The following is a 574910-nucleotide window of genomic DNA, read 5'->3' as shown; positions in this document are numbered from 1 at the left end:
TTTTATATATTTGTTACACTTAGCTTGAATGCTCTCAATGAGATTTTTGAAAGTCGAATTTTCATCTAGGATGATCCCTACCCAAGTAATCAAATAGCACTTTAATTCGCCCTCCATGCCAATATAGAGCTATTGTACGGTTTACATGCCCTATATTAGCTGTATAACAGCCCTATAAGCCCGAAAAGGCGAATTAGCGGGCTAGTGGTTACTTGGGTAGATACTTAACTTAATCTGACCAATTTATTGAAACCCCTCTCATCGTGACAACATGTCTAATTGAAGGCTTCAAATAAAGAGCTTTTGGTTTATGTGGGAATCGTATAAGTTGAATTTTGGAAGCATAAGGATAAATCTTCTCCTTTTTGCAAGCACGAAGAAAAAAATCAAAACTTTTTTGCAATGTACTAGGTACAGCTGACACACAGGCTTCGTTAATTGGCGAGTGGCCTGCGTGATCCGCAAACAAAGATTTTTCTAACATCCTTGAGGTAACTCAGGTAAGTCAGAAGTGAAAATGTTGTATAATATTGATCTCAAAATGCTGCGTTGAGAAACACCAGCTCTTACAGGAAGTCTTCCAGACTTGGAGTTCTGATAATTAAGCTGAAGTGTACGATTTGACAGATAACTTATGTAATTTGAACCACCCTACTGCATACACGTTACGTTCTGTGGAATCCGGAACCCGGAATGGTCGCAAGTGCAATGTGGCATCCAACATCGGTTTGGTTACAATGAGAATGGTATTCCAGCCTTGTGCATCCGATGGGAAAGAGAACCATTTAACGCAGCTTCCTAGCTGAGAGCTGCCTAATAATCCGGTGTGGTCATGCGAACGATAGTGCGGTGGTGGATGGCACGCGATTAAATCTTTGGGATTTTGTGGCTTGTGATGACTTGACTGTGTAAATGCCGGACCAAGGCTTTACGGGAATAATGCTTCTTTATGGTGTAGCATGTAATCGTGGGATGCTGGCAATTGACGATGAATTGTGATAAGTGCAAATGATTTTATTCAAAATGTTCTTGGTTTCGGATATAGGGCAAGTCGTTGATGTAGACCATCATTCTGTTCAAAATGACATTTTCAAAAAGTTTACTGATGGAGGAAAGCAAGCTGATTGGACGAAGCAGCTTCTTCAGGTTTTTTGTCCGGTTTTAAAATTGGTAAAACTTTGGCATTTTTCCATTTGTCAGGATAATATGTCAACCGAAAACATATGTTAAATATGTCAACCAAGCTTGAATTATCTATGTATTCCAGTCGGCTCGTAAATAATTGAAAGTGGAGCTGATATGATTGAGAATCGCTTCGTGGGATAATTGAAAATGTAACTGGGACATGATCACAATCAAAATCACCAGTTGGCTACAAAGCTGACTAGAGTCGGCTAAAACTTAATCAATCGTAGAAAGGTATCTAGAAAAGGAAAAACAAGTAAGACTATCAGCATATTGAATTGAGAAATATCCTGAAGAGCATAGAATCCTGCCGTTGGTATTGCTTTGCAAATTATTCCACCAACATCCCATTAAATTTACAAAAAACAATTTTTTTTTGACTTATTGCGAGTCAGTTTTTACAAGTCAGTTTGAAGCAAATTAACTTGCTGCCCAGTGCACAGCAAAGGAAAATAGGCAGCTATGACAGTATATTTACCAAGCAGTGTTTCAGCAGAAACACCCCAGGTTTCAAAATCTTCGGTTTGAAATGACGAAAAAAAATATTTTTTTTATACGCCTATGAATGATGATAGCAACTCCATCACATGCTCCATCCAGTCGATGATTACGATATATGAATTTCTTAGTTTAACAAAGTTATGTCGGTCGCAACAACCACGATTTTCACAAATTTCTTAGTTGGCATAGATTTGTATTGATTTTATTTGGCTGTGATTTTGTCTAATAACGCTACACATCGGTGATACTTGTAAATTTCAATTTTGCAACTAAGGAAAATATCCATTCTTTGTATAATCCAGTAAAAAAAATCCAAGAATTCTTCCAAAGAACTCACGAGAAATATCCCTTTGTAATTCTTCCACGAATTATTTTCGTGCTTTTCCAATGCATGTTCCAGGATCTCCTTTACGAGTTTTCACTGAGCTTCTTATGGGAATTCAACAAAAATCATTCCCGGGATTAGTAGTTATTATTCAACAGATTTTTTCCTAATGTTTCTTTAGGCGTTTTGATCTTATTAAAAAAAAATCTTGAAGACTGTATATAAATTTGCTTAGGAGAATCTTGAAAAATTTCGAACTTTAAACAATTTCCATTAAGGTTCTCTATGCACTTATTTCACATAAATTATTATTGTCAATTTAATATATTTTCCAGTAGTTCCTTAATAATTTAGTAATCACCAAAATCGTCTTCAAGATCACCAAGCATGGATTTTTTCACAAATTCTGTAGAGAGTGAACCAACAGTTTTTCCAACTTTGCCTTTGAGATTATTCCTCAAGTTTCTCTTCAGGTTCCTCCAACAAAACTTTCAGCAAATCTCTTCAGCAAAATATTTAAAAACATCCTGAAAATTTGTCCAGGGATTCCTTTTGAGGTATATATTATTGTTTCCTAGGGATTTCGTGCTAGGACTCTTCTGCAATTTTGCAGAAATCCAATCAAATAATCTTTCGAATGTTAATTCCTATTCTTCTATAAATAATATCTAGATATCTTTCCACTCTCCATGTTTGGCTCAAAAACTACTCCAGTAAACATCAATATTTATTTTGGTATTTCTTCACAAATTACTCTAAGGTTTAGTCCATATCAATATCCGTTTTATATCGAATTTTAGAGTTTTGGAAAAAAAATCTAGATAATTTCAGCTTAAATTGAATTTGAAAAAAAAAAAACTCTTTTCGAAAAAAAAAAAAAAAATTCAAAAATCACCGTAGAACTTCTGAATCTTTTTGACGGAATTCATGACAATGTACCTCACATAGAAGCTCAGGTGTTTTTGTAGGGCTCACCACCAAAATTCTTGTTTTCTATTCTTCTTTTATAATGGACAGTAATTTACGTCAAAATTGATAGAATATTTACTGAAGGTATTTGAATATAACATATGACGAGTACCATTCAAAATGGGCCGAAAAAATAAAATTCGTGCTCGATAGTCTTCGATTTGGATTAAATTTTGCACTAGGTTTTGGTATGGTAGAAAAAGTGTTTTCCGTAGAAAAATATATCGGTTTGACTCAAGAGTAACTTTTGAATATGGCCTATAAATTTTTGCATGCAACTTGTTTGAAAAATTATAACTTCGAAACTGTTGATTTTAGAAAAAAATGTTCTACGAAGAAGTTGTAGTTTTTTTTTTTAATTTTCATCACAGTGAACGAATGTTTGGGACAAAGTTTCGTGATGGAGAAATTTTCAATAAAAAACTTTTTCTAAAAACAAAATTTTGCTGATTTTCAAATTTTTGATTTTTGTCAAAATAAATACGTTCTGATGATAATAAGAATCTTATTCTGAACCATAACGATTATCTTGATCACCTCTCTAGAAGTAGCCATTTCCAAATTATCTACAGTTTAATGCAAAAAAATATAAATTAAATACAAAATATGTCATTTTCATTAGTTATTCGCGATTCTTCATCGAGGAAAATAAGTCAGTGGAAAGAAATATGGTCTTTGCTCTCGAAAACGTATTATTATTGATGGAGAATCGCGAATAACTAATGAAAATGGCCTATTTTTGTAATGAAATAATATTTTTATGCATTAAACTTGATATAAATTTTCGAAACTTCTAGAGAAGATATCCAAGGAATCGTTATGGTATAGAACCATTTTAGGATTCTTATTGTATCATCAGAACGTATTTATTTTGACAAAAATCAAAATTTTGAAAATCGACCAAAAGTTGTTCTTAGAAAAACTTTTTCAATAAAAATTTCTCCATCACAAGAAATTGTACTAAACATCTGTTTACTATCATGATTCTATTTTAAAATTTAAAATATATATAAAAAATGATGTTTTTGTGCAATTTAAAATTTAAATTTTTTTTATTGAATTTTTCTTGTACAGTTAACTTTCCCTCACTCGATATTCCGTATCTCGAAATCGAGTTAGAGAACCATAGTAAAAGTTGGTTTTCATGGCTATCTCGATGGTCCCTAGGATCGCAGTTACACTGGTTTTGTGTTCTGTTTCTCGATACCTCCCTAACTCGATGGTCCCTTCAATATCGAGTTAGGGAGAGTTGAATGTGAAAACATAAAATATTTTTTCAGCGTATATTTTTTTCTTGTTGCCCAAACGGTTAACTACAACTTCTTCATAGAACATTTTTTTCTAAAATCAATAGTTTCGGAGTTATAATTTTTCAAATATGTCGCATGCAAAATTTTATAGGCCATTTTCAAAAGTTATTCTCGAGTCAAAAGGATCGATTTTTCTATGGAAAACGCTTATTGTACCATATCAAAAACATGTGCAAAATTTACGGCAATTCGAAGATGGTCGAGTTCTGTGACTGACCGATTTGGCATGGAATTCGTAAATCGTCATATTCGAAAACGTTTTACATGAGCTTGAAAGTTTCATGATACTATGGTGAACAGATTAATGTTTCTTGTTTTCATTATTAGTTAACCAAACCAATTTCTTCCTACTTGCAGAAAATGCAAACAAACTGTTTTGGGTGGCTTTTTTTACTACAGAATTGCAGAAGTTTCACGTGAAGACGGTATTTTTAAGAACATTGCCAAAGATGTCTTATGGTAAAATTTTTGAATTTTTGAATTACTTTTAAAATTTGTTCAGGATTTCCTGATGGACTTTCAGAAATCAGGAACTATACCTATAAGAATCCTGCAATTTTTCAAAACTCCTAGAATTTATTTTTCGTTTAAATTTTTTAAAATGTTGCTTTTTTGAGTATGGAAAGATTTTTCGTACAAAGTTGCTCAAGAAAGCATGAAGTGAAGGAAGGAGAAACAACAAAATGTTGCAGTAGGTAGAAACAATAGATTGGTAACGGTACAACTAAAGATAAGTGATTATTTACAAACTTTGCTCTAGAGGTGAACGACTACAGGATAATTGAAACCTCTCCTAATAAACAAAAAATCTCAAGAAGCTCCCTCAGAATAATTTTTTATGAATTATCGTTAATGGATTCCCTAGAAATCTGCCAGAAAGCCTCAAAGAATTCCGTCTTGGAATTGCACAAGAATTCAATTCAAGAATATGAATTATTGGCAGAATTGATAAAACTATGTCTAAAGTACTGTTTTAAGGAAGATGCCAACAGATTTCTTTATGAATTTCATAATAAATCCCATCCCAGTTATTTTGATGAATGTTGTTTCACAGATTCCTTTACTGCTATGCTAAGATAATTCAGGACGCAATTTTTGTTGTATTATGGACATATTTCTGAAGGACTTTCGACGAGCTTCGCGAGAGAATTTGTATTTTTTTAGATGCTATATGAAAAAAAAATGACAGAATCAGTGAATTTTTGGAGGAATTGTGATGGGAAAATTTGAACTTTTGAAAGATTTAGTAATTTTTTTAGTTGAAGCCGAGAACATATTCTGGAATCAATTTGTGGATGAATACTAGACATTGTAGGAATGGTTGTCCTCCAGAAGCAATTCACGTTGGAAGTATGAGCAAGTCTTACAATATTATTCGACTAATTTCCAAGAGATTTGAAACAAAAAGTGACTTCATCTCTTCGATATTCCTTGAGAAAATATTATACTAAGATATTTGAGAATATGTAACTTTTTCTTGGAAACAAAAAAGTTAAGAGTTAAGTAAGAAATTGAAGCGAAACCAAAGAAAAAGTTTAGTGCTGAAATAAAAAAATATGGCCGATTTTATTGGACTATTCTTAGAATCTTAGCCAGGTTGAAATTCCTTGAGAAAATCTTTTATGTGAAAAGCCTTATTTCGCCAAACATTCCAGCTATCTTTTGCTCAAGAAGCTCCCTTAATAATTTTGCCTATATTTTCAATATTCGAGTTGTAGTTAATGTATGAATTAATTTATAGAATTCTCATAAAGACAATCATCATCACCGGACGCGTTTTAGTATCACGGTATTTTATTGCAACAAAGATATCGAAAATTTTCGCTCATCACACACAAAAACAAGCTGGTTTATGCGGTAACCAATTGGCGCGGCAACAGGCGGATGGGTAATTTTTCGGTTGTCGCGCGATTCACCAAAGTCAGAACTGCACTGCACCGCAGAACTACACCTTCCTTAGCCGAGTGGTTAGAGTCCGCGGTTACAAAGCAAAGCCATGCTGAAGGTGTCTGGGTTCGATTCCCGGTTGGTCCAGGATCTTTTCGTAATTTTCTTGACTTCCCTGGGCATAGAGTATAATCGTACCTGTCACACGATATACGAATGCGAAAATGGTAATTTGGCAAAGAAAGCTCTCAGTCAATAACTTGGAAGTGCTCTTAGAGCACTAAGCTGAGTAGCCGGCTCTGTCCCAGTGGGGACGTTAATGCCATGAAGAAGTAGAAGAACTGCTACACTGATACTGTATACGACAAGCGAGATTTTCCCACTATTTCTAGATGATTCAGGAAGGGCCCTATTCCTACGCCAATGCCATTTGATTTGAAACAGTTCCAACGGTTATCCGTAGGAAGGAAAGGGGAGGAACTGAAATTACCTGAGTTATCTCGGATATTTCCCTTCAAATTGAAAAGATTATAACTGATAACCGGAGGGAAGAAAATTAGCTTGTGATTATCTGCGTCGTACGAACCTCAACGACTCCTTTGCGCGAAGGGCAATCCCAAAATTTAGACTTATGGTTGCCCCCGCAATTAGCGCATACAATCTTTTCGGTATCTTCCTTCACAGGACAGACGTTCTTAGCGTGAGAAGAACCTCCGCATGCATTTAGCACACATGCGACAATGTTTTATTTCATGACCCCATTTTTGGCACCGACGGCACTGAGTGGGGTTCTAAAAATTTTCCTTCAGGTTTCTGGAAATGTTCCCATGTCACACATAAGTTTAGATTATTTTAGAGCTTTAATATAATTTAGTTCTTTTTTGTTAACGTGAACTAAATAATATTCTTGAGAAAACCTTTCCGGGGTTCTCTTTTTCATAATGATTACTTTGACTGGGGAAAATCCAAGTAGATCATTTATTCCATTTTTGATCTCTCCAGGTGACTTATAGTGTCTTGAGAGATCTTTCAAAACGACTTTGAACAAACGTTAATTTTTGTCGTCATAAGTAAACAATTTGTGCTTCTTCTTTTCGAGATGTTTGAGAAGAAGTTCGCGATCTTTAAGAGTTTTTGGCAAAACGCGGCAGTCTCCTTTCTTTGCGATTTGGAAGGAAACCTTGATTCCCCTAATGGAGTTCAAAATCTCCTGCTAAAATCTCCCGTAATCGGAACAACTGACCACGATTGGCGCCACTTTTTGCTTCCTCACTTGAATCAAAGAGCCTGGACTAAAGGCTGCTTCGATTTGATGTTCGTCAAAATACTGGTATTTTAGCAATGAGAAGTACTGTTTTAATGCTTTAGGTGGTTTTGAAAACATCAGAGATCTGAAATAATTGTGTACGCACAGCACTAGGGCACGATAGTACAAAAGCACTGTTTGAAAATTGATTATTTGTTCTTAATAATTTCTAAGCTTTCGATTCTCCTCACTAACATAGTTATTACATATTAATAGATCTCCTTGCATAGGCATAATCTTCTCACGGTTTTCCAACTCGTATATAATCTTCAAGGCTATCACGCACAACCTCTTGAATCAATCAATGTCAAAAAGCTGGAAAAAAACGCCTACCAGAAATCCTGTATCTTTATTATCAAACAATGCATTCCTGTGAATAGCAATCCCACACTTTCCCTCCTTACAACTACGTAACTATTTCTTCGTGATTCATAACCCTTCGGGCGGTATTACTTCATCAAACCAATTGTTGCACCTTTATCGCGACTAATTCGTCGCTCCTGTCGAATACCTGCCTGCCTGCGCGCACGCCATATAGTCACTTCACGCCGCTAACAACTGACACGTGCCGCTGCTGGCTGCAAGTCTCGGTGCCGCCCCTAAAACTATCCGTGGACAAACTTCTTGTGTTCTACAGTATTGGACAGAACATTTGCACTTTTTTCAATTTTAATAATTGGCATACCTAGCTTAAAAAACTGCAGGGATTTTTGAAATCACCAGATGTCTTCAGCATGATACTTTCAGCAAAGCCGCAGATTGGGACGATAAGAAAAAGTTTTTGTTATATTTTTTCGTTAAAATTTCAGATGTTCAATACTTTTGAACTCTTTATTGGAAAAATTACTCAAAAATAGTTGAATCGTTTTATCTGATGTGATGTGAAAATGTTATACAAATTGGTCCATGAAAACGGAGATCTAACCCATCAAACTTAAAAATTTCGTATGAAAAAAAAAAATTGCAGAACTATTGTCCAATACCGTACCTCTGTATTGTTCAAGCTCAGCGCACCCCCGTAGGCTTTTTATCATTCCAATTAATCCGAACCCCTTCGTCACAGACAGTTAATGGCAGCCGTCATCGACTCGGCAAAAAACCATCCAATAAAAATATTAACTCTTAGAGCTTAGACTAACAAAACCCTTAACCACATCCCGTAAAACCACACGAATCCATCATCGCCGGTGCGGTACGCGGACGGACAGGTCCCGGAGACCACAAATTAATGGCTGTGGCCAATCTGTCAGCGGAGCCCTTTGGACGGCTTTTGTTGACGGCCAGCAGTGGCAATACCTACTCACTGCGCCGGTAAACCTTAACCATGTAGTTAACCTCTGAGCTGGTCGGTGCTACCGCAGCATAGTGGTTCGAATCGACAATTTAGCAGGAAAATTTACTAATAAAATTGTTATTGGATTACATTTCTCCAATTGATCCAAATATTTTTTTTAATATTTTGGATTGGAATGGTTATTTTTGAATAGTAAAGCGGACAAGCTGTTCAATTACAATTACATATACATATATCAGTTAATACTGAAACTTATTTGAAACCTGGATCCAAAGTCAAAACAGATCATTTTTTTTTTGTTTCTCGCAATGATTGATTTTATGGGGCATGTGATGGAATTGCTATCATCATTCATAGGCATAAAACACCAACTTTTTTCGTCATTTGAAACCAAAGTTTTTGAAACATTGGGTGTTTCTGTTGAAACACAATTTGGTATATATAATTTCATAGCTGCCTATTTACCTTTTCAGTGCACTGGGCAGCAGTTATTTTTGCTCCTAACTGACTTGCAATCATTTTTTTGCAATAAGTCAATTTTTTGTCATTGATGACTTTAATGCTTTAATGAAGATCATGTTTTTTCCTCCAGTGGTGATTAGTTGAATGTGTATTGATTGATTTATTCAGAAAAAAACGAGTTACACACTTGAACCTTGCTCAACATTGTAGTGTAAATCCAAAAAGTTCCAGAGATTAATACGCAACTCCTTCACTGATTCTTCTAGAAACCGTTGACTGACTCCTCCACGCTTCAGGAATTCATTCAAAGATTTTTGCAGAGATTCCCTCAGAAATGCATTCAAGAACTCACCTCGTTATTCCTTCGGTTTCTCCATTTCTCACAAAGATTCCTACAAGAATTCCTCTTGGGTTGGGACTCATACGCCGATTTCTCAAATAAATCGTGAAGGATATTACTTGGAGTGTCGTTTGCGTTGGCGTAGCTAGAATTTCTGGGGGACTTACCATTTTTTTTGTTTTACAGAAGTTATATCGGTTGCAATTATCACTTTTTTTTACAAATTCCGTAGTTGGCATAGGTCTGTGTTGATATTATTTGTTTGTTTTTTTTCTCATACCGCTGCACTTCAATGATTGTAAATTTCAATTTTCACTACGAAATATATTTATTTTTTGTTTAATGCAGTAAAAAAAATCCTTGAATAATTTTTCCAAAGAACTCACGTCATTCTTCTCAGGCGTTCAACCATGTGCTAAGAGATTCCTTTGAGAATTGATTCTTCTGTACTTTTTCAGCGCTTTGTAAAATAATTCCTTTACAAATTTTCACTGAGTTCCTCCCGGGATTTCCACTGAAAACCATTCCAGAGATTAGTAGTTATTACTCAACAATTTTTTTATGTAGTTTCTTAAGATTACCTGATCTTACCAGAAAAAAATTCGAAGAAACTCTTTCAAATTGCTTTAAAAATCGCTCGAAGAATTCCACCAGAGAATCTTTTAGAAATTCGTTTACACTTTTCTTCACGAAGGCCCTCTACGTAATTGTTACACATAACTTCCAATTGTTAGTTTGAAATATGATCCAACTGTTTCTTAATAATTTGTTTAGGAATGATTTCTGAAATAACTGAGAAATAGTACAACAAATTCTTGGTGAGACTCCCCAATATTATCTTCAAGATCACCAAGCAATGGTTCCTTCTACAAATTCTTCACGAAAATACTCGAAAAATTCTCAAGCAGAAAATGGTCACCCAAATCAAAAAATCCAAAAACACGTGTATCCTTAAGGAACAAAAAGCACATTTTCACGGAATTCGGTGACCCACTAGATCTTTTTTTTATAGAATGGCTGAGGTAAGTTCGAATATCCGCCGTGGTAGAAAATTTTGAGAAAATTTTGACGCGCTTGCTAAAGAATACAACCAAAAATGTCCTCAAAAAACAATGTTTGATTAAAAATTAGAACATAAATAAGAGCATATTCCACATTATTTTTTTCAAATAAGTTACAAAACTAATTTACGAAAAACTTCTCTAAAGACATAACATGTCTAAAATTGACTAAAACAGAGAACCTTTCTCCTACTAAACTGCCAATTCGGACCACTGCGCGCTGTAGGGATGTCAAACGCGGATACGATCAATTTAGCAGCACAGCACCTGTCAAAGTGTGATGCCTTTTTTCAAGCTCGTTTGATCTCTTCTCGCCGTCCACGTCCAATTTCTATGGGAGGTACTTTATCTGAAGCTGTGCGCTCCAGTCTCATTAGGAAAATTTGCGACTCATTGGCCAGCGTCGCCGTAGAAAAGAAGCGTGTGCTAAAATAAATCTGAGCGAAGCGAAATGTAGGAAGTAGTAACAGAATCAAGTCAATATTGGAACATTTATAAGGTTCATATAGAATATTTATAAGGTTCGTAGAGAATCAATATGTCTTCGACAGTTCAGGATTTAGTAGTGTGTAGTATAAAGTGACCAGACGTCCCGGATTGTGCGGGACAGTCCCGGATTTGAGCAACCTGTCCCGCATCACCAAGCGTCCCAGAAAACGTCCCAGATTGAACAGATAACCAAAATTAATGGAATTTGTAGTTGAAATATGAACAACAAAATGTTATTTATTGTTTTGTATAAATTCAAAATTAGCATACCGGACGGCTTTCTCCATTCACCAACAACACTCTTATCAAGATCCTAATAGCATTTACAGATATTTATTCTTATTCTTACATAATTTTTGTTGGAATCTTCACAAAATATTATTTGAAACCTAACATGATTCTGATCGCTGTATTGCTTTATTGATTTTCTGTAACTGTTTGATTTATAATCGAAATTAATGGAATCCACAGATTTACCTACAGCCGGGATCTTAACATAATTCTTTTAAAATCAGAATTTGCAGAGTACACACGAGTAAAAATTTCCACAAAATGTTTGGCACAGTCTTTTAAAAATACTCACAGGATACGAAACAGCATTCATTTATTTGAGGTGCATGATTTGGTACAGAATCTTCTCATGGCACTGTTCAGAATCTGTCAATAATTCTCTTCTGTTTTACAACATATATTTCCAATTCCTGCATTTTGCCAAGAATCATGTCTGAACTCAGAGATTTTATTAAGAATACTAATTCACAGAATAATGCTCAGTATCATTCTTAATTTGAAATATGTTTTAGAATGTTTTCATCCAGAATATTGAAAGGATTCAGTTCGAAATACTATTATTTTTTGCTTGAATATCTTTGAAATTTATTCGAAAAGCTTAAAAAAAATTCCTTGAAAAACTTAGTTCGAAAATACCGTGTGATTCAGATCTAAATTTATACTTGTTTTGATATTTTTATCTGTTGAATGTTGAAAATTATTCCACGACAGTTTAAGAAAATTTCACTAGAATATGTATAGTTTTGAGCAACAGAGCAATAAGTTAAAAATTTCTTAGAAATAACGAACTTAAAACTATCATAAACAAATCTAATCTTTTCATAGAAAATTGTATTTTATATTGATTTTTAAAATCAATAATAAAAAATGAGTACTATTTATAATTCGCACACTTATTTTCATAAGTTTACCAATTGTGTCCCGCATTGAGGCCTAACATATCTGGCCACTTTAGTGTAGTAGTAGATTTCTTTGTCATTTTTGTTAAATTCGTCACGCGATCCTTGCTTCAAAATCTTGATCAATATATTTAGATATACTTAGCTAATCCTTAGTTGAGATCTTTATTTAAGATTTTTGGCGTAAATCTAGCAATACAAGAATAGTTAATTCTGAACCGCCATGTAGACCATAACTTCTACCAAAGATTCTTATCGTTTTCTAAGAGATATCCTTGACACAATTCTCCTTGTCCTAGAGTTTCTTGTGGATGTGCAGAGGACTCCTCGGCTTCCATAAAGCAAGTAACACGTCAATAATTCCCTGCCATACCCAAATTGACCTTCATTCGGACGCAGCCGGCCTCGTTATTGTTTGTTATAATATTGAGAGCACCAGTACTTACACATTGATGATTCTACTGATCCTGAATTGCGTCTGATGATTCCGTGTGTAAGAACGGCTGTTCTTGCAATAACGGAGTAGCAACTGCGGACGGTCAATCATGCTCATGCTTGGTAAGTTGTGTGTGTTCGGATTCTTGGGATGGTAATCTCTATGGGTTCCGTGTGATATTTTTCTTGTTTGTTTTTAAAACATTTCAAAATCTTCACCGAACGTGCGAAAAAAAACGGTAGGTTTGTAGCAAATAACCGGCAAAGCTTTTCCTTGTTGGGCATAATTTTTGAACTCTCAACCATAAGTATGGCGAGATCTTGGTATTCGTCACATCACACACACAAATAGGGTGTTCGCCCTGTTCTCAGTTGATTACACCTGCGATCTTTACCTGATTGCCCATGAAATTCTTGGCGATCATCCAAGTCTGTAGCTGGTTTTCGGTAAAATCCATAGGAAATCATTGTCAGATTACTGTAGAAATCTTTTGCGGATTTGGAATGCATCAATACGTTGCTTGATGGCTTCTTGATGAGCTCCTAGGCTGACTCATAGCGAGATGACTCCACTGAATGACTTTCACAGACTTCAAAAAAATTGAAAAATTAACATTTTTTTAAAGTTTTTGCGCCAAAAAAAAAAAAAAAAGAAAAAATGAGTATACCGTCACAACATGTTCATGAGAGATGTGCTTTTTGGTATGAAGAACATTTCGTCCAAAGATTGTATTGAGGGATTCCCAAAAGTTTATGAGATATAGTCGTACTAAGGAAAAAATGGAAAGGGCGTAACTCCAAATTTCGAACTAGTCCTTCAAAAACCAAATAGAGTACTGCTAGTATAAGTATACTTTCAAGAACTGCAGCTAGAATCCTGTGTGTTGGACTGTTACGTAAACTGCTACAGTGGCCGAAATTCCTATAAGCGCACACGCATTTTTCAACATTTGCGACTAGTTATTACATAAAACATTGACGATCTGTTACTAAAATGATATTTACTATATTTCCACTTGGTTGTATGAAAGACAGTCAAAATTAATAATTTTTCGATTTTGTGAAATAAAAATATCATTTTTTGGCCAGGAAATTCCTATAAGCGCACAGTGTCCAAGCTAACGCCATTTGTGTTTGCTTCACTCACACTACAAAAACTTGTCATTTTCTTTTGCTGCCGATGTAAACGGATGCGTGCGGAAAGTTTTGCGATTCGTGCACAGTGTTGTTTGTTGACAGTTTTCAAGATGCCGAAAGGAAAGTTCTTGGACGAAACGGAGCGAAGATTAATCCTTGAATTGAAGGATGTTGGCCAAAGTAACCGTGCAATCGCCAAGAAGATCGGTAGAGGAGAGACGGTCGTGCGAAATTTCCTGAAGAAAGGTGAGAATTACGGCATCCGGAAGAAAAACAAGGGCAACTCCAAGATCACCAACCGTGAGAGGAACCGAATTATCCAGCTTGGTGAAGCCGGGGAGCTGGATTCATCCGGTATTAAGAAGGAATTGGGTCTTTCCATCACAACAAGGCGAGTATCTCAAATACTACGTGGATCTGGACACATGGTGTACACGAAAAAGGCCAAAAAACCCAACCTTACTCCGAGGCATGTTCAGGCAAGACTGGATTTTGCCAGAAACCATATGTCTTGGAAGCGGGAATGGAACAACGTGATTTTTTCCGACGAGAAGAAGTTTAATCTTGATGGTCCTGACTGCTGCGCGTATTATAGGCACGATCTTCGGAAGGATCCGCAAGTGAAGCTGAGCAGAAATTTCGGTGGAGGAAGTTTGATGGTCTGGGCTGCATTTTCACGTAGAGGTAAAACCCCGATTGCAACAATTACTACCAGAATAAAGTCCGAAAACTATGTTGAGCTTCTGGACAGTGTTTTGATCCCATTTACGGAGGATGTGATGGAAAACAAATTTGTTTTTCAACAAGATAACGCTGCGATCCATGTCAGCAAGGCCTCCAAACAATGGTTTTTGGAGCGGGACATCCCAGTTATGGATTGGCCAGCGCGGAGTCCGGACCTAAACCCAATCGAAAATCTTTGGGGAATCCTCGCAAGACGGGTTTACAGTGGAGGACGGCAGTTCGGATCAGTTCGAGAGCTGGAAGCAGCTGTTAGAGAGGAGTGGCGTAAAATTCCTTTGACAATGCTGCAGAACCTCGTCGATTCAATGCCGAAACGAATTTATGAAACAATTCTGAAAAATGGTAAACAAACCAAGTACTAAAGTTGTTGTGTTCTTGTGATATGATTTTTTTATGATCTGAAAATAAAGGTGCGCTTATAAGAATTTCCATACTCAAATCCCGTTTTTTCCTCTTCATTCCAAACTGTTTGAAAGAAAAGTCTTAGTAGTTGGTAGAAATATCATATTATCCGAATACCTAAAAGCAGAGATGATTTATTGAAGTATTGGACTTTCATACTACATGTGCCGGTGAAAAATGGTCATGCGCTTATAGGAATTTCGGGCACTGTATTGAAGATCAGGCTGACTGTATCATACAGTGTATTCTGTGCTTCTTCGCCTTTGACGCATTTCAATTGACTCCGATTGAAATGCTGCTATAACTTCAATGTGGATCATTCTTCATTCTAAAGCTTGATGCAAGATTCGAAAATGTAATAAAATCTATCATTATTCTATTTAATCCTAGTCTCGAACAAATTTTCTTCTGACCAGGCTCGACCAGTAGAAACAGAATAAAGTGATGGCATAATAAGCAAACCAATATATGACTGTAAGGTGAGAGTTGCAATCTCATATCTTTCCACTATGATGGCGACCATGGGCAATCCATACATACCATCAGGCGGCGTGCAGTGCGCGCAGTCAATGTCTGCCGGTAACATTTCTATGTGCATCAAGGAGAGAGTTATTGCTGCACTGCTGCTACTGCAACGTAAGGCCTAATAAAAGAGAATGCACTTTCGTTTTCCTTCATTTTTGCTGCTGCCACTCGGCGTGCTGCAGCTCCTGCTTACCTAATGATCGAATTTTAACTGTCCGGGTCCGGGCTTTCATGCATAATATGTGTGGCGGCAGTGAATATACGTCCACTAGGGTGCGGCTCATTTTTCGAAAGTTTTCAGAATTGAAAAATTATGTGCTCTTCATCATCACATGAATCATCACATTAAATCACATGAAAAGGGAATCCTTAGAGTTTGAGTCAAAAATATTAGAATTAAGTGGTGGCGCAAGCGAGTTGAAGGTGAATTTCCAAGTTATAAAATATGACCTTCAGTGAAGTTTTGATAACTTCATTATTTTTCAACCAATTTGTATTCTTTTAGCACCATTCTTTTTGAAATTAGATTAACGAAATGCTTGTTGAGCATCAAGCTTATCTAGAATTGTAATTATTATTAGCCAAAAGCAGTTTTCTCCTAAATGTTCCTCATTCTACTAATTATGAAGTTTGTTAAACCGTAACTTCAAAAATAATCAACCGATTCCAAATATATTTACATGTTTTTGAAGATAATTTGATTGTTTTCAAAGAACAGAGTAAAAAATTGTTATGACTTAGTTGTTCCACAAAAACTAGCTGAATTATGGATCTCTAATAAAAAATGAATGTTTATTTTTAAGTTGATTCGATAGAAAAAATAACGAATTCATAAAAAATTTCACAAAGGTCATACGAAATTTTGACCTGCATGTATTAAGCGCCATCTCAATAACCTAATATTTTTGGTTCAAACTTTCAGGTTTCTTTTCTTATATGATTAAAATTCGGAAAAAACACACGAGCTTTTGTTTCTCAGAATATAAGTCGCACCCTACCGTCCATTGACTGACTGACTGAGTGCCTTTTCATTACCGATTCATATAGGAGAGAAATGGTGTAGAAGAGTGAGAAAAACCCTCCTGGCCTGGGTCGATCGATGTCCATCGACGATAAATCCGCATAAAAGGCGCATAATAGGTTTGTCGTTGAAGCATACACACACATCGCCAGCATGTATGGTCGATATCTTATGATCACTTTTTTGTCCGGATGATGGATGTGAAGAAACTGTGTTATCTGAAAAGAAACTTTGTTACTTCCGGATATGGTGGTGAGTTGAACTACCATGGAAAAGCTATGGCATTTTCAAATCAATGTAACACTACGTACACTAAATTGCAAAAATCTACTTCTTAAATCAACTACAGAAATCAGCCGATTAGAATTATTACAAAAAGGTATATTCACTTCACACACGAAGAAATTTGAAGCAAATGAATATAAATTAATATTACTTACATGTTTGTAAAAAAATTGTTATTTATTAGCTATGATATTTATTTATTATTATTTATATCTATTTATTAGTATGATAACACTTTTCTTCAAATTTCGTACAAATGGAAATTGAATTGAAAAAAACTCATCTAATAAATATAAGAAAACAAAAAAGTTTCTTTCAATTGCCCTTATTTGATGCAGGTAAATTGTTATGGCACTCTTTCATTTTTGTCTTTTTGCTCGATACCTATTCTAATATTTTTTTTTTTCGTTTTTTTCAGGTATGTCAAAATCAACATAACTTATGGCCATTGAATATTGGATTTTGAATTTTGAAGGTAAGACGTTCTAAGGTTGAGTTCTGAAAAAATCGTATCTCTCACTTACCGCTCTCTGTAACAATCGTAATTCGCAGTACATCATGAGAGTCTGTTTATCGTCTACTGCTACAGCTCTGATTGTATCGGGGGGATAACAGTGCATGATAAAACCCATCTAAACAAGCTCCAAACCTGAGGGGCACAATTGCTGTAAGATGTTGGGTATTGTTTATCATGCCAGTAAAGTAAAACACCTACCCTCAAGGGAAAATAAGCTAATAAAATAGATTTAACCATCGATCTCTCTCTTTGGGTCTCTCCTTCGTAGCTGCTATTTATCAAGCTTGTTACAACTTGCAAAACATTGCCAATAATGGACCGATACAGAAGCGATGTTTTCCTTCGCTTGCTTTGATCGTGCTTCGAAATCAAATGAGAACAAATTCAGATTTTTTTTGAAAAATTACGTTAAAATTGTTCCAGTGGTTCCCCCAGAGATTCCTCCAATATACATTCAAGAACTTCTTCAGTAGACTCTTCAGAATTTCCCCTAGAGATTTCTGCAGAATTTCTCCGAATTTCTTCCAATTCTGACAGCGATTTTCAAAGGATGCATAAAGAAATTCTTCCAACACTTTCAAATTTGCTCCTAAAGGCAACTGCTGCTCCAGCAGAAGTTTAAACAAAATAAGTCACGAAAAAGGATGATTGCAGAGTTTAAAAAAAATTGTAACGGATTTGTTTTTCCAGGAAATTCTACTCGAATTTCTTCAGGAAATTCTACGCCGAATTTTTCAGTAATTTTTTAAGCCATTTTCACAAATATGGGTCCGAAAATTTTCTGACGGATTCTCCCAGGAAATTCTTTCGGGAAATCTTCCAAGAAATTATCCGTAATTTCTTAAGGGAGATCACCCCTGACGAAATTCCTAAAGGAATTCCTCCGGGATTTCAGGGATTCCCGATGAAATTTATCCAGGAAGTTCTTCCAGTGATTTAGCTTAGCTTAGCTTAGCTTAGACTGACTACACATATCAATGGTTGCTATTCCGTGATTGACCGAGGTCAGTGAAAATGCACAAAGAATCAACTAGAAGATCGGCTGGGATTGGCCATAATCTTCTTCAGTGTGCATAATTCAGTGCCTCTATTTATACATGGTCAATAACGGCGCCGGCCACGTCCTTGCAGTCAGGTGGGATTGGGGGAAGGAATGTTAGTGTGTAACCTTTGCTATTTGGAGACGTGTTTGCCTCTGCATCTCCACAAAGGTTACTGGGAAGGATGTTTGTTAATGGGGAGGATCGTTGGGTCACAGGATTCACTTTGATAAGCGATTAGACCATGATAAATAATTATTTGTGAGCTATAAATATGCTTATATGTAAAAATAATATTTTCATTTGGTATGAACAACATCTATGTAGAGAAAAATTATGCCGACACTTGAGGTGACGAACCGTTCAAAGTTTGTTGAATAAAGTGAACCTTTCGCAAGTCTTCACTCGTAGTGTCGAACCATTCAAAAATTTTTTTTAATTACAAAAATAAAAGTAAAAGGAAAAAGGTGTTTTGAGAAAAAAAAATTAGACGTATATAATTTATGAATCAGAGTTTATGTCGACACTCACAGTGACGAACCTTTCATAGTTTGTTGAAAAATCATATTTACGTCTCACCGTTGTAACGATTAAAGGTGCAATCATACATATTTTATAGATTAGAAATAGTAGCATGAAACGAGCTCACCAATTGATCCGTCATCCTTGAGCAGCAACAATCCACTTTCAGCTTCACTCGTTTGCTCGGCTATATAAAAATACATAGAGAAAATAGGCGCGCGACCCGAGAAGCAGTGATGCCACATACACAGATTTATCTGTAATTACACAGATTTTTTTCTGTTTTTGCCTACAGATATCTGTGATCACAGATCACAGATTTTTGGGATAAAAAAGATTTTTAAGATTTTAGGATATTTCACGAGTTAAGCACCCAGTTTTGGAAGATATAAAGCAGAAAAGCCATTACCGTAGTCCGGGGTATCATTGATCAGCGGGGTAACATTGATCGGAATGATTCATCTCGTAAAAAGTTCGTATCATCATTTATTGGAGGAACATTTCCAAATCATGAATGGTGCTTCGCTTTCTCATATTCCTGAACTAATAAAAGTGAAGATTTTTGCAAAAATTGGGTTGACCTTATACGTTAATTTGTAAACTTTTGGAAACAATCATTTCAATGGTTAAGTATGACACTATCGAAGATCCATATCTCACATAAGTTCTACACACGATATGAACAAGAAAAATGCGGTTCTCACTAGAAATGGCATCGCCGAAAACGATTCCGTTGTCAAAACTTTCAATTGATGATTGAATGCTCAATTAGGCAACATTAACGAATTACTGTTAAGAATGTAGAATTCCTTTAGGCAATTGCCTACATTTAGGCGTATTCCGTGGTTCGAAGTGTTTTGAATTTTAAAACAACTCAAAAAGTAAATGACTTGTAAGCGTTTGGCCTTCATATTCGGCTTCAGGGGCCATGATTTAAGTAAGTAACGACATTTTCAATATTACCGAACGTTGTTTACATGGGTGAATCCCCATATCAGCTAAATGAAAAAGTCGACCAAAACATTTTTTTAAACATGCTTAAATCTTTCAAAGAACAAAATACAGTATACAGTCACGAGCTATGGGTGGCAGTACTTGTTTAAAAATATATTATTGGCAACATTTGCATTTTCAACCGAAATGTTTAAGATACATTCAAAAAAAAAAAAAACAATGTTACCCCGGATTACGGTACTATGTTTATTTTTTCTTAAAAAATAACTTTTTGAACTTTTAGAAGCAATTAGGCATCTTTAAATTACTAATAATACGTTTGCAAAGGTTCTTCTCGATCTAAAAACATGAATTTCAGATTTTTGCACGACACAGATTTTTACCAAGATTTTTGGAAGTTGACCTAAGATAAAAAAAAAATTTTCGGCCGAAATCACAGATGAGATTCGAAAAAAATGTGGCAACACTGCCGAGAAGGAAAACAACTGAAGACTGCTCGGGCTTTCTTGACGCACTGCCCAGGAGCAAGCGTCAACGTCGAAAGATCAAAAAGAACTTATCGAACGCGGCACTTTTTCACTTTACTCGACCGACGCGCGACATGTTTGATCCTGCCCTCATCGCCGGCCCCCGCAGGAGCAAGCGTCAAGGTCGAAGGATCAAACACAACTAAATGATCACGCGACTTTTTCACTTTCACTCGACCGATGCGTGACATGTTTGATCCTGCCCTCATCGCCGGCCCCCGCAGGAGCAAGCGTCAAGGTCAAAGGATCAAACACAACTAAGCGATCACGCCACTTTTTCACTTTCACTCGACCGATGCGCGACATGTTTGATCCTGCCCTCATCGCCTGCCCCCGCAGGAGCAAGCGTCAAGGTCGAAGGATCAAACACAACTTCCAGGAAGTTTTTCCAGTTATTTTCCTTAAAAAAGCTTTAGAATTTCTTTCATAGACAATTCCAGCAGGTTCTACTGGAGATATTTGGAGTAATTTCTCATGTATATTTTCTATGAATTCAAAAATATTTTATGGGGTTTTCATAGGAAAGCTACAGCAATTATTTTAGTAATGTCTATGATTCAATGTTGGTAGCAGGTCTCTTTTTAGAAACTTGGTCCCTATTTTGATCCAAAACTCTAGAAAGTTGCTTTCAGTGAGGATCCAGACATTTATCCACTACGCCTTCAACCGATTTCTTCAGTTGTTACTATAGGAGATCTTACAAAGATTCTTAAAAATATCTTCAAAAAAAAAGGTTCGCAAAGGTTAATTTCTGAAGTTTTTCGAAGAATCTCTACAAGAATTTTGCGGTTACTCCAACAAATTGCTCCATAATATCCTCAAGGTGTTATTCGAGAAAATCCATTAAGAACTTTTCGAAGAATTTTTCGAATTCGACCTGTGTTTCATCATTGAGTTCCTCTACAATTTGTTCAAGGAATTTCTCCAGCATTTCATCCGTGAATTACAACTACAGTTTTTCCATATATATCTCAGAGCATTTCTGGAAAAACAATCCCCCTGAAACTTTCAAAAGTTTATTTAGGGTCCAACACTACAACAATTTTTACATGTTATCCTTCGATTATTCCTACGCAGATTAGGATTCCGTCCTAAGAAGTTCCTACATTTAATTTTGCAGAGATTATTTTCTATTATCTTACAAATTTATCTTAACAATATTCTAAAATTTCCTCAAGAGTCCTTCTAGAAATACTTATTCATCAAGGGTTACTTAGAAACTTACACAAGATTCATCAGAGGTTACTTTAAGATTTGCTTTAGAAATAACTCACATTTTTAAAATTGTCAATTCTCTGAAAAAATAAATTTTCATTTTGAAGAAATGATTGGAAAAAATCCTGGAAGAATGCTAAGATAAATCTTTGAAACTTCCTTGAGAAATCTTAAAGAATTACTGTAGGAATTCTTAAACAAATCTCGGGAGCAATCTCTGGAGTAATTCTTGAAGCTATTCTTAGCAAATTTGGTTGTGGGAATCTTTACAAAAATCAGAAGGATTTTTAGGAAACCCTAACAAATCCCTGAAGGCAGCTCTGGAGGAGTTTCTGGTCGATTTTCAGAAGATGTTCATAACGGAAGTATTAGAGGATGTTCTACCTAGGGAATTCGATAGAACAATCACCGGATAAAATCCTAAAGAACTTTCTTGAAAAATGTTTGAAAGTTTTTTGAATCTCTCTTGATGGTATTTCTTAGGTAACATCTGTGGTTATCCTTGGAAAACTCCAGGTTGTATTCTTCAGTTTTGTTGTATTCTTCGGGCAAATCTCCCAAATAGATATCTTTATCTATATAGCTTACCTTAATAAACCGTCGGAGTAATATCTGAATTTTTGGGGAAATATCTAAAATAATTTCTGATTAAATTCCTTGAGGAATAAAAAAAAAGTACAAGAAATATGCTCAGAGAAACGTCTGGTTTGATTCTATGAGAAATCAATCTTTTATCTACAGGAACCGTTGATTTCATTTTTGTTCTTGTTTGGTCTCTTTTTGGTTCCTGTTTGGTATCAGGCAAGGTCTCATGTTCCTATTTTGAAGACAGTCAGTCACTGCCAGTCCTGAGACTATTTCTATACAAATTGTTCAGGGATTTCGACAGTTGTTTTCAAGAGATTCCTCTATAGTTTCCTGGATAAACAACATAATAAGTCCTGGATAAATAACAACATCTGGACAACATTTATAGAGGTATCTCTGAAATAATCCCGCGAGGAATCTCTAGAGTAATTACTTTCATTTTTATCGTTATTACAAAACATTCGGTTGGGTCGTCTCGCGATCTCTGAATCACTGGTTGAGTTTTAGGAAGACTCTGAACTCTGAAGAAATTATGATACAGGTCGGACTCGATTATCCGGAGACTCGATTATCCGGGATCCGATTATCCGGGATCCGATTATCCGGAATTTTAGACTCGATTATCCGGGATTTGTTTTTTGATGTTCTTGTGTTTCAATTTTTATGCATAAATCTGAGATAATTTGGTATTACAATATTCAATATGAATGGGTTTGCAGTTTAGAACGTATTTAAGAAAAAAGGGGGGGTTGAAAATGTGATTTTTTGTGTATGCTGCTCAAAATTTGTTTTTTCTTGTAAAGACCCCTACTGTTCCTAGAAAAAAAATCTGGCTACGTCACCGCATCATATAAATAAAATAACCGAAAAAAGATAATATTTAAGTTCTTTTATCAAAGCTTTCATTTTTTTCTTAGTGATTCGATTATCCGGAGTGAAAAAAAATCGATACTCCGGATAATCGAGTCCGACCTGTATTATATTTTTATATTATATTATATACTTTCTGTATGTTATTTCTAGATTGCAGACATAATTCTTGAACAAAAACGTAAAGAAATTTGTTATTATTTTTGAAAGGATATCGAATTTCTGAAATTTCCAGATGAATTTATAATAATATAGTTTGACAAGTATGTACTTGGCGCAACTCCTAGAAATAAATTGTTTGAGTTATGTTGAACAGTTCAATTCACGGTTGACATCAAATACCACGCATAGGTTGTAATAGAATGCATTAATTTTTAACATTTTTTCTTTCACTTTAAATATGAGTTAGTTGTTTTAATTAATTGGTAAATTGATTGTTAATCAATAGTTTTACTATTAAAACAATTATTTGACTTTTGAATTAATTTGATGAGTATGTTATCATATGCCAGTAACTATTGCACAGTATTCATCTGATTCAGTTTGTCTTAAGTTCGCCGCAAATCATTGGATATCTGGAGCTACCAATTATGTAACATGGGAAAGAGCAGGTTAACATTAATTAATCTTGTCGAACGAGCATTAGGACGTTCCCTCATACAAGCGAGAAATGAACAAACTGCCGAATTGACAATACTAATTAATACCATTGCGGGAGCTCGCCTCTTTCAAATTGATATCTTCTTCCTCTGTCTCTTTCGTATGGTTCATTCGATTCGTCCATTTCTCGCTTCGCTCCGAAATAGGCAGCAACGAATCCCTCTCAAATCAAAGCACGTGGAGTGCTTCGCTGCGAACGCAGACAGCAATACTCGGCTGATTGATTGTCTGCGCGCGAAGAGTAGGAAGCGAAGGAAGCAGCAGCAACACCGAAAACATAAAAATCCGCGCCTCGCGCTGCCGCGCCGATCGAACGACCTTGCTGATGCGGCCGGCGATTTACAAGGGGCTCGTTGGTCTAGGGGTATGATTTTCGCTTAGGGTGCGAGAGGTCCCGGGTTCAAATCCCGGACGAGCCCGCCACGATACTTTTTTGGGCAGTTTGGCAGTGATGGGATTATTTGTGATTGATGCAATACGATGATCGAGATTAAGGTGAAACTGCTGGTGAAATATGAAAGCAACACAGCATTTCAAAGTATGCTATGTTATTGAACTGTTTCAAGTTTCTATCCCGACTAGTGGATTATAACATAATTATATCACAGTTTTGTAAAAAAAAATGTTACGGGTCGGACTCGATTATCCGGGATTTGATTATCCGGAATTTTAGACTCGATTATCCGGGATTTGTTTTTTGATGTTCTTGTTTTTCAATTTTTATGCATAATTCTGAGATAATTTGGTATTACAAACTCAATATGAATGGGTTGACAGTTTAGAACGTATTTATGAAAGGGGGGGGGTTGAAAATGTGATTTTTTGTGTATGCTGGTCAAAATTTGTTTTTCTTGTAAAGACCCCTACTGTTCCTAGAAAAAAATTCTGGCTACGTCATCGTATCATATAAATAAAATAACGAAAAAAGATAATATTTAAGGTCTTTTATCAAAGCTCTCATTTTTTTCTTAGTGATTCGATTATCCGGAGTATTGATTTTTTTTTCACTCCGGATAATCGAGTCCAACCTGTACCAATATCCAATTCTGTTTCATTTTTGTATTGTGGGTATTTTCAGTGGAAAAATTAAAAATTAGTGTTAGTAGTGTGAAATAGCACAATTAGTTTTTTTGTTTAAATACATTTTGTTTCAATTTTGTTTAATGTAGAGGAAATTTTGTTATATTTTATGTTATTTTAACTACTAATCAGCCAATAATATAACACTGAGTAACAAAAACTGTTGCTGTTTTAATCCTGTGACCCCCTATAAATATACAAAATAATGGCATTATATGAGTCCATTTGTTTCTTTAGTCGTGTTTGATATTTGAAAAATGTAAACATGTTATTCGATCTTCACCTCTCATAGTGAATGAATGTCCAATTTCAGAATCAAGTCATACATTCACGTTGAGAAAATTCCTAGATGTGAAAACAGTTTATCTTCCAAACACCATAAGCAGTAAGTTGTCGAGCTTCTTCCGAGAAGGTTTCACTGGCAATCAAGAATCAAGATGAGCACCTTCAGCTAAAATCTCCAACTCCTAAGACATGCTTGCTCCGCATCTGTCCATTAGAAACCATTTGGCATTGCATTGCATTGAACGTCTGCGATAAAAGCCAGCGAAGAAAAACATCGCATCTGATCGGCAACGTTTCGTAAGTTGTACCAAGCTTGATAAAAAGCAGCAGTAAAGGAGAGCCCCAAAGAGAGAGAGCGGGGATAAAACCCATTTTCTCGCTTATTTACCATTGGTGATAGGTGTTTTATTTTACTGGCACGATAAACAAGTCCTGAAAATCCGATACCAATAGCCTTCAACGGTTTGAAGATTGTTTAGATGGGTTTTATCATGCACTGTTATCCTCCGATCTAACCAGAGTTGTATCAGCAGATAATAAACAGGTTCTCATAATGTGTTGCGAATCATGATTGTTACAAAGTGAGAGATTTTCTCAGATTTCCTTCCCTGGTATAGGTATTACTTTTCGTTGTTCTTAAGTCTGTATACGTTTCCAAAGGTATATTATTATACATTTAGAATATGCATTTTTGCTACATGCTAAAAAAACGTTTTCGGAAGAAAATAATATTATAAAAAGTCGAATGGTGTTGGCACGTGCTGCAACGTAATAGAGTTTGCACGGTATCGAAAAAAAAAAAATAATATAGGGATCATAAAATTCTTCTCATCAGCAATCAAAGTTTGCTACAATAGGCATGAATATTACTAAAAGGACGAATAAAATTGAGGTTGAATTTCGTGAAATCTTTTGAGAAAAGTTTAAATGAACTATAATGAACTTTTGTATAACTTGGAATAACGGGAACGTTATTTTTTTATTTTTAAGTTCAGGCTCAATGTACTGTGTTGTACTCTTTTACAGAGTTTAAAATATGTGCTCTCTTCCCGGTCAGAACAAATATGGCAACCCTAGGTGCTCTCAGGGTAATTTAGCGTGTGCAGAGATCGTTTTCAGATTGAGATTTAGTGTCGGGACGTGCAGGATTATGGCTCCGGTACGAGGTAAAGCTGTTATCAGTTCATTATAATCGCTTTCACACTGATTTCAATTCTCCTTACTAGATGGGATGGGGGGCACCGACTTGCTGGTTTGCCGGGAAATTATGGTACCTTATGTGTGATTTGTAATTGATTTTAATGAGGAAAATTCTTTATAAGTTACGAGTGTGTGGATTTTCAATGCTTAAGTGGGAGCATTTCTAGCTCAAACGCAGTAGCTGGACGTTACATTTTCCTGATTGAATAAAACTTCGCATATGTGACTAATCAATATGACCTTTTCCACTGAAACTTTGCTAACTTTCCTAAACTAGGTTTTGAAAGGGGCCTATCAAAGAGAAGGTTTTCTATAATTTGCCAATATGTAACTCAAAAAGGTACATTTGATCAAAAATATGTCTTCGAAGAAGTATCAGGAAACCACAAAGACTATGAGAAAACAATACACTGAGAGAAAGAATCATAATGAATCCATGTCAGATTATACATAAAACCGGTTTTCTTAAAACCAATCCCTTCGATACTTTCTATATTATTCTGAAGAAAGTTGAAGTCTAGCCCTAATTTTGATGTAGGATGGTCAAATTCTTGAATAGTAGTTTACGCAACAATGTGCAGAATGGTGATTTTTACAGCACGAGCCGACAGTCGCCCTAATTTTGCCCGAATCCATGACATTTAGTCGAATGTCGTTTGGTCGAATGAAGTTTAGTTGTACGTACATTTATTCGAATGAATATTTGGTTGAACATAATTTGATTGCTTTAAGAAACATGATATTTGGTTGAAATAACTTTGAGTAGAAAATTCGAATAGAGATTTTCAAGATTGTCGTTCCGAGCGACGTTAATACACGGTGATTGGGGCATTGGAAACTGGGAAAGTATATGTTTGCAAGAAATCTGCGTAGGCGTAATGATACAATTTTTTGAAGAACTTCAAGCTTTCAATATGTGACGAGCGATATTTTGGGAATCCAGCTAGACTCCCCCATAAAATCAACTATGCTTTGCATAGTTGACGTTACTTGATGTCATTTTTCGCATTCAGGCTAATTTTGCGAATCGGAAGAATCGCGACGAGCTGATCTCAAATGGATGCTAGTTAACTTTTGCAACTTAGGTCGACTCGTCATACCTCACGCAGTACACATAAAAGAGTCTATGACATTTGGTCGAATGACATTAAGTCGAATGACGTTTATTCTAAAGTATCTTTGGTCGAAGGGCCGTTTCGTCGAATGGACATTTGGTCAAAAAGATTAATTGCATTTAATATGACATTTGGCCGAACCGACATTTGGTCGAATCTTAATAGTATAAAAACTAAGTTTTACGTTTAATCCGATTAGGGTAACGTTGAGAGTAAATTTTTCTTCGCTAATGCATAGAGTGCATTTTTTCTGCCGTTTCAAAACTGATGTTCGCCTTCCGAAATCTTACTCACGTCCATAAGATTCAAGACCAAGAATTAGAAAAAACATGTTCCGACACTCTCTCCGAAGGCTTCCATTTAATGAGGATCGGTATATTATAACGAAGAATGATGTCATTTTGAAAAAAATAATAAATTCAATAAATCATTATGTTCACATTGTTGAGTAATACAATAGCTTGTAGAGCAGTTTTTTAAAGAATGATGATATTTTAAAATGAATCTTCCAGCCGATGCTCCAGGTTTTTATAATTTATTAATCAAGTTAGTAATCACTGAATTTCTTGATATGTGCATAACTTTCGATCACAAACAAATAGATGTAAGAAATTTAATAATAGGATTACATAATCGCCATTTCAACCAAAAATAATTGATAATTCAAGTCAATAAGTAAGTAAGTTATCCGACCAATGTCATAAAACGCAGAAAACAATAATCGAAGTACGTTTGGTCTAACGGACATTTCGTCGAATGGACATTTGGTCGAAAACGTTGGTTTGCAATAGTAAGCACATAACATTTAGTCGAACCGACATTTCGTTGAAAGGACATTTGGTCGAATTTAAATAGTATGGAAAAAAAGTTTTGAGTTTATTTCGATTATTTTATAGCTGAAGCTCAGATCGATTGAATTATGTTTTCCATTTCGATTATTCACCAGCCATTTCGACAACAATCCATTTGCGATTTGCATGCCTCTCACGTCGAGGGCCTGAGATCGAATCCCCTCCCCAAGAAAGTCACATACGATCTTATGGTTATTTTGACAATTTCCTTCGAAAGGAAAGTTAAGCCGTTGGTGTAGAAATGAGGTAGTCCAGGGTTAATTTCTCGTTAATAACGTTAAAATGAACCATGCTCTCCTAACATATTGAACTAACCCTTGCGTTTTTGACGTTTCATGCTGATTTTTCATTCATGCTTGTTCTGCGAGTCGAGACGAGCTGATTTCAAATAGAAGCAAGCCGACTCTTGCCACTGACTCATTTTATAATACTCTATATAGAGAATGAGCACAATTCTCTTGTTTAGTTATTTTCCATCAAACTATTTCTCGGTGCTCTCATTGTAACCAAACTTTGTTATTCGATGGCATAAGCATCACTATCAATTTGTGTGATTTGTGCTAACGTAAGAACAACACGACATTCACGAAACGCGACGCGAGACAAGACATAACACTTATAGTTCTTACTATCGTCAAAAAGTTTTAAAAATTACCTTTCTGTCGACCGGTTTCGGGCGCGATGTAGCCCATCTACGGGACAATGTCCGACCACGGGACATTGTCCCGTAGATGGGCTACATCGCGCCCGAAACCGGTCGACAGAAAGGTAATTTTTAAAACTTTTTGACGATAGTAAGAACTAAAAGTGTTATGTCTTGTCTCGCGTCGCGTTTCGTGAATGGCATCAGCATCGTCAGCAAAAACAAACAAAGGATTGTTATTAAGCTGGAAATTGCACTTCTACAGTTGAACACTACGTTATAAAAGTTTGTCTTAGAGCATATTTTTCCTACGAATCTGATTTCTGTATTAAAAATAACTTGCCCACGTTGGTAAGCGTGGTTTTACTGAATCATTCACTGTCGTTGAACAAAAAGCGGGACATTTTATGTAGCCTTTTTTTAAATTCCATACATCTTTTTATTTGCAATTTGAAGTTATGTCAAAATCGAGGATTTTGATGATTATTCAAAATGAAATTTTTAGAAGTAGTATATTAACTGAAATATTTAACTCTAGTGAATTTATTATTCTTTGAAAATATCATCATTCTTTGAAAAACTGCTCAACAAATTATTCTATTGCTCAACGATGTGAACATAAAGTTTTAATTATATATTATTCTTTTTAAATGTCATCGTTCTTTGTAATGAACTGTTGATCTTCATCTGATGGAAGCATTCGGAGATAATGCTCGGGATCTTTCTTTGAATTTCGGGTCTAGTAGTTTATAGACGTGGGTAAGATTTTTAATTGCGGAAATCAGAATTAAAACGGCAGGAAAAAATGCTTTAAGGAAAACCTTTATGGCGAAGTGAATGTTGGGTGTCTCTACTTAGAAGTAGACCTTTATGACGAAGTGAATGTTGAGTAACTCTATTTATGGTCAATTGGCTTATTGTGACTTCCAGCTTAATAACATTCCTCAAGCTAATATATGGCTTTGCTGGCAGTCTTGATGACCTCGGGCGAAAAACATAGTGTGCAGTAAAAGCTTTGAATTATCAAAAATTAAAGTTGTGCTAATTCTATGTATCGAGAAAGGGAAGACTGAGGCTACAAGAGTTGTCTTGCTTCCATTTAAGATCAGCTTATCTCGAAGAACAGAACATGCCTGAACAAAAAAGCAACATGAAAGGTAAAAAAAAACGAAAGAGATCAATGTGTTGGGAGAGCGTCCATCAAATTGAATAACAAAATTTTGCTTATCGCATATAGATTGTTGGTAAAATGTCTAATACTTTTTCAATTATTCAATCACTCTTCTAATGGCGACAAAATGCTACGCTCGAGGATAGTCAGACTAAACGTAAACTTTTGTTTTCATACTATTTAGATTCGACCACTATCCTTTCCAGGAAATGTCGGTTCGACCAAATATTATATGCTTTCTGTTGCAATTAAACCTTTTCGACCAAATGTCCACACGACGAAATGTCCGTTCGACCAAATGTCATAGATTACCAAAGCCATCAATGCATAGGACGAATCATTATTGAACTATAATGAAATGTAAGTTTACCTAAAATTAAAAAAAATGCGTTTCGACCACATAAATAGGTATCAAATAATCTTTCAATAAACCATATCAAAATAAGCTTTCGACCAAATTTCCGTTCGACGAAACGTCATTCGACCAAATGTCATTAGACGGAATGTTTTAAAGGTTTTCGACCAAATGTACATTCGACTAAATGTACTTTCGATCAAATGCCATTCGACCAAATATCCCAAAACTTTTTATCCAACGAGGCTTGCCGGGCGAATTGGGAAATCTTTGAACAGAATGCTGCAGAAATTTATGGAAGACAGAAATGTTTCCTGTATATATTATTAAAGGATTTCATTTCATTCAAAAATTGGAAAAGTATTTTAAGGAACATAGATTTCGTTAAGAAACATTTGATAGGATGAGTAGATGATTCCCATGAGTTTTAACGGCATTACAAATTGTGAAAATAAAAAAAAAGTTGAGGAGATTATTGAGGGACTTGCAGCAGAAATATCTAGAGAACATAAAAGTTTGGAGTAATCCGTGGATGATTTCATATAGAACACAGATAAAGGCCCATCAGAATCAGACCCATTCAGAATCATATAGAACACAGATAAGGACCCATCAGAGCAACCATAATTCATTTTAGAGGAAAAACTCCTAGAATAGATGGAGAAATATCTCTTAATTTCATTACTGTTTTGAAGAAAACCTCAAAAGAATCTCTGCAGGTGTTTTTTGAATAATCAATGGAACAATTTCTACGAGAATCTTAAAATAAATTCTTAAAAAAAGGCTTAAGAAATTTCTTGAAGGATTTCTTTAAAAACATATATATATATTTATCAGGCAATATCTTGAGAGGAGTGGCTGAAAACACAATATACAATATCCAGACAACCAGAATGTACGTATAATCAAATCAGCTTATGCATTATACGACACTTATATGTGCAAAGTTTCACGGATAAGATGTTGCAAAACGCTCTTATACGTACAAAAGTGGAGACGATATACATTCAGTGACATAAGTTAGTAACCAAATGCTGTTTTTCCATACAAAGTGCCCAAGTTTGGGGTGCTTTATCTCAGCTTCTGGTAGTCCGAATTGGCTAAAATTTAGATGATGAACTACAAATAACTTGAAATTTTGCCTGGAAGGGAATTGTTACATTGCAGTCATTTTACATAGAGTTTCAGTTTGTTCAAAAGCAAAAGTAAGTAACCGAGAGACTTTGTAATTTAATTCTAAAACGGTAAGTTGTGGGTTGTTGGTCTGTTCCACAAAGTTGTTCAATTTCAGAAGTCACACAAATTTGCAGAACACACCAACTTATTAGTTATTTCTAATTCAATATGATGTCTTATTTGTGAAAATTTGAGTTTTGTGATTACTCATCAGTTTGTTCATAAAAAGCTGTGAATTTTGAGCTGAGCAAATTTCAAGTTATCTTCTTGCTGCGGTGAAAACTTCAGGTCATACGGCGCACTAGAAGCCTAGAATCAAGTCGCCCAAATGGACCATTAAAACAAAAAAACAGCACTGACCACTTCATTCTATAGGGTTTTGATCTACTTCGTCGTAAGCTCTATTATTCGTCATACAAAACTTGAAATGTTCTAGTACGGCGGATATTCGAACTTATCTACAATATAGATTCATTTTCCAAGTTTAATTTTGTAAAAGCTGTTATGGTTCGTCCACTTATACACAAAAAAAAAAAATGCAATAAGACTATTGTATTTCGATACATAACTTCAATTCAATTATCCACTTGGCACTTTTTCAGCGAAATCTTAGGACGAAGACGTACCGAGCGAAATCTGGTTAGCGATCGACTAAGCCACGCCACATTACGATTCATATTTCTTCCCGACCTTTTGTGTAACTTACTTCATCGGACACTTATTAACACTATGGAAAGCCTTCAGACATGTTCACCGAAGGACAGTGTTGCAATTGAACGCGTTCAGTTTGCGTTTCAGTTTAAATTTTTTGAACGAGAGATAAAGTAGGCTTGAACATTGATCAGTTCAAAAATTTGAATTCGAAGGAGCTGAAAAATTAACGCGAATGGAAAATTGTGTTCATTGCAGATTTTAAACGTATTTAAAACCAGGAATATTTACAAAAGATGTCAAGGAACATTTAAGGTTCCATACATTGTGTGTTATATTAAGAGGAAAATGACCATCATCGTTTTACAAATTATCAAAACCAGTTTTTTTTGTTCAAAATTGAAGCAATGCTCAAGAAAATCTATCATTACATTGCCTTTGCTATCTGAAATACGATGATAGATTTTCAAAAGGATTGATTACAATTTGAACCAAAAAAACTGGTTTTCAAGTTTTGATGATTGCTGATGACCAAATGATGGATTCTTGAGCCTTGATTCAATGTAGTTCGGGCCGTTCGTGAGCAGCGTCAGAATCTTGCACGAGGGTTCAATGTTTACTGCGTTCACGTGTAAAATTAGAACGCGTTCAGTTCACTTTTGGCTCGCGTTCAGTTTAAAATGCATCACTGCTGAAGGATTCCACTTCGATCACATGCCGTAAAACTTTTATAATTCACGAAATTTTAAGAAATTCTTTCATCGACCGCATATAATTGAGAAAGTAAACATAGTTTTTAATCCGTCCGGACGAAGAACAAAAAACTTGTACATTGATGCGTGTGCGTTCGATGTAAAAAACGATTCCTTTGATTGTTATTGCACGGTGTAATTAGCACAATGACTTTTGACCAAACAAATGCATTGTTAGCTGCAGCGAAAACAATTACACGGTGCTCCCATGGCCGTTATTATCAGAAAAAAATCTCCATCAAATCTGTGATCACCAGTCGTTTTCTACAGTTAAGCTGCATGTCTGGGCAGAATTTAAAAAAGAATCCTAGGGCCCGTTTTGAAGTTACACCTTTTTGATTGTATAAGTCGACAAATTCAAAGGAAATCTGAGATATTTCAACGGATTTTTATTGTCCGTGATTATCAGAAGAAATAAATCATAAAAAATAGGTTCAAAGTAGGTGTTTTTAGTTATTTGTAACGTCTGGGCAGAGTTTTCAATGAGATATAGTCGAAATTTTGAGTTACGCCCTTTTTTGAAGTGTGGCTATTAAAATCACTAATTCTATATAAATTAATTGGGCATACCGGTAAGCATGTTCAAATGTTTTCAATGACATGTTGTTCTTACATGCCGTCAAAATGTTCAACAATTGTCTGATTTTCCATAGGCTCAAGCGATATAAGGCATTACGGAGCCAATTTGTGGACTTATACAATCAAAAGGGCGTAGCTTCAAAACGGGCCCTACGGTTTTTTTTTTTAATTTTGCCCAGACATGCAGCTTAACTATAGAAAACGGCTGGTGAGCACAGATTTGATGGAGATTTTTTGTGATAATAACGGTCGTGGGAGCACCGTGTAATTGTTTTCGCTGCAGCTAAAAGTGCATTTGTTTGTTCAAAAGTCATTGTGCTTATATGTTTCAAAGGAAATGCTGAAGGAATAGAGATGCCCGTAGATCTAGATATTCTAGTAAAACATTTTATTGTCACGTTGAAGTGTTGTATTTTGCCCACTCACTATATCACAGTGAGCCGTCAGTTGTGAGACGAATCATAAATGATTGCGACAGAAATGAAAATGGATACGTCGAATATAGGCAACGGTAAGTAATGATTTTATTGCATTATTTCCAATGAACGATCAAGACTTATCAAAATCTTATTGGACAATGTGAAAGTCGTCTTGGAAAAGAAGTGGAAGTGGTATTTGAATAGTTGCAGTTTCTTCCGAATTAAAGTATGACAATGTTATCTCCTTCCATTATATACGATAACAAAGATTAAGTGTAGAACTAGCCCTCGTGCGTTAAAATACACTCAAATAAAGATTTAAAAAAAAAAAAAAAAAAAAAAAAGATAACAAAGATCGAATACAATACAATCTGAAATACCATCTTCATATCATCAAATTGAAACGCATTCCAAAACCTAGACAAACAGAGCCTCCAGCGAATGTCAACATTTGACGACCAAGCGCGTCTCCTTCAAACTTTAATGACCTTTAACTATACATATTTGAAGGCGACGGAAGCAACGATCCTGGTGCTAGAGTGTATGTCCTCAGCATTATAAACGGTTTCGTTATTGCTTTGAATTGTCTAAAACACCACAGTGCTCCCATCATTCGGATTCACAAACAGAATCGTACAATATGTTTGCAACTTTTTAGATTTTCCATATAAAATTGTCAATTTTGGAGAGTTAGAGTCATTCGCGGACCGATTTAAATGATATTATCGTATCTCTTCAGACATAACTTGAATATCAATATTTTTTAACTATTTTGTTTATTCCTTCTCAAGTTCAAAAGCAATAAAAATTGAATCAAGTGCTATTTTTGAGAAACTTTAATTATTGACAAGATTTAAAAAAAAATGAAGGAATAGCTTGAAGATTTCTTGAGCAAAGTTGTAGATTCAGACGAGATAAACATTTTTACGACAGTTTTGTATACGACTTTCTTATTTTCAGATAAATCTTTTGTTGATAGTTTTCCGTCAAAAATTTCACTTTTATGAAATTTTATTACCAGGTATTGCAGAATTCGTTCTCAATTGATTTTGAAGCAGGATCAAAGCAAGTGAGAAAAAACATCGCACCTGTCGCACCTCCATGATCAGCAATGTTTCGTAAGTTGTAACACGCTTGATAAATAGCAGCTGCGAACGAGAGTCCCAATGGGAGAGTTACGATAAAACCTATTTTTCTCGCTTATTTACCATTGGGGTAGGTGTTTTACTTTACTGACATGGGATGGTACACAAATTATGACTCGCTAAATTTCGACTTTGTTCCCTTGTGACATACTTTGTGTACGACCCCCAAACAATCCCCGCATATTTTATAAAAATAGTGCCCTCTTGTTTGGAACCTGCTTGGATGGGTTTCATCGTGCAATGTTATCTCCCCTATACAATCAGAGCTGTAGCAGTAGACGATAAATAGTATCTCATGGTGTGTTGCGGATCATGATTTTTACAGAGAACGATAAATGAGAGATATTCTCAATTTTCTCAAAATTCAGCTGTTGGTTATTGTCTGATGAGCAGCAAAAAATCATCCAGTTCAGTCAATTGATAAATTAGATCTAGCCTACCAAATTTGATAATTTTATATGGGAAATCGTAAAAATTGCAAATATTTTGTCGAATACTGTATGGACAGCGAACAGATTGTGCTGCATCACCGACACACCGTTTCCGCCAACAATCCAAATGTCGATATTTTAGTAGTTAGAAACCAGATTAGGATACACATTAGGTGCACGTTTGAATACACGGAGAGAAGCTCCCTCAGACGGACGACGGACAGGAGGACTAATTATATTGTTAAAGTTTGAGGAAGTGAAATTGCTGCGAGCTGCTGCTAATGTACTTACCTCTTTCATCTTTGGTGTTGGCGGAGCCCGAAAGCTGCACCAGCCAGCAGTTGAATCTAACAACGTTGAACGCGCCGTCAGAACGGGCGAAATATAATCACAATAATTACAAACAACAATAATCTTCTAATCATTAGATTTCCCATTAAAATTAATCGTGAAATGGCACGGTGCCTTCTGGCTGATGCAAGTGCATTTACGCCCACCAGTCATCGGGTTTGGGGCGGGATGATCTATCCGGGTGGATGTGTAAAATAGTGGTTTCCAATTCATAAGATCTGGGCAAGAAGATGTGGAAGATTTTCAAACTTTTTCGAATTTTGAACTGCCCTAATGGAACGTTTATTGAACCTTATTATGAAATTGATGAGCAGGACTATTCCTGTAAAGTTTTTTTTTTGTAAAAAAATGAAGCAATGTATCCATGACAAAAGGTCAAAAGAAAAAAGGTCAAAAGGGCAGAAGGTCGCAAGACAGGTCGAAACTACTAAAGGTCAAAGAAGATAGGAAGGAACAAAAAGTCAAAAATCTTTTTCCAAAGAAAGGAAATTTTCTCGCTCTGCAAATCGTTTTTGACCTTTTGTCCTTTTTTACCTTTTGTTGTTTTGACCTTACGCCCTTTCGATCTTTCATCATTCGACCTTTTGTGCCTAAGTCCCTCACTAGATATTCTTCACGTAGTCCAGGCGAATACTTTGCAAGATTCTTGGTAGATTTTTGGCATAATTTGTAATGATATGGGCTCATGTGCCATCAGGCACAACGGAGCCGAAACTGTTTATTATGAAAATTAGTCCTTGTCTAGCCCTCTGTGCTGACGTATCACCGAAACTCTCATCATTGGCCACCTCTGCGCTTCAAACAACACCACTGGGAGCAAGCAGTGTGATGGTCAATGATCGGGAAAATTGAATAGTTGTTATTTTTCCAATTCGAACTTAATTAATTGCTAATTAAACGATATTAGCTGCACTTTAGCGAGAGCGAGCAGGTGGAATAATATAAGCGAGAGAGAGAGGGCGGTAATCCGAGCCTGATTATTGATGAACCGGTATGGCGGGAAAATAATAAGATGCCATACGTGTGTGTGTGTGCGTGGGTGTTCGTGTGTCTTTGGAAGATTTCCGATCGGCGGTGTGAGCCGGGTTTGCTTATTCTTCCGAGCATAACAATCATCGTCTTTGACGCCTCCTCCTTGGAAGGTGTGAACTTAAGAAGCGGACGGTGTTGCGATGTTCGGTTCAATTGAGTGGATAATTATATTGGATATCGCCCCGTTTATGTATTATTCGTGACGAGATGTGCGATTAGGTAATGATCCATTGCTGGATGGTTGGGGCGTTGTTTCGAAGAGGCTGTGTTTTGCTTATTGGATTGAGATGGCCTATTCTCTCTGTTGCTCTAATAACACTGCGGAACACGTTTTTGTCTCCAGCACCAAAATACCGCTATTCACTTAATTAAGGGTTGCTGAATCCATTGCCGTTTTCAGAAATATCATAGCACGTCCAGTTTTAGTGAAATTGACTGTTGAAAATGCAAAAAATGACTATTTCAGCCAACTTGCATGCAAGTTTCCCAGCTTGTAAGGTAATATATTGGCTTAATTTGCCAGTGAATTCAAACTTTATGTGTATAACAATACTTATCATCAAAGTTTGTATTATTTTCGATACGGAAAAGTTATTTTTTGATGGTTTAGAGAATTGTTGTATTTTGCCATATAGAAGAAACGAAGAATTTTGTATGGAGACTGCAAGCATGTTGAAAAAATCGGTTTAATCGAAATTTAATCGCGCAATTTCAATCAAATTATGTCTGAAATGAAAGTTCAAGTTCTATTTTGCGTGTTTGGTGGATTAGATTACAAAATAGTATGATAAATTGTACTTTAAATTTCATGTAAAAATTAATAAAAGCAGTGTTTTGTACAACTTTGGCGACCTGTAGCTAAAAATTGTGACGTGCTGGAACATTTCTGAGAACGGCATCAGATTCAGCAGCCCCAAATCTACTAGAGACACATAATTTGGTTCTTGAGACACGCAAACATGTCATTTTTGTAACGCTGTGTAATCAGTGACAATTTTCAATTCTTATTAATTGGTTTTGAACGTTCAAGAATATTGTTATTATGAACGATAGTACATTAACATTTTAGGTCAAAATTGGAGACATCCACAGAAAACTGCCAAAATATCTGTCAATTTGGGACTAATTTGATGGAAACTTCAAAATTTTGGGTTGCTTTCTTCGTCTATAAAAGTGAATACTGTGGCCCAATAATCCATTAACAAACATCCCTCCCAGTAATCTTTGTGAAGATGCAGAGATAAACATGGAGATCGTGGTTACATTCTTATCCCCAATCCCACCTGACTGCAAGGACGTGGCCAGCGCCGTTATTGACCCTGTATAAATAAAGGCATTGAATTATGCATATTGAAGAAGATTATGGCCATTTTCAGCCGAACTTCTAGTTTATTCTTTGTGCATCTTCACTGACTTCGGTCAATTACGGAAAAGCAACCATTGATATGTGTAGTCAGTCTAAGCTAAGCTAAGCTAAAATTCAAATGGAAGATAATCAATGCCGACACTTGGAGTGACGAACCATTCAACCATTTGTTGAACAACTACAAATACCCAACATTCTCACCGTTGTCAAAACGAAAGCATATTTTATCATAATTCAATCATTTGAAACATGAAACGAGCTCACCAATTGCTAATCCATCCTTGACTGAGCAGCTACAAACCAATTTCAACTCCGTCAACACAAAACGCACAATCAAATAAAGAGATTCTTCTTCTCTCATGAAGTTTTTAGATTTGTTTTCAGATTTTGCTTGCAGAAATTGATTTAGGACTGGTAGCAGATCTAGAAATTTGGTTTTCAGTTTTAATGCAAGTCTCTATTTTTAATGGAATGTCTCTAAGGTAGCTAGTTTAATCAAAATGGTATCTGAAGTCTCTTTTATTCCTTATTCTGGTTACAGTAAATCCTGATGCAAAATCCTACAGGCCCCAGAAAAAAAGTAGAATTTGGTGTGGCTAATCAGCAGGTTCTTCAAGAATTTCGTCTCACATGTCTCGAGGAAAAACTTCAATATACTTTCAGGGACTCTGACAGGGATCTCTCTAGAAATTATTTTAGAGAATCCTTTACCAATTCTTCCAGTAAATTTTCCGAGGATTCTTAGAGGATTTTCTCCATAATTTTCTCCAGTATTTTTTTTTCTTCCAGGGAAGACTACTAAGAGTTCCTTCATATATTTTTTTCACTTACTAGGAGATCTAGGAGATCTAACAGATTTTTCAAAGATGTTCCAAAGGTCCAAATATTGGAGTGATATACTAAGGAAATCGATCACCGGAAAATTCTTTGGGATTCAGGACTTCCTTGAACACTATCTGAGAATCTTTGGAGGAATTTCTGATGGAACCTCTAAGGTTATTTTTTATGGTTATCTTTGGGAAAAATCAGGATATCTTCTTGAGATATCCAGAACAAAATGCTTGGAAGAATTTCTTTGCAAAATTATTGGAGGAATCGGGAAATATTTACTTAATGCTTTTCTGGAGACATCTCAAGAAATTTCTAGAGAAAATCATGAAAAAATAAACATCTTCTAAAAATCAACCAGAAACTCCTCCAAAGTTGCCTTCAGGGATTTCTTAGGGTTTCCTAAAAATCCTTCAGATTTTTCGTAAAGATTTCAACAACAAAATTCGCTAAGAATAGCTTCAAGAATTACTCCAGAGATTGCTCCCGAGATTTGTTAAAGAATTCCTACAGTAATTCTTTAAGATTTAATTTGGTAATACGAGCAGTAATACTGTCGTCGTGACATTACGACAATTACAAAAAAAGAGAAATGTCTTACGATGGTATGATGATGAACCAAACTCTTCTGGTTCCTATTTGATTACGTTCATATGATGGTTTTGTGTCTGTTTGGTCCATTTTCAGTCTCTTTTTTTATTCCTGTCTCGTCTCTTCTTGGTTCTTTTTCTCCAAGCTAGATGTATTTAAAGTTCCTATATTCAAGGCACTTAAATACTTCCAGCTATACAGTTTGTTCGATAGAGTCATTTTTCCTAGCTTTCGTTACAGTTGGAAAAGATACTTAAGAAAATCGTTAGGGAATTTAAGCAAAAGGTTTGCACTTGTACATCCAAATCGTATTCGAATCTTCTTGTTTCTCCTGAAGTTAACCAAATTCCATTCTGAATTTTCTGATATTTTGTTTAGTTATTTTAAAATTTTCTTAAAATAAAATTGAATCTTTCAAATCATATGATGAGATTCAAAAAAAGTATGTATTATTGCATTGGTTCTAATTATTCGTAAAAGTTTAACTACAAACATGTATGTCAAGATTCGTGGGGTCCCCCATAAATGCGGCCCTGTCGAGATGATGCATCAGAAATTGTTCAAGTGACTTCTGCAGAAATTTCCTAAAGAATACATTTCGGTACTTTCCCAGGGATCCTTTCACAGGAGATTTCTCCTGTGTTTCTCTCAGAGATTAGTTAATAAATTCTTTCAGTGGTTTATTAAGCTATGCTTAAAGGTATTCCTCTAGAAAATGCTTCATCAATACAAAACTGATACATCAAAAGGGATCGTTCCGGGATTTCCCTCAGGGGTTTTAAAATTATTCCTTGAAGAAATTCTTTCAGGGATTTCCTCCAAAAATGATTCCGGTAGTTTTTCCTTCGATTTCTCTAGATGTAACTCCAAAACTCGGAATTTTCGAAATACGCGTGTAGAGATTTTTCTAAGATACACTAGAAGAATTTCTTGAGGAGTCCCTACGTGAATATTTTTAGTTATCTTTCATGATATGTTTTACAAGGATTCCCTGAAAATTTCTCCCAAGATATTTACACCAATTCCGTAAGTAATTATTACAGAAACTCCTCAAGAAAACCGTTCAGGAATTCTTTTTATATGGCTTCGCAATAAATTTGTTTACGGTTTTCTCATAAAGTTCCTCTAGAAATTTCCTCAAAAGGTTTTGTTTTCTTTCTTTTTGGGTTCTTCCAAATTTTTTTATTGGTTTCCGATGGTAATTTCATAAATATCTCAGTATTCCAGCATTTATTTACACAATATTTCAAGACTTCATCATGGCCAACTAATGTATCAGGTATTTCTCAAAAAGTTGTATGAGATTACGCTTGTAATTACTCCAGGAATTCCTCCAGAAAATTTTTGAAAGATTCTTACAGAAATTCTTCGATGACATCTCAATACATTTCTTAAGGATTTTCTCATGAAGCTCCTCTAGAAATTCAGAGATTCTGCTTTATTTATTCTAGGGTTAGGACTTCCTCCAGGGACTCCAGCAATTATATCAGCCAACTATGTACATGTTCAGAGAGTCTTCCAGAAAATCTTGCAGGTTTTGTATGGTCATTTCTTGAATACCTTAGTATTCCAACAATTTGTTTACACAATTCTTCAAGACTTTCTCAAGGTCAACAAGTTTATCATCGAGTGTTTCCCAAGAAGTTTTATGAGATTAAGTTCTTTATTTTCTCAAGATTTCCTCCAGAAAACCTTTCAGGAATTCTTACATATATTCTTCTATGACATCTCAATAAATTTATTAGGGATTTTCTTAAACACTTTCTTTATTCTTAGGTAGGGGTTTCCTCCAGGGAATGATACAGCAATTATTCTAGTCTAAATTCATGCTTAGACATTCGTCCTTGCAACTGGTAATTTCTTTAATTCCCTCGTATTCCAGCAATTTATTTACGAGAGTTTCTGAAGGTCAATAAGGTTAAGAAATGTTATGAAACTAAGTTAAGTTTTTCCTCAGAAATAACTTCCGCTTTGTCAAGAACTTTTCGAATTTTCTCAATCTCTGGAAATTTGAAGGAAACTCTGGAGGACTCTCCTGCGGGTATTCTGAGAGAAATAAAAGGAATCGAAATTAAAAAAAATCCTGACCGTATATTTTGGATATTCTAAAGTTTATGGAAGATACACTCTTTGACCCAGGAAGAAATCCTGGATCAAATCAGTGGAGCTGGAAAATGGAATAGATGATATAATAAAAGTAGGAATGGAATACTGTAATGGAATACTAAATTATCAAATGGAATGGTTAAATGGACTTTGGAATAAAAGATGTAATGGAAGATGGAATGGAAGATAAAATGGAAGATGGAATAGAAGATAAAATGGAAGATTAAAGGGAAGATGGAATAAAGAATGAAAGTAATATGGAATGGAAGATGAAATTAAAAGTTGGAATGGAAGATAGAATAAAAGATTGTACAGAGGATGGAATGGAAAATTAAATGGAAGATGGAATAGAAGGTGAAATGGAAGATGCAACGGCAGATGAAATGAAAAAAATGGAAATGAATATAGAATACAAGATGGAACGGAAGACTAAATGTAAGATGAAATGGAAGATAGAATGGAAGATGGAATGGAAGATGGAATGGCAGATGAAATGAAATTTTGGAATGGAAGATAAAATAAAAGATTGAAGATGGTATGAAAGATGGAATAGAAGGTGAAATGGAACATGAAACGGCAGATGTAATAAAAAAATGGAATGGAAGATAGAATACAAGATGGAACGGAAGACGAAATGTAAGATGAAATGGAAAAATGGAGCGGAAGATGGAACAGAATATGGAAAGGAAAATGGAATGGAAGATGGAATAGGAGATGAAATGGAAAATGAAGATGGAATGGAAGATGAAATGGAAGATGGAATGGCAGATGAAATGGAAAGTTGAAATGGAAGATAGAATAAAAGGTTGTACGAAGGATGGAATGGAAAATGAAATGCAAGAGGGAATGGAGGATTGAATGGAAGGTGAAATGGAAGATGGGAAAGAAGATGGAATGGAAAATGGAATGGAAGATGGAATGGAAGATGAAATGGAAGATGGAATGAAAGATTGAATGTAGGATGGGATAGAATAGAAGATGGAATGGAAGGTGGAATGGAAAATGGAACGGGCGATGAAACGAACGATGGGATGGAAGATGGAATTAGTCTCTTGGCTCATCAATATAAAGATTAAACCTTGGAACCTAATCTTTCCCATTCTTAAAGCTCATTTTTATCCCTCAACAATTTTTAATCGATCCAAACAACAAACACTTACCTTTATTCAATTTTATTTCCCCACCACCCGTCTCATGCCGGCAAATTCCATCAAACCAAAAGATCAAACAAGTTTTAACAAGCTACTGTTCTAACCCCCACTCGCAGTGGCGTTCTCTCTTCGGTATCGAACTGCGTTCGAACTCCGGGGCTGGTGGTATTTGCACCGGTCCACTTTTTAGACGACGTGGACATGCATCCGTCATCATCAATCCAAGAAATAGGAAACGTTTTTTTTCTGATTCGGATTGGTCGGTGCATTCTCCAAAGTTCGCCGACAGAGAGAGAGAGGGGGCCCGGGGTCAGAAACGTCAAGTTCCTGATTGAATTTCTTAAGCTTTCTTTGATGGCGTTTCGCGTGAATCTGTTGAAGCGTATTAAATAGTTTTTTTTGTTGCTCTTTCTTCCATCGCTCTTTGAGAGGCGTTCTCCAGAAGCGAAAGCATGTTTCTTTATTCTTGGTACAGTGATACAGAATTAATATTCGTACAGGACATCGTTCTTTGGTAAAGACAAACTATCAAATAATAAGTCGAATTCAAAAAAGTTAATCGTTAATGAATGTCAGAGATGTCATCTATTTATTTTGTAATTCATTTATTAGTATCATTTCAAACATTACATTCATTTCTTATAATTAGGTGTTCTGTGTAAGGCAACATTAACATCCTAAATTGGTAATACAATTAAGCTTTTATTAACATTTGATTTCATTTGAGGTAGCAGTTCAGATTTTTTACAGGTGAGTTGATTTCACCTTTGCGAATTATTCCATGAGCGATGTTCGAAGTCATTAAAGTCATCAATAACAAAAAAAATGACTTATTGCGAGTCAATTTCGCAAGTCAGTTTGGAGCAAATTAACTTGCTGCTCAGTGCATTGAAAAAGGCAAATAGGCAGCTATGAAAGTATATTTACCAAGCTGTATTTGAACAGAACCACCCAAAGTTTCAAAAAATTTGGTTTCAAATGACGAAAACAAGTTGTTGCTTGATACGCCTATGAATGATAATAGCAACTCTACCACATGTTCCATCCAGGCAATCATTTCTATTAACCTAAAAATTTGGATCTTTTTTAAGGTTTCAAATAATTTTCAGTAATAACTCATGTGTTATATTAGCTGTTAGTAAATTAAACAACTTGTCCTCTTTATCATTCAACGAGCATACCAATTCAAAATAAAAAAAAATGTTTTCATTACAACAAAAAAACATAATCCAACATCTATTTTATTAGTATATTTTACCCCAACTTGGACTGCTTCAGCCATAGTGGTGGAACACGTACGAATACGATTTTGAGTCACTGTAGTGCGGTGCTTCTTGGGTGTTACACTTTGCACTCAGCTAGTGGCGGCGATGGCCAAAGAGCACGTTCTCGTAACACCACCCGGCATGGTCCACCGGTCAGCCAGCAGAAGCAGCCATCAAAGCCATCGTGGCAGAAAATCTGTTTTGATTGCCAATCAAATAAGAGGAAAGTTAGCTTATTTTTTCCTGGTTTCCGGGAGGGAAATGTTTTCTTTTTTGTTGAAAAATATCACGTTCTATTGATGAAGAGTGTGGCGTGTTCGCTTATTGATTTACTATTTTTGTGTTGTTTTTCATCTTCTTCCAGGTAAGAGCTGTTTTTCACCCAGGAAAGTCAATCCTGACGAAGGTCAACCACTAATGATGATAAAACCGAAACGTTGGAAGATTTGGTCGTAGTAGGCTTAAACATTACTACTCATAAGAGGGTAAGTCTAACGTTCAATGGTTTGATTGCGTTCAACCGGAAAAAGAGGGACAAGTCAGGATGGCCGAGTGGTCTAAGGCGCTACGTTCAGGTCGTAGTCTTCTCTGAAGGCGTGGGTTCGAATCCCACTTCTGACAGAACAGTATTTTTATCAAATCAGTTTTTACTGATGATGTTAAATTAGGTATTTACAAAATGGCTGTAAATTTATGAAGTAGATGGTTATAAAATCATTATAATATGTTTCTATAAAATTTGTAAATATTAGGTAATATACAAAACATGCTTCACTGTAGTAAAATTTTAACTCTTTTTCACCATTTTTTAAGTAAACTAATTATTACACAACATTTGCCAACTACTTAACCATTTGGGGGTCGCTCATTAATAACGTAGAGTATATTTTGGACATTTCGTTACATAGTGGATGAACGAAACCCCCCTCACAAGGTTATCTTTTTTTAAGCTGGTATGATCGCACCTCTCCCCTCATTTTTTTCTATATTTAATGGACGACCCCTATCTGAATTAATGTCTATTAACGGCTTCGTATAGGGACAGAACGAGTGCTGTAGGCACCCTAACCAATAAAAGTGGTGTCCCCGTCATTTGCTTGCTCGGCTCTGCCTAATTCCTTTTACAGAATAACTGCAACATGTTCGCCTGGTACTTATCGGGTGATATGCAGCAAAAAGGAAATCGGTTGGGATTGAGGGTTGAACCCGTGATCCTTCTTGGTATGTTAATGTTTGGTGTTCTGTAGAATGGTGACTCTAGCCTCTCGGCCACATCAGTTTGATGTTGAAGGTGGTGCTAAAATCCAAACACTCTCTTTGGGAGGATTTATTTGAGTGTTAGTGATGTATAAGGACCAAATGTTTATAATTTCATTCCTATTGTTATACTGATTGTTGGGTTGTTAAACTTTATATATGTTCATAGATTTAACATATATTTTTAAAACATAGCTGAATATTTTGTTTTAATAAAAAATCAATTAACAGATATATTAAAAATATGTTTTGAATAACGATAGATTAAAGTGGGGCAAAAGTTCGAGTTCACATAGAATCTTCAAATTTACTGATTTTCACCTGTTTGTGCGAAAAAAAATACCAAAATTTCACATTTTCACTCAGCGAAAAACCGGTATTTTGGGTAGATTACAATTAACCCTATTTTGGGCCATTTTTTAGATGGAAATTTAAAGTGTATTTTCTGTAAATAGTTTATAACTGGTATAAAGTATATCCGTCATAAAACTTTCGATATTTTGTGTTTCGACTTTCGAACTTTTGCACCACACTATATTCGAAATCTTGCCCCACCGGTGGGGTAAAAGTTCGTTTTATACAATCAATTTTGAAACTGTTATAACAAAAAATGGATAAATATTTTGACTCAAGTTTTCTCTGCAAAATTTTAGCCAATGTGTTGAAGGTTCACTGTGTTGTATTTATTTCTATTGAACAGCTATTGTTTTTCTGGAAATCTTGATTGTATCACTAAGGTCGAACTTTTGCCCCACCTCACTCTAGATAGCTCAATATCGTATGAATACTTGATAACTGTATTGATGCAAGTTTAAAAAAAAATCTTTTTTTCTTAGAAAGTCAAGTTTTTATCACACAAAAAACAAGTAGCAATAATTTTTTTTTATTAATTGTTTAAGCTATTTTTTCACAAGTTCAAAAAAACACTTCTATTTTTTAAACTTGCGTCGATAATGATCATTGCTCACTTAGATTTGAACATACATATTCCGATGTTTCCTGGGCGACCGATATTGTCCATATAAAATTTCTTCGTCCGGCATAGTGTATTTCTCGCTGAACTTTACTAAAGGGCCTATGTTACTATGATAAACTTCAATATTAAAATTTTGGGAAAGTTTTGAACTAGCGTTTCATACAAAAAAAACACAACAGAAGAGGTTAATAAGCATCAGTTATTGATATTAAAGAGAAAGTAAACCAAGAGTGCCTCTCAATGTTAGATAGGTCGTTTTAAAAAGTTACGCGAGATTTAATCAATAAACAAAATAAGGGGCTATATAATGTCAGGTATGAAAGATCTATTTGAAAAAAAAAAAAAAAACGGTCGAGTTGTCAACAATCGTTTTTTGAAGCTTTCAGAGTGGTACTGGAAATATAAATGCGTATTACTCAAACACGGTGGCACCAATTCGCTTATTTTTTTACAACAGACTCTTGTCAATCTATTGGTCATTGCTACGCGCCTGTCCCCCAAGAAAATAGGGAATATCTTCGGAATCAGATGACCAATTCAAAATCAAAATCGATTCAAGAAAAGAGTTTTTTTCTAAGAACTTATAAAAAATCCAAAAAAAATGAAAAGGTTCAAGCGGTTTAATTGATTGTTTGCTGTAAAAAATGTTGTTGTCAGTAGAATGGTTAGATTCACAGAGAAAAAATAATCCCGAAGACATTTGTACGCGCAAAACGACCATTTGACTTCTTCGAAAACAAACAAAAGGTTTTTTAGAGATTTATTTTACATGAGGAACAAGTTAAAGTCAAAAACGATTCAATTAGTCGGCTGGATAAAGAGACAAATCAGTAATCAAAAACAAGACAAGGGGTGAACTCTGTAAAAATTGAGAATATCTCTTATTTATCGTTCTCTGCAAAACAAATCATGATCCGTAACACATCATGAGAGTCTGTTTATCATCTTCTGCTACAGCTCTGATTTGATCGGGGGATAACAGTGCATGATAAAACGCATCTAACCAAGCTCCAAATAAGCGCTATCTATTTTGGGCTCTCGCTCGCCGCTGCTATTTATCAAGCTTGTTACAACTTGCGAAACATTACCGATTATGAACCAAAACACATAGGATGTTTTTCGTCGCTTGGTTTGGTTTGATATAACGATTCCAGTGTGTTTTCATCTTATGAAAATACATCATGATTTAGACTCATGATATCATGAGCCAGACTGCTGTAGCGCAACACATGCGTTAAGTATTTGATGCCCATAGCTCAGAATCATGAATCCAATGCAAAATCATGATTCGTGCTTCCGTTTATAATCGACAAAATCGAAAAAAAAAATATGGTAGAGCGAGATTCGAACCAAGGAACTTCTGTCTGAGAGCCGCGGTCTCTACCATACGACTAAATTGTCTTGTGGAATTGCGGGTCAACGATACGATTAATAGGAGCAAAGCGCACCGCTTAGTGTTGTCACTTTGGATGTTACGTTTCTGAAGAATCATGATTGTGACTCCAGGAATCATGATTTGTGGTCCTGATATCATGACCTAACCAACTCATGAATTTTATGACTTGCACATTTGGGGGAATCAGATTTTTTTTCGTGTAGAATTATTGCCAAAATCCAGTCATACCTAATTCAGTTTTTTTTATCTGTACTCTCATAAGAAATTTGTACATGATTTTTTTGCTTACATTAGGGTGCGGCTTATTTTTCGAAAGTTTTCAAAACCAAAACGAGCACATCTTCTGAATTCAAATAACATAAAATGCGAAACCTCAAATTTTGAGCCAAAAATATTGATATTTAGGGGTGGCGCTAGCGATTGAAGGTGAATTTTCAAGTTAAAAAATATGATCTTGAGTGAAGTTTTCATAACTTTGTTATTTTACAATCAATTTTGAAGCTCTTAGCATCAATCTCTTCAAAATTAAATTTATGAAAAGTTTGTAGAACATCAAATTTGTCAAAAATGGAAACTAGTCTTGATTAAAAGTAGTTTTCTCCAATTTTTTCCTCTTTTTACTTAGAAAATCACTCTTGTTTGACCATAACTTCGTGAATAGTCTACCGATTCTAACATTTTTTACATGGTTTTGAAGAAATTTTAGTCGTTTTTCCAACTGTGGGTACAACAAATTAATTTAAAAATAGTTTTGACTTAGTTATTTAACAAAAAATGCCTAAAAACATGAATTTTCAACGAAAGTTTACTATTTTTTTCATTTTTTGTCAGTTGAACGTCATTACTTAAGCTGAAACTGGTGATTCTCATCTATCAAACCTTCAAAATGGTCTTAAAAGCAATTTTTCATAAATTTTTTAACAAAAATATTTTTTGATTTATTTTTTAAATATAGGCACTTTTTAACTTGTAGTTGGAACAAGATGCTTTAAAAACTTCAGTTAAACAATAAAAAATGTAATATCTAGCAAAAAATAATCGGAACACGTTAAACTAATATCGATAAATTGAATCAGAAGAAAAGGTTTTAAGAACTTTCGAAAAATAAGCCGCACCCTAATAGGTACATAAAGATTTTGAGTGTCTCCAAGTGATCGAAAGCAAAGATTAAAATAATTTTGAATTTTCCCTGCATTTGTCCTTCAATTATTCTTTTCAAAGAAATTCACGCAAATACCTCCAGGAATTCTTCCTGCAATTCATCCACGTATTAATCCAAAACATATGGAGAAGTAAGAATTAATCTAGGTTTTTTTCACCAATTTTTCAAGGAATATTTCCATTAATTCTTCAGTTCTTCAAACATTTCTGCAGATACAGAGATTCTTCATGATTTTTACTAGGAATTTATCCTATATTCTATCAAGAAATCCTCCTCCGAATTTCTCCAACAATATTTCTACAAGGTTTCCTCCAGAGATTTCACCAGAGATACTTCCTAAAGCTTTCCAGGAATCCTTACAAGAATTTATGCAGGGAATTCTACATGAATTTCCTATCGATAGTGTTCTTTTAGATTCATCAAAAAAAAATCTTCAAGGTTACCAAATTCCTGAAACTACTTCAGAGATTAAACCAAATTTTTCTACAGATTCACTAATTAACTCAAGTATTCTTTCAGATATTTCTTTTCTCACCCACATTTTCCAGGAATTCTCTCAAGTGTTTATCCCGTTATTTATTAAAGAATTTCTCCGGATATTTCATCGCGAATTCCTCTATTCCACTACTTCCATTAAAGTTTCTCCGGGGTTTTAAAGGATTCCTTCAAAAGTTTATTCAGGAATCCTTGCAGAAATGCTTCCAATGATTCACCCAGGAATTTCTGCAGGTCTATGTGTAAGAAATCATTCAAGGGTTTTATGTGGGGTTCATCCAGATATTCCATAAGCAATTTCACCAGGAGTTTCTCCAGCGATTTCTTCAAGATTCCTCCAGGATTATTTTCCAGAGATTAAACCAGATATTTTTTTCTGGAGTTCCTTCAGAGTTTTTACCTGAAATCCATCGCTGGTTACTCCACCATTTTGTATGAAGCTTTACCAGAGATTTCTATAGAGATTTCTTCAACAGTCCCCTTAGGGATTCTTGCAGGAATTTCTCCAGAGATTCTTCAGGAGTTTATCCTGACATACCACCAGGAGTTCTGCAATCAATTTTCCAGTGATTACTTAAAAAATTCATTAAAATTTCCCCTAGTTATATAACCGGCAAATGGTGAACATTTCTTATAAAGCTTTTCCAAAAGAATTCTTTCAGGTATACTTCTAGCGATTCTACAAGAGTTTCTTAAGGAACTTTCCCAAAGGTATTTGTTTTTTTTCAGAGATTTCCTCCAAGAATTTCTTCATGATTTCCAAAATAAATTGCGCTGGAGATTTCACCAGGAATTTTCTAGAAACTCCTCTTTGGGTTCTAGCAGCAATTCTTCAGGGATTTCGCCAGGAAGGCTAAAGAGATTCAACTAGGAATTCCACTAGAATCGTCCCTAGAGATTCCACTAGGAATTTGTCTAGCGATAATCAAAACAAAAATTAATCAAACCAAAACTGGTAAATAAAACCAAAACCTTGAGGAAATCATTGGAAGAATTCCTGAAGAAATTTCTACCAGAGATTGAACCAAGAATTATTCCACCAGTTTTTCCTCATGGGATTCTACCTGTATTTGTCGAGGGATTCGAAGAGCGATTCCACCAAAATATTATCGAAAAAGCCTACAGAGATTCCACCAGTATTTTCTCTATGGATTCTATCTAGAATTACAGCAGAGTTTAAACATAAAACCCTTCTAGTAATTTTTCTCATGATTCTACTTGTATTTCCTCAAAAGGTGACAAGTGGAATTCCAACAGAGATGCAATTTAATTCAACAGGAATTTCGACAATCATTCCATCAAAAAAATTTCCAAGCATTACAACAGGAAAGCCATTCAAACAAATATTCTTCCAGATTTTTTTTCCATTCTATTAGCATTTCCACCATAAGTTTATCGAATATATATATATCTCTTTACAAATATCTCTTCAAGGGATATCCCTAGTATTTTCTTTGGAATTCCTCAAGGAATTGATTAATAGGTTCCAGTAGGAATATTCTCAGAGTTTACAATAGGTAATCTTTCAGTGATTCCACCAAACCTCCTCCAAAGTATTTTCTTCAGGGGTTTCTTCCGGAATTCTTAAGTAGATTCCATTAAGATTTCCGACCGGAATTCGACCATGATTGTTTCCAGAAATTCCACAAGGAATTCCTTCAGAGATTACACCTAGCATTTTAATAACAGATTTGTGGATAAAAATATTATCGGAACTTCTAAAGGAAATCCTTGCTAATTATTTGTAGAGTTTCCTTGTGGAATCCCGAGTTGTTCCTTAAGAGATTCCGCTAGAAATAATTCCAGGGTTTCTACCATGGAAGTCTTTAAATATCCCCAGAGGAAATGTTGGTGAAATCCGTGAAATTTTTTTTTGTTTGAGGAAATTCTGTTGGAATCTTTGCAATCAAATTTATGTTAGAATTTTAATAAAATGTCCTGATAAAATGTCTGGAAAATTTCGTGGTAAAATTTATGAAAAATACAAGTAGAATGTCTGAAATGTCCTAGTGGAATCCCTAGTAAAATTTGTAGCGGAATCGTTGAAGGATTTTCTTTGAAAAAATTATCTAGTGAAATACTTTTCAGAACTCCTGAGTAAAATTATTGGATGAATTCCAAGGTTGTTTCCCTGAAGGAATTCTTAGAGGAACTTCTGGTCACATTCCTGGAAAAATTCCTGGTCGAATCCCAGAGAGAATTCCTGGAAATACTTCTGATGAAATCCCTGGTGAAATCTCTAGAAGAATCTTGATGCAATTCCTAAAGAAAATCTGGTGAAATTCCAGGTTGCCCTGTAGAAAATACTAGTAAAATCCCCTTGGAAATTTCTGGTCGATTTCTCGAGGATTCCCAGAAAGAATTCTTGCTTGAATCTCTGGAGGAATCCCTAGAGAAAATATTGTAGAGGGAATTCCAGTAAAATCGCAATTGAAGAAATTCTGGTGGAATCCCCAGTCAAAATTCTGAAAAACATCCTGAAATTGATTTTGTGTAATCCCTGTTATTTTTTGTGAAATATTTTCAAAATTCCAAGCGGAAATGTCTGGTGGGATATGTAATCCCTGAAGAACAATTTTCCTATCAAATGTCTCGATGACCTCCTAGTGGGAACGTTGAAAAATTTCCTGGGGGAAATCATCGGAGTTTTCCTGGTGTAATATCTAGCGAAATTCCTGCTTGAATCCCTTGAATAATTCCTTATAAAATCTTTGGAAGAATTCACGCTGTTGACCACCACCAGGAATACCTCGCTGATGCTGTGTACGATCAGCGAGGGTTTTTCAACATGTGTACAAAATATAACAGCACGACTACTGAAGCGTTAAGGAAAGCAGGTTGAAACATGAAACTTCGAAAGGAAAGGGTGTCGAAAATTGATTGCTTCATGATAAATACTTCCTTCTATGTAAAAAAAAACTAATCTTTTGACCTTTCGTGTCTCTTTTATCTATCTATTATATTTTGACCATTACTCTTTTCGACGTTTTGTCTTTCGTCCTATAGTCTTCGAAAGTTGTAAGGCATTCAGTTAAAAAAAAGATTCATTTATTTTCGGACATTTGAAAGGCTTACTGGTGGTAGAGTTCTAAATTCAAGTTATTTTAATCAATATGGGATATGTTCTGTACCACAAACTTGATAACAAAAGTTATCTGGTTTAACAAATATTCCAACCATAATTCCAGAGTTGTCTACCAATTGTAACGTTAAATGTTGGAAGATAATTTTGATCATTTCTTCAGTAATTAGAGCATATATTTTCTTACATAGTCTTGGTCGATGATATTTTTCGAAAATGTTGCTTTCCTTTTATTCGTTTGAGTATGTTATCCATACTAGTATATCGTTTTGTAAAAAATAATTCATTTTTCCGCAATATCTTGATATTTTGTTACGCATCTATCGCAGAATCCTCCAATGAAAAATCCCAATCTGCACCTTTTATCGGACTTTTATCTTCACAATCCCCTTGATGATAGCGCTGATGATGGATAATGCCGAGCATCGAGAGAAAAAAAAAGGAACCCACTGGCCGCAAGCGAAACGCTCCCCCCCCCCTTCCATCATGGCGCGCGATAACGACGACGGAAACTAACAACGTCGACGTAGCGGCGGCGGCGATGAGTCGTGACCGGACCCACCAACGCACAAGTTGAAAATTAATCTATTTCCATAAATGTGCAATCAAATGCAGAGATTTTCCACTTCCTATTCATGTGCGGTTCCCCGTGTGAGCTGTGGCAAAAGTTTTTATCCTCCCTGCCGGGTCTCCTCGGCTCCGATGCCGCTTTTGATGGCGCAGGTGAGTGGGGGACAAAAAATCGGGATTGATGAATTCACCTTCCACTAGGACGAAGCTTGTTTTATTGAAAAATTTGTCCCATAGAACTACCTGTCTCAGAGGACCGTCTGTCCCAGAGGACTGTCTGTCCCAGAGGAACATTTAAACTGGACTGTCCCAAAGGATTCTCTGCCCCAAAGGATTGTCTGTTCCGAAGAACTATCTGTCCCAGAGAACTGTCTGTTTCAGAGGACGATCTGTCCCAAGGGACTGTCTGTCCCAGAGGACTGTCTGTTCCAGAGGACTGTCTGTCCCAGAGGACCGCTTCTGTCTCAGAGGACCGCTTCTGTCTCAAAGCACTTTCTGTCTCTAAGAACTATCTATCCCGAAGGACGGTCTGTCTCAAAGGACTGTCTGTCTTAGAGGACCGTTTGTCCCAAAGGACTGTCTGTCCCAAAGGACTGTCTTTCCAAGAGAACTGTCTGTCCCAGAGGACTTTCTGTCCCAGTGGTCTGTCTGTCCCATAGGACTGGCAGTCTCAAATTCCTGTCTATCTCAAAGGACTGTCTGTCCCAGAGGACTATCTGTCTCAAAAGACTGTCTGCCCCAGTTGATTGTCTGTCCCAAAGGACTGTCTGTCCCAGAGGATTATCTGTCTCAAAGGGCTGTATGCCCCAGAGGACTATCTGTCCCAGAGAACTGTCTGTCCCAGAAGACTGTCTGTCCTAGAGGACTGTCAGTCTCAAATTCCTGTCTGTCTCAAAGGACTGTCTGTCTCAGAGGACTGTCTGTCCCAGAGGACTGTCTGTCTCAGAGGACTATCTGCCCCAGAGGACTGTCTATCTCAGAGAACTGTCTGTCTCAGAGAACTTTCTGTCTCAGAGAACTTTCTGTCTCAGAGAACTGTGTGGGATTCGCAATGGGGCGCCTACCCACTAAAAAACAGTCTCCTAGGTACACCGTCACCGTAAAGAATTCTTCTCCGGCACCACCTTGCGGTATTACTTCGAAGAAGAGGCGACACATGCTACGCGCACCCTTCATTAAGCCCTTCGGCTCCATCATTAATTTGTTAGTTCCATTGTTAATTTGTTTCGCTTTCAGCGAATGCCATGCCATGCTGAGCCCTTCGGCTCCCATTAATAATTTGTTAGTATTCCTAGTTTGTGATCTAAACATGCCATATTCAGCCATTCGGCTCACGATACCATGGGTGCCAGAAACTCCCTGACGAAGGAAGTTCTCTCGGTGCTGGACGCGTGCCATTTAGCACTCCAGGTTCTCGCGCACTACTCGGATAGTCCCCGGCGGTGAATCTACACTACCCCGACGAAGAGTTCCCCGGAGGTGGAAGTTCTTCCGGTACCGATGCTGCCCGGATAGGTGCCAAGGTCGATCCTGCGATTCCGGTTGGTGGATGACTTCCGGTTCACATGACGACCAATTTGGCAAGACAATTCACACCGTCTTCAACTCAAGGCTGCACAGACTGAACAATCACAAACATTAGGCAACGGACAACACGAAACACCCAGTAGCCCAATGATGAATTTTTCGTTTGACGAAAAGTTTCTACCGACTGGAGTGGGAATCGAACCCACACTTCATGGCACAATATGCCTACACGACTGACGCCGCTAACCGCACGGCCACGAAGCCTACAACTCCCGGTGCTTTTCCACGATCTACTCGGTCCGGTCCCCGATCATGCATACCTACCGGTTGGGTGCTGAGGTCGGTTCGGCGATTCCGGTTGGAGACTGACTTCCGGTTTACCGGCACGTCAACGACCCAGAACCAGTACTGCGTCGCGTTATGCTCGGTCTAGTCCCTGGCGGTGGATCTAGCCATTTAGCTCTCCAGCATTTGTGCGCGGCTCGGGCAGTATACGACCGGGCTACGAAACCCGACCCGAGTTGTCGCCGCGCGCACTTGCTTGTTCCTCCCTCCACTTCCGCTGAAGCAATGACATTATTTTCGTCACCGCCATGTTCACCGCGTTCCACATCACCTCATCGCTACACATTCTATCCACTACGTTGTCTACGGTTACGTCAACACCGCAGACCGCTGTCATCTCGCTACGTTCCGCAGCAAAACGTGGACACTCGAAAATGACGTGTTCCGGCGACTCCTCTACGACTGGGCACTCAGCGCAGAGCGGCGACTCTGCGTGGCCGAACCTGTGCAGATATTTCTTGAAGCAGCCGTGACCTGACAAGAACTGCGTCAAGTGGAAGTTGACTTCTCCATGGGATCTGCTCACCCATTTCGCCAGATTTGGAATAAGGCGATAAGTCCACCTTCCCTTCTCAGCGGTATCCCACTCGCGTTGCCATTTCACCATCGTGTCGGCTCGGGCAATCTTCCGGGCTCCTCTAGTACTACTAGCTTCGTAGCACTCCTTATCCTCTTCCAAAACGTAGCCGATAGGGACCATTCCGGCAATCACGCATACTGCCTCCGAAGACATGGTTCGGTAGGCACTCGCTACCCGCATGGCCATCAGCCTATACGTGCTATTAAGCTTAACTCGGTTCCTCTTCGTCTTCATTGCGGTTCCCCACGCCGGGCTAGCGTACCTCAGGATCGACGTAGCCACGCTAGACAATAGCCTCCGCTTACTGCTGCAAATCGCCGAGTTATTCGGCATGATCCTGGACAGCGCCGTGGCTGCCCTCGCTGCTTTCTCGCACGCGTAATCGACATGGCAATTAAAGTTCAGCCGATCGTCGATCATTACGCCGAGGTGTTTTAGCTCCCGCTTTGAGGCTATGGTGTGTTCTCCCACTGTAATCTCAGCCTTTTGCACCACTTTTCGGTTGCTGATAAGCAACAGCTCCGTTTTTTGGTGGGCTATCACCAGTTTCTTCTCGTACATCCAGTTTTCGACTGCGTCCACTGCTTCTGTAGCGAGAACCTCCACCCTTTCCAGTGAGTCACCAATGACCACTAGCGTGATGTCGTCTGCAAATCCAACGATTTTGACGCCTGTTGGCAGCCTAAGCGTCAGCACTCCGTCGTACATAGCATTCCACAACGTTGGACCCAGGATAGAGCCCTGTGGAACTCCCGCATTTACCGACCTCGACTTCTGTCCTTCGCTAGTGCTGTAGCTCAAGACCCGGTTTTCGAAGTAGCTTCCTAGTATCTTGCACAGATAATCCGGAACCTTCATTTTATGTAACGCCACAGCAATGGCTTCCCAGCTTGCACTGTTAAGGTGCAAGAGAAAATGGCACAAAAATCAAAACTGAAAAAGCAGTTTTCTCCTTTTAAAACAACAAATTGATGAAAATAAGAACACACAGCCTTTTTATTTGCCAAATAAAAAGGCTATGTGTTCTTATTTTCATCGATTTGTTGTTTTAAAAGGAGAAAACTGCTTTTTCAGTTTTGACTTTTGCACCATTTTTACTTGGGCCTTAAAGGCGTTTCTCACATCTATCGTCACGACAGCACAGTAACGGTTGCCTCTTCGTTTTTTTGTCCTTGCTTTGTCGGCTGTGTCAATCACTGATTTGATGGCATCTACCGTTGACCTTCCTTTCCGGAATCCAAACTGCCACTCCGACAGTCCACGCTCTCCCTCAGTGAACGCCATCAGTCTATTGAGGATGATCCTCTCCAACAGCTTTCCGAGTGTGTCGAGCAAACATATCGGCCGAAACGAGCCTGGATCACCGGGGGGCTTACCCGGTTTCGGTAGCAGAACCAGTTTTTGCCTTTTCCACTGTGCTGGGAAATGTCCCTCATCTAAGCAGATCTGGAGTGATGTCCGGAACATATCTGGGTTGGCCGTGATAGCTGCTTTCAACGCTACGTTGGGAATACCATCTGGGCCAGGCGCTTTCTTCGGCTTAATTTTCTTGGCCGCCTCTATGAGCTCCTCATTGGTAATGATTGCTCTTTCTTCACCTTCCTGGCCATACGGTGTCGGTGGCCAGACCGTTGGCGCGTGTTGTGGGAACAACCCGTCGACGATAATCTGCAACTTCTCTGGGCATGTTTCAGCGGGTACGGCTGGACCACTGATCTTGGCCATCGCCACCCTGTATGCATCTCCCCACGGATTTGCATTGGCATCGCGACACAACTCCTTGAAGCACGTTCTCTTGCTCAGCGAAATTTCTCTTTTCAGATCGGCTTTCGCCGCCCTCAATGTTACTCTTCGCTCTTCCCTCTCACCATCGGTTTTGGCTCTTTGCATCCGTCTCCTGGCTTGGAGACATCTTTTGCGGAGGTTGCCATGTGTCTCATTCCACCAGTATTTTTTTTTTGTTTTTTACAAGGGGGAAATCTGCAAACAGATCCCCTGAGAAGATAACTCAGGGAATGCGGGGATGACGCACCAACGACGACCCGCTAAAACCAGCCTATGCACTGTGCATGAGCAATTAATTTAGAATTGCTCAAGTGGTGAACAGTGCATCGACATGACCCTTGGACTCAGACCCTCATCTCCCCGGAACCACCTTACGGTATTTCTTCGGGAAGGGACCAGTGCATATAGCACAACACGTGTAGCAGAAGTAGCCTAGGCAAACTGCTTCTCCTAGCCGACTTAAACAATGTTACAAGGGACCAGCCTCGGCAGGGCTAATCCTCTGCAGCCAACTCTTGGTCGGCGCGCCATAGACGCTGCAATTCTAACATAATGTGAGTGACAGCCGTAGTTACTGCATTCCAGCAGTCGGCATCCGCACACATTCTCTCTATAATATTGTCGGGGGACGTGTCCCCTCCGCATGTAGTGAGCATGCGACCTCTCACAACAATGAAACGGGGGCAATCGAACACGACATGCTCCGCTGTTTCCTCAACACCAGCACAATTGGGGCACGCAGGTGATTCTGAGTGCCCGAACCTATGCAGGTACTGTCTATAGCAACCATGTCCTGACAGAAACTGCGTCAGGTGGAAGTTCACTTCCCCATGGCTTCTACCATACCAATCTGACACATTTGGTATTAGTCGATGGGTCCATCTACCCTTAGTGGAGTTATCCCATTCCTGCTGCCAGCTTCTGAGCGTTTCCTCTTTACACGTGTCGCGGACTCCTCTGGTACCCCTTTGGTTGAAGCATTGAACATCTTCCTTGATGATGAGCCCGATGGGCGTCATCCCGGCTATGATGCACACGGCCTCTTTAGATACCGTCCGGTATGCACTTGCTACTCTTAAGCACATTATCCTGTACGCGCTTTCCAACCGCTTTAGGTTTCTGTTCGTTCTAAGCGCTTTTGACCAGATTGGTCCTCCATACCTTAGTATGGATAGCGCCACGCTTGCCAGCAGCTTGCGTTTGCTGGCAATTACAGCAGAGCTGTTAGACATCATCCTCGAAAGCGCCGCTATAGCCGTAGATGCCCTTTTACAGGCATATTCAACGTGGCTAGCGAAGCTCAGCTTGTCATCGATCATTACCCCAAGATGCCTAAGGGATCGCTTGGACTCTATGGTGCAATCACCTACCGAGATAAGCGCCCGTTGCTCGGACTTGCGGTTGTTGACCACCACCACCTCAGTCTTGTGACGGGCCAGTCCTAGTTTCCTAGACTTCATCCATTCCTCAACCAGGGAAATAGAGTGCGCTGCTGTCAACTCTACTTCCTCCATCGATTCACCATAGACCACTAGGGTGATATCGTCGGCGAAGCCAACAATCTTAACACCCGTCGGAAGGGGCATCCTCAGTACGTCATCGTACATCGCATTCCATAACAGCGGGCCCAGAAGTGAACCTTGAGGTACTCCCGCGGTAATTCGAACGCTTTTCTGCCCCTCCTCTGTGTCATACAGTAGAATCCTACCATCAAAATAGCTTTCTAGAAGCTTACACAACTGCACCGGTACCTTGAGGCGGTGAAGCGCGTGTGCTATTGCTTCCCAGCTTGCGCTGTTGAACGCATTCTTCACATCCAGAGTGACAACCGCGCAGTAACGGATGCCGCTCCTTTTATGCTCGATTGCCACCTCAGCTGTTTGAACGACCGACTGGATGGCGTCCAGAGTAGATTCCACCAGTATACCGGACGACGTCTGTATTTCGGCTCAACCTTCCGTGGCATGGCAATGTCGCATGCTCGTACCATCGCAGCCGTTAACTCCTCCGATCTCAAGTTCAGAACCTGCTCTTCTCTTCTGAGGGCTTCCACGAAAAGCTCTTCGTTAAAACGTTTCGTTTTCCACATCTGCTCATGAGGTGTACTCGCTCTCTGTGAGCATTGTGTTCTTCCACCAATTCTATACCGGACTTCCTGATGATCGCTATGAGTGTACCCATCGCAGACTCTCCAGTTCAGGCTTCCCGTCAACACAGGACTACAGAAAGTGATGTCGATTATTGATTCCCGGCCATCTCTACGGTAGGTGCTGGTTGTTCCTTCGTTACCCAAGTCTACGTCCAGCCTTGCCAGCGCTTCTAGTAGACTACGCCCTCTTGGGTTGGTGAGACGGCTGCCCCACTCAACTGCCCAAGCATTGAAGTCGCCAGCGATGACGACTGGTCTCCGGTCGGCTAGCTTATCGGTTAGCTCGTCCAGCATCTCGTTGAACTGGTCCAATGTCCAGCGGGGGGGTGCGTAGCAGCTGCACACGTACACCTCGTTAACCTTTGCAATAACGAAGCCTTCGTCCGCCTGGAACACTATTTCCTGGATAGGATACCTCCCCATCGTCCAGATTGCCGCTGTCTTCGCCTTATCAGCGATCCAGTTACCGTTTCCAGCTGGTACTCGATACGGCTCGGCAAGGATAGCTACGTCGCACTTCGATTCCGATACGGACTTCCACAGCAGCTGTTGCGCTGTGTCACAGTGGTTGAGGTTTAGCTGAGTTACCTCCACTGCGGTTTAGAATTTCTCGCTCGCTTGAAGGCCGGGCACTTAGGGCCTCCCGTCGCGTGTCTGTTGCGACTTTTGTCCTTGCAGATCAGGCACCTTTGCTTATTGTTGCAATCCTGCGCCTTGTGACCTTCGTCGCCACACCATCTACAGAGCTTACTTCTGTCTGGTCCTTCGCAGTTTCGTGCCAGGTGGCCGTATTCCAGGCACTTGTAGCATCCCTCCGGTCTCTGGGAGATCTTCAGTGGACATACTGAACAACCGACCCGAATTTTCCCGACTTCCAGCGCTTTGTTGGCTGCGTCTACTGGGAGCTTTATCGACGCCGCCTGTGTTCCAAGCGGTGCTCTTCTTAGCCGTACTGTCATCTGCACCGTTTCCAGATCGCACTGTTCCTTTATGGCGGTCCTCACTTCCTCTTCGGTGGTGATCCAATCCAGATCCCGCAATTGGAGTGTCACTTCAGGGCACATGGCTTTCACCTGCACCTTTTCGCCCATGACTCTCTCGGTTAGCTCTTTGTATGTTGAGCTTTTGTTCACCGAGTCTTTTTTTAGCTCGATGAGCATGTCTCCCGTCTGGGTGCGTCTGATCTTCTGAACGTCGGCACCAAACTCCTTTAGTTGAGGGTCCGTCCTCATGGCCCGCAAGACTTCAGCATAAGTGTCCTCGCTAGTTTTGACGACAACAGCTTCGCATTTTGCCTTCTTCCTGATTGGCCTTTGCTTTCTGGCACTCTCCTGTTTGCCTCTCTTCTTCTTGTTCCGGACCTCTTGCCATGGGATATCGCCGGGTCCCCCACTGAGCACTTCATCCGCCGGTTTTGGATTTGCATTTTTCGGCTTCTTGGGTACAGCCTGTCTTTCGTCTCCTGGTGACGACCTATGTCTTTTAGGGGTGAAACTTGGCGTAGTTCCTATTCCCGCTGACCTTTCTTTCCTCTTGCTATCTTTCCGAGGGGCTATGCCGGTTTTTGCCGGCTGCACTACCGCAGCTGCCAGGGCCTTTTTGGTCGCCGCTAACTCGGTTTCAACAGCATCAATCCTCTGCATCACTTTCCTCCAGTCCTTGACGGCGGATCCGAGGGTTCCTTGAATCCTTGCCACGAGGTCCTTAATGTCTTTGTGCACGTTGTGCCTCTTATCGACGAATTCCCGAAGCTCATCTACGACGGTTTTCGCCGCTTCCACCTTCGATTGGCTCGGGGGTAACTTCCACGCACTTTGCAGCTGATGTTGCTGCTGTCTCTCACGCTGCTCCTGCTCACTTTGCGACTTATCCCGCCGCTCCTGTTCACGTGTTCGCTGCTCGTGCAGCTCATCTTCGCCATGCTGGTGTTCCAGCTGCTGCTGTTCCAGCTCCTGCTGTTGGCCTTGCTTCGGTGGCGACCTCGGCAAGCCACTTTTTGCGAACGGATTCGCTGCTTCACCTACGTTGATGTTATTCACTTCCATGCTTAAGGGTCCCCCCTCCAAGCCGCTATCTCCACCCGTCGTAAGTAGTCGTCCTTGTGATCCCGTGGGTATCTTTGCTTGCAGTGAGGTCCACGCGAGGGCTGACACGGTCCTTCATGCGGTACCGGGTTCAGAGCCAGATCGACGCTAGTCAGGAATATCCATCTGAGCCTACTTCCACCAGCTAAGGTGGCGAGCTTTGAACGTACTAGGAGGCCTGCCACGGTTTTAACGGGACGGGGGCAACCGTTCCATTAGCCCACCTGCCGTTTCAGAATAGTGTCACCCATTCTTACTAAGGAAGTGGAATAGAGCGATTGTCAGCTCTATAGCGTCGTGTTGATACAGTCCTTGACCTTGTCCTTGTCCTTGCAGCCAGTATGCCGTAATTAGGATCTTACTGGCATCGATCCTAATGTGCCGGTTGGCACTCCAATGGTTGGGCTAAGGCACTTTGAAAGCGGTACCAGGTCGCTTGTTCAGGGTTACTTGCAGATCTGTGGTTTTTTGTAGAGATTCACCAGAGCCCACTGATGAACCCCCGCCACATCCTAGGTAGACCGTGCTTGAGCCCCTGGTCAGATGGACCAGACGCTCGGCTACCTCCCGAAGGAAGTACTAAAGGTGGTATTCCATACGGTTGTATGTACAAGTTTCGCTTGGGAAGGGTAAAAATCCCAAGCTCCCACCTCAGAGGACTGTCTGTCCCAGAGGACTGTCTGTCTCAGAGGACTATCTGCCTCAGAGGACTGTCTATTTCAGAGAACTGTCTGTCTCAGAGAACCTTCTGTCTCAGAGAACTTTCTGTCTCAGAGAACTGTCTGTCTCAGAGAACTTTCTGTCCCAGAGGACTGTCTGTTCTAGAGGACTCTCTGTCCCAAAGGACTGTCTGTCCCAAAGGAGTGACTGTCCCAAAGGACTGGCTGTCTCAAAAGACTGTTGACTGTATTCTTCAGAAAACCATATCCCAATACCTTTCATGAAGAATAAATATGAAATGTGATGGTTCCGCTATTCAGACAGTTCTCCGGAGCAACCACACAGGTTGGTGCTTTGATTGAGCCATGCAACGGACAGAATCGCGATAAAAAAAACGAAGTCCACTTGCGTATGGATGAGAAATAATTTCAACCATCCTCCCCCCTGGCACATGGACGAGAATTATGGCGACTGCTGGCTGCCGTCCTCGGCAGGATTGTACTGCAAAAATCAAAGAAAAACTGTTGCTACAAAGCACAAACATAAATTGTTAGTGTGTGGTTGGAGATGGAAAAGGCCATCCTCTTGGTGTGAGGTGCTTGCAAAAAAAAATTGCATCCTCTCTATATATGCAGCGATAAGTCGGCTTCGGTTTGCTATTCATAATGAGTCCAATTAATGGCTGCGGATTCTATAAGAAAGATTTTGTTTTAATTTATGTTGCGGTTTGCTCCAGAGCGGAAACTGGAGCGTTCCGAGACATGATTACCCACTTGTTCTGAAAGCACAACTTTTTTTGTATTGATCGTTTAGTCTTAGCTCACGAAAATCAAGGTGTTCATTATGGAGCAACTATATCGTTCTCAAAAAAAAAAAAACAGATAATTTGTACAAAAAACTCAACACATCTGGCAGAGGCTTCGTGCCAAGGGCCAAACATTGATAGAAATGAGGTGATTGAAAGGTGGAAGCAGTGCTACGATGAACACCTGAATGGCGATAGTCACGATCTAGAATTTAATGAAGCCAAACATGCAAAACATTTTTCTAGCGAAAATTTAAGGCAATTCTAATTGGAATCCTTCAAGATTCAATGGAAGGTATCCAAAAAAGGGAAGTATTATAAAGAAAGAATCCTTAACAAAATTTTGTCAAATTACTCACAATTCAGAATTAAGCCTATAGCTACTCACAACCAGCAGCAACTTTAAAACAATTTTCTCACAAGTCACCTACAGACTGACGAACGAGAAATCATCCTCAATGCGTTCTGCGGTAAGAACCCAACTCAAAGTTCAATCAAAATCTCTCCAACAATGAAAAACTTATCCTGACTAGCTACTGCTACCGTAAGCCGGAAGCCCACAAACATTCGTCTTTTATTCAGGGGTCCCCCTTCTGGTGCTGGTGCTGTTCCAAAGTGCCACCACCAATTAGAAATCAATGATTTGAAAATAATACCAACTTGGACCGGAATCTGACCCGAACTCACCACTTCGCCATTCCGCGCTCCATCGACGAATTCCCAAACACGATGGATACTTTCTTCTCACTCGTCGGTTCCCATCGAATCCTTTCGAATGGTGAGGACTGAAATTTGCTGCATTCTAGTTGAATCCATTCCCATAAACCTCTTCAAAGGCACTCAACCCGGATGAAAATATCGTACAAAAAAAGTATGTCGTATTGTAACTACAGTTATCTCTCCCTAACTCGATATTGAAGGGACCATCGAGTTAGGGAGGTATCGAGATACAGTACATATTTTTTTCAATTTTTGAAATTTTGATTGTTTTGACAAAGTACATTCAAAATAGTAAATTAAATGTGAAAAATAGTAAATTTTTTGTACATTTAGCAACGTGACACTTTTTGCATAGTCTTTTAAAATTTAATTTTTTATTCCCCGTAAATGACTTGTGAACCTTCATTTTACTATCACTATAATCATAATTATCAAATTTATGAAATTTATTAACATATGGAGAATATTTGGAAATTTTCATGAAAATATCGAGTTACAGAGGTAAACTTTCATAGGAAACTGAAACAGATCGCATCGAGTTTGGGAACATCGAGTTAGAGAGGTATCGACTTACAGAGGGATCAAAGTATGCTAGATTGAAGGGACCGCGCATTCCATCGAGTTAGGGGAAATATCGAGATACAGAATGTCGAGTAAGGGAGAGTTAACTGTATATAAAACATTAAAACTACAATACAGTGTAACGTAAGAGTAACAATACGATAACATTATAATAAAATGTTTTGAACAACTCATATGATTTTTTTCTTCATACATAGTTTTGAAAAAAAAAACTTGTAAACAGAATACTATAAAACAATTATTTGAATGGTTTTGCAATGGTAACGAACGGTAAACAAATAGTTTACGTATTGTTTTAAATGGTAATTTGCTTTTTAATTAACAATGATGCAGTTGCAATACGTTATATTATTTCTACTATTTACTAAATGGTATATTTTTATCCGGGCACTACATCGAACTTCCATCCGGCAGTCAGTGGCCAGATTGCAGCGCCAAAACCAAAACGTTAAACTTTCACCTCTGGCTTCTGCCCCTTGGATCTTTGCTACTGCATCGTATCCACACGATGGAGAACCATCGGGAAATTCGCCGGTACGATTTCGATATCCGCAGCACATCATAAACAATCGCCATCACTTTGAGTTGAACCGAGAAAACCCGAGCCTCGCAAAGAGTTCAGCAGAAAAGGATACTTCCGAAAAGTTTGGTTCACCACCCACCACTACTAGAATAACCCCATCGCAGATTATTGGGCACTGGCGGGGGGTAGGCCAGCTTCCAAGCCACAAATATGTGCGCGAACTCTCGAGCGAGTCCGGTCAAAACATCATCCTCACAGGGAGTGGATTTTCCAAATCATGAGGATAGGGAAATTCCTTTTTCGGGATAAAGGATGCATCTAGTATGATAGAAAAGGGGTCAAGCGAGAGAAAGTTTACAGAAATGTTTGATGTGCGGCACTGTGGGAAAACATATTTCTACTGTTTGGATTACATTGGATTTGGATTGGATTTGGATTGGATTTGGATTGGATTTGGATTGGATTTGGATTGGATTGGATTGGATTTGGATTGGATTTGGATTGGATTTGGATTGGATTTGGATTGGATTTGGATTGGATTTGGATTGGATTTGGATTGGATTTGGATTGGATTTGATTGGATTTGGATTGGATTTGGATTGGATTTGGATTGGATTTGGATTGGATTTGGATTGGATTTGGATTGGATTTGGATTGGATTTGGATTGGATTTGGATTGGATTTGGATTGGATTTGGATTGGATTTGGATTGGATTATTGGATTTGGATTGGATTTGGATTGGATTTGGATTGGATTTGGATTGGATTTGGATTGGATTTGGATTGGATTTGGATTGGATTTGGATTGGATTTGGATTGGATTTGGATTGGATTTGGATTGGATTGGATTGGATTTGGATTGGATTTGGATTGGATTTGGATTGGATTTGGATTGGATTTGGATTGGATTTGGATTGGATTTGGATTGGATTTGGATTGGATTTGGATTGGATTTGGATTGGATTTGGATTGGATTTGGATTGGATTTGGATTGGATTTGGATTGGATTTGGATTGGATTTGGATTGGATTTGGATTGGATTTGGATTGGATTTGGATTGGATTTGGATTGGATTTGGATTGGATTTGGATTGGATTTGGATTGGATTTGGATTGGATTTGGATTGGATTTGGATTGGATTTGGATTGGATTTGGATTGGATTTGGATTGGATTTGGATTGGATTTGGATTGGATTTGGATTGGATTTGGATTGGATTTGGATTGGATTTGGATTGGATTTGGATTGGATTTGGATTGGATTTGGATTGGATTTGGATTGGATTTGGATTGGATTGGATTGGATTTGGATTGGATTTGATTGGATTTGGATTGGATTTGGATTGGATTTGGATGGATTTGGATTGATTTGGATTGGATTTGGATGGTCTCTGGATTGGTCTCTGGATTGGTCTCTGGATTAGCCTCAGGATTGGCCTCTGCATTGGCCTCTGCATTGGCCTCTGCATTGGCCTCTGCATTGGCCTCTGCATTGGCATATGGATTGGCCTATGGATTGGCCTCTGGATTGTCCTCTGGATTGTCCTCTGGATTGGTCTCTGGATTGGCCTCTGGATTGGTGTCTGGATTGGTGTCTGGATTGGTCTCTGGATTGGTCTCTGGATTAGCCTCAGGATTGGCCTCTGGACTGGTCTCTGAAATGGCCTCTGGACTGGTCTCTGAATTCGACTCTGGATTGGATTCTGGATTTACCTCTGGATTGATCTTTGGATTGGACTCTGGACTGGCCTCTGGACTGGCCTCTGGATTGGCCTCTGGACTAGCTTCTGAATTGGACTCTGGACTGGCCTCTGGACTGGCATCAGGATTGACCTCTGGGTTGGCCTCTGGATTGGTGTCTGGATTGGCCTCTGGATTAGCCTATGGACTGGCTTTAGGATTGGCCTCAGGATTTGCCTCTGGACTGGTCTCTGGATTGGCCTCTGGACTGGTCTCTGAATTGGCCTCTGGATTGGCTTCTTGATTTACCTCTGGATTGATCTTTGGATTGGACTCTGGACTGGCCTCTGGATTGACTTCTGGTCTGGCCTCTGGATTGGCTTCTGAATTGGCCTCTGGATTGTTTCTTAGATTGGTCTCTGGATTGGCTATTAGGTTGGGCTTTGAATGAGCCTCTGGATTGGGCTCTGAATTGGTCTCTGGATTGGCCTCTATATTTACCTTTGGATTGGCTTCTGGACTGGTCTTTGAATTGGACTCTGGATTGGCTTCTGGATAGGTCTCTGCATTGGCCCTGAATTAGTCTCTGGATTGACCACTGGATTGGTCTTTGTATTGGACTCTGGATTGGCATCTAGATTGGCATCTGGATTGGCCTCTGGATTGAACTCTGGATTGACTTTTGGATTGGCCTCTGGATTGGCCTCTGGATTGGCCTCTGGGTTGGCCTCTGGATTGGCCTCTGGGTTGGCCTCTGGATTGGCCTCTGGGTTGGCCTCTGGATTGGATGTTCCTTTTGATTGGCTCCTGAATTGACTTCTGAATTGCATCTCTCGATCCCACTGTTCCTTCAAGCAGCTTTAGTAGCTGTATCAGCATCAGCTACTGGCAAACCACGAAAACCATGGCTAACAGAGAGGTCCACTCTAAGGCCACTTCGAAGGTGAACCGACCGATATCCTCCATGCGATGCCAGGGAGTTCAAGAACATTCATCTAAAGGGGGTTCTCCACTGGAGGTTGTTGGTTTAACCCACTCCTCTGCCTCGGTTAGCTGTTCTCAAAAACGTTTCAATAAGCGTCATCATAACGCTTCTCAGACGTTGATGCGCTGGCAGCTTTTCACCACTTGGTTGTTTTCATTTCATCGCATTTTCCTCCTCAATCCGGACCGAGTGAGTTCCCTTTCGCAAGGATAGGGGATAGTTGTCTAAAGTTGAGGGAAAATCAGAATGGAAGAAGTCTGAGTCCTGATATGGACCCTCATCCCTTAAATCCTCGGACGGAAAACATTGCACATGTGTGGCTGCCACTGGACTGGAACCGAACCGAACGCCAAAGTTCTTATTCGAAGGGTGCGAGAGCTTATCGTTCCTGTGTTATCGTGATCCCGTTTCCAGGGTTGGTAGCAACTTTAGAGACCACTTGCTTGGAAAAGATATCAAAAAGGGACCAAACAAGAACCAAAAAGATTGGCCTCTGATTTGGCCTGTAAATTAGCCTCCGGATTATCCTCTGGATTGGCCCCTGGACTAGCCCTCGGATTGGCCTCTGGATTGCCCTCTGAATTGTCCTCTTGATTGGATTTGGATTGGCCTCTTGATTAACTTCTGGTTTGGACTCTGGATTTCCCTTGGATTGGTCCCTGAATGGCCTCTGGTTTGGCCTCTGGATTGAACTCTGGATTGACTGGCCCCCGAGTTGGCCACCCTAAATTAGCTTCTGGTTTGGCCTCTGGATTTTCCTCTGGTTTGGCCTCTGGGCAATTCGCTGAAAGAATTTCTGAAAGGAATCAGCAGACGAATCTCTAGAAGAACTTCTGGAGAGAGAGTCTCTAAAAGTCTTTCAAATGAAAACTCAAAAGAAATAGCTGAAATATTTCATGAAACTTTTCCAGGAATCTTAGAAAAAAATATGACTTTGAAACCATTTCGATTAAAGTAGAGTACCGTTTTGTCTCAAATTCCGAACAGACTCATATTCCGAACACTCTGTTTTTGTATGACGATTTGGTTGAAATGTTTCGCTGAAATATGTCATCAAATAATCAGAAAATGGCAGTCAATTGCAATTAAAATTTAGCATCTACCAATCTATTTTATACCTCTGGAATAGTGATGATTTTCTAGTTCGAGACCAGTAGAACTAGCTGCGATGAATTTATTTGCGAAATTATTCATTTGAATATGATTTATTTGTGCTGTTCGGAATTTGAATCAAGGTGTTTGGAATATGAGACAGAATGAACACAGTGTTCGACATTTGAGTCAAAATGTTGTTCCATACTTTTACGTAGAAACAATACTAAACAAGTTAGAATAAACAATTTTATCGGCAAACCCAACAACTAACAGTTAGACCTTATGAAGAAATTAAAATATTCACAAATTTTAGCTAATTTATGCCTATCAGAGGCATTTGAAGTGATGATTGGCCTTAAGTGTTCGGAATATGAGTCAAAACGGTATAAATTATGAGTCAAAACGGTATAAATTAACGAATAAAGACTTCTTAGGGACTTGCATTGAAACATAGAACAAATATCTTAAAGAGACCTGCTACCAACCCTGAATTTTCTACAATCCCCCTCTGGATGTTGCCCGTCGTGACTTCTGTGCACTTTGTTGGGTTAGCTTGAATGAGTGATGTTGTTATGAGAGCTGACGACTACGACGACGATGACGGGTTCTTGTCAGATAGTTGCTCCGTTCAGCAAGGGAAATTCACGCAAAGGATGATGGCTACCGTCGTTGCAGCATCAGCTAGCGAAAGAACCCTCAGGAAGGAACCAGGAAAACCAACATTCATACCACAGAGTGGCTTCATCACCGCAGCATGAAAGGGCATCCCCCCTGGCCTGGGTGGGAAAATCTCGATTGCAAGCTGTTAAAAACAACGCCCTCTGGCATCGGTGGGGAAAAACATCAGACGGATCAAAAGGTGGACTACAAGGAAGAATGAGCGTTTTTCTACGTAGATAATCTACTCTAGTTTAATTCCGATCGGTAATGATAGAAAATTATTTTATAAAAACATGAATACGCATCTTGAGGGTTTTCAGGATAGGAAATTAGAAAATGATTTTTCGTAGAAATCGTTGCTATTTTTCTTTCTGGCGTTACATCCTAGTTGAGCTGCTTCTCAGCTTAGTGTTCTTATGAGCACTTCCAAAATTATTAACTGAGAACTCTCTATCCCAATTGACCAATTTTGTATGTTATTATTCACCATGAAATCTTCTTTCATCTTTTTTGCACAACAACAAGGCAGCCTAAAACTTTGACTCTGTGCTTCAAAAAAGTAGTTCATTCGTCTTCCTTTAGACTTGATTTGCAAATTGATTCGCTTCAAAGATTTCTTTTTATTATCGGAAGATTCTCAAATCAGACTCATCACCGCTATATAGCCCTTGATCTGCTGAACATCTTTGCTGAAGACACCAACCTTCTAACTAATGAGGATCTTGAGATACAGACGAATGAAGAAAATCTGTTACTAGCGCCATCTAGCGAATAAATTCTCAATTAAATTTTTCTCTAACCCCAAATCTGCGGATTATCTTTGCCTAATACACCGAGCTTCTAGATGATAAGGATCTTGAGGTAGTGAAGATTGAAGATATAATTTTACTAGCGCCACCTTGCAAATGAATTTTCAATTAGACTCTTCACCGCCAGATTTCTTTTGATCTGCTGAACAGCTTTGCCGAGGACATTAACCTTCTAGCTGATAAGGATCTTAAGATACAGATGATTGAATAAAATTTGTCACTAGTGCCACCTAGCGGACAAATTCTCAATCAGGGACTTTATCTCCAGATAGCCCTGAATTTGCCGAATAACTTTACCGAAGACATCAAACTTCTAGCTCATTTGGATGTTGAGATATCCGTTTGAGGACGCTTTTTGCGTTACCGTAAAACGAGGTATCTTTGATAATGTGGATAACTTTGATAGTAAGGGATTCACAACATACTAAACTAAAAGACATAATTTTTGTCAATTGGCCAAAACGAATACAAAAGTAAAAAGGATCAGCAAGACACATCGTGTCAGAGCTATTTTCGTTGGAATCGATAACATTGGAAGCTTCATATTCAAATATTCTGTCCTACGTTCATTTTTTGGTGGAATTTTAAAGAGTTCGTCTCTCATTCCTGACATCCCAGTTATAGTAGCACATTGACCCTCTAATAGCCAACCCCGCCTTTACACGGGGTACACTTTGGGATTTTGTATATTTTTTCGTAGCTCGGAAATCAGAATGATTATTTTTGGCTTAAACCGTGGCTCATAACACGCTTATAAGGAAAGTTTTTTATGACTTTAGAAACTTTTTTGTATTTTTTAAAAATTGTATTTTCTGTAACCTACAAATTCCTGGGGCTCATTAAACGAGCCATACAAAAAATCATACCTTTCATATTTTTCTACCATCAACCTATCACAGAAGAAGAGCCTGATGGTATTAAAATAATTTCAAACCTTTTTTTCCGTTAGTTAGGAGAGTTTGCGCCGAGAAAAAAAAATTAATATTTTTAAAAGTACCGCAAAAATTGAATCTTTTATTATTGTCAAAAATCGAACGATTTCAGATAACGAAAAATAATATATAGATCGAAAAAAAATTGGGTATTAGAGAGTTAATTCAATCTCAAATCTCTTAGCGAAAATCATTTTAACAAATTGGGGTTATTTTTGTAATCGAAGTCAGAAATTTCCATATAATTTTTAACGCCTAGAGTTATGCAACGTCGAAATATACTTTTTGCTATTCCGTTGCATATCACCCTACTTTTCATCAAGAGGGTGAACAGCATAACGGCCTTCTTTTCCTAACAAAAGAAACAGTATCGAAAAGTGCTACTTTTCAGCACTGTTATCGATGCTGAAAAGTAGCACTTTTCAGTTCTGTTTTTGGTGTCGTCAATTAGATATCGGAATCTCTTCATATGCGATTACTTCAATGTCTACAGGTTTAGATTACACTTTTGCTGGGCGATCCGGATCTTACTCAGGTTTTTCTGCTATGGAATCAGAACGTTCAGCGGACGTCAAGTCAGCTATTTTACTTCCAAACAAGTCTGATGCTTCACGAGACGGTTCGTTTGGCCTTTTGGCACGTGAAAAGCAGCAGTATTTATAATATGATTGAATATTACTTTTGGCTTCCTACCTGGTCAGTCCTCGAATAGCCATAGCGTTTCAATCAATATGGTATCGAAGCAAATGTGAAAATTTGTGACAGTCACACCACTGCTGTGTATCACAGCCTACGTGATGAAAAAATACTGAGACGACACTACGCAAGGATACCCACGTGGGTAGTCTTGATATATGTTCGTGCTAATAGAAATAATCCAACTGAAACGGCATTTTCGTAATAGCAAAAAATGTTGTGTGCAACTCGTTGCAAAACTCGATTTTTTCAGCACTCGTCGTATTTAGACCTGTGCGCCGAAATATGTTTGATCAGCGGCGGCGTCAGGGCATTATTTCACCGGCGGTGGCGGCGTCATCGGCGTCACGCCGTTGACCATTTTCGGCGGCGGTGGCGGTGGCGTACATCGGCGTGGGTAAAATCGAACAAAAAAATTTGCACATGGGTCAAACAACAAAAAACTTTGAAAACACCATTCCCATATCTATATGAAATAGGTTTTTTTTGTCGAATTTTCGGAAATTTTGGTAAGAAATCAAAGGTAGCATTCAAGGTTATTTTAGGGGAACATGGTCCAATTCGGACCTAGTAACAGTTTTTTGGCCATATCTTTTTAGTACGATAAATGGCATGAAAAGTTTTATGTTTGCGTTAAAGCCTGATTCAGTGCGCACACTTTTCTCTCAGAGAGTTTTGTGATATCTTCTAATAGGACATGACTAGACATGTTTGAACAAAATTCTTCAGAAGGTCCGAATTGGACCAACACTGTTCCAATTCGGACCCCCCATGTTCTAAATAGGATCACGTTATATTTTATGGGGTTTTGCTTAGGTAGTAATAAAATATAACTCTGATTTGTGTGGTATCATGCTTTATGAACTTCTCCTGTAAACGGAAGCTCAAAAAAATAAACTGAATGCACGTCAAATTTCAATTGAATTAGAGTCAAAACTAGCTCAAGTAAAATGTGGATTTTATTAAAAAAAAAGAGGTGATATCCGAAACTGGTAAAAACATTGGTATTGTGTATGGGATACTGAAGCAGACAGCATCGAATCTGGGAACATAAAGTTGGAGAAGTTTAGACTTAAATTTAGGAGTCAAAGTATGCTATATTGAAGGAACTGCGCATTCCATCGAGCAAGGGAACAAAAACACAGAGAATCACGTAAGGAAGAGTTGACTGTATTGTTCTCAGCACTCGTAAACGTGTTTTGTAACGTATTGTCCTACTATTTTGGATACAGCTTGGCTGTGGTATTCATAAAGATACTCTCTAAGTAGATGATTTATTATTTTCTCTATTTTTCAGTGGTCTACCGTATTTCTTATTTTTCCGAATACTTTTTTTGACCACAAAAGAAACAAAGACACACAGAAAAAAATTCGTTCTCGTATCCGTGAACAGCAGGCGTGAACTCGTCAACAACAAAAATACACCGTGAACTAGATCATGTATACGAGACCAATCATGGTAGTTCACGGTGTATTTTTGATAGTTCACGTTTTCCAGAACGCTTTTTTGAGCGTGCACCATCGATCAATATTGCAACTTCTATGATTTTCTACCAAGTCGAAGAAACTCTCACGTGATGGAGCTCTTGGAATAGGCTGTATTCTCGTTGGAATTCGAGAGGTCCGTATTGAACCATATCAAAAGGTCCGGTTTGGACCAACACACATTTTGTGATTTACAAACTAGTTGAGCACAAACAGTGCATAGATATTTCAAAACCATATGGTCAGGTGAAAGTTTAGGCTGAGGGGGTTCGATTATAAGATAACACAGAAAAATTGAAGTATTATTGTCGCTTACAGAAGCTTGGAAAAAGTGCTAACCGACAGTACACTAGACCACTTCAAAACAACAAACTAATATAAAAAGCAAACGAAATAACTAAAATGGGTCAAATTTATTGTGTTATATCCCAGCCAGACGGTGAGTAGAAAAACAGTATACACGATCTTTACAGTAGCGGCTGTATGAAGAAATGATTGATGGTCCGAATTAGAACAGGGTCCGAATTGGACCAGGTTCCCCTATAATGAAACTTCGGCTAGGTATTTTATATTTAAATAAAAAAAATATATGAAAAGGATACATAACCAAATCTTAACACTCAAGCTCGAGCAGAGCCGCTGAATGAATATTTTTATTACGAACTACATGGTAAAAGCAATACATATACAATAACAATTTCGAAATTTTATTTTCTTCGACGGGAAAAATGAAACAAATTCTATTAAAATTGATAGCGAATCTATATGGGTTTTAAGCTAACATATGTTAATTGTATTTAACGTTATTTAAGAAAAAAAAAATGAGTAAGTAATCATGTATCTTGCCCAGTCCTTAAAATAATATCTGAATATTTATGTATTTCATCAAATATTGATCCATATTTGAGGGCTATTTATAAATTTTGGGCGTGTCTTCTTCAAATAATAGAGCAATTGAAAGTGTTGCCCTATAATTGTTTATCTGTAACAATCTCTGATAAAATTCATAGGGATTTCCTCATAAAATTTCAAAACAATTCCTGTAAGAATACTCTGAGCAGTTGCTGATATAATACCTGTCAGATTTGTTTAATTCTGGGAGGATGTCTGAAGATTAATCTGGAGGATTATCTGTCGGAAAATAAATAGAAGTTTGAGAAATTCTTACAAGAATCTTTGGAGAAAATCTGGGATAAAGTCAAGAAATATTTTGTAAAAAGATACATGGAAGAACCTGAAGAAATTATCACTGGCATATATTAAGGAATCTTCTAAGGAACCCATGAATTATTAACTACAGAGATTTCATAGGGAATAATTGATAATTTGGATTTTTTTGCAGGAATCCCTAAAGATACAAGAACACGAATGTTCAGAAATAAAATTTACATGGAACCCCCGAATTAATTCAAGAAAATCCGAAAAACTCTAGCCGGTATATATGGAAAAACAACCCAAAGACTTCCAAGAAAGAACTTGCGCAGAAGTCATCTGAGCAATCCCTGAAGAAATTCCTGAGAAATTAAAGAAATGTTTTGGAATATTCTTAGAAAAACACATAGGGAAATTAGATGATAAATTCTTGAAGTGACACTTGAACTAATCTATTAACAAAATCCAGAAAAAAATCTTAAGCAGGATTTCTCAAGAAATATTAGAGACCTTCTTAGAGAATTAACAAAAAACATTTCAATAGGATGTTTTTCAGAATTTTTAGAAAAAAAAAACAATATGTAGGGGGAAATTACCTAGTACCGGACAACCTATGCCGCTAATTTCGTAGTTCAGAAACTATTTATTTCATGGATCTTGGTGCCTATTTATGATAAATGTTATCGTTACTGTAGCGTATAGAAATGAAACAAATTTGAAAATATAAATATGAATTTTGACATTGCATTTGGATGATGTATTAAACTACCTTAATCCGGGGTAATATTGATCAGTTTTTCGAATATTTATTGAAAATTTCATTTTAAAATGCAAATGTTGCAATATTTGTTTTTAAAACGAGTACTGTCACCTTTAGCTCGTGACTTTATACTGTATTTTGTTTTTTGAAAGATTTAAGCATGTTTAAAAAAAAAGTCTAGCGATATTTTTATTTAGCTGATATGGGGTAGAATTGATCACCTATGTAAACAACTTTTCATTATATTGAAAATGTCGTTACTTACTTAATTCCTGGCTCTTGAAGCCAAATATGAAGGTCAAACGCTAACAAGTCACTTACCTTTTGAGTTATTTTAATATTCAAAATACCACGAACCGTGGAATACGCCTAAAGGTAGGCAATTTCCCAAGAAAGTTTTACATTCTCCAGGAACACCCCATTCTCAACAGTAATAGATGCCTAATTGCACATTGTTATGAAAGTTTTGAGAACGGAATCGTTTTCTGCAGTATCATTTTTAGTGAGAACCGCTTTTCCTTGTTCATATCGCTTGCAAAACTTATGTAAGACATCTTCGGCAGTGTCATCCTTAACCATTGAATTGGTGTTTCGAAAAGTTGATGAATTCAGCGTAATTTTCTCAAAAATCTTAATTGTTATTAGCTTATGAATAGAAGAATAAGAAGCGCAATTCATGGTTTAGAAAAATTCCATCAAATGATGATACGAACTTTTTATGAAATGAGTCATTTCGATCAATGTTACCCCGTTGATCAATGATACTCCGGATTACGGTATTTAATGACTGATATTAAAAGGCGACACCCAATACCGGAAACGATCTGAAAATTCCTCGAATTCTGTAAAGTGGTTTTATTTTATGTTCATACTCCAGGATTAGTATTTTACTGCCTATTCAATGAATTTGCAACATTCACTAGAGTAATGAGTTTTACTTAGTGTGCACGTGATTCATCAAAAAAAACCTCTTTCATTTATGATGAAAAATAACACATTTCACGTGTTGTTCGTAATCATTCCTCTCTATAATTAATAGCTTCCTATTCTTCTAATACCATCTTGATTCAACCATGATTTCTCATTTTTTCGACGGTGTCCTGTATTGGGTGCTATCCGGTACTAATTACCCCTAGTAATTTAAGGTTCATTGGTCATCATTGGGAAATTTTACAGGATCTTGTCACTTGTGACTTACTTCGGCAAGAGTATTTTCAAACCTATGGACACATTTCGCTAAAATATGCGTTGCATTGAAGTGCTTATTATTGCATTCATACAATTTGTGCGAGAAAACCCTTCCAAATGCAAAGCGAATCATGCAGGTGCCAACCTATGGACACATTTCGCTAAAATATGCGTTGCATTGAAGTGCTTATTATTGCATTCATACAATTTGTGCGAGAAAACCCTTCCAAATGCAAAGCGAATCATGCAGGTGCCCACAAACGATATTTTCTCACGCATTTGGTAGGTAAAATGGATCATAGAAGTAATTTCTGCAGGAATCTTAAAAACAGTTCTTAAGGAATTTTAAAAAGAACTCTTACAATAATTTAAAGTAATATTCTTAAAAAAATTGAATAGTTTCTTGAAAGAATCTCTGAAGAAATTAGCAGCGGAATTCTTAGACTATTAACGAAGAAATCACTTGAGCAGTCCGATAATTAATTCTGGAACAACCTTTGAACGGCTTAACATAAACAAAGGTTAATACATGGTGAGGGCCGAGGAGGAATCCTAGATAGAATTCGAGGAGATATATGTAAGAAAATGCTTGAACATTTTATTTGTAGAAATATTTGTTAGAATCCTTGAAAATACTCGATGAATATTTTTTTAATTTTCTGATGATTCCAAGAGGTGTCCTATTTCCACATAAATTCTTCGAAGAAATTAAAGCATCCTTTATTCAAGCCATACTTGGAAGAATCTCTTGAGGAAAAAATGGAAAATTTTTGGCAGAATCACTGAAGAGATCTCTTTGTGTATTCCTTTTACTAATTTCTAGATGTCACTAGAGGCACGTATGGAGTAATTGTTGGAAAAGATCTAAGAGTTAAATGCATGAATTTTTGATTAATTGCGTGCAGAAATTTACAAAGATGTATCTAAACATATCTTTGGAAAGTTTTCGGAAGAATTCTAAGATATTTTTTGTGAAATGCATGGACAAATTCCACGAATAATTTTTGGAACGTTTTCAAAAGCATTCATGAAGAAATATCAAAAAATAATCCTTGAAGAAGATCCGAATAAAAAATGCAAGTGTTCCAGAAAAATATATCACTAGAGGAATCAATGAAAAACATATAGAAAAAATCCTTGAAGAGATTTCATGAAATAAACTCCTGAATATAAACTCGGATGTGTTCTTGGAGGATTTCCTATTGTTACTTATACAGAAACTTATGGACAAATACTTAAACTTTATATTTGAAAACAAAAAATCTGTAGGAAAAAATCCTGGGAACAATTCTGAACAAATTCACATTTATTGAAGAATTTCTGAAGATATTCCAAAAGGAAGCATCAGATTTCTGATTCTCGATGCAATCTGTATTACAACTCCTGGAGAATTAAATGAGTTCTCTGAAGACATTCTTGAAGAAATCCATATGTACGATGTCCTGTAAAATTTGCCCTGTAAGGCCTAAATATTTCCTGGGCCATTTTTCAAATACTATTATATTTTTCGAGCTGGAATATTACTCGGCGTGAAAATACAAAATCGACGGCGGAACGCCGACCGGCGTATGGCGCGCCGCCGATACATCAATCGGCGTCGACGTGACGTGAAATGAATCGGCGGCGGCGGCGTGGCGCGGCGGCGCACAGGTCTAGTCGTATTTATCCAACTCGACAAGCCTCGTTGGATAAATGTACGACTCGTGCTGAAAAAATCTTCATTTTGCATCTTGTTGCATAAATAACTATTTCTATATTCTAAAACCCTTTTATAAATCAGTTCAGTAATGAGTTCAATGCCGAAAAGTGATTATGTATCGATATCTATTCTGAAATTTTATTTTATAGAAATTCATACAAACTTATAATGGTGATTGTCATGCATGTTTGATCTTAATACATATTTATATGTGATTTTTTAAATCTGTTATTTCATGAACAACATCTAATCCACGCTCTCTATTGACATTCTCCAATCAAGTTTCAACTGCAATGATTTAAAACAGTAGCTTAGTTATTGATTTTCATGTGCTTACATACCAATTATCAAAGTAACCCTAAAACCGAAAATTGACTTTCAATTTTATGGAAAATTATCAATATATTCTAAATTAATCTCTATGAAATCTTTCAACTGCAATCGATAACTGAGATACCAGTACTTGTTTTAAAAATATAAAATAAAATCTTTCGAATAGGATGCGAAAATGTTTTTCATCCACTAAAGTATCAAAGGTACCCCGTTTTACGGTACCTATAAAAGGGGGAGGGATCAGAGGGAATGTCTCACCCAAGGATTGAAAGACCAACTAATCTCATTTACTTTAAACTTTATTTCAAATTGATTGATGAACTGGTCTCTGAATTGTCGCCATTTGAAAATTCATGATTCATCTCGGGCCTTCAAGGGTTAATAATGATTAAATTACCTGCGTAAAATTGCGAATAAAAGGAGTTCTTTTGCTTGCACCATTTTTTGTGCTCCAATATTAAGGTTTTTCCTAACAATGTTGGATGTTATAGATGAGCTAAAATGATTTATCATTGAAAAATCCACTACTAATGGCTTTACACGATTGATACGATTGAAACAGGATATGCATTAATTCCTTAGAGATTTAATATTTTTTAAATGGTTTCTAGTAGGAAGCTTTAATGAAAAATTTGCAACAATCCCTTTCCGTGGTATTTATAGGAGATATTATTAGAAGAATTCATTGAAGATATTCCAAGAATTATGATTGGCGAATTTGCTGAAGTATTTATAAGTATTTTTCAACTTGACAAATTTTATGGAAAAGCTGTTTAACAATTATTGGACAAACTTTTTGTAAGAAAGATTAGATAAGAGACTCTCGAATCATTAAAATTTACGGTAGAACCCTACAGATGCCAGTAATCACTTGAAAGATTACTAAAAGATAGTTCAACTTAGGGAAAAAGTTTCAATAAATTATTCAAATGATTCATTAAAAACCTGTTCGCAAACAAACCATTCAGCGTTTTCCAACTTACGCTATTGTTGCTCTCTTCCCGAACAGAATCTGATTTCACAACCTTATCAAAATGATACTAAATTTTATGAAATTAAAGGTACCGTGAAATTTCCAGGTTCATGAGCTAGAATATGATCAAATTACATGCACACTAGCGCCATGTAGCGGCAAAATTGCTAACCAATCAGTGCTGTCTCACATTGCTTTTAAGCTTCTGAACAACTTTGCTAAAGTGGTCAGGTTCACGAGCTAGAGCCGTCTAAAATATGACCAATTTACATGCACACTAGCGCCACGTAGCGGCAAAATTGCTAACCAATCAGTGCTGTCTCACATTACTTTTAAGCTTCTGACCAATTTTGCTGAAGACACGAACATTCTAAGTGGTCAGGTTCATGAGCTACAGCGTGCTAGAATATGACCAAATTACATGCACACTAGCGCCACGTAGCGGCAAAATGGCGCTGAAGACCGCAGCTTTCTAGAAAGCAAGGTTTCCAAGATGATGCGTTATTAGTGTTATAGTTTCCGGGTGATGCTAAACTTTTCGGGGTGCTGCAATATTCAACTGAGGTGTTGCAATACCAAATGATGCGATTCCATACTTATGGTGGGTAGTGTATAGTATCCTTGAACTTGTTGCGATTTAAATATTTGAAAAAAGTAAATTGGCAAAAAAGTTCACAGTTATTATTAAAGGGAGCGCTCATAGAATATTTCGCTGCAGATCAAGCTCTGTCCCAGTTTGGACGTAACACTTGTTGAAAAATACTTGATAAGGGAAAGCTTATTAGCCAAATATTAAAAGCTCTATTATTGTAGCATAATACAAAAATAGCCTTTATACGAGAGCAGACTAGTTTAAAATGTTTGAGGCTCTAACGCAAAAAAAAAAAATCTTTCACAGCATAACTCAAATGAACAACACATTTTTAAAAGAAAATATTTGTGGCAAAACTTTTGAACGATTTAACATAAATTTCAATTTTGAAAGTGTACATCAAAACTACCGTCTATTATTGAAAAAAGGGAAAATATGTGATTGAAATAATATTTGTTCCAGCATTTCTCAAAAAAAATATTTGTTGAATATTGGCAGGTTCTAAAGTAATTATTATTTTCAGAGCATGTCTTGCAAGAACTGATTAAACAGCAAAATATAAAATGGTTAACATTAAGCTTAATTAAATAATAAATTTTATAACATTATAAATATAAAGAACAGCCTATTTTGAAAAGAAGGCAAAATTTTTTATTGATCCAATAGAAAATTGGACGCCAAAAATTATTGCGGCATAATAAAACGAAATGACATAAAAAAATGCGTTCAGAATAATCGAACTAATTGTGCTACTTTTCCCCAAATTTCGTTTCTCCGAATGTCGGTTCCCCGAATGTCAGTTCCCTGAATGACCTTTTTCTCCGAAAGCCATTTCCCCGAATGACTGGTTTCCCGGATATTCTGTCATTCTCGGCTATACACATGTTGACAAAAATTTTGAGGACGGAAACTCGAAAGAACCGCCAATTAAATAAAGAAGGGTGCATATTAGATGGCCAGTTCGTTAACCTACCTGAAATGTATAAGGTTAGGACAATTATGAGTACCAAAAACTTTTCGGGAAAGTGGGCTAATCGGCAAACGGGATATTCGGGGAACTGACATTTGGGGAACCAGCATTCGGGGAAAAGTAACACAACCCATACTTATTACTAATCGATTTCTTTTTTCGCTGATAACTTGAGCAGATCAATGTTATCGATTGCCGCTCTTTTATCAATTGGAAAAAATATCTAAAAAATATAGCTCCAAATAACAGCCTATGTATGAAAGAAGGTAAAATTTATTTAAATTTTAAATCAACAGTTTTTATACCTACAATAAAGATGACATCATATTTAGAAAAAAAAAGAATGTTTGAAAGAAGGGTAAATTTTTGCTAAGTATATCAACATTTTCAGTGCAAAAAATTATCACAATAGCGAAACTCAAAAGAAGAACAAATATTTGAAAAGAGGATTTCTAGATAAATAATTAAATGCAAATGGCAAAAAAAATATAATATGGTTTAGTTTATTCAAGAGCATATGATTGTTGAATAAAGTGTCATTTTTTATCAATTGACCTCAAAACAGCCTAATGTCATCAGAAAGATTCAACAGAAACCTAAAAACGATGTCATCTTAAGAAATTCTTGGTTTCAGACTCATGCCAAACGGCTATTATGCCAAACGGCTTTATGCCAAACGGCTTTATGCCAAACGGCTTTATGCCAAACGGCTTTATGCCAAACGAATTTATGCCAAATGACCTACCACCAAGCTGAGAATTAGGTTCTGTACCCCTTTGGACGTAACACCTGAAAAGGGAAGAAGAATGTCTTCTTGAATCCTATTCAGAAATGCCTGGATGTTTTCCTGAAAAATGCGCTGGACAAGTTTACGGATGTAGTTTTCTCGTAGAATTTTATGATACCCTTATATTAGTCAGAAGTCGTTAATCTGAAGAACTCAGTTTGATAACGTGTATTTTATCGACCAGAGTAATCGAACAAGCAACTCTTTCAGTGTAGAATCCGTTTCCCATCTATGATAGCACTGGTTTTACGCCAACTATGCAACTATCGAGCAGTTCACCTGGTATTCTCAAAACCCATATGTAATACAACTTTAATCTTTCATCTCAATCCAACATCCTTACTGTTATGGGTGTACCGTGAAGCATTGGCAAATTTACTCTCTTTATCTGCGACAAAACCATAACATTCTTCAACGTCTAAATCGCGGTCGTGGTTGTTCGCTGTTGTCAACTCAAGCTCATTACAGCCGCAGAAATTGCATATGGGCAAAAGATGATTTTCGCAACAGTCCCAAAGGCCCAAAACCGCGACTCTATCTCTGTTATAGCTTTGACTCAGAATAGTATGGATATCATTTAAAATCGTTCACGGGAATTGAGATTTGAACTTGCGTCAGATACTAAGGCAGTTGAACTGGCAGCAAAAGTGTTTTAATACAGGAAAAATATCATCATGCTCTAAGAAAATGAAGACCATCACCAGTTTATCAATCAAACAAAAAAATCACAAAAAATAACAACTACAGAATTTAAGTATTAAATATTTTCCAAGAAAAAACTGAAACAAGTACTAAAATTACCGAAATGTTGCAAAGAAAAATGAGATATGAGCTTTTTAGTACAAGCTTATAAATAGAAATCATACATAGTACCTTATATACATTTTTTTATTTGCATCTTCTTAATTTCAATGTGCTTATTTTTCATTGGCATTTTTCGAGTGCTATATTTATTTAAGAATAGTTGTGTTTACAAATTTCTTAGTATTAGTTTTCAATGTTCTATTGGTTATTTACATTTTTTATGAGAACAACTATTAGTTTTTTTTATTGTTAGCTTTCAATTTATGTTTATATAGAATTTAACCTATTGCTTGTAATTGTTTAATATTTTTAATAATAAGCAGAGTGTTCAACTTCTTTAAATGCTCGTTAATTTAGCTGTCGTTTCAATACTGGTTTTTTGTTCGCCATCCCCGCCATCATTTACCCGTACGACGTTGAACACATCTCCGCGAACAGTTCGCAAAAACGTAATTATGCCCCAACCTTGTTCTTCAGGTTCGCAGGATGATCTCCGTGTCATCGCGCCGTGTCGTCCTTGTATATCTATCCCCAGGTCTCATGTATGCAAAGTAGAAAGTTTCTCATGAAAATGTCCCTCATCGCCTGCTCCTGCTTCCACGGCACGATACGACAATCCGCGAACAACTTTTGCCGGATTGAATGAATAAAAATTTGCCATCTGCGACGACGACGATGACGACGACGACGAGTTCGGTTCCCGTTCCGTACGGAAATGGTACACAGTGGTCGCACTTCATACGAATGTTGGATAAAAGTACGAATCTCAAACAAATCAATCAAAAATTGAATTGTTTAGTGATGAAAAAGTTTTTTGTAGCTTACCCGAAGGAGCTCATTTTGCTAAGTAAGACACAATTTTATTGCGTTTCAATATTTTAATTTTGATACCTTTATGGTATAAAAAGGATTTTACTTCATATGTACAATGCCATTTCTGTCTACATAATGTCAGATTACCCAAAGTGAAATTTGTTGAAATTTGATTCAACAGTGAGTTACATATTAAATTGTTCTAGGACACCAAGAAATTTGAAAAGTTGGATATGGAAATCATTTGTTATCACTCCTCGGTAAATTTTACTTCAGGATGAGCTGTCATCATGTGAATCACAATGTCATTGTGCAATGGATTGAAATCCCCTTCAATCATTTATGGTATCGAGCAAAAAGATAAAATTGTACCATGCTTGAGAAAAATGTGTTCTTTCAAGTATGTTAAAAGAAAAAAAAAACTATACATTTTCCATTACTAAACAGCCTAATTTACAAGCTTCATTTTTTCGACTTTTCTCCACCTTTGGGCCACTGTGCGACTACGACCAAAGCGATAATAGCAAAAGCGGGACAGCCGATGATGAGTGGAGGAACTTTTCTAATTAACTTCTCGAGGAACACATAACAATAATAATCAAAACCACGCTGGTGCCGCCGCGGATGTGACACCTGCTGAACCTGCAGGGTAGCGGTGGAGAGCGATATGGTCCCCCAGGACGATTCCCCGATCTCCGGGAGAGATAGCAGTTTTGAACAGAAAGTCTCACAATCTGTGCGACATTCGCGTGTCGAAGCCGTCATTATCGCATTCAAATGAGGTTTTAATCAAGTTGGATCCCATGATGGCCCGATAGAGTCGATTCGATGATTATCATCCGATGGAGCAACTCCCTTCGGTGGAACGAAGCAGGTCATCAGATAATGAGAGTTTAAAAGTTTGCGAATTGAGATGTGTTTATCCTTATGAGGTAAACTCTACAAAAAAAAACCTGTGCTGTTCATGTTAGAAAGTTAATCATACGTTTTTAGATAAGACAAAGAACTACTTGGATGGATACCTCCATGATTCACTACATGTGCTACTTTTCTTCGAATATCGCTTCTCCGAACGTCACATCCCCGAATAGCTCATTACTCCGAATTGTCCATTTCTCCAAATAGTCCATTTCCCCGAAAAGTGTCTGGTACTAATAATTGTTATAACTTTAGGCATTACAAGACGGTGAACAATTGATAGTCTATGTCATAGTGCCAAATCGAGACCGTGGGATGACGCTTTTTTTGTCATTTTCATTTATTTAGTTAACATATAAACAGATAACACTGACTCAACAATAGCGCGCCACAATACTCGGTTCGTGGCCGCATCTCTCCATCCTCAGTTCTGCCCCACGCTCGCCAAATCGATACGCACTTGATCCGCCCACCTAACTCGCTACGCTCCACGCCTTTTTGTACCAACCGAATCCGAAGCGGATACCATCTTTGTAAGGTTGCATTCCGGCATTCTTGCAACGTGCTCTGTCCACAGCTTTGGCCACCTTCTGGATACTGGGTTCGCCGAAGAGTTGGGGCGAGCTCGTGGTTCATCATTCGCCGCCACACACCGTTTTCCTGCAAACCACCGAAGATCGTCCTACGCTCCCGACGTTCGAAGACTCCAAGTGCTTGTAGGTCCTCCTCGAGCATCGTCCACGTTCCATGCCCGTATAGGACTACCGGCTTTATGAGCGTTTTGTACATGGTACATTTGGTGCGGGCGTGAATCTTTTTTGACCTCAGCTTGTAACCAACGGGTCACAATCTGTACATGCAAAGTCCAAAATAAAAATAAGACAACTGAAATTTCTATATCCAATACATTTCCAATTCTACCTATGTACGGTAACCTAACACAGGTGAGCGTTGTTGCCGCCTCGGGGTGAGATACGTTCCTGATCTCTTTGCGATTTCGTGTACACGGTTGTGGATCTTTTGGATCTCATTCTCGAGCGTTGGTTAAGTTACCGTACATGGTGGTAAGAGTGGTTCAGTTCTATTAAGAATCCTGCAATACTGGGCAAATCGTATCTTTTATAAATTAAGTTGTAAGGCGTAGCATGCCGCTGGATAAATATTACTAACTATTTAACAGAAATTAATAGTTTTCCTCAACCCAAAAGATGACCATGTAAGTCACACTTAATTCTCTATTAATTTCTGTTCTAGTCAGGTCTACTTATCAAAGCGCCAAAGCCACTCTCAGAGAACAACATTAACACACCCAGATAGCTTTTACTAAAACCAACCGTCAAAACAAATCCATCCGCATCGAGAGTTACGAAACTTGGCGGCTGAGTACAACAAAAAATCCGGAAATGGGCTATTGGCAATATATGGGAGAGAGAGTGAGTTCTGCTGGAATGGAAGGGAGATTGATATAAAAGGCCTAGGAACAGGTGGAGGGGGGCTTATTCGTTGTAATACGGAATATATATAACACCAGTATACGGGATCGCGGTTTAAAACTCGAAGTGAAGTCTACTTAAGTACTAACGGGCGTGAAATAGTGCGCAGTGCACTGCAGTGATTAGTGTCACCTTGTATTCACAACGTGTGAAAATGAGGGATATTTCTTTTCTGAGTGGTGTCCTTAAGGATTAAAAGCGTTCCGTATTGACCGGATATCTCGTCTGGTTTCGCTAGAGGTCAATTAGGAGTCGCATGCCCGTTATAAAACTAAGTTACAGAATATCCCTCGGTAAAACCCACTCAGTGCGCGTAGTGACACGTAAAAATCTGGTGTTCCACTCGAGTACGTCCAGACCGTCCGTTACCATACGGTCCCGCCTTCCCGTGCTTCAAACCCGCTCCCCAGTGGAAGCGTTTGCCTCGTCACAAGCTACCCGACGAGAGGTAAAATCCAGGCGGCGAGAATATTTCCACGACCACGTGATTTTGAGGTAGTGGTGACTATCAGCTTGCTCACTACTATCTAAGCGATCGGCGCATCGCATTCCTTTCCACCCTCACCCCGAAGGCGATCAGCAACTTTGGGGTTTCAACCACTACAGCAGCATCCCAGGGGTAGCGTGCTCTGCGAGAGAGTCGCCATTTCGCTCCCCGTTTTTCGTCGAAACCGAGCCGCTCTTTATCTCATCGGTTGCGATCGTCGTATCGCACACAGGTATGTTCTCTTGCCAAATGCCCAAATCCCTGCTTGTTTGATGACGGGCCGACAGTCGTCCCGGAACCTGCAAAGGCGCCCAACCGACCGGCCGCAACAAAGCTAGCCAACGTTTTCCTAATGCGCATGAGTTTTCGTAGAATATTTAATTTTGAAGCGTAATAAGTGACATGAATTCGATTTAACGAATAAATGAACATAAACTTTAATGAGTGAAGTAGAAGTGTAATAATAATAAATTAGCATGAACTTTATTTTGAGTAGTGTGTGGTCTTCCGATTCCATGGCATGCTCTTGCAGGGCGAGCGACGGAATCAAGACCAATTGTTTTCGGTCCGCGTGGCGCGAGTGCGAAAAGAGATTCGCGTTAGTAGTGTGTGGTCTTCCGATTCCTTGGCATGCTCTTGCAGGGCGAGCGACGGAATCAAGACCAATTGTTTTCGGTCCGCGTGGCGCGAGTGCGAAAAGAGATTCGCGTTAGTAGTGTGTGGTCTTCCGATTCCATAGGCCAGGGGAAGTGGTTCACCTAGAGTGAATTTCTGTCAAAGAAAAAGTAGATTTTGTATGAGATTTGACAGAAAAATGAATGACAAGTTCATCCACTTCTCCTGGCCTATGGCATGCTCTTGCAGGGTGAGCGATGGAATCAAGACCAATCGTTTTCGGTCCATGTGGCGCGAGTGCGAAAAGAGGTTCGCGTTAGTAGTGTGTGGTCTTCCGATTCCATGGCATGCTCCTGCAAGGCGAACGACGGAATCAAGACCAATTGTTTTCGGTCCGCGTGGCGCGAGTGCGAAAAGAGATTCGCGTTAGTAGTGTGTGGTCTTCCGATTCCATGGCATGCTCTTGCAGGGCGAGCGACGGAATCAAGACCAATTGTTTTCGGTCCGCGTGGCGCGAGTGCGAAAAGAGGTTCGCGTTAGTAGTGTGTGGTCTTCCGATTCCGTGGCATGCTCCTGCAGGGCGAACGACGGAATCAAGACCAATTGTTTTCGGTCCGCGTGGCGCGAGTGCGAAAAAAGATTCGCGTTTCTCAGTTAGTATGTATGCTTCAAATAAAGCTGAAAATTGTGGCTGCTCAATCAAGGATGAAGGATCAATTGGTGAGCTCGTTTCATGTTTTTTTAAATCTATAAAATATGTATGACCGCACATTTAATCGTTATGCCATTTACCTTTATTTTTATAAAAAAAAGCTTTGAATGGTTCGGTCTGTTTGTCTGTGCTAGAAGTATAGACTTGCAAAACGTTCATTTTATTCAAAACACTTTGAATGGTTCGCCACTGTAAGTGTCGGCATAAGAATATTATGTGATGGTCCAGCCAATCGATTTATTTTTTGAATTTGAGTAAAATATTGTTACACATGCTTTCGTCCTAACAGCTGTAGGTATGTTGCTTTTAGCTATTTGTTCAACAAACTTTGAATGGTTCGTCACTTCAAGTAACGACATTATTTACTCCTATTTGGAAATTTTCCATGTCAATTGAATATATTATATTCCTAAGCATGTTAACAAATAATCATTTATAATGGTCTAATCGCTTATCAAAGTGAATCCTGTGACCCAACGATCCTCCTCATTAACAACCATCCCTCCCAGTAACCTTTGTGGAGATGCAGAGGCAAACACGGTCTCCAAATAGCAACGGTTACACACTAACATTCCTTCCCTCAATCCCACCTGACTGCAAGGACGTGGCCGGCGCCGTTATTGACCATGTATAAATAGAGGCACTGAATAATGCACATTGAAGAAGATTATTGCCAATCCCAGCCGAACTTCTAGTTGATTCTTTGTGCATCTTCACTGACTTTGGTCAATCGCGGAATAGCAACCATTGATATGTGTAGTCAGTCTAAGCTAAGCTAAGCTAAGCTAATAAATTAGCATGAACTTTATTTTGATTATCCTGATTTTGAAGAAGAAAACCTTCAAGAATTGTGAGACTTTGTATGTGCGGGTAAGTGTCAATTTATGATCTGTTTCCCCTGATTTGCCCTGAGGTTTAGTGTTGTAAGTATAAGACGGTCTTTCGTCATTGCCGTAAAAGAGTCTCGTTACAAGCTACTTGTGGAGGCCATAGTAGGCCCGACTTCCACTGATGATACGCCTCCGTATTTCACGGCTAACGTTATTGTCAGCCGTCAGCAAGGATCCAAGGTAGATGAACTCGTCGACCAACTCGAAGGTATCCCCGTCTATCGTAACACTGCTACCAGTCGCGCTACCAGTCCAGCTAGTATGTACTTTGTATTGGACGCATTCATCACCAGTCCAACTTTTGCTGCTTCGTCTTTCAGGCGAGTGTACAGGTCTGCCACCTTTTCAAATGTTCGGCCGACGATGTCCATATCATCCACGAAGCAAACAAATTAACTGGATCTTGTAAAAAATCGTACCCCGGCTGTTAAACCCGGCCCTCCGCATAAAACCTTCTGGCGCAATATTGAACAACAGGCACGAAAGTCCATCACCTTGTCGTAGTCCCCGGTGAGATCCGAACGAACTGGAGTGTTCGCCTGAAACCTCCACACAATTTTGCACACCTTCCATTGTCGCTCTTGCCAGTCTCGTGAGCTTCCCGGGAAAGCTGTTCTCGTCCATGATTTTCCATAGCTCTACGCGGCCGACACTGTCGTATGCCGCCTTGAAATCGATGAAAAGGTGATGCGTTGGGACCTGGTATTCACGACATTTTTGGAGGATTTGCCGTATAGTAAAGATCTGGTCCGTTGTCGATAGGCCGCAAAGAAGCCGGCTTGATAACTTCCCACGAACTCGTTTACTACAGGTGACAGACAGAAAGCATTTCCTCCGTTGTCCTGACCTTCATTGCCTGTGTTCTCAGCGCCATTCAGGTGTTCGTCGAAGTGCTGCTTCCACCTTTCGATCACCTCACGCTCGTCCGTCAAAATGCTCCCATCCTTATCCCTGCACATCTCGGCTCGCGGCACGAAGCCGTTGCGGGATGCGTTGAGCTTCTGATAGAACTTACGCGTTTCTTGAGACCGGCACACGACACAGCTGTTCCATCTTTTCGCACTCCGTCTCCTCCTGGCGGAGTTTTTTCTCCCGAAATAGGCGGGTCTGCTGTTGCCGTTTACGTCTATAACGTTCCACGTTCTGTCGGGTCCCTTGCTGCAGCATGACCGCCCGCGCTGCATTCTTCTCCTCCAAAACCTCCTGGCATTCCTCGTCGAACCAGTCGTTTCGTCAACTCCGTCCCACGTACCCGACGTTGCTCTCAGCTGCATCGTTGATGGCTGCTTTTACTGTTCTCCAGCAGTCCTCAAGAGGGGCTTCATCCAGCTTACCCTCTTCCGGTAATGCAGCCTCGAGGTGCTGCGTGTATGCAGCTGCGACATCCGGTTGCTTAAACCGCTCTAGGTCATACCGGGGCGGCCGTCGGTACCGTACGTTGTTAACGACGGAGAGTTTTGGTCGCAGTTTGACATATTCTTGGAGGCGGCAAAATCTATCAGTCGTAGGCCGTTCTCGTTCGTCAGCCGGTTGGCGCTGAACTTTCCAATCGTCGGGCTAAACTTCTGGCCAATCGTGGCTTGGGCAGCGGTCGTACTCGCGTTCGAGCTGCGCGTAAAATGTTCGAGCTGCGCGTAAAATGTTCGAGCTGCGCGTAAATCCTTGTCATCATCAGTGCTTCCGGTCTGAGGGCTGTGCACGTTTATTATGCTGAAGTTGAAGAACCGGCCTTTGATCCTCAACTTGCACATTCTCTCATTGATCGGCCACCACCCGATCACGCGCCTCTGCATATCACCCATCACTATAAAAGCTGTTCCCAGCTCATGTGTGTTGCAGGGTGGCCACCGAACCGGGAAAAACTGGAAAAGCGGGAAAAAGACGGGAATTTGAATCTATCGGGAAAAAGACGGGAAAACCGGGAATTTGAGATGATCACCGGGAAAAACATTTTGAACGAACATCTTCAAGCTCTGAATTTACAAACCACCAAATATAAGTTGTACAGGGTGTCTACTACCTGGAAAAACCTGGAAAACCTGGAATTATCAGGGAATTTTATTCAACCTGGAAAAACCTGGAATTCTCACGGAATTTCGGCTCCACTCAGGGAAATTATTTTGAAACAGTAATAGATGGTATAAAATGTCGTTTTTGTGACAAAAAATGTCCTCAATTTAAAAAATTTTCGGCTGCGCCGCTATAAAAACGCTAGTTGACATGTTCAGTCTTTTCAACGATTTTTAATTAATCAGCGTAAAACATATTTAGACAAGGACACTTAAGATTAGCAAATTGGTAAAAGCATGTACAGCTCCAATTAGGTGTTGATAAGTTGAAAAAATCAAAAAATTTTACAAAAATGTTTTTTTGTCTATTATACGAAAATAATAAACTTTGTAAGGAAAGATCAAAAATTACAATAGACACGAAAAATATTACATTTCTCAAGTAAGCAAATTTTCTTTTAGAGTCTAGATTACTGTGCAAGTCTCTATTTTTGGTTATGGTCTCTAAAGTCTATTTTAATATAAATTATCTCTAAATCCCTTTTTAATCTGCTTGCAGTGAATTCTGATGCAAAATTATATTATAACTATTAGGCTTTTAGGCGACTAATCCACAAGTTCTTGGATCTCGCGAGGAATGCTTCAGTCATTCTAGTAATTTTTCCAGTGATTTCTTCTTGAATACTTTCAGAACTGTCTCCCCAGATACTACCAGCGATTTCAATGGATGCTTAGAGGCACATCTTCAGAATTTGGTCCAAAAATTCTAGAGCACTCTAACGCTTCCTCAGAAGTTTATTCCAGAGTTTTGAAAAAAAAAAATTGTTCCGACATTTTCCTACAAAATCCTAAAATAATTCCTAAGCCGTTTTTTTCATTTATTCCAGGCATTTTCATAAGGATTTTTTCAAATATTCATCCACTATTACTCTCAGGAATTGCTCCAAAAATCCTTCAGGCATTATTCGATGATATCTATTATAAACTTCTCGAAGAATTCCTCGATAAATTTGACATAGGATTAAGTTGCTCCAGAAACTTATCTTGGAATGTCTCCAGCATATCATCAAAATATTGTTGCTGCGGTTCAAACACTTCTCTAATATTTTTTTCAAATAAAATATCCATGGATTATTCAAAACTTTAGTCAAAATTCAGGGATTCGGTCCGAATTGCTTCAAAACGTCTTGTAGGACATTATTTGAAGATTCTAATTTATGTTTTAAATGTTTTAGGATGAATTTTATCAATAAATTAGGAGGTCTTCCAGACACACTCGTAGGAATTCTTCAAGGAGTACTTAGAACTCACATAAGCTTCATCTGAGGTTACTCTAGGATTTTCTTTCGAAATTCATCGCAGATTTTTTTAATTTTTTCTCCAAAACATCTAAAAAAATTTCTTTATGTTTCACTGGATGAAAAAATATTTAAAGACTTCTTTAAGGAAGGTTTCACAAAAAAAGGAATTTTGCATTCTTAAAGATGCTCTAAACGGGAATGCTGGAGGAAGTCCTATGGAAATCAATGGAATATTCTTTTGGATGGATGATTCCTGATGTGATTATCCTTGGAATAAATCCAGATTGAATTATTGAAGTTACATAAAACAAGATTCATGGAACAATTACTAAGAAAGTTCGTGACAAATCTCAAAACAAACTCATGAAGAGATCTGCGGAGTAATATGTGAAAGAAATCTATACTAAATCGAGCTGTTATACTTGTCGTAATGTCATAAGAAATTCCAAACAGGGCCTTAGGTCTATAAAGCTTTTATTTGTAACACGGTCATACTACTAACCCTGATTTCCCCAAAGAAAAAAAATACCGAAACGCTCTCCAGAAATCCTGAATCCCATTTTAAGGGAAATAATATTTTTTTCCTTTAAATCGAATAGACTTTTTTTATGACTGATGATTTAAGGCACTTTCAGATCATTTGTAAACATTCTTGATTTTTGTGGCAGTTAAATAAAAATCGCCTTTTTCCTGTATATACTAAAAACAAAACCGATAATTATTTTTTTTAAGCGAAAAATACTTTGAAATTTATTGTTCAATAAATTTATTTTCAAGGATACTTTTCATTTAAAAAAGTTTTTTGCCATCTAAAATTGACTATTTGGGTATTTTGAGGGATTTGCTCATCCTGGAATTATTTTTTAAAACCTGGAAATCTCAAGGAAATTCATTTCTGTAAATGAGTAGACACGCTGGTTGTAGAAAGTTGATATGCTTTATGATATTTTCATCAAGCATCTGTATTGTTCGAAAAATAACATTTAAACATTAATGATACAATTTCTTGTAGGAATAGTCTACTTTGCTACACTAAAGTTCTTAGAAATGTTTCAGATTGGTTGGTAATGTTTCGAAATCGTTTGTTTTTTTTTCTCTCACTACCATGGATGGTTTCACTAACTTATGACTCAAAGTTTTGAATCAATGTTTCAAAACTTGAGGAAAAAAAAAACGAAAGATTATAGATTGAAACATTTGAAATAGTGGAATAGGATGCACAAGAGGGGCATATCTATATAAATGAGAATGGAATGGTGTTCGTATGTCACGAGTTGGCTTGAGAACGGGACGACCGATTTGAATATTTTTTACACTTTTGTTGTCCTCAAGAGTTCTGATGTGTTTGAGTGGAATATTTTTGAAAATTGTCCAAGAAAGTAGAGAAAACGGGAAATGTAAATTTGACATAATCTTCGGTATTATTTTCAACGCCTCTACGGCCTACTGGGCAATATAACGTTTGCCGAGACTGCTAGTTGTTGAAGTGAATCAAAAGTGCCAAGAGTAGAAACCATCTTATTAGCACAATTGAGCGGATTAGAAGCAAATAGCTGAAAGTGACAGAAACCTAGTTTTGAGTTTCAAGTTTTTTCAGCAATTTTTCATACTAATTGTACGGACACCAACAAAATTAACCCAAATATGTATTATTATTATTCTTATTGGACGGTAAAATCACCTAAAAATGCAGTTGAAAAGCTTGAAGTAGAATTTTTTAGTATAATCAGTTAAAAACCGACCAAAGTTTCATCCTTTTGCGTATGAACCTCTCAATTAAATACCGGGGAAATTTTGAAAATCATACCGGGAAAACCGGGAAAAAAGCGGGAATTTCAAAATTGATATTTGGTGGCCACCCTGGTGTTGCCGCAGCTCTGGTAGATAGTATGGTTACCTCTAAACGTTCGCACCATTGATCCCTTCCAACACACTTCCTGCAACGCTACGATGCCGAATCCACGGTCCTTCAGCACGTCGGCGAGTATGCGTGTGCTCCCGATGAAGTTGAGAGATTTACAGTTGCACGTACCGAGCTTCCAATCGCTAGTCCCTTTACGTCGCTGTGGTCTTCGTCGATTGTCCCGGTTCGTAATCTCTCGTTGATTATTCAATGCTTGATTGCAACTTGATGTCATCATCGAGTTTGTTAAGAGCAAAAGCAATATCAGCAAAGACTTGAAAACAAGTCTGCTGAAATTGCGACAATCAGTCCTAGCTGCAAAGCAGGACTACGAGAATGCCAAGGAACAACTTGGCAAGATAGAAGGCAAAAAAGACACTAAGTTGTGTCAGACCGAAGTGTTTTCCTTCACAGGCAACGCGAATATATCTGATGATATTATTCGATACGCGATACGAAAGAGGGGACCTTCCGAGGATGAATACGTAGCAAAATGGTTGCTAAGGGAAAAGTGACCTACGCGGCCGTCCTCCAGAGTGGGAAATCTGACACGAGCCAAGCCCCGCGATCAAGTGGTCATGGCAACAAAGGAGAGGCCACCACCAAGCCTAAGGCCAAGAAAGTCAAGAAAAAGGAGCCACGTGATAACCCGAACAAAGCAGTGCATCCACAGGAACCACGGGCACAAAGCAACAGCAACCCGTGGATACGAGTTGGAAATAAGAAAAAAACAGAGGAAACCGAAAACGGAGCCCAAGGAGAGCGCTAAACCGAAAACAGCGAAACGTAGGAATTTAGGCGAAGCCCTCGTTATCAAAACTGAGGAAGCGAAATACGCCGAGGTTCTGAATGCGATGCGAAGCACGGAGAAGTTATCGCCGTTTGAGGCAGACGTGCGGAGCATAAGGCGAACTAGGATTGGTGACATGATTCTAGTCTTAAAGAAGGACGCCAATGAAAAGGGTGCAGTCTATAAGCAACTGTAACAAGAAGTACTTGGCGGCGAGGTTGATGTAAGATCCCTTACTGCTGAAGCGACTCTCCAGTGTAAAAATCTGGATGAGGTCACCGACGCAGCGGAGGTCTCGGCTGCTCTCAAAGAGCAGTGTGACATCAACGTAGCCAGAAAGGACCCGCAGGGCACCCAGGTGGCGGCGATCAGACTGCCGGTCGCAGAGGCCAACAAAGCGAAGAACTTGGGCATACTCAAGGTAGGCTGGTCGGTTTGCCAGCTGAGCATACAGCAGTCTCCTGAAGTTTGCTTTAAGTGTTTCGGGAAAGACCATAAGGCGTGGAAATAGCCCTTAAGAAGTAAGCTGCACAGCAGATGTGGCAGTTAAGGCCATACAGTAAACTGTTGTAAGTAAATCAGCGAGATTAATTTTCGTGGATAATTCTACTTTCTACTGTTTCGATGTTATTTCCTAAACAACGATCAACTGGTTAAACAATGATTCAAATTTCATGGAGTAATTTTCCTTAAAAATATAAATCTCTGTTTACAATGTATTGCAAAGCCAATTCGACAAAATATTCAGCACAAATAAAATGCATTGCATCGTGCAACAGCCTTTTTATTATGGGATAAATTCAATTAACCAAGATGAGGGGTTCAATTTCTAGCAATTATTTTAACTCATTTTTCATGTTATAACAGAAGTTTTCTACTCTATAGGAAAGCACCCCCCCAAGAAAATTAAAATCTCACACGAGTGAGCACGTGCTTGACCAAGTCCATAACAGAATGCAATTTCTTTAATGCAACCGAGGGACCACTCAGCCGTTGTTGGTCCCTTAATGACCGAAAGAATAAGAAAGCCAAGCCCCCTTCTTGTGCCCGAACCATTCAATATCGGAAATTTTATTCCGAACACATCATGTCTCAGAGATTGTCCCTTCTTCTTCTTATCGAAACAACGTTCCGATCCAAATCGGTAGATTGTGTTATTGTTCAATCACCCCTTTTTCTTTTCCACAAGAAAGACCTTTTCTCTGAAAATGGTACAAGATTTTCACACCGACTGGCTTTGGGCTGCTGCATCCCCTCGGGGAAGCAGTTGATCCGAAAGAAAAGAGCAGGAAATGTTTAAATAATATTTTTCCAATCACAGCCGGGCGATTGGAAGGTTTCCCTCCACTGGACTGTCCCCCTCATTCGGAACAAGAATCTACCGTTTTCTTTAATTGAGCTTCTTGTCGCCTAAGTCGGATCCCCTTTGTGCCGCTCAATCAAATCAAATTATAATCTCAATATTAGTCGGGTGTTCGATTGGAGATGGTGTTTGGGGACTTAATTTGAGAGACTATTGCGAGGTTGGGAATTGATTCAAGAGGAAATAAAATAACCGAAAATGTGAATTATTCGCTGACATTGTGAGGAGTAAAAAGTCAATTGGAATTAGAGAAAACGGATGAAAATTGAAATGCACGATAAAAAAAATGGAAATCGAAAACTGATCCACCTAAGTTCGAGAAGTATTTGCGTTTAACAAGCAATGACTTAAGCCAAAAAGTAAGACGAATAAAACCAGGATAATGTATGACTAAAGGTCGAAACACGTTATAGTTTTCAAAATTTCAGAAGAAAATAGTTTTTCATTGTGTTTTGACCCTAAGTAGGTGTACGCGTCCAAAAACCTTAATTTTTGCTTTAAAACTTTTAAAGGTTTTCATCTTTATCAAAACATGCACAATTTTAGTTTTCATCATATTTTGTTCTGGTCGGTAACTCATTTTTACCTAGATTGTACTTTCCGAGATGCAAATTTATTGTTTTATATTTATTATTGTAGGTAAGTAAAACAATGAAAATACAGCTTCTTCATATCATAGATATCGCTCCCCGTCAGATCCCAGCCAAACATTTGACATTTTGTTTTGTGTAAGCTTAATTTTTATTCAACTTTAAGCACAAACTTTCTTGTTATATAACTTTAAGGTGATTGGCTTGTTTAGGGATATCCAGTTTTTTACATTTACTGATTCTACGTTAAAAAATGAGCCAGAACCCAAAGTTTCATCCCTCGGAAAATTTTACTACGGGACGAGTTATCATTATGTAAATTGAAATGTCATTGAAACCTTCATTTGTCATTTATAATTTCGAAATTATGATATCGAAGCGCAATAAAATTGTGTTATACTTAAAAAATGTGCCTTTTCGATAAAACAACAAAAAACTGTAACTTTCTCATCACTAAACAGCCTAATTGTGAATCAGATCTTTAAACAATGTTCTATAAATAAAGTCAAGGCATTAATTGCCTCTTTTTCAACTTGCTAATTCTATTTCTCTTGATTCGGCCCTCAGCTATATCTGTTGTTGTTGTTTTTGTTTGTTTCAAGGGAATTTGACCCGAAGGTCATTCGTTCCTTTTTATTTGATATTATCTGTTTCACTCAAAATGTTCAGTTAACTCACAATGTGACAAACCACGTGAGCAAAACAACAAATTTGAAATAGGAACATGGATACCTACAACATAAGAAAAACGGGAATGAAAACGGATTCGGAATTTTATTTTTAGCTCTTCATGATTGACTTTAGTTTCACGTGGTCGCTTATGCGTTGGTATTCGTGTACGAGAAATATCTGATTTTGGGGCTATAAGCAGCTCGTCATTGATTTCGGTTGCGATGGTGGTGACTCTGTGATTATACAGTGACTCAACCTCATTTTCGTACGGGGCACTGTTTCCACATCAAGTAGGTTTAAAATTATTAAATGATTTACGGACTTCGATATACTTTATCAATTACGAAGGTCGTGGGTGTCATCTATTGTTCGGCAATCACAAACTTTATTTATTCGCTAAAGTCTTTGGAATAATGGAAAAGTATTGAATTTGTGTCTAAAATTGAGCCAATCCCATATTCGTACACCTAACAAAATTCAAACATACAACATTCAAAACTGATTTTTTAAGCGCTAGATGATTGCTCAATATATTCATTACGGTGTTCAGATGTAGTAGAGTGCATTTGGAAAAAATATAAGCGGACATATTTGAAACTTAAATAAATTTAAGAAAAATACCACTTTTCCAATGTGTTTTGCTAAAAACAATCTATTAAGTCGAACAATAACGTAATTTTTTTCAAGTTCACTTCATTAACAATGATAACTACGAATACTGAACGAGTTTCAAAAACTTATAATCAGTTTTAGAGTGCTTACGAGTGGATACCGGTATCTCATACTTCACAATCTTGGTTAATGTAACATTAATAAACAATATAAAACCAAAACATTTAGTCAATTCACTTCAGTTTGGCTTTTAAGTGGATGTACATAATCCATAGTTAATGTTCCTATATAAGAATTGCGCAATTAGTATTTTTATTTCATGTTTTACTACCAAACATTATCATGGAGATTAAGAGAATAAATATTATTGCCGTAACCGCAACACATGTGTTATTTGAAATTATGAAAACAACAGGTTATATTCTAGTAAAAAGTATATCAATGCTCTCCGCTCACTCGGAATATTTAGTATTTTAAATATAAAAAAACAAACCACAGAGTAGGGTCCTATTTTGAGTATAATTTGAATGTGAATTCAAAAATAATTGAATATTGAGATAACATCAACTATGTGAAGGTATGTACAGCATAGTGTAGGGTACTTTGTTGTAAAACGAAGTTCTTAGTTAAATTTCTTTCTACGGACAAGTTTAAAATAAACCTTTTACTGTTGCTTAGAACGAAAATTTGATTTACGTTGTTTGAAAATAACATTTCAGAAGAGTTTTGAAGTAATGACATAACAGTTTTCTAAACTCAAGGGGGATAAAAACTTTTACTGATTTCTGTAAACTGAATATATTTTAACCAAAACTCTTTCAATGCTCACGAATATATTTTGTAGATTGAATCCTACAACAAAAATGAACGCTATTGTTAGAATTATTTAATTTTATAGCAAAAATCATTGAAAAACTGGTATTTCTTATAATTTTACCTAAGTTTCATATTTGTTCGCTTATAAGTTGTCCAAATGTACTCCACTACGTCTGAACAACGTAATATAGTACTTGAGAAATCAAATAAAGCATTGAAATTCGATTCTGAATGTTTTATGTTCAAATTTTGATAGCTGTACGAATATGGGATTGGGTGAATTTTAGACACAAATTCAATACTCTTCCATTATTCCAAAGATGAATGTAAATGGAAACATTTTATGACTGTTAAATAATAGATGACACCTATGGCCATCAATATAGATAAAGCATTTCAAACTCAGTATATCATTTAATAGTTTTTTACTTACATGATGTAGCGTCAGTGTCCTGTACGAATATGAAATTGGGCCACTGTACTTGCTCAACATGTACCTAATGATAAAATTATGTTCCTCGCGATATGGATAACCAAGAAAATAAAGCATAATTCTCAGCGACACAAACATAAATTCCAATGGCATATAATTTTTTAGCTTCTTTGAGATGAATAGTTCAAACACTTGACTCGTTTTCGCTTTATTGGATTAAGAATCATATTTATTGGATTGAGAATTATATTTCATTGTGTGTAGATCGTATAGCCAAATTACTTATGATAATCAGTAAGGGATGATTCAAATATGACGTCCATCATTTTTGGATTACCCCTAATCCAATGATTATCTAACGTCTTCAGAGGTAATGAATTTCCAAAAATCTCTTAGCATTCTATCATCCGATGCTCATGAGAATTCCGTTCAGTGATGCGAATTGTTCATCAAGTTTGATGAGCTTCAACGATTACTCACAGTCAAGTTCAACATGAACGTAATCATTTTGAAACATAGCAAGTCAAATCAACTGCTTAAGTAGTGGTTCTGGCACCATGGATCTCCGTAGTCAGGATGGCCGAGTGGTCTAAGGCGCTACGTTCAGGTCGTAGTCTTCTCTGAAGGCGTGGGTTCGAATCCCACTTCTGACAAGCTTTTTTGTATTGCTTCGTTTCGTGGTAGAGGTTTTCCTATTTTATGAGAAAGATGGTATTGGGTTTTGTATAGATATTGGCTTAAAAACGCGAAAATACTTAAGTATTTTGATAAAGTGAACGATGACTGTTGTGCTATACATATACAGTCAAACCTCTATGAGTCGATATCTGAAGGGACCATCGACTCATGGAAATATCGTTATGAAACAGAAATACCCCAAGGGACCATCATAGTAACACCATGACATTTTGTTTTGCTATGGTTCCATGAGTCGATATCGAGTCATGAAACATCGACTCATGGGGGTTTCACTGTACATAGTTAATCTGATCATGAAAAGTGATCGTTAATTGAATACAAAACGTAACATCATGATGATCAATAATTGTCTACAGGTCAACAATCATCTTCATAAATTTAGACAAAATTATTTAGTCCGTTATCAAGAGATACCAATGCGCCAAAATGTATACTATTAGTTTGCAGTCTGCAACGTGATCGCTTCATACAGCTATGAGTAAAAAGCTAATCATTTTACCTAGGGTGCCGGTACCAATGGTTGTAATGTACCAGTAGATTGGACTATGGAATTGAAACGAACATTTTTCGATAAAAAAACAACTTGCGCTATTTTTGGTGGATAGATCGTCTCTAGTTTAAGTCGATTTGCCAAATTTCAGCTTTTTATTTTATCAAAAAGTCATATAAATAATTAAGTTTATGCAAAAAGTTTGCTCCCTTGCACCAGTAGTTGCCGTCGTGTTCCAATAGTGGATCAACGGATGGAAGCAGTTTTTAAAATGGATGTATAGAAATGAAAAAAAAGCCCTAGAGATGATCTTTATGCTTCATTCGAAAGATATTAATTGCTGTTCCGAGGGAAAAATGTTAAACCTTTGTAAAAATTTACCATTTTGTTTGATATTCCTTGTATCATTCCCGAACGTCTACTACTGGAGCACTAGCGCAACTACTGGAACACGTGTGGCTCAAGCGATTTTATGTTAAAAAAATTAGATTTATCACTCTTTTTATATTTTTCCCATTTAGTAGAGGTTGAAATCTTTCTGTTGACGTCAAAAGATCTTTGTTAAGGTGTTTCGTTATTTTGTTATGATTTTTTATAGGTCTAGGTAGTCCACTAATGGCACCGGCACCCTACCTACCTTTAATTTGGTGCATCCAAATCATAACGTTTCGATGTCGACCATTTGTTAGCTAACGCACGGCAGCAAGAACCGGCTTCGAGTCTTTTTGCGTCGTTTGCTTCCTACGGTCTCTCTCAATACTGACAAGGAATACCACCACTATTTGAAATCTACTGCGCTTGCGCTTACGAACACATGCATGGCGTAATGGTACGCGAAGTAGACGCTCTTTGAATTGAATGTTGGTTTGTATGTTACCAGCGTTGTTTAAGTAGCGGTATTTTCAACTCATTATTCAACGGGCTCGTTGGTCTAGGGGTATGATTTTCGCTTAGGGTGCGAGAGGTCCCGGGTTCAAATCCCGGACGAGCCCACCTAGATCTTTTTTGGTTTATTTTAACGATCTTTTCAACTGTCTTAGATTAGATTGTTGATGTTTATTTTATGTACGCAAAGGGCATAGCTACATTGAGTTGGTTTAATTAGTTTATTTAATTGTTGGTTTGTTTTTTTCACTTTTGCTTGAATTTCAATGAATTGTATTTTAATTTGATTGAGTTTTGGGTTTAAAATCTAAACTCTATAGATTGAATGATTTGGATTGGGATTGGGATTGGGATTGGGATTGGGATTGGGATTGGGATTGGGATTGGGATTGGGATTGGGATTGGGATTGGGATTGGGATTGGGATTGGGATTGGGATTGGGATTGGGATTGGGATTGGGATTGGGATTGGGATTGGGATTGGGATTGGGATTGGGATTGGTGGGATTGGATGGGATTGATTGGGATTGGGATTGGGATTGGTTGGGATTGGGATTGGGATTGGGATTGGGATTGGGATTGGGATTGGGATTGGGATTGGGATTGGATTGGGATTGGGATTGGGATTGGGATTGGGATTGGGATTGGGATTGGGATTGGGATTGGGATTGGGATTGGGATTGGGATTGGGATTGGGATTGGGATTGGGATTGGGATTGGGATTGGGATTGGGATTGGATTGGGATTGGGATTGGGATTGGATTGGGATTGGGATTGGGATTGGGATGGGATTGGGGGATTGGGATGGGATTGGGATTGGATTGGGATTGGGATTGGGATTGGGATGGGATTGGTTGGGGATTGGGATTGGGATTGGGATTGGGATTGGGATTGGGATTGGGATGGGATTGGGGATGGGATTGGGGATTGGGATTGGGATTGGGTGGATTGGGATTGGGATTGGGATGGGATTGGGATTGGGATTGGGATTGGGAATTGGGATGGGATTGGGATTGGGGATTGGGATTGGGATGGGATTGGGATTGGGATTGGGATTGGGATTGGGATTGGGTGGGATTGGATATGGGATTGGGATTGGGATTGGGATTGGGATTGGGATTGGAATTGGGGATTGGATTGGGATTGGGATTGGGATTGGGATGGGATTGGGATTGGGATTGGATGGGATTGGGATTGGGATTGGGATTGGGATTGGGATTTGGGATTGGGATTGGGGATGGGATTGGATTGGGATTGGGATTGGGATTGGGCATTGGGATTGGGATTGGGCGGGATTGGGGATTGGGGATTGGGATTGGGATTGGGGATTGGGGAATTGGATTGGGATTGGGATTGGGATTGGGTATCTGGGATTGGGATTGGGATTGGGATTTGGGATTGGGGGATTTGGGATTGGGATTGGGATTGGGATTTGGGATTGGGATTGGGGTTGGGATTGGGATGGGGATTGGGATTGGGGATTGGGGATTGGGATTGGGATTGGGATTGGGATTGGATTGCGGTATTGGGATTGGGATTGGGATTGGGGATTGGGATTGGGGATTGGGGATTGGGGATTGGGTTGATTGGGGTTGGGATTTGGGATTGGGATTGGGATTGGGTTGGGATTGGGGATTGGGGATTTGGGATTGGATTGGGATTGGAATTGGGATTGGGATTGGGGATTGGGATTGGGATTGGGATTGGGATTGGGATTGGGATTGGGATTGGGATTGGGATTGGGATTGGGATTGGGATTGGGATTGGGATTGGGATTGGGATTGGGATTGGATTGGGATTGGGATTGGATTGGGATTGGGATTGGGGATTGGGATTGGGATTGGGATTGGGATTGGGATTGGGATTGGGATTGGGATTGGGATTGGGATTGGGATTGGGATTGGGATTGGGATTGGGATTGGGATTGGGATTGGGATTGGGATTGGGATTGGGATTGGGATTGGGATTGGGATTGGGATTGGGATTGGGATTGGGATTGGGATTGGGATTGGGATTGGGATTGGGATTGGGATTGGGATTGGGATTGGGATTGGGATTGGGATTGGGATTGGGATTGGGATTGGGATTGGGATTTGGGATTGGGATTGGGATTGGGATTGGGTTGGATTGGGATTGGGATTGGATTGGGATTGGGATTGGGATTGGGATTGGGATTGGGATTGGGATTGGGATTGGGATTGGGATTGGGATTGGGATTGGATTGGGATTGGGATTGGGATTGGGATTGGATTGGGGATTGGGATTGGGATTGGATTGGGATTGGGGATTGGGATTGGGATTGGGATTGGGATTGGGATTGGATTGGGATTGGATTGGGATTGGGATTGGGATTGGGATTGGGATTGGGATTGGGATTGGGGGATTGGGGATTGGGATTGGGATTGGGATTGGGATTGGGATTGGGATTGGGATTGGATTGGGATTGGGATTGGATTGGGATTGGGATTGGGATTGGGATTGGGATTGGGATTGGGATTGGGATTGGATTGGGATGGGATTGGATTGGGATTGGGATTGGGATTGGGGATTGGGATTGGGATTGGGTTGGATTGGGTTGGATTGGATTGGGATTGGGATTGGGATTGGGATTTGGGATGGGTGGGGATTGGGATTGGGATTGGGATTGGGATTGGGATTGGGATTTGGGGATTGGGATTGGGGATTGGGATTGGGATTGGGATTGGGATTGGGATTGGGATTGGGATTGGGATTGGGATTGGGATTTGGGATTGGGATTGGGATTGGGATTGGGATTGGGGATTGGATTGGGATGGGATTGGGATTGGGATTGGGATTGGGATTGGGATTGGGATTGGGATTGGGATTGGGATTGGGATTGGGATTGGGATTGGGATTGGGATTGGGATTGGGATTGGGATTGGGATTGGGATTGGGATTGGGATTGGATTGGGATTGGGATTGGGATTGGGATTGGGATTGGGATTGGGATTGGGATTGGGATTGGGATTGGGATTGGGATTGGGATTGGGATTGGGATTGGATTGGGATTGGGATTGGGATTGGGATTGGGATTGGGATTGGGATGGGATTGGGATTGGGATTGGGATTGGGATTGGGATTGGGATTGGGATTGGGGATGGGATTGGGATTGGGATTGGGATTGGGATTGGGATTGGGATTGGGATTGGGATTGGGATTGGGATTGGGATTGGGATTGGGATTGGGATTGGATTGGGATTGGGATTGGGATTGGGATTGGGATTGGGATTGGGATTGGGATTGGGATTGGGATTGGGATTGGGATTGGGATTGGGATTGGGATTGGGATTGGGATTGGGATGGGATTGGTGGTGGGATTGGGATTGGGATTGGGATTGGGATTGGGATTGGGATTGGGATTGGGATTGGGATTGGGATTGGGATTGGGATTGGGATTGGGATTGGGTGGGATTGGGGATTGGGATTGGGATTGGGATTGGGATTGGGATTGGGATTGGGATTGGGATTGGGATTGGATTGGATTGGGATTGGGATTGGGATTGGGATTGGGATTGGGATTGGGATTGGGATTGGGATTGGGATTGGGATTGGGATTGGGAATTGGGATTGGATTGGGATTGGGATTGGGATTGGGGATTGGGATTGGGATTGGGATTGGGATTGGGATTGGGAATTGGGATTGGGATTGGATTGGATTGGGATTGGGATTGGGATTGGGATTGGGATTGGGATTGGGATTGGGATTGGATTTGGGATGGGATTGGGATTGGGATTGGGATTGGGATTGGGATTGGGATTGGGATTGGGATTGGGATTGGGGATTGGGATTGGGATTGGGATTGGGATTGGGATTGGGATTGGGATTGGGATTGGGATTGGGATTGGGATTGGGATTGGGATTGGGATTGGGATTGGGATTGGGATTGGGATTGGGATTGGGATTGGGATTGGGATTGGGATTGGGATTGGGATTGGGATTGGGATTGGGATTGGGATTGGGATTGGGATTGGGATTGGGATTGGGATTGGGATTGGGATTGGATTGGGATTGGGATTGGGATTGGGATTGGGATTGGGATTGGGATTGGGATTGGGATTGGGATTGGGATTGGGATTGGGATTGGGATTGGGATTGGGATTGGGATTGGGATTGGGATTGGGATTGGGATTGGGATTGGGATTGGGATTGGGATTGGGATTGGGATTGGGATTGGGATTGGGATTGGGATTGGGATTGGGATTGGGATTGGGATTGGGATTGGGATTGGGATTGGGATTGGGATTGGGATTGGGATTGGGATTGGGATTGGGATTGGGATTGGGATTGGGATTGGGATTGGGATTGGGATTGGGATTGGGATTGGGATTGGGATTGGGATTGGGATTGGGATTGGGATTGGGATTGGGATTGGGATTGGGATTGGGATTGGGATTGGGATTGGGATTGGGATTGGGATTGGGGATTGGGATTGGGATTGGGGGATTGGGATTGGGGATTGGGATTGGGATTGGGATTGGGATTGGGGGATTGGGATTGGGGATTGGGATTGGGATTGGGATTGGGATTGGGATTGGGATTGGATTGGGATTGGGGATTGGGATTGGGATTGGGATTGGGATTGGGGATTGGGATTGGGGATTGGGATTGGGGATTGGGATTGGGATTGGGATTGGGTGGGATTGGGATTGGGATTGGGATTGGGATTGGGGGATTGGGATTGGGGATTGGGATTGGGATTGGGGATTGGGATTGGGATTGGGATTGGGATTGGGATTGGGATTGGGATTGGGATTGGGATTGGGATGGGATTGGGGGATTGGGATTGGGATTGGGATTGGGGATTGGGATTGGGATTGGATTGGGATTGGATTGGGATTGGGATTGGGATTGGGATTGGGATTGGGGATTGGGATTGGGATTGGGATTGGGATTGGATTGGGATTGGGATTGGGATTGGGATTGGGATTGGATTGGGATTGGGGATTGGGATTGGATTGGGATTGGGATTGGGATTGGATTGGGATTGGGATTGGGATTGGGAATTGGGATTGGGATTGGATTGGGATTGGGGATTGGGAATTGGGATTGGGATTGGGATTGGGATGGACGTAATTGAAAACTATGATGTTGCAATATAATCATATATTTATATAAAAAATAATAGTCTGCTTCCATTATTTTGATACATCTTCTTATCTTTATCTTTTCAGGTATGTAATGTGGCCCCACGATGTTTGGATGTGATTTTTCTTCAATAAGTAAGCTCAATTGCAATTCCATTGTAAATTGGTATCAATTATTGTCCAACAATAAACGTTCGAGTGAAAATGTCGACTCAGCAGATTAATGGCGGAAATATTGAACGGAGACATCGACCAGGATAGTAAAAAGCCAAGAATCAACTCTAGAATGCTGGGTTTCGTGATAATTAGAACTGATTGTTGAATCCTTGAGCATTTTCGGAATGATTCTTGTAGAAGTCTTCGAGGATTTCTATGAAGAATTTCAGATGGAGTTTTCGAAGAATTTCCCTGAATTTTGGTAGGAATTTCTTGAATAGTACTTCGACAGATTTGAAAATTGTCCATAGAGCAACTTCTAAAGGATTTTTGTTAGTTAATTAGGTTCTTTATAGTGTTTTTGCAAAGTTTAATCTTATTTTCTTACCTAAAATGTAAAAAAATCTTTAAAAAATCTTCGATAAAAAACTCATTTCCATCAGTTGAAACAATTCTTTTAGTAAATGCTCAAAATAAATCATGATACTTTATGTTGTTAGTGTACGCCCTGAAAGGATTTCAGAAGAAATGTATGAGATTTTCTCAAGAATCTTCAAAATATATTGCTCAATGATATTGCTGGACGGAATTTTAAAGGAATTCCTAGATTCATTCCATAAAATGCTGATGAAATTCATAAAATTTCTTTCTCAAAGATATCTTGAAGAATTAATCATTTCCACATAAGAAGTAAGAGGTATGAATTCTGGGAATAATTTTTGAACAGTTCATCAAAATTATTCACGAAAAATCCCAGCGAGTCTTGAACTCATCGCTAACAAAATTCTGGTTGAAATTTCTGAACGATACTTTGAAATATTCGCATTTAACATGATTTAAATTTTTTTTTTTTTTTTTATTTTACAATCAAACAGTCTGGTGTGAAAAACTGTTACAAGTCTTTAACTCATCTATAAAAGAATTCCGGGAGAAATTCCTACTACTTGTGTTTCGAATATAAAAATGTTTGTAGAAGAGAAAATAGACAAAAATTTCAAACCGACTGCGGATTTTTCGGATCAGTAAGCTCTATAAATGTTGTCCTTAAATAGTACGATTTTATTAGATGGTTTATAATACACGGATGTTTACATTTATTAAGATTGACAAACCTAACTATGTATTTAAACATTAAGCAAGAATCTCACTCTCACAAAATCTGTCTTTCTCACCAGAAATTGAAGTCGATGTTTTATTTCCTTTATCTATTGCTTAAAACTTCCACACACCTATCGCCTACAGTATTAGTTAGTAATCCATGTTTGTACAGATTGAAAGTTCTACAATTCGTCCTAAAACTGAGTATTCTGTTAGTTGAAAGAACTTTACGCAAACATCCAGACATACAAAACATAAGTTACACACTGATGTTGCTGAAAGCAGAGCTCAAAACTTGCTTTTTTGGAAAAGCCACGAGCGAGCTTGCGAACATTCCAACTAGGTATTTACACTAAGTAAAACAAAAAACTAAAATTGAAAAACTAGTTGTTCCCTTTCTCGAGAAATCACGATATTTGCCTTTGAAGCGAGTTGTTAAATTGCTGTACAAGTTTGGAACCAATCCTCTTTCTTAGTTCCGGGGAAATTACTTTTATACACTCTCGGGAAACAGAGACAGATAGCTACCGGTTGGTGTCGCGGATGGTAAAAATTTTCTATTTGCTTTGATTTAATTTAAATTTAGATTTTCGCCTGCCGTTTCTTCTCTTATGGTTCTCACATGTGGAATTTCGGCAGGACCAGTGTTTTGCAATTTCACCGAGAAAGGGATTTAAAATGTATAATTTGAAAAGTTTTTTTTTGTAAAATACTGCCTCCGATATTCTTTTCAGTTCATTAGAGTGTGATGAATTTTCAGCTTGAACGAAGCTCATTGATATATAGTTTATGTCATAAATTATATCATAAATTTTACATAAAATTGTTTAAACCAGAAATGATTAGTTTTGAATTGTTGGATATTTTTTTGTGAACAACATTTTTTCTTCTGTAACGTCGAAGAAATATGTTGTTTACAAAAATAGTTGAGCCCTTTTGAAATGTTGGCACCGAAGTTTGGTTTTATCACGGCAATAGACTTAGCCAAAATGGGAAATAAAGGCAGATGGTGTACATTTCTTCGTGGTATCTGCCTTGAATTACTTCATGAGTTCCTTCTAGGATCTCTAACGATATCCATCCTGAAAATTTCTCAAAAAAAAAATGGTTAAATGACTCACGAAAAAACTCATCTAAAGAAAACTTTCAGATATTCTTTAAGAAGTCTTCCAAACCTTAAACCTCTAGAAATTCCGCTTATTTTGTTCCTGGATCTCTTACAGGTTTTTGAGCAGTTTTTAGTAGAATTTCTAATAATCAAACAAACAAACAAACCAATCCCTATGAGTTCTTTCAGAAATTTCATATTTTCCGGTGTAGGTGATAGAAGCTTTTAAATGGATGTCTCTTAAATGTTATTCCAGGCGTACCTTTACAGATTCTTCCAGGCAGTGATGCATTTTGAACAGAACGCGAGCCAAATTTGCACGAGAACGCAGTAGACAATGAACTTCCGAGCAAGAGCAAGCCGCTGCTCAAGAACGGCCCGTTCAGTTCACAATTTAGATTGGAGCTCTTACGTGAGAAATGAATGAATTGATTGTCTCAAATTTCCATGAACAGAAAAATCATACTGCTCTTGCTGTTTTAAATTTCTAAACATAGCTTTGACATAGATTTTTGTCGTGTATCAGTCAAAGTCAATTGGGTTCAGTTTTTGGCTCGCACAGGTTCATTTTTTTGAACTGCTCAATGTTCAAGCCTACTTGATCGCTGCGTTCAAAAAATTGAACGGGAACGCGAACTGAACGCGTTCAAATGCATCACTGCTTCCAGGAATTACTCGAGGCATTACACAATCGAAATCCAAGATTTTGTACCGAAGTTCCTTTCGAAAGATTCTCTGAGTTTTATTTAAATAATCCTAATATTTGATTTCATCAGCAAACGATCCAACGATTTTTTATACATTTTTCTGAATTTCAGAGATCAACCAGGAATTCCGTCAAGGATACAACAAGATAGACCCAGAAAAGGGAATTCCTTGAAATAAGTCTTCTCTGATTTTATAAAGAGAAACCTCAAATATTTGTCCTAGTTATATTCTGAAGGAATTAGAAACTGAATTCCTGGAGAAACTACAGGAATACTTCGATATAACGTAACACGATTTTTATTTTCGTAAAGTTATATCGAAGTTACGTTATATTGAAGCAAAATACTTTGTTTTCTTAATTTTCCTTAATGAGTATTTCTGACGAGTTGATTTCACAGTGAGCTAGATATTACTGGAGTTATCCTTAAAGAAATGTATTGAAAAACTCCGGAAAAAAATCCTTGGAGAAATCCTCACTAGGAGAAACTTCATAAGAAATATCTTTCTGCATTGCTCAAATAGTTACCTTTATAGAACGTTTTTCTCTTAAATTAATCGTTTCGAAGCTAGAGTTTTTCAAACAGACCGCTTACAAAATCTCATAGGCCCTTTTAGGAAGTTACTCTTGGTTCAAAATGGCCGTTTTACGTATGGAAGACTCCTATTCTATCAATCAGAAAACATGAGTTGAATCTAATCTTAATCAAAGTTAAATCTAATCTTATCGGGCACGATTTCTTTGAATTTCTAAATTCTGAATGGAATACTCGCGTACCTTTTCGACATGAGCTATCTAACATTTCTCTTCAATCAATAACTGAGTCACATTAACCTCGTCTGTTGCTTTTTTTTTTTTTTGTATGAAACGTTAGCAGAGAACATAGTCGATCTATAGTGAAAAAACTTCCCAAAAGCTTCAGTATTGCACTGTTATAATCGAAAGAGAGCGAGAGAGGAGATAATTTTTCACTGTTACTTAGGTTCTTTTGAAATGTTACGCAAGGTACTCGTCAATATTTTGAAAATTCATCACACTCTTCACTAGTACAAGAGTACAAAAGTTAGAATCATCTCTCAAGCACTCTCCCATTCACTCCGGGAAGAATCCCAACTCTCATTATCATCCAACTCATTTCTCGCTCAAATCCACTCAAAACTCCGCTCCCCATTGCTGTTCAGCCAAGATTAGAGGAACTTGGATGGATCTCGCGGTGAGATCCAACCGACCACGCCTTCCGCCCGCCACCATCCATTCATCCACTGGAACTCCATTATTTGTTGAAGATATCCTCGACCAGCTGCTTGGTGATGACCCGGTGCTTCCTGGTGGGGTTCACCTTCGGGCGCTGGTACAGCCGGGCGTTGATGGCGTATAACCGAGGCGACAGGTCACACCGCACGTTGAACCACCAGTCGCACACGAAGACGGCCTGCGAAAATTGCGTTCCGTTCGGACAGAGGAACGTGGCTTGCCGGCCGTCGATGTCGCAGTAGTGCCAACCTAAAAGAAGAAAAATCAGACGGTTGGTAAATGAGTTCGATACAAGTTCGCGTTCATCACATACCTTGACACCTGGTTTCCATGTCTGCGAAAAACCCGGGGTACTCTTGCTCATCACAGTAGAAATTCGTGTACGGAACGGCAGCTAGGATTGGGTAGTCCGTTCCGGGGCGACCTACGAGGATGGGAAATCCAGAATCAGTTGATTGTTATAATGATAATCATTTTTTACTAAACTGTATACGATTAATTTACTTTTTTGCAACAAATGTCATCAAAATACCTCAGATTTAAGAAGAATTGCAGTTTTGTTTTTTGAAAGGCACAAACTTTGCCGATCTTAATACTTTCAGCTTATATTTCAATGCTACCTTTACTGACAAATACCGTTTTGATTCATATTACGGACAGCTTCAAATTCCGGACACTCTCGTTTGTATGGGAAACATTTCACACGAAATGTTTCAATTTTCGCCGTCCAAAAGTTCTCATTTTTGAGGCTCGTTTTATTAGGTTTTTTCCATAAATATCATTGCAAATTTATAATGCCCAACTACCTTAGACGTCTCTTAAGTGGTTGAACGATTTCAATTGATGATTTGACTATTCCATTAATGATTATCATGAGCTGTCCGTAATTCGAATCAAAGCGTCCGGAATATGAGGCAAAAGTGAGGGAGCGTCCGGAATAAGAATCATGAAAAGGTCACACGTTTTGATTTATTTAAAATTATTCAAGTTGCGGACGCGTATTCTTTATCCACCATCCGAAAGTTAAGGGCTTCCGACGCTCGATAACGCTAAAAAATCATACAGAATGATTTATTTTGTATGATCCAAGCTGGGTTATACTTCACTGAGGCCTTAAGTGTCCGTAATATGAATCAAAACGGTACATTTAGCTTTAAGTCAACAACAATTTTAGAGTGGTTGTCCAACAAAACATCAGACATAGCTGGCTTAAGTTAAATCCCAGTTCTAAAGCCCGATAACAAAGTTCAGCACAATCTGAGGAAGGTAGTTGAAATGTTTATACACTTTTTCATTTTGTGAACAAAAATATTCTAGTAGTCTGCAAATTCAAACTATCAAATATGCTTATGCTTTTATAGAGCTAATACTTCAAAAGCTTGCAAGTATTTTAAAATGCAAAATTAACCGTCCCGCAACGTTTAATTTTTATCCTAAAAATTAAAAAAAAAGCATCAACGGGATACCTCAAGGTTTTGACGTAAAACAAATCATCAATTGAAGAGTTTTGAAAGAATTACTGGTGAAAATCCTAAATACAACCATGGAATAATTGTTGTAGGATAACTCCATGCAAATACAACTTGGAATAATTATTATTAGAATGTCAGGAGCAATTGCTAGAGATAAGAAACACCTTAATAAATCACTTATGAATCTCCTGGCGAAGTTCTGTACAAAACATCAGGATCAATGTCTAAAGTAATTCATTGAAATAGTATTTTTAATTCTTGAAATAATTCCCGAAAATATTTCTTAAAAATTATAAAACTAATTTATGGATAAACCTCTGGTTAAATCGCCAGAGTCAGTGTTAGTAAAAATTCAGGATTCTTCCTGAGATTCTTCCAAGGAAATTATGCAGAAATTGATGGAGAAATGGGATGATGGGAGATGGGAAAAATCAGGAGAATTTTCCAGAGAAGAAAAAGAAAACCTGGAGGAAGTTTTAACGATTGTTAGATTGCGTATGACCATGACAAAATGAAATTCCAGTAATAAAATCAGATTTTCTTTCAACGCATTTCCAAAGTTATCGCTGGAAGAATTATTGAGCTAGTTCCATGCGGTATCTCTGAATAATCCTGGAATGAAGAATCCCTGAAGGTACATCTGAATGAATTCCGCCTTCTGAAGAAGTACTTGGCGCACTTCAGTAAAGATTTTTTTTGTGAAATTTCAGAAAATTACATCTAGGTAGAAAACATTCAATTTCTGGACTGTTTTAAAATAAATTTGATACATAATTGAAGAATGAATTCGAAAGGCATCTCACCAGAAATTTTGGGAGTCTTAGTGGTGAGATTTGTAGGGTGTCCCAGAAAATATGGGCACGACTTTACCATACTGCCATTCGGAGACTAGTGCAGATACAAATCTGATTTTCACACATTTCATTCACATTTCACATTTGCATTTAGGGGAATGTGGGGCAAGATGAGCACCCGGGGCAAGATGGGCACCCCTAGTTTGTGTCGTTCCTACCGATTTTTTTTCAATACATTATTTGGGGTTCTGATGAATATCATTAAATTGATATGATGACCATACATTTCAGCTATAAAATCAACAGCACAACGTAAATATTGTCTAAAATACATAGAAGTCCAAAAATTTACCCTTTCATATAAGATTTGTTCATTTAAAAGTGATATTTTTGTTGCGTAAGCAAATTAATTCATACGTTTTTGGCCGTATAGTTATAGAATAATTTTCTGTAGATAATCAGGAGCAAAACTTTTTATCAAATTTAAAAAATATTTCAATTGTTTTGATTATATTAATAAATTTACACCCTTGGGGAAAGATGAGCACCATGTTCAAAATTAAGTAAAAGTGTAAAATTATAGAACCACATTTAGCTGTGAGCTTGACTTACGGTATCTTCTTTGCACAAAACAATTTTTCTAAAAAATATACAAACAAACAACAAATTTAATTGTTCTTTTAAGTAAAATCTTAGCAATTTATGAAAAGTTATTTATTCTCTGATAAAAGTTTTAAAAACTAAGCTAGTTGAAGATAAATATTATCAGATATTAAAGATAATATCTTGAGATATTGCAAGCATTAAAAAATAATAGTTTTCTTTAGTAAATTGTATCTTTTTATGGGGGTGCCCATCTTGCCCCGCAGTTTTTTTGACCGATGATAAAAAAGCTATTTTTTAAAGTGTTATTTGGAATACTATTTATCACTTTTTAAAACTTTTAATGGTTGGAGGTCAAAGTAATAATGTAAACGATAAGGATGGTAACCAATTTTACCAAAGTAATAACGTTTAAGTAGGCTTAAATCGCGCTTATCCTTAGGGTGCTCATCTTGCCCCGCCTGACCCTATCAAGGGCAGATTGTGAATTTTGAGCGATTTTTTCGCTATCTGTTTGTTGATGGTGTAACATTTCTGGAAGCTCCTCTTATCAGTTTTACACTAATCGCGTTATATCTGAGCGACTTGGTTGTACGAAATTTGTGCTATTGATGACTTGATGCACGTACAACAAAAATCTAAAAATATATTTATCATTACCGATCAAATAAATGATCAGATTATTACTTACTTTATTGGAAATTATAAAGTTAAGTATATGAAATTTGAAGAGAAACGAAAAATCCGGTTTCAGCTCCGAGACCACTTGGAGGGTACGAGGGGGGGGGGGGGATAAAAATTAATAAGGAAAAAGTTTTTTTTTTTTTGAATTTAAATTTTAACGATAGTTGTTAAACTTTTTTAATCGTCCTCTGGATCATTATTTTACCTGTTTTGCACTTTAAAAATTAAAAAAACCTAACTGATGTTCAAAAAAAAAATGATGATTTTTTGAGTGACATAAAAGAAAATTAATATTTGTATCAGCCTAAATTGGAAATTAATTAGGTAAAGTGTACCAGTTATGGCCATAGTGGTTCCCTATTTGGTCATATGTGAAATTTTCATAACTTTCACATTTTAAATCTTTTTGAATGTTTTAACATAAAGATATATCTTAAATATAACTACTACAACACATAAAAAATTTGAAATTTGAAGATATTAAAAAAGTAATCACGTATGGCGAAAAAGGAAAACACTATGTCCGTAACTGATACACCTACCCTATTATTATTTATATTGAAAATACCTGGAAACTTTGATATCGTGAAGTTATCTTATGTGGAGAGAAAAAGTAGCGATTTTTTAGAATTTTACCATTTTGTCAAATGTTTCATAGCAACGAAACATAAAATTTTAAACAAAAATTCTTGTGCACTCACCACATCGAGTGATATTGATAAAAACATTCATTACTAGTTAAGTTCCAACAAAACACAAAAGTAGGGTCTGTGCTGAAACACAAATGTAGGGTCTAAATAATAATTGATTTTCTGAAGCCAAAAGTTCCAATGTAAAAGGTTTTTATCAAACATAATTTTTTTCACAGGCAGCTTTCTGAGAAACCTATAGGTGGAAATTTTGAATGGAGCTTTGAATAAGTCTTTGTAGAAATTTCTGTAAACATCCATTCGAAATTTGAAGCTTGCAGATTTATATAATGGCAGACTGTATGGCATTCAATACCTCGATACATTCGATATCGTTAGTTTCAAAGGTTAATGATATCTTAATTTAACAACTCCGACATTCTGCCATTCTGTTAATCTATTCTGAAGGGCTCTTAAATCGTGTCATTTGTTAAGTTGAATTTATGTCAAAAAGAAAACCACATCAAGTCCAACTTAGTGATAATCCATTGGTAAATTTTAGGAAGTTTTTTTTTCATTTTTATATTCTTTGGAAGTCTGTATTCCCTTAAAATAAAGTACTTCACAAAGAAAACCAAGTAATCAATGTTTCTAAGCTGCTTCAACAACTATATTTTCAATAGTTCTCTATAGTTCTCTATAGCTTCTCTATACTAACTGGAATTCGAGATTTAAAGTTGTGGCTTATGTATATTTTTTATAGGCACACTCCGTCCTTTGATGATGTTTCATAATTATTCTGTTTCGGTGAAATTATTTGTATACGTTTAAAGCAATTAATTGTTAAGGCATACTTTGAATTACCAAAGGTAATCATTTTTAATTTTACATGATGTGTAGGATTGTTTATATTCTTGATTATAAACACCAAGCATTCTTTTCTGCACTTTTATTTTGGACTAATTTTTGTCACTTTTTAGTAACTATTTGATCATTTTCTCGATAATTTTAGTCACTTTAGTCACTATTATTTTGCTGTCCAACCGCTACCAGCCCTGCTTATATGTATTAAAAACATTTTTTGATTTTTACACACAAAATCATTCAGAAAGGCAGGCAGTTAGGTTGAAAATCCTGATTATTTTGTATGAGTCGTAATCCTTGAGCCTAACACCTCAACGGTGTGCCAGAAACCGTTACTAACGCAAAAAAATGTCCAAGAATATGGCACCTACCATTCGAAAGATATAGTATTCAAGCATCTTCTCCGTGAATTTGAAAATTTTATAACGAGGGAAACAAAAGTTATCGTGATTTGAAAGTTTTGAGTTGCACATGCTTCAAATTATTCCCCAGCGGTGCATCATTTCTAATTTGTAAACCAGCCAAGTGAACATCAGCTTTGCATTAAGCATTCAAACATGTGATATCCAAGTATCTTCTCTGTAAATTTGAAATCATTTCTTCGAAGAAATCATAAGTTACAATGATTTGTATATTTGCCATTATTTATATGAAGTTCAAATAAGACCTTATTTATATGGCTTCATTATATTAATGTATAAACTTAAAAAATAAAAATGTCCATAGGACTGACACTCGGCATTCAAATGATGTAGTTGTCAAGCAACTTCGTAGTCAGTTTGAGGAAACTTTATTGAAAGATAACATAACTGGAGTACTTAATTTTGGACCTGTCTTTAAGATTTATTTTTAAACGAATAATATCATGTTCGCAACACGCATTCTATCATTGCGACACAAATTAACATAACAGATTTGTTTTAAACTTGTATCTTTCATAGAAGAAAGGCAGTTTTTCATTACAGCACAAACAAATGGGTTCATTTTTGAAAATTTTGTTTTATTTTCGGCGTTTTGTTGGGCAGTGCTTTGACCAAATTGAATGTGGTTCCTTGTTGCTCAGTCGAGGATGAATTATCAACTAGTGAGATCGTTTTATGCTACTGTTCTAAATAGGCTTTGTATGATGGTTCTCAATTTATTCGTGACAGCGAAGGGAATGCGTTTATATATTTGTTCAAATAATTGTTAGTAGTCGATTATTGTCGAAATAAACCTTGTTTCATGTTTTCCAAAATATTAAAATATAGCAAGCCTTATGTTTGGTTTACTTTTACATACTTACACGAGATCCTTGAATTATTCGATACTACAAGAGTCGACTTTTCATTTAGATACTGATAGATTACTTTTTGGATTGATGTTGCATGATTCGCATCATGCAACATATTTGAATGATTCGTCATCTAAGATGTCGTCATATTGAGTCTTCATTCAAGTTGTGTACTTATGAAAAGATTTATTTTTATATAATTCTTTATGTTGTTGAATTTATTATGTTTAAAGGGAAGGGTAACCAGTGAAATTGATAGGACTCTTGTAATTAAGCATTTGTTTACAAAAACGAATCCTGTAATATAACTCATTTCCATTTTCAAAACTTCCAATGATTTCTCGTGGAAGTGAAGAGGACCGGCTTCCTCAAAGATAGTGGCACGTAAACATTTATGTACAATTTAGATAATTTTATTTGTAAATTATGTACATCAATATAACTGAGCCATATAAATAAGGACTAATATGAACTTCATAGAAAAAATGACGAATACACAAATCACTTCTGATTTTATCGAAGAAATGGTTTCAAATTTACAGAGAAGATGCTTATGTTTTGAATGCTTACAAATTAGTAATGATGCATTGCAGGGGCATGAATTGAAGCATGTGAATATCCCTTCCAAAGCAGCTCAAAACCTTCAAATAACGATAACTTTTGATTCCCTCGTTAGAATATTTTCAGTTATTCAATGCATTTCAACAAAAAAGAAGTACTTATCATATTTCGCAATACTTTTGCATCAAATAATTAGTGTTGTTCTCATATAACTAACAAAATATATAATGTCAAGACTCATTCATTTGTGAAAAGTGAACAATCACTGTGTAAACTGTTTTCACAGTGTGCTTCGCTACTCGATCGAGTACTGCACTGAAACGCTACGAACGAGCACCATAAGCAGCAAAAATATTCACCACTCGCCACTCGTTGTTCCATCTCCGTCTTTCGCAAGCGCTGAAATGTTCCACCGTTCCTTTCCTAAGTTCTGCTCGAAAGCGCCTATTTTTAGACATCGCTTCGGAAATCTTCACACTCACACCAAAAACGGAGCCGTAATAACGGTTGGTCGTAGCTGATGCAAACTAAATCCCTCAGATGGCATCAGTTTTCGTAGTGTAGTGGTTATCACGTCTGCTTCACACGCAGAAGGTCCCCGGTTCGAACCCGGGCGGAAACATGCTACTTTTTTGTTATACGTTTCTGGAATTGCATAGTTCATTAGCACGAAAAAGTGCAGTTTTTTGTATGCACCGGATTCAAAGTGTGATACCACACCTTTTTATTAACATGTTTGACGATGGGTCATCAGCTCGGCATATGTTGGGGACTATTTACTTACTTGGAAAAAGAGAGCATGCAATTCGTCCAACCCCTTCGCAGTTGCTTTATTAGGATTTATTTCCATTCAATGCCGTGGAAACATGCCTCCTCCATTCGCGCCCAGCCGGGTGAGATATACCGTTTTGACACTTCCTACCGTTTCGATTTTATCCACTGTACAATGGTTCAAATCGACAATTTAGCAGAAATAAATTATTGTTCGTTATTGAGCTTTTAATCTTCTTAGAAAAAAGTTGAATTTTGAGTCCAACATTTTTGTTTGAGGTAATTTATAATTGTATTTTTCAATAAACTTTTGGAAAAAAAAAATCCTGTCCAGTACCATCTTTGCTCTAATTCTCGATTCGAGCTTAGTAAATCGATTCGAAAACTTGAACTTAGAGTAGACCCAAATAAATTGTCGATTCGGACCATTGTACCGGAATTAAGGATAAAAAGAAAAGCAAATTGCAGTATTTTTTCCTCCTGTACAGTTGCGTCCAAATGCGTATTTTGTGTTTATTCCGACGACGTGACACCGCGCGCTAGTTGGTGCAAGTGCAATTTTGTTTCGTTGCATTCCTTTGAGATAAATAAATAATGGTACTCGCGCCAGTTTTCGCGAATATTATATCTATAGAAACAAGGCAGTTTGGGTGGAGGGAGGACATGGAATCGTCGCTAATGGGCGCGCAAATCTGTGCTGCACTCCAAACCGAGTGTAGGATTTTGCTTTTTTATGCCCCGGAATGCGGATATGCGGGCGAGGGATATCCTTTTGTTTTATTCGGGACGTAAATGGAAAAGATTTCCTTTTTAGTTTTATATCTGAGCCTACTGGTTACCGCGATAGCTATTAGCAGAAAGCTTTCTTTCGAAAAAAGAATGATGAATGGGAAGACTGAATTCAAATAAATTAATTAATCCACATGCAAATAATGGAGGATGTTTCAGTGGACATGAATGTCCACAAATTACCGATTTCCCAAAACGATTATCCTTATTCTTAGGCAGAAATTGATACTCAAGCTAAAATATATTAACAAAAAATTCAAATCATAAATGGTACTCCGTCTAGAAGCGGGGTTCGGATATCAGAAAATGCATAGGAACTATTAAAAACTAGTGGTCCCGGCAAACTTCGTCTTGCCATCAAGTAGGCTGTTGAAAAACGCAATGGATCGTCCCTGGGAGGGAGGCACCGATACTACACACGAAATATGACACAAAGTTATTTCGAACTGCAAGAAAACTTCAGCTTTCCAACGACAATCAAGGCAGACTTGATGGAAATCGTTAGTTTTCATTTGTTGTGTTCCTTCGATCGTTCTGGACAAACATGGAAAAAGGACCAAAGTTTTCTATGCATTTCATTTTCGTTTTTATTGGAAAAAGTAAAATTAGGCGTTTCAAATACCGTCAAGCTACCATTCACCGTGCATTTAAGAAAAAATGGCACTTCAACAAATCATATAACTTTTCCTAACAATTTGAAGCGTACTAGAATACCACTACGTAGCGTGCAATTACATAACAATTCAGGGAAAAATCTAAAACTAGTGATCCAAAACAAAAAAATACTCAAAAATCATGTTTGAAAATGTCATGTTAAGGTCGCCTCGTGCCGTTCTATGTCACCATTTACCGTGCACACTAGTGCACCATTCACCGTGCGTATAGTTTTCGTCGTGATTTAATTTTGTATCTTGAAGAAACGTTGTTGATGGAGCAACTATGTTGCTAGTAGTGTGCGCACTCATTTTTAAGAGTATTCAAATCTTTATTTACAATAACAACCATTAAAAGTTTAAAAATTGGCTAAATAATACTTTTTTTTTTATCAAAATCGTTATAGGAGGTTTGACTGTATTGTCCAAACCATTCCATATTAACTCAAAAATTAAATATGAAGTAGTTTAATGACGACATAACAATAAATATAATATTACCGAATAATTTCATGCCTTTTACATGAATGCACGGTAATAGGAACCATATATATTGAAAAGGATCCATTCACCGTGCATTTGGGTTTCGACTGAAACACAATAAAAAAATTAAATTTGCATAATATCTCATTGCTCATACGATGAAATACATCTCACTAATAGTATCCACAGTGAAAATTTGTTGAAATTTTGAAAAATTTCATACTCTATCGTTAAAATGAAAAATGTGATTTTTTGGCGTTTTTACTAAGAGTATTGAAAACTCTCATTATCGAACAGAATTCACATGATTTTGACTACATAAACAAGGTTTTTCAAAATGCTTCGTGACAAAAACTACTTCATTTTATCAGTTTTATCTTATTTTGCTGACAAAAGAATAATTTGTGAAAATTGTATGAATATTCTGTAGGAATTTGTATATGTGCACGGTGAATGGAGGCCGCACGGTGACTGGTGACTTAACGGTACCTTATGTTCAATCAGAATAAAAGTTGCTATTGTGACATTACTTTTGAATAAACATGAATAGCTTTTCAATCGATTTCTGGTCACATTTGATAAAATGCAGAAATATGTTTTAATCAATTACGCGCTTTTATCATGTTTGTCCAGTGTTTTAGATCTGGGCTCACAGTGACAGTTCGTGACAGCAGAATCTCGGCTCACCTTGACGTACATAAATTTCGTATCGGTTTCTCCCTCCCAGGATCGTCCCTGGGAGGGAGGCACCAATACTACACACGAAATATAGAACAAAGTTTGTTTGAACTGCAAGATAACTCCAGCTTGCCAAGAACAATCAAGGCAGGCTTGAGAAAACCGCTAGTTTTCTTTTGTTGTGTACTTTCGATATTAATTTTCATTGGAAAAAGTAAAACGATGCGTTTTTCAATGCTTTATATTCAATTAGTTGAAAGGTGCTCACGTCACATTAGTTGCATTATGTGCATGAATTGATTTTCATTCAATTTTTGTCACTTTTGATGAAATGCGAAAATGTGTTTTAATCAGTTATGCGCTTTTTCCATGTTAGTCCAATGTTTGAGATCTGGGCTCACAGTGACAGTTCATGACAGCCAGGCCCGGATTTGGGGGGGCTGCCAAGGGGGCAAATGCCCCGGGCCCCCCGATGAAGGGGGCCCCCGAGCAATCAAAATTAAGAACAAAAACCATTTTGAAATACCTTACAATACTTTCTCTTTAGACATTTGGACATATAATTCTGAAGTCAAAGTCAACTTTCCAAAATTTTAATTAATTTTTTTTTCATTGCCTAATCTCACAGTATGGTTTGGTAAATTGTTATCCTCCAATATATTACGAAAAAATCATGTCCAAAATCTTCGAAATTTTTCTCTAGTTAGTTCTCAAAAAATATTTGAATTGAAAAAGCGCTTAACGTTTTTGCAGGGTCTTAAAAAATAGGCTAAACCTCTAAGGCACTGCTCAATTTAAAGAGTTTTTCTGCTTTCTATCAGCACTATAATATTTAAACTTATTTGCAATTATGTCAGATACATAAATATTAAGCGAAATTTTTTTGTGATTATTTTTAAATGCATTTCTATTTTGTATTCCGTAGTTGAAGCTTTCTTTGAATTCAGTAAAGGCTTAGGGTAAACTTTGAATATAATTAAAAGAATATACAGTATTGCCATGAATAAAGTACATGGAGGCCGATTTTTATACAAAATCTGTCAAGTTTAGGGAACTGTATAACAGCTTCTAGCAAACCAATTGACCTGAAATTTGAACTACATATCATATATAACCCTCTTTTGTGGCTTTTTTCGGTCAAACGTAGTGAAAGCGGGATAGTTATTTAACTTCCAATGTTTCGGCTCGTGATTGGAGCCTTCCTCAGGGAGGTTATATGTAAACATTCCTGAGGAAGGCTCCAATCACGAGCCAAACGTTGGAAGTTAAATAACTATCCCGCTTTCACTATGTTTGACAAAAAAAAGCCACAAAATAAGGTTTTATAAGCAATCCAAACCGGTCGTATCAAACAACTCATATATAACTTGAAATTTGATTTATTAGAAACTAATCAAATTCTATTCAAGAGTTTGGAAGCTAATAAAAAAACTGTTCTAAGAAAAAAGCCAACATTTTCATATTAGAATATTTTCGAAATGTGACTATTTATAAAAAGACATGCTTCTGCAAATTTGTTCCCTTAGATGAAATGCAAAACTTTGTAGAAAGTAAACTAAGTATCAAAATTTGGACATTTCTTTCAAAATGAGTGGATTTTAGGAACTTAGAAACTTTCGCTAGAATTTGGTGATTTTTGCTGTTCAATTTTCAGGTCAATCGGCCTTGTGCCCTGCACTATTGCCAGTACTGCAAATACTTTGTGTTTTTTTAGATAATGGAAGCTTGTACTAAATAGAATTAAAAAAAAGCTTTAGAAAAAAAAGGTTTTGAAGATTTTTAGCTATTTTTCACTTTAATTAAGCCAAAAAACTAGCCCATCTCTTAAGAATTATTATATTTTTCCCTTTGGACGGAAAAATCACCTCAAAGCACTATTAGAAAGCTTAGAATATTCATTTTTTTCTCAATGTATATAGCTCACAAACGAAAATGTTAGTTACACTACTTTGAATATAGGACCCTCATATGTTTGGATCGACCATCTCGTTAAAAACTCGAATTCAATACGTTAGTTCGTGAAATCCCAAAACGTGCTGATTTTTTTTTACAAAGGGCCCCCTTCATGAGATCTAACACGGGCCCCCGAAGCCCAAATATGGCACTGACCCAACCCAATCTGAACCAAGGGTATACCATATGAGTATTTTCCATGTCGATACGAAACGAAACGATATGCGGAATTTTTAAAACTGTTCGTAGCGAAACGAAACGAAAAACTGAAATATTCCGTTACAACCGATACGAAATTCAGTTTCTCACGTAATGTTTCGAAACGGAACAAAACTTTTCTGAATATTCCGCGATTTTTTTTTGTGTTATGATGATTTTTGTATACATACACGTAGGGTGACTTCTTACATTTTTGACAGCTGAATGAAGGATGTCAGGATAAGGAGGACTTTTTATCGAGCTCAAAATATATATTTTTTATATTTTGTACTTATTACTACTAAACTTCTGTCGATTTGTGAATGTGAAAACGATAAGTGCCCATAAAAAACACTGAGAAGCAGGCTCTGTCTTAGTTGGAACATAACGCCAAAAACAAGACGAAAAAGAAGAAAAGAAAAGCAGCAATTACCGGAATAATAGCTGAAGTATTAAATTAAACATAATTTAAAGATTGTACTTATACTTATTACAGTCGACTCTCCACATCTCGATGTTCTACATCTCGATATCTCTCCCTATGTCGATGATTTCATAAGTCCCTTCAGTCTGCATACATTTTCACTCTCCATATCTCGATATCCTCCTTATCTCGATATCTCCATGTCTCGATGTGTTTCTGTTGATTTTTCGTTCTCAATTTTCTCTCCGTATGTCGATATGACCAATATCGAAGGTTACTAGACCAAAGTTTTGGGATTGAAAACAAATTAGCAGCGCAAAATGACGTTTGTTTGTGTATTACTTTCTTGGCAACGGAGTGTTTTTCAATCTAGTATTCATCAAAAAATTGTTCTATGTGTCGATCTCTCCCTATCTCGATGGTCCCTTCGATATCGAGATGTGGAGAGGCGACTGTATAATCAATCGAGATCAAATTGGAACAACTGCAGGAGTAATACATTGCCAGAGATATTACTGGAAGATATAAACACGGATTCCCTGAACCAGTTTAATTAGGAGTTCCTAACTAATTTACTGGAAAAATCCCTGGAGAAAATTAGTATTAATTCTCTCTAAATTGCTGGGATAATTGATGAAAAAATCTGGAGGATTTTTTTTTTGAGTAATCCATGTAGAAATTACTGGAATTAATACCGGTGGTTTTCTTGAGCAAATACTGAAGAAATGATCGTTTTTAACAATCTGTGAAGGAATTTCTGGACGATTTATATGAGAATTGGATTTTCGAGGAGACTTGAGATTGTTTAATTCTTGATTTAAAGATTCTTGGTTCAAAACTGAACACAATAAATTTTGAAAAGTGGAATTATTTGAAAATTATGAACAAGTGCTAACAAGTTTGCTATGTGTTCCAAGGGTAATATGAGACATATCACGTGAAGAAATACCCAAGACTTATCAAAAAATGAGGTTTTTTCGCAAACTGTGTAGCTAGCTAGCGCACGAGGGGTCCACCAGTTTGAGAAAACCGAAAGGACCACCCTTAGTTTTATCGAAAACTAGCGATCAGTGACATAAAATTGGAATTCTAACGATCGGTGCCGATGTCGGCCTTGTTTTCAGCGAGAATTACTCTGTTGTGCTTTTCCATTTTGAAATACCTAAAAACCCCAAAACAATTGAACATAAATCGGGAACCATCATCAAATTTCAAATAATAAATGCATTAACTAAAACTTAACTCATTTGTGATTTTCCTTAAAAAATCATCAAAATCGATCGAAACTATAAAGTTTGATAACTTTGATGTCCGTACCCAGTGTTGTGAAGGTTAAAATCAATGCTTTGCGGTATTTTGCATCAGATACTTGTAATCATAAGTGATCAATATTGAACTACCCGAAAAATGCCGTTAATGCTTTGAATTGGGGACCGTGCAGAAATTATGTCACGCTATAAGAGGGAGAAGCGTAAATAAACCTAGCTTATTTCTATATATAAAATAATGTACGCATCTTCCTCGATCAACATGAAAATGAATCAAAGGCATACCTTATAGTTTCAAGAGCGAAAATCTAAAAAACCAGTGGTTTGTCGCACAATACTGTTGTTGATTTGTATCGCGAATTGGGTTAGACGTGAGTTTATCATGGATCACATAACCAACCATAAGTGACTCCCAGATCCTTACCTTTTTCCTCTAAACCGATATCCTTCCCTTGATAACTGTGGAGATGTAGAAGATTCTTCGGTCTCTATTAACACGAAGTAGCAACTACGAATTGTACTGTCATCTGCGCTCATGCTCATTTTTTTTATTAGTATCATTCCAAATATTACATTCATTATTTCTTATATCTAGGTGTTCTGTGTTATTAGAGAACACTATTATCCTAATTTGGTAACACAAATCTAAGATTTTATTAACATTTTGTTAGCAACATATTACATTTTATTTGCCGTAGCAGTTCAGTTTTTTTTTACAGGTGAGTTGATTTCACCTGCTTATAAGAGAAAAAAAACGCTTTAAATATACTTAACATAACTTACCCTAAACATATAACGCATTAATCGTGGCAATAGAAGATTGTAACGATTTTTGCCTGAAATTATTAATTATTTTTTTTGACATTTGTTCCAATGTTTCAACATTGGATATTCTATGTAACTCATTGGTACTATACCAGGGAGGAAGCCTCAGAATCATTTTCAAAATTTTATTTTGAATTCTTTGCAGAGCTTTCTTCCTGGTATTACAACAGCTAGTCCATATTGGTACAGCATACAACATGGCTGGCCTGAAAATTTGTTTGAATATCAAAAGTTTGTTCTTAAGACAAAGTTTTGATTTTCTATTAATAAGGGGATAGAGACATTTTATATATTTGTTACATTTGGCTTGAATGCCCTCAATGTGATTTTTGAAAGTAAAATTCTTATCTAGCATGAGCCCTAGATACTTAACTTCATCTGACCAATTTATTGGAACCCCTCTCATCGTGACAACATGTCTGCGCTCATGCTCATGCTCATGCTCAACATAAACGTGTGCTATGCCGTTTTTCTTCAAAATTAAACGCGGAATTTCGCGAAATTCCGTTTGTTTTCAATTTTCCGCGGAGATGTTTTTACAATTTAGCGAGACGAAATGAAACCGTAAAATAAAAATTCCGCTTTAATGAGTTCCGTGGAATTCCGCGGAATTACGTTTCGAAGCGTGTTTGACGGAATCATTCGTATTTCGCATACCCTTAATCTGAACACGAGTGGGACGGATTTGGTATAAGGTGAAGGTTCGTTGAGCACGTAAACATAATGTTGCCACCCACTCGAGCCACCCGCTAAAGCACCCTCTCGAGCCACCCTACAAGGCGGAGCACACCCAAGTTGTTGAGCTCAACTAGCGGTATTAAATCTTTTGCGCTATCTTAAAACACCGAATAAAACCGATGTTAAGAGCTGACGATCGAACAAACATCGGCCAACTAGTTGTTTATCAATCAAAACTTTTTTTTATAATATTGAAACCATCATGATGTCTGCCGACTCATAATATCAAATTAAAATAATCATTTTTACGTGGCAGTAAATTTTCTTGCAATCGCGTGAAACTCATGCCAAAGAAAATTTACTGGTGGAATGACAAAAAAATTGATTTACGGCAACGCGCCATAATTACAACATCATAATTGCCTGTCTAATATTATATTCCATTACATTTTAAGAATCATTTCATGCTCTTCTCAATCTTGAATTGAAATTTCCCACGCATATTGTAATTATGAACCCGAAACGGCGTCAATAAAAATGGTTTCCATTCAGTTAAATCTTGTTGGTCTTGTCTGAGATGGTTTAAGATCAATTGGTGATTATTCCGTACAATATAATCATTCATGAGAGGTTTTGATCTTAAGAATCCTTGTACAAAATCCTCCTCTAGCTATTATATTCTTAAACCAGATTATTTTTTCTGCAGTAAAACAAATAGGTTTTTTGGGAGCCTTGGCTTAAACTTAATGCACTCAGGAAAGCTAGTGCTGTCAAAAAGGTAAACATTGCGGAAGATTTGATTTTGGGATGTAGTTTAATTTAGTACATTCTGTTGTGCATCTAATTACGTTTTTATTGGCATGAATTGTTGCGATAAAGCCCGTGGTTGATCTTTTCTGACGCAGAAAACGGTAAGTGATAAGTGGTTGAAAATGAAAGTTTTTTTTCGAGTAGCTCAGCTGTTGTGTGCAGCATAAATTTCCCACGAGAACGGGGAGTTCAGGCAAGCATGAGAAAAATATACTACACACGGTAGTCAGATAATTCTACGAGCAGAATGTTTATTATTATGCCGTTTTATTTTAGTGTTTTATGTGTTTCATAATTCTTTACATGATTATTATTATCGATATAATGGTAATGATGACCACACGCAGACCATAACATGTATCAGACATTTTAGTTTTAAGAAGACTTTAACATGACTTAGTTTAGAAGTTTTATCGATGTCTTTCTAGGACAAACAAGCTGAGGTTTTAAGTATAGGTTTTAATGGGCACTATACAGCTCCTTCAACATACAATTTATTATCATCAAATTTAACTAGCAAAAAAGTTTTAACAGAAGCACTTATAGGTACCTACAAAGCAATTTAAAGTGGTTTTTACTGTAAAGATCGTTTAGCACTTTCACATCCATTATTAAATCTGTTGGGATTCAATGCATCACTAATAAAACCTCAATAAATAACATCTAAGATCAAAGAGCATTGAAATTGTTACTTGGGCAATGTTATGTGCGTCGGCCAAAAATAAATCATCATGTTTCAAACAATATCTCGGTGTGTGAAGAAGAAGTGATTCGGAAGTGCGTGGTATTTAACAACACAAATCACAGCAATAACTACGTATTTGCATTCAAATACTGGTGATATGTGAAAAACATATTATAGAATGCTTTCAGTTAAGAAACCACCGCTCTACAATATGGTTAGTAACTTCAAATAATCATTTTTTGTAATCGCTCTCCAAAACACTCTGAGAAGTGTGGGAGGAGGGAGCGGAAAGCGAAGGGGGAAGTAAGATGCCATATTTGAGGCCATTTTGGTACTCATGGGGATATGTCCATAAGTGTATCGGATCATTTGACAAAACGACACTTATGGGCTAACGAGCTTTTGAATCTCATAATTTTAATTGTATTTATTATTTTTACTCATTCGGTCTAATAACCCTTTCGGTCTTACTACCCCTTAACAATTCAGCAGTCGAGTTATTGTATAAAACAGGTGTAAAAAACTCGCTAAAAAATATCTTTAGAATCTTCAGTGGGGTTAACCTCTCTACCACAAAAAAATAGTCGAACAGCGATACCTGTTTTGTTTTTCGATATTTATGCACCTCCGGGGATCACTGTCTGGATACCGCTGCCCCAAGACTCTACGATGCTTTCCATAAAATACCACTCAAAAAAATCGTTTTATTTTTGTGTTTGTAGACATGGATGTACTTTATAAATCTACCCCAAAGATTCCTCAATAAACTAATCAATCTTGGATTTAGCTTGAAACCATAAACAGAATCAAATTTTAAAGATATTCCTTTGATGTAACTACTAGATTTCCCCAAAAATAAATCCAAATATGTATACACAACTTGTCTCAGGAATTCCTCGCGATTTTAAAGAAACTAATAAATATTCAGAACATTTTCTAGAAATGCTTCCAAGAAATTCTTCAAGGATTTATCAATGAATTCTTCCATAAAATATTTCCTAGAAATACAAAGAAATCGAAGTAATTCTTGCAATGTTTCCAAATTCCTTCAATTTTTTATTTCCTAAAGGTATTTCTGAAGATACTCTTCGAAGAATTATTACAAAACTTCCTAGCAATAAATGGAGGAATCCGGCAAGTAAGTAATTTATTACAAAAAGTCTGGGCATGGGCATAGTCAGAAGGGAATAAGAGCAAGGCCCCCCTTGGGATTCTAACAAAAATCAGACCGCAACCAGAGATAATTCAAATATTTCATCTAAAAACGCTCTGCTAGGGTCTTACAAGGTCTCAGGCTTTGGAAAATGTAACGATCATTGAGTCATAATTTAATTCAATTTATCCGCCTACAACACGCATGACATTTATCGTTCATGAAAGATAACGAGCCATGAACGAAAACAAGCCAGACACACACCTTCCACTTTTGCTGCCGATTACTATGCGCCATCACTTGTAACATTCGCTGACACACTCTATTCGAATCAAGAAACAGAGGCGAAAATTGTCCATTTTCTCTTCTATGTTTACATCCAAAGGGGTGTTTGATAATCCATTAGAATATAATTAGGTTGTTAAAGGCTGCATTACCAGAAAATATGAAAGTTATTACCAATTTTATACGAAACATAAATCACCCGAATGGCTCGATAGTGTTGTAATCTGCGAGAGTTGCTGCTACTGAACCCTCTCGCGCCACGTACCAAACGAGAGAGTGGATGTTTGCATCCATAGGGCTCTCCGATTACTATGTGCCACCAACTGTTATGGTTCACGAACTGTTACACTCTCTGAATATATATTTATTAGATCGGCTTATTCGGATCAAAATTTATACACTGCACTGTGTTTTATTTTCTCGTTTTCATACGCTTTTTGAATAGCGCCCTAACCGTTGATTTTAGCGATATAGTTTGTTCGGAGAAGTTTCTTGGTATATTAAAGCGCAACTTTTGACGAAAAAAGTTTTGTGATCAATCCACCTAGCAGTGAGATAGAAAAACTATTTTTTCAAAACATTTAGATAGACATATGGTGTCTTCGGCAAAGTTGTAGAATTGGCAATTTGAAACAACTTTGTCGAAGACCAGGGATTGAATCCTGAGAAAATTGAGAGAATCTCTCACAAATCGCTCTCTGTAACTATCATAACATGCTGCACATTATGAGAGACTGTTTATCGTATCCTGCTACAACTTTGATCAGATTGGGGGGATAGTAGTGCATGATAAAACCCCCCTAAACATGCTCCAAGCCTGGGGGACACTATTGCTATTGGAAGTTCGTGGATTGTTTATCGTACCAGTAAAGAAAAACACCTATCCCCAAGAATAAACAAGCGAGAAAAATGGATTTTATCATCGCTCTCTCTTTGGGGCTCTCGCTCGCTGCTTCCATTTATCAGACTTGTTACACCTTGCGATACAATGACGATCGTGGACCGCAACAAATGGAATGTTTTCATCGCTTGCTTTCATCGTGCTTCAAAATCAAATCAGAATGAATTCTGAAATGCCTGTCGAAGACACAATTTTTCTATCTCTTATACTTTTTGAGATATATGCCGTTGTATGTGAATGACAGAGTTGTGTTTGATCCTTCGACCTTGACGCTTTTTCCTGCGGGGGTCGGCGATGAGGGCAGGATCAAACATGTCGCGCATCGGTCGAGTAAAGTGAAAAAGTGCCGCGTTCGATTAGTTCTTTTTGATCTTTCGGCGTTGACGCTTGCTCCTGGGCAGTGCGTCAAGAAAGCCCGAGAAGTCGTCAGTTGTTTTCCCTCTCGGGTCGCGCGCCTATTTTCTCTGAGTGCTTTTATATAGCCGAGTAAACGAGTGAAGCTGAAAGTGGATTGTTGCTGCTCAAGGATGACGGATCAATTGGTGAGCTCGTATCATGCTACTATTTCTAATCTATAAAATATGTATAACTGCACCTTCAATCGTTACAATGGTGAGACGTAAATATGATTTTTTTCAAAAAACTATGAAAGGTTCGTCACTGTGAGTGTCGACATAAACTCTGATTCATGGATTATTCATGTCTAAATTTTTTTTTTTCAAAACACCTTTTTCTCTTTACCTTTATTTTTGTAATTAAAAAAAAACTTTGAATGGTTCGACACTACGAGTGTAGACTTGCGAAAGGTTCACTTTATTCAACAAACTTTGAAAGGTTCGTCACGTCAAGTGTCGGCATAATTTTTCTCTACATAGGTATTGTTCATATCAAATGAAAATATTATATTTACATATAAGCATGTTTATATCTCGCCAATAATTATTTATCATGGTCTAATCGCTTATCAAAGTGAATCCTGTGACCCAACGATCCTCCCCATTAACAAACATCCCTCCCAGTAACCTTTGTGGAGATGCAGAGGCAAACACGGTCTCCAAATAGCAAAGGTTACACACTAACATTCCTTTCCCCAATCCCATCTGACTGCAAGGACCTGGCCGGCGCCGTTATTGACCATGTATAAATTGAGGCACTAAATTATGCACACTGAAGAAGATTATGGCCAATCCCAGCCGATCTTCTAGTTGATTCTTTGTGCATTTTCACTGACTTCGGTCAATCACGGAATAGCAACCATTGATATGTGTAGTCAGTCTAAGCTAAGCTATATGCCGTTGTATGTGAATGACCCCTAAAAATCATTGTTCAGGACGGCGCCCTATCGTCCGAATAATTTCTCACCGTGTACCTGCTGCCAACTGTGAGAAACTAAGAAAAAACTCCATCGATGACTTCGCAGCCGATCGTTTGAAAAACACAAAACAGTAAGAAACAGATAGCCTACTAGACACACACGAGAAACACAGTTTGAGACGGTCAGTGAATAACAGTGAAATAATTTACAGATTGTTGGACAGGATTCACACAAAAAAGGGACTAAAAATGTAAGCTAAACATTAAATTTGTTATTCTACTTATATCTAAATCATGCAAACTATGAACTAAATTGTAAAATTTCCTATTCATGCAAAATTGAACTTATGAACTATTTTTATGCTTAAAACTAATGAAATTAATAAATTTTGCAGCTAAAAGCAACTCCACAACCCAAAATACGAGTTCGCTCTTTGGATTGTCCGAAAATTCAAATCAAAATCAAAAATCTTTTAGATTTTTAACCGCGACCGTTTTCAACGACGCCATGAGGAGCCACAAAGTGCGATGGCGGCGGCCAGATACAATTGTACGTGCGGCGAACCGATCGTCGGTGAAGAGAAGATGGCTCAGTGTAGTGAGTGCGTACGTCCCATTCATCCCGCGTGTGCAATGATCGGTCGATCTATCGGTGGCGATCGCGTCGTGTGTGCGCGTTGTTATCGGCGAGACCCTCCACCTCCCCCTTCGACTACAAGGCGGTCGACAAGTTCTTCTACTCGAGCCAAGCTGTTGCTCGATTTACAACGGCTCGAAGAAGAAAAGTGCTTGCAGGAAAAGGCTGCCGAAGAAAAAGTAAGACGTGAAAGGGAATATCTCGCGAAGAAATATGAGCTCATGCAGGCTGAGCTGCTAGAGCAAAGTACAGCAAGCAGTCGTCGATCGGTGTCCAGCATCGAGAAGGTTCAGCATTGGCTTCTGGACAAGCCCACCGACAACGTAGAGTCCGGCATCGGGCAAAGTGAAATCCCCGCCGGTGTATCGTCTCGGACAGGCACGGTCTACAAGCCGATCCCGACAGTACCAACGACAGTCGCTGCAGTTTCAACTCCTAAGTCAGGGCAGCATGCGCAGCTCTCTTTTGGGCTCAATCCGAGCCAGCCACTCAGCCAAGATGCGTCTCAGTGTCAGTTCTCGGGCACGATGGGTGAGCAACAAGTCGCCCACGCTCCACCAGAAAATCAAACGCAAAACCCGTTGGATTGGAGTTTGACTTGGGAATTCCCTGAGGAACCGATGCCCATTCCAAAGCGACGAATCGCCGTGGACTTGGAGGAGATCCAGCGAAAGTTCTGTGGAGTACAGTTACGTCCACCTAATTCAAGCCAGCATCCTGTAAGTCGTCCGCCACTGGTCAGTGATCCGGTACAACGTGAAGCCCAGCATAATGTCATCCACGGGATTCCCACACAGCAGCATGAAACGCCGGCCACAAGCCCAGTGTCGGCCAGTGGCGCCGGACAAGTCCAAGCGGTGTTGCAGCCCATCACAACCCAGTACCAGCAGACATCCGGCCTCGAATCAGCACCAACTGGACAGGAGTCGTCGGCGAAAATTACTTTGGTGAGTCAAACGTGCTCTAATATTAATCCGATACAAATTAGACCATTACAAAGCAATGTGACATTTGACGTACCAAAATTGTCGTCATTTATTTCTCACACTCCCTTCCCCTTGACCGAACCATGTAAACCCCCCCAAATCAGCCAAAACAATGCGTTTACCTTCAATCCAGCACATAGAAGCACTCCTCATGTCCGCCCCGCGACTGCCCCCTCCGTGCGATTTGCTGACTTTCCGCCCGTTTCGTCGTCTAGTTTGCCATTGTCTACTGGAGTGCAAACAGTTCAAAGCAATACGGTGCCTATAGCCTCGTCGGTTGCTGCCAACAGTGATCCAGTGGTGCCCAACGTGTTTCCACAAGCGTTTCTTCCTTTCGACTCTACCTCTGCACCTGCGCCAGTCCATCAACCATGGATAAGTTCTCCGACATCTCAACAGCTCGCTGCTAGGCACATCGTTCCCAAGGAGCTTCCTTTCTTTTCGGGCGATCCCGTTGAATGGCCGCTGTTCCTGAGTTGTTTCCAGAACACCACCCAATTATGTGGGTTTTCCCATGGAGAGAACTTGATGCGTCTGCAACGGAGCCTTAAAGGAAACGCCCTGGAAGCAGTGAGAAGTTTACTTCTGGAGCCATCATCGGTTCCTATGATCCTCTCAACACTTCAGACGCTGTACGGGCGTCCCGATCTGGTCATCAACTCTCTACTGCAGAAGGTACGTTCTACTCTAGCCCCAAAACCGGACAAGTTGGAGTCTCTGATATCGTTCGGGCTAGCCTGCCAAAACCTCTGCGGTCATCTGCGCGCAGCTGGACAACAGGCTCACTTCTCCAATCCGGCATTGCTGCAGGAGCTAGTCAGCAAATTACCAGCGAACATCAAACTGGATTGGGCGCTTTTCAAACAAAAGTGTCCAGCGTTTGACCTCGGCACATTTGGTGATTACATGGCGCAACTGGTGGTAGCTGCAAGTGACGTCGCTCCCTATCAACCGACTGAAGAAGCTCGTTCTAGTTCGGGAAAAGTAAAGGGAAAGGAGAAGCTGTATTTGAACACCCACGCATCTGGCAATACGGTGGACAACGTTGGTAGACGGAATCCTCCAAGCAATCCTGGAGGTAAGCAGAACCAACCAAAACCGTGCCCAATTTGTGGAAAACAAGGACACAAGGTGCGAGACTGCGACGATTTCAAAAAGTGCAATCTGGAGGAACGTTGGAAGCGTATTCAAGAGCATTACCTGTGTAGACGGTGCCTGATAGCACACGTAAAGTTCCCGTGCAAAGCAACATCGTGCGGAATGGAAGGATGTGAAGAGCGACACCACAAGCTATTGCATCCTGGCAAGCCACAGTCGGTAGTTCCAGCAAAACAGCCCACAGCGACCGAAACCGTTAACGTTCACACCGCTCTGAAGGTATCCACGCTCTTTCGTATAGTACCCGTGACGCTGTACGGTACCGATAGATCCGTCCACACGTTTGCGTTTTTGGATGAGGGGTCCTCGTCTACATTGCTCGACGTCCGTATCGCCAGGGAGTTGGGGTTGAAAGGTGAAGTCCACCCGCTTTACTTGCAATGGACCAGTGATGTTGAACGTTGTGAGGACAATTCTCAGCTAATTCGACTCGAAATCTCGGGTAGTGGAGCCAAGAAACGGTACGTCGTTGCAGCAGCTCACACCGTGGAAAAACTGTCTCTTCCTCAACAAAGTTTGCCGTTCGATCAACTCGCTCAACAGTTTCCGCACCTCCGTGGTCTACCCATTCGAGGATACTGCAACGCCACTCCAACAATCCTGATAGGTTTGGACAACACGCGCCTGAAGATTCCCCTCAAGGTCCAGGAAGGCAAAGTCGGTCAACCAGCAGCGGCGAAAACAAGGCTGGGTTGGACGGTATACGGCCCCATTCCTGGTGAATGTTCCTCTACTCAGAAGTGTCAGTTTCATCTGTACAAAGAAGCTCGAAACCCTGATGATGTGTTGCACGACCTAGTGAAGGAGTTTTTCTCGATGGAGCATGTTGGCGTCGCTGTAGCACCTTTGCTGGAAGGTTCCGACGAAATGCGATCCAGAAAGATTCTCGAAGAAACGACTTCACGGCTGCCATCCGGACGATTCCAGACAGGGCTGCTTTGGAGATATGATCGCATCAACTTTCCAGACAGTAAGCCGATGGCAGAGAGTCGGCTCAAATCGCTGGAGGGTCGTTTGTGGCGCAAACCTGAACTGTTCGAGAACCTGAAGCAGCAGATAATCGAGTACGTGGAAAAAGGGTACGCGCACAAAATTACACAGGAGGAGATTGTCAGCTCGGATCCCCAGAAAGTGTGGTATCTTCCATTGGGAGTAGTTGTTCATCCCAAAAAGCCTGGGAAAGTTCGCATAGTTTGGGATGCAGCAGCGACCGTCCAAGGCCAATCCCTTAATTCCGCCTTGCTTCCGGGACCAGATCTGTTGTCCTCCCTCCCGTCGGTGCTCTCCAAATACCGTCAACGCCAGGTGGCGATCTGTGGCGATATAAGGGAGATGTTTCACCAGTTCCAGATCAGACCCGAGGATCGACAGTCACAACGGTTCCTGTTTAGAAGTGACCCTTCAAAAGCACCTGACATCTACGTGATGGACGTGGCCACTTTTGGTGTAACTTGTTCTCCCTCTGCTGCGCAGTTCATCAAAAATAAAAATGCCAAGGAGTTTGAGTCCGAATTTCCCGAGGCCGCCGCAGCAATCGTCCACAATCACTATGTGGACGACTATTTGGATAGTCGGGATACCGTTGATGAAGCAGCAGACATGGCGCTGCAAGTGAGAACGGTCCATGCTAAGGCCGGATTTCACATTCGGAACTGGATGTCCAACTCCAGAGAGGTGCTTTTACGGGTCGGGGATTCAGCTGAAGGATCTGCGAAGAACTTCAAAACGCATGCAGCTACAGTTTCGGAACGTGTACTCGGGATGAGCTGGTTTCCAGAATCAGACGAGTTTAGATTCCGTGGGTTTTTCCGCGAACAAATAATACCCCTGCTTCACGGAGATGTTGTCCCAACAAAACGTCAGCTTCTCCAAGTGGTCATGAGTATTTTTGATCCACTAGGTCTGGTGTCGCTTATCGTGGTTCACGGAAAAATCCTCGTTCAAAAATCGTGGCGAGCAAACATCGGGTGGGACGATAAAATCGACGAAGATCTACTCAAACTGTGGCGTCGGTGGACAGAACTACTGGGGCAGCTCGACACAGTTCGCATACCACGGTGCTACTTCCCAGGGTACCTTCCGGAAAGCTACGAATCTTTGCAGCTACATATTTTTGTAGATGCGAGCGAAGAGGCGTACGTGGCAACCGCCTTCTTCAGGATCGTTGACCAGTCCCAAGTTCGCTGCGCTCTGGTAGCTTCAAAGACCAAAGTTGCCCCACTGAAATTACTATCGATTCCCCGTCTTGAGCTCCAGGCTGCGTTACTAGGAGCCAGATTGGCGAAGTCCGTGGCGGAAAACCACACACTGCGAATCAAACAACGCTTCTTCTGGGGTGATTCCTCCACTGTCCTTTCTTGGCTACGCTCGGACCATCGAAGATATCGACAGTTTGTAGCGTACCGCGTATCGGAGATCTTGGACACTTCGAAGGTCGACGAATGGCACTACGATCCCTCGCACCTAAACGTGGCAGATGACGCCACTAAGTGGAAAGAACGACTCCAGATCAGCAACAGTCATCGCTGGTTCTGTGGACCAGACTTCCTATACGAGCCTCAGAACCTTTGGCCAAAACAGGAGGCGCAATCTACCTCAACTACGGAGGAACTGAGACCAATCCACGTACATTGTGAAGTCCGGAAAGAACAAGTGGTACAGTTCTGTCGCTTTTCTAAGTGGGAGCGTTGTCTACGATCAGTCGCCTATGTTCACCGATTCATTGACCAGCTGAAGCGGAAGCGGAATAAAGAAGAATCCGATGTAACTGCCATCCTTACTCGAGAAGAACTTCAGCGAGCGGAGCAGACGATCATCAAGCTGGCACAGTTTGAAGTTTTTGGAGATGAGGTGGTGACGATGCAGAACAACCAGTCTCTACCAGTGGATCAACAGCAGCGCCTCGAAAGTTCAAGCAAACTGTATAAACTGTCTCCTTTTTTGGACAACCAAGGCGTAGTTCGAATGGAAGGACGAATCGATGGGTTCTCTGATGCTACCTTCGACTTCAAATACCCCACTGTGCTACCGAAGGACCACTACGTTACCCAGCTCATCATTGACTCGTACCATCGACGGTACAAACATTCCAACGGAGAAACAGCAGTGAATGAAATGCGGCAGAAATACCACTTGTCGGAGATGAGAGCAGCATTTCGGAAGATCGGCAAATCTTGCATGTGGTGCAAGATCTACAAGGCGACACCCGCAGTTCCTAGAATGGCACCACTACCGGAGGCAAGAGTCACTCCCCGCATCAGGCCGTTCAGCTTCGTTGGAGTGGATTACTTCGGCCCGCTGTTGGTCGTCCAAGGTCGTCGTGAAGTGAAGCGATGGATCGCACTCTTTACCTGTCTGACAATCAGGGCGATCCATCTCGAAGTCGTCACCAGTTTGTCGACGGAGTGCTGCAAGATGGCATTACGACGATTCATAGCACGGAGGGGGGCACCTTCGGAGATCTACAGTGATCGGGGGACAAACTTTGTTGGAGTCAGCGGCGAATTAAGTAAGCAAGTAAGAGCAATCAACCAAGAGCTGGCATCGACATTCACTAATACGGTCACTCAATGGCGCTTCAATCCTCCAGCTGCACCACATATGGGGGGGTCTTGGGAGCGCATGGTTCGGTCGGTGAAGTGTGCATTGGCTTCGCTATCGGTCGAGCGCAAACCTAGCGAGGAAGTCTTGGTCACGTTGCTGGTGGAAGCTGAGTCGATGGTGAATTCGAGGCCGTTGACCTACATGCCGCTCCAGACTTCGGAGCACCCGGCACTTACTCCGAACTGCTTCCTCATGCTGAGTACTAGCGGGGTGAACCAGCTTTCAACCCAACTTGTGGACGATAGACAGGCTCTACACACCAGCTGGTTCCTGTGCCAGCGCTTGCTGGACCAATTCTGGACGCGCTGGGTGAAGGAGTATCTGCCCACTATCACCAGACGAACCAAATGGTTCGTAGACACCAGACCGGTCTCTGCCGGTGATCTGGTGGTCATCGTGGATGATAGAGTCCGCAACGGATGGATAAGGGGACAAGTTCTACGCGTGTTCCCTGGACGAGATGGCAGATGTCGCAGTGCAAACGTACAGACAGCAACTGGTGTACTACGGCGACCGGTGGCAAAACTAGCCGTCCTAGATGTTGGTGGTAATGCTCGAGAGGACACGGAGCAATACGGGTCGGGGAATGTTCAGGACGGCGCCCTATCGTCCGAATAATTTCTCACCGTGTACCTGCTGCCAACTGTGAGAAACTAAGAAAAAACTCCATCGATGACTTCGCAGCCGATCGTTTGAAAAACACAAAACAGTAAGAAACAGATAGCCTACTAGACACACACGAGAAACACAGTTTGAGACGGTTAGTGAATAACAGTGAAATAATTTACAGATTGTTGGACAGGATTCACACAAAAAAGGGACTAAAAATGTAAGCTAAACATTAAATTTGTTATTCTACTTATATCTAAATCATGCAAACTATGAACTAAATTGTAAAATTTCCTATTCATGCAAAATTGAACTTATGAACTATTTTTATGCTTAAAACTAATGAAATTAATAAATTTTGCAGCTAAAAGCAACTCCACAACCCAAAATACGAGTTCGCTCTTTGGATTGTCCGAAAATTCATCACCTGTCGCAACAATCATATTTTTTATCATAACTTTTTTTCCAAGATTTTTAACATTTTTTTTGTGTTTTCTACAATGTTGTTTGTCATAGAAAAACCCGTGTTTTTGCTGAACACATCATCACCCTATCTTTTGAAGTAACAAAGTTATTCATGAATTACTCTTTTTTCAAGGGGTAGTTTAGGCCTCTATAACTGGCTTCGGCGCAAAATGGCGCAGACAACTCTTACACATCATGAAAGTACCATATCTCCCCTTTCGGCAGTTGATAACAACTTTTGTCTATAAGCGTCTTTGCATGGGTTTTTACTATCAAACAAATAAGCCTTATTAAAACGAATTTGACTGATAATTCTTTTACTTTAAGAGATAGAAAGGTGCAATGTTCAGCAAAAACACGAGTTTTAAGATGTTTAACAACTTTGTAGAAGACATGAAAAATGTTAAAAATCTTGTAAAAGAGTTATGAATTTTTTAACTTACACAAATTTGTATGAAGAAAATCGTTTAAAATCATTTTCGTTTATAACTTTTTACTTAAATTTTTAACATTTTTCATGTCTTCTACTGTCTTTGCTAAAATCAACGATTTGGGCGCTATTCAAAAAGCGCATGAAAACGAGAAAATAAAACATAGTGCACTGATGTCAATGTTCAGAATTGGAATAAATACGGTTTTGCAAAGTTGCAAGTAAACTATTTCGTGCAAAATAAGTGAAAATCGAATTGTTGTTGTAGTAGAATAAGGGATGGTGTTTGCTGTGTTCTGTTACTCAAAATGTTACAAAAAAATTTGTTTTGGTATAGGAGTCGCTGTTTTTGTAGAATTTTACTCAATTCTGTATCACTTCATTTCAGTGTACAGAGAAGAGAACTGTATATGGGTTGAACATTCTAGTTCAATTTCTAGTGCAATTCAAACTCAGTTTATTACTCACCGGGAATGGACTTTCCCAGCTCCAGGTACTCCTGTACCGAGGGGCTCAAAAATCCTGGCGGCACCACCGGTGAAACGTCCCCGGAGCTGCTGCTGTCGCTGTTCTCCAGGTTTTGGCTCGGTTCCTCGTCCACCCTCTGCGAAACGACGGAGACCCGTGGTTTCCGACCGCGCCGTTTTGACCGCACGACGCTCTCTTCGTGACCATCTGCGGGAGAGAGGGAAAGAAAATAAGGGTCAGGAATTAGATAAGTTATGAATCAGATTGGAATTGGATACCGGTGAGGCGGCGATCTGATGATCGAGTGTCGTTTTCAACACCACCGTTTAAACGTTGCTTGCCAATTCCCACAACCCTTGCCTAAGTTTTTTTTCTTGTGGGGAAAATAAGAAGGTGGTTATGCGTCTTGGGTTTTATTACCGTTGCCAACGTGAAGCTTGAAGGAGGAAAGTTTTTTTCTGCTATCAAAACATTAGTTGAGAGTTGAATGCAAATGCAAAAACTAGTCGAGGAGTCGTCACGCTCATTACTGTTAGACGCAATCCTTGCGCATCGTACTTTGGGTACCGTAATCCGGGGTATCATTGATCAGCAGGGTAACATTGATCGGAATGACTCATCTCGTAAAAAGTTTGTATCATCATTTTTTGAAAGAACATTTCCCAATTACGAATGGTGCTTCTCTTTCTTATATTCATAAGCTAATAAAAGTGAAGATTTTTGCGAAAATTGCGTTTACCTTATGCGTAAATTTTTCAACTTTTCAAAACAATGATTTCAATGGTTAAGGATGACACTACCGAAGATTCATGTCTCACATAAATTCTGCAAACGATATGAGCAAGGAAAATGCTGTTCTTACTAAAAATGGCATCGCCGAAAACGATTCCGTTGTCAAAACTTTCATAAGTATGCTCAATTAGGCAACTTAAACAAATTACTGTTAAGAATGTTGAATTTTCTTAGGAAATTGCCTACCTTTAGGCGTGTTCCGTGGTTCGAGGTGTTTTTAATTTTAAAATTACTCAAAAAATAAATGACTTGTGAGCATTTGGCCTTCAGAGGCCAGGATTTAAGTAAGTAACGACATTTTCAATATTACCGAACGTTGTTTACATAGGTGATCAATGTTACTCCATATCAGCTAAACCAAAAAAACGCATAAAACATTTTTTAAACATGCTTAAATCTTTCAAAAAACAAATACAGTTGATAGTTGCGAGCTATGAGTGGCAGTACTTGTTTTAAAAATATAAAATTTGCAGCATTTGCAGTTTTAAACGAAATATTTAAGAAATATTAAAAAAAAGATCAATGTTACCCCGGATTACGGTACACAAATTCCATCTGCTGACAGAAGTTTTGAAGCTTTAAACTTAAAAAGCAATTCAACAGTACTTCTTGGAGTGAGCAATCAGTTCGATGCTTTGGCCAATTTTCCGAACATCAAATCGAAGCAGCCTCTAGCTCAGGATCTTCGATTCAAGCGAGGAAGCAACGAGTGCCGCCAATCGTGGTCAGTTGTTCCGAAATTGGAGGATTTAGGCAGGGAATTTGAACTCGTTTAGGGGAATAAAGGGTTTCTTCCAAATCGAAAATAAAGGAGACTGTCGCGTTTTGCTGGAAACACTTAAAGATCTCAAACATCTTGAAGAGAAGAAGCACATAGTTTTACTTATGACGATAAAACTGAACGTTTGTTCAATGAAAGGACTCTAGAAAGTAGATTATTGTTCTTGGTTGATAACAAAAAATATTAAATGTTTAATTGAGATTAACTGAATTAGGATAATATATTCTGCCTAACGCAGAGCACCTAAACATAAGAAATGAATTTAATGCTTAAACGGTACTAATAAAGAAACTAAAAAAATAATAAAAGCTTCAATGGTTGGTACATCTTTCTAGGAAATTTGTCAGGTATTTGAGGTGTGGCTTCCTGTGGAGTATTCCATCCACAAATTCGCTTCGTTTGACCCAGGTTGAACCTCACGAGAGCCTTTAATGGCGATACCAGTAGCGGTCATGGAAGACAACATTCCACCTTGCCGCGCGCATCTTCTCTACAAAGCTCGCAACCGTCTTGAGGATGCGCTTCTCGTAGCCAGCAACCGTTTTCGGAACGTACAGTGTAGGACGATACATTTGTAATAATTTCGATTTTCCATAGAAAATGGTTAACTTTGGAGGTTTAGATCTGAGTTACTATATACCAATTTGAATGAAATATTTACAGTGCTTTAGACATAACATCAATTTCAACTTATATTTTTGAGTGATTTTTCCAAGAAAGTTTGAAAACAATACTAGTTTTTTGAAAAATTTTAATAGTTGACATAATTTAAAGAAATTTAGAAACAGCTTCATGGTATCTTCAGCAGAGTTGAAGAGTTATACGATATAAACAAGTTTGCTAAAGACAATTTTTGTGTAGGGCTTTTATCTTTTCAGATAAATCGTATATAATTTTTCGCCAAAAATTTCTTTTGAACTCATGATGAGGAAATTTATTCAAAAATGTAAGTCATGTTTGATGCACTGCAAAAATTTTGGAATTGCAGGATTCTACCCCATTACTCCGAATGCCATTTCCCCGAATGCCATCACCCCGAATTCCATTACCCCGAATGTACCATTACCCCGAATTCCATCACTCTGAGTTCTATTTTACCGAATTTACAATTATCTTGACATGATGACATTTATGGAATTTCCCCATGATATTGTTATTCGGGGTAATGTCATTCTGGGTGATGGGTCGTTCGGGGTTTTGGAATCCATTTTGCTCGCTTGTTTACCGTTGGGGGTAGGTGTTTTACTCTACTGGCATGATAAACAATCCTCGAACATCTGATAGCAATAGTGCTCCCCAGATTTGGAGTCTATTCAGATGGGTTTTATTATGCACTGTTATCCCGCCGATCTAATCAGAGTTGTAGCAGAAGATGATAAACAGATTTTCATTATTTGTAGCGAATCATGATTGTTACAGAGATCTATAAGTGAGAGATACTCTCAATTTTCTCAGAATTCAACCCCTGGTATCTAGCTAACCAAAGTTGTTCATTTTCTATGGAAAATCGAAGTAGCTGCTTATGTATTGTCCAATACTGTAGATATGAGGTTTGTGTAATCCATGTCGGTAGTCACGCAAACGGCGGCGGCTGCGGTGTCGAGGTTACTTTTCGTCGGGTGATGACACTCTTCTGCAGGGAGTGGACCCCAGAAGACTCTGTGACTGCGCGCCAATGCTGTGACAGCTGTCCAAACAGCTGAAGAAAATTAATGAGACCTTTGACGGTTTGACGGTTTGTCCATTTCTTCAGAAAAAAATGGTTATCGGCGCGCCATTGTTAGATGATAAAATAATCCGTTGATTGGCGTGATTGTTGTCATTGATGACCATGACAAATCGCGTGCGCAAATTTTGTCACGCTGCTGCATAGTGCGACAGTATCTTGTCGATCCGCAGTCGGTGACTGATCATCGAAAGTATTGAGGTACACAAGATAGGATTGATATGGATTAATCAACTTATGGATAAGTTTAGCTTTTCTTAGATGTCTCTGAGGAAACAAGCGACATTTATGAAGGTATGCGCTTCTGAACACTTCTCTTTTTTTCTTGAGTGATGTCTCATTATCAATTTGCCAAAACTACCTTTACTAAAGAAAAGAAGTTAAAAATGTCAATGAGGTGCGACACATCTTTAACGATCGATTAATCATCTGCCTCTCTGTTTTTGGATGCTGGCAGAAGTGGCTATACCATCGATGACAGTGGAGTTGTTGCACGATCTCTTATCTTTTGGTGATTTTCTGTGCGTTTTCTTCTTGTTGTTGAGCCCAGAGGCTTTGCTAACGAGAATTGTGCGCGTATCTTTTATCGACGACGACCACTTAGCCCTGGTCAAAGCAGCGTGCCGCCCATATCTGGGTGTTGTCATCGGCGAATTAGCGTGACGATTCAACGATATGCGGAGATGGGACCATGACTGGGCGTTACGATAGCTGTGGACATTTGTGTCGTTTAATGATGAAAATTACTATTTATGGAAATCTATTATCGATGACGGTGTGGTGGAATCAAGCGTGTAAGGACGAAATGATTTAAATTCAGAGAAAATGCTACTAGTTTTTAAAAGGTCGAATGGTCTAATGTCATCAGCCTAATTTGATAAATTGGTGTCTATAAAGTAGTTCAAGCAGGGGTTGAATTTTGAGATAATTGAGAGTATCTGTAACAATCATGATCCGCAACACATCATGAGAGTCTGTTTATCGTCTACTGTTACCACTCTGATTGTATCTAAGATTTTTTTATTTAAAACACCTATCCCCAGGTAAATAAGGCATAAAAACGGGCTCTATCATAGGCTTCTCTCTTTGAGGCTCTCTTTCGCAGCTGTTATTTATCAAATTTGTTACAACTTGCGATACCTTGCCGATCATGGACCGATACAGTTGCAATGTTTTTGCTTGCATTGATCGTGCTTCGAAATCAAATGAGAACGAATTCTGGAAATCCTTAGTTCAAGTAGCATCCACCATCTTATTTCTTTACGATGTCGCGTTGCCACAATTTTGAAAAGTCTTTTCATGAAAACTATGGTGGGATAACAGGTATATTTAATAAATTTTCTGTTGGATTCCGTTTCTTTTTCTTACAGACTTTATCTCTAAATTAATACAAAACCCAATAAAGAGTAGTTTGTGGTCTTTTGATTCCATTGCATGCTCCTGTGGGGTGAGCGAAGGAATCAAGATAAATCGTGTTCGGTTCGAGTTGTGCGAGTGAGAAAAAAGAATCGCGTCAGTAGTGAGTGGTTTTTGATTCCGTTATGTTTGGTTCGCTTTGTGTTCAGTCGAGGACGGATTGCCAACTGGTGAGCTCGTTTTATACTTGTGATAACATTTTTATCGTTGCAACGTTACGTTTATGTAATTTTCAAACAGACTTTGAATGGTTCGTCACTATAAATGTCGACATAAACCATTATTATTGTTTCATATAATTTTAATATACACATACTTTTCTGTTTTCGTTGTTACTAAAAATAACCTTTGAATTATTATTTTTTATTCCTGTTCGTGGAACAAGCCTTGTAGAGAGTCCTATCAAACACAAAATAAAGACCCCCATATCCCTTACAGTTGCCCAAAATTTGTTGACACATAAAGTAATAGAGCAAAATCTAGAATGCCGTGAAAAGTGTACGATCTATCAAATTTGGGTACCTTTTGCAGTACCAAGGGACCAAATGCAGTACTAGAAGTAGTACCCAATTTGAACCCAAGTGAGACGGACCTGGTCCTATTATACATCCTAGAGACTAAAAGGATTCTTTTATATGCTTCAAAAAGAGAATCGTGACTCCTCTTCAGTTTTGCAAGTATTCCTTCACATATTCCTCGAGGAAGAGCTTTTGGAGTTCTTCCAGAGATCCTTCCAACTCCAAAGATTCTTTCAAGAAAACATTCAGGGACTTCACCAGGGATTCTTCTAGAAATTATGCTATAGATTCCTGACAGCAATTCTATCCGGCATACGTCCAGAAAATCTACCGACGAATTCTCCTAGGGTGCTTGAAGAAATATCTCTGGAATTTCTTCCAAGAATTCTACCGCAGTGCAACGCTGATACATCCAATAATTTTTCCATAGATTCCTAGAAAAATTTAAAAAAATAATTGAACTGATCGAAAATTTTGGAGGTAATTGAAAAAACATGAAAGAATGATCGGATAAATCCCTGACGCATTGACAATATTCTTGAAGATTCTTCAATAGAATCTCTGAAGCCATATCTAGAGGTATGCTCAGAAAAACTTCTGAGTGAATTCCTAAAAAAAATCCTAGAGTCATTCATGAAAAAAAACCCTTGAATAGTTTCCAGGAAAAATATTTGATGCAATAGATAGCTCCTATTCTTACTTTCATTTTGGTATCAATTTTCAAGCTTTCTGTTGGAATCTTTGTAATCTTCTTGGAAATCTTGGGGTTTTGGTACAAATCTTTGGCATTCCGGTAAAAATATGCGGGGTTTCTCCAGAATCCAAACAAATCCAACTGGAATCCTTTGTGAATCTTTGTAAATCAAAATGGAATCTTTAAGAATCCAACTGGAATCCTCGCGAATGCGATTGAAATCCTTGCAAAGTCGACTGAAATCCTGTCTAATTCGACTAGAATCCTTGGGAATCGAACTGGAAAGGGGTGGGACATTTCGCATAAAGACGTTTCGCATAAGAACGTTTCGCATACGGACGTTTGGCATAATGGGAATTATATGCCTTCTTTAAAATGCTACCTGTTCTTCTTTGAAACTGGTTTATGCGAAACGTCCATTATGCGAAACGTCCGTATGCGAAACGTCTTTATGCGAAATGGGTCACCCCCGGACTGGAATCCGGGAAGAACGTTTGGTCGAAGAGACAGAAGAGACAAAGAGAAGAGACAGAAGAGACAGAAGAGACAGAAGAGACAGAAGAGACAGAAGACAGAAGAGACAGAAGAGACAGAAGAGACAGAAGAGACAGAAGAGACAGAAGAGACAGAAGAGACAGAAGAGACAGAAGAGACAGAAGAGACAGAAGAGACAGAAGAGACAGAAGAGACAGAAGAGACAGAAGAGACAGAAGAGACAGAAGAGACAGAAGAGACAGAAGAGACAGAAGAGACAGAAGAGACAGAAGAGACAGAAGAGACAGAAGAGACAGAAGAGACAGAAGAGACAGAAGAGACAGAAGAGACAGAAGAGACAGAAGAGACAGAAGAGACAGAAGAGACAGAAGAGACAGAAGAGACAGAAGAGACGGAAGAGACAGAAGAGACAGAAGAGACAGAAGAGACAGAAGAGACAGAAGATACAGAAGAGACAGAAGAGACAGAAGAGACAGAAGAGACAGAAGAGACGGAAGAGACAGAAGAGACAGAAGAGACAGAAGAGACAGACGAGACAGAAGAGACAGAAGAGACAGAAGAGACAAAATAATAGAACGGGCAAAAAATTCTATAATAAAAGCAATACAATTTTTAAAGCATTTTAAATGTAGAAAATTTCCACTTCATAACGTGCTCAAGCTTCCTAAGGAAGAGTTCTAGAAGATATGTATAAAGGCAATAAAACATTAAGTATCAAAGTTCGTGATTCCACTAGTGGAGTTGCGGTGTAGGTATGTAGCAGCTTACAGAATCTGTGCTATAGATGCTAAGACCGGTTCGTTGCAGTTGTGCGAGCTCCAGACGACGCTGACGTGCCCTTCCGTTCGGTTTCACAGTTTCTCATGTTGCTTAAGGTGAAACCATGATCATGAACCCAATAATGGCTGCCATAATTGTCAACTCGAGTCCCTAATACTCACCAACATCTTGGAAGACACTGTTGCTTCTTCCTTAAGATTTGGTACAATGTTAAGGTTGGACTTCGAGCCGAATCACCTTAACTTCTGAACATGCATCGCGAGTTGACGTCATTTCTGTTTCGATAGGAGCCTGCCTTTGACCCCATAGTTGCAGCCAGCGAGCAAACTATGAATGACTCCCGCCGTAGATCCGCGAGGAAACCTGCAAACCAGTATCAAGTACAACACTACAACATAACCTTGCGGCCTTTGAGTGCCCACTCACATGCATTGCCCGTCCCCGTTCGTTTCGTATGCAGTTTTGAACCCCTCTTGATAGCGTGAGAGATTAGTCCGATTTGTTTTGTTCCGTTTCGTTCGAGCATGAAAGGTTGAACGGTTTTTGTCCGCTAATTAATTGTGGCTTTTTCCCGCGAAGAATTTTATAGGCTGCTGCTGCCGGCCGGTAGCCGTGCTTTGCATGACCTCTCAGAAGTTGCAGAAAACCATCATCGGCAAGTGATCAACGAGCGACGTTCGCCAGCAGAAGTGGTCCGAGTCGTGTCATCTGTGTGTCTTCTAATCTAACCCGACCAGTGGATTGCTACAGAATTGTAACAGAGTGTTTTAAGCCTACAAGAATGACAAGAGCGATTGAAGGTGTGGAAATTTGCATGAATATTTAAGATGAACATTCCTATTTTCTTGAATCACGCTTGGGGCTACGCTAAGGTGATGGACTTTCGTGCCTGTTGTTAAAAATAGAAGGTGTTATGCGGAGGGCCGGGTTCAACAGCTGAGGTATGATTTTCAAAAGATCTAGTCAATTTGCTTGCTTCGCGGATGATATCGACTATGTCAGCCGAACGAAGACAAAGTACTTGCTAGTAGGCGGAATCTATTTTTATTTATTTTGTTATAATCTTCTCAATCAGCTCAGAGTACTTCAATCAACAAAATTAATTATTTGAAATTATTTTTGATATACATAATTGTGATACATTTTTGTTGTAATCCACTGATCGGGCCACGCTCATGATTGACATGGTCATAATCTATATAGATTTTGCTTTTTTTATTTGTGAGCTGTTGTCGTCTCCATCCTTGAAGGTTCTGCGATCATCGGTCAACAGCCAGAACGCACGATGTTCCTCGGGCATTCTAAGCATTCTTTGCACAAAAGCAACCTTCACTTCGGAAGGTGCCAGACGGATTAGATAGTGGCAGTGCTGCTGCTGATGCCCTCATGTGTGGGACTGTAATTTTTCATGCCTGTCCCTAACTTGACACGGTGCGGTTGAAAGGAGGAGACCTTCGTGGCAGCCATTCTCTGTCATACGCTCATCGGGACGAGCAGAAATCAAATGGACATTAGAACTCCTCACTCACTCGTCACCGTCAGCTCCGATTGAGATATGCATATATCAATTAGGCTGTAGAGGTTTTTTGCCCTGGTTAATTGTTTAGAGGACGAATTCTGGTAAGATCCTACATTCGTCGTTGCTTCGATGGTACTGATTTGAGCAACGTATGGAGTGAAAGGTTTGACAAATTAATTTCTGCCTTTCACCATTAAAACCTGATTGCCACCTCATTTGATTTTAAATAGTGGAATGCTGATGATTGCTTATGTACTTGAAAAGAAATAGAACTAGGAAAATGATTTGGAATAAGAGTAGCAAAAGTACTAGCAATAGGACTAGGAATTGGACTACGAATAGAACTAGAAATAAGACTAGGAATAGGACTAGGAATAGGACTAGGGATAGGTCTACGACTAGAAATAGAACAAGAAATAGGAAAAATAATCGGGTAATGAAAAGGGATACGACTGGGAATAGGACTAGAAATAGGACGAGAAATAGGACTAGGAATAGAACTGGGAATATGACTGGGAATAGGACTGGGAAGAGGGCTAGGTATAGGACTAGGAATAGTTCTACGACTAGGAATAGGAATAAATAGGACAAGGAATAGGACTGGGAATAAGACTAGGAATAGGAAAAAAATGAACAATGAATAAGACTAGGAATTGGATTAGGAACAGGACTAGGAAAAGGACTAGAAATAAGACTAGGAACAGAACTAGGAATAATACTAAGAATAGAACTAGGAATAGGTCTACGACAAGGAATAGGAATAGTTTTTTTTTGGTATCGACTTGATCAATTTGCTCCCAGATTACGGACAGAAGAGACAGAAGAGACAGAAGAGATAGAAGAGACAGAAGAGACAGAAGAGACAGAAGAGACAGAAGAGACAGAAGAGACAGAAGAGACAGAAGAGACAGAAGAGACAGAAGAGACAGAAGAGACAGAAGAGTCAGAGAGACAGAAGAGACAGAAGAGACAGAAGAGACAGAAGAGACAGAAGAGACAGAAGAGACAGAAGAGACAGAAGAGACAGAAGAGACAGAAGAGACAGAAGAGACAGAAGAGACAGAAGAGACAGAAGAGACAGAAGAGACAGAAGAGACAGAAGAGACAGAAGAGACAGAAGAGACAGAAGAGACAGAAGAGACAGAAGAGACAGAAGAGACAGAAGAGACAGAAGATACAGAAGAGACAGAAGAGACAGAAGAGTCAGAGAGACAGACGAGACAGCAGAGACAGAAGTGACAGAAGGGACAGAAGAAACAGAAGAGACAGAAGAGACAGAAGAGACAGAAGAGACAGAAAGACACGAATATAGCAGAAAAATAGCAGAAAGATAACGATTCAAATATGCCAGTTTTCAAACTAAAATAATATATCGTGGTAACCTCTACTTTTAATCTCTGCCCAGTGCTTATATTTTGAAATACATTCGAATGCACTTCGGCCGAATCCATAATCAAATAATTTATCCATTAGCAGAGGACCAAAAAGTACAGCGCGCACCACCGAACCAGGAATTAGCACGTTTTCCAAAAGCACATCCCGCACATGACCGGTCGTCAAAGATTGATTTAGGGTCGCCCCCAAGTGCATTTGTTGTGAGGTGCTTGCACTGCCGCTACCGCGACGAGTTAGAATGCATTTTAGCAGCAGTCAGCAACCGGAGTGGTATCGATGTGAAACCATTTGAATATATTTTAATTATCAGGATGTAGCACCGCAGCACCGCACACGGACCGCGCACTCTAGGATTCACACGTGCCGGCTCCGGTTGATGGGAGTGATGTGACGGCTGCACTATGGGAAGATTCTATCAAGTATAGTGGCCAAAAATATTATATTTATGAGTTTTTTGCTTCTTTGGAGGCATCCCTTCTCTGATCATTCTAGGAATAATTCCCGCTATTACATTCTTGGATTTCATGAATTCCTGCAAGAAATATACCTAGAAAATATCTTTGTAGTACTTTCAGAAAAAAAATCCGAAGTATTTGTTAGTAGAAATACCTGGATTTTCAGAAATTCTTAAGAAAATTTATTTGGGATTCTTTGGATTAGATTCTGGAGGAATCTTTAAAATTATGTTCAAATGCTAAGAAAATATTCTAAAAAATAACTGTAAGTTTACGTGCCCTAAATGAAAAATGCAAATTTGTGCTTTGTTCACAAATGTTCTAGTTTATAAGTGAATTATTTCGATTTTAGCGACCTAATCGCCCATAGTGGGCCGTCGGTCGGTGATGGTGTTGATGATGATGACCCCGCGGTCCGGTTTGGTCAAATCGGAATCTCGTTGCTGCTGCTGTTATTGTTGTTTGGAAGTTGGCGCAATGCGCTGGCTGGCTGGCTGCACTACAAAAGTCGGAAATAGTCAGCGGAAAAACGCCAACAGTGAGCGAGGAGGAAGGGGTGGTGACGACAATGGTGACAATGAGGGGTGCAAAAAATTGACTGTCCTAACTCAAAAATACATGGCAGTAATTATTTTATGTTTCCGGCCGACGAATGGCTGTCCACACAATTGGACACACGAGTCAGGTTTAGAAGTGGGAAAAAGTGGCGGGAATCAATTCCATTGGCAGGGGCGAAAGATCGTGCTTAGTGGAATGGTATCAATGTTAAAAAGCGGTACTGAGAGATGGACACGATAGGAGGAAAGAGCTATACACAAATCTAGAAGAAAAAAAAAAACAAAAAAAAAATACAAACATGAAATTAAGAAAAGAAATAAAAAACTAACATGTAGAACAGTAAAAGATGAAAACTCAAGGAAGATAGTAAGAAAAACAATCAGGAAATCGTAAAACCAGAAATAAAAAAAACATGAATCTGTAAGATGGAAACACAAAGAGTAAAGATGACATGACAACACGAAAATAAGAAAAATAGAAAGATAAGTTAGAAAGTTAAAAAGGAGATGAACATAGGAATACAAATGGTAAGTAAGATAAAATGACCAAACAACCAACGAAAAGTAGGACAAGATATTATGAAAAAATATCCAAAAAGATCTTCCTCAGTGAATAATATTCAAAAATAGTAAACATGATAAAAAGGAAAATAGGAAGACTGAAAGGTAAAAAAAATATAGGAAGATAGCAAGACAAAATCAGTAAAATAAAAAATACAAATAGTCTGGAATACAAGAGGACAAGATATTAAACTAACTTATAAGATAAATCTGTAAGAAGGGAATACAAAAAAAAAAGATAATGTAGAACAAGAAGATATGGAAAGAAAGTTATTTTGCTAAGAGAAAAAATACATGTTAAGATAAGAACAATAGGCAGTAAAATAAAAAGGTTAAAAATCACAAGAAGGACAAGAATTAAGGCCTAGGAAGAAAATAAATCACTAGAAGTAATTATGATGTAAAGATAAGAAATCAGACAAGTAGACATATAAAAGAAATGATCATGGGAAAGTCGATCAGTAAGATACAAAGACAAACAGTCCAGAAAAAAGAGGGACATGAAATAAAGACAAAATATTTCGATACCAGTAGATAGGCAGTAAACAGGTAGATAGGAAGACAGGAAGGACAGAAGGACAGAAGGACAGAAGGACAGAAGGACAGAAGGACAGAAGGACAGAAGGACAGAAGGACAGAAGGACAGAAGGACAGAAGGACAGAAGGACAGAAGGACAGAAGGACAGAAGGACAGAAGGACAGAAGGACAGAAGGACAGAAGGACAGAAGGACAGAAGGACAGAAGGACAGAAGGACAGAAGGACAGAAGGACAGAAGGACAGAAGGACAGAAGGACAGAAGGACAGAAGGACAGAAGGACAGAAGGACAGAAGGACAGAAGGACAGAAGGACAGAAGGACAGAAGGACAGAAGGACAGAAGGACAGAAGGACAGAAGGACAGAAGGACAGAAGGACAGAAGGACAGAAGGACAGAAGGACAGAAGGACAGAAGGACAGAAGGACAGAAGGACAGAAGGACAGAAGGACAGAAGGACAGAAGGACAGAAGGACAGAAGGACAGAAGGACAGAAGGACAGAAGGACAGAAGGACAGAAGGACAGAAGGACAGAAGGACAGAAGGACAGAAGGACAGAAGGACAGAAGGACAGAAGGACAGAAGGACAGAAGGACAGAAGGACAGAAGGACAGAAGGACAGAAGGACAGAAGGACAGAAGGACAGAAGGACAGAAGGACAGAAGGACAGAAGGACAGAAGGACAGAAGGACAGAAGGACAGAAGGACAGAAGGACAGAAGGACAGAAGGACAGAAGGACAGAAGGACAGAAGGACAGAAGGACAGAAGGACAGAAGGACAGAAGGACAGAAGGACAGAAGGACAGAAGGACAGAAGGACAGAAGGACAGAAGGACAGAAGGACAGAAGGACAGAAGGACAGAAGGACAGAAGGACAGAAGGACAGAAGGACAGAAGGACAGAAGGACAGAAGGACAGAAGGACAGAAGGACAGAGGACAGAAGGACAGAAGGACAGAAGGACAGAAGGACAAAAGGACTGAAGGACAGAAGGACAGAAAGACGACAGAAGGACGACAGAAAGGCGACAGATATACGAAAGAAAGACGACAAAACGACGGCAGAAAGACGACAGAAAGACGGCAGAGAGACGACAGAAAGAAGACAGGAAGAAGATAGAAGACAGTATAACGACAGAAATACAGGAAATTAAGAACGTACAAGGAAATGAACATAGGACAGTAAGATGAAAAACAAAAAAAAAAATGAAAACGACATGGAATGAAGACAAAATATTTACAAAGAAATATGGAACACATTGTAATTTTCAATGTATTTTCCAACAAATCTTGACACCTTTCACCAAATCCGCATCGGTAACCGACCGACCTCAGCCGGATACGAATCGGAATAGTTTCGCGGTGCTTGACAAATGTGTAATGTATGCACATTTCGAATTGATTTACGAACTTCAGCAAAGTTCGTCAGGTGAGGCACACGCACCAGGGACAACGCGCTTAGAGCAGCGAAAAACTAGGACATGTGTTTGAATTAGTGTGCGGGATCTGCTGATACACAGGATTCGCGCTGATGTAGTTTGACTAATGGGAATTTGTTGGAGAATAGAATATTGAGCGAGAAAAATGCGAACATACTTCCGACAGCGGCCAGTGCATAAACCAGAAATGATCCCGTAATTAGATTTGCGCTTGTAAGCGCTTCCGGTGCGGTTACTGTTGCTGTTGATGCCTGATGGCATGATGGATTTGATTTTGTTTCCGATAGTAGGAAATTTAGGATGTTCTAAACTGATATCAATGTTTTTCTAACAAACATTTTTTCGAAACTTGTAAAATCTGCATACTATACTCGATATCTCATCAAAATTAAGTCGACTATTTACATCTTACAATTATGAATAGTGATGTTTCTGTATCCTTATATCTTTGCTTTTCTGTATCTCTGTCTCTCTTTCTTTGTGTATTTATGGATCTACGTCTTCCTATCTATCTCTGTCTTTTACTGTCTTCCTGGTTCCTTGGTGTTCTGTTTCTCTGCCTTGTCCTCCTATCTTCCTGTAATCATGTATTTTCTGAAACCATATTCTACTTCTCCCACTATCTTACTTAGTTTTCACGTAGCGCTGTCTACTTTTCACATGTGTTAACCCTCTAATACCCAAATTTTTGTTTTCGATTTAAATATTATTTTTCGTTATCTAAAATCGTTCTAAACACGTTCTGGGCAATTATTTTTTTCGTGAATTTTTGAATTTTGGTTTTTGATTTTTATATTTTTTATTTTTGAACATCCCTAGCTTTTTTCATATTTTCTTGAAGCCTTTTCTGGTTGTTGATTTTTGGCAATAATAAAAATTTAAATGTTTGCGGTACTTTTAAAAATATTAAATTTTCAATTTTTTTTTCGGAGCGTATTTTATTTTCCGTGTAATTAACGGAAAAACAGGTTTGAAATTATTTTGATACCACCAGGCTCTTCTTTTGTGATAGGTCGATCGTAGAAAAATATAAAAGGTATGATTTTTTATATTACACGTTAAATTAACCCCGGGAATTTATAGGTTATATAAGAATACAATTTTTCAAACAATTTCCAAAAATACAAAAAAGTTTCAAAAGTCATAAAAAACTTTTCTTACATGCGTGTTATGAGTCAAGGTTTAAGCCAAAAATAAAATAATTTTGATTTCCGAGCTACGAAAAAATACACAAAATTCCTAAGTGTACCCCGTCTAAAGGCGGGGTTGGGTATTAGAGGGTTAAGTGGTGAATTAGAGGGTGGTGAAATTGTCTCTCAATCGATTTTGCCTCTCAATCGATTTAAACCTGTCTCGTTCCCTAAGGTATAGTGGACTAGTGAGTACCGAATTTTAGCTATCATAAAATAATTTAAGTGGGATATATGGTCGGTGTTCAGAAAATCTGGACCAAGTGCTTTTTGAAGGTTCCAGGAGAACCTACCCCAAGCATTCAAAATGGAAAAATATTTGCATTACTTGTTGTGATCATGGAACTTAACTATTTGATGATAAATTTGCATCGAAACAGCATCGGAAAAATCAGAACTGATGGATTTCTGAGAGTATCTTTAAACATCTAGTCCAATCTGTCTGAACACCGACCATATCTAAGCTGAAATTGTTCAAATTTTAATGAAATGAATTAATTGCATATAGCTCTATATTTCCATTTATTGTTGTATTCCCATCTCAAGCAATTTTGACAATGTTTAATATATTTTCCTTTTCTTGCAGGTATGTTGTCAATACTACTTTCGATTTTACTTGAATGATGCGTAGGTGAGTAAAACAGAATCTGTTCTTCCTAAAAAAAACTGCTTATTTTTAGGATGTTAGAATTTACGAACCGGATGATAAATATGGTGGAAATTAATTTGGTTAACTCCTTCATTCAGTAACAATTACTTCCACCGAAGAGTCACAAATTGAGGTCACCAATAGAAACATCCATTGTGGCAGCACAACATCTCAAGTAGTGGATTCAGAAATGAGTGTTACAACGATTACGTTATCAAAAGGTTCGCATACAGGAGGCATGACGCGCGAGTTTGCCATTTAAGTATTGCTGAAATTAGCAAAAACTGGGTCCACTAGGTTACCTAGATATAAGGTTTTGAATAAACGCCATTTTGCATGAGTCTGAAGTAAAGATTGTTATTTGCTGTTCTCTCATGTTGAAGATTGATTTCACATTTTTTAACCATAGCTGGCACCCAATATTTAAAAAAAAATAGGGATCTATTCAAAGATGCTATCGGCGAAAAAGCACAGAGTACACTGTATAAAAACATAATTCCATTTCGTATCACGTAATAGGTGATAGTAAAAATTTGTTTGTTCTGGTCAATTACAGAGTAATAACTACAACACGTGTTGCCATGAATGCAAAAACGGCTCTCTGATCGTAAAACAATAAATTAGATGCAAAAAAGAGAAGAATTCTTCATACATTGTAGCGATTCCTTGGCGCGATTCCATACATCAAAGACAATTAGTTGTCAACGGTGGTTGTAATTGGAACAATCAATCCTCAGCTCATCAGATCGCCTTCATCTACCCGCTGTACTCATTTCTCAGTCTCAGAAGGTACCCCACATACCGCACGATATCCATCTCGCAGGTTTTTTTTCAATGTCAACGCTGCCATTCAATGAAGGAAGCACGCTAACAACGCATGAAATGTACACCGCCACTCATTGCCATGCACTGACTTGCTGGTGCCGGGGCAAAACAGATGATCATCCTGTTGACGATCATCTGTCAATAGTCGTTTTGGTTTTACTTTCGGTGTGGGACACGATTCGTCTGAAGTCGTTATTAATGAAAAAAAAAAAAAAAAAAACAAATGACTAACGATTCTATATCAGTTTTCAGATTTCAGATTTCAGATTTCAGTTTTCAGATTTCAGTTTTCAGTTTTCAGTTTTAAGTTTTAAGTTTTAAGTTTTCAGTTTTCAGTTTTCAGTTTTCAGTTTTCAGTTTTCAGTTTTCAGTTTTTAGTTTTCAGTTTTCAGTTTTCAGTTTTCAGTTTTCAGTTTTCAGTTTTCAGTTTTCAGTTTTCAGTTTTCAGTTTTCAGTTTTCAGTTTTCAGTTTTCAGTTTTCAGTTTTCAGTTTTCAGTTTTCAGTTTTCAGTTTTCAGTTTTCAGTTTTCAGTTTTCAGTTTTCAGTTTTCAGTTTTCAGTTTTCAGTTTTCAGTTTTCAGTTTTCAGTTTTCAGTGCATCGGAGAACTATGAGACAATTTTCAAAATCTGTTAGCCCATTCTCAAGCCTAGTCGTAGCATACAACACATACAGCGTAACATATTAATTTCTCGCGATCAAACATTTTAGAACACACGGAGAGAGTATCGTCTTTCGAATGGTGAGTGCGGTGCAGAATTGATGATCATTTATTTTTAGTTAATGCCGATTTCAGACACACCGTGCGAGATTGATCGAGTTGGAGCACGACAATCACCGAGTTGATTTACGACCCACATTGGGCCCCCCCCCCAATTAGTGCGATCAATTAGTCTCCTGTGCAAAGAGCATCACCTCCGTGGTTTTTCGCGTGACTTCGAACGCAATCGCAGGGCTGGTAGCAGATTATTTTTCTGAGACTTGGTCATTATTTTAATGCAAGTTTCTAAATGTATCCTATTTTTGATGGAAGGTATCTAAAGTCTCATTTTTAATTAAAAATAGTCTCTAAAATCGCTTCCTTGCTTTTTTTTGGCTAGGAGGGAATCCTGTCAAAACATCCTAGTCTCTAGACACTTCTGGATAAGTTTCACAGAATTTTACACAATTTTTTCCAACAATTTCTTCTTAAATTCCTCGAGGAAAAACTTCAGGAGTTCTTGTGATGATTTCTGCAGAGAACTCTTCTAGAATACTCTCCAGACATTTCTCCGGGTTTTTTCGTAGATTCTTTGCAGGATAATTTTCAGGAAGTCGTCCTTGGAATTCCTCCATAGATTTTCAAAGGGATGTTACAATTTCTCCAGAATTTGCTCCAGGAAATCCAACACAACTATCTTTCTCTAGTAACTCCCACAGAGATTACATTAAAAATTTCCCCCGATACTATTCCAGGATTTCCTCCAGAGATCTATCCATCAATTCTTCCACCGGTTTCTTCAGCTCTCACTCTAGTACGTCATCCAAAGTTTTCTACAGGTTCTAGTGCTTCGAGTTCTAGTGCTTCCATTGAAGTCCTCAAGGAATTTGAAGAAAACCCTTTGAGAATTTCTTCCTTGATTCCTTCTGATATTTTTTAGTTATTTCTCCAATATTTCGTCTAATTACTTGAGCAGCTTTTTTAAACGACTCTCGAGTAATTTCTTTAGGTATTCCTTTTGATGTTTGAGAGATCCTTGCAAGAGTTTATCAGGAATTTCTAGAGAAGTTTCTTTAAGTTTAGCTACTGATATTCAAGGAGCTGTAGTAGGCCTTGACAAGGCAAGAAGCTGTGTTTTCTGCGTCTGACAGTTTTTCCTCGTTTCAGGAGAGAAAATATTCAAGAATTTCAAGAATCGTCGAATTTGGATCGTTTAATTTCCGATGGAAAGTGGCTGTGCAAGTTTGATGCGCTTGAAGTTTTCGTGACGTCTGTGGTGTTTATTCAAGATTTATTCAAGATTTTTGAAAGCTACTTTTCCGAGACGATTTACTGCGGGATTCAATTGGAGGATTTGCTGTCAACGGCGATTACATGTAATCAACCTTCAAGCTGGATTGAAGTGGTGAGTTCATTTAATGCTTGTGAAAACACATTTATATCGTGGCAATTTCATTTATTTGTTAAAAAACTATGGATGGTTCGTCACTTTAAGTGTCGGCATAAGCCCTTATGCCATTGATCCACACAATTGATCTACGTGTACATATTTTTTTTATTAATTTGTCGCAATTACTAAACAATAACCTTTGAATAGTTCGACATTAAAAATGTCGACGCACTGATAGATATTTTATTTTAATTTGAGGCTGCATGAATTGCATCACTTACCAAGGTGAATCCTGAGCATGTAGCTTTTGATCCCGCCCACTAACAAAACTCCTTCCTGTGAAAACCATGGAGATGCAGAGGTGATCTCGGTCTCTAGTAGCAATGGATGTCATACTAACATTCCTTCCCTTTCCCCCGATGACCGTAAGGACGTGGCCGGCACCCTTATTGACATTACTGAGTTTGGAGTCCTCGAAAATGTACATTGAAGATGGTAAGCTACTCCCAAGCTACATCTGTTGGTTCCCTGTACAACTTTGATTATTCCGGTCAATCACGGAGTAGCAACTACGAATTGTACGGTCATCAATGCTTATGCTTATGCTAATTTCTAGAGAAGTTTCTTTAAAGATGGAACACTATAGGATTAGTTTTAGAAATGCCTGGCGGATTTTTTCAAAAATTTCTTCAATAATTTTTGGAAAATGTTCTCTGTAAAAAATCAAGAATGACTTCTTTGAAAACTTCCTTGGGAAATTTCTGGAGGACTTTCTGAAAGAATTTTTGGGTGAATATCTGGAGAAATTTTTGAAAGTAGCTTAAGAGAAGCTCCTGTTTAAAATCTTCAAGACATCCTGAACGACAATTTTGAGAAGAAATCCTAAGAAATTAGTAAACATTTCTGGAGAAATTACTGCCTGAATTCTATGGAACACTATAGGATTAGTATTAGAAATACTTCCTGGATTTTTTTCAAAAATTTCTTCAATAATTTTTGGAAAATGCCCTTGACAATTCTCTATAAACATTCTAGAGTAACTTGTTTGAGAACTTCCTTGAGAAATTTATCCAACAATTTCTGGAGGACTTTCTAAAAGATACTTAGGATGAATATCGAAGAAATTTTCAAAAGAAGCTTCAAAGAAGCTCCTGTTTAAAATCTTCAAGAAATCCTGAAAGACAATTTTGAGAAGAAATCCCAAGAAATTAGAAGGCATTTCTGGAGAAATTGAGTTCTTGAACATATCCATTCAACGGAAATCTTCTAAGAAATACGAGCAAACTTAATTGAATTTCTTGAGAAATTTGTGAAAGAATCTTTGGAGTAATTCCTAATTTGTGGAAGAATCTTTGAAGTAATTTCTTGAATATCTGGAGAGAATGTTGGGGTTATCCTTAAAAGTGCAGGTTGAATTCCTTTGGGATATTGGCCGGAGGAATTCCCCAAGAAGGCTGGTATATAATGAATCAACATATGAACCCCTTCATAAATCTTTGGAGTAATACTTGTAGGAAGTCTTGTCGTAGTTGCACGAGTACTATCTACGTGTCGTCTTGACTCCTATCTTCTGATTCCTGTTCGAATTATATTTGTTTTTTTCGGCCTCTTATTGGTCTCTTTTCTCAAGTATGAAAACTCTAAAGTTCGCATTTTTGAGACACTCAGCCGCTCCCATCCCTGGCCATTGGTTGCGTTGGAATCTTCCGTTTATTTCTGGCGTAGTTGAGTTGATGCCTATGAAGAAAAAACAACCGGGGTCGTCAAGAGCACGATCAGATCGGAATTGCTCCAATTTAATTTCCGTTCTCGCGTTGTACCTTGGCGGTGTGTGAAGTCGACCACACGCGTGGATTCGACTGACTGACTGGAGCAATATGCGACGACTGTATGACGACCTATGGTGGTGAGATCTCTTCTTCTACGCATCGAAGGTTTCGGCAGAGGAACCTTGGACCGTGTCATGTTTCTACCTTTTATGGGTTCTAATTGATTAGGCAAATTGGCGTCGTCAATTTGTCTGACTGTAAATCACTGTTATTGAAGAGGCGTCCCTGCAATAGCTTACGTGATTTTGCGTCTGATTCTCATTAGACCCTTTTGTTATGGGAAAATGGTCGAAGTTTTCAACGGACAGCTACTTAGACTCCTTCATGATTGGGCATTACCGTGCTGTATCAATACCCGGACACTTAAGCTGTCACAAATGTTCAAACCGCATTTTCAAAATATTTCTCAGTGAATTTATGAAATATTTTTATGTAACAAACAGTTTAATGATAGATTTAAGTGAGAATGATGAACTTTACGATAAAACATATTATTATGTCATGAAAATGGTTAAAATACAGAAGCTTGTCTTGTCCTTAAATCCGGACACTTCAGCAAGTCTTGTTTACAAATCCGGACACTTCTGAATCAAAATCCGGACAGCTCTATTTTAACGTTAAATTATCAAATCAAATCATGTTTAGGTTTTGAAACCAACAGAGTTTGATACACCTTAAATAACTTATGCAATGCGAACGCTATAAAATCATTTTAACATTTAAATGTAAGTGAAGTTTGTAATTTGATTACCTGATCTGAAATGCCTGTGGTTCGAACTGCAACAATCACTGATTCATTCAATTTTTCTGCAACAAAACGATGCACCGCATTATTCTTGTTATTTATTTTTTTCAAATTCTCATCGCAATAGGCTGTTTTTCATCACGCCAATCTGTCATGAAACAGCCTACTTTCCTGCACTGAATTAAGAAGTGCGGGAATAGTCATTACCTAACTGAAACCAGTGCTGTAATGATTCATTACGCAACTGTTTTGAGTTGCGTAATTAATCATAACACAACAATTTCTCAAAAATTGTAAAATAATGGTGAATGCATTTTGATATAGTTTCTAATACCCTCAAGTGGTCTTCTACGGAATGGCAAAAAATGTTGTACGTAACTCGTTGCAGAACTCGATTTTTACAGCACTCGTCGTAATTATCCTACTCGGCAAGCCTCGTAGGATAAATTTACGACTCGTGCTGTAAAAATCATCATTCTGCAACTTGTTCCATAAACTACTATTACATGATTAAAACATGTCAAAAGCTTTCTTTTTAATATCGATTGGTAAATATATTCCTACACTTTCAAACTACACGATATAAAACCAATGTCCGGATTTCAATACACTTGGTTCCAATGCCGGACAGCCCGTTTTTAAGGATTTAAATAAACGTTTAAACCATTTTTGTGGCATGTGGTATCACTGAACTCTTCAAATATCACTTTGTAAGCATTTTTTTCAGAAAACACTACACGAATAGATTCATTTGAATGCATTAAAGTTTGCTAAATGTTGTGGGTGCGTTCGTTGACGTAATCACAAGAATCACTTGTACCGCGAAGAAAGGGCATTCAACTGAAGCAACTTTTCCGTTTTTGTTGTTATTTATAAATAGGCAATGGTAACTAGATTATAAATGAATGTTGAATGATCAGCTATGTTTATAGAAGAAGCCAAGAACTAAAACTAACATATTAAAGTTCAATTTAGCTCTTAATTAATAAATATTACAAGAGTGTCCGGATATTGGTACCGTCTGGATTTTGATTCACCACGGTATAAGGTCGAGAGGAGTCACAGACCTTTAATAAAACTAGAGATGTGTCCATACTGAACCCGTTTAACAGCAGCCTCAAATTCAAAATTGTAATCGTAGTGATCGTGGACACCAGGACAAAATAAGGCCGTTGGATAACATCTAATTACATACATATAGCAGTTTTTACTGAAACTTTTTTGAAACCTGAATCTAAACTCAAAAGATATCCAAACTTTTATGTTTCTTGAACTCAACTTTTTTCGTCATTTGAAATCAAAGTTTTTAGAACTTTGGGTGTTTCTGTTGCAGCACAGCTTGGTAAATACCCTAGTAGCACACATGTTATAATTGAGGCAAAATAACTCTTATATGACCAGATCTGGTCATATAAGAGTTATTCTGCCTGAATTATAACTTGCGTGCTACTCGGGTATACTTTCATAGCTGCCTATTTGCCTTTTTAATGCTCTAGACAGCAAGTTAATTTGCTCCAAACTGACTTGCGTAAATCAACTCGCAATAAGTCAGAATTATTTGTCATTGGTTACTTTTATGCAAAACATCGCTCATGGAATAATTCGCAAAGCAATTCTCGGCATCGGCAGAATTTTATTTGGTGAGTGCTTTTCAAGGTATTCCTCAATTCAATACCCTAATAGTCCTACTTGTTTTTCCTCTTCTAGAAACCCTGTTACGATTGATTTGGTATTAACCGACGCTAATCACCTTTGTGGCCAACTGGATACTCAGACTGATTTTGATTCTGATCATACATTTTTAACAAATACTTCATTCAATATGTCTATAGCATGCATAGATTTACTTCAGATTTAGTTCTCATGCAACTGAATAACCTTCAACATTTATTTCAAAAGACAAAGACCAGGAAGAGGAAGATCACACTTTTTATAGTCCATTATGCCCGTATGTTGATCTTTGAATGGCATACTGCTCACACGGCATCACGACATCTGCTTTGATCCATCTCAACTTTGATGACTTTTCACACCTTGAACCAGAAGACAAAAACCCCATCAATTTGGATCCACCAAAGACCATGATGACTCTTAAGACGTAACATCCCCTTCAAATTAGACGACCCTTGGCCTCCAACCATCGACGACAATGGGAAGCGCGCTGTTTGCGGAAGTTGCCACTTATGCTACCTAAATGGAAGTCATCCATCAGGCTTCCTCCCATACGCAAAAAATAGACCAACGCAGCCGCATTCTGATGCGAAGGAGGAAGTTGATCTCCGAACGGCACCAGAAACAAACCGATACAGGATACACGTTATATAACAGTAGTTTCAAGTTGACCCAGAGAACCAGACCCGACCAGACAGCGACAGGCTACGCAAAAAAGTGACGGGTTGCGACGAGCAAGTGAGCGAGTAAACGACCTTCATGCGATAAATAAATAAAAAACGATTCATACGTTCTAGTCCAGAGAGTCGAACAGGTATGTCCTACCTCAATACTGGGTGTACTCGACATTAGGAGGTTCTATATTTCTGCTGACGACTCTAGTACTTAGCGCCGGAGGGAGCCAGAGAGCGTGACGATGTCGTAATAAGATGACGCGAATTTAAAAGTGCCACATTCATTCCTTCTTGAATGGACGGAGATCGGGTTTCTCATAGTGGATGTGTGCCGGGCATTTAAGTCATTCATCGTTCCACTTGTACTTTTATCGTGTGAATTCATGATTGTACGCTATTTCATACGCGGAAGCAATGTTAAAAACTTTGCAGTAACACAAACTTTTGCAACAAAATCGAAATCCAAGTTTCACACAAGTGACATTTCCATGGCGTTCAATAGAACATGGACGCCTTTGGTACTAAAACAACTGACGGAATGGGGTTTCTCCGGGAACTTGATCGGCTTACTTAAAAACTTTCTTCTGCATCGATCTTTTCGGGTTGCAGTAGGGAACCACAGCTCAAGCGCCTTCGCCGAGGAAACTGGGGCCCACAAGGTTCGGTCATCGGGGTTACGCTGTTCCTGGTAGCGATTAACGGAGTGTTTGAAAACTTGCCGCCAGACATTTACATTTTTGTATATGCTGACGACATCTTGCTGGTAGCCATTGGTCCTACTCCTAGGCGCACTAGAGTCAAAGCGCAAGCAGCAGTAACGGCAGTACACAAATGGGCTTTTTCCGATGGCTTTTCTCTCTCCACAGCTAAAAGCGTCTGCAGCCACATTTGTGACTCGCGACACAAACTAGTGAGCCTAGGAATCAAACTAGACGGGCAACCCATTCCAAACAGGAAAACTGTCAGGACGTTAGGAATTTTGATTGACCGTAACCTGCAATTTAAGGAGTTTTTCAATGCTATCAAAACGAACTGTCGTTCCCGTCTGAACATCATTAAAACGATATCCAAGCCGCGTAGATCCAACAATCGATCCACGCGCTTCAGGGTAGCACTAGCTATCGTAGATAGCAGGCTACTTTACGGTCTCGAGATCACCTGTTTGAGTCAACAAAATCTGTTTGAAATCCTCTCACCGAATTTCAACGGGTACTTCCGCACTATCTCCGGTTTACTTCCATCAACCCCCGCCGACGCAGCGTGTGCAGAAGCTGGTATCCTCCCATTCCGCCCTCGAGTGCACGCAGCCATCTGCCGCAAGGCAGCTACTTACGCTTCAAAAACAGCTGAAAACGATAGAGTCGCTCTCTTTGATCAAGCAGATTGTATCCTCCGTGAGGTTGCCAATTCCAGTCTTCCCCCTGAGGCTAGAGTACACTGGCATGGAGCGAGCAGTTGGCAGCTTCCCCCTCCAATCATAGACGAAAAGACGATGCTTAGAACGTCCGTACTGGAACTTCTGCGCACTGAATACCCGGAACACATACACCGTTACACAGATGGCTCTCTTTCGCAGCGTGGAGTAGGTATCGGCATCTCTAGCGCTGATCTGACACTCTGTCAAAGCCTTCCAACTGAGTGTTCGGTTTTCTCTGCCGAAGCAGCGGCCATTTTTTATGCAGCCATCTCACCTGCCCAGCAACTCCTATCCCTACCTCCTCGCGGTACTGGCCGGGATACGAGTAACCTTAGAGAAGATCGGGTAACTAACCCCCGGTGGGAACTTCGGTCGTATGCTGACAGGGAAGGGGGGGTTTGCTTTTGCTTTTGCTTCTGCAAACCTTGAGCGTCTGTACTCCATGTTAGGAGCGGCTCACAACAGCGTCTGTTCCCCATGTCAGGGGCGGCTTATCATCGTCCGAGTGCCAGAGAAGGACTCTAAGCTAAACTGCGCACTATGGTCCTCCGAACATTTAGGGGGAATGGTCCTCCGGAAATCTAGGGGGTTGGTGTCAGGCCCTGCAAGCCAGCCGTAAAAAAATCAAGCAACGAATAATCAACGAGAGATTACGAACCGGGACAATCGGCGAAGACCACAGCGACGTAAAGGGACTAGCGATTGGAAGCTCGGTACGTGGAACTGTAAGTCTCTCAACTTCATCGGGAGCACACGCATACTCGCCGACGTGCTGAAGGACCGTGGATTCGGCATCGTAGCGTTGCAGGAAGTATGTTGGAAGGGATCAATGGTGCGAACGTTTAGAGGTAACCATACCATCTACCAGAGCTGCGGCAATACACATGAGCTGGGAACAGCTTTTATAGTGATGGGTGATATGCAGAGGCGCGTGATCGGGTGGTGGCCGATCAATGAGAGAATGTGCAAGTTGAGGATCAAAGGCCGGTTCTTCAACTTCAGCATAATAAACGTGCACAGCCCACACTCCGGAAGCACTGATGATGATAAAGACGCTTTTTACGCGCAGCTTGAACGCGAGTACGACAGCTGCCCAAGCCACGACGTCAAAATCATCATAGGAGATCTAAACGCTCAGGTTGGCCAGGAGGAGGAATTCAGACCGACGATTGGAAAGTTCAGCGCCCACCGGCTGATGAACGAAAACGGCCTACGACTAATTGATTTTGCCGCCTCCAAAAATATGGCCATTCGTAGCACCTACTTCCAGCACAGCCTTCCGTACCGATACACCTGGAGATCACCACAGCAGACAGAATCGCAAATCGACCACGTTCTGATTGATGGTCGGCACTTCTCCGACATTATCGACGTCAGGACCTATCGTGGCGCTAACATCGACTCTGACCACTATCTGGTGATGGTCAAACTGCGCCCAAAACTCTCCGTCGTTAACAACGTACGGTACCGACGGCCGCCCTGGTATGACCTAGAGCGGCTCAAGCAACCGGATGTCGCAGCGGCATACGCGCAGCAACTCGAGGCTGCATTACCGGAAGAGGGTGAGCTGGACGAAGCCCCTCTTGAGGACTGCTGGAGAACAGTAAAAGCAGCCATCAACGATGCAGCTGAGAGCAACTTCGGGTACGTAGGACGGAGTCGACGGAACGATTGGTTCGACGAGGAGTGCCAGGAGGTTTTGAAGGAGAAGAATGCAGCGCGGGCGGTCATGCTGCAGCAAGGGACCCAGCAGAACGTGGAACGCTATAAACGGAAACGGCAACAGCAGACCCGCCTCTTTCGGGAGAAAAAACGCCGCCTGGAGGAGGCGGAGTGCGAGGAGATGGAACAGCTGTGCCGGTCTCAGGAAACGCGTAGGTTCTATCAGAAGCTCAACGCATCCCGCAACGGCTTCGTGCCGCGAGCCGAGATGTGCAGGGATAAGGATGGGAGCATTCTGACGGACGAGCGTGAGATGATCGAAAGGTGGAAGCAGCACTTCGACGAGCACCTGAATGGTGCTGAGAGCACAGGCAATGAAGGACGGGACAACGGAGGAAATGCCTTCGTCAGTACTGCGGAAGATGGAAACCAACCAGCCCCCACTTTGAGGGAGGTTAAGGATGCCATTCACCAGCTCAAGAACAATAAAGCTGCTGGTAAGGATGGTATCGGAGCTGAACTCATAAAGATGGGTCCGGAAAGGCTGGCCATTTGTCTGCACCGGCTGATAGGCACAATCTGGGAAACAGAACAGCTACCGGAGGAGTGGAAGGAAGGCGTAATCTGCCCTATCTACAAGAAAGGCGACAAGTTAGATTGTGAGAACTTTCGAGCGATCACCATTCTAAATGCGGCCTACAAAGTACTATCCCAGATCATCTTCCGTCGTCTGTCACCTGTAGTAAACGAGTTCGTGGGAAGTTATCAAGCCGGCTTCGTTGACGGCCGATCGACAACGGACCAGATCTTTACTGTACGGCAAATCCTCCAAAAATGTCGTGAATACCAGGTCCCAACGCATCACCTTTTCATCGATTTCAAGGCGGCATACGACAGTATCGACCGCGTAGAGTTATGGAAAATCATGGACGAGAACAGCTTTCCCGGGAAGCTCACGAGACTGATAAGAGCGACGATGGAAGGTGTGCAAAATTGTGTGAAGGTTTCAGGCGAACACTCCAGTTCGTTTGGATCCCACCGGGGACTACGACAAGGTGATGGACTTTCGTGCCTGTTGTTCAATATTGCGCTAGAAGGTGTTATGCGGAGAGCCGGGCTTAACAGCCGGGGTACGATTTTTACGAGATCCAGTCAATTTGTTTGCTTCGCGGATGATATGGACATCGTCGGCTGAACATTTGAAAAGGTGGCAGACCTGTACACCCGCCTGAAACGCTAGGCAGCAAAAGTTGGACTGGTGGTGAATGCGGCCAAGACAAAGTACATGCTAGCTGGTGGGGCCGAGCGCGACATGGCTCGCCTAGGTAGCAGTGTTACGATAGACGGGGATACGTTCGAGGTGGTCGACGAGTTCGTCTACCTTGGATCCTTGCTGACGGCTGACAATAACGTTAGCCGTGAAATACGGAGGCGCATCATCAGTGGAAGTCGGGCCTACTATGGCCTCCAGAAGAAGCTGCGGTCAAAAAAGATTCACGCCCGCACCAAATGTACCATGTACAAAACGCTCATAAGACCGGTAGTCCTCTACGGGCATGAAACGTGGACGATGCTCGAGGGGGACTTGCAAGCGCTTGGAGTTTTCGAACGTCGGGTGCTTAGGACGATCTTCGGCGGTGTGCAGGAGAACGGTGTGTGGCGGTGAAGGATGAACCACGAGCTCGCTCAACTCTACGGCGAACCCAGTATCGTGAAGGTAGCTAAAGCTGGGAGGATACGCTGGGCAGGGCATGTTGCAAGAATGCCGGACAACAACCCTGTAAAAATGGTGTTTGCTACGAATCCGGTCGGAACAAGAAGGCGTGGGGCGCAGCGAGCTAGGTGGGCGGATCAAGTGCGTATCGATTTGGCGAGCGTGGGGCAGAACCGAGGATGGAGAGATGCGGCCACGAACCGAGTATTGTGGCGTGAAATTGTTGATTCAGTGTTATCTGTGTAGATGTTAACTAAATAAATGAAATGAATCTCACCAGCGAGTGCTCCAATCCTCATCATCACCGATTCCGCAAGCGTCCTATCAGCCTTGCAGTCAGAACGGCCGTCCCACCCGTGGATACAGGGTATACGAGCCCATACTCCAGAGACAGTCACCTTTACCTGGGTACCTGGGCATTGCGGTTTTCAAGGAAATGTGGCTGCGGACTTGTTAGCTGGTACGGGACACTAAATGTCTCGTTTTACCCTTTCCGTTCCACCCCCAGACGTAAAACGCTGGATCGCTAAATCCGTCAGAGACTATTGGGCCCACGAGTGGCACCAAAATACTTTGACTCAGCTTCGGAAGGCAAAAGGAGATACCTCTAGTTGGAAAGAGCCCTCCTCGCTCCGCGATCAGAAATAATTTCGTGCCTTAGGACCGGACATACCCGTTTTGCCTATAACTTTGATGGCAGATCCTTCCGTCAAGAGAGTGAACAATGCGGTGTACACAACTCAGCGCAACATGTAATCTGCCACTGCCCTCTGTACGGACACCACCGAAGCACTAATAACATTCTCGATTCCCTCGCAAATCACCCCGCATCATTGGCGGCCTTAATTTGCTTCCTTAAGGAAGCCAGACTCTCGCACATGACGACTCTACAACCTGATCTTAACTCAATCCACGTCAGAGAATACCTAAGATTGGACGATCGGTGGGCTCCCTGAAGACCTCTTCTTCGGGGGTAAGTCCCATCCAACCAACGTAACTCCTAACGCAACCGCACCATCATCTCAATGAACCTGCAAGAATCTTCACACCACCGCGACCGGTGGGCTCCCCGAAAGATTCCGTTTTCGGGGATACGACCCATCCAACAACAAAGTCATCAATCTCAACCACGCCAACGATCCTCTCTGTTTTTCTCGGCTGCAGAAAACGTCGGCCCAGCAAAGGCGCAGGTACCCCTTTTTTAAGTTGTGTTTATCGTCCTACGTTGAAAACCCACAATGGCGAAACCCCATGGGGGCTCAAACCCGAGCAGAAGAAAATAACTTCTGAATACCAAATTAAGGTATTCCATACCAGATGATTTCCAATACTTACAACCTGATTGAGGTATGAATGAGCCCTGCATAAGAGGTAAAATACCTCTAATAATATCTCAAGCATATTCTACGAACACCAAACTGATAACTAAAGCAGGTATTGTAATACCTCAATAATACTTGATGGATTTTCATATAAAAGTGAAATGTTTCAATAGTAGTTCAATACTTCCAGCAGGCCTCAATAGCTGTCTAATACCGCAATGAAGTATTTTTAATTGTTTCAAAGATTTTTTTCAATACCATTATAATATGAAATTGAGGTATTGACAACTGAACAATACCTAATTTTGGTGTGATACCAAAATATGGTATGCATAAGCTATTGGGGAGTTATTTATTTCTCCTCGGGAAGGCTGGCTGGAGGCTGGAGTTATTGAGGAAATGGTTTCAAACTGGGCCGAGTGCCAATCGGTCAGATCGGAACCAGCGTAGTCTAGATTCCACTGCTGGGAGACGCCGACACAGTCATTCCAAAGAGTCCACGTCGACTTTGCGAGCCCATTCCAAGACACGTATTTCTTGGTCGTCGCTTACAGCAAATGGCCGAATATGAAGGTGTGCAAGTCGACCACAGCGGAGAGTACCGTGAACATGTGTCGGGAGATATTTACTACATTCGGAATACCATCCGTGTTGGTTAGTGACCATGGTGTTCAAGTCACGTCGGAGACCTTTCAACAGTTCTCCTGCGCATGAACGACATTGTCCATAAAATGGGTGCGCCATATCATCCATCCACGAACGGGATAGCAGAACGCTACGTGCAAACTTTCAAGCATAAGCTTAAGCCCAATACCAGAATTTAACCTGGGACAGATGTCAACCAAGAGCTACGGAAAGTCACAGGGGTGCGTAGTGACTGTGGATCTTGATGTACGATGAAGTCTCAACACTGAAACTGACGAATGCAGTCGGTATAGTTGACTCTGCAAATATAGTCCTTGCGATAACTGTGGAAGAGGTGGAGATCAATCGATAAAATCTAAACTTGGATGACTGGAATCAAGCTGCAGTTGGCTCACCATAAAACAGAGGTAGATCTGGCCAGCAATCGTAAGGCTATTCGGCGGTTCGAGGCCATCGTCGGAGGAATCTTATCGAAACGTTGCCTGAATCAACTTGACGGGACCGGTTGCATCACAAGCAGTCTTCTAGCTATCGTACCATCTCCCTAGATACGAAGCTCGGAGCTGATCTGGACGGCAGCGTTTAGAATCGAGTAAAGATGGCTAGTACGTTACGGCTCATGGATCTACAGCTAGTGAGCGCCTATCATAGCGTCGCAGTTATGCCGAATTGATCTCCATGTCCATCTTTCTGGCTGAGGACATAGAGTACTTATATTAGACTGCCCTCGCTTCAGGGATATACAAAGCGAAATGCTGTCAGAATGAGCAGGCATTCTAAATCCACAGAACATAGTGCAGGATAATGCAGATTATGTTGTCGCTGCAAAGGAGATGATGTGAAGACCAAAGAACGTGCCGTGGCCGTGTTCCTTGTAGATCGTACGATGTAGATCGTTCCTTATAGATCCACCGCCGGGAACTAGACCGAGTAGAATGGGCAAAGGCACCTGGGAAATGGAAGTCATCCGCCATGCTGAATCAACGGATTGACATAGGCAGCTGTACGACTAGCGTTGAATTAACAGTGTCAGGAGTTTTAAGTAGATTGCATAGATCCAACGCCCTGGACTAGTTGAGTAAATTTTTTCACCAGAATCGCATCAAGATTCACCTCAGCATCTGCCATCGATAGGAGATCTTCAACCACCGTAGTAAACCTCGTCGGGGTAGGATAAATTCACCGCTGGAATTCTTTCGAGTATTACCGGCTTGAGTCGTCGGGCTACCTGTAAACCAGATCCCGAATCCCGGGTTGACATTTTTCTTATTTATTATTTATTTATTTATTATTCAGGTCTCATGGTGTTTGAGAATCGAACGAGTGCAGAAACGTTTTGTCCGCATGGCGTTACGGAATTTACCGTGGCGAGATCCAGTTAACCTGCCACCATATCCGGAGAGGTGTCAATTGTTAGGATTGGACACGTTGCAACGTCGACGGAAAATTCAACAAGCGTTGATAATTGCAAAACTCATCAATGGAGAAATTGATTCCCCAGAGCTGCGTGGAATGCTCAACTTCCGTGTCCCGAGCAGATCGCTGCGGAATACAACCCTGCTCGAACAAAGATTTCACAGAACCCTGTTTGGTTACAATGAACCGATGGCAGCATGTATTCGAACGTTTAGCATAGTGGAAGATCTATTCGATTTCGATGAGCATATTGATAAATTTGCTGGAAAAATCAACCGCTCAAGACTCTTTGTAATAGTTTTTTATTATTTGAAATGTTTTGTAATGTTTAGTGATGAGATGTATTGTGATATGATGTCCAATTGTGTTTGTATTTAATTTTGTAAGTTTAACCAGTTAAGTTTATGTAGACTATAAAGTCCGATAAACAGAATACCTAATTAATAAATAAATAAATAAATAAATTTATTAAAGACACTTTACACCGAAGTGCATTCGTGTCGAACATTTTTCTTGACTTCTCAATTGAAAAAAAGAAAGCTTTTAGTTTATTGTTGTTAAGCGTTTAATAATACTAAGCTGAGAAGCAGGATGTTGGAATGCTTAGAAGAGAAGCAGGTTCTGTCTCGGCTGGGAATGTAATGTCAATGAGAATTAGAAGAATCATAAAATATTTAGTATCTTACTAATACTGTTATAGATAGTTATTGAGACTATTTTGAGGTCCAACTCAACTTTGTCTTTCAAAGCTAACTGTACTTTGGCTTGACCTTTTACCTTGAATTCAAAACAACTACTGTCATTCTGTGAGCTCCGTGCGTGAGTAGAGGCATACCAACTCAAGTCTATATGTTTCTATTAAGTTCTAGTTTTTATTTATTCACCATACCAAACCCAACAACCGCACACACGCAGCTCCGTGGTTATCTAACAATCGGAACAACTTCAATCACACCTTTGGCCTCTCGCAGTACATATATCGAGAAATGGTTTGTTTTCATCTGCGGTCGGTGGCCTCCCTGTGCCTCTGTCTACCAGCGAGCGAGCTTGATCTGGATTTTGCTCCTTCGCATTCGGAGCTTGTTTACTATCGATAGGCTCACTTACCTACGAGCTGTAATTCTATTCTTACGTACGCCCCTGCCCTGCCAGTGATGAATGCAATGTCACTTATGAGTGAGCATTTCCAACTCAAAACGCAAATCATTCGTTCAAATTTTGCACGTGTATTAGTGGCTATCCAAAATTTGTAAAAAAAGCCTAGCCTTCGAGTTTATTATTGTTTTTAGTAAAAGCTCAAATCGTAGCTCATAATACGCAATACAACCTGGAATGGTTGAGTACTGCCTAGAACGAAAATTAGCACAATCTAAACTTGTACACCTTGAATGTCATTTGAAACATGTATAATTATTTTAACGCTCGCAATAACTTGAAAACGGTTAGAGAGGAAAAAAATAAATATCTTCTTCTTCTTCTTCTTCTTCTTCTTCTTCTTCTTCTTCTTCTTCTTCTTCTTCTTCTTCTTCTTCTTCTTCTTGGCATAACGTCCCCACTGGGACAGAGACTGCAACTGAGAGCTTTCTTCACTAAAGTTGCCATTTTTACATTCGTATATCGTGTGGCAAGTACGATGATGCTCTATGCCCAGGGAAGTCAAGGAAGTTTCCTTCAGGAAAAGATCCTAGACCAACCGGGAATCGAACCCAGACACCTTCAGCATGGCTTTGCTTTGTAGCCGCGGACTCTAACAATTTTTATTTATTTTGACCTATTTTTCAATTCAGAAAAATTTTAAAATTTTGAAAAGAAAAACACTTTATGAAAATAAAAATATTGGCTAGGAAATTTAACAAAATATTGATAGAAAATTTCATATCTGATAGCTATTCTAAGTGTCTCATCGGCATTGAAAATAGTTAGTCTAAAAATGCCATTTTTATTTTCATTTTGAGCTGGAAATACTCGTATATATCGCTATGAACATTAATTATGGAAATTTAACACACGCGACAATCGTCGCAGACGTTTGCGTGAAGGTAAACAACTCCCATGCTGGAATCGGAGCCGATTCCACACTTTATCCCAACATTTTGAGTTATCCTCTAAGCGAGAATGAAATTATCATTAATCACAAAAAAGAAATTGGCTTTCTGCAAATCAATATTCGTAACCCCAAACACAACTCAACTAACCGCCCAACCAACGTACACAGGGCTGAGAGCATATGGGTATCGAAATGAACGAATTTCCGTGGTTTTTGAATCTCATACCACCGACGGAAAACTCAGACTGCAGCAGCGGTCAGTCACCGAACCCAAACCCTATTTTCCCCTTCGCACATATGTTGTTCATTATTCAAAATTTTGGAAACAAACACATAACGACAGCCAGCAACAACATTTGCCATCCTTCGACGCTCTCGATTTGGTCTCACATAGTTCAGCAATGATTAACGTAGATCGAAAGTGAAACGACATTTTCTGCATTTACAGTATTGGACAATATAAATTTGCAACTTTTTTGATTTTACGTACAAAATTATGAACTTCAGAAGGTTTTTCTTGGTGTGGAAATTTTCCTTCTTTGAAAAAATGTTTTCGAGCTTTTGTCTTTCGACCTTCTTTGACACCTCCACTTTCGTAGACTAGATCTCAATTATTTATGAACCGATTTGAATGAAATTTTCACTGCACATAAGTTATAATTAGAATTACAACATATTTTAAGTGATTTTTCATATCACAAGTTCAAAAGTAATAACAATAATAACAGAACAATGATTAAAGTGGAATTTTCTAAAAAAAAAAAAATGGAACACTATATATCTGCAAGTATAAATGTCCTATACAAAAACAGTCTTCAGCAATCTCGTTAAAATCTATAACTTTACATGAAGCTATTTCTTATTTTTTTAGTTATGACAATTATTGAAACATGTCAAACTTTAGTCAAACCGTTATCGCTTTTGAACTCGTGAATGGAAAAAAATATTTAAAAATATATGTTAAAAGTTATGATATAAAAATTTCATTCAAATCGGTCCATACAAAACTCAGATCTAACCCTCTTTTTATAAAAATAAAAAAAAGTTGTAATTGTATTGTCCAATACTGTAGGCTCCGTACGTGGGGAATATTTTGGTGTTCGACCGAATGCAAAGCAACAAGGGCGCGCACTGGGATTGTTTGAAGTTTTGTCAAAACGGCTTCTAAAAAGACCAGGCAAAACAGGATGGCAAATGTCTGTATGAAATGCCATTGCCAACCAACAAACTGATCCGATGGATATGGTTCAGGACACTGACTCCGGTTTAGGGTGTTAACAACAACTGGAGCGTTGCTGAACTAGAGAGATAGCTACGATTTGGAATGAATAATTTAGTCGTGATATTTAAAATAGATTTGTATCATGGAGTTTTGCGTGGATGATTTTGGTATCTGATGGTTTCGTGACAGCGAGGACTGTTGTAAAAAGAAATGTATGCACAGATGCTTGAAGTTTGTAAGAAATTAATATCCCTGTTTGTAAAGAGGATGAGCTGTTAAATTTTCTAACAGCTAATAACATACATATACCGTCGTTGGGGGTGACAATGGGTCATAAAGGGATATGTGCGATTTATTTTTTGAATAACTATCACAATTTAACTCCAATAAACTTCAAATTTGGTGTGTATGTACTTTGATGGTATATTAACAACTGTTCAAAAAATTAAAGACAAATATTTATTCACAGCGGTACCCCAAGTGAATGAAAAATGACCCAATCTCACCCCAAACCATTCACAACTGAAAAATATTGACAAAAAACGATGCAAACAAGACAAAAAGATATCTAAGATGTTTCACAAGTATGATAACCCCACCCAAAAGAATGATTATACTGAAAATTGAAGAGCTATGAGAAAAATATATGCAAACCCAACATTTATCGTCAAGTTTACATAAATTTTCTTGGTTTTTCCCTCAAATTGTCTTCAAAATCTCATCCTCATTGCTATAAAGCCCATTCAGTTTCCCCAAAGGTGTACTGAAACAGTGATTATTTTAAACCTTCGCAAATAGTTAAATTACGGTGCGACATTCCACGATCAATAAATTTCAGGCAGAAGTTGACGTCATAATCCCAGTATTTCAGCGATCCAACTCATTTGTACTTCCGTGAGATGTTTCTATAATATGAAAACACTGATAAATAATCAAATTTAGAAAAAAACACCCTTTTGATAAAAAATTACGATGCTGCTGCGCACGAAACACAGTTGCTGGTTTGAGAAGTTGTCAAAATGCGTTGTATTGTTATTCAATGCACGGAATACTTAAGTAGAATTGTTTGATGTTTCAGAGATGCCGTATTTAGAAAGTATAAACACATCCTAATGAAAGAAGAGAACACCCGGCACCGTAAAATGTCAAAAAAGTGGACTTGGAATTTCATTTACTATCGTTCTTGCTTGACCCAATCTCACCCCCATTTTCAATGTTTTAGACATCGTACTGAAAAAAACGATTTTTTTGTGGGAAAATCAAACAGATTCCGAAAAATACGTGTGATGTGTAATGAAAAGACTTTCAACATTCTACTAATACAACGATAGAGGCTAGAGTACATGCGTGATACTTTGTACAGGAGAAATTTAATGTTGTAAATTTTATCTAGTTTCAACATGCAAGTTTATTGATGTAGTAAACAAAAACTACTATTTCTAAAAATGTATATTGTTATGAATTATGTGCAATAATATGTTCCCTAACATATGAATTATTAATTTTAGTAATATCAGCGTTATTAGCTGAAATATTTCACAAAACATATTTTCCCGTTTTGACCCAATCTCACCCCCTAGACCCATTGTCACCCCCATCGACGGTAGCATTTTTTACTGATACTTATTTGAAACCTGGATCCAATCTCAAATGAGATCTAAACTTTTTTGTTTATCGTAACGATCGACTTGATAAGTCATATGGGGGAGTTGTAATCATCATTCATAGGCGTATAACACATCATCTTTTTTCGACATATGAAACAATTTTTTTTTGAAACTTTGAGTGTTTCTGTTTGAAAACGGCTTGGTAAGTATACTGTTATAGCTGCCAATTTGCCTTTTCAATGCACTGCGCAGCAAGTTAATTTGCTTCAAACTGACTTGCGGAAAATGACTCGCAATAAGTCAATTTGTTTGTCATTGGAGACTTTAACCTTTCAGTCGTCGCGCGGTTTGCCGCCGTCAGAACCACTACGCTGATGCTGTGTGTGCTAAGCGAGGTTTTTTCACCACTGTTGTACAAAATACAACAGCGCGACGACTGAAGTGTTAATGCCAAACATCGCAACATGAAATAATTCGCAAAGCAATTCCAACGGCAGAATTTTATTTGATGATGCTCTTCAGAATATTTCTCAATTCAATTCGCTGATAGCCCCACTTGTTTTTCCTCTCCTAGAAACCCTTCTACGATTGATTTGAGAAATAATTCAAACACACTTTTAGGGATGAAAAACCTGCTAAAATTTTTAACATCATGTGGTAGTATTCCATTGTCTGTCATCTTGTCTTGCTAGTAAAAAAGGAATCCGCCGATAACAATTGATTTCTACTTACTATTAGTTTAGTTGTCCCATAAGTTTACCATAATTGTTGTAGTTTGAATCACATAGTGACGTCTTCAAATAGTGAATTACCTGTAAAAACAAAAATGGAAAATTTTCATTAATACAACGAATCAATGGGATATCTGGATTTTTATCAAAAGTAGTAGTAAAATATTACTATAGATATAGGGTTTTTCAAGATTCTAATAGATGGAGGGTTTTTCTCAACTGATTTATCTAAAACTTTGCAATAAAAAGCATTGAAATACTATGTACATATATTATGGGCGAATATAGGAGATCACAGTAGGCAGCGCGCGCGAACGGATGTGTTAAAAATTTATCTGTCACGTTTTTATCGTCTCCGCAAATTACTAGATTCGGCTGGTGAAAACAGTGAAACGGCTAGTGCAGTTTGTAAATAAAAAATGTCTAGCGAAAATGAAACGGTTATTCTGCACGTGTTCTGTTGGGCAGCGGTTCGTTAAATCCCAAGCAGATGGTGAAAATACATCTTGGCCGGACCTCAAATTTTCGGGTGCACGGGTCTGGAGAGCCGGACAGCGGACCTGTCTGAGGGCTTGATCGAATCGCTCGCTCGCTGGTAGTGACCAATCGATAAGGTTTTCTGCTTGAGAGGCTGTCTGGATCTCTAGATTCGTGTCTTGGGGTTTTGGGTTTTGGCTTCGTTTCATTTTCGCTAGAAAAATCGTGTTGTTTGCGTCGTCGCATCGTCGGAGTTTTTTTCTCGTTTTAGTTTGCACGCGTTCTGAGTACAATCGAATTTCGGTTCTCGCGTCGCCGGAGTGATATTTTCGTTTTGTGAAACGAGCATGCTGATTAAATCAGCTATAGCTCCTCAATCAAGGGTGGATGAGGATCAATTTGGTGAGCTCGTTTCATGCTTTTTTTAATGTAAAACATTATGGAACATCTATATATTATGACAACGGTAGGAATGTTACTTAAATTAATTGACTTAACAAAATATGAACAGTTCGTCACTGTAAGTGTCGACATAGACTCTTGTACATTAACATTAAAAGGCCCATACCTTTCCTTTTACCTGATTTTAATCATTTTAAAAAATAACGTTTAAATGGTTCGACGCTAAAAGAGTCGACTTTTCGTATGTTCACGTTGTCTTTAGAATATTGATAGGTGATTTATTGAACCGAAGTTGCATGAATCGCATCACTTACCAAGGTGAATCCTGATCATGCAGCTATGATCCCTTCCCACTAACACAACTCCTTCCCATGACAACCATGGAGATGCAGAGGTGATCTCGGTCTCTAGTAACAATGGATGTCACACTAACATTCCTTCCCTTCCCCCGATGGCCGTAAGGACGTGGCCGGCGACGTTATTGACTTTTTAATGTCTGGAGTTCTCGAAAGTGTACATTGAAGATGAAAAGCTACTCCCAAGCTACATCTCTTGATTCCTTGTGCAACTTCGATTATTCTGGTCAATCACGGAGTAGCAACTACGAATTGTACGGTCATCAATGCTTATGCTTATGCTTATGTATATTATGGGCGAATATAAGGCTTTAACAACCCTACCAAAGTGAATTGAAAGTGCCAGGAATAAAATACGGCTCCCTACTGTGAACACACTGTAAACAGATTCTTCTGTATTTTTGTCCCAATATCCAATTCGTAAAAAAAGATTTCGTGTATATAATACAATTTTGATTCACCATACCTAATATTTGTACTTGACACAATCTACCGATTCAGCAACATTATGAAATATTCGTGATATACAGGTTTAACAATCCATAGATGGGCGATTTCTATATCTTTACGTTAGTCTTTCACAAACCCTCAAAGCCCACGAACTACTTCTCAAGCATCTCGAAGAGAAGAGAGATATTTTTCTCTTACGCATTGAAGAGACTTTTGATGATAAATCACTTGGGAAGATAACAACTAAACTAAATGATTTGCTTAGATTTCCCTTAGTTCCTTAGTGCGTTAACAAAAGTGTTTTAAATATGTACTACGGAATCTTTAAAAATAGGCAAAATATGTTTAGTGTATAAGTAACATCATTGGCGTAGCTAGGTTTTTTTCTGGAGGGGGTCTAGGGGGGCCGAATTTTCACAAATTGTTGATTTTACCTTCTTGTGATTTTTTTTTTGTTTCAATTTCCATTACGGAAAATATTATTTTTTTTATGTAATCCAGTAAAATAGTCCTTCAAGAATTCTTGCAATGAACTCACGAGAAATATCCCTAGTGAATTCTCCAAGAACTCCTTTACCGGTTTTCTCAGAGTTCCTGCTGGGACTCCCACAGAAAATCATTCCCGGGATTGGTAGTTATTATTTAACAGATTTTTTTTTCCAGGAGTTTCTTTAGGCTTTCTAATCTTACCCGAAAATTTCCGCAGAATTGATACAGATTGTTCAAAAGAATCTATTGAAGAATTCCGAATTTTCAACAATTTTCCATGGAGGTAAACTACGTACTTACTGCACATAAATTTTTATTGTTAGTTGAACATAGATATCATCCAAACGTTCATTAATAATTATTTGAGGATTTTCTGGAGTTACTGAGGATTTCCCCAAGAAATAATCCGAGAAATACTACCAAAATTGCCTTCAAGATTTTGATTTGGATTCTTTCAAGATTCCTCCTAATATTCCACTAGATTTTTAGAAATAATCAAACAAGATTCAATTGGGAAAATATTTTTAGTGATTTCTCACAGAAGTTTGCCACAAACGTATCTGCTTTTTTTTTTTACAGAAAATTCTCTTAAGAGTTTCTTTGGATTTTTCTAGAAATCAATTTGGTATTGATCCCCGAATTCCTTCAAAATTATCTCTCGCATATAATGTTTTAATATTTCGTCAAATACGCCTACCTATTTTTTGTATAATTCAATCATTCCAAAGCTCTTAGCGAAATACGTTCAGCTATTTTTCATAAACTCTTACATAAAATACTCAATTCCCGAGGAGTTTGTTCAGAAATTTCTTTGGTATATTATATTATTGTTTCCCCTGGGATGTCGTCCAAGGATCATTCCGAAAAATTCACCAGTGATCCACCCAAGCATTTTCCAAAGAGTTTCTTCTTTAAACAGCGTTTGCGTTTCGGATTTTCCAATTTATTCTTGAATTTCTCAAAAATATTCTTCAGGTTCTAAAATTTACTCAATTTCTTTCGAATTCAAGGATTTTTCTATAAAGAATATCTATCCGCTCTTCATAATTGGCTCAAAAACTATTTCCGAAATACCTCAATATTTAAAGGAATATCTTTACAAATTACTCTACGAATAACTTCATTGACTTGTATTTTTTTATTATTTTAGTTTAAATTGTATTTGGGAAAATCTGAATTCTTGTCGAGAAATTCAAGAATTCACCGTAGAAATTATGAAACTTTAAAACGAAATTCCTGACGATGTACCTCACAGAAAAAGTGTTGGTATTTTTTTTTCTGTAGGATTAACTACAAACAATCTTGTTCATTTTTATCCTCATTTATAATGGACAATGAATAATGTTGAAATGGATGGAATTTTTGCATGAACTCCGTAGCTCCATCATAGTATGACGAACAGATTAATTTGAAAACTATTTTTTTCCTACTTGCAGAAATTCCAAAAAACTTATTTGGAGGAAATATTTTTAACTATTGTGGTAGAATATAGAAGTTTAACGTGAAAATATTGGCGGTATTTTTCAAGAGCATTCATAATTTAAAACTCGGAGGAATTTTTTTGCTTTACTTTGAAATGTTGCTGAGGAATCCCTGAAGGGCGCATAAATATTCTGATATTTTTCAAAACTCCTAGAATTTTTTTTTCTTAAAGATTTATTACAATGTTACTTTTTGGCGTATGTTTTTTGTACGAAGTTGCTCAAAAATGCGTCATGCAAAGGAAGGAAAAACAACAAACTGTTAAAGCAGATAGAAACAACCGATGGATAACGAAACAGCAAAATATATGTGATTATAGAAAATTGTTTCTCTTGAGATAAATAATTACAGGATAATTGAAATCTCCCTAATGAAATCGAAAGAAAAACAACAAATTTCTCATGGAACTCCACCACCATTTCCCATAATTCCACCGAAAAGCCTCAAGGAATTCCGCCTTGAAATTGCACTAGAAATCAATTCCAGTTTCATTTCAGAAAATATACCAGTAATGTTTTAACAAAGATCTTCACATTTTTTTTTAATTTCTCAATAAATCCCGCCCAGTTATTTTGCTAAATATTTCTCTACAGATTCCTTTATCGCTATGTTAATTTTGGAAGAATGCCTGGTAAATTTCATCCGAAGATTCGAAGCCAAGAGACATTCCAAAAATACTTATCGTAGATTATTCCTATATAATCCTGGGATTTGAATTTACAGAAAAAAAAACAAAGGTGAATTCGTGACCCATTATACGATGTATTTTGAAAATTGACTTTTTAAGAACTTCGCGAAAAACTGTCTTTGGAAAATTATATGAATCAATTTGACAAAATCAATGATTTTTTGGAAAAAATGCTAAGGCAAAATTTGAACTTTTGAAAAGTTAAGTATTTTTTTATAATCTGGGAACACATATCAAGATCAACTTGAACATGAACAAATCTCGCAATATTATTTGATTATATTCTAAGAAATTTGTAGAAATAAATCCACCCTTCGATATATCTTAATAAATTAGGTAAAACTAAAATTCTTGAGAATTCAAGTAAATATTTTTCTTAGTAGAACGTATTATAAAGTGTAAGCAATAAATTCACTCATTCAAAATTATTTTAATGAAATTGAAGCGAAAACAAAGAAAGAACATATTGCTGGAATAAAAAAACTATGGCCGATTTTTTAAACTTTTCTTAGAAGCCTTAGCCAGGTTGAATTCCAGCTTTTTATCAAATAATTTTGTCGGTTATTATACGAGTTGTAATTAATGTATGGATTTCTTTAAAGAAATCTTATGAGGGCAATCATCGTCACCGGACACCTCGATCAGGGCACCCTCCAAGAACATAGAAAATCATAATGCAGTGAAAATACTGCTCTATGCTAAACATTTGAAATAGTATTGTTTGCACTACTCAGAAAATACAAATTTAAGGAACCGAATTACCAAGATACTGACGTTTTTTGGTATCTCAGTATTTTTTTGCAACAGAGATATCGAGCGACAGCCGGACAATTAATCTTCGGATGATCGAACGATTCACCGAAGTCAGAACCGCCACACTGATGCTGTGTACGACAAGCGAGGTTTTCCCTCTAGTTTTGAACAAAATAAAAGAACGTAATTTCTGAATATATATTGTCAGTTGATTCAGCAGATTGTTCTGCACTCTAGAATTATGTAAAATATATATTTTTTTAAATTTTATATATACATCATCCAAAATTCTGGAGGGGGCCTAGCCCCCCCTCCAACGCCCCTCACCCCATCCTATTCCTACGCCAATGTGTGATATAAGCTTGGAGGTAATTTATATTCAATGCCGAAGATGGAAGTAAGGCCATGGTACCAAAACATTGCTTCATGGATGCTAAATATATGATTTGTGAGAATTGATACGAGAAGCTATTTGAAATATGGATAGATCGCTGAAGAGGTTTATCCAATTTTTCATCGTTTATTAAACATGTACAGGACCATAAGCCATTTTTAATTCCAAATTTTAATACTACGTATGGGCTAAAAACCACTAAGAGAAGAGTGCACTAAGACTGATAACAAGCCATGAGGAGCATAGACAACCCTTAACCTCTTACAAACTGCAAGCTCGTTGAACATTCCTTGACAAACAGGCTTGATTGACTTCATTTCAACTTTCACGAAATTTCGAGATTTCAAAACAGAAGTTTTGGACTAATAGCTGAAAATAAGCAGAGAAAGTTGCCAGCTCAGATGGAGTTGTCAAAATAAAAACCAATCATGATTAATTTAAATATACCGTTAATTCAGGTCAATTACGATTAGATTTAATATAAAATTCGTTTATGACTTTGGACCTTCAAGTTGGAGTTCAAGTTGTTGAACAGTCACACAAAACCCCTTTTACCATTGATACTACCATAGCCCATCTGCGTTCAGACAATCTACTCTAACGAAGCGGAAGATATTAGAAATGAGTAATGCACATGCAGAAAAGTTGATAGCATCCGTGAATGCCCTCATGTCGACGATGGAAACGATGCAACCGGCAATCTTCCATTGGTATACATTAGGTCCAAACCAATCCTTGCAGAGATAGCTAACCTCCAGCAGAAAAACCAAATAGAAAGAGAGAGATAGTCACTTGAATCCAAACCATCACCACCGTTGTCGTTGTCCATCAGCCTGCAATTATGCAACGGCAGCTACAATAACAAACAACTCCATCCATAAGTCCCCAAAACCGTCGTGACACAACAACTCTTTTCGGTTGACACGACAACGTTCTCCAGCGGAGCCTTCGTTTGCGCGGAAACGTCTGCTGTGAAACCAGGAAGTCGGACGAAGCAGCATATTTAGAGAGCTGAGTGGAAAGATTTATTAAACATTACACAAAACGATTTTTCTCGGCTTGTTGAATCTCGGGAACCATACGGCGTTAGACTGGCTCAGAATCGTTTTTTTATATTTTTCGAAAAATTGTGTTAAGCTTAACGTTTTGTAAGCAAAACAGAATCATTTCAGAATGTTTGCACCTCTAAATCTAGAGGAATAAAATAAAGTGCAAAAGTCGATGTTCAATGATTCGATATCGACTCATGGAACCATACTTAAAACAAATTTTCATGCTTATTACGATGGTCTCATCAATCAGTTTTCCAAAGCATTTCTGTTCCATCATTCGATATTTTCATGAGTCGACGGTCCCTTCAGATATCGACTCATGGAGGTTTGACTATATTTCAATAATTTTCAGTTCACCAAATGATATTTCGTTTTCATTTCATGTTTTTAACAGATTTTATTTTTTTTTCAAAACATTGATTTTTTTCGATCTATTCATTTTTTTTTCAAAAATTTAAACATTTTTCAAAATTTATTTTTTAATCCATTTATTTTATTTTATCAAAGTTTATTCTATTAGGTTATTTTTTTAATTCTATCAGGTTATTTATATTTTTTTATTTTTTTTCTTTTCCTTCAAATTTTTTATTTTGTTTAAAATTTTAATGTTTTTCAAAGTTTTTCGATTCTTTTTTTATATTTTTTTTCACTCAAACTTCATTAAAATATTGATTTTAAGGTCTATTTCAAACAACGAAACTTTTTTCAACGTTTATCGACCGGAGCCAGTCTACTAACCAATGCATATGCTTCGTCCCTCAGTTCTTCATTTGAAACATATTGATGCACTCTGCCCAGCTACATCCAACAACGACGACGACGACTGTGGCGGAAGAAGCAGATTCCCTTGTTCCGTTGTCGCCATTATCATCGTCGTGAGTACACTCTTTGCAACCAAAACCTGCATCAGCCCCAAGCGGAAAGAAGTGGCCGGCGTTTTGTTTGTTGTAAATACCGGGTGCCATATGGACCCGGACGCTGAATATTTCTTTCGGACAGAAATCGTGTGTCGTTCCCACATCGTCAATAGTAGTTGGATTTTCGGGTGGTATACAACTCTTCTACGACGACCATAACGACAAGATGCATCATTCATCATTTTGCACAACAGAAGCATCAGCGTCGAACTCGTCTGCCTATAGGCTTTTGGTGGAGGGATCTTCTTCCTCGGTCGGTTGGAGAGTTTGAAGGCGGAAGAAGAGTTTTCCGAGTGGAAAAAGTGTTTCGCTACGATTAGTCTGCTGAAAGAAAGGGATATGAACCACTTTTGGGGCATCACATGCTCGGATTTGGTTGCAAAAACGAGGCGAGAAAATTGAGTGATGCGTGGTTTGGAAAATTAGCGGAAACACTGACAGACTGGGTTGTGGTGCCTTGGAAAATTACTCTGTTGTGAAAAGGCCATCATCTCTATCGTTTAGGATTTCATATGCATCAAGGCGTGGATGGCTAACGATTTACAATGCGTTGATGAGCATTTGAACATTGATGTAGTGATGCAGTAAGAAGATTTAAAGCATAGGTTTGGATCGGATATCGATTGAATTTCAATTGAATTCCAATTGGAATTGATTGGATTTCGATTGATTAGAACTAGATTTGAATTTAATTCGGATTGGATTGGATTGGATTTGGATTGGGATTTGAATTGGATTTGGATTTGGATTGGATTTGGATTGGATTTGGATTGGATTTGGATTGATTTGGATTGGATTTGGATTGGATTTGGATTGGATTTGGATTGGATTTGGATTGGATTTGGATTGGATTTGGATTGGATTTGGATTGGATTTGGATTGGATTGGATTGGATTTTGGATTGGATTTGGATTTGGATTTGATTGGATTTGGATTGGATTTGGATTGGATTTTGGGATTGGATTTGGATTGGATTTGGATTGGATTTGGATTGGATTTGGATTGGATTTGGATTGGATTTGGATTGGATTTGGATTGGATTTGATTGGATTTGGATTGGATTTGGATTGGATTTGATTGGATTTGGATTGGATTTGGATTGGATTTGGGATTGGATTTGGATTGGATTTGGATTGGATTTGGATTGGATTTGGATTGGATTTGGATTGGGATTTGGATTGGGATTTGGATTGGGATTTGGATTGGATTTGGGATTGGATTTGGATTGGATTTGGATTGGATTTGGATTGGATTTGATTGGATTTGGATTGGATTTGGATTGGATTTGGATTGGATTTGGATTGGATTTGGATTGGATTTGGATTGGATTTGGATTGGATTTGGATTGGATTTGGATTGGATTTGGGATTGGATTTGGATTGGATTTGGATTGGATTTGGATTGGATTTGGATTGGATTTGGATTGGATTTGGATTGGATTTGGATTGGATTTGGATTGGATTTGGATTGGATTTGGATTGGATTTGGATTGGATTTGGATTGGATTTGGATTGGATTTGGATTGGATTTGGATTGGATTTGGATTGGATTTGGATTGGATTTGGATTGGATTTGGATTGGATTTGGATTGGATTTGGATTGGATTTGGATTGGATTGGATTGGTTTGGATTGGATTTGGATTGGATTTGGATTGGATTTGGATTGGATTTGGATTGGATTTGGATTGGATTTGGATTGGATTTGGATTGGATTTGGATTGGATTTGGATTGGATTTGGATTGGATTTGGATTGGATTTGGATTGGATTTGGATTGGATTTGGATTGGATTTGGATTGGATTTGGATTGGATTTGGATTGGATTTGGATTGGATTTGGATTGGGATTTGGATTGGATTTGGATTGGATTTGGATTGGATTTGGATTGGATTTGGATTGGATTTGGATTGGATTTGGATTGGATTTGGATTGGATTGGATTTGGATTGGATTTGGATTGGATTTGGATTGGATTTGGATTGGATTTGGATTGGATTTGGATTGGATTTGGATTGGATTTGGATTGGATTTGGATTGGATTTGGATTGGATTTGGATTGGATTTGGATTGGATTTGGATTGGATTTGGATTGGATTTGGATTGGATTTGGATTGGATTTGGATTGGATTTGGATTGGATTTGGATTGGATTTGGATTGGATTTGGATTGGATTTGGATTGGATTTGGATTGGATTTGGATTGGATTTGGATTGGATTTGGATTGGATTTGGATTGGATTTGGATTGGATTTGGATTGGATTTGGATTGGATTTGGATTGGATTTGGATTGGATTTGGATTGGATTTGGATTGGATTTGGATTGGATTTGGATTGGATTTGGATTGGATTTGGATTGGATTTGGATTGGATTTGGATTGGATTTGGATTGGATTTGGATTGGATTGGATTTGGATTGGATTTGGATTGGATTTGGATTGGATTTGGATTGGATTTGGATTGGATTTGGATTGGATTGGATTGGATTTGGATTGGATTTGGATTGGATTTGGATTGGATTTGGATTGGATTTGGATTGGATTTGGATTGGATTTGGATTGGATTTGGATTGGATTTGGATTGGATTTGGATTGGATTTGGATTGGATTTGGATTGGATTTGGATTGGATTTGGATTGGATTTGGATTGGATTTGGATTGGATTTGGATTGGATTTGGATTGGATTTGGATTGGATTTGGATTGGATTTGGGATTGGATTTGGATTGGATTTGGATTGGATTTGGATTGGATTTGGATTGGATTTGGATTGGATTTGGATTGGATTTGGATTGGATTTGGATTGGATTTGGATTGGATTTGGATTGGATTTGGATTGGATTTGGATTGGATTTGGATTGGATTTGGATTGGATTTGGATTGGATTTGGATTGGATTTGGATGGATTTGGATTGGATTTGGATTGGATTTGGATTGGATTTGGATTGGATTTGGATTGGATTTGGATTGGATTTGGATTGGATTTGGATTGGAATTTGGATTGGATTTGGATTGGATTTGGATTGGATTTGGATTGGATTTGGATTGGATTTGGATTGGATTTGGATTGGATTGGATGGATTGGATGGATTTGGATTGGATTTGGATTGGATTTGGATTGGATTTGGATTGGATTTGGATTGGATTTGGATTGGATTTGGATTGGATTTGGATTGGATTTGGATTGGATTTGGATTGGATTTGGATTGGATTTGGATTGGATTTGGATTGGATTTGGATTGGATTTGGATGGATTTGGATTGGATTTGGATGATTGGATTGGATTTGGATTGGATTTGGATTGGATTTGGATTGGATTTGGATTGGATTTGGATTGATTGGATTGGATTTGGATTGGATTTGGATTGGATTTGGATTGGATTTGGATTGGATTTGGATTGGATTTGGATTGGATTTGGATTGGATTTGGATTGGATTTGGATTGGATTTGGATTGGATTTGGATTGGATTTGGATTGGATTTGGATTGGATTTGGATTGGATTTGGATTGGATTTGGATTGGATTTGGATTGGATTTGGATTGGATTTGGATTGGATTTGGATTGGATTTGGATTGGATTTGGATTGGATTTGGATTGGATTTGGATTGGATTTGGATTGGATTTGGGATTGGATTGGATTGGATTTGGATTGGATTTGGATTGGATTTGGATTGGATTTGGATTGGATTGGATTTGGATTGGATTTGGATTGGATTTGGATTGGATTTGGATTGGATTTGGATTGGATTTGGATTGGATTTGGATTGGATTTGGATTGGATTTGGATTGGATTTGGATTGGATTTGGATTGGATTTGGATTGGATTGGATTTGGATTGGATTTGGATTGGATTTGGATTGGATTTGGATTGGATTTGGATTGGATTTGGATTGGATTTGGATTGGATTTGGATTGGATTTGGATTGGATTTGGATTGGATTTGGATTGGATTTGGATTGGATTTGGATTGGATTTGGATTGGATTTGGATTTGGATTGGATTTGGATTAGATTTGGATTGGATTTGGATTGGATTTGGATTGGATTTCGATTCGATTTCGATTCGATTTCGATTCGATTTCGATTCGATTTCGATTCGATTTCGATTCGATTTCGATTCGATTTCGATTCGATTTCGATTTGATTTCGATTTCGATTGGATTTTGATTTGGATTGGATTATAACATTCGAATCTTTTACACGTGGCTGTTTTGCAAACTGCTAAAAAAACATTCAACTATAAAACACTCAATAGACTTGTTAATGAATTTCAATGATTTTGGCCACATGTTAGACATTTCCGCAACGAACTTAAATGCCAATTCAGCAGCATAAAAATCTAAACACAAGCCCCAATCAACGAAAGGTTATGCTGATCAAACTATAAAACAGTTCGAATCAATCCGAGGGCGGCCTGCCTGCTGTTCGATGCAAAGTATCTCAATTTGCAGCCATTTACCGCACCACGTCCTTTTTGTGGCCGTAAAAAATCGTCGTCCTCACGGTCCCTGCCCGCCAAACTAGAGCAGCTGAGGCGAGGTGAGTGGCTGACGAGCAGCACACCGGAGCAAAGCATAATTTAGTAATAACTGCCTTTTTGTTTGAAACCATGTAATAAAATAATTAATCCGTAATTATGGTTGTACCTGTTGGCTGCGTTTTTTTGCTACCCCCACAATTCGATCCAATCCCGGCCATGTAGTAGAAACGAATCATGACGAGGAATCGCGACTTGAGAGGATAGATTTTTTTTATACAGTATTGGACAATAAATTTGCAAGTTTTTCGTTTGTGCATACAACATGGTCAAACTTGGTGAGCTACATCTTAGTTATTTATTGACCGATTTAACTCAAATTTTCACAGAAATTCGAACTATAACTTCAACATATATTTGGTAGTACAGTAATGTCCTGATTTTGTCTGCCCCATGCTGCATTTAGTTGGGTTTTTCTTGAAAATTTTTAACAATTGACAACTGAATTATTTGAAGGAACAGCTTCATGGTTCCTTCAGCAAAGTTGTATATACGGACGATGTACAAAAGTTTGCTTAAGACAGTTTTTGTGTAAATCTTCTAGATTTTAAGAAAAACCTTTTTTTTTTTTAAAAAAAACATAAATTAAATCGGTAATAATTTTGAACATGTGGAAAAAAGTACTTAAAAATATATGTTAAAATTCTGAAAAGCAGAAAATATTTCATTCAGCTTAGCAATATTGGTCATCGAAAAAGTTGCAAATATATTGTCCAATACTGTACGTATAGCGTATTGTTGTTTAGATCGCATCCATTGGAACGTGTGTTGGTCGTGAGTCTGGATCCCTCAAAGAGACCCTATGTATTTGCCGAGGAGTAGTGATTCGTGGGACAATCTCCGGCGTGAAGTGGAGAATCGAGTCGCGTGTGCAGCATTCGAGAACGGTAACGTTCAGCTCTCTTGACCCTGATCTTTAGGAAGAAATACGAAGGCGCGCAAAGGAGGAGGAACTCTGTGTAGGTATCTATAGGGCAAAAAACACCATCCACACGTTACTGTTCTATTTGTTTTGAACTTTTTTTGTACGTCACGCTACTCTAGACGACGGTGATGGTGCTGATGACGATGACGAACGGATGGTTGCCCCAGTCGAAGAATGAGAATGATTCATCACCCTCAGTGGTGGATCACGATCGACAGTATGGAGTCTACTGGTCTATTATAGGATCAGGATTGTTAGAAGAGGTGGCTGTCGTCGTAGAATCAAACCACTCGACAAGAACTAATTCGTTTATCCGATTGGTCGCTTCTCTACACGGTGAGTAGGTTTGCGTAGCCTTCAAACCTAATTCGATTGGAGAAGTGACATTTACGAGGATCCTGGAATTGGTAATCCCAAAACCAATGCTTTGCCTCTATTGAAAACAGCTCCACAAACTACTCTAGTATTGTTTCTATAAAGTTGCTGTCCAGGAATATATCCAAATTTCTTTTCAGAACTCTGATAATGGAGTTGCTAGATAATGTTTAATGAAGTCCACACAGCTAAAAATATGTTGTAAGTTTCAGTTTGTTTTCATTGACATATTTGGAGCATCAAAATAAACTAAAATGTCAACGACAAATCGCTTATTTGTCAATCGAATACACTATAAATTTACACGATCATGTAACATTCAAGCATTTTTAGTTGAAAATTAAACGTGATGCTGTAACAATAGATGAATAAGGTTTACTTTTACTATCTTCTTAAACAAAACACGATAAACCTGTCGGCCAATTCATTTCCAGCAATGTAAGAATGATCAAGTACCAAGGAAAGTTTCAAGTAGTAATGGAAGAATACCTCCCAAGTCTTAACTGAATCCAGTGCTTTACCTTGAGTTCGAATACTGATTTCTAACCTCGAACTTGAGTTGGACGCGACAAGGGCTTTAATAACAGTGCAGTGTATACCGAGTGAGTAAAGCTGATGTCGCCTTAGTTCACGAGAGTAGACACTAGCATTAGTTCAATCTTCAAGAAGAGAGTTGATCGCGCACTACGCGAACAGTGCGTAACGTAAGATTTAGAGGTGGCGCAAGCGTCTTGAAGGCGAATTTTCAAGTTATAAAAAATTTCAGTGAAATCACCATAACTTTGATATTTTCTAACCAATTTTGAAACTTTTAGCACTATTATCTTTAAAATCAAATTTATAAAAACATTGTAGAACACTAAATTTGTCTAAAATCTAAACTAGTCTTAGATAAAATTTCGGTGGCCGCGCGATTTTTTGTAACGCGAGTAGTCGCGCGTTGTACTTTGTACAACACCCTTGGTTTTGCGAATATCCCAGGAGTATGACCACTTAGAAAAATGACATCTTCGGCAAAATTGTTCAGTAGCTCAAGGGCTATCATTATTTTAGCCAATAAATTCGTGATTTTACCACTAGGCGGCGTTACTAAGCAAGAAACTTTCGCAGATCTCAGGATCCTGACCACTTAGAAAGATGGCGTCTTTTTAAAAGTTGTTCAGTAGCTCAAATTCTTTCTTTGTTTAATCATTAAAGTTCGAGATTTTGTTAAATAATGATAGTCCCTGAGCTTCTGAACAACTTTGTCGAATGTGCCTGTCTGAAAAGTCAAGATCCTGCAGTATCCGCAAAACAAAAAATTTGTGCTCACTAGCGCCGCCTGCTGGCAAATATCCCATTTCTTGGCTCAAATATTGATAGCCATTGAGCTACTGACCTACTTTGCCGAAGACACTATCTTTCTAAGTGGTCAGGCTCCTGAGATATCAGCGAACAAAAGTTTCATGCTCACTAGCGCTACCTAGTGGCAAAATTTAGAATCAACTAGCTCGAACAATGATAGTTCATAACATACTAAACAACTTTTCCGAAGACGCCATCCTTCTAAATGGTCAGAATCGTAACATATCTGCAAAACAAAAGTAGCCCACTAGTGCCACCTAGCGGTCAAATTCCGAATTAAATGAGGTACCATCAGATAGCGCTTCACCTCCAGAACAACTTTACTAAAGACCCCAAGTTTCTATATTATCTGAATTTTGAGACATACCGATTTCAAACTGTGGTTTACTCAAACCGTATATAGTGCGTTCATTATTATGCGACTTCCATGCACATTTGTTGATTTTACCGTATTATGCAGGGCCATGCTGTAAATAAAAACTGTCGAGTATTGTTCTTAAGAAGATTCTTGACGAATACATTTTGGTTTGGTGTCGATAGATATCTTTTATTTGCAAAATGATAGCATATAATCACAACTTTTGTACAAAGTACAACAGCGCGACAGCCCGAAGGTTAAAAATAGTTTTCTCTATTTTTTTCTCATTTTACTAAAAAAATCATCTTTGTTTGACCATAACTTCATAAATACTCAAACGATTCCAAATGTTTTTACAGCTTTAGAGATAATGTTCAACCAGCAAAAACTTAAAAAAATGGCATTTTCGTGGAAAAATCATGTTTTTTTGCATTTTTTGTTGAAATTTTTGTTTTATTGAAATGTGTTGTATGAACAATTTGCAAACAACTAAATTCGCTTCAAAAACATGCAAGAAGATTTGGAATCGATTAAATATTTATAATGTTATGGTCAAACAAAGATGAAATTTTTAGTAAAATGAGGAAAACTTTGGAGTAAACTTCTTCCAACTAAAACTAGTTTTGATTTAAGGTGAAGATGAATCGAAGCCAAAGTTCAAATTTTCAAGAGCACGAATCTGGAGAACCAAACATCCGTTTGAGCTGAAAATCTAAACGATTGGTCACCACCAGCTAGTGACCAATCGATTAAGTTTTCAGCTTGAACGGATGTTCGGTTGTCCAGATCCGTGCTTTTGAAAATTTGAACTTTGGCTTCGATTCATCTTCACCTTAAGACAAATTTAGTGTTCTAATTTAATTTTGAAGGTAATGATGCTAAAAGTTTTAAAATTGGTTGAAAAATAAAAAAAAGTTATGTTTACTTCACTTTTATTATAACTTGAAAATTCACCTTCAAATCGCTTGCGCCATATATGGACCATGGAGATATTAACAATATTAAGGATCACCGTCGCCCAAATGCAAAAATGATCAGTTGACACAAGAAGCATTCAATTGAAATTTGTGGAAGAGTGCAAGGAAAACTATATGGAGAAGTAGACGATATTTGTGTAGTTTGTGCAATCCTCAACATTATACTCGCAGAGTCAAAGAGCAAGGATTTTAAAAGAATCCTGGGCAAGATACCGGGACAAGAATAATAGAAGATCCCAAGTAGTTCTTTACCCTTCTTCTTCTTTTTGGCATTACGTCCTCACTGGGACAGAGCCTGCTTCTCAGCAGTTATTAGCTAAGAGCTTTCTTTGCCGAAGTTGCCATTTTCGCATTCGTATATCGTGTGGCAGGTACGATTATACTTTATGCCCAGGGAAGTCAAGGAAATTCCCATTACGAAAAGATCCTGGACCGACCGGGAATTGAACCCAGACACCTTTAGCATTGCTTTGCTTTGTAGCCGCGGACTCTAACCACTCGGCTAAAGAAGGCCCCACAGTTCTTGACCCTATGTATACCATTTATCTTTGTAATTTGTCGGTGTTTATACAGGCCGGACTAGATTATATTTTGACCATGCGAAGATAGGTAATTCAAGAACTCCATCAATTTTGATCTTCTCGATGCTTGTAAGATACAGAAGTCTTATCAAAAAGAAAAGATCGAACATTACTGCAAATAAGGCAAATGTTTTATTATTTTGAATGATAAGAGCACATTTTTCTGAAATAATTAAAAACAATTCTTGGATCTGTCTCTCTGAACACCGGCTAATTATAATCTAGAAATCTTTTGACTCGTCATTCTCATTTTTTTCAGGTAATACACTGCTTGAAGGCATCATTATGTGCTTCAAATTACAATATTTTCTGGTAAACTTATGGGACAACTAATCGAGTAGTAAGTAGGAATCAAATTTCATTGGCGTTCTTTAGACAAAATGACCTCCCATTGAGTATTGCAAAATTGAGTTTGGTGAATGAACATAATACGCCTAAAAATAGGCAATTTGGGAATGTTTTTCGACAATAAACGGTTTTTGAGCGAAACACTATAGTTGCAATGCTTCATGATTTAAAAAATGACTTCAGTTATTCACACTTAAGTTTTTACAACATTTCAAACACTAAAAGTTTGTATGGCAGCATCCATTTATTACGTAACGCTGAAATTGGAAATTTTCGACCCCGACCCCCCTTCTTAACGCTTTTTGTATGGAAAATTTAAAATTTTTGTATGAACCGTAACGCTTGAGCCTACTCCCCCCTCCCCCTAGAGCGTTACGTAATTTGTGGACGGCGCCTATGCAGGCTTTGCAATAGAGGACTGTTTAGTACTAACTTTTTGAACAGTATTGCTTCCACCTTCAAAAAGTGTAAATGCAAAGAATCATTCAACTAACTAAACTAATCATAATAAAAATGAAATAGTTTAAATCATCATTATACATCTATTTACGAGAAAACATAAATTTTCTTAAAAAAATCGTGCGAATCGGTTGATTTGTCTTCAAGAAATCAGAACAGTAAAATAATATATTTGTTTTTTTTTAGGTTTTCATGGCATTTATTCGACCAGAGTGGTACTTAAAACATATATTTTCATTGTTCAAAAACGCCACACCAAAACTTAATTTTTCACTAGAGGTTCTCATCAAAATATTGTTTCGAGAAGTAAATAAATAAATAAAGTAACATAAGAAATATTGTGTAGCCTGAGACATTTATATTGGCTATGGCTACGTGTCAGTCTCACTGAATTTTGGAATATCTCCGGAATCAGATTACCGTCAAGCTACCATTCACCGTGCATTTAAGAAAAATTTGCACTTCAATAAATTGTATAACTTTGCCAAATAATTTAATGCGTACTAGAATACCACTACGTAGCGTGCAATTATATAATAATTCAGGAAAAAATATAAAACTAGTGATGGATAACAAAAAACACTCTAAAAATATGTTTGAAAATGTAATGTTAAGGTCGCCTCGTACCGTGCTATGTCACCATTTACCGTGCACACTAGTGCACCATTCACCGTGCATATAGTTTTCGTCATGATTTAATTTTGTATCTTGAAGAAACGTTGGTAATGGAGCAACTATGTTTCTAGTAGTGTGCGCGCTCATTTTTATGAATATTAAAATCTTCATTTATAATAAAAACCATAAAATGTTTAAAAATTTACTAAATAAATAATTTTTCATTAAAATCGTTATAGGAGGTTTGACTGTATTGTCCAAACCATTTCATATTCACTCAAACACTCAATATGAAGTTTTTTAATCACGACATAACAATAAATCTAATCTTACCGAATAATTTCAAGCTTTTTACAGTAATGCACGGTAATGGGAACCATACATATTGAAAAGGGTCCATTTACCGTGCATTTGGGTTTTGACTGAAACACAATGAAAAATTATAAATTGCATAAAATTTCTTTGCTTACACGATGAAATACATCTAACTAGTAGTATCCACAGTGTAAACTTGTTGAAATTTTGAAAAAATTTCGTACTCTAACGTTAAAATGAAAAATGGTAATTTTTGGCGTTTCTACTAAGAGTGTTGAAAAATCTCATTATTAAACAGAATTCACATGATTTTGACTACATAAACTAGGTTTTTCAAAATGCTTTGCGACAAAAACTACTTCATTTTATCAGTTTTATCTTATTTTGCTGACAAAAGAATAATTTGTGAAAATTGTATGAATATTTTGTAGGAATTTGTATATGTGCACGGTGAATGGAGCCCGCACGGTGACTGGTGACTTAACGGTACTAATGATCAAAATCGACACAGATTCTGGAATTACAAAAGATTTTTTGACAATTTATGAAAGAATGGTGAAAATGTATACTTGTTTTACTAAAAAAAAGTTAATACATTAATTTTATTTTAAACATTTGCCTATAATATGTATGTTCATTGATATAATTTTAGAAATCCGATGAATATTTTAATTTATTTTTTTAAAGAATATTTTACTTACAAAAATCTACGAAAAACTTTAGGTTTACGCATGCAAGACTATGGTAAAAAGATGCTAACTTTATAAAATCTTAAACAGTAATCTGGTTACACTTCTTATAGAATTCTGAGAAGAAATCTTGCGTAATTTTTCATAAGGACCTATGTAACAATGTGAGAATATCGCCTCTTTCGCTCTTTTTCGATTATAACAGTGCAATACTGAAGCTTTTGGGAAATTTTTCACTATAGATCGAAATACAATGTCCTTAGTTACCGTTTCATACAAAAAGCGCATCGGAAAAAGCAATGTTAGTTATGTTGAAAGGGTCCTTTTCAAAAATTACGCGAGATTTTTTATACAATTTTGATCAGGATTCGTACAGAATCCTGATTTTTTTTTACAAATAATGCGAATGGTAGCTTTCTGTGTAGGATTCCCTTAAAATCCTGGATATCATTTTCACGGTACATGGCAAGATTCCATAAAAAGATCTGGATTTGAATCTGAGGTAAAGTTGAGCATGATTCTCACAGAAAACTGATCATGATCATTATCGCAAGCAAGCATTTTTTTATTCAATTTCTATTAATAAACCTTCTATCGCTGATTGACTTTAGATCGATCGATATTGACTAGTTATATTTTCCTTGTGCTCATCTGATGAACTTTTTGCAGTTCTAAATTTGCTTCAAATGCATGATTAGTATCATAATTTTGAAGGGAATAAGCTACTTTCCTGCGCACGTCTTTCCCACGAACGCCATTTCCCTGAACGCTGTTTCTACGAATGCCTCTTCACTCCGAGTGTCAAAGTTTTCTTGAAAAGAGGTGTCGAGATGGACTTTAAACAAATTTGTTTTCAGAACAAGATGTCCTATTCGATAACGGCCATACAAGCTTATAAAGGCCCTTATAATATGGTCCTTTGGGCACTGTTTTAAGTAAGAATCGCATTTTCTAACACCTAATAACATACATATAGCAGTTATTACTGAAACTGATTTGAAATCTGAATCCAACCTCAAAATAGATCCAAACTTTTTTGTTTATCGTAATGATCGACTGAATGGAGCATGTGATTGAGTTGCTGTCATCATTCATAGGCGTATGAAACATCAACTTTTTTCGTAATTTAAAGCCGAAGCTTTTGAATCTTTTGTGTTTCTGTTGAAACACAGCTTGGTATATATAGCTGCCTATTTGTCTTTTTAATGCCATTGGCAGCAAGTTAATTTGCTTAAAACTGACTCGCAATAAGTCATTTTTTTGTCACTGTTGACTTTAATGCAAAACATGAAATAATTCGGAAAGCAATTCCAACGGCAGAATTTTATTTGATGAGTGGTCTTCAAGATATTTCCTTATTCAATACCCTGAAAGCCCTACTTGTTTTTTACTCTTCTAGACACCTCTTTACCTCTTGTTTTTTACTCTTCTAGACACCTCTTTACAATTGATTTGGTCTTAACCGACTCTAGTCACCTTTGTAGCTAACTGATTGCTCACGCTGATTTTGACGCTGATTTTAGACACTGATCAAGTTCCTGTTACATTTCAAATATCCCATGAAGCGATTCTCAATCCTATAAGCTCCACTTTCAATTATTTACGAGCCGACTGGAATAAATAAGAATCTTTGATAGTAAACTTGATGTTAACATTTCTATCCAAACAAAACTTGCTATTGACAATGCTTTCGAAACTTTAACAAATTTCATTGTTGAAGCAAGGGCATTGCAATACCAAATGTGCAGTAAAATTTGAATCCGAAATAATATCGTCTGCGTGAGGTGTAAATACAAGACTGGAAAATACCTCTAAATTACGAATCTACTAATTCCAAGCATGATTCACTCTATCACCTTTCTATGTAACCAGTCAGCCAGATAACTTTAATGCAACTTACCTCATAACCGTGCACTGTAAGAATTCGTTTATGGCTCCTGACCACCGCTGGTCTCTCCGTCTGGTCCCTCTACTTAAGCGCATTACCTCTAGGTGTTGATATGGGGTTACCCACAATCTAATCTAAATATTTTCATTTATGGGCACTGACTGCCTTAGCCATGACTGAGCAAAAAGAACATGCTTTTCATTAACACATTAACCGGAGACTCGTGCAACTGACTGACTGACTGTCTGTCTTTGAGCGGTCGTTGTTAAGTCGCGATATAGGGTAGATGTACCGGTATTCGCCACTCTAAGGATATATCATATTTTTTAAGCGCCAGTCAAAAGACCTCTGAATACTTTCAATACGTTAAACGAATGCGTTACAAACTTTATTTTTGTGTTGAAAATTATGGTGGCGATCACTGGATTACCTATACCAGTATTCGCCATGTTTTTAATTTCGGTTCCAGAATTCACCATCTACAGAGTGAATTTTCACTATGTGATTATAATTTTGTACTTACATTACAGTACTAACGTGTTTGGATCATTTTTCAAAATTTCTCCATAGTAATTTCCATAAAAACCTACATTGTTTTTGGGCCACCTTTAAATCACCAGCTAGAATGCTGAAAATGTCACAGAACACTATTTTTATGGTGATGAAGTATGGATTTTCATTTTTTTTTACTTATGAGCCTCCCTAACGTCGGTGCATCTGCCCTATCTTCGGCGGAATATTTATTTCATTTGCATTGAATTAAGTTTTAGTTTTGTCCCATCGGGTCTGTGAGATACCTACTTCAGGGCTTACTTTGATCGTCGAGCAGCAGTTGCGAAGATCTTGGCGCAGAATTGTGTCTCGTGTGTGTGTGCGCGAAGGTGCACATTACCAGGAAAAGGTGATTGTACTCTGCGTGCGCCGCGAGTAAGGGTGATTGCGTGAATGCTGGCTGCCCCCAATTCGCTAATCGCAAACCAATAAAATTTTATTCACCCATCTAACACGGGACTCGTGACTGGGACTGTGACGTGTTGAAGTCGGTTTTATGTTGGGGCGTTGGCACTTACCTATCCCAATGCGGAGTCGATTGAGAATCAGAGTTTGGTGGACTTGTAACTAGCTTTTAATGATATTCTATAATTCAAGCAATATTGTTTGTGTGCCGACAATAGAAAATATGTGGCAAATTTTATCGGGGCTTGCCTAGCTAGAAATCTGCAACACACTAACATCCTTTAGCAATTCTTCTAAAATCGTATCAGCAATTGAGTTAGAAATAATTATCTTTTTCTTCTTCTTGGCATAGACGTCCTCATTGGGACAGAACCCGCTTCTCAGCTTGGTGTTCTTATGAGCACTTCCACAGTTATTAAGTGAGATCTTTCTTTGCCTAAGTTGCCATTTTCGCATTCGTATATCGTGTGGCAGGTACGATTATACTCTATGCCCAGGGAAGTCAAGGAAATTTCCATTACGAAAAGATCTTGGACCGACCGGGAATCGAACCCAGATACCTTCATCATGGCTTTGCTTTGTAGCCGCGGATTCTAACCACTCGGCTAAGGAAGGTCCCTTGGAAATAATTATTTGAACATTTTTTTATCTCCTACGTTTCTGACGTTAATTTTGATCAAAATATTTAATTTCAAATATATCAGTTGTCTCTTTAAAAAATCCGAGAGGGGTAAGAGTTAGAAATAAGTGAGGTGCAAAAGTTCGCTGACTTAAACACAAAGTATCGATACTTTTTTGACAGGCTTACTTTATACCAGGCATAAACCTATGTTTGCAAAAAATACACATTAAATTTTCGTCCAAAATCAACAAATAGCCATAACTTTTCCAAATCTTAATCGATTTTTGCAATAAATGCAGTGGAAGTCTCTCTCTTGAATAGCATTGGAACCAGCATGACATTTATAACATTTGTTTTGAAATGAGCTGGAAATTTCAAAAAGAAGCTTTTGCCCCACTCGAACTTTTACTCCACTTTACTCTATGCTTCATAACTATTAGTTAGCTTTCTCCACATAGAGGTAATCATCTCTGAATTGCCGTATTACGTAGTTTGCATAAATTTTCAGTTAAGTATTCTATTTCTTTGAGATTTTTGAGCAACTACAGTGCAAAGCAGTAATCAAAGATTCAATTGAAATGGTAGTGGAAATAAATCCTTCAAGAATCTCTTCACTTCACTAAGAATAATTCATTTATTAAGTATTCTTTTGGGATTTGAAGGGTGTACGAAATCAAATTGCACCACTTTTAAATGGCTGCAACTTTTTACCCGTTGCGTGTTTTCTATTGAAATGTTGGGTGTAATTAGTTCAATGTGTATTTGTGACGGCTGTGTAAGTTTCACTAGCAGATGTGCAATCGTTGTGAAGATGGAGTCGGAAGACCAGCATTTTGCGCACGTTACTCGAAAATCCGGATCTATCTCATCGTGCCATCAGCAGAAAGCTGGGAATGGTACATTCTAAGGTGTTTCGTGTTTGAAATCGGTACCACGAACATTTGATCATCGATCGGAAAGAAAAAAGTGGCAAAATGCAGTATATTGTTAAGGATTACAAGCGGGTAGTTCAAGCTTTCAAGAGGAATCCCAACAGTTTGGTTCCAGATGTGGCGAAGAAATAGAATCCATCCAAAACTTTCGTGGAAGATGTGAAAAAAACCGTGTAGTCCTTCACGTACAAAGTCAAAAAGGCGCCTAATCGCAATTCACGACAGAATACGGTAGGTAAAACACGTGCACGGAAGCTCTACTCCCAGATGTTAACGAAACCACATTGCCTGATTATGGATGATGAGACATATGTAAAAGCAGACTTGCGGCAACTTCCGGGGCTCCAGTTTTTCACTGCTCATCATAAATTCGAGGACGTTAAAGAGCAGAAGATGTCAAAGTTTGCCAAAAAATATATGATTTGGCAAGCAATTTGCTCGTTTGGAAAGCGGAGCACCCCATCCGTGACAACTGTAACGATCAATGAGCAGGAATGCCTCCAAAAGCGTCTACTTCCTGTTCTGAGGTCACACGATGGTCTTACGATTTTCTGGCCGGATTTGGCCTCGTGCCATTACTCGAAAGAGGTTTCGGAGTGGTACAAGGCTAAGGAGACCAATTTCGTGCCGAAGCATCTCAACTCCCCGAACGCACCAGAACTCCGGCCAACTGAAAAGTGCTGGGCCATCATGAAGCAGGCACTTTGGAAGCATCCTAAGGAAGTGAAATCGGAGGAAAATGTGAAGAAAAAATAGACTGACACACAACAAAAAAGTTGGTCCATGTGTTGTGCTGGACCTTAGGGGTAGTGTGAGGAGAAAAGTTCGTGCATTTGGATATGGAATTGAAATTGACTAAAACAAACATGGGAAAGTAGTTATTCCAAATATTTGTTTGTGTCGCAATTTTATTCCGTACACCCTTTTTATCAGCCTTTTTCGAATAATGTATATGTTGAAATTGAAGTAGAATCATGACACTATGCTCTAGCTTGATGATGCTAAAGTAAGTTGGGGCAAAAGTTCGATCTTTTGGAATAATCAATAATTAAAAATCTAGACATATCATATACTTTCACAATTAGATTAAATTGACAAGTTGAAGTGAAATTTGAGAAAAAATACAGTTCTTTTCGGTTAGAATCGAAATTACAACTATAGATACGATAGACAAGCTGTACGTAAATCCAGACTCAATCGAATCAATGAATCAAAATCAATGAATCAATCGGGAATTTGATTTGAGATTAGAGTATTGGATTTGTCAAGAATTTGCTCAGTAATTATTAAAAGATTCTGTTTACGATCTGCTCTATAATTTCTTTTATGAAATCCTTTCAATATTCCTCAAATTTCGCCAGCACTCCTTTTGATGGCTTCTAAGATCTTTCTATGAATTTGGAACTATTCAATAATTTTCTTTGCAAAATTATTCAAATTTTGTTTAGGTATTTATTTTTCTTTTGAGGATTTGGCGATTCAATTGGATTTTTATGATCAAAAACTATAATATTGTTTCTTCTCCTACGTTTCGATTCGTAATGAGTCTTCTTAAGGGATTTGAAACGATGGAGAAGAAACACTACAGTTTTTGATCCCAAAAATCCGACTGAAACGCCGAAAACTTCTTGCAGACATATCCAACAGTTGTATGCGAAAATTTTGGGATTCCGGAGAGAATTCTTCAATGAATTCACGGGAGATCACACTTTTAGGTAATTCTTCTCGATATTTCTCAAGAGTATATTTCAAAGAAATAATAGACGATTTAATTCAGGAACTTTTCCATCAGATTTTGAGGTTCATCTAAAAATCCCAACATTTTAATTTTTTTCTGGCATTTCAAAAAGTCCTCTACTTGAATTTCTCCTAAAGAAATTTCTCGTAAAATACTCTAAGCTGTTCTTCGAACATTTTCGATTTATTCGTTCAAGAATGTGTTCTGTAGCAACGTTCTTGCGAAAAAAGAAATGTTCATAGGTTTCTACCATGATTTTGTCCTAGAATACTTCCAAAATTAACGTGTTGCCATTTGAAGAGACTTGGGAATGTTTAGTCTTAATTAGAAAAAGAATGATTGGTAATCCTAATTTGTAGAAGATAACTGATGTGAAATCCTGGGAAAGAACATTTAGGAGTGACATCTACAAAACAATTTTGATGAATTCCCAGCGCAACTTCTTATCGGACTTCCTAATTTTATCCGGAATTTTTGACCAACTTAGTGGTCGGTCAAATTTGAGGAGGATTTTTTGTGTGTATTACTTGTACTAAATTGCTTTAATTAAAATTGATGTGGCAATTTGAAAGGTATCCGTGTTACTTGTTCTGGTTAAATATCTCAATTTTAATTTTAATATTAATTATTAAGATTTATATAGGCCACCTTACCGTTTCGCAATAATTTACTCAAGAATGTTTTTGTCCAAACATGTTTAAGATTTCCTGATCGTTAACTCTGGGTTTGTGATTATGTTTTCCCAGGAGCGATAATTTTAAACATCTGATCGTCAAATTTTATATTTTTGATAAGAAATTGAATAAACTTCTTGATATGATTTTATAATAAATGCAGGGCTAGTAGCGTCAGACAGGAATATAATATTACTTCAGTGAATAAAATTTTCAAACCAAGTGACTGAAAAGTGATTACAAAATTCAAACTTTTATTTTTTAATACATTTATACAGTACTGGGCAGAATAAAGTACGCATTGGCCGTTTTCCCATACAAAATGGTCAAGTTTGGAGATCTGAATCTCAGCTTTTAGTGTTCCGATTGATCTGAAATTTTCACCACAGCCTAGATATAACATAGATTTTACTCAATTAAAATATCACTGCATTTGAAACACAATCTTTTAAATTATTGAAAATCTATCAATATGCAAAAAAATGCAAAATCTAATTTTGAAAATAATCAGTTTTACCGAAAAATGATGTTCTGCAAATTTGTGTGTCTTATCAAATTGTACATTTTTGCAGAAGGTCATATTGCTCTAAATATTTTCATTAAAAAATTATTTTTACATGTCATATGAAATTTAAAATGTATTAGACTTCAGTAATTTCAAATATTTTTTCAGCATTCAGTTATTCTTACAAAAGAATTCAACTGTATTGAATGGCTTTAAAATATATTGCATTGAATTTTACCATCCTCATTTTTTACGGGTCGAAAATAAAGTAGGCATTCAGTCTATATATTCAGCCATTCCATAAAAAAACCGGTGGATCACCGAATTCCGCGTAAATTTGAATTTTGTTCCTTATACGAAATAAAGATACACGTGTTTTTGGATTTTTTGATTAGGGTGACCATTTTTGAAATAGGGTAACCAGTAATATGACGACTTGCAATATTTTTATGTTTAAAAAAATCATAACTCATAACCTCATCATAAAAAAAAAATTACATTAAAAAAAAATAAAAATTTCCGTTTTTTCGTGTTTTGAAGGCCTTGGGAACAAAGGGACTATTGCTGTTCTCATTATTTCTTGAAAGTTCAGAAAATTTTACGTTTACTAAAATTATAATTTTTTATATATTTTCATGTATAAAAAATACATTTTTTCTGAAAAGTTAAAATCTTAAGCTTTTATTCCATAAAAAAGATTGGAAATCGGTTGAGCTGTTCAAAAGTTATGATTTTTTTTTTAATAAAATATTTAATGCGCTGAGACCTACAGTGTGTGCCGATAAAAAATTACTGAATTTTTTGTTTTCAATAAAATATATCTCAAAAACATACATCGCTGAAAATTTGACAGTAGACGTAAAATTCTCTGAACTTTGAAGAAAAAATGAGAACAGAGGCTAGGTCCCGAACACGAAAAAACGTATTTTTCTTTTTTTTTTTCATGTAAAAATAAATTTTGTAAAATTTTCTATTTTTATTTAAAATCCAAAATCTTTAGCTTTCATTTTGTCCAAGAAAATTGAAAATCGGTCAAGCGGTTCAGAAGTTATAATTTCTTAAAAAATGAAAATGTTGCAAAGTCGCAATTTTTCTGGTCACACTATTTCGGCAATGGTCACCCTAATCAAAAAGTTCAAAAACAGATGGGTTTTTCTTGGAATGACTGTCTAATGGCTCAGCCCAACGTTCTTTCAGTTCAGTCAATTCAGTTGTTGAAAAGAACGTTACACATTTTTACTCTTTAAAATAATTTGAACCACGTTATTTTTTGTTTTAAAATAGTTTAACACCTTTTGCCACAGGCTGCCGAAAAACTCTTCAATCTTCAGTATTTAACGTACTGGAGATATTTTAGAAATGATTTACGGTGGAAACCGAAAAACTCACAGGATTTTTTTAACATATTCAGTCACTTGACAGAAAGGTTCACTTGCTATAGGATACAAATCGGTTATGAAGATTTATGTTTTTAGAATCACTCGAATCATTCAAGATGATAAGTTAGATAAACTCATATTTAACATTCCATGATCAACTCACTTTAAATATCTTCAATTGAATTCAATATATAGACATAATAAAAAAAAATTGGAATGACACAATATTGTTTATAAAACTTCCATTGCTTCTGTTAGCTGCAGGCAGCAAAATACCTTTTTAGTAAAATTATGAAGAACAGTAAAGGGTACAGAACAGAAGGGTAAATCTCCTATGATGCATACAAGTTATGGTTAGTCTTGAAGAACAGTTTAATATTCAAAGAAGGGAAAATCATCGAAAGAATGTTGAAAATACAATTGCCAATGCTAGCTTGTATAAAATAGTTTCGAAGATAATCATCATCACATTACGAGAACAGTTATCCATCTATATAAATAAAAATGGAATGGTGTTTGTACGTCACGAAATGGCTCACGAACGGGTCAACGGATTAGGATGATCCTTTTTTTATTTTGTTCGTTAAGGGATCCGACGTGCTTGTGTCTATAAAATTCCAAAGATATTCTCCGGGAAAGTCGGAAAAACGTGATTGAATGAAACTGTCATTTTTTATGGGACAATCCATAACGTTTTTCAACAGCCTACTTGATGGCAAGACGAAGTTTGCCGGGTCCACTAGTTTCTTATAAAATGAAAAAAAGCCTCGTCTATAATACCTTCTTCGTTTTATCTGGCGTTACGTCCCATCTTAACTGAGAGCTTTCATTGCCAATTGACCATTTTTGCATTTGTATATCGTACTGCAGGTACAAAAATACTCTATGCTCTGGGAAATCGAGAAAAATTCCAATCCGAAAAATCCTCGGCCGGTGGTATTTGAACCCACGTCCGTCAACTTGGTTTTGCTGAATAGCTGCACGTTTACCCCTACAGCTATCTGCCCCCTAAGCCTATAATACCATAATAAATTTAAAACATTTTATCAAACAAAAAGTTAAAATTTACCAAACAATTATTATCCATCTAAATATATATTGTACGCTGAAATTCGAAGGATTATATACATTTAGGGTGCCAATGAAAATCGATTTTTCGAATTTCAAAAAAAGGTAGTGCTCAAAAGTTTTGTCTCCTCGAAAAAAGTCCCCATGCAAAATTTGAGCTCAATCGGACTTCATTAAGTGGACCCCCAAAGCGGTCAAAGTTTGGCTTTTTTGACCCATGAAAAATCTCCAAAGGGGGGGGTACATGAAATTTCCGAAATCGAAATTTTTTTTTTGATGCCAGATGTCTTAGAAATGCATGAAACGTCGAGATCTGGTGTTATTTGGAAAATTTTTTTTTTGAAAAAATCGACCTTTTCGGACTTAGTATTTTTTTGAGTTGGGGGAGTGAATTGAATTTGAAATGAACGATTTGAATTCAATTGCTTAGAAATTCAAGGCAATAGTATTGAAACATATCCTATATCATTGTTGGCCACTGAAAGCATATTATATGTGATATTTCATTAGGGTGGTTCATTTACTTTCCATTAGGGTGGTCCTTTTTGTTAAAAGATAATAAAAAAAATAAAAAATAGAATTTTAATTGAATATTGAAGACAATAGTATTGGAACATCTCTCACATTATCGTAAGCCATTTTCTACATTTAATTTGTGGTATTTTATTAGGGTGGTTCACTTATTTTTCATTAGGGTGGGCCTTTCTGTCGAAAAATCATAATTTGAATGGGATATTAAAAACAATAGTATTTTATCACCTCTTTCATCATCGTAGGCCATTTCCTTCATTACTTTCGTGATATTTTATTAGGGTGGCTCACTTTTTTCCATTGGTGTTTGCCGAAAATTAAAAAAAAATCAAGAAATTTTGAATTTGATCCTTTTTTTAGCACAATAGTATTTGAACACCTCTTTTATAATCGTAGGCCATTGTCTTCTTTTTTTTTGAGAGGCTTTAAATTCTTCTGAATTCATGCGCCTCTAGTTCCATTTGGACACTGTTAACATATTTCATTAGGGAGTTTCTCTCATTTTCCATTAGGGTGCCTCATTTTTCGAATAGTTTGAAACTATGATTTCTCGCAAAAGTCTCGTTCACTTTCCTTAATTATGGTGTCATTGTAAAAATTTCAACCTTAATATCTACAGACCGAAAGATTATGGTGTGGACTATTACATAATATTTGCGTAATGTTCGACGAAAAATGTAAAGGTAACTTAGTTAACAACAAAAGAGTTTTCTAGAAAGCCTCTCATTGTTAGAAAGGTCCTTTTGAAAAGTTTTGCGTGATTTTCATTCGGAATGCAACACAGAGGAAATTTCGCAGGAAATTCTAAAGGAAATTCCGAAGGAAATTCCAGAGGAAATTCTAGAGAAAATTCTGAAGGAAATTCCAGAGAAAATTCGGAAGGAAATTCCAGAGAAAATCCCGAAAGAAATTCCAGAGGAAATTCCGAAGGAAATTTCAGATATAATTTCGATGAAAATTCTAGGGGAAATATGGAAGGAAATTCCAAAGGAAATTCCGAATGAATTCCAGAGAAAGTTCCGAAGGAAATTCCAGAGGAAATTCAGAAGGAAATTCCAGAGAATATTCCGAAGGAAATTCCAGAGAAAATTCCGAAGGAAATTCCAGAGAAAATTCCGAAAGAAATACCGAAGGGAATTCCAGAGGAAACGAAAATTGTAGAGGTACTTCCGAAGAAAATTCCGAAATAATTTCAAAGCTTCAAAAGAAATTCCAAATGAAATTCCGAATCAAATTTAGCATGAAGCTCCAAAAGGAATTCCGAAGGAAACTCCAGAAGAAATTCCGAAGCAAATGGCAAAGTAAATTTCGATGAAAATAACTAAGGAATTTTCTATGGAATATCCAAAGCAAATTTGTAAGGAAATTCTCAAGAAAACTCTGTAGAAATTCCAAAGAAAATTGTAAAGGAAATTTCTAAGAATATTCCGCACTTAATTTCGAAGGTCCAAAAGAAATCCCAAATGAAATTCCGAAGAAAGCTCCAAAGAAAATTTCAAAGTAAATTCCAATGCTTCGAAAGAAATTCCAAATAATATTTCGAATACAATTCTGAAGGAAGCTCCAAAGATAATTACACAGGAAATTCCGAAACAAACTCTAGTAGAAATTCGGAAGGAAACTCCAAATAAAATTCCAAAGCAAATTTCAAAGAAAACTCAAAAAGAAACTCTGAAGAAAATTCCAATGAAAAGTTCAGAATGAAATTCCGAAGGACACTTCATAGGAAATTTCGAAGGAAATACCACAGAAAATTGAACAGGGCACTTCTAATGATACCGACGAAAATTCCACAGGATATTCCGAAGCAAATTCAGGATAAATTTCCAATTTTGATGAAAATTCCGTAGAAAATTTCAAAGGAAATTTCGTAGAAAAGTCCAATAAAAAACTTTAAAAGGAATTTCGAAGGAAATTCCGATTAAAATTCCAAAGGAAACTCCAAAGAAAATTCCATTGAAAACTCCAACGAAAAAATCCATATGAAATTCCGACGAAATTTCTATAAGGAACTTTGTTACATCTTTGAAGAATAAACGAGAACTGATTGTTAAAACTGGAATTGCCTACGTTGTCACAACCGAATCGCGTGTACTATAGCAAGCAGAAGGCAACGTACTTTTGGTTCGGGAATGAAGGAGCCCAAGGCTGAGAATCTCTTTTGAAAATATAAACTAAACACTTTTGTTGCCCTTCATCGTCGCCCATCAAGCTATTGTCATAATTTGAATACGTCAAAAATTATTTCATTCCTTTTTTATCTGTATTTTGAACATGGCAGTTAGAGTTGTGCTTCACTGAATTCACTGATTATTGTTATTGGAACGTTTTATTTTAACTATTCAAAAGAGAACCTTAATGAAAATATCTTAACGAAGAGTTGCATGCCAATGAAGAATCATGATTCAAAACTATGCAAACAAAGTTGATTTATTAGATCTGTTGAGAATATTTTTTTTTTAATTTACAAATTAAATGATCACCCTTATGCAAAACTGAGGACAATAGCCCCAATGAAACATCACATATTATATGTTTACAGTGGCCTACGATGACATAGGAGTTGTTTAATTACTCTTATATTTTCTATTCCATTCAAATTCTCAATTTTTTTAAAGGACCACCGTAATGGAATATAAGTGAGCCACCCTAATAAAATATCACGAATGTAATGAAGGAAATGCCCTACGATGATGAAAGAGGTGATAAAATACTATTGTTTTTTAATATCCCATTCAAATTATGATTTTTCGACAGAAAGGCCCACCCTAATGGAAAATAAGTGAACCACCCTAATAAAATACCACAAATTAAATGTAGAAAATGGCTTACGATAATGTGCGAGATGTTCCAATACTATTGTCTTCAATATTCAATTAAAATTCTATTTTTTATTTTTTTTATTATTTTTTAACAAAAAGGACCACCCTAATGGAAAGTAAATGAACCACCCTAATGAAATATCACATATAATATGCTTTCAGTGGCCAACAATGATATAGGATATGTTTCAATACTATTGCCTTGAATTTCTAAGCAATTGAATTCAAATCGTTCATTTCAAATTCAATTCACTCCCCCAACTCAAAAAAATACTAAGTCCGAAAAGGTCGATTTTTTCAAAAAAATTTTTTTCCAAATAACACCAGATCTCGACATTTCATGCATTTCTAAGACATCTGGCATCAAAAAAAAAATTTCGATTTCGGAAATTTCATGTACCCCCCCCTTTGGAGATTTTTCATGGGTCAAAAAAGCCAAACTTTGACCGCTTTGGGGGTCCACTTAATGAAGTCCGATTGAGCTCAAATTTTGCATGGGGACCTTTTTCCAGGAGACAAAACTTTTGAGCACTACCTTTTTTTGAAATTCGATGGCAAAATTTTTCCCATACATTCCATTGGCACCCTAATATACATGTCTAAATATGTCTATGCAAATCATAGTAATGAAGCAATATATTTTTCTGGGAAATGGTATTTCTGGGGAATGGTCCATTCTGCCAAATGGTTTCCTGGCAAACGATCCATACTGATAATAAATCTTCGAGCTGTTTAGTAGAATACCTATAAGTAGATGAAAAAACCGAATTTAGTACTATACCATTTAATTTCACTAGAGTTTATATCCTTTGACAGATACGCGTATTTCGACCTCAACTGTAAGGCCGTCTTCAGTGTCGTGTACTAGACTCGACTTCGTACTTGTACTCGACTCGAGTCTAGTACACGACACTGAAGACGGCCTTACAGTTGAGGTCAAAATACGCGTATCTGTCAAAGGATACAAACTCTAGTGGAATGAAATGGTATAGTACTAAATTCGGTTTTTTCATCTACTGATCCATACTGGCAAATTGATTCTGGCAAACTGCTTTCTGGCAACTGTCATACAACCGTAATACACATACTTTTCTTTTTTCATAATTACTAAAAAATAAACAATTCGACATTATGAACGTCGACGTACTTTGTACACCACGAGACAAACATGAAAACTAGTTTTGATCGAATTTTTGCTTCTTTTTTATCCATGGATCGCATCACCGACCAATAGTGGCCTCCAGATCTCTTTCCTACTTCACTAATAAACACCTTTCCCGTGGTGATTGTGGAGATGCAGAGGTATTCTCGGTCTCTAGAAGCAACATTCATTACATCCAAACTATGCTATGCTATAATCTATCTATACATTTATATATATGCTTATTTATAAAATAAATAATTTGAAATATTTAAATAAAATGATCTGTAATTCCAGGATTCTCAAATTGATAGCATCTGACTTTAATGACGAAAAATATTTCAAGAAAGCTTATAATAAACAGCCGTAAAAAGCTTCATACGATAAAAAAATGCATCTAGTATGGCTAGTATATCACAAAGTTCGCAAGGCAGCATACTTACTGTTCAGGGTTCCAAATTTATCGAACAGAATATTTAACGAAACTTGTCCCGTTTTTGCCGTTAAATCGGCATTACCCGTTTATTAATTAGTTTCTGCGACAATTTTTTACTACTGGTCATTATCGTCGTTTTTATATCCAAAAATGATTAAGCAGACGACATAAAAAAATACATAAAACATAAAAAAATCGGATCACGACTTCGAATATGTTTGTTATACGTATGCATATGATAGGAGATATGCTGGTCTCAAAAAACGCAGAATTTATACCGGAAGCTAAATACATCCCGCAAAGGTTTCGTGTTGCGAGCTGAGAAATGCAGGATAGAAGAACGAACAAACGTGAGGTGATCGAAAGGTGGAAGCAGTATCTTGAAGAACATCTGAATTGTACCGAGAACGACAACGTCCACGTCAGTAATGCTTTGATAGAAAAAAATGTAATTATTATTTTACAATACAATTGTGCTTTCTTAGCGAAAAACAGCGGGAACTGCGTTGTACAATTTGAACTGCCGTAATACACATGAAAGAAAACTCAACTAAATTGATTTTCATTATGACAAATGTGACCATAAATTTCAACTTTCTCTGTTCCATATCTCGCCCACTCAGGCGATATTAATAGAAAGGAAACTTTCTAGCTCCGACGAATGATTTTCAAGCACCATATACAGTGAGCTAATTTTCCGCTGATTAAATATTTAACTTTGCTAATAAAAAAGGAACTCCATTCACACATCGATACCGTCTCCTCTTTAGTAGTTCGCATGAAATTCATTACAGTTTAAGACTGTTTCGCTCCGTTCCGCAAGTCGTACGTGTTTCTTTTACTTTTTTCCCTCCTACCGTTGAAAAGTGCCATCTCGGCGGAGATTATTCATTACCTGAAACGAGAATAGAAATGATAAGCACCCTGTTAATGACGTCCGACTTGAGATATTTATATACGCTGACGGTAATCCGGGCATTGATATTTTAAAAACGTGGCTCCCATTCTACAGCTTCCCACCATATTATGTTGCATCTTCTTTATACTGCAAGGATTAATGTCAGACGGATTGACTCGGCGTGGCGGCCACACCTGATGAGCAATCAAGTAATTTCCCGCCCCTCACATCATCATCGACGATGTTGTCGTCGTCGTTCTTTGAATTCAACTTGATGAAGGTTGAAAAGGAGTTATTGTAGGTAAATTTAGACTCAAGAGAAGAATTTCGTTTGAAGCGATCTCGTCGCATCATATCCGTGAAGGGTAGTCGTCGTTCAAGGTGGTGATCATAAGAACATAAGTGTGCCGATGGGTATGAAAAACTTGTGCCAAGTCAGTATGCAAGCTACTGTGAGCTTCGAGACCGTGCCGAGGCAGTAATATCTAGAGATGCATCACGAGAAAACCTGTTACCGGTTTGTCGTAGTCGTAGAAGTCATCAGAAGTAGGAAAAAATCATCCGCAATCTAGCGCAAAAATGCGATGATTGTGCCAACGGCACTTTTTGTTTGATGTTTGCTTATGGGGCATTAAAGCACGGAGGGAAAATATACCCTAAAAGAATCTTGGAATATTATTGTATATTCCATATATTAACAAAAAACCTTTCGAATGAGGTCGCTAATACCTTTGAACCTTCTATCATACAACCAAAAATATCCTATTCTATGCTTTTACAACCAGAAATCAAATTTTCCTCCGGTGTAATCGTTTGCTCGCGAAGTAAAGAACACTCAACCCAACCATTCATATGTTTATCAATATCTGAATCCGTTCTTCACGTCGACATCACGAAAGACAGACGACAGAATCGCTTAGTCCAGAGAAATCAACAATTGTGTCACTACACCGTGGAAAATTCACCCCCATTTTTTGCCGCTAAGATGTCTTCTTACGTTGAAGCGAACGCGACGTAACGAGATGTAAATTTATGTTTGTCAATTTGTTGCTTGTCAGATGCAATTCACCCTCCGAGGTGACGACGACGACGATTGCCCAAAGTTTCCACCGAGACTCTACGTCCAAGACCAAGATGATGATGGCAATGATGATGAGAATGACAAACATTACCTACCGTACGAAAAAGGAAGGTGCATCGGATGCCCCCATAGCTGTTATTCATATGTACTTGCAGTAAGGTGGTTCATTTTTCTACGAAAAAAAAATCAAAGCGTAAAAATTTTAACTTACATCACCAATCTTGTTCATTTGGATCTCCAAAACTTTCAAGTTTATTGAAATAAGAAGATCAGGAACTTTGGTCTACTATTTCTTAAGTTTGATGGATTTGGAAACTTCAGTAGGGACTCAAGTTGGCCATTGTGAAAGCCATCTTTGAATTCCTGAGATGCTTTCACCTTAACGAGCCTGACGTTTGTGTGGAGAAAATTGATCAAATGTTTGGGAAAGACTGTTCATAGCATAAACAACATTACTAAGAAAACTAAAAGCTGGAACTCCTTAGAAAACAGTTTTTTTTAAACTACCCCTCAGTGAAACCACTTGGAGTCAGAATGAATAAATTTAGAAAGTGTAATTAAAGATTTTTGCACTTAGATGATTACGGGCCACCCTATCATCCAGCCAAACCAAGAAGTGCGCGACTTCGGCAATCGGTGTGCCGATTGCGCACCTCTATGGCGACGACAACGTTACGACTCGCGACGAGACGGCTGCGCGAATTGTTTCGACAAATTATCGATGGCCCTGAATTTAATTCATTTCGGAAGAAGGAGAAATATGTGTGCGATGGAAGGTTTGGCATTGTTTTTTTTTTCTTGTGGTTGTTTTCGATCAAGGAAAAGGATTTGAGATTGACGCAATGCAACGGTTATATATATGTTTTGTAAACTTTATTCATTGAACAATGTTTTTCTTTCTCTTCTCTTTGCAGGTAAACTATGGATTCTTTTTGGTTATCTACAGTAAGTAGAACGTCAATTTATGTATTATATGAGTAATACTTATTAAGTACTTATTACCTGGCACTTTACATCGCATTATTGGGTAATTTTGGCGGTCATAGAGGACCAGACTCGACCAAATAAAAATATTGAGCAGTCGAGTGCCTAGTTTTGGTACAAATTCTGAATTACACTGAAGTTTTTTTTACGCGGTACCGTGGTAGTTAAAAAATCGACGTAAAAAAACCTGAGTCATTTATTTTTTCTTACAAAACAATGTTTTTACGTTGTATTTCTAATTACCGCGGTTTTTTACGCGTTTTTTACGCGGGACCTCGATCGACACAAAAAAAAATAACTTAGTGTACTCCACAATTTTGGTTTCTCCTGTAGGAATTCCTGGGTTGTACAAAAACAGAAATGTCTCACAATGCGGGCTTCTCCGGTGGTCATTCCTAAGTTGTTTAGATGAATAAAAACGTCTAGAATAGTCATTTCAAGGTAATGCAAGTTATCCTAACCTTACAACTAACAACCTATATGCCCTTAAAATTTATTCGGCCTCACGAGCTATTAAAACTATCAGCTATTTTCGGCCTAATGATCCTTCCGGCCTAACGATCCTTTCAGCCTGAAGGCATTTGGCCTAACGACATTCGGCCTAACGGCCCATAAAAAACAACCCATCCCTAACACCCTAATGAGCCATCGGTGCTAGACTGCAATAGTCCCATAACACAGATTGTCTGAATCATAAAAACCAATCCTATAAAAAACGCTATTGAAAATTAAAATATAGCTTCCGACAAGATGTTTCCTATCTCAGAAAAGTTATGATAATAATAATAATTATTATTATCTTTATTAACGAGCCCGGGGCTGGCTCATCTTGGCGAAAAGTAATAAACAAAAATCTTCATCAACCAAAAAGTACCAATTTAAATCATATTCATGAAACTTCTTCATCCAAAAACAAAATTATTCGATTGTACTCCTTTTTCTTGGCATTAACGTCCTCACTTGGACTGAGCCTGCTTCGGGATCGTTCAAATATTACGTAACGCAACAGTGGGAGGGAGAGGGTCTAGCATAGTGTTACGGTCCATACAAAAAATAATAATTTCTCCATACAAAAGCTGTTATGTGGGGGGAGGGAGGGTGTCTAAAATTGGCAAATTTTGCGTTACGTAATATTTGAATGAACCCTTCTCAGCTTAGTGTTCTTATGAGTACTTCCACAGTTATCAATTGAGAGCTTTCTTTGCCTAAGTTGCCATTTTCGCATTCGTATATAGTGTGGCAGGTACGCGTACGATGATACTCTATGCCCAGGGAAGTCAAGGGAATTTCCTTTACGAAAAGATCCAGGACCAACCGGGATTCGAACCCAGACACCTTCAGCATGGCTTTGCTTTGTAGCCGCGGACTCTAACCACTCGGCTAAGGAAGACCGATTGTTAAGTTCCAAATATGTATATTGTCTTGAGAAATTAATTTAGAAATTGGGAGTTAATAACACAGCAGAACAAAAATAACCTTTTCGCGTGTCTCAAAGACCAAATTATGTGTCTCCAATAAATCTGGGATTGTCTGTGCAAATCCCGTTGCCGTTTTCATAAATGTTCCAGTACTTTATATATAAGGTACAAATCGTCAAAGTCGTAAAAAACTGGTTTTATTTATGTTTGGATGATATTTTAACTATGATTCATTATTTTTTGGAAATTGAGTTCATCCGACATGCAAAATAGGATTTACAGCTTTAGAATTACATGTAGCTTTGTTTTAATGACCCAATTTTATTTTTGATTTGATTATTTATTTTCACAATTCGTTGTTAATATTATATGGTCAAATACTATACTTTCCTAAATCATAAAAAAGCACCATTCTAGCAACGAAATCATGTATAACTTCGTTGTTTCGTATTGTTAAGTACGCAAAAACTGATTTCTGTAGTAAATTAAGCGCAAAATCATCTTACAAGCTGGTAAACTTGCATAGAAGTTTGCGTCACGCCGACGCCGATTGAGGCATTGGCGGCGCACCATACGCCGATCAACGTTACGCCGCCGATTTTGTATTTTCACGCTGATAAATATTCCAGCCTAAAATATTTAAAAACATTTTAGAAATATTCTAGGAAGTAATTAGGCATTTTACGGAACATTATACATAAATGAGCCCAGAGATTTCTTTAGATAATTATCAAGTGACTCCTACAGGAATTCTTCTACGGATTCCATCGATAATCATTTTAGAGATTCTTATGAGGATACTTTTTGGAGTTTTTTAAGGAATGAATATTCTTTAAACGTGGATTTATTTGGAAATGATTCCAGGCATTCCACCAAGACTGCCAAAGGTTTGATTCTTCTAATATTCCTCGGGAAATTTCGTTAAGTGTTCGATCGGAAAAAATGTAAGTATTTGTAAAGGAATTTTTGCAGAAGCTATACCAGACTTTATTTTATTAACTCCTCCGATGAACTTTCCCAAGAAATCCTTGTTCCGATATGTTTTGTATCGATTCCTTCAAGAGTTTCTTCATGAACTGCTTCAAAAATATGTTGAAGGATTTCTCAGAGCGTTTCTCCAGGAATTCAAGGAATTCAGTTTTTTTCCGGGATCAATGCATTTTTTTTTTTTTTTTGGGAACTTCATTCATGGATTATCATTGATACTCCCTCGTGAATTCTTGTGACAATTTCATACGAAACAGTCCAAAAATTATTCCTGGAATATACCCATGCAGTCCAGAGAAAGGAGAAAAACACATGCATAAGTTTTTTTTTCCAAAAACTCTTCAATCATTTCTCTTGGAAATATCTTTAGGATTTTCTGTATGCAATTAACCAAGAACCACTCCGAGAGCTGCTATAGGTATTATTCTATACATGCCCCTAGAGATTTATCTTCTATCATTCCAAGAATTCATCTTGAGATCCTTTCAGAGATTTCGTCAGTGATTATGAAATAAAAATCCCTTTTTTTAAAATTTCTCGTGATATTCATTCAACGTTTATTTTAATGTTTCTTCAAGGATTTTATTTAGAAGGAAATCCTCTAGGAATTTCGCAAAAGATAGTTCCAGAAGTTTCTTTACGGATTCTAACAAACATTTCTTCAGGGATTCAAAAAAAAAAAACAGTTCAAGTATTCGTCCACATTTTTCTGTAATATTGCCTGGGATACCTTCTCGACTCCTACCATATATTTATCCTTTTCCATGTAAAGTAATGCTAGCATTGTCGTAGAATTTTTGTTTGGATTCCTTTATATTGCTGTTTGCGTTTGAGATGCAAATCTTGGCTAAACCTAAGACAAGACGTGACAGGTCAAAGTACAAAAATGAAACCAATTGCCTGTCAATAAAGACCACTTCTCATTGGTCGTTTTGGCAAAGGCCTACTTTCACATTGTTGAGTTGAATTGCAACAGGGCACTTTGTTGCTAGCCTGGCCGTGTTGCTAGTTCGTACAGTAAAGTTTTTATAAAACAGTTTGGAAATTTGTCGTGAAATCTTTTCGTTTCAAATCTATTCATATTCGATGTTAAGTTCAAAGCATGTGCTCCTACAATGCTAAAATAAATATAAAATACCTAATTAAGACCAAAATAGTGGAAATTGTGTCAGTTGTCTTTAAAAATATTACCGGTTTTAAATTTCAACCTAATTGTTTGAAAATATAGCATCCTCTATTGCGCTAAATGAATAAAGCGTGCGAGAAACATTCAGATTATGAGCCTTGATATTTGAATTTATTCACAAGATTTGCATAAAAAGGATACTGGTAACACTGGTTCTTGTATCGACAAGGTTATCGACGTAAAAACAACAGGGCAGTCTTAGTTGAGCTGTCACGTCCTGTCCTAGGGCTAAACGTCCTTCAAATGCGGTAACACAAAACAATCAAAGGACACCTAGCGACGATTACATAAATCATCGCCGCCCTAGCAAGAAAAATCTTTCTTTGACATCGTATTTCTTGTGAAAAATCTTACCGCGTTTGGTGTTACCGCATTTGATATTTGCATTTTAAACGCACACAGCAATAACAGTAGGATATTTCAGGAATATTTTAGACTTAATTTTTGGCTGATTTCACTAGTTTCCTGATAAGATCTTAGAAAAATTTATTAGAAGGACTAATGCAGACATACCAGCAAATCTCGATTACTTTTTCAAATCGACGTAAGTAACTTCCATATAGTTTTGAGAAAACTAATTCAGAAGAATCACAACCTGTCTTCTAAACTGTTTTAAAATGAATCACCTTTTTCACATTTTTTTCGCCGCGTACATTGCTTAAATTTTGCATACAATAAGCTCGCATTCAAAAACTAGGGAGTTCCTGTTATTTCCCATAAAAAATTATTACAAAATGATAAGTCGATTTATTCAGTTACTTTCGACGTTTTTCTACCAGTGTAAAATCGGCTCAAGTAGTGTTTTGTTTTGATTCGTGGTTAAGTCACTTTGTCTCTCCATACAGCGGAGCGGCGAAAGTAGTGGTTAGGTAGCGAAAGTTGAAAATCTTACTTTCGTCGTTTTGTAATTCCGGAAAGTAAACGTTCTAAAAGTGAAAAATCGAGTTGGTTTAGAGCAAAATGTGTAGAATTTCGTCTGCGAAACACGTAGAGTCGATAAAGTAAGTTTGTATACTTTTTTGACTTGAGTCTGTTTGAATAAGTTTTCGAGAAATCTGTTTTATGCCAGTAAAGGGCAAACATTCATTAATGTATCCCGACTTGCGTCCTCCTGGCGCAGTTGGTCGTAGAGCGTGCGACCGCACTGAGAGCTCAACGTATACTGAATTTCGTGCCGGCAAGCATTCGGCTTATAGGTATGCGGCAGTAGAGCGTAAGAACTCAGTATCCATAAACAATTCGCTCTCACTTGCGATCGGGAGATACAAACGTGAGCGTGTTGAGGGTTTGGCATCTAAGTCCGAATCTCATTATTCTTTAAATATTGAAAGCAGCTTGAAGCGTGATTCTTCCAAAGATGTCTGAAAGATTATTTTAAGCTATTTCTATCCACGGGTTCCTGAAAAGAATTTCTCCAGAATTTCTCTTGTATCTATCTTATGAGGAACTATTTCTAGACTTTATACAGAAGTTTTTACTTAAAAAATATCCCAAGAAATTTCTCCAAGAGTTCCTCAAACAAATTCGGCAGATATTCCTCCAGAGTAAACTCCATTAATTGAACCAGATATTTCTAAGTGTTCTTCGTTGATTTTTCATAATTTCTTCATATGTTCCTTCCATGAAAACTTCTGTAAAAACCAACACAGCATCTTCTTTAAATATTTATTTAAAGTTTGTTTTAGATTTCACGTCAGGACCTATCGTGGCGCTAACATCGACTCTGACCACTATCTGGTGATCCTGGGATCGAATCCCAACCCCGACATAGTCACTTATGATGTAAAAAGTTATAGTGACGACTTCCTTCGGAAGGGAAGTAAAGCCGTTGGTCCCGAGATGAACTAGCCCAGGGCTAAAAATCTCGTTAATAAAGTCAAACCAACCAACCACTATCTGGTGATGGTCAAACTGCGCCCAAACACTCCGTTGTTAACAACGTAGGGTACCGACGGCCGCCCCGGTATGACCTAGAGCGGCTCAAGCAACCGGATGTCGCAGTGGCATACGCGCAGCAACTCGAGGCTGCATTACCAGAAGAGGGTGAGCTGAACGAAGCCCCTCTTGAGGACTGCTGGAGAACAGTAAAAGCAGCCATCAACGATGCAGTTGAGAACAACGTCGGGTACGTGGGACGGAGTCGACGGAACGATTGGTTCGACGAGGAGTGCCGGGAGGTTTTAAAGGAGAAGAATGCAGCGCGGGCGGTCATGCTGCAGCAAGGGACCTGGCAGAACGTGGAACGCTATAAACGGAAACGGCAACAGCAGACCCGCCTCTTTCGGGAGAAAAAACGCCGCCTGGAGGAGACGGAGTGCGAGGAGATGGAACAGCTGTGCCGGTCTCAGGAAACGCGTAGGTTATATCAGAAGCTCAACGCATCCCGCAACGGTTTCGTGCCGCGAGCCGAGATGTGCAAGGATAAGAATGAGAGCTTTCTGACGGACGAGCGTGAGATGATCGAAAGATGGAAGCAGCACTTCGACGAGCACCTGAATGGTGCCGAGAGCACAGGCAATGAAGGACGGGACAACGGAGGAAATGCCTTCGTCAGTGCTGCGGAAGATGGAAACTAACCAGCCCCCACTTTGATGGAGGTTGAGGATACCATTCACCAGCTCAAAAACAATAAAGCTGCTGGTAAGGATGGTATCGGAGCTGAACTCATAAAAATGGATCCGGAAAGGCTGGCCATTTGTCTGTACCGGCTGATAGGCACAATCTGGGAAACGGAACAGCTACCGGAGGAGTGGAAGGAAGGGGTAATCTGCCTCATCTACAAGAAAGGCGACAAGTTAGATTGTGAGAACTTTCGAGCGATCACCATTCTAAATGCGGCCTACAAAGTATTATCCCAGATCATCTTCCGTCGTCTGTCACCTGTAGTAAACGAGTTCGTGGGAAGTTATCAAGCCGGCTTCGTTGACGGCCGATCGACAACGGACCAGATCTTTACTGTACGGCAAATCCTCCAAAAATGTCGTGAATACCAGGTCCCAACGCATCACCTTTTCATCGATTTCAAGGCGGCATACGACAGTATCGACCGCGTAGAGCTATGGAAAATCATGGACGAGAACAGCTTTCCCGGGAAGCTCACGAGACTGATAAGAGCGACGATGGAAGGTGTGCAAAATTGTGTGAAGGTTTCAGGCGAACACTCCAGTTCGTTTGGATCCCACCGGGGACTACGACAAGGTGATGGACTTTCGTGCCTGTTGTTCAATATTGCGCTAGAAGGTGTTATGCGGAGAGCCGGGCTTAACAGCCGGGGTACGATTTTTACGAGATCCAGTCAATTTGTTTGCTTCGCGGATGATATGGACATCGTCGGCCGAATATTTGAAAAGGTGGCAGACCTGTACACCCGCCTAAAACGCGAGGCAGCAAAAGTTGGACTGGTGGTGAATGCGACCAAGACAAAGTACATGCTAGCTGGTGGGGTCATGCGCGACAGGGCTTGCCTAGGTAGCAGTGTTACGATAGACGGGGATACGTTCGAGGTGGTCGACGAGTTCGTCTACCTTGGATTCTTGCTGACGGCTGACAATAACGTTAGCCGTGAAATACAGAGGCGCATCATCAGTGGAAGTCGGGCCTACTATGGCCTCCAGAAGAAGCTGCGGTCAAAACATATTCACGCCCGCACCAAATGTACCATGTACAAAACGCTCATAAGGCCGGTAGTCCTCTACGGGCATGAAACGTGGACGATGCTCAAGGAGGACCTGCAAGCACTTGGAGTCTTCGAACGTCGGGTGCTTAGGACGATCTTCGGCGGTGTACAAGAGAACGGTGTGTGGCGGCGAAGGATGAACCACGAGCTCGCCAACTCTACGGCGAACACAGTATCCAGAAGGTGGCCAAAGCTGGAAGGATACTATAGGCAGGGCATGTTGCAAGAATGCCGGACAGCAACCCTGCAAAGATGGTATTCGCTTCGGATCCGGTTGGTACAAGAAGGCGTGGAGCGCAGCGAGCTAGGTGGGCGGATCAAGTGCGTATCGATTTGGCGAGCTTGGGGCAGAACCGAGGATGGAGAGATGCGGCCACGAACCGAGTATTGTGGCGTGAAATTGTTGATTCAGTGTTATCTGTGTAGATGTTAACTAAATAAATGAAATGAGATTTTTTTTATTTTCAGAATTCTCTAATATTTTGAGATACATAAATAGGTACTCATTATTTGTTTTTAATAACGTTTAAACTTTTAACCTACTTGAGCTTATAAGGATCTATAAGGATCGAATCAATTTTAGTAGGATTTTTTATATATTTTCTGTTCAAAGAAAATAAAATGTCGATTGTCCTCAAAGCTGTGATTTATATTTGTGGAGCAATATGAACGATTTAATAGATATGAATTAAAAAACGCCAAAAAATAATTTTCTAAAAAAAACTTACTAAAACTCTACTACAATTTGTTAATAAAAACTTGAGTAATAAGGTTTGGTAATATTTCTTAGCACAAACGTGGATATGATAGTTTTACCAGTGTTCAAAGTATCAACGTCTTTGAGCCACCATTGAATTGTTATCAAATGGCTTAATGATGAAAAAGTTGAAGCTGCTGATAGAGGAGATTATCAGCAGCTTCAACTTTTTCATCACAAAATTATTTAAATCGCAACATATATTTTTGCTTTCGGTACTCTTACATCATATTTAATTTCAAGACCTCTTCTATTTTTAGAATCTGTGTTTATTTTGGTCATATAAACATTTTTGATTTTTTTTGTTCTTGGTAAATTTATCAAAAATATTTAAAATCGAAACACAAAAAAGCTATCGCAATTTATTTTTTATTGTGGTTTGAAAATGATGCAGTCGATACATTAACCATAAAGATTGTAAGAAAGATATGGGCAATGAGATTAGACTAAATTTTCATTATTTAAACCATACGTACCTACAATTTTTTATCATTTCTTCTTCTTTCTGGCGTTACGTCCCAACTGGGACATAGCCTGCTTTTCAGATTAGGTGTCAAAAATGATAAACATTTCTGGATGAATTCATGGTGAATATTTTGTAGACATTTTAAACGGAAAATGTAAAAATTCTCTGAGCAAAAAATTCTAGGAAATTTTGTCAAAACTTAAAAATATTTTCTGGCCGAGATATTTGAACAAATTTCTATGTCAATATCTGACAGACCTACTGGATTAATTCTTAATGAACTTTCTGCAGTAAAATTAATCCATTCTTTGGAAATTGTTGATGAAATGCAACGACACCAAAAAGCAACCTTTGATACGTCTGAGCACTACTTAGAAACTCCTGTGATTTTCCTTTTGGAATCACATTAACGTGGAAAATAGAAGGCAGAAGATCTTCTTCAGAACTTTCACCTGAAAAGAACTTTTAAGAGTTCAAATTGTTGAATTCACCTTGACCAAAAGAATATAAAAACGATGAAAATAATCATTAACCAGCACTTTCAAAGACAACTCTTGAATTTGTCTAAGCATATTCCAGAGATTTCAGTAGTTCATTTAATATATTCACCAGCAATTATTCCAAACAATATTGAAAGATCCTTCCAGTAATTATCTAGAGAATTTTTCATGGATTCGACCAGAAATTTTACATTTATTCAGCTCCCTCCAAGAAATCCCTTCGGATCTTTTTTGAGTAGTTTTTGAGAGTAGTATTTCACATTTAGTTCCATCAATGATAACTGTTTGGATTGCTTCAGGTATTAATCTGGAGTAGTTTTCATAATATATGTAATTTCGCAAGGCATTTATCTAAGAAATCTGATAAAGGTTGCTCCAGAAAATTGGCAAAGTAACACAGATAATTGAATAATGAACTTTAGGATTTTTTGTACATTTTCCAAAACATTTATTATTGAAATCTTACAGTAGTCACTCCTGTAATTCTACCAGCGATTTTTCCAATATTTTACTTCTTAGGAATGCTTTGAGAAATGCTCTTAGAGATAACCTAAGAAGGAGTTTTGTTAGTGGGAGGGTTCAAAAGCAACATGATCAAAATTCTATTTGGTAAGTTATGCTGTTATTTAGCCTCAATTTTAAAGTTAGCTATCACTTCGCCGACATTTTTAATGCCGAACCATTCAAAGGTTATTTTTATTAACTGCGACATGAAAACCCATCGAAAATCTGTCAAAGCCCAATGTTAATGGGTAGTCATGGTAAACCGACACTCTTGATTTTAATTACTTGAGTAGATTTTCATGCAGTTTTTACCACACCCTATCTTTACTTGTAAAATGTTGAGTGTCGGATGGCATTACACCTGACGCAACCAATAAACTACTGAACTTAACAACAAAAACTTATTGAGCCTTTTCTTTGAAAAATCATAACTCAAGAAAGAAGCATCGTACCAAACCCAATGAAATGTCTGCACCTTGAGGAAACCTTCAATGCATTCAAATTATACCTCCACAAAAAATCCTTAGGAAAGGGATCGATGGAAATATTCTTGATAAAATTCTGGAAATAATTTATTACAGCATAATCAAAAAATTACCATGAGTAATGGCTAAAGAAACATTTTGAACGTAGTTCAAAAAACAATTGGGTGAATTTTGGAATAAAAATTGATTCCCAAAAAAAAAGCTGAAACAATCCCTAGAGAATTTGGTACTTAGTGCAATTCTTGGGAAACTCCTTTGAAAATTCTTGAAGCAGTTTACGAACAAATCTATGCAAAAACTCTTAGGTATGAGTTATACTTTGTGGACTTTCTGATTGTATAAATACACAATTGAGCTCATTTCGCATAATCCATTTCTCGAAAGCATTTATGCTAACAAGCCGTCCTTCGACCTTTTCTTCAATCAAACCCAACCAATGAGAGTGTAATTGCACGCCTGCAGTCCCAAAAACTCTAATAAGGGCAATTCGTTGATTGAGTATCCAGCGTGTAAAGATTCGGCGCACGACTCCCATTCCAATCGAACGTGAATGAAATCATTTAGGAGATGGAGGAGAGCCACACTTGCCGAGCCGCGTGATTTACGATGATTGTTGTAAAACTGCTGGGCCCCTCGAGAAGCGTTTAATGTAGCGTTTAATAAATGAGGTACGCGCCCATTTTTGACGAACGCCCCGGCGCCTGTCGTAGAGGGTTGTCCAGTCGGAGCATGCACGCGCAGAACTTGAACCTCGCAGTCGCAGTTGCAGAAAAGTTCAAATGTTAAACGCGGGCAAGGTTGGTAGCGGGTCTCTTTCTAGACACTTGGTGTCTGTTTTAATACAATTGTCTAAAAAGTCTCTATTTTTAATTGAGGTCTCCAAAGTTCTTATTTTCAAGACGCTCAATCGCCACCAGCCATGCGTATGAGAGTTCGGCATGGATATAAGTCTTGCACAGTATTGAGGCTGATTGCGCATTCGCAATCGCACAATCGCTCCATATTGAGTTAAACGATTGGGCCAATAAGAAGCGCGTTCGTCTTCGTCTCATTTCCGAAAGTTCCTTTCAAACCTTGACCACGGATAGTCCTTCGGACGCAGTCACAAAAGTAAAACTATCACCGTCATCACCGGATCAACAATGGAAATGCACCGAAAAAAAAACCTCACCTCTCATTTGAACGGACGACGGCGCGCGGCGGATCGTTATGATTCACGTGTGTAGCCCCCCGAAGAGTTTGCAGCACCTTCTGCGGGCGAACTTTGGTAACCTTGACCAGCTCTCCCCCAAATCGAACCGTTTAATTTTGACCGTTCAACCGTATCCGAGATGGGGTAAAAAATTGCTAGATTTTCTTTCCTCTTCGATACAATGTGGCACCCGTAAGGTGGCCCATTTTTATGCGAGAGAAATCGAACTGTAAAAATCTTATGTTTTAGCCTTATGAAAGATGAAATTTATGAAAGCTTATGCTGAATCCGTCAACTCTAAGAGAGAGCTAAACGAGCTTAAAGTTTGTATGTAAAAATCGAACAAATATAAATTACTAGTGGTCCCAGTAAACTTCGTTATGCCATCAAGTAGGCTGCTAAATAACGTCATGCCACCAATGACATATTAGTTTACTCCCGCTTGGCCGAATATTCCGGAGACTTTCCCAAACTCTTCTTCGCACGATCACGTCACATCACTTGTTGAGTGCAACAGTGGAAAACTTACGTTAATCCGATCATTCGTTCTCAAGCCATTTCGTGATATACAAACACCATTTCATTTTTATTTATATAGAAGAATAGATAGATAAGATAGTTTCCTTACGTATAACTTTTAAACTTAAAAAAAGACATCCAGTCTGTAGCAGTTTCTTCTATATTGTTTGGAGAATCTTCAAATTATTGGAAGAAAATCGACTACATTGCCATATATGGTAGAAAATGTAATTGGAATCGTTTTTTATGTATTTGGTCGATTTTTGTTATAAAAACTTCACGCTCCTTTATATCTTTATCCATTAGAGTTGACGGATTCCGCTGTAATTTTCACAGTAGCCTCTGGGTGTACAAATAAATTAATTTGGGGGGTTTAACGTATGATTTTCTTAGTTTGATCATAATGTGCCACACTAATGGTACCCACTGCGCTTGTTGAAAAGGTACTAAACAGACAAACGGCCGGCACAAAGAGAATGACCCCAAGAGCACAACACACAGCGTATGATTGGCGATTAATTAATGGAGATATAGAGTGCAACCCGCATACAAACTGTGTGTATGTTTGTGTTTTGGGGATAGGTGGCAGGCCGAGTCACGTTTGGAAAGCCAAATCTCAAGCTCGCTTCCCCAGCCTGTGTCCCAGTCTTGGATGTCAAGATTGGTCTGTTTTTTTTGGCGCTGCTATAGATCTAAAATACGGTACATTTTAATCGATTTCCAATCAGCAAACGCTTGCGTCAGTGCAGTGGTTTACAGTGGCTACTGTTTGCGTTTGACAGAGACGGACTAAAAGATTAGGACAATTTAAATTATTTGATTAACGCAGTTAGAACTGATTTAGTGAATGAAGATACAAGATAAAAGAATGGAAAATGAGATAGACGAAAGAAGCTAGAAGTTGGCAGATGGAAATAAGAATCTAGAAACTAGAATCCAGAAACTAGAATCTAGAAACTAGAATCTAGAACCTAGAATCTAGAAACTAGAATCTAGAAACTAGAATCTAGAAACTAGAATCTAGAAACTAGAATCTAGAAACTAGAATCTAGAAACTAGAATCTAGAAACTAGAATCTAGAAACTAGAATCTAGAAACTAGAATCTAGAAACTAGAATCTAGAAACTAGAATCTAGAAACTAGAATCTAGAAACTAGAATCTAGAAACTAGAATCTAGAAACTAGAATCTAGAAACTAGAATCTAGAAACTAGAATCTAGAAACTAGAATCTAGAAACTAGAATCTAGAAACTAGAATCTAGAAACTAGAATCTAAACTAGAATCTAGAAACTAGAATCTAGAAACTAGAATCTAGAAACTAGAATCTAGAAACTAGAATCTAGAAACTAGAATCTAGAAACTAGAATCTAGAAACTAGAATCTAGAAACTAGAATCTAGAAACTAGAATCTAGAAACTAGAATCTAGAAACTAGAATCTAGAAACTAGAATCTAGAAAACTAGAATCTAGAAACTAGAATCTAGAAACTAGAATCTAGAAACTAGAATCTAGAAACTAGAATCTAGAAACTAGAATCTAGAAACTAGAATCTAGAAACTAGAATCTAGAAACTAGAATCTAGAAACTAGAATCTAGAAACTAGAATCTAGAAACTAGAATCTAGAAACTAGAATCTAGAAACTAGAATCTAGAAACTAGAATCTAGAAACTAGAATCTAGAAACTAGAATCTAGAAACTAGAATCTAGAAACTAGAATCTAGAAACTAGAATCTAGAAACTAGAATCTAGAAACTAGAATCTAGAAACTAGAATCTAGAAACTAGAATCTAGAAACTAGAATCTAGAAACTAAGAATCTAGAAAAACTAAACTGAATCTAGAAACTAGAATCTAGAAACTAGAATCTAGAAACTAGAATCTTGAAACTAGAATCTAAAAACTGGAATCTAGAATCTAGAAACTACAATTAGAAACTAGAAACTAGAATCTAGAAACTACAATCTAGAAACTACAATCTAGAAACTATAATCTTGAAACTAGAATCTAGAAACTAGAATCTAGAATCTAGAATCTAGAAACTAGAATCTAGAAACTAGAATCTAGAAACTAGAATCTAGAAACTAGAATCTAGAACTAGAATCTAGAACCTAGAATCTAGAAACCTAGAATCTAGAAAACTAGAATCTAGAACTAGAATCTAGAAACTAGAATCTAGAAACTAGAATCTTAGAAACTAGAATCTAGAAACTAGAAATCTAGAAACTAAGAATCTAGAATCTAGAAACTAGAATCTAGAAACTAGAATCTAGAAACTAGAATCTAGAAACTAGAATCTAGAAACTAGAATCTAGAAACTAGAATCTAGAAACTAGAATCTAGAAACTAGAATCTAGAAACTAGAATCTAGAAACTAGAATCTAGAAACTAGAATCTAGAAACTAGAATCTAGAAACTAGAATCTAGAAACTAGAATCTAGAAACTAGAATCTAGAAACTAGAATCTAGAAACTAGAATCTAGAAACTAGAATCTAGAAACTAGAATCTAGAAACTAGAATCTAGAAACTAGAATCTAGAAACTAGAATCTAGAAACTAGAATCTAGAAACTAGAATCTAGAAACTAGAATCTAGAAACTAGAATCTAGAAACTAGAATCTGAACTAGAACTAGAAACTAGAATCTAGAAACTAGAATCTAGAAACTAGAATCTAGAAACTAGAATCTAGAAACTAGAATCTAGAAACTAGAATCTAGAAACTAGAATCTAGAAACTAGAATCTAGAAACTAGAATCTAGAAACTAGAATCTAGAAACTAGAATCTAGAAACTAGAATCTAGAAACTAGAATCTAGAAACTAGAATCTAGAAACTAGAATCTAGAAACTAGAATCTAGAAACTAGAACCTAGAAACTAGAATCTAGAAAACTAGAATCTAGAAACTAGAATCTAGAAACCTAGAATCTAGAAACTAGAATCTAGGAACTAGAATCTAGAAACTAGAATCTAAAAACTAGAATCTAGAAACTAGAATCTAGAAACTAGAATCTAGAACTAGAATCTTGAAACTAGAATCTAAAACTGGAAATCTAGAAACTACAATTTAGAAACTAGAAACTAGAATCTAGAAACTACAATCTAGAAACTAGAATCTAGAAACCATAATCTTGAAACTAGAATCTAGAAACTAGAATCTAGAATCTAGAATCTAGAATCTAGAAACTAGAATCTAGAAACTAGAATCTAGAAACTAGAATCTAGTAACTAGAATCTAGAAACTAGAATCGAGAAACTAGAATCTAGAAACTAGAATCTAGAACTAGAATCTAGAAACTAGAATCTAGAAACTAGAATCTAGAAACTAGAATCTAGAAACTAGAATCTAGAAACTAGAATCTAGAAACTAGAATCTAGAAACTAGAATCTAGAAACTAGAATCTAGAAACTAGAATCTAGAAACTAGAATCTAGAAACTAGAATCTAGAAACTAGAATCTAGAAACTAGAATCTAGAACTAGAATCTAGAAAACTAGAATCTAGAAACTAGAATCTAGAAACTAGAATCTAGAAACTAGAATCTAGAAACTAGAATCTAGAAACTAGAATCTAGAAACTAGAATCTAGAAACTAGAATCTAGAAACTAGAATCTAGAAACTAGAATCTAGAAACTAGAATCTAGAAACTAGAATCTAGAAACTAGAATCTAGAAACTAGAATCTAGAAACTAGAATCTAGAAACTAGAATCTAGAAACTAGAATCTAGAAACTAGAATCTAGAAACTAGAACTAGAATCTAGAAACTAGAATCTAGAAACTAGAATCTAGAAACTAGAATCTAGAATCTAGAACTAGAATCTAGAAACTAGAATCTAGAAACTAGAAATCTAGAAACTAGAATCTAGAAAACTAGAATCTAGAAACTAGAATCTAGAAACTAGAATCTAGAAACTAGAATCTAGAAACTAGAATCTAGAAACTAGAATCTAGAAACTAGAATCTAGAAACTAGAATCTAGAACTAGAATCTAGAAACTAGAATCTAAAACTAGAATCTAGAAACTAGAATCTAGAAACTAGATCTAGAAACTAGAATCTAGAAACTAGAATCTAGAAACTAGAATCTAAGAAACTAAATCTAGAAAACTAGAAATCTAGAAACTAGAATCTAGAACTAGAATCTAGAAACTAGAATCTAGAAACTAGAATCTAGAAACTAGAATCTAGAACTAGAATCTAGAAACTAGAATCTAGAAACTAGAATCTAGAAACAGAACTAGAACTAGAATCTAGAAACTAGAATCTAGAAACTAATTAGAAATCTAGAGAAACTAGAATCTAGAAACTAGAATCTAGAAACTAGAATCTAGAAACTAGAACTAGAATCTAGAAACTAGAATCTAGAAACTAGAATCTAGAAACTAGAATCTAGAAACTAGAATCTAGAAACTAGAATCTAGAAACTAGAATCTAGAAACTAGAATCTAGAAACTAGAATCTAGAAACTAGAATCTAGAAACTAGAATCTAGAAACTAGAATCTAGAAACTAGAATCTAGAAAACTAGAATCTAGAAACTAGAATCTAGAACTAGAATCTAGAAACTAGAATCTAGAAACTAGAATCTAGAAACTAGAATCTAGAAACTAGAATCTAGAAACTAGAATCTAGAAACTAGAATCTAGAAACTAGAATCTAGAAACTAGAATCTAGAAACTAGAATCTAGAAACTAGAATCTAGAAACTAGAATCTAGAAACTAGAATCTAGAAACTAGAATCTAGAAACTAGAATCTAGAAACTAGAATCTAGAAACTAGAATCTAGAAACTAGAATCTAGAAACTAGAATCTAGAAACTAGAATCTAGAAACTAGAATCTAGAAACTAGAATCTAGAAACTAGAATCTAGAAACTAGAATCTAGAAACTAGAAATCTAGAAACTAGAATCTAGAAACTAGAATCTAGAAACTAGAATCTAGAAACTAGAATCTAGAAACTAGAATCTAGAAAACTAGAACTAGAATCTAGAAACTAGAATCTAGAAACTAGAATCTAGAAACTAGAATCTAGAAACTAGAATCTAGAAACTAGAATCTAGAAACTAGAATCTAGAAACTAGAATCTAGAATGAATCTAAACTAGAATCTAGAAACTAGAATCTAGAAACTAGAATCTAGAAACTAGAATCTAGAAACTAGAATCTAGAAACTAGAATCTAGAAACTAGAATCTAGAAACTAGAATCTAGAAACTAGAATCTAGAAACTAGAATCTAGAAACTAGAATCTAGAAACTAGAATCTAGAAACTAGAATCTAGAAACTAGAATCTAGAAACTAGAATCTAGAAACTAGAATCTAGAAACTAGAATCTAGAAACTAGAATCTAGAAACTAGAATCTAGAAACTTAGAAATCTAGAAACTAGAATCTAGAAACTAGAATCTAGAAACTAGAATCTAGAAACTAGAATCTAGAAACTAAAATCTAGAAACTAAGAATCTAGAACTAGAATCTAGAATACTAGAATCTAGAAACTAGAATCTAGAAACTAGAATCTAGAAACTAGAATCATAGAAACTAGAATCTAGAAACTAGAATCTAGAAACTAGAATCTAGAAACTAGAATCTAGAAACCTAGAAACTAGAATATCTAGAAACTAGAATCTAGAAACTAGAATCTAGAAACTAGAATCTAGAAACTAGAATAGAAACTAGAATCTAGAAACTAGAATCTAGAATAGAATCTAGAAACAAATCTAGAAACTAGATAAACTAGAATCTAGAACCTAGAATCTAGAACTAGAATCTAGAAACTAGAATCTAGAATCTAGAAACTAGATTCTAGAAACTAGAATCTAGAAACTAGAATCTAGAAACTAGAATCTAGAAACTAGAATCTAGAAACTAGAATCTAGAAACTAGAATCTAGAAACTAGAATCTAGAAACTAGAATCTAGAAACTAGAATCTAGAAACTAGAATCTAGAAACTAGAATCTAGAAACTAGAATCTAGAAACTAGAATCTAGAAACTAGAATCTAGAAACTAGAATCTAGAAACTAGAATCTAGAAACTAGAAACTAGAATCTAGAAACTAGAATCTAGAAACTAGAATCTAGAAACTAGAATCTAGAAACTAGAATCTAGAAACTAGAATCTAGAAACTAGAATCTAGAAACTACAATCTAGAAACTAGAATCTAGAAACTACAATCTAGAAACCAGAAAGTAGAATCTAGAAACTACAATCTAGAAACTAGAATCTAGAAACTAGAATCTAGAAACTAGAATCTAGAAACTAGAATCTAGAAACTAGAATCTAGAAACTACAATCTAGAAACCAGAAACTAGAATCTAGAAACTACAATCTAGAAACTAGAATCTAGAAACTAGAATCTAGAAACTGGAATCTAGAAACTAGAAACTACAATCTAGAAACTATAATCTTGAAACTAGAATCTAGAAACTAGAATCTAGAAACTAGAATCTAGAAACTATAATCTAGTAACTACAATCTAGAAACCAGAAACTAGAATCTAGAAACTAGAATCTAGAAACTAGAATCTAAAAAATAGAATCTAGAAACTAGAATCTAGAAACTAGAATCTAGAAACTAGAATCTAGAAACTAGAATCTAGAAACTATAATCTAGTAACTACAATCTAGAAACCAGAAACTAGAATCTAGAAACTACAATCTAGAAACTAGAATCTAGAAACTAGAATCTAGAAACTAGAATCTAGAAACTAGAATCTAGAAACTAGAATCTAGAAACTAGAATCTAGAAACTAGAATCTAGAAACTAGAATCTAGAAACTAGAATCTAGAATCTAGAAACTAGATTTTAGAAACTAGAATCTAGAAACTAGAATCTAGAAACTAGAATCTAGAAGCTAGAATCTAGAAACTAGAATCTAGAAACTAGAATCTAGAAACTAGAATCTAGAAACTAGAATCTAGAAACTAGAATCTAGAAACTAGAATCTAGAAACTAGAATCTAGAAACTAGAATCTAGAAACTAGAATCTAGACACTAGAATCTAGAAACTAGAATATAGAAACTACAATCTAGAAACCAGAAACTAGAATCTAGAAACTACAATCTAGAAACTAGAATCTAGAAACTAGAATCTAGAAACTGGAATCTAGAAACTGGAATCTAGAAACTAGAAACTACAATCTAGAAACTAGAATCTAGAAACTATAATCTTGAAACTAGAATCTAGAAACTAGAATCTAGAAACTAGAATCTAGAAACTAGAATCTAGAAACTAGAATCTAGAAACTAGAATCTAGAAACTAGAATCTAGAAACTAGAATCTAGAAACTAGAATCTAGAAACTAGAATCTAGAAACTAGAATCTAGAAACTAGAATCTAGAAACTAGCATCTAGAAACTAGAATATAGAAACTAGAATCTAGAAACTAGAATCTAGGAACTAGAATCTTTAAACTAGAATCTAGAAACTGAATCTGAAATATTGTTGTAAAAATATGCATCTCTAACAAAGATTTTTCGCGAATATTTCATGCCTCCAGCAAATAATTAAAAACGTTTAAAAGTTCCGTTCAATAGACTCCACCTAAGTTTTCTTTATTAGTTCTTTCAAGTTCTCTAGCGTAGTAACTCTACGCTTTACGATCGCTTATTGATATCTTGAGGAATTTCATCCATGACTTCCATGACTTTCTTTCTAATTGATTCATAGATATTAAAAATAGTTTGAGCGATTCTTCAGGAATTTCTCATGTTTTTTTAAATATCCCTAATGAATCGATCGAGAAATTAGACCTAAGACTCTTGCAGAATGTATTCCAAGCATCCTTTTAAAAATAACTTCAAAGATTCTTTCAACGATGCCTACAAGTTAATCCAATATTCTAAAAAAAAATTAGCAAGAGATTCATCCCAATAATTCTACAAGTATTTATAAGTTATATAATGAGTTGCTAAAAACATCTCTCAAAAACTTCCCTAGAAATTTCATAAGGACTTTCTCCTTGGAGATATTTCCAGGATTTACTCCAAACATTCCTCTTGGATTTAAAAATTCATTTACTCCAAACATTCCTCTTGGATTTAAAATTTTTTTCTAGTGTGAGTCCTTGAAAAAATCAGGAAAATTTCAAGCAAATATATTTAGAGGAGTTATATCAGATATCTTCGAAGAGTGATTTCTAAGAGAATTCTTCCAAATAAGTTTGTTAGAATATTTTCATATTTTTTCAAGGTTTTCCATGGAGTCCTCCACGAACTCTTTCTAGACCTTGTCCAAAGTTTATTGATCACTATTTAATGAAATAAATTTTCGCTTCAAAGCAACAAATCCTTCAAATTTTGCGAATATATACTAGAAGACAGATTTCAAAAGACAAAAGAGACAGATGCAACAGAAGAGGTAGAAGAGCCATAAATACAGAAGAGTCAGAAGAGACAGGAGACATAAGAGACATAAGAGTCAGAAGAGTCAGAAGAGGCAAAAGAGGCAGAAGAGGCAGAAGAAACAGAAGAGGCAGAAGAGGCAGAAGAGACAGAAGAGACAGAAGAGACAGAATAGACAGAAGAGACAGAAGAGACAGAAGAGACACACACTTAGATTTTTTTCACGAGCTCGGCTGTGCGAATCTCGGTTTCCCGATTTTAACCGAGAATCAGCTAACAAATTGTCCGGTTGCTTAGCAACGAAGCACGGTTTACTGATACTCGGTTTTTGTTTGCTGAGATCCCAGGAAATTTGTTTGCCGACTGCTCGGCTGTGCGGATCTCGGTTAAAATTAGCCGAGATTCGGCATTCTAAATTAAGTGTGCAGAAGAGACAGAAGAGACAGAAGAGACAGAAGAGACAGGAGAGACAGAAGAGACAGAAGAGACAGAAGAGACAGAAGAGACAGAAGAGACAGAAGAGACAGAAGAGACAGAATAGACAGAAGAGACAGAAGAGACAGAAGAGACAGAAGAGACAGAAGAGACAGAAGAGACAGAAGAGACAGAAGAGACAGAAGAGACAGAAGAGACAGAAGAGACAGAAGAGACAGAAGAGACAGAAGAGACAGAAGAGACAGAAGAGACAGAAGAGACAGTAGAGACAGAAGAGACAGAAGCGACAGAAGCGATGGAAGCGACAGAAGCGATGGAAGCGACAGAAGAGACAGAAGAGACAGAAGAGACAGAAGAGACAGAAAAGACAGAAGAGACAGAAGAGACAGAAGAGACAGAGGAGACAGAAGAGACAGAAGAGACAGAAGAGACAGAAGAGACAGAAGAGACAGAAGAGACAGAAGAGACAGAAGAGACAGAAGAGACAGAAGAGACAGAAAAGACAGAAGAGACAGAAGAGACAGAAAAGACAGAAGAGACAGAAGAGACAGAAGAGACAGAAGAGACAGAAGAGACAAAAGAGACAGAAGAAACAGAAGAGACAGAAGCGACAGAAGCGATGGAAGCGACAGAAGAGACAGAAGAGACGGAAGAGACGGAAGAGACAGAAGAGACAGAAGAGACAGAAGAGACACACACTTAGATTTTTTTCACGAGCTCGGCTGTGCGAATCTCGGTTTCCCGATTTTAACCGAGAATCAGCTAACAAATTGTCCGGTTGCTTAGCAACGAAGCACGGTTTACTGATACTCGGTTTTTGTTTGCTGAGATCCCAGGAAATTTGTTTGCCGACTGCTCGGCTGTGCGGATCTCGGTTAAAATTAGCCGAGATTCGGCATTCTAAATTAAGTGTGCAGAAGAGACAGAAGAGACAGAAGAGACAGAAGAGACAGGAGAGACAGAAGAGACAGAAGAGACAGAAGAGACAGAAGAGACAGAAGAGACAGAAGAGACAGAAGAGACAGAAGAGACAGAAGAGACAGAAGAGACAGAAGAGACAGAAGAGACAGAAGAAGAAGAGACAGAACAGAAGAGACAGAAGAGACAGAAGAGACAGAAGAGACAGAAGAGACAGAAGAGACAGAAGAGACAGAAGAGACAGAAGAGACAGAAGAGACAGAAGAGACAGAAGAGACAGAAGAGACAGAAGAGACAGAAGAGACAGAAGCGACAGAAGCGATGGAAGCGACAGAAGCGATGGAAGCGACAGAAGCGATGGAAGCGACAGAAGAGACAGAAGAGACAGAAGAGACAGAAGAGACAGAAGAGACAGAAGAGACAGAGGAGACAGAAGAGACAGAAGAGACAGAAGAGACAGAAGAGACAGAAGAGACAGAAGAGACAGAAGAGACAGAAGAGACAGAAGAGACAGAAGAGACAGAAGAGACAGAAGAGACAGAAGAGACAGAAGAGACAGAAGAGACAGAAGAGACAGAAGAGACAGAAGAGACAGAAGAGACAGAAGAGACAGAAGAGACAGAAGAGACAGAAGAGACAGAAGAGACAGAAGAGACAGAAGAGACAGAAGAGACAGAAGAGACAGAAAGAGACAGAAAGACAGAAAACAGAAAGACAGAAGACGACAGAAAGAGACAGAAGAGACAGAAAGAGACAGAAGAGACAGAAGAGACAGAAAGAGACAGAAGAGACAGAAGAGACAGAAGAGCAGAAGAGACAGAAGAGACAGAAGAGACAGAAAGAGAACAGAAGAGACAGAAAAGAGACAGAAGAGACAGAAGAGACAGAAAAAGACAGAAGAACAGAAGAGACGAAGAGACAGAGAGACAGAGAGACAGAAGAGACAGAAGAGACAGAAGAGACAGAGAGACAGAAAAAAGACAGATGAGACAGAAGATACAGAGAAGAGACAGAAAAGATGAGCGATGAACGAATAGACGAAAGTCGATAGACGACAGATGATCAAAAATCCCCAGATATTATTCAGTCTGTTACAAAAAAATCGTCTATCAGTCCTAGTATTGCTGATAATGTCTGTTTATGTTTCAACATACGTTGAGCTGTTCGCCATTCATCTAACTAATCCCACAAAAGAAACCCCTAATTCCATCCCTTGACCGCACCCAACCAGCATAAAGGGGTCCGTTAGCATCGAGCTGTCATCGGCGGCGTTGCGCTAGTTTCGCATAGTCTCATTAACGTAGGTGCGACAAGTCGACCGAGCATTGAATGGCCCTCCACATTGTGAATGGGGGGTGGGTGGAAACGGTGGGGCCAGACGAAGATTTGTCCCTGATCTAAACCGTTCGATTAACGGGGAAGGCGTGTACGCTGCTTTTTCTCCATACTTGCGATCACGTTGCCGTTGTTGTTGTTGATATTGCTATTATTGGTGGGCAGAGGTATTGTACTTTTGCTCCAATTTTCACCTCGCCCTCACTTTTTCTGCTATGATGCTGGTTGGCACGATTCGAACAGCCGCCAGGAATACCTCGAACCGAAAAATTGGAGATAAATAAGTGCGCGGGTTATTCAGAGGCCGTCTGGCTAGTCCGTCCACATTTTATTTAGATTTGGTTCAATATAAAAACAATTAAGCTATGTTTTTTCGTGGGTCTGCACTTGGTGTTGTTCCATTACTTTTCTATGTACAGAATCAATGATGTGGTCTTAAATTGTGACCCAATTCATTGTTTAGCAATACGGAATGTGCCTTCAGACAATTTTTGCATCATTCTGCCGAGATTCAGTTAATTTGACCGAAAGTAAAACCCTAATGCCAAAGGAAATCTTGAAGGTGCCCAAGCAGTTCTTTTCTACCTTCCGTTTTTTTTCAACACCTTCTCCAAAAATCTTCCTTAATCCTTGATATTTCCCTAAAGTTATCTATGGAAGAATGTTTAGGGAAAATATTTGAAGACATCCTGGGAAGTTTCTCAAAGAATTTCTGGCAGAATTCTTGAAGAAATCTTTGGAGTAATTCCTGACGATTTCATTAGAGAAGTTACAGGTTGAAATGTTGAACAAAAGTTTTGTAGAGGGATGAGAAATCATGAGAATCCCTGAAATTTGAAATCTCTGGAGAAATTACTGAAATTATTTAAGATTTTTCTAAACGCTAATATTGTAAGAAGTCCTAGGGTAATCGATAAAAGAATCACTGGATAAATCTCTGGAGAACTTAGGACTAAAACAATTTATGAAGTTATCTCTGGTCAAAGTCCTCATGGAATCTCTGAAAAAAAAATCTGCCTGTGATTTCTGCGGTCGTCTCAAAACAATCAGTTGAATGCTTGAAGTAATATAAAACGGAATTATGGGAGGTATTTTTCAGAAATACCATAGGTGGATTACTTTGAGCTAATTTCAATAGATTTGGTACGCATTACGCCGGACTGCGATATTGGTTTGGCTCGCGCGGGTGGTCAAACCCATAGCTCCAAACCCTGCGCTCAAGTGTAGCTAGCCACAATTCTTGGGCGTCTTGTCTCCGTCGTCCAGTGCTACAATGTGTTCTTACAAGTAGCCGGCGGAGATTTGTCCGCATGGGTAAATTGGGTAGATATGATCGCAGTTAGGTTTCCAATTGAGCCGGTTGCGGGTTGCGAAATCAAACTCGACAGAACTTGCGTTTGTTGGCTCGTGCGAGGACTTGTGTCACGTTCAGCCCAGGGTAATTGGGTAAGTGGCGTTCGTCGTCCCTGTGGCTCCCAGCGGCAAGCAAGAATGGAGCGCCACAGTCCACTTTATCCAGCTAACTGGAAGCCGAGCGCCTGAGCTGTGCACTGTGGAAGGTTTTCATAGAGTTTGACGGTTAAAAATATGTTTGTTGTCTCATGAAACTTCCATATGCCCAATCGCTTTTAAGAACCTAACTGCCGAAGAGAATCAAAAGTGTCCACAATAGAATAAGGCTCTATGTCGAAATTTTACGACTTTTGTTTTCAATTTGGACAATTAACAATAATGTTGACCCGTATAGGCCTTTGGCATTCTGTATCAACAATACAACAAAAGATCTTGCTCTGATAGTCCAGAAATATCGTAATATAAGTATTCACTCCAGTATTCATTATTGAATGAGAGCTTTTGGCCACCCATACTCGCCCATAGTGTTTGCTGATGGGGATTTGCTAACTGCCTAGAAATTACATTGATCCATTTTGACTTATAGTTGCTGGTCCGCGCCGCCGAGCGACGCAGCCTAGAAGGGGCCGCTCCAGTTCAATTGCCAAATTCGGAGCTCATGATCTGTCATAATTAGAAATGCATTGGAAAATGGTTCTCAACCGCAGGTCGTCAATTTGCTCTCGTGGAAGACCAGTGTCAAATGTAATTGGAAGGCCCGTGCTTGTGGAAAATTTGCTCTGACACAGGGTGTCGTTTGCGATCAACTGAGTTGGATTTCTCGCAGTCATTGCGCGTGGATTGAGATCTCAACGGAATCTCAATCGGATGACTCATGATCGCAATTGAGTGGAAACGTCGATTGAAGTTACGCGCGTTTAAAGGTCACCGGTTCATCGGAACGAAGGGATCGTCCCTTTTACTTTCCGACTTGGGGGAGCGCGTGTAACATTGTGTGTATCGTCGATGGAGACCGCACTGATGCAACCTCACGATGCAATGTCATCACGATTTTGATTCTCATTTATAGGCGTGTGCCATAGGTGTATACAAGGTAGGGTTGAATTTGTTCAACAAATTTTATTCATTCCGATCAGTCCAAAATTTTCTGCAATATATTATTTGTCTCCTTTTTTTCTTCTTAACATCACATCCTCACTGGAAGACAGCCTGTCTTCTCAGCTTAGTGTTCTCATGAGCATTTCCACAGTTATTAACCGAGAGCATTTTTGGTCTGACAGAAGCGAAGTACTGACAATAAAAATGTGATGTTAACATGATTGGCATAGAGATAAAAGATCTGAAGCCAATATAAAAATGTTGTTCTTGGAACTTCTGTACCATAGCAAAATTTAATATTAGCAGATTCAACAAATAGCTCGCAGCTATTAGTGAGATCTTAAAATAACTAAATATGATATGGTCGGTGTTCAGACAGACTTCACCAAGTGTTTTTAATGGCTTCAGGGAAGCATCCAAAATAGCAAAATATCTGCATTATTTGCTGTAATAATAGAACATATCTATTTGGTGATACATTAAATAGCATTGAAAAAAAAACAGAATTGATGGCGAACTTCGCCTATTTTTGGAACGTTAAAATATCATCTCGTCTGGTCTGTCTGAACACCGACCAATGATAATATTGGAGTTAATTTTTGATATCATTTCCAGATCTTTTATCTCTTCTCGTCACTTTTAGCTATTCATACTAAACGAAAACTTTCAACCTTTTCAACTGAAGATAAAGATTTAGCAGGGGATGGTAGCGAGTCACTTCTAGTGAGTTGGCTACTATTTTCGACCTGCATCACTAATAAGCCACGATTTTCAATAGAAATTAACTTATGTCAATACCTTCAAAAAATTTATTACTGAAGCCACTTTTTTGGCAAACTGATAACAAAAAAAACATTCTGTAATATAAACAAATAAATTTTTATTTTTTTCAAATTTAAGCGACAGTACCTTCGCATTTGTTTACTGATTTTATAAATTCATCTGGTCTTAACTTGAAATCGTACTCTCTATTTATTGAGAAGAAATAAGGTATTTTGTTTGAATATTGTGTCGGAATTCCTGGACGATTTTTCTATTATTATTGTAAATATTCTGGAAGTTCTTCTGGGGAGGTTGCAAACTAGATATTTCAAGCCAAAAGTCGGTATCGTATTGTATACTCAATCTTTAAAGGAAACTCTATAGGATGTTTATCAAAACACCTCAAGCTCAAGCATGTCTTTTTTTCAGATGGAGTCGTCGTAGAAGTGAGGATTCAGATTAATGTTACTATTAGCATTAGCATTAGCATTAGCATTAAGCATTTCGCACAAATTCGTAGGTGGTACAGTCCTAGACCATTGTATGAGGGTTGTCTCCTTCCCGTCCGTTACCAAAGTCAGAAATTTGGGACTAACCTCTAACTCTTAGACAAAATTGACGCATCCTCCAACAGTCAAGAGCTGTCCTGGCCACGTCCTTGCGAAAGCTGGGGAATGGGAAAAGATGATTGATTGAACACCTACTTAAGAAAGATGCAGAGAACTCTACGACCTCTCATAGGTGTTACAGGATGTTGTGGAATGTTGATGGAAAGGGTAGTGCCGCTCGTATCCCATGTTTGGTAGACGTTGTCAGACAAATGAATTATTTACGCATTGCGATCATGCGCTGCTGATTAGAACAAACTCACTAAATTCCTCTTTCGAAGCTCCTCTGTAATGCGCCGTAATTCTAAAAGTGGGATCTAAACACTTCCGCACTCGTCCGTTCAGCTGATCGAAGACGATGTTTGCCATTTTTTCTTTTTTACAATATTTTATTTAAAAGCGATTCAAACACGTGTAAAACAGGAAGAAAAAAAGCTGATATTCTCACTGGCCAAATAAGAAAAAAATAGGAGCCGAGATGAAACGCGGCAGCAGAACCAAAACACCAGGATTCAGATTAATGTGACTATCCATACATAAATTAAAAATAAAATCACAGTTCAATCGGTGCCGGATTTGGGCTTCGGATTGCAATAAACATCAAATTAAACGCATTTTCTTATGTCACAGGTAATGTCATATTGAACATGAATTTTGAATGGAATATTCGGTTCAAATATCTAATAGAAAACAATACCTTTTCAATTCTATAAATCGATCTCAATTCATACAAAAAAAAATTTTTGTTGGTATGATAATAAATATGTTTTTTTTATGATTCTAGTGGAAAAGACCTGTTTTCATTGGGATTTTGAATAACGTTTGCAAAGGTCAACTTAGTCTCAGATAACCCCGTCTCGCTATTTCTCTCAGAATCCCAAATAACCTGTTTCACCAGACAGTTTATTTCCCGAAAAAATTCTGGAACATATGGTTAACATGACATCACACGTTTCGAGATGATAAATTCTTCGCCTTGTAAGAATATCTAATATAAACTGCATTAAACATCAAGCCATTAGACTCCATCTAAGAATAACAATTTCTAGTTAGAACTGAACAATACACTAATGAATTCAGTTTCTTATTCACCGTTTCTAGCTGCCGAACGAGCTATTTGTGTGTCTTAATTCCTTTCATGTTTCACTTTCATAGGCATTTTTTGCTCCAAATATTTAGTCGAAATTGATATTTTTTTTCAGTTTTTAATTGCTTCCCGTTCTTACAAGTTTTACACCCTATCGCATTGGTGAGTATTTGTTCAACTTTTAATGTTTTTAAATTTCACAAAAATTGTTTTTTACATAAAAAAAATAATAAAAATCCGATATTTCGTATTTTGAAGGCCTCGGGACCAAATGGGCTATTGCTGTTAAATCTGAAGAAGATGGTAAAGTTTACGTACAACGTAGACTAGTTCTTTGTAATTTACAAGAGGCATACGCCATATTCAAAACGCAATTTCCTTTAATTAAAATTGGATTATCGACGTTTGTTAGGAATCGGCCCAAACATTGTATACGTTTAGCCGGTACGAGTGGTACGCATACTGTCTGTGTTTGTATTTATCATCAAATTGTCTAACTGATTTTCTGAAGTTTCTAGAAAAATGAGAACAGTAATACCCTCTTTGGTCCTAGAACCGAAAAAAAAACAAAAAACTAAAAAACCCTAAAAATCTAGACATTTTTATATATCTTTATGTTATTTTTTTTCCGGTGTTTTATATTTTTTTCTGAAAAGTTGAAATCTTAAGCTTTCATTCCATAAAAACAGATTTGAAAAAAATCGGTTGAGCTGTTCAAAAGTTAAGATTTTTTTTAAATAAATAATCTAAAGCCCTGAGACCTACAGTGTGTGCCGATAAAAAATGACTGTTTTTTTTATTTTCAAAAACAACATATCTAAAAATAAATAACATACATCGCTGAATTTTGACTAATTTGACAGTAAACGTAAAATTTTCTAAACTTGAAAATTTGAGAAATGAGAACAGCAATAACCCCTTTGGTCCCGAGGCCTTCAAAACACGAAAAAACGGAAATTTTTTATTTTTTCATGTGAAAAATTTTTGAAATTTTTGTGAAATTTCATAATTTTTGTGAAGTTTCATAATTTTATTGAAAAGTCAAAATCTCCAGCTTTCATTTCGTCCAAGAAAATTGAAAATCGGTCAAGCGGTTCAAAAGTTATAATTTAAAAAAAAATTAAAATTTAGCAAAGTCGCGTTTTTTTTGGTCACTCTATTTTGGGAAATAGTCACCCTAATAAAAAAATGCAAAAACACGTGATCCTTATTTCGGATAAGGAACAAAATAGCAAATTTTCACGAAATTCGGTGACCCACTAGATCGGTTTTTCATGGAATGGCTGATGTTTCAAATAGAATTGTAAATATATCAGATGGGAATTTGATAGTTTTGATAGGACAGGTTTTGTTGTATTTTCGGAGATTATACCAAGACGTTAAGTTGAAGATGTATGATGCAATGATGCATGACAAATCGATCAATTGTTCAGCTAAACAGCTGATTAGATCTCCAGATTTGTGTTTTTGAAAATTTGAGATTTTGCTTCGATGCAGCATCACCTAAAATGCATCAGTACATAAAAAAATCAGCACCTCTTATAATTATAATTGGCCCTTTCAATCGGGCGACCCGAGGCAAATGCACTCCCTCAAAACTGGGCCTGAGTACAATAAGTTTGACATAGGGATCTCGCAAATTTTGCGTGATGTAATTTAAGGGCGATCCCTGTATGTCAGAATTGTTTGAATGCCCTTAAAAACTGTCCAGTAATTTTGTAACAAATATTTCCAAGTGCTTTACTCTGGAAACTCGAATGCTTTCCAGTAATTCGAAGACTTCTCCTACAATTTTTATTTCGAGAATATTTCCTTCAACTTTAACAAATATTCCGTCCACAATTACTCCATGGATTCTTGTTTTGTTATTTATTTGAATTATTCAATTTTGTAGGAAGTCAAACAGAAACTTCTTTTGCAATTCAGCCAAGAAGTCGATTTGAAATTATTTCCAAAACTCTGCTAAAGAATCTTCTCTTTAAAAATATTTAAAAAAAATCTTTAAAATGTGTCCATGAATCTTAGCAATTTTTCCAAGAATTTGTTTCATATTTAAACGAATGATAAAAAATATGAATTGCAATAAAAAATTTCTAGAAATACTATAAAAATCCAGGAGTATCTAAATTGTAGACTTAAGCCTTCTACCAGCAGTTTGAACTTTGCAAATTTTACTATTTTATGTGGAAAATCGAAAAAGTTGAAATTTGTTTATCCAATACTGTCCAATACTTTCGTACGAACGGTTCTTCGGATTTGCATAATTCTTTCACTGTTGCATTTGTCCAGGTTACAAATGGCTTTTAGGGCGAGATCATAAGTTATACGAGACTTTAACTATTTCTTGAGCCCCGTCTCGTATCCATTATGAAGATAACTAAAATTTTACTGTACAAAGCTAACGATCGGCAGAAATGTATTATGGCAATATTCACAACATGGTCTGAGTATCATCACTTGTCTCTGAACACGCCAATGTTGGGATCTATCCTCATCTTACTCCATATGCTGTCGTGGTGCACTTGGGCTGCCTACCGGTGGAATGAAGATGATCATCACCAATCGCCCAAAGGCCATCATCATCTCCGCCAATCGACAGATATTGAGATGAACGCGAAAAGCCACACGCGAACGGAAAACAATAATATCTGCGTCCCTTGGCCCTCTATTTCTCCCCCGGAGTCAAGTGCCATTGAATGTATCAAACATCCATTCTTCTCAGCTCAGACGCCACCATTTGAGACTCCAATTGACCAACGCAATGTTTCTGATGTTTCGGCAGGTTCCATGGACCTTACGCGAGTTATTGACCATGAATTGCCCCAGTCGAAGGCTTCTGCTGCTGCTCTTTCACTGGGACGAACGATGCACCTTTCAATGGCCAATACCACGTAGGGTCAAACACGCACAACGAGTGGATATGAAGATTCGATCATCTTCGATTTTATCTCGAGACTTTGTGTAGCTATTATGACCTCTGAGGCTGGGAGTTGGCAAAATTAAGTCATTTGGCGCCGCCAGTTGCCCGAAATCAGATAGAGATGAGCCTTAGTGGCGGCATTGAAGTTTCGACAGCTAAGTATATGTGAAGAATTGAAAGGTTTTAATTACTGACATCAAAATCGACCTGATTGGCCGGCGAGGCGAGGGTCTTACTAAGCATGCAAAGCCATAAATAGGATTGGTCCGAGCAACCATTTCGATGAATGTCCTAATGAAGACGAAACAGGTGAAATATTGTGCCTTGATTGTGGTGTTATGGAAATCGATGTTGATTGTGATGTTCCACGAGTTGTGCAAGCGGAAGCAATCAACAGAAGCTTTGAATTCAAATCAACGTTTGCCTATGGTAGAAATAACAGATTACCCATAAGGATTACAGATCAATACAAGGTCTGATTTGCATTTTATATGGGCTTGCTAAAATATTATTCATTTCTCTTTGATACTTCAAAGGTAGCATGGCCTCAGCTAAAGAATCACAACCACAAAAGAAGATTCAACCTTATGCAACATTCCACAAAAGCAAACCTGGTTGATAAACGAGTGAGTCAGTTAGTTTCCTATATTGTGATTAAGACCCTCATAAAATTACCCAATCTTATGAGCCTACTTGCCTTCCTTAGCCGAGTGGTTCGAGTCTACGGCTACAAAGCCAAGCCATGCTGAAGGTGTCTGGGTTCTGTTCCCACCGGTCGAGGATCTTTTCGTAAAGGAAATTTCCTTGACTTCCCTGGGCATAGAGTATAATCATACCTGCCACACGAGATACGAATGCGGAATGGCAAAATGACAAAGAAAGCTCTCAGTTAATAACTGTGGAAGTGCTCATAAGCATAGCATAGCATAGCATAGACTGACTGTACATGTCAATGGTTGCTACTCCGTGATTGATCGGAACTGGTAAGAATTGCACTACGATCCAAATGAATAAGGGATGGGAGTTCCCGCTTACTCTCGAAGTGCAATTTTAGCAGATCTAGTATTATTGATCAATAACGGCGCCGGCCAAGTCCTTACAGTCAGTTGGGATGAGGAAGGAATGTAAGGGTGTAATGATTGTTGCTTCTAGAGACCGATAATACCTCTGCATCTCCACAATCACCACGGGAAGGGTGTTTATTAGTGAGCGAGTAAAAGATCTGGGAGTCACCTCTGGTCGGTGATGCGATCCATGGACAAGGGGGAAATATACGACTTATGTTTAAAGCTAGTTTTGTAGTTTTATCTCGAGAAATTTTTGCTAGAAGCTATAAAAAATACGTCAACATCTATAATGTCGAACAATTCAAAAGACGTTTTTATTAATGACGAAAACTGAAAATTACATGTATATATTTTAAAATATATGAAACAGGAATAATGCCGACACTTGTAGTGACGAACCATACATAGTTTGTTTGAAAATTACTTATGAGTATTACTGTGCATTTTGTCTCGAAATGGTAGAAGTTTTAGAAAATACGTCAACATTCAGAATGTCGAACAATTCAAAAGGTAATTTTTAATAATGTCAAAAAGAGAAAAATATATGTATATTGAAAATGTATAAGAAAAAAGCATAATGCCGACACTTATAGTGACGAACCATACAAAGTTTGTTTTAATATTACATAAAAGTTACGCTTTCAAGAAAAAATGTGTTATCATAAGCATGAAACGAACTCACCAGTTGGTAATCCATTCTCGACTGAACACAACACTGACACTGACAGCAAAACTTCTTGGCGTCCCGAAAACAAATTGTCTTGCTTGGGCCTTCCCAAATACCTACCCAGCAAGACGCTCCAAAACAGGAAAAAAAAATTCTCCGGCGACGAAAACACGCGTGAAACCGTGAGCAAAATCTATCGGACGACGCAAAACCGAACAATCCTGCTTGGGCTTCACGAAGCACTCTTAATAACTGTGGAAGTGCTCATAAAAACACTAAGCTGAGAAGCAGGTTCTGTCCCAGTGATGACGTTAATGTCAAGAAGAAGAAGAAGAATGTGCCAACTAGCCAACTTAGCATGACTATTTGAACAGATATTTACACCCAACCACTAGCTGTAAGGATTTAACCCTTATAGGATTAATCAAATGCAAAACTCATAGTTATCCAATTCAATCGTTTCTCAAAAGGTTTACACTGATGCAATTTTCTTAAAATTCCGCCACATTATACCCGATTTCGGAAATTATCTGTGACTTGAAATTCGCCTCCCTTGAGGGGCACAAACGCACAGTACCCTTCACACTCGACCTGACCCAGTGATCCACCGGAATAACTCCGGCCACAAGAATATATCAGAAAAAAACATTTAAATCCGTTAACAATTTGCTGAGCGGTGAGGGTTTCATTTTTTTTTTTAATTTCTTTATTAGTATCATTTCAAACATTACATTCATTTCTTATATCTAGGTGTTCTGTGTTATTAGACAACACTATCATCCTAATTTGGTAAAACAAATTTAAGATTTAATTAACATTTTGTTAACAACATATTACATTTCATTTGCCGTAGCAGTTCAGATTTTTTACAGGTGAGTAGATTTCACGTAGAAAAAAAAAGGCTTTGAATATACTTAACCTAACTTAACCTAAATATATAACGCATTGATCGTGGCAATAGAAGATTGTAACGATTTTTGCCTGAAATTATTTATTATTTTATTTGACATTTGTTCCAATGTTTCAACATTGGATATTCTATGTAACTCATTGATACTATACCAGGGAGGAAGTCTCAGAATCATTTTCAAAATTTCATTTTGAATTCTCTGCAGAGCTTTCTTCCTGGTATTACAACAGCTAGTCCATATTGGTACAGCATACAACATGGCTGGCCTGAAAATTTGTTTGAATATCAAAAGCTTGTTCTTAAGACAAAGTTTTGATTTTCTATTAATAAGGGGATAGAGACATTTTACATATTTGTTACATTTGGCTTGAATGCCCTCAATGTGATTTTTAAAAGTTAAATTCTTATCTAGCATGAGCCCTAGATACTTAACTTCATCTGACCAATTTATTGGAACCCCTCTCATCGTGACAACATGTCTACTTGAAGGTTTCAAATAAAGAGCTTTTGGTTTATGTGGGAATATTATTAGTTGAGTTTTGGAAGCATTAGGAGAAATCTTCCATTTTTGCAAGTATGAAGAAAAAATATCCAAACTTTTTTGCAATCGACTACAGATGACACGCAGGCTTCGTCCTTTGGCGGAGAGGCCTGTGTCATCCGCAAACAAAGATTTTTGACATCCCTGAGGTAACTCAGGTAAGTCAGATGTGAAAATATTGTATAATATTGGTCCCAAAATGCTGCCTTGAGGAACACCAGCTCTTACAGGAAGTCTTTCAGATCTGGAGTTCTGATAATTAACCTGAAGTGTACGATTTGACAGATAACTTTGACTTATTCTAACAATGTATGTTGGAAAATTAAAGTTTTTTAATTTTACAATCAAACCTTCATGCCAAACACTGTCGAATGCTTTTTCTATGTCTAGAAGAGCAAGACCAGTAGAATAGCCTTCAGATTTGTTGGAACGGATCAAATTTGTTACACGTAAAAGTTGATGAGTAGTCGAATGTCCATGGCGGAATCCGAACTGTTCATTGGCAAAAATTGAATTTTCGTTGATGTGGGCCATTCAAAATAACTTTTCAAAAAGTTTACTGATGGAGGAAAGCAAGCTGATTGGACGGTAGCTAGAAGCTTCAGCAGGATTTTTGTCTGATTTTAAAATGTGAACAACCTTAGCATTTTTCCATTTGTCAGGAAAATATGCTAATTGAAAACATTTGTTAAATATATCAACTAGAAATGATAAGCTACTTTCTGGAAGTTTCTTGATGAGGATGTAGAAAATTCCATCATCGCCAGGAGCTTTCATGTTTTTGATTTTTTTAATAATAGTTCTTACTTCTTCCAAATCAGTCTCCCAGGCATTTTCGAAAACGTTCTCTTGATTGAGAATATTTTCGAACTCCTGAGTAACTTCATTTTCAATTTGACTAGTAAGTCCTAAATTAAAATTGTGCGCGCTTTCAAACTGCATATCAAGTTTTTGAGCTTTTTCGCAATTAGTTAGTAATAATTTGTTTTCCTCTTTCAATGCCGGTATTGGCTTCTGAGGTTTTTTCAAGATTTTAGATAATTTCCAAAAGGGCTTAGAGCCAGGGTCCAATTGAGAAATTTTATTTTCAAAATTTTTGTTTCTTAATTGAGCAAAACGTTTCTTGATTTCTTTCTGCAAATCCTGCCATATAATTTTCATAGCAGGATCGCGAGTACGTTGAAATTGCCTTCTCCTCACGTTTTTAAGACGGATCAAGAGTTTAAGATCATCGTCTATAATCACGGATTCAAATTTTACTTCACATTTTGGAATTGCAATGCTCCTGGCTTCAACAATGGAATTAGTTAAAGTTTCAAGAGCATTATCAATATCAAGTTTAGTTTTTAAAGAAATGTTAACATCAAGATTTGAGTCAACATACGTTTCATATGTATTCCAGTCGGCTCGTAAATAATTGAAAGTGGAGCTGATAGGATTGAGAATCGCTTCTTGGGATATTTGAAATGTAACAGGGACATGATCAGAATCAAAATCAGCATGAGTAATCAGTTGGCTACAAAGATGACTAGAGTCGGTTAAGACCAAATCAATCGTAGATGGATTTCTAGAAGAGGAAAAACATGTGGGGCTATCAGGGTATTTAATTGAGAAATATCCTGAAGAGCACTCATCAAATAAAATTCTGCCGTTGGAATTACTTTGAGAATTATTCCATGACCGATGTTTGGCATTAAAGTCACCAATGACAAAGAAAGTTGACTTATTACAAGTCAATTTACGCAAGTCAGTTTGGAGCAAATTAACTTGCTGCCCAGAGCATTTAAAAGGCAAACAGGCAGCTATGAAAGTATATTTACCAAACTGTATTTCAACAGAAACACCTAAAGTTTCAAAAACTTTAGTTTCAAATGATGAAAACAGTTGATGTTTTATACGCCTATGAATGATGATTGCAACTCCCCCACTTGCTCCATCAAGTCGATCATTACGATAAACAAAAAAGCTAGGATCTCTTTTGAGTTTAGATCCAGGTTTTAAATACGTTTCGGTAATAACTGCTATATGCACGTTATTAACCGTAAGAAAATTAAACAGCTCGTCCTCTTTACCATTCAGAGAACGAGCATTCCAATTTAAAATATTTAAATTATTATTTGGAGTTACCTGTGGCGGTAGGGTTTTCCATTTGATTTGAAACAAGTAGAATGGGTACCCATGGATCGAACAGAGGAGGAGTTCGAATTTCCTGCTACGATATCGGCAAAGTATTTACCGTGGGTAGATACATTCGAAATTGAAAGATTCGAACGGCTACCCGACGGATTAAAATTAGTTTGTGAATGAGCATGATTATGATCTTCCTGATGGGTATGATTCATGATCCAGCGATCGTTAACTGAAAAATGAGCATTGTTCGATACTCTACCTGACAAATTCCGGAAACGACCGTTACCGTAACGGATATTATCCTTCATCTGCCTGGCACGAGCCTCAACGACTCTCTTGCATGAAGGGCATTCCCAAAAGTTAGCTTTATGAGGGCCCTTGCAATTGGCGCATTCAAACTTTCTGGTATCTTCTTTCACAAAACAGACGTCCTTAGCGTGAGAAGAACCTCCGCAAATCATGCATTTAGCATCCATGCGACAATTTTTTGTACCATGACCCCACTTTTGGCACCGACGGCACTGAGTGGGGTTCTGGTAATTTCCTCCAGGTTTCTGGAAATGTTCCCATGTCACACGGACATCGAACATAATTCTTGCTTTTTCTAAAGCTTTAATATTATTTGGTTCTTTTTTGTTAAAGTGAACTAAATAAAATTCTTGAGAAAGCCCTTTCCGAACAATGCCAGATTGGGTTCTCTTTTTCATAATGATTACTTGAACTGGGGAAAATCCAAGTAAATCATTTATTTCATTTTTGATCTCTTCAGGTGACTTATAGTCACTTGAGAGACCTTTCAAGACAACTTTGAACAAACGTTCAGTTTTGTCGTCATAAGTAAAAAATTTGTGCTTCTTCTCTTCAAGATGTTTGAGAAGAAGTTCGCGATCTTTAAGAGTTTCCGGCAAAACGCGACAGTCTCCTTTCTTTGCGATTTGGAAGGAGACCTTGATTCCCCTAATGGAGTTCAAGATCTCCTGCCTAAATCCCGCAAATTCGGAACAACTGACCACGATAGGCGGCACTCTTTGCTTCCTCACTTGAATCAAAAAGCCTGGGCTAGAGGCTGCTTCGATTTGGTGTTCGGAAAATTTGTCTAGAGCATCGAACTGATTGCTCATTTCAATACAATTATTCATTTCACTCTTGGAAGAAACTTCGCATTCCGGAGAAACGTCCTTTCTTCCATTCTTGCCACGTTTAGTGACAGTTTTAAATCCTACTTTTTTGGAAGGAAGTTGTGAATTCAGAGATTCACCCTTCCTTTTATTTGTTGTTGCAACCATGTTTAGTGAATAAGAAGACGTGACCTTCGAGAGGTTTTTTCCCAAGACGGTGTCCACGAAGGATTACCACCGCTAGCTTTCGCCAACGGGTCCAACGAAAAATCGAAGGCACGGGTCCAAACAAGGATCGTAAAGGGATCAATAGTAGAAAAATAGTACTGAAAAGTACTGTTTTAGTAGCACTGAAAAGTACTGTTTTGAATTTTTGCACTGAAAAGTACTGTTTTTGTAGCACTGAAAAGTACTGTTTTATTGCTTTAGGTAGTTTTTAAGAAAACTTCCAAGAGCAGAGAGAATTCGTGTACGCACAGCACGAAAGTACGATGCGCACTGGTGAGGGTTTCATTATATTTTATTTCACTCAGGCCTACAATTCTGCATTAAAGCCTTACAATTGTTGTATAATATCGTTGCATACACAGAAAATTCAAGGTTTTGATACAGTATTTGTATTGAAATCTAACATTTTCTATATAAAAAAAGTTACATTTTATGTACAGTTGTGTTTAGAATAATAGTAGTGAAAGCCGATTTTCATACAAAACGCTTAACTTTGGCATGCTGTAACTTTGTTTCCATATGAGCAATCGACATGAAATTTTGACAGTGAACTACAAATATACTCAATTTCATTATCACAAGATTTGAAAGTTTCACACTACCGGCTAAAAAGCTAAGCACCAGGTGGAATCGCTCAATATAATATTAGTTTTAATAATTTAAATATCTGCTGTATGTTGAGTTTTTTATTTTTTCTTTATTCATCGTTTCAACCATTTCCAACCTAACTATAAATTTATAAACAAGCCAATTTTTTAAAAGATTGTTGCTGAACAAAAAATTACAAAAGAAAAACTACTATTATTTTGAGCGATTTCACCAGGTGCTTAACTTTTTAGCCGGTAGTGTATGGAAACTGCAAGCATGTCAAAAAAAGTTCGAATTATTCTTATTTAAATTTAATCGTGCGATTCAAACGAAATTATACCCTAAACGAAAGATAAAGTCCTATTTTGCATGCGGTTTGGATAAAATCACTAAAATTTTCCATTTTGAATTGCACGTAAACATTAATAAAGTCAGTTTTTTACATAACTTTGGCGACTTATAGCTCAAAATTGTGACGTGCTGGAACATTTCTGAGTAGAGTTTTCAAATTTCCCGGGATTTGATTTCCCGGGAAACGGGAAATAAAATTACCATTTCCCGGGAAATCCCAGGGGATCCCGGGAAATTCTGGAAAACGTGAAAATAAAGCAAATTTGATGAAAATTTATTTTTAAAATTATTCGTATTTCGTGTAGGGTCAGTGTTCCCTTAGTAGACAGTCCCCGTTTGTCGCTACTTTTTTTTACGGCCGTTTTACTGAATCGTTGCAAAATATTTTTAACATGAAGCTCAGGAATTATTTACCTAAGTACCACTGATACACGACTCGGTTTTGTTAAAAAAAAATGATCGAAATATAGTTTTGCTTTTAATTTAAGCTCCCTTGCATCTATAGGAAACCTATTGTTCTTATAGTAGTAATACTAAGAAAAACTATTTTTCATAAAACAAAATAATTTATTAAATTAGAACTTTTTTATATCAATCAAAAGCTTTTGATCCACTTTTTAAAGCAAAAATGTAAAAGTTTTGTAAAAACACGGTTTTGATTTGTATATTGCTTTGTATTATAGGCTATAGTAGCACAAGCGACAACAAATACAAAAAAAATGTTTTCGTATTTTTTGTGTTTTTTTTTTTACAGAACCGTGATAAAAATCTTTCAGACGTAAAAACAATGCCACTGGCTTTATTTTTCGATTTTATTCGAATATTTGTTCTTAGTCATGCGGCTTCATCGACCTTGTACCGTTAAGTCACCAGTCACCGTGCGGCCTCCATTCACCGTGCACATATACAAATTCCTACAGAATATTCATACAATTTTTACAAAATATTCATTTGTCAGCAAAATAAAATAAAACTGATGAAATGAGGTAGTTTTTGTCACAAAGCATTTTGTATGTAGTCAAAATCATGTGAATTCTGTTTGATAATGATATATTTCAACACTCTTAGTAGAAACCCAAAAAAATCACATTTTTTCATTTTAACGATAGAGCATGATTTTTTTTTTTAAATTTCAACAAGTTTTCTTTGTGGTTACTATTAGTAAGCTGTATTTCATCGTATAAGCAATAAGATTTTATGCAAATAGGATTTTTTTTTATTTTTTTCCAGTCGAAACCCAAATGCACGGTGAATGGACCCTTTTCAATATATATGGTTCCTATTATTGCAATTTTAGGGAAAACTTTCCGTTTTACGGTTCAACGAAAAGCTACCGCAGCAGTCACATCACTGATTTGCACTGGGAAATCATCAGTAGGTTTCAATGATACCTTGGATACCGTCTTGTTGATTTTTGTTTATTGCTATTTTCCATAGCGATTTCTCTTTCAAGCATACTATGATTGAACTGTTTCCTTCAATGATAGAATGATTTCGAAGCCTGCGGTAGAACTTTGACAGCTGCGGTAGAACTCTGCGGCTACCGTAAACCGGAAATTTTTCTTATCAACCGTAATACCGTGCATTAGTGTAAAAGGCATGAAACTATTCGGCAATATTTGATTTATTGTTATGTTGTCATGGAACTACTTCATATTTAGTTTTTGGGTGAATATGGAATGGTTTGGACAATACAGTCAAATCTCCTATAACGGTCTTGATGAAAAAATAAAGATTTAGACAATTTTAATTTTTTTATGGTTTTTATTGTAAATGATGATTTGAATACTCTTAAAAATGAGTGCGCACACTACTAGCAACATAGTTGCACCATCAACAACGTTTCTTCGAGATACAATATTAAATCATGACGAAAACTATACGCACGGTGAATGGTGCACTAGTGTGCACGGTAAATGGTGACATAGAACGGTACGAGGCGACCTTAACATTACATTTTCAAACATAATTTTTGAGTAATTTTTTATTATGCATCACTAGTTTTAGATTTTTCCCTGAATTATTATATAATTGCACGCTACGTAGTGGTATTCTAGTGCGCTTCAAATTATTTGGAAAAGTTATACAATTTTTTGAAGTGCAAATTTTTTTTAAATGCACGGTGAATGGTAGCTTGACGGTACGTATTTTATACCAGTAAATTTGTTGGTTATTTCTCTTCTTTGTGAGTAATGTATTTGTGTTTCCTAAAGAAATGTTAGCTTTATTTCAAACGCTAGGCTTCAGAACAACAAAGTTCATAGCATTGAGCAATAGTCCTCGTGGAGTTTATTCTTGATCCAACTAGAATCTTTATATTAAAAATTGTGACTGTTACATCCATGAAAACTTTATAAGCCTACTGGATTCGTAGAAAAGATCCCTTGAAAATTCCTTCATTTTATATAGCAAAATTCGTCAAAAACGATATCTATTTTATGAACAACTTTTTCATTACAAAACACAAAAAATCAGCATCAAAATATAAATAGTGATGTAGTGAGTTCATTGGTTAGAATTATATGATAAGTAAATGGTGCGATGGTTTTGTTTGAAAATAGATAGTAATTTCTTTTTTCATAAAGCTACCCGGGAAATGTGAAAATCCCGGCAAATACGGGAATCCCGGGAAACAGAAAATCATTTCCTGGGAAACGGGAATCCCGGGAAATCTCAATTCCCGGGAAATGTTATTTTTTATTGCGCTGTGCAATCTACGTGAAGGAATTTGTAGATCAAACTTTGAAAGAATCTATTGAAGATCTTCTGTGGGAATTCTTGAAAAAAATCTGAGTGATACCTGATGGAACTCTTCGGAAATCTTTGATTAGAGATATTTATCTGACGAACCGATTAAGTTTTAAATTTCATAGTTACATTATGAACATAAACTGTAAAATAATTGGAGAGGTAGTCTCAGAATTTCAATACAGCTTGATGAACGTAACGTTCAGAATGGTTCATAAACTTGTTGAATCAGTTTGCTTCACCTTCTAATTCTTTATTGCATCGTCTGAAATGTGTATCAATGGGTCAACTGGCTTGATGAATGTCATGCAATTGCAAGGTTTTTATCCAAGAGGTTGTTTCAGCATTTATTAGCCATTTCACCCGTCACTCCAGGTGTCGAATTCACACATTGATGCCAAACAGTAGCAAACAATACCATCGCAATCAGGGGTAATAATCGACGGTAGTTATCATTACGATGTATTTTCGTGGCGGTCAGTAGGCACACAAAGCCGCCAAATTAGTGACCAATTTGCTAGTGCTACTGTGGGTCCCCCATAATTGCGAACGACCACTATTAGCCATTTGACGACATTTTTGTTTGCTTTATAAAAGCCTTTTTCTTGACCGAGATCACTATAGGAGCGGTAATTGCAGTTATGTGTTTGAATATATCATATAGCGCACCGAAAGGCTGTGGTGTCAGTTAGTTATTTCATGTTTGAATATTTTCCACTTGTAAATTGTTGATAGACGAACAACGTTTATATGGTCGATTGTTATTATTTGTCGACATTAATAATCGTTTGTTGATGAAGATGATTTTTATCACCTTTGAACGAAACAAAAATCTTACGTGAAATCTCGAAAACTTTATCACACTGTCGTATCTTCGGAAAAATCTCCATTTTTGAGTTATAATTGAAAGTAAGTAAGATTTTCAAATTTTCTTATTGAATGCTGCTTAAATCGTTCTGTTACATGGAAAGATAAAGCGACGTAACCACGAAACAGAACGAATCCCTACTTGCATCACTCTTACACCGGTACAAGCACGTCATAAGTAACTGAGCAATACGATGTCCATTTGTGCCATGAAGTTTTTGTGGGGAAATGATAGAAAATCCAAATGTTTGAGCTCGTGTTGCTTCTGTGCAGAGTTGTAGGGATGTACGCGAACCGTGTGAAAGTTACTTACGTCTATTTGAAAATGTAATCGAGAAATGCCTTTTTCCGTAATTTTCTCGGCCCTTAGGATATCACCAGTAGCCCTGTGTTGAAATGTGATCGGGGAATGGGAGCACCATTCCAAACGATCCACTACCAGTACCACCCCTGGTGGTCATTATTCCAATGATCTTTTGGATTAGGCCCGCTAATGAAGGCCTATCGTGCGGCGCTTGCCTAACGATGTCGAACACAATGTGTTGCCCTTTAGATCGCCGAAATTTAAATAGCATTAAAATCTCCACTCATTGTCTAGCTCTGTCAAATGCAGTCTAAGCTGGAAGAGGTCATACCATCAGCTCCGGTTGCAGTAGCCCAGATCACATCATCTAACCCCATCAAGGTTTACCTGTAGAAGAGAAGAAGAAAAAGACGAAAGGTTCTCATTAATTGCACGTTAGTTGTTGGTAACGATCATCTCATAACTTGGGCGATCATCATCGAAACCAGGGGGGCTCTGCTGCTCCCGACTCACACACGCACAATGCACTATGGGTTAGGAATTTAAATTTCGGGACATGAACGAAAATTAATCAAAAAGTGATACAATCTCAAATATGAAAAACTCATGACTGAATACCCGACCAAAGTTAAATAACAAAATGATAAAAAAAACCGTATAATTATAGAAAAAATCATAGAATTGAATCGAAAACCTAGAAATCGATCCAAATCATCGGTATACAATTATTTTATTAAAAATATCTTCTATTTAAAATAGTTTTGTGGACTATTGTCGCGAAATTTCGATTTCTAGACCATTGTGCCATGAAACGAAGATCATCAGAAAGAAATCACTAGTCAAAGATCTGAGCTCTACTAGTCTCAATTGGTGCGGGTGCGGAGTAAAAGGTCAACATTTTTGAGAACTGAGCTATTGACAACAACCACCACCCCCTCAGATTGCGATCCTTCAATGATGATGAGAGCCAAACCTAAATGATAGGGACCAAACGCGAGGGAAACCGCCTACGCAAAAGTGCACGCCATGGCGAAATGATGCTTCTTCAAATTTCCTAAGCGTGTACCTACAGCGTATTTAAATTGGGGTTTGTGGTCGTTGGCGGTGGTGCGGTTAGCGCCTTGACATTTGTTTGGGCCTGTATTTGGTAATCGGGTGTGTGCATCAACCAACGCCATCGTAATGATGATGATGACTGACTTGGAGGATGCTACACATATTTTGCATTCCGTTTGCGGATTCACAAAGGTAATTGTCGTGGGAATGAGTTCGCCGATTATTCATAGCTGTTACCATGTGTCACGCAAGGAAGAACTGCGAACTTGAGATCATAAGTGGTGTAGATGGCCGCCTTTGAAGTAGAGACAGTGATAAAAAATTAGATCGTGATTATGATAGAACTGCTGTGCAAAATTTGCGAAGGTTGCTAGCTCCAATTAACTTGAATCTAATGGTGTTGTCCTGGATACAATCTATCATCCGGTGGATACTTATCGGAGTTAGCTGTCCAAACTAACACATCTTTCAAGGACCAAGCTTTGTGCCCGTAAAAGCCATCAGAAGAATCCGCTTTTTTGTTTCCGTTTGCAAGTTGCGAGACCAAAAATGGTTACGTAATTCGTAAAAGCCCTATTCGCATCCGCAACACGTTTTTCTATCCTTTTGATTGTTTTCGACTGGTATGTTTCGCACTGGGGGATTTTTTCGGCAATGCAGTCTTAGGAGCAATTAAAACGACAAAATTTGTTCTATGCCCGACGTTTCAATGGTCTATGCCATCTTTCTCAAGGGTTCTATTAACGAATTGAAAACAAATTTATACATTAAAAAGGTCACAAAGATGTACAAACAAGAAATGAAAAACTTACAGAAAAAGGTCGTTCTTCGTCAGGTGGGACGTTATACACATTCAATATCGTCAAAGTTTTACAAAATGCCATCAATTTTCTACAATTTAACAATTATATAAACAATCAAACGTACAAAAGACAATTTTAAAAAATTACTTACTATTAATTTAATCGAAAAAAACTAACAGGAAAATTTTTTTATATGGTGGGTCACTGCTCTAACTAATTCGTCACTTACTCTCTAATCAACAGTCATTTTGTATTTACATATAAAAGTTTGAATAGAATATTGTGTGAAAGTTATGTATGTTTATATTCTCTATTGGGCGTCGTTATCAGTAGTATTAGTGTTGTTCATTATTTGTCTATCGATATTGTTTGTTTTGATTTTTGATTTTAGTGTGTGTAAAATGCCTGCATATGTTGTACTAAGACTGTCGCAATCGCTTCGCTTGTTGACCGTCTTGTCTGTGGTAATTATATGACACATTTCCAAGATAGGGAGAGCAGAGAATCGTCGATGGCAATCAAGTATCTCTGTTTTCTCTAAAGCGAAGCGGTGTTTGTTATCGGCTGTATGCTGTAGGAGAGCTGTTCTCTCTTTTAATCTGCCGAGTTCATAGACTCACCACAACTAGCCTGAAGAAAAGAGTAGGACACCATAAAAGTGACATAAACAAATTGGACAGACTTATGAATGACATCGAAAACAACAACAACGACGCGAACTACAACAGCTACAACTACAACTACAACTTGATTGCCATCGACGATTCTCTGCTCTCCCTATCTTGGAAATGTGTCATATAATTACCACAGACAAGACGGTCAACAAGCGAAGCGATTGCGACAGTCTTAGTACAACATATGCAGGCATTTTACACACACTAAAATCAAAAATCAAAACAAACAATATCGATAGACAAATAATGAACAACACTAATACTACTGATAACGACGCCCAATAGAGAATATAAACATACATAACTTTCACACAATATTCTATTCAAACTTTTATATGTAAATACAAAATGACTGTTGATTAGAGAGTAAGTGACGAATTAGTTAGAGCAGTGACCCACCATATAAAAAATTTTCCTGTTAGTTTTTTTTCGATTAAATTAATAGTAAGTAATTTTTTAAAATTGTCTTTTGTACGTTTGATTGTTTATATAATTGTTAAATTGTAGAAAATTGATGGCATTTTGTAAAACTTTGACGATATTGAATGTGTATAACGTCCCACCTGACGAAGAACGACCTTTTTCTGTAAGTTTTTCATTTCTTGTTTGTACATCTTTGTGACCTTTTTAATGTATAAATTTGTTTTCAATTCGTTAATAGAACCCTTGAGAAAGATGGCATAGACCATTGAAACGTCGGGCATAGAACAAATTTTGTCGTTTTAATTGCTCCTAAGACTGCATTGCCGAAAAAATCCCCCAGTGCGAAACACGTTTTTCTATTGCATGAAAAACGTCATTATCACAAGTCATAATAATTCCAAGATAAACATATTCTTCAATAACATCCAATTCATCTCCATCAAAAACTTCCTCAGGATAAACAGGCTTTCTAGGTCAACCTCTATCTCTACTTGCAACCATGTTCTTCGATTTGGTAGAAGTAATGCTTAGGCCTATTCTCGTTATCTCCCTCTTCAAGAGGGCAAAGGCCTCCTCTACTGCCCTACTATTGATTCCTATAAAGTCGATATCGTCCGCAAATCCAAGGACCATATGCAACAATGTGATGACAGTATCGTTTATCTGCACGTCAGATCTCCTAATCAGTGCTGTTAAATGTAATGAATATCACGTGACTTTGACTAATGAATATTGCCAATATCATCGAATGTTTTTCTCGATGACCTTTTCCGAATTACTATCGGTTGGCAATATTTGCTGATGTGATGGAAGATTGCTATAAGCGTTTTAATTTTTCCAAAATTTTGACATTTAACAGTACTGCTCCTAATACTGAACTCTCTCGAGTGTTGAACAGTGTAAATTCGAAAGTGCGTCTCTTGACTTCAATTCGTCTAAAATTAAACATACACCTCGCCTGCATTTCGAAGCACTTAATTTAGAACCATGCAGCATTGTACTTATCAACCTTATAAGTTTCGCCGGACAACCATGATCGGACATTATCTGTCACTGCTTATTTCTTTCTGAACCGTACGTTGTTTTGAAATCGCAAGGTAATCACTTGAATAATGTCTTGAGGATAGTATTGGAATTATCTTTAGAGAAACTCTTTGAAAGATCCCTGGAGAACTCTCAAAGGAATAACTTAGAAATGTCAGTCAAAATCCCTTGTCTCTTGTGCCTTGAGAAACTCCTAGTAGAATGTGTGAGAATTTCTAAAAAAAATCCTGAATTCCTATGGAATATTTAAGAAAATTCATATAAAATTCCTGGAAATAACCGTTGTGGAGCATTGCAATAATACCTGGAAGATCTCTTCGAGAAATTCCAGGAAAAAACATGGAAGAAGTATATGAAGCATTACTGAAAGAATTGCTAGGAAGTTTTGAACCCATTCCTAAGGAAATCTGCAAGAACCGGACGAATGCTTGAAGGATTTCTTAGGAGAAGTTTTGAAGGAATCCTGAATATATCACTGATTACTCGTATGGCATGACCCATATACAGTTTCCATAACAATACTAGATCTTGAAACTATAATTCAACATTCCTATTACCACAAAGTCTTTTAAAGTATGAAATCTGTATTTAAGGGATAACAAAAAAATGGTACAGAATGGCCTCCATACCTTAAGATCCTAAACAAGGATTAACGGCCCCTGAGTCGATAAACTACGTGATCCGATTTTGGTCGGTTTAGATATTCTGTAAGTTTCTCTGGAGATTTTAGCCATAACGGTTGATTTGATTATGGTGGCTAAGTCAATGATAGTGAGTGTCTAGTTTTGAGCGTACTTTTTACGTAGGGTGTTTCTTTTTTGTGTATATTCCATGGCAAGGTCAAAACAACATAAATGTGAGAGAGAAAATCTTGATATTTAGTAAGAAATTCAAAGATACAATAATTTGACCATTCTAAGATTTTTTTTACGTTGAATAGAATAGAGAAACTTTTGAATGATGATACAGAAGAACTAAAAACAAACTTACTTTACTTATTGGCTCTTTTTTGAACCGTTCACTACTACTTTTGTCACTGGTACTGACGCCCAACATAATGAAATTAACTCCGTAATGTCTTGTAACGCTTGAGCCTATGAAAAGTTAGGTAATCATGAGGAACTGTTATCAAGGGTTAGAAATGTTCGCATAACTAGCACCTCACGAGTGTAAACCAACCGAAAGCAAACACGACAGACTCACAAACAGGCTTGGTGTGAGTAAGTTCGCACCCACCTCCTCGGGAGAACATACCAAAAGAAAAAGCAAAACATTTCGTGAAAATTTACCAACTTGTCAAAAATTTTTGAAAACCAGAAATTTCCGAATGGAAATTGCTTTTTTCCCCAAAAGTGCAATTGACTCTGAATAGCTCCGAACACGTTCACGAATCACTTTAGCTAATGACACATTCCACGCACATCTACGCCAAGATATCAAAAATTCAAACTCTGAAATAGTTCCAAAGCTCTGCAGAACATTTAAGATAATATTTTTAATTGTATAAAAAAACATAAATTTGATTGAAAATACAGTAAAAACATATCTGAAAAGTTATATAAAGTTTATATAATTTATTGGTGAGAAATTGAGACTTTTAACAACATTTTTATAAAAGCCCTGTTTCATAGTTTATCAAGTGTTATATGACTGTCTTATCCGTTAACTAGAAGGGTATTAGATGACATTGTTATGTGTGGGTTTAATTTTTTTAAACGAATTATTGGTTCTTTGAAAACGTATTTTTTCAAATAGTCACAATGTTATGGTGTCGCGTTACGAAAATTGCCTAATTGTTGACATTGTAAAATAAATTACTACTTATAGAACTCTTATATTTTGGATTCACTTCCTACTTGTCAAGATACGTGTTTCCATAAAAAAGATTTGAAATCGGACCATTCTTCTACACTACACTTACACTAGGTACAAAATTATGGTGTCGCGTTACGTTAATTTTAACCGTAAATTTTCAGGATGAAACTACAAATTTCAAAATGCTCGTTCTCAGCAATGCTACAACCGATTTTCGAAATTTTTGATTTTTAGTAGAAGGAAATAGTTATACTAGCTTTCAGCGTTGGTGCCACCCCGCTAAAACCATCCCCGTTTTTGTGAGATGTGGGCAGAGCCGTAGCGTGGCCTCATGGCGCCCTTGGCGAATCTCCAATTTGGCGCCCCTTAATCAAAGCTTATCAAAAATTATCTTTGAAATAATTTTTATGAAAATCATCAAAAGTGTCATAAATAGTTTTCTTCAGTTCAGAACATATTAAATTATTGACTAAACTCATAGAAAAAAAAATGAATGTTAGCTGAAAGATGATTTAAAAATTTACAGTTTATTTGACTGGGAACAAATCTACTGGTCCTACTAGATCTTCTTCTTTCTGGCGTCACGTCCCAACTGGGACAAAGCCTGCTTCTCAGATTAGTGTTCATATGAGCACCACATTTATTAACTGAGAGCATTCTTTGCCGATTGACCATTTTTGCATGTGTATATCGTGTGGCAGGTACGAAGATACTCTATGCCCTGGGAATCGAGAAAATTTCCTTCACGAAAAGATCCTCGAGGGATTCGAACCTACGACCCTCAGCATGGTCATGCTGAATAGCTGCGCGTTTACCGCTACGGGTATATGGGCCCCTTGGTCTTACTAGATGTTTCAATCAAAATTTGCAAATTTTGGTGTAAAACAAGTTTTTAACAAATATTTCTGAACCATTTGATTTCAAGCAGAGCCTTTTTTTATTAATTAATCAGTGTAGATTTAGTCATGATATTCTCTAAAATTTTTATTGCAAAGAATGTTCTTTATGTTATTAATAATGTATTGCACATTCTTAAATTATGTCTGCCATGAGAATTTTCGGCTAGGTTTATCGAAATTTAAAAATTATCGAAGTTAAGAAAAAAATACACAACATTCTGTTAAAACACACCTAGAATTATGTGAAAGACCGATCAAGATAAAGCAACAGCTCTGCTCAGAATCCTGTCTTTGATTTTTCCCCATTTTCTTTTGAAATTCTGCCGCGATTACCGCTCAGGATAATGTTAGATTCATGTTCAGTATTCTATGAAAAATTATTTTAGGATCCAGTCTGGGATTCGGTGTTATTTTCTACAAATTTAATCATTATGCTAATACCTTTATCAAGACTAAGTAGAATTTCCATTTTGCCCGTCAACTTCTCAAAGAGTCGTATCTGGGAAATTATTTCTTGTAATTTTAATAATTAAATCCAGTGATCGAAACATACAGTCTAATTTTCAGCGTACATTCAGATTTATGAATAATAAAAATCTTTGATTTTTCTTATTAACAAACTTGTATGTGTAATTATTAGAACATCGAACTTATAAAACATGCAAGAAATGAACAATATCTTTAGAAATACGCATTGCATATTTTGTTAAAAGCTTTTCAGAAATTGTTTCATTTAATACTTCATATAAAATTTTTACTTTATTATGTCCAATGATTCTTTTGAAATTGTTACTAAAAAGCAGCCCTAATTTAATACACATCTCCAAAAATTGTCCAAACGATTCGCGTATTTTGGCGCCCCTATTAGGCTGGCGCCCTTGGTGGGTGCCAACCTGGCCAACCGCACACTACGGTACTGGATGTGGGTACGTCTGTTTTTCACTAAAATCTGATCAAATAGCTCTGGTTTTTTAATGAACTCGTTGGCTAGTGACCCTAATCTTATCATCAGATAGGTTCCGTTTAGTGCAGGAATAGTCTCTTAGAGTTTTTTTTTTTTGCAAACTCATCAGATTCCCTTATTATAAAACGCAATCCAATAGATTATTTGAATTGTTCATGAGCCTAGGTGGTCACAATAATGGCCAATAATAGAAGATCCGGAATATCCGTAAAAATGGTCATTTCGTGAAAATCATCCTAGATCACTACGGTTTTTTCCAAACATATCAGAAATCAATTACTAAACATAACGGATGATTGAGATTGTTCTTGGATATAGGTGGCCACTATAAATCTCTTAAAAGGATCTGGAGCAACCATAAAAAATAGTCATATCGTAAAAATCAACTTAGACACACGTATTTTTTTTAATCTTCTGGATGTCTTGTCATGACATTTGTCTATGTTGACATTCCTCCTTTACGTTGTATAATAATGAATTTGATTAATTTTACAATAAACTTCGGTGATCAAGGTGTACTTTGATTTCAATACAAATTATACGTGTATTACAAATTTTATATGTTCTATAATTATGATTTTTTACGTGTTAAAAAACGCACAGTGGTCTAGGATGATTTTTACGACCAATTTTGCGGATTTTCCAAAGGAAGTTGTAGTGGTCCATGGGCAGTCCCGGTAGGATGATTTTATAAATTGATAATTTTTATGACTATTGCGGATTTTCTAGTGATCCAGGTTGTTTACCGTTGAAGCCAAGCAGTCCCTAACATGTGTGAGGCTATCTTTTCACTGACCGGCACCTTTCTGACAAGATTTGGGTCACTTCTTAAAAGCAGACCAAAAATCAGAGCTACTTGATTAGCTTTGTGCAAAAAAGAAAAAAGAAACATATTTACCTTTCACAAAAACGTGGAAGGTTTCAGAAGAATTGCGCCAACGCTTAAATCTGGTACAACTATTTCCTTTCAATGAAAGCTCAAACAATCGGTTGAATAATTGATGAATTGAATTTTATGAGTTAAATGTATTCACAGTTTCGCCTAATAATCTGATTTGATAAATCTTCTGTGCGGCAGAATTCCATGACATTCAAATCACTATTTTGAGACCATAAACGTCCTTAACAATTTTGCTAAAACATGATCCTCAAAATACTACATGGCAACGTTGAAATATTATTGGCCCAATATCTGGTTCAATTGCACCCCTGTGTCGCAAAATTATGTATCCTTCAGACCACCATTAGTAAATCATAAACACCTGCACACGCTATTTCTGAACCAGCAGATTATAAAAATCGAATGTACATCGGATATTGTCATCATCTTCAAAAAAGATCAAAGGGAAGGTTAAAAAATTTAACCCAAAATAAGTGCAATTACCCCACTGTACAACAGCTCTACATATTTTTCGTCCCATCATTAGGAAGCTATTATGGTCTTCTACAAATTTCTGAAACAATATTCTTAAAATAATTGAATGAATCTTTTTAATAATTTTACCCATTTATCAGATCAATTAACTCCACTGTGTTATTGAATTTCGGCTAGTTCCGACAACCATAGACTTCTGTTTGTCGTCTTTGCCAAAAGCATACTTTTAAAAGTACATCGTTGAAAGGTTTACATAATTTTATTTTACAATCAAATTCAATCATTCTAACATGTGTCAAAATTCAAGATTATTCCCGCCGCCATCCGAAGTCTCTGCACCGGAAACATTCTTAAAAAATCACAGAAACATCTAAATATTGTTGCAAAGAATTTAGTCAAATGACCCCAAGCGCCATCTACGCTTTTACTAAGTACGACATTCTCTAAAGATTTCACAGAAACATTAAATTAATTTTAACCAGTGTCGGATCAAATTACTCCACTGCAGAATATCTAATGTATTAAACAAATAACAATAATAGACACACATTTTTCCAAAACCGAAAGCAACATTACCGATTTTGTCAATTAAAAAAAAATGCTTTTTGCGTAACGCGACACCATTTGCAGAACCCTGTTGGAAGATAAACGTATCGCGGCGCTTATAAAATGAAATCAATGATTTCTGCAAGTATTCAATATTTCCTTTCAGTTTGGAATCACACTCTGGTTCTTATCAATACAAAGAAGGATTGCCTAGAACAAACCCGGATTGTGCATTTCAGCGATGGTGTCGCTTTCAGTTACCATATAGGGTAGATGTACCAATAGTGGAGGTACTAAGCACGATTGAACTTCATTTAACCGCCTAAATTCAAGAAGCGCAATTAATGTACATGTTTATGTTGTAACGGGAAGTAACGACCATTGACTTAATGAGAAAAATGATTTCATCGTAGTAATCCACGGCATGTCAGTGAAAAATAATACCTCCACTATTGGTACACTGTTCCTTTAGTTGCGGTATATTTTTAATCTGTGTTCCTATAGTTGCGGTATCCGTTGTTTTCTTATGGGATCCTCCACTATAGGAACACTTTACCGCAACTATTGGTACAAGTAAGAAAAGTTTTAGCAAATTTAGTGAAATTTCATCAGTTTTAAAGCAATTTGAACGCTCTTTTCAACTATTCCGTGTACTGCCCATAAAAGCATAACTGTCCCATATGGATTTTCGAACCAACACCTTTTTTCATCTCAAAATCCATGTTTTAACATATACTTTACGCCGCATATGAAAATTTACACATTTTGTTTGAAAATGTTGCGGAAAAATATGATGTTGGTGCAGTCCCATATTGAAAAATAAAGGCATAACAGTCTCTATATGAACTACAAATCCAAATAGCAACTGAAAAACGTGAATTGTGGCCAAGTTTATATTTTTTGCTGTTTAATAGAAGCACAATGTGTTATCTGTGTGGTGATGCCAAATAAATATGACATGCAGAAATGTACTAGAAAATTATGAAAATTTGTATGAGAAGACAAAATCCAAACTTTGAGCGCTATTTTCTCAATGCCTACTAATTTCATATGGGACAGTTATGCTTTTATGGGCAGTGTATCAACAAGCCAATACGTCGATTGGCAGTGTCGGTAATGTGGCTAATGTAATAAAATTAGTGAAAACGGTACTACCGCAACTATAGGAACACCCACAACTAAGGGAACACTTACCCTACACAGTGTTATGTTTCAAAATGAATGTCACATTATCAAGTACATATAATATGAAACATATAAAAGCTGTTTAATCACATGATCACAAGGCATATTTCCGAGAACAGGCCTAATTTGATAATGAAAGTCGGTTCCTCGTGGTGTCGCGTTACGCTGGAATGTGTCTAATACGTTTTCTTGCAAGCACAACAGATGTGAGTAAATCAGCACACTGATGCTCGCGAGCATTTTGTTTTATTTTTATTCCGGTTCAGCATACATGTTCGCTACTTTCCATCATTGGTCCTTCTTTGGCAAAAAAAATTGCCATGTTTTCTTTCCGTCCTTGTGTCTATTCGACATTTTGTCTTTCGACCTTCTGGTTTTTCGACCTTCTGATATTTCGAAGTTTTGTTTTTTGACTTTTAGTCATAGATTCTCCTCAAAAATGTTTATATAATTAAAAAAATGTCAGTTATGGAATTAATACCCCTATTACTTTAATTACTATTCTAGGAAATCTACTTATATTTTTACAAGTGTTCTTTCCGAGATTCTTACAGAATTTACATCAGCAATAACTTCAGAAAATTTTTGTGTCTTTTTGTTATTGTCACAGGCATGTTTTCAAGGTTTTCTAAGCAAATTGAGACATTCTTTGATGAGTTCCTCAAATTAAACTTCCATCAAATCATTCATCCATCAATTAGTGAGAAGAATACTGAATTTATAAAATGTTGCAGGAAGTTCAGCAGGAATTCCTGGAGAAATCGCTGGTTGAATAGCACTAGTAATGCATGGAAAGAGCTGATGAAATTATTGTTTGTTGAATTTGGGGAAGACTCCCTTTAGAAATCTCTGGAGGACTATCTCACTGAGGGAATCCTTTGTATAATCCATGGAGTACCTTCAAGGGGGGATTCCGAGAATATAACTTGCAGACTCACCATCTGTTTATTGATTTCAAGGCGGCGTACGACTCAGTGAAAAGAAATGAACTTTGGCAGATAATGTCTGAAAATGGTTTTCCGGCGAAACTAATTAGGCTGATACGTGCTACGCTGGATGGTTCGAAATCAAGTGTTCGGATCGCAGACGAGGTGTCAACCTCGTTCGTGACATCAGACGGATTGAAGCAGGGAGACGCACTTTCGAATTTACTGTTCAACATTGCACTTGAGGGTGCTATTAGGAGATCTGGAGTGCATAGAAATGACACTATTATCACAAGGTCGCACATGCACATGGGGACGGACCTGGTGTAGTGGTTAGAACACTCGCCTCTCACGCCGAGGACCTGGGATCGAATCCCATCCCCGATATAGTCACTTATGACGTAAAAAGTTATAGTGACGACTTCCTTCGGAAGGGAAGTAAAGCCGTTGGTCCCGAGATGAACTAGCCCAGGGCTAAAAATCTCGTTAATAAAGTCAAATCAATCAATCATGCTCCTTGGCTTTGCGGACGATATAGACCTGATTGGAATGGATCGCAGGTCAGTGGAAGAGGCCTTCGTGCCTCTGAAGAGGGAGACAGCGAGGATAGGCCTGACCTGGGAGGGAGGCACCGATACTACACACGAAATATAGAACAACGTTTGTTTGAACTGCAAGATAACTCCAGCTTGCCAACAACAATCAAGGCAGGCTTAGGGAAAACCGCTAGTTTTCTTTTGTTGTGTACTTTCGATCTTTCCTGACAAACATGGAAAAAGGGCCACAGTTTTCTATGTAATAAATAATAATTTTCATTGGAAAAAGTAAAACGATGCGTTTTTCATTGCTTTATATACAGTCAGTTGGAAGGTGCTCACGTGACATTACTTACATTTTGTGTATGAATTGATTTTCATTCAATTTTTGTCACTTATGATTAAATGCGATTATGTGTTTTAATCAGTTACGCGCTTTTTCCATGTTAGTCCAATGTTTGAGATCTGGGCTCACAGTGACAGTTCGTGACAGCGGAATCTCGGCTCACTATGACGTACAGAAAATTTGTATTGGTTTCTCCCTCCCAGGGCCTGACCTGAGACGAGACTCGCGAAGACGGTCTTCTTTTTCTGTGATTGCTGAGTTTTTTATTATTCCACTTCGTGTTTATACCAATTATGCGCAAGCCGTTCAAATCCTCACATGAACCTCTCAGCAAAAAATGATTGAGTTTGCATCACATCGAATCATAAACAGCCGTTTGAATGAAATTTCATGCCAGCAAACGTAGCAGACATTAGAAATAATTAATCTTCTGCTTAGATTTATCAGCAACTTTGGAAAAAACTGCTCCGCTGATTGAGGTTTTCAATAACAATTTACTTTGAACACAATACTTTTCACTTTTTCAGACATAAAAACAGTGGGCTGCATTTGACGTTTCGTGAGAGAGGAATCTGGGCTGCATATGACGTTCATATTTTTCCTCTTCGCGAGTCTCTCTCAGGGCCTGACCATCAATTCTACCAAGACGAAGTACATGGTTGCAGGTAGAGATAGAGTCAGGCATGGTGGTGTAAGTGCTGAGGTAGTGTTTGATGGGGATGTGTTGTTGAAGAATTTGTTTACCTTGGAACACTTGTGACATGTGACAACGACGTTTCCCGCGAAGTGAAAAGACGTGTTGCGGCTGCGAATAGGGCCTTTTACGGACTACGTAACCAGCTTAGGTCCCGCAGCTTGCAAACCGAAACAAAATTCGCCCTGTATAAAACATTGATTCTTCCGGTGGCTCTCTACGGGCACGAAGCGTGGACGTTGAAAGAGTCAGACCGGAAAGCTCTCGGTGTTTTCGAGCGTAAAGTGCTGCGGACAATACTCGGTGGGAAACTCGAAAATGGTGTGTGGCGCAGACGCATGAATCACGAGTTGTATCAAGTGTACAAAGATGCGAATATTATCAATCGTGTAAAATACGGCAGACTTCAGTGGGCTGGTCACTTAGTGCGAATGTCGGAAGAAAGAATTGCGAAAATAATATTCAGCAGGGAACCAGGTAGAGGTCGGCGGCTTCGGGGAAGACCACGAATACGCTGGCTGTACGCAGTGGAAGAGGACCTGGCGACCCTAAACGTTCGGGGCAACTGGAGAAGTTTCGCCCAAGACCGACGAAGATGGAGCTCTACAATACGCCCGGCAATGGCGTGATGCTACGCTGTAGCCATCAAGGTATCAAGGTAGGTACCTTCAAGGGGAACCGCTGGGAGAATTTCTTGAAAAGTATTTGTTGATTTTTGTAGGAATCTCTGAAAGTTCACAGGAATTATTACGAAATAAATTTCATGAGAAAACTACGGAGGAATCCTTGGAGATCTTACTTGAAGTAAGTTCTAAAGTTTTTTTGACCTGTATGTAACATCGAGATGTGGAGAGTCGACTGTATCATAAAGTTTAATAATCACATTTGTGGATTCTAGACACGGAACACGTGGCATCTCCCAGTGTACCTGCAACTGGCCAATAAAAACAGTTGGATTCCGTTTTTGGTATGCTCCGTTTTTGGAATGCTTCATTTTCGGCACCCCCGATTTTGGCATTTTGGCATCAGATCTAAAGATTTCTCTCAGAATTTCATCAATCACACTTCCATAAGCTTATCTAAAATGAATAAAGTAATAAAGAAAGGGTCGTTATGCCGAAATATCATTTGATCATTGACTACTATTTCAAATGGCTAATAGATTCATCAGTGTTTTTTCCTTCTTCTAATCAAAGGCTGTTCTTCCTAGTTATATTTCACAGCGGATATTGTGGGCTTCTAGGTAGTTATCCTGACTTATTCCTGTTAGTTACCCATTCGACCTTACGGTCCATTACAACTATCGATTATTTTCGGTCTAATGACCGTTTCGGCCTAATAACCGTTTCGTCCTAACAACCCTTTAGGCCTAACGAAATTCGGCCTAACGGGATATCTAAAGTATTTTTTCAGTTCCTCCGTCTTGATTATCTCCAACGATAACTTTTGAGGTACCTAGGAATATTTCAGGAATACATTAAAAGATTTTCGCAGGACTCACAGAGAAATTTTTCGCCAAAAACAAAATCTTCCAGTAGAATAATCGTCAAAAAGGGAGTTTGTTTTTAGACGTATGATGTCTTCAGAAAAGTTGTTCATAATTGAGTTTTGCATCTTCTAAGAAAAAAGTTGAATAAGGTGGCCCTTATTTAGGATTTGATTTGAATCCAACTTTTAGGGTTGAGGATATTTATGGTTACGCTCCTCTGCGAATTTTCAGAAAACGTTTCATGAACAACTTTGTCGAGAACACTTTTGATCTAACTCTTTTTTGAGATAAGTAAAATTATTCTGAAAGTTATGTGTCCACCCCTAAAAAACAGTTTTTATGGTTATAGTAGGGAACCACTTAGCTATTTGTGAAATCTCGTAAACTTTCACATTTTGATTATATTTTAATGTTTAAATATCAAGATATATTTGATATAAAACTTCTTATCTACTACTTTTCACGTATGGCGAAATAATGAACGTTTTGTTCATAAACCATGATCCAATCTTGAACAAGGAAACCAAAAGCACAAATATCACTATTCCCGGCCACATGCATTTCTACCGTAATTTGGGATAGGGAAATTCTTCCCTCTCCATCCGATTCTTTACTATAGACAGATATGTAGATGAAATTAATCGCATCCTCTAACAGTCGAGAACTGCCCTGGCCACTTCCTTGCAAAAGCTGTTAATCAAAATCTGCGTAAAGAAAAGCAAACCTAACCTAAAAGCTGAGATCTCACTATTTCTACAACTGAAAAACATAACTTAATCAAAATATATTTATCATCGCTAATGTTTCATTGGATGACCGGTATGGACATGCATAGCGGTGAGGTAGCCCCACGCTATATCTGAACCAGAAGATTATAAAAATCGAATGTACAACGGGGTTTTTATCGTTCGTACTAAAACCCATGAAAACCCCTCTTTTTAACGCATTTCAGCCCATACAAAATGTATGGCAAAAATTTCACCGATAGAATATTTTAAAACCTTCCGATTATGAAAATATAGACCAAATACTGATCTCTAACGAGAAAAAATCCGATGTACATTCGATTTTAATAATCGTCTGGTTCAGACATAGCGTGAACCCGAATATTCATAAATTGAGAATCGTAAAATTATTCGATAAATTATGTCTTATTAAAAATGCATTTTAATAAACATCATTGTCAGACAAATAGGCATGCACTGACAACCTGTGCGCCCAAGCATATAAACTTTATGTAATTATAGGATACAGCTAGTTGTATGGAATGGCGCGGAATAAACCAGAGTGTTTTCGGAACTTGGCAGTACCCACGCATGGACAGGTGTATGACAAGTACAATATTGTACAGTTCCGAATCCACAAAGCTACTCTAGGCTGCCAGTAGTGGCACTGATTGGCCGGAGCTCATTTTGGTGAATACCCCACAAGCCCTCAAACCTCTACGACGGTACGGTGTCGGGGAGGCAAATTTATTATTGAATTTTAATTTTCAACTGTACTGAAAATTATCATAAGTAGGCAGGTCGGTAGGTTTCTGATGTTGGCTTTTTGCGGCCCCGCGTTTTTGGCATTTGTTGTGACGGAATGAACCGACGACAGTGGAGGGTGCGACGACGACGTTCATATGCTCCACCGGCAGCCAGCCAATTCGTTATGAGAGCAGGTAATTGGGAGTGATTAATTTACAAATTTGGCGTACGCTTCATTTCGCCGGAGTCGTAAATAATTTCCGCTCGTGATGAATTTAACGCTTGACCAACGGTGGTTTGATTTTCGATTGTGTGAGGGGTTGCGACAGCTTGCGGTGTGCAATCCCAGGGACCCAATTAATGGTGCCATCTTCATTAGGTGAACTGATATGATGTGCTGTTGGTTGAACCGTGTGATATTTATAAAATTTGTAATTTTAACTCAGTAGATGATCTCCTAGAAAACTATATAGAATTATTACTTTTTTTTAACCCATATAGGCCTGAGTGAAAGAAAATAAACTAAAACTCTCACCGCTCAGCAAATACTTAACGGATTTCAATTATTTTTGTCAGTCTACTCGTACACATATCTAGTTTCTAAAAGTGGCCAAGGGATCTCGGGAATGTTCCTGTGGCCTGAGTTATTCCGGTGAGTCACTGGGTCAGATCGGGTGAAAAAGGTGCTGTGCTTTTTTGCCCCTAGAGCTAAGCAAATTTCAAGTCACTGATAGTTTCTGGAATTGGTTATAATGTGATTTTGACTTTTCAGGAAAAATATAAAATTTCACAAAAGTTGTTTTTTACATGAAAAAAAATCAACAATTTCCGTTTTTTCGTGTTTTGAAGGCCTCGGGACCAAAGGGGCTATTACTGTTCTCATTTTTTCTTGAAAGTTCAGTTAACTTTACGTTTACTGTCAAATTTTGTAGCGATGTATGTTTTTTAGTTTTTTAGATGTATTTTTTTGAAAATAAAAAATCAGTCGTTTTTCATCGGCACACACTGTAGGTCTCAGCGCATTAGATTTTTTATTTAAAAAAAATCATAACTTTTGAACAGCTCAACCGATTTCCAATCTTTTTTTATGAAATGAAAGCTTAACATTTCAACTTTTCAGAAAAAAATATAAAACTTTGAAAAAATATTTTTTTTACATGAAAGTAAATGAAACTTTCTAAAAAAAACTAGAAATCAGATGAAGTTAAGTATGTAGAGCTCATGCTAGATGAAAATTTAACTATCAAAAAATTCATGAAAATTTTACATTGGACGTTTATGTTTTTTGCAAAGTTTATTAAATTCTGAAGAACATAATGTATAAACATAATTCTACAACTTAATATCAAGTTACGAAGCGTCTTCTTTTAGACGTTCAACTAAATTACGACTATAACGGAATCTTTGACACATATTTTACAGGCATAATTCATATTTTAAAAAATGAGCACGTCGTCTAAATGCATAGCAATTCGTTTTGATATACCTCAGCCTGAATAGTTTTCTTCAATTCATTCGAATCCATTTAGCCGAAAGACAGCACCACCTACATGATGTGACTAATTTGTAAAAATCTCACGTTCATCTGCTGTGGGAGCTGACCATGCTCGCAAATCCTCGCAAAGCTTCTGCACCGACGACGATATAACCGTTGCCAGCGTCATTATTATCGCCATTATTATTATTATCGTTATTATGCTTGTGCTATCAATGCCATTCAAATGGGTCATCGCGGAGGGAAATCCTCCGAACAAGCTGGAATCTAATCCCTACAGAACTGAAGTGGGAGTGGAGTTTGCACTCGTTGTTTTTGCTGTTTGGGTGATCGAATTCAGTGCACAGTGGTACAGCTTTACCCCATTTGGCATAATGCCATTTGACCAGGGTTTGGATTCCGAGAAAATTGAGAGTATCTCTCTCGTATCGTTCACTGCAACGATCATGATTCGCAACACATCATGAGAGTCTGTTTATCGACGACTGCTACAGCTCTGATTATATCGGGGGGATAACAGTGCATGATAAAACAAATTTAATTAAGTTCCAAACCTGGAGGACAGTATTGCCATAGGATGTTCGGGGATTGTCTATCATGCCAGTGAAGTAAAACACCTACACCAATCGTAAATAAGCGAGAAAAACGTGTTTTATCATCGCTCTCTCTCTTTAGGGCTCTCCATCGCTGCTGCTATTTATATAGCCTGTTACAACTTGCGGAACATTGCCGATCATGAACCGATAAAGATGAGATGTTTTTCTTCGCATGCTTTGATCATGCTTCAAAATCAATTTAGAACGAATTCTGCAATTCCTGATCATGTTTGACGTAACACTTAGAGTTCTAACAGCTCCGTTGTCTATTGAATTCTTCCCAATGTACGTTTGACGATTCTCAAACTGAGACCACTGTGCGCCAACGAATTGCACGGGAAATCTTTCGGAAAAATAACACGTTCCAAACAGCGGACATCCCAATCCCCATGCGGCGGAAGCCGCCTAAGGGGCCACTACTGCCGCCATTGCTGCTCATCATTAAAATAATGAATATTTACCAATTAATGACACAATAAATTCTACGTGCGGAGAATGGAAACCGGTAGATTTATAATTTCGCGATGATTTTTCATGTCCCAGTGTTCATCCGTCGCCTGTCCATCACGTCGTTGGTCTTCCCTGATCCCGGGTATTTTCGAGGCATGCCGTATTGGCAAAGACCACAAACGCAACTTGCAGGTGGTCAAGGTGGGTAGATATAGAGGTAAACTGCGGCAACGGCAGCTACTGCTTCTGCAAATTGAAGGTAATTCAGTGCTGCCACATTGAGCCCCATTCGCTGACACTGTGGTGATGGAATTTTTGTTAAAGTGATTATATTAGAAGTAAAGCAGAGTGTTACACGATTGTGCAATTATGTCTGGCGTGAATTGAAGTTAGTTGGATACTTGATTACGCACTCTGACATGTAGTCTTATTAATCTGAAAATAATAAGAACAAGTCTGTAGAGGTCAACAGCAGTGTTTCCAAATCCGAAACCATGGAGTCTGTTCGTTTACTATTAGATTCGTTCAGCAATATTATATAACTAATTGATAATTCTACTAAATTCAAAGGATACAACTATTTTAAATATTACTCCTAAACAGACTGTGAGTGTTCGGTAAACAAAACTACCGAAACTGATCGGTAAATCTACAAATTACCGACGTTTCAGTAAACGATCACATTTTGACAGCGCGTCATAATTGAAATTACAGATTTACGGTGAATCATGGTATATCTGTCAAATATTTTACCGACGGGTCTGTGAATCTTCAATGTTACCGAAAAATGTAAAATATTGAACTGAAATTTCGGTAATCAATCTCATGGATTACCGACATCGGTAGTTGGCTAGTTGACAGCGTAAAACCCTCAGGGATTTTTTGTTCGTATTGTCGTGGTGTTGTTATTAGTGTTTGGTCGTTATTAATCTACTAATTGCACATATTAATGCGATGGAGGTAAGTCATTCTAGTTTGTGCATGCTTCATGTGATAATAGAGTGGTTCAAAAAATCGTTTTTGCTCCACACCGCTCATTCGATTCTAGATCAAATTCTGAGTGTCCTCCCAAAATTTGAGCTCATTTGGATGAAAACTGAGACTGCACAAGCCCTTTAAAGTTTATATGGGAATTACTATGAGAAAAGCAACCAATTCATTCAATCGGTCATAGTGTTTGCCCATGTGCTCTTCGAGATTAGAACTACGTTGATACTGTGAGATACATTCATCAGCTACAACTTTGCCGAAGACCGTTTTCAAATCGGTCGCCTCAGTAATTAGTTATTGATTTATATCCAGTCACAAATTCTTCAGCAGTGCTCATTTAACTTCTGAACAGGCAACATTGCTGCACCTGGCGCGAAAGATAGCACGCACAAATCATGGCTACTATGTTTTACTGCATATATCCAGTGATGCCTGCAGAGCAGCCCAATAATTATAGCCTAAGTTTTACAACTCATTCAAAATTCAATAACTAATTACTGGGGCGTCCGATGTAAAAACGGTCTTCGGCAAAGTTGTAGCTGATTATTGTATCTTACAGTATCAACGTAGTTCTAATCTCCAAGAGCACATGGGCAAACACTATGACCGATTGAATGAATTGGTTGCTTTTCTCATAGTAATTCCCATATAAACTTTAAAGGGCTTGTGCAGTCTCAGTTTTCATCCAAATGAGCTCAAATTTTGGGAGGACACTCAGAATTTGATCTAGAATCGAATGAGTGGTGTGGAGCAAAAACGATTTTTTGAACCACTCTAATGTGATAACTATCAAACGAATTTGCAGTCCAGATATCAACGACGGAAGTTTTTGTGCGCTGCTGGATCTTTTCGATTGCCGTGGATCGCGCGTCAAGAAAAATCATCGACTGCGTCCCTCTCCTTGTTTTGGTGGATCTTGCAAATTATTATTTCTTTTTCTAGGCAGCAGGTTGAATACATTGAATGTATCATTTGTTTGTCAAAATAAAGCTTTGAGATGAGAAAAAATATCAAGTTCGGTTTTTTTCTTCAGTAAAAATGTGAGATTCCCAGAGAAAAAAAACATGTACAGCTAGATTCCCGTTCTTCGGTAAACGTTTACCGAAGCGTCGGTGAGTTTTGACAGCTGAGCAGCAATATCCGAATTACCGAACGATCTGTAATTTTTTCGTTTACCGAACGTTCACCTGTTGATATTTCGGTAAACAGATTACCAACTTCGGCGATTTGGGCTGAGTGTGTAACCTTCTGTCAAACCATCGAGAACCCCTGTTCTGCCCCATTGGTAATCGATTAACGAAAGGGGGCGTAGCCTCGATTCGGATTTAAACTCTTTTGAGACGACGCCCGTAGTCGAAAACACACTGAATGCAGGCGACAACGGATATGGAGCACTTATTACTTATACCGCTTGTGGCGGTGGCTCCAAATCGTTTTTCAATTACTGTCCAACAACTGCCAATTTTGTAGTGTCCGAACCGTGGGTAATTTTATGACGGCGCGTAAACTGGCCGGTTGATTGATGTGGATTTCAATGTATATACAGTTTAATTCCGTTGATCGACGAAGTGAACATTAACTGTGAGTCTCGGTCACCACCCAAACCGCCCTCGCGTCTCGTTCTGCAGTAGCACCCTAATATTTGTGGATGTTAATGATATTGATTTTTTCGTTGATTCTATGTGCAGTACAGAGTGGATAATTTATAATATTCCTAAATTGAGTTATTCCATTTTGGGTTGCTAATTTGGGGCAATGAATTTCAAGGACAATCGAACGTCATAATAATTCACACAGAAAAGGATGCTGCATGTTATTGCGCAATGGGGCAATAAATTCCAGTTTCAACGGTTCGGTTGAATAACAACGCTTTGAATAAATTTACAATTAATCGAATCTTAATTAAGCGATTTTGAGCCTTCGCCAAAAGGGTCACATGCCGTGTTGGGGAGTCTGCATTTTCATTTCAGCTGTTTGGTTGTTTTCATTTATTATGAGATAGGTATCATCAGGCAGAACATGAACTCAAAAAGCGAAGATATCATAACACGTTTATGATAAACAAAAAACCAAATCGGATTGACCTTTTGTGGGAGAATTAGTGACCCATCATTTGCTGCCAAGGGAAGTGAAACCACTGAGCGTCCTATTCCGACAGCTGAATTTGAATCCATAATTGTGGCCTAATGCGTGATCAAAACAAGCGATTACAATCGGATTGGGATCGATGTTTCAATAAGATTTGATCATTCTATACGAGCCTATAGATACAGTTGATTATGTCGTATTATAAATTCATTGCTTTCCGTCCGTGAAAAGCGATGCGTTCCTTCCAACAGCAATGATTGGTTCGACTCACTATTTCTCATATAAATAGAAACATTATTACAATGATACATGGCCGTAGCCACCCAGGTAATCAAAAGCACTTTAATTCGTCCTCCAATATAATATGGCCTATTATATAGCCAACATGCCTTATATTAGCCTTTTAATAGCCTGCTAAGCAAAAAACGTATTAGCGGGCTAGTAGTTAAAAGGGTAACTAGTTACTAGTTTAATCAAAATAAATCTTTTCAGCAAGGATGAGCAGTGCAGTCGTTAATGAATCTTTCAAGGGATTCCTCCAAATATTTTTATTAATAAGAATCCAATATTTTTACCAAAAATTACTTTTTTAAGATTTTTTAAAGAAATATTTTGAATTTATTTCAATTTTTCCAGGTATACAAGAATTCTTCCAAGATCTCTTGCGAAAAATTACAATGAAATGTAACTTGTGGAAAATCTGAAATCTACACAGAGAGTAGTCCGAGAAATATTCTAAATGAAGTCTTTTTGAATTCCTACAGAAATTCCACTAATTATCGTCTGGAATACTTTCATAGATTTATAAACAAATTTATCTGAAATTTTTAGAGCAATCCTGAAGAAAATCCGTTCATAAAACTATCGTAAACCTCATAATAAAATCAAGCTTATAACAATGTCTTCCAGTCAGGGCCGGATTTACAAATGTGGGGGCCTCTCTTCAGAATGTTTTTCAATCAAAAATAATTCCTTCAGAAACTTTTCTGCTCAAAGTTTGAGATATTATTACCACTAATCAGTTTCAATCTGTTTTGAACCCCTAATAAATGTACATACATGTCTCTGCTTGAGCTCAGAAGCCAAACATAACTCTTAGAAAAACATTTAAGTTTTAAATTGAGATACAAAACACTTCATGGGCTTAGCCAGACGGAGGAAGGGGAGGGCAGTTACCTTTCCAAGAAAAAAATTTTCCAAAATGTTTGCCGTTGACTTGCCGATAAAAAAAAATCACCACAGAAATTATGTTTGCTTTTGAAATTTGTCTTCAGCATTATGTTCATAAAATATTAGTGGTGTTTTGGAAAGCCCAAGCAAGACGCTTCGTTTTCGGGACGCCGGGAGTTTGGTTTTCAGTTCGCGTGTTGTGCTGGGCAGTGTTTTGGAAAGCCCAAACAAGACGCCGGGAGTTTGGTTTTCGGTTCGCGAGTTTTGCTGGGCAGTGTTTTGGAAAGCCCAAGCAAGTCGCTTCGTTTTCGGGACGCCGGGAGTTTAGTTTTCGGTTCACGAATTCTGCTGGGCAGTGTTTTGGAAAGCCCAAGCAAGACGCTTCGTTTTCGGGACGCCGGGAGTTTGGTTTTCGGTTCGCGAGTTGTGCTGATCAGTGTTTTGGAAAGCCCAAGCAAGACGCTTCGTTTTCGGGACGCCGGGAGTTTGGTTTTCGGTTCGCGAGTTGTGCTGGGCAGTGTTTTGGAAAGCCCAAGTAAGACGCTTCGTTTTCGGGACGCCGGGAGTTTGGTTTTCAGTTCGCGTGTTGTGCTGGGCAGTGTTTTGGAAAGTCCAAACAAGACGCCGGGAGTTTGGTTTTCGGTTCGCGAGTTTTGCTGGGCAGTGTTTTGGAAAGCCCAAGCAAGACGCTTCGTTTTCGGAACGCCGGGAGTTTGGTTTTTGGTTCGCGTGTTTTGCTGAGCAGTGTTTTGGAAATCCCAAGCAGGACAGTTCGTTTTCAGGGCGTCGAGAAGTTTTGCTGTTCGCGCTGTGTGAGTGCGAAAAGATATTCGTGTTCAGTCGAGGATGGATTACCAACTGGTGAGCTCGTTTCATGCTTAGGATAACACATTTTTTCATGAAAGCGTTACTTTTTTGTAATATTCAATCAAACTTTGTATGGTTCGTCACTATAAGTGTCGGCATTATGCCTGTTTTATACAATTCTAATAAACATAAAATTTTTGACATTTCTTAAAATATTTTTTGAATTGTTTGACATTATGAATGTCGACGTTTATTTTAAAACTTCTACCAAAGACTTTTCTTCTTGAGGCATAAATGTTCAATAATACTTCTATGTAATTTTCAAACAAACTATGTATGGTTCGTCACTACATGTGTCGTCATTATTCCTGTTTCATATAATTTAAGATATACGCATATATTTTTCTCTTTTCGCCATTAATAAAAACTTCTTTTGAATGGTTCGACATTATAGATGTTGACGTTTATTTTAAATCTTCTACCAAAAACTTTTTGAGACAAATCTAAAAACTAGCTTTAAGTATAAATCGTATTTTTCCTCCTTATCCATGGATCGCATCACCGACCAAAGGTGACTCCCAGATCTTTTCCTTCTCCACTAATAAACACCCTTCTCGTGGTGATTGTGGAGATGCAGAGGTATTCTCGGTCTCAAGAAGCAACAATCATTACACCCTAACATTCCTTTCCTATCCCAACTGACTGTAAGGACTTGGCCGGCGCCGTTATTGATCAATAATATTAGATCTGCTAAAATTGCACTCCGAGAGTAAGCGGAAACTCCCATCCCATATTCATTTGGATCGCAGTGCAATTATTACCAGTTCCGATCAATCACGGAGTAGCAACCATGTACATGTCAGTCAGTCTATGCTATGCTATGCTATGCATTATGTTCATAAAATATTAGCGTCCTGCATGATTTTTTGAAAAAAAAAAAATAAATACCAAATAATGAGATTTATGCCAAAAATGTAAATTTCTATGAATCTCAAAACAAATTTTAACAAAGTTATCTTATAATGAATTCATTCAGGAGGTCTTCGAAAAAAAAAATACGTCAGAGAATTTTATACTAAATAACTTGAAACATATTCCAGGAATTCCCTCTGAAAATCCCCTAGATGCTATTCTTTCGATTTTTCAAGGATTTTCTTTAAAAATCCAAAATTTGTTTTCCAAGTTATCCTACGAGTCGTCAGCAACACCTCAAGATATTTTTTGGAATGCAATTTTGGCATCTATGTTGGCATCCTACAGAAATGTGGATCGCAGTAGGCAGCGCTCGCAAACGGATATGTTGAAAATTATTAGATTCGGCCGATGAAACGGCTGTTTGCACGCGTTCTGAGTGCAATCGAGTTTAGGCTTACGCGTCTACATAAACTCTTGTACATTAACGTTAAGAATCCCATACTTTTCTCGTTACCTGATTTTTATCATTATAAAAAATAATCTTTGAATGGTTTGACGCTAAAAGTGTCGACCTACCATATGTCGATGTTGTCTTTCGAGTACTGATAGGTGATGTTTTGAACTAAGGTTGCATGAATCCTGATCATGCAGCTATGATCCCTCCCGACTAACAAAACTACTTCCCATGGCAACCATGGAGATGCAGAGGTGATCTCGGTCTCTAGTAACAATGGATTCACACTAACATTCCTTCCCTTTCCCGATTACCGTAAGGACGTGGCAGGCGACGTGATTGAATTTTAACTTTTGGAGTTCTCGAAAGTGTACATTGAAGATGGAACGCTACTCCCAAGCTACATCTCTTGATTCCTTGTGCCACTTCGATTATTCTGGTCAATCACGGAGTAGCAACTCCGAATTGTACGGTTATCAATGCTTATGCTTATTTTGGTATCCTACAGAAATGTCTCCAAAACTTCATGAATTGTTTCAAGAGTTCTAAGAAAGAAATTATTCGTAAATTGAAAAGGATTGCTTCAAATCTAAGATTGCTCTTTCGGGAATTCTTCTGCATGATTTTCCATGCATCCCCTTTGACCTCAATCCAGACCATTTGAATTATAAATATACAGGAATTACATGATTTTTTAATATAATTTTATATTTCTTGTTAAATACGTCAAGTTTTTTTTCTTTGTGTATATTTAGTTATTTCTTAAGATATGTCTTTAAAAATTTCATAAACTCCTTGAAAGATGTCTCCAAAAAAAAAATCTCTGAGGGTTACAAATTTGCAGAATTGCTCCAAAAGTTGAAATTTGTAAAGCAGTTTTTGCATATTTTTACAGAATTCCTTTTCGGATATGATTCCTGTAAAAATATTTCCAGGCAATTCTTAGGGATTCCACCAGTGATTTTTTTTTCGAAAAAATAATCTAGGAATTGTCCTTGGAGTTTTCTTGAGGATATCTTGAAATATTCCATAACTATTCTTATAGAGAATTCTGAAACTTTCAAGAGTTTATTCGGGAAAAAAATATTTAAAAAAATAACCACAAATGTTTTAATTTGATTTACTACAGAAATTGCACTAAAAAAAATAAATGAAATAAATGAAATTTTAAATACAGTGAAACCTCCATGAGTCGACGTTCCATGACTCAATGAAAGCTTACTACAAACAATATTTCAGATTGTACGACATTTCCCAGAATTACTCTTATAATAGCTTATAATTGTCAGTTGGTTTCTATGGCTAACTCGATGGTTCTTTGAATCGCAGTTGGACTGGTTTTGTGTTCAATTACAGGTCGGACTTGATTATCCGGAGACTCGATTATCCAGAGACTCGATTATCCGGCGACTTGATTATTCGGGATTCGATTATCCGGAATATGTGTTTCAATATTCTTGTTTTTCAGTTTTTATCATAAATTTGAGATAATTTAGTATTCCAATCCGGAGAAAAAAAAACGAAACTCCGGATAATCGAGTTCGACCTGTACTCGATACATCCATTACTAGTTGTTCCCTCGAATATCGAGTTATGGAGAGTTGTTTGTATAAACGGGGTTTTTGTTTGTATAAATGGGGTTAGCTTGAAAGATAGAATTTTTCAAACAAATCAATAGCGCATTGGTTCTTTTCAGAAGTTTCTCTAAAGTCAAAATGATTGATTTTCATAAAATAGATTTTTTTTCTGGAGCTCATCTGAGGAATCTTTCAGAAGCGCATCAAGAAATTATAACAAGGATAATTTTAGCATGCTTAATACTGTTCTTAAATGAATCCTTAAAGGCGGATGAGGAACTCATAGAGTAATTCTTGAAAGAATCTCAAAATAATTATCTGCAGTTTTGTGTAAAGAAATATCCTGAGCATGTTTTAAAACAAGTGTTAAATGATGATGAATCTTAAATCGTAAATAAAAATCAATATCCCTGAAATAATCCTTAGAAAAATTCCGGGTGCAATTCCTGGAGAAATTCGAGAGGAAATGCTATAGGAGAGTAATTAGTAGAATTCTTAGACAAATGATTTGTACAATTCTTTGAACATTCCTGGAGAAATCCTTGGAAGAATTTCATAGATCAATTTTTCCTTAAAGGCATATAAAAGTAATGAAGTGCTTCCATGTGCAAATCCCAAGAACCATCCCATATATCGATGCGAAAAACATATCTCTATGATTATATATATGTAGTGCACAACCCAATAAATTTTCAGCTTTATCGGTTCACTAAAACTCGAGATTTGCTTCCACAAAGTTTTGATGATAATTGTTAGAGTGAGACAAAAGATAGGGAAAATAAAACGGTCTCCCGTGTCCCTTTAAAAGCTAAATCTTGGAATTCCATCACCCATACCTAGATGATGTTGATCGTAGAAGAGATTAAAGTTCCTGAATATTATCTGAAAGAAATATATAATCATGAGAAACTTCTAACGGATTCCTAAGGGGAGTTCTTAGGGGAGTCCTTCGAAGAACTTTTTGCAGGATGCCTGCAAGAAGTTCTGAATTAATTACTAGTTGAAATGGTAGAAGATTTTTTCTGGAGAAACCATGAATCGTTAAATTCATAAATTGATTAAATTTAAGAGCCTTGACTAAACATCATTCTGATACCTATCTAGAACAGAGCGAAAAACGTTATTTTGTTGAAAAGTTTAAAAGGCAAATGTTCAGCTTTCGAAGCGTCCAGTAATTCAAAAAATGCCAATTTGGCTGAATGCCGACTTAAACACAGTCGACTGAGCCATTGATCATTCACAACCGTTTAAGGTCTACAAACGATTATTTATTCGGCACTGTCAGAAACTGTCCAAACGCTGTCCACGGGGTACGCTATTCAAATTTGCTACGCAGTTTACTTTCGATGCACTCTACCTAACCAAGAAACTAATCGCGCGTTGATCTCGCACTGAGGCTGCGAAAAAGGCGCCAAAACGACGCCTATTGTTTTCTGTTTCCTTGAGCCATCATCGGTGAACCATGTCAATTAATTTGGTGAGTGACAAGCGATTTGCTGAAAGACGAAATACGACCTTAGCTTCAGCGGATGGGAGTGACGAGAATTTACACAGAATTTTTGATGGTTGAAAAGAGGAAGTCACCTCTCAAAATTATCATATTACAACTAATTTTAACAAAATGCCTATTAGTCAAATTTTGATTGCGAATCAATTCAAGGCTGACAGCCGTTCACCATTTAGAAACGGTTAAAACGTCACACTCAACGTATTCCTTGGGCTGCTTTCGAGTCGACCATACATAAATAAATCGCGTCATTTTGGCGCATCGCGCCAACGATGACAAATTACCATTTCAATAGCCCTTAAATTTTGTAATTGTGATAAATCGGAAAATCGTCGTCGCCGTCCCGCAGAGGCAGTACGAGAGCGTCAACAGTGTCAACAATAACAACGATGGGCGTCGCTAAATGATGAATAAACGGGCCATCGGATGGGCCGTATCACCGGAACAGGGCTCTTCAGTTGATGCTCGGCAGAGCACGATCAATTGATGTTTCCATTTGAATCAAAAACAATGATTATTGATTCATGAAAGGTTGGGTTACACTTCAATGAAAAAGGCCAAAATTCTAGTTGCTTTTTGCATCTGGATTTCAAATTTTGTGTACACACAGCACAAGAATGCTGTTTTGTCTTAAATTCCAAACACCCCAGGTAACAAAAATGGCACTTTAATTCGCCCTTCATGCTAATATAGTGCTATAATACTGCTGAAAAGCCCTACATTAGCCGTATTGTAGCTCTATAAGGCCATATAGTTTCAAAACTTCAAATTTGGTGAACGAATAATGTAATGATCAACATGTGAAGAAATATTAGTGATTTACTTTAAAAATCACTATTAAAATATGAGCAGGGATGGTAATGGTAGTAGGCTTGAATTTCACGAAAACCATGTGGATTTCCTGACTACAGTAGTTTAAAAATGCGAATCTCACCAAGTAGCCTATTTTGGGTGCATGAGTTTTCTGAATCTAAAATGTCATTACAAGCTTTAAATGCGGGAAATGCACATTGTTCTACAGTAATTTTGGGTTGCTCTTAGCAACAGGTGTTTTGCTATTTACAAGGCAGCTTGCCTACAGCCTCGATAGGCGTGAAACTCAGAAAGTTTCCCAACTCTGAACATGAGTCATGTTCGCAATTTGCGAAAACTACTTTATCGAAAGCTTTAGTCTTCTACTTCCGATTGAGTAGTGTTTGGTTCATCGTTTGTGTCGCTTGCTTTTGAGAGGGGAAGCGATGCAATAAGGTAAGGATAAATCTTGTCCGGTTCGCGCGGTGCAAAGAAAGGGTGGCGTGATCAAGTTAGTAGTGTTTTTCCATCGATTGTGTCGCTTGCTCGTGCGGGAGCGAGTGAAGGGAGCAGCAGACAATGCGTATTTGAGTAATATCGCGTAACCGGTAAGGCGTGATTATATCTTGATCCCATCTTATCCACTAACATTCTTTCCATGACAACTGTGAAGATGCAGAGGTATATTCGGTCAGTAGAAACAATGGTTGCCTAACATTCCTTCGCTTGTCCGATGACCGCATTGGGCGTGGCCGGCGACGTTATTGACTTTGAAACTTTGAACTCGATTTGTGCACCTTGACAATCTCGAAGTCCATTAATTCAATCTCTGTGTCACTTCCTGTGTTTGGATTTTGATCCTAATAAGCCGATCGAACTATATCCAGAGAGTATAACAGTTCGTGAACCATAAAAGTACGTGACACATAGCAATCGGAGAGCCCTATGCATGATGATATTCACTCTCTCGTTTGGTTTGTGGCGAGAGAGCGTTCAAGAGCAGCAACTCTCACAGATAAGGCAGCGTCCATTTATTACGTAACGCTGAAATTGGAAATTTTTGACCCCCTCCCCCCTCCGTAACGCTTTTCTGTATACAAAATTTCAAATTTTTGTGTGAATCGTAACGCTTGAGCCTACTCTCCCTCCCTCTAGAGCGTTACGTAATTTGTGGATGCCGCCTAACAACGGTATTAAGCCATGATTTGTTTGCCAAGCCAAGGGTGATTTGTTTTGCATAAAATTGGTAATAACTTTCATATTTTCTGGTAATGCAACCTTAAACAACTTAATTATAATCTTTTGGATCATCAAACCAGAGGACTGACACGGCTGTCATCCTGCATATTACATGTCTGCCCTTCCTCACATCGTTTTTGGTACTTCGCGTTTTGGTACCCACTTTCTGGTCGATTTGCCTCAACTTGCTCCTGATTTTCGAGTATACGGCTCATGTGCTGCCAGTGCTAGTTTCTGGCAATTGAATATATTGCGTTGAATGGTCGTATTTGATGACGCTTTTCCTCTTTTCGGCTTTTTTTTATGTTTTATGCATCAGTGAGGTATCATTAATTTCTCCTATCAAAAAAAAAACATATGTTTTGTCAGTCCCAAACAAAGACACTGGACGCCACGTTGAATCAATGTTTGTTAGCTAATAATTGGTTCATTTTACCCCTGCATCAAACACTCCTTTGGTTTTAAACATAGCACAAAAAATGAAAAATATTCGCCTCTGTTTCTTGATGAAATTTTACAAGTGGTACAAGTGTTTCTTGATCAAATGTTACAAATGTTACAAATGGTGACACACAGTGATCGGCGCCAAACAGTGGGTTGTGTGTGTCTGTCTTGTTTTCTTTCGTGGCGTTATCTTCCACGAGCGATAAATGTCTGGCGTGTTGTGTGCATACAGGCAACTTCGATTGGTCAATCACGGAGTGCAACTACGAAGCAGTCATCCATGCTCATGCTCAGTTTTGGCCTTCTACTTCCGATTGTTGATCATCGTTTACTGTGCATAGATCTGTGCTCTTCCTCCAATGCGATTACGGATTGTTTGGTTTTCACTTCGTTTATAATCAACACAAACTCTCTGGTTCCCTGGTGCGTTTTTGCTTGTCTCCTTGCCAAAAGCTCTCTTCGTTGCCATCATTAACCTGGTTCAGTTGTTTTGAAACCATGCGGTTGAACACAGAATTCTTTAGTTTTTTTAGAGCATCCCGGTCTTTTCATAGTCAGAATTGATATTTGCTGCTGCAGCGCCGTTCACGAGAGTTCCGTTTTAACCAACGCCAGTTCGTTCTCTACTCTTTCTGTACACTGTATCAGTTTCCGCCAGTCCCTTACTGCTACTCCAAGGTCCCACTCCCGGATTTTTGACACCATCTCTTTGATGTCTTTGTGCACGTTGTTTTTTTTTTTCAATTATTACCTTTGTTTGTTGTGGTGGTACGAACCACGCGTTGTTCGTTGTGCAGTTGCTGTTGTAGCCTTTTGCACTGTTGTTACGTTTTATCTCGGAAAGCAGCTGCTTCAGTTGGCTGGTCACCTTGATTATTCGCTATCATTGTCATTTGCTGATGCAAAATCTGTTGCTGCTCGTTTGCTTCATGGGTCTGGTGAGAAGGATAACTTACTAAAACTCCTTTGGCGAACGGGTTCACCGCGGTTCCATTGTTTTTGTTTACTCGTAGCATACTGCTGGGTCCCTCCTGATAGCCGAGATAGTGGCTGTACTGATTAGTATTCGCTATCATTATCCGATGGTTGTATTTGGAAATATCATGGACGAGAATAACTTTTTTGAGAAGCTCTCAAAACTTATTAGAATAACGATGTACCTACATTGTGCGGGATTGCGTGAAGATTTCGGGCGAACTTTCCAGTTCGTTTAAATCCCTCCGGAGACTAGGACAAGGCGTCGGACTTTTGTGCCTACTGTTCAATATTGTGCTACAGGTTTCAATACGAGGTTCCTGGTCAAATCACCGATATACGATTCGGATACCTTTGAGGATCACCGATATACGATTCGGATACCTTTGAGGAGGTAGATAAGTTGGTATTCCTCGAATCATTGCTGCTGGCTTAAAAAGATTCGTTTAAGCTCCACATGTACCATGTGCAAAACACCAAACTTGCTTGTGTGCCGAATTAACCACAAATACGCTGATCTCTACTATAAACCTAGCATCAGAAATATGGCAAAAGGGGATGTCGTGAGAATACCCGACAACAATCATACACAAGTCGTTTTCATCTATGATCTGGCAGGAACAAGGTGGCATGAAGCCAGTGTTGCCACATTTTTTCCGATTCTCATCTGTGTTTTCGGCTGAAAATATCTTTTTTATCTTAAGTCAACTTCCAAAAATCTTGGTAAAAATCTGTGACGCTAAAAAATCCATTTTTTTAGATCAAAAAGAACCTTTACAAACGTATTATGGCTGTTCTTGGCATGCCATTAATTTTAATTTGAACTTATTCTTCTGAAAATAAGTTTAAGATGCAAAATTTGCTTCTTAAAATTTAAAATAATTAAGTTTTTCAGAAATTAGTTTTAAAACTAAACAGATTAATGACATTTGTGGTTTATATCTTCCAAAACTATTTCCTAAAATCTCAAAAAAAAAAAAATTATCTAAAAAATCTGTGATCTGTGATCACATATATCTGTAGGCAAGATCAGGAAAAAAGTCTGTGTAATTACAGATAAATCTGTGTATGTGGCATCACTGCATGAAGCACCGCGGATAGGGTAGAATGATCAAATGTTTGTTCGGAAAGCCCTTAGCATGGTATTAGGGAAACCTGGAAAGGAAGACGTTCAAACTATGAGTGTACTTGCCTGATATACTATCGCTCCCCTAGGCTTAATAGCGATTTCTGCGGTTTCTCTCAGTACACATTAGACAATAAGCCACAAAACAAACACTTGACAATATTATATGAACTATACTAAGTATTTTCAATGCATTCGGTTCCTTCATGCCTGAGCCTTAAGGCAAAAATAACGACTTAAACATCATTTCACTCATCAGTGTTCCGTAAGCCAATATTCATAGGGACCCCTGCAGCAGAGGCTCGACTCGCTTCACCCGAGGTACGCCATTCGGTTGACCTGCCACTCAGCCAGCGAATAATGACGGAAAATTGTATCAAACATGCAAATTAATATAATAAAAGCGAAATGTTTATAAAATATGATTATCCGGGGCGTTATTTGCCAATCGCTCGCTCGCCGGTTGCTGCCGACGCGACAATCCGCCGGTATGATACGAGGCGAACATCTCCCGGAGGGAGACTTGCCTCATTATTTTGTTGTCCGAAGCGCTTTGAGGTAGATGGACGGACATGCATCGAATCGATGGAAGCCTATTTACAATTTAGGCTTCTCTTGTCCGTGAGCTCGGGACAGTGCAGTGCTGTGCACCAGACGCATCCATTTGGCACAATACGGTTTTCGACAGCCAGGTTCGACAAGAACTGCAGGCAAGGAAGCGCTGCCGCGACTCTACAGCAGCGTGCGACCTATAATTCAATCATGTTCGCTTCTCACTTTGACGAAGAAGCATATTTTTTCCCATCACTTGGACGGCCCCAACCGGGCCAGGCCACTTGCATTGGATAGGGTGATGAGGGTCTGCGAGTGCATCGGCGCAGGCTGCACTTCTAAGCACAAGGTTTGGGATAGTGTGCACTTTGGGTGTCGTGAAATGTCATACCCTTTTCCTCATTGTCACCGGGTGGCGACTGCCCTTCGTGGTGGCAGTTGCTGTGTGGTTTTGAAGTCTTCGCACCTATTCCAGAAATCAAACGCTATCCGGGGGTCCATGAAAAGCTATTTTTGTAATGATTTCTATTTTTACCGCACGACGAATTTCAGAGTTTTCAAATACTAGAAACATAAATATCTATGAAGTACTGAATTTCCCTCTTGCTCAGTAATTCGCTTTTCATATTAATACTTTGACAAGAGTATGTTGTCAAGAGTCTGTTGTAAAAAGGGCCCAAATGCCAAAAGCATAAGAAAGTTCTCGGTTGATACCTGCGTAAGTGCTCATAAGAACACTAACTTTGTCCTAGTTGGGACGTAACTACTGACCAAAGATCAAAACCGGCTTTGATTCTAAAAAATATAAGAGTTTCGTGAAAAATGTTGCTTGCTTAAGGTGACACCAAGAAGCTATCGTGATTGATTTTTTTTTATAGTTAAAAGGGGATTAAAATCGAGAAAGATTTTCTTCACACGAAATTATTTAGATATCTTTTTAATCATCCACATTCCCCTCGTCGATAAATCCAACCCGTCAGCATCAAATCTGACACTTCACAACACCGTTAATTCATTTCTATCCCAGAATCGCGTTGTTGCCAAAAAAGGATACCGCCAACCAACACACGAGAGATGCCACTTATCCACACATTATGACATCGCAAATTCTTCAACCACGCTGCAGCTGGTCATCATCCTTTCGTGTATGTAGGATGCGATGGCTCTCGGCTTCAGAATTTCACATTTGGTGCGGCGGCGGTCTAGAGGTGTGTTTTGCGAACAATCCCAGCACCGAATTAATGAGCCGCCAGCCACCATCAGCCTACATGTATGATGGATCAAATTGGGGCGACTTTGCCGCACCAACAACATCATCATCAGCAGGCACAGTTCAAAACGAGAACATCACCGCATAAATACCACTAGTTAATATTCAATTGAAAATGGACCCCTGTCGCCGTTGATGGTGGGGCACGAATACAGCATTATTGGTGGCATTACGATCATCAAAATTTCGTTATGATGATGAGACGTTCGTTTGGGGTGGGTGTTTTATGGTGACCACTGCACAGTGAACAAAACCGAGAATTCTGGTAAAACTTCATGGAAGAAATCTGATAGAAATTTAAAGTTTGAGAATTTGTGGAGGCATTTCCGTTGAAAATCCAGTAAAATTTCTAACGCAGTTTTTAATAAGCTCCGACCGAAATTTGAGGAGTTTTTTCTTTAAATATTAATATAACTAGCTTACGCAGCTTGGCCAGCCACGTTCCAGTGGATTTTTAAAGCGAAAAGCTATTTATAATCTTGCAAAAATTGATAGTGTCTATGTTCAATTGCAAAATGATAACTTGGACAGAGAAATTTCTTTGTTGATAAATATGCATATGGTATATGCATCATAAGCTGAGAAGCAGACCCTGTCCCAGTGGAGATGTAATGTTAGAAGTAGAAAATAATGGTTATGATTTTAATGCCGTGACCTAAGATCGACACGCATGATAATAATGAACGCAAAATCGCCTAAATGTATGCTCTAATAGAGCAAGTTAATGTAATTCCGTTGTAATGTTCTGATCTTAAATAATATTTGCTGTTGTAATGTTTCTTCTGTTGTGAAATATTTCAGAATTCCAGAAGCTTCTATGGATTAGAGAGCATATTTTTACAGAAAATTCTCGAATATTCTGCTCAACCAGTGTTACAATTTCTTTATAGATCTCTGTCCAGCAATGGCGATCGCCAACGATTCAAAACGAATCCTTTTGTTAGCAATCGAAAATCACTGATTGGTTGACCGGGATAGCTGGAACACTGCACTACTGCATAATTTATTATCATCTTTCGAAATCACAGTTGTAATGAAGGGACCATCGATTCATGGAAATATCGAGCCATCGAACAAAAATGCTTTGGAAAGCTGTTTTATGTGACCATCATACACTCTTAAAAATAATGAAAATCACTCCGGACGTAATTCACATTATGACTGAATGACACATGATGTAAGTGATGAAATGACGTAAAAATGGGTTCTGAAAGATGTATTGTAAGAAAAATGTAATTTTACATGATGAAGGATATGAAAACGATGCCGCTATGATTGACATTTCCCGAATCAGACACCATCGTATTTAAATTGTGACACAAATTCACGTCATTTGGCTCGCTTCTTGTATGTGCATCCAAAAAAACGTAAAATTTTATTTTAAGTTTGTGTCCATGAGTCGATAAAGAGCCATGAAACATCGATTCAAAGAGGTTTCACTGTAAATTTAAAAAAACACTCGAATGTTTGGTGCATATTCACCACATTCAAATTCATCTTTGTTTTGCATGTGTCTAATTTGTTTTTGAACCTTAGTTGGAAATGGCGAAACCCATTTTGAATCATATTTTCAACTTGAATCGGGATTCAAGTTCGGTTGTACAATTTGCTTGAAGTAGGTTTGTTTACGTTTTGATCACGACCAAGTTCCTAAAACCGAGAACTACAATGATGAAAAGTTTGAGACTATACGATACGAATTACGAAGAACAATGCTCCAGAAAACTCTAGAACATCCTGTTAAATAGCTGTTGTAGTGCTCCACAAATTGACTTTTGTGGTGCTCTCAAATTGTCTGTTGCAGTGCTCTTAAATTTCTGTTATAGTGCTCAACTGAAACATTTCGGTGAAACATTTCAAAGCGTTACTGACAGGCAGACAACTCTGGGATTTTATATATATGATTGAAACATTATTCTGTACACTTATAGGAAAAAATACACACTCCGAAAAAATCATGCGATTTTACGTCTTTTGAATGCACATATAAGAAGCAAGCGAAATAACGTGTGTCACATTTTAAATACGATGGTGTGTGATTCGGGAAATGTCAATCAAAGCGCATCGTTTTCATGTCCTTCATCATGTAAAATTACATTTTTATTTCAATACATCTTTCAGGACCCATTGTTACTTCATTTCATCACTTCCATCATTTGTCATTCAGTCATAAGGTGAATCACGTCCGAAATGATTTTCATAATTTTGGGACCTGCACTGGACAAAAAACTGTAACAATTGAGTCCCTGAGGAAGGTCCCAAACCGAACCAAAATGTTGGAAGTAAATTCTTTAGGAATTTCTCTTGCAATTTTTGAAAGAATACCTATTGTAAATTACTTCTGAAATATTTTGGGAAAAATGTTCAGCAATTCATTTTGAATATTATCCTTATATTCTTCATGTATCCTTATAAAATCTTCTGATAAATCCTCCAGAAATTACTTCTAGGACTTTTTCATATATCTAATCAGGATTCTTGTAAGAAATTGCATTAAGAATTTTATAAGAAATCCATCAGAATTTTCTTCAGTAATTACTACAGGAATCTTCCAAGGTCCTGCGAATAATTCTTTTGGGAGTCCTTTCAATAATATTCATGAAAGGGTATGCCCAGAAATGTACATATGTAAGGATTCATCAAAGAAATCCTCTTTTCACTACATGTTTCAAAGATTTCCGAAATTTTTCAGTTTTTCTAATCCATCCATTTACTAATCCAATTTGGGAGTTTCCTTAGAAATACTTCCAGACTTTAAAAAAAGGCTATAATCTTCACAAGCTTCCCAAGGAATGCATCTAAAAATGGCTTTAGGTTTTTTTAAATGATTTGACTATCAAATCGTCTAGGAAAAAAAAGGAATTCTTTGTTGAATGTTTTTTTTTATCAAAAATTAATAATGATTTTTTTCATCAAAAATTCCTTGGAAGTATCTTTGTTACAATATCTTTCTGATTGACAGTTGTGACATTCACTTGTTTAGTTTTGTTTGAAAATGACACACTAAAATGTATTCAAGGCAGGAAAAAGTTTTGTTAGAAGAACCTTTTTTTCGTTAAAAGCGCCCGTCTCGCTGGTACTAGACACAATCACCTACCTTGAGACAAAATGTCATTAAAATAAAAAATGGTCATTTTTTCAAATCGATTTGAAACTTTGAAAATCTTTTTTTTTTTAGTGTAGGCCACAAATGAGACAATTTTTATTCGGATTTCTCGAAAATTGTTCACCTGTTTAGTTTTGTTTGAAAGTAACACTCTTAAAACAAAATATTTAAGGCATTTTTGCACACAAAAAAACATTTTCTTCTTAAAAGTGCTCATCTCGAGATATATGGATGGATAGTAATTAAAACAATTACCTATGTTGAGAAAAGAAAATTAAGCAAATAAAAAATGTCCGTTTTTAAATCGAATTTAAATTTTGTTTTTTTTTTTCAGTGTAGGTCACAAATGAGAGAATTTTAATTTGAAATTCTTGATAATTTCTTATTATTGAGTTTCATTGAATTCTGAGAAAATTGTGACCTTCACTTGTTTAGTTTTGTATGAAAAAACACGCTAAAAGTTTTGATTTAAGACAAGAAAAAGTTTTTGTTAGAAAACATGTTTTTCCTTAAAAGCGCCCATCTCGTGATGTATGCACGGTTGGTAGTAAAATTAATTACCTATCTTGATACAAAATTTGATTTTTTTGGTCATTTTTTAAAAACTACTTTAAACTCTGAAATTTTTTTTTTTTTTTTTTGTCAGTGTGGGCTACAAATTAGATTTTGTTTAGTATTTTTATTCAAAAAATCAAAATAATTGTCTAATTATCTCACAAGTCATCTATACAACACTTTGTTGTAGGAGTTGCCTTCTTCAAATAGGGGGATTAGGGGCATAATGTACACTTAATCTCTGAGAATATGCATACTTCATGCACTTTATGAAATTAGACTATAAGTTTTTCTCAAATTCAAATTGGCTGCTAACTAATTAAATTTTCTATCCTGATTTCCTGACAGTCGATGTGATTTTGATTATCACCATGATTGAATGTATCACGTCGTACTAATATAAAACTTGAAAACTGGCCGAGGGTAAATTAAATATATTTCAATTTTATGATCTTAAAATAGGCTCTCGCTTAATGTGTCCATTATGCCATTGATCCCTCATATTATTATGAAAAAATGGCCCTTTTCAAAACATAGTCCAGATAAATAGTGGAAAATTTAAGTATACGAAGTGACTTAGTAAGTCAAGGTCCACACATCCAGAAAGTTTCATTGAAATCTGAGAGGAAGCTGCTGACATATGTTCGATTTGACGCGAAATGCGCCAAACACATCATCACTAATTCCTTCCTATAAATTTCGCCTGCTCTATTGAGTTTTCTTCAATCAATAATTGTTCTTTAGAAACATCCATTAATAGGTTTTATTAGTATTTAAGCTGTTATTTTTGCAACTTATATTTAGAGTTACAGTCAGTGACATAAGTTTCTAACCAAATGCTGTTTTTCCATACAAAATGCCCATGTTTGGGGTGCTGTATCTCAGCTTCTGGTAGTCCGAATTGGCTGAAATTAAGATGATGAACTACAAATAACTTGAAGTTTTGCCTGTAAGGGAATTATTACATTGCAGTCATGTTATATAGAGTTTCAGAGGGTTGTTCAAAGGCAAAAGTAAGTAACCGAGAGACTTTTTAATTTAATTCGAAAACAGTAAGTCGTGGAAAGTTGGTGTGTTCTGCAAATTTGTGTGACTTCTGAAATTGAACAACTTTGTGGAACAGACCAACATCCCACGGATTACCGTTTTCGAATTAACCCACTAATACCCAAATTTTTATTTTCGATTTGAGTATTATTTTTCGTTATCTAAAATCGTTCTAAACACGTTTTGGGCATTTATTTAATTTTATTCGCAAATTTTTAAATTTTGGTTTTTGATTTTTATAATTTTTATTTTTGAACATCCCTAGCTTTTTTCATTTTTTCTTGAAGCCTTTTCTAGTTGTTGATTTTTGGCAATTATCAAAATTTAAATTGTTACGGTATTTTTGAAAATATTAAATTTTTATTTTTTTTTTCGAAGCGTATTGTATTTTCCGTATAACTTACGGAAAAACAGGTTTGAAATGATTTTAATACCACTAGGCTCTTCTCTTGTGATAGGTTAATCATAGTAAAATATAAAAGGTACGATTTTTTATATTACACGTTAAATGAAGCCCAGGCATTTGTAGGTTATATAAGAATGCAATTTTTCAAATAACTTCTAAATATACAAAAAAGTTTCAAAAGTCATAAAAAACTTTTCTTATATGCATGTTATGAGTCAAGGTATAAGCCAAAAATAAAATCATTTTAATTTCCTAGCTACGAAAAAATACACAAAATTCCAAAATGTACCCCGTCTAAAGGCGGGGTTGGGTATTAGAGGGTTAAATTACAAAGTCTCTCGATTACTTACTTTTGTCTTTGAACAACCCTCTGAAACTCTATGTGAAATGACTGCAATATAATAATTCCCTTACAGGTAAAACTTCAAGTTATTTGTAGTTCGTCATCCAAATTTCAGCCAATTCGGACTACCAGAATCTGAGACACAGCACATTTGGTTACTAACTTATGTTACTGACTGTATATCGTTTTCTTCAGCTTTCTTTTGAAAATATCAACTTCTTTAAAAAAAATAATTCTAAATTTTCAGAATTTCCTAATATATTTTTTAATTGAACAATTTTTAATAAAACAAAAAAGTCACACAGATTTTTTTTGTTTGATTGATTTCTCAAGTAAAGAACTGCTGTTTAACAAACACTTTTTTAATTATGTGGAATCTTATGTCTATTGCTCCAAAATCATGTCTTGATATCACAACTATTTAGAAAAGTTGAAGTTGATACTTGCTGCTACAATCGAAAGAATTGACAATTATTGCATGACTGAGTTGCAGACCTGTGAGTCGAAGTCAATATTTTGGCTTTCAAATATGCTTCTGACTCACAAATGTTTAATATTTTGTTCATAGTTTGCAAACACATATTTTCAATAGCACATTTATGGTAAAATACTGGTGAAAATTTTATAACAAAATTCGAAAAGATAAGCTATAAGATGGCGTGAGTCTGAAAAAGTTTGGGATACACTGGTCTACATAAATGATCTTTCAGCGAAATATTTCAGAGGAGGTGCCAAAGAATTCTCAATGGTTCTTTCCGGCTAAATTGAAAAAAAAAAAAATGGAAAAAGACGTCAACAAAAGTTAAGAGGAAAATAACCATCATTGTTTTACAAATTTTCAAAACCAATTTCAATTTTTTTTGCTCAAAATTCAAGCAATGTTCAAGAAAATCTATCATTGCATTACACTTACCGTCGGACGGAGCTACTTTTGATTCCAGGGGCTACTTTGGACACTCACCTTTTGTATTTATTAGCAGCGTAAATATTAATCTGAGCAATTTTGTGTCTTCAGCACTTTTATTAACCAATATATGCTCTACCACTAGGCATGATTTTTTCTTGGAACAACATCAACAATAACAGGATAAACAAGAAAACATTTCAAAAAAGCCAGAATAAATATTCACAAGGTATAAAACATTGGCTATACAAACATTGTTTGAATTTTACCCATGTCGTGGAAACTTATTGGGAGCATCACAAAACTATCGAATCGTCATGTTTCATGAAAATCTTGTGATTTGTTTTGCTTAAAATTGTCGTTTTATTAAAATTATTGATCAAAGGTCTTATTTTTGCGACTTTTATTTTAATATAATGTTTTGGTTTGTGTATTTTACAACATAAAAAAATAAAATTTATGTTCGTAAAAGTGAATAGACATACAAAACACATATTTCAATACGTACCAATGCCAAATTTACAACATAATCTCTAAAAAACTATCATTCGTCATATTTTACATGAATTTGTAGTACAGAACAGTTGCATCCTTCAAATGCTTAAATAAAACTACTCTAAGGCCAGCTCTTAACTGCTAAGAAGCTAAAAGCATATTACAAAAGCAAACTTACTTCTTTACGATCTTGCTAAACTTTACTTCATAGTTTGCGTTTTTAATAAAAATTACTTACTGGTATTAAATTAGTTACCGGTATTAATATGATCCTTCAACATATCGTTCATATAACAGTAAGAATAGAAAAAAAAAGTTTTTGTACATAACTCATCGCAGTACCTAATAGTTACGTCGTTCGTTTATGTCAACTTGAAAATCGAACATTCGTAACTGATAGTTCCATTTAAGAGGAAGTTGAAAATTTAAGTTTCATACTGCAATCTGATAATAGTGAATGGCATGTTTCGTTGAAATTTGTTATATATGTGTAATTGATTCTAGCTTTGCAATTTTCTACATTAAGTTTATCAATGAAAAACGTTTAATAACATCACAGTGAACGACAATCTATTCATTCAGTTTGAAAGTTATAAGGAAAAATCATTTCATTAGCAAATTGTGAAAATGTCCAAAGTAGCCCCTTTTTTTTCTTGAAGGACACACTTTTTTCGCTATTCAAGCATTTTTGTTATTTCTTGATGGATTTGCCTCATATTTTGCACATTTGTAACGTACATGTACAACTTAAATATAGGCAAAAATTATCAACATCTATCCATAGTTCTAAGAGTTACAAATCCTCAAAGTTGAAGAATGTGGAAATAATGTCAAAAGAAGCCCCGTTTGACGGTACTATCTGAAATGCGATGATACATTTTCATAAGGATTGTTATAAATTTGAACGAAAAAACTGGTTTTTAATTTTTGATGGTTGCTGATGACTGAATGATGGATTCTTGAGCCTTTACGCAGTTCTGGAAATCTAGAAAGAATTTATCATCCTCTTACATGAAGCAACCTGGAGGAATTACTCCAGATAATGAGACATCATTTTGGGCGGCCCGAAATAGTGGTCCAATAAAAATCTTATCTTAATCTTAATTCTTGGATAGGGTACAGAGCTTCTTGGGCACTTCCATGATTCACTTTGGCATGGGGTTTTTTCTCGGTCGAATTGTCTGAAACTTTGCAATAAGAAGCATTTCAATACGTCGCATATTGTGGCCAAATATGGGCTCAGTAGCTTTCAAAAAACCCCATTGCCGAAGTGTATCAAAAGTGCCAAGAATAGGATCCGGGTCTCTAATTGTTACTGAAAGGGTGGTAAGTTTATCTCAGAGGAATTTGTAAAATAATTGCTGGCTAGATTCCTTGAAAATTCTTCACCAAAGCAAAGTGGAAATGTATTTAGCCAACTTTTCCCCCCAATCAACCCACAGTGCACCTGATGGACAGCAGCGAAATTCCACACAACACTCTTCAATCCGGAATTGCATCCGTAATGCGTTGCATTACGCGTTTTTAACGCGTCTTCGGTGTGTATGGTCATGCATTCCTGCAATGTCCCCCATTATCGAAAACCGTCGATGATGAGGAGGGGGTTTCCGCCGTGCGACCAATCCTGCGGTATCACATTATCTGCTCTGCGGTGTGACACCCGTGTGTGTCGCAGGTTATGATTTATTTATTTGTAACTGCATCCTCCCCTAAGGGATCGAAAAGCTTTCAAACTCCTCCCCACTCGCGATGATCAGTCAACCAGAGCGACCACACTTGTTGGTGGATGTTTATTCACTGTTATGTGACAAACAACCGTGCAAAAGGTCTCTGATTACCATCATTCTAGACAGGTAACAAGACAGCTCGGATTGGGCGGCCAATACGTTGAAATGTGCATTGCAACAATTTCCTCGTTCCTGATGGAATGTACTTAAGGCAGATGTACCGGTGTTCAACTAGTACCAGTGTTCGCCTTCCCGGCTTATAAACAGTTTTACGATTCAAATACGCATAAATCGTTTAGTATTCAATAGATCAATTTGAAATGATGTGAAAGAATCCTTAGTAACCTCTACATTTACTGAGAAAATTGAGGCCTTCCTTAGAGTTCGCGGCTACAAATCAAAGACATTGAATGTAGATGACGAATTCGAGAACCGAAATCAAAAACATGGCGAACACTGGTGCAGGTTATCCAGTTATCGTCCCTATATTCAATATAATTTTTTTTTATTTAACGTATTGAGAATAAATTATTCTGATTGAATAATAAAAAAATATGTTTCCTCAAAATGACGAATACTCGTACACCTACCCCATTGCTGCAAGTAAAAAAATCTCCTAAGTAGCTCTCACGAATGATGCAACCCAATTGCGGTTGCGACTGCAAGTCTTCATCGGATCTTTTTTTTTCTGCTTGCTAGGGTCGTACAGAAATGACCTTTTCCCACTGAATCACGCCTTATTTGCCATTCCGAGTCGAGTCGGAGTGCGGAAGCACTCTCTCGACGCGACGGTACTGTATGTGGAGAGGCAGAGTTAATACGACGCCTGAAAATCTTATAGATTCGGTAACTAACTAACCCATTCCTTGTTGAGTGCTCGCCCGAGTCAGTCGACTATCGCGCAGTGATATACCGAAACCGAAATTCACCAGTGTTTTTCCCAAGTATATGGGTTTTTTCCTGGCTACGATCGGAAAGCATATTGCCGATAGTGCACCCGCACAAGGAGCAGCTACCATTGGCCGAGCCCAGTTTGGTAGACTGAACATCTTTAACCACATCACCACCAGCAGTGGCGATAATACCACAAGAGGCACCATCTAATTCGCACCACGTGGCAGAACAAAGGCGATCGGCGTCATCGTTTCATCGCATCAAAACAAGCTGCAGAAATAGACGATCGCACCACGCCGGTACATCTGTCCTCGCAGCTAGAGCAGCAGAAAGGAGATTGTAGGTATTGTTCCTCTCCAGTTCCATACCATCCGCATTATTTGGTCGCTGTTAATCCCCGTTGTTAGATTGATATTCTCACAGTGGTCTCAAAGTGCTCTTTCGCTCAATTAATTGGCATATTTTTGATATTTTTTCAAGACATTTTGTTGGAGTAATATTCACACACCGTGTGACACAGTGGTCTCGGAGTGTTTTATTGCTCAATTAATTAGTTTTTTTTCCGCGTTATTATTTTTTTTTTTTGTAAATATATATATATAAATATTTTTTTTCCTTTTTTTTATTATTACAAAATATTTATTGTGTAAATATTTTTTTCGTTATTTACTTTTTTTCTCTCGTTATTTTTTTTCGTTAATATTTTTTTTTCTTGTTATTTTTTTTTCATTTGTTTTTTTTTTTTTGTCAATTTTTTTTTCGTTTATTTTTTTTTTAACACTATTAGGAATTTCTCGCCATACTAGTTGTAGTACGTGAGTTGGTTTTTATTTAATTCCTTTGGCAATAGTGTGATTAAATTAAGTAAAGTTAATTCGCTCATTAGTACTCCTTTGCGGTAGAGCAAAAATTGCTCCGCAATGGAACCAAATGATACTGGCGGGGGCACGCCGGAATATTTAGCCTCTTCTGACGATGAGTTAGTTTTGGGTCAGATGAATCAAATTCTAAAAACCCAGCATAGTGAGGCTATGGAGACCATCGATGATGATACTCCTTCTCCTCCTTTATCTCCCTCAGCTGTGCCTCCAGTACACTCAGGTACTGCATTGTCAGGAGATGTTACGGTTAATCCCTCTCTTCATGACTTACCGCATTCGTCTCAAAAGCAAATGGTTACTAATTCTGGTCTGCTCGGCAGTTTAAGCCAATCCCATGCGTTTTCCCCCTCTGGTTCCTCTTCGAACCCGGCGTCCCCCCGCCATAAAGCTTACCCACCCGGATCTAAGGGTCCCTTTCTGGTTTTCTTTCGGCCCAAAGCGAATGGTAAACCATTGAACAAACTTCAAATTGAAAGGGATCTGGCAAAATCGTTTCGAGGTATCCTCGAGATAGATTCACCCAGCCGTGATAAGTTGCGTGTCACAGTCGGTGACCGCGACCAGGCGAATAAAATTGCTGCCTTTGAGCTCTTTTTGATGGAGTACAGAGTCTACATTCCCAGTCGAGAGGTCGAATGTTATGGAGTGGTCACGGAGCATAATTTGACTCGCGCAGACATCATGTCAGGAGCTGGTGGGTTTAAAAATCGTGCCGTTCCGCTAGCCCCTGTTCTTGATGCAAATCAAATGAACAAAGTGTTCCCCGATGGCACAAAACAGCCGTCAAATTCGTTTCGTGTGACCTTCTCCGGATCAGCCTTACCAAGCGTCCTTGTGATTGGGCGTCTTCGATTACCCGTCCGCCTCTACGTACCGACGGTTATGCACTGTGAAAAGTGCCGGCAGTTGGGCCACACTGCACCTTACTGCAGCAACAAACCACGCTGCGGTAAGTGTGGCGAACAACATGCCGAAGGTTCCTGCAATATGGAGCCAAGATGTACCTCCTGTGGCCAAGCTCCTCACGAGCTCAATGCATGCCCGAAGTACCTAGAGCGGGAGAAACATACCATAAACTCCCTGAAACAACGGTCTAGGCGATCTTATGCAGATATGCTGAAAAAGATCGCTCCGACTGTTGTTCCATCGGCCCACTCTATAACCAGTAACAATATCTTCGCATCCCTGCCGGATAATGATCAATGCGACGACTCTGAGGATGGGGAAGAGTATACCATAATTGAAACAGGAACGAAAAGGAAGCGTGCGGTTACAAAACGGCACTTGAAGCAACAGGCTTCTCAGAACGTTCCTGTTCAAAACTCTCCTCAAAACCCTTTGGCAAAATCAAGAAATGGCGGAAATACCAAAAAATCCTCACCTCCAGGTTTTAATTTTTCAGCTGGAGAATTTCCGTCACTTCCGGGAACATCTAAAACCCCAGTTGCCCCAGTTTTTCGCCCAGAAACTCAACCAACTCGTCAGCAGGAGCCAAGTGCTTCCGGAAAACTGACTCTTTCTGGGATAGTGGATTTCATCTTCGAAATGTTTCAAATTTCACCCGAAACGAGAAACCTAATCAACATGGCACTTTCTTTGGTGAAACCTTTTCTAAAGCAAATAGCTTCAAAGTGGCCGCTTCTTGACTCGTTCATATCTTTCGATGGCTAACTTATCCAATGAGGTCGGAGATATGATCGAAGTGCTACAGTGGAATTGTAGAAGCCTTATAAAAAATATGGAGGTGTTCAAATTTTTAGTACACAGCACTCGCTGTGACATATTTGCTCTTTGTGAAACATGGCTAACTTCTGATAAAAATATCTCTTTCCACGATTTTAATATTATTCGTCTGGATCGAGGGGATGGATATGGAGGGGTGCTCTTGGGGATTAGCAAGCTTCACTCCTTTTACAGAATCGATTTCCCCTTGATGACAGGCATTGAAGTAGTTGCATGTCATATTACAGTCCGTGGTAAAAGCCTTAGCATAGCCAGTGTATACATACCGCCAAACGCTAGAATCTCTCGCAGAGACTTAGCGGCTATATGCGAAGCTATGCCTGCGCCATGGTTGATCCTAGGAGATTTTAATTCTCACGGTACAGCCTGGGGGTCACCGAGGGACGACAATCGCGCAACCTTAATATATGATCTTTGCGACTACTTCAATCTGACAATCTTGAACACTGGGGAAGCAACACGGATAAAACCTCCAGATCCCCCAAGTATGTTAGACCTCTCAATCTGTTCGAATTCATTATCATTGGATTGCATGTGGAAAGTAATTCAGGATCCCCATGGTAGTGATCACCTGCCTATCAAAATTTCAGTTACCAATAATTCGTGTCGGACACACCAGATCGACGTAGCGTATGACCTCACGAAGCATATCGACTGGGGAAAATACGCTGAAGCGATCTCCGTAGGTGAGCAATCGGTCGATATACTTCCGCCGCTGGAAGAATATCAATTCCTATCCGCGTTGATTATAAACAGTGCTCTTCAAGCTCAGCGTAAACCGGTTCCAGGATCTTCAGTACGACGTCGGCCGCCCACCCCGTGGTGGGATGGCGAATGCACCGGAGTCTATCGCGAAAGATCAGATGCGTTTAAAGAATATCGGAAACGTGGCACGCGCGATAACTACGATCGGTATTGTTCTCTTGACCGCAAGTTCAAGAGCCTCGTGAAAGCGAAGAAACGCGGTTACTGGAGGAATTTCGTTAATGGTTTATCACGGGAAACGTCGATGCGAACTCTTTGGACGGTCGGAAGAAGAATGCGCAATGCGGTATCGGTAAACGAGGATCGTGAAAGCTCTTCTCGATGGATATTCGACTTCGCGAAGAAAGTTTGCCCGGATTCTGTCCAAGTGCAAACGATCACACGAGATTATCCAGACGAAAGGAATGAAATGGACTCAACTTTTTCGATGGCAGAATTCTCACTTGCTCTCCTTTCATGTAACAATTCTGCCCCAGGTATGGACAGGATTAAGTTCAACTTGCTCAAAAACCTCCCAGACGTCGCAAAGAGGCGCTTGTTGAACTTGTTCAATGCATTCTTGGAGAGCAACACTGTTCCGGATGATTGGAGACAAGTGAGAGTTATTGCCATCCAAAAACCAGGAAAGCCTGCTTCGGACTACAACTCGTACCGTCCTATTGCGATGTTGTCGTGTCTTCGGAAGTTGTTAGAGAAGATGATTCTCTTTCGGCTGGACAAATGGGTTGAATCGAATGGCCTTCTCTCTGATACTCAATTTGGATTCCGCAGAGGCAAAGGAACGAGCGATTGTCTTGCGTTGCTTTCTACTGAAATTCAACTGGCCTATGCTCAAAAAGAACAAATGGGCTCAGTCTTTTTGGATATTAAGGGGGCTTTTGATGCAGTTTGCGTAGATGTCCTTTCAGACAAACTCCACGAGTGTGGACTTTCCCCGATTTTGAACAACTACTTGTACAATTTGTTGTCTGAGAAGCATATGTTTTTCTCACATGGAAACTCGACAACTTTGCGAATAAGTTACATGGGTCTCCCCCAGGGCTCGTGTTTAAGTCCTCTTCTTTACAATTTTTACGTAAGAGATATTGATGATTGTCTCATGAGAAATTGCTCGTTAAGACAGCTTGCGGATGACGCCGTTGTTTCTGTCACAGGACCAGAGGCGGACGATTTGCAAGGACCGTTGCAAGATACTCTGGACAATTTGTCCGCATGGGCTGTAAAGCTGGGTATCGAATTCTCTCCGGAGAAAACTGAGTTAGTTGTCTTTTCTAGGAAGCGTAATCCTGCGGATCTAGAGCTTCAATTCATGGGTAAGGAACTCTCTCAAGGTTTATCACATATGTATTTAGGGGTCTGGTTTGATTCTAAATGCACCTGGGGAAAACAAATTAGATATCTGTATCAGAAGTGCCAACAACGAATCAACTTCATGCGTACACTCACAGGAACATGGTGGGGAGCCCACCCGGAAGATCTGATAAAGCTATATCGCACCACGATTCTGTCGGTTCTTGAATACGGTAGTTTTTGCTTCCAATCCGCCGCGAAAACACACATTCTGAAGCTCCAGCGTATTCAGTATCGCTGTCTTCGGATCGCTTTAGGCTGTATGAACTCGACTCATACCATGAGCTTAGAAGTATTAGCAGGAATACTGCCTTTATCAGATCGGTTTGTGGAATTGTCGTTAAGGTTCCTCATCCGCTGTGAAGTGTTAAACCCGTTGGTAATTGAAAATTTTGAGAAGCTAATCGAACGAAATCCTCAAACAAGATTTATGACATTGTACTACGCGTACATGACTCTGGAGGTTAACCCTTCTTTGAATCTTCCCAATCACGGTTGCTTCCCTGACTTCTCAAGTTCCGCTGTAGTTTTTGATCTGACCATGAAGCAAGATATCCGTGGAATACCAGATCTGCTTCGTTTGGAGCAAATACCAAAAATTTTTGCAAGCAAGTTCGGTCACGTCAGCTGCAATAGAAGGTTTTACACAGACGGGTCAAAAACAAATGATTCCACTGGATTTGGTGTATATAATGAGTTTCATAGCGCCGCATATAAACTTCAGAACCCTTGCTCCGTGTATGTCGCAGAATTAACGGCTATACATTACGCATTAGAGCGAATTGCCTCTCTTCCCTCTGATCAATATTTCATTTTTACGGACAGCCTTAGCTCCATAGAGGCTATTCGTTCAATGAGGCCGGTAAAGCACTCTCCGTATTTCCTCGGTGAAATACGATCTACATTGAGTGCTCTATCGAATGAATCATATACTATCACCTTGGCCTGGGTCCCTTCGCATTGCTCGATTCCGGGCAATGAGAAAGCGGACTCCCTTGCCAAGGTGGGCGCTATGGAAGGCGATATTTATGATCGACAAATTGCCTTCAATGAATTTTTTTCAATGGCTCGTCAACATGCATTGGTCAGCTGGCAACAAAAGTGGGATGCCGGAGAATTGGGCAGGTGGTTACATTCCATTCTCCCGCGGGTATCGAAGAAGCCGTGGTTCAAGGGGTTGGACTTAAGCCGAGACTTTATTAAGGTAATGTGTCGTCTTATGTCCAATCACTACTCTCTAGGCTCTCACCTCTATCGAATAGGGCTCACAGATAGCAATCACTGCAGCTGCGGTGCAGGTTACCAAGATATCAACCACGTAGTTTGGGAATGCCCCGAATACGGTTTTGCCAGATCTGATTTTTGTGCATCCCTCAGGGCCCAAGGGAAACCAGAAAAGGAAGACATTAGGGATGTGTTGGGTAAACTTGACTTTGTGTACATGAAGCTTATGTACAATTTTTTGAAACAAGCTAACATTCTTGTTTAACTCCCCTTTCTTGTCGGTCCACTTGTCCACCTTGTGTCCTCTCGAAACCCGTCTTTTTGTTTCGTTACAGGTTGTCATTGTCCACTCAACGTTCGACCAGCAGCAAAGCAAACACGTCACAACTTAAAGCTGCTGAATGTCAACGGAACGATCCCATTATCCTATCCCTTCCTTGAAATTATTGTTACCCCTAACCTCGACCAAACCGCGAGTTTTTCGGTTCCCCAAAACTAACATAGAAATTAAGAAAACACCATGAATTTGTAAATAAAATCAAAAGAACTCGGCTCCGTAATGCCTAATGGCGCATGAGCCTTATAAATAAACGATTAAGCAAAAAAAAAAAACTAACTAACAACCGGCAACAATTGATTCTTCATGGGAAATGCCATCGTAGCATATGGAAGAGTGCGCAGTGTCGTTGAGAGTTTGCGCCAAGTCGTCGTCAGATGGAACATGAAAACCCTTACAGTCGAGTGAGCGCACGATGAGGATGACTAGTACGAATTGATCGTAGTAGGAAACGTTAGGATGGGCGGAAATATCAAAAGATTTGTCATCTATCGTCACTGTTGAAGAGCAGAAGATCATCGCGTTGTGATTAATGATGGATTTGTATGGGTGGTGGTAAAGGTGTGCTGATGAAGATGCTATGGTGTACGAGCAGCATAGAAGGAAATACCTAAAATAACGTAGTCTTTAGGCTGCATTAAAGAACACCACGTTCCATTGAAATACAAGAGAATTGTTTTCAAACTAGTGGTAAATATTTGAAAATAATTTCAAAATGAAAACGAATTCAAATGAGGTATCCCTGGAGTACATTGGACCCCATGAAACGTATGCTCATACTCATATCTTTCGATAGTGAATTTCTAAAACATTTGGCAAACTTGTTTTAGATATCGAGGGCAGTCTAATGACGTTTGGAACTAGCAACGTTGGTATATGGCGTTGAGAAAAGTAAAAAATATGCTGTTAGAAAAAGGAAATTTTTGTTGATAATCTCTTCACCAGGTTGTTAATATATTCCTCAATTAAATATATGTAAAGAATTTTTCAAATCTGTAGAAATCAATGCGGAATGCGAAAACTTTCCACATAATTTTTCCTAAGAGTTCCTAAAATCCACGAGAGGAATTTTTTCCATAAATATTTCAGAAATTATTTCAGGAAGTCCTCCAAGGATTTAGCCAGTTTTTTTTTTCTAAAAACATCCCCTGTAAAAATGTATGGTATCCAAAACGTAAAATTTTGAGAATATTCCTTTTGATTCTGCGAATTAACTTCGACAGAGTTATTAGAAATATTCATAGATAGTATACAATAAAATCCGAAGAAATCATCTAGAAAAATGTCTGAAATTTGTTAAATGTATCCTTGTGAGAATCCCTTTTTTAATATTTGGAGGCATTTTGAGAGCTTTGCAGAGGCCCAAGCTGTCCGCCCTCGCAGTGATTTTTTTTAGTTGGCACTTCATTCGCGCGCCATCGGAGTTATTTTTTATTCCTGCTTATACGTGTTGACGCTGCAATTGTAACTGTTCAGTCGAGGATGGATTACCAACTGGTGAGCTCGTTTCATGCTTGTAATAACTCATTTGTATCATAGCATGTATTTTTATGAATTTGTTGAACAAACTATGAATGGTTCGTCACTCTAAGTATTGACATAAGCATGTTTTATAAAATTTAGAGATTCAAACCTTTGAATAGTTCGATGTTTAAGATGTCGACGCATTGATAGATAACTTTTTAAACAGAGGTTACATGAGTCGCATCACTTATCATCACTTATCCTGATCATGTAACTTTGAAGCCCTCCCACTAACAAAACTCCTTCCCGTGGCAACCATGAAGATGCAGAGGTATACTCGGTCTTTAGTAACAATGGATGTCACACTAAAATTCCTTGCCTTCCCCGATAACCGTAAGGACGTGGCCGGCGCCGTAATTGACACTACTAATTTCAGAGTCCTCGAAAGTGTACATTGAAGATGGTATGCTACTCCCAAGCTACATCTGTTGGTTCCCTGTACAATTTCGATTATTCTGGTCAATCACGGAGTAGCAACTACGAATTGTACGGTCATCGATGCTCATGCTCATTCTGAGGAATTTTGAGAAAAAATATTCTAGCGAAGGTACTTCCGCTAACATTCTTGAAACGATTGTAAATTTCCAAGTTTAGAAAATAAGTAGGCCACGATCACAGGGTTTGACGGTGCCAAAGTAGAAGGTGCACCATAATAATACCCGTCTGTGAAACATATCACCTTCCCAATACTTTGGCACACCTCCAACGGTTCATGATTTATCATGAAACGGCTGCATTCAGGCGGAGGATCTGTTAATATGTTTCGGCATATTATCAGGTCCTCTTCGAACGGAGGGACCGCCAGGGCTCATTAGTTACTTATAAACCAGTGCTGGTTGTTTGATGTTTCAATTCGTTTACGCGAGTTGTAGCATTCTTTTGTACTAATCAGCAATGGTGGTTAAGTTTCGAAGCCAACGTGTGATCAATCGTTTTATAATGCAACATAAGAATGGATGTTTGGTGGAACTGTGCGTTACACTCGTCGTTATTAAATTTAGTGATTGTGAAGGTGCTAATAGTGATTTTATATTAAATCTATAGTGATGAAAATTTGAAAATTAAGGTGGAAGTGATTCTGATAGTTTTGTTAAAAATATAATAATAATGATGTGAACTCTACTAATTTAATAATGGCCATAATACATTGTGCAATCATTTTTCTGAATATAAACATAATTGCCTAGTTCTTCAAACGTGCATGATAAAAGTGTTAATATGTAATGACAGTGAGTGCAGAAGAATTGATCGATGTGATTTTTTTTTAATGTAACTTTCTTGATCATAGTGCTAAATCGTAGTTTGAATAGTAAGGACTGTACAGCAACAAAAATAATGATACATTTAAATTGAATATCTTTAAATTATTTAGTAATGCTAACAGATGGTAATGCTAACAGATTTATATGAAAATGGTGTGATGTGAAAAGTGATATAATAGAAAGTATATCTGAAGTGTATTACGAAAGTTGATGAGTGATAATCGGTGATATACGTGATAGTGTCGAAAATAAAAGTGACGATAGTGAGTGATGAAATGAAATGGGGAATGAGGACCTTTTAATAAAACTATTTCGTTCTTCACTTTAACCACTCTAGTAGCATTTCAGGCCTTATCATAGTTTGATAGTAGTCTGAACTACTAGACTGCAAAACTACGGCAAGGGCTGATTGCTGCTAGCGTACACAGTGACCATTTGAGCAACATTGCTTAGGAACGTCTGTGTGATGAACGCAATAGAGGCTTATAAAAGCAAATGCTGGGAAGGAGCTTAGGGCAGATTAAGAGTGCCAGTACTACCCCTATCGCTACCGACAAAAAAAAAAAAAAAAAAAAGTTTAGAAAATAAGTAAATGCATTTTTGAGTATTTTTAAAGATATCTTTTACACAACCCCAGGGAGAATTGTTAGATAAAATTCTTGGAAATATCCTCAATAGAATCACAGAGAAATTCCTTTAGAATTTTTTGCAAAAATCGTTTATCGACCATTTTTTTTTCCTAGAATCCAAGAATCCAAGAAGAAATGTTTAGAAAAAATCTCAAACGAATTTATTTTATCTGAAAAATTCTGTAAACTTCCTTGAACAAACCCAATCAGTATTCCTGTACAAATTCCTAAGATAATATCTTAAAACTGTACAAAGCAATAAATTGGAAAAATCCTTGAAGTAATTTCTAGGCCTTAATTCTTGGAAATGTTTGCTGTAAAAAGTATAATTATTCTTAAAGAGAAATGAAATTTCTTAAATAATTTCCTAAAGAGTTCTTAATGGATTCACTGAAGATTTTTTCTGATTCTGAGTCACAAGCTGTTCTTCATAAAGCATTTCTAGAGAAAATGTTTGGAAATTGATTTTTGAAGGAATGGACTTTATGAAGTCATTGAAAGCATAATTCCAAGAGAGAGAGTTATCAGGATCAATTCAAAAAATGGTAGAAGAATTCCCGAAGCTGGCACCTTAGACTAATACTTGGAGAAATTCGTACACTCATCCCAGTATGTTCTTTGCGAGAATTACTGAAACATTCTATGATGAAATTTCTTTGGATAATGAAAAAAGTTTTGTCAAAATTCTATGAATGATTTCTAGAACTTGTGAATAAGTTTATTTCTGTCAAAATATGTGCAGTGTTCTTATACCATAATATACCGAGAAATTCTTTGTGAATTTTTATAGAGATTTTATAAAAATTCTCGGAATAAAAAAATTGAGAAGTATAAAAATATCTGAGGTATCGCAGAGGACTCGATGGAAAAAATTGAGCTGACAAAAACGAGCTGATTTTTGGTTGAATTCCAAGAATTATTTAAATTGTTTATCATAATGCAATTGCAGATAAACATGGATGCTTTCAAAAATCTAACTACGCCCATGACCAAGGAGCTACACACTGCTCAACTGATAAGATCGAAAATCTGCCTCTAGAAAGCGTTAGTAAGTCTTGAAGCACAGACAAATAGATGTAACACTGAAATTTTCATCGACCACTCATTTAACGATCATTTTGAATTCGCTATGTTACAAACTTTACAACCAGAGGTGCGCGCATCTTCGTGTTTGACATTTCATACTAGCGCCTTCTACATTCCTCGTTGCAAAAAACAGGATTTCGTGCAAATTGATCACTTGATGGTTTGAAATGAGCGATGGATTTTTAAAAATGAACCTATCGAAGATGCAGCGCATAAGCTTTGGCCCATAGAACAGATTTGTCGAAAACACCAGACTTTTAACTAGCCATCATTATGAGATGTTTCACATTTGGTGTGCACTAGCACCTCCTAGTGAAAATATTTTGAACTAATCTAATATAAAAGCTCTAGTATTTGTTATTGATTCAGAACGGACCATCATTTAAGCCTATCGAGGGTTATTTAGATAGTATCACTTTGCTTTATCACTTTCGTCATCTAATATAATGCACTGTCATAATGTCATCATTATAATACACTTGAAATTGTCACGGGGGCCATTGCAATTGATACCAAAAAATATATGTGACTCGTTTTTCTAAAAATATTTTTCTATTTATTATCTTTTCAGGTAATTTACGACTTCTGCATTATGTGGTAACAGTCATTGTGGGGTAACAGCTTATAGCTCAAAAACTATTGGGACAACTAATCAAACGGTATGTATGTAAATTACAACCCGGGAGCATCATGACAGCTGCAGTACAACGTCAATGTACCGAAAAGTTTTGGTCCGTGGTACTGTCAAACTCAATGAAATCATGGAGTGTGCTCAAAATAGGGCGTAAACTAGAATTATGCTTGATGGACATAAAAAAGTTTTACAAATTTTGTTTGGCATTTGTAATATCATTATAAACGAGTGATCACCAAATAGCGATTCTCTGAAAGGATTTGTACGGTCATCGGGAAGATTTTGTATGGCCCACGAGCGAGTTTTGAATAGTGGTGTGATGTGATCCTGTAAGTTACTTATAGTAACCGATCCTTTGTTTACGGAATTATTTTTTGACCACTAGGCAATTCAAAGCAAGACACATTTTTTAGGGATCGTTCAAATATTACGTAACAAAACAGGGGGAGGTAAGGGGTATTTTGTAGTGTTACGGTCCATACAATAAATTGAAATTTTCCATACAATACCTGTTACTTCAGGGTTTAAATTGGCAAATTTCTTCGTTACGTAATATTTGATTCATCCCTTAGATATTTACGATGATCATTAATTTATGGGTAATTGACTGTAGTTATAAGCTTGAAATCAATCTGAGATCAGATCCCTCCCTTTGGTTATGCGACCTTGTCGCGATGGGAGGGCATAATCCATTAGCCCATATGATGGAAACCAAAGGCGTAACCTGTAGTGGTGGTATCACATTTTGGCACTTTTTGCTTAAAGCCGCGTCATAATTCATATGGCATAGACGCAATAATATCTCGGATGTGATCCAACGGATATTCTGCGTCATTGATAGAATTGATGCCCATTTCAAATAATTAATCTATTCGAAGTGGACATTAATACTATTGGTGACGTTCAGTTTGCCTTTTGCTAACCAGAATGATCCGTAGCCACTCTTACTATTAGCTAGCTAGACCCATCGTTATCATATACGACGTAGGGAATACATAGGAACTCTTAGGAAAATGACTAGTAGATTCACTGAGTAGAAATAAGTGGCAACAATCTTATTTTAATATGGTTTTTACATTGCCATAATAAGAAATACCTCTTTTGTAACAGCGGTATAAATAATCTAATTCCAGCTTCATTTTCGCAAAATTTACAAGTAGAAAGTAGGCGTTGTGAAGCATTGCATTTGCCACCGAAAAGTGAATCATGTAGGAGACTGTAATAGAAGCCTAAGGTAACTTTACTTTTCAGTATTCACTATAAAATGACTGTGGAAAGTAAGACGCTGAGATCGATCATTAGGGTACACTTTGTAACCGTTCGGCGGAAATGCTCGAGGTGTTGTGACAACCGGTGGCTTTAGCGCCACTCTCGAATCCGAGAGACCACCGGCCGATTTTTATTTGCCCGACTACTGATGACCTTTAACCTCAGGGGTCCTCGAACGGTCGCTGGCTCAAACTCAAATTCAAAGCGCAAAACTAAGAAAGACTGGCTTTCCCCCTCCGGACTACAAACTATCGGTTAGTACCATTTTTGGTACACCAAACAGTAAAAATACAGCTTGTTCTAAAAATTGAACTAATGTTGTTGCTGTCGCTTGTCGGAATGGTTGGATTAACACGAATTTCGTGAATACGTCTGTTACAACCAGCATACAAGTATTTCTACCTTTTCCTGAAGCCGGAAACGGTCCAACATAATCAATTGTGATCAGCTGCCATGGGTGATCACAAAATTTCTTCTGCGAACCCATTGGGGGTGTACTATTTACATTGACTGCCTTAGCCATCTTACACTGAACACACGATTTACAGTAAGCTTTCGCGTCAGCTGCCATTCCGGGCCAGAAGTGTTTTTCCTTAAGCGTATTGAGAGTTTTATCGTATCCTAAGTGGGCTGGGTCATGAATTAGACGAATTATTTCCGGACGGTCGGTTTCTGGTGGATAATACTTCCAATTAAATCTCCTATCACTGATTTTCCCCGGATTTTCAGTGTATTTGTAGATTTTATCTCCTGCTATCATGAAATCTTTATACTTTTCCGGAGACTTTCTGATTAATTCCTTTAAATCTAAGTATGCTGTATCACTTGCATCAATAGCTTCAATTCTCGACAGGCAATCAGCTAAGATGTTATCCTTGCCTTTTCTGTACTGCAAAACGAAGTCGTAAGACTGTAGTTTCAGCGCCCACCGCAGTAAGCGTGAATTGGCGTTAGCTGCAGAAATCGAGAAGAGCCAAGTTATGCTTTTGGCATCTGTTATTACCTTGAAAGTGGTTCCTTCCACATAATGCCTGAAATTTTCTACGGCTAACAGTACTCCAAGGCATTCCTTCTCAGTTGCAGAGTATTTCCTCTGTGTGCTGGATAACTTTTTGCTATAATATCCGATTATGCGTTTCCCTTCCTCGAATTCTTGTAGTAATGCGGCTCCAACCGCTAGTTGAGACGCATCCGTTTCAATGATAAACGGCCTAGTGTAATCCGGATTTGACAAAACCGGGGCAGACGTTAGCACTGCTTTCAGCTGAGTTAGTGCTTCTTGTGCCTCCTCTGACCACTTGAATTTTCTACCCTTTTTTAATAAATCTGTTATGGGTGTTGTTAAATGACTATAGTGAGGGATAAACTTTTGATAAAAGCCCATCAAACCTAACAGTCTTCTGACTTCCCGAACTGTTTTTGGTGCGGGGTAATTTAAAATTGGTTCGAGTTTTGCACTGTCAATACTTAGTCCATTCTCGGTCAACAAATAACCAAGATATTTAACTTGCTTTCTGCAAAACCTACTTTTTTCTACTGAGATTGTTAACCCAGCATTTTTCAATCTCTTGGCCACTTCCTCCAGTAACCTGAAATGTTCTTCGAGAGTTTCAGTGGCTATAATGATATCATCTAGATATGTGAACACTTTGGGCTCTAAATCGAACCCAAATGCACGATTCATGAGTCGGTTCATCGTAAAAGGGGCATTTTTCAACCCAAATGGTACCACTTTAAACCGAAACAACCCTTTCGGGGTTCGGAAAGCTGTAAAGTCCCTCGACTTTTCGTTGAGTGGAATTTGAAAATAAGCGTCCTTAAGATCTATAACGCTGAAGTACTTGGCTTTTTTCAAACGGTGAAAAATCTCTGACATATTCCTCATTGGATAAGCGTCTTTTTTGGTGATTGTGTTGATTCGTCGGGAATCTAGGCAAACCCTGATTTTGCCGTTGGCTTTCCTCACAGGAACCAGTGGATTGGCGTATTCAGCAACACACTCCTCAATCACATCTAATTCCTTCCATCTCTCCAACTCGGCTTCTATTTTGTCCCATATCTTTGGTGCGTAACGGTACATTGGAAGGTCCTTTAGATTAGTCCCTTCCATTAACTCTATGTGGTGCTCAAGCAGCGATGTCCTTCCTAGCTGCTTTTCACTCGTACATGCGAACTCTTTCAACACCGCTTTTAACCTGTCTCGATCAGTTTCTGAGAGTTCGTGTTCAGTTTCAACGTTCTCTATTAGTTCCTCTGGATCTTTGGGTAAGTCCAAGGTCGGAACGTCTAACGAGTCATCCTCTTCAGGACGCGATTTGATCAACACTTCTTCAGGTTCTTCTGTATTGTCAAGAAAGTGGATCGAAAGTGAAATCGGTTCTCTTCCTACTGTAACAATATTTTTCACAATTTCCAAATGGTTTATTACAGTTTCACCAGTCAAATTGGACGACCATGTTAAATCCAATTCCTTCAGTTGGTTTTGGCTAGCTAACATGGGTTTGATTTGAAACGCTTTCCAAAAGTCCATTCCTAAAATTAATGGCTTTTTGATGTTTGGCACTACCAGCGTAGCGATGACCCTCGTTTCATCCCCAAGTGTAAACGGTATATTTACATATCCGAGACAAGTATGAACGGTGTCATCCGCCGTACAAACTTTTACATTGGATTTTAAAACTTTGAAACCGTGAGCTTCTATCAGGTTCAGCTCGCTAATAACGCTGATTCCAGCTCCTGAATCCAGCAAAGCCAAGATATCCGTTCCTAATATATTTACTTTGATATGAGGGCAAGCACTTGGATTTACCCTAACATGTAAAATGGGCAAATTGGGTCTTCCCTTCCCCTCCGGTTTGGGAATCGTTTTCTTCAGCGAGATGTTTAGATTCCCCTGCGGACATCTCGCATCTAGTTTGTTGAACGATTTCGAGTCTGTAAGTCTATAACTCGATGGTTATTCTCGCAGTTTCTTGTAGTGCGACCCATGTTTCCACAAGCATAACAGAATACCCGTTTGGGCTCTCTACAGTCTCTCCAAATATGCCCGTCTTTAAGACAATTCCAACATCTGTATCTTGGAGTTTGTAAACGAGATTGTTGTCGAGCATTCGAACTATTTTGTTGTGGATTGTTTCCTAACGTTCGTTGCTGCTTCAAATTATTTCCCGCTTGTTGCTGAGGTGTCCTTCCTGGTTGCTGTTGCCTGTTCTGGACGGTGCATATCGGTGGATCGTCCTCTTCAGAATAATCATCCGAATCATTTTCTGCTCCCAGATGATGAATTTCTAGCCTTGAACCCTGACCGGTCCGATAGAGCGTTTGATCGTTAGCATCAATTTTATGATTGATTTCGATCAAATGGTCTAAATCCTCAATGTTGATTACCGACAGTTTCGAACGATAATGGGGCCGCATGTTCTCCCATATTAGTTCGAACAACGTCCTTGAGGAATAAGGTCTTTCCAAACACTGGTTTAGTTTTTCGACCTCGGTGACGTAAGCAATAAAGGATTCCCCTCGTCTTTGTTTCAGTTCCCTAATCTGTCCTCTGATGCCTCTATCTCTATTTGGGTTACCGTACCTAAACCGGATTTCCGCTTCAAACTTTCTCCAAGAAGTAAACCGCTCCTCCTTCGTGAACCACCAATCATACGCTTCACCTTTTAAGCGATGGTGAATGTTCATCAATAGCTCCTTTTCTGATACGCCTTCATGGCGAGCTAATTTCTTTACCCGTGTCAAGAAATCCTCTACTTGAATCGAGCGACTATCTCCCGAGAAGTTCAATTCCCAGTTCTGAACTCTCGACCGCCGATATCTACTTCTGTCTAAACTAGGGCTTCTACTAGACGACGAATGTCTTCGATGACCTTGTCGTCTATTCCTGTGTGTATCTCTTTCGCTTTCGCTACCCGAATGGAACCTGTTTCTGCTACTATCGTTATTCATTCTGTTTCTTCTCGACCGATCTTCAAGACTGCTGGAACTTCTACGGCTCGACATTCTATATGACCTTCTACGACTCGTACTTCTCCTCCTATTACCATTTCTGTTATCCGTATATCTTTCTAAACGATCTCTGTTCTGATGATGATGACGATTATCTTCAGAACTACAACTTCTATCATCTCTTGCGTACCTATACTGCCTCACTTCTTCCTTACTGTTTCCAAACCTGTCATTTACTCTGCGTCTTCCGTACCTTTCTTGCTCCAGATAATTACATTGCCTTTCGATTTCTTTATCGAATTTCTGCCTATCTCCATACCGACATTTATCACCTCTCCTATTTTCACCGTATCTTTCAAATTCTTTCCTCGCTGCCGAATTAACTGCATTGCTTACAGGTTTCTTAACTCTGTGATACTGATCCTCATCAGTTTCCACAGGCCGTATAAACCTTCCATCTTCACTTTCGTCAAAATTTTGCTCTTCATGCTCGTATTCGGATCGTACTCCCTGTTCTTTTCCACTCTCTCTAAATTCTGGCTCCTTTCCCTTACTGTCTTTCCTTCCTTTCTCATCCCTTTCAGCCTCTTTTTGTCTGTATTCCTGTTCTTTTCTTTCGCGCTCTATCTTCTTCTTCTCTTTCTGCTCTCGTTCTTTCTTCTCGCTTTCTTTTTTCTCCCTAATCTTCAGTTCCTGTTCTTTCTTACTCTGCTCTTTTTTCTCCTTTCCTATATAACCTTGCTCCTTCTCTTCTCTTAACTTTTCTGGATCTTCTTCTGATTCACTATCTGGATTTTTGATTTCTATCTTATACCTTTTAAACATTTCTAGTATTCGAATGCAAAGATCTTCTTGAATCTTAACTTCTACTTCATCTGCTGTGGCAGCTCTCGCGGCCCTGGTCAAATAATGCCGTAGCCTTGAAACTGTCGCCAGTTCTATCTTCTTACTCAACATATCCTCCAATTCCAAAATTTTCTTTTCAATTCGTAAATTGTCCTCCATGATATTAACAATTGGAGCATAAGATGGCTTAAGCTTTCTATCTTCATTTACCAATCTTCTCAACAATCGTAACCACTGTAACCGTTCGGCGGAAATGCTCGAGGTGTTGTGACAACCGGTGGCTTTAGCGCCACTCTCGAATCCGAGAGACCACCGGCCGATTTTTATTTGCCCGACTACTGATGACCTTTAACCTCAGGGGTCCTCGAACGGTCGCTTGTCCTCCAAACTTTCTCTTTTATCTGGTCGCATATTTCGTAATCTCAATTCATAATCGACTTCATCTTCTAAGAGATGATCAGCCGTTGGCAAAGAGTAGTGCGGTTTCATTTTCGGAAATACCATTGCAAAATCTAGAACTGTAAATTAAGACTTAAACTTTCAACAAAAACTCTTTCTTTAATTCAATACCAATTAGTAAATTCAAATTCAAACAAACTAAATTTTAAGTTAATTTACTGCAAACAATATCTAAAAGCAAATTTTCTTATTCTAAAATTTCAAATCCAAGATATAAACAAAAGAAAAAATATGAAAAAGCAAAATTCCTAATCCTAAATATTCAAATTCAAAATATAAACAAAAAATCAAATTCAAATCAATTAAAACTAGATCAAATTCAATTCATATATACTAAACCTAATGGAATTCTAAATGAAAAGCAATAGAAATTCAATAAGATAATGCAAAACAACTAAAGCTAAATCAAATTCAATTCAAATAACGTAATTCTAAAAAAAATTCAAAGAAAATAAAATCAAAAATATTAATTAAAATTTCAAATTCAAATTTTTAATACATGTGACGGTAGCGTTCTATTTTATGATCCAACTGAATGAAACGTAAACTTTTGACGTTGGGCGCCACTGTAACCGTTCGGCGGAAATGCTCGAGGTGTTGTGACAACCGGTGGCTTTAGCGCCACTCTCGAATCCGAGAGACCACCGGCCGATTTTTATTTGCCCGACTACTGATGACCTTTAACCTCAGGGGTCCTCGAACAATCGCTGGCTCAAACTCAAATTCAAAGCGCAAAACTAAGAAAGACTGGCTTTCCCCCTCCGGACTACAAACCCACTGAAACTCGTTCAACCCTCTGGTCTCAACAGAAAAAACTAAAAATGAGGATGAAAATCGAAGTATTAACGGAACGGAACTTAGAGCAATTGGAATGACTTCCTCTATTGCACCTAAACGGAAACGGAATGAATTAAAACGGAAACTACTCGATTTTCATAAAACATCACAATTAATTCATTATTTTATTGACTTCGGGTTGCACTTTAGTTTGGGTTTGGAAGGGATATCAATTTACTAGATCATGGCCATGTCTAACTCTAACACATACCTGCGCAGGATTTTTCTTCGTCGACTTGTTGCTCGTTGCCAGGAACCTCGGCGATGGCGGCAGAAGCCTTCGTAGCGATGGCGACGAGAACCTCCGTTGAAATGGCGGCGAAGGGGAGCAATTCGCCGTCGCTGCCTGATTAGCTTGCAGCGAAGTGAGTCCGTGCTGGTATGGCCGAAATTAAAGTTGCGAAGTGGGTGGCGGCTGGACGGATGGCCTCCGATTTCTTCCGGAGAGCGATTCGCTACGACTGATGTCGTGCGGCCCGGGAATTGACCGTCTTCCTCCGGACAAGGGCCAACGTACCTTCGTGCGGCCTCGCGTATGGCGCTCTGACCGCCCGCGATGAAATGTACCCTCACCGTCGGTTCAGGTCCGGAATCGTGGTGCGCAATTGGCGACGCAACGCACGATCCGCGCTCTCCAATATGGTGGTCCTAGAACTGACGTAAAGGGGACCTCCGTCGATTGATTGGCGATCGACGGTCGTTCTTCGCTCCTCTTTCTGGCGAAACACCACACTCCGTTTAGCTACCCCTAAGGGCGGGCCTTGACGGTTGCACGGACTCAGTAAACTCCACAAAATACTCTTCGTCGACTCCGGTCGACTCACGAACTCCAGCCCTACCCAAAAAGCGCTAAGCGCTGGAAAGTCCAACACGAAATTGACTTTAGTACACTAAATTTTAACAAAAATCGAGTATTTTAATAGAAATTACCTTTTTTGGGTGTAAACTGAAATAAAATTCCACAAGTCGCGAATGTCGGACGCACCGACTATAAACGAATCACTAAAGAACAAACAAATAATACAAAAACGTTAAGTACAACAAAAAGAGACATCACTCCAATCACTTTAACTACCTTTACTTGAAAACGTTTGTACAAATGGTCACTAATAGAAATTAAAAATTACAACTTGACCTAAACTCGCGAAAACTTCTGGAAACCAGCCGATTTGGAAGCGAAATGACCGAGTCTCAGTTATACAACATACAAGAAACCTACTTACATAAAGAGCCTATTCTTTAATCTTTTTGCGCCCAAATTAAATTTGAAATGGCGAGAGTTCGCGCCTTCGGTAAACGAACAAGCTAAACGAATAGAATCATTTCAAAGGTTTTCACATCACTACACGTATCCCATACTGGGTGACGTCAATTTAGTACATTTAGCCAAGACACAAACCTTATCGATACTTTACGTAACACTGAGCTCAATCAAATTCAAATTCAAGTGATTTTGCTTAAAAAGATAAAAACGTCAAAAGTTCACAAACTTTTCACTATATTTTTTTAAGAAAAAACGTAAAACGTTACAACTTGCTAGTTTCGAAAAATTGTTGAACAGACAAGGAAAGCGACTTTTTTCTTCAAGGATATATGAACGTAATGACCAATAAATATTTTTAACAACAACAAATTAAATTAACTAGAACTACTACTAAACAGCCTAATTTTGTTAAAACGACAATTGACATTTAAGACTCTAATCTAACGTAAAAGACAGGAGTAATCAGAATAGCACTTGAATGACAAATTATTCATAACCATTTCGACTAAACAGTATTAGTAATGACACTACTACACTACTATTTCAAACTAATTCTGATGGAGCTGCAGATTTTCACAATGCTTCCTTCTCTCAGAAGTAAGGGAATATGGGTACTTTTCAAAAACTACCACGTCACAATACTAATAAAAAACAGTGTTCATGTGGGCGCCATTGCCTAGTCCGTCTGAGTATTGGTCCTGGTAGAGGGGAAACTTGGCAAAAGCCAGACCGAGGGTTCAGCCTTGACAAGTTAAGCTGTCAGGCAGCTCCAACTGAATACCATACAAAAAAAAAAGAAATCAATCTGAGATCAGATCAACTCGCAGTACATTTTCTTTTGCGGATTTAAACACCTTTTTTCATACTTACCACCAAATGTCTATGTTTCAATCAGAGAAGCTTATTGGATGAAGTATCTAGCTTTTACGAGCGCTAATATCACCAAAAATTAGCCCACTTTTACAAAAAAGGATCTAGTGATCTGACATTTGACTTGGGTCGCTTGATATGGACTTATCCACCGGTGCACTAAATTTACTCAGTCCAAGAATTTTGACACTTGACGGAAACACGTGGGAAGCATCTAGAAGCGTGACCCGCTAAAGCGTCAAAATTCTTTAACCGAGTGAATTTATCACACCGGTGGACAAGTCAATTGACCGGACCCAAGACAAACAATATGTTGGATCCCTACCAGAAAGTAAGCTAACTTTTGGCGGCCATTACCGCTTTTAAAAAGCTGGATGGACTCCAATGGACTTATCCGTGGGCTTCTTTTTCTTGTCGATTTTTTTTCGATCTAAATATGTTTACATCCACGCCAACACGAATGTTCAGCGGATGAACAATGCGTGGATGAATGTGCAACGAAATCGTTTATTTTTCTGTATACATTGCTCGCAGTAAAGGTTTCTCGCTGAAAGTTGCAGCGTGACGTCATCGTATATAAGCTCATAGGTTTATTTGATTGAAACTTAGACCTCTGGTGGTGAGTATGAGAAAATGTGTTCTAATCCGCATAAGAAAAAACAACTGCAAATAAAAAAAATATCACTTTTCAACTTGATTCGATCTCAAATAAAAAGACAAGGACACCGTCTTTGGCCATTTAGCTGCACGGACTGTAACTTAACACTAGACAATGGACAACGATACTCCAGTGGCATAGCCGAGAAACATTCCTGACGAAAAGTTTCAATGGCTAATCAAAGTTTCAATGGAATCGAACCCACACCCCATGACACGATGCGCTTAAATCAGGGCTGCCCAACGCATGGGTTCGAAGATACTTCTCATATTTGGCCCGTTAAATATTCTACCAAACCGAAGTTAGAACATACTTAAGCCTATTTAATTTTCAATCTAGTTTCAACCTAATGTTTCAGCTGGGTAATTATTTGATTTTATGCATGTTTATTCCATTCACTAATTTTTGTCACACTTCATGCGAATATTTGTGCACTTAAAATTGTGGCCTGCGACACAATATTATTTCTGCGATTCGGCCCGCGGTTCAAAAAGGTTGGGCAGGCCTGGCTTAAATGCCATTAAAATCGGCCACGAGACCCACAATATTTTATTTTATTTTATGTTACGGTCAGCGCTTTCTTTTGGGGGCATAAAAGCGATCCATAGATCAGTTAGGCTGTTTTGTAAGTAATTTCTAATGGATTACTTTCCCGCAAATCAAAGCACTAACAGGTCATTTAATCTTTTACCGAACGAATTGGTGCGCTCTTAAGTTCATTTGGTGCTTAAACTTGGTGATTTTATTAAATTTATTTTCATTGGCAGACAAAAATATCAGACTCGCCCTTTATTTCATTTCATTCCATTCGTTGTTTTGCATCCGTCAACAACGAAACAAAATTCCGATCTGCCATAGTGAAAAATTGTGCTGGCAGCGGTGGATGGCCCCATTGTTTACGTAGCAAGTAGGTACGTGGAAATTGTGTTATCTGTCACTTAGCGGGGGGGTTGGTAAATTAATCAAACCATCTTAGTTTTCCAATTTTTTTAGAGCAGTTCTCTCAAAAAACATCAAATTATTGTAAACATAAATCTATCGTTGTTCTTTCTCACTATGTGAATCACAGTGAAAATTTATTTGACTTCTAATGAATTCTCGATTACTTTTTCAAATCGACGTAAGTAACGTAAGTAATACGGTTGTGAGAAAATAAATTTAAAAAAAATCACAACCTGTTTTAAAATGAATCCCCTTTTCAACATTTTTTCGCCGTGTACATCGCTTAAATTTTGCATGCAATCAGCTCACGTTAAAATACTTGATAGTTCTTATCGATTCCCACAAAAATTGTATGACAAAATGAAAAGCCGTTTCATTCAGTTACTTTACGACGTTTTTGTTACAGCGTAAAATCGACTCAAGTAGTGTTTTTTTTTTCGATTCGTGGGAAAGTCACTTTGTCTCCCCATATAACAGAGCGGCGAAAGTAATGGTTAGGTTGCGGAAGTTGAAAATCTTACTTACGCCGTATTGTAAATCCTGAAATATAACGTTCTGTCGAGTTGGTTTAGAACGGAACGTGTGGAATTTCGTCTGCCACACATGAAGGAGTGATAAAGAAAGTTTGTTTATTTTTCTGACTTGAGTCTGTTTGAATAAATTTTCGAGAATTATTTTACTATAGACGTATTCCATCCAGAATGAGTCGAAAAAAATAAAACTCGTGCTCGATAATCTTCGATTGTATTAAATTTTGCACATGTTTTTGGTATGGTAGAATACGTGTTTTCCATAGAAAAATCGATCACTTTGACTCAGGAATAACTTTTAAAAATGGCCTTCAAGTTTTTTATGCAATTTATTTGGAAAATTCTAACTCCGAAACTATTGATTTTATAGAAAAATGTTCTATGAAGAAGTTCTAGTGAACCGTTTAATCTACAAGGAAAAAATATACACTGAAAAAAATATTTTATTTATTTTCATTAAAAATTCAAAAATAAAGCTTAAATTTTAAATTACGCAAAACCCCCATTTTAAATATTTTTTTTTATTTTTTCACCATATACCATGCCCACACAGTTACGGATCACCCACAGTGACGGATCACTTTGGCGTTCAACATCGGATAACTCGCTCAAAACATAAAAGTTGACGTGAAACATATTTTTCCCATGTTATACTATTTGTCTTCTAGCATTTGTAAAGTTAAGCATAACATTCAACCGCTTAAGAACGGTGTATTTGACAAATGTTTAGTTGGTACCACACAGCTATCATTATATGGTCGTTTTCTGTAAGATGTGCCGTCAGCATTCATAACCTCCCACAAGTGGTAATATTCATATGTTATAGCATTAAACATGCTCGTTCGCTTCGATTTAGTGTGAACTCATCTTTAGAAAACAGTTTTCTTGATTGTTGATTCTAAATACCGAATATTAGCACTTCTAACTAGTGATCCATAATATGGACCAGGAAATGATTGTTTACCACTGTTATGGATCACTAGCAAAGAATGTAGATTTCTACCATTTTAAGCATTGTATTCGACATTTGCAGACAATGGCGCTAAGGATAAAACTAATACAACATCAAGGTTGGTAAATTTCATTTTTTAGCAGACAAAAATGGGTGGAAAACTTGGTGTGGAGCGAAAACAGTTCATGCCTCAGTTACTACAATGCAGTATATCACAAAAAAGGACATTTTACCCTTGTTTCCAGCTCTAACAATGCTATTTTTTGTAGTAATATGTGACACATTGTTAACTTTCGCCAAATCATGCAATACAGATGCATTGAGTTTAAAATCTCTTGATTTTGCGCACTGATCCGTAATATGTCACAATTTGATCCATAATATGAAAATTGATCCACAATATGGTTTTCAGAAACCGATGCAATTTTTAATTTTTATACAATCCTATGTAAATATTACACACAAAACAGTTTACTAACCGAAGTTCCAATGTGAAACGATTCAATTCGTGCTTTTAAATTACAATTTTACGTTTTCCATGTTGTTTTATTGAATTTTATAGGTTGGACTCCACACTATTTGATCCATAACTGTGGGGTCATGGTAATCTTAATAGGAAACAGATGTTCGGGACAAAGTTTCATGATGGAGAAATTTTTAATAAAAAAGTTTTTCTAAGAACAACTTTTGGTCGAATTTCATAATTTTGATTTCTTGTCCAAATAAATACTTTTAGATGATACAATAATAATATTGAAAGCATTCCAAACCAAAATGATTATCATGATGCCTTCTCTAAAAGTAGTAATTTTCGAATTATTCAAGTTTAATACAAAATAATATTATTTAAATAATAAAATAAGTCATTTTCATGAATTATTCGCAATTCTCCATCAAGAAAAAAAAGTAAGTGGAAATAAATATGGCCTGTTCTCTCGAAAATGTATTGTTCTTGATGGAGAATCGCGAATGACTAATGAAATTGACCTATTTTATTGCTTAAATAATAATTTTTTGCATTGAATTTAATATAATCAGAAAATGGCTACTCTTAGAGAAGTTATTATGATAATCATTATGGTTTAGATGGCTTTCAAGATTATTATTGTATCATTAGGGTGCCGGTGCCATTAGTGGACTACCTAAGCTATAAAAAATTATAACAAAATAACGAAAAAAAATTGGAAATCGACTAAAAAAAAACTTTTTTATTTATTTGTTTTTCCATCATGAAACTTTGTCCCAAACATTTGTTTCCTGTAAAGATTCTATGGTGAAAATTAAAAAATAAATAAAAATTGGGTTTTCGTGTATTTCGAAATTTAAGTTTTATTGTTGTATTTTCATGAAAATTAATAAAATATTTGTTCAGTGTGTATTTTTTTTCTTGTAGTCAAAATGGTGCGTTACAACTTCTTCACAGTACATTTTTCTCTATAATCAATAGTCTCGGAGTTAGAATTTTTCAGTCATTTAGTTATTCTTGAGTCGAAATGATCAATTTTTCTATGGAAAACACTTATTCTACCATACCGAAAACATGTGCAAAATTTACTGCAAATCGAAGATGGTTGAGTTCTTTGACTGACCGATTCGACATTGAATTCGTTTATACGACCATTATTTGTTGGAATTTCTTCGAGAATGTATCGAGTTGTTCTAATCATTCCTAGTATATACTTCGTATAATTGCATAACGTAGGTTAATCAGCAAAATTCCGGGTCTATTACCGATTAAGAAGTTTTTGGTCGATGAGACAGCTACCAATCGACTCAGCACTTATATCAATTAGGCATAATCTGAACTCTTCACTGTACTCGTTACCTAAAAGAGGGAGGCAGATGTCCTTCGCAGTGTAAAACATAAAGCAATCAATTTGCGGAGGGTCAAAGATTGTAGTTTTTGTGTGAAATTTGTGAAATCACAAAACAAGTCATTTGACCCTCTCTGATAGAAAACTTAGCCTCACCATTGATGGTACATCTGTGATTTTCTGTCTTTTTTCAAGCATAACTCTGGGAGTTCTTCAAGAACTTAAACAATATTTTCTTTTAAGATTTCACTAAGAATTATCCCAAAGATTTCTCTTGGAATTTATTTGAAGATACTTTTGAAAATTCTTCCTTTGATTTTTCTAGGTGTTCCTCTTAAATGTCTCTCACTGATTTGTCAAAGATTATCTGCATAGATCAAGTTTTACCTTGAAGTTTTACAAATTCCTTGAAGAATTTCTCGAGAGACGGAATCCATAGCATTCCTAGAAAAAGCTTGTGAAGAATTATTAATAAACCTAGTAGGAACTACTATATAAAACTTTGGAGGATATATTGACACTTATATTAGGACACATACACTTTGGAAGAACTGCTCAGAGGAAAAAGTTATTCGAAATGTATTCCGTAGACGCTATCCATGTAGGTGTTTAAAAAAAAATCCACAAATATTTTGTAATGTATTCTTTACAGAAAATAGTGAAAAGAATTATCTTTGAAGGTATGACTGAATTTTTAGAAGATATCAAGATGACATTGCTAATAAAATCAAGAAAACTGCCAGTAAATTTCAAGAAATCCAAGGTAAATCTGCTGAGAAGAATTTTTCGTGGATTTCCCAAGGCAGTTTCAATAGAAATCTGTGACAGAATTTATAGCCAGAGTCCCAGGAGGTTTTTTTTCTGAAAACAAAAAAAAATAAGTAAATTTCAGAAAGAAAAGAGTTGTGAATTCGTAGAACATTCCTTGAAGAAATTTTCAGGAAAATCTTTGGAGTTCTTTAAACTTTCAGGTGGGGTTCGGTGCATAATTTGTATTTGAAATAGCTTCCGTACGTTATCTTCAAACCAGGAATTGCAGAATTCGTTCTCAATTGACTTCGAAGCACGATCAAAGCAAGCGAAGAAAACATCGCATCTGTATCGGTCCGTGATCGGCAATGTTTCGTGTCGTAACAAGCTTGATAAATAGCAGCAGCGATGAAGAGCCCCAAAGAGTGGTTTGGAGCTTGTTTAGATGGGGTTTATCTTGCTCTGTTATCCCCCCGATATAACCAAAACTGTAGCAGTAGTCGATAAACAGACTCTCATGAGGTGTAGCCGATCATGATTATTACAGAGAGCGATAAGTGAGGGATACTCTCAATTTATTCAGAACTCAACTCCTGCTTCAAACTAAAACTGAAATTGATAAAAACGGATACTAATTAGCAGTAAATATTAACATTACCACGTGTTTCAGGGTGTGACCCCAAACTTTTTATTGCGAGTATAAATTACTTTTGTATGGCCCTGCCTTATTGCCACATATTTATGCACAATTTGTAGAACAATCATCACTAAGAGTACCCCCAGGAACGTTTTCACACACCACCCCGTGTGCAATTGTGTGGCTAAGGTATCGCTGTTTATAGCGGATGATTTTACTGGACTCATTAGCGTTGCATCAACAATAAGACGTTTTTCTTTTCATTTTGCACAACTAAACGATCGTCAGATTTTTTTTTTTTCGTGTAAAGTGGACGGTTTGACGTACTGCAGTCGTTAACAATCAATCATTGGCCCGGCTCTTTCTGGCGATCGACGGAATGGCTTTCATCGCACAGCCCCTGAGTATATTGTTCGGATCGATAATAATGTATGCCCCATTGAGGTCCATTCAGTAAACATCCCGACGGACGGCAGTTACCAACGATTGCTACCGTGGTGATCTGGGAGGGTGTGGTGTAATCGCGAATTTTAACATTAAATTCTCTCACCACGATGCAAAGTGGTACCGAGTCGGTACTACCGACCATAGGTCAAAAACTGAAAAATATTTTGTCAAGTTATTCTCTTTCATTCCTTTTCCTAGATGTTTCATGATCTCAAGAATGTAGAAACATAAACGTCCTATGGCGAAAACTCTATGTGATGCGCAAAGAAAGATTTTTGACATCCCTGAGGTAACTCAGGTAAGTCAGGTTTGAAATTATTGTACAATATTGGTCTCAGCATGCTGCCGTAAGGAACACAAGCCCTTACAAGAAGTCTGTCTGACACAGAGTTCTGATAATTAACCTAAGGTGTACGATTTGAAAGATAAATATGAATTATTCTAACAATATATGATGGAAAATTAAAGTTATTTTATTTTAGAATCAAATCTTTGGGATGAACCAGCCTAGGGCTGAAAAGCTCATAAATAAAGATAATAATAATAATACAATCAAATCTTCATGCTTTTTCTATGTCTAGAGCTAAACCAGTTGAATAGTCTTCATGTTTATTGGAACGAATCAAATTCGTTAGACGTTAAAGTTGATGTGTGGTCGAACATCTATGTCGGAATCCAAACTGTTCATTGTTAAAAATTGAATTTTCTGTTCCGTGAACTATCATTCTGTTCCAAACAACTTTTTCAAAAACTTCATTGATAGTGGTAAGCAAGCTGATTGGAAGCAAGAAGCTTCGACAGGATTTTGTCTGGTTTAAAAATTGATACAACCTTGACATTCTTCCATTTGTCAGAAAAATATGCCAACCGAAAACATTTGTCAAATGTATCAACCAAGAATGATAAGCTATTCATGATATTAATAACATAATTATTTTGACAATTCCGGTTTTTTTTTGTCAAATATTGACCACTTTGTATAACAAATGGAACAACTGTGCGCTGATGTGGTTGCTACTGGGATCAACGTTCAACCCATTCCAGAAGTGCAAAAGCGCGCAGATGGCAGCACGTATGTGCTAGCTGTCTGTGGTGGTAACCCATTACACACCTCTAAATTGGCGTTATTTGCTTAATTCTCTCTTGAAAGTGTTACGACAAACATCCTTGAGTTGCAACGAGCGCCGTCGTCTTGCAAACATCACAATTTACATCAATGACGGTTTTCGAAGGCCCCTGCATTGATGGGGAGACCTGAGTTTGATGGCTAAACCTTAAAACCGCAAATGTCAGTTTAGTGCGCGCAGAAGATGCGCACCTTTTGTTACCGCGTGTGTGAGTGCACCTTTTGTGGCAGCAAGAGTTATTTAAGCGTCTTATTTTGAGAGATCTCTCGTCCTGAAGTGCACACTTAGCCCAGTACTCTCGATGACAAAGGCAACCTTACCGCTCGCTCTGTGCGGTTCCGGCATGCAATAAATTTTCAAGTGTGTAATGAACTGACAAGGGCTTGATTGCTGAAAGGCGCGAAGGTATCGGAGGTTGCTCGTGGCGGTGTAGGCGAACACATATATTGTGAGGCCATCCGTGCCTCGGTTTGGAATAGGATCAAGAGTATACTTGGCCCTAATGAATGCTTCGTAATGACTACCTTATCCAGTGATACGGTGATTCTCCCAGTTGTTCTCATAATAAAGCTGTTCTAGATTAAAATTAAAGCCATGGTTAATAGTTGCGCGTTTACCGCTACAGGCACGTGATTCAATTATTAATTTAAAAACACAAAACGACCCCATTGATTTCGTTAATTTATCGAAATCCATTTGACGATTATTACTTAGTATTTCTTCTTCTTCTCCTCCTCCTCCTTCTTCTTCTTCTTCTTCTTCTTCTGCTTCTTCTTCCTCTTCTTCTTCTTCTTCTTTTTCTTCTTCTTCTTAACATTACGTTCCCATTTGGACAGGGCCTGCTATTCAGCTTAATGTTCAATGAGCACTTCTACAGTTATTGACTGAGAGCTTTCTTTACAAGTAGTGACTTTTTAGTAAACAGGTCGCCACCAGGCCTGCGTAATAGAATACAGATTTTTAGCTAACATTTTCAGAAAGATCTTTGATGTCAAATAATCCTAAAATTCACATGCCCATTCACAAATTTCATAATGCTGAACGGGTGGGTGGGGATGTTGTCCAAAAAGGGTAATATTTGGCCTTATGACATTTGTGAATTAGTCCATAGGGAATGCCCGATTGATCGCAAAATTGCAGTAATCGTGTAAAATAACATAACCTACATGAATTTTTGTCCATGCTCAATTACGCGAAGTATAGCGAAAATGTAGTAATATTCATATTTTCACATTTTATTGATTTTCCGCAGCACTCTGAATGGATTTTTCTTTTCGTTCGGCATCAGTTGACAGCTCACTACTACCTGTATGCAGTAAAAGCTCATGTTCGGAAGCAGTACATACTACATGTTCGAAAAAAAAATTTTCATACCAAGAGTGTAGTAATCTTTGTGGATTTTGTTTTTGAGTAGATTTACATGTAGTAAACCTAAACGTTTTTTAATCATACCACCCGTTATCTAGAAATTCCTCCAATCATCTGTTACTCGATTTATTTTTGCATAGATTCATTGAGCAAATTTCTGCCATCCCAAATTCCTAGAATGTCGAGTTTTCGTGTTACCTTTATTGAACGATATTCATCGAGATTATTGAGACCACACTCCACTCCATCGACTCCATTGCATGCTCCTGTGATGCGAAAGAAATATCGCGAATCCGTGTATGTGGAGGGTGCTGATGACGCCACTAAAAGTGATTTGCAACTGCCCTATCAATGATGGATTATCAATTGGTGAGCTCGTTTCATGCTTCTGTTTCAAATAAGTTATATATGCAAACACACATCACTTTTATGACAGCGGTTTTGAAGTTGTATTTTTCTATTTGTTAAGAAGGAAATATTGATTGACACTTGAACCATTTTTAATTAGAACAAGGTGCAAATTAGCGGGGGTCAAATTAAAAAGTGTTCAGTATAAAAGCTGTCAAAGCAAGGGGGTTCCCGGTATGTGATTCCGATAACCAACCCAAATCAAATATTGACTTCAATACTGTATCATATAAAAAATCATATCGGAAGTCTTTCTGGTCATTTTGAATACATATGACCATTTTAAGTTCAGTGTCAGAACCCCAGAAGAAGATTCCAGAAGACCAGTTTCTATCATAAGAAAACACCCATTATGCGAAATCAAGATCGTGACCGTTTTGCGTAGTAACTTCACAATCAGTATCGGTCATCTGTATATATAGTATACTTCGTATTCATTTCAAATTGTATCTTTATCGTTTACCAAAACGATCCACACACTCAGTCCACAGATGTCATTTCGTCTTCGCAAATTGTTTTAAATCTCTCAAATCTAATTTCACACCGACAAACGGAGAGAAAATCGGGAATGATAATCACATCGAGATAGGGAAATATCGAGATAAGGAGAGTGAAAATGTATGCAGAATGAAGGAACCGAAAAAATCATTGACATAGGGAGAGATATCGAGATGTAGAACATCGAGGTGTGGAGAGTCGATTGTTCAACAATCCAGTTTTGATTTTAAATTTGACAAAAAACGGCGAATTTTTCAGTGTATATTTTTCATGTATCTTAGTCGGTTCTCCAAAACGTTTTTTATTTAAAATTAAAAGTTTAAATTGCTTGCAACAACTCATAAGCCATTTTTAGAAATTATTCTTAAGTCAAAATGCTCGATTATCTATTGAAAACACGTATTCTACCATACCGCAAACATGAGTAAAATTTATTTCAAATCAAAGATGGTCTAGTCCTGCTACTGACGGATTTAATATGGAATTCGTTCGATTTTGTAGCAATATCAGCAACATTTTCACCATCCAACTCGTGCTGTAACCGCTATCTGATAGTGCTCGCCGCTGGAACCTTTCCGCCACAGCTTCTCTAATGGTGTGGATAGGAGCGGTTACCGCGCGGGCGGGCGGCCAGTCCCTTATATTAAACTTATTAAAACAAACGTTACGTCACAAAACCAATTGGCAAAGGCTCCGATGAGCGTAACGCTCTCTCTCCCAGCATGCTGGCTGGTTGGCACCAGGAGATTTTTTCTTACTCTGTTGCTGTTTTTTTTTTGTGTGGATCTATCGTGCTGTTTTTCCACGGCTAGACTAACAATTTTATTACTGTTTTACTTTTCACCCTGGTTGCTAATATCTCTGCGCGCCGACCATCGAGAGGAGGCGGGTTGGCCGACAGGCCGTCTCTTCGGTAGAATAGAAGGCTGCAAAAAAGCGCCAAATAAGCCAAACATACAATTAGATATGCTCGCGAAAGAAGCGGTCGCGGTGTTGCTCAGACCGTTATTGTCGGAAAACCCCTTCATTAAATCTATGTTCAAGAGTCGTTTTCTATGGCTAAGCGGCTTTTCTGGGACAAATTTGAAGTTACGCCCTTTTGATGGTTAAGGCCCACAAATTCAAAAGAAATGATTAACAGAATACCATAAAACTTGATTTGAATATCGTTAATCATGTTTAAATCCTGACAAAAACAAACCATAATTACATGCCACAAAAGTATTCTCACAACTTACCTTCTAATTTTTCATAGGCCCAAGTGCTAAGTGGCATTACGGAGCCAATTTTATATTTATATTTATAGCATAATAATCTGTTAACTAGGCGAACTAGAGTACTCGCATGTATCATTTTCTTAACTTTTCTTTATTATTATATTGCTGTCGGAAAATCAGCTCATATTTGATTTGATGGAGATTTTTTTTCTGATAATAACAGTCTGAGGCTCTCCGTGGCAATTCTGCCATCCAATGTGACGGGCGCGACGATCTCACGGCTGCTATGCTGTGAGCCCGCTGATACATTGAATCGAGTATCTAGGTACTTGCGGCTGAATTGCGGATTAGAAGTAGTCCAAGACGAATTTGATGGGAACAAAAACCAATGGATCCCAGCTGGGTTGGGTGGAGCATGAGGCTGAGTGGGGGACGCAAGAGAGGGCACTTTGGGGCACCGAATACGGTTTCACTCATACTCCCGTGTGAAAGTATGGGGTCACCCTCCTAAAATCATACAAAAGTGTTTTGTCCATATCTCTGTGAATACATCGCTTACTGAAACTCTGACTCTGGTGCATTCGAAAGGCAATGAGTTGATCAGAAAGATTGAAGGTATTTTGACCAAACAGTTTTTTTTCTGTTCGGAACATAAACCACTGCGACCAATATTTGATCTATTGTAGTATATCCCGTGTCCTTTGTGTAGTGCATGTCGTGTTACTTTGTCACTATAGAGAAGTGATAAAGTATTCGTTTTTTTACAGTTGTCATTCCTAAATTGATCACAGGAAAGGATTCTAATTGAAAGGCTCCGCTTTTTAAACCCTTCGAAGGGTGTGGTGGGTACACTCTCCGCAGGCGCGCCCCTTTATCAGTCAAAATCGGATCCCTTGATAAAGTCGGGAAGTGACACCGATATTGTCCATGCATCAGAATCCTAGTCCTTACTTCTTCAAACTAGAGAACAATAAATAAAAGATTAGAAAACAACTTGTTGATTTCGACTCATTTTTATCCTTGTCTCAAGGTCATTCTCGGCTACTGGAAAACCGAGACTTGTCACTTTTAACAAGGTTTAAAATGTAACAAGGACTAATAGTGTTCCTTTGATTACTATAGCATCCTGTTCTCTTCGTTTGAAGCAGTCAGGACTAGGGTTCATTGGTAGATCTTTACCCCATAACGCACCACGAAAAGGTGATCTAACGGCGTTATGGGTAGACCAAACAGTTTACTATTCAAACTGAAAAAAGTATGGTTAATTTAGTCAAAATTTCAAATGAATGCAACAATGTTTCAAACTGACGTGTAATCACAGAGATGTGTGAAAACACTTTTATCTCTCACCTCTCTGTAACAATCATGGTCCGCTACACATCATGAGAGTTTGTTTATCGTCTACTGCTCCAGGTAAGGTAAATGAGCGAAAAAATGGGTTTTATCATCGTTCTCTCTTTGGGGCTCTCCTTCGTGAATCTTATTTATCAAGCTTGTTACAACTTGCGAAACATTGCCGATCATGGACCGATACAGATGCGATGTTTTTCTTCGCTTGCTTTGATCGTGCTTATAAATCAACCACAAACCACAAACTTTTGCACGGGAGTGTACACCTTCGATCTGTGGCCATTGTTGATACATATGGATTGTGTCTCACCGCATCGGATCGCACATTATTATGGCCAATCGATCGAACGACACTCAATCATCATCCCGGCCAATGGCCAGCCAGTCAGTCAGTCTGCCAGTCAATCAGTGCTGCTAAGTGGGAAAGTATTGAATAAAAATATTTACTCCCGAGAGCGCGAGCGCGATCACAGGGCGCTTCGGGACACGGGCAGACAATATCCCGTCCAGTGGATTACAAAAAACTGTATGACAATTATATGAAAAGTTGTTACAAATAAAATACTGTTTTATTTTTGCTAATAGCAAAGCGTTTTATTTTTGCTAATAGCAAAGCAATATGATGCCAAGTGCAGATACATCTTCTTCTTGGCATTACGTCCTCACTGGGACAGGGCCTGCTTCTCAGATTAGTGTTCTTATGAGCATTTTCAGAGTTATTAACTAAGAGCTTTCTTTGCCAAATTTGCCATGGTATGATGATACTCTCTATGCTCAGGGAAGTCAAGGAAATCTCCATTACGAAAAGATCCTGGATCGACCGGGAATCGAACCCAGACACCTTCAGCATGGCTTTGCTGCGGACACTAACCACTCGGCTGAGGAAGGCCCCAAATAATACATGAACCATAAAACATCATGAATTATTATGAACTTAATGTTATAATTCAGGCTGTTTTAACTACTGAACAGACAAATTTTCGGGATATTTAGTTAGAAACAATGCATTCACTGAGTAACAAACTCTGTTACAATTCTATTATAATCCACTAGTCGAGCTACGACACAGACAGTTGGAGGCACGCCCCCAGGCGGGCCCGCACAGTAGGTGACTATCGATCAATCAATTGGAACCCCTGCTGGTGGTTGGTGGTGATTGTGTTGAGTGGATATTTGAAGCAGTACAAAAAAGTGTCAAAATGTAGCGAATTTTGCGGCGATCGGGAGAAAAACAACATTGCATCAACAGAGTTTGCCCCCGCATACAAAGCGAAGCTAATGCTTTCGGGACACAAAAGAACAGTTTCAATTTGTTTGAGCTTATGAGACCATTGTATGAAGTTATTATAAAAAGATTGCCCTTGGTGACGGCCAGTCTGTCTAGAGACTATCACTTTTACGCGCTGAGCAGAAGGTCACCGGTTCAACCCAGTTCCGTTTTAGGCACGCCTTAACGGGGTGTTTGAGTACTTAGGGACAATCTCTTTTGATTCTTTTGTTATTTCTGCATGCATGTGTTTCCATTACAATAAAACTTAGTAGTAAGAAATAAGCAGTATTATTACAAAATTTACAAATGAACAGACATTGCAGAATGCTTTTGTACTTCCTTTTTTTATTATGCATATATTATCTATTAATAGATGCTTAATTTAGGAATGTACTTTATCAATTGTTTCTAAACTTTGATTTTTAAAGAACCTTCTTCGAAGTTTTTTGCGAATGATACCAAAACATATTTTTATGGGTTAACAAATAAGAATGTTAATACAGAAATGCTCAACTCGTCTCAATCGTTTACGCAATTATGCACGCTTTCTTCACAGAAATGTTTGGTGTCGGATCCTCTTCTTGGCTTTTTGTTCATTTTTGCAGGGTGTTTTTTTTTTTTTGAAAGCCACAGAGTATATATTTGACAATAATTTGCGCGCGATTTAAGTATTTTTATTGCATAGTTAATTGCAATTCGACCGACTATAAACCCCATTGTAAAGTGAATCATAAAAGTGTCCAATTAATTTTGATTGAAATATAAAAAGCTTAGTGCTAATAATTACTTTAAGAGAAAACTCAGAAGAACAGCCCATTAAGCCTATCGTCTCTATGCTAAATGTCCATTCGGCCAAACGTACCTCCCATTCAACATACTGATGGAACATTTCAATGACACTCAGGCTTTTATTTTTTTTTATTTAATTTCTTTATTAGTATCATTTCAAACATTACATTCATTATTTCTTATATCTAGGTGTTCTGTGTTATTAGACAACACTATCATCCTAATTTGGTAAAACAAATCTAAGATTTTATTAACATTTTGTTAACAACATATTACATTTCATTTGCCGTAGCAGTTCAGATTTTTTACAGGTGAGTTGATTTCACCTGCTTATAAGAGAAAAAAAAAGTTTTTAATATACTTAACCTAACTTAACCTTATCATATAACGCATTAATCGTGGCAATAGAAGATTGTAACGATTTTTGCCTGAAATTATTGATTATTTTATTTGACATTTGTTCCAATGTTTCAACATTGGATATCCTATGTAACTCATTGGTACCATACCAGGGAGGAAGCCTCAGAATCATTTTCAAAATTTTATTTTGAATTCTCTGCAGAGCTTTCTTCCTGGTATTACAACAGCTAGTCCATATTGGTACAGCATACAACATGGCTGGCCTGAAAATTTGTTTGAACATCAAAAGCTTGTTCTTAAGACAAAGTTTAGATTTTCTATTAATAAGGGGATAGAGACATTTTACATATTTGTTACATTTGGCTTGAATGCCCTCAATGTGATTTTTGAAAGTTAAATTCTTATCTAGCATGAGTCCTAGATACTTAACTTCATCTGACCAATTTATTGGAACCCCTCTCATCGTGACAACATGTCTACTTGAAGGTTTCAAATAAAGAGCTTTTGGTTTATGTGGGAATATTATTAGTTGAGTTTTGGAAGCATTAGGAGAAATCTTCCATTTTTGCAAGTATGAAGAAAAAATATCCAAACTTTTTTGCAATCGACTACAGATGACACGCAGGCTTCGTCCTTTGGCGGAGAGGCCTGTGTCATCCGCAAACAAAGATTTTTGACATCCCTGAGGTAACTCAGGTAAGTCAGATGTGAAAATATTGTATAATATTGGTCCCAAGATGCTGCCTTGGGGAACACCAGCTCTTACAGGAAGTCTTTCAGATCTGGAGTTCTGATAATTAACCTGAAGTGTACGATTTGACAGATAACTTTGAATTATTCTAACAATGTATGTTGGAAAATTAAAATTTTTCAATTTTACAATCAAACCTTCATGCCAAACACTGTCGAATGCTTTTTCTATGTCTAGAAGAGCAAGACCAGTAGAGTAGCCTTCAGATTTGTTGGAACGGATCAAATTTGTTACACATAAAAGTTGATGAGTGGTCGAATGTCCATGGCGGAATCCGAACTGTTCATTGGCAAAAATTGAATTTTCGTTGATGTGGGCCATCATTCTGTTCAAAATAACCTTTTCAAAAAGTTTACTGATGGAGGAAAGCAAACTGATTGGACGATAGCTAGAAGCTTCTGCAGGATTTTTGTCTGGTTTTAAAATTGGAACAACCTTAGCATTTTTCCATTTGTCAGGAAAATATGCTAATTGAAAACATTTGTTAAATATATCAACTAAAAATGATAAGCTACTTTCTGGAAGTTTCTTGATGAGGATGTAGAAAATTCCATCATCGCCAGGAGCTTTCATATTTTTGAATTTTTTAATAATAGTTCTGACTTCTTCCAAATCAGTCTCCCAGGCATTTTCGAAAACGTTCTCTTGATTGAGAATATTTTCGAACTCCTGAGTAACTTCATTTTCAATTGGGCTAGTAAGTCCTAAATTAAAATTGTGAGCACTTTCAAACTGCATAGCAAGTTTTTGAGCTTTTTCGCAATTAGTTAGTAATAATTTGTTTTCCTCTTTCAATGCCGGTATAGGCTTCTGAGGTTTTTTCAAGATTTTAGATAATTTCCAAAAGGGCTTAGAGCCGGGGTCCAATTGAGAAATTTTATTTTCAAAATTTTTGTTTCTTAAATCTGCAAAACGTTTCTTGATTTCTTTCTGCAAATCCTGCCATATAATTTTCATAGCAGGATCACGAGTGCGTTGAAATTGCCTTCTCCTCACGTTTTTAGACGGATCAAGAGTTTAAGATCATCGTCTATAATCACGGATTCAAATTTTACTTCACATTTTGGAATTGCAATGTTCCTGGCTTCAACAATGGAATTTGTTAAAGTTTCAAGAGCATTGTCAATATCAATTTTAGTTTCTAAAGAAATGTTAACATCAAGATTAGAGTCAACATACGTTTCATATATATTCCAGTCGGCTCGTAAATAATTGAAAGTGGAGCTGATAGGATTGAGAATCGCTTCATGCGATATTTGAAATGTTCACTCAGGCTTTTGTCATTCATTTGTTCTCTCTTATTCGGCGTTCGAAGCAAAGTGAATCATGAAAGTGCCCAAGTAGCTCTGCACCCCATTACATTTTCTGTAATCTTGATCTAGTTACACACAATTTTGACCTTAGTTGGTAGAAGCGTTAAAGTAGAATCTAATAGAGCTAAATAGAAAGTACTCTTCTGTGAATATTACATTTGACGGAACTTCATCTATACACTTATAATTTTTATAGGCTGAATCTTGAATTCTTATCGACTTGAAGTCATTGAAAAGTTTTGGGATCTACACAGTTTATAATTTTTAGCGGCCTTTAAGGTGTCATTTTTTAGGAGTTTGGATGGAAATGTGAAATGGCAAAAATTTTGATTTCACAAATGTTACAAATTCTTACATACATTTACAACATAAAATACTTGGGTGATCTTTTGAAAAGATTGAAAATCTTCTAAATGAAGGATTAATAATGTAAAGGTTAATTTATTTGTTTGAAAAAATTTTAGGCAATATCTTGAAATATTGGGAGTACAATAAAATATTCCAAATATGGTACTCAACTAGACCTGCTACCTGCACTAGATCATATAAAATATACACTATCATATTGGATATTGATCGTAAAACAGTATAATATAAGTAATTGAAATAAAACCGATTACGGTCTCATTTTCAAGTCACTTTTAGTCACTTTTCCGAGGATCAAAAGTCACTTTTTAGTTACTTATTTCTCAAATCTGGTCACTAAAATAACTTTTTTCGGTATCACTTCTTGCTACCAGCCCTGTGGGGCTCTGCACAAAAATCATGCTCGCTCTTTCACTCTACCATGAAGTTAGTAAACAACAAGGCCAGTAAACGTCAAAATCTCATACATAATCAAAACAGTGCAGAGCCCCATTGGTCCATAATCGGCAATGTTTCGCAAGATCTAACAAGCTTGATAAATAGAAACAGCGAAGGAAAGCTCCAAAGAGAGAGAGCGATGATAAAACCCATTGGGGGTAAGTGTTTTACTTTACTGACATGATAAACAATCCCCGAACATCCTATAGCAATAGTGTCTTCCAGGTTTGGAACCCCTCGATATAATCAGAGCTGTAACAGTAGAGGATAAACAGACTCTCATGATGTGCAGCGGTTCAAGATTGTTACAGAGAGCAATAAATGTGAGGTACTCTCAATTTTCTCAGAATTCAACCCTTGCTTTCGACAGATACGCATATTTTGCGGTTTTCTTTCTCTTCATTAGAGATTTCGCTCAAAATGTTATACAATACGTAACAGAGTCGGAACTAGAAAGTTATTACCACTGTAAAGAGCATACTCATAGAGAGCCTCTTTTCTGCAGATAGGATAATTTCGCATGTGGATACTGATATCAATGCAAATGATCGTTTATTGAGTCATGGCATGTGGTTTGCGTTAAATCTTTGGAAATGAACTAACAATTAAGCCATTACGTTTATTGCTGCAATTTATATTATGATTTGCAAACTACAACTATGCACACTTTCACCATGATGATTGTGCGACATGAGAAAGATAAAGATCGCAGTGGATATCTTTGCAATGTACGTATATCTAGCCCAGTATCGAGGTGTATGAGATGTGAACCAACTTGACGCTAGAAATATAAATAAGCTCAGACGTGTTCTATAATAAGGGCGTATTTCTCTTCATCGATCCTCTATTCTTCAAATAAAGATGACCAGTGAATGAACTTGTTCACCCCATTTGCAGAAAATAGTATCGATGGCGAGAAATCGATCATCCAACATACGCCCTCATTCTAGAGCACCCTCGAGTTGTGGTGTAATGTGTAATGGGTCTCTTTCGTTGCTCTTCGTTGCTCCTACGCCCACAGCATAATCGAACAAAAGACTTAATCGAGTGCAAATACAGGAAACCCATTGACCCGCAATTACCAGCTACAACAACTGGCAACAACTCCGTGAAGTGTCAATTTCGAAATGAATTTTCCCAACAACGGAAAAAAAAGGTGAAAAGAAGGTAAATTAGCTCTCGACACATGGGCCGTTTCACAACAACGACGACGGCTACTGCACTACAAATTATGATTAAACCAACGGACTCTGTTGTCACTTGGAATCAGTTGGTTGTTAGGGTGTTCTTAAAAAAAACAATTTTATTTTAAACCATAGTGCTCAACCCTAAAAATACTATTTTTTATAAATCTATCAGGCAGAACCTTTGAACGATTTTCTAGAAAATTAATTTGTTCTACAAAATTCCTATAGATGAGCATATCTTTCATCCTACCCAGGTAACCAATAAGCCGTATATTGGGCCAAAATGTTAAATAGCACTATATAAGCCGTATATGGGGGATTGGGCCCGATATACGGCTTATGGTTACCTGGGTAGGGTTGAGCCCCATGACTTTTCGAACATTGATTTTTTTCTGGGACACCCTATTGGCTATGTGCTGGCTAATGATGATGGTGATGATGCCGATGACGATGATTGCCAACAACAACAGTCCCATACGGCTAGTTTCACAGAGTCTTCGAGTGCGGATTGGTAGCAGAAATAAGGGTGTAATCATACACTCTGACACACTCTTCGACCGTTCGGTCGTTGGTCATACATACTTGTGGGATAGGTGGCTAGCTCCGTTCGTAATGACACGCGATCAGCCTAGTCCACACCCCTTTCCTGGGTTTTGTGCTGATTAGCTAATAATGCTGGTGCTGAGATCGATTGGCAGCAGTAATCATGTGAATACGAGAGCAAAATGTTGGTTATAGTGTTATAAATGTTCCCCCATTTGATATGTAGGGTAGGATGTTTCCTAGCTATCGATCCAGACAGAAATGATTAGATTACTCAAAATTGTGTAACATTATCATAGATCATTCCTCGCTGGACTTCACTTAATGACCTATGTAACAATGAGAGATCCATTCCTCTCTCGCTCTTATCTTTCGATTATAACACTGTAATACTAAAGATTTGGGAAGTTTTTCATTATAGATCGATAAGCTAGCGTTTCATACAAAACACGCAACAGAAGACGTTAATGTTGAATTATTGATTAAATTGGGACAAAGCCTAATTCTCACCTTAGTGTTCTTATGCAACCATTCCATGAAAAACCGATCTAGTGGGTCACCGAATTCCGTGAAAATTTGATATTTTGTTTCTTATCCGAAATGTTTTTGGATTTTTCGATTAAGGTGACCATTTCCGAGACAGTGTGACCAGAAACAAAGCGACACTGCAAAAATTTTATATTTTTAAAAATCATAACTTTTGAACATTTTGATTGATTTTCAATTTTCTTGGACAAAATGAAAGCTAAAGATTTTGACTTTTCAAGAAAAATATAAAATTTTACAAACAATGTTTTTTTTACATGAAAAAAATAAAATAAAAAAAATCCATTTTTTCGTGTTTTGAAGGCCTTGGGTTGAAAAGGGCTATTGCTGTTCCCATTTTTTTCTTGCAAGTTCAGAAAATGTTACGTTTACTGTCAAATTTTCAGCGATGTATGTTTTTTTAGTTTTTGAGATACAGGGGATAGGCAAAATGATTGAGATAGGCAAAATTTTGCCCTAATTCAAATGCTCATAACTTTTTGAAAAATTGATGAAATTGGATGCATCTGGAAGCATTTGACGGAAAATTTGGTCTAGTTTTGCCTGACCATGCATGTTGGCCACCGGACACCGGAAATGTTCCGGATTTTCCGAGGTCATGTCCAAAACACCTTTTTTTCTGTCGCTTGTAATTTTGTGCGGTGTGACATTCTATGGATGTTAACATTTTTCCAAGAAACTAGATCTAATCGAAGATTGAGTGCAGGTGGACGCAATAAGATTCGTTGGAAATCTTCCGAGATATGGCCATTTCCGTAAAACTTGTTCCGGAAAACATGACCAGTCACGTTTGTATTTCCAATCATGTATATATCAACCGGAACTATATCCAAGTGGGCATCAAATTTTAAGAAGATGCTTCCGGGAAAGTATTCAGAACCATTAGATGCTCTGACCAATTTATAGTGGGTTCTAGGTGAATCCTGGGATTCTTGTGTGGATGCTTAGATTCCAGTGAGTCCAGTTAATCCAGTATAGAACCAGAACGTACACTGGAATTACAGTGTGGAGAATCTTAGGATACTAGTGTGAATCTGGAGATCGAATGTAGATCCTGCGATTGTAGTATGGAGTGGGTAATTCAAGTTTGGGTGGTTAGATTCCAGTTTGGATCTTGAGATTCCAATGTTGATCTTGTAATTTCAGTGTGAATGCTTTGATTGCAACAAGGATCCTGGGATTCCAGTGTAAATCTTGACATCCCAATGTGAATTCTTGTATTCAGTGTAGATTTTTTTTTCAATGTGGATCTTTAGAGTCCAGAATGGGTAGTCTGTATCGAAAGACCGTATTATGATTCATAGAATATCAGCAGTAATCTTGGGATTACAGTTTAGATTGTAATATTTCAATGTGGATACTTTGATTGCAACGTATATCCTTGGATTTCAAGGTTGTTGATTTTTGGATTCTAATATAGAATATGGGATTTCAGTGTTGATCCTGGAATTTTATTCTGAATCCTGGGTTTCGAGTTTTGATCTTTAGATTACAGTGCGGACTGTGGGATTCTAGTGAGGATTCGATTCTGGAATCCCAGTGTGGATTCTGTTATTTTAGTGGGAATGATAAAATTGGAATCCTGCGATTTATGTATGAACCCTGGGGTATCAGTGCAAACCTGTAGAAATTACGTGGAAATACTGTGAAAATAGTGTGAGAATTTTGTGGAAAACTATATGAATCGTTTGGAAATGCCGTGAGAATTCTGGCATTCTTGTGAAAATCTTTTGAGAATTCTTTGGGAATACTGTTGGAATTCATATGGGAAATTCTATAAGAATTCTTCTGGATTTTTGTAGGGATTCTGTGGAAAGCTTCACAAGTCCTTTAAATTTTTTGTAGAAATAAATGTATTGAAATACACAAATTTCAATGTAGCGTAAACCTAGGCATACAGTAAAAATAAACCAATTCATCTATTGTTGAGGCATCTCGTTTAATTTTCAGCTAAAGATGCTTGAATGCAACATGAACGTGTGAATTTAAATTGCATTCGATTGAAAAATAAGAGATTGATTGTTGAAATTTCAGTTTATTTTGATGCTCCAAATATGTGCATGAAAGTAAAGTTGTGGGCTTCGTAGTCGTGCGGTTAGTGTCACCGAGGCATTTAGTCGTATCGTGCTAAGGAGTGGGGATTCGATTCCCGCCCAAGACCGAAAATCTTTTCGAGAGGATTGTTTTCCGACTGTGCCACTGGGCGTTAAAAGTCCGTTGTCTAGTATGGTGCTTCCTTCAAAGGGCAACACTGGAAGCATTAACGTGTAGTGTCTTAAATTGATATTTACAACAAATTTTTTGCTTTTTGTATTCAAAATCCTTCTTTTAGAAACTGCCTTTGGCCACGTCCTTGCAGCACCACAGAAAAGCAAGCCTCCATCATCTTTCGCATTGCAACACGTTTTCAAATAAGCCAGCCATGACCCCCGAAGGTGCAATATTTTTCATTACAAGAGAAACAGCAGAAAACCGTGAGCAGCGAGCACCGAGAGCAAAGAGATCAGCTGCTCGTTTTAAGTTAAAACCGAAAGAAAAAAAAACCTTTGAATATGTTAATCCACAGCTGAACCAGCCAGCAGCGGCATGCAATAATAAAAATACAATTATACACCATCTCGTCATCATACGGCGGCGGCACTTTGCTGTTTGCCACCGCTGCTGCTTGGAGGTTTTTTTTTTCACTTAATTTTTCCCTTCAACCTTCTCTAAAGTGTACGAGCTTCGGAGCGTGTGCGCGCCGCGATCTTTTCTCAAAGTGCGATCGCGAAAAGTGACGGCTTCGTTTCCGACCCGCCTACCCACTAACCAATGAATGCAAGCCACAGTGTTGGACGAAAGATTTGCAACTCTTTCCGATTTTCCATACAAAATGATAAACTTTGGTAGATCTCAATTATTTGAGGACCGATTTGAATGTTTTTTTAAAAGCACGATGGATATCAACATATATTTTTGAGTAATTCATTCAATCACGAGTCCAAAAGTAACAACAATTTGATAAAGTGAAATTTTTGACGAAAAATTAGATTTGAATGATTAATCTAAATATATGAGAAGCCTACACAAAAATTCACTTTGGTGAAGCTGTTATCGCTGAAAAATCACTTGGAAACAGGGATTGAATTTTGGAAAAAAATGAGAATATCTCACATATCGCTCTCTACAACAATCATGATCCGCAGCTCATCATGAGAGTCTGTTTAGCATCTAATGCTACAGCTCTGATTAGATCCATATAAACAAGCTCCAAACCTGGGAACAGTATTGCTTCATGATTTTTAGGAATTTTTTATCACCTCTATAAAATAAAACACCTACCCCCTATAATAAATAAGCGAGAGAAATTAGTTTTATCATTGTTCTCTCTTTAGGGCTCTCGTGCGCAGTTGATATTTATCGAGCTTGTTGCAACTTGCTAATCATTTTCGATCATCGACTCACTTCTAAAATCCCTCTAATTTTGTATGAAAAATTGAAAAAGTTGCAAACGTATTGACCAATACTGTAGCCAGTAGCATCGCGGTTATTCATTCAAACTAACGCTACCAGATGCATTTGGTTGTTGGAGCGGCTGTTGATGGTGCTGATGATGATGCAGGCAGTCGGTACTAGTTAGATGATGCTGGGTGTTGCAAAATTAGAAACAGCATCACCATTAGGACGCATCTTCGACCCATTCGATGGAGAGGTGCACTGCGATTTGTCGAGCCTTCAAAAGTGTTTATCGATTGCTAAAACAACAACTGCTTCTCTGAACTGCATTTACGCTTGAAGCGGTGCACTTTAGGCTTCGGAAAAATTATCGAGAAAAAATCATTTTATGAGTATTGATTTGTTTAATGTTTGCCATCTGCCAACGCTATGTTTAGTGGAACATTTATTGGGAAGTGAATGTACCTAAAATCAACTCTGTACTTCTTCAGAAATTAGTCAAGGGTTTTTTTCGAAGGTATTGCTTTTGAAACACAAAGAATTACTTAAATGATTCTTAATATAAGCTACTTTAAGGATTTCTCCAGTAATTTTCCAAATTTAGATCTGTCGTTAGTAGAATTATTTGCTGCTCGAATTTCCCTAAAGCTAACTCAAAAAGTTCACGTGGTGTATGAAGTAGGGGGAGATCCCCCAGTACCGGACACTTAAGCCACTAAATTCATAATTCGAAAAATATTGATTTTATGTGCTCGTGTTACCCATTTATGATAAATATTATCATTTTTATAGTGTACAAAAATAAACTTGAAAATATAAGTATGAATTTTGACATCGCATTTTGATGATGTATTTTAGTACCAAATTGATCGATCTTGAAAGGTGGCACCCAATACCGGACACAATCTGGAAATGCCTCGAATTCTGTAAATTTGAACATCATTGAATGTGTTTACTTTAGGAATAGTATATAAATGCCAATTCAATGCATTTGTAACATTTACAAGAACAATTTGAGTATATCATAGTTTGCAAGATGTCCATCAAAAACCTCTTTCTGATATGATGAAAAATAGCACATTTTACGATGTTGTACTGAATGTTCATTTTTCTTAATTTTATTGCATGTTTGATACCATGATCAACGGAATCCATTAAAAATGAATGTATTTTGAGACACTCGTGCAATAATTACAAAGATATCAACAAATCAGGCTGTCCGAAACTGGGGGACAGGAGGTGCTTTAACAAAATTGTTATTTGTCCATATTTAGTCCAATTATGGTACAAAATACATTCATACTATCAAATTAGGATTATGTTCGAATATGCTTGCGTGATCCAAAGTATTTTTTCATATTCAAAATAATTACTAAATAGGCTCAAAATTAAGGTAATACAACATTAATTTTCAATCTTTTGTACTTTTTTAAAAAGGCATGCATATTTCAAGGATGTGTTATTCTACGCAAACATTAGTCTCCAGAATAGCTTCCTTTACTACTAATACACCATCTTGATTGGACCATGATTTCTCAATGTTTCGACTTTGTCCGGTATTGGGTGCTGTCCGGTACTGGGGGATCTCCCCCTAAACCTATTTTCTTTTTTATTCGACATCATTTTTGCTCAATATCAGCGATTGCAGCATTCTTTTTCATTTGATTTCGAAGCACGATCAAAGCAAGCGAAGATAAACATCTCATCTGTATCGTTCCATGGCAATGTTTTACAAGTTGTGACAAGCTTGATAAACAACAAAAGTGAAGAAGATCCCCAAACAGAGAGCGATGATGAAACCCATATCTCTCTCTTATTTACCATTGGGGATAGTTGTTTTACCTTGTACCGATAAACAATCACCGAACATCTGATAGTTAGAAATAATTTTCCCCAGGTTTTAGCTTGTTTACATGGGTTTTATTATGCACTGTTATCCTCCTGATATAATCAGAGCTGTAGAAGTAGACGATAAACAGACTCCCATGATGTGCAGCAGATCATGATTGCTACAAAGAGCGATAAGTAGGAGTAATTCTTTTAATTTTCTCAGAATTCAACCCCTGCTACTGACAAAACCTGATCGGCTGAACTTTAACGTTATTTTTTATGAAAATCGATGTTCAACCATTGATTGACCCATTCACGGGTTTTCCCGTCCCATAGATTATCATATGACCCGGTCACTAACTAATGTCCTACTAATTTTAACGGCTTGTCATCGAAAAAGGTTAGATTCCTCTAGGGGGTAGCGGCCACGGTGTCGCGCGCATTTGTGCGATGGCTGTCATACATAAAAAAACGTTGATTTTATAACCGTGAGAAAATCGTTCTTCCCAATATCTCGATGGCCATATGCAAAACCCATCAAAGTCATCATCATAAAAGGAAGACCCTCGAGACGATCGACGACGCTCTAGCAGCCGTCCTCCCCATCAATCTAAACGGCCACGCTATAGCCAACGACAGCTTCGAACGCAAACTTGAAACAAAACAAGCCACAAGTGCATCACCTATTTGCACTAGGGTGGTTCGAATTTCGAAAAATGTTGGAAATTCAATCTCCAATTCCATTTTTACAATATTTATTATGAAAACTGAGTTTTACCAAATTGTCAGTAATTTCTTTGACGGTTTTAAGGTGAAGATGAATCGAAGCCAAAACTCAAATTTTCAAGAGCACAAATGTGGAGAACCAAACATCCATTCAAGCTGAAAATTCAATCGATTGGTCACCACCAGCTAGGGATCAATCAATTAAATTTTCAGCTTTAACGGATGTTTGGTTCTCCAGATTTGTGCTCTTGAAAATTTGGGTTTTGGCTTCGATTCATCTTTACCTTAAGGTGGCCCAAAGACGATGTAGAATTATACGGAAATATAATTTTTATTCACAAAGATTGTAAAGTATTTAATTTTATGATAGTTATATAAACACCGGATTATATTGAGTAAAGCAGCGGTTTTCAGATCGTGCTCCGCGGAGCACTTGGTTGAGCAGGTGCTCCGCGACCATTTTGAAATGTTGTACCAACGCCTTAAAATAACCTTTTATTTTAAAATTTGTTTTCAATCATACCAAACAATCGATCTTGTTGTAAATTTATCGATGAGGTTCTTTTTGGTTGCGATCAAATGACATAATTTTTATATAAGATCCCTGTTTTGTTTGCTAGATATGTGCTCCTGAAAATTTGGAGGTAGTTTCAATTCACGTTCACTTAAAGTTTATAACGTTATGGTGGATGACAAAACACAGTTTACACGGTGCTGAAATGTTGGTATTATCGAACTTTCATATACCTTGGATACTTTTACGAAAACGTTCAGTATTTAGGATAAGATTTTGTATTTGGATTGTTAAAAATATTCTGCCATCAAAAATTGCTCACACATTTTGTATAGGATAATTGTAGCTGCAGAATTGATTTCTCTTGAATTACACTTTTAAAGCAACAACCCTTAAAGTCGAAGAAATCGAAATTTCCCGCACATAATAGTTTGAAACATTTAGGATGTCAAAGTATTGTCAGAATACTTCTCCTCATCGACAAAAATCTGAGGTATTGTAAAATGGGAAAAAATTAATCGGAATAACCTTTCTCGCAAATAGTTCGTATCATCATTTTTGCTTTTCTTCTGTATATTATTGAGCTTATAAAAGTTATTTATTATTTAATTAGTTTCATTCATTCTTAATTTTCATAAGCATGTTGAATTCATCAAAGGTAACGAATTTCTTTATAAATAATGCCGAACTTTCCAAGAAATTTACCTATATTTTGGCGTTTAGGCGAAATTTTGACACCGTGATACAAAATTATGAATCTTTGACGAGTTTAATCAAGATTAATCATATTTTCGTGACTGTTTAACTTGTGATTATTCCATTCAAAAAGGGTCAATTGAAGCTTGTGAAAAAACAGTATTTAAGACGAAGTGGTGGTGAAGAATAGGTACTCCGCGCAACAATTATATTTCAAAAAGTGCTACGCGAGCCAAAAAGGCTAAAAACCCCTGGAGTAGTGGAATTAACAGGTATTTGAATCTAATCACTAACTCTTACAAAAGTTAAATATTAAATAACTAGTGATCCCGGTAAACTTCGTTTTGCCATCAAGCCATCATTTTTTCGCTCGAACACGCCGGAGCCCGAATGAATGCAATAGTGAAAGAATTATGCGAATACGTTGACCCGTTCTTAAGTCACTCGTGACATACAATCACCATTTCATTTTTATTTATATAGAAGATATTAAATCAATGAAAACACACCAAATTATTCTACAAAATTTGAAGATATTGGAATTAAATGAAAATCCGCTCATTGTATCTAAATTTAGACCATATTCCACAAGAAGGCAAAGTTCAATAGCCAATAAGTTCTCTTTTTGTCTTCGAAATTATGCGTTAACTTGGCCCATGACTGGTACCTGAAAAAAAATGATCTGGTGAAACTCGCGTTGAATCCAGGGAGAATTGTTTGAATAGAAACGATATATCGTCAAAAACTTTAAATAGTTCTCTTATGAAGTTTGCTAAAAATAATATGGATGTCCACAAAATAATCTTTCCGGAAACATCACAGTTTTTGCCAAAAATATCGCCAAAAACTAAGCGAAAAACTGCTCAATAATCAGTAGCAGTATCTCTTGGAATCCGCCAAACATGAATGTATCTGTCATCTGTAGTAGGACTCAACTTAAATATTCCTAAAATATGACAAAATTCATTCTAGTTTAGCAGCTTTACCAGCTGCTAAGAATCTGCCAAAATTGTGGAAAATATCTTATACAGTATCAGTGGCGAACTCACCAAGGGTGAAAAACTATTTTTGATGAAATGGAAGTAAAATGTCTGAGCTCACCAGTCGTTTTCTATGGTGTCTTAGCAGAAGATTGAAAAAAAATCGTAGGGCCCGTTTTGAAGTGACGCCCTTTGGCGCCGTCTTCAAAGTACGTAACTCTCTAGGAGGAGGGGAGAGTAGGCTCAAGCGTTACGGACGGGGGGAGGGGGTAGTCGAACATTTCCAAATTTAACGTTAAGTAATAAATGAACGCTGTCTTTTGATATTATAACTCCACAATTTCAAAGGAAATCTAAGGTATTCAAACGGGTTTTCATTATCAGTTATCATCAGCTGAAACAAACCGTCAAAACTTGGTTGGATGTTAGTTTGTTTAGTCAATTGTAACGTCTGGGAGGGGTCTGGATGCTTTGAATGAGAAGATCGACAACACTTTGAGTCACGTTCTTTAACCATTAATTTCAAATAGATTAATAATACATTTTAATACGGTAAGCAAATGTATTCAATAACAAACTGCAATATTAACTTTTTTGGTTGAAGCAGCTAGTGAGCCTAAACTCCACATGCACAGTTTGCGACCGATCAAAATGAATGGAATCTCTGGATTATTTGTCCCGGGATGAACACTCTATATAGAATCCACTTAAAAAATAATTCGCAATCAACCAATTACCTTTCCTGTGGTCTTCCAAAGCTTTCAATTAACAATCGCCTTGATACCCGTTAGGAATCGTAATGGAAATTCATCAAGCATCTTAGCAAGAAACTTGTCAGCAAACCCTAGACGCCATTCTAAGAATTTTCCAAGGATCTCAATATTTCAAATATTCTATATATCTCTAAATATTCATTAGCTTGAAACATGCAAAAAGCCAAATGTGTATGCTTATCGGGCCAACCCTCGGCATCGTGATTGAAAATTTGTCAAAAACTCATGATTTTGATTATTTTTCTAAATGTGTACCTTCAAAACTACTAGAAAAATGATCTCAACCGTTTTGAAGTGAATCGTTTAAGAATTCCAGAAAAATATTTGTTTTTTACAGTGTTCCCAAATACACATATTTTCAATTTTAAAACTTAAATCGGTTTTTCGTCGAATGAGTATACATATTTCTAAAATTTTTGACTCCTACTTTGTTGCCACAGGAGCGGACGAAATCTTGGACCTTTTTTATTCTGACTCCGACATTTTCCAGTCTAAAACTCCCCGAAGTGTAAGAAATTGTGTTTTTGAGTTAACAATCCGAATCTTTCATATAAAATTCCAAGCAATCTTTCGGCGAAAAATGTATTGCTCAATACAAAATTGTTTTGTTTTGTACAATTGACAATTTAAAAAAAACACAGAAGTGTTGCCAGATTCTCTTCTTTTGTACAAATGCTCAAAAAATATCAAACAGAGAAAGCAGGAAATAAATTATAAGCTCTTGTAGTTTTCAATTGACACCGGTGTTTTCTGCAATTTCCCGGTCATTTGGGATTGTCGGGTATTTCCGACTTTTTTCCGGATAGGTGTGACACCAAGTAAAGAAGATTAGCGAGATGAGGTTTCCCTACTCTTTTTGGATTTTGAAACACCCTAATTCACACATGTATCGTCATCGCGTAATGAAAAAAATATATTTACCTATAATTAGCAGGTATCCAAATATGACCAGCACTGCCAGAGATGACCGTCGTAGGAACATCTTCTTCTACGGGGGGGCTGACCGATGTCTTCCTGAACTGAACGCGCAACAGCCACAACAACAATTACCACAACACTAAACGTAAGCGCGACACGCGCGATGAACTCTCACTTTCAATGAACGGCTTCGGCTTGAATATCTAGGTACTTTGCCTACGGTGCAGCTGTGCAGAGAGTGTGTTGCGATGGAAGATGCGCGCTGATTAAAATCCCGTGAAGACCTGCTGAGTTGGACCAACAGATTGAAGAAGATGCTCCGATGGCTACAAACCGCTGAGGCTGCTGCTGCTCTTGTTGATGATGATAATTATTATGTCACTTTGTATTTATATTTTCCCGTTTGGAGTACGTTTCCACCGCTGAAGACCGATGAAGATGGGACTTGCTTTAGCTCACGACACACTTTTCTTATTGAAACGGCGCAAAATTACACACGGCAAATACACCAATCGCACAACAACATACTTTGCATAAAACAGCATGCATAAACCGGTGCTAGGAGAAAAAGCTACAAGTAAACGTATGGGGAAGTGTGGGAAGAACACCTTCGAGACGGGGAGGGTTATGCAGATGACACCCTACGGGGGGTCTTGAACGAGCTGGAAAGAAGAATCACTTTTATACGCGAAAGGTACGAGCTCTGGAGATTGTTCGTAGTGTTGCACACTAGGACGTCACTTGTTCAATCGGTTTTTGGATGCGGTGCGAGGATCAGATCTTTGCTGCCTGAGAATACCTAGGAAACGATTACTGCTCGACAAATATCGTATTCTCGAGTTTGATAAAAATCGTACTTAATTAGTATGAAAGTCGGAAGTCTGATCTGAATAAACCAGGATTAGAGCATTGAGAACATAACTACGTTTTTGTATAACTATGTTCTTGCAATCATGTTTTGTGGAACGGAGGTGAATGGAAACTTAGCAAAATTGTCTGCGTCCCTCATGTCAAGTCGTCGAATGATTACCAAGAAATAAGGGTGAATTACTTGATTTTTTCAAACCATGTAGTTAACTAAGAACCCAAAGTTTCCTGATGTTGCAAGGCTTTCAATATTCGAAAAGGGAGACTTTCATAGGTCAAAGGGCTTATATTCTTCTTCATGCTTTTATCGCTTTGAAAGAGTATTGAAGTCCTTGATCATATCCTCTCACGAATTCAAGAAACCACGAGGCATTAGGAAATTTTGGGTATTATTTTTTAAATGTCATAGTTCCAATACAGTTTTGAGAGTGCACTATTCTACGTTCAGATCATTTTAGAGACACAGGTTTGATAGACCTCAGACTTCATAAAGGTGCCCATGTCTTGATGATGATTTGATGACTTTGAAAAGTTGGACCAACAACACTTTTGTAAGTAATTTTCACGCATGCAAAAAATCGATTTTGTGCTGATTTATGCGAGGTATGCAACTGAAACGTGAAGCGCTCAAGTAAAATTTCTCCTGTTTACCAAAGTAATTTTAACAGCTGATTCAGTGTGAGCGAAAAGTCACTTTTACTTGCGGAATAATTGAGCGGCACATTTTTCCATACTCTATTTGATTTATACTGCAGGTGTTACCGATGAAAACAGATCTACATCTCAACAACGTACAGCTCAAGTAATTTTGGTAGCGGAATCATTCCTTGACCATTTCTTGTCATATTCTTTTGCACAGTACTTATGAATAGCGTACCAGCCATTATGCTTAATATCTCTAATTTCTTGTAACATTGAGAGGCAGGTATCGCTAATTATCTTCATGTGTCATTTACTTTGTGAAACAGAAAAAAAATCAACAAAGGTGTTAAAATTTCACAGATTATGTTTTGGTCCGGAAGAGCTCGATTTTGTGCGAATTGTACTCAATTTTGTGTAACTTCATTTAAGCGTGCATTGTTCTACGCAAAAGCTTACGTCAACGACATCTTGGTGCTAATATAAAAAAAATTAAGCGTGTTGGAACCTTCAGAAAAATCTTACACACATTATTGCGACCTCTGTCGGGTTTTGGATAAAAAATCAAACGACAAAAGTTTGAAAAGACGAAAGATCGAATTGATCGAGAGGATATGAAGTCAAAAAACACAAATCAAAAAATTATTTTCGACCTTTTAAAAGAGCGAGCAATGGCACTTAAGCCTAGGATAATCAGCCCGGACGAAAGGTGGAAATACCTTTGTCTCATCCCAGCCTTGGATGTCTTGGTAGTGTCATTCTCAAAACACACCAAGTCGTTCCCATAGGGGACGTTAGCCACAAGGAAGGACGTTTCAAGTAATACTGTTTCATATGGTATGCCCTCTTCAACATCTAATCCAATTTCTCTCGCCGTTCCCTTACGGTACCTATCCATCTAGTATTCATTGCTTTCTTCTCCATGCTCCCTCTTACTTCGAGCAAAATAGACCGATATGCCGATAAACAAATTCAAAATATAATTATCACGGTCGATACCTTTGTATGTAAGATAGTTAAATCGTGCATGACCCATGTACCGTCCAATGAATGAATTGGCTTGTTTAGGAGTATCCAGTCTTTTACATATTCTGATTCTACGTTAAAAATCGAACAAGAATCCAAAGTTTCAAAATTTTACGTACCCTGGAACTACTTTTAAAAATCGTTTGAAATTAGTATGGAAATCACTTTTGAATCACCCCTCGGCAAATTTTACTTTGGGACGAGCTGTCATTATATAAATTGAAATGTCATTGAGTCCACGTCAATCATTTATAATATCAAAATTAAGATATTGATGTGCAATAAAATCGTGTTATACTTAGAAAAATGTGCTCTTTCGATCAAGCTGCAAAAAACTATGATTTTTCTTACTAAACAACCCAATTGAACAAGTTAGCATTGCTTTTTCTTTCAGAGTAATGATTGTTTTGATCGTATTTCACTGACTATTTTGAACGATTAGAAGACAATCATTATCATCGACTGAGAAAAAGCAGTACTAACGTGTTCATTTTTTACATTCCTTGAAGCTCACGGTGGTGTTCTTGGCTCACCCACAGCGGATTTACGAATGTGCTTCCTAATTACCTATTTTTTACAATTTATTTTCGTAGGATAAGAGGATTCTTTAAACGGGATTGAGTTTTAGAAATACGTAGTCATCATGTTCTGGAAATTCAAAATCCAAAATTTTCATACAGGTATGTTTTTCAGGGAGAACACTCCCTAAAAATAGTGATTTTCAAGAACCTTGAAGCACAAAACTCAACCAAACTATGTTTAAACTTACTCCAATCATAAAACCGTGTTTGACAAAAGTTTGTATAATTGAATAAACTACTATGTAGAGGTATTTTCGATAAGTTTTATTGTTCCATTCAGTAGTTATGAAATTTCAAAGCTTGAAAATAGTTCAAAAACAAATGATTGATTTGAAGCACATCTAAATTTTCTCCAAATTGACTGAAATTTTGACCAGAAAAATGAAAAATCAAAATATTGGTTGACTGAGGAACTTCCAGACATTTGAATAGGTCTAGTCAGCACCAATGGAGTGACATTAATTTTCTGAGCAACGTCAGTCCCGACGATCGAATATCTTCTAAATCAGAAACGGCTGGTACGATTGTCCCTGTTTCTTTATTATGTTACAAAAAATGTTTGTTTATTGAATTATTCATAAAATCAATCATTCAATTGCCGTTGATTTTTGTATGGTCTCAAAAACTTTCACATAAGTATTTTGGCTTTACGTCTTGGCGTACATATTGTAATAGACATAACTGTCCTATGTGATCTTGGGGATACGACACTTACTCGTACAGTGGAGGACACACTCAGTTGAGTTCAACTAATTTTCATTCTTTTACCAAGATCCGCACAGCTGAGCGGTAAGCAAATTAATTTTAACTGATATGTCAGCCTTACATCAAGTATACTTATAACATCACCTTTGGGTGCCGTTACCAAACGTCACTTTTACTAAGATGTCAACAAACGACCTTTTACCGAGATTTTCACAGCTGAGATCGCCATTCGGATTTAAGTGTGTATTTGATTCTAGTGTATAACTGTTTCTGTTCATATTTAGAAAAGATTAATTTTATTTTCCTTCTTTCTGGAATTACACCCCTATTGAGACAAAGCCAAGTTCTCAAATAAGAGTTCTTCGGTTACTCATTAACTAAGAATTTGATTCGCCTATCATGATTGTTTTATTTTTTTATATTGTGTGTAAGAAAAATATACTCGACCGATGAGATCTAATCAACCATCCTGAAAATTCCACAAACTACGTAACGCTCTAGGGGGAAGGGGGAATAGCGTTTAATTTTTCCATACAAAAAACGTTACGGAGGGGGATGGGGTGAGGTGGTCAAAAATTTCCGATCTTAGCGTTACGTAATAAATGGACGCTGCCAAACGATTGATACGAAATAGAGCTCTTTTGAACTATTTTTACAAATAAATTTTGCCTAAGTCGTAAGCTTCTCCGATGGTTGCATTAACGAATAAGCGTTTTCATACCACAGATCAAATTCATGGAGAAGCTTGGTTGATGACTCTTCGTTCTTCATACTAAATGGCATTCTACCCCACCCATTCGGTCATTTTGAACCACCCCCATTTTTCAACCAACTTTTCGACACGATTTAAAATAGTAAAAAGCTCAAATTTGGAAAGTGTTTTCATGAAGGTAGGTAGCAAATATTGTAAAGTTGCTGTTAAGACTTTGAATAGCCTTAAAATGTAGATCTTATTACGAGAAAACGACACAAATCCTTAAGGTGGAGATGAATCGAAGTCAAACTTTAAATTTTCGAGCACGAATCTGGAGAACAAAACATTCGTTTAAACTTAATCGATTGAGCACTAGCTGAGCTAGTCTAGCTCACTAAGCTTCTAGGCAGCCATTTTTGGATTCAATCCTAAACGACTTTGTCGGCTTTGATTTGAAGCAAGATAGCGTAAAGAACAACTTGGGCAACTTCCATAATTCATTTCTACATGGAGGGTTTTGCACTGTCGAATAGCCTGAGAATTTGCAATTGCAATAAGAAGCAGTTCCATACGACGCTTCCTATTTGCTGCAATCTTGGAAAATTTCTTTCGAGTTCTTTAGTCTGAAGTTGGGATTCTTGACATTTGCAAAAGCCACTCATTGTTGGATTGCTCTCGATGTTATCAGCGTATGTCTTTTTTCATCAGCGTCAACTTCCTTGTCATATGCCAGTCTCTTTGTAACACTGTTGGTGGACTGATTCATTATAATTCAATTTTTTGAATAATTTCTTGACCCATTCCAGACAACCAGAAGTCACATAACAGTTTATGAACAAAGTCGTTTATTTATACAAATTGCATCACACTTGCGCTACATGGGGGATTAAATCGTTCGATCGATTAGTTTCCTCGCATACAGAGTTTTATGAGTGACATGAGTTCTCATGTCTATTTTTTTCTCGTCTAGAACACTCGTGCAAAGTAAGTCGTAAGTAAATAAGGATTGATCCGTAGCAGCAAATCAAGTTTGTTATCATAAATTTAGTCGCATACAAGTACAGATAAGTTCACAATAAAATGTACACGCTCGCATTACATGCGATATTTCATCATAGAATATATACACGTATATCGACTCCACTTTTGAACGTATAAGGCCTTTTCGCAACATCTTCTACGTGAAACTTTGCACATATAAGCATCGCATAACGTAAAAAGTGATTTCGTTCTACAAACATTATGGTTGTCTGGTATCCTTAGCGAACACCAGTACTCATCCATGGAATATTACTTAGAGGATTCCGTAAAGAGGCTTCGTGGTAGTTACCTATGATTTTCAAACGGATTCCAGCCTCGTGCCTTCTTACAAGTTCTTAAGGGTATCTGTTTAGATCTCATGGTATAATTTCTGACAATATCTTGAAAAATTTCTGGACAAGGATGAAACGATGATAAAACGATAAGAAAATTAAACAAAGATGTTTTGAATACTGATATGGTTTTCAGCGTAACCAAAATCTTGTTATTTTTTTTTTTTTGTTTTTTGGGAAAGTCCTCAGAAAATGTTGGTATTATGTCTAATCATTGGTATTATGTCTAATCGATTTTCGAAATGTCAGATAAGAACAACCCCAGTGTTACAACTAAAACCCCTATGGCGTTATTGTCGACACAGTGAACGTCAAACATGATCAAAAGTGAAATAGTTTCTATTTAGACTCAATTTTAAAATTAAAATTCAAATATCATATACCCTTTATTTGAGCGCGAAAAATGCTAAAGTACATAGTTGCTAGAACATGCTCTTTCGTGTCATTAAATAAAAACAAGATATCATCAAATATTTTTGGACCCTATTCTCAAAAACATGATGGATTTTTAAATACATATTTTGATATTTTTTTATTCCATCTTTGCAGTATTTGGCAAGATATAAAATTTCAATAATACGAAGATAAATTAATAAAACATGACGTCTTCAAAATTAAAATCCAAAATCCTTGAAATATTTTTAGAAAAAAAAAAACTAAAAACTGTGATTTAGCAAAGCCTACACGTATTTCAAGGGGAATCTAAGATACCAAAACTTATAAATAGTTTAGTTTATGTAAGGTATGGTTCGATTTAATCGTTTCAATATTTTCGTGGAGATTAGATTTACCCCCACCCCCTCTCCGTGGACTGGCATTGTCTTTTTCACAACCCCTCGTCTGAGTTATCCACGTGGTATATGGACGACCCCTTATTTCTGAGCTGCTGTGAATATGTCGACTTTACCGAAACACTAGAAGCCGAGATTTAGTCCTTTAAACTTGCTTATTTTGTTTGAAAAACGGCCAATGCGTACTTTAATTCTGTACTGCACTGTAGTTAATACAGTTGTCGGAAATAATAGAACCATTATTTTTCAGCCGTGTACATTAGTTTGAATTGAATTGAATTACTTTTTATTGAAGAAATTTTCGGCGTAGGAGGTTCATTCCCAGTCAGGTTAATGTACATTAGATATATTTCCTTATAAAGATAATACATAACTCATTCGTTTTACAACTTTAAAGACAACAATTAAAGACCTCTATAATAAACGCAAAAAAAAAACTTAAAGGATCCTAAAATTAAGGTTGAGGATTTTCCATACAATTGGTTTGAGTGACATTAGGAAATACATGCATAGCTGCGTTGTTGGCGTTTCAATTTCACACAACCTAAAAATCTTTCGAAAATACAATAATTATAAATATTTGAGCTAAAGCTAACAAGACAAAAAAATAAAAACTTTTTCAAACACCAGCCGACAATCAAGTTGCTATACTTTGATATCTTCGATTTCTGGCTTTAATGCATTTTTAGAAACCATTGCTAATGGTTTTTAGCACAATAAATTTGAATGTTAAAAAAAACTAAGTACATACAAATAACGGGCATTTATCTTTTATCCACTTCCCGTTCTTCGGCAACAAACTTCAATGAACAGCTAATTGTCACTTAGCACAGTATTCACAGCATCAAAGATCTGATCGTAGCACATCACGCGGAAAAGTTTAATTGCAGAATAGTGTTATTCAATACACCACACAACCGCCTGTCACACTGATCTTTTCCCTTCCACAAAAAACACGCGCTCAACCCTCTTCTCCTTTGGGTCGGGATCTCTTCTTCAGTGATTTACGAACCCCTTTTTGCTTGCGCACCTCGGCGCACACCCATCGAGCCCTAGCTAGTAGTAACACGTATAGTGGTAAGGAATATGCTCACACGATGGGGCTCGTAAAAATTGATTAAGAGGTTGTTGGGGCAACAACACATCCACCTTCATCGACGACGCTGATGATACACCACTCAGCTAGTGACTCTTCTCATGTCCATAGCGGGGTCCCTCAGGCTCAGGTTGTGTGCCCACAAGGTAATCGACAACCACTCGATTATGTAAAAAAAAACCAAACACGCGATCTTCTCAACCGTTTGAAGATGCGCAGCGTATCACGCACGAGTCATCTTCATTTCACTGAAATATCCTCTTTCGCTTTTAGTCACGATCGGCTGTCACGTAAAATGTCAAACGACTTCGTTGCGATTCACAGATCAGTCCACCGATTCGAACGAAGATCGAATCCCTTAATCAATCTAACCACCTAATACACGTGTCTACGCACTGCGACGAGGATTACGACGATAGAACGGACCCGGCCAAGAATACTAATCCTTACACAGAACGTCTCAATCTGAACAATCGACACGTACTGAATTAAAATATAAAAATTGTTTACTACCAAGCCCCCAGAGTAGATCCTCCAGTGGATGTATGGATATTCACGCTGCAGTGACCCCCTACTTCTGTGAAGGGAGTTCTCTCGCTGAGAGAGAGAGAGATTCGTGACGATCTACTGAGGTTACTTTGCTCGGGTGCGATCGCGAACCTTTGTGTGAGATGAATGAGAGAGAATCTCAGACCCATATGATCCTCAGAAATGGTGACGACTATATCCAATACATTCTGGTTACTAGTCGACCAGACGCCACATTACTTACTAAGCAATCATCTCAGTAATAGTGTCTCTTAGAAAAATGGTTAATCGAAAAGAAATTGATAGAAAACTCGACCTCATAAACATTCAGACAATGTTGGTAAAAAAATAATACAATCCAAATATTCTAAAACGCCATACCTACATAGCCTATACAAGTAGGTTATATGCCGGTAATAAACAATGCCATCGATGAAAGTTTCATTCATTACTATAAGCGTTCTTAAGAGCGCTGATAAATTCATCACAAAATTAGTCGCCGCAACATCTTATTTGAGTTAGAGGTAGTCTGTGTTCAAATTGCAACACTCGCGAATATCTATAACATTTATGCCTTTAAATGATTGAAATTTTGAGTAATATAGTTAATTATAGTTTGGTATGACTGTAGTGTTAAGATCCTGTAAACTTCATTAAAAACTGCCAATAAAATTTGAAATAGATTCGGAAAAGTACAATATGCGTGACGAAATTTTATACATGGATTTCGAAAACCCATCCTCCCTCGCAACGTGCACTACCCAAAAAAAACAGGAAATCATGATTTTTACTGCTTCCCGTGTCATTAAACGTCACAAAGCACATCTGACCAGCTATCGGAAAAATCATACCCGCAAGAGCCTATAGGTGGCACGAGACTATTTGAAGCTTTCAGGCACGAACTAAACATTTATCTTCTCTTCTTTCTGGTGCTATGTCCCAACTAGAACAGAGCCTGCTTCACCAGCTTAGTCTTGCTGGATAGCTGTCCGTTTACTGCTACAGTGCTACTGCTATCTGGGTCCCTTCTGTCCGGGATATCGCAAAGTAGCTTTTTACTAAAAGTTTTAAGCAAAATGTGAAGCATCGTGCTGAACTACGCCCATTTGAAGTCCAGAAGGCACTAAATCGTAACGATCAGCAGAATATAATAGTAAAATCACGGACTCGCTACGGAGCAAAAAGCTTACTAAGAGCATTCCGATTGGAGCGCAATTTGAAAAAAGTGAACATGAAAAAACTAAGCAAAGATGGTTTGTTTGGTACTCTTAAATTTTGGAGACAATTGGTTAAGAGGCGGATTTTGGCGATTCATAGTTGCTGTTTCAATTTTAACGTGGACCACCTTTATTAAATTATTATATTTTTATATTATGGTTGTCAAAAGCACCATCAAACCAATTTCCAGCTCCGTGATAAAGCCACACCTGTTATAACCAACATTTCTTATATTGTGTTCTTGATAGCCACGATAAATCTTTTGGTTGGTACAAATCAACTTCAGAGTCATAGATCCAAGTAAAACGGTAGTATCACTATCAGTATCCTCTCTCTGAATTCTCATTAAATCTCTTGTAATCTCATCAGAGTTCAGAATTCTCATGAAAATCATCTCTGGATTCTCATCAGAATCATTTCTTGATTCTTATCAGAATCCTCTAAGGATTCTCTTCCGAATTCTGATCAGAATCTTCCCAGGATTCTCATCAGAATCTACCAACCCATTCAGAATTCTCATCACAACCATCAAAAATTTTGTTTTTTTAAAGATATAATCATGTTGAAATAAATGTTTTGAGCGACTTTTTGATTTAGCTGATATGGGGTAAAATTGATCACCTATGTAAACAACGTTCGGTAATATTGAAAATGTCGTTATTTACCTAAATCATGGCCTTTGAAGCCGAATTTGAAGGCCAAACGCTTACAAGTAATTTACTTTTTGAGTCATTTTAAAATTAAAAACACCTCGAATCACAGAATACGCCTAAATGTAGGCAATTACCTAAGGGAATTCTGCATTCTTAACAGTAATTCGTTAATGTTGCCTAATTGAGCAGAATTATGAAAATTTTGACAACGGAATCGTTTCTGGCGATGCCATTTTTAGTGAGAACCGCATTTTCCTTGCTCATATTGTTTGCAGAACTTATGTGAGACATGAATCTTCGGTAGCGTCATCCCTAACCATTGAAATCATTGTTTCAAAAAGTTGACAAATCTACGCATAAGGTAAACGCAATTTTGGCAAAAATGTTCACTTTCATTAGCTTATGAATATGGGAAAAAGAAGCACCGTTAATGATTTGAAAATATTCCATCAAAAAACGATGATACGAACTTTTTATGAGATGAGTCTTTCCAATCAATGTTACCCCGCTGATCAATGATACCCCGGATTACGGTATTCAAATTTTCATTTACAATAAAAAGTTTAAAAATTGGCGAAATAAAATAAAATCGTTATAGGAGATTTGACTGTACTGTCCAAACCATTCCATATTCACTCAAAAACTAAATATGAAGTAGTTTAATGACGACATAACAATAAATCTAATATTACCGAATAATTTCATGTCTTTTACACTAATGTACGGTAATAGGAACATATATATTGAAAAGGATCCATTCACCGTGCATTTGGGTTTCGACTGAAACATAATAAAAAAAATTCTAATTTGCATTAAATCTCATTGCTCATACGATGAAATACTAATAGTATCCACAGCGAAAATTTGTTGAAATTCTGAAAAAAATCATACTCTATCGTTAAAATGAAAAATGGGATTTTTTGGCGATTTTATTAATAGTGTTGAAAAATCTCATTAAGGGGCCCAAATAGCCGTAGCGGTAAACGCACAGCAAGACCAAGCTGAGGATCGTGGGTTCGAATTCCAGAGCATAGAGTATTTTCGTACCTGCCACACGATATACGCATGCAAAAATGGTCATAGGCATAGTAAGCTCTCAGTTAATAACTGTTGAAGTGCTCATAAGAACACTAAGCTGAGAAACAGGCTCTGTCCCAGTGGGGACGTAACGCCAGAAAGAAGAAAAAGAAAAATCTCATTATTAAACAGAATTCACATGATTTTGACTACATAAACTAGATTTTTCAAAATGCTTTATGACAAAAACTACTTCATTTCATCAGTTTTATCTTATTTTGCTGACAAAAGAATAAATTGTGAAAATTGTATGAATATTCTGTAGGAATTTGTATATGTGCACGGTAAATGGAGGCCGCACGGGGACTGGTGACTTAACGGTACTTGTAGTGCAAATATCTTGAAAATAAAGAGGTTTACGAGAAAACTGTCTTCTGCAAAGTTGCATTTCCACTTGGTAACTATTTTAATTCAGAATTAAATCACCAGGTGGCGCACAGACGCCACGCATATATAAGCAACATATGAAACAACTCTCCGACGTACAAATATTTGCTTCGTTTATATCTCTGTCCAGCGATGAGATACAAAATTGGTGTCTTCGACAAAGTTGAACAACTAAATAATATCTATTTGCATAAAACCTTATAAATTCGGAAAACACTTCCAAGATGGCGCTAGTGAGCCAGAACTTTATTTGCTTATATCTTAGTCCAATTATGAGATACAAAAATGGTGTCTTCGACAAAGTTGAAAAACTCAATAATATCTATTCGCATAGAACCTTATAAATTCGGAAAACGCTTCCGAGATGGCACTAGTGAGCCAAAACTTTATTTGCTTATATCTTAGTCCAGTTTTGAGGTAAAAAATTGGTGTCTTCGATAAAGTTGATCAACTAAATGAGACCTATTCGCCTAAAACCTTATTAGTTCGGAAAACACTCAAAAGATGGCGCTAGTGGTCGATCATTTTGACTGTTCATATCTCAGTTCAATGATAAGGTACAACATTGGTGTCTTCGACAAATGTGTTCAACTGAATGAGATCTATTCACCCGAAAACTTATTAGTTTGGAAAACATTCACTAGATGGCGCTAGTGGGCAAAGATTTTATTTTGCTAATATCTCAGTCAAGTGATTAGATACAAAGTTTGTATCTTGGACAATGTTGAACAACTAAATGAATCCTATTCGCCTAGAACCTTATCAGTTCGGAAAACACTCACAAGGCGGCGCTAGTGTTATTTTTTTTTATATCTCAGTCCAGCGATGAGATTCGAAATTGGTGTCTTGGACAAAAGTGTTCAACTAAATAGGATCTATTCGCCCAGAAACATAGTAGTTTGAAAAACTCTCCCAAGTTGGCGCTAGTAGACAAACATTTTATTTGCTTGTATCTCAATCCAGTGATTGGATACAAAGTTAGTGCCTTTGACAAAGCTGAAGAACTAAATGAGACCTATTCGCCTGGAAACTTATTACTTCGTAAATCACCTAAATGGCACTACTGGGTACAAATTTTATTCGCTTATATATCAGTCCACTGATTATCAGTCCACTAGTTGGCAAATATTTTATTCGCCTATATTGAAGTCCAGTGATGAAAAATTTGGTATCTTCGAAAACGATGATCAACTAAAGGAGATATTTTCGCAAAAAAAAACATATTAGCTGGGAATCGCTTTTATGTGCGAAACATCAAGGAAACAACCAATAAGAAATTGGTCTGCTTAGATCAAAACAATGGATACTTACTATCGAGTCGAGCAACAATCGCTTATTTCGGATGCATGGTCCTTACATTTTTAGATGAACCTTGACACCATTTATTGAAGGCTAAAAGAAGAAAACACATGTTTTCTAGCCGTCGAATGAAAAAGATGATCTTTTGAAGTGAGTGAAGAACGAAAAAAAACGACAAATTGACTTATCCATCCATGAACTGAACTCCAAGAGTGAAGGGCGGCTGTCAAATGAGAGTAAAATTGGATAGCCGCCAACCTAAGTCCAGAACCAGTTTTGTGGCTCAACGTGGAAAAGTAAAAATAATTCTTCGAAAAATTACAGGTAATAAATGCGCTTGAAAGATATTGTTTGCAAGCAGTTATTTACTACGCACTACTGCAGTGCGTTGTTGCCAATTTAATCAGAAAATTCTACTAAATTCCGAAACTGAATGTTTGAGAAAACTGATTACGCCTTCACCATTGTTTGGTCGTATTTGTGTATGGTTGTTCGCTTTTTAGAACCAGCGACACGTTGAGGTAGCAATACGAAGCCTCCCTTGCTGAACTCACTCGGTCCAAGAATTGTGACATTCGACCGGGCACGATCGTATGCTCCCCAGGTATTCTAGCCCGCTCTAGTGTCAAAAATCTTGGACCGCGTGGATTCGGTTCTATCGGTGGATAAGACCATCTGCATCAGTGATGCAGTAACTTCAACGTTATAGACGAATAATGTTGGCTTCAAATATTCACGTCTGTAAAGCATGTAATAGTTGGAGTGGAATGAAGGACTAACTTTTGATTAGCACTAACGAAATTCTGATATTGCCAAATATATATTTCGATAGCTGTCAGATCCGAGCCACATTGTATACTAATAACTTGACCCAGCAAAAATATTTTGATAGTTATGTTTTCATTATCAGCTGGCAAGTCTTTTTGAAGACTATTCTGAAACATCTGTAGGTTTTTTTATAATCAAAATATTTGACGTAAGACTTTATTTTGTGTGTGCAGAAAATTGAATAGAAGTCACTAAATGATTTAGTTCTAGCATGCATCTTTCGCCTCTGAAATTTTGATTCTTTATGTTGCAATTTCTTTTTTTTTCAGGGTACGTCCATAAATTACGTCACGCAAAGTTTTCCCATATTCATCCTCCTCAATTTTCCTCTATACCAAACTTTTTGTATGGATTTCAATTTTTATATGGGTAGTCACGTTTTCTTGTAACCCCCTCCTTCCTCTTCTGTACGGGACGTAATTTATTAATTACCCCTCACCTGCAGTTTTTTTCAACTTGTTTACATTGTAATGGATCGAAGAGCATACACATATTTTTGATTAATCTCGAAAATAAACTTATAGAACAACTAGATATGGAAGACACACTTTCAAGAATTTTTTTGGATCCCCACCATAGACTTGATTTTTTTTTGGTGAAATAAGGTTAAATATATGGGAATACGACTATGAATAACAAAAACGGAGCTGAATTCCAATTGTGAGATACCTTGGGCATTAACGGGTTAATGAAACAGTGTTGTTTGGTGATTCCCATAATGGATGTTTTAATGATAAAACTTGGACTTTTAGAACCAAAACTGACGTTCAGAAACTGGATCTAAAATGGTCATATGTATTGAACATGACCAGATTTGCATCAGATTTGGTCATCTTGTTGTAAACCAACGTTAGAGTTGGGTTGGTTCCCAGAGTTTGCATACTGAGCGTTCAAAAGCGTGTACAGAGTAGTCCACCCCTTTTATGGGTTACTTTATTTAAATTTCTGTTAGGTATGAAAAAGACAGCTGTCAAATCTCGCGTAACAATTCTAAAGAATCCAATGATCAAATTGTAAACAAATCAACAAACAACAAAGTTTTGATACCATTGGATAGAATCTCCCAACGCCCAAAAATTATGCGAACATTGTCAAGATAATCATCAAACTTACCATTATAAACTCGACTTTCAAAACGGCCCAAAACCGTTTTTTCCAAATCATTGATTAGTCCCCTGCCTAAAACGGCCAATGATCGGATCTCCATCAAGAGGGCCTGCAATCGGGAAAAAATGCAAACTATCATTAGCCTTAGTGAGATGTCACCACAAGCGAGTGAACAGATGTCTAGTTCTCTAAATGTGTGCTCTTGAAATGGCTTCGATGCATCTTCACCTTAACGTATTCATATAGCATACCGTGAATTCGGGTACATTTTATCACCGTAGCACATACCTACTTTTTTTAATTAGAGCACCAATACCAATGAGACATGTAGTAAATGAACGTTTTTCGTTTTAACTATTGTCAAAGTGTGTTGTTATTTTTTTTTGTGTATATAATGTGTATTCTTATGAAAACAATGGAAAAAAATCCTAAATCATGTTCGGTATGGTGATACAGATCAGACATTCAGAATTTATCCCCTCTCTCCCCATGGTAAGAGTTTTTTTATGAGAATTAAAAATTTATGGTATGTTGCGTGAGAAAATTCTAAACCTAAACCTCCTCTTTCTATAATTCCTTACGAACTTTACCTTTTTCCATCCTTGATAGTATTTTATATTTCCTTACCCTTTCCATTATTGATAGTATTTTATATTTGTTTGTAAATTTGTATTTGTCTTGAATATGTATTAAATTATTAATCTCTTAAATTTTGTATCATTTTTCGTTTCAGGTATATAACGAGCTTCGTAGAGGAATGTCGAAACGTTGACCTAAGATTGAGCTGGAAGCCTTGTCAGTGTTCGTATAATACTTTTTTTTAACTACTGAATTCTATTTCATTCAAAATGATTCATCAATTTGAGAATCTAATCAAGCTCCCAACGCATCGTTATTCTTTCAAATCGAATAATATAACCACTCACGTGTTGCGCATTCGGAACATCATTGCACTCATAAACGATTGTCCGACATTACAACCTGCATAATTTCGCTTTAAGAAAAATCACGAGCATCGTACAATTATTCAAATCGCGAGACTAATGGATTTCCTTTGGTAGATCAGTTTTAGTGCCGTTCCACTTTCAAGGTACATATAGTAGCTCCTTACCGTGGGCAAACAGGTACCTATTGGTTTATTATTTGCATCAAATACATATTTATCTGTCCGATCATAAAGAAGCTCAACGTCGAAAGGGAGCTTTTTCATCATCATCGGCGCGCAATTTGCGGTAGATCCCAGTGCCAATAATTCACATGAAAAAAATCAACAATATCTATGGCATATTATTGGTTCTCTTGACCATTGGGAGATGCATACATAGGATAGAAGTACCAATTATGGCTCCGTTCTAAAGCCATTTCAAATCAATTTCTAGAAGCTTTGAGTCAAATTAGTACGAAAACTATTTATTTCGTCTGTTTTAAACTAGTAATTAACATCAACATGTCATACCTACATTTTAGAAAAATAGCTGATGATGCTCAAGTTTTAGAAATGAATTAAATTTGTTTTCTATCAATACTGTTGGCTCATTGCATCCATATTTGGTACACGTACCATAGTTATTATAATAGTATATTGATTCATTTGTTGAAGTTGAACATTTGAAAGGTAGTTCACAAACTGTTCAATGCTTTGCTCCAATCGTTTCGTAGCCTTCCTTCTATTTGAAACTTGTATCAAATAGTTAGCCAAGTGAGATCCTCCTCCAAATCCTCCTTCTCTAAGACGTCAAATTCCCAATTTTAAACATAGGAGGAAGCCCGACTTTGAGCTGTTTACAATCCTTGACCTTTTTGGCGGTTCGTGCGCCACCATTCGGTCGACCGCCGTCGCGTCATCCAGTCGGGTATACCGCGCGTGGCCATTCAAAGGCCTCTCTTGAAAGCCAAGGTTCTGAAAGTCGCAACGGGGTCGAGTGGCTGGAAAAACAAAACTACGCTGATACTCTGAAAGTGTATAGATATAAACCTGGTTCTGACAACTGGGATCGCGACGATCCGATCGTAGTCCATCGCGCCCCTTAAGTGCCCACTCTATCGAACGGAACGAGCGACCGATTGTATGTACTAGGTATCTACACCACCGACTGCCAGCAAGCATTAAAATCCCATAGAGCCCAAAAGGCAGTTTAGCGTGGTGCACTCATAAACAAAACAGTATCACGACCTGAGCCATGCGCCAGTCAGTCAGTCATTTGTTGAAAGGCAAAATAATATTTAAAGTTTTACATTCTCACAGTTTGCGAACCGGCGCAGAGAGTTGGCGACTTGGCGTGGAGCAGTAGCACTATGGGCTGTTTCAATGTAGACTGGCGGCCAAAACTTTTTTTTGTAGAACAAATTTTTGAATCAAGCCAGTGAAAATATAATGGATTTTAATACTATTTATTTTTTATTTAGTTGGTGTTACATCAATTAATTTGATAAGGCCTCGTTAACGACGTTACGCCAATTTACTCGGTCCATGGCTGTGTCCCTCCAACTGCGATTTTGGAATACGTTCTCCAGATCTTGCACCTAATCAAGCCACCACGCTCGCTGTGCTCCCCACCTTCTTGTGCCAACACCATCTTTGCAGGATTGTTTTCCGGTAGTCTTGCAACATGCCCTGCCCAGCACACCCTTCCGGCTTTCACAACCTTCTGGATACTGGGTTCGCCGTAGAGCCTAGCGAGCTCGTGATTCATTCTCCGCCGCCACAAACCGTTCTCCTGCACACTGCCAAAGATGGTCCTATGCACCGTTTGTTCGAACACTCCAAGTGCTTGCAAGTCATCTTCCAGCATGGTCCATGCTTCAAGTCCATAGAGGATCACCGGTCTTATAAGCGTTTTGTACATGGTACATTTGGTGCGGGGGTGAATCTTTCTGGATGGCAGCTTATTCTGGAGCCCATAGTAGGCGCGACTTTCACTGATGATGCGTCTTCGTATTTCACACTAACGTAGTTATCAACCATTAACAAGGATCCAAGGTAGACGAACTTATCAACTACCTCAAATTGATTTTCCATAGCTCTTCGCGATCATTGCTATCATAAGCCACTTTAAAATCGATAAATAGGTTAGGTATTCACTCGGTGTTCACGGCATTTCTGGAGGATTTGCCGTACAGTGAAGATTTGGCACGTCGTCGAGCGGCAGTTGATGAAACCTGTTGGGTACTCAACTCGATTTTATTCGGGAGGCAAATCGTTGCACTTACCTTACAGCAGTACACACGCCGACTCACCTCTTGATCGTGCCACCGACAGCCGTGCACGTCACGGCCACCAACGGGGCGATGGGATGGATTGCCGACAGCTGTACACTAGGCCGTCCCTTATTTTTCGAAAATGCGAAATGTTATAAATTCGTCATTGTAAAGTGCTCGTTTTGGTAAGAAAAAAATCAGGTAAAAATTTGAAGTCCGTACGTGGACGCTAAGTGGTCCCCCAACGACCCTAAAGGTAGTAGGTGTAGATGACCCCCGTGCGCCAAATCAAGCTCGCTGTTCTAGTGTACGCAACATAAGTACTAAAAGCCACTAGTAACAAATTGATAATCGGCATATAAATTTGAGTAAAATAATATTTTCTACTGTGAATATCTTCATAACACTGCACGCTGACTTAAAATTCATAACCACAAAGGGATCGTTCAAATATTACGTAACGCAACAGGGAGAGGGAGGTGATCTTCCGTAGTGTTACGGTTCATACAAAAACAATAAATTTTTCATACAAAAGCTGTTATGTGGGGGGATGAAGGTGGTCTAAAATTGGCAAATTTTGCGTTACGTAATATTTGAATCATCCCAAAGAAAACAAACTTCTATGCTGATTATCAACGCGTGCAGGATAATTTGTTACCGATGGCTTTTCGTACTCATGCTGCGTGCACTAGAGAAGCGAGCTCGATTTTGCGCACGGGGTCATTTACTCCTAATACCTTCAGGGCCGTTGGGGGACCACTTAGCGTCCACGCACGGACTTCAAATTTTTATCTGTTTTTTTTTTCTTACCAAAACGAGCACTTTACAATGACAAACTTTTAACATTTCGCATTTTCGAAAAATAAGGTATGGCCTACTGTACACGTTACAGCCACCAGCCACAGGGACACTCGATGCCGACAACCGTGCACGTCACGGTCACCAGCGCAGGAACACACCACCAGTAGCCGTGCACACCACAGCCACCAACGGAAACTCCTCTCGAACGCCGATAATCACGCACGTCGCGATCACCAACGCAGGGTTCACTCTCGGACGAAGGACCACGGCCAAAAAGCCGACTCGCAATTTCAGCTGGACACAGCTCCAGCTCCCAAGGTGGGTCGTCGTTTGCTCGCCAACGATAACCACCAGGAGTGACGCCGAATCGTGAATATTGACTTTTTAAATATTATTTCCAAACAACTCCCGGCACACTCCTGGGAATCGTCGCATCAGCAAACACGACAACTGCAGCACCACCACAGCAGCTTCACTCCACTGCAGCCGCACCGCCACATACCATTCGTTTGACGAACGAAGGAAGAAGGACGTCGAACAAGACGTAACACGTTCACTGTCTTCGCACTCCAACGCTGACTCGAAAGGGAGAGAGACACAGGCACACTCGTCGCCGTCTCGGCTCACGATCTCGTGGAAGAAGAGAAAGGGAGCTGCCATAGTAAACGCGTCGAGCGACGCGTCCGCGTGTGCGAGCCCGCAAAGCAGAATATCAACAACAGGAAATCCTTTGATCGCATCGCGTTCGCGGACGCAGACGCGTTACTATGGCCTCACCGAAAGGAAAGGGAAAAAATGCCAACCGATCGCCTCGTTAACCGGTCTGGTACACCACTGTCTTCGGCTCGCGTTAGAAAAACACTTTTTCTTCTCCGTTTTGATCCGTTCGTTTGGACGGTTTTATTTTGACTGATCGAAATATGACAATGAATGCGCTTATATATTTTTACTCTACAGAGAAAACAGCAGCCGGCACTCGCCACGCTGCATGGTCGGCTCCGCCTATTCGGAGCTCAACCGGTGAAAAACAGTCTGACGCAATCGCTCACAGGGTTGTGACGGAGTGATGATTGAACGATTGCAATTATTATTATTTGAACGCATAGGGCGCGTACAAAACCAGCTTGATAACTTCCCACAAACTCAATTGCTATTGGTGATAGACGACGGAAGATATTCAGGGCTAGCACTTTGTAAGCGGCATTCAGGATAGTGATCGCACGATAGTTTTCACATTCCAGTTTGTCGCCCTTTTTGTAGATGGGGCATATGACCCCTTGCTTCCACTCCTTCGGCAGCTGATCCGTTTTCCAGATTCTGAGAATCAGCCGGTGCAGACAAGCGGCCAACCTCTCCGTGCCCATTTTAATGAGTTTAGCTCCAATATTATCCTTACCAGCGGCCTTGTTGTTCTTGAGCTGGTTGATGGCATCCTGAACTTCCCTCAATGAGGGGACAGGTTGGTTTTCTTCATCCGCCGTGTTGACGTAGTCATTTTCTCCGCTGTCGTGACCCTCTGCGCCTGTGTTCTCCGTGCCATTCAGGTGTTCATCGTAGTGCTGCTTGTCCTCCTCCTTTCCATGTACCCGACAATGCTCTCGGCTGCGTTGTTGATGGCTGCTTTTATGTTGCTCAAGCAGTTCTCAAGAGGGGTTTCGTCAAGATCGCCCTCTTCCGGCAACGCTACCTCTAGATGCTGCACGTATGCGGTGGCGACGTTCAGTTGAGCCAGTCGCGCTAGATTATACCGAGGCGGGCGTCGATACCGTACATTATAGATGACGGATAGTTTTGGGCACAGTTTCACCATCACTAGATAGTGATCAGAGTCAATGTTAGCGCCACGATAGGTTCTGACGTCGGTTATATCGGAGAAGTGCCGTCCATCGACCAAAACGTGGTTGATTTGTGATTCCGTCTGCTGCGGTGATCTCCAGGTGTACCGATACGGGAGGCTGTGCTGAAAGTAGGTGCTACGAATGGCCATGTTCTTGGAGGCGGCAAAATCTATCAGTCGTAGGCCGTTCTCGTTCGTCAGCCGGTGGGCGTTGAACTTTCCAATAGTCGGTCCGAACTCCTCCTCCTGGCCAATATGAGCTCTCAAATCGCCTATGATGATCTTGACGTCGTGGCTTGAGCAACGGTCGAACTTGCGTTCGAGCTGCGCGTAAAATGCGTCCTTGTCATCATCAGTGCTTCCGGAGTGAGGGCTACGCACGTTTATGATGCTGAAGTTGAAGAACCGGTCTTGCCCATTCTTTCGTTGATCGACCACCACCCGATCACGCGCCTTTGCATATCACCCATCACTATAAAAGCTTTTCCCAGCTCACGTGTGTTGCCGCAGCTCTGGTAGATGGTATTATTACCTCTAAACGTTCGCACCATCGAACCTGTCCAGCACACCAGCACGCTACGATGTCGAAACCGCGGATCTTCAGTACATCGGAGAGCATGCGTGTGCTTCCGATGAAGTTGAGAGATTTGCAGTTCCACGTACCGAGTTTCTAATCGCTAGTCTATTTTTGTCTTTGCCGATTGTCCCGGTTTGTTCCTGTGCTGATGTGTTTTTATGGCTGGCTTGCAGGGCCTGACACCAACCCCCTAGATTTCATGGGGAACAGACGCTGTTGTGAGCCTCTCCTAACATGGAGTACAGACGATCCAGGTTTGCAGAAGCAAACCCCCCCCTTCCCTATCAGCATACGACCAAAGCTCCTAACGGAGTTGGTTACCCGATCTTCCCTAAGGTTACACGTACCCCGGCCAGTACCACGAGGAGGTAGCAACTCCTATTTGCTGGGCAAGAGGCTGAGGACCACATGATGTGGTCTATTTTATTTCTGTAGGTACGCATGGTACCAATGGTACACCATGCCCAGCCATTTACCGTGCCGGATTTTGTTACTAATGATGTATAAAAGCCACAAGTGCAATCAACGTTGCAAAAAATCAGTTTGAACATTAGTTATGATGTAATGAATCATTTTTGTGACATTGAAATATATCCTGAAAAATAAGCCTCAAACGAAAAAAGTGCCAATATGCACAACTTATGATCCCCAAGGGATCAAGGAAAACCAGATAAAGGAGACATTTGAGATATGTGGACTTATCGTGAGACTACTTATTTGAGATCGTAGACTTAGATTACATGTTCCTCATCTTCAAGTTTAGAAAATTTGTTCCAATCTCCCCATTGCTTGACGAGCAGCATCATATCGCTACATCGCTGCTGAATGTCATCAATCAAGCCATCAAATCCCATTCCCATACAAACAAAATGTTATTTATTCCATAACCTCGACTAAGAAGTTAGTTCTACGTACCACGGAACTAGTATAGTACGTTAAGAAGCAAGATAAATTTGTAAAACTTAAATGAATTTGGCTCCGTTATGCTTTGATGGCACTTGAGTCTACTAAATAAATATTGAAAAAATAATAATATTTTGACAGTTCACAAGTTTGGTTGTGATAGGGCATGCGTAGTACAAATCTTGCAAAAATAGTATTGATGTGATCGTAAAAATATAACTTACACAGCTAAAAATATGTTGTAAATTTAAGTTTATTTTCATGCACATATTTGGAGCATCAAAATAAACGTAAATTTCAACGACCGATCTATGTATTATTTTTCAATTGAATTCGCTTTAAATTTACACATTCATGTACCATTCAAGTATTCGTAGTTGAAAATTGAATGAATATATAGGTTCGAATGATGCTGTAACAATACATGAATTTGATTTATTTCTACAGTACTCTTCATTGACATTTACATATTTTTATCTGTGTGGATCGAAGCGACAGTGCGAAAACAATCACAATATTTATGCTTGAATGTATACTAAAACAGTCAAATAATTCACTTACCATGCTTTCTTTAGTTTTCTTTAAAACTCTAGCTTTAGCATACTCAACAAAATTACAAAAGATCGTAATTGATATTCCACGCATATCCTAATAGAAGTTGAAGCTATGAAATGATAAACAAGAAAACCCAAACGACACAGGTTTTTTTTCGATTTTGGCCCCCTGATCGCCCATAGTGAGTAGATATCTGCTGTTGCTCCGAAATAGCTTAGAACCCGCTCGACATCAGGCTTCGCAACTCGTGCTGGGAACGTTCTCCTTCAAAATCTCCGACCACCGAGCCCGGAGATGACGACTTGGGACGATCTTTCGAATTTGCTTTTTTATGTCGATACAATGCTCTGCAGTGCCTCAGTGCCTTGTGATTGCCTAGGTGGGTAGCGCGCATAGAGCTCAGCAGTAAACGGAGGTGTGATTGTACGTGGCGAGCGAGCCTTTCCAAAGCAATCACTCGATGATTCGCTGTAACATCTTACCGTGTAGCCTACCATCGACCTTAAACGATGCGCAAATTTGCAATACCGCCTCTAATGAATGCGTCAGCTGTGCTAAAGTTGGTATTTAATGAAAGCAATCGTAAAAATATTGATTATGAATGTAAGCCTATTGATATGACATAAAAATGCTCATTAAACTGTGTGGGTAAAACATAATTTGGCGAAACAAATCAATGAAACAGCTGATGCCCTTGAAGTAATTTCCCTGCAAAGGTGTCCTTTGGGGAAGGTATTTAGTACTTAAGCCTGACCTTTCAGGATAATGTTGATAATTGCATAGAAATGAGTAATCAGTTCCATGCTTTAGACAAATTTTCCGAACAATAAATAGAAGTAGCCTCTAGCTCAGGCTCTTTGGTTCAAGTGAGGAAACGAAGAGTGTCGCCTATAGTGGTCAGTTGTTCCGAATTTGGTGGATTTAGACAGGAGATCTTGAACTCCATTAGGGGAATCAAGGTTTCCTTCTAAATCGTAAAGAAAGGAGTCGCGTTTTGCCAGAAACTTTTGAAGATCGCGAACTTCTTCTCAAATATCTTGAAGAGAAGAAGCACATTTGTTTTACTTATAACGATAAAACTGAACGTTTGTTCAAAGTCGTCTTGAAAGTTCGCTGAAGTTTATAGTCACCTGAAAAGATCAAAAATTGAATAAATGATTTACTTGGATTTTTTCCAGTCGAAGTAATCAGTATGAAAAAGAGAACCCAACTTGGCATACTTCGAAAAGGGCTTTCTCAAGAATATTATTTAGTTCGCTTTAACAAAAGTGATCTAAATAATATTTAAGCTTTAGAAAAAGCTAGACTTATGTTCGATGTCCGTGTGACATGAAAACTTTTCCAGAAACCTGGAGGACATTTCCAAAACCCAACTCAGTGCCGTCGGTGCCAAAAGTGGGGTCATGGTACCATTGCCGCATGGGTTCTAGATGCACAATTTGCGGAGATTCTTCTCACACTAAGGACGTCTGTCCTGTCAAAAAGATACCAAAAAGTTTGTATGCGCCAACTACATCTAACCTTACATGCAACAATTAATTTTTGAACAAAAAATATTCCTCTGCAAGCAACCACTAACTGATGGATGGTTTCTTTTTCAAGGGCTGGTTGATGATTCACAAATTACTGCTAACCATATGCACAAATGTTACCTACTGAACTGATGGATGGTGTTGTACGCATCAGACCTCCTCAAGAGACCACCTGGACCGCAGGGGAATTCGGCATAGGCAAATCTGCAATCTCCGCATATGCATCTGCATATCTGTTTCTTTCGTATGTAGATATTGCACGTGTGCATTCCACTAATCCCCATCGAGGGTTAAATCATATTTCTTTCTAGTCTTCGCGATCAAAATATTTGCCACTCATGTCGTTTGTCACAGAGATATGAGTGAATATGAATCATTTGTTGCTTCGATGAGCGGCAAGACTCTGTAAATCACTCCAGATGACTCGATTCTCATGATTGTATGACAAAAGCTTGAAGCAACGCCTAAGTGAACTTTGAATGTAGGTTCTCTAAAACTTGTCTCTTATTATAAAGCATAATCGTATAAAAACAAGGAAATAGAGTATTATGAGATCGCATTTGGGTTTTCAGTGTAACCTAAGACGAGACGTGTCAGGTAAAAGTACAAAAACGAAACCAATTGACTGTCAAAAAAGACCACTTCTCATTGGTCGTTTTGGCAAAGGCCTACTTTCACATCGTTGAGTTGAATTGCAACAGGGCACTTTGTTGCTAGCCAGGCCGTGTTGCTAGTTCATAACTTAGAGTTTTCACCAAACAACTTAAAGTTTTCATTTGACACTCGTCTTATATCGAAAAATTTTCGGGCCCATTTACAAATTCAATTATGCTGATGCGGGTGGGTATCTGTCCTTAAGGTGTGACAGTTCATAAAAAAGAGCGATGTTCATACAAAAAGCGTTACGAAAGGGTGGATTGATTGGCTGGTATTAAATGACTTTTTTCGGTGCTATGAAATGTGACCATGAACCGAATGACAGATATGGAGTAAAATTGGTTGTCATTTTTATTGTTATCATTCTCAAATCCAGCTCAATCCATTTTTGTAAGTATCAATTTAAATTTGCGATGTGCAATCAAAGTGTTATTTGTTTCTAAAGATGTTTATTTTAATTAGTATATGACATTTTTTCGTTATATTTCTCTTGCATAATTGAGTTAATTCTAAAGAAGGGAAATCTTCCATATAAATATTAGTTCTTATAGTGCAAATGAGTACCTTGAAGACAATAATTGAGAGGCAAGTCAAGAATTTATGTTATGATAGGTGACATTATCTTCAGCAATAATTTTCTGGTAGTATGACAACTATCTTCTTGGCGTTACATTGCTACTTCGAGTCTGCTCGTCAATTAAATGTAGTGAGAACGGTTCCTTTGCTACTTATGCAAACAATTTTCGATGATTTTCAATCAATTTCCTCGATATTCGTCGAGTTTGAAAATTTAGATATATATTTTAATTACAAAAGTCAGGTTCAAATTCAACAGTACCGTTTTGACTCATATTCCGAACACTTAAGGCCAAATGCATCTCTTGTGCATAAATTATCTGATATTTGTGAAAATTCTAATTTATTCGCAAAGTCTAACTGTTAGCTGTTGGATGTGCTGATAAGAATGTTTGCTTAAACTAGTTTAGTATTGCTTTTACGTAGAAGTAGTGAACAACATTCACGAGACGCGACGGAGACAAGACATAACACTTATCGTTCTTACAAATCGTCAAAAGATTTAAAAATTACCTTTTCGTCGACCGGTTTCGGGCGCGATATAGCCCATCTTCGGGACAATTTCCGAGTCCGAGAGTGTAGAACCAAACCCAAAAGATAAGCAACAGATCATGTACAGCGTCGTTCTTATTCTCGACTTTCTCATTTGTGCACGATACACGATTATGCTTCATGGCCGAGAAAGTGAAGAAAACGAAAAGATCCTGGATCGACTAGGAACCGAACTAAGATACCTTCAGCATGGCTTTGCTCTATGGTTAGAACTCACGCCACTCACGCTGAGCACCTGGGATCAAATCCCAACCCCGAGATAGTCACTTATGATGTGAAAGTCATAGTTACGACTTCCTTCGGAAGGGAAGTGAAGCCGTTGGTCCCGAGATGAACTAGCCCAGGGCTAAAAATCTCGTTAATGAAGATAAGAAAAAAAATATCAAAAAAGTCAATACACTTTTCCAGTAAACGATTTATATTTTCATTTTGAAAATTATGCCTATCGTCCATTATGCCTAACGACCATTATGCCAAACATCTATTATGCCAAACGTCCATTATGCCTTTCGTATTTATGCCTATCGTTCTTGTGCCTAACGTCTTTATGCCTAACGTATTTATGCCTAACGTCGTGCACCCATTGAATAAATAAAGCGTGCAAGAAATTACCAAATAAAAAGGATTCTGGTAGCACTGGCTTATGCATCATCAAGGTTATCGACAGAAAAACAACGGGACAGTCTTAGTTGAGCTGTCACGTCCTGTCCTAGAGTGTAAGTAGAAGATGATTCGTGACCAAACCTCTTTTTTCACGAGCACAAATCTAGTGTCCTGAACTGATCATTTGATACAGCAACTCAAATTCATATTGGTACAGAGAACTGTTTTCATAACAAATATCTATCAAATAATAAATGGAATTTAAAACAAATGACTTTCATCTTAGGTGTCATCTAAAATGCGACAATCAAAAACGTTTTTCATCTTTGGAATATTGTAAAAGAGAATTTGTGTTTAAAATTAACCCAAGTTCATGAAAGTAGCCAGGATTTCCATCAGGGGGGCGTTCGACCACAAAAGTTCGTTTATGAATTTCACGCACAGTCAATATTCACAAGTTCTGCACATTTTTTGCATGAAACGTTAAACTATGAAAGTCATCCACATCCTTTTTCCTTACCAGTTAGCAAAGTAGAGTCTGAAAAGCGTCTTGGTGAAGTATGTTTGCTGAAAAACGGATCTATTTAAGCCTTGTAAAATTCCGTATTGGAAAAGGTCTGAAGATTTGAATGTTTAACGCCTTTATCGGCAGCTTCATTTTTACCGCTAATAAATATTTAAATCGCGATAACATTTTTGTTTCTCGATATTTTTGCATCATTTTTTCATAATCTTGTTTCTGATAGAAAAACGAGGAATTTGTAATATTCGATTCCACAACATCAAAAACAGGGATGTTATCTATACAAACAACACGAATTCAGACTAAAATAGCTGAATTCTCACATATTTTTTTACTAGCAAAAAACTATATGAATGTTATACCTGCACTATTGCCTTACCGAAAATGTATCCAATAATGATTGTAACCCATTCAAAAAGAAATCTAAAAGTTTCAGATTTGACATCATATCACAACGATATTCACATCACTGAAAAACCTCAAGACCCTCCGAGCTAAAAGTTAAGTCAGTTCTAATTTTCAAACGTAGTTTTCTAAAATCTTAGTTTTTGTTGATATTTTCATTTCAACTGACCTACGGAGGTATTTGGGAAGGCCCAAGCAAGACGGTTTGTTTTCGGAACGCCAAGAAGTTTTGCTGTCAGTGTCAGTTTTGTGTTCAGTCGAAAATGGATTACCAACTGGTGAGTTCGTTTCATGCTTACGATAACACATTTTTTCTTGAAAGCGTAACTTTTATGTAATATTAAAACAAACTTTGTATGGTTCGTCACTATAAGTGTCGGCATTATGCTATTTTCTTATGCAATTTCAATATACATATATTTTTCTCTTTTTGACATTATTAAAAATTATCTATTGAATTGTTCGACATTGTGAATGTTGACGTATTTTTTAAACTTCTACCATATCGAGACAAAATGCACAGTAATACTCATATGTCATTTTCAAACAAACTTCGTTCGTCACTACAAGTGTCGGCATTATACCTGTTTCATATAATTTAAAATGTATACATGTAATTTTTAGTTTTCGTCATTAATAAAAACGTCTTTTAAATTGTTCGAACATTATAGATGTTGACGTATTTTTTAAAGCTTCTACCAAAAACTTCTCGAGACAAAAATACAAAACTAGCTTTAAATATAAGTCGTATATTTCCCCCTTGTCCATGGATCGCATCACCGACCAGAAGTGACTCCCAGATCTTTTTCTCCCTCACTAATAAACACCCTTCCCGTGGTGATTGTGGAGATGCAGAGGTATTCTCGGTCTCTAGAAGCAACAATCATTACACCCTAACATTCCTTCCCCATCCCAACTGACTGTAAGGACTTGGCCGGCGCCGTTATTGATCAATAATATTAGATCTGCTAAAATTGCACTTCGAGAGTAAGCGGAAACTAGTTTTGAAGGAGTTTTCTCACAGTATTCTTTTGAATTGATTGTTTTAAAGACACGTATGAGTTCATTTTTTTATGTTTTGATCGTATCGCTTGTTCTTGCGAGGGCGAGCGATGAACACTTGTTCGGCGTAGATTGCGTTTATCGAATAATTTCGAGAATCCGGTTAGGCGTGAATAGATCATGGATCGCATCACCACCGATAGGTGACTCCCAGATTATTACCTTATTCCACTAACTCAATATCCTTCCCATAACAACTGTGGAGATGCAGAGGTATATTAGGTCTCTAGTAACAATAGTTGGCCGGCGCAGTTATATACTTTTAAACTTAAAACTCTCCATTTGTGCACATTGAGAATGATTAGCTAACCCCATGCCCTATTCATTAAATCTTTGTTCTGGTCAATCACGGAGTGCAATGGATCATTGAAGGTAGTTTTGTCAGTGCTCACCGCATCAAAACATAGGCGCCACTGTGTTGGGATTTAGCATTGTGACAGCATTGCTGTTCTGTCAAACACACAAGGTGGCGTTATCTGTGCTTTCCATAGCGGCCGTTTTGGTTATTTTAATGATCTATTACGAAGCAGTAATCCATGCTCATGCTCATGCAATTTGAAAAAGAATATCTTGAGGAGTTGCAAAACATATTTTAAAAGGGGGAAGGATTTGGCAAGGAGTAGAAACAAATAGTCTGATTTTTTAAAAATATATAATTCCTAATGCTGAACTCTGGGTTTATTTTCGTGCCGAGTTCTAGAGGAAATGCATGAAAAGATTTCCTGATAATATGCAGGATAATTCCCGAAATGGCACCTTTGGGACGAATCCCTATTAACTTCCCAGAACGTTCTTTGTTAGAACTATTGAAACAATTAATGCAATTCCTTGTGCTATAATGGAAAAATGATTGGATCACAAAAATGCATTGATGCACTGATGACTCGTTGAAAAATTCGAGGTACTACAAGGAATGATTCTGGAATAAACACGGGATTGACTATTGGTGGAATACTTAAAGTATAGAAACATTTAAAGGAATAACAGGATGAATTCTTGGAGACTGCGGAGTTACCTCTTATCAAATTCTTTGGCGTATTCTTAGAAGAATTTCTGTATGAATTCGCTTTAAGATAACTTGGCATATTCTTGTCCCTTTTGAGATTGTTGACTGATTACTCTCAACACTTCGAATAATTTCTGGTAACATCTTTGGCAGATTTTGGTCTTCTTTGGTGGAGACCAAGAATTCTTCAACAAATTAATGAGGAAGCAATTATTTCAGAAATATAATGCTGACAGTTTTCGAGAATTTCAAACATAAGTTCGACTTCTGTATCGATTGTTTTTCCATCGGATAGGAAGGGACAAGACAACGCCAAATTCTTTGATTTCTGGAAAGATTTTTTACGGAAGTCTGATTTCAACACTTTAAAGCCTGAGACGGACCTTGAATTTTTTATCAATCACAATTAATTAGAAATAAATTTTGAAGTAAATGCGGTTAATTGGTCTTACAATCCTTGGGTGAGACATCCCCCCTGACCCCTCCCCCTTCTCTTGGTAACGGAAAAAGCGTGGACAGGAGGGGTGCAAAATTAGTTTCAAATGGATATCTCAACATCTAAATGAGCTAGAAGTTTGGTGTCTTCGGTAAAGCTATTCAGTAGTTCAAGGACTATCTGGTGGTGAAGAGTCTGATTGAGGATTTTCCCGCTAGGTGGCGCTAGTGAAAAAAAATCTTCAGTTGTCTGTATCTCAAGATCCTTAACAGCTAAAAGGTTGGCGTCTCCGGCAAAGCTATTCAGCAGTTCAAGGGCTATCTGGCAGTGAACAGTCAAATTGGAAATTCATTCACTAGGTGGCGCTAGTAAAAACAAATCTTCAATTTTCTCTACCTCAAAAGTCTTATCAGCTAGGAAGTTGGTGTCTTCAGCAAAGTTATTCACCAGATTGAAGGCTATCTGGTGACAGAGGGCATGAATGAGAATGTATCCACTAGGTGGCGTTAGTAGCAAATTTTCTTCAATTGTCTGTATCTCAAGAACTTTGAAAGGTAGAAGGTTGGTGTCTTCGGGAGAGATGTTCAGCATACGATGGACTATCTTGCAGAGAAGAGTATTGCCAAGTCAAGAGTCAAGAGTAAGGTCAAATTTTCGTCATAAGTCCAATAAACTGTGCAACTATATTTTACGAAGAAATTGAATATGAATATAACGAATATTTAACACTAGTGTTCCCGGTAAACTTCGTCTTGCCATCAATTAGGCTGTTGAAAAAATCCATGAAACGTCCCGTGTGTTGTATATGTTATATATATATACAAGCACGTCGGAACACTGCAGAAACAAAACTAAGGAAGAATTTTCTAAATTTAACAACCCGTTCTTAAGCCTTTACGTGCCATCCAAACATCATTCCATTTTTATTTAGGGGTTGTCCATTAATTATGTAAGGGTTTTACGGGGGGAGGGGGGTTTTGAGATTTCTTACGTGCCATACAATTTATTTTTAATTTTCATACAAAAAATTGATGGATCGCCCCTTACCTGTATAGATAGATTGACATTAAAAAAATGGAGCTATGGACAGCAGCACGGTACTTTATTATGTGTTGCTATTGTTCAGAACAAAAATTTTGTTTGCAGTGATAAATGGCCAGAATTTTCTCTAACACATCTGAACGATGAATAACGGAGCAACTACTGTATCAGTGAACATTTAAATTTAATTTTGAGTGTTGTATGCAGGGCTGGAAATGGTAATACACTAAAACCTCAATTTTCGAAGTCTTTTTTTACGCTACCTCAATTTAAGTCACTTTTTTACGAAATAAACTCAATTTACGTCACTTTTTTTACGCAGTGCGTAATTTGAATTTTGACAATTCTATGGGAAATTATTGACCTCCGGTTGGGGAAAACCGTTGGAAACCCATACAATATAAGTATTTTCGGAATAGGCACGACGAGGGGATGACGAAAATCGATGTCCGACGCCATTTTGGAATCCAAGATGGCGACCACTGGTTTGAGAAAATCGTTGGAAACTCATGCATTATGGGTATTTTCGGAACAGCCACGATGAGGGGATGACGAAAATCGATGTCCGACGCCATTGTGGAATCCAAGATGGCGACCTCTGGTTTGGGAAAAACATTGAAAACCCATACAATATGGATATTTTCGGAATGGGCACGAAGAGGGGATGACGAAAATCGATGTCCGACGCCATTTTGGAATCCAAGATGGCGACCTCAGGTATGGGAAAATCGTTGGAAACCCATGCAATATGAGTATTTTCGGAACGGGCACAACGAGGAGATGACGAAAATCGATGTCCGACGCCATTTTGAAATCCAAGATGGTGACCACTGGTTTGAAAAAATCGTTGGAAACTCATGCATTATGGGTATTTTCGGAACGGGCACGACGAGGGGATGACGAAAATCGATTTCCGACGCCTAGGAGGACCTAGGATTTCGGTACAAATTATAACAATACTTATTTTACTGCTACACATAGACAAGGGCCTGTGCCATATCAAAAAAAGCATCTATTGATAATTGGTTACGCTTGTAGATCCTAAGACCTATATTCGATATAGATCTTGGAGGAGCTAGGACATCCGCACAAATTATGACAATACACCGTTTACTCACATGAATGGTTAGGGGCCTGTGGAGTATTTGAAAACTAACCTCTAATCTCATATTACGGTCGTAGATCCCAAGGCCTATATTCAATGGAGTCCTTGGAGGACCTAGGACATCCACACAAATTATTACAATGCACCGTTTACTCACATGAATGATTAGGGGCCTGTGGAGGCCCTCTAATATCTTATTACGGTCGTAGATCCTAAGGCCTATATTCAATGGAGTTCTTGGAGTACCTAGGAAATCCGCACAAATTATTACAACACACCGTTTACTCACATGCATGGTTAGGGGCCTGTGGAGTATTTGAAAACTAACCTCTATTCTCTTATTACGGTCGTAGATCCCAAGGCCTATATTCAATGGAGTCCTTGGAGAACCTAGGACATCTACACAAATTATTACAATGCACCGTTTACTCACATGAATGGTTAGGGGCCTGTGGAGTACTTGAAAACTAACCTCTAATCTCTTATTACGGTCGTAGATCCCAAGGCCTATATTGAATGGAGCCCTTGGAGGACCTAGGACTTCCGCACAAATTATTACAATACATCGTTTACTCACATGAATGGTTAGGGGCCTGTGGAGTATTTGAAAAGTAACCTCTATTCTCTTATTACGGTCGTAGATCCCGAAGCCTATATTGAATGGAGCCCTTGGAGGACCTAGGACATCCACACAAATTATTACAATACACCGTTTACTCACATGCATGGTTAGGGGCCTGCCATATTACGGACAGCTTCAAATTCCGGACACTCTACTTTGTGTGGGAAACATTTCACATGAAATGTTTCAATTTTTGCCGTTCGATAGTTCACACTTTTGAGGCTCGTTTTAATAAGCTTCTCCTATGAATATCTATGCAAATTTATTTTGCTCAACTGCCTTAGACGTTTCTTTAGTGGTTTAAGGATTTCAATTGATGATTTGACTTTTGTAATAATGATTTCCATGAGCTGTCCGGAATTCGAATCAGAGTGCCCGGAATATGGGGCAAAAGTGAGGAAGCAACATTGATTTAAAATTGTTCATGTTGCGGAAGCGTATTCCGTATTCCCTGTTTCCGACGCTCGATGACGCTGAGGTATTTAGGGACAATGGAAATTCGCGATTTCGCGGAAGCCGCAAAATTTGGCCTTCGCCGCGAATTTTCGGAAATCCTGCGAAATTAGTTATATTTGGAGAATTTATATGAAAATAATTTAATTATCTTAAAGTCGAAGTTTCAAATCGGACGACACAGCAAATAAAAAAAAAGTCGAAGTTTTGCCAAATATTTCATGCCTGTTTGAGTTCAAGCTTGGACGTCTTTCTGGCTTAAATTTTGCATTACCACTCTGATATTGAACTTATCAAAAATTGCCCTTAGTAACGAAAGTTTTGCTACTCTCAAGGCACTTTGCCTACAGCAGCGATAGGCGTGAGTTTCACTGGTTTCGCTGACTGTGATTTTTGCACTTTCCCACTCTGCCAATAACTGCATATTTGTAACATTCGACAAAAGTAGGCATTGAGTAAATAGAATACCAAGTGTGCTTTTAATGGCAGTATGGGAGATAACCAAAATTTCTTAAAATTACCAAGAACTCAAAAATCCTTATTTGAGGCTGAAATTTTGTACAACTCATATCACATACTAATTGAATAGTCAGAAAATGATTCTGGTAGAAATTTCATTGTTTCATTTTAAAATTTCAATGTGATTGTTATGCGGTTACAATTACCTACAGGGCTGTTAAATGTCATGAATTTCACGTGACTTTGACATTTGAATATTGCTAATATCATCGCTCGTAGTGAAAAAAGTAATCGGAAAATGTTTTTCCCGATGACCTTTTCCGAATTACTATCGGTTACCAATATTTGCTGAAGCGATATTTCGCATGCAAGGGTGCTATAAGCATTTGAATTTTTTCAAAATTTTGGCATTGAACAGCACTGATTACCAATGTGACAAAACAACTTATGTTATTATATAAGCAATATATAATAAGTAATAAATGTAATATAAGTAATATATTATTAATAGTTAAATTTCAGTGCATGTTCTTAGGGATTCAAAATAAAACTTTTCTCGGTAAAAAGATATCTTTCGACCGTGACAGGACTCGAACCTGCAATCTTCGGATCCGAAGTCCGACGCCTTCTCCATTAGGCCACACGGCCGACGTGTTGGAGGGGAGAGCTTACAGTGGCTTTTAAATCACGCATAACAAGCTTCATGACTACCACAGTGCGCATGTGCGAGACAAACACGCCAAAGATAACTGTGTTTAACAGTGGTAAACTGATATAACGGTGCTTGTTCAGTACAGCTTGTAAAGTGCTAACGATCGCTTAGAATAATTAATTAATGAACTACTCATTAATTATATTATAACATCGGATATTTAACTTGTGAAACGCTCTCAATCATTGTTTTACATATAGAGCAGCATTTGAGACATTGTTTTAATAAAAAAAGACGATACGATTGCGAGACATCATGATGTTGGAGAACAATTTCACCACGCTTGTGGTGAGTTGTTAATTCGAGTAGTGTAACGGCGTTTCCGCACGCTTAAAAATTGCAACTCGTCGCTTGTGTTACACACATAGGGTCCATTCACAAATTTCATAACGCTGCAGGGGGTGGGTGGGTATCCTTTAGATGTTACAGATCATACAAAATTTGAAAATTATTCATACAAAATGCGTTACGAGGGGGTGGGTGGATGTCGAAAATGGCCATTTTTGGCGTTATGAAATTTGTGAATAAACCCATACCATACATTCAACCTGTCAAACACGACTAAACTATTCAACTTAGAAGAAAATGTATTATGTGTAATCATCTCAAAGCCACTCACTATACCACTTAGGCTGCCTAAGTTAGGCATTATGAAATTTGTGATTAGGTGCTTGAATATGATCAATTTTCAATCAGATATTTAAAATAAAAACTTTTACATTACTAGCATCTGTAAAATTAAGTTCTATGTTCTCCTATATCGGATTGCTCTTGTAACCGCATATGAAAAGTTTTACTAACCAACAGTAAATCCTCAGAATAATGTACCTATTACATTTTTTTCTCACAAAAATTTTCTAGGAATCCGTGCCTTGGCACAATATTTTTCAACACACATCGCTTCTGCAGAAGCGATGCGTCCATGGTCACCCTAATCGCAACTGAGGTTCTTCTTTACCCACGTAATTTGGTGTTGTTTGTTTTGTTTGTTGCTGTCACGTAACTTTTTTTCAGAATTTTTGCTTCGCCTCCCACAGTGTCAGTGCGTATTGCAGTGTTTTGCGGTGAAAATTTAATTTTAATAGTTCAATTATTGATTGTAAATAGCTTTGTGCTCAAAACGCATTTCTCAATTGTATATAGAAGTTGAAATAACGTTAAAAAGGTAAAAAATATGTATAAATTTGTCACATGCATCTTCCAAAAATTGAGTGTATCTTCATTCACAATCAGAAGGGTGCGAGTACCGTAATGCCGGGTGACTTTGAACCGAGATAGAAAAAAATAGTTATGGAGCTTATGACAAATATTTAATTGATCCAATTTAAGTTACGACGAGATTAACAATTGAATGGCCACCACAAGATGTAATCAATCCAAAAGATGTTTAGTTCCAAATGTAACTGTGTGTAACGAAAAGACTCCTAGAGCTCAACAAGAAAGTTCTCTGTACATACACTGGCCTAGTAACTGGACAATGTCCGAGTAGATATCATTTGAAAAATATTAGTCAGGTTCAGAATGATATCTGTCGTGTCTGTAACATGGAAAGCAAAACCTTCGAACATCTATGCTGCAGTTGTAGTGCTTTATACAAGTGCAGATCAAAATTTCTAAACGCGGGTTATTTTCAACCACGTGAAATTTGGATTGCAAATCCCACTAAGGTAGTGGGTTCCATTAACTCCACTTGGCCTGACTAAGAGAAGACGCGCCAAGGGACTTAAGCTTTTCACTTGATTCATAGTGACTAGTTTTTAGTTTGTTTCCAAATAGCATAACGGGTCTTGCTACAAATCTTATTTAAACCACCACATTTTTTGTCTCATTGATTTTTTATACAATAAAAAAATAACTGTTATAAGGATTATAATATATATAAGGAATTTTCTCTGGTATGTTTGACAAATGTAAGCTAGGAATGAAAAAAATAAAGGAAAACTACATTTCAGGACATACAAATGCATTCAAATTCACATAACCATTCTGATCCACTTACCCCGTCGTATTAAAAAGAACGGGGAAGTGTATCATGTCCGATATATTTGTATTTATTTATAAAGATCGCTTTTTTATCTGTGGTTCATTCAAGTAGAATTGAAATGTTTAACATGAGTTGGAAAAAATAATAGTATTCTATATAGGAGGAAGTCCTCTATGGCCGGACAGCCTCGAGAAATCGAATAATGATTTAAAGATTTTAGTATTCCAGGATGATACTAAAACACTTTTTTGCAGTGTTTACAAACTATGACGTTTTCATGTCCAAACGTAAACAAACAGTAGCTGTCAAAAGTTTCACCCTGTGAAACGAAAAAAAATCATACAAGTGTAGCAACAAATGTTTCATATAATTTAAGCTGAATTGTCTTCGTACGTTGACTTCAGTAAGTTTTACATCAATCACAATGCAAAATTTATTAGAAAATGTAGAATTTCATAGAAAAGCAATCCTTTTGTAAAACCATTGCAAGTCCTCTATGGCCGGACACCTCATGTCCTCTATGACCGGACAGTGAAAATGTTAACCTAATAGCTGGAATCTAATTCATAATTCGCTTTTTCATAAATGTAAGGTACAAAAAACGAATAGCAACAAAAATAGAGCATACATAACAAAACTTTTGGTCATTGGAGGCCTTATTAAGTGCTGTAAATGCTTTTAAGGCAAATGAGCGCACGAGAAAGTTAAGATGTACAGTAATCTCTCCATAACTGTGGAACCAGTGGCGTGGGAAGTGGGTAGGACAGGTAGGACATGTACTACGCACAAAAACATCTAGGTAGGACAGTCGAAGAATTGTCCTACCCACGATTCATCCATTTGTTATCTAGAAACCGATGAGGAAATTATAACATCCTAACTGGTTGTAAAAGCAATTACCGTCAAGATATCATTCACCGTGCATTTAAAAAAATCTGCGCTTCAAAAAATTATATAATTTTTACAAATCATTTGAAGCGAACTAGAATACCACTACGAAGCGTGAAATTATACCATAATTCAGGGAAAAATCTAAAATCAGTGATGCATAAAAAATACTCAAAAATTATGTTTACAAATGTCATGTTAAGGTCGCCTCGTACCGTTCTATGTCACCATTCACCGTGTACACTGGTGCACCATTTACCGTGCGTATAGTTTTCGTCAGGATTTAATTTTGTAACTTGAAGAAACATTGTTGGTGGAGCAAATATGTTGCTAGTAGTGTGCGCACTCATTTTCAAGGGTATTCAAATCTTATTTTACAATAAAACCATAGAAAGTTGAAAAAATGGCTAAATCATTATTTTTTCATTAAAATCGTTATAGGAGGTTTGACTGTGTTGTCTAAACCATTTCATTTTAGCTCAATAATATGAACTAGTTAAATCACGACATAACAATAAATCTAATATCATCGAATAATTTCAACCCTTTTATACTAATGCACGGTAACAGCAACCATAAATATTGGAAAGAGTTCATTCGCCGTGTATTTGTGTTTCGACTGAAACACGATGAAAAAATCTAATTTGCATAAAATCTCATGGTTCATACGACGAACTACATCTTATTAGAAATATCTACAGCGAAAACTAGTTGAAATTATTAAAAATTTGATACTCTTACGTTAAAATGAAAAATGTGATTTGTTTGGCGTTTCTACTAAGAGTGTTAACAAATTACATTATTAAACAGAATTCACATAACTTTGACTACATAAACCAGGTTTTTAATTTTTTTTTTTGTTTTTTTTTTTAAATTTCTTTATTAACGAGAATTTTAACATATGAGCTAGTTCTTCTCTGAAATTTTTTTGTAACAAGAACTAGAGTCGGTGTTCCCTTAGTGGACAGTCCCCTATAGTCGCACTAGTGGCTTTTTACGGCCGTTTTGCTATAAATATTTTCAAAACATTTTTTGACAAGAAGGTCAGGAGCTATTTGTTTAAGTACCATTGATACACAGCTTGATTTTGCTCAAAAAATGATCGAAATAATTAGTTTTGCTTAAAATTTGAGCTCGCTTGCGCCTATAGTAAACCTATTGTTCCTATAGTAGCACTACTGAGAGAAACTTTTTTTTATTAGACGATTGATGAATTAAGAGCTTTTTTATATCAAACGAAAGCTTTTCATCAACACTTTGTAGGAAAAATATAAAAGTTTTGTAAAAATACATTAGAAAAAGTGCTACTATAGTCACATGTATTTCTATAGTGGCACACGCGATAATAAATACAAACATTTGAGGAATGGAGGCCGCGCGGTGACTGGTGACTTAACGGTACTTAACATGGTCCCTGGCCAAGATCACAGAGTCTGATGTTGTCAAAGTAGAAGGTGCACCATAATAATCCAACACCTCCAACGGTTCATGATTTACAACGAAACGACTGATTTTAGGCGGAGGATCTGTTAATTTGTTTCGGCATATTATCAGGTCCTCTTCAAACGGAGGGGCCGTCAGGGATCAGTAGTTAACTAATCAGTAATGGTTTCGAAGCCAAAGTGTTATCAATGGTTTTATAATGCAACGTAAGAATGGTGTTTGATGGAGTTCTGCGTTGCACTCGTCATAATAAAATTAGTGATAGTGACGGTGATGCTAGTAATGATATTTCGATAAATGTATGGTAGTGAAACAATTGACAACAAGTGAATGTGATAATTTTGTTAATAACACAGACAAAATTTTTATTATTTGAACCCAACTATTGAAATTTTATTTAACAAATTGAAAAATAATAATGGAGTCATGTTTTAAATAAGTGTTTGTGCGAATGTTTATAAAGAAAGCGGAAGAAGTTTGTGTGGTTGATGATGATAGAAAACAAAAATTGTGATTATTTGAGTAAACATAGTTGATGATAGTGAGATTAGTAGTGATATTACCTACATAAATCCTCCTTTTGTTACAATGAAAATGATTATTATGAGTGTTGATTTGAAAGTTAAGTCAATAAATGATATTCCTCATTAGTGAGATCTTGTACTACAAACATGATAGATTGACCTGCATTCGGACGCAGCCAGCGCCGTTATTGTTTGTTATAATAATGAGACCGCAAGTACTAACACATTGAAGATGCTATTGATCCTGAGTAGCGTCTGTTGGTTCCCTGTGTAAGTGCATCTGTCCTTGCCATAACGGAGTAGCAACTGCGGGCGGTCAATCATGTTCATGCTCATAATTGATAGGTACACAATCTTTTGATCTATTATGTAAAAATCTCAGTAATCTCTTATCTATCTTAATTTGCTGAATAGCTTTAAAGGTTTACGTATGAGCAGGCCCGGATTTGGTGGGGTGCCGAGGGGGCAAATGCCCCGGGCCCGATGTAGGGGGCCCCCCGAGAGGTGACAAAAGAGAAACACTTTTCAATGAATTATTTTTACATTAATTATTTTAAATTTAAAATACAATTCTGATATCATTTCTAGCAGAGATATTATGGCATGAGATTATGTTTTTTTAAAGTGAGTAGCAAATTCAATACGATGTGTGTCTCAATTTTCCAGTTCCAATGAAATCCTTCTATTCGCTAATGAAATTAATCAATGTTATATCAATAACTTTAAAACTTTTCGAGGGTTAATAATTTATTTATTTATTTGTTCATACCTCAACTGATCAATCTCTTCGATCGATCGATTCGATTCAATCGATGATCGATGCAAACTTTCGCAACTTTTTGGAAAGATACTGCCAAAACTATAGTGCTCTTTGTCCTGGAATGATCTTGAAAAGACGATGATACTCTATAATTCATATATTTTCTTGATTTCACTATCACGATACTGAAGCTACTATTCTATCAAACACATCTGAAATCCTACCGGAATTTCAATATTTGAATATTCTAGTGTCTTTTCCATTTGTGCCAGATTTTAATATAAGGACTGTTCATTTTATAAAGTGGACACCTTGTTTATGCTATATCTTTTTTATTTATTGATGAAATCGTAAACGGTTTTCTGTGTATCGTTCAACTATTACACTGCGGAACACGGTTTTGTCTCAAGCACTAAAATACCGCTATTAACTTAATTAAGGATTGCTGAATCCATTGCCATTTTCAGAAATATCATAGCACGTCTAGTTTATGAGATACAGTGAAACCTCCATGAGTCGATATTGAAGGGACCATCGACTCATGGAAATATTGAGTCATGGAACAGCAATTCTTTGGAAAGCTGCTTCTAGGGACCATCATAGTAACCATGAAATTATGTTTTTAGTATGGTTCCATGAGTCGATATCGAGTCATGGAACATCGACTCATGGAGGTATCACTGTATTAGCTGTTGAAAATGCTAAATTTGACTATTTCAGCCAACTTGCATGCAAGTTTGCCAGCTTGTATGGCAATTTATTTGCTTAATTTGCCTCAGAACTCAAACTTCAAGTGTTTAACAATACTTATAAACAAAGTTCATGATACTTCCGATGCTTAAAACTTATTTTTTGTTGGTTTAGAAAAGTATTGTATTTTTCCATATAAGAGAAACGAAGAATTTTGTATGGAGACTGTAAGCATGTTGAAAAAATCATTTTATTCAAATTAAACCGTGCAATTTCAACCAAAATAAATTTGAAATGAAAGTTAAAGTCCTATTTTGCATGCTTGTTGGATTAGATCTCAAATGTTTTTGATAAATCATTGTTTAATTTTTATGTAAACATCAATAAAACCAGTGTTTTATGCAACTTTTGCGACCTGTAGCTAAAAATTGTGACGTGCTGGAACATTTCTGAGAACGGCATCAGAATCAGCATCCCTAAAACTACTAGAGACACATAATTTGATTCTTGAGACATGCAAAAATGTCATTTTTATTACGCTGTGTTATTCTACAATGTTATGAAAATACAGAAACTTACAAAATGCTTTCGGTTGAAGAACTAAATAGTTTTTGCAAAAACTCCTAAGAAAAACTGTTCGTCAAGTTTAAGCATTATTTTTCGCATGAAAAAAATCCTAAATTTAATGAACAAATTGTATGTTGGTATCCTTTACTATTCAACTTAAGGTAGAGCTTTTAAAAACATCAATAATATTCCATCAGTTCCTGACGCTGAGTCACTTTAGTGATCTATTCCTTATGGTCAAATTTGCTGATACACCATCTTTTTACTACCAGCAAAAAAGTAAAGTAATAAGCGTGTTCAAAACTGGTTTAGATTACTAAAGAAACTATATATGTATAAAAAAAGCAAAATCTTGAGTTTTAACCGCATTCTTGGGTACCAAATTTACTCTTTATGGTCGTTTTATTGAAAAATCCCATACTTTTAAAATTATATACGCATGTTTATCGATCTAGAGCAAACTGTAAGCGTTTTTCTCAAAATATTTTGATAGGTAGTCTCAGAATAACACATTCTGAAAATAATACATGCAAAATAAATTTGATTTAATTCAAGCAGTGTTCCCAATCTTGATGATTGTCATTGTGCTTTGAGTGGTCTTCTGAAAATAAATTATTTGTTTTTCTATTGTGCGAACGATGTACAGAAAACCGATTTCGATTTCATTGATAAATTAAAAAGATATTGCATGTCCAAAGTGTCCACTTTATAAAATGAACAGTCCTTATTTGTATTAATATTTTCATAATTTTTTTTTTTTTGTAATATAGCAAATTTTACTAGGAGCTTGAAATTTACTACAATTTTGATCCAAATCCACATAATTTGTTTGAATTTTGCAATTTTTCACTAAGAGTTTAGAATTTAATATTATAACGATTTAAATCTACAGAATTTTTATACAATTATGCTTTCCTCGATTGCTAAATTACAAGCTTAAATGGATATATTATAGAGGTAATTTTGCAATGGTCTTTACTCGATAGGCTATTTTCAGATACTAGAGCAGTAGTTGGAAGTTGTCTAATTGTATATAGTTCTTCCAAAATGTTGTCAATATTGGGAACATTAAAATTAGAAAGCAAGTAAGACTTATCCTTGTTGTGAAGCTCCGAATCGTTGATGGCAAGCGGGAGCACCAGTTTGGGAAGAACCTTGCATTGCATTCTGACAAAACTATAGGAGTGAGGCGTCGAAGTTGTACCATGCCTACTAGATCGTTTGATGTCCAATCCGATACTACATTCTCGGAGTTCTTTCAACAGGCTTTTGATTGTCAACCATTATAACAGGGTTGGAAGACAAGATCTATGACAATATTCATTCAGTACCACACACTTGTGGACGGTTCATATTGTAATTTTGGAAATTGTTGTTGACAGCGATAGTGTGCTTTTCTGAAAGCAATTGCTTCTTGTCGACAAAGACTAGTTGAATGTATGATTGAAACCATTATTACATTTCTCTAGTTTTCCGAATATCTTATATTCATTATACTAAGCATTTCCGGTAATTTTGTACCAAAGGCCCCCGTAAAAAGATCAGACCCGGGCCCCCCGAAGCTCAAATCCGGCACTGCGTATGAGTGTTGAATGTAAATTCGCATTTTCAATAAAATACATATAAAAATTATTTGCACTTACCTCATTTACCCACTCGTTCCGCGGTGTCTTAAGAATGTAGGACGTGTAAATCGGACTTACTAACTTTATCATTCTTTCGGTTTTGTATCCTGCTAGTAATGTTTGTCTTTGCCACCAATTGGAAGTAGTTGCTTGATTTTTCACGAAGAAGCACTGGTTCAGTCAAAGCCCATAAAATCTTCAATCTAAAGGCATTGGATTAAATCAGATTACCTACCGGTAGAAGCATGTCCGTATATGTAAAATATGAAGCTGACAAGCTGCACGAAATAATTAGCACCTATCGTTTGTGCAATGAGTTTCAATTTCAACAACTTGACCTGCATAATTGTAACCTTGTTCCGGAATGAGTACCTACATATATCTTAAATGTAGTGTAAATTGGTATCACGTTACATAACTATACAACCTAAGCTTCAGCAATGACTTTGGAATGCCCCCGCAAGATATCCTATTACAAAGATTTCGTTTTTTTTTAACTTTTGCTTTCAGAACGCCGATCGAGTGAACGAACAGCAGAAGGCGTACGCCGATAAAGCCATCACAGAGATCACCGACTACTTTTTCTCGCTGCACAACGTGCTCCAGTCGGCCGAACAGGAGGTGTTGCTTTCCGTACGGAACAACTATCTGCAGCTTCGCGCGGAAACGGAAAACGTCCAGAAGGAACTTGCCGTGTCCGAGCGCAATTTGACGGTAGGTGATTCGCGAAATATCTTAAGTTCTTATCTAATGGAGATTTTACTGTATAATGCATCTACTTTTTCTAAACGAATAACTCCAATTCTGTATTACACGGTTGAATCTTTGCGTAGGGCTGGTAGCAGGTCTTTTTTAGATGTTGTGTGTTTCATTTTCGTCACTTCACACTTTCAAGATGCATTCGTGTCGGAACCTATTTTTAGAGACTTCGTCACTATTTCATTTTTTAAGTTTCTCAATAGATTTTTTTCCTTCCTGCTTACAAAGCTCCAAAAAAATCTCCAGAGACTTCTACGTGACTATTCCACAGGTTCATCCAAATTTTTCTCTTGCATTCCTTGAAAAAAAGCTTCAGTGGTTTTTCGAATGATTTCTACAGAGATATCTTCTGGATTACACGCTAAAAATATTATACAGAATTAAGTACTATTCACACGAAATCGGGCTTTTGTGGACCAACATAAAATTTGTGTTATTTTCATGCAATCTGAAAAATCGTTCATCTCTGGGATCATCCAAAAATGACGTCCATCGTAAGGGGGAGGGGGGGGGGGGGTCTACGAGAGTGTGACAGTACGTGTGGAAGGTATTGGAAAAAGCGTGACAGAGGGGGGAGGGGGGGGTCTAAAAATCTCAAAAAACGATGGACGTCATATTTGAATCGTCCCTACTCTGCGCCATTAAATGTGAAAAGAAGAATAAACCCGTACAGGACCGATTTTCAGCTTCTGTAAAATATGCACAAATTTTTTAGTACTCCAACGCTACTACCTCCAATAATTTCCACAATTTTCAAATCCAGAAAAATTTCCCAGGATACATTCCTGAATTTCCTTGAGATGTTTTTCCCTTATACGTCTTACACAATTTTTTCAGTTGTTACTCTAATTCAGGGCTGCCCAACGTACGACCTCATTGTGTGCGGCCCGCGGAAGGTTCGAAGATTCTTCTCATATTTGGCCAGTTGACTATCCTACCAACCCGAAGTTAGAACATACCAAAACTATTTAATTTCCAATTAAGTTTCAACCAAATATTTTATTTAAATTGTTTTGTTTCCATTAAATCTTCTAAGCTACTAATTTTATCAATGATTCGAATTCCTAATCTCAAATTCTGTGTGTTTCGACTATATTTCTACAATGACTTCCTTCGGAATTTTAAAAATGCAGCCTGAATAAAACTTATGGACAAAAGGCTAAGTTTTCATACATAATTTCATTGAATCGTAGGCTAAAGAATCCTGGAATTTAATTTTACCAACACCTGGGCGTTATTCACGCAGATTCCTTGAAAAGATTATAAAAGACAGAATTTTGCCAATTCTTTAAAAACCAAACAGTTTTTTTAAAGAATTTTGGACACGACTTTCACGGATAATATTGGCATGATTCTTACAGGACTGGAACGAATTCAATACATAATTTTCTAAAACCCTTGGTAAAATTACAATATAAGAATAACATTTTGCTAAAACCTTAAGCGAATTTATCATACAATTTTGAGCAGTTTACTTTAAAAATACTTTTTAGCTCTCTCAAAGATTTCAAGGTTGCATTTCGAAGTTATTTTTGAGTGGCACGATACTAGTAGAATCCTGGACATTCTGACCAAGATTGTCGTGAAAGCTTCATCAGGATTATAGCACTTTTCGGGTCGGCTTCTGACAGAATTCGGAGTATGATTTTTATAAAATTTTGGGCATTATATTGATGTGTGCGTTTGAAATGCAAATATCAAATGCGGGAACACCAAATGCGGTGAGATTTTTCTCAAGTAATGCGGTGTCAAAGATAGATTTGTCTAGCTAGGTCGGCCGTGATTTATACAATCGTTGCTAGGTGTTCTTTGATTGTTTAGTGTTTCCGCATTTGAAGGACGTTTAGGCAAGATTTGCATCTCAAATGCGAACAGCAATACACATAGAATCCAAAATTTTTGGGGAAGATTTTTCAAAATATTCTGCAATAGATTATTATATAGTTTTGAAAGAAAATTTCACAATATCCAGTAGAATGATTAGCAGGAATTATCTGTTTTTCGATTTCCTCAAATGAAATTTACGTCATTCACTGAATTTTGTCAGATTTTATGAACTTCATTTATTTACTTTTGTCAAATTATATGCGAATATTTGTCTTTTTTTAAATGTGGCCCGCGACACGAAATTGTTTCTGTGATTTGGCCCGCGGTTCAAAAAGGTTGGGCAGACCTGCTCTAATTGGTCTTCCAAAGATTTCTACAAGAGAATCCACAAGGTTCATTCCCAAGTTTTTGTAGAAAATGTTCCAGAGATTTTTCCAGAAAACCTTAAAATAATTCTTCCAGGACTGGCTATAACTATTTTTCCAGCTATTTTTATGTAGATTAATTTAAGAATTCATCCATAGGTAATAGGTTGTTTTTTCTCCTCAGCACGCAGGAATTACTTTAAAAAAATCCCTCAGGGATTATTGCTTGAAAGTGATTAAGAATTTTTCCTGTAATTCTTCAATCAATGAGACCAACAGTTCAAAAATGTCTCTACGTATTTTCCATCATTTTATTCAGAGATCAGTACATACAATCTCTGAAGAATCTTCAAACTAACAAATATTACAGCAATTATTTCAGTTATTCTTCCAACCATTCCTCCACAAATTTCTCCAGAGTTTTCGTTTATGTTTTTCGAGATTTTTTTCCATAAAGTTCTGCAGGCTTTATCTATGGATTTGTTTTTTTTTATAATTAATTAATTAATTTGGACCATTAAGACTCTAAAACTAAACCTTCCTCAAGAGGTTAGAATCTTAAATAAATCCTAAACAACAATTTTGGAAGAAATTCCAATAAATTCAGAGCATCTCTGAAAAAATGTCTGATTGAATTTAGAAGATGTCCCAAACGAAAATTTTGGAGGAAAAAATACGGAAATCGATGAAAGAATCACTGGGTTACTGGACTTTTTTATGAGTAGAACAACCGCGTCCATTGAATTAAATTTTTGACTGAACTTACGATTTTCTTGACACGTTCCTGTAAAAAAATTGTTGGAATGCCTGGTGTTATTATTGGAGGAATTTCTTAGGAAGATCGTAAAATAATAACTGAATAAACTTTAGAAATGATCTTAGAAAAACATTGGGAAAAAATCTGAATTATTTTCTGATGAAAAAAACTCTTTGTAATGTCTTTAGTGAAACGCCTGGTAGTGGTTTCCTGTACAAATAATACCTACCAGGAAATTCCCAGGAGACAATCATGAGAGAAATCTCAGATATTTTTGAGGACTTCCTTGGAAAGTACCTCAACATTTTTTTATGAGTTCTTGCAGAAATTCTAAGAGGAACGTCCGGAAAATTTCTTATGGTTCCCTTATAGATGTACCTGGTTTATATCTCATAGCAATCCTGGATGACGATTTTAGGGAGAAACCATGAAAAATTCCAGGATGCAACTCTGGAAAAAAAATACTCGTTGAGTTCTTGAAGATGTTCTAAACGAAAATCTTAAAGAAAATTCGACGGAAATCGATGGAAGAGTCATAGGATGACTGGACTTAGGACATAAGAAATCTCTGAGTATTATTGGATGAATGATTGGAATCTCTAGATTATTTTTTGGGGAAATTCTTCAAAAATGTTCACGTTGTATTCATGAAGGCATCTTGAACGAAATTATTGCAGGAATTACATAGGAAGTCTGTAAAAAATTTAAATAGGCTCCTTAAAGTATAATATCCAAAGAAAACATTAGGGAACAATCTATATTAATTTCTGATGACATTCCGGAACAAAATCGTGAAAATATAGTAATAATAGTCATGATGTCATAATAATTATATCCTTAGTGGAATGCCTGGTCGGATTTTCTGACAAATGCTAATCTCCTGTTTCCGTTTGGTTTCTTCGTTGTTTTCTTAGGTCCTGTTTGGTTTTCTTTTACTTCCTGTTTACGCCTCTTTTTAGTTTCTTTATATGCCTCTTTTATATCCCTTTTTAAGTCCTGCTTGGTCTCTTTTGTAAGGCATGAGGTCTCTCAATTTTTAGGATTTTTAGGATAGTTAGTAGCTACCAGTCCTATATGTGTGTTATACCATCTAATGTTTCTTGTATAAACACGAATAAATGACTCATAATCTTTTTCTCACCCTCAGCGTTCGCTCGAACAGTTCAAAACATTCGAAATCGCTCTGCCCAAGGCCACACTGCTGTCCGATCTGATCAAGGACATGAAAAAGTCGCTGCATACCGCACCCGTCACGGCGCACTTCCAAGAGCCAACGGAGAACCCATTCCGCTTCCGGGAATGCAACCCGCTCCGGAAGGAAATTCACAGCTACTTTGCCTTCGAGGTCAAGCCCACTAGCTACCGCCCGAAGCTGGTGCCATTCTACACGCCGGAGCCCTTTCCTGTGCTGGAACCCATAAAGTCACCGGAGATACCTCACTCACCCGAGCCTGTCCCTATAAGGCTCGAACACACACCCGGTAGTAGCAAGCGTGATGACGATCGGGTCGAGGACAGGGCATCTGAAGCGCTCAACAGATCTGCGGCATCCTCGAGCCACACCGTGAAGGACATGGAAATAAGCCGGATTTCCGAAGAACCGGATAATGATGCCGAAAAGGAACAAGATCTTCCGCGGGAACACCTTTCGGTTGGATCGAGCAAAACGACCGAAAGTCGATCCAAGTCCAAGGACAAGAAGCGCAAAACCGCCAAGGATCGCCATTCGCATCGGGACAGGCACGCCACCGATGAGGGCAAAGTTTCCAGCACAACTTCCATGAGGGTGAGTTTTTGGTATTTATTATGGTACTTTTGAATGCATATTAAGCTGGCCAGTTTTCATATGAAAACAATGGAAATGATAAAATCTTATCCTACAGGTTAGGGCGCGGTTGGTCATCGCCAAAAAATCGCACTGATGCAGTTTACGAAAAGCGAAGTTTTTTGACTCGTGTTGTACGAAGAAACAACAGTAGAGATTGGTTCAAGATATTTTGACTAACTTCTAAACAGCAAATATAGTTGGTCCATCGCCAGCTTTTCAGGCGAATCCTGATATTATTCTTCTTCTTGGCATTAACGTCCTCACTGGGACAGAGCCTGCTTCTCAGCTTAGTGTTCTTATGAGCACTTCCACAGTTATTAACTGAGAGCTTTCTTTGTCGAAGTTGTTATTTTCGCATTCGTATATCGTGTGGCAGGTACGATTATACTCTATGCCCAGGGAAGTCAAGGAAATTTCCATTACGAAAAGACCCTGGACCGACTAGGAATCTAACCCAGACACCTTCATCATGGCTTTGCTTTGTAGCCATGGACTCTAACCACTCGGCTAAGAAAGGCCCCAAGCCGCTGTTGAGCCCAAAAATGTACGATTTTATTTATTCTACGGATTGTCATCAAAAGTTCTTGGATGTTTTGGATTAATGGTTGTGTTTTGTAGCGCTTGGAGTGAACTCATTGAGTCTGATATAATTAGATATTTGTAATGCGATTGGTCATCGAGAGCGTATTCAATTGCACTGGTTATAGCCATCAATTCTGCGGAGAATATCGAGGACTGGTTCGATAGACGTATATTTATTGGCGTACTTTGATCCATCAGTATAAATAAAATAGTATCCTACGTACTCAGATATTTTGCGTGAAAACTCTTTTTGGAACAGCACTGGATTTGCATTCGATTCCTGAGTGCTTGCCATTGAGTAATCAACTTTTATTTCACCAAGTGTCCACGAAGGTTCGCGATGATATCCCCGACTATAGATGTTTTCAGTATTGATTTGGAAAGTCGAACAAAGTTTCTTAAATCGATATATAAAAGAATTTTTGGCTTTTGTTTGGGTCGAATGGTCTGTACTTACTCGAAATTTTATTGTTTTAAGTTATTACTTTTATTCCGTAAACCAGCGTTTAAATATCTCTTCTGTATAATAACGGTAATTTACCTGCCTCAGAAAGGATACTTACAGTAGGACTTGTCCTATAAGCTCCTAATGCCAATCTGACACCAAGGTGGTGAAAAGGATCTAATTGCTTCAAGCGTGTTGCAGAAGCTGAGTTGTATATGATACTTCCATATTCTAATCTTGACAATACTAATGCATTGTGCAGTGTAAGAAGAGTTTTTCTACTAGATCCCCAAGTCGTATTAGAAAGAGCTCGAATTATCTTCACAGCTCCCATGGATTTCGCTTTGGTTTGTCTAAAGGTTTTTCAACATATCATAATGTATATTGTCTGGACCAGTAGAACTTCCCTTACAACTCTTTAGCGCAATCTGTAACTCCTGCATCGTAAATTCTTTATTAAGATCATTTTGGGTCGATTTCGTCGTCGTCGTTGGTTTGAAAATCTATCATTTGCTGTCTGAATTCAGGTAAATAGGCTGCTATACTTGATAATGTATTAATCCTGAGCTACCTTTTAAGCATGTTATACCTTGGAAGCTAGTTTTTCCTGAGATTTTTTATACCTTCGACCAAATTCCTTTAAGGGTGTTGAGTTATCGATAGATTATACATACTTTTGCCACGATTCTCGGCAACGACGAATAACGCGTCGTGCTTTCGCTTTTGCAATTTTGTACGCTTTCTCTGTCTCAGAATTAAAAGTGCCATTGAATTCTTTGAGCGCTTTATTTCGGGCTTTAATACAATCAGAGACCTCGCTGCACCTCCTTGGTGGTTTACACTTTTTGACTATGCTAGACGTTTTAAGGATTGTTTGTTTCGCTGAATGTAAAACGCTAGAAGAAAAGTGGTCTAGTTGGTCTAAAGGAGTTGATGGATTTTGCTCATCTGATGTTGTAGTTACTACATTCTGGAATGTATGCCAATCAGCTGCCGACGTTATCCAGCGAGGGCGTCTCGAAGAATTGATAATTCGCGTGAGTAGTGAAATTAAAATTGGAAAATGATCACTTGAGCATAGATCAGTGTGTACCATCCAATTAAAATGGCTTGATAAACAAGGAGATCCGAATGAAATATCTATGGCTGAGAAACTATTGTGTGCCACGCTAAAGTGGGTTAGTGAACCGTCATTAAAGACGTTCAGGTTCCAGTCATTGATTGTCGATTCAATCATTTTTCCCCGGGCATTATCCAACTCACTACCCCATATCGTATTATGTGCATTACAATCAGTAGTTACTAAGAATGGACTCGGTAACTGTTGAATGAGTCATCTAACTGTGATCTTTGTATCTGCTGATCTGGAGGTAGATACAATGAGACAAGTGTGAATTCAAGCGGGTAATACATTCTTACTGCTACAGCTTGTATATCAGTATTAGGTTCTCTTTTGAGTGAAATCCGTCTTTGACGCAAATCGCTACTCCGCCCGAGGCTCGCATGTGAAATTGGTCTAGTTTATAATACCTATATTGAATAATTTTTAAGCTCAGGATTTCGAGAGTGATTAAAGTGACTCTCTTGGATACAAATTGCAAAGGGGTTGAAGTTACTTATTAACAATTTAAGTTCATTGAAATTGTTGTAGAATCCATTTAAATTCCACTGTAATATGCAACTATCCATGGTTGTGACGAGAAATTGTCCAAGAGATGTGTAGTGTTATAACAAAGAATTACATTGTATTATCACTGAATTGTTCTTTATCGATATTGATAGATTGTGTGATAAACTGTGAAAGTATACTGAGATTGTTTGATTCTGTTATAATGTTAGTCGTGTTAGAATTAGATATTTTCGTTTCATTTTCGTTTGATGTGTAATTGGTGGTGTTAGTACTGTTTTTCATTATTGGGATACTGGGTTGGTTTGGAAAATGTTGTTCCATACTTGGTGGTACGCTGTTTTGATCATTTAGATTGTTATCTCTCTCATTTGTTGTACAGATGGGTATTGATGTATTATCGGTGGTCCTCGTAGAATTCATCTGAGTGCTGCTGATTGCTCGGCTTGCTACCGGGCGTTGTTGATTTGGTCGATGGTTGAATGAGTTATGTTCTGTTGAGGCGATGTGATCTTTGTTGGAACGATTGGTCATTTCATTGTTCTTTTGTTGATCTGCTTCATTGTGCTGGGATTTGAATAGACTAGCAAACGGTTGCCTTAGCCTGGGAGGATTAGGGTCGGGTGCTTCACTTCAGGTTAATTATCAGAACTCCAGATCTGAAAGACTTCCTGTAAGAGCTGGTGTTCCTCAAGGCAGCATTTTGGGACCAATATTATACAATATTTTCACATCTGACTTACCTGAGCTACCTCAGGGATGTCAAAAATCTTTGTTTGCGGATGACACAGGCCTCTCCGCCAAAGGACGAAGCTTGCGTGTCATTTGTAGTCGATTGCAAAAAAGTTTGGATATTTTTTCTTCATACTTACAAAAATGTAAGATTTCTCCTAATGCTTCCAAAACTCAACTAATAATATTCCCACATAAACCAAAAGCTCTTTATTTGAAACCTTCAAGTAGACATGTTGTCACGATGAGAGGGGTTCCAATAAATTGGTCAGATGAAGTTAAGTATCTAGGGCTCATGCTAGATAAGAATTTAACTTTCAAAAATCACATTGAGGGCATTCAAGCCAAATGTAATAAATATGTAAAATGTAATAGAAAATCAAAACTTTGTCTTAAGAACAAACTTTGTCTCAAACAAATTTTCAGGCCAGCCATGTTGTATGCTGTACCAATATGGACTAGCTGTTGTAATACAAGGAAGAAAGCTCTGCAGAGAATTCAAAATAAAATTTTGAAAATGATTCTGAGGCTTCCTCCCTGGTATAGTACCAATGAGTTACATAGAATATCCAATGTTGAAACATTGGAACAAATGTCAAATAAAATAATAAATAATTTCAGGCAAAAATCGTTACAATCTTCTATTGCCACGATTAATGCGTTATATGTTTAGGTTAAGTTAGGTTAAGTATATTAAAAACGTTTTTTTTCTCTCTTATAAGCAGGTGAAATCAACTCACCTGTAAAAAAAAAAAAAAAAAACTGAACTGCTACGGCAAATGAAATGTAATATGTTGTTAACAAAATGTTAATTAAATCTTAAATTTGTTTTACCAAATTAGGATGATAGTGTTGTCTAATAACACAGAACACCTAGATATAAGAAATGAATGTAATGTTTGAAATGATACTAATAAAGAAATTAAAAAAAAAGGGTCGGGTGCTTGTAGTCTTCTCTTTTCTCTTGCTTCGCGATAAGTTATCTTCTCGGTGACCTTCATGCGTTGAATCTCTAATTCATCTTTGTAGGCAGGGCAGTCCTTTGACAAAGTGTGATGATCTCCACGACCTTAGACGCATTTCAACCCTTGTTGACACTGAGCCTTGTCATGATAGAGGTTAGCACAACTGGCACATATTTGATTGCCTTTGCAAACTGATCTCTTATGGCCGAATTTTAAACAGTTCATACACCGTAGTGGTGGAGGTATGTACTGCTTGATTTTGCAGCAATGGAAGCCGGCGTCGATCGAGTTTGGTAGATGCCCAAGATCGAACGTTAAAATGAACACTACGGAATCTTCGAAATCATCTTTTTTGTTGCGACGCTGAACCCTTTTTACGTCAGCCACGTATTGGGAGCTCAGCTTATCAAGGATCTCCTTATCAGTGTGCATTTTTAGATCAGGGCAAAATATGGTTCCGCGAGAACTGTTCAAGGTAGGGTGTTCGGTGATTTCGATATTGATGATTCCTCCGAAAACCTTTTGATTCTTCAGTTTCTCTGCCTGTTGTCGGTTAACGGTCATCAGTAAAAGGCCGCCATCTTTCGTCCTAACAATAGTAGCATTCGGGGTTATGTTGTTCATTGCCTTTCTGATGAAAAACGGGGATACCGTTTTCATTGTTTCGTCCTGGTTCGTTCGCTTTAGGGTAAAAAACGTGTCCATTGTAACTGTCCACTTTCATCATTTTTGTGAACTGGATCTCCTTTTGCGTCAAACGATTCGCTGTTCGTTTCTTCCCATTGTTGCCACGACTACTTTCTTTTGTTGTCCATTCCAACTCTTGTTGATCTATATCCAGGCCATTATACCTGGACCCGAACGCCCAGGATGGCTCTCCTCTACCGCCTGAATCCTCTGCCATGTCACCCACCAGTCCAATAAACTATTTGTAACGATTTGCTTCAACAACCACTAATTTAATTCGTATAGGGTCTCCGCGGTATGGAAAAAAGGGGAAAAGGGGCTTTAGCTTGAAGAGCGCACGATGAAACGATGTTTCCCACTCAAAAGCTTCAACCAAACTGAAACAGCAACGTTTCTTCAAAAAGACTCAAGACCTTTTAAGCCCTTTTCAAATGCTTATATGCAACATTTATATCATTAGTGAGATAGTCCATTTCCACATGCTACGCTTGGATTGCTTTTAGCGGGAAAATTCATCAAAACTTCAAAATTGTCAAATAAACATTAATGCACTAGTGATCTAAAAACAAAACATGTTCAAATCAAAAAAATACTCACTGATAAGAAACATTTCGTATTCGCAGGAAAAATCGGCTAGCCCTGATGTGGAAATTGTTTCAAATCGCTCTCAACGTTCGCCATATAGTCGACAAAGCAGCGGACGTCAGACTCCACAAAGTGCATCACATTCCAAACGACCTTTCCAACGATTGAAGTCACACGGTTCCATTAGTTCTGATCACAGCAACTCCAATCAAAAAGCTTCTTCCTCAGCTGGGGCTCCTGCTGAATCTTTCCGCGAGGGAAGCAAACGAGAGGTCTACGATATAAACCCCATCAATCCGGATAACGCAGCATTCATCAAGTACAGTCAGAAGGTCAACGTCACCCACGTGATCAATCCACACAAATTCTTCGTCCAAAATCATGCCTTCAAACAAATCGTCAATCAGCTGTGCCGCGACGATGGCGAGGACGCTGAAATTCCAGAGGAAGTCAAGATTGGCGCTCTGTACCTGGCGCAGCCCACTTCCGAACGACGCTGGTATCGGTCCCGCGTCCTTGGGTGGTCCAAGAAATCCAAGAAGTACGAGGTACTTTTCGTAGACTATGGCCGCACGGAAGAGATTCCCCACGAGGGCCTTCGGGTGTTGGAAGCGGATCTACACGGCTTCGATGATGGAGCATATGAGTGCGCTCTGTACGATATCGTGCCAGCTGATGGCGGTAAAAAATGGGCTCCCGAAGTCAGACAGATCATGATTGATTTCATCGAGAAGTATGTTCTATTATGGGATTTGCTTCATCAATGTGGCTCACTAAAATCTTTATGTTCTTTTCAGCAAACAAATGATCATGTACGTCGTCCAGGCCGAAACGGGAGGAGCCGACCATGTGGACCTCATTATGCAAACCATCGATAGTCCGAAATCGCTGCGTGAATCTCTGATCTACCTAAACCTGGCCAAACCAGACCCGAAGCCGCCGAAGCGTAACGATGAAGGCACGCTGCGGATCACTCAGCTGCAGAAAGTCAAAAAACGCTGGATCCTGGACTACAGACGACGCATCCTGACTCGTGACTTGGAGAAAGACGACGTATTCAAGACGAAAATTACATTCTCCGTTTCGCCCAGCGAGTTTTATGTTCGCCGAAGCAGTCTACAGGAAGCGTACAGCAAGATGCAAGTCGAGCTAACAGACTATTGCATCAAGGAAGCCCGGGTTGCTTATTCCCCGCACGTGGGAATGGTTTGCGCATTTGCTGAAAAGGATCGCGATGACCTGCTGGTCTGGAAGCGAGGACGTATCGTCAAAGTGGGCGAAGGTAATCATTCTAGTATTGAAATATCTACAGTTATTTGTGTAAGCAAGGTGTCCATCCGTCCAGGAAAGCAGGGAAAAACCCCGGCAATTCAAAAATATCGGGAAAATGTACCATCAGTGCACCATATTCCGCTCATTTAAGGGAAGTTATGTGTTCAAATGTTTATTATAAAATAACAATTGTGTTGATCAATACTATTTTTATGCCACAATGTGGCTCCAAGTATAGGTAATCAGCGGCAAAATAAAAATAATTTTGGAAACTTACATAAAAAAATATTAATTGCATTTGGTACTGCATCTAAGTGTTCCTATTTCCGCTCACGGTAAACAGATTTCGTGATGAACTTACTAAAAATACATTATTTCAAATTTCGTTATTTTGATATTTTTTTTAATGATCAAACCATAGCTACTACTGCAATAAAGAAGGCTGTATACACTGAAATCAATGTTGGAGTAACCGTAATCATGCCCGTGTAGTTGAGAATACAATTCCAGGATGCAGTTAAATCAACTGCAGCAACGATAATGTCTAATGTCGTGTGGTTTTATTTTTACCATGGCCACGTTTAAAACAATTACTCAAATTGGTCACGGTTGATTTTTCTTTAATTGTAACAAGAGACTCCATTACTGTTTTCGAAGAAAACACAGCTCCAGCATAGTCGAACGAAGTGCTTGGAAAATGTTGAAAACATAATAATTTAATTAAAAAAAAATGTTTGTGAAGTTATCTTTGGAACAGGTATTAAAGGAAAATGTAAGCTTTGTGTTGCCCAATCATGGTTTAGCTCTAATGGTACATCAAATGTTTTTTTCTTCTTTTTGATTGCAAAAAATAGCTAGTAAAATCGGAAAATGAAAATGCATTCTCATGATGTTCTCCATTCATTCGCAGACAAAGTTATTATATAGGTAAGTTACCTTTCTAAGATTGTTTAACGAATTTAACTAAACTTCACTAATAAACAGATTACTCCATGAATGCAACTATTTGATGGACCTGGATGCTACATTTCCAATACGAGCTGCTTGCTAAAGTCGAATAATAATGTGCAATTAATAAGTGTGAAGTACTATAAAATTGTTAGCCATGGTAATAAAAATTATTGATTCTGATTTTTGATACTATCAAAGTTTATTCGCAAAGCATTCGGGTTTGCGAATTTGTAGCATCTGATTTTCTACAAATTTGCAAATTCAGATGCATTGCGCGTGAAACATTATCAAGCTCTGGGAAATGTCACAAATACTACAATCGTACAGTGCATTTTACTACACAAATGTTGTCAACTTAAACGCAATTGATGGTTCACAGAATAACTCAAAAATGTTGTTACGATTACCACGAAACATGGTAATTTTTACCGACTCCATAATACGCAGTCCCCATGGTAAATCTCACTACAAAATCCGTTTGAGATGAGCGTAGTGTGTAGTCTGCACAAATAAAGTGGCGTTGTGCATTTAAATCAAACCATCAACATGGTAATTTTGACTGCAAGGCTGTTTTCAGTGTACAAAAATCGACATTTCTTCAAAATATTGTTTAAGTTTTTGCAGGAGCGGCTATTGGAACACACACAAATACCTAGTGTTCCAATAACCTCTCATGAGGTCTGGTGTTTTCAATATAAAGAATTATTTTTTCAAATGAAAATAATGTCAGACGACTTCATTTATTGTAAGTTGTTAGTATTGCTAGAATATATCCGTGCGAAAAAAGTTGTTTTTTGACACGAAAAATCAATTTTTACACTAGTGAGCGGAAATAGGGGCATGAGCGGATACTGGTGCACTGATGATAAACCACTATAAAAAAACACACTCACATGCAAAAGTTTGGAGTCGCACGCAAAAAAACATATAAAAGTGGTTTGTCCATATATCTGCGATTACACATCTGATTTTGAGCTCCTTATACTGCCGTGATTCGCAAGTCAGTACCATCTGCTTTTTTGTCAAAATTGAGTTGAGTTCAGTTTCTAACATATCTTCCAACGCTCTTTCCGCATTTTCTTACTAGGTTCGTCACGAAATCTTTATACCGTGAGCGGAAATAGTAACACTTAAATGCAGTAACAAATAGAATTAAATATTTTTGTTTCATGAAAGTTTTTCAAATTCATTTATTTTGCCGCTGATTACCTATACTTCGAACTACATTGTGGCTTATAAATTTTATTGATCGACACAATACTTATTTTATAATGAACATTTGAATGATTTGGAGCTGCCAAACAGATTTGCCTGCAGTTCTTATGGGAAAGCTGCCGAAGAAATGGAGGCTGCCGACAATAGTCACACTGACATGAGATGTTCGAAACGTTGTAAAAAACGTTTCCAAAGAGCATTTATCATGTCTGTCGGTGTGACGATTGAGCAGCACATTAATGTTAGCAGACAAACACGTAATTTGTCCCCTCCAATTCCGCGTGCTATCAAGTGTCGTAAAAATTCAGCCGAATGATACCCGAATCGGGTAACCCGATCAGTGCAAAAACGAACAAAAACAAACGCCGCAAGCACGAAGCCAATCTGACTATGAGAGCGAATGCGACGAGAAAGAGAATGGGTGCAACACACGCACACATTCAATTTCACCCACTGTTGGTGTCATTTCAAAATTAAATTTCACCTAGAGGCATTGAAATTGAAAATTGAATAAGGTACCGCGGGGCAAGTGGGTGTTGGGTTTTTCCCTCAAACCAAAAGAATATAGAGCCACAAAATTAATTTCGAAGCATTCTGTATTTTAGCGCTCCCACACACATCTATCACACGCCTTCGATAATGCTAACTCCTACGCTAATGCCCTATGCTATGGTCTTCGGCCAGATTATGGTCTCCTTCTTGCCCTGCGGGCGATCATCACTTGTGCGCATGCTATAGTGTACTCACGGCTTCTTCTCCCTAGAGTTCGTCACCTCGTCTAGCTCGCCGTCTTCTTCGCGCCGACAATGGTTGACAGTCTCGCTGTTCGGACCTTTTTGCACCGCCTCCGTTCCTCTAAATGCCCCTCACTGTGGAGCTTGGCTACGTTCGCGTTCGATGAACCTCCGTTAGCAGACACCGACCACTCTGTGAATGCCACCAGACAGGTATTTGTTCTGGCCGACGGGTTTGGATCTCTTGCCGACAACCGAGATCTGTTAGGTCCTCGATCCAGCGATTCACCAGGATCTCCCACGGCCAAGTGCTTGTCCGGATTAGATGCTTTGCTGCCTCGGATTAAAACGTAACAGAAAAAAAAAAGCGCCCTAAACGGCCTTCATTAGTAACATGCGGACGCTTCCGACTAGAGTGACTCACCCGTGGATTTGGGACGCTTTTTCGGAGTATTTCTCAGCGCTTTCCTCGTTCCCAAACGGACGGTTGGAGATTAGGGTCGACTTCTGTGTGGAACGGGAAATCGTCACAAAACGTTACGCGCATGTTAATGTCGGTCAAAATTACCTCACGCTAGTTCCTTCAGAACTTCCTTGTCCTGGCTACTTTTTGCCGGATGATGCTCGGAACGGATTCCTATTTTGGCAGAGAGTCGGTGGTTAACATTCCATGTTATACGGCCATTGCGATCTAAATTACCTTGGCACAGTCCCTGAACACAGCCGTGCTCTTCTCACCGGTCCCGCAGCGCGTGTGCTGGCGTTTTTTCCTTGATCCGGGCTAGGCGGTCCGAATCCCGTTAGCTGCTGTCCCGTCGAAATCTGGAACTTTCCTTTGGTCCGCGCGTCCTGGCACCGTGTCGGCAAGGATTTGCTTCGATCAACTTAGTCTGCCACGAGGAGGCAGCTATCTCGGCAGCTTCGAGCACTAGCACCTCTTCTCTTGCTGCTGCCAGTGCACTTTTTGTCTGCCACAGCGGAAACAAACTTTTTCCTGTGTTGTGGTAGTACTGATGATGACAGATGTGGATCGTATTCTCAAAGGGCGTGTTCGAGTTAATCGCTTTTGTGTACAGTGTAATTTATGCTCGAAATTAACTAAATTCGAAATGAACGTTACACAACTTCACTGTGGGGATTGAATTTTTCATGAATCGGTAACAGCGATTCATGAAAAATTCTAAACTTTCACTTCCGTTAAGAAGTTTTCTAGAGACTGAACTGATCGTGTAGTTTAGCTTGAACAGACTTCAAGACATACAAAGAGGCACCAAAATCCAAACTAAATTTACGCAAGTCGCACCACTTGCCAGAGAGGGTACACATAATCCAAAGCTTCAAGTTTCTGATTAACGACAGCGAGTCCTGTCAGATGAATTGATCAGACGCCAACGAAATCTTGGCAAATGGTCTCTAGAGAAGTTCTTGTCCATCATCTCTATGCTAGCTGTCCCACAGTGGAACATTCAAATAGATTATGTCTAGTTGTAACTAAAACTAGAAAAATCTTACATCTACACAAGAAACATAGAGGTAAATTGTTGTATTGGCTAAATTACTTAAGGCTAGGACATCATCGATGGTATGATTCCTTATAATTGCCTATTTTCGTGCCTAATGGCTTAGTCACTGACCGAAGTCGAGTGCATAGCTTGTGTAGTTGGTTCGGAAAAGAGCGCATTTCCTCGCCCTCGATGTGCATGGGTCCAAGAATAGGGTTCACAATTCCAAGTTACCTTGGAATATCCGCGCCCCTGGTCGCGTTGCTTTTGGGTGATACCCGGGATGATAATGCCATGCAATCGCCCGAACACTACGAGGTGCCGAGAAGACCTTTATTTGACAGATTTACAGGAATGCGTAACACTTTGGACCTGATCGATATTTGCAGCTGCTGCTGCCGCCAGTACACCATCCAGGGCTTGTGACTTCATTGCTTCCACGCTTGGTGTCTTTCTCGAGCTGAACTCCTCGTAACTGGTGTTGTTCATAGCTGATCTTGTTTGGTATTTGGAGCCACCTTACTCACTACAGGCTTTCAGGGTCCCAATCTCCCGTGCCTTCCGTAGGCTTTGTCCTGTCGTGTTGTTGTTGTTTCCGTCGTTGGTATTTGGAGCCTCCTTACTCACTTTAAGTTTTCAGGGTCCCAATCTCCCGTGCCTTCCGTAGGCTTCGTCTTGTCGTGTTGTCGCTCCAGTTGCTGGTATTTGGAGTCTCCTTACTCACTATAAGTTTTCAGGGTCCCAATCTCCCATGCCTTCCGTAGGCTTCTGGACGTCGTGTTTTCATAGCTGAAGGTCTTGTCGAGGTGGAGAGGTAGTCATGAAGAAGTTGTTGCTCATCACACCTGACTTGGTGCCATTTTCCCGATTTGGCACGGATTTTCGGAGCGTAGAACTCATTGTTGACAGGGTTTGCCTGTGGACATAGCTGAACCAATAACGTTTAGTCCGCCTTGATGTCTTTTGCGTGATAGCGGCCTTGCTTCCCATCCGCGACGTCTTCCAGCATGTAGATGTTCTTCCCCAAAATCTGTTTCACTAGTGCCGGAACGTACTTTGGATCCAGTTTCCTGTTTACGTGATCTGCTTTGGAGGACTGAGTGAAGGTTCGCCTCCAGACGACGTCGCCTATGTTGAAGTCCACCTGTCGCGTGCGTAGATTGTACCTCTGCTTCGTTTTTTCGTAGTTCTTCCTAATCCGCTGCAGCACGAACTCTTGGATTCTCTTCATCGCTGACAACCGCATGTCCTGTGCCACTTTCGGATCTTCCGGTGTATTCATGTTCGCTTGTACGTAGAGGTCCGTATGGAGTATCAGGTCTCGTCCGAAATTTGCAAAATGCGGGCTCACTCCCGTCACTTGATGCTTAGCACTGTTGATGGCTGCTGTTATCGCTGCCAGATTCTCGTCCCATCCTGCATGGTTCTCATCCAGAAGCGCTCGAACACAGGTGATCAGCACTCGATTGACGCGTTCGGCGTTATTCACCATCGGCGAATAGAAGGCCGTCTTCATGTGCGTGATCTTGTGCCGTGCCAGAAGCGATTTGAACGCGATGGACTCAAACTGTCTCCCATTGTCTGAGAGGATGATTCTTGGCCGTGAGAACTTCAGGAAGACATGCTGTTCCAGAAACTCCACCATCTTTCCAGAATCTGCGCTGCGCATGGGATGAGCGATAACATACTTCGTGATCCAATCCACCACAACTAACAGTACCGTGTTGCCGCGTTTTGAGCGAGTAAGAGGTCCCACGAAGTCCACTGACACCAGCTCCCATGGTATTCTGGCAGGTTTCAGACCTCCCATGTCTGGCATCATGGCAGAGTTTGGCGCTTTGCTAGCTTTGCAAACTTCGCAACTCCGGACGTACTGCCCTATGTTTTCTCTCATCTTCGGCCAGTAGAAGTGAGACTGAACCTTGTCTAGCGTTTTGTGGAATCCTAGATGACCGGCCGTTGGCGCGTCGTGGCAGCGCTTGATGACCTCCACGCGATTCTTCAACGGCACAATCCGCTTCCATTTATGCGTTGTTGTTCCTCCTTCTCTGCAAAGACAGTTTTTGTAGATCTCGTTGTCCACCAGCCTGAAGTCTGGGTAATCGTCTCCTTGAGTTTTTATTTTGTGCGCCAAGGCTTCAAACCATGGGTCCTCTGAATCTACGCCTGTAACGAACGTGGTTACTGCTACAACCCGCGAGAGCGCGTCCGGAACTACGTTGATGCTTCCCTTCCGGTACTTGATCTCGAAGTCGAAGGCATTCAATCTTAGGATCCACCTGCTCATCAGCGCTGTCGGGTTTTTCATGGACAGTAGATATGACAGTGCCGCATGGTCACAATACACAATGAATCTCACTCCTTCTATGTACCCTCTGAATTTTTCTACGGCGCGGATTACTGCCAGGCATTCCCGTTCGGTTACCGAGTATTTGCGCTCCGATGACGACAGCTTTTGCGAAAAGTAGCTTACCGGATGTTCTTCTCCGTCTACCTCCTGCGTTAAGACCGCACCAATAGCGATGTCACTGGCGTCGCATGCTACCGAGAATGGTTTGCTGTAATCCGGCATGATCAACACCGGAGCTGACACTAGCGCGGCCTTCAGGTTTAAGAAGGCCTCCTCTGCTTTCGCCGTCCAGCGGAACTTTATCTTCGTCTTCGTTAACTCGGTTAGCGGGGCGGCGATCCGTGAGAACTCCGCTATAAACCTTCTGTACCAGTTACACAGGCCCAGAAATCTCTGCACTTCTTTTCTGGTTGTTGGTGCTGGGTACTTTACGATGCAGGCTATCTTTTCATCGTCCACCTTCCAGCCGTCTTGATTCAGCACATAACCAAGATATCTTATCTCCTCTCTGCAGAACTTCGATTTTTCTGGCGAAATTGTCAGGTTCGCACGCCGTAGTCGGGCCGCTACCTCCGTCAGCATTTCCAAATGCTCTTCGAAAGTACGAGAGCAGATGATGATGTCATCCAGATAATGGAAGACTCGAGGCTCTAGGTCTGCAAACAGATGCGTCATCAACCGCGATAGAGCTTGGCTGGCCGTGCAGAGTCCGAACGGGACTACCTTAAACTGGAAGTGTCCTCGTGAGGGTACGGTGAACGCCGTCAACGGCCGGGACGCCGCTGCTAGTGGTAGTTGCCAAAAAGCATCTTTCAAGTCGATCGACGAAATGTACGCACATCCCCCAAGGTTGTTGATGATGGCAGAGATTTGTGGAATCGGGTATCCTTCGTTGGTCATGATCGAGTTCAGATGTCGCGCATCGAGGCATACCCTGTAGTTCCCGTTCTTTTTCTTAACCGCCACGAGTGGGTTGTTCCATGGGGAGAACATCGCTTCCTCTATCACGTCTAGTGTCACCATCCGGTCGATCTCCTTGTTGACTTCGTCCAGCACGTACTTGGACATCGGGTAGTGCCGTTGCTTTTTGGGTTTTGCTTCACCAACATCTATTCGGTGCTCGTACAGGCTGGTTCGACCTAACTTACCGTCCTCCGCAGTTGGAAATGTTGCGATGACTCGATGTAATGCTTTTCTCTGCTCTGGTGTCAACTCCTTCATCGAATCCTCTTCTGGTGTTTTCGCTGTCTCCGGATTAGTGTCGATTTCGATGCCTTCTTCTTCTAACGAACAGCACACCGGTTTTACTCCGAATGTTCTCCAGAAGTTCATGCCGAGCACAATGCATTCTGGTAGCGATGGGGCCAGGAGTACTGCGATTGTCTGAATTCGGTTGTTGAATGCTATTGGAAGATATACGAAGTTGCGAATGTTGTGCGCGGTACCATCAACTGTTTTTATTTGACCTTTTGCTTCTCCTTTCCGCAGTCGGAGTTCTTCGATGATGTTGACCGCGTTGCCGCCAAGAAGGGAACAGCTTGCACCACTGTCCAGCAGTCCACGTAACTTCTTCCCCAGGATTGATATCTCTGCATGCGGGCGTTCGTCGTCTTCGGGGTTGATGATGATGGAATTGATCATGGCTTGGTTCGGGATGTCTGAGGGATTGTAGAAGTTTTGCGAGGATCTCCTTCCCTCGATTAGTGATTCCCCGCGACAGCGTTTCCCAGACCTGTTCGACAAGTCGGACAGCTACGCAGCGAATAGCCTTTGTGCCCACAGCGATAGCAAAACATGACCGCTTGAGGCTTTGGACAGTCCATGAACCGATGTCCTTCTTCATCGCAATTCCAACAGATCAAACCAGTTCTCCTTTGATCGCCAGGTTGTTGCTGATGATGTTCTTGTAGCTCTTGTTCCTGTTGATGCTGACTGCGATGTGGTCTTTCTTCCCTGTTATATTGTCGAAGTTTTAGTGCATTCACTTGCTCCGACAGTTCCAGAATTCGCTGCTGCCAGTTGTCCTTTTCTGCTGCCGATTGCGATTCCATTGACTTCTTTTGACTCTCGCTGACGTTCGCGTTTTTGCTTGGGTGGGCTTGTGGTTGACAGCTGCAAGCTTCTAGAGGACTAAAATCCTCCTCTGAGTTCAGCATGTGCACTCGCCCGAACCGCGGATTTCCTCGATTTAACGGCGTTGGGCGATTCGCTGGCGTTGCTAAGTTCGGTTCTAGCAGACTGCTCTGCGGAAAAGGAACTCGTTTCTGACGGTTTAACAGCATGCGCGTTTCATCATAGCTGCTACACACTTCCACCATGTCTTGCAGAGAGAGTGGTCTTGCTGCCGTAACAATCGTTGCATAGTCCGCATTCATGTTTTTCTTCACAATGAAGAATTTCTCTTGTTCGCTCATTGGTGGTTGTATGAAGCGGAATAATGCGGATATGTCACGGTAGTACTTTGCGAAAGACTCATCCGGAGCTTGGAATCGGAAGATGGCTTCTAACTTGAGGATCTGCTCGTAACTACTTGGCAGATATTCCTTCCGTATCTCGTTTTTGAAAGCTGTCCATGTTACCAGCAGGTTCTGCGATATCGCTCGTCCATACCAGTCCAACGCATCGTCTAGTAGTAGATGTTTGATGGACTTCAGCAGCGTATCATCGGAAAGGCCTTCTGACCGTGCGAATGTTTCCACTCTGTCGAGAAAGGTGTTGAGAGATGTGGTGTCCTTTTCGCCCTTGAACTTGAATGGCCAGTTGTGAACTGCTTTGAGACCTCTCCCTGCGTCTTGCCGATCTTGCGTGTGCTGTTCTCGTTGTAGTAGCTGTATGAGCAGTTCATCTCTCAAGCGATCGGTTGTACTGTCGTGAGCTATTTCTGGTCCAGCTCGATGGTAAGCTGGAGGAGGTGTGCCTCTCGGTTGCGAAGAATTCCTGCCAGGTAGTGAGAGATTGATCGCAACTCCACGTCCCCTTCCTCTTCCTGCTCTAATCGGCGAACTCGTCGCACGGATGAAGTCGTTGTTCAGCCCTTCATTGCTTTGCCTGTTCACAACACCCGTTTGCGCTGCTGCCTTCTGTGGTTCGTTGATTCGATGCTGGTTTTGTTCTCTTTCCGGCGATAGAAGAGTGTTGTAGTGCTGTTGATATTCCAGCGATCCCGCTCCTTCCGCTGGTTGTGACACTTGTTGACTACTCGTGCTGATCAACGGATCACCAAGTCTGTCACTGATGTCTTCTATTAAGAACTTCACTTGCATTGACACTGACGCGTGCATATCGATCAAGTCTGCCGGAGGTTTCACAATTGACAGACGATCTCGATAATGAATCATACGAGATCTAGATTGGATTAGGAAATCTGTGTTACATCTTTTGAGTGCCGTTTCAATCATTGGAATCAGTAGTCTGACTTGCTGTTCACAACGATGAATGTTCACATCTGCCGGCATTGCATGCTCGGATGAGGTGTATTTTACATTCTCGGCAAACTCTTTTTGCATCAGCGCTCTGAGCTGCGTGCCTTTGATTCTGCGTGTGGCAGAAGTAGGTTGGTTGCATCGGCGCAAAGCCAACTCGTAATTTAGCTCCTCATCACTGAGGTATAAGGGATCCATACTGTCTAAAGTATCTTCAACACGAAAAGTTAGCCAAATGGACAAAACAAAATTTCTCACAAATTTTTGAGTATTATTCTATAAGATAATAATACTACGGGCTCGTTTTGGTTGGGCGCCAATGTTGGGTTTTTCCCTCAAACCAAAAGAATATAGAGCCACAAAATTAATTTCGAAGCATTCTGTATTTTAGCGCTCCCACACACATCTATCACACGCCTTCGATAATGCTAACTCCTACGCTAATGCCCTATGCTATGGTCTTCGGCCAGATTATGGTCTCCTTCTTGCCCTGCGGGCGATCATCACTTGTGCGCATGCTATAGTGTACTCACGGCTTCTTCTCCCTAGAGTTCGTCACCTCGTCTAGCTCGCCGTCTTCTTCGCGCCGACAATGGTTGACAGTCTCGCTGTTCGGACCTTTTTGCACCGCCTCCGTTCCTCTAAATGCCCCTCACTGTGGAGCTTGGCTACGTTCGCGTTCGATGAACCTCCGTTAGCAGACACCGACCACTCTGTGAATGCCACCAGACAGGTATTTGTTCTGGCCGACGGGTTTGGATCTCTTGCCGACAACCGAGATCTGTTAGGTCCTCGATCCAGCGATTCACCAGGATCTCCCACGGCCAAGTGCTTGTCCGGATTAGATGCTTTGCTGCCTCGGATTAAAACGTAACAGAAAAAAAAGCGCCCTAAACGGCCTTCATTAGTAACATGCGGACGCTTCCGACTAGAGTGACTCACCCGTGGATTTGGGACGCTTTTTCGGAGTATTTCTCAGCGCTTTCCTCGTTCCCAAACGGACGGTTGGAGATTAGGGTCGACTTCTGTGTGGAACGGGAAATCGTCACAAAACGTTACGCGCATGTTAATGTCGGTCAAAATTACCTCACGCTAGTTCCTTCAGAACTTCCTTGTCCTGGCTACTTTTTGCCGGATGATGCTCGGAACGGATTCCTATTTTGGCAGAGAGTCGGTGGTTAACATTCCATGTTATACGGCCATTGCGATCTAAATTACCTTGGCACAGTCCCTGAACACAGCCGTGCTCTTCTCACCGGTCCCGCAGCGCGTGTGCTGGCGTTTTTTCCTTGATCCGGGCTAGGCGGTCCGAATCCCGTTAGCTGCTGTCCCGTCGAAATCTGGAACTTTCCTTTGGTCCGCGCGTCCTGGCACCGTGTCGGCAAGGATTTGCTTCGATCAACTTAGTCTGCCACGAGGAGGCAGCTATCTCGGCAGCTTCGAGCACTAGCACCTCTTCTCTTGCTGCTGCCAGTGCACTTTTTGTCTGCCACAGCGGAAACAAACTTTTTCCTGTGTTGTGGTAGTACTGATGATGACAGATGTGGATCGTATTCTCAAAGGGCGTGTTCGAGTTAATCGCTTTTGTGTACAGTGTAATTTATGCTCGAAATTAACTAAATTCGAAATGAACGTTACATGGGTAAATGGGGTAAGTGAAAATAATTGGTATATTTTGTTGAATATGTGAATTAACGTTCAAAACTCGTGCGTAGACCTTTGAGGCCATTGAGTACATTACGATAGGTAAGAGATTTCTGAGAATTTCAGTCATTATTCCATAATAGAGCGAAATATTGTTAACCTGTCAACTATCACTCCGTAAAAAGTTGGCGGCGTGCAATCTTATTTTAATATTTTCAGTAGAAAAAAGTTGCGGAATATAATTTTCTGTACCACTTCTAAGTTGTACCCTCTGGCAGTTTTAAACTGCCATGAAAAAAATTTTAGAAATAATTTGACATAGACCTAAAAATAACTAAATTGAAACACTGTCATTTTTCTAATCACGTGGGGCAAGTGAAAAGTTTCTCATAAGAGATAGAATTTGCGTTTTCTCCGTAGGTAGCTATAAATATAAAAGGTTCGCAATTATCATAGAACAACAGAACGTGCTGATAATTCAAGAAACACTATATTCAAAGCGTCAAAGGCTATTATCATGGCCAAAACATGGAACTTCTCTAAAAAAATGTTGCCAAATATTACGATATTAATATGTTTACTTCGGACAGCCGATTAAAAGGAAGACGTTGATTGAAAAGTTCCAATATAAGAGAACGCACGGAAATCTTGTGGAATGTCTATGTAAAGCTAGTTCAAAACATAAAAAATGGGGTATAGGTGTATCCACATAAAAAAGTTTCTAAATACTTTATTGAAGGATCCCGTTTGATTTCTTTTGAAGAGTTATCTGAAGTCATATCCGATTTTCATAAAAACAAATAATGAGCGGTGGAAATTATACAGAGCAGAAATGAAATTGCTGTCCCATGATGTAAGAACTAACATTAGAAATGTTGCAGTTATAATGTTTTCGAATCATTTCAACAAACATAACTGAACAGAAGAAAATTCAAGTAACAAGAATACAATTTTCTTCGTTGACATGTTACTTATGTTATAATTCATTGGGACGCCTTAACAAATGTTAAAGGTAATAGAAATCGTGAATGTAACTGTTAGTTTTTGAATTTATTGTTCAAAACGATAAACTTTTCACTTGCCCCACCTGTGGGGCAAGTGAAAAGTAAGGAGACGTTTTTCAAAAACTTTTTCTGTACTTTTTTCTTCAATTTTTCATAAAAATCAATTTTAGCATACTGCTTATATTTGGTGGGAGTCAAGCTAAAAACTATACACGACTTCATTTGTTTCAATTTAAAGTCTCTAGAATTTGAAGAATCTCAACTATGCGAATTCTATTACCCACTTGCCCCACGGTACCTTATATGAAATTACAAATGAATTTTATATTACTGGTGTAAGAAAATGACAATGTTATGCCTCCAGTTGATGAATCAATCAGTCTTTTAATAAAAAAAATACAACTTTTGCAATTTACGGATTTTTTTTGTGGGGTCTTCTGATGGGAATGATTTTTTTCACAAGCGAAATTGAATTTGCTGCCACCGATTGTCAGTAGGTTAGCATATAAAGTAGTCTTTAGAAAGCCATGACAAACTTGAACTTAAGTTGCACACACAAACAAAATAATTTTAGAATGTAATTGCCTGGTTCTAACACACGGTATTCCAAATATCGTGTTTCATTCATAATTCTAAAATGACTGAACTAGTGATCCTTTATATGAGAGATAAGCGGAAGTAAAATGGAATGATTTGGCAACAGACCAGCAGTGCTGAGTTTGCTTAGCGCCGAGAATAATATTGTAACACGGACATGAATTCCTCATTGCTCTAAAAAGTGCATTTTGTTTCGTTATAGACCTTTGAGCTACCTGTACAAACAAATAAACATCAGAAAAAGTCAGTAACTAAATATCGCATAGACAAAAAATCAAATAAGCAAAATATTTAATATATTTTGCTTCATGCAAAACTACTTTCACCGAAATAATTTCAAGTGGATTACATTACGCCTCAAGAAAAGTCCAAAACAAACATAACACATGTTCGTTTAACTCATGCTTTGACAGCTCTCGCTGCTCGATAGGCCTATTCACATGACGTTCCAAAACAGCTGATCGGGAAGCTCTTTGACAGTTCTCCTATGAAAATGACAGCCTCGTGTATGCACCGGTCCTCCACCGATGTAAACAAATGCATAGACGGACCTGTCACATGAAAAGGCCTATTGACTCACACTTTGACAGAAATGTCAGTTTCCGCGAATCTCTCTTATAAAGGATTTCTAATCTGACCGAACTTATGCATTGGAGTACACTGATCGAAAACTCCGGTCCTACATTGAATGATTTGTAATTCAAACGCTTACAAAACTTCATATTCCTCATTTTGAATGACATTGAAAGAATATGATGCATCCACAGTAGGGCGGTTCAGAATTCAAAAATGTTTGAAAATTCAATCTCCCATATCTTCCTTAACATCCTTACCATAAAAATAGTGTTCTGTGAAATTATCAGCTTTTCGGTGGTGATTTGCAGGTGGCCCAAAGACAAAGTAGGTTTATATGGAAATTACTATGGAGAAATAATGTAACTACGAACTTATCATCCCATAGTGAAAACTCATTTTTCAAACCCTAATGAAGGATGTTGCTAAAGATAAAAATAACTTTTGAGCTAATATTGTTTGGGATTTTTGTAGATGTTTTCGGGGCTATAATCCCGTATTAAGCTAAATAATAGCAAACAAACTCATGAATATCTCTTCTGCTATCCGTCGGATTAAATTGCTCTCTTCAACAAATTTTTTTATCGTGGTTTAAAGAATGAGTTCTCACGATGAGATGATGAGTTTATGCTGACATTCCAGTACTAACGTGTTTGGAACGTTTTTAAAATTTTCTCCATAGTAATTTCCATATATGGTAGGTGTACCAGTTATGGACATAGTGGTTCCCTATTTCGCCATACGTGATTACTTTAATGTCTTTAAATTTTGAAAATGTTTGTGTGTTGTATCAGTTAGATTTTATATCTTGATGTCAAAACATTCAAAAAGATTAAAAATATGAAAGTTATCTAAATATCACATATGGCCAAATAGGGAACTACTATGGCCATAACTGGTACACTTTCCCTAAACCTACTTTGTCTTTGGGCCACCTTTAAATCACTTCCTAGAAAGCTGAAAATTTTACAGAACACTATTTTCATGGTAAGGATGGTAAAAAAGATATGGGAGATTGGATTTTCAAACATTTTTTCAATTCTGAACCGCCCTAACCACAGTATATTGAACAAATCATTCAATTCAGTTATGAAACTCAGATCATATTCTAATGACATAAGGCAGATAATCGAATAAAGATAACATAAATGAATAACATGCAGCTTATGACAGATTCTAATATCTACTATGTTCATACCGAAAATCATTCAAATATTGTCTGAAATATTGAACGAAAAGAGAATGATCATAAATTATTCTGACAAATCCAAACGTAAATATGGCGGCAGCAACGTGGAATGCCAAACATTTCTGCTTGGGTTTTACAGGTAATTTGACTTTGAATCTAATATTATCCTCATTTAAAGCATTTAATTTGCACTTCCTTAAGGTACCTACCAAGGGGCGGTCCATTAATTACGTAAGACAAATTTTGGGGTATTAGTGTTATTTTTCGATTTTATACCAATATTTGTTCTTAGCTATGCGGCTATTGGTACATCGACATATAAAAAAAATATATTCGTGCAAAGTTGTGTAGCTCTGGAGCTACCATGGGAAAGAGAGGGTTAACTGATTTTAAGCGCATTTAATAAACATAGAAAAAAGCTCATGCCGTGTTTCAATACCCAGCGCTTTTGTATCGTAAATACGTTTTTCTAATAACACAATTTTTTTCCTATTCCTACATAGTTTTAGGAAAATTTGCAGTTCTTGAATAAAGGACACTTATGCGAGTACTGATTTTACATGGCCTTATACTTTTATAAAAATGTACATAAAGCTTCTAAAAAAATAATTTAATATCTTGAGGCGTAAAAAGTATGTAGAACATTTGCCAGAACTAACATTACGGGGCTATAGATTCATAACATAGTAAAATCCTACGGAAAAATGCATCGAAGTGAACATTTTCGAAGTCTCGATGCTTTATGATTCCATAAAGATGATGTGTTAACATTCTAATGATGTTTTAAAAGCCGAAAGTTGAAAATTTAAATTTAAAATATGGGTTCCGTTTTTGGCAACTGAAAATTTCAACTTTGTTGCCAAAAACGAAATCCCACTGTATTTTATTTCCCGAATCAATCATACAAACCTCCAGATACTAATTAATACCATAGTTTCGATGTGACGTGTAAAAATACGTGGCTTTTCATTCATTCTTGTGAGCTCTCGAAAAGTTACACTACGCGGCCAAGTTGTAGCAGTCAGAGCCAATACTTTCCAATGTTTAGCTAACACTATCTTGAAGGAAACATAACCCAGTTCTTCGCAGTTCTTCCAATTTGGTACCAGTTTTGTTATACCCGTACACTCGGGTTCCGGAGCACAAAGAGATTGGGATACCAAGCAGGCAATCTCGTTTTCAGTAACGCGTCTATCGATATTCGATAAAAGCAGAGAAAACGTATCATCACGGCTGTGTATAGATGAGCGCGTACATTCGGACAAACATATGCTCGAACTGCTCAGGTGTTATTGTGTGCTGTTATTTACATTATAATGTTTGGAATTCTCGAAATCATACACTGAAGATGATAAGCTACTCCCGAGCTGAGTTTGTTGATTCCTTGTACAATTTATATTATTCTGGATAATCACGGAGTAGCAACTACGAATTGTACGACCATCAATTCTCATGCTCATGCTAATTAAAAAATAAATAATATTTTTAAAATTTTGTTCTTATTTTTACTTGAATTTGTTACATTTTATACCCGTATGGTATTAGAACCTCAATCTCATAATCTTTGAAAAGCATTTGCAACATTTTGGTGGGAAACTATTCAAATTCAATAAAACTGTACTTTAGGTAAAAAATAGACAAACAAAATAAAAAAAAAGATTGAAATTACTACTAAATAAGTTCAACTCATTGCCCTTCGAATGAGTCGTAGAGCGTTTTAATTAGACATGTAATTACAGATATATGGACAAAATCCTTATATGATTTTTTTAGGATTTTGAACTTTTGTACAGGAGTGTATGTATGCGGAACATTAGAATTATTTAAATGAGTTAGTGATTAGATTACCAGTTAACTCCTTTACCATATTTAATCTAATATTAATAATAGAAAATAAATCTTTTAGCAATGTTTTCATAACGTCAACTTATGTTTTTCAGGAAATTGCGAAGTTTATTCCGTGGACACTGGCCATCGCTTAACAATCGGCTGGCAGGACATCCGTGAAATTGCGAAACAATTCTTGGCACCGCTTGAGTATGCCGTCCGTTGCAAGCTGATGCATGTGCAACCGTTCAAGCAGCACAAGTACCGATGGACTGAGGAAGCCATCCAAAGCTTCAACCGAATTGCCGTCTCGTCGTCCGTTTTCCAGGTGATCGTGGGTGAAAAACAGGACGACTGTTATGATGTTGCGCTCTACATTCTGAAGCACCGCTCCGACACCTGTGTGAATGCCCTAATGGTGAAGAACGGTTTCGCCGTGTCTACAGGGCCCGAGAGTGCTGTTGTAGAGCGTGCCAAAGAAGTCGAAGAAGTACCATTTAACATCACCCATGGAAACACAAGCGCAGGCGCTGCTTCCAATAGCAAGAGCTCTACGTCGGAAAAGCGACAAGCACGGGTCCGGGTGGACATCCTAAGAGTTGTTACCCCGAATGAGTTCTACGTAAGTCTCGTGAAGAATGCTAGCGGAATAGCTCGCATGCAGGAGGAAATCCAGAACAAGATGGATGAGAAAATGGACGATGGAGATGACAAAACGAATTGGCAGCAGGGTGAAATATGTTTGGTGTTCCCAACGCCTTCGAAGGGACGAGGAAGCGAAGCCATCGGTTGCGAGTGGTATCGGGCTCGGGTTTTGGAAGTAGTTGACGACAGCAACTACACAGTGTTCCTGATCGATAAGGCTTATACCATGAACTCGCATTATTCCAACATGAGCACCATTCCGGCAGAGCTGAAAGAGGTATGTAATCGTCTCAAAATATACATTAATATAGATAACACCTTCAAAGCAAAGCAACCATAAACCAACTAAATATGATTTTTCTTAAATTTTCTCAACTGCAATCCGAGAACAGTTGACGCATGAGGTTAGTAAAAACATTCAATCATTTTTCAATGCAAGTCTAGCTATTCTGTAATGTTAGTACCTTATGCAAAGTAGTAGTTGGATAGTCTAATTTAGACCGTAAAGGCGAGGTCAAATATATCGTATTTGAGCAATTCTCGCTGAAACCAGGCCGCCATCGGCACCCATCGTTAGAATTCCAATTTTATGTCACTGATCGCTAGCTTTCGATAAAACTTAAGGGTGGTCCTTTTTGTTTTCTCAAATTGGTGGACCCCTCGTACGCCAGCTAGCTAAACAGTTTGCAAAAAAGCCCATTTTTTGATAAATCTTGGGTATTTCTTCACGTGATATGTCTCATATTTCCCTTGGAACACATACCAAACTTAATGGCATCGTATAGAGAAAGGATATAGCTTTCATTTGAAGTTAAAAAAAATCCGGCGGCCATTTTGAATTTGGCCGCCATCTTGAATTTTGTTAGAAAAATCGTTTTTTCACCATTAGCGCACCGCTCGTTTAGAATTCTGAGATCACCATCAGAAAGCTGAGGAAAAATTGCGTAAGATAGGCTACAGAAACTAGGTGTGCAATGGTATTTGCCCTATGGAATGAACGATTTTCTAAAACATGTTCCACGATTTTGACGTATATTGCGAGTGCAATCAATGCAAACATCATTTTTTGTACAACAAGGATACAAGTTTTCAATAGTTGGTGTATTTTTCGAGTCAGATGAAGAATAGGAGTATTATTTAGAGTGATAAAATCTGGCGGCCATCTTGGATTTTGACGCCATCTTGATTTTGACTAGTAGCATGAAATTTTCACCTTGATAGCACTCAGCATGTCGAATTTAGAGGTTATCAATAAAAACAAGCTTACGTATACTCTTCTTCTTATTATTCTTCATTTTCCTGACGTTACGTCCCTAGTGGAACCGAGCCTGATACTCAGCTTTATTAGTTATAAATACAGGTTATTAAATAGGAATTTTCTTTTATAATACGATTTTTAATAACAGAATATTTCTTCGTTATATCTTTGAATTCAGTTATTATGAATAAATAAATTTAATGAATAAAAACCGTCCAAAAACATTGATTGAAATAAACAAATTTTTTTTACCATATGCTTTTTTTGTCAACGCACAATTTATAGTGTGTTGGGACATTAGTAAGTTTTGTGGTAATATCTGTAGTTTTAACGTAAAACATTTCCAAAAGTGCATTAATTTAGAATGGAAATCTTAAATTTTAAGCAAAAAAAATCCTTGATTTTCTGAATCATAAAGTATTGTTTTTACTAACACCCAACATGCATGTGAAAAATAGCGAAATTGAAAGGTGAGAAGCAGGCTTTGTTCTAATGTGGACGTAATGCCGAAACTCAGGTGAATCATTTTGAGTTTGGAAAATCTGGTGGTTATCTTGGATTTCGACGCCATCTTAGTTTTTAGCAGTAGAATGATTTTTTACCATCTCAGCGCTCTTCATGTTTAATTAATTAAAGATCTCCGTTGAAAAACAAACAGATTCTTTATTTCTTATCTTATTTTAGCTGTTCAACAGATTGTTCATTTCTATCAATGGTTTTAGACCAAATTTTTCAACTCGCAGATATGCTGAACAATCATTCAGGTGGCAAATAAGCGTTAAAAAATTCTACTTGTTAATTTATTTTTGAAGCTTAGGGGCTGGCTCTATTCCAGTAGGGACGTAACGTCAGGAAAAAGAAGAACAAGAAGAATAGTAAATGTAACGGTGGCATTAAAATTCAACATGTTGAGTGTTATCAAGGTGAAAACTCATTCTACTACTTAAAACCAAGATGGCGTCAAAATCCAAGATGGCCGCCAGATTTTTTCACTCAAAATAATACTCCTATTCTTCATCTGACTCGAAAAATACACCAACTATTGAAAACTTGTATCTTTGTTGTACCAAAAATGATGTTTGCATTGATTGCACTCGCCATATACGTCAAAATCGTGGAACATGTTTTAGAAAATCGTTCATTTCATAGGGTAAATACCATTGCACACCTAGTTTCTGTAGCCTATCTTACGCAATTTTTCCTCAGCTTTCTGATGGTGATCTCAGAATTCAAAACGAGCGGTGCGCTAATGGTGAAAAAACGATTTTTCTAACAAAATTCAAGATGGCGGCCAAATTCAAAATGGCCGCCGGATTTTTTTTAACTTCAAATGAAAGCTATATCCTTTCTCTATACGATGCCATTAAGTTTGGTATGTGTTCCAAGGGAAATATGAGACATATCACGTGAAGAAATACCCAAGATTTATCAAAAAATGGGCTTTTTTGCAAACTGTTTAGCTAGCTGGCGTACGAGGGGTCCACCAATTTGAGAAAACAAAAAGGACCACCCTTAAGTTTTATCGAAAGCTAGCGATCAGAGACATAAAATTGGAATTCTAACGATGGGTGCCGATGGCGGCCTGGTTTCAGCGAGAATTGCTCATTTCCAAAACTTTTTGTTAAGACACCAATCTTTATAATGTAGCTAGTCGGATCCTGTTTATTTATTTATTTATTTATTTATTTAAGATCCTGTTGTTGGCACTTTGGATTAACTTCGGAGTGTTTTGATGATACCTATTATCATCTTAGTGCGAATAAATGTTTACACAATATAATTCAGAATATTCTATTATTTTATGAATAGAAAATTCGGCTAAACGTTTACACGGCCAAACATCTTGATTAAACGGTTGACCTACTTCTCCACCCCTTAAATAGGTATGGCAAATCACCCATTGAAAACAGTGCCGGATTTGGGCTTCGGGGGGCCCGGGTCAGATCTCATAAAGGGGGCCCCTCAATACAAAATTCAGCACGTTTTGAGAATCCACAATTTAAAGTATTGAATTTGAGTTTTGAATGAGATGTTCGGTCCTAGCCCCAAATGCAAAGGGGCGTACGTGACATTATGATCGGTTATAATCAATATACATTGCAAAAAAATTCGACTTTTTTTCAAGCCTCCCAAAAGATTTTAGATGATTTTTCCGTCCAATGGGAAACATTTAATAATTTGAACAAAATTTAGAGACAATGGAAATTCGCGATTTACTCTTTGCCGCGAAATCAGGGAAATACCGCGAATTGCCACGAAATTAGTCAAATCTGGAGAATTTATACGGCAATCGATGTAAATTTTAGTATTTTCATTACGAAAATATTTGTTTTATGGCGGAGATGAACCAGCCACTGGCTGAAAGTCTCCTTAATAAAGATAAAATAAAAAAAAAATGTTTTATTTTGGAGTTTAGTTTCCGCTACATTTTTTTTATATTTGTTGCAAACTAGGTATCAAATGGTGATTTTCTCGTTCCGTTTCCAATTTTTGATTGTCTTTTAAGTACTTAAGTACTTAATGTACGGACTAAGCACCTGAAAAGAAAAGTAATCGATTATCTTGATGCGTGGGAAATTTCTTGCAAGAAATGCTCAAGAAAAGCATTTTTCTTTTATCGCAGTACGCAGTTGAAACGAAAAATATAGTAGAAAATTGCTTGCCCACTCCTTCCACAAAGAATTTTACTTCTCTTGAGCGTAACAGCATACTTAGCTTAAATCGTGAAAAATGGCTTAATTTGTATGCAATACTACTAATTTCCAATCTCCTAAGGAAATTTGTACTGAAAACTTGTCTTTTGAGCAAAATCTGGTCAAAAGTATGAAACCGCGACAAAGCCGCGAATTTTTGGTTCAATCGCTTTAGCCGACCGTGAAATTTTAAGAATTTTACCGCGAATTTCCATTGTCCCTAAAGATTGGTCAGTTTTTTTGGCTTCTATATAATTTGTATGGAGTTAAAAATTGCTAAGTAACTTCAAGGTCGTTTTTCATAGCTTTCAACCCCTTTATGTAGAAAATTGCATCATGTGACTCTTTTTTAGTTTAGCCAAGAGGAACAAAAAAACTAGTTGATATAATGACAAACACGTTTTTCTATATTGTATATGTAATGATCATTTGTTCATTGAAATTTTAAAACACGAGCAAAGGTAGTATCAAGAATTCAACGATTTTGACTCAGACAGGGTAATGCTACTTTGCCACTCTCAAAAAACGCCCATCTCTTCTCCAGGCACTGCATATCCAGGAGAGTCTCTGACATCCATAATTATCGCAACATCGAAAGTTTCAAGATGCTAAACGAACCGATTATGTGTTATTAAACCTACAAGTAGGTTGTTGTGTAAATTTGTTTATGGAATTTATAGATGGACAAGTACAACTTCATCAACTGCGACATACAAAATAGAAAATAACCTGAAAACTAACTATCGCGTTACAAAATAATTTTCCTTACACATGAAGTTTCTTAAAGCATTGCAAATAAGTTTAAAATGTAGAGTTCGAATAGGAAACCAATAAACTCTTTGAATTAACGTTCAACGCTCCGTCATCGTAATCATCGCCATCATCGAAGCATGCATCTTATACAAAAATTTGATTGCTACATTTTTGATAAAGATTTTGATAAATGGACACCTCTCATCGTTTCAGGTTCATCCAGCTGCTATTCGCTGTTTCTTGGCGTGCATTGGCCCCACCGGCCAGCAAAACGTTTGGAGCTCATCAGTGGTGGACGCCTTCAAGGTGGCCATTGAGAAGTTCAAATGCTACTCCATTTCCCTGCATGGCCGAAGTGTGAATGATTCTCTGCCCGTAATTCTGTGGGGTATGACGATGGAAAGCACCAAAGCGCTCTCGCCACAGATGTACTCCTACACGAACATTAACAACAAGCTGGTCCTGTACGGTTATGCGCACCTCAAGGAAAAGTTTCAACCCCTTTCAGCAGCTCTCTCGGTGGAGGAAGAACTGGCGCGACACTACAAAGCTTTCGACAAATTTATCGAAGACCTGGATGTGGAAATGGTCGATCCTGTGGACGAATTGAGTTACGCTGGATCTTCGGATGCGTATCATGTTAGTATTTCAGTACTTTCCGTAAAAGTGCTGATCAATAATCTTAAATCTTCTTATTCAACAGTACGACATAACCGGCGAGACGACACCTATTGATCACTGGCTACCAGCGAAACCAATTGACAAAACCATTTTCGTCGGAATTCCGACGTACGTGGACAATAACGCCGTAATCTACTTGCATGATATGGATAAGGAACGGACGCTCAACCTCATCAAGAACGTTATCAACACTAAATTTGCGGACAGTCAGCCGCTGCCGAGTGACACGTTTTACGCCCCTGGTGATCCTTGTATGGCGAAATACCACCTTGACGATCAATTTTACCGAGCGATCATACGAAAAATGATCAGTTCATGTCGGTACAAGGTTCAGTTTGTCGACTACGGAAACATAGAAGAATGTGACGTCAAAGATCTTCGGAAGAACGTCATTTGCGGTAATGTTCCAACCCTGGTCAACAAGTACCGCTTAACGGACGTTGCATCCAAACAGCACGAAGGAATTTGGTCCATAGAGGCGCTGGACACACTGCACGCGTTGATCGTAGGCAAACAGTGCCAAATTCGTGTTGACACGGATATGGACACGGACCCAGCTGGAGTGGTTCCGTGCTATCTCAAGACCACCGGAGAGCTGGCGGTGGAGGTATCGGATTATCTACTCCGACAAGATCTGGTCATTAGGAAACGTGGCGTCTTCGAAGAGAAAGTCGATCAACTTTATGACCCATACATGACTCTCGGTGGTGCTTCAAGTAGCGAAGTCGCGGCTTCACCGAAATCCAGTCGAATGCGGATTGGCGCCAATTTTGGCGTAAATACCGAAACGGATGAAGTCAGTAAGGATGTAAGTATGACGTCAATTACGTGTTTCATTACACACATGACTCTTTTTACGACCAGTTTTTCACTACCATATTTGAAGTACATACACTAAAGTACTCTAATTCATGGCATCGTCTAATTCCGCACAATTGGTCCAATATTTTTAGAAATTAAAGAAATCAGGGCCCTAGGTGCGCTGAGTTACGGAACTTTACGGTAGATGAACGACCGTTTAAATTAATAATTAATATATTTAAATTTTGAAGTTCATGATGTTCCACAAAGTTGTAGAGAAACTTAAAGAGGTTCTTTACCCCTTCTTTCCCATAGCTTTATCTGACAATTGAACTCTAAAAATAGCGTTTCTGGAAAAAGTGTTTAAACAAAAGTTGTTGCAAATGAAGTGAATTCATAATCACTATAAAAAAATCGATTGAAAATTGAGAGTTAGTTGTTTATTTTTTGATAGTTTAACCATTAGTTCACTTATTTCTTTTTTATTAGTTTACTTATTATGATGTTTGATGTGACAAACAAGCGGACCACCTGACCTAGACCTACACTGTTCACTATAAGTTTATCGCAAATAGATCTGAAAGTAGTGCAACACAAATGCTGAAGGAATGTTAAATGAAATGAGGTAGCATACTCGTTCAATGCCATACTGAGTGAATTATGGAAACAATATAACAATAGTTGGCAACACTGTCCAGATAAATTATTAAAAATCTATGGTTGGTAAATGCTAACAATAAGTATGGCAAACCATTGGTACCTCGTGTACCTGAAGGAATAAAATAGACCCCTCTGTGTGGTCCTTAGCCTCCTGCCCAGCAACTCCTATCCCTACCTCGCTGGCGATACTGGCCGGGGTACCGGCAAGGTGTCCGGCCATTTGGCCGAATGCCATTTGGCCGAACGGGTCATTTGGCCGAATTACGATAAAAAAAATCAAATTGCTTCAACGCTAATGAGTAGGGTTCATAAGTGTGGCCCAATAACTGATCAGCTAATATTTTTTTTATTTTTATGATGTGTACCGAACGTCATGTTTGTCGCTTTTTTAGTGCTCCAAGAAAATAATTAAAACTCGCGTCAAGACTCTAAGCTAATGGTTGGTTCGTTTCTGAGTTACCAACGGTATGCTAGGGTTTAAAGAGATTTTCATCAGAAATTTTACCTGCTTTTAAACATTGGCTATGCTTTCGATTTGTACGGGTTCCATAACTATTGGCAATAGTTAAGCTTATTTTTCATTGAGAATTTTACCTTCTTTAAATCATCGGCAATTCTTTGTAGTTATACTTACATAATAATTATTTGCATTACACGCACTTGAATTTTCATAATAGATTTTTCCTTCTTATGTTCATAGGCTGTTCTTTCATATATGAATATTTTTCGTAGTTTATTGGAATTATGGCTTGTTATACGCTCACAAAGAGTCTTATTAAAACACCTTTCTTTAGCGCAAGGGTTAACTTAGCTGAGATGTTATTGTTCTCCAAGATTAACTCTCACTGTTTTTCCGTTGTGAAAAGAAGTTTGAACTCGTGATTGCTAGAATAATGAATTTATTTACTTAGCACGATTTGAAGCATCAAAGCAAATCGATGTTACAGAAGAACGAATAAGTCGTAAACCGTTTTATTTACTATCATAAGCTGACTACAAATGCAATGCGAAAACCTCTGCTGGCAGCTATGACCGCAAGCAGAAAACTGGAATAATTGCTTACATTTAGGATTTTTTTCTTTCAGCATTGACAGCATGCTAACTGTAGTCCACTATTGTTTTAAATTTCGGCCAAACGATATTCGGCCAAATGACCCGGAACCGTTTGCTTTTGCAAACCTGTACTCCATGTTAGGAATGGCTCACAACAGCGCCTGTTCCCCATGTCAGGGGCGGCTGATCATCGTCCGAGTGTCCGTCTGATGATAATGAAATTTCAGGTTGAACTAGCTTTTCAAATACAAACAGCAATAAATAGATAATTTTATTATAAAGACAACTACCATCAGTGCACCAGTATCCGCTCATGCTCCAGTAGCCCGCTCACACTGAAAAAAGATAAGTTTCCTCAAAGTAAATTTGAAAACTATAGCCGCTATATGGTTCAAATCGTCAAATTGAATCATACTGTGGACATTTTTTTGTGTATTTACTCAAATTACCTTACTTTTTAAGCTCGTGAGCGGGCTACTGGAACATGAGCGGATACTGGTACGTTGACGGTATACCGTTTTGATTCATATTATGGACACTTAAGGCCTTAGGGAAGTATGACTCAGCATAGAGCATACTGAATAAACCATTCTATATGATTTCACAGCGTTATTGAGCGTCAGCAACCTTTAACTACAGACAAACAGACGTAACACTTAGAACAAATCTCGATTAAAATCATAGTCACGAGGACATGTACGCCCATTGCTAAAATCAGTGTGTTTGGCCGACAGGCCAACAGATGGCGGTAGTGTATAAACGTCAAACGCGAACAAAAACGATGCGAGTGCTGCAGGTGGCGGATTGGCCACCTACCATATTTTTGAAGCGACCGTTAAAAAGGTGGTCGATGCAAAATGATGAGAGTGTGACGTCTGTTTGTCTGTGCTTTAACTTTCGAATGGTGGGTAAAGAATACGCTTTCGCAACTTGAATAATTTTAAATAAATCGAATTGTGTGGTCTTTTCATGATTCTCTTTCCGGACTTTTTGCCTCATATTCCGGACACTTTGATTCAAATTCCGGACAGCTCATGGAAATCATGTGATATTTTTCTATGATGTACGATGCGAAAAAGATAGTAGGAATCGAATAGTATTCATGAAATGTAATCGAAAAAAATTGTTTCAAACATTTATTTTGCTTTAAATTTTTGCTCCTTTGCACTTATAGTGGTGCATCAGTACTCATAGGGGAGGGTCTCATAAGAAATCAATGGTTTGCGCCACTAAAGGAACCATTCTTAAAACATACATGAGCATGAGCATGAGCATAAATGACCGTACAATTCGTAGTTGCTACTCCATGATTGACCAGAGCAATCGAAGTTGCACAGGGATTTAGTAAATGGGGCTTGGGATTAGCTTACCATTCTTCAATGTGCACAAATCGAGAGCTCAAACTTTAGAAGTCAATAATGGCGCCGGCCAAGTCCTTACGGTCATCGGGGAAGGGAAGGAATGTTAGTAAGACAACCATTGGTTTTAGAGACCGAAGAATCTTCTGCATCTCCATAGTTGTCATGGAAAGGATATTGGGTTAGTGGGATAAGGTTAGGATCTGGGAGTCATCTTAAGTTGATGATGCGATCCTTGATATATTCACGCCTGACCGGATTCGCGATATTATTCGATAAATGAATTGTATGCCGAAAAAGTGTTCATCGTTCGCCCTCACAAGAGCAAGCAACGCGACCAAAGGATCAAACACTACTAACACTAATCACGCGATCCGCGACTCTTATATACTATCGTGCCGCGCGAGCGACGCGCAACACGATTGATCCTGCCCGTATCGCTCGCCCCCGCAAGAGCAAGCAACGCGACCAAAGGATCAAACTACTCGAACCATTCTTGAAACATACATCCACTAAAGGAACAGTGTTCGTATTTTTTGTGCAAGGCTTTTTGCAGGGACATTTTAAATAAATCGTGATTTTTATACATTTGAATAATTTGAAATCTATCGACTGATACATTAAAATTACATATTTCACAATTTTATTACAATTTTTTAACAGTTTACCCTTAGGTGCACCACTAATGGTACATTTCATGTTTTTTGTTTTATGTTCGACTGAAATCTGAAATATAAAATAGGAACATATATCAAGCAAATGTTGATCTCTTAACTTGTTATTTTTGAAGTCACTTTAAGTAACCACTATTTGGTCACTATTTTGATCATTTTGGTCATCAAAGTCACTCTTATTTTGCTGTCTGATTACTACCAGCCCTGCTGGACAGGAGCACGTGAGCTGAAAACAGCTTTTATAGTGATGGGTGATATGCAAAGGCGCGTGATCGGGCGGTGGCCGACCAATGAACGAATGTGCAAGTTAAAAAACAAAAGCCGGTTCTTTAACTTCAGCATAATTAACGTGCATAGTCCACACTCCGGAAACACTGATGATGACAAGGACGCATTTTACGCGTACGACCGCTGCCGCTGTATTGCGGAAACAGCAAACTCGCCTATTCCGGGACAAAAAGCGCCGCCTGGAAGAGATGGAATACCAAGAAATTGAGCTGCTGTACCGTTCTCAAGAAACGCGGAAGTTCTATCAAAAGCTCAACTAATCCCGCAAAGGCTTTGTGCCGCGAGCTGAAATGCGCAGGGATAGGGATGAAAGCGTTTTGACGGACGGACGCGAGGTGATCGTATGGTGGAAGCAGCACTACGATGATCATTTGAATGGCGCAGAGAACACAGGCACATAAGTTCAAGGCTACGGCTACGTTGTCTGCATTGGCTAATAGTCAGAATCTGGGAGACGTAACAGCTACCGTAGGAATGGAAGCAAGGGGTTGTATGCCCTATTAGACTGGCCCTCAAACAAAAAAGTTGTAAGACTCAACGGGTCACCGCCTAGATATGTGCCTTAGGGTAAGAAAAAAGCTCTCTCAAAATTCCAACTCATTTGATTGCTTCCCCGGCTGGCGCATTCAATTCGAAATTTGTATGGACTATTTGTTTCAAATATATTGAAAATTGACCCTTTGTCACTGTTTCGTTCCGTATCGCGTTCAATTAAGCCTAGAATGACAAATTCACTAGTCGATACCCTAACGAACATAGTTTCAGAAGTTAGTATACTGCTTCGCGACTAAAAATGGGTTAACCAACGTGCGTAGTTCGATTTTTGACAAACTTCGCAGCTTCGCGAGTCGCTTCGCTATAGTGCGCATCTATGCCCTTCACCGTGTGCATTATGCGCACTATTGAGAATCGAGTTGCGACGCTGCGAAGTTGGTTAAAAATCAAACTTCGCACGTTGGTTAACCCATTTTTCAACGCGAAGCAGTATATCTTAGATCAGCACTCCCGTACAATCGCATATATGCATGTACCTTATATCGCAGCTCGCCCAGCATCATAGGTGGCTATGATGCGCTTAGTGGCTACCATGCAGCTATGTCGAAGAAATACTAAGCAGTATTGCAAATCTACTTTAGACAGTTGAAACACCAACTTTCTCCATTTTAATCATCATACAATATTTGCTATGGTATCAAGTAGTGTTTTTAACATTATGGGTTCAATTGAAAGCGATCTATAATTTTCCTGACCCAAATAGGAGATGATGTGATGCGTCGAAAACAAAATACATGCTGGTGGGCGGAGCCGAACGCGACAGGACTCGCCTAGGAATCAGCGTTGCGATTGACGGGGAAACCTTCGAAGTAATAGATGAATTCATTTACCTTGGATCTTTGCTGACGGCGGATAACAATGCTAGCCGTGAAATACGGAGACGCATCATCTGTGGAAGCCTATGGGTGCCAGTAGAACCTGCGGTCAAAAAAGATTCGTCCCCGCACCAAATGTACCATGTACAAAACGCTGATTAGACCGGTGGTCCTTTACGGGCATGAAACGTGGACGATGCTCGAGGAGGATCTGCAAGCACTTGGTGTCTTCGAACGTCGGGTGCTTAGAACGATCTCTGGCGGTGTGCAGGAGAACGGTGTGTGGCGACGAAGGATGAACCACGAGCTTAGTGCAGTGCACCCTTCGGCGAACCTAGCATCCTGAAGGTAGCTAAAGCTGGAAGAGTGCGTTGGGCGGGGCATGTTGTAAAAATGCCGGACAACAACCCTACAAAAACGGAGTTCACATCCGAATGGTGTTATACATGTTTCTTTTAAAATTGATTTAAAGTGAGAAAAGGTCCCTCTTGAGTTATAATTTATAACATTTTTGAGACCTTATCCCACACTAAATCCACTTTAACTGTAGTTATACAGTAATACTAGCTTTACGTACACCGTTTATATGCATAAAATACAGCTTGAGCAGCATTCCCAAGTAACATTAGAAGCTGACTAACAGCTTAAACAGCAAAAATGCGTATATATTTAGCTGAATAGACTGTTATTCAGCTGAAAATGTTACTTGGGTTATTACCTTGAAATTCTTCAAAAACTTTAATTAGATATAAATCTGCATCATGTCAACAAAATTGACTTAGGGGCGTCCAAAGACCGCTTTGCCAAGGACGCTATGAGACCACGCTACGGCTCTGCATATATAATCGAGCAATGTTGCCATCTTAACCAGAATTGAAATAATGAATGACTATTTTGAAAAGTTGCCGAATATCTCAGTGTGTATCTTATTTTCTAAACCACTTTTTCTTTCTAGAATGAACCTAATGACGATCTGCACACGCGTTTGAACCAGAAAGAATTGACCGATCTGCTGGACCAAGTGACGGCCGAACAGAACCGTTCGGATGCTGCCGAATTCGAAGATGCCGACGTGGACGATTCAGCAGAAGGCTCCGGCATAGATTTGAACAAAGTTCAATACTTCTACAGCTACGGTGACATCAAGCTGGAACCTTGTTCCGACTCGGAAGAGGGCGAACTGAGCGATGATGCCAAGAAAAGTGACGAAGTCGGAGACGGAGGTGCGACGGATGCTTCCTCGAACATTTCATTCAATCCAAATGAATTCGATACATCGACTCAGATCGATCCTCCGTTGGAATTGACACGACCCACACTTCATGGGTATCCGGAATTTTCGTTGGACGAATCCGTTCATGGGTTCTATTGCGAAGTAACGAACCTCATAAATCCCTTCTCGTTATTCGTGTTCCCCCAGCTGGATGACCATATCCAGCGCATGAAGGAGACAATGGCACGAATTCAATGCTACGCCAAGAAGCATCGGAAATGCCCCGATATCGAACCGAAAATGCCCTGCCTGGCTGTGTTCAAACAAGATGGCTACTGGTACCGTGCTCTGATTGAGGAGTATTATCCGGAACGCGCGGAAGTCCGAGTTTTATACGTTGACTATCTGAACAAAGAAGTCGTCAATGTGCGAGACATTCTCAAGTGTCCCGTCAGTTTACGTAGAGTTCCTATGCGTAATGTGCAGATCCAGCTGCACGCACTGCAAGCCAATCCCCGAATGCGTGAACCGGATGTTACGAGAAAATTGGTAGAGCTTATCGAAGGTAAGAAAATATACGCCAGAGTGGTTTCACGCACCCCAAAGCTCGAAGTCGAGCTGTTTGGTGATTCTAGGTGTAAGCAACTGATCTATCATCAGATGATCAAAGAAAAATATTTCCTCTTAGAGAAATAAGTAGCACTCAGAGACAGCACGTACGAATGTGGGAAAATCATCGGTTAAATTATTACCTGTGTTATGGAAGAAAATAATGAGAAATTATCCTACTTTGAGTTCTTGTTCTAACGGAAGAATTTGTGAAATGTATAGTATTATTTCTTCCTCGTCTGTCATTTCTTGAAATCAATAGCAATAAATGTGTAAAATAAAGTTGAATAAAAGTGTGTAAAAATTTGAGATTTATGTCAGAAACAGGAGCTGAAAGAAAGTCTTATATGCCTGAGATGGTGAAATAGTCTAACGTAAGGTATCGTGTATAGTACATAAATTACGTAACGCTTGAAAGGGATGGGGAGTTGATTTTCCGTAAGGCAGCGTGCATTTATTACGTAACGCTAAAATTGATTTTTTTTGGAATGAGGACCTTTTAATAAAACTATTTCGTTCTTCACTTTGACCACTCTAGTAACATGTCAGGCCTTATCATAGTTTGATAGTAGTCTGAACTACTAGACTGCAAAACTACGGTAAGGGCTGATTGCTGCTAGGGTACACAGTGATCATTTGAGCTACATTGCTTAGGAACGTATGTGTGATGAACGCAATAGCGGCTTATAAAAGCAAATGCTGGGCAGGAGCTTAAGACAGATTAAAAGTGCCAGTACTACCCCTATCGCAACTGACAAAATAAACGATTGCAAAGCAAACTTGTTGATTAAAAAAAGCAAATGATAAGCGAGGAAAGAACATAACCTCAGGACAGAAATGTTTGGTTTTCTACCATATAAGCAATAACTGGGAAGAGTAAATATAAACCACATCAGAGTAAAAACGCATTTCTTCAAGTTTTTTTGTAGGCCATAGTTCAGATTTTTTTAATGATAACTCGTCCAGAGAATGCAGTAACTCTTTCAATGATTTCTTCAAAAATTTCAACAAGAAACATGTCAGATATTTTCAGAAATTTTTCCATAGACTCCTCTAAGAGTGCTTCCAAAGATTTCTCGAGATATTCTTATACGAATTTTCAAAGGAGGAGGGTTCCAGGGATAGCTCCTGCTGTTTCTCCAGAGAATGCCTCATTTTTTCCAGAAACTTCTTCAAGGATTTCTTTACGGATATTTCTCAAGGAATTTGTGTTGGAAAATTCCACCACGAAATAATTTAGAGATTTTTTTCAAAAACTCTTCCAAGCATTTCAGTAGTTCCTTCAAAGATTTCTCATAGACATAGTTCGGGAGTTTTCCAGAAATTTCTCTACGGATTTTTCCAGGGATCTTTTCGAGAATTTCGATTTTCTACAAATTCCTCCAAGGATACATGCAGAGACTTCTCCAGAAATGTATCCACAGGTTCAACCACAGACTCATTCCGAGGATTCCCACAGAGATTCCTCCAAGAACTCCTTCTGCCATTTCTCCAGGAATTTCTCAAGGAAATCCTTCAGAGACATCCCAAGAATTTTTTCTAGGGAAATTTTGGTGCCAAATAATTCAGAGATTCATTCGAAAACTCCTCCAAGGATTTCAATAATTCTTGACAAAATTCAGATACTTTCCAGATGTTTCTCCTACGATTTCTCCAGAGACTCCTACCCGAATTCTTCCACAGATTTCTTCCAAGAAATCCCAAAAAGAACCCTCCAGGGTGCTATCAAGGAGCCTAGCAATTTCTCGAGGGATTTCTCTACAGTATTCGTCTAGAAACGCTTTCAGCGAATTTTCCAGGAATTGCTCTAGGCAAATTTCCCCGCTTAATAATGTAGAGAAATTTTCCGTAATTTCTCCAGGGATTTCTGTAATTCCTTACCACTTACCACTTGCTCTTTCTTTATTGTCATCATCGCTTATGATTGTCAGACGCTATTTCTTTTCAATAATGTTTTACTCCAGTGTTTTATTTTGATAGAATAATACGAAACTTTTATTATTTCGGAATTGAATGTTTCCTATCGGTGACTTGTTTAGTGTTTTTTTTTGCTGTATTGTAGGATTTGTAAAATGTCGTATTAACTAGGTATAAATTCGCAGAATTTTTTTGTAATAATTATTGCACAAGCTGATATCAGCTTACTGAACGAAATAGCAGGTTGCTGCGGATCGACGAATTCATTTTTTTTCTAAACCAAATCAAACCACCTTAAAACGCGGAGACTTACTTTTACCACCGTAATAAAAGATCAATATTCTGAAGATTGAAGCTATCGTTCTAAAATTTCTGTGTTTAGCAAATCAGTTCTTTGTATATATTTATCCTCCTTATGATCAGGCATGCTTTTACAGAATGCGTATCGTAATTATTTAGTAAAACGAATTTTATGCTAAAATAAATAATGTTATACACTATTTTGTCTATTTTTGATTTCATATCGTCGTCTACCGTGAGAAACAAAACCTTTCATTGTACCAATAACTGATTCTTGAATGGTCGCTAGTTGGAGCAACCACGCAAAATGCAAAGAAAATTGCTCAAACAAAAAAGAGTAACTTCATAATGATGTTTGCTAGTTAGTCGATTTTCCGAGAGAACGAAAAACAAAACAAGAATTGTTTGTGGTCAAATTTGCGTTGGTAATAAATGTAGTAGTACGGCATTATAACGCGATATTCTAACACGAGAACACTATCCCAGGAATTATTGGTGGTTTTGCAAAATTTAGCCTTCCGCTGTCAATGGATCCCGGGCGTGATGGATCTTGATGTGCTTGTTATGGTTCGTCTTGGTGGACGAAGTTTTGCCACAAATGTTGCACGAGAACGGCCGCTCACCGGTGTGTATCCGCTTGTGTTCGGTAAGATAGTATTTCCGGTGGAACTTGCGACCGCAGATCTCGCAGGTGTAGTTCTTGTCTGTTTCGTGTTCGCGGGTGTGTCGAATCCAGTTATATTTGCGGATAAACTGGCACCCGCAGTGGTTGCACGTGTACGGTCGTATGGATTTGTGGGCGTTCATGTGAGTGATGTAGTCAGCCTCACGAACGAAACCACTCGAGCAGACATTGCACTGGAACGGTTTCAGCGTTGGATTGGCGTGCGTCCATCTGTGCTGCTTCAGGTTCCAGTTGGTGCTGAACACTTTATTGCATATCGTGCAGGAGAAAGCCATCCGTTCATTAGTGTTGTGCGTTTCCATGTGACGCTTCATGCTGGTTTTGATGTATGGTTGATTGCAAAGGGTGCACATTTCGGTTGCCGTTTCAAGTTTCACGTACTTTTCCGTGTGCGACAAACGTATGTGTCTGGTTAGACTGTTTTTATGGATAAACTTCTCCCGACAGAAGGGACAACTTTTTGGCTTGTTTTCATGAATCTCCTTGTGCCACTCCATCTTGGCTTTCGATTGGAATACTTCTCCGCAATGACATACAAAATCTTTCTTCGAAGGAACCTTATTCAAATGGTGTCGGTTTCGGTGTTGAGCCAAATTCGAGAACCGACGGAAGTGCTGATCACAGTCGGGGCACTTGATCGGTGCCTTTCCTGTGTGAACTCTCATATGTTCGATAAGTTTTTGCTTGATTACAAACTTCTTCCCGCAAAGTCTACATTGATGATCTTTGATACCCAAGTGCCGTTTGATGTGTAGAGCAAAGTTTGGCCAATGCTTGAAGCTTCTTCCACAAGTGTAACATTCAGCCGGGTGTATCATGAGATGAGCATTGAACAATTTAAATCTATCGAACTCATGCTTGCACGTGCCACAAACATACGTACGTTTTCGACGTATTTCCCCACCACTATTGCTACTACCCGCTACAACACCACCGGCTGGTCCAGCAATCTCTCCTCCTTCCTGTTTCTGCTCCAATTCTTGCTTCAGCGAACTGTAACTCATGAGCACCGGCTGGGGTTCGATCTTTATTTTCTTGTTCAGCAGCGAAGTGCTACATCCTTCCCCAGCCGAGGTAGCAGGACTCGAAAAGAATCCCAGCGCCGTTGCGGATGTTACAGTCGAAGACGCTCCGGATGTAACCGTTGCCGAACCCGCTCCCAGAACATTGACCTTCAATTCTGCTTCATGCTCCGATAGAATATGAGTACGCCGTTGTTTCAAAGTCGCGAAAGATTTCGGACACTCCGTACAGCGATAAGTACGGATTTTGACCAGCTTTCTGGTCGCATCATCATTCGCTACACCACTACTACTTGGAGCAACATTTCCATAGCTACCTACACAGCTGATTCCGTATTCTAACCGAATTTTGGATTTATCATCTATCTGCTCCTCAACGTCAGTCCGATTTTCATTATGTTGGGCGAAATGGCTATTAAAAGATAAAAATATGTATTGAGCAAAAACATATCACAGAAAGTATGCATTGAAACTCACAAACTCATGCCGTGCGATTGGTGTCCCTGATGGTACGACCCATGTGCTTGATGATGGTGTGCGGATGATGCCATGTTTGAACTCGACGACGATGGTCCTGCCATGTGCGGGTGATTATGGTTGCTGGCATTGCTGCTGCTGTTGCTGGTGTTATGCGCGTTGGAATGGCGGTTGCTCAAGTTCCAGCATTCCTGCGCCGTGGACAAATCGTACGAACTCGGATAGATCGGGATGTTTTCGTGAACTGGATACATCTGGGAAAGAAAATTAAAATGGGATAAAGTTAGTTACAGGGCTGTTAGCGACTAAGTGTATAGGAGCTAAATACCTCATGCATGAAGAAAAGATCAAAACAGAGGATGAACAGGAATCAAAAGAAACGCAGAAAATACTTCCAAGTTTTAAAAACAATCTATTAGAGATGTCGAACCAGATATCTCTCACAGGTCATTTCTATGAATTTCTTTGGAACCTCCTCGTGACATTTCGCCACGTATTACTCTATGTAGTTTATATTATTATCTCTAGAAATTTCAAAATTTGTAGTTGAGACATTTGTTCACAGGTTGATAAATAATGCTGGGCATGGCGTACCATGGGTACTTCGCGTACCTGAAGGACGAAAATAGACCCTTTTGAGTGATCCTTAGCCTCTTTCCCAGCAACTCCTATCCCTATCACGCTGGCGGTACTGGCAGGGGTACGGGCACCGTTAGAGAAGATCGAGTAACCAACCCCGGTGGGAACATTGGTCGTATGTTGACAGGGAAGGGGAGTTTGCTTATCCAAACTTGGGGCGTCTGTACTCCATGTTAGGAGCGGCTGATCATCGTCCGAGTGCCAGAGAAAGATTCCAAGGTAAACTGTGCACTATGACCGTTGGAACATTTAGGGAGAATGGTGCTCCGGAAATTTAGGGGGTGGTGTCAGGCCCTGCAAGCCAACCGTAAAAATACATCAGCACAGGAACATCAACGAGAGAATACGAACCAAAACAATAAGCAACAATCACCTTGACGGAAATGGATTAGCAATTGAAAACTCGGTAGGTACGTGGAACTGCAAATCTTCATCGGAAATACACTCAAACTCTCCGATATACTGAAGATCCGTGGTTTCGGAATCGCTGCATGAGGTGTGCTGGCAGGATCGATGGTGCGAACGTTCAGAGGAAATCATACCATCTACCAGAGCTGCGGCAACACACGTGAGCTGGGAACAGCTTTTATAATGATTGGCGATATGTAAATGCGCGTGATCGGGTGGTGGCCGATCAACGAAAGAATGTGCAGGTTGAGGATCAAGGGCCGATTATAAAACAACAGCATAATCAACGTCCACAGCCCACACTCCGGAAGCACTGAATGATAGAGATACTTTTTACGCAGCTCGAACGCGAGTACGACCGCTGCCCAAGCCACGACGTCAAGATCATCATAACGGAAACAACCAGATGTCGCCAATGCGCAGTGTGGGGTTTGCGCGTACGTGAATAATAAAACGCGACGATTTACAATGTATTTACCACTGGATTTATTCCTGCGATCGTTTTGCTTCTCGGGTTTAACAACTACTGAGGTTTTGTTATGGGAACCTAGGGGTGTGCCAAAAGTTCGACACCACCACAGTAGCCCCCTCCAGTCACATCAAGAATCTTATTTTATGACCGGATGATGTGACTACTGTTTTATTTTCTTCAATGGTTGATTGCACATCTTTCAGAACAAATGCTGGCTTCACACGGTCAATTGATACACGCTGCTGTTTCCCATTAACAACGACGTCTACAAATTTGTCTCCACGCTCGATGACTTCATACGGGCCTTCATACGGACGTTGTAAGGACTTTTTTACCATATCGATGCGTACGAACACATATTTGCAGTCCTTCAATTCCTTATGCACAAAAACTTTAGGTTTTGCATAATGAGTCGATTTCGTTGGTTTTAGGTCATCGAAAATTTTGTGATGCGATTTTTGGTTGCGATAATCCGTGCACTATTTGCAGTACGCTTTTACGATGTTGTGGTGGAACATATGGACGGAGCTTACCTTCAATGGAAGTATCACAGTACAGGTGCGTGCCATCTCGGAGCGTTTGTTGTACCAACTTCAATGATGATGATTTCAGCAGCTGTTGCAACTCAGGATCATCGAGTTGATTTTCCGCAATCGCAAGATAATCGATATTTGCTAGCGTCGTTATCGCATCAACTCTTGAAAGAGCATCAGCGACGTAGTTGTTTTTCCCAGATATGTGCCTTATGTCGTTTGTGAACTGTGAAATGTACTGGAGATATCTGTCCTCATGAGGAAGTCTCGAAGATGAGCTTGATGTGAGTGCATTCGTCGATGGATTGTGATCCGTGAATATTGTGAATCTGCGACCTTCAACCATATGACGGAAGTACTTCACCATTTTCATAGCCGTAAGTTCTCTACCAAACGTTGAATATTTCTGCTGTGCTGCTGAAAACGTTTCGGAATAAAATCCCAACGGCTTCCATTCTCCTCGTACCAGTTGCTGTAGAACTGCCCTGGCAGCAGTGCTGGAGGCATCGATCATCAATCCCATCGGCTTAGATGAGTCTGGATAGTGCAGTAACGTTGCATTAGACAGTGAAGATTTGCATTCTTCAAACGCACGTTTTGCACAATCGGTCCACTGTAACTTGCGGTTGTCATTTTTCTTGTTTCCTGGGATTAATTTACGTAATTCGGCTTGCTGATCAGTGGCCTGCCGGATGAAACGTTTATATCCATTAATCAGTGCTAGAAATCGTCGTAGCTGTTTCACGGTTACAGGTAATTCATATTGACGAATGGCCTTGACTCGATCCGGAAGCGGGAGTATTCCTTCCTTGGTAATAGAATAACCGAGAAACTCGATCTGTTGCTGGGCAAATTTACATTTTGACAGATTAATCACCAAACCGTTTTCGCGCAGCCTTTCTAGTACAATCTGAACATGATGTCGATGCTCTTCAGGGCTTGTGGAAGCTATGCATATGTCATCAATAAAGACAACCACGAAGTCCAGATCGGCAAATATTTGATGCATATAACGTTGAAACGTTTGGCTGGCATTACACAAGCCGTTTTGCATCGTAAGAAATTCAAATAACCCGAAGGGCGTAATGACGGCTGTTTTAGCTATGTCCTCCTCATTCATAGGGATTTGGGGATATGCACGTTCGAGATCAATAGTTGTGAAAATGGTTTTCCCCTTAAAAGTATTCAACAAATCATGAATATGGGGAACAGGATATCTATCAGGCACAGTCACTTTGGTACACCTGGAGATCACCCCTGAAGACAGAATCGCAATCGACCACGTTTTAATCGTGGCACTAACATTGACTGGTGATGACGAAACTGTGCCCAAAACTAGCCGTCATCAACGATGTACGGAACCGACGCCTGCCTCGGTACAATCTAGCGTAACTGAAACTACCAGATGTCGCCAATGCGCAGCATCTAGAAGCAGCATTTCCGGATGAGGGTGAGCTCGATGGGGCCCCTCTTGATGAGGACTACTGAAGGACAGTCAAAGCAGTCATAAAGGACGCTGCCGAAAGCATTGTCGGATACGTGGAATGAAATTCCAGAAACGATTGGTTAGACGAGGAGTGCCAGGAGATTTTGAAGGAACTGCAGCATGATACGTGGAACGATACAAACTACAGCGGAAGCAGCAAACCCGTCTAATGCAGGACAAAAAAGCGCCGCTTTGAAGAGGTGCAATGCCAAGAGATGGTGGTGCTGTACCGTTCTAAAGAAACGCAGTAGTTTTATCAGCAGCTCAACGCATCCCGCAATGGCTTCATGCCGCGAGCTGAAATGCGTAGGGATAAGGATGGAATCATCTTGACAGACCGTTGACAGTTGCCTTTCGTGCGCGAACGACGTCTTTTTCATAGCACAAGCCTCTCGCGACTACTGAGTGAAACACAAGATGTCTTCGTACAGGAAGAACACTCTTGTAGTGGATTTCAGCGTCCTGCCGAAACGTCCCCCAACGGATCAGGTGGAGGAGTTCCTCCGGGATTTCGTTAAGCTCGATATGGCCGATGTACGGAACCTCCAGCTGCACACTCTGCGAAATTGTGTATACATTGAAATGCACAACGCTGGTTTACCCCCTCGCCTAGCAAAGCAGCACCATCTACGATATTGGCTCGAGCATAACGGAGCTGTCTACCACATCCCAATTTACGTGGATGGCCCTACTACCACCATCAGGATACACGACTTATCCCCGCAGATGGCGAATACTACTATCACCGAATATCTGAAGGAGTACGGCACAGTTGTCTCCATCACCAACGAAGTGTGGAAGAACTATTTTGTCGGAGTACCGAACGGGGTAAGAGTGGTACGCATGAAGATGAAGAAGCCGGTGCCGTCGCATATTACAATCGACAACCAACCGTCCCTCGTTACGTACCCAAAAAACGAGAAACAAAAAAACAGCATCTGTACACGAGAAAAAAGATGAACAACAGCAAACGTCCAGCTCGGCTGTTATCAACCACGCGAAGCCCGATAACCCAACAACAACAATAGCACATGACATGAACGATGATGACGAAGACGACGACGACGACGATAGTTCGATCGATGATAGTACGACCAACGATGACCATCAAACTACCACGAAGCGGCGACTGTCTACCCGAACATCTAGCGACGAAAATGATCAAACACACCGTGAGCGTAAGAGTCCGGAGATAGCAATAGATGAAGAAGGAAAAGATAAATGCGTACCAGCGGAATCGGGATGGAGAATTACCCGATCTAGAAAGTGTAAGAGAATGGAAACTTCTGTTGAAATAGGTAGAATAATGAATTAACAAATTGTATTTTTTATCGTTAGTTCTGTTGAATTTCAAAACGACACGAATGCACCTTAAAGGTGTAAAGTGTCGAAAATAAAGAAAAAAAAAAATATCTTGACAGACGGACGCAATGTGATCGAAAGATGGAAGCAGCAGTACGATGAACACCTGATGGCGTAGAGAACACAGACACAGAGGGTCAGGACTGCGAATGTGATGGCTACGTCAGCACAACGGACAGTGGAAACGATGGGGGAAGTTAAGGATGCCATTCAACAGCTCGAAGGATTGGGCAGGGCATGTTGCAAGAATGCCGAACAACAGCCCTGTAAAGATGATGTTCGCTTCGAATCCGGTCAGAACAAGAAGGCGTGGGCGCAGCAAGCTAGGTGAATTGACCAGGTTCTTAGTATTTTTTCTAAGGATATTTTCATAAATTACTCCAGGGATTTCTTAGGGAATCTCTCTAGAAATTAGATTAGATGGAAACGATTGGTTAGACGAGGAGTGCTAGATCGCTGTATCGTTCTCAAGAACGCGGAAATTTTACCACAAGCTCAGCGAATCCAATGAAAGCTTCGTACTGCGAGCTAAAATGTGAAGGTATAAAAGCGGAGCATCTTTACGGAATGACGCGAGATAATCGAAAGATGAAAGTAGCACTCTGATAAACACATGAATGGCGCAGATGGCACGGGCACTATGGGTCAGAATCGGGGATTATCAATTTTCCGGGGAGCTTACTAGATCTAAATAAGCTACGCAAAATTGTATGAAGATTTCTGCTGAACACTTCTATTTGTTTGAATCGCACTACAACAAAGTGATCGATGTTCTTACCACGTTCAATCAGTACGAGGTACGATTTTTACAAGGTGCAGTCTATTTGTCTGCTTCGCTGACAAAGGAATTGGATAGTCACCTGTTTTGTAACCAGATTGACGGTAGAAACGTCAATTCGAAAAACTAAGTTACAGTATTGCTACCGTCGTTGGGGGTGAGAATGGGTCAAAAAGGGATATGTACGATTTGCTTGTTGAATAACTATCGTAATTTAACTCCAATAAACTTCAAATTTGGTTTGTCTGTATTTTGATGGTACTTTAACAACTGTCCAAAATATTGTAGAAAAATATTTATTCATTGCGACGCTATAAGTGAATGAAAAATGACCCAATATCACCCCATAGAGGGGGTGGCATTGGGTCACTGTAATTGAAATAACTTGTTTTTGAGAATATGATTGCAAACCCATTCTCAGCTGAAAAATATTGATGAAATACGATGCAAAAAAGGCGAGAAGACATCTAAGATGTTTCACAAGTATAATGAACCCACTTTAAAGAACGATTGTAGCAAAAAATTGAAGAGCTATGAGAAAAAATATCTAAACCCAGCATTTATCGTTAAATTTACACAAATTTTCTTGTTTTTCCCCTCAAATTGTCTTCAAAGTCTCATTCACATTGCCATAAAGTCTATTAAGTTTCCCCAAAAGTTTACAGAAACAGTGATTATTTTAAACCTTTGCAAATAGTCAAAGTTTGGTGCGACATTCCACGATCAATACATTTTAGGCATATGTTGACGTTATAATCCCAGATTTCAGCGAACCAACTTATTTATACTTCCGTGAGTTGTTTCTAAAATGTAAAAACACTAATAAATCATTAAATTGAAAAAAAAAAACATTTGATAAAATATTACGATGTTGTTGCGCACGGAAAAAAAGTTGCTGGTTTGAGAAGTTGTCAAAATGCGTGGCAGTTATTCAATGCACGGAATCCTCAACTAGACTTGTTTGATGTTTTAGCGATACTGTATTTAGAAACAATAAACACATCCTTATGAAGAAAGAGTACACATGGCACCGTAAAACGACAAAAAAGGAGACTTGTGATTTCATTCACCATCGTTATTCCTTGACCCAATCTCACCTCCGTTTTCAATGTTTTAGACACCGCACCGAATAAAAAAAAATGTGGAAAAAACAAATAGATTCCGGAAAATACGTGTGAAGTGTATTGAAAAGACTTTTAACCTTCTACTAATAAAACAAAAGAGAATATAGTACATGCGTTATACTTTGCACAGGAAAAATTTAATGTTGTAACTTTTGTCTAGTTTCAACATACAAGTTTGTTGATATGTTAAACAAAAACTATTATTTCTTAAAATGTATATTGTGATTAATTATGTGTAATAATATGTTCCCTAACATATGAATTATAAATTTTAGTAATATCAGCGTTATTATCTGAAATATTGCATAAATCATATTTTTCCGTTTTGACCCAATCTCACCCCCCAGACCCATTGTCACCCCCATCGACGGTATCTGTTGATTGCATGGTGAAAGCCACAGAAGGCACCAAGGTGACCAAGGTTCCATATGATTGCAGGTATATGGTAGCGATGACCGCATATCGCCAACATGGGGGAGGAACCGAATGCGACATAAATCTCCTAGGAAGCAGCGTTACGATAAAAACGTTACTTTGGCCTAATAAGACAAGTTTAAATTAATAAATTTTTCAGTATATTTTTAGTAGAGGAATTAATTACATACTACCTAATATTAACTTCCGAAATTTAGCCCGTATTTAATTATAGGCTCAACTATACTGAATTATATAAATCACAATTGAGCTAAACAGCGTTTTCGTTAATGTATTGCGTTATAGCGTACAAATAATTATAGTATGCTTTTGGTCATTATTTTACTAGTAGATAGATTAAAAAAGTCAATTATTACACTTACCCTATTCCAGGACAGCTCCATATCACCATTGCTTTCCTGTTCCGAGATTTCACCTTTGGCGGGCATTTTTTCGTCCGTTCTAATATTCAGGCTCTCGGCCGACGGAGCCCGATCCATACTGTTGTCGATTCGGCTGCCGTGACTTCCGCTGCCACTGCCCCTACTGGCCGTATTTTCCCCGACGCTGTTGGAATTTGTCTTACTGCTGCACATATCCAGATCCATGTAGGAGTTCTGATCATCGAACGGTGTATACTGGGGGCTAAATTTCTGCACCCACGAAAGCGGAATCTGTTCCTGCGGGATGTAGCCGCTGACCGGAACATACTCATCGTATTCTTCACTGTACTCGAGGAATGTTGGTTCAGTATTTTCGGTATTTTGGTGCACTGCACCGCTACCGCTATTGCTGTCAGCTGTAGTTTTAATATCTCTCGAAGGTCCAGCCTCGAGAAGGTCTTTTTGATCATTCTGGTAGATGCTACTGCCAGCTACATGCAACGACATAACGTTAGCATCGGGTTCACTTTTAGCTATCTTATGTTCGTTTTCTTCTTTTTCGCTTTCATCAGTTGGCATTTCCTCTTCGTTCTGAGTAAGCTTCTCGACTTCCTCAATTTTAATGCAGCTCTTTAAATCTGTCGGTTCGAAGTCATCCTGATCAGTGGTTGATGGTAAATTTTCGGTGTCATTAGACCCTTGTGCTGCATTAACTGGCGATAATGCATAAATTTCCGTTATCTCTATTTTACTTTCATTGCAACCAGCCTTCTGTTCGGCATCCTCGTCTTGCTTCACGATGGTGGTGGTGCAATTATCATTACTAATTTCCAAATTTTGCGACGAGTATACATCGTGTATCGTCAACGATCTCGAACTACTTGGAAGGTTATTCAGAACACCGCCTTCGTCGTCGATGAACGTTATGTTATAGCATTCGACTTCGGTGGTGGTTTGAACCATTTCCTGTGTAGACATGGGAATGGGTGCTTCCTGACTTGCAATGTTTCCATGATGGTCCAAGTCAGGATTTGGCGTCAATTTGCACGCGCTGTTTTCACTGGTTGACGAAGACTGACTGTAAACTATCGACTCTGAAACTTGAGCATCTTTCTCGATTTTAGTGCTGATGAAAGTTGCGAACGTTTTCGACGATGATGAAGCTTTTTCACTCGAGTTTGAGGAGGAAGGATGTCCTTCATCTGCGCATACGGTAGGTATCTGTTGAAGACAAAACAAAATGTTAGATGTAGACCATGTTTCTGTATTACAGAGCACTCAGAAATAAAAAGTCACGGAATTACTAAAGTTTATGCATTAATGACTATTTTCTAACTGCTTCTCTTTCATTCTATTGTGATTTTTTACACTGTCATTTCGACTGGGTTGAAGCTTAGCGATTAAAATTCCCTGCAGAACGAAAGAGAGGCAGATATAACGTATTCATAAATTACTAAAATTTAGTAACTCTGTGACTGAAGACATCATTTGGCATAATGGCATAAGTTGTTATACTTAGATAAACAATTTCTTTTTAGAATATTTCAATACATTTTTGACGTAATTAGACTGTATAGGGAAAAATAACAAAAAAAAAAACCCTTAAAATAAATTGAGCTTAGTCTATATCACAGTGGTTGAGTTGCAAGATCTTCTATAAGAGGGTTCGCTGACATCTGGCATGAGATCATGAAGGTCCTCGTTCGATGAATTCATCGATGGATTCCGTTTTAGATAGACGATGAAGTTCTTGTGTCGAGAAGAAGGGGTCCAAATTAAGGATCATTTTTAGCAACTCATTCTGCTTCACTTGTAGACGTTTTCGATACGATTTGGCACATTTTCCCCAAACTGGGGAACCGTATGTCATTATAGGTCGAAGTACACATTTGAACACCAGCATTTTGTTTCTGGTTGATAACTTCGAACGCCGATTAATTAGCGAATACAAAGATCGGACTGACTTGTCCAGTTTATCTATGGAGTAATTCACATGTTTGGCAAATGTCAGTTTCGAGTCGAATACTACTCCAAGATATTTGCCTTCATCTACCCAGGCTGAAGCCTGTCCGTTCGTGGTTATTTCTGTTCTTGGAAGGCTTCGAGCTGCCCTTTTCCTGGTGAAGAGAATTTTTTGCGTTTTAGTTGCATTGATTTTAATTCGCCATTTGTGCTGGAACTCTTCCAGGGTGCTCTGCGCATGTTGAAGTTTTGCAACAATTTGAGTTGGATCCTTGTCGGCAGCTAAGAATGCCGTGTCATCCGCAAAAAAGGCATGCACTACTCCGTCTACCATCAGCGTATCGGAAGTAAAAATGTTGTACAGAGCTGGACTCAGGACCGATCCTTGAGGAACGCCAAATGGTATAGAGTGTGTGGTGGACCTAGATCCTTTGACCACTACTTGAAATTTCCTATCAGACAGGAACGAATGAATGATTTTAACCAAGTAAAGCGGGCAGTTAGTTTGATAAAGCTTGAAGACTACGGCCTCCTGCCATACAGAGTCGTAGGCTTTTTCAACATCTAGAAGAACTATACCAGAAGATTGTCCGATGTTGAAGTTCCGTTTGATTTCTTGTTTGATTCTCAACAGTTGGTGAATCGTCGAATGTCCTTTTTTAAACTCAAACTGTTGGTGTGGAATAACTGTGTTGGTTTCGATGTGTCGGTTCAGTCTACTCAGTATCAATCTAGGATTTTACTAACAAGGGAGGGTCACGATAGCGTCCCCCGGGGTTTTCATCCGGACTATTTCTGTTGGATTCTACATGTCAAAATATGGAAAAATCCAAAGCCTTTCGGGTGATGGGCCAGTGTTGTAGCCAGGAGGGGCTCTCAAAGGGGCATTTTTTTGCATATCGAATATAAATGTAAAATTTTCTTATCCAACAAAATAAATAATGTTGATGCTGATTGTAGTAGAAACAAGGAGAAGGCATATTAATCTTTATGAATAATGCATATTTACTACACCAAGGGCGTAGTCAGGGTGAAAACTCGGGAGTACAATTTCATAATAACATAACATTATTTAATATCAATTTCTGACCAGTTCACGCTATCCCTTTACCAAGAAAAAAGAAAAGAGCCAAATATTTCCTCCAGTGGTGTAGACAGAAAGGGCTTTTTAAGGGCTATATTTAGCATGGAGCAAATATGGAGATACGGGTTCTAATTATGAGCTACGATTTATTTACATTCAACTCGTTACATTCAAAAGTTAAAATGGAAACATTAAGTGATAATTAAAATTTATTGAAGTCGATTTCAAATGACTTATGGATGCTTCAGTATGGATGTATGCACTATGTCTAGTTATATAACATTGAGGGTACATTATAAGGAGTTCGACTCGATCGAGGTATATATCTTACAGATCTCTTTCTGTCAATGTTTAAACGTTCACCATAAATTGTCCAACATCCCAACAATAAAATAATAACAAAGAACAACAATTATGAAATACTTTTATTAAATAAAACAAGAGAATGCTGGGTGCCACATTTATTTAAAAGCAAACCAATGTTTAAGACTGTTTATTCATTTACAGAACGTGTGTAGTCGTTTTATCAGTGTATGATCAATGTAGAATACTTTTTCACAATGTGCACATCTGATAAACGCAGTTTATTCGCAGTCTGTTTCTGTATAGAGTAAAGTGGGGCAAAAGTTCGAGTGGGGCAAGAGTTTCTTTTTAAGATTTCTAGCTCAAATCAAATCAAAACTTAGAAATGTCATGGTGGTTCGAATGCTATTCAAGTAAGAGACTCTCACTCCAAATATCATAAAAATCGATTGAGTTTTGGAAAAGTTATGGCTATTTTTTGTTTTCCGACGTAAATATTGTAATATTTGGTCAAACTTTCGATGCATGGAACCAAATGAAGATAAAATCTTTTTCAATATTTTATGTAAGGGCGTTTCTAGGCCTATCATAAGGATGCTTTGACGTGGATTAGATTTTCCATAAATAGTTGGAATCAATTATTAGCCCTTAGCGGGGCAAAAGTTCGAATCTGCGGGGCAAAAGTTCGACCCATGTATAAACCCACGGATTTTTTTTTCAAATTTCCTGAAATCTACATATTATCTTCAAATTTAGCGAAATTTGCCTGATCGTAAGAAAAATGTCACAAAAATTTTATATTTCCCTTAGTTTTGCGAAAAACTGCTATTTTTTGGGTGTATTACAATTAACCCTGTTTTGGGCATTTTTTGATAAAAATTTAGTGTGTATTTTTCGGCAAACATAAGTTTACGGCTGGTAGAAAGTATGCCTGGCATAAAAGTATTGATATTTTGTGTTTTAGCCAACGAACTTTTGCCCCACACTAGATTCGAACTTTTGCCCCACCGGTGGGGCAAAAGTTCGAATAAGACAATCAATTTTGAAACTGTTATAACTAAAAATGGGTAAATATTTTGACACAAGTTTGTTCAGCAAAGTCATAGCCAATATGATGAAGGTTCGCTGTATGGTATTTGTTTTGTTTCATCAGCTATTATTTTCCTGGAAACTTTGATTATACCACTAAGGTCGAACTTTTGCCCCACCTTACTCTATTCATCACTTTGAATTCTTTCGCAGCAATGATCAATAGGAGTATCGAATGGGCCTGGATGAGTTACAATATAACCGTATTTAAAAAAAGCAAAACGTATGAGATTTTCAAACCGTTTGGCACTAAACTAATAGTGTGCAAAAGATTGAATTGGCAGAAAATAGTCCCTGTGCCAAATATTGACGTTGTCCTTATCAGTAGTGTGTCTGTCAAAAACCGGACGAAGTTTTTATATGGACGGAAGAAGTACACATCGGCCGGTTGCACGATACCAGTACATTTAGCTGGAACCAATCGTTTGATGAATTTTACGTTTTTGGGGACTGTCGATTTATAATCTTTATTGGAGGTCCAGGAATCGACCAACAGAAGGACATTTTACCTTCCAACCAAATCCGGTCACAGAACCTCATCCAAAAAAACCTTCAAATCTTGCTTCGACATGTTTGCTGTTTTCCCTGCAAATGCTTTGATATTTGGATAGTCGATTGCTGTATGGACTGGAAACCGACCGGAGGGCTCTGAAACTAGAATATACATATGAGGAAGCAGCGTCCAGTTCATGACGAGTACAGGCATTATCATGTAAGAATGAGTCGTAGCTGCTACTGAACCTACTCTTCCAAAAACTTGCTTACTACCCTTAATGGCTTATGTTCTGTCAGAATGAAGCTCTTTCTCAAACCTGGATTGATCTGCGTTGAAAAATCATAATCGCAAAGATGTTCTTGCGAAATTAATGAAATTATACTGTTTGCAAACTCGTTAGCCTGATTTTGTTCGGTATCGTTAATGTCTGTCCACTTCTTGCTTACTTTATGAGTAATTTTCTTCGATACTATCTTATTTTTCAACTTGTACTTTTTAACCCACGATTTGGAAGCGCAAAATGACAATACATTTTCGGGATCCAGTTTCTTTTTAACATCCATTGCCCATATACGAAAGGTACGATCGTGAATAATCGTACTGCTATTCCTGGCTTCCAAAAAGCATTTCAGTACTTCAAGATTGATTGCTTTTTGTAGATATCGTTTCGATGATCCTGCTGATTTAAGCGATTTCTCAAATCTTTTCATCGCGCTCTTATTCTTAATTAGTTTTTTCCTCGACATTACTGTGCTGAACGGTACACGCGGGCTCGAATCGATTGCCTCTGATGGTTCGTCAGCCACTAACGTATCGTCACCGAAATCATCATCTATTGATGCTTCCGACGCAGCATCATCGAAAATGAACGTAGTATATTCATCCACTGTAATATATTCTTCCTGCAAATTTGACTTGATTTGATGAAAAACGATAAATCCGTCTTTCGTCGGAGCTTCTTCCTATGTATCAAACAAATTGGCCAGCAGCTTGATTATAACTCCAGGTCTCATTATGAATCCGTTCAAACTGCAACAGTTTAAGCGAAATTGAATTGAACAAAATATCCCGATATGAATCTAGCAAACTTCATTACCTGAATGTAGGGATTCACACTGAAAACGGTAATATTTTTTTTTGCAATTTCTCATCGTAATAGGCTGTTTTTCATCACGTCAATCTGACATGAAACGGCCTACTTTCCTGCACTGAACTATGCAGTGCGGGAATAGTCATTACGCAACTGAAATCAGTGTTCTAATGATTCATTACGCAACGCTTTTTCATTACGCAACTGCTTTGAGTTGCGTAATGAATCATAACACAACTATTTTTCAGAAATTATAAAATAATGGTGACTGCAGTTCGATATAATTTCTGATACCCTCAAGTGTCCTTATACGAAATTGCAAAAAATGTTGTACGTTACTCGTTGCAGAACTCGTTTTTTACAGCGCTCATCGTAATTATCCTACTCGGCAAGCCTCGTAGGATAAATTTACGACTCGTGCTGTAAAAATCATCATTCTGCAACTTGTTCCGTAAACTACTAAATCCAAACTCTTTACACACGCGCAAATATAAAAGAATTGTAATTCAACTTTTCTGTACGAAATACGGCATGCCTATGTAAGTGCCCAGACAACCAGAAGTCGCATAACAGTTAACGAACAACGTCGTTTAGTTACACAAATTTCATCACACCCGCATTACATGGTGGATGCTATCGTTCGACCGATGAGTTTCCTCGCATAAAACGCTGTTTTATGAGTTCATACGAACATTTCGTTTGGTTCCGTATACTCATACAAAGTAAGTCGGGTCAATCCGTAGCAGCTGTCAAATCAACATTGTTATCACAAATTAAGTCGCATAAGAGTACAGACTAGTTCGCAATAAAATTTACACACTCGCATTGTATGTTATTTTTCATCATATAAAATATGCATGTATATCGCCTCCACTTTTGTACGTATAAGGCCTTTTCGCAACATCTTATACGTAAAACTTTGCGCATATAAACATCGCATAACGCAAAAGGTGATTTCGTTATGCGTACATTCTGGTTGTATGGGTGTGAAGTATACGTCAAGCAAATTCAAGAGCGTGTCAACTTTTTACCAATACTATGAATGAACACTGTGATCGTCACGAGTACAATCATTCAAACTTGCTGCATTCATTCATACGGCATATTTTTGTGTATCTATCAAAGAAAGCGAAGGGCCATTCATAAAATACTTGTGGTTCATAGTGGAAAGTGATAAGATCATAAATCGTTTTCATTTTCATTTTCAAGATCGTTTTCGATAGTTCCAGCAAGAACAAACAATTACGTTGGGGATACATCCTGACATAATCTAAAATTAAATTAGTGGTTCATGGCCAGTGCAAAATTCTAATGGCTCCTTGTTCAAACCTTTAGGTTACGGATTCCTTAAGATCTAGTGAATAAATGTTCGGACATATGTAACCCTCCTGTATTGCGGTCATTTCGGTCAATTTTACATGGAGTATCACCTGTGTTATATGTATTTATATGTAATTCTAATGCATAAGAAGAATTGAAGTCATAGTTTACTAGTTGCAAAATCAAAGACACAGACAAACCTGTGCAAAACTATGCGCATGATATCATTGTATACGAATATTTTTTATTACAATTTATTTGATTTTGCTGTACCTGTTGATTTACGTACTTTCTTTATTACATTGGATTTATTTTATAATATATGTTGAGTTGATATTTCAGAAATGTTAATTTGATTATATTGTATCATTTGCACATTTACGATTGTAAATCGTATTGTATAAATACAAAATCAATAAAAAAAAATCAAAATCATTTGCTTGGAAGAGTCGTAGAAGATATTCATTTATCCAACACCGACTGGTGCACGTATGTAAGAGATACATTATTCATATAACAATGAGAAATCGAGATTTTTTTCTCCTTTATTATAGTGATTTTTAACTCAACTCGAGCAATGGAGAATTTCCTTTATAATATTTTAATATAAGACAATTTAATCATATTAATGCCCTTGCTAATAGCAGAATCGTTTTATTTACAGACATACTTTGACTGTTCTATGTGCTGAAAAGTGTAATTTTGAAAAATACTAGTTAACATTGCCCTTTCTATCTACACCACTGGAGGAAATATTTGGCTCTTTTCTTTTTTCTTGGTAAAGGGATAGCGTGAACTGGTCAGCAATTTATACTAAATAATGTTATGTTATTATAAAATTGTACTCCAGAGTTTTCACCCTGACTACGCCTTTTGTGTAGTAAATATGAATTATTCATATAGATTAATATGCCTTCTCCTTGTACCTACTACAATCAGCACCAAAATTATTTATTTTGTTGGATAAGAAAATTTTACATTTATATTCGATATGCAAAAAATTGCCCCTTTGAGAGCCCCTCCTGGCTAGACCACTGGCCCATCACCCGAAAGGCTTTGGATTTTTCCATATTTTGACATGTAGAATCCAACAAAAATAGTCCGGATGAAAACCCCGGGGTACGCTATCGGGACCCTCCCTTGTAAGGCTACTCAAGAGGCTGATTGGCTGATAGTTTCCCGGGCACGTAATATTTTTGTTTGGTTTTGGAATTGCAATCACAGAGGCATGTTTCCATACGGCAGGAAAATAAGTTGCCTTGAGACATGCGTTAAGGATCTTCGTCAAAGCCACGAGTGCTTTTTTCGGAAGGTGTTTGAGAACTACATTTTTGATGCCATCCAAGCCAGGAGCTTTTTTGGTCTTCATTGAACGAATGATCGACATGATTTCTGGCTAAAATACTCGGATCCAAAGTACATTCACCATGTTTAACAGTTTCGATGGTACTGTTCACTTGTAATGTAGTCTGTGCATCTCCTTCAAGCGTGTTGACGTGTGCAGTAGCAAAGGAAGTCGCGAATGCTTCTACCTTTTGAGTGGAGCTGACTATTAGCTTTCCATTCACTTTAAGCGGTGGACTGTACTTTACGTGATTTCCAAAATTTATTGTACTGTGCTGTACTGTACTCCACGCTAATTTTCCAAAATTTATTGCATCCGTTATCTAGGTTTTTAAGCATCTCTCCAAAGTTCTTATATCGGTGATCAGCACATTTACTGCGAAAAAAAGCTGTTCGACTATCAAACCCACAAGCGGATCACGTGTTCTTAGGCGAATTAACTGTTTGATTTCATCCGGAAGGTCATTCCGTCGATCATTGCTGATGAATTTGGGAACGCTCGCTTCTTCTGCACGCATTAACAGGTCGCCGAAATATGAGATAGTATCGTCGATTTTGTTTGGGTCGTCTAGGTCATTAAACCATCCGGAGTCGATCTGGTCGTTTATTATTCTGGAGAAGAGACTCCAGTTGACACGATTGTAGCACCAATAAGTACGTTCTGGTAGAGTAGTAGGAGTGCCACTACTGATGCTGAAAGTTACTGGTAAATGGTCTGACGAGAGTTCAGTATGGGTTACAGGAACATACGCCACCAGGTCTAAAGTGGATGGCCTTCTTCGTCCAGGTGGGTAACGTGTCGGCGTTTCAGGGTAGTGTATGTAGAAGTTTGAAGACTGGTATTCCTGAACTAAAACTTTCCCAGCCTTGTTCGATGTAGCGCAGTTCCACATAGGATTTCGTGAATTAAAATCTCCCACGATAAAATACGGATCATCAGAACGAGTAAGGCTTCGAACATCACGTCGAAATTGGTTGAGATGCGCCTTTTTCTGCGATCCGGGATAATATGCATCAACAATGTTGACTCGGGTTGTGTCTGAGATGATTGATACACCGACGGCTTCAATTATTGATGTAGAGAGGTCAAGTTGATTGAACGACAGCCCCTTTTTGATTATGATCGCAACTCCTCCACCACGATCTGTGTCTAAACACTGGCGATCGAGTCGGGTTACTGTGTAATTTGCATGGAACAGAGAATTGCGGCTACGTAGTCAGGTTTCGGTCAATGTGGTGAGATTCTAGGAAATGAAAGAATTCTTCCACCTTGTTGTTTAAGGAACGGCTGTTCCAATTTAACACCTTTAATGAATTATGGCTGTCCATTGTAGACGAATTTGAGAACAAGCTCTGCCAGTGCAGAAAATTGCGAGGCCCTTGTCTTGCAGTTTGAAAGTTTTACAAATAGCTCCAGGGCAAGTGTAGTAAACTCTTCCATGGAGAATAATCCTTGTTCGATCGTCGGCTCGGTTGATGGACTGTTTCGACCCCTAACAACGCTTGCGTAAGAGTCGACTTGCGACGAGAGAGCTGATACGATTTCGATGGGTTCTAGACTATGTTGATTCTGCGGAGCTGTATGCTGGTGTAATTTTACAGGGCTAGTAACACGGTTTGGTGGTTGGCGAGCTTTCCTTTCTCCCAACTTTTTCAAGTAGTTCAGACGTCAGGGGCATCCTTTGAAATTGGCCGTGTGGTTTTGACTACAATTTGCACACTTGATGTGCGCTTTCGAGTTTGAGTTTTCGGAACCTACCTCTGCTCTCGTAGGTAGTTGGCAATCTTTAGTGAAATGACGTTCGCCGCATTTGACGCATTTGGCTTGGAGGTTGCAGTTTCGCATTCCATGACCGTACTGCTGACATCTGAAGCATTGGACTGCATCAGATTTTTTTCGGGAATAAAAACGCCAGTATACCAACCACGACGTTGAAGAGAGATTTGATCTTGCTGAGCTCCTGTAGTTTTACAGCACCTTTTGGAAATTGCAGTAAATACGAAGCGACGTCTCCAGTTTTTGATGCGGATAGGAGTTTGATTTCCGTAGCCACCACACCGTTGTTATCCAGTTCGGTTTTCACATCATTGACATCATATTTCGGGAGGCCAGATAGTACAAACTTGTCTGGGATATCGTCACTGGTTCCGTGAGTGAAGAACTGAACGTCATTCGATCGCAATAGATTGACAGCTTCCACAAAGTGCGATTTTGTTTTGAAGACGATTTGTATGTTGCTTCTGCCGACTCGAAGAAGGTAATCCTTCTGGTTGATGTTTGTTGTCGATAATAACTGGTTCAGCTGTGGCACCGTTTTCCCGTACACATGTATCGGAGGGCAGCGAACTTTGGCAGCGAGTTGGACGCTGGCAGCAGTAGTTTGTTGATCAGTTAAATCGGAATCATTCATCAATACGTTTTCCAGTCCTTCGAAGGCGTTACTGGTAGGGACGTTGATGACCAGCTGTTGCGTCTCTGATGACATGCAATCAGGATCCGTCGGCATCGTTGTCGGAGTTGATGAAATTTGCCCGTCACCACTACCAGAGCTGCTACGTGGGCGCTGAAGGGGTGCTTCAGGAACTACAAGAGAGCTGCCTAACATAGCATCGATATGGTGAGTTGAGGCTAGGCGAACTTTGCTCTTATAATAGTTTCTTCGGATGAGGATATTCGCTGTACCGGACGGTCCAGCCTCTCCACCTGAACCGGCCGAAGACTTTCCTTGGGTGGGTTTCCTCAGGATGACCGCTGGATGCGCCAAAAATCGAGAAAAATAACTTTCGATTCGCACTACCAAAAAAGGGTGTTTACTCTTCGATATTTGACAGTTGACGATAAACAATAATAATTGTTTTATTTTTTTATCATTTTATAAGAGCATCTTCAGCACCTAATGGCTGAATATGCTATAAGCGAGAATCGTTCTTACAAAATTTGTCATAACGATTTTACCCAGGTATTTCTCTATCAGGTCTGGTAGCCACTAGGGAAATATCATCGGCGAAGCCAACAATCTTAACACCCGTCGAAAGGGGCAGCCTCAGTTCGTCATCTTACATCGCATTCCATAACAGCGGGCTCAGGATTGAACCTTGAGGTACTCCCGCGATAATTCGAACGCTTTTCTGCCCCTCCTAAGTGTCATACAGTAGAATCCTATCATCAAAATGGCTTTCTAGAAGCTTACACAACCGCACCGCTACCTTAAAGCGATGAATTTATGTATTTATTTATTTTGGTTTATATCAACAGACTACAGAATTGCGTGGGCTATCGCTTCCCAGCTTGCGCTATTGAATGCATTCTTCACATTCATCAAGTAGGTATTTAAAGAAGTACCGTGGACGTACCATATTTGACGCGGTTAAGAAAATTATAAATTCAAACTCTTGTCAAATCGTCTAAATCTGTCCGATTTTGTTGAAATTTAAACCTATGCTAGCTCAACTATTATAGAATTAGGGAAAAATCAGTAAACAAATATTAAACGTTTTTTTCTTCATGTTTGATTGACTTTTTGTGGAACGCATTAGGTTCCTTAATTGACGCATCAATTCTTCAATGTGCCTAATTTGACGCACTATGTTACTTATTCGACGCACTTACAAATAATTGCTTAAGCTTAAAATATACAAGAGTTTCAGTATTCAATAGTTCAATTAATTGAAAAAAAGCGCTTTAGAGTGAACATAGAAGGTTCCAATTTGGAAAAAGTTTTGAATGACGCCATGCGGTAGTACTTTTGCTATGCGTTTAGTTAGTGTAGAAAATAAAATCGAGGGTTAAGTTCAATCCATAGTTAAGCATTATTGTTTAGTTTAATGTATTTTCGTCGTGATCAGTGTTGTAAGCAATCACGGCAGTCGACACGTTTTTGCTGATATTCGGTAGTGCTTCCCTTAAACATTCACAACACGAGCGATCAAACGAATGTCGAAAAGAAAAATGTCAATTGAATGCCACTGAGCACGATAGCTTCACTAGGAAGCGTTATGGTTTTATTTGTTTCTGTTCTGCTTTCACTGTATTTGTGTTACATTCGACATAACAGACAAGATCAAACTATACATGTTGTTTATGATCTGATGTCTGAATTATTTGCAAAACTTATGATTAATGCAAATTTCGTCGTATCGAACGACATTCAATTGACCCTTTTTCGTGTTTGTCGACGTTCATTCTACCGCTCGTGCTGTGACTGCTGACCATGGCAACGCAACGAACGTCGCGCAGTGTCGAATGTTTACAGCACTGGTCGTGATATCAAACAAGGGAAAGGTTTGAAAACTACGTTGCGTTGGAACGGGGAAGGTAGTTGCTAAAATAAGGACAAATTGGTCAAAAACTAGAACGAAAACAATTGGTTTCAAAAATGGCCGTTTGAGAATCTTCGTTACTTTAACACGTGACGCCTATTTTTCCCATGTTCTATGTCACCCTTATGGACCGCGGAACAAATATGCGTAGAACCAACGGCAGTATGGGCCTCGAAATAGATCGAGAACCATATATGGGGTAATACATTAAGTACGTCATGCTATTAGGGGGAAGGAGGTGTTATGCAAGATGTGACGAATCATACAAGTATTTTGAAGGCTTTTTTTGTAGAATTTCTGTAGAAAATGGTATGTCTTTGTGACGGACACCCCCTATTGTATAGATTATACGAAACAAACCATTGAATCTACACCTCATCTCCTGACGTATTTATTGAAGCTTCCTTGAAACATTAGGGGACGTCCATAAACCGCGATAAATTGTACAATTTTCAACCCCTCTCAACCTTGGCCACATTTATTTTAAAAACGTGACGTAATCTATGGATGACCCTTTACATATGATTACATAAAGTATTGGGTTGTTCCGCCGACGGATTTTTTGAATGCAAGCACCATAATTTTTTTTCCTATTTTCAATTCAACAAAACATGCTGAACAAAATAGCAAATAATTAGGAACATTGTGTGCCTAACTGGACGCACAAGATTTTCATACAAAAATATGTCTTAAACCTTAAAAATAGAAAAAATTCGACGTCAATTTATGAATAAAAGAATATTATTGACTGTTGTTGTTGATATTGCTGTAAAACAGCACAATATTTTCATAAAAATTGATTAACAGTATTTAGCACATTCACTAAGGAATGAAAAAATTGACGCACTTATCGGATGCATTTTCAAATAATTTTTATTTTTTGCCTATTATTAATCAAAAATATTTTTTTTATTGAAATCTTTTAATGACATGTAAATGAAGATTGAGGAATAAATTTTCGAATGATATTCTGAACTAGAATTAATTTATAATAAAATTAATTAGAAAATGCGTTAAGTTTGGACCCGCGTCAAATATGGTACGTTCACGGTAAGTACATTTTTTTGTTATGCCAAACGACTATTACCTTAAATAACGTACTACCAAACTATTTGAACAAGCACTTACCTCCGATTGCTCATGGTGCGGAATTGCGTATTTGGTGTCTTCGGCCACCGCTGTTAGATCATCTACGCCAACCGGTGGAGCTTCATGTTGCTCAAAGTCGTTCTGATGACACTCCTGTTTCAAGGAATCGCTTGCAGTATACTCTGTTTTCGGTACCAACGGAAAGACGCTGGAAATTAACGGAGGGGTTGGTGGAGGCGCCGGTGGAAGCGGAGTTTTCAATTTGACCGTTAACTTTTTTGGAGGTTTGTTGAACAAAAGTCCGGATGAGCATGCGACGCTATGTGGGGGTTTTCTTGCCGTGTGGGGTTGTGGTTTTGGGGCGGTTTCGGTAGAAGAACTCTCAGGTGTTTGGATTTCTGTGGTAGTCGGAGCTGGTTCCGGTTGGTGGCGGGTCTCGACAGGGTCAACAATGGGATCTGATGAGGCTTGAACGCTTGATGTTGCTGGTTGAGGTGAACTTAACGGAACGACTACCGGCGAAGAGTGAGGAGTCATTCGTATGACGCTTGTGATCACCGAAGGAGTCGGCGTTGTTCGGGAAGCACTTTGAGACGAACTTACATCCAATGCATCTTTGTCTAGACGGAAAGCGTCGTTGCTTGCCGCTTTCACTTCCATCGAGCCTACATAGCATTCTTCCTCTTCGTCGGAACGGTTCTCTTCCTCGTCATCGTTAATTATTTCGATGTCATTGACATTATTGAGATCAATCGGAGGCATATTACTGCCGGCATTAATTATAAGCTCGTTTTGGCAATTGTTATTGATTACAGCGGTTGGTTTCGTACCTGCGATAAGTGAAGTGGGCACTGCTTCCCCACTGGAGGGACCGCCACTGCTCCCACTGACAGTGGCGGTTTTATTTTTGCTATTCAGATTCAAGATAATATCCTTGATGCCTTGGGACAAATCCGTCGTCACCTTGACGTTGCTTAACACCTTCAACCCACTGGTTGGTCTCTTTCTGGGTGTAACCATGCCACTCGAGGACGCTCCTGCATTATGCTGCGTCGTGTCGACAATCAAGTTGAATTTATTGCACTTCTTTGAACTGCCGATGCTACTGATGAGCATCGGTTTGGGCATTTCTTTGACGCTAAAGCTTCCACGATTGTCGTCGAATGTTCCGTCCTCGTTTTCAATTATCTCAATGGTATTTTCTTCCAATTGATCCTGCTTGTCTGCTTGCTCATACGACTCGTCAACGTCGATCGACACCGCGTAGTCGTCCTTCTGTTCGTCATTAGTCTCTAGCTCATCGGGTGATTTCAGATGTGATAGTTGCTTAGACGTTGATGCTTCTGGCATTTCCTCGTCGATTTGCACAATCCTCGGTGGAGATTTGACGATCTTTTCAATCACCATGAAGTCACCCTCGTCGTTTTCTGTATACTCCACGACCTTCTTCGGGTTTTCTGTGACTAAAAAGTTTCCATCGTCTTTTTCTGTGTACTGAGCTTGAAGGATATTTTGATGTTGTAGCTGCATCTGTTGGATCGGTTGGTGGATTGCAACCGTTGACTGTTGTATTTCAGGTATTGGAGGTGGATGTGACTGATAAATTTGTTGCTGTTGATGGTGCGTTAAAGTAGTTGTGGGCGCTAAATGTCCTACAACCGATGATTGCGATGCTGTATTTGGACAGAATGTTGGCTGTTGTGGCTGTAGGGTTGGTTTTTGTTCATATTTTGGAACCTGTCCGGCCATTGAAGCTTGTTGCAGCTGAGAATTGGCAGAGACGGTCGAAGTAATTGCTGTACTATATGGAGGAGGAGGACCTGAGTATCGCTCGTTGGTGTAACGCGGATAGAACGTAGGTGCTATTTGCCGCCGAGGCACCAAATGATGTCCACTTCCTCCTCGATCATGCTCTATGAATACATTTCGGCCATCAATCGAGCTTGTCGGATATATTGTCGTCGTTCCGGGCGATGTTCCAAGTCCACTACCGCTACCACTAGTTTGTGGTATCTGTTGAACGTATTTCGTACTGCAACTTTTGACGATCATTACATTGTTGATCGGGTAACCCATATCGGAAGCTTTGACGACCGTTATTGCCGTTGGAACGGAGTTTTGCACCAATGGTGCCGGTGGTGGCGGTGGAGGAGGCGGAGCTGCTTGCTTCATTGGCTCATACCCACTGGTATGGTACATCAGGGCATTCGGAGGTGTGCGGGGTCGTGAACCGGATGCCACCGCCATCATTGCCAGTTCCATGGGTGACGATGTGTTAGTAGCCACTGGGCTAGCCGCTGTGCTAGCACTTGGAGCTGGTGTTGGCATTTGCACTTTGGTAGCCATCGTTACCAAAGCTTTGATCACCTTATCGGTTGGATGTGTACCGAGATGTTCCTCCAGGCTCATATCGGCCCGGAGGTAGAGGGTACATACAGGGCATTCGATCAGCCCCATCGTGACCGATTGCTTTAGTCTAGCTCTGTTGACTAAGCCGTAAGTAACTCTGCGCACATATATAACAGCTGCGGGTACGAGATATTGGGATATTTGTCAATTTCTATATGGCGCTTATCAAGTTAGCGTATCGGACACGACGAATTTCTGCTTCTGCGTCATCACAAATAGTGCCTATTGACGACACTGGTCAATGTCTGAAAGTGTAGAAGAGAAATATTGGTCAGTATGGTGAAAATGGTGAGTGCAATAAAGAAAACCATTCTTATTAGACAAGAGATGGAGTTGCTGTACCGTTCTCAAGAAACACGGAAGTTCTATCAGAAGCTCAAAGCATCCCGCAAAGGCTTCATGCCACAAGTTTAAATGGGCAGGGATAAGAATGGGAGCATTTTGACGGACGGACGCGAGGTGATCGAAAGGTGGAAGCAGCACTACGATGAACACCTGAATAGCGCAGAAAACACAGCCACAGAAGATCAGGACAGCGAAGGTGAAGGCTACGTTAGCACAGCGGACAGTAGAAACCAATCAGCTCCCACGATGGGGGAAGTTAAGAATGTCATTCAACAGCTGAAGAACAACAAGGCCGCTGGCAAATGTGGTATCGGAGCCGAACTCATTAAGATGGGCTCGGAGAGGTCGATTGATAGTCAGAATCTGGGACACGAAACAGCTGCCGGTGGAGTGGAAACAAGGCGTTATTTTCCTCATCTACAAAAAGAGCAACAAAAATGAGTGTGAAAACTATCATGCATTCGCTATCCTAACCATCGCCTACAAAGTGCTATCCCTGATTATTTTTCGCCGTCTACCACCTATAGCAAACGAGGTCGTGGGAACTTATCAAGCAGGTTTCATCGACGGCCGCTCGACAACGAACCAGATCTTTTCCGTGCGGAAAATCCTCCAGAAATGCCGTGAGTACCAAGTCTACAAGCACCACCTGCTCATCGATTTCAAGGCGGCATACGACAGTATTGACCGTGTAGAGCTATGGAAGATCAGGGACGAAAACAACTTTCCCGGGAAGCTCACAAGATTGATTTATGCAAAGATGGACGGTGTGCAAAACTGCGTGAAAATCTTGGGGTTCATTCAAATATTACGTAACGCAAAATTTGTCTAGTTTAGACCCCCTCCCACCCCCACGTAACAACTTTTGTATGGGAAATTTATTTTTTTGTATGGACCGTAACACTACGTAAGACCCCCTCCCTCCCCCTGTTGCGTTACGTAATATTTGAACGGTCCCTTGGGCGAACACTCCAGTTCATTCGGATCCAGCCGGGAACTACGACAAGGGGATGGACTTTCGTGCCTGCTATTGCGCTTGAAGGTGTCATGCGGAGAGCCGGACGAGATCTGGCCTATTTGTCTGCTTCGCGGACGACATGGATATTATTGGGTGGAAATTGGTGACGGTTGCAAATTTGTTCACCCGCCTAAAACGCAAAACAACAAGATTTTGACTGGTGGTGAATGCGTCTAAAACAAAGTACATGCTGGTTGGCGGAACTGAGCGCGACAGGGCCCGCCTAGGTAACAATGCCACGATAAACGGGAGTACCTTTGAGGTGGTGGACGAGTTCGTCTACCTCGGATCTTGGCTGATGGCCGACAACAACGTTAGTCGTGAAATACAAAGGGCATTCATGAATTTGTCCACTAGCAACTTGTTTTACATCTTCACAACATTTGAAATATATTCAATGAATTTAGTTGGTAAGTTCACCAGAAAGATGAGTTTCGTCAGAAATTCCCTTATTCGTTAAGGAATTTTGAGCTTACATATAGCACATAGTCGTCTCAGGAGCAAAATTAGATCTCCAATGTTCCATCCTATTGATACAATTGTTCATTCATGACGTTTCGCTCCAACTTCAATTAGATGACTGATTTCTATTGCACGGTGCTCCCCTGACTGTTATTATCAGAAAAAAAAAAATCCATCAGATCTGTGCTCCCCAATCGTTTTCTTTTGTATGTCTGGGCAAAATTTTAAAAAATCTTAGGGCCCGTTTTCAAGTTGCGTTCTTTTGAATGTGTAAGTTCCACTAATTCAAAGGAAATATGAGATATTTAAACGGGTTCTCATTGGCCGTGATTATCAGAATAAATATAATATAAGAATTTGAATCAAATTTGGTTTATTTGTAAATTCTGGGAGGAGTTTTGAATGAGGAAGATCTGCAAAAAAAATGGGTTACGCCCATTAAAAACACTAATTTTAAATAGAATAATTCTGGACAAACATTTGAAAAGGGCCCAAGAGGTATTGAGCCTTCTTTTAGAAACGTTGCTGTGGAGCTCTTTTTAGCCCGCCCACGCAAACTAACACCACTATCAGAAAGATTGGTGTTAGTTCTTCCTGATAGTGGTATTGGTGAGCGTGATCGAGTTGAATTGGGCTCAAGAGCGGCTGGCAAAGCCAATGTTTACCAATGTCGATGTGCCCTTTTGAAATGTTTGTCCAGAATTAGGCATTCTTATAGTGTTGAGCATGTTCAAATGTTTTCAACGACATATTGCACTTACATGCCACAAGTGTCTTTCACGGTCAACTAATCATAGGCTCAAGTGCTTTGATGCATTACGGAGCTAAATGTATCTTATAACCAAATTAGTGTTTGTATCACCATATTCTGGCTAGTTTTGTGAACCCAAGTACTCACGACTCACGCTTTGTCTGAACCAGACGATTATAAAAATCGAATGTACACCGGTTTTTTTTTTCTCGCTAGAGATCAGTATTTGATCCATATTTTCATAATCGGAAGGTTTCAAAATATTCTATCGGTGAAATTTTGATTTTCTACACTTTTCAGCTATTTTTCATACTAAAACCCTCGTTTTTCGGCGCATTTCAGCCCATACAAAATGTATGGAAAAAAATTCACCGATAGAATATTTTAAAACCTTCCGATTATGAAAATATGGATCAAATACTGATCTCTAGCGAGAAAAAATCCGATGTACATTCAATTTTTATAATCGTCTGGTTCAGACATAGCGTGCGACTCAGATTATTTTACTTGTAACTTATTGCTACCTAATGTATATCGAAGCGAAGTATAAGTCAAAGAATACTTTACGAGTTGAGTTTTCTGTTATGTACTACCCGTAATTTATTTTATTCCACTTCTAGTGAATGGAATAAAATAAATTAGCGATACAAAATGGAAGAAAATAATGTAAAGATTAGAACATCCGTTATTATTGTGTTCATTTCGTATTGAATTCGGTCAACACACTGATTTTTGCGAGCTGTTTGAATTTTCGGGTCGAAAACGACCCTAAGTCACAATTTGTAACTTTTTTATGGAAGCTCCTCTAGGAGTCATTCAAAACTTTTTGTTTCCGCAAAAACAAAAATCCCACAAATAAATAATTGTCAGAAAATTTCAAATTTCTAGGTTTCAATCAAAAATTACATTGATTTGAATTTGGAAAATCGAAAAAGACCCAAGATCCTTACTAAGGTTAACACTTTTGTATGGTAAAATATGTTTTTTGATAAATAACGAAAATTGTTAAATAACCGAAGTAAATAAATATTATCTAATGTTTGAGAAGGTGATTCAAATAATCGTTTGTTCAGCAGCAAGTTACACAAATAGAGACGTTTTAGTCGCCATATCGATAATAGTGAACAAATCACTAGAGTGCATTGCCCCAAATCTTCGATGCACAATCAAGAATCATAAATCAATCAAACATAGACTAATTATATTAAGTTTATGCTTCTACTAGAATCATTGAAGAGACACAAAACGCCACACATAGCCCACCCCACTGGCAACCCTATACGGTGGCCCAAAAGCTTGAATTCTTTTTCTTCGGTTTTGCTTGCCGCGAACGAGCGAGCAGCAAGAGCACCAAACGACGGTCTGCTTCTGCTTTCCACACACTCTTGCGTATCGTATCGTAGCATCGTCGTTTTGGTGTAGTTATGTGAGCTTTCCATATTATACATTACCAAGGGGGTGAACTTTAGCATGTTTGCCTTTGTTGGTTTGGTGGGCTGCTCGCTGCTATTGCTCAAACATGAGGAATTTGACTACCTCTGACATCTCTGGTTTGGCACTATCTGTCTGTCGGTATGATTACCGATGATTTGAGAATGATGTCGTTCCGTACACCGTATCACTATTGATAACTTTCGGAGCACCTTCTTCAAAAATCAATACTGTTCGTTCCTTGGCACAGGAAATCGGGATTAGTTTTGTTCCGTTTTATCATTAAGGCATCTCGTTTGTGTGGTTTGTCCCGATTTTATACCTCTGTAGGTAAATCATTCGCCGTTCTGCTGTCCGATCGTTTTTCGAATCTGAAATAGCCTTCAACCTCCTCGCCATCGCACTGACCGATTTCGCCAGCCCATACACAATCATTGCGCATTAGGGTGTCCCAAAATTTCAGTTTGCCAGAAAATTTGTAGGGCTCACCTCCAAATGGTAGCTAATAATGTTACAATCAAACTTTGTATAGAGGGAATCCTGATAAGCACGTTTAGAGGTTGCCCGTTAAGGGTTTTGGAAACAGTCCGATTTTTGCTTTATTCGCAGTAAATGTTCTGATCATCGATATAAGAACTTTGGCAAGATGTTCAAAAACATATATAACGGATGCAAGAAATTTTGGAAAATTAGCAGAGGCAGAACTTCAGCAACGGACAATCTTCTGGTATGGTTCTTCTTGATGTTCAAAAAGCCTACGACTCGGTATGGCAGGAGGCCGTAGTCTTCAAGTTATGTCAAACTAACTGCCCGCTTTACTTGGTTAAAATCATTCATTCGTTCCTGCCTGACCGAAAAATCCAAGTAGTGTTCAACGCTTCTAGGTCCACCACACACTCTATACCATTTGGCGTTCCTCAAGGATCGGTTCTGAGTCCAGCTTTATACATCATTCTTACTTCTGATGCGCTCCTGATTGTAGACGGAGTAGTGTATGTCTTTTAAGCGGATGACACGGCATTCTTAGCTGCCGACAAAAATCCAACTCAAATTGTTGCGAATCTTCAACATGCACAGAACATCCTGGAAGAATACTAGCGCAAATGGCGTATAAAAAATCGATTAAAACGCAAACAATTCTTTTCAGCACGATTTGTAACGATAAAATTAATAAATGAAAGTGAAATGAAATATATAAAAATTATGTCTAGGTCGGCAAAGTTCTGTCGTCGCCGCCGCATAACACCGAGCAGCAAAACGCGTCAAAATCGACACTCATTATTATGGAACACCCTCGTTTAAAAAAAAAATAAATAAATGCCTAAATGAAAGGCTATAATGAGCCGGCAAATAATACAAATATTGTTTCAATGATACAGAATATATTAAAATGGTTTGCTTTACGTGTGTAAATGTTTCATCACTAAACAACCCGAATTTAGTATTATTCATAAAAAGCCCATCTTCGGGACAATTTCCGACTGATTACGCTTTATTTTTATAAGGTGTTCGTACTCGTCCAGGATAACGATTTGTAAGAACGATAAGTTATGTCATGTCTCACGTCGCGTCTTTTGATCGTCGTGTAGTTCTTACGTTACCGCAACTCATAGGAATAAGTAGTGAAACAAAAAAAATACATCTTTGAATGTTTTTTTTGTAGAATTCCTGGAAGAATCAATAATTCGAACCCTCTGAGCAGAGTGTGAATTTTCGTGCACAAGAATTCGAAAGTAGAAGGATTTTAGTGAGAATTTTTGTAAAATTCTACTTTACTCTCCTAAAGTAGCTTCGAAGATTTTCGATGAACTCGAGAAAAACGAAAACGGGTGTATATTGTGCTATAGTACAGCGGTTTTCAGATCGTGATCCGTAAAACCTTGGCTGGTGCTTTAACTTTTTACTTTAATTATACCATACCAATAGAATTTTCAAGGGTACAAATTTAGAAAAAAAAAAACAACCGATCGCGTTGAAAATTTGATCGAACAGTATAACTAGTTTGGTGCGACGTATCGATCGAATTTTCAGTGACATTTTGTTCTCTTGAAAATTTAGATGTGGTTTGGATTCATCTTCATCTTGTGATATTTTCTACGTTATGGTAGATGACAAATCCCATTTTTTATGAGTCTTATACAAACGGTGGCAGGATCTCGATCATTATTGAACTATCATGGATATTTCTTTTTTGCGTAAACGTTTAGCATTTGAGCAAAGATTTTGTTTTTGGAAGGGTAAAAATGTTCTGTTGACCATTAAATTTTGCATGAGACAATTTTAGCTGCAAAATAGGGTCTTCTTGAATTTTGTATAGGAATCAACCCTACAAGTCAGAAATCTAATTTTCCCCGAAATAATTTTTTGAAACTTTCAGAAGGTAAAAGTTTTGTCGGGCTACTTATCCTCGTCGAAAAATATCTGACTTCGACTGCAACTTCGACAATAATCACTACGTTGACATCGTGGACACCGTGTTACAAAATTAGTAATAGTCGAGTCGAGTTTAATCGAAATTTTGAATATATCCTATATTGGTTGTTGATTACTCCAGAAATTTCACCAAAAAGTCACCAACTCGTCCTGGTTTTCTGTAGAACCCCTTTCAAATACTTTCACCTTTAAATTCAACCGCTATTGAAGTTTAAAATATATCACCAGAACTATTATCACTAATTGAACCCATAATCCAACAAATATATTTCAAACATTCTCTAGAAAAAGTGTGTGCATTATTCATCTTAATTCATCCAGAAAGTCAGCGAAGAATTCTCGCGAAACATTACTAAAGGACCTATGTACAAATGAGAGATTCTCTGCCCATAAATACATGTCAGTCCCATGTTTGCTGGACTTCCTATTCACATGGGACAATTATGCGTTTATGGGCAGTTCTCTCCTCTCTCGCTCTCTTTCGATTATAACAGTGGAATACTAAAGCTTTTGAAAAGTTTTTCACCACAGATAGAAAGACAGATTCCATGACTAGCGTTCATACAAAAAACGCAACAGAAGAGGTTAAGGCCCAAGTAAAAATGGTGCAAAAGTCAAAAATGAAAAAGCAGTTTTCTCTTTTAAAATAAACAAATCGAAGAAAATAGAAACACACAGCTCTTTTATTTGCCAAATAAAAAGTCTGTGTGTTTTTATTTTCATCAATTTGTTGTTTTAAAAGGAGAAAACTGCTTTTTCAGTTCTGACTTTTGTGCCATTTTTTCTTGCACCTTAATGTGACTCAGTTATTGATCAAACAGAAAGTAAACAAAGAGAGCCTCTCATTCGTACATAGGTCCTTTAGTAATGTTTCGCGAGATTTCTCCCAGATATTTTAGATCCTGAGGGATCCACAATAAAAAAAAATCGAATCGAAATTTATCAATACTCGAAAATCTTATTTTCCCTCATACAAACATTTGTTTGTATGCATCTTTAGCTACCTACAGTTTGAAGGTTGATCTCCCCAGTTTTTCTGACTAAGTGAAATTTTTGGGACACCCTATTACGCATAGTGGCATCAAGTGGATGTTCAGCTACACGAAATTACCTTATTCATACACCCTACAGGTTTTGTAATTGATTATTTCTTCTTTCTGGCGTTACGTCCCAACTGGGAGAGCCTGCTTCTCAGCTTTATGAGCATTTCCACATTTGATCACTGAGAGTTTGCGTTGCTAATTGACCATTTTTGCATGTGTAAATCTAGTGGCACATTCAAAAATAGAGGCCATTCGTGATAGAAGTGCTTCATAAGATTATGATAAGTATCTCACCAGAGTATTCAGACTATTATATACAAATCTGACCTATTATAGAAACCACTATGCTCTATGGGTATGGATGGAAGGAATTTTGATGTGGTGAAGCTTTTGCAAGCCATATCACCGTCTAGATTGCTCCTGTGTTCACTTCACTTCCAGCTTTACGATTCACCAGCAAAAATGTCCTGCCAGGTTCACACGCCAGATGCCACCCATTTGGGAAGGAACCAGTCCTCGAGACAGAGCAGTGGTATGTAGATATCTGCGTGAAACTTTTCCGAAATCGAGAAGACTCCCTGCTCTGCTTTTGCTTCTTGTTGCTGCTGCTCAGACTCACAATCTCAAATCGAATCGAATCCAATCGGCTGGCTGGTTCTTCCGAAAAGTCAACACACAACACGACACCACATCCAACTGTGGCCACTAATACCGAGGAAAACGCGTTCGCACTCCACACAAATACCCACGCGAAGCGACGGAAAAGCACAACCAGAGCGCAGTGCCAGTGGCCAGCCATCAGCCAGAAGCACGGGAACAGAAGAAAAAAAAAACGAACCAAAGAAAAAATGTCAGTCAGGGCATCAATCGACCCGTTTGGAAAAAGCCACTTTTCGCACCCGAACTCGATTTTTCATCACGGAAAACTATCACAAACAGTTCCCATTACGATTAACTTCACTTACGTACCATTTTAGACGGTATTACGACGATTTTTCTACTTAAACGAAAGGAATTTACGGGTCAGCCATTAATGTGCGAGAGAAACCAACAATTAGACATATTTTTATTATTGACAGTGGTGCCAGCCGACGGTGAAGTGCGACTTTCGAAGGGGTGTGGGCAGTGAAAGCCGAAAGATAGGTCGAAAAATTCCAATGTCATGGTGTTTACATATAACGCCCATGAGGTAGGAACATAGAGGTATCGATGGAGAAATCTCGCACACTCTGAGATAACGCCCTAAAAGCCATTGGTAGCCTCGTATGTAGCTCGTTGTTTCTGAGCAAAAGAAAGGATAAGCATCCAAACCAACATCACGGGCAGGTAGATAATGATCCTTACTTTCCCATAGCGTTGTTAAATAACATGAAAATCCATTCAAATGCTCAGAAACAACGAGCTACACACATGGTTACCAATGGCTTTTAGGGCGAGATCAGAAGTTATGCGAGAAATGCTGTAACGAACTTGCATTTTGGGATGTCGTGCATTATGTTGGTTCACAAACTTCATAACACTAAGAATGATTATTTATGATACTCACCCACTCCTTCGTAACACATTTTGTATTTATGTTTTTCGAATTTCTTATGAACTCTCGCATAACATGTGATCTCGCCCTTAAAACCATTGGTAACCGAGTGTGTAGCTCCTTGTTTCTAAGCAAAGGATCGATCAGGATGAAAACTATCACCACTGGAAGATATAGGAGGATCTGCTCTTCATCGTTGCATTGTTGAATAACGTATAAATCCATTCGTTTGCTCGGTAACAACAAGCTACACACTCGGTTACCAATGGTTTTTAGAGCGACACTCAGAAATAAAAATAGTCACAGAATTACTAAAGTTTATGCATTAATGACTATTTTCTATCTGCCTCTCTTTCATTCTGCTGTGAATTTTCACACTGTCATTTCAACTGGGTTGAAGCTTAGCGATGCTTCAACCCAGGTGAATTGACAAATAGGAATGAAATTCCCTGTAGGATGAATGAGAGGCAGATAGAAAATAGTCATAAATTACTAAAATTTAGTCATTCTATGACTACCCGTGTTTATGAGTGGAGATCACAAGTTATGCAAGAGCTGTAACATTTTGAAGACATCTACCCACCCCCTTCAGCATTAAGGCTCAAACGCAATGATAGCGGAATGGCAACGGAAAGTGGAACCGGTTCGCCAGCACTAATCACACCACTTCGACTGAGCTGTCAACGAATGAAAGTGAACCAACACTAAGTCGACAAACGTAGTAGGGTTCATTCATTTATTTCATAACGCCGAAAATGACCAAGTTTGACACCCACCCTAATGATGAAATTTTCACACTATGAAATTGCTCTAACTTTTTAACGGTTGGGTAGAATTTAATGAAAATTTGGGTGGATTTAGTTCATAGTGCATTATTTACATCCTGCAAGTTTTAAAGTCCTGTGATCAACTCTCGGAAACGGAGTCGAAAGAACCGCTCGTGAGTGATAAGCCTTGCGCATTCATCACGAGAACAAGGATTTCTCGCATTGTTCCATCGCTAAAACGTTGGGAATCGCGAATTCCTAGGTGTCGCGAGTGATTAAGCGGTTCGAGGAACGATTGACCACCGATCGGAAGCCAAGAAGTGAAGGAAAAAGTATTCCGTACAACACCAAAAATCACAACCGCGTAGTTGGAGCCTTCAACCGAAACCCGAACGCCTCCGTTCGGGATGTGGCTAAGAACCTGCACCTAAGCCGAAGTTTTGTCCAGAAGGCCAAAAGTAAGGCTGGGCTTCGAACGTTCAAGGTACAAAAGGCCCCTAATCGCGACGAGAAGCAGAACAAGTCCACCAAAACCCGTGCCAGGAAGTTGTACCTCAACATGCTGACGAAAATTGAATGCTGCATCATGGACGACGAAACATATGTGAAGGCCGACTTCAAACAGATCCCCGGCAACCTGTTTTTCACGGCCAAGGATAAGTTCAGCGTTTCGGAGCATGTTCGCACTCAGAAGATGTCCAAATTTGCGAAGAAATTCCTGGTTTGGCAAGCCATCTGCACGTGCGGGAAGCGGAGTGCACCTTTCGTGACCCAGGACACGATGAACGGACAGGTGTACATGAAAGAGTGCCTCCAGAAGCGGCTGCTTCCTCTCCTGCAGGCCCACAACGTCTCAACAATCTTCTGGCCGGATTTGGCCTCATGCCACTACTCCAAGGACGTGCTGAAGTGGTATGCGGACAATAAGGTCAATTTCGTGCCGAAAATGTTCAATCCTCCCAACATTCCGGAGCTCCGCCCCATCGAGAAGTACTGGGCGATTAAGCACCTTCTTAAACGACCTAAGGTAGTGAAGACAGTCGAGGAACTGAAGAAAGTATGGGTTTACATGCAAAAAACGGTTGATTCACAGGTTATGCAGAATCTTATGGCCGGGGTTAGGGCCAAGGTGCGGGCATTTGCGTATGGACTGTAAATAAAATACGAGTAAAATGGTAAAATGAAGTTAAATAGTTATGTTTCAATCCCTGAAAATTTGATGGCAATCGGATGAAAACACTACTTTTGCGAATTGTGTGTGGCAATTTCATCGTGGACACCCTTTATCAATGGCGTTTAGGGCAAGATCATAAATTAAGCGAGATTTTGTTAATTTTGCCAAAAGCACGATTTTCTTCGGATTAATTTATTTCTTTCTCATATTTGAATAAAATATAATACAGGTCGGATTCGATTATCCGGAGTATCGATTTTTTTTCACTCCAGAAAATCGAATCCTCCGGATAATCGAATCACTAAGGGCCGATTTCTTTATCTTCGCTTAAAGGCCCAAACGCAATGACATCGGAACGGCAACGGAAAGCGGAACCGGTTCATCAGCATGAATCATACCATCCTGACTGAGCTGTCAACGAACGAAAGTGAACCAATTCTAAGTCGACAAGCATGCTATAGTTCATGCTGGCGAACCGGCTCCGCTTTCCATTGCCGTTCCGCTATCATTGCGTTCGGGCCTTAAGCCGTAAACCACGTTTACCCATATGATTAAACTAGGTTTAAGACATAAGCGGGGGTGAAGAGCTAAAAGAAAAATTAAAATCTGCGGTAGAAGAACTTAAATATTATCTTTTTTCGTTGATTTATTTATATGACGCAGTGGTGTAGCTAGAAATTATATGTAGGAACAGGTCTTGAGAAGAAAACTATTTTTCAGAAATCGTAAAATAATGGTGAATGCATTCCGATATAATTCTGATCCGATATAATTTCTGATGTGATTCATTTTAAAACAGTTTTAGAAGACAGGTTGTGATTCTTCTTAATTAATTTTCTCAAAGTTACTTACGTTACTTACGTCGATTTGAAAAAGTAATCGAGAAATAGTGAACTCATGCATTGGTCCATGGACCAATGCACGAGTTCATTATTTGACGTTTGAGCGGTGCCGTGTTATTTATGTGACCATGGCAACGAGTGAATACGGCACCGCTCAAACGTCAATTTAGTGAACTCGTGCATTGATCCATATTCGACGAAATCATTCATTTTTTGTAAACATGGCCGGCAAAAGAGGTTTTTTTTTCCCGCTGGAAGTTGCAGCGTGACGTCATCGTAAATTAGTTCATATGGCACTGCAACACCTCTCTACCTCAGTAACATTGGAATGTGAAAACATCTTGTCAATCTAGTACTGCACTGGGGATCTGTCATTTCCAAAAGCAAAAGCGCTTCATCGCGGTTGTTTTGGTCTGTTCACTCCAAAAGTTTAAAAAACTTGCATTTTCCGAACATTTTCGCGTGAATTTGGTTCAAAAATAGTTCAAAATGGGAGACAAAGATCAAAGCATCATGGATAAATCCATGCGATCCGTATTCGGTAAGTAAGATTTAACTTTGCGCAATGATAAACGTGAGCGTCTCAATGCCGCCTCTCTTTGATTACAGTCGGAAACATTCCCTATGAAGCAACAGAAGAGAAGCTGAAGGATATTTTTTGTGAAGTAGGACCGGTCATCTCCTTGAAGTAAGTTAAGAGCCAGTCCGTTAGAACCGCAACCCCTTCGTTCTTGGAATCGATGTTATCATATCGGGCTAAGATTCTCAAATTTTTTAAAGGTTTTACGCAAAAATTCAGATTTGTATACAAATTAGGGACAAGTGGGGCGAATAATCCCCTAATTAATCTCTTAAAAATTGCTTTTGCTATAGTAAAAAAATGCATGATGGAAATCGTTCTTAGAGGTTCTTTGAATCCTAACCCACCCTGAGTCGGTAACTAGAGATATCTACAAAATCATTTTTGTTTTTTTTTTCAGATTGGTGTTTGATCGCGAAAGTGGAAAACCGAAAGGGTATGGATTCTGCGAGTACAAAGATCAAGAAACGGCCCTTAGCGCTATGCGTAACCTCAACGGCTACGAAATCGGAGGCCGAGCATTGCGCGTGGATAACGCTTGTACGGAAAAATCTCGCATGGAAATGGCAGCGTTGCTGCAGGGGCCGCAGATCGACAATCCGTATGGAGATCCATGTGATCCGCTGATGGCCCCGGAAATAGTGACCAAAACCGTGGTGTCATTGCCTCCGGAACAGATGTATGAATTGATGAAACAGATGAAAACCTGCTTCCAAAACAATCCGGTGGAAGCTCGCAATATGCTGCTACAAAATCCACAGTTGGCTTATGCTCTTCTGCAAGCGCAAGTGGTCATGAGAATTGTCGATCCGGCCACGGCCGTCACTTTTCTCCATAAGGCCAACCAAATGCCTCCCGTGCTGACCGGAGACACAATGAGCATTCCACCGTCTCAGCATTCGCCGATACCGATGCCGGTGCCAGCTCCGATGCCGGTTCCTCCTGTCAGTGGACCGGCTTCTTTTGCTCCTAGTGTGGGACACGACGTAGATCTACGCAATGTCGATCCCCGATTGGGACGCCAGCTTAATCTGGATCAGGATATGCGTTCACTACCAGCAACGGGTGCAGGACTTCCATCAGCTATGGACAACTTCAATCAACGGGCTGCGCCTCCACCGCGTCCGATTGGTCCTCAAGCACCGCCACAAGCTAATCCGTTCCCAGTGGATCCACGTCAGCGTCCGGTAGATCCGCGTCAAGGCCCGAAAGATCCCCGTCAGCAGCCGGGTGGATCCAATCGGCCACCACCACCAGCGCCACCGTCATCGTCTTCGATGGCGGCAGCTAGTGCTGCAGCTGCGGCTTCGTCCAACGGTATTCCGAATGATGCGTCCGACCAGGAGAAGGCAGCACTCATCATGCAAGTTTTGCAACTTTCGGATGAACAGATTGCAATGCTTCCGCCGGAGCAACGCACTAGCATCCTGGTGCTGAAGGAACAAATTGCCAAGAGCACGCAGCGTTAGGAATTTTCGGATTGAGGAATATGGGAATTATCGGCGTACATAATCTATCCTTCTTGCATAACTGTCACAGGGGATCCCATGCAACATGGGATATTCATGCGTAGAGCTGCAGTAAATGTAATAACAATTATCCAAGTTTATTTGTTGTAAAAAAATATCACGACCCATAAGATTATAAAGGAAACAACCTCATAAGTGATCGGTCTAGTTTTAGCAGGAGCTTTATCAAGATCGGTGTAATACCTAAACCGTTCGTTTTTACGAATTAATCCGATACAAGCAGGACAGTGAGGTGTTCCACAAAATCATACTGGACTAAAATCTGTAAAACCGAGTCCTTGAAGAAGGTCCCAAACGAATCGAAACGTTGGACAAGATAAAATAAGGGTACATATTTTAATTTTGTCGAGACTGAGAAACCATTTTTTACAAGGGGGAAATCTGCAAACAGACGCCTGCCTTGCCCTATGGCCTTCGGTGCCGCATTTTCTGCACAGCTTACTTCTGTCGGGACCGTCCCGAAAAACTTGAAGCAAACTGTTGTATGCTCAGCCGGCAAACCGACCAGTCTACTTTGAGTATGCCCAAGTTCTTCGCTTTGTTGGTCTGTGCAATCGGTAGTCAGTGCAGATCGCCGCCACCCCTGCGGGTCATTTCTAAGGTGGATTGCCTTACTACTGGCTACGTCGATGTCACACTGCTCTTTGAGGGCAGCCGAGACCTCCGCTGCATCGGTGACCTCATCCAGATTTTAAACTGCTTTTTTTCTTCTGCAGTCAGGGATCCTACGTCAACCTCGTCGTCAACTACTTCTTGTGCTAGTTGCTTAATAGCTGCTTCCTTATGCTTGGCGTCTTTCTTTAAGACTAGGATCATTACCAATTCTAGTCCGCCTTATGCTCCGCACATCTGCGCACAATGCACATTGGTCCCAAAAATGATTGCGCCTAAACCGTCAATGTTAGATATATGGTGTCTTCGACACAAAGTTTCTCCATATTTTTCAGTCATGTGAAATTAGGGTGGCCCACATGGTTTACGAGATCAGAATATAAACTTTTTTGTTGACGCATTTAAGGCCTATACAATGTTTTACAACAACCGATTTGGAGCAATTTTGCCCAAGAATCCAAATTTCTATCTCTTATGGTTCGCGAGTTTTTTTTTATTAGTTAGTTAACAAATTAGTTAGGGTGGTATTGAAAATCAGTTTTTTATTGATAACTTTTTATACGATAATTTCTCGCAAAAACTTTGTTCCGAGCACTTTTAGAACTTTTGATTACAGAGTTATCAGAAAATTTCTTCGAAAAAAGGGTTGTTTTCAAATGCCGTTATCTCCGAAAGTTCTAAAGTGATCAAGGCCCACCTTCTGGTTCGTTACCTTAGACAGACATTTGGGACTTATATCTGGCTCTTGTACAAAATTCATGCATTCTTCAACAGGCGAATGCTGCCCTGACTAAATCGTTGTGGAAGATTTAATCGATTGAATTGAATTGGATGCAGTGTTGACCAGACTCATTTCCCCGAAATTCGAATTGTGAAGCCATGAACTGTTATAACTGTGCGTTGTATTCTTGAGATGGAGGGGGAGGTGGCTGGGCTTGAGTGTTGCACATGGGATCTGACAGTTTCGATCTCAGTGGGCCGCAATTCAAGTTTCGGTGAAATGATTCGCACTCACTCACTCACTCATTTCATTTCACCGAAACTTGAATTGTGGCTCTCTGGGATCAAAATTGATCGATTTTGTGTGCAGTACTCAAGCTTAACCATCTGCTTTTCTATCTTAGGGGGATAGATCATGGTTGTAGTAGTTCGTGGCTTCGTAGTTCGAAAAATGTTATTTTCGGGGAAATGAGTCTGAACAACACTGATTGGATGGGATAAGTTGGATGCTCAGATAGGATAATTGTAGATACTTCTATATTTCTATGAGAGGATATCACGGGAAGTGAGGTTTTGTTTATTTGAAGGAATTCGTCAAAGTATACGTTTTGTTATCATTTAGGGCAGTATTTCTCAAACTTTTTTGACTTTCGCCCTCTTGAGACCAACATATTTTAGAATCGCCCCCTGATTCTTCTTCTCCTTCTTCTTGGCATTACGTCTTCACTAGGGCAGAGTCTGCTTCTCAGCTTAGTGTTCAATAAGCACTTCCACAGTTATTAACTGAGAGCTATCTTTGCTAAAGTTGCCATTTTCGCATTCGTATATCGTGTGGCAGGCGCCCACTGATACGTAGTTTAAATATCTAAATTAAATTCTATGCTATGTTGAAATTTTGATCAACATCTTAGCATAGGTGTGTCGTAAAATTGTCGAAATGTAAAGTTGACTGGTGTAGTACTTAGTACTCGCATATCTATAAAAGAGTCACGTTAAATCTATCATATTTAAAGACTTCAAAACGTCAACAAATCTAGTATGATAATTTATTAATAAATATCAACCAAATCTGTCCGAAATACGTTAGCAAAAGTCGTACGTGGTTTAGAGGCTTTTCACTAAACTGCGATTATCGATACAATGTTGCTTCACTTCCTATTTTTCAATCTCAGGAAATACAAGCCGAGTATCAGTGAATCATGGTTCGTAACCTTCGTAATAAAGTCATTTTGCTAGCTTAATCTCGGATGAGATTAAAGAATCGAGATTTGCATAGCCAAGCTAAGATTAAGTGTGACGATTATGATGAACTCTCACATATTTTACTTCAAAAATGCTTCTAATGATATCCTTAATCATAAATTATTGAGATCAACGTTCATGTTTTAGAAGTAGAAAAAATGAAAGGATAATACTAACGTTTTGTGTGTGGGTTTTTTTAAGACATTAACACTTTAATGCTTCCAGTGGACGGTAAAGCCTTTTGAAGGAAGCACCACACTATACAGCGGACTAGCATGCAACGCTCAATGACTCTGTCGGAGAACCTTCCTTACGAAAAGTTTTCCGGACTGAAGCGGGAATCGAACCCACACTACTTGACACGATGCGGCCAAATGCCTAACGGCACTAACCGCACGGCCATGAAGCTCACATTTTATCTATGATGAATATCCAATTTCCCTTACAATAAATTGTTTGCTCCCTTTTCTACTGTTTTCGACCCCCGGGGGGCGAATTCGCCCATTTTGGGAATCACTGATTTAGGGTTATTAACCCTACCTTCTACCGGCAGCTTCATTTTTTCACCGCTTAATATATATTCAAATCGCGATAACTTTTTTGTTTCTCGATATGTTTGCACCATTTTTTCACAAGCTCTCCAAAAATTCTTCTGGTTTTAGAATATTTGTCGATATTGATAATGGGTCATCTGGATCCGGAGATATTCCAAAATTCTTTGGGGGACCGACGCGTAACCATAACTCACGTGAATTGCTCAGCTTACAGAATTTTTATCTTATTCGGATATTCACTCCTTGTAATGAAGCAATTTGTTGCAGCGGTCTTTGGGTAATGAGCATTTATGTTTCATGTACCACTCTGGACAAATAAAGATCTTAAAAACTCAAAAAAAACCTCATATCGCAATTTTCAGATTTCTCCAAGAATACTGAACCGATTTGTATGATTTTTTTCGGAGTAGCTCCTTACTACCTGGCATTGTATAGTACACATTTTATTTTTTTGATAAATTTACCAAAAACAAAATGGCCGCTGAAGACATTTTACATGGAAAATGTCGGTTCCCCAAGGAACATTGGAATATCTTCAAAACTAAATCACCAATGATTAATAGCGACACGAATTCTTAAACCAGAAGAGTTTTTTGAGTGTAAAAATATCAAGAAACAAAAAAGTTATCGCGATTTGAATATTTTTAGTGGTAAACAATGAAGCTGCCGGTAGAGGGGTTAACATAAGAAACGGATTGTACGCATGACCTTCTGCTTAGTAAGCCAAATCGGTCATACGTCATACGGTTATCTGGACAACCTTTATTTCGCGGAGTTAAAAAGTTTTCGTTTATGGATTAATTTTTCATATAAGGGATGGTACACAAATTATGTCACGATAAATTTCGACTTTTTTTGCCCCCCCCCCCCCCTATGCCACGTTTTTTGTATGAGTCCTTTGAAAATTTTGGAAGGCTTATTACGCTTGGCTTAACCCCCTTACACCCCCCCTTGGACTCTTCGTAATTTGTGCATGATCCCTAAGGTACCGCGGAGCAAGTGGGTAAATGGGGTAAGTGAAAATAATGCGTATATTTTACTGAATATGTGAATTAACGTTATAAATTCATGCGTAAACCTTTGAGACCATTGAGAACATTACAATAGGTGAGAGATTTCTGATATGTTTCAACCATTATTGCATAATAATGCGAAAGATTGCTAACCTGTCAACTATCACTCCGTAACAAGTTGGCGACGTGCAATTTTATTTTAATATTTTCAGCGGAAAAAAGTTGCGGAAAATAATTAAGAAATAATTACATACACGAATTCTCTCTGCTCTTAGAAGTTTTCTAAAAAACTACCTAAAGCAATAAAACAGTACTTTTCAGTGCTACAAAAACAGTACTTTTCAGTACTATTTTTACTACTATTGATCCCTTTACGATCCTTGTTTGGACCCGTGCCTTCGATTTTTCGTTGGGCCCGTTGGCGAAAACTAGCGGTGGTAATCCTTCTTGGACACCGTCTTCGGAAAAAACCTCTCGAAGGTCACGTCTTCTTCCGCTTATTAACTTAACATGGTATCAACAACAAACAAAAGGAAGGGTGAATCTCTGAATTCACAACTTCCTTCCAAAAAAGTGGGATTTAAACCTGTCACTAAACGTGGCAAGAATGGAAGAAAGGATGTTTCCCCGGAATGCGAACTTTCTTCCAAGGGTGAAATGAATCATTGTATCGAAATGAGCAATCAGTTCGATGCTCTAGACAAATTTTCCGAACACCAAATCGAAGCAGCCTCTAGCCCAGGCTCTTTGATTCAAGTGAGGAAGCAAAGAGTGTCGCCTATCGTGGTCAGTTGTTCCAAATATGGGGGATTTAGGCAGGAGATCTTGAACTCCATCAGGGGAATCAAGGTTTCCTTCCAAATAGCAAAGAAAGGAGACTGTCGCGTTTTGCCGGAAACTCTTAAAGATCGAGAACTTCTTCTCAAACATCTTAAAGAGAAGAAGCACAAGTTTTTTTACTTATGACGACAAAACTGAACGTTTGTTCAAAGTTGTCTTGAAAGGTCTCTCAAGTGACTATAAGTCACCTGAAGAGATCAAAAATGGAATAAATGATTTACTTGGATTTCCCCAGTCCAAGTAATCATTATGAAAAAGAGAACCCAATCTGGCATTGTTCGGAAAGGGCTTTCTCAAGAATATTATGTAGTTCACTTTAACAAAAAAGAACTAAATAATATTAAAGCTTTAGAAAAAGCAAAACTTTTGTTCGATGTCCGTGAGACATGAGAACATTTCCATAAACCATAAGGAAATTACCAGAACCCAACTCAGTTCCGTCGGTGCCAAAAGTGGGGTCATGGTACAAAAAATTGTCGCATGGATGCTAAAAGCATGATTTGTTCTTCTCACGCTAAGGACGTCTGTCCAGTGAAGGAAGATACCACCAGGTTTATATGCTCGAATTGTGGGGCTAATCATAAGTCAAATTTTTGGGACTTTTTGACTCTAATCTTGGGAAATTTTTGACTCTAATCTTGATGTTAACATTTCTTTAGAAACTAAACTTGATATTGACAATGCTCTTGAAACTTTAACAAATTCCATTGTGTAAGCCAGGAGCATTGCATTTCCAAAGTGTGAAGTAAAATTTGAATCCATGATTATAGACGATGATCTTAAACTCTTGATCCGTCTTAAAAACGTGAGGGAAAGGCAATTTCAACGCACTCGCGATCCTGCTATGAAAATTATATGGCAGGATTTGCAGAAAGAAATCAAGAAACGTTTTGCACAATTAAGAAACGAAAATTTTGAGAATAAAATTTATCAATTGGACCCTGGCTCTAAGCCCTTTTGGAAATTATGTAAAATCTGGAAAAAAAAAACATCAAAAGCCAATACCGGCATTGAAAGAGGAAAACAAATTACTACTAACTAATTGCGAAAAAGCTCAAAAACTTGCTATGCAGATTGAAAGTGCGCACAATTTTAATTTAGGACTTACTAGTCCAATTGAAATTCAAGTTACTGAAGAGTTCGAAAATATTCTCAATCAAGACAACGTTTTCGAAAATGCCTGGGAGACTGATTTGGAAGAAGTGAAAAGTAGTATTAAAAAATTCAAAAATATGAAAGCTCCTGGCGATGATGGAATTTTCTACATCCTCATCATTCCAGAAAGTAGCTTATCATTTTTAGTTGATATATTGACCAAAGGTTAATATTTTCCTGACAAATGGAAAAATGCTAAGGTTGTTCCAACTTTAAAACCTGACAAAAATCCTGCAGAAGCTTCTAGCTATCGTCCAATCAGTTTGCTTTCCTCCATCAGTAAGCTTTTTGAAAAGGTTGTTGAGATATATGTCAAATGGCATTGCATGAAAGAGACATCGATAGTCTCCTCTTATATTGTCTTCTCATTGGAAGGTTTCGAAATAATAAAATAAGCTTTGAGCCGTCATTCCTATTTCGGCTACCGACCTGAAAACAGTTATTCTTTTGCCAGTACCGAGAAAGATCTACAACCCCTTAACTTCAAACTAGTATATAACAAGTTGGCGACGATTGGATAAAAAACTTTGTTTCTCGCGTCCTCGTGTGAAAAAAGAGAAGCAGTTATCCTCATCCGAGCGACTAGCTGAATACGCATTCGACGTGTTGATAGTGTCCAAAACCACCGACGGAGCTGCTTTTGTCGGGAATCGCATCACTGTATACCTGCCATTTTCTTTGGATACAAGCATCGGAAACACCAAGAGAAAAAAATCACCAGCAAAACCATATTCGATAAGGAGCGGACCCCAACCAAAAATATAAAGTCCGACCGACTGTAACAGCTGCGTGGTAAAAAAAAAAGTAAATCAGCAAAAGTAAGTACGGCGCGTAAGTACGCTGTTGGGTGAAGTATAACATTTACAGCGTTTTTCATTACCGCACAATTATACAAAACATCTAGCGGCAACTCCATTTTATTACCGGCGTCTTTTTTTTATTGCCACGAAACAATATAACTGGCAACCATTGCAGCAAGAATTGAAAAGGCCTTTTCGATCTATTGACAAGAGAAGCAAAATAAAAAGAGTATTGTTTATGGTTACACAAAGGCAACAATTATTCTTTTAAGTTTAACCATCTTTGTTCGTCTTAACAGTGAAAAAATATACCGTGAAAACATATTAAGAGTGCTTATTTTTTTTCTTTCAATCAAGGCTAATATCGTTGGTGGTTGAGACGGTGTAGCGGTTGTTCTGGTGCCAGGAAAGTGGAGCGGCATAAAGCAATTCTAAGCTCGATCCGAAGGTTCTAGGAGCCCATTCAAACAACAGTTGCAGTAGTTCCCAAGCCAAGACACTCGCACCAGATCGAAATCAAGACATCCCGTGGTGCTGATTGGTAATTCGGTTGATGCTGATTTGGTGAGTCATTTCGTTTTCATTACTATTAGCCGTTTATCTGATTGGGTTGTTCGGTAAATTCCAGTTACGATCGCATAATTGTTTGTTTTTTGGGCCATTTGCTATTGAAACATGGCTGTTAATGTGAGCACAACCATTGAACCCTACCGCAAAGGAACCCCTTTCGGCGAGTGGGTTGAACGCTTAGAATTCTATTTTTCTTTCAATAATGTGACGGCGGAAGCAAAAAGAGCCTGCTTTATAACGCTCAGTGGTCCGATAATTTACCATGAGCTAAAACTTCTTTTTCCGACGAATAATTTGTCTGAGGTGTCTTATGAAGACATGGTTGCTAAACTTCGAACTAGGTTGGACAAAACCGAGTCTGACCTAATTCAGAGGTTGAAGTTCAATAACCGTACACAGCAACCGGATGAGACCGTCGAAGATTTTGTCCTCTCCGTCAAATTGCAAGCGGAGTTCTGCTCATTTGGAGATTTCAAAGAACTTGCAATAAGGGATCGTATATTAGCAGGAGTCCGTGAAAAGTCTCTTAGGGAGCGATTATTGAATGAAGATAAGCTTACTCTTGCAACGGCAGAGAAGATAATCGCAACCTGGGAACTAGCAGGGAAAAATTCAAAGAATTTGAACAATGACGACGACCATTATGGTCAAATAGCTTCTTTGACTCATTCCGGCTGCTAAAGTTGGATCCACTATGGGAAAACTATTGGCAACTTATAATGCAGCGAGGAACGATGGTGAAAGTGGTTCTCATAGGACTCCGGTAAAGGAGAGATTAGGATATAAACCATACGTAAGGAGATACGATGATAGAAGGTTCAAGGGGCAGAGCTGGAGAGAAACGGAGAAATTTCGTCCAGGGGAATGGAGGCAAAAGCCCAGCTACGCCGACATGACGTGTAATTTTTGTGGCGCAAAAGGCCATATTAAAAGGAAATGTTTTAAGCTGAAGAACATGCGCCGCGAAACTGTAAACTTAGTTGACGCTTATGATCCAGAACCAAGTGCGGATGAGCACATCGTAAATCTACTAACACAAATGCGAACTGACGACACGGATAGCGACGATGGCGATACAGGTGATTTAAGTTGCATGATGATTTCTTCTATAAATAAGATTAGTGATCCATGTTTGATTAAGGTGATGGTCGAGGGAACCCCTTTGGAAATGGAAATAGATTGTGGCTCTTCAGTGTCGGTAATCGGCAAAAATCAATATCTTTCTATTTTTAAAACTCCGCTAAAGCAATATAACAGACAATTTATTGTTGTAAATGGAGAAAAGTTGAAAATTGAAGGTGAAACAACTGTTTCTGTGGAATTTAATGGAATAGAAGCAAATTTAAAGTTATTGGTATTAGACTGCAAAAATCGTTTTATTCCCTTGTTGGGCAGGACATGGTTAGATGTATTCTTCTCCAAATGGAGACAATTTTTTTCAAGTACGTTTACTGTTAATAAAATGTTTGAGAGGAATAATTTAGCAGAAATTGAAGAAATCAAACAAAAGTATAAAGACGTTTTTATTAAAGATTTTTCATCACCAATCAAGGGTTTTGAAGCCGAATTGGTTCTTAAATCAGACGTTCCCATTTTTAAAAGGGCATATGACGTTCCCTATAGACTAAGGGAGAAAGTTATGGTTTATCTGGATAAGTTAGAAAAAGAGAAAGTTATTACGCCCATTAAGACCAGTGAATGGGCATCTCCAGTGGTTATAGTGATGAAAAAGAACAATGAAATAAGATTAGTGATTGATTGCAAGGTGTCAATAAACAGAGTAATTGTCCCGAACACATACCCTCTTCCTGTTGCTCAAGATATATTTGCCAAACTTGCCGGCTGTAAAGTATTTTGCGCTTTAGATCTGGAAGGCGCATATACTCAATTGGCTTTGAATGAAAGATCGAAACATTTTATGACAATCAATACAATCAAGGGTTTATATACATATAACAGACTTCCTCAAGGTGCTTCGTCAAGTGCTTCAATCTTTCAGCATGTAATGGACGAAGTATTAGCGAATATGGAAAACGTACATTGTTATTTAGACGATGTCCTTATCGCCGGAAAGAATATTGAAGAATGTAAATCAAAATTGAATCTCGTTTTGGAAAGGTTGCGAAATGCAAATATCAAGGTTAATTGGGAAAAATGTAAATTTTTTGTGAATAAGTTAGATTTTTTAGGGCATGTAGTAAGTGAGGATGGGCTGTTGCCATGTCAAAACAAAATAGCAACTATAAAAAATGCAAAGGTACCTAGTAACACAACCGAACTTAAATCATTTTTAGGACTTATAAACTACTACAACAAATTCATTCCCAATTTGTCAGCAAAGCTTTATCATTTATACAAATTATTAAAACATGGTGTGAGATTCATTTGGGATGCGAATTGTCATAAGGCTTTTGAGGATAGCAAAAAATGCTTATTAGAAACGCATTTTTTAGAATTTTATGACCCTAAAAAACCGATTGTGGTTGTGTCGGATGCATCAGGCTATGGCCTAGGTGGCGTAATCGCACATATCGTAGATGGAGTAGAAAAACCTATTTGTTTTACCTCATTCTCTTTAAATCAGGCTCAAAGGAAGTACCCAATCCTCCATTTAGAAGCTTTGGCACTAGTATGTACTATTTAAAAGTTCCATAAATTTCTGTATGGACAAAGTTTTACCGTATATACAGATCACAAACCATTGGTAGGGATTTTTGGAAAGAAAGGGCAGCACTCTATTTATGTGACAAGATTGCAAAGATATATTTTAGAGCTATCAATCTACGATTTCAATATTCAATATCGACCATCAACAAAAATGGGAAATGCGGATTTCTGTTCACGATTTCCCCTTGAGCAATTAGTCCCAAATGAATATGATATAGAACATGTGAGAAGCATAAACTTCAGTAACGATTTTCCCATAGATTTTAAATTGGTTGCAAGGGCGACAAAAGATGATGAGTTTTTGCAAAAATTTTTGTCGTTTATGCACAATGGATGGCCAGAAAAACTTGAAAGACGTTTTGTTGATGTTTCCTCCAATCAAATTGATCTAGAAACCGTAGACGAGTGCTTGTTATACCAAGATAGAGTTATAATACCACAAATACTTCAAGCTGCAGTTATGAAAATATTACATGCCAACCATGCTGGCATGGTTAAGATGAAACAGTTAGCAAGACGAACAGTATATTGGTTCGGAATAAATAAAGATATTGAAAAATATGTATCAAGCTGTGAAGAATGCAATAGGATGGCGATTGTCAATAAACCAAAAGAAAAATCTCATTGGATCCCTACCAATAGACCATTTAGTCGAGTACACGTTGATTTTTTTTATTTCAATCATCACACGTTTCTGCTCATCGTAGACAGTTTTTCTAAATGGTTAGAAATAGAATGGATGAAAAAGGGTACTGACTGCAGTAAAGTTTTGAAAAAAATGGTAGAGTTTTTTGCTCGTTTTGGACTACCTGACGTTCTAGTCTCCGATGGAGGTCCTCCCTTCAATTCCTATACATTTGTTGACTTTTTGACGAAACAGGGCATTAATGTGCAGAAAAGTCCGCCATATAATCCATCTAGTAATGGGCAGGCAGAAAGGCTAGTTCGTACGGTAAAAGAGGTTTTGAAGAAATACCTATTGGAACCTGCCATGTTACGGTTAGATTTGGAGGATCAAATAAATCTATTCTTGATCAATTACAGAAATAGTTGTTTGACGACGGATGGAGAATTTCCATCGGAGAAAATATTCTCATATAACCCTAAAACACTAATTGACCTCATTAACCCAAAGAAGCAATTCAAAAACCAATTAAAACCATTGCCAAATGATGAAGAAGTGTTGATTGATATCTCAAATGCTAATAATCAAACGCATGAACCCATAGACAATCTGAAGGCTGGTGATGTGATTTGGTACAAAAATAGCAATCCACATCACCATGTCAGGTGGACTAAAAGCATCTTTCTAAAACGATTTTCCAAAAATATCTTCCAGGTGGAAACTGGAAACGTACGCCTACTGGCCCACCGAAATCAGCTGCGTCTGGTTACTGACCCAAATGAAATGCTTGGTAAACCGACTTTGACGTTGTCTCTGACCAACTATACCGATGGGTTGCGTGTTAGCAATGATGAGGAAGAACCAGAAGGGCTGTCAGAGATGCAACAAGCAACATCAACTAGGATTCGGAAACGGAAGAGGTCTGAAGCATCCTTGAATTCTACTCCCATTGTACGACGATCAAAACGAAAGCGTACGGCAAAGGCCGACTCAGATTTTCATTATGGATAAATACACATGAAGTGTTATCGAATAATATAATAGTTGTTAGGCATTTAGTATCAAAATTAATTTTAACTTGTCTGAATTATAGTTGAAAAGTTTTTAAAGTTTTTATATTAAAATGTCTGAAATATTATCAATCAAGCAAAATTTATAGAGAGGGAAGAGTTGAGATATATGTCAAATGGCATTGCATGAAAGAGACATCGATAGTCTCCTCTTATATTGTCTTCTCATTGGAAGGTTTCGAAATAATAAAATAAGCTTTGAGCCGTCATTCCTATTTCGGCTACCGACCTGAAAACAGTTATTCTTTTGCCAGTACCGAGAAAGATCTACAACCCCTTAACTTCAAACTAGTATATAACAGTTGTTTTGGACAGAATGATGGCCCACATCAACGAAAATTCAATTTATGCAAATGAACAGTTCGGATCCCGCCATGGACATTCGACCACTCATCAACTTTTACGTGTAACAAATTTGATCCGTTCCAACAAATCTGAAGGCTATTCTACTGGTCTTACTCTTCTAGACATAGAAAAAGCATTCGACAGCATGAAGGTTTGATTGTAAAATTAAAAAACTTTAATTTTCCAACATACATTGTTAGAATAATTCAAAGTTATCTGTCAAATCGTACACTTCAGGTTAATTGTCAGAACTCCAGATCTGAAAGACTTCCTGTAAGAGCTGGTGTTCCTCAAGGCAGCATTTTGGGACCAGTATTATACAATATTTTCACATATGACTTACCTGAGTTACCTCAGGGATGTCAAAAATCCTTGTTTGCGGATGACACAGGCCTCTCCGCCAAAGGAAGAAGTCTGCGTGTCATCTGTAGTCGATTGCAAAAAAGTTTGGATATTTTTTCTTCATACTTGCAAAAATGGAAGATTTCTCCTATTGCTTCCAAAACTCAACTAATAATATTCCCACATAAACCAAAAGCTCTTTATTTGAAACCTTCAAGTAGACATATTGTCACGATGAGAGGGGTTCCAATAAATTGGTCAGATGAAGTTAAGTATCTAGGGCTCATGCTAGAAAAGATTTAACTTTCAAAAATCACATTGAGGGCATTCAAGCCAAATGTAATAAATATGTAAAATGTCTCTATCCCCTTATTAATAGAAAATCAAAACTTTGTCTTAAGAACAAGCTTTTGATATTCAAACAAATTTTCAGGCCAGCCATGTTGTATGCTGTACCAATATGGACTAGCTGTTGTAATACCAGGAAGAAAGCTCTGCAGAGAATTCAAAATAAAATTTTGAAAATGATTCTGAGGCTTCCTCCCTGGTATAGTACCAATGAGTTACATAGAATATCCAATGTTGAAACATTGGAACAAATGTCAAATAAAATAATTAATAATTTCAGGCAAAAATCGTTACAATCTTCTATTGCCACGATTAATGCGTTATATGTTTAGGTTAAGTATATTCAAAACGTTTTTTTTTCTCTTATAAGCAGGTGAAATCGACTCACCTGTAAAAAATCTGGACTGCTACGGCAAATGAAATGTTATATGTTGTTAACAAAATGTTAATACAATCTTAGATTTGTGTTACCAAATTAGGATGATAGTGTTGTCTAATAACACAGAACACCTAGATATAAGAAATGATGAATGTAATGTTTGGAATAATACTAATAAAGAAGATTAAAAAAAAAAACATTGGAAATGTTGTCGATTTATTTCAACAAACTGGACAGAAGAAAATTCAAGTAAAAAGAAAAAAAATATTCTTGCGCTCTGTTTTCAAATTGTCCGTGAGAGAGAACGAGACAGCACCAACATACGGCGCACAGTAAAAGTCAAAAGAACAAAAGAATTTATGGCACGTACAAAGGCTCATGGCGATAACTTCTCCGTGTTTCGCATTGCCTTTAGAACCTCGGAGCAATTTCGCCTCCTCCGTTTTTGATAACGAGGGCCTCGCATAAGTTCCTACGTTTCACCAAAGACATAAGGTAATCTAGAATGCCGTGAAAAGTGTACTGCGATCTGTCAAATTGGGGTACCTTTTGCTGTGAGCCTCTGCACATTCTTTTGACTTTTACTGTGCGCCGTGTGTTGGTGCTGTCTCGCTCTCTTTCAAAGGAAGCTTGAAAACAGGGCGCACAGTAAAAGTCAAACGTTTTATAGCATGCATAGGCTACCGAGGGACCAAATGCAGTACTAGAAGTGGTACCCAATCTGAGCCCGAGTGGGACGGACCTGGTTTCACTGTCTTCGGTTTAGGATTTTCTTTGATCACCGTTATCGGGTTTCTCTATTGTTTCTTATTTCCAACTCGTATGCACGGGTAGCTGTTGCTTTGCGCCCGTGGTTCCTGTGGATGCACTGCCTGGTTCGGGCTATCCCGTGGCGCTTTCTTCTTGGCTTTCTTGGTTTTAGACTTTGTGTTCCCCCTGCATGTTCCCAAGTCCTCTTGATCGCGGAGCTTGGATCGTGCCAGGACTGCTCTGGAGGACGGCCGCGTAGATCATTTTTCTGGAGCTTGAATTATTGTCCTTCAACTGGGAAGCCAACCTTTGCGCTATCAATTATCCAAGTTTACAGTAATAGTCTCCTGTGTTAATACAGTGGATTTTCCGAGATTTTTCAATGCACACCTTGCCTTCAGCTTCATACAAAAGGTACTTTCAAGAATATTACATGTAGCCGCTGCCTTATGGATTAAGTGACCATTTCTGGTAAGATCGACAGATTTTGTCATTTGCAAGGACGTACATACATGTATTTACGTGCCATTCCGAATTACTAGAAGTGCGCAAAAATTAAGACCCTCGTGTAAAAATGGGTCCTAACATTGCGCATCGCCTTTTTCAAATAAAAATTCAACATATTATATGGAAAATGAATGGAATTACTAGAATATTACCTTTCTTGCAAATACACCGCAAATATACTTTTCACAACACAGTTTTGTTCATAAAAATGTTGAATTTTTGCAGAGCCACTCCTTAGCGCTTGTTCTAAGACGGTGTAAAAGTACACGTTTATGCGTATGACGATAAGGTTTTTTGTTTATTTACTTACATTAACGAGAGTTTCTTAGTAAACAAATGTACGTCAAATACTTATTTCACATAAACAAACATGTTGCTGAAACTGAATTGTTAAAAAAATCAATGATTTATTATATTTTTTTCGTGCTTCTTTAAAATGCGCAAAGTTTGGAGCTGCGCAAAGTTAGGTGCGTACACGGTAGTTTATTTTGAAAACTTACAGTAGTAACTTAGACTAAACGATTTCTACTCTAATTCAAGAGAAACAAGGAATGTGATATAGAACAAACAACACGTTACAATCAATGCCTTACTGTTTGAGTTTTATAAAAATGGAGTTGAGAGCTGAGAACATTCATTCGTATGAGCATGACTTAAAGATGAGTATTATTTTTGAGGTATAATTATCTTCAATGGGGACAATTCGCTGAATGTTTTGGTTTCAAAATCAGTCTCTGGTGCAGTAAGGCCCAGCTGAGATTCTAGCGTACAACCAAACTGAGAAGTCAACGAATCGAGGTATATTGAGAACGTCGATCATAGGATAAGACCGAAAAGGACATTCAAATTTCCTTTAATTCGTTAACCATTTTGGAAAACGCTTTTTTAGTTTTGACAATTGTTCGAATCTCGCTTGTGCCATAAGTCTTTGACAATCGAGCTACAGTTTCCTTAATACCTTATGTTTTTCGATCAGCTTCGATGAGAAGCCATGGAGATGCGATTCTTGTAATGGAGAACATATATACTTTTGCTAAATGTAAATGATCTTTAGAGAGACTAGACAGGAAGTTAGGAAGAACAACACATTACACATACTGATACGTACCTCCAACGATACGTGGAAAACTGAAGATTACCAATTGTTAAGGAAATCGAAACCCTTGCTATTACCGAGCAAGCTGTTCATTTCATCGAAATTCTTGTCGTCCTCCTCAACGGACGAAGACGGTGCTTGATGAAGACTGTCACTACGGGAACTATTGCGGAACAGATTGATTTTGTCGTCATCGAAGCCAAGATTTTCCAACGACTGGCCGTCCATCTCGTCGCTTGCCATCGACGCTGACACTAAAGCTGCCGAAGCGCTGGCTTGAGTACATATGAAATTGGCTAGGAAGTCGCTATTGGGCCCGTTGGATTTGATTCCTGGGATCTGATTGTTCTCTTGGTCGAGGGTGGGCGCTTCAGCATTGGTCACCTTCGCGTTGGATTTCGCACAAGAAGAATCATTCGTCTTGGGAGATTTTATCTTTTCTATTTTTTTCGCTAGGTCCAGCCTTCTCTCGCTTGGTTTATCCTTTTCCGGTGGAAAAATAGATAAATTTATCTGACTTTTAGTTTTATGCGCGAAAGGTGCGGAGTGCTCGTCCCGGAATAATCCAACCGATTCATCGTGAATTACCTTTCGACCAGTTTTGAGATACTGGAACGTTTGTAACGTCTTACCATCGTATAAATTGACCTTTCGATCATCGCTGTTCTCATCACTTTCGATGATATTCCGGAACGAGTCCGACGACGTGGAGAAACTATCAAAATATTTCAGTGTTAGTTCTGGCTTTATCAAAGTCTCATTGATGATTTCGATTTGCTCGTCACGGGTCAGATCGTCCCAGATGTGCTCATATGTGCTTCTGATCTCGTCTATATCGAGTGAGATTTTCCGTGATACATCGTTGAGATTTGCGAAGTAATCCTTGACAAACGAGTGATTCTTTATGTTGTTTTCCATCTAAAAGAAAAGCAAAAAAAAAATGTATGTGAAAGTAATACAAGTAAAATAAAACTTCTATGAATTGATATCGACTTCTAAACCCATTTGAAGGAATTGTAGGAAGCTTTTCTGCTCTAATATATTCTTCTCTTTGGCTTTATGTCTCAACTGGGGTATACCCTGCTTTTTAGTTTAGTGTCCTTATGAGAACTTTCAAAGTTATTTACTGAGAGTTATCTTTGTGAATTGGCCATTTTTACATTTATATGGAAAGCGGGGCAAGGAAACGCTGATAAAAGTGTTTCGGATTTTTGCATGATTTCCAACAGTTCTTACATTAACACACTAGATCCGCATGATGGGTGAATTGCAGCGGCGCGTGATCGGGTGGTAACCGATCAATGTGAGAATGTGCAAGTTGTGGCTCAAAGGCCGGTTCTTCAACTTCAGCATAATAAACGTGCACAGCCCTAACTCAGGAAGCACTGATTGATAAAACGCGTTTTACGCGCCAGCTCGAACGCTGGTACGACAGCTGCCCAAGTCACGACGTCAAAATCATCATCAGATCTAAACGGTCAGGTTGGCCAGGAGGAGGAATTCAGACCGACTATTGGAAAGTTCAGCGCCCACCAGCTGACGAGCGAACACGGCCTCCAAGAATATGGCCATTCGTAGCATCTACTTCCAGCACAGCCTTCCATACCGATACACCTGGAGATCACCACAGCAGACAGAATCACAAATCGACCACGTTCTGATTGATGGACGGCACTTCTCCGACATTATCGACGTCAGGACCTATCGTGGCGCAAACATCGACTCTGACCACTATCTGGTGATGGTGCGCCCAAAACTCTCCGTCGTTGACAACGTACGGTACCGACGGCCGCCCCGGTATGACCTAGAGCGGCTAAAGCAACCGGATGTCGCAACTGCATACGGGCAGCACCTCGAGGCTGCATTACCGGAAGAGGGTGAGCTGGATGAGCCTCTCTTGAGGATTGCTAGAGAACAGTGAAAGCAGACATCAACAATGCAGCTGAGAGCAACGTCGGATACGTGGAATGGATTGGTTCAACAGAACGATTCGTTCGACGAGGAATGTAGGAAGATTCTGGAGGAGAAGAATGCAGCGCGGGCGGTCATGCTGCAGCAAGGGACCCGGCAGAACGTGCAACATCATAGACGGAAAAGGCAACAGCAGAGACGCCTCTTTCGAGAGAAAAAATGCCGGCTGCAGGAGATGGAACAGCTGTGCCAGTCTCAAGAAACACGAAAGTTCTATCAGAAGCTCAACGCATTCCGCAACGGCTTCGTGCCGCGAGCCGAGATGTGCAGGGATAAGGATGGGAGCATTTTGACGGACGGTGATCGAAAGGTGGAAGCAGCACTTCGACGAACATCTGAATGACGCTGAAAGCACAGGCAATGAAGGACGGGACAACGAAGGAAATGCCTTCGTCGGTACGGCGGGCGATGGAAACCAACCATCCCTCACTTAAAGGTTAAAGATGCCATTCACCAGCTCAAGAAAAATAAAGCTGCTGGTAAGGATGGTATCAGAGCTGAACTCATAAAGATGGGTTGGAGGTTGGAGAGGTTAGCCATTTGTCACCTGTAGTAAACGAGTTCGTGGGAAGTTATCAAGCCGGCTTCGTTGACGACGGACCAGATCTTTACTGTACGGCTAATCGTGAATATCAGGACACAACGCATCATCTTTTCATTGATTTCATGGCGGCATACGATAGTATCGACCGCGTAGAGCTATGAAAATCATGGACGAGAACAGCTATCCCGGGACGCTCACGAGACTAATTAGAGCGACGATAGAAGGTGTGCAAAATTGTGGCGGTCAAAAAAGATTCACACCTGCACCAAATGTACCATGCACAAAACGCTCATAAGGCCGGTAGTCCTCTACGGGCATGAAACGTAGGCGATGCTTGAGGAGGTCTTGCAAGCACTTTGACTCTTCGAACGTCGGGTGCTTAGGACGATCTTTGGCGGGAGAGGGATCGCACAATCGGGCCACTATCTCATTAGGAACTCAGTGATGTCGTGTACACCCAATCACCAAGCTCATACGTTTCGACTTCCATAGATGTTTCAATCACCAAATCCATCAGACAACTGTTACATTTTTGTTGTTACAATAAATGTTAATGGTTGAATGTTTGTTCATTTGCGTGAAATCACTAAATACAGTCATCTCTCCCTTACTCGATATTGAAGGGACCATCGAGTTAGGGAGGTATCGAGTTACAGAACACAAAAGCAGTGCAACTGCGTTCCAAGGGACCATCGAGTTAGCCATGAAAACCAACTTTTACTATGGTTCTCTAACTCGATATCGAGATACGGAATATCGAGTAAGGGAGAGTTAACTGTAATGTGTAAAAGTCCCTCAGGCAATTGACTGGAACCTTACAAAGGTATAAACATTAAATGCTCCAAGAAAGCACATGGTTTGTGACGTATTCAAAAAGCCCGAAAGAAGTCAAATTTAGGACTTGATTAATTTGTGCCACTACTTGTTTGTGTATTAACTTAAGTTTGTTCATGTCAAAGGGGTCGATTGAACATAAGGGTGCCCAGTAGGAGATGGAATTTTAGACAAAAATTCAGCTATGAGGACAGAACTTGTTCCACCGTCAACAAAAAAGCAATGGATCCACAGTAGACTGGCCCTTAAACAAAAAAGTTGTAAAACTCAACGGGGCACCCCCTAGATATGAGCCTTAGGGTAAGAAAAACGCTCTCTCAAAATTTCAACTCAATTGGTTGCTTCACCAGCTGGCGCATTCGATTTGAAGTTTGTATGGGATATTCGTCTCAAATATATTGAAAATTGATCCTATGTCACTGTTTCGTTCCGTATACTAACTGTTCGCGTTCAAATAAGCCCAGAATGACAAATACACTAGTTGATACCCTAATGAACATAATTGCAGAAGGTTGTATCTGGATTCAATCTCATTTTCATTACTCTTTCAGTTGTTGAAAGTTGGGCTTAGATCAGCACTCCCGTACAGTCACTTATATGCATGCGACATGTGCCTCAGCTCGCCCAGCGTCATAGGTGGCTATGATGCGCTTAGTGGCTATCTCCAAGCTATGTTGAAGAAATACAAGCAGTGTTGCATGATATACTTCAGATGGTTAATTAATTTTATTTATTAATTTTGATCATGGCACAATCTTCTACAATATTCTTCGCTATTACATCAAGTAGTGTTTATGAGATTCTGGGTCCAATTGAACGCGATCTTAAATTTTCCTGAACCAAACAGTAGATGATGTGCTGTTGCTCATATGTTTGAGCTGAAAATCCCATATTAACTTCAATTCAAATGCGCCAGCTCATGGAACGACCAAATGAGCTGAATTTTTCAGAAAGGCTTCGTCTAACCCCAAGAAATAATCCTGGGGGGTGCCCCGTGGAATCATACAACTTTATTTTTCTCCCATAGTGAGCTGGGCCAGTCTAATCCACAGTTGATAAGCAGGACTTTTCTCATTTTATTTTGTATGAGGAAAGGCATCCAACTTCCAAATATTATTCCGAAAATAGTTCCCAGTTTTGAGGAATAATTCGTTAGATGCATTTCGCCATACAAATGCTTTTTGCGTTACCTGTTAGCGATTTTTCGGGCATAGACACCAGCGCATGTGCGTTACTATGTGGCGAGTAGCAAATCAGGGCATGCATGTAACCCATTTGCTTAGTAAAACACAATAATTGACGGGAATGGCTTGAGAACCCAAACATTTGATACGAAACCTCATCAAAAAGTCACGTTCTTTTCATAGTAGTGAGAACGTTACAAATGTAACTCTATGTTCTGTAATTTGTCTGCTCGTGTAATTGTCTGAATTTTTTAATTTTTGTAGCACAACGACGAACGAAGTGCGCCAACGCTATCGCGTCCCGAAACTGAAGGTAGAGAAATTCGTAAGGAATGCCAGAATTGTAAAAACGATCAAGCCTTTCCACGCCCTCCCTTCCCGATTATGAGCGACCTGTCTCCGCAACGCCTCGCAGCTTGCACACGTCCGTTTAGCTACATGGAAATAGACTACTTTGGTCGCATCACGGTATACTCAACAAGGTAGGCTATTCCCACGTGTAAACAACGGTTTTCAATCAAAACATGTGTCATCATTCCTATCGCCAAGCATGAGGCTTCAGGATAGTAAAAGAGAGCAAGCCTTGCTTTCTTTTGCACTCGTTCGAGTTTGCGATAGGAATGACGTCACTACCAAATGTAATTTTTCGGAGTATAATTCCTTGCTTATCTTTACCGTGGGTCCCATGATTGTCACCAGGGTTGGGAAAAATTCTGAAATTCACTCTTCAGTAGCCAAGCAAAGCCAATCACAGTCAGCGAAGCCAGTGAAACTCACGCCCATCGCTGCTGTAAGCAAAAAACCTTGAAAATTGCAAAACACTCGTTGCTAAGGGCAAATCAAAATTACTGTAGCAAAATGTTATATTTCCCGCATTTAGAGCCTTCAATGATACTAACGATTTATAAAATTCATGCACCCAACATAGACTACTTGATGAGTTTCACGCTTTTGGATTACTGTATTGGGAAGAGCCACGCGATTTTCGCGAAATTCAAGCCTACTACTATTACCATTCCCAGCACTGATTGTCACTGTAGGGCGACTTTCCGTTGGGGGGGTCTTGGCAACGTGCCTCGCAATTCGCGCCATTCACTTATAGAACTAGCCCACACACGGACAACCGATTTCTGTGTCTTGGCAAACCGCAATATCATGGCCCGCGGTTATCTATAGCGATCGTGGCACTAATTTCCAGGGTGCCAGTAAAGAGCTAAGAGAAGTGGTTCAGAATATCAACCAGGATCCAATTTTGAAAGAGTCCGCAACACCTCATACCGAGTGGACCTTTATTCCACCAGCCTCTCCGCACCTGGGCGGGGCGATTAAGTGTAAAAACCCATCTGTCCAAACTGCAATGGGGAAGGCTTCCCATGACGAGGTGCAGGCTGTTAAAAATCGAGAAGATGGTCAACTCGAGGCCATTGACGGATATCCCAATCGACGACGACGAATCACCAGTCCTGACACCGAACTATATTTTTATTGGGTCATCGAACGGACTAAAATCATGGGTACCTTCAAGGGGTGGATCACTTCTGATGCATCTGATATATCAGAATAATTTCATGCATTAAAATGCATTTAAATGCACACTCAGCAAATTTTTAATTCGTGGCTTGCTTCAGCTAACTGTTGTCCTTTTTGAAGTGTCAAACTCCATCTTACACAAACTCAAGAGGAGCTGCCACCTCACCCAGCAGCAGCCCTCAAGAGGGACTAAAAACGCTGTAGATATCTTGGATTTATCTTTTAATTTCGGATATTGCCATTTGGGTAATTAATCCAATTAAAAAATCTTTAAATCCCCCCTTTGGCAGTATGGCGGCTGACAAGGTGGACTCCGACTATGGGGGAGCGCGAAATAGATCACATCGCCAAAGCAGATTTTTGGCGTGCTCAACGAAGAGGCAAACATGTCTTTAATAGTAAATAGTTTTCTTGTCGAAACTTCTGATTCCTAGACGGCAAATTGAAGTGGCAGCTGTATAATTGTTAGGAAGGAGTAGATTCAAAAGAAGCTGTTATCTGTGGAAACTGTGTTACGGTTTTTTTAACAGGGTTGTGGTTTGTAGGAGGGTGTTTGCAATGCCGTGAAATAAATTGAATTGACGCAGACTTGAACCTTTTTATTATAATGATTCATTTACTAAACCACACTTGAACAATTAAACACAGTTGTTTGGGAACTCCGAGACCCTTGTTGTGGTTAATTTTTGAATATTTCCATCTAGACTTGGATTGGAAAATTCGATGTGGATTTATACTCGAGAAGAATGTTACAATTAATCCAGATTTTAAAGCGCACTGTTTTTATGGGAACGTAGGACAATGTAATCCTGATAAGCAATGTTTATCTTCTTCATGTTGTACGCAGGGATCTTCCTTGAATAAATGTATGATGTCCTCAAAAATCAGACGCCCAATAGCTCAAAGACCCCTGAGCACCGTCAGTCAGGCTTCTATTTCAAATTTTATATATTTCCAGTTTGAACCAACTTCCTTATTAACCTGAAACAAATAAAACAGGCGAATAATTGCAGAAAATCAGAGAAAGCTTATTTTTGTTGGAAACGCTTTCAAAACTTTCAAAACAAACAATGGCGCGTTGCTATATGGCAACAACAGGCCAGGGCTAAGTTGATGTGAATGTCCAAAAAATGCATTTGATGCAAACTGATGCACATTGAATGTGCATTGAATAAGTGATCCACCCCTTGGGTACCTTTCAACGATAGCCCTGTCATACTCCGAAATAGCTATAAACTGTCGCAAGTTATGGCAAACGAATTTTGGCAAATGTGGTTGAGGGATTACTTGCCCGATCTGACCCGACGCACAGTGCTTCGTCCCATGGACAAAAGTCAAAAAATCAACTTTCATATTCGACCGGATTAAGTAGGCCATGATGTTAATATATGTTTTAAGCGTGTAGTACAGATACTGAAAAGTTTGTGCGCTTATCAAAACAAACCAAAAGACAACATGTTGACAAGTTGTTTCATCGTTATATATTATTCATTGTTTTTATGTCAATCCAATCCCTCTTCAATTCACTTTATTCCCATCCTTATCATATTTTCAAAGTAAAAATCGTTATGGACCGTGTTGAAACAAGTAAGTAGGAGTCATTTCATTCAATTTTATGTGATATATTTTAATAATTGTAGTAAAAGATGCTTCTGAGCTATAAGCTCTTTAATACATAAGAAAATTAAAACTCTTATCTTCTTCTAGCCCATACAAAAAAGTACCTCAAAGTGCCTTTCTGAAATACAATTTAAAATGAAATATGAAGTATTTTTTAAATTCTGGAAGTGATTACAGCTGCATATGTTTGCCGATTGTATGTCATTTTATGATGTTTAGATTATGCTGCCACAACCATCAATACAGATTGTATCGAGCAGTGGTATTCTGCCGATCCACCCAATCGAATAATTCATGTTCTGAATATCATGAACAGTTGTTATGGCACTGTATCTTTCTCCCAGATATTTGAAAACAAGCTAACGATGTTTTGCAATTTTTATTGTTGCAAAATAAACCAAAAATGGGCTAAAACTGAAAGATCATACAATATTTTCGTGAAGCAAAACTCCTATTGGTTAGAAAAGCCAGTTCAGCTTCCGTGCAATCAGAAAATTGACGATGCAGAGTTTTCATGTTCGGCTACAAAGGCTGGCGTGGGAAGGCCTCTCGAACTGTTCAAAAAGCGACGTGTTACAGATCGTATCCACAATAATGAACTTGAAGAACTCACATTCGCTACCAATGTATCAAATTCTTTGAGTGGGCATACAGGTCATGAATGTAGCACAGGCATAAGCTTTGTATATTAATTTAGATCTGTCGAAACGAGTGTACAATTTGCTTCGAAACACTTTGAACTAATTACAGCCGAACTTGCTTCCTAGGCTTTATGTGCTGAGGCAAAAGAAACAAAAAATAATTTCCAAACCGATTTCTGCGTCAAAACATCTGCTACCGTCGATCTACAACAGCTCATGAATTGTACTGCAGCCAGTACCATGAAGGATCTCGTTGGAAGCTTTAACTGCAGTAAAACTGGTTTGCAAGTGGGGCTTGGATGGAAGTTCAGGACACAGCATCTTCGGAAGCAGGAAAATCGGATGAAAGTTTGCTGACCGTCGCAATGGTTCCGTTGAAAATGATCGAAACAAAAATAAATCAAACCCTCTGGTCAAATTCTCGACCTGGTTCGACTTTTTACTGCAGACCAATCAAGTTTGAAAATCAAGGATGAAAAAGTTTGCAACAAACTGTCCAAAATCAAAGCACTCCTAAAGGCAAGGAATACTCCAAAGGTAGACAAAAATCTTCCCGACACGGACAATTATAAATTTGACCTCTCATCTCTTCACTGCTGGATCAAAAGTTTGGATTGTTTGATTTACATTGTAATAAAACATGTGCTTTGTAATAAGAGAAGAATTTTTTTAATACGTTTAATATCAAAGAGTGGTGAAGATTTAACATCAAACAGACGAACATAAGCATGGGTCTAGTCGTCGATAAGCCAAACCGAGGTGTAAGCCCAGCAATGATGGGAATACTGCACGGAGATTTTTTGTAGATCCGAAAATAAGTTCAAAAATAACTGGAGTAGATTGGATCTCATCATAAACTTTGGAACAATTCTTCGAGTGATATCTTCGGGGAGAACAATTGATTTTCACAAATTCCAAGATCTTCTAAGTCAAACACGACAGCTCTACCTGAAGGAGTATTATTGATATTTTATGCCTATAACTGTGCACAATGTTCTGATGCACAGTGCACACATAATGGAAGATTTAGAATTTCCCATCGGTAATGTATCCGATGGAAGTAAACCAATTTCAGGGAAAATCAATTGAAAGTTATCAAGAATAAACAGCAACAAGGACTTGACGAATAATATGCTCCTCTGCACAAGCCCATCAATATCAGGAATCAGAAAAAAAAATTCTAATAACTATCAAGCAGAAACTCACGACATTTCAACTTTCTTTGTAGAAAAAGAAGACAATAATTGGAATGATCTGTTCTCGGATGATAAATAGCTGATAAATGAATTGTATTGCTAATAAAAATATTTTTTTTAACATTTTTTATTGGGTTTCATTGTATTCGTTGAAGTAATCCGCAATTCAATATTTTTATAAAAAAGTTGGTTTTTGAGACACTTTTATGGCTACGCATACCACATATATAGTTTATGCAAACGATTCAAGTATTTTTTCATGCATTTTCATTTTGAACATTCATCCCAAAACCAGCACGGTTCTATGGTGTCAAATGTTAAACTTAACGTATAAGCCACTTATGCCATTACTGATATAATATATGTCATTCATGCCAATAACGTGTTTTTTTAGTGTTAACAACTTCCTCCCCAACATCGAAGGACAAAACCGCATAAAACATCCAGTTATGACTTTTGTCCCCAAGTGCCATGCGTTCGAAGCACTGTGCGACGCATCGGCTCACCAAGGATGAGCCAATCCTAGTCAACGATATTGTGGTAATCGTAGATCCTGAAGCTCCTCGCAACAGCTGGCAATAAGGCCGAGTCATCGCCACCAGACCAGGTCCAGTCGACCAAATAAGAAGCGCCACAGTGCAAACTAGTCACGGTATGAACATCCTTCTGTGAAGATCGCCGTGCTTGACGTAGGAGTTATGGATCAAGACGCTTCAGGGGGACCTTCGGCACACCCGTCGACCAGCTGAGCCCATTGTGTGTTTCCTACCACCATGCTACCTTTAAAGGCTACCATCGTTTGGCACGATCGGTTATCAATGCGATCGTAATCTGTCACGGCGAGATGATATGACAAAAACGTACAAATAATGCCAAGAACAAAGTTGTGCTATTGATCCAGACCTTAGAATTAATGCTTAAACGATTCTTAAATCAAACTGAAGTGAAACTCTTGATGAATTCGATCAATTCCGGCGACCTTCACAGCTTTTCTTCCAACAGCGCTTATCTTGCGAAATTTATGAAGAATTTTCATGATTTTGTTTGATCCAAAATGATGTGTTGTGGATTTGAAATTTGTTTATAAAACAGCCACAACAACAATTTTATGTCATGTTTTAGATCCCAAGATAAAAAACCTGATTTCAATAGTAAAAATTTTGCCATTGTTATGAAATTTATTCAGCTTCAGGGCAACAAAACGCAACAATCAAATATCTACAGTCATCGCTCCCTGGAAAATATAATTCGTAATTTTCAAATAAAAATGTAAAGAAATACAAATAAGTTGGATATATTTAAACCAAACTTCATATAGGAAAATGATTCTCGATAGAAATTCATCTTTCGAAAGCTACAAATCGATTTACTTCAATTAACCTTGACGAATCCGAGAGACAAATAAATAAAAACTTCGTTCTCACCCAACATAAACTGATCTTCCAAGGTAAATATTCAAATTTTTCTAATCAATTTAGCGAATAATTTATTGCACAAGGTCAAGCTAGCATTTCCTAAGTGGGCTAAAGATCACACTATTTCACTCATCAACAGACACAGTCAAGCGATGAAGGCTACGCCCTGCCTTCTACACATAAATCGTTGTATTGAACTCGCATAAAAAATATAAACATGCTGCGGCCGAGCGATTTGTATTTCGAACCAGTAGCAGCGAAAGAAACATGTAGAGCAGCCTCCCCGTGCTCATCAAAGCATGAACAGTGAAAAAAGTGCGAAAAATGCATCGAGAAAACCTATCGAAATCCGCCCATCCCATCATCGTCACTACTCACCTTCAGCAGTTGGGGGCCTTCGGGTGCTTCAATTAGCGTCCGTCGATCGGCTGCCGCGGTGCTGATGACCGTAATTCACTCTTTTCTCCTTTTTTTTCTCTACGATGGTCAGATTATCACAAGCTTCCAATGAACAGCAGGAAAACGTTGGTTATTGGGCAGTGCTGTTATTCAACTGTTTTGGAAAATGGAGAAAATTGAAAATTTTCATTTCAACATCACAAAATTGACTTAGGTTTTTGGTGGTTTTCTCTTTGTTGATGTTCCATTATAATATAGTCTTTAACTTTATTACTCTACTTACCAGTATACTACAATATCCCATTGTTTATTTGCATTTTTCGATAACAGAATCAAGCCAATGAAAATAGTAAATTTTACTCTCCAGAGACACGACTGTCTGTCAACACAACACTCCCGACCCGAACGCAACGTAAACACTGACTGACTGCGAGCGAACTGAACCGAATTTTCTCAGCGACATGTCTGCAGGGCTGCTACGATCAGTATTTCTTTTTGTGCGCTACTCGTTGACCCTCTCCTGCCGTTTGGAATAAAAAAGTAGGTCTTTACACCATATAGGACACAGAATCGCATTAAATTTTAAACAGAAACCGCTTTGAACTCAAACAAAATTTGCTTTTAATGAAGGCAATATCTATTTTATTGTATAGTTGTATTTGTATGTTTATTTTTGACTATAACCTATTAGTTTTAAACTTTTTACAAGGGCAAGGAAACGAAGAAATTTGTTATAAGTTTTAAAACGCACATCATGGATAAAACATAGGGAAAGTGTACCAGTTATGGCTATAGTGGTTCCCTATTTGGACATATGCAAAATTTCGATACGCTTCACATTTTTAATCTTTTTGAATGTTTTAACATCAAGACATATCCTGTATCTTACTGCCAAAACGCAAAAAAACTTTTTGAAATGTAAAAACAATCAAATTGTCACGTATGGCGAAATAGGGAACCACTATGGCCATAGCTGGTACACCTACCCTATAACATATAATATTCTTATTTATGGATTATTCAAAAACAATTTAATATAATATGACAACACCCCACATAGAAAAATACAGTTTGTCTTGTTTTCCAAACAGATTCTTCTAACCGGTAGGGTTAATGTATCGCTAACAGTTGCTTCTTGGTTAAACAATATCAGTCCTAGAGCATTAAATCATTTCAAATTATTTGTGTAACGAATAACAAACAGTGACATTATTGGAGATTGTCAGGTAGGAACCCCTTATGAAAATTCGTCACAAGAAATCGGGTAGAAGTTCATAAATTTGCCTTATGAAACCAGAATTAGAAAACAAAAAAACCTTTACGCGGCAACCTGGAATTGAACCAAAAACCTTACGATCGATATGCCCGAGCGTACACCACGCGCCTATCGACGCCTTGATGTGGAGTGATGCTAAAATGATACATAAATCGCTCGTATTTCAATAATCGTTCAACCATTCATAAAAAAATGTATGAAATTCGATAGTTCAGTTCGCTGCGTGTAGGAGATTCCGTCCGACCGATCAAAGAGGGTTCCGCATTTCACAGATCCGGCAAAAACATTGAGACAAGACGGCACGATACATTTCACAACATGGTCAGCCGCCATAGAAACGAAGCACAAAATTGCAAAAAACACCTCTTGCAAACGTTGTTAATTAAATCCGCATATAAATTTACAAAAAGCAACAAAAATCTAACGTATATACAAGAAATAGTTTTAGAATTTAATCAAATAATTACACCAAGAGAGACAAATTTTCGACAACTTTCTGCGAAACACTTGTATTTTGACAAATTGCAAACAAAACATCATCATTCATTCAGAAGTGCCATCTGGTTGTCGTTCCTTCGTAAAATCATCAATCATTCAGCTAGTAAAAAAAATATCAGTCAAAAATTTGTAGAGTATGCTGTGTAATAAAGATGGACAGCCCTGCGAGCTTTTGTTTGCGTCTTCAACATGCTGTCAGTCGTTTGACAGTCCTCGCTCAAAATTAATGACAAATGGATCCAAAATTTTTCATTTTTATCGTTCGTGGATTGTGCCAGTGAAAATATTGCCGAAATCTCGTCAGTTTCCCACTAGGATCATGTAATTTTTGGGCCGTCAACCACTGGAACGAGTGAACATTACGAAGCTGTAGAAATATGGCCAGTGCCAGCGAGAGCTCCGACGAATTTTTCGACGCAGAGGATGACCATCATTCGTCGTCCAACAATCCTTCCAGCGGCAGTGGCAAGTGAGTAATCGAAGACGATGAAAAATATACTAAAACAAAAACTTACGAGCTACAATGCGAACAAAAATCAATTTTGGATTGAATTCTGGAAAGTCTCATGTTTGGAGCGCAAGAATTGATTTCAAAACTAGATTAGAAACATTCTGCAAGTATGGTTAAAGAGTTTGTTATTTTTTGGTCTAATCTATATGCCCATATTATACAGTGACTGTATTTTGTATTCGTACAGAGTACTGTTTTATATCAAGTTGGTAAAAAAACTATGAAACGATTCATCGAATTAAAATACTTTGTCAATAATGAAGGCCAAGTGTGTTATCTATTATTCGACAGCTATAAACTGTTTCCATTTACTTTCAGCTTTGAAATATTGAAAAAGTATTGAATTTGTTTCTCAAATGTGACTCTATGTCTATGAACACTATTTTTAAAAGTCTCTATTTTTTACCAAAATGGTCTCTAAGGCATTTTTTTTATCTTATTCTGCTTGCAGTGTATCCTGCTTCTGAATTTTTGAGGTTCCAGAGAATCCTTCGGAGACAAATATGTGAAAATTTTACGGGTTCTTACAAAATTCAGTCTTAGATTCCTTGAGAAAAACTCACAAGAACTCTGCTAGTGATTATTTAAGGATTTTTTTGCGTACTTTCAGGCACCTCAGAACATAAGTCTCATTAATAAATATAATAATATTCAGGGATCTCTTCAGAAATTCCTCTTGAGATTCCCCTACCAGTTCATCCAGGAATTCTTCCAGTGGTATTTTAAGGGATGCATAGATTTTTTTTCACGATTTGTTCCAGAAAATCCTGCTTCTACCTCCAGTAATTTTCACAAAGATTGCTGTTCCGCTCAAGAAAAGTAAAAATTTCTTTGAAAGAACTCCAGAACTACAGTGAACTTGATTTGAATTGACATTTCTTTTCAATTGCTTACTGCAATCAAAGAAAAATGCTTTTCTTTCAAGAAATTTCCCACGCATCAAGATAGTCAATTACTTTTCTTTTCAGGTGCATGCCCATGCCCATCGCTGTAAAAAAAATCCAAGAGACTATCTCAGGATTTCCTTCAGATATTTTTTGACTATTTCTTCCACCGATTTCCCCAGTTCCTACTACAGGACATTTTCAAAAAATTCCAACAGGAGTTATTGCACGAAAATCTACATGGGTTCATTCCATAGTTTTTGAAGAAACTTGTTCGTTCGATAACTTCTTTCAGTTATCCTTACAGGCATTTCCATATAAATTCCTATAAAAAATATGCACATTTACTCCCAGGAATTGCTCCATAAAGTCATCCAGGGTATATTCAAGGAAATAAAATAAATACTCTTCCAGGAATTCCTCCTTGATGCTCCTCCACAAATTACTCTAGGAATTTCTCCTGCACTTTATTCGAGGATTACTCATTTAGTTCTCTAAACAATATCTCGAGTAGTATCAAAAGTAAAATGTACATAGATTTTTTAAAAGTTCATTTAAGATTTCACACCAGCTCATACCACAGTAATTGTTCTAGTCATTCTATTCATGATCGGATATGTACTCCGGTATAACTTTTTTTAATGGATTTCGTCCGGAAATGTTCAAGGAATTCAGAATATTATTCAGAGATTTGATTGATTTTTCTGAATTATTCTAGCAATTTGTCTAGCAAATCCTACACAATTTAGAACTGAATTCTGAAATACCTCCTGAATTGAAAAACAAAAAAAATAAAACAAAATCCGTGCCTTTATTCTGGAGACATCCTTGGGAAAATTAGTGTGAAATTTTATTGAAAAATTCCTCAAGGAATCTAAGGAAGAATCTCTTGAGTAATTCATGAATACATATATTCTAAGAGAAATTTCTGATTAGTATCTCTTATGGTGAAGATGCACTAAACCCAAACCTCGAATTTACAAGAGCACAAAACTAAAGAACCGCAGGCTAGTGACCAGTGAGTTAAAGTTTCAGAAAAAACGAATGTCTGGTTCTCTAGATTTGTTTAAAGACTCTAACACGTTAATGCTTTCAGTGAAAGATTTGTCCTTTGAAGGAAGCACCACACTAGACAACGGACTAGCATGCAACGCCCAATGGTACAGTCGGGAAACCTTCTTCACGAAACGTTTTCCAGAATGAAGCGGGAATCAAACCCACACTTCCTGACTCGATTTGGTTAAATGCTTGGTAGCATCAACCATGCGGCCACGAAGCCCACAAGATTTGTGCTTTTGAAAATTCTAGATTTGACTTCGATGCATCTTCAGCTTAAAACATACTGAAATACATTTTTGTACAAAATCCTAGAAAATCTCAAGAGAAAATACTGGTTGAGTTCTAGAAGATGTTCCAAACAAGCAACTTGAAGGGAGTCATAAAGAATAAAAGAATCATCAGAAACAATCTGAAAGAATCTTTGGAGGAATTTTTGATGGAATCTTTAAGGTAAATTCTGTGGTTGTCCTTAGAAAAATTCCTGTAGGTATCTAAAACAAAACTCTCGGAATGATTTTTTTGAAAGTTCACTGAATGATGAAAAATTTTGGGCAAATACCTGAATCAATTCTTAGACAAAAATATTTAAAACAAATCATATAAAAATTAGAGCAGTATTACTTGTCGTAATGTCACGACTTCTTCTTTCTGGCGCAACGTCCCAACTGGGACAGAGCTTGCTTCTCAGCTCTGTATATCGATTGGCAGGTACGTAGATACTCTACCTAGTATACCTGGTAAGCCGAAGAAATTTCCAACTGGAAAAGATTTTCGACCGGTTTGATTCGACCCTTAGACCTCAACATGGTCGGCTACGGCTATCGAGGTCCTTCTCTCAAATTTAAATTCGTTGTGTAAAAAAATATCTCAAAAACATTCTTAAAGAAATGTTTGCTAAGATTTTCTAAAGAATAAACATCTTCCTACTTTCTGTTAGTAATTTTTTTGTTTTCTTGATACTTATTTAGTTTCTTTTTGGTTCCTATTTAGTCTGTTTTTCAGTCAAAGTTCTTTTTTTTTCAAGACACAGTTGTTACCAGCTCTGCAAGTGGACGCAATTCCATACTTGTACATTTAAAAAAATCAAACGTACAACACTCGAAACTAAAATTCAGTGCTTCTTATGATTGCTAAATTCCGTCATAACATTGTGCAGATGTATTAGAGTAGATTTTCCCTGAAGCTTAAGAGCGAATTACGCTTAAAACTTGCAAATATATTGTGCTATCAGAATTGTGATCGATTTTTGAGTTTTTAATTTGATTCGATTTTTTTTCTAACATTTGTTAACCCTTGCCAACACCCAATTATTGCGTACTTTGATAACATTCTCATCCTATCATTGCAAACTTTGAGTCCAATCATTGCACGCATCTTTTCGACCAAGTTTCCAGCTTAAATGGTAGTCTGGTTCTCCAGATGTGTGCTTTTAAAATTTGTGGTTTGGCTTCGATACATCTTCACCATATATTTACATTGAAAAACTAAGGAAACTCACTTCACATTATGAAACCATAACATAATTATCCATTTTGGGTATAAAAAATGGAAAATCCATTTAGATTCTGTATCGCGTCTCCAGTTGAAAGTCGGAATCATCGACACGCGAAAACCGATTTTTCTCTTAATCTTTGCGTTGAACCTAACGTCGGACATAGTGCGCTGGATAGCGGATCTGGTGTGCTACACAACGCAATTTCACTTAAATATAAATGTTTAATAAGGTTTTCAATTGGCGCGGTAAATGGCTGGGCATGGCGTACCATTGGTACCTCGCGTACCTGCAGGAATAAAATAGACCCCTTTGTGCGGTCCTTAGCCTCTTGCCCAGCAACTCCTATCCCTACCTCCTCGTGGTACTGGCCGGGGTACGAGTAACCTTGGGGAAGATCGGGTAACCAACCCCCGGTGGGAACTTTGGTCGTATGCTGACAGGGAAGGGGGGGTTTGCTTTTGCAAACCTGGAGCGTCTGTACTCCACGTTAGGAGCGGCTCACAACAGCGTCTGTTCCCCATGTCAGGGGCGGCTGATCATCGTCCGAGTGCCAGAGAAGGACTCTAAGCTAAACTGCGCACTATGGCCCTCCGAACATTTAGGGAGAATGGTCCTCCGAAAATCTAGGGGGTTGGTGTCAGGCCCTGCAAGCCAACCGTAAAAACACATCAGCACAGGAACGTCAACGAGAGAATACGGACCGGAACAATCGGCAAAGACCACAGCGACGAAAATGGACTAGCGATTGGAAACTCGGTACGTGGAACTGCAAATCTCTCAACTTCATTGGAAGTACTCGCATACTCTCCGATGTACTGAAGACCCGCGGTTTCGACATCGTAGCGCTGCAGGAGGTGTGCTGGACAGGAGCATTGGTGCGAACGTTTAGAGGTAATCATACCATCTACCAGAGCTGCGGCAACACACGCGAGCTGGGAACAGCTTTCATAGTGATGGGTGATATGCAAAGGCGCGTGATCGGGTGGTGGCCGATCAATGAACGAATGTGCAAGTTAAGAATCAAAGGCCGATTCTTTAACTTCAGCATAATCAACGTGCATAGCCCACACTCCGGAAGCACTGATGATGACAAGGACGCATTTTACGCGCAGCTCGAACGCGAGTACGACCGCTGCCCAAGCCACGACGTCAAGATCATCATAGGAGATTTGAACGCTCAGGTTGGCCAGGAGGAGGAGTTCAGACCGACGATTGGAAAGTTCAGCGCCCACCGGCTGACGAACGAGAACGGCCTACGACTGATAGATTTTGCCGCCTCCAAGAACATGGCCATTCGTAGCACCTATTTCCAGCACAGCCTCCCGTATCGGTACACCTGGAGATCACCTCAGCAGACAGAATCGCAAATCGATCACGTTTTGATCAATGGACGGCACTCCTCCGACATAACCGACGTCAGAACCTATCGTGGCGCCAACATTGACTCCGACCACTACCTGGTGATGATGAAACTGCGCCCAAAACTATCCGTCATCAACAATGTACGGTACCGACGCCCGCCCCGGTACAATCTCGAGCGGCTGAAACAACCGGATGTCGCCAATGCGTACGCGCAGCATCTTGAGGCAGCGTTGCCGGATGAGGGCGAGCTCGATAGGGCCCCTCTTGAGGACTGCTGGAGGACAGTCAAAGCAGCCATTAACGACGCTGCCGAAAGCGTTGTCGGATATGTGGAACGGAGCTCAAGAAACGATTGGTTCGACGAGGAGTGCCAGGAGGTTTAGAGGAGAAGAATGCAGCGCGGGCTGCAATGCTGCAGCATGGTACGCGGCAAAACGTGGAACGATACAGACTGAAGCGGAAACAGCAAACCCGCCTATTCCGGGACAAAAAGCGCCGCCTGGAATAGGTGGAATAGCAAGAGATGGAGTTGCTGTACCGTTCTCAAGAAACGCGGAAGTTCTATCAGAAGCTCAACACATCCCGCAAAGGCTTCGTGCCGCGAGCTGAGATGTGCCGGGATAAGGATGGGAGCATCTTGACGAACGGACGCGAGGTGATCGAAAGGTGGAAGCAGCACTACGAACACCTGAATGGCGCAGAGAACACAGGCACAGAAGGTCAGGACAGCGAAGGCGATGGCTACGTCAGCACAGCGGACAGCGGAAATCAACCAGCTCCCACGATGGGGGAAGTTAAGGATGCCATTCAACAGCTCAAGAACAACAAAGCCGCTGGCAAGGATGGTATCGGAGCCGAACTCATCAAGATGGGCCCGGACAGGTTGGCCGCTTGTCTGCATCGGCTGATAGTCAGAATCTGGGAAACGGAACAGCTGCCGGAGGAGTGGAAGCAAGGCGTTATATGCCCTATCTACAAAAAGGGCGACAAACTGGAGTGTGAACATTATCGTGCCATCACCATCCTAAACGCCGCCTATAAAGTGCTATCCCAGATTCTCTTCCGTCGTCTATCATCTATAGCAAACGAGTTCGTGGGAAGTTATCAAGCAGGTTTCATCGACGGCCGCTCGACAACGGACCAGATCTTATCCGTGCGGCAAATCCTCCAAAAATGCCGTGAGTACCAGGTCCCTACGCACCATTTGTTCATCGATTTCAAGGCGGCATACGATAGTATCAACCGCATAGAGCTATGGAAAATCATGGACGAGAACAGCTTTCCCGGGAAGCTCACAAGATTGATCAGAGCAACGATGGACGGTGTGCAAAACTGCGTGAAGATCTCGGGCGAACACTCCAGTTCGTTCGAGTTTCGGCAAGGACTACGACAGGGCGACGGACTTTCGTGCCTGTTGTTCAATATTGCGCTTGAAGGTGTCATGCGGAGAGCCGGACTTAACAGTCGAGGCACGATTTTCACGAGATCCGGACAATTTGTTTGCTTCGCGGACGACATGGATATTATTGGGAGAAAATTTGAAACGGTGGCAGATTTGTTCACCCGCCTGAAACGCGAAGCAACAAGAGTCGGGCTAATGGTGAATGCGTCGAAAACAAAGTACATGCTGGTTGGCGGAACTGAGCGCGACAGGGCCCGCCTAGGAAGCAGTGTTACGATAGACGGGGATACCTTCGAGGTGGTGGTTGAGTGCGTCTACCTCGGATCCTTGTTGACGGCTGACAACAAGTCGGGAAATACGAAGGCGCATCATCAGCGGAAGTCGTGCCTACTATGGGCTCCAGAAGAAACTGCGGTCAAGAAAGATTCACCCCCGCACCAAATGCACGATGTACAAAACGCTCATAAGACCGGTAGTCCTCTATGGGCATGAGGCGTGGACTATGCTCGAGGAGGACTTGCAAGCTCTTGGGGTTTTCGAACGCCGAGTGCTAAGGACGATCTTCGGCGGCGTGCAGGAGAAAGGCGTGTGGCGGCGAAGGATGAACCACAAGCTCGCTCAACTCTACGGCGAACCCAGTATCGTGAAGGTAGCTAAAGCTGGAAGGATACGCTGGGCAGGGCATGTTGCAAGAATGCCGGACAACAACCCTGTAAAGATGGTGTTCGCCACGAATCCGGTCGGAACAAGAAAACGTGGGGCGCAGCGAGCTAGGTGGATTGACCAGGTACACCAGGACCTGGAGAGCGTGGGTCACAGTCGAGGATGGAGAGAAGCGGCCATGAACCGAGGGAATTGGCGAAATATTGTTGGCGAGGCTTTATCAAGATAATTGATGTAAATCCAAAAAAGATAAGAAGATAAGAAGGTTTTCAATTAAGATTATAGAACGAAGCCATACCTCAAATTTTACAGAGCACAAGACTTGAGAACCAAACACCGCTCCGCGTTGAAAATTTATCCCATTGGTCACCACCAGCAAGCAAGTAACTTGATTGATTTTCAACGCGAACTGTTGTCAGATTCTCTAGTCTTGTGCACTTGAAAATTCAAAGTTTGGCTTCGTTTTATAATCACCTTAAATCCCATTTGTGTAACATTTCTCGAATATTGACAAGTGTACCTTAATCGGGTGGTGTACAATAATTGGTAATCTACCCTACATTCAGGCAATTTAAGGGCGGACATATTTGAAACTAAAACCTTTCTGTAAAAATAACATTTTTAACGAAGCATATAAACAACGAACTTTTGAAACAAACTTCTGAACTTCTGAAACAAACTTCACTACACCATGCTGTTTATAGCTCCGTATCTAGAATGTCTTCTTAATATGTAATTTTCTTTGAATAAATACTCAAATTGAGCTTGATTGGTCACCCGCGGTTGCTACTTCAGTACCGCCAGATCAGCTGCGGGGGATTTTTTTTATTATCGTACAAATTGGGCCGAAGGGTCTCAGATTTTCATGAAACTTTTTCCACAGGCAGGGCTCATGGATATATGAATAAAAAAAAATTGAGAAAAATTCAGGGTCGCCTATTTTTCCGGAAAACTCAGGTGGAAATTTTTTGTTTTCCCTTGACACTACTTATTTTGAAAAATCATAACTCATGAACGAAGCATCGTAGAAACAAAGTTTTTATATGAAAATTTAAGCAAATTTTCTCAAAAATCCAAAAAAAATATGAACTGGAAAAAGTTTTCCACAAAATTTTCCACCGTTGGGAAAATTCGTAAAGAAAAGCCGGAAAAACTATGCCCGAACTCGTGGAAAATTTTCAAAAAAATATTTTCGAGAAGGTAATTTTATAAGCTTTAATCACTGAAATTTTTGGAATGCACTTTTTTTTCGTTTTTGAGTTATGGCCAATTTTGTGAAAAATGTCCAGATGTGCCATATAAGACTTTTCTTTGAAAAATCATAACTCAAGAACGAAACATTGTAGAAAGAAAGTTTTTATATGAAAATTTAAGCAAATTTTCTCAGAAATCCAAAAAAAATATGAACTGGAAAAAGTTTTCCACAAAATTTTCCACCGTTGGGAAAATTCGTAAAGATAAGCCGGAAAAAACTATGCCCGAACTCGTGGAAAATTTTCAAAAAAATATTTTCGAGAAGGTAATTTTATAAGTTTTAATCACTGAAATTTTTGGAATGCACTTCTTTTTCGTTTTTGAGTTATGGCCAATTTTGTGAAAAATGTCCAGATGTGCCATATAAGACTTTTCTTTGAAAAATCATAACTCAAGAACGAAACATTGTAGAAAGAAAGTTTTTATATGAAAATTTAAGCAAATTTTCTCAGAAATCAAAAAAAAAAAATGAACTGGAAAAAGTTTTCTACAAAATTTTTCATCGTTAGGGAAATTCATAAAGAAAAGCTAGAAATTTTTTATTAAAATATATTTGAGAAGGAAACTTTATAAACTTCAATTCTAGTAACTTTTAGGGTGTACTTTTTGTTTGTTCCTGAGTTATGGTCAATTTTGTGAAAAATGACCATATTAGCCTTTTCTTTGAAAACCCATATTTCAATCGAAGCATCAGAAAAACAAGGTTTTTTTATCAAAGCAATTGCAAATTTTTTAAAAGATCGGAGAGAAACGATATGGGATTGGTTTTAATGAAGTATAAGTCGGATTGGATTATATTTTTCATGAAACATTACACCGTTAAGCAAAGCTGAAAAAACTGTTTCTTTTCCATTCCAAGTATTGAAAAATATTGTAGGATTGGATCTTATTGATCGCTCTTTTCCAATATACTTTGTTTGAAAGCTGGAATAGCTAATCGGGTGTTGAAAAATGTCCTGGGAAACTGATTCCATTTCAAAAATTTCATATTATTGAGATAATTTGAATCCGGTTCGACAAGTCATGATGAGTCTTGAGTCATGATTTTTAAACGAAAAGGCATGTATGGCAAATCTTTGCATTTTTTACAAAATTGAAACGCGAAGCAACAAGAGTCGGGCTAATGGTGAATGCGTCGAAAACAAAGTACATGCTGGTTGGCGGAACTGAGCGCGACAGGGCCCGCCTAGGAAGCAGTGTTACGATAGACGGGGATACCTTCGAGGTGGTGGTTGAGTGCGTCTACCTCGGATCCTTGTTGACGGCTGACAACAATGTTAGTCGGGAAATACGAAGGCGCATCATCAGCGGAAGTCGTGCCTACTATGGGCTCCAGAAGAAACTGCGGTCAAGAAAGATTCACCCCCGCACCAAATGCACGATGTACAAAACGCTCATAAGACCGGTAGTCCTCTATGGGCATGAGGCGTGGACTATGCTCGAGGAGGACTTGCAAGCTCTTGGGGTTTTCGAACGCCGAGTGCTAAGGACGATCTTCGGCGGCGTGCAGGAGAAAGGCGTGTGGCGGCGAAGGATGAACCACAAGCTCGCTCAACTCTACGGCGAACCCAGTATCGTGAAGGTAGCTAAAGCTGGAAGGATACGCTGGGCAGGGCATGTTGCAAGAATGCCGGACAACAACCCTGTAAAGATGGTGTTCGCCACGAATCCGGTCGGAACAAGAAAACGTGGGGCGCAGCGAGCTAGGTGGATTGACCAGGTACACCAGGACCTGGAGAGCGTGGGTCACAGTCGAGGATGGAGAGAAGCGGCCATGAACCGAGGGAATTGGCGAAATATTGTTGGCGAGGCTTTATCAAGATAATTGATGTAAATCCAAAAAAGATAAGAAGATAAGAAGGTTTTCAATTAAGATTATAGAACGAAGCCATACCTCAAATTTTACAGAGCACAAGACTTGAGAACCAAACACCGCTCCGCGTTGAAAATTTATCCCATTGGTCACCACCAGCAAGCAAGTAACTTGATTGATTTTCAACGCGAACTGTTGTCAGATTCTCTAGTCTTGTGCACTTGAAAATTCAAAGTTTGGCTTCGTTTTATAATCACCTTAAATCCCATTTGTGTAACATTTCTCGAATATTGACAAGTGTACCTTAATCGGGTGGTGTACAATAATTGGTAATCTACCCTACATTCAGGCAATTTAAGGGCGGACATATTTGAAACTAAAACCTTTCTGTAAAAATAACATTTTTAACGAAGCATATAAACAACGAACTTTTGAAACAAACTTCTGAACTTCTGAAACAAACTTCACTACACCATGCTGTTTATAGCTCCGTATCTAGAATGTCTTCTTAATATGTAATTTTCTTTGAATAAATACTCAAATTGAGCTTGATTGGTCACCCGCGGTTGCTACTTCAGTACCGCCAGATCAGCTGCGGGGGATTTTTTTTATTATCGTACAAATTGGGCCGAAGGGTCTCAGATTTTCATGAAACTTTTTCCACAGGCAGGGCTCATGGATATATGAATAAAAAAAAATTGAGAAAAATTCAGGGTCGCCTATTTTTCCGGAAAACTCAGGTGGAAATTTTTTGTTTTCCCTTGACACTACTTATTTTGAAAAATCATAACTCATGAACGAAGCATCGTAGAAACAAAGTTTTTATATGAAAATTTAAGCAAATTTTCTCAAAAATCCAAAAAAAATATGAACTGGAAAAAGTTTTCCACAAAATTTTCCACCGTTGGGAAAATTCGTAAAGAAAAGCCGGAAAAACTATGCCCGAACTCGTGGAAAATTTTCAAAAAAATATTTTCGAGAAGGTAATTTTATAAGCTTTAATCACTGAAATTTTTGGAATGCACTTTTTTTTCGTTTTTGAGTTATGGCCAATTTTGTGAAAAATGTCCAGATGTGCCATATAAGACTTTTCTTTGAAAAATCATAACTCAAGAACGAAACATTGTAGAAAGAAAGTTTTTATATGAAAATTTAAGCAAATTTTCTCAGAAATCCAAAAAAAATATGAACTGGAAAAAGTTTTCCACAAAATTTTCCACCGTTGGGAAAATTCGTAAAGATAAGCCGGAAAAAACTATGCCCGAACTCGTGGAAAATTTTCAAAAAAATATTTTCGAGAAGGTAATTTTATAAGTTTTAATCACTGAAATTTTTGGAATGCACTTCTTTTTCGTTTTTGAGTTATGGCCAATTTTGTGAAAAATGTCCAGATGTGCCATATAAGACTTTTCTTTGAAAAATCATAACTCAAGAACGAAACATTGTAGAAAGAAAGTTTTTATATGAAAATTTAAGCAAATTTTCTCAGAAATCAAAAAAAAAATGAACTGGAAAAAGTTTTCTACAAAATTTTTCATCGTTAGGGAAATTCATAAAGAAAAGCTAGAAATTTTTTATTAAAATATATTTGAGAAGGAAACTTTATAAACTTCAATTCTAGTAACTTTTAGGGTGTACTTTTTGTTTGTTCCTGAGTTATGGTCAATTTTGTGAAAAATGACCATATTAGCCTTTTCTTTGAAAACCCATATTTCAATCGAAGCATCAGAAAAACAAGGTTTTTTTATCAAAGCAATTGCAAATTTTTTAAAAGATCGGAGAGAAACGATATGGGATTGGTTTTAATGAAGTATAAGTCGGATTGGATTATATTTTTCATGAAACATTACACCGTTAAGCAAAGCTGAAAAAACTGTTTCTTTTCCATTCCAAGTATTGAAAAATATTGTAGGATTGGATCTTATTGATCGCTCTTTTCCAATATACTTTGTTTGAAAGCTGGAATAGCTAATCGGGTGTTGAAAAATGTCCTGGGAAACTGATTCCATTTCAAAAATTTCATATTATTGAGATAATTTGAATCCGGTTCGACAAGTCATGATGAGTCTTGAGTCATGATTTTTAAACGAAAAGGCATGTATGGCAAATCTTTGCATTTTTTACAAAATTGACCATAGATCAGGATTTAAAGAAAAGTACATCCTAAAAGTTAACAGAATTGAAGTTTATAAAGTTTCTTTCTTAAAAATATTTTATTAAAACATTTCCGCGAGTTCGATCATAGATTTTCCAGCATTTCTTTATGAATTTCCCCAACGGTGGAAAATTTTGTGGAAAACTTTTTCCAGTTCATATTTTTTTTTGGATTTCTGAGAAAATTTGCTTAAATTTTCATATAAAAACTTTCTTTCTACAATGTTTCGTTCTTGAGTTATGATTTTTCAAAGAAAAATCCTTATATGGCACATCTGGACATTTTTCACAAAATTGGCCATAACTCAAAAACGAAAAAAAAGTGCATTCCAAAAATTTCAGTGATTAAAGCTTATAAAATTACCTTCTCGAAAATATTTTTTTTGAAAATTTTCCACGAGTTCGGGCATAGTTTTTCCGGCTTTTCTTTACGAATTTTCCCAACGGTGGAAAATTTTGTGGAAAACTTTTTCCAGTTCATATTTTTTTTTGGATTTCTGAGAAAATTTGCTTAAATTTTCATATAAAAACTTTCTTTCTACAATGTTTCGTTCTTGAGTTATGATTTTTCAAAGAAAAGTCTTATATGGCACATCTGGACATTTTTCACAAAATTGGCCATAACTCAAAAACGAAAAAAAAGTGCATTCCAAAAATTTCAGTGATTAAAGCTTATAAAATTACCTTCTCGAAAATATTTTTTTGAAAATTTTTCACGAGTTCGGGCATAGTTTTTCCGGCTTTTCTTTACGAATTTTCCCAACGGTGAAAAATTTTGTGGAAAACTTTTTCCAGTTCATATTTTTTTTGGATTTTTGAGAAAATTTGCTTAAATTTTCATATAAAAACTTTGTTTCTACAATGCTTCGTTCTTGAGTTATGATTTTTCAAAGTAAGTAGTGTCAAGGGAAAACAAAAAATTTCCACCTGAGTTTTCCGGAAAAATAGGCGACCCTGAATTTTTCTCAATTTTTTTTTTATTCCTATATCCATGAGCCCTGCCTGTGGAAAAAGTTTCATGAAAATCTGAGACCCTTCGGCCCAAACCCGTACGGTAATAAAAAAAATCCCCCTGCGCTTACAAAAGGAATCAACCTGGATGACTGCTGGGGACTAACAGACATCCTCATTGTATAACCCAAATAACCACTAGCCCGCTAATTCGCCTTATTGGCATTATAGGGCTATTATACGGCTAATATAGGGCATGTCGGCTATATTAGCACAAAGGGCAAATTAAAGTGCTATTTGGTTACGTGGAAGCGCTGCTGATCTTCTATTTTTAGGCGATAATGGTGACTGCCACGTCAGAATGCTGACCAATGAGGAGAAGGGGGAGGAATTGATGATGCATTGAACTGGCTCCCACGGTAGACCGTATATACCACTGCGTCTACGCCAGTTCATGCGGGAAGGGTGTAGAGGGGCGGTAATTTTTATGGCAGAAAAGCTTGCTGTTTGGTTAGCATACTGCCTATGTATCAGGCGTAAGGAAAGGCGTGCTATAATGATGGAGGAATGGAAGCGTAGGGAAACGTTTTTTTCCGTCTCGGGTTCTAGCAAAAGCTATGAACTGCAAAAGATCAACTGTGATATATTAAGAGTGGAAGCAGAAGCAAGTGACTGATAACAACTACAAAGTGCGAGGAAAGGGACGGCCCTGGGATTGAACCCAAGACCTGCTGCTTATGAAGCATAAGTGGTTGCCATTGGACCACCAACCCCGTCGACATTTTCTTTGAATAAATACTCAAATTTACTCTCGCAAATCTCGCCAGCGGGAAGCGGACAGAACAAATAATCATCTGAATGTTTCCACTGATGTGTTTTGATAGAAAAATACTGTGTATTTGGCGTTTGAAATTTGGTTGCCGATAATAGTCGAATGGTGCCGAAGCCATAAGTCTCCCTATATACAAATATGACCCAATTTTGCACAGTTGATTGACGATATAACAAAAAATTGCATATTTTACAACCTTGAACGAATATAGGACACGGGTATGCATTTAACTAGAATCTAAATTTTTTTTTTTTTTTTTTTTTTTTTTTTTTATATCTTTATTAGAGTGTATTTTAACACACGAGGGCTAGTTCTACACTAGAATCTAAATTGTTGTTGTGGTACTTCTACCGTGCGTTTCGTCGTAAATTTGTGCAGTCTCTTAATTGATAATTTACGTTGTTTTTCTACTTATGCGGCGCCATTCCGGTTGATTTTTGATGCACATTGTGTTGTTGATTTTAATGCAATAGAAAACCGAAGCCCAAAGTATATCCGATAACTGTTTTTCGCGACTGAAAACATCTTTATCGAACGTATAACAACAATCGATCCAAATTAACCGTCTTCATTTGTTTGGTGTGACATCAATCGTCATCGAACCCATCGTGCCATCTGTTTTTGAGAAGCAACAACAGTCGACAACACGATAGGATTTACAATACCGCAAGAAATGATCCATGCTACTCTTGCTAAATGGAATTCCGTGTCGAAGATATTGTCGTTTCTAGTGAAACATTCTGCGAAAATCGACACTCTTTCCACGCAAAATGTGTAGGATTAACGTATGACGAAGATTGTGCCTGTCTACATAGCAACATTTTTTGGATGTGTGGTTCCTGTAAGCATTCGATAGAGAACGGTCGCTACAGAAGTTCGACAACTAGGAATGAAGAAAGCAACTGTGTAACGAAGGAAGACGTCCAGTGTTTGAAATTGGAGTAGAACGTATCAGCAAGATGATCTCTGATCTGCCGTTGATTTCTACACATAGGGTGCAGAGCTACTTGGGCACTTCCATGATTCACTTTGGCATGGGGTTTTTTTTCTCGGGCGAATTGTCTGAAATTTTACATTAAAAAGCACTTCAATACGACGCACATTGCGGCCAAATATGAGTTCTGTAGCTTTTGAAAAACCCAACTGCCGAAGTGAATCAAAAGTGTCAAGAATAGGATCCGGCTCCCTACCACAGCACCGAATGATTTCAAGTTTGACCAAGCCTCTAGTTCTTCGCCTACATCGAAATCACCGCTAACTTCAACAAGAATCACCAACCACACTCCTGGTACTACGTTCAATTCGAATCTGCAACTGTTTATCTCCAACATAGCGAATGACGTCACGGTGGATGAAGTCGAGCAAATGGTTTGCGAAACAGTTGGAACCGATCAAGTTTTGGACGTGAAATGCTTGGTTTCATCGTGGAAAAATCTTCAAAGTCGTCCTTGATGCAAAATATTGAAATTCCGTCTTAACAACATGTAATTGGCCGATTGGTGTAAAATGCCGCGAAACTACTCCAAGGGTTTATTCACAAATTTCATAACGCCAAAAATGGCCATTTTCGACACCCACCCAGCCCCGCGTAACGCTTTTTGTATGAATATTTTACAAATTTTGTATGAGCCGTAACAGCACGAAGACACCCACCCACCCCCTTCAGCGTTATGAAATTTGTGAATGGGCCCTAATCCCGTGTGGAGAGCTTCACATCGGAAAACGAACAATTCAGTTTGAATTGTAATTGTTACCTGTGTTACCTATAACACCAAAAATTGATTGTTTTATGATGCGTTCCCTTTTTGCTGTATGTGTGAAATTTTGTAGTGTTCTAGATTATAAGTACTTTTTTTGTAGTCTATGATTCATTTGAAGACGAAAAATAAATCAATAAATATCTTGTTGTTTTACAATTTTAAATAACGTATTCCTATGTTGCGATTACGGCAATAACATGTCCACTATTAACATCTACATTTATATTCGATAGTAAAATTTGAAATAAATTGATTAAATAAGCCTTATTCAATAGAAACATTTTGTTGGCAAACCCTTTGTTGCCAGCGCGCACCTTCTATACAGCAACCCTGAACCACACACCTGTTTACGCCGAGATGACAGGTAATGCCAAAGGCTGTCAATTGGTGAGTAAACATCCGAAGGAAAACATAAAGAGGAAAGTGAGTTTGCTTATTTTAGTCGTGAATTATTACCTGGAATACGAGTGAATTTCTTTGATTATTTCTATTTCATCATTCTAAAGCCGTGAAGTATTATTATTTAAGGTAATTGCTATATATATTACGAATACCTGAAGTCTAAAACTAGTGGTTCTATAATAGGCGAATTTGATGTTCCTGTGACAGTGGTCATAACCATAAACCTATTGAATAAGTTGCAATTCTGCATCAACTGCAACGGTAAGGAACTATTTGTAGAGGTTTTTTCAATAGCTAATAATGAATTAACTATCCAGTATCCCAAACCGCTGCCAAACCTACGACCCGAAGACTACGACTCAAACTGACTAGCTAGGGGACTAAACGTAAGTGAACTATGACTATTACAAAAATTGACATGCACTGACCAAATAAACATATAAGACATAAATTATACTAAATTACGACGCTATGTAAATGCAACTAAAACTAATAGAATGTGTATTGTATCTGTTACCATTCAGGAAAATTATAACTTACCGTATAATTACGTTCAATTACTGCGTTTCATTCAACGGTGGTTATAGTTGCGGAAATTAACCCTTGCAGTACCAGTGCTGGTTGGTTCGGAAAACCAACATATTATAATTTTCGTTTATAAATTCGGAAATGTCGAGTCGCGATGCGCACGGTTCCGGGAAGAATGTCAAGGTGCAGAAAAAGGGCAAGAGCTCTAAAGCAAAAATCGAGGAAGTGGTGAATAGTGGTGATGTATCGATAGTGGTCACGGGAGTTCCGGAGGAGATTTCAGTTACGGAGCGTACATTAGCTGGTCGAACTTGCAAGTCATGTAAAGGTCCGGATAGTGACGAGATGGTGCAGTGTGACAATTGCGACAAGTGGCATCACTTTGGTTGTGTAGGAGTAACGGAGGAAGTAGCAGATCATAGTTGGAGCTGTCCAAAATGCGTATCTGCAAAATGGGTTCAACGGTCGGGGTCTACTTCCAGCAAACAAATCTCACCAATATGTGATGCTAAAGACAGCATGAGTACACAAGAACCGAAGACGTCAATCGGATCAAATACAAAAGACCAGCGAAGTTCTGCAGTGGATGTCGTCGGCGGTGCAAGTATCGGCACAGAACCACAGGGTCCGAAGAAGTCCGGCAACAAGGTTCGACAACAGGTCGGTGACAAGGTAGCGGACATCAGTGGTGCGTCGAGTGCTCTGTCGTCTTCTTCGTCGCGAAGGTCATCTAGAACACTTCTGAAGCTTCAAATGCAGAAATTGGAGGAGGAAGAAAAACTTGCTAAAGATTTTCTCGAACGAAAGTATGCCTTACTGGAAGAAGCAGTAAGCGAGAGGAGTTCCAAAACTAGTTCTAAAGCAAGTTCCAGAGCTAGTAGTAGCTTGAGCCGAATACGCGATTGGGTACATGGTAACAATACGCAACGAGAGGGAGATATGCTGAACTACCCCGAAGTATTCGATCCAGAAAGGCATTCTACACAAAACCCGTGTAAATTAGCGATGTTTGATCAGCTGGCAGTACCGATAGACCATTCATTTTCATCGCGACAGGATCAATGGACAAACGGAGGAACCTATTCGATAAGAGCGGTCTCTAGTGGAGTTAGGCCAACAAACTCGGCTGGTGAAGTCTACAGTCAACGTACATCCGTTGACAGAACAATATTTGCAGCGCAACGAGGTCAAGAAGAGTTAACACGTCAACACGTACGGATAGCAAGCGCCATCGGAGATCCATACGTTTCCGATCATATTCCATATCGACCGTCCTGCTCTAGAAGAGAACCAAGAGTCGACGAAGATTTTGATGACCCATGTCCTCTCTCAAAGAAACAACTGGCTGCGCGTCAAGCTGTATCGAAAGACCTGCCAAGTTTTTCAGGGAATCCAGAAGATTGGCCCATATTTTTCTCGTCATATACCAATACAACAGCCATGTGCGGGTTCACGGATGCAGAAAATGCAGTCCGGTTACAGAAAAGTCTAACAGGAAAAGCGTATGATGCGGTTAAGAGTCGTTTAATGCATCCGTCTAACGTGAAAGGAGTCATGGACACGTTACGAATGAGATTTGGGCAGCCTGAAGCCATCGTCCACTCGCTGATAGCCAAAATTACAGCCCTACCTTCACTGAAGGAAGACAAACTTGAAACGATTATGGATTTTGCGGTGGAAGTTCAAAACTTTTGCGCCATCGTAGATGCGTGCGAGTTGGAAGAGCACATGTATAATGTGTCGCTGCTGCACCAACTCGTGTCCAGATTGCCACCATCAATAAAACTGGATTGGGCCAGATACCGCTATACGTTACCACGAGTCAATCTGGCAACATTCGGAAACTGGATCTACTCTTTGGCCGAAGCAGCCAGTACTGTAACTATTCCAGCGATTCAAGAATTCAAGCTTTCTCGGAACGATTCACGACCAACCAAGAAAAGTTCTGGATTTTTGAACGCTCATCTGGAATCAAATGAAACAGAACTGAAACCAGACATCGACACTGCTCGATATGATAACGACGGATGCCTAGTTTGCAAGTCTAGCTGCAAAGCCTTGTGGAAATGCAAACAATTTTTGGAATTATCTAGAGACTCTCGATGGGCCGTAGTCCGTGACTTCGATTTGTGTCGACGTTGCCTGGAAAAACACAACGGGGGATGTAAAGCCAAAGCTTGTGGGAAGAATGGTTGTACGCGTAAACACCACGAGTTGCTTCATAACGAAAATCAAAAGAAAAACCAAGCGGATCCCAAGAACGATGAACATCAGCGACAACAACCGTCGACGAGTTCGGCACGACATGAGTGCAATAGTCATCGATCTAGCTCCAGCAGTTCTTTATTTCGTTACCTTCCGGTTGTACTCCATGGAAAAGGGGGGTGTATTCAAACGTTTGCCTTCTTGGACGAAGGTTCAAAGTTGACTCTCATGGATAAAGAACTTGCCGATGAACTTGAGTTGGATGGAGATGAAAGTCCTTTGTATCTTCGATGGACTGGTGGCACCGAGCGATGCGAGAAAGATTCTCGTGCTGTTTCTGTCTCGATTGCTGGTAAATTTGCCGGAGCGAAAAGTTTCAAATTACATGATGTGCGGACTGTGCAGGGTCTTCAGCTGCCACGACAATCCTTGGATGCTGGGAAGATGGTGGAACTGTTTCCGTATTTACGGGGCTTACCAATAGAGTCCTATAAATCTGCCCGTCCGCGGATTCTGATTGGACTAAAGCATGCCCACGTGAGCCTTGTGCTGCAATGCCGAGAGGGAAAAGTGGAACAACCAATAGCTATAAAGACGCGATTGGGCTGGACCGTATGCGGTGGAAGCGATAACGAAAACATACCAAATTTGGTGCACTATTCGTTCCATATAGGAGCACGCGATGACCGCTTGGATGAAGACCTGCATCAGGCAATGAAAGAATACTTCGCTTTCGACAGTATGGGAATAGTAAAACCGAGCCAAGCTTTACTTTCCTCAGAAGACCAAAGAAGTAGCAAAATGCTGGAATCGTTAACTCATCTCAACGGCAATCGTTACGAGACAGGTTTGCTATGGCGCTATGATGACATCCGTCTTCCGGATAGCAGGCCTATGGCACTTCGCCGATATCGTCTGCTCGAAAAGCGTATGGCTAATAATCCAGAACTTGGTAAAGCCCTGGACCAGAAAATTGAGGACTATATTGCTAAAGGATATATTCGAAAACTATCCAAAGAGGAAGAAGATCGATTCGTTTCCCGGGTCTGGTATCTACCAGTATTTCCAGTGTTCAATCCGAACAAGCCGGGAAAAATACGAATAGTTTGGGACGCGGCTGCTATTATTTTCGGCGTATCATTAAACTCCGTTCTTCTAAAGGGTCCAGATCAGCTTTGCTCACTGTTCTCTATACTACTGCAATTCAGGGAACATCCGATTGGGCTCACCGGTGACATACGGGAAATGTTTCACCAGATACAAATATGTGAACAGGATCGGTCTTGTCAGCGCTTTTTCTGGAGAGATGAATCTGGGGAAGCCGCTGTTTTCGAAATGGGTGTCATGACCTTCGGAGCGTGCTGTTCGCCCAGCAGTGCGCAGTTCGTGAAAAACCTAAACGCGGAAAGATTCATTGGAAAGTATCCACAAGCGGTAGAAGCCATCATTAAACGGCATTACGTAGATGATATGTTAGTTAGTGTAAAGACTGAAAAAGAGGCGACCGACCTGGCACATCAGGTCAGATATATCCACGGTCAAGGCGGCTTTGAGATCCGCAACTGGATAAGCAACTCTCCAGCGGTCCTGCAGTCGTTAGGAGAGGATGATGTGAAAACAAAAAATCTCGATCTTTCAGCCGAGATGACAACAGAAAAGGCTCTAGGACTGTGGTGGTGCACTGAAAAGGATACGTTTACGTACAAAGTAGGGTGGACCCGCTACGACGAGATGCTTCTACAAGGTAAACGGCGGCCCACAAAACGAGAGGTGCTGAGGGTACTCATGTCGATTTTCGACCCTCTCGGCTTGATTGCTCACTTCCTGATTTATCTCAAGGTCCTACTGCAAGAAATCTGGCGCTCTGGTGCCCAATGGGATGAAGAAATTAACGATACCCTATTTGCGAAATGGCAACAATGGTTGGGAGTGTTGCCTGAAGTAGAAAGCGTACAAATTCCTCGATGCTATCACATTCGAAATTTTCCCGATTGTGAACTACATACTTTCGTCGACGCAAGTGAAAACGGATTTGCTGCCGTTTCGTATTTGAGATTTTCCAACGGCAATGACGTCGAATGTACGCTCGTAACAGCAAAAACCAGAGTCGCTCCATTGAAATTTCAGTCAATTCCCAGGCTTGAGTTACAGGCCGCAGTTCTCGGAGCGAGACTTGCTCGAACAGTCGCTGAGTCAGTGTCCATCAAAGCAACTCGACGCTGCTTTTGGACCGATTCTCGGGACGTACTGTGTTGGATAAACTCAGATCACCGTCGTTTCACACAGTTCGTAGCGCACCGAGTTAGTGAGCTTCTCGACTCCACGGAAGCAACTGAGTGGCGCTGGGTATCAACTAAGGATAATGTAGCGGACGATGCAACGAAGTGGCAGAGACGTCCCGATCTTAACGCTAACAGCAGATGGTTCAAAGGCCCCGAGTTCCTTTGGAGAAGTGAATCCAATTGGCCACAGCAAATTGGAATCAACATGTCTACACAAGAAGAACTCCGTCCACATCTGGTTGCGCACATCGAATCGACGGCACCTGCAATTTGTCTGACCAACTATTCCAGCTGGAAGCGTCTAACCAACGTTATCGGATTTCTGCTCCGTTTTTCGGCCAATTGTCAACGTAAATTACAGCATCACCCAATCCACACTGGTCCATTGTGTATGGAGGAGCTAAGTGCAGCCGAAAAAATCCTCATACGCCAAGCTCAAAGGGATAACTTCACCGAGGAGGTCGCTATCCTAACTCGAGGTCAACAAATCTCACGGAACAGTTCGCTTTATAAATCTACTCCTTTCATCGATGATAATGGGATCCTGCGCATGCGTGGTCGTACTACCGCTTGTCCCTTCATCACAGAAGAAGCGAAAAACCCTATTATCCTACCCCGTGACCACCACGTAACCACTTTAATCATCAGCCACTACCATAACAAATATCATCATCTCAACCAAAACACCGTAGTCAATGAACTTCGTCAGAAGTACTCAATTCCTCGAGTACGTGTTTCATGTGCCAAGGTGAAACGAAATTGCCAGCGCTGCAAAAACGAACATGCCATGCCGAGCGCTCCCATAATGGCAGATCTTCCCGATGCCAGGTTAGCTGCCTACACTCGACCTTTCACTCACGTGGGAATCGACTATTTTGGGCCAATGGAAGTCGCAGTCGGTCGTAGAGTTGAGAAACGCTGGGGAGTGTTGGCTACATGTATGACTACGCGAGCAGTGCACATTGAGATAGCACATTCGCTCAGTACAGACTCTTGCGTAATGGCTATTCGTAATATGATCGCTCGCCGTGGAATTCCTCGTTACATATACTGCGACCGAGGAACGAACTTTATTGGTACAAGCAGAGAGTTGAGCCGCGTCGAAAAGGAGCTCGACCTTGAGACTATGATGAGGGAGTTTATCACTTCAGAAACCGCCTGGTGCTTCAATCCGCCTATGTCGCCGCATATGGGTGGGTGTTGGGAGCGACTTATCCGCAGTGTGAAGAACAGTCTGAAGTTTCTAAACCTATCACGTCGACCATCAGATGAAGTTCTACGCAACGCCCTGACCGAAATCGAGAACACTCTTAATTCGAGGCCACTTACGCACGTGCCGATTGAAGACATCGCTGCTCCTGCCCTCACCCCTAATCATGTTTTGTTAGGCACTTCAAATGGGTCAAAACCACTCACAATGCTCAACGAAAGTGGTACAATCGTACGTCAGTGCTGGCGAACTTCTCAGATTATCGCCAATCAGTTCTGGAGAAGATGGATAGCTGAGTATCTACCGGAGATTACTAGGAGGACAAAATGGTACAATTCCGGTTCGCCATCAGTAAAGATCGGCGACATAGTTGTAATTGTGGACTCAACATTTCCTCGCAACTGTTGGCCTAAGGGCAGGGTGATCGCAACGCGCCCTGGCCGAGATGGAGAAATTAGATCAGCGACGGTGCGGACTGCTGCTGGCGTCTACGAAAGGCCGGTGGTTAAGCTAGCTGTACTAGATGTTATACGCGAAGAGAAGTAGTCGATCAGGAGGTCGACGTACCCGGGGGGAGTGTTGGCAAACCCTTTGTTGCCAGCGCGCACCTTCTATACAGCAACCCTGAACCACACACCTGTTTACGCCGAGATGACAGGTAATGCCAAAGGCTGTCAATTGGTGAGTAAACATCCGAAGGAAAACATAAAGAGGAAAGTGAGTTTGCTTATTTTAGTCGTGAATTATTACCTGGAATACGAGTGAATTTCTTTGATTATTTCTATTTCATCATTCTAAAGCCGTGAAGTATTATTATTTAAGGTAATTGCTATATATATTACGAATACCTGAAGTCTAAAACTAGTGGTTCTATAATAGGCGAATTTGATGTTCCTGTGACAGTGGTCATAACCATAAACCTATTGAATAAGTTGCAATTCTGCATCAACTGCAACGGTAAGGAACTATTTGTAGAGGTTTTTTCAATAGCTAATAATGAATTAACTATCCAGTATCCCAAATCGCTGCCAAACCTACGACCCGAAGACTACGACTCAAACTGACTAGCTAGGGGACTAAACGTAAGTGAACTATGACTATTACAAAAATTGACATGCACTGACCAAATAAACATATAAGACATAAATTATACTAAATTACGACGCTATGTAAATGCAACTAAAACTAATAGAATGTGTATTGTATCTGTTACCATTCAGGAAAATTATAACTTACCGTATAATTACGTTCAATTACTGCGTTTCATTCAACGGTGGTTATAGTTGCGGAAATTAACCCTTGCAGTACCAGTGCTGGTTGGTTCGGAAAACCAACACATTTAATATGGTTATATTTGTACTTTTAAGAGTCAATTTGAAAAATTAAATTTGAGTTGTATTATAATTGTAGGATATAGAAACAGTTTATTATTGTCATATAATAGATGACACCAATGACCTTTATTAACAAAGAATGTGGAATCAGTGCCCTGTATGAATATGATTTTGAGTCACTGTATGTACCAATTATGAAGCACTTGATTTATAAAGATAAGAGGGTAGTAAGGTCGTTGAAATTTGGCGTTGAAAGTTCACCATAAACCAGATAACGTGATGAACTAATTCGTTTTCGCTGTTCAAATTTTGATTACATTCCAACTTCATGTTTCAGGAAGCGATCGCCAAAAACGAATATCGACGCGGAATTCAACTATCCCGAGCCATCGTCGTCTGTTGGGACGATTTCAGAGCTGCAACAGCAGCAACCAACGCAAATAATCCAACATTCACCGGGGGCGGGAACGGCAACAATTGTACAACACTATGGCCGGGATGAGCACAAGTTTGCCGAGCCGAAAGGGGTAAGTTTGACTCGGCAGTGATGTTGCTGCGATGAAGGCACGAAATTTTTGCATGTTCTTGTATGGTTTCCGTTGAATAGAACACCGTTTTCGGTTCAGAAAACGCCAAATGTCCATTAAATTTGAGTCATGTTGATAGAGAAGCGTATGTTAAGGTGAAACAGTTTGGAATACAACTTCTAAGATTGCACCAAAACTTAAAAGGCACTAATCTCGCGAAAGAAGCATCCAATAACAGTGCGCTTTTTATTTTGGCGTTGTGCACTAGCAGAAAGCTTAAAATAAGAAGATCAGCAACGTTTGCCTACTATTTCTCTAGTTTAGTGCTTTTGAAAACGTGAGTAGGGGCACAAGTCGGCCATTGTGACGGCCATCTTTGGATTCCGAGATGTTTCACCTTAATAAATTATATAAATATGAAGACTATAGATAAAGTTAGCAACAGTTAAATCGTTTGTGGTCATGATATTCACGATGGCCATAATTCGCTGAACAGTTGGGATCAAGTCATTGAGACAATATGTATAGTTACATATTATTCATGGCCATTTAGAAAACAATAAAATTATTATGATCCCTCTGCAATATACAACAAATTTGTATTCAATACTTCTACAAAACTAGAAAATTATATTAGAAAAAAAAAATATCAGAATGTGTCTGCATAAGTTATGATTTCGCCCTAAAAGTCATTAGTAACCATGTGTGTAGCTCATTGATTCTAAACATTTGAATGGATTTACACGTTATGTAACAACGCTATGGTGAAGATTTAGAATATTTGTAGTTCACTGCCAAAATTTTTATGCCAATTGTTCATATGCACACAAAGCTACAGCATGTCAAAGTTGAGCATTTTGTATGAAAATCGGCTTTCACTACTATTATTCTGAACACAACTGTATGAAGGGTGCATACCGTAAAGTGCCGTAATTCAGCGCAGTTAAGGAATAAAACGATTCAAATGGTTAATTAAAAATAAGTATTGCATCAACAAAAAAGCTTTATGAGTGGATTGCTAGCAAATCTGTTGTAGATTATGGGAAAAATATAATTTAGACTATATTCATAATTTACAAATGTGATTTTATTGAAAAAGCTCACTTGTCGGAATTGCCTAATTCCGCGCATTTTTGAAACGCTTTTCCATATTCCGCGCAGAAGAATGCCTAATTCCGCGCACTCAATACCGTGGCATTGATACATGTGAATTTCGCATAGGGGAAAGTGGGTCAATTTGGCCACCTTAAGGAAAAAATCGAAAAAGTGATGAAAATATTATGGAGTTTTCGGGTCTTTGCATGATTTCTTCAGATCTCAGATTTCAGATCTATACCCTAGATCCGCACGATTTCTGTTGTCTTATAAAGTTCACGAATATTTGAATGATTTTTCGAAATTTGAAATTTTTCGTCACGATTTTGGTACAACCTAAAATAAGGGATATGATTTTTTATTTATTTATTGTCGTCAATCAAAGTTAAGGTTGTGAAATTATCTCATATAATCTAAACATTTTTCTTTCCACTAAGCCTGAAAATTATTGATATTTAGAAACACTTTATGCAAAAAAATAAAATTTCAAAGACCATTGTAACAGTCAAACATCAACATTATAAAATGATGCAATTTATAAGAGTCATTCGGGACAATATGTGCAGTTTTTTCGAACATATTTTCTTAATTATTCCTTGAATTTGAAACACTGATTTATAACATGGCTATTGATTCATTTGCTTTTCAGATTTGGGGTTGCATGTTATTTAGGAAGTTTTTAAGAATTTATGCAGTTTTCAAGGGGCGCTCATTTCACCTCATTGGCGGAACCGCCCCGACAACTACTATACATATTTGTATTCTGCACTGTTCATACAATACAAGGACCAGTTTGCATTATTGCTTGGAATCGATATGTTTTAAACAGTTCAATCAACGGTATATGGGTAACTGAAACTTAAATTTCTTAAACAAACTAAAAACCTCCGAAGAACTATTAGAAATCATCCAAAAATTACGTCACACAAATAATGGCCATTTTGAACCCCTCTCATACGTATATCACATTTTTTTATTGGAAGTGTCGTACTTTATAGAAGATCCCTATTAGTTGTTTTCTCAATAAGTCGATAAAGATTGTATAATATAACCTAGAATCGCAATCAAATGTATATTGGCAATGTTACTTGCAAATAGTTCACAATGTTATGAAAATTTTGTTTGTACATTTGTCTAGCTCTTTGAGGCTGTCCATAAACCACGTGATAGTTTTTCGAATTTTCAGAACTACTCCCCTCTCCCCTTGTGGTCTATTGTTCTCACTACCTTGTTGTTTGGACAAACTTTAGACAAATAACCTTCCCACCATGACCACGTGGTTTTTGAACGGCCGATTCATTTTAGTTTCCCTTTCAGTGGGCTTTCCAGATATTCCGCTTGTACGTGAAACGTATTTTTACCTGAACATACTTTTCAGAGAAGTATTCAGACGTGAAGACGAATATGGCATGTTTTACTTGTTTGTTGTTCTGCGAAGAAAAGTGCGCTGAATTAGGCCCTTATGAAAAAATACGTGTCCTAATTCCGCGCAATACTTTTCTGGGTAAAACTCGATAATTATGCTACTATTTGATAAGATTTCATAGAAGCACCATGAAACATATCTGTTGCAAGTAGTTCTATGAAATATAGCATAAAAAATAAAACATTTTTGGTGAACAAATCGCATTTGTTTTTCTCCTACAGTCTTAGCACAGACGCTAAAGAAATTAGAAAAATGGCGTCTTACTTAGACGGGCTTCTGGTGATCATTTTTTACGCCGCAAAAAATGTCTCATTTGATTTGATTTGTGTATCAAACTTATTCTAAATTGTAGTAGCATCAATTGGCATAAAAATATGCTGCAATATTATTGTGTATTTCCATATATAAATAATTGTGTATGAAATGCGCGGAAATAGGCGATGCGCTGAATTAGGGCACTTTACGGTAGCTACTTAAGCACTTCCATGAATCACTTTGACATGTTTTTTTTCTGCCGAATCGTCTGAAACTTTGCAAAAAAAATCACTTCAACACGACACGCCGCCGAAGATCGTCCTTAGCACTCGGCGTTCGAAAGCATAGTCCACGTCTCATGCCCATAGAGGACTACCGGTCTTATTAGCGTTTTGTACATCGTGCATTTGGTGCGGGGGTGAATCTTTCTTGACCGCAGTTTCTTCTGGAGCCCATAGTAGGCACGACTTCCGCTTATGATGCGCCTTCGTATTTCCCGACTAACATTGTTGTCAGCCGTCAACAAAGATCCAAGGTAGACGAACTCGTCCACCACCTCGAACGTATCCCCGTCTATCGTAACACTGCGTCCTAAGCGGGCCCAGTCGCGCTCAGTTCCGCCAACCAGCATGTACTTTGTTTTCAACGCATTCACCATTAGCCCGTCTCTTGTTGCTTCGCGTTTTAGGCGGGTGAACAAATCTGCCACCGTTTCAAATTTTCTCCCAATAATATCCATGTCATCCGCGAAGCAAACAAATTGTCCGGATCTCGTGAAAATCGTGCCTCGACTGTTAAGTCCAGCTCTCCGCATGACACCTTCAAGCGCAGTATTGAACAACAGGCACGAAAGTCCGTCGCCCTGTCGTAGTCCACGCCGAGACTCGAACGAACTGGAGTGTTTGCCCGAGATCTTCATGCAGTTTTGCTCTGATCAATCTTGTGAGCTTCCTGAGAAAGCTGTTCTCGTCCATAATCTTCCATAGCTCTACACGGTCAATACTGTCGTATGCCGCCTTGAAATCGATGAACAGATGGTGCCTAGGGACCTGATACTCACGGCATTTTTGAAGGATTTTCCGCACGGAAAAGATCTGGTCCGTTGTCGAGTGGCCGTCGATGAAACCTGCTTGATAACTTCCCACGAACTCGTTTGCTATAGGTGATAGACGACGGAAGAGAATCTGGGATAGCACTTTGTAGGCGGCGTTTAGGATTATGATTGCAAGATAATGTTCACACTCCAGTTTGTCGCCCTTTTTGTAGATAGGGCATATAACGCCTTGCTTCCACTCCTCCGGTAGCAGTTCCGTTTCCCAGATTCTGACTATCAGCCAATGCAGACAATAGCGGAAAAAAAATCCGAGGTACATTCGACCTTATAATCTGCTGGTTCAGACATAGCGTGCGCTGTAAGACAGACATTTTTTGCACCACCATGTTGGTCATCATATTTTAAAGATCGGGATCGCTTTTTCTACGCTGAAGTACTCACCGAAAGCAGCCGCCACCGTGTTTCGTACTATATTGATCCTCGGGCAGTCGAAGAAAACATGTTCTGGCGTTTCTTCATTCTCCATACACTCAGGACAAAATGGGGAAATCGCATGGCCGAATCGATACAGATACTGCTTGAAGCAGGAACTGTGTCAGCTGGAAGTTCACTTCTCAGTGCTCCCTGTTCACCCAGGTTGATACATTCGGAATAAGCTTGTGGATCCACCTTCCTTTCTCGGAGGCATCCTTGCTGGCACTTAGCCAGCGAATGAATTCTTGCCAACTTCCTCGCCTGCCTGGTTTCTCTTCGCTGATAGCAGTCGATATCTTCGGTCAGGATTATGCAGATCGTGATCATTCCAGCGACTACGCATGCCGCCTCCGACGGTATAGTCCTGTACGCGCTCACCACTCGCATAGTAATAAGTCGAGACGCGCTGTTTAATTCTTCCTATTCCGCTTGGTCTGTAGCTACGCACCCCTGGCTGATGCACCGTATCTTAGTAGCGCTGTTGACAAGCCAACCTCTCACCGCTTCTAGGACTACCTATGTTGGGAATAATTCTTGTGAGCGCATTGCTCGCCTTCGCCGCCTCCTCGCATGCATAATCGACGTTACGATTGAAGTAATGCCCCGACAGTGATCTCGCCGTGCATGACGGTTTTGCAGTTGCTAACTAGTAGCACCTTCGTTTTGTGGTAGGTTATGTTCAACTTGCATCGCATTCCACAGTGTTGGACTCAGTATGGAACCTTGTTGAACTCCAGCCGATATTCTTTACTCGGCGGCGTGCAGGTGAACGGCTCGCTCAACTCTACGGCGAACCCAGTATCGTGAAGGTAGCTAAAGCTGGAAGGATACGCTGGGCAGGGCATGTTGCAAGAATGCCGGACAACAACCCTGTAAAGATGGTGTTCGCTACTAATCCGGTCGGAACAAGAAGGCGTGGGGCGCAACGAGCTAGGTGGATTGACCAGGTGCACCAGGACCTGGAGAGCGTGGGTCACAGTAGAGGATGGAGAGAAGCGGTCATGAACCGAGTGAATTGGCGAAATATTGTTGGCGAGGCTTTATCAAGATAATTGATGTAAAGCCAAATAATGAATGATACACAGTTATCTTCTCAGAGATGTGGTTGCAGATTTCTCTTTGAAAAAAGCTCATTTATCAGTGTTTTAAACATTGAAAACATTGAAAAATCAACTGCAACATTAATCAATGATCAATTTTGATTGAATTGTTAAACAATGTACTATATGCTCTCTGTCAACATGAATCTGCACCGAACTATACTAACTTTTTGTTTGTTGAAAAAATGCATGCTCAAAAACTAAATTGGTTTGCTTCTCTTATCGCATAAATTACCTTTTTTTACTTGTAGTACGGTAGGCAGCGATTTCGCGAACTGCGTCAGTGCATGCAAAATGACGAAGATGAGAATCCAGGCAATACACTAACACCTGATTCGCAGGTATGCTATCGAAAGAAAATTGTAGTTATAAGATTATTGGATCATTTGTTCATGATTGAATAAGTGACGTAATAGCCAATTTCAATGTTATCGATATGAAATACTAAATTTATTGAACCAGAACTAGGCAGTGGTTATTACGAAACTTATGCAATCAAGGACGCTAGTCATTAATCTCCGACCTTATCTGATTACCTTCGTCTCGTAAAACTGACCCTTAAATTATGCACCAGAAATTATGTGGGGTAGGTTCCCATAGAGCACAGTTTTTTTTTTTTGAAATCCAACACATACAAACTGCACTAATGATGGTGCCAGGTACTTTTGCACCAGGTATTTGGCAGCAACAATGTCAACGATAAAACCGTGCCAGTTTTAAAGCCATGCGTAATGTGAAATGCAGCAAGCATGAAATTACGTTTGTTCTGCCACTCGCGCGTGTACTCTGCAGAACTTGCTGCTTTTACCTTGCTCTATGCTTTGCTAATTTATGCGTGTTTCCTTCGGGTTTATTCAAACGATCATTTTGGAGTAGAGAGGTAGTCTAGTTTTGTTTTGTAGTTTTTTTCCTCTTTAGGTTTTTATTTGTTAAGGGCCAGCAATCACAGTGTGCATTAGGGTGCGACTATTTTTTTTTATTCTCGAAACCAAAAGTTTATGTGCTCTTCTGAATTCATATCACACAGAAAAAAAACCTCAAAGTTTGAGCCAAAAATAAATTTAGAGGTGGCATAAGCGACTGAACGGTTGATTTTCGAGACATAAAATATGACGCTCAGTAAAATTTACGTATTTTTTTTGCTTAGCAACCAATTTTAAATTTTAAATCTTCCAAAATAAAAGAGTAGATAAACATATTTTTTCTAAAATTAATCTAGGGGCTGTCCATTAACCACGTGGTCATTTTTTTAATTTTCAGAACCCCCCTCCCTTCCCCTCGTGTCGTTTGTCCATACAAAAAAATGATTAACCGTGATCATTGGCCAGAACCCCCCCTCCCCCCATAAATATCCACGTGGCTTATGGACGACCCTCTAGTTTTCCTGAATTCGCCATTCCTCACAAGAAATCAATGTAGCAGGCGAATTCAGGAACAGAAATTAAAAACATGGCGAATACTGGTGCAGGTGAACCAGTATTCGCCACCCCGATTTCTGAATACAAAAATAATGTTTGTGATCAGTTCTTTTATGGAATTAAAATTGATTGAAAGCTTTCATTCAACGACTTGTAAAGTCTATTGACTGATTTATAAAACATGTTTTCCTTAGGGTGGTGAATACTGGTACACCTACCCTATTATTTTTTGTTGGTGAGAAAGTAGTTCGACATATTGGTCATGTTTTGAATAAAAGTTTCTATTATTAGCTTTATTAGGGAGATTTTCAGTCCGTGGCTGGTTCATCTCCAAAATAAAAGTTTACTGATAAGCAACGGAATTGTAAAACATGCTTTTGTATGAGCAGTGAAAGTAGAGTCAACTCTCCATAACTTGATATTGAAGGGATCAACGAGATAAAAAGGTATCGAGAGTACTTTTAAATGATACTCTTTTTAATTTTAATTCAATTTCAATGTTCTATAATCTTTTCGTAAATTTGTTTTTAAAAATGGGGTTAAAAGATTCAAAATTAGTTAAAAAACCACGTTATATGAACTTTACAGAAATTAATATTTAATAACTTGAAATTCATCTTAAAGTTGTTGATTTATTCATCTATAGGCATCTCTTTTTACGTGAATTGTCTTCAGAAAAGCACACGAATTTTTGGTTTTGAGAATTTCCCTAAAACAAGTTGCACCCTAAGGTGGACGGGCTAATTGTTGTGACTACCATGCTTTTGCAAATTACAGAACAGTTCGGTAGAAGGTGTGTATACGTCGTCACGTACCTCACACCCTTTCAGAGTGATCGAAGGCGATGCGCAGAGCATACAGAGCATGACTTCGTTGGGCCGTGTTGGACGCATCCTTGCCGGAAGTGCTAGTGTGGATGCAAGTGGTGAGTTTAATTTTGCTAATCTAAGCTAGGATATATAATTAGATATCCTTTTTGCAGCACTGAGCGTGGGCAAAGATTCGATGTATCTTGGGGGTTCAACATCGTCAGCACCGCAATCGTTGATAGCAGTTCCTTCGTCTTCTTCGCGTGATACGCAACTTAGCGGCAGTTCATCCATTCCTTCTAGTAGTGGTGGTGGTGGCGGCGGAGGAGTTAGTGCTGAGAATGTCAGCACAGGTAAATACGAAACCAGTGATGATTTACGAAGCTATCGACAGGGAAACGCCTCTCCCAGTGGACACGATGCTGAATATCGAATCAACATGAACGTTCCTCTGCAAGGTAAGTTTACAAAAGCAGACCATCATGGGACTATTTTCTTTAATCGTTGAATTTTAACGTATTAAGTTAGAGTCAAGGGCGTAGCCAGGGTTTCTGCTCGTGGACATGGTGTTCTTTTGTGATTGATCTGAAAAGTGCGTTCACGAATTTTACGCAAAAATTATAATTTTACACATCCACCCACTTTTTTCTTTCACAACGTCAAAAAGGAGTGGCAGGGTGGCTACCGAACCGGGAAAAACGGGAAAAGCGGGAAAACGACGGGAATTTGAATCCATCGGGAAAAAGACGGGAAAACCCGGGAATTTGAGATGATCACCGGGAAAATAATTTCGAATGAAAATCTTTAAGCTCTAAATCTACAAAACAAGTCGTAGAAAGTTGTTACGGTTGATGGTAATGCCATTAAACATATTCAATTATGCATAAATAACTCTTAAACAATAATGATTTAATTTCTTGTAGAAATGATCTACTTTGGCACACTATACTTCTTAGAACTGTTTCACTTCACTCATTGATTAGCAATGTTTCGAAATATTTTATAATTTTTTTCCTCTTACTATTGACTTGATTTTTCTCTTACTTATCTGACTCGAAGTTTTGAATTAGAGTTTCAAAACTACTTGCAGACAGTTTAAGCACTCAACATTTTCTTTAGTTGCTTTAAATAAATCAATAAATCCAAATGTTCTTGAAAATCATTCATAAGAGCTTCTAATGTGTCATTCGTTACCAAATTGACCAAAAGTTGTATAAACAAGTTGAGATACATGATTCAACACCGTAGGCTTTGTTTGCTTTATTTCATCCTTACCTTAAACTCTTCATTTCTATGAAGATAAAAAAAAGATTATGTATTGAAATACTTTTAAACATTGTAGTAAGATGATGCACAAAAGAGGCATATCTATATAAATGAAAATGGAATGGTGTTTTTATGTCACGAGTTGGCTTGAGAACAAGACGATCGATTTGAACAATTCTTTCACTTTTGTTTTCCTCAAGGGGTTGGACGTTTTCGTGTGGAATAATATTTCTCAAAATCCTCCGAGAAAGTTGAGAAAACGAATACTATAAATTTGACACAAATTTAGGGTTTTTTTTGAACGCCTGCTGTACGGCCTACTGGACAATGCAACGTTTGCCGGGACAACTAGTTGTTGGTAAACATGGGCTTGGTAACTTTTAAAACAAAACCCTGTCAAAGTGAATTGAAAGTGCCAAGAATAGAATAGCACAATTGAGCTAAATGATGGTATAAGTGACAAAAACCTAGTTTTGAGAAAAAAGACTCAAGTTTTTTTCCATTTTATACTAATTGTGTGGAAGCCAAAAACAAGCCAATCTTCTACAAATAATATTATTTTTCCGATTGGTCGTAAAAATCTCCTTAAAATGCCATTGAAAAGCTTGAAGTAGATTTTTTTTCAGTTTGGGCCCCTCAATAAAAAACCGGGAAAATAATGAAGTTTGTACCGGGAAAACCGGGAAAAAAGCGGAAATTTCAATATGAATATTTGGTGGCCACCCTGGAGTGGTCATGGTTGAACTTCTAGGCATTTTAAATATTTGGAGGAATCCTGAGAAAATGTATTAGAATTATTTCTGGGAAATCGCTGGATTAACTACTAAAAAAATCCGGCGTATACTTAGGATTGTGTTACAAATTCTGGATGAGTACTTGAAACAATTTCTGAATGAATTTTTAGGAATCCTTAGTCTAGAGCAATATGGATGGTCTCTAGTCATTTTTTCCTTTTTTTTCTAGCAGCAAGTGTAAAGTTCTATAGGTTTCGAAGAAACTCTTAGGAGATTATTCCACAGTTCCATCTGAAATTTCTTCTCAGATTCCTCGAGGAATGTATGACGAAGAATTCATCGAGTGATTTATCTAGAGATTTCTTCTGGATTACTTTCATTGACTCTTCTAGGAACTTCCGAAAGTCCTCTAAAGATTTCTTTGCCAATTCCCTTAGGAATTTGTCCAGAAATTACCAGTGATTTAACAATGGATTCTTAGAAGAGTTTCTCCAAAATTAGGGATTACTCTGAAAACTTACCCTTGACAAATCCCGGGAGGCGGTCCTGAAGGAAATCCTGGATAATATTTTTTGTAATTTCTTAAAAAACTCTTGGAAAAATATCTGAAATTTTAGAAAATTTCGCAAAATTTCGGAGGAATCTCCATAGAAGTTTCTGAAGGTTAAATAAAAGCTGGTTTAAATTTTAGAGAGTAATCGTAATACATCATTTGAGATCACTTCAGAAATTCATAAAGGCCTAGAGAGATGTCTTCACTAATTACTTTGAATTTGCTTGAGGAAAAGCACACCAAGATGACAAATTTCCCAAATATTCATTTTATTCCTTAGTTTAAAAAAAAAAATCTGGGAGTTTCATAGGAAACCCTTCAAGAATTCCTACGCCGTTTTTTCAGTTGTTCTTCTAACTATTTTTATATGATTTTTTTTTTCAAGAGGTAATCCACAATTTCTCTCAGAAATTGCTACAAAAGTTCCTCTAAGAATCATCCCTACTGACTGTAAGGACTTGGCCGGCGCCGTTATTATTAAATAATATGAGTGCTGCTAAAATGTGCACTTCGAGAGTAAACGGAAAGTCCCGTCCCTTGTTGATTTGGATCGAAGTGCAATTCTCTCCAGTTCCGATCAATCACGGAGTAGTAACTATTGACATTTAAAGTCACTCTATACCATGCTATACTATGCTTTGATACTTTTATCTCATCATTTATCTTCTTAAATTGATTACGTCATGATAATTGTTCAACCTCTGCTGAGAATCAGTACCGTACATTATAAAAAATCTGATTGAACTCCATAACGAAACTTCACAAGCTCCTGTAAAAAAAAATCAAAGGTTTTGTTAATCTCTTCAGATTATTTCCATATATTCTACCATGTAATCTAGAGATTCATCTTAATATTACACCAGATATTTTGTTAAGATTCTTCCAGGACTTCCTCTAAAAGCTATTATAGAGATTTTTGAGGATTATTTTCAGGAAGTACTTCATGTTTCTCCATAGAGTTAACGTCAATTTCCCAGGAATCCTTGTCAGAATTACTAAGATTTTTTTTTCTAGAGATGTACGCATAAATTTCTCTAAGAACTTTTATGATTTTTTTTGGTAAAACTCACATGAAATTACCAAACATTCGTTTGAAAGTTCAAATGGAATTTTCTTCAAAACTGCAAGGAATTGCTCCACGAATAATTTAATTATTGTTAGAAATCTTGCAAAGATTCCTTCAATACTAACGACTTTTCAAGGACGTCTAAGAATTCTATTAGTGGCACCTTTAGAAATTCCTTGAAATATTGTTCAAGAAATATCTTATAGCTTTTGCACTCGAACGTCTCGAAACGTGTCCGGGAATTATAATATAGTAAGTTTAAGTATTTCCACTGAACACATCGTGAGTTGTGTAATGGAGTGAATATCTAAGAAAATTAAATACAGTTGACAGCTGGAGTATGTTATAACTTATATTTTTATGAACACAATATATTTCTAGAACCGGATGTCATAGCCAGCACTAAACTTGCCCACTCCAAAACAACGGATAGCTTAACTTGCTCCGGACCGGTGGCCCCGCCGCGTCGAAAAAAGAAAACCCGGAAATTGTCGAGCAGCTCTTCGGAGCAATTTAACATGAATGAGGGGTTAAAATTGCCTCCAGCAGATAGTTCTTCCACGGAGTTAACAGTTAAGCTGCCGCCAGCGCAACAGGATTGTAGTTCGGAATCTTCATCGGCGGGGGTCATCGGAGCTGCCTATCAACCAGCTCTTCCTAGTCCAGCCACCAGAGCACTGGAATCCATCACGCGAGAAATTGAAAGCTCTTTCAAAGACTCCGCGGTGGCCGTTGCCAATGGCAGTCCTGCTATAAGTGCTACTGGAGAAACCAGTGAACCAAGCAAACTGTTAACCGGGTCAATGGGTCGAATATCGAACTCGTTGGGAAACAGTTCAGCGTCCGTTTATTCTAAACCTAGTCCATCGAATAGCGTTAAGAGCAACTCAGCACCTGCTCGAGTCAGTTCGATAGATCCGTCGCAGGGATTGAATATTTATAAGGCTACCAAAGGACAATACGTTGTTAAGCCAACGGATGGTGCTTTTAATAAGGCGGAAGGTCCATCGCGAGAAGAAATTGAACGTGTTGAGAGAATTAGGCAAGAAATTATGGGCAAAACAGCTTCAACTAGGGCCAGTTTATCGGGGACAGGTACCAATAGTTTGGGAAGTGGAACTAGATACAGTTCATCCCTAGCAAAGCACATGCATCTAAAAGAGCGGAGGAAATCTGCAGGTGATGAAGATATGTTCAAACAGTTGAACATCTACGTCAAAACTCGAACCGACTCCGGCAAACAGCTGACAGACATGGAAATCTTGGAACAGATTCCGGTAAAAAATCTGGATACCGGAGAAAACTTCCCCTTATCTGCGGTGGAAGAAAAACTTCCGCAGTGCATTAATCCACTGTCCTTGCATATAATGCGACTAACTAGCCATATTCCGGAATCGGATGAAGAGTCAGTTGGACCTGCACCGGGTTCAGAAGCACCCCCTGGGTATGAGGAGGATCTTGAAATCGAGGAAGAAGGTGGACGGCTCAAAAAGAAAACGGCAAAAATCAAGCGATTCTTCCGGTCGACCGCCAAGAAAACAGTGGACAAGGCTAAATCTATTGCATCGGAGGTGTCGCACGCAAGGCACAAAGAAGATGTAGCAGATATTGAAGACGTTATGAACCCTGAGCAGAATATCAAAATCAAAGCATCGAGCACAAACAAAGGACCATACGAATTTGCAAAACTTCAGCATGTCCAGGACCTCTCGGGGGAGCACACGGGGGCTGTGTGGTGTATGAAGTTCAGTTCTTGTGGGCGGCTTCTGGCCACGGCTGGTCAAGATCGTGTTCTCCGGATCTGGGTACTGAAGGATGCTTTCCCATTCTTCCAAGACATGCGCACAAAATACAACGCAGCTGATCAGAAATCTTCTCCAACCCCATCACAAGAATCACTAGTCTCTCACCACTCGGCCGAGGAGGCCATCGCTTTGGCTATGGCTGCTGAAAAATCTCCCGGTCCGTTTATGCCCAAATCGTTCTGTACATACTCTGGCCATACATCGGATCTACTGGACGTCTCGTGGTCGAAAAATTACTTCATTCTGTCCAGCTCGATGGACAAAACCGTGCGGCTATGGCACATCTCTCGTAAGGAGTGCCTTTGCTGTTTCCAACATATCGATTTCGTAACGGCCATTGCATTCCACCCGCGCGATGATCGGTATTTCCTCAGTGGAAGTTTGGACGGCAAGTTGCGACTGTGGAACATTCCCGACAAAAAGGTCGCACTGTGGAATGAGGTGGACGGGCAGACGAAACTGATTACTGCGGCCAATTTCTGCCAGAATGGTAAATTCGCTGTGGTTGGATCTTACGACGGGCGATGTTTGTTCTACAACACTGATCAGTTGAAGTACCACACGCAGATCCATGTTCGTTCTACGAGGGGAAAGAATGCCATTGGTAGGAAAATCAGCGGGATCGAACCTATGCCCGGTAAGACAGACAAAAAGAGCTTGAAGAGTAGGTAGTTAATAAATAATTTTGATTTACAGGTGAAGACAAAATTCTAGTAACTTCAAACGACAGCCGAATTCGCTTGTACGATCTGAGGGATTTGAACTTAAGTTGCAAGTACAAGGGTTACTTGAATGTGTCCTCCCAGATCAAGGCTTCTTTCTCGCATGATGGCAAATACATTATATCAGGTTCGGAGAATCAGATGATCTACATTTGGAAAACACATCACGATTATGCGAAGCTAAGTTCGGTAAGTGTTTATTTTGCAGATTGTATCTACAGAATTACAGGAACCGTAATCCGGGGTCATACTGATCACTCTGGCTAATTTGATCAGCATTCCCTTTCAATTATGCTGAATGCTTCGTTGGAATCACAAAAAAAACATGTTTTCAAGGAAATAGGTGTCTTGATATTTTAAAACTATTTTGTTTATTAATAAGGTATACAAAGGCATATATACGGTTTTTGAAGGTGTAAGCTATACTTTTGGTAAAATCAGTATTAAACAATTTGCTGGTGCTCAGACGCGAATGACCTGCTATGGTTAAAGCGTCTATAATTAAAAAAAAAAAAAAAATGCTGGTGCTAAGCCTACATGCAAACTTTGAGTGTTTGAAATGTTATGTAAATTCAAGTATGAATTAGTGAACTCATTTATGAAATCATACAGCAGTACAAAACAGTTTTTCATTCATAAAACAGTTTATACTCGTAAAACGTACTTATTTCAATAGAACTAGCCTACATTTAGGCGTATTATACGGATTTCTAAAGTTTAATTTTATTATAAAATCGCCAAATACACGAATTGTAAGAATTTTTGCCCACATTTAGTATATGGATTTTCTTATTCTAAAACATATTTTATTGAATGGTGATCAATTTCGCCCCGATGCGTCATTTTCAATTCATAGTATCCAAGCTAATTTTATAAAAGGTTATATGTTATACATAAACAATCAATTACATCAACTGATAGAGCTCATTGAAGTACTACTCTGGCCGAAATTGATTTGACAACATTTGAAGTCTTATAGATAATATAACAAAAAATGTAAAATAGTGATCTCGGTACTTGGAATTGTAAATCTCTCGCCTTCTTTGGGAGCACATGCATTCTCGCTGATGTGTTGAAAGACCGCCGAATCGACATCGTAGCGTTGCAGGAAGTGTGTTGAAAGGGATCAATGGTGCCAACGTTTAGAGGTCAAAATAACATCTACAAGCTTTTATAGTGATGGGTGACGGGCCGGTGACCGACCATGAGAGAATGTGCAAGTTGAGGATCAAAGGCCGGTTTTTCAATTTCAGCATAATAAACGTGCGAAGCTATTACTCCGAAAGCAGTGGTAATTCTAAAGACGCCTTTTACGCGCATCTCGAACGCGAGTACGTCAGCTGTGCAAGCCACGACGTCAAAATCATCCTATGAGATCTAAACGCTCAGGTTGGCCAGGAGGAGGAGTTCACACCACCTATTGGAAAGCTCAGCACTCACCGGTTAACGAACGAAAACGGCCTACGACTAATTGATTTCGCCGCCTCCAAGAATACGGCCATTCGAAGCATCTACTTCCAGCACAGATGTCCACACTGATACATCTAGAGATCATCACAGCAGACAGAACCACGTTCTGATTGATCGACGGCACTTCTCTCTGTACGTGTGACGGAGTCGACGGAACGATTGGTTCGACGAGGAATGTAGGCAGATTATAGGAGGAGAAGATAGCGCGCGCGGTCATGCTGCAGCAAGTGGAACGTTATAGATGGTGGAATACCTCGCAGACTGGTGGAGTACCTCGAGCAAAACGATCCTCTGGACAACCGTCAACACGCTTTCCAAGCAAGTTTCGGCACCGGAACTTATTTCGCGGCTTTTGGGGACATCTCCAATGGGGCATTAGAAAGGAATGAACACGCCCAGACAACCAAAAGTCGCATGAAAGTTTACGTAATAACTCGTTAATTCATACAATTTACATCAAACCCACAAAACACGGTGGAATAAATCGTCAAATTGATGACTTTCCTAGCATAAAACGCTTTTTTCTGAGTTCATTTGTACATTTTGTTTCGTACCGTACACTCGTACAAAGTAAGTCGAATCAATCCGTAGCAGCTGTCAAATCAACATTTGTTATCATAAGTTAAGTCGCATAAGATCCCAGGTTAGTTCGATAGAAAATTTATACACTCGCATTGTATGCTATTATTCATCACATAATATATGCACGTATATCGCCTCCCTTTTATATACGTAGAAGGCCTTTTCGCGACATCTTATAAGTGAAATTTTGCACATACAAAGCCTCCAGATGATTTCGTTATACGTACACTTTGGTTGTCTGGGCGTTGGAATGGCCTCCTTGGACTTGGCGAAGGCCTACATCCGAGCCTGGATTGCGGTGATATTAAAGTGCCTAATGATCAGTAATTCGGGAATTATGCCAGCTTCGTGATAAACTTTCTAACCAACCGTCGTTTCCGGGTCAGCATCGGGAATCATCAATCCAAAGAAATCTCCGAAGAAACCACACGCTCAAAAAAGAGTTCTGGAAAACGTGAACTGTCAAAAACACACCATGAACTACCATCATGTTTACGCATAAACATGATCTAGTTCACGGTGTATTTTTGCATGTTGACGAGTTAACGTCTGCTGTTCACGGATACGAGAACGGATTTTTTTTTCTGTTTTCGGTGTTCCACAGGGATCGGTTATCGCCGTTACGCTCTTTCTGGTTGAAATGAATGGTGTCTTCCAATCCTTGCTGAAAGGTGTATACGTGCTGGTCTACGCCGACGACATCTTGCTGCTAGCCACAGGGGTACACCCGAAGATGGTCAGACGAAAATTGCAGGCCAAGCATGGGAAACATTCACTCGAATATTGCATTTCTCTCGCTCACATCCACAAGCGGTCAAGAGCGAGATTGCCGTTTCTCCGACCAAGCTGAGTGTTTCAATTTCCAATACGCTTTCTTCTTGTTCGCCGAGCGACAAGTTAGACAAAAACGGCAACAGAATGATTCACTACCGACTTCTTGTGCCGAAGGCGTCCGATTGCTGTAGCGAATGATTCTTTACATTCCGATTCCGCACGAGTGGCATTCGTATTTGAGAGCTGAAGAGCGTTCACTGACTGGTAATACACAAGGCAAAATGTTTCAGTGAACGCAAAATCTGTACATTTCGCAGGAAGCTTTCAGTGATCGAATGGCGAACGCGTTCTTTCGTGTCTCCAATTTAAGAGAGGATAAGTGCTCTCTCCGTTCCGTATATCTTTTCATTTTCGGTTTATCTCAATCGTTTACGATTCGTCGGGATTGCGCTCACTCTAGTAGCGTTCGGCAGTCATTGAACATTCGGTGGCAGCAGATACTTTGCAGATATTTTATCGGTAGCGTTCGGGTGAGTGAATGAATTTTCCCATGCTTGTTGCAGGCAGCCGTAAATGCAGTCGCTAAATGGGCTTTAAAATCTCAGTAACCAAATGCGCAAGACTCCACATCTGCTATTCGAATCACCAACCACCAAAAACGCCGATCACGGTCAACGGTACTGCGATGCCAAACAAGAAAACCGTTAAGATCGTTGGCGTTACCCCGATCGGCATGCAAGTCCTGAATCAACTTAATGAAGCTTATATTCGGAAAAAGGAAAAGAAGCGATCGAACGTCCAGAATCCGAGTTGCCAACGCAATCGTTAACAGTCGATTGTTCTACGGGATCGAAATTACGGGTCAACGCTTCGATGAGCTGGTCAGCAACCTAGGGGGAACCTACAACAACGCGATCCGGATAATCTCGGGACATCTGCCTTCTACGCCAGCAAACTCGGCCAGTGCCGAAGCCGGAGTCTTATATTTCCGATACAAATTGGCTAACCGCATTGGCAGTAGGGCCATCAGTTTCTTGGAAAGAATCAAGGACGACGGATCGGAGACCTTCATCGAAATACAGGCCAACCAGATTTCAAGGTCCGTGGCCGGCATAGAGCTCCCTCCGGTATCTGAGCGAAACCGTAACGGAGCCAGGCGCTGGTCCGCTAGGAAAGTAAAGCAAAAACTGAAGCAAAACCTCAAGAAAGGTGGCAACTAAAGGCTCGCACAAGCTCTTTTCCTGGAGCGGACCGGAGTACAGAATATATAATTTTCGGTACACGGACGGGTCGAAGGCTCTCGGGAAAGTGAGGATAGGCTGGTGCGGCATTAATCGGCTTTTGAGAAAGCAGAAGCTTTCCTAGCCAATGCTCGGTTTTCGCGGCAGAAGCAGCTACTATATTTCAAGCAATCTTGCAACCATCGGACCTCACCCAGTTAACATTTTGATTGGTATAACTTTTGTTATACATCATTCTATATGAATCAATTCAATCGTATAGAATACACTAAAAGGCTATATATCTACCAAAGTGGAGGCTATATGCGTACTTGGCACGACTTTTTCGGACTTTCTGCAATCAGATATACGATGCCACAAAATTTGGATGAAAATAAAAAAAAAGATTCCAGCGAGTCTCGAACGCGGGACCTCTGGATCAGGAATCAGGCACCTAACTACTGTACCACCGGTTGTAGGACATTTCCCAGAAAGTCAAACCCCAGAACGACATTCCCCAGAATGACGTTCCCCAGAAACCCATTCCCCAGAATGGGACATTTCCCAGAAATCCATTCTCCAGTATGGGACATTCCCCAGAAAACCATTCCCCAGAATGGGTTTTGTACGTTTGTAAAGAGTGGAAACAAATTGTTAGTTTAGTTTTTTGTCGTTAAGAAATGTACCTACAAAATTGATTTGAATTCCCAGAAGCTTCGAATTCCGGAAACAGACGTCAATTCACCAAAAATATTATTTTGTCAAATTCATTATTATGGATCTCAAGCGAATAAAATCGGAATTGAGTTGAAAAATCTTTTGAACGGCGAATGTTTGCTTCCTTTTTCTCAGGCAAACCATCTAAGCTGCCGTCCATAAATCACTTGGTCTTCTATGGAAGGGGGGTGTGGCATACAAATTTCAAAAAGTTTGTACGGTCAAAAAATCACGAAAGAGGTGGTTTTGTGGCTAAGTGGTTCATCGGCAGACCCAACCATAATCTTAGGAGGAAAATGCTGTTTTAAAATTTTCTTAATTGTGTCTTAATTAATTTCATAATTGTGCTACTGTCGTTTCCCTGAATATCATTTCCCTGAATGCCACCTTGCCGAATGACCCGTTTCCCCGAATAGTGATGCAGTTCAAACAGGTGCAAGAATAGTCCTTAAGGACTGGGTGCTGAACTAGAATGAATGATTAACAATTAAAAGAAGAAGATAATATAGATTTAAACGTCATCCTCGACTAAATATATCTTGCCAAAAATGCCAATGATGGTGAAACTCGAAAGAACCGCCAATCAAGTGAAGAAGGGTGCATATTAGATGACCGGTTCGTTACCACCTCGAAACACAAAAGTTATGATAATTATAAGAGCTAAAAACTTTTCGGAAACTAGGCTATTCGGGGAAACGGGTTGTTCGGGGCACTGCCATTCTGGGAACTGGCGTTCGGGGAAACGACATTTGGGAATCCGACATTCGAGGAAAAGTAGCTCAACCGTTTAACATAAGCTGTTCCTACATATGCCATACTGTGTTTTATGATCAAACTTGATCCAAGCTATTGTTTTTTTGTTTTCATAGTTATTCTTCCTTCTTTTAAAATTGGCTGTTCTTTCTAATTGTACTTTCAAAGGGAGATTGGTGTAGTGTTATGGACTTATCCACCGGTGTACTAAATTCACTCGGTTCAAGAAATTTGACACTAGAGCGGGTCCAGATCACGTGGTGATCATACGGGAGCGTGCCCCGCTCAAGTGTCACAATTCTCAGACGGAGTTAATTTAGTACACCGGTGGATTAGACCATATGTCACAAAGTAAATTAATGGAATTTGTTTTTCGGCTTTTATGGCATATTCTCCCTTCTTTTGAACATATGCTGTTCTTCCTAGGTTTATTGGCCAAATAATTAGGGATGGTACACATATTATGTCACGGTAAATTTTAACTTTTTCGACGAGAAAATCGTCAAAAAATATAAAAATCTTCCAAATGGTTCGAATTACATTTCCGACCATAGCTGGTTAATTTTTAAGAATTTTTGATTTAAAGATTCTCCATTCAATAAATGAAAGACTTCACCAAACCGAAAGTCCTACCGTTAAAAATAAAAAAAAAACAATACGAAAATGTTTTACCTATGAAAATTATGGTTTTCTCGAATTTTTCAGTTAGATGTATTCACTATTTACTATTTACCATTTTCCTGGATTTGAACACCTTAAAGATCTCTTGTTATTTTTTTCTGAGGAATGTCCCATTCTGGGGAATCTCCCATTCTGGGGAATGGATTTCTGGGGAATGTCCCATTCTGGGGAATGGCGTTCTGGGGAATGTCGTTCTGGAGAATGTCATTCTGGGAAATGTCGTACAATCGTACCACCAAGGGTTGCATATCCGATGGGTGATTATTTGCCAATATTAATACATGTTTCATGTACAGCGACACATACCTTGTTGTTTTTTGAGGCCCATCGTCAGCAGATAAACAAAGTTTGGATAGCAATTTTTGCTAAGTTATTGCGATTTCATACGATGCTTTCTGGATTGATATATGATCTGTCAGTTTATATAACATAACGCGATTCTATGTTGCACTATTTACGACATGTTTTGTTGTCAACACAGATTGTCGTTTATGAATCGTATTGGGAATTTATATACAACTTGTATTGACAATGATAACGCTTAATATGGCATTTTGTGTGATTCTGATTTTGAACGCATGAATATGTGATTTTGGGTGCACATTCTTATACGATACGTGGTTCACTGGGCATCGGGCCGGTACTCACCGCCACCGACTCTGCTAGCACCATTGCAGCAATATCATCGGACACCAACAAGCACCCTTGGATTCAGGAGAACTAGGAGGTACTTGACGACAAAGAAAACATCACGCTTATGTGGGTACCCGGTTACAGCGGAATTGCGGGCATCGAAGAAGCGGATAGGTGTGCCAACACCGGTCGAGACGGCGAGCGTTTGACTGACAACCGTCCCGAGCGACGACCTCAAATCGTGGCTACGGGAAAAAATCGCAACGCATGGAGGAGAAAGTAACACAGCGAAAAGAGTCTCTTCACTGTGGTGTACAGAGCCTGCGTGATAAGATTAAAAATTAAATACTTCTCTCCGTGCATGAGAACAAATATATTTCAGTGTTGTATGATGTGAGCGCTCAATCCTACGTACGATGAGCTTTTCATTTGACGTGTGTGATAGCGTGAGCTTTAGCTTTCGTTTGAATCGTGTCGAAAATGATTCGATTCGAACACACACAGCTTTGATTGTGTTGATAAATGCGAGAATGATATGTGCGCTCAATGGACTCATTGCGAATGATGAAGCGAGAAAATATGATTTTACGAACGGGTGCGATAGAGAGAGTGTTGATGATTGACGAGGGATGTATGGTCGGTATTCAGACAGACTGAACATAGTGCTTTTTGATGGTTTCAGGAAAACGTACCCCAGACATTCGAAATGTAGAAATATTGGCATCATTAGCTGTAATAATGTAACTTATCTATTTGATGATACATCTTTATCAAAATAACATCGGGAAAATTAAAATTGATGGAGCCCTTAACGTATCTTTTGAACACCAAAAAATCATCTAGTCTGGTCTGTCTGAACATCGACCATATGTATAGGTGGCAAACACGTAGCACGGGTGTTTGGTTTGTAGAGCATCAATAATTTAGTTTGTTAGCAGATTTTGCGACGAACGCATTCGTCTTAAATTTTCGGAAAAGTGATTCGGTGAGCGTCAGTTACCACATTCACCAGGAAAAGTAAGGGGGATGTTAGAAAGTGGGAAGACCGCCCAGACAGAGGAGAACAAGTTATCCTCTCCCGTCTTCGAACGGGACATACGCGAGTCACCCACTCGATGAGTGGCGGATCCAATTTCCAAAGAATCTGCGAGACTTGCCAGGTGCCTAACTCTGTTGAACACTTCTTGTACACCTGTACCACTCTGGAACTCATGAGAAAGCAGTACGATATGGGAAGCATTCGCACGATCCTACTGGACGATAGATCCAGCAAGGCTACGCTTTTCTGTTTCCGTAATGATGCCAACATTTTTGACGAAATTTAAAAACAGAATCTGTTCATTTGACCGACGGAACTCTAGAGTTTTCGGATAGCCCAAGCGTAACTGGGCTCCCCAAGCACTTAAATTTGTGTGGTAAGTCCCACGTCTACGCCAGTGAAAACGTTGACCTACCATTGAGTAGGCAACAAAACCCGTAACTGGCTACCCTGAGCACCCAAAACTCAGGTGGTAAGTCCCACGTCTGCGGCCATATCAATATACTGAAATAACACCACCCACACAACAAGGAAGAAATCTGGATCCTGAAATGAAATCGATAAATTAAGCACAATAGGGTCCTAAAGCCCTATCCCAATTTTAGTACCAAACGCTTTAGTTTAGGCCAGAAACAAATATTTACTCAATTTTTTAAAATGTTTTCCGTTTGTTTCAGTCCAATAAACATTTTAAATATTTTTTAAGATTTTGTCATACCCCTTGGCCTAAACTCAAATTTTGGATTTTTTCGTGTCTCTTCCGAAATGTCAGATAGGAACAACCCCAGTAAAAGCAATGAGGCATTTTTGTCGACAAAGTAAACGTCAAACAGGATCATAAGTGTCAAGGTTCATATTTGGAACCATTTTTAAAATAAAAGTTTATATATGTTATAGACGTTATTTGAGCTCGAAAAATTGCTAAAGTAGTTGCAAGAACATGATTTTTCGTATTATTAAATAAAAACAAGAATAATTCATCAATCATTTTAGGACTCATTTATGCTACTATGTAGTCAACTCACCCCAGGCTGTCAGTCGATCTACCCTCCGACACGATATGTTTTTTGGAGGAGAGAAACAGCTTCCTACATTCGTATGGTTACTATCCGTCCTTATTAAGCAGGACATGTCCTGATTTCCAGCTTTTTTCGGCTAAAATTGTTTAACAAATCCAGTGAGTTTTGTACATTTTGCCGAAAATACATGAAATGTCCTGATTTTCTCAACTGATCAGATGATATCCCTATACATTCGGCATATCGTTTGCCTGAATCAGGGTTGCTGTTAGGATCAACCTTTTTCCGAATCCTCACCGCTGCTACCGGTCGCTCATAGGCCAATAGCTGGTGGATGGTCCTTTCCCGCACCCGTCATAGCCACTTTCGCTGGGCACATCTTTATAGGAGGAACGGAATGCTGGCGACCAACGCCCACTGTTCAAGGGGCTGGTGGGTGGTCATCTCCAACACCCGTCGTAGCCGGTTTCGTCGCATATTCCAACCCTAGGGAAAGGAGATTCATTTTTTCCTTCCTGCGTAACGCCACATCGATGATTTTCCACTGGAAGGTTGGTAGGAACCTCCTAGCACCCGTCGTAGCCATTTTCGCAGCACATAACAGAGACGAGAAGTGAAAAGAAATATTTTTGCTATATACGGTAATCCCACGACGAAATTCGGGATCCACGAGTCCATGACTGGGACCATGCCCTCGGCGGTTTTGGACAGACCCGTAATTTGCCCCCTCACGGTGGCTAGTTGCGAATAATCTAAACGCGGAAAAATACGTTGTAGTGATTTCTTTTTCAATTCCAATTTTCCCTTGTAGTATTGTTCCTTTCATCTTACTTGTTTGTTTGAATGTGTTAACTGTAAAGTAATTAGTAACGTTTATTATGTAAAAACCTTCAATGTAATTCGTCAAGGCTAGCCAATCTGGCTAGTCTTTTTGTCGTATAAAAGTGGCGAACTCACCAAGGGCGAAAAGCTAAAAATAATACGTTATAGACGGAACGGGCAATAGCAGACCCGCCTCTGTGGGGAGAAAAAAACGCCGCGAGGAGATGAAACAGCTGTGCCGGTCCCAAGAACTTCCGTTCTATCAGAAGCTCAACGCATTCCGCAATGGCTTCGTGCTGCGAGCCAAGATGTGCAGGGATAAGGATAGGAGCATCTTGACGAACGAGCGTGAGGTGGTCGAAAGGTGGAAGCAGCACTTCGACGAACAACTGAATGGCGCTGAGAGCACAGGCAATTAAGGTGATTATAGAACGAAGCCACACCTTAAATTTTCAAGAGCACAAGACTTGAGAACCAAACAGCGCTCCGCGTTAAAAATCTATCCCATTGGTCACCACCAGCAAGCAAGCAAGTTGATTGGTTTTCAACGCGAAGTGTTGTTAGCTACTCTCGTCTTGTGCACTTGAAAATTCTATGTTTGGCTTCGTTTTATAATCACCTTAAAGTCGAGACAATGGAGGAAATGCCTTCGTCAGTACTCTGGACGATGGAAACCAACCAGCTCCCCCACTTTGAGGGATGTTAAGGATGCCATTCACCAGTTAAACAACAATAAAGTTGCTGGTAAGGATGTTATCAGAGCTGACCTCATAGAGATAGGCCCGGAGAGGCTGGCCATTTGTCTCCACCGGTTGATAGGCACAATCTGGGAAACAGAACAGCTACCGGAGGAGTGGGAGGAAGGGGTAATAGGAGCCATCTACAAGAAAGGCGATAAGTTATAGATTGTGATGTCACCTGTAGTAAACGAGTTCGTGGGAAGTTATCAAGCCGTCTTCGTTGAAGACCGATCGACAACGGACCAGATCTTTACTCCCATTCTACGCATACATACACTGAGGAAAAAAATATATCGATTTCCATACGAAACGGGTATGAAATTTTACCAGAAGAAAATATTATACATTTCATACGATGTCGTTATGAACGAATTAGCTTGTGGTATAGTATGCTTTTTGCAGTACAGTAGTATAGATTCCATAAATGTTTCGTATGAAATCTATGAATACTTGTTATGAACATCGAATTGTACTCGTATGAATTTCAATATATTTGAGTATGACCCTTGTACGACACTTCATGTAATTTATTTTATATTATTATGACTTTTGCAGTATTTAAATTGTAACAAGACGTTTCTCGTAGTTTTCTTTGTCTTATAGAATAACACTTATAGCGTCCTTTTCATTCTAAACACGGCCACTTATTGGAAAATGTTGTTTGCAACTTTTTAAATTGATTAGAAATGAGCACTTCAATATATGTAAACTATGCTATATTTTTGCGAAAAAATTGACAATAATTCACTTAAAAACATACATTTCGATCGCTGTTTACAAATCAACAGTTTGTATCCCCGTTGAAAATGACATCCAATTGAATATTGCCGTTGTCAGAACTGAAGTCTCCTGGCAGTTTGGCACCGCTAAAGACAGGTTTCTTTGAGATGTTGAACAGATTCTGAAGGAGATAGTCGATTAATAATATGAAACATAAGATAAAATCTAATAACTCAACTTACGTTTTGTTCTACCCTTCTTGATAACCTCGTATTCCCTTTGTGCTCCCATTGCACGAGATAAAGCTTTACAAATTTCTTCTTTTGGCCGCCGTATTTACGCTCTACGTAGAATTATCGATAATTACTTTTTACCTCTAAACACGGCAAAGGCCTTCATCAAAACTATGAAATTCGCGAGCTTCTTCTGTACAAACGCCATTTTGATCCGAATAGAAAGTAGACCAGGCTCGATTCATAAGAAAAACGTATGAACTTTTTCAAACAAGGCTTGCATTGGATTTCATAAGTACATCGTATGAAATGTTATAGAGCCTCGTATGAATCTTGAATTTGATTCGTATGCTCTTCATAAACGGTTTATGGGAATCATACGAATCGTATGAAATGTTTTTCAGCTAGCAAAATACTGTTTCATACGAAAGGTGTTTTGAATAACATAACTCCAGTTTCCTCAGTGTATGTGTCCCGCGGTCCGTAAGGTTTACATAGAACATGGGACAAGTAGGCGTAGAAGAATAGTTTACTGGATGGAAAATCCTTCAAAAATGTCGTGAATACCAGGTCTCAACGCATCACCTTTTCATTCCATTCCAGTTTGTTTGGATCCCAGTGGGGACTACGACAAGTTGATGGAATTCCATGACTGTTGTTCAATATCGCGCCAGAAGGTATTATGCGGAGAGCCATACGATTTTCACAAGATCCATTAAATTTGTTTGCTTTGCTGATTATATGGACATTTTTGGCCGAACATTTGAGAAGGTGGCAGACCTAAACAGACACACGGTGTCTTTTTCACGTAACTTCATAACAAAAAAATCGGCATGTCTTAAATTTGGACCGATGAAAGCCAAGACCTTCCTCTTTCATTTGCTGCAAAAATCAAAATGATCCATTGGGGGTGCAACTTTTTTTTCTTGAAATTTTGTTGTTTGTAATATCATATTATATGCACCGTAAATTAATAAATTTTGGTGAGGTGAACTATGGAAACGGATTTAGATGAAAATGATGCAAAAATTTAGTGTCAGAATCTTGTACAGTATTCTCTACACTCATAAATTCTCAGGCATGGGTCCGAGTTGCCCAGCTCTCCTTTGCTTTCATCCATTGTTGAAATTTGTATTACTTTTACAACTAAGCTAGGACAGGACGTGACAGCTCAACTAAGACTGCCCCGTCGTTTTTCAGCCAATAACCTTGACGATACGAAATCCAGTGCTACCAGTATCTTTTTTAAGCAAATCTTGTGAACAACTTCAAATATCAAGGCTCAATATTTGGTTGCTTCTGGCACGTTCCATTCATCCAGAGCAATAGAGGATACTAGCGTATTTGAAAATCAGGTTTATACATATTCAAAACCGGCTATATTAAAAAAAATGTCACAATTTTCATTATATTGTTTTAATATTTTTTTTATTTATTATAGCATTGTCGGAGCACATGAGGAAAACTTAACATCAAATATAAATAAATTTGAAACAAATATATTTCATGAAAATATTTCGAACTTTTGATAAAAACTCTACCTTATGAACTAGCAACATGGCCAGGCTAGCAACAAAGTGTCCTGTTGCAATTCAACTAAACGATGCGAAAGTAGGCCTTTGCCAAAACGACCAATCAGAAGAATTTTCACAGGCAAATTATTGGTTTCGTTTTTGTGCTTTGATCTGACACGTCTTGTCTCAGCAACTAAGTATGTCGAACAAGTATGTCATTCATCTTTCTGACTTGGTTCAGGGACAAACGATCGAAAGACCAAAGGTCGAAAGAACAATAAGTCGAAAGACAAAAGGTTGGAAGACAAATGATCAAAAAAAAAAAAATCATGCGAAATTTAATCATCTTTGAAAGAAGATTTTTGACCTTTTGTCCCCTGATTATTCGTCTTCTACCTCTTGTCTTTTCGACCTTTTATCATATATTCCAGAATATTGACAAGTTCACATTCGTACCAATGACAGATGCAATATAACTTTTCATAAATCCAATATTTTAACCCAATTGCAATAGCAGTGCAATGTTGACACTATTGTCCATTTATTTGTTGTGAGAATTGAAGAACATTGCTTTTATGTGCTATGAAAAAGAAAACTCAAACAGAATAGGGCGATATTCAAAACTAAAAAGGCAATAGATGGCTCTTTTTCAATGGTAGTAATAACGAAGTCCTGAAGCAAATAAAGCACCACGTAAGATGAACCAAACACAAAAAGTTATGTATTCACTTTACACTTGATTTCTAATCACTAGTTTTTTGATCCAGTTTCCTAATTGCAAGCAATTTACGTTTTTATGATATTCCATACGTTTTGACAGTTCTCCGACTACCTTTCTTCCATACGCTTGTGTTGGAAGTTTGAGAAATTTGAGAATCCAGCGTAGCGCGATCAGTGAGTGGAATACAAACATCAGTGTCGCCGCTCGGCGGCTGGTACGAGAAACAGAATGTTCGAAAGGTTGTTGTCTGCATTTTTTGCCGCTGGCGCCAATTGTTAGCTTTTGAGAACAAAATAAACAGTAATTATCCTATTGCTGACAGATATTCTGAGATGAGGCAGCCTAGGGCTCAATGCCTACTTTTTACAGATGGGACTGACTTGCGATTCCCGGCAGTATTAAAGTAGTAGAGAGAAGCATTAAGAAGTACTGTTTCATTGCGTTCGGGTACTTATAAAACTATAACGAATATTAATTAAACTTGTACCTATTTACTCTTTGCAGGTTCGCCGAGATCGAAGTGATTTCTGGGAGGGTATCAAAGCACACAACGCGACAGTTACCTGCGCAATCTTCGCGCCACATCCGGAAGCAATTATAAAACCCGAACCAGACGATGAAATCAATGCAGACAATGTAAGCACTATACACATTTTTAACTATACAAATGACTAAATTATTTTGTCCATGCAGATCTCGGTTACTCATCCAGCGGATCCACTGGTGGAACAACGCAAGAAGGGCTGCGGTGGATACGTGCTGGTAAGTGCAGATTTTAACGGTTGTATCAAAGTGTTTATCAATAAGACCAAGCCGAAGCACAGCAGCTTACCGTACACGGCTATACTGGATTAAAGATGAGTATGGATGTTACATATTTCTTTTGGGAAAACTATTTATGTCGAGTAACAACATGATCAAAGTTATAGTTTAGATCAAAATCAAACGATATTCAAATTGTGAAACGCAAGAAACTGAATAACACACATGTCACGATTGCACAGATGCACGAATGATGATGATATTATGTCGTAGTTTTTTTTTATTGATATAGACTTGTTCGCGAGGTACACTCATCAACACCAAATAACCTTAGGGGTAGGCTAGCTGGGCGTGGCGCAAAATGCTTATTGGATGTTGAGTAGTCACAATGAATCAAAATGAAAAGTGCAGTTACAGCTAATTAGAACGCATTTTATGGGAATCGTCTTTTGATCATGATTGAACATTTTTGTTGAACAATTTGGGTGTCCTTATCGCTTTGTGTTGGTTTTTGAACACTGATAGTGAATCGTGAATCTACTAGTGTCAGTTGTTTAATATTGGAGTGTTGTAATGCAAATAGGAAAAATAAACATTTTGTGTAATTCTTCCCTTATTGTTAATCTCGACGACATGTTACGCACATTTAAAAGGAACCCCTTCCGCCGTATTGCTAGAAGTTATCCTGCCCTTCCTTGAACAGTAAAACCCAGTTCAGTTTGAAGAAATGGGGGTGTGTTATATTTTGGTTTATTCGTTGAGCTAATAGGGTTTAAAATTTTGGATATTCGTGGTTAACAATTGTCACCCACTATATGGCACTCGGCGTACATGCTCCTGGAATCAGAAAAGAAGCAACTAATGTAAACGTAATGTACATTTACTGTTACGAAACTGTGTAGATCACCAGACGATGTTTATTTAATTTATTAAATGTGTATATATAAAACTAAATGGTCAATTAATATTTTGCCCTTAGAAAATATGAGAACATTCCTTATTTTTATTCGTTTACTCGAAGATGGAGGGTAGAGCAAAAATTATATCATATTCCATGGGAACGGCGTGCTCACAATGACTTAACCGTTATTAGATAAACAATATATATCAAATCCAAGTACAGAGTTTGATTCCCTAGATCATTCTGCACCTCTTCTTCTTTTTCTTGACATTACGTCCTCACCGGGACAGAGCCTGCTTCTCAGCTTAGTGTTCAATGAGCATTTCGACAGTTATTAACTGAGAGCTTTTTTTGCCAAAGTTGCCATTTTCGCATTCGTATATCGTGTGGCAGGTACGATGATACTCGAGCCCAGGGAAGTCAACGAAATATCCATTACGAAAAGATCCTGGACCGATCGGGAATCGAACCCAGACACCTTAAGCATGGCTTTGCTTTGTATCCGCGGACTTTAAGGCTAAGTAGGCCGTCATTGAAATTTGTACGCGTCGTTGATGATTGTTGCTAACTCATCTCACGATTTCGAATCATAGAAAATCAGTTGGTTTTGCACTGACACAGCTGAAAAAGTATCAGCATATTTTATGTATGTTAGCGCCTACAGTGGTACTTTTTCAATCCAATATAACCTATCAAAACTAAGTTTTATCACTTTGAAATTGCAAGCAGCAAAGTAATCATTGATGCTAAAACGAATGACGGGCTACTTAGCCTTAACCACTCGACTAAGGAAGGCTGGTGATTCTGCACCTCTGGTATAATTAAGGACATATCTCCTTGAGTACCAAAATGGTCTCTAATATGGCACCTTACTTTCACCTTCACTTTTCGCTCCCTCCTCCCACACTTCTCACAGTGTTCTGGAGAGCGATCACAAAAAAATGAATATTTGGAGTTAGGGTAAATTATGTATTTTGGACAGGCTAAGGATATGTCTGGAAACGGCGATCGATTAAATGCATTAGATACAAATATTTTATTGCGTAATGTTCCTTATATGCTTAATGTCCCATTGTACCTTGAGTGTCTGGGGAAAAAAAGCTTACAAACTGTAGTATTAGATTCCAAAATAGCGTTTTTTGGCGGCCTGTCTGTCATACATTTCGGATACCTCATATACATTTTGGACACCCTCATGTGAATATAATTTAGACAGAGGCGTTATCTCAATATACATACAATGGTTTCTTACAAAGACGATCATATCATAAAACTTTAAGAGTTTACATGTGACTTACGAATTTTTTCGCTTATTGGATGTGTACAGGGTGTCCGCAAATTATCCGTACAAACTTTGAAGACATGGCTCTATACAATCAAGCGAAATAAATTCAATTTTCTTGCATGGTTTTAAACATTGACTTATTATATTCTTAAGAAGTAAGTTTGACACAGTTCCGATTTCAAATAATTTCAAAACCAACCCAAATGTATTGAGGTGTCTTAAAGAGAGCTGTTTTCTGAGCTTTATGACGGAAGAGAAATGTCCATAGAACTCACTAGATTTGAACCGTACAATTTTCTATTTCCACTCTAACCTAAAGGCACTAACCTGTAGATTACTTCAAATAATGACAAGACATTTGGATTCATCTCTTTTAGGTTTTAGGAATAACACATCTCCAGTATGACTAGCGGCCCTCAGGAAAAACGACTTCGAAAAATTTAAATTTGCCTATCTCAGTAACAATCAATTATTTCGAAATTTTTTAAAGTTGTATTTTGTGTTAACATATAGATGTATTGTAAAAGGTACATGGACATTGAATTTTCATTGTTTTCAATGCAAGATCATATTTCCAATATTTTGCTGTTCGGATAATTTGCGGACACCCTGTATATTAGTGAAAATCAATAATTTAAATTATGCAAGCAAATATCATCAGATCCACGAAAAACGCCTGCAAATATGCATGCATGCGACATTCCAGTGTGTTTCATCAGATGGCCAAATTATATCGACTGAACAAAACCCATAATCTATTTTGGACAACACTTGATTTATGCATTATATACTCATGTTAAGATTTTAAATGAACTTAGCTTAAATTTTAGACATATTTTATCATGTTTCCATTTTCAAACTTTTTATGAATGCCAATTCTGAGCGCTATTATTGCATTTTATATATGTTCTTGAAATGCACATCCTCTTGCATTCGTAAGTTTCACAGATGTTCTGAAGATAAAATTTACACTTTTTATATTTTTGAAGCCAATTTGTAATTGTTATGAAAATGGTCATCATTAATAAGTAGCATAGTGTATTAATAATGCAATACATGATTTCCTGTACATGTATTCCTCACCATCTCATTGGAAATAAGCATAGAACGACTAGCCGGTCCAAATTATATGCATGTCCAAATTATATACGTTACCCTACTTACCTTAACGTAGAGGAGTGGTTTCTTAACTGGAAGCATTCCATATTGCGTTATTCGAAATTCATCAGTATTTGAATGCGAACTCGTAGTTATTGCTGTGATTTGTGTCATGATTTGTGTTGTAAAATACCGTTCACTACCGAATCACTTCTTCTTCACGCACCAAGATATTGTTTGCTGGCTTTTCGGTGCCCGTTCTAAAACTCACTTTTAATGGTATTTCTATTCACCGTAGTCACTCAAAAATCTGATGCGATGCTTGAAACTCGGGGAGACTCCCTGAAGTAATTTAAGTATGAATAATTATAAAAATATCTGTAAGAATGGTTGTAGTAATGACTAATGTGGAACTTTGAATGTAGTTTTGAACAATCCACGGCACGGAGTTTGGAATTATTATTTAAAAAAATATTTTATTTTTCTCGCGCCGTGCTCCTGGGAGCAATAAAATACTTAAATTCATCGATTTGTGCTCGAAAAACAACACCGGATCGCGAAGTCACTGCGCCAACATTGTTTATGAATCGGATGCGCAGCTCTCACTGATTGGAAGTGATGTCAGTTTTTATGTTTGGAATTAAAATTGTTTGGGTATTCATGCACTTGCTACAACCACGTATTTTACAATTTCATAACAATCAAAAAGTGTACAATGTCACATGTGTTGCAAAACATTTTCATGCGTGAGAAAAACAATGTACGATGTAATTTAACAGAAAAAATGAATATTAGATATTACACAGTACAATCACAGGGAACAGACATGGAGGCTCGAACAAAATTTCATCTGAACCATGTGTAAAGGTGCGAATCAAACATCAGCGTCGCCAACGCAGACAGCCAGTAGAAGCATTAGCCGTAGAAGGCCAATGTCGCGACTGTTCGTGTGACCAACATCTAGTTTGCCACGCTCTGACAGTCTGAGTACCGGGTCTATAAGTGTCAAATCAAATTTTTCAACCATAATAAAATATTCTCTACAACATGGCACCAAACCAATAATCAAAAACTTCTATAGTAAGTATTAATAAAATAATTATATTTTGTGATTACAGCGCCACTAGCGTTCTACTACTTATATTTCTATTAGACAGCCCGACATACAAACTGGTTTCGACAACACGATGTCACTAGTGAACATCAAAATGCATTAGCACACAAAGCAACGCTAGCGACAAGTGGCAATTTTTGTTATCGACACTAGCGCCAAAGTGTAAAAAGCGGCAAATTTGTAGCGTTCTCAATTTGACGACAGCGCCGCGTAACAGGAGCATAACGACATACTTTGAAATGACCAGTACAATGCTTTACACTCGCTGACGAAAAAAGATGAACGTCTGTTCTCTGTGATTATGTGTGTGGATGGCAACATTATGTTTACGTGCTCAATGAACTTTCACCTTAAACATATTATTATTATTATTATTATTATTATTATTATTATTTGGCTTTACATCAATTATCTTGATAAAGCCTCGCCAACAATATTTCGCCAATTCCCTCGGTTCATGGCCGCTTCTCTCCATCCTCGACTGTGACCCACGCTCTCCAGGTCCTGGTGTACCTGGTCAATCCACCTAGCTCGCTGCGCCCCACGCCTTCTTGTTCCGACCGGATTCGTGGCGAACACCATCTTTACAGGGTTGTTGTCCGGCATTCTTGCAACATGCCCTGCCCAGCGTATCCTTCCAGCTTTAGCTACCTTCACGATACTGGGTTCGCCGTAGAGTTGAGCGAGCTCGTGGTTCATCCTTCGCCGCCACACGCCGTTGTCCTGCACGCCGCCGAAGATCGTCCTTAGCACTCGACGTTCGAATACCCCAAGAGCTTGCAAGTCCTCCTCGAGCATAGTCCACGCCTCATGCCCATGGAGGACTACCGGTCTTATGAGCGTTTTGTACATCGTGCATTTGGTGCGGGGGTGAATCTTTCTTGACCGCAGTTTCTTCTGGAGCCCATAGTAGGCACGACTTCCGCTGATGATGCGCCTCCGTATTTCCCGACTAACATTGTTGTCAGCCGTCAACAAGGATCCGAGGTAGACGAACTCGTCCACCACCTCGAAGGTATCCCCGTCTATCGTAACACTGCTTCCTAGGCGGGTCCTGTCGCGCTCAGTTCCGCCAACCAGCATGTACTTTGTTTTCGACGCATTCACCATTAGCCCGACTCTTGTTGCTTCGCGTTTCAGGCGGGTGAACAAATCTGCCACCGTTTCAAATTTTCTCCCAATAATATCCATGTCGTCCGCGAAGCAAACAAATTGTCCGGATCTCGTGAAAATCGTGCCTCGACTGTTAAGTCCGGCTCTCCGCATGACACCTTCAAGCGCAATATTGAACAACAGGCACGAAAGTCCGTCGCCCTGTCGTAGTCCCCGCCGAGACTCGAACGAACTGGAGTGTTCGCCCGAGATCTTCGCGCAGTTTTGCACACCGTCCATCGTTGCTCTGATCAATCTTGTGAGCTTCCCGGGAAAGCTGTTCTCGTCCATGATTTTCCATAGCTCTATGCGGTCGATACTATCGTATGCCGCCTTGAAATCGATGAACAAATGGTGTGTAGGGACCTGGTACTCACGGCATTTCTGGAGGATTTGCCGCACGGAAAAGATCTGGTCCGTTGTCGAGCGGCCGTCGATGAAACCTGCTTGATAACTTCCCACGAACTCGTTTGCTATAGGTGATAGACGACGGAAGAGAATCTGGGATAGCACTTTATAGGCGGCGTTTAGGATGGTGATTGCACGATAATTTTCACACTCCAGTTTGTCGCCCTTTTTGTAGATAGGGCATATAACGCCTTGCTTCCACTCCTCCGGTAGCTGTTCCGTTTCCCAGATTCTGACTATCAGCCGATGCAGACAAGCGGCCAACCTGTCCAGGCCCATCTTGATGAGTTCAGCTCCGGTACCATCCTTGCCAGCGGCTTTGTTGTTCTTGAGCTGTTGAATGGCATCCTTAACTTCCCCCATCGTGGGAGCTGGTTGATTTCCACTGTCCGCTGTGCTGACGTAGCCATCGCCTTCGCTGTCCTGACCTTCTGTGCCTGTGTTCTCTGCGCCATTCAGGTGTTCATCGTAGTGCTGCTTCCACCTTTCGATCACCTCGCGTCCGTTCGTCAAGATGCTCCCATCCTTATCCCGGCACATCTCAGCTCGCGGCACGAAGCCTTTGCGGGATGTGTTGAGCTTCTGATAGAACTTCCGCGTTTCTTGAGAACGGTACAGCAACTCCATCTCTTGGCATTCCACCTCTTCCAGGCGGCGCTTTTTGTCCCGGAATAGGCGGGTTTGCTGTTTCCGCTTCAGTCTGTATCGTTCCACGTTTTGCCGCGTACCATGCTGCAGCATTGCAGCCCGCGCTGCATTCTTCTCCTCTAAAACCTCTTGGCACTCCTCGTCGAACCAATCGTTTCTTGAGCTCCGTTCCACGTATCCGACAACGCTTTCGGCAGCGTCGTTAATGGCTGCTTTGACTGTCCTCCAGCAGTCCTCAAGAGGGGCCCTATCGAGCTCGCCCTCATCCGGCAACGCTGCCTCAAGATGCTGCGCGTACGCATTGGCGACATCCGGTTGTTTCAGCCGCTCGAGATTGTACCGGGGCGGGCGTCGGTACCGTACATTGTTGATGACGGATAGTTTTGGGCGCAGTTTCACCATCACCAGGTAGTGGTCGGAGTCAATGTTGGCGCCACGATAGGTTCTGACGTCGGTTATGTCGGAGAAGTGCCGTCCATCGATCAAAACGTGGTCGATTTGCGATTCTGTCTGCTGAGGTGATCTCCAGGTGTACCGATACGGGAGGCTGTGCTGGAAATAGGTGCTACGAATGGCCATGTTCTTGGAGGCGGCAAAATCTATCAGTCGTAGGCCGTTCTCGTTCGTCAGCCGGTGGGCGCTGAACTTTCCAATCGTCGGTCTGAACTCCTCCTCCTGGCCAACCTGAGCGTTCAAATCTCCTATGATGATCTTGACGTCGTGGCTTGGGCAGCGGTCGTACTCGCGTTCGAGCTGCGCGTAAAATGCGTCCTTGTCATCATCAGTGCTTCCGGAGTGTGGACTATGCACGTTGATTATGCTAAAGTTAAAGAATCGGCCTTTGATTCTTAACTTGCACATTCGTTCATTGATCGGCCACCACCCGATCACGCGCCTTTGCATATCACCCATCACTATGAAAGCTGTTCCCAGCTCGCGTGTGTTGCCGCAGCTCTGGTAGATGGTATGATTACCTCTAAACGTTCGCACCAATGCTCCTGTCCAGCACACCTCCTGCAGCGCTACGATGTCGAAACCGCAGGTCTTCAGTACATCGGAGAGTATGCGAGTACTTCCAATGAAGTTGAGAGATTTGCAGTTCCACGTACCGAGTTTCCAATCGCTAGTCCATTTTCGTCGCTGTGGTCTTTGCCGATTGTTCCGGTCCGTATTCTCTCGTTGACGTTCCTGTGCTGATGTGTTTTTACGGCTGGCTCGCAGGGCCTGACACCAACCCCCTAGATTTCCGGAGGACCATTCCCCCTAAATGTTCGGAGGGCCATAGTGCGCAGTTTAGCTTAGAGTCCTTCTCTGGCACTCGGACGATGATCAGCCGCCCCTGACATGGGGTACAGACGCTGTTGTGAGCCGCTCCTAACGTGGAGTACAGACGCTCCAGGTTTGCAAAAGCAAACCCCCCCTTCCCTGTCAGCATACGACCAAAGTTCCCACCGGGGATTGGTTACCCGATCTTCCCCAAGGTTACTCGTACCCCGGCCAGTACCACGAGGAGGTAGGGATAGGAGTTGCTGGGCAAGAGGCTAAGGACCGCACAAAGGGGTCTATTTTATTTTACCTTAAACATATCTTTTACTCGAATGCCAGTTTCCCGAATATCCCATTTCCCCGAAAAGTTTTTTTTCGCTCCAAATTGACATAACTTCATACCTTTCAGGGTGGCGAATGAACCGGTCTCCTAATATGCACTCTTCATAACCCTCTAATACCCAAATTTTTATTTTCGGTCTAAATATCATTTTTAGTGATCTAAAACCGTTCTAAATACGTTTTGGGCTTTGGTTTGTTTTTATTCGCAAATCTAAGAATTTTGGTTTTCGATTTTTATAATTTTTGTTTTTGAACATCTCATTTTCTCTTAAAGCCTTCTCTTCTTCTTCTTCTACTTCTTCTACTTCTTCTTCTTCTTCTTGGCATTAACGTCCCCACTGTGACAGAGCCGGCTATTCAGCGTAGTGTTCTAAGAGCACTTCCACAGTTCTTAACTGAGAGCTTTCTATACCAAAGTTACCATTTTCGCATTCATATATCTTGTGGCAGGTACGATGACACTCTATGCCCAGGGAAGTCGAGGAAATTTCCGTTACGAAAAGATCCTGGACCGATTGGGATTTTTTTGTAAGGCACTCCGTGCTCGTGGCCACTACTGTGCCGGAATCAGTTGATCTGTAGCTTCTTAACCGATATAGATCTATTTTTAACTTATCTATATTTACATCTACACTCTCTCCTACTCGTTTTACTCTCACACCGTGCAGGTAGGAGAGAGCTCTGCTGTTAGTGAGGCTAGTTGCCTGCGAAGAGGGTCAGTTTGTCTCAGTCACCATCTGATACTGACGGAGGATGGATGTGCTCCCCAAAGCACGGTCCTCCGTGAGGCGTCTTCTGGTGGCTGGACGGTTTTTTTTGTGGAGGGACTAGGAATCGAACCCATGACCTTCCGCTTATGTGTTCATTTCACATGACGTGAATCGCAAGTCAGTCCCATCTGTAAAAAGTAGGCATTGAGAAAATGGGCTGTGAAGTTTCCAAACTCGTTTTCCATACAAATAATCAAAAAAAATCCAGGACATTTGAACATGTTCCAACATCAATGAAACTTTTAGAAATTACTTTTCACACTGATATCTTTCCGTGGAACATATAAAAATGACCAAAACATGATTCATTTTTGTGTTACACGGTGCGTAAATCTGTAGTGTGACTGATTTGCGATTATTTTTCATTATGGGACAATTTGACTTTATGTTTTTTTTCTATTTTTTCTGAACAAATCAAGTTATACCGTGCCAGTACCACATTATAGACAGCGCCATATTCTGAACGGTCCGTTCCTTATATTGAACATTCATTGTTTTTACATCCAAAATAGTAAACTGTCAGCTCGAAACATGATTCATTGTAACATTTCAAAACTAAAATACATGGTTAAGTTGTTTTTTTCAACAAATATAATACGTAAAGTTCGTTTCCTGTCCATAATTAGGACCATTGATGTTTTTTTTTTTTTTTTTTAAGGCACTCCGTGCTCGTGGCCACTACTGTGCCGGAATCAGGTGATCTGTAGCTTCTTTACCGATACAGATCTATTTTTAACTTATTTATATTTACATCAACTTTCACTCTCTCCTACTCTTTTACTCTCACACCGAGCAGGTAGGAGAGAGCTCTGTTCTTAGTGAGGCTAGCTGCCTGCGAAGAGGGTCAGTTTGTCTCAGTCACCTTCTGATACTGACGGAGGATGGATGTGCTCTCCAAAGTGCGGTCCTCCGTGAGGCGTCTTCTGGTAGCTGGACGGTTTTTTTTGTGGAGGGGCTGGGAATCTAACCCATGACCTTCCGCTTATGAAGCGAAAGCGTAACCTCAAGGCTACAGACCCCCCTACCATTGATGTATATGGCGTCCATAATTAGGAACATGCATGCGTCAGACTAACACATATTTCTTTAAATAATTGATAATTAATGGACGTTTTATTAGACAAATGCAACGGCAAGATAAACCAATATCCCAGCTGTTGAAATCCTTAATAATTTAAGTTATTCAAATTGGATTTTCTTAACCGTTCAGAATATGGTGCTTACACGGTATCATTAATGCAGTTGAAATATCATTGGAAGATATGTTGAAAACTGACCTCAACTCAATTTCGACGAAAATGCAGATGGAACTGACTTGCGATTCACGGCAGCGAACATTTATTAAAAGAGCTTCGAAGCACTTAAACAAGAAAAAACGGTACCCTTTTAAGTATTTTTCATTTTAATAAACAAATAAGTTAATATCATTGAAGTAATATTTGTTCTAAACGTGTAAACAGTGTAAGAAAACAAAATTGGTGATTTTTATTTGATTTCCACAAAAAAAAAAACAGTTATTCTTATCAAATAAACTGAAAGTGCCTTCAATCATCAAAATCAGATGTGAAGAAAATAGTCAATTTGAACTTAATTGGAAAAACCTTTTCCTTAGAATGTGATTCTGAATTATGGACATCAGCGATACACCCACAAAATTTCTCTAGATGGCGTTTTGTATTTTTTCCAAGGGGGCAGGATCCGTCATTGATTTCGGAATTTTCAAAGCAGTTTTTTCGTTCGAAATCAAGAAAATGTACAGGAAAATGTGTTAACTGTATTCTAATCTCCAACCGAAATACAGTACCTAAATGCATTTTCATCGAATAATTTTAAGTTTTGAACAGAAAAACTTCTTTCGAAATTTCGATGATGACGATGATTACGATGACGGAGCGTTGAACGTTAATTGTCTTGGAAATAAGAATTTTAGATACCTTTTGCCTGAAAAGAAAAACATGAACTAAAAAGAGAATGAATTGTGAATCTATATAAATAAAAATGGAGTGGTGTTTGTATGTCACGAAATGGCTCAAGAACGGGTCAACAGATTGACGCAAGTTTTTCACTGTTGCCCTTCACAAGGGATGCGACGTGTTCGTGCGAAGAAAAAGTTCAGGAAAGTCTCCGGAATAATGGGGAAAACGGAAGAAGACTACGATATCATTTTGTATGGGGGATTTCTTGAAGTTTTCCAACAGCCTACTTGATGGCAAGACGAAGTTTGCCGGGACCACTAGTTATGAATACAAAAACAAACCCAACATGAACCACGCCATGTGATTTTGGTTCCTCGTCTGAACAGACATTTCTCCAAGAATAATTCTAAGACTTTTTTGGAGTCCCTCGACATTACGACAAGTATTACTGCTAGTTTTACTGTGAATATCTTTCACATATTACTCCAATGATCTATTCAGGAGTTTGTTATGTGATTTTTCAAGAACTCTAAGAAATTCTTCCAAGAATTTAGTTTTGGATACCTTCAAGAATTCAATCTGGAGTTTAACCATAAACAAAGTTTTATGTTCTTATGAAATATATCCATTGATTTCCATAGGACTTTCTCCAACATTATTGTTTAGAGCATATTCAGAATTCAAATATCATTCAGTATTTTCTGTTATTTTTTATTTATTTTCCAAAGATTTCCAAAAAACTTCTAGTCATTTTTCCAGATATATCTCCGGGGAAATGTCAAGGATTTGTTTCAGATTTTTTTTGGAGGAAATTTTTGTGTGAGTTCGAAGTATACCTTGATGAATTCCTACAAGGATCTCTGAAAAACCTCCTGTACTCTTGATGAAATTCTTCTTAAGATTTTTCTTGATAAAATGATAATACAGTAATGACTCGATTTTGTCAGCCCCCGATTTTGTTTACCCCCGATTTTAGCATCCTTTTTTGCCCGATTTTGTCGACCTCGAATTTATATTTATTTTAATCAGACCGAACACGTCTATACTGGCAATATTGGGTGGATAAAGTCAATTACGACATTGGTCACGTCCATACAATCATCTAAAGACCGAAATTTTTAAATTTTTAATAATTATCCAAGAAACTTATCAATGTTACCTTGGATTACGGCACATAGTAAATAGAAGTAAAAATAAATGTTTATATTAACAAAACCATAAAACTAAGTCTTTAAGTTAAAATAAAACTTGAAATCAATCGATTTTTTCCCCGATTTTGTCGACCCTAAATGCAGCATGGGGCTGAGAAAATCGAGACATTACTGTATAACTGAAACTTGAAAAGCTAATATAACCTCAAATCTCTGAACAATGTCCTACAATACTTTTTGAAGAAATTCTTTTAATAAACTCGGGGAGACTCCCTGAAGTAATTTAAGTATGAATAATTATAAAAATATCTAAGGTACCGCGGGGTAAGTGGGTAAATGGGGTAAGTGAAAACAATTGATATATTTTACTGAATATGTGAATTAACGTTTTAAACTCATGCGTAAACCTTTGAGGCCATTCAGAACATTACGATAGGTAAGAGATTTCTGAGATTTTTCAGCCATTTTTGCATAATAGAGCGAAAAATTGTTAACCTGTCAACTGTTACTCCGTAACAAGTTGGCGGCGTACAATCTTATTTTAATATTTTCAGTGGAAAAAAGTTGCGGAAAATAATTTCCTGCACCACTTCTTAGTTGTCCTCTGTGACAGTTTCAAACCGCAATAAAAAAAGTTTTAGAATTAATTTGACGTAGACCTAAAAATAACTAAATTTAAACACCGTCAATTTTCTTATCAGGTGGGGCAAGTGAAAAGTTTATCATTAGAGATTGAATTTGAGTTTTCGTACTTAAGTAGCCATAAGTAAACATGGTTCGCAATTATCATAGAAAAACATAACGTGCTGATAATTCAAGAAACACTATACTCAAGCGTTAAGAGCTATTAGAAATCATGGAACTTCTCTAAAAGATGCTGACAAACATTACAATATTAATATGTCTACTTCGGGCAGCCAATTAAAAGGAAGACGTTGACTGAAAAGTTGCAATATTAGAGAACACACGGAAATCTCGTGGAATGTCTATGTAAGCTAGTTCAAAACATAAAAATGGGGTATAGGTCTATCCACATAGAAAAGATTCTAAATACGTTATTGAAGGATTCCGTTTGATTTCTCCCGAAGAGTTATCCGACGTAAAATTCGATTTTCTCAAAAACAAATAACGAGCGGTGTAAATTCTACAGAGCAGAAATGCAATTGCTGTCCTATAATGTAAGAACTAACATTGGAAATGTTGCAGTTATAATGTTGTCGAATCATTTCAACTAACATAACTGAACAGAAGAAAATTCAAGTGAAAAGAATAACATTTTCTTTGTTTACATGTTACTTGTGTTATTGTCCATTGGGAAGCCTTAACAAATGTTAAAGCTAATAGAAATCGTGACTATAACTGTTTGTTTTTGAATTTATTGTTCAAAACGGTAAACTTTTCACTTGCCCCACTTTTGGGGCAAGTGAAAAGTAAGGAGACATTTTTCAAAAACTTTTTCTGTACTTTTTTCTTCATCTATATAAATAAAAATGGAATGGTGTTTGTATGTCACGAAATGGCTTACGAACATGTCAACGGATTTGAATGTTTCTTTCTCAGTTTTGTTCTTTAAGGGTTCCGACATGTTTGTGTGTATAAAAATCCCAGGATATTCACCGGGAAAGTTGAAAAAACTAGCGCGAACGAAACTGTCATTTTATATGGGACGATCAAAAGCGTTTTTGAACAGCCTACTTGATGGAAAGACGAAGTTTGCCGGGACTACTAGTTTTTAATAAAAATTAATCTCTAGAATTTGAAGAATCT

The 574910-nt window shown here is 38.5% G+C and overlaps 7 protein-coding genes and 6 non-coding genes across 18 annotated transcripts; 8 read left to right on the top strand and 5 right to left on the bottom strand.

Moving 5' to 3' along the window:
- The first annotated feature begins 24108 nt into the window (after positions 1-24108).
- Positions 24109-24180, top strand: Trnap-agg. Its single transcript has one exon. It is a non-coding gene; the product is annotated as a tRNA-Pro (tRNA).
- Positions 24181-44842: 20662 nt separating this feature from the next.
- On the top strand, positions 44843-44925 carry Trnal-cag. Its single transcript has one exon. It is a non-coding gene; the product is annotated as a tRNA-Leu (tRNA).
- Positions 44926-66509: 21584 nt separating this feature from the next.
- LOC110674282 (circumsporozoite protein-like) lies at positions 66510-67510 on the bottom strand. Its single transcript, XM_021838558.1, has 3 exons — positions 67182-67510; positions 66926-67086; positions 66510-66859 (listed from the first exon to the last, which is right to left on the bottom strand). Exons 1-3 carry the CDS (start codon positions 67508-67510, stop codon positions 66510-66512), a joined length of 840 nt encoding a protein of 279 aa, XP_021694250.1.
- A 32077-nt stretch (positions 67511-99587) lies between these two features.
- On the top strand, positions 99588-99670 carry Trnal-cag. The gene has a single exon. It is a non-coding gene; the product is annotated as a tRNA-Leu (tRNA).
- A 1456-nt stretch (positions 99671-101126) lies between these two features.
- Positions 101127-101198, top strand: Trnap-agg. Its single transcript has one exon. It is a non-coding gene; the product is annotated as a tRNA-Pro (tRNA).
- An 8980-nt stretch (positions 101199-110178) lies between these two features.
- LOC5577264 lies at positions 110179-358911 on the bottom strand. 2 transcript variants are annotated; one of them, XM_021846342.1, is made up of 5 exons: positions 358838-358911; positions 350673-351227; positions 139623-139829; positions 110832-110942; positions 110179-110767 (listed from the first exon to the last, which is right to left on the bottom strand). In XM_021846342.1, exons 2-5 carry the CDS (start codon positions 350731-350733, stop codon positions 110538-110540), a joined length of 609 nt encoding a protein of 202 aa, XP_021702034.1. In that variant the 5' UTR covers positions 350734-351227; positions 358838-358911; the 3' UTR covers positions 110179-110537. The 2 variants fall into 2 exon arrangements, with proteins under 2 accessions (XP_021702034.1, XP_021702042.1); XM_021846350.1 differs by having other exon boundaries at positions 358868-358905.
- Positions 117948-118020, top strand: Trnav-cac. The gene has a single exon. It is a non-coding gene; the product is annotated as a tRNA-Val (tRNA).
- Positions 358912-385016: 26105 nt separating the features above from the next.
- Trnar-ucg lies at positions 385017-385089 on the bottom strand. The gene has a single exon. It is a non-coding gene; the product is annotated as a tRNA-Arg (tRNA).
- A 1085-nt stretch (positions 385090-386174) lies between these two features.
- On the top strand, positions 386175-437438 carry LOC5565017 (tudor domain-containing protein 1). 2 transcript variants are annotated; one of them, XM_021846319.1, is made up of 10 exons: positions 386175-386318; positions 394145-394348; positions 398490-399128; positions 404832-405526; positions 405591-406075; positions 423187-423995; positions 424111-424122; positions 428636-429061; positions 429126-429911; positions 436263-437438. In XM_021846319.1, exons 3-10 carry the CDS (start codon positions 398565-398567, stop codon positions 437214-437216), a joined length of 4731 nt encoding a protein of 1576 aa, XP_021702011.1. In that variant the 5' UTR covers positions 386175-386318; positions 394145-394348; positions 398490-398564; the 3' UTR covers positions 437217-437438. The 2 variants fall into 2 exon arrangements, with proteins under 2 accessions (XP_021702011.1, XP_021702018.1); XM_021846326.1 differs by lacking the exon at positions 424111-424122.
- A 1657-nt stretch (positions 437439-439095) lies between these two features.
- LOC5565015 lies at positions 439096-474200 on the bottom strand. Of its 3 annotated transcripts, none has more exons than XM_021846292.1 (5): positions 474088-474200; positions 463266-465880; positions 449130-450350; positions 441531-441784; positions 439096-441465 (listed from the first exon to the last, which is right to left on the bottom strand). In XM_021846292.1, exons 2-5 carry the CDS (start codon positions 465681-465683, stop codon positions 439857-439859), a joined length of 5502 nt encoding a protein of 1833 aa, XP_021701984.1. In that variant the 5' UTR covers positions 465684-465880; positions 474088-474200; the 3' UTR covers positions 439096-439856. The 3 variants fall into 3 exon arrangements, with proteins under 3 accessions (XP_021701984.1, XP_021702001.1, XP_021701993.1); XM_021846309.1 differs by lacking the exon at positions 474088-474200 and adding an exon at positions 473446-473706; XM_021846301.1 differs by lacking the exon at positions 474088-474200 and adding an exon at positions 469663-469780.
- A 3586-nt stretch (positions 474201-477786) lies between these two features.
- On the top strand, positions 477787-479614 carry LOC5578827 (cleavage stimulation factor subunit 2 tau variant). The gene is made up of 3 exons (XM_001663994.2): positions 477787-477976; positions 478045-478123; positions 478416-479614. Exons 1-3 carry the CDS (start codon positions 477925-477927, stop codon positions 479482-479484), a joined length of 1200 nt encoding a protein of 399 aa, XP_001664044.1. The 5' UTR covers positions 477787-477924; the 3' UTR covers positions 479485-479614.
- Positions 479615-494664: 15050 nt separating this feature from the next.
- On the bottom strand, positions 494665-506954 carry LOC5578828. The gene is made up of 3 exons (XM_001663995.2): positions 506797-506954; positions 506493-506667; positions 494665-496097 (listed from the first exon to the last, which is right to left on the bottom strand). The coding sequence occupies exon 3, from the start codon at positions 496095-496097 to the stop codon at positions 495219-495221; it is 879 nt and encodes a 292-aa protein (XP_001664045.2). The 5' UTR covers positions 506493-506667; positions 506797-506954; the 3' UTR covers positions 494665-495218.
- A 1546-nt stretch (positions 506955-508500) lies between these two features.
- On the top strand, positions 508501-562046 carry LOC5578829 (WD repeat-containing protein 44). Of its 2 annotated transcripts, XM_021846264.1 has the most exons (9): positions 508501-508756; positions 532726-532915; positions 538571-538660; positions 540515-540662; positions 540720-541004; positions 544547-546607; positions 546667-546881; positions 560835-560966; positions 561024-561715. In XM_021846264.1, the coding sequence occupies exons 1-9, from the start codon at positions 508665-508667 to the stop codon at positions 561183-561185; spliced, it is 3375 nt and encodes a 1124-aa protein (XP_021701956.1). In that variant the 5' UTR covers positions 508501-508664; the 3' UTR covers positions 561186-561715. The 2 variants fall into 2 exon arrangements, with proteins under 2 accessions (XP_021701956.1, XP_001664046.2); XM_001663996.2 differs by lacking the exon at positions 538571-538660 and having other exon boundaries at positions 561024-562046.
- The last annotated feature ends 12864 nt before the right edge of the window (positions 562047-574910 follow it).

This window comes from Aedes aegypti, chromosome 1 (genome assembly GCF_002204515.2).
Source record: "Aedes aegypti strain LVP_AGWG chromosome 1, AaegL5.0 Primary Assembly, whole genome shotgun sequence".
NCBI classification, from domain to species: Eukaryota; Metazoa; Arthropoda; class Insecta; order Diptera; family Culicidae; genus Aedes; species Aedes aegypti.
This window is presented reverse-complemented; position numbering and strand designations above follow the sequence as displayed.

What these genes read in the sequence shown, in the direction of transcription:
- LOC5565017 (XM_021846319.1), top strand. Translation starts at nt 398,565, where the DNA reads ATGAAAAAGTCGCTGCATACCGCACCCGTCACGGCGCACTTCCAAGAG. An exon ending in TATCGTCAAAGTGGGCGAAG is followed by an intron (nt 406,076 to 423,186) that starts GTAATCATTCTA and finishes TATGTTTTTCAG; the next exon opens with GAAATTGCGAAGTTTATTCC. An exon ending in CGGATGAAGTCAGTAAGGAT is followed by an intron (nt 429,912 to 436,262) that starts GTAAGTATGACG and finishes TTTTCTTTCTAG; the next exon opens with AATGAACCTAATGACGATCT.
- LOC110674282 (XM_021838558.1), bottom strand. Translation starts at nt 67,510, where the DNA reads ATGCAATTCAGAAGTCAATTCAGGAGCCAATCAAAAGGAACATCCAAT. An exon ending in GTCCAGAAGCCAATCCAAAG is followed by an intron (nt 67,087 to 67,181) that starts GTAAATATAGAG and finishes GACCAATCTAAG; the next exon opens with AAACAATCCAGAGGCCAATT. An exon ending in AGAGGCCAATCCAGAGACCA is followed by an intron (nt 66,860 to 66,925) that starts GTCCAGAGGCAA and finishes AGGCCAATCCAG; the next exon opens with ACACCAATCCAGAGGCCAAC.
- LOC5577264 (XM_021846342.1), bottom strand. Translation starts at nt 350,733, where the DNA reads ATGTTCCTACGACGGTCATCTCTGGCAGTGCTGGTCATATTTGGATAC. An exon ending in GCTGGGAAAGTCCATTCCCG is followed by an intron (nt 110,943 to 139,622) that starts GTGAGTAATAAA and finishes CCATCCTCGTAG; the next exon opens with GTCGCCCCGGAACGGACTAC. An exon ending in CATGGAAACCAGGTGTCAAG is followed by an intron (nt 110,768 to 110,831) that starts GTATGTGATGAA and finishes TTCTTCTTTTAG; the next exon opens with GTTGGCACTACTGCGACATC.
- LOC5578829 (XM_021846264.1), top strand. Translation starts at nt 508,665, where the DNA reads ATGGCCAGTGCCAGCGAGAGCTCCGACGAATTTTTCGACGCAGAGGAT. An exon ending in CACTAACACCTGATTCGCAG is followed by an intron (nt 538,661 to 540,514) that starts GTATGCTATCGA and finishes TGCAAATTACAG; the next exon opens with AACAGTTCGGTAGAAGGTGT. An exon ending in CATGAACGTTCCTCTGCAAG is followed by an intron (nt 541,005 to 544,546) that starts GTAAGTTTACAA and finishes ATATATTTCTAG; the next exon opens with AACCGGATGTCATAGCCAGC.
- LOC5578828 (XM_001663995.2), bottom strand. Translation starts at nt 496,097, where the DNA reads ATGGAAAACAACATAAAGAATCACTCGTTTGTCAAGGATTACTTCGCA.
- LOC5565015 (XM_021846292.1), bottom strand. Translation starts at nt 465,683, where the DNA reads ATGGGGCTGATCGAATGCCCTGTATGTACCCTCTACCTCCGGGCCGAT. An exon ending in TGGAGCTGTCCTGGAATAGG is followed by an intron (nt 441,785 to 449,129) that starts GTAAGTGTAATA and finishes TTTCTTTCCCAG; the next exon opens with ATGTATCCAGTTCACGAAAA. An exon ending in CAATCGCACGGCATGAGTTT is followed by an intron (nt 441,466 to 441,530) that starts GTGAGTTTCAAT and finishes ATCTTTTAATAG; the next exon opens with CCATTTCGCCCAACATAATG.
- LOC5578827 (XM_001663994.2), top strand. Translation starts at nt 477,925, where the DNA reads ATGGGAGACAAAGATCAAAGCATCATGGATAAATCCATGCGATCCGTA. An exon ending in ATCCATGCGATCCGTATTCG is followed by an intron (nt 477,977 to 478,044) that starts GTAAGTAAGATT and finishes CTTTGATTACAG; the next exon opens with TCGGAAACATTCCCTATGAA. An exon ending in GGACCGGTCATCTCCTTGAA is followed by an intron (nt 478,124 to 478,415) that starts GTAAGTTAAGAG and finishes TTTTTTTTTCAG; the next exon opens with ATTGGTGTTTGATCGCGAAA.